This window comes from Maylandia zebra, linkage group LG2, assembly GCF_041146795.1.
Source record: "Maylandia zebra isolate NMK-2024a linkage group LG2, Mzebra_GT3a, whole genome shotgun sequence".
In the NCBI taxonomy this organism is placed as follows: Eukaryota; Metazoa; Chordata; class Actinopteri; order Cichliformes; family Cichlidae; genus Maylandia; species Maylandia zebra.
In genome coordinates, this window is record NC_135168.1 from 39,860,475 (window position 1) to 40,433,751 (window position 573,277).

The following is a 573,277-nucleotide window of genomic DNA, read 5'->3' on the forward strand; positions in this document are numbered from 1 at the left end:
AAGACTTATTGAAGTTTTCTTTATTCTTTCATCTGCTGAGAGGATAAAAGGAAGTGACAAGTTCTTCCACTTTTTAGCTTAAAGAAAACAGAATTATGTCGTTACGGTCTGAGAGTAAGAGAACGAAACAATCTTCATTTATTTTAAAAGAAGTTTTGAATCTGAGATTATGTTAATAAGAAAACTGTGTTACTGTATTAAAGAGAAATGATCAGTTACAGATATGTGGATAACAAAAGCACAAGATCAATTGTGGCTTACTTTTCATCTTTAAACACAAAGTAAAAAGGAAAAACATGTCAGTCAGCATGGTGAGCACTGAGTGAAGAATATGTTTGCAGGAATATAAATATATAATATAAGTACAGCTTGTAACATACATTTATTTACATATACATATGTAGCAAGAGTGTGCTACATAATATTTAGTAAAGAATAATGATACTGCTTCACACTTTATTGTTGACCAGTTACACTTTTGTTGCCTTTTTTTAGACATTATTTTTTATTGTTGCTATGATTTAGTTTATTAGTTTTATTGATGTAGTCCCCAAAACATCAAAATATGCCATTGCAAAAGGACTTTACATACAGACCAGACGCTTTCTCTTACTTATTTGACGTATGCTGTTACACACTGAGGAACCATCCCTTCAGCATGAAACAAAGATTTCACATTTTGATTCATCAGTCCATAAAACTGCCTTCCAGTCTACAGTTCATTGCAATTTCTGTGTAGGAAATATTTTTAAATGTTATGATGGTCTGTCTTTCTTCTAGGGTTAATTTCCTTTTTCTTGCCATTTTTATGGAAACACATGATCTTCTGCTGTACATTACAATTCAAATAATACTCACAAGGACATGGTATCACAGCATGTTCCAACACTAGTTTTGCAAACGCCTCTATCTGCAGGGGCAGGGTTGTAAGTAATCAAGAACACTTTGGACGCGTGTAGGAAAAACTTTCAAGGCTTGAGTAACCCCCATTGCTGCAGAACAGCTTTAAGTGTTGGTGCTTCACTTCTTGTTCCCTGAAAAGGGAAGTGGTAACATACTATACATATATGCACATACATTAACATGTTGTGTAGCAAGAGTGTGGGAAATACTTGCATGCCCTTGGGGTAAAAAAAAAATAGTAGTACTTCAAACTTTGTTTTTGACCAGTTATACTATGGTGTTTTTTATTATTCAGTCCCACAACACAAGATATGCCTCCTCAGATACCTTTACCCAAGGCCCTTTCACATAGGACATAGCATGCATTGCGCTGATCACTAGCTAGAGAGAATGATACATCATACAGCCATGTATACCAGCAATAATTTTGTAAATGACAAGCGTCACCAATCAGACAATATCACGTCAGACAGGTTTTTTTTTTAAAAAAAGAGTCAAAACTGAAAACCTGGAAACCAAAACTTTGTCAAATGTGGGTTTTTTTGCAACATTCTTTCCACAAACTCAAGTTTTCAAACAGTTGCAACATCTTCCACACTGTGTCAGTAGCTTCTGTACTGCATTTTCATCAAAATGGTGGTAAAAAAAATCGGCACAATTGTTCTCTCATGTCTTCAACCCAGCTGCGATGGCTGTGCGCAATGCGCCAAGTTACAAAAATCCAAAGGTGAATGACCAGCCGATGTACTGCCTTTAAATTGGTAAATTCAGGATGTGATCTCACAAATTGTCTTCCGACACCCGCAACACAAACAACACATCAAGCATAAAAACCCCATAAGGTCTCCCAGCAGCTCACAGAGGGAAAGCCACCAGTATCAACTGTCCATTAAATACTATGTGTTATAATCTCAGGATAATAATGCTCGAAGACTCAGGGTCCACAATCAGGACGTTTAATGACCACTTTCGGAGGCATCAACAGTTAGTCACAACACATACAGGAACATGTTTCCCACACAACATTCCGACAGGGAAAGCCCTGAAAAACCTCTGAAGGTTCCAGGGTGTAATGCCCCCAAACATACATTAACATCAACACTCTCTACAACACTATGGATCAGGTTAAATAGTTGTCATGGTATCTCAATGGCATAACGATACTGATATTATTGATAGTATTGTTATCAGTCTGGAGCATGGGTATATCATGGGTATATATGAATGTATTAGCATTACTTCTAGACTCATCACAGTGTTAGCCAGTGCAGAAGTTTAAAAATGTTTTGTTTATGACTGCCGATTTGATGTTGCTTTGTCATTCACACACAGGAAGCATTTACATGTACAAGGTGGTTCTCAAGCCAACTTAAATATTTAAAGGTTAAACAGAGTCACTCAACACTGGTCATGTTTGATTCAAAGAAACATGATACCGATATAATAGACTTAACATTGACTATTAACTGCAGCTACATTAAATAGTCATTTCTGTAAACTCAACCTAAACAAGAGGCAAGGGAGAACTACATCCCTAAAGCTTTACGTAAAGAGGTAATCTGACGATTTTATTCTCCTGTAGCTGCAGGAGAATAGAGGGTGCAGGAGGGATAGAAAGATATGTGAGTTAAACTGGCTTGACTTTACCAAGTCAAAAACTAGTCAACTTGAAATAAAAACAGAAGCACAAAAAACACTCACAGTGTGGGTAACACAGTGCTTCTAATCAAACCTAGAGAGAATATATTTGTCAATTTTCAGTACCCACCCCCCTGTACAGGACGGTGATTTTCTACTGGGTCTTACCCAGTAGATGATGCAGGGTTTAGCTGGAGCCAGTGTGGGTGAGGGGACTCGCCCAGCCTGACTGCACTGATGACCAGGTGTCTTCCCTGATTGCCCTGATATGAAGAAACCTGAGTACGCTTGCAGGTCAAACTGTATCATCTCCCCTCTTGATTGTGGTACTTGTTAACCTATAGCAGGGGTAGGCAACTCCAGGCCTCGAGTGCCGGTGTCCTGCAGGTTTTAGATCGCACCCTGGGTTAACACACCTGAATCAAATGATTAGTTCATTACCAGGCCTCTGGAGAACTTCAAGAAATGCTGAGGAGTCATTTAGCCCTTTAAATCAGCTGGGATGGATCACGGACACATCTAAAACCTCCAGGACACCGGCACTCGAGGCCTGGAGTTGCCTACCCCTGACCTATAGGATGCTTTTAGAAGCCTAGAGTGCAGCCTTCGAGGGCGTGTTACCTGGAAAGGCTAGAACAACCTACACAAGCTGTTTGGAGTAATAAGGATTAATACTCAGATTTATACCTTTATTTTCTTTTACAAAGGGTTAAGAGAAAATCTACAATTAAATTGACTCTAATTGTGAGAGATTTTATCAAAGCAACTTGGCACAAGCAAAGCAAAAGCACAAATTTTAAAAAATCGATTTTGTTCTTATATTTGGGAGGAGAGAGATTCGAGGAGATCTAAAGAAGCATTTATATGCATGCAGATGAAAACGACACATGTTGCACACAGCTAGGGCTCAGGGATAATCCAATTTATCTTATTATATTATTCTTTCTATGATTTAATCAGCTTTAGCGCATATTTATGTAAATTAGATCACAAATTGTTACGTTTAGTTCAAAGTTAAAATGATATTCACAAACTGAGGCTGTATTCATCTGATCTTTATCTGAATTTTAGGTGTTTTTAAAAAAATATATATTTCACTGTTATTCTTATAGATGAAGCAGCTCAAACATCTTTCAGTGATTTTATTGGATGTCATGGCTGCAAAACATGTTACTGATTTAAAATCAAGTATTTGTGAAAGACTACATGAGAATAGTTGAACAGCTCACCATGAGACACTCCAAACATCATCAACAACAGTCCAACTACAGTTTCCATGTCTCCTCACTGTTGATCCAGTCAGCAGCTTTCAAACTTCAAAACCAAACGTGTGTGTTTTGCTCTGAACAGACTGCAGTGTGTCCTGTCAGCAATCGGCCTCAAAGGAGAATGTGTGAATGTGTTGGTGTCAGGTTTTACTGAAGTTCTGTTTATCTTTTCACACACTGAGAGGAAAAAAGGAAGTGACATCAGTTATTCTTCCACTTTTTAGCTTTCAAGCAAATAGACTTCATGTGTGAAGGACTGTGAGAAGGAGAACAAAACATTTGTCATGTATTCTAAAAGAAGCTCTGAGACGGAACTTAAGCTGACTTAGCTTTAGACGTGATGTTCATTGGTTTTTTGTTCCCTTTGTACAGAGATGAGCTATCAAGAAAGCAACTCGCTAGTACTGACTATGTGAAAAATTTAGAGTGATCACATTAGATGTAATAGTGATACATTTCAGACTTTTCACAGTGTTACTCAGTGCAGCAGTTTTCAAACTGTTTTGATTATTGTAACAGATTCATTCACACTGTACTGTTTTTTCACACTTGTCTAAACTTCATGCTTTTTCTTTATAATGTTCCTTTTCTCAAGCAAAGTTTCTCACACCATCTTCCTCTTCTTTGCTCAAGTAAGGTTAGACCACCCAACAATGGTCATAAACCTACAAAGCCGACAGAGGAAGACGTGTGTTAAACTGGCTTCTAAGTACAAATAAGCTGACATAAGATTCAACATTTGACAGTGCACATGTTACGATGTGGTGCTACATATATAAATCTGATCTGGATTGTATTTAAATTAATGAGATCTGTTTTTGTTTACAATTCAAGTCAAAAAATAGTGGAAATGAAAAATGAAAGGTTTTTTGGAGATTCAACTTAGAGAAAACTCTGGCTTCCAGTAGTGTCTTGAAAGGAGTGCATATGAATGTGAGTGGCTATTTATTTTTCATAGCAATGCTATTTAGGTCTTGAATGCAGGGCCGGGGAGTTTTAGCCTTTTTATCAACAAAGAAAAACCCAGGTGAAGAGTTAGGGATGTATTTCTCCACTGCCTCTTGTTTATGTGGCAAGAGGTTATAGAGATGACTGGTAGGTAACGTAGCTCTAGATAACAGCAAATGTTAATGTCAGTTAATGTGTAACAATGTGGCATCATGTTTCTTTAAATAAAGCATGATCAGTGTTGGGTGACATTGCTTAATATTCGTTACGCAAGCAAAAAAGAGGAAGATGGTGTGAGAAATTTAAGTTAGCTTGAGAAATGGAACTTTACAGAGAAAAAGCATGAGGTTTAGACCAGTGTGAAACAAGAGTGCAGTGTGAATGTATCTGTTTTACCACCTTGTAAATGCAAATCAGGTTCCTTTGTGTGGATCACAAAGCAAAATCAAATCAGCAAATTCATTTTTTTCACACCAAAACGTTTTTTAAATAAAAACACAAGTTAAGACTTTGATGAGGCTACAAGTGATGCTAATAATCTGACCACAATTTCAAAGTTTTCAGATGCAAACAAGTCAGTACAAGAGAGATGATAAATTGTCAACATGTGATATCCCAAGGTCGCAGATTGATTACCGGTTGGCCGTGATCCCTACCTGCCTCAGGTACTCCAAGATCACAGCCACTCGCTGCACATGCACGCACAGGTGTCGCTTTGAATGATGTGTGTAGAAGAAGCATCCAGCCCATGAAGTGTTGGAGAGTTGCTTGGGGTCTGAGCAGAATGATCATGTCGGTTTTTACCTTCATTTTAATAATATTTCAGCATAGAAGCTCAGAGACATACAGATATACAGAGAGAGATGTTGGAACAGTTTAAAAACTTGAGCATTTGTAGAAAAAACTTGTAGAAAGTCTCGGCTTCTGGTTTTGACTTCTCCTCCTATACCAGCAGAATTGGCAAAAGTACAGACATTCAGTATTTAAGCAGAAATGCAGATACAAGTGTTGAAAAATTAGCTCTTTGGAGTATGTTTCTACCAGCTATTTTGGTACAAAGCTTACTGAACTTTTTGCTATATTAATGTAACAATCAAATAATATCAGTAGATGGCAGTAAAAACTTTATAATTACCACTGTCATTCCTGTTTAGGTTATTGATCCTAAATGTTGCATTGGTGAGAATAAAGAGAGATCTATGCTTTGTGATATTACGAAGAACTGTATTATTTATTATACTGACATCTAGTAGTCTATTTACTGAATTCCTGAACAGCATATTATAGTTCATCAGTTGGATGACCACAGTTCCTCCCAAAGCTCCAAAATCTGAGTCCCATTCTGTCTGCCATTACAGTAGGTTTCCACACCTGCATTTCCCAACCCCCTGAGCCATGGTCGCTCTGTAACCAGAAGGTCGCCGGTTCGATCCCTGGGCTCTCTGTCCTGGTCGTTGTGTCCTTGGGCAAGACACTTTACCCTACCGTCTACTGGTGTTGGCCAGAGGGGCCGATGGCGCGATATGGCAGCCTTGCTTCTGTCAGCCTGCCCCAGGGCAGCTGTGGCTACAACTGTAGCTTTCCTCCACCAGTGTGTGAATGCGAGAGTGAATGAATAGTGGTATTGTAAAGCGCTTTGAGTGCCTTGAAAAGCGCTATATAAATCCAATCCATTATTATTATTAAATAATGATAATCATCATCATCATCAAGTAAAGCAAAAATATCACCAGTGTGAGCGTTCGGTCTCTACTACTGTGGCAACATTTGCAAATGTTTAAATAAAACAGTGAGTGTCGTTTATAAAGAGCAAAAACAAGGTTAAATAAATACTTGAGTAAATGATTCATCTTCAGTCCAATTTTATAATGAATATTGTTATTTATATAGTTTAATCAGCTCAACTGTAATAACTGCATTTATTTTAGGTGCATATGTATGTAAATTAGATCATAACATTTGATGTTATTATTATTACAAGACACCAAACAATGTCATTAAAAACAACATTCAAATTATATTCACAAACTGAGACTGTATTCAGCTGATCTTTCTCCAAACTATTATTTTTTCAGTGCCTCATTGTTTCAAATGCTTCATCAATAAGAATATTATCAGACTTATTTCGTTGATTGTACTGGATCCTGTGGCTGCAAAACATGTTTTTGATTTTAAAATGAAGTATTAATGCAGGAAAAGTTGAACAGCTCACCATGAGAAACTCCATACAGCATCAACAACAGTCCAACTACAGCTTCCATGTTTTCTCACTGCTGATTCAAGCAGCAGCTGTCAGACCTTTACTCTCAGAAACAAATGTATGTTTTACTCTGAACAGACTGCAGTGTGTCCTGTTAGCCTCAAAGGAGTTCAAACACTGGCAGGTTTTACTCTGTTCTGGGTTTTTTCGTATACTGAGAGAAAACAAGGAAGTGACATCAGTTGTTCTTCTCCTCTTTTTAGATTACAAGAGAATAGAATTAATGGACTGTGAAGAAAAGAATGAAACATTTAACATTTATTTTGAAAGACATTTTGAGACTGACAGCTTAAGTTCCTGAGAGCCCTATGTTTCTGTATTAAAAAGAAATTTCCTTTAGATGACAAAATAAGTATAAATTTAATTGTTTTATAGTTTTCATCTTTAAAAACCCTCCTTCTCTTGTGCTGTTTTGTAGCAGTGTATATACTTGAGACTGTTGACTTTCTCTCTGTCCTGCACTGTCTCTCTCTCTCTTTCTCTCTGATTGTGTAATAAAAGTATGAACATGTATTTATAAGTTACACTTGTGTTTGAATCCTGCAGCTTATCACACATTTGATTTCCATGTGTGACAACTGCAAGTGTCCAGAGTGAGGACAGACTGCGGGACCCGCTGCTGCACATCATCTGTGAGGCTTTGCACCCCTGATGATCCACCAGGACAAACTCAGCAGTGTGTGAGGAAGAGGAGGAGGAAGAGCCAGCAGCAGCTGACAGATGGAAAGAATAGACAGACTGTTCCCTGTTTGTGAAGGACTGCTAGAAAAGTTTAACATAACTAATTGTCTGTCCTGAATCAGTCTTAAGAGGTAATGTTCAAATAATTTTATCATCCAAGTGTTTTCAGTGTGGGAGAAAGTACTCAGGGCCTTCAAGTTACACACTATGAAAGGCAGCAACAAGTGTAATATTCAGAAACTTAAAGTATGTATCAGCAGCAGAATGGACCTAAAAATAAATGTCCATGTTTGTTTGAGTTCTATGAAGCTTTGAGTATTTTGGATTAGTAGCACTGCTGTGTTTGTTGCATCATATTGCTGTAATTGTTTATATGCTTTATATATTCTGAGGTAAGTTGATCTATAGTGTTACATCATATTCTATAAGGATGTTCTGTGTTTGTATACTTTCTGCCCAGTTTGACCCATTTAGCAGATGTCAGCCTGTTTAAGGCTCTGATATCTATTCTGTATGACTTAAAGCAGTTATGACATGGTCTGATTTTCACACCCAATAAAGGAATATTTCATATATCAGTCTACTCTTCATTTTATCAGAAACAGTTATCACAGCTCGTACATTTTCTTTTTACACATATATGTAAACATTGAGCCAAATTTAGTAATGCCAACATAATAACTATATAAATATAAATAACTGCAACTTTACTGAAGCTAGAGTTCACTGCTGTAATAACTAATAATGATTAATATAATAATAACTGTAATATTGGCCATATTATATTTACATTACCAAAGTGAGATGACTTTAGCTTCATTAACAAAATTAGCTGATTGTTATTTATTGGCTAATCTTAAAATGACTGTTCAGTACAGAAATTAAGCCCAACAATCATGTCTCAGCCTCGGATACTTTTCAAACAAAGCTCATACAAACAGATGAACAAAAACATTTTCTCCTTCATTTCTGTCAAACAATGCTGTATGAAACATTTCCAGCGGTGAGTATCATGGTTGCCATTTCACAAGCCTCGCACTTTTGGCCCTCTCGGCCTTTGACGTACATAGACCGCGAAGGCCGCGTCCTCCAAGGATGCAGACCCTGAATTTGGACACGCCATGTCTCCCCAGTCTCTGTCTTGAGGTCAGTCGGTGTGTTTCCTGTTTTACATTGAAGGTCTTTGTCTTATGTCAGTGTATTCTGTTTTGCTTCCTCCCAGTCTCATTTCATCTGATTAGTGTCAGCTGTGTTCCCTGCCCGTTTCCCCATGTTTCCTGTTCCTTGCCTCAGCTCACCGTCCTCAGGTTAATTTGTTATTTCTAGCTTTTCTCAGTATAGGTTCTGTTAGCTTTGTTTTGTTTGTTTATCACCAACTGTAAGTAAAAGCTCACTCTCAGAAAAGTCAGTGCCTGTACTTGGGTCCTTACTTACCTCTCTACATGACCTGATCATGACCGTGACAATGTTACTGTCAAGGTTGGTTAGGTGAAGGACTTAATTGCAAGACTTAAAGCTGGTTGAAAGTAAAAGGGGGTTTATTTACAGAGGAAAACCAGGTGAAATATATACATATAAACAGTACAGCAGGGGAAGAGGGGCTCTGGGGAAACCAGGGGAGAATGTCCAGTGCAGGGAAATATCCACACTCCTCTTTGCATTGTCTGTGACTACAAGCACTCCATATATATATATATATATATATATATATATATATATATATATATATATATATATATATATATATATATATATATATATATATATATTAGGGGTGCAACGATACACAAAATTCACGGTTTGGTTCGGTTCGATACTTTGGTGTCACAGTTCGATATATTTTCGATACAAAAAAAAATGTTCATGCCTTTTTAATTTGTCATTTATTAAAATTATAAATATATATTTTAACTCAAAAGTACAGTTTTTAAATTTAACCCTAACCCTTGTGCGTGTTTTTTATTTTGACAGCGAATGCGCACCTGCGGACCACTTATGTGCAGCCCCGGTAATTTAGCTCGTATAGTGCGTGTGTAAAAGCAGCAGGATATATATCTTAGTTCTGCTGAGCCAAATAAGACAGGTCAGGGTGAAGAAGTGACAGCCAAAGAAAAGCTTACCACAAAACGGAAAAGTTATGACAAATCAGACTATAAGGCAAAAAGAAAGTGCAGCTTTATGGTTCCATGGACAAAAGAATTTCTGTGGCTGCAATATGACGAGCTATATAACCGGGGCTGCACATAAGTGGTCCGCAGGTGCGCATTCGCTGTCAAAAAAAAAAAAAAAAAAACGCGCACAAGATATGAAGTTGCAAAGTGTGTTTGCATACATAAGATTTTCTGGAGGAGGACAGACATTTGTTTAGAACTCTTAAAGATGTCGAAGAAGCAAGCTCCCTTAAGCAATAACTTTGGTGTTCCTCCACCTCCAAACAAATGTCAGAAGGAGTCCGAACCACAAAAGAAGCGCGTATTCTCAGAAGAGTGGTTGCAGGAGGTGAGCTGGCTTCAAACAAATGATGAACGCACAGAGATGTGGTGCGGAATGTGCCGTGAAAATCCCACTCTAGTGGACAAAAACGGTGCCTTTTATTTGTATGCAAACGCGTGTTGCAACTTCTTATCTGGTGCGCGTCTTTTATTTTGACAGCGAATGCCACATGCGGACCACTTATGTGCACCCGTGTAAATAACATAATGTTCTGCCGGGTGTGTTGTTGGTTTTCTCTCGATTTCTGAGTCGACAAGCGCCTTTGTTACTGGGACCAGTCATTTTAAGAAAGGCCCCCATTAGAACCCATGAGAAATGCAAGAAATGCATTATTGCTCAGTCTGCAATATCTTTCCCAGAACAAACACCAATTGCAAATAACATACTAAAAATAAACCTGAAAAATCTGTTTAGAACAGCGTACTATGTTGCAAAGAGTGAACTACCACTGGCAAAATTTATCAGTCTTTGCAAACTTCAAAAAGCAAATGGCCTAGATCTTGGTTCCACTTACCTCTGACCCGTGACTTCAGTGGAAATTTCAAATTCAGGATCTGACACAGACTGATTCATGTCCTACACAGTTCTTACAAGTTCATAGAAATTTCTGTTCAATTAGAACCAAGTATTTGAGTTGATGATTGTAATTTTTATACAATGTTGTAATTTGTTTTCAACAATTTTTTGATTAATGTTTTGTTTCCTTTACAATATTATACTTTAATGTATAATATTGTAAAGGAAACAAAACATCAATCAAAAAATTGCTCTCTTTTTTATTCGGGCTACTTACATTTATTTTGGGCTACCAAAAACTGAAGAGTCCCTGCCCGAAGGGCTACCAGGGATTTTGAAATTTTGAGAGCCCTGAGATATATTTATTTTTTTAATTACTTTTGTTTCAGCAACATTAAATTTAAAAACTGTACTTTTGAGTTAAAATATATATTTATAATTTTAATAAATGACAAATTAAAAAGGCATGAACATTTTTTTTGTATTGAAAAAATATCGAACCGTGACACCAAAGTATCGAACCGAACCGAACCGTGAATTTTGTGTATCGTTGCACCCCTAGTATATATATATACATGGTGGTGGCTAACCAACCGGAGATTGTGGTGGTAGACAAACAGAAGAAGACGGCCATAGTGATCGATGTAGCGGTTCCGAATGACAGCAACATCAGGAGGAAGGAACACGAGAAGCTCAAGAAATACCAAGGGCTCAGAGAAGAGCTCGAGAAGATGTGGAAGGTGAAGGTGATGGTGGTCCCAGTGGTAATCGGAGCACTAGGTGGGGTGACTCCCAAACTTGGCGAGTGGCTCCAGCAGATCCCGGGAACAACATTGGAGATCTCTGTCCAGAAGAGCGCAGTCCTGGGAACAGCTAAGATACTGCGCAGGACCCTCAAGCTCCCAGGCCTCTGGTAGAGGACCCGAGCTCGAAGGATTGACCGCCCGCAGGGGCGAGTGGGGAATTTTTTTTTTTTTAATATATTTATTTCATCTGATCTCTGTACGAGTGATGCAACAGGTTTGAGCTCATCAGACTTGTTAAAGTCTGACAAGTTCAGCAGTGTTGTTACAGATGTGTGTTTGTGCACACATGTGTGCCTTTTATAATGGCAGATCATTTCCAAGTTGTACACTAGATTACTAATGACCACAATAACAGAAACAGCAGTTTGTCTTTGGGGTTTAAACTGATCTTTTGTTTGGTGATAAGGATACGTTCTCCAAGAAAGTTGGTGAGTGTCATTTCACAGAATAGAAGCACAGATATTTGCACAGTATGCTTGTACAGACTGTACAAACAGGAAGTGTTTGTCTGTGATGACTCAATGACCTTGAATTGCCTGTATAAATGTTTTATTTCATTTTAAATGTATCTTCGGGCTTCTTTTTGTTTCCTTTAGCACTTCTGTTGAAGCTGTTCCTCGAACACCTCCAATGCTGTCTGATTTTGTGATGTTACAGCATCACGTTGCTGCTTTGTGACTGAATTAGTTCTATGAAGATTTTTAGGCACAATCCAAACAACTGGTTCCTTGTTTTTACTGTCTGAAAATTATCACCCATTGTTTTAAAGAATGTTTACTCACGGCGGTTTCAATATTTGTTCTGTCAGCAGTGTTATCTTTTAAGGTACATGAGTGATGTGCTTGCTAACAAAGCCAGTGGCCAGCAAAGGTTGTTCTGCATTTATCCTCTAAATGTACATAAATAAATGTAACTAAATAGGGTTCTTGACTGTGCCCCACATTTTCTACAAAAGAAAAAACACCTGGGTTGTAATATGAGTTTTTTTTATACTGAAACTTGAAATGCATTTTTAGTCATGAAATAACCAGGAAAAAATAATGAAGTTTAATAACCATTGTTACATAAAATATCCCAAAAGTGTTTATGTGCATAGTCAGACACTAAAGAGTTGCTTTCTCCAGACTTTGCACAGAGCACTGCATTCATCAGATAGAGAAGGACTGCCTGAACAGAACAGAAGAGAGTAAAGTTTAACCTTCAAAAAATGCTTTGGAAGATTTCCCACATTTAAACCCCAAATTAATAACAATGGATTGCATTTATATAGAGCTTTTTGAGGCCCTCAAAGCACTATACAATTCCACTATTCATTCACTCTCACATTCACACACTGGTGTGTGTCAAGCTACAGTTGTAGCCACAACTGCCCTGGGGCAGACAGACAGAAGCCAGGCTGCCATATCGCGCCATCGGCCCCTCTGGCCATCACCAGTGGGTGAAGTGGCTTGCCCAAGGACACAACAACTTAGACTGTCCGAGCCGGGGCTCGAACCAGCAACCTTCTGATTACAAGACGAACTGCCAACTCTTGAGCCACGATCGCCCCTTTGAATTAAGTAAAGCAATTAAGACCAGATAGATCACGTATTCAATTAAATCTTGGAAGCATTGTAAAACAATTATTATCAGAGGAAGTAATGTTTTTGTGATGGCGGGTGTAGAAGAAAGAAAAAGCCAACAGACCATCCCTTTCATACCTGCACATGGCCCCTATACTTGAAATGATAACCTTCTAGAGGCCTCCCCTCATGTGACATGATAAAGAAACCACTGACAGTTGTCACACCTGTCAACCAGTTATTACCTAATAACAACCAGTTATTAGAAGCACTTCTTTTGTCCTGTCTTCCTCCATCTTAACATCTTTGGACGTGATTTCTGTGATTGCTGCTACTGTTGTGCATGTTGAAATAAACTGGCATTGACATGTTTGATGGGTTCATAAAGAATTTGTCCTACCAATATAAAAATATAACCATTATAAACCAGCTAAACTGCACATGCAGACCAATGGTTCTGTTGTTTAACCTGCTCTCACAGACATACATGGGTAGATAATAGACAAAAAAAATGTCGCCCAGTAAACCTGATACAGTACAACAGCACAAGCGACTGGAACCTTCAAAATGATCATACAGTGGCTGCTGCAGGACAAACAGACAGCCAAGTGAGATCCAAAACAAAGAAGTTTCATTAACATTCCCACTTTTTGCATTAAATATAGGGAATTGTTTTCGATTAGTCAGTATCACGAAAATGCATCATAGTAATTCTGAAGGATGTTATGTGACTGGTTTTGGTGTTTTGTTAGCAGGTTTATTCAAAATGGTAGGGAAGGATTTGCAGGAAATGTTTTACCAGAGGTGAGGCATGGCCTAGTGCAGAAATGATAACAAAGTTGAATTTGATTACAGATTTGTTTGTTTTTAAAATATTTACTATTTTGAGGAAAAGTAGGTAGTTGAAATCATATCATTATAAATAAATATCACACTCTAAAAGAAGTGTTGGAAGCGCCACGTCCGGTGTGGCAGACGTGTGGAGTTTGTAGAAAGGACCCAAAATGCAGCAGCTCTGGTGCAGGTGAGTATTTATTGAACAAAAGTGGATACAAACAGAAATGGCGAGGGTGAGCATGAACTAAGAAAACCTAAACTGGAAAAACTAACAGAACTAACCAGAAACCAAGATGCAGGGAGGTACGAGGAAATACACAAAGAGACGGACGGAGAGACGGACGGAGAGACGCAGGGAGACCGAGGGGAACAACACAGACGGGTGAACACACACTATAAATACACACACCAGTAATCAGAGGATGGGAAACAGGAGGGAAACACTCGGAGCAAAACAAAACAGGAGCACTAGAAGGTCACAAAACAGAACACGAGTCCAAAACCAAAAGAAGACAAAAAAAGAAACACACTGGGGCTCAAGAAAACAAAGTCCAAAACAGAACACTTCAGGGGGCCGACAACACAGGAGCCCGAGGGCCAACCATGTGGACGGCAACGGCGGCGACAAGCAGGCAGTTCAGGGGGCCGACCGTGCGGACGGCAACGGCGGCGATGTGGAAACAGTTCAGGGGGCCGACCGTGCGGAAGGCAGCGGCGGCGATAACACTGGTCCGGGGGCCAGCCGTGCAGAAGGCAGTGGCGGCGACTCAGGCGAAGTGGGTCTGGGGACCACCCACGACGGCCATGGCGCCTGACCAATAGCCTGGAAAGTGGCCGGTTAACAGCAGACCCAGACAAGGCTGAACCAGGCGACGTTGAAGGCGAAGACACGGAGGTAAAAAAGAAATTTAACCTCAGTCAAGTTGAATTACAAACACCACTAAGTGCGGCACATTTTCTTACTCTTAAATCCCCCAAATTATTATCTAAAATATACAGAACACTTTCTAAATTAGATGAATCAATATCCCTTCCTACTGCAAAGTGGGAAGCAGATTTATCAGTCAACCTAGACCAAAACTTCTGGTCTCAGATTTGCTTAAAAACTTTTAAATTAATTAAAAATCCCAGTCTGCAATTAATACAATACAAAATACTTCATAGAGTGCACTATACAGGTCATCGGATGTTCAAGATGGGCTTTACATCTTCCAACAACTGCTCACACTGTCAAGGCAATACACCAGACAATTACATCCACGCTCTTTGGTTCTGTCCACCAGTGCAAAAGTTTTGGCGCGAGATATGTGAAGACTTATCAAAATGTCTGAAATGTAACATTCCAACCTCCCCCTTAGTGTGTTTGTTGGGCAGCTTAGATAATGTCACTTCAGAAAAGAATATAGCCCATATGATCTTCACTGCCCTATGCATAGGCAAGAAAACAGTCCTCATGAACTGGAAAAATAAAAATAATCTTAATTCTAACCAATATAGAAATTATCTATTAGATTACATTAGTCTTGACACAGCCTCTGCCACCACATTAGATCAATTGCTCTGGGCCCCTTTTATCAGCTCCATCACCTAGTGGGGGGTCATAGTTTGGTCCCGCCTTCACTGTTGTGATTGGTGAGGGGGTAGGGACAGGGTTAGGGCGTCGGGGGGTTCCCCGGAGGCATCTTCCTTGGGGGGCTCAACCCGGGGTAGCGGTCACGTCCGGTTGAGGGCTCTGTTGGCTCTCAGGTGACTGTTTCCTCGCGGCTGCGTGCAGCGGGGCTAGGGGAGGGTCTGTGCTGACGGACGTGGGTTACTGACCTGGCAACCTGGCTGCCCCTGGGTGGGTCCGGGATGGGCGTGAGGTTTTGGGGGCGCTCCGTCTCTGGGCTGGGGCCCGGGCCGGGCCTCGGGGGCTCGGGTCCTGGTTGGTGTGTTGCCGGGGTTGTGGGCGGGTGGGTGCATGGGGGCCCGGCCCTGGAGCAGGGTGCCGCCGGTGCATCGAGCCGCCTGGGGGGCTCTTCAACTGGTGGGGGGGATGGTCACATCTTGCAGGAGCTTTCTTCTCTCAGGAACTCTCTGCAGGAGGGGGAGATACAGGAGAGGTGGAGGAAGATCTCAGCCTGGGCGTTTACCGTCTTATGTAGTCTGGAAGATGTGTGGTTGGTGGGGTGGGTGCAGTTTTCTCTGTGGTGGGGTTGGGTGGACTGTCCAGGGCTCTGTGGAGCCGGGGGGCGCTACTGCACTGGGCCCCGGTCTGATGGGCCTGGGCCCCCCTTCCCTGGCGGGTCGCGGAGGGTGGGAGTGCCTACTGGGGTCAGCGGGGGAGCTGGCCCCAGGGAGGGGTTACCTGCCCCTCCCTTCCTTCCCTCCCCATCTCCAGCTGCCTCCCTCTTCCCGCTCCTCCACAACCACCCACACATGCAGGGCCTTGGAGTGGGGGTATGTCACCAGGGTGCAGAGGAGGCTACCCCCCCCCCCCCCCCCGTCCCCTTCCGGCTGCCTCTGCCTCAATTTTATCCCACAACTTAGACATTCACATTATTCACACTCTCATTACACATACATATAGGATCTTGGGGGTGGGCACAATCACGGAGTCCAAATCACCATCAGGGTGTATACCTCACCCCTGACTTCGTTGCCCACCTCTCAATTTTAAATACACTTAGTCATTGAGGGTTAGCAGGAGGGACTATGCGCTTACCTGCTGCTCCTTGGCAGGTAGCTCCATGCCCTCCTGGGTTTTAATTGCACCTTAGAACACATATGCATCAACACTACAATGAGCGGGTGGAGGGAGGTTTGGAGTCTTCTCCCACCCCCATTCTCTGCGGCCTGCTGGAGCGGGAGGGCTAGTAGGAGGAGTTGGCCGTCCGACTGCGGTCTGGGGTGTGGGGCCTCCCTGCTGCTGCGGAGTCGGGGTGGTCTGCCTCTCCCCACCGCAGGGAAAAGGGTAACACCACCTGGGTCTGGGTGCAATTCCCCCCTCCAGGGGCAAGGGTACCTAGACCCGGTTTGTAGAGTACGCTTGGGGAGTGTGATTGTGTGTACAGCGTCTCTTTATGTCTGTCTCCACGTTGGTTGAGTGTGGAGTGAGTGCATATGAGAGCATGAGGGTGGGAATGGATGTTTGTGTCTGTGTGTGCCTGTATGTCTGTGTCTATATGTCAGGTTGGGTATCAGACGCCACCTCTCTGGGGACACCTCAGGCCCTCCAAGGTTTGGAGGCCTATCTCCACCCACCACCACTTCCCCTGCCGGTGGCGGACTCCCTCAGGTGTCGGTGTGTTGGTGGTTCTTTGTGTCTGGGGGTGGGCGTCCGGGTGCACACCGGCTCACTCCTTGGCGGCCGCTTGTCGGGGCCTGGGGCCTGGGGCTCGCTCGGGCCCCTTTGGAGGTGGGGTGCCCCCGGTCTCTCGGCCTAGGGCTCGGTCACTCAGGCGCAGCTGGGGGCCGGCGGAGCTCACGGGCGCGTCACTGCAACTCCCCCTGACTTCTGCTCCGCGGCTGCTGGGCGAGCCCTCATCTGGGACTCTCCTCAGCTCTTACTGGGACAGTGGCGCGGCTGCCCCTCTGTTGGTCTTCCATGGTCTCTTGTGTTCTGGGGGCCTCTGGATGTCTGGAGTTTTGATCTCCTCCATACCCGCTTCACACCCTGGAGGACGGGGCTGTGGCCCCCCCACACTCCCTAGCAGATCATTACATGGAGAAACCTTTGGAATGCAAGCATGCTGATCCACACAGGTATGCACACATGGGTATTCACAGACGCGGACTAAAGCTTTCTTGGCTGCTGCCTCAAAGCACACTGTGCGCTGTCTATCTTGCGTGCTGCACAATATCGTTTATTACTTAGTAAATACTGATATCTATGACTAGCTAGTTTATTGTGATGGTGCTTTGTTTTCTCTATTATTATGTTGCTCTTTGTTGTTTGCTGTCTCCTCTGTTTGTTTTTGTTTGTTTGTTTGTTTGTTTGTTTTTCTCCATACAGGTGACCCAGGAGTTTTTTTTTTTCTCTCTCTTCCCCCCCCCTTCTCACCGTCTCTTCTCCCCTTTGGTTTTCTTTCTTTCTCTCCCCCTCTCTCTCTCATTCATTCCCCCTGTCCTATTTATTAAAAAAAAAAAAAAAAAAAAAAAAAAAAAAAAAAAAAATGACAAAGGATGAACTGAAGCTCTGCCATCACGTAATGTCGCATACTGCTGTTTCTGATGTCATTTAGGGAAAAAAAAAAAAAAAAAAAAAAAGAAGACACGGAGGCTGGACCAGGCGACGCTGAAGCTGAAGCTGAAGCAGAAGCCGAAGCCGAAGCTGGACCAGGCGATGCTGAAGCTGAAGCAGAAGCTGAAGCTGGACCAGGCAAGGCTGAAGCTGAAGCAGAAGCCGAAGCTGGACCAGGCGAAGCAGAGGCTGAAGCTGGACCGGGCGAAGCTGAAGCTGAAGCTGGACCGGGCGAAGCTGAAGCTGGAGCTGAAGCTGGAGCTGAAGCTGGACCAGGCGACGGCAAAGCTGAAGCCAAAGCTGGACCAGGCAACGCAGAGGCAGAAGCAAAGGCTGCTGCAGGCGAGGATGATGAAGCCGCTGCAGGCGAGGATGAGTCTGAAGCTGGACCAGGCGAGGGTGAAGACTCGGAGGCTGGCGGCACTGCTCCGGCCCGGGTCGACACCACTGATGCCATCAACACCGGTGTATCCGAGCAGTGGGAAAGAGGTGGAGGAGCTGCGTGGGGCACCTTGGCAACCGGAGGTGGTGGACGAGGTGCGTGAGGAGCCAGCAGGCAGTCACAGGATACGAAATTTTCCATCAGATATGTATCTTTTTTGAGTTTGTGTATTCTGTTTGTCTTTGGCGTTTATCTAAGGTGAAATCCTGTTTCCTGTTTCAGGATGTTGCACATCACGAGAAATAATTTGGCATCTTGCCTTAGTCAAACAGTATAAATAAATCAGGTCCCTGGTTTGCTGCACCATCGGCTCAGCTCTTCACTGAAACCAGCTCTAACACCATGCTGTCCTCCAGACTCAGCAGCACACTGTGTGAGTACAAAAAAATCTTTCCACCCAAAAGGTTGTTCTTAATGTATCATTTATATGATTTTTGTTTGATCAGTAAGTGGTGTATTTAACATCCATTTTTTCTTTGGGTTTTCTTTATTGTCATTTGTGTTTTGAGGTAAATTAAAGTCCATCTGAAACACTGTTAACTTAATACAGAAGATAAATGAATAAATCAGCTGTAGTTCATGCACCATCTAACACTGAGGTTTCTTTTTTGTGTTTCAGTGCTTGCAGCAACATGTGTACTCATGACTTCAGGTAACTGTTAAATGTTCAGCAATTGTTTATCCAAATGTGCCTTTCTTTTATCCCAATACTTTAGCCACACTAGTCATTTAAACCCATTGTTCTGTGCTTTCACTCAAGTACGATGGAGTGTTACGACCACATAAAAAGTAATATTGTTCACTTTGAGATTACAGTCAAAATTTAAAAATTAAATTGCAAATGCTCAGCACTTACTGTGTCTGTGATACAACATCCACCCTCTTTACTGCATGGGGCTGTGTCCATTGCTATCCTTACATCTGTTCATTGTATTTCTTCTTTTCTCTCAAAATGAACAATAATATTTTTCTTTTTGATGTGGCCCTAAGACTCCTTCATACTCCAAGTTTCTTCCAAAGAGGTACCCTGGATTTGCAAATTGGTTATGCTTTATGTACAGTATGGTGAATTTTGTGCTGTGTGAATACTTGAATGTGATAAGCCACTAACAACAAGAACCTCTGATAGGTTTTTAGTCCCATTACCATTAGGGATTAATCCTTTAGTTAAACTCTGGAAACTCTATTTGATTTATTGAGGTCTTGAGTGATAGGAACATTTCAGTAACCAATAATAGTTCCCTGTGAAACTGATGTTAAATTAGTGGTAGTAGCTTTTGGTAGTCATTAAAACGGTAGGGACACGTCCCCATTGTCGCTACCATAAGTTACTTCTGATTCACCTGCATCATGCTCAGCCATTTACATTACACATGAGACTTACTCAGAATTCATTCAAGAAGAACACTGATACTGTTGGGATTTATTTTATTTATTTATTTTTTATTGTATTTTTATTTATTTTACCTTTAAGGTTAATATCTCACAATTAGCATCACACATTTTATTCTTTACTGCACACAGTGTATTGTAGAATAGTTAGTAGAATAATAGAATAGTTTGTAGAATAGGATTCACTCTGATACTAACAGACTCAGCCCCCTTCACAAGAATGTGGATGGGGTTGTGGTACCCACAAGACAAGGCCATATATCAGGTGCTGTTATGGTGTTGGGTATAGACCAGGGGTATAGGCAACCTTTCTGATGACGTGTGCCATCTAAAATTTCCTCAGAAGTCAGTGTGCCATATGATTGCATTAGCAATAAATTTAATAACGCTCTATATTAACAGTTACACAATATATAGAACCACTTTATAGAATTATATTTGTTCGGAGATGTTTGCAGCTATCAGCAAATAGTTATCAACTATTTTGAAACAAAAAAAAATAAAAAAGACACTTTTTATCCATAACAAGAACTCCATAACAGCAAATGAACTGTACAACAGAAAATGCAAATGCTATTCATGGTCTCCTCACAACAATGATAAGAAAAATAAACTGAGCCAATATGGCATGTTTGTTAATACATTCTAATCTCTGGTCTCTCACTCAGAGACACAGGTCTCCGAGTGTCCAGCATTCAGACTGCACTCTTCATGTGAGAGAAAATCTGTTCACATAGATATGTAGAGCCAAATACTGGCCTCTGCAATGTTCTGAAGACAGTTAAACTTGTCAGATAGTGATGTCCAGCAGGTGAAAATGCAAGCTCCATGAACACACACAGCTGTGGATTCCAGCTGCTTCGATGTTGCATTAACTGGCATTAACTCAGCCAGTTAATGCGAGACAAATCTAGCTGCTCATTAAAGCTTTCTGGTTTGATCAGAAAATAAAACGTGCTTCATCCTAGCTGAAGTACGGGACAAACTGTGTTCCTTTTCACCTCAATACGCGTAATATTTTCTCTGAATACGGGACGATTCCGTCTTTTTACGGGACGGTTGGCAACTCTACTAACTAACCTCATGAATAAAATAAAGTTCACTATCAGTAACATCATAGCACCCACCCAGCTGTATGCTAGCTAGCATGCAGTACGAGTTATTGTAACTGACTGTAAAAAGTCAGCACAACAAAAATAAACTCCACCTAAACTTGGTTTATATGTAGCCTGGCTAAATTAACCAGCCCAGAACACAGATTATCTTTGGGGTTCTTTTAATCTGAATGATAAAGTAAGTGCTCAGAAGAAAATAACAAGGTTGTAAAAATAAAGAAATAAAATTGTTACAGACAGCTCCTATCCAGTAACAGCTTTGTGCTCTGGTAACCCACTGCTACTGCAGGTTATTTCCCCAACTTTATCAGCATCTGGAACTCAAGGACATCTAGCGTCATTTCGTGTCTGATATAAACCCAAACATAAATAAAACAAAACTTAGCAGTGCAAAAATAACTGTAGTGGCTTCTCCTGCATAGATACAGAGCCAAGATTAAACAGTTAACACGGTACATTTCCCTCTTACCCACAGAGATAGTATAATACAAGTGTGAACTCAAATACATACAGTGCATTAATCCAGCAGAAAACGGAATATGGATCCCTCTGAGACGAACGGCGAAGTTGGTGGCAGCTACTCCTGGTGCCTTAACTGTTGCACACTTTGCGTTCAAAACAGATCACGCAGCGAAAAAAAAGGCATTGCACACCCACATAACACCAATGCAAGCTAGCACTCGTGCATGTCTCCGTAGATCCCCATGATCCCTTCCGCTCTCAGAGGTACCCCAAAAGAAAAAAACAGTGCCATCCAGTGGCATGTCCCATAATATCGAACTTCCACCCGGCTACATACTCCCCTGCTTAAGAGTCAACGTCCCCGGTGACTCAATTGGTATATCTCAACTCATGCACTGCTTCCTTAAAGAGAGCAGTACCCAAATTAGTCAACAACTGAGACTGTACCTCAGGGCTCAAGGTGATGGCATGACATGCTGATACAGGGACATGGTAAGGGTTTGAATGCACTCCAGCATTAGCTCTTTTACTCCGACGGGGCACTGGTGTTGGTGGAATGACCCCAATATCCCTGTTAGTTTCAGTAGCAACTGTCTCTGGTGTGGACACCTGCTCAGAGTCAGATGGTACAGTAACACGAGCATCATCAGTGTTTACAGACTCAGAAATGTCACTGCTTTGAACTGCTTCATCAGACCCCTGCTCTGCACTTGGGTATGAGGTTTCTCCGAACAACACATACTCAGGATCTGGATCTGAACAGCCTGTTTTCTCTTCTGTCCTAGGACTCACTACCACAGGGGATTCATTATTTTTCTTTTTCCTGGGTGCAGGAATTGGGCCAATACAAGGTCTAAGGTTAGCTCTGTGAACCCGTTTTACTGGCCCACCCTCCACCGGCTCCACTGCATGTGTGCTGCCCTGGACTTCGACAACCCTATAAACCACAGGGCTCCAGGCGTCCTGAATTTTGTTCCTGCCTTGGGGCCAGTGTCGCAGATAAACTAACTGACCTACTTCAACAGGGGGGCAATAGACTCGGGTTTTGTCCAGCTCAAGCCTTTCCGCTGCTTTCTGCTCCGTGTACTGCCTTGCTCTGTTATGTGCTTCATTTAAGCGCTGCTGATGCACAACCAGCCAGTCATGTCTCTTATCAAGCACCTGCTCCTGCCCCAGTAAAGCATCTACAGGAAGGTGGGGGTGCACTCCAAACATGAGGTAATACGGCGAGTGCCCTGTGGTGGCATGGGGAGTCACATTGTACGCATAGACCAATTCTGGCAAATACTCAGGCCAACGGCGTTTCTTGTCAGGTGGGAGGGTACGCAATAGGTCATGAAGTGTCCTATTGAAACGTTCACATTGTGCATTACCTTGGGGATGATGTGGTGTAGTACGGCTTTTTTTTAACCCCATATAACTTGCACAGTTCCTGAATCACATCACTTTCAAAATTTCTGCCCTGATCAGAATGTAACCTCTCTGGTACGCCATACCTCATGAACCACTCTCTAAGCAAAATCTTAGCAGTTGTATCAGCTTTCTGGTCGCGTGTGGGGAAAGCTTGTGTGAACTTGGTGAAAACATCTGTAACCACCAACACATTTTCCCGTCCATCTGAGGCTGGCTCCAACATGCTAAAATCTACTGCAACCACTTCAAGAGGTCTAGTGGCCAAAAAAGGCTTGACAGGGGCATGAATCTTGGGCTGTGGCAACTTAGTAAGCACACATCTGTAGCATTTCTTAATCCACTGGTCCACTTCTTCATACATACCAACCCAAAAACATCTCTGTCTTAACAGATTCTGGGTCCGCTCCACCCCCTGATGCCCCATCTGATCATGCACACTCCCCAGTACAGCTTCCTTTAAACAAGCTGGCAAAAGGAGCTGCTGACACCTCCCCAAATGTCCATCCTCAATGACCCGATACAACAATCCCTCCAACTCCATGATACGTGACCACTGCCGGAGCAGAAAAATCACAGACTTAGCCAAACCTCTCCTCTGCTGGTGTGTGGGTTTCTTCTTTTTGTCCCAAAACTGCCTAAAGGACTTGATAGTAGGGTCAGAGCACTGAAACTGTCGCAACTCTTCCTTAGAATACCCTGGCAGAGTGGGTGTATTCCCTTGGGAATCAGTAAAATGGGTGTCTTGCTCAACTGCTGTGACCCGGGCCTGCCTCACCTGACAACATTTTACACCTGCACTTACTAAGTCCAGGCCTAGCGTTGTCCCTCTGCTGACAAGGTTACAGATGGATATGCATCCATCAAACTCCTCCTCTCCTGCAGGCTGGGGCTCCCCTGCTAATGGCTGTCTAGAGAGGGTATCGGCTGCTGTGTTACACCGACCAGGACGATACTGCACCTCAAAGTCAAATGGCGCTAACTGGGCAACCCAGCGCTGTTCAATGGCTCCCAGCTTTGCTGAGTTCAGGTGGCAGAGGGGGTTGTTATCTGTCACAACTGTGAATTTGGAGCCTAAGAGATACCCCCTAAACTTCTCAGACACAGCCCATTTAAGGGCGAGGAGCTCTAATTTCATGCTGCTATAGTTTCTGTCATTTCTCTCTGCATTTCTCAACCTTCGGCTGGCGTATGCTATAACACGTTTCCTGCCACCCTGCACCTGATAAAGAACTGCTCCCAGTCCTAAACTGCTGGCATCCGTCTCAACAACAAATGGCAGTGAGAAATCAGCATAAGCAAGTAGGGGGGCACTCGTGAGCTTCTCTTTCAGCTGTTCAAATGACTCTTGACAAGATGGCGTCCACACACTTTCCAGCAAGTTTTTATATTTAGCTGGACTGTCCTCCTTGCCCCATGCATTAATCAGATCATGCAAAGGACCTGCCAGCTGCGAAAATCCATGGAGAAATCTCCTGTAATAACTGCAAAAACCCAGGAAGGATCTCAGCTCTTTAACTGTGGTGGGTACTGGCCACTGCCTCACTGCAGCTATCTTGTCTGGGTCCGTACCTATCCCTTCAGCTGAGATCTGGTGACCCAAAAAGCGTACACTAGATTGGAGAAAATGACATTTCTCCACCTTAACCTTCAGCCCAGTTTCCCTGAGTCTCTGCAACACTGTCTGAAGACGTGTCAAATGGTCTTCAAAAGTTGATGAGTAGACTAATATGTCATCTAGGTACACGAGCATGATCTGAAGGATTAAGTCACTCATAGTGGCCTGCATGAGTCTTTGGAAAGTGGCTGGACCGTTACACACACCAAAGGGCAATCTGGTATATTCAAACAACCCAAATGGGGTTGTAAAAGCAGTCTTGTGCCTGTCTCTTTCGTGAACTGCCACTTGATGATAGCCACTTGCCAGGTTGATAGTCGAGAAAAACCTTGCACCATGTAATGCATCAAAGGATTCATCTATACGGGGCAAAGGAAAGGCATCACGTCTGGTCTTGGCATTTAGCCGCCTGTAATCGACACATAACCTCAAGCTGTTGTCTGTCTTCCTCACCAGCACAATGGGCGATGCATAGGCACTAGTGCTTTCTTTGATCACACCCTTTTTCAGAAGCTGGGTTATGTGTTCTCGCACCTCTTTGTACTGTGTTGGAGGTATCCGTCGGTAGGCCTGAGTGACCGGGACATCATCGACTAGGTGTATCTCATGACTGATCTTCTCTGTATAACCTAGATCTTCATCCTTGAAAGCAAAAACATCTGCATACTGAGCCAAAAGTGCAGCTAATTTGGTCTGTTCCTCTTGGGAGCCACTAATGCTCAGCTGCTCTATCAGCAATTTCAGTTCACCATCAGATTCTTTAGCCCCTTCCTTATTCAGTGACACTTCCTCGTGGTCAGCAGAGATACGATTAAACTGCACCTCAGCTGCATTTTCAACACACTCCACTACAGTAAGCATACCAAGTCTGGTCCGGGGAGCCAACCACACATCTTCCTGAGAGAAGTTCACAACTTGAACTGGAAACACGTGCCTGTCAGTTTCAACAAGAGTAGGAACAACAACCAAACCACTGGGAACGAGCGTGTTGGTTGGCTCAAGTAACATTAAGGTCTGGTCATCTGAAACTTTCCCAAGCCCTCTAGCAAATACTGTGGCCACGGATGATGCTGGCACGTGTACAGTATTTTTACCAGCTAACCGGGCGATGGATGACCTCTCTAATACTTCGCAGGCTTGCACCCTCTGAAAAGCTTCTCCCCAAGCAGCATTTAACTCTCCTCCGAGAGTTGAATCAAAACTAGCAATGGCTAGCTCCTTACATCTCTTTATTATGTTCATTCCAACAAGAACAGGGGGGGATCCCTCTAGTCTGCTGGCACCTTTTCCCACCTGCTGTTCCACATCATTTTCCTGCACCTTAACTTTAGCTGACATTAGCTCTTGGTCCTGTGGCCCTCCTGGTTCTGGGGCGGGGTCCCTGACTACCAAAAACCCACACTCCTGTGCTGTTAACCCCATGACCTGCACATCCAGCTCAATGTAACCTATATAAGGAATTGGCAATGAGTTAGCTGCAGTCAATTTAAGCCATTTAGCTTCACCCATTAGGTGTTGTCGGAAAAATGCCTCTGAGATGGTGCTAACCTGGCTCCCTGTATCCAAAAGGGTTCTAGCCTTAATCCCTCCCACCTCAATTTCAACTTCAGGACATTTACCAACTGCTCTGTCAAAAAATCTCTCACGAGTTAGGGTCTTTGAGCCAGTAGTCTCCCCTCGAATTGCCCGGCTCTTGGCAACCGAGGTGGCTAGTTTCCCTGACCAGGTGCAGGAACAGAAACTGGAGAAGCTCCTTGCTTAAGGGTTTTGCACTCCCTAGCAATGTGTCCAACTCCCTTACACTTGAAACAGATGGGCTTCCCATCATCAGTGAACTGGAACTTTGATCTGGGAATCCCACGTTTAGGGGCCCTTTCTCCGGATGTAACACTCTCCCTAACCACACTGAGTAACTCCCCAATAGCCTTGCCCTGCTCAGAAACCACCTTAAGGATTTCATCTAGAGTTGCAGATGACCTATCTGGAGCTTCACGGGTACTCTGATCCCTTGCAACCGCACTGTCACTTAATATGGGCCTGCTCTTGGCAACTCTGGTGCCACTAGGTTTTTCTTCCATCGACCAAGCAATTGCTTCCTGACGTACATCAAAAAGCGTAGACTCTGGCTTTTCCCTCACCATCTTGCGAAGCTCCCTTCACAGAGTGGAGTCTCTTACTCCCTCCACAAACTGGTCTCTAACTGCCATCTTTGTGTCTCGTACTGCATCAGGCCTTTGTTTAAGGGCTAAGCGGAGGATCTGGGACAGAGCGTGTGAGTACTCAAAGAAATCTTCACCTTCTAGCTGGAAACGGCTAAAAAAGGTTTGCAGTAACTGTGCTACACTGCGCCTCTCACCATAAGCTTCTCTGAGAAAACAAAATATTTCTTCGGGTTCAATTTGCTCTCCCCCAGTACATAACTTGATCTCTTCAAGTGCAGAACCCCTGAGGAGGGAAAAAATGAAGTCAACCTGATCATCATTACCCAAGCCTCTAGTTCTGATACCCCTCTGTACTTCATCAATAAACTCCTCTACAGAACGTCCATCTACGGTTGCATCCCCACTAAAGGGTTGAATAGGTCGCTCTCGCGGCAGATATACATATGACCTACTTGCCCCGTCACTCAAAGCAGTTATCCTGGCCATAGCCTGGTCATGTTTGTTACTCAGTTCTGACAATTTTGCCTGAAGCTCAGTGACAGGGTCCCTTGCGGTGGCCCCCGCCAAACCCTGGTCATCGTCACTGTTTGTGTCTGACATAATGAAATGTCTGTGTCCAGATTAGTCTTTGGTCAGGATGCAGAAATTGCCTTAGCAGTCTATTCAGCTAGGTGCCACTGATGTCCTCTTCTCCTCTGGAAAGAATCCTTCCCTCGATCGAAATCACCCTCTTCTGGAAAGACTGGCCACTGCTCCTCTGCACACCTCTGGTATGGCCTCAATCGTCCGATCCTTTCCAATCCCTCGCGTCGCAGGTGACCACCACTACAGTTATTTCTTGCACCGTAAAATAACCTACTTAAACGGAAACCCATAAAAAACAAAATCGCTGAGCTGCCACTTTTGCAGATACCCCACTCCTGGTACCAAATTGTGTAGCCTGGCTAAATTAACCAGCCCAGAACACAGATTATCTTTGGGGTTCTTTTAATCTGAATGATAAAGTAAGTGCTCAGAAGAAAATAACAAGGTTGTAAAAATAAAGAAATAAAATTGTTACAGACAGCTCCTATCCAGTAACAGCTTTGTGCTCTGGTAACCCACTGCTACTGCAGGTTATTTCCCCAACTTTATCAGCATCTGGAACTCAAGGACATCTAGCGTCATTTCGTGTCTGATATAAACCCAAACATAAATAAAACAAAACTTAGCAGTGCAAAAATAACTGTAGTGGCTTCTCCTGCATAGATACAGAGCCAAGATTAAACAGTTAACACGGTACATTTCCCTCTTACCCACAGAGATAGTATAATACAAGTGTGAACTCAAATACATACAGTGCATTAATCCAGCAGAAAACGGAATATGGATCCCTCTGAGACGAACGGCGAAGTTGGTGGCAGCTACTCCTGGTGCCTTAACTGTTGCACACTTTGCGTTCAAAACAGATCACGCAGCGAAAAAAAAGGCATTGCACACCCACATAACACCAATGCAAGCTAGCACTCGTGCATGTCTCCGTAGATCCCCATGATCCCTTCCGCTCTCAGAGGTACCCCAAAAGAAAAAACAGTGCCATCCAGTGGCATGTCCCATAATATCGAACTTCCACCCGGCTACATATATCTGACCCAGATAGACTGCAGGTCCTAACTTCTTACCTGTAGTTCAGTTCACCTGACACTCGGACCAGCAGCCGCTTCGGTCTCTCCTCCTCCTGCCTCCCCTTTCTCTCATCCACCTGCTGGTCTCCACCACTTGGTAATGTTACTGAATCTGTGGAAGCCCCGCCATATCCGCCACCAAACAACTGAGTTATTTTCACACACCGGCCAGCATCTGGCCAATCCACCACCTTTCATTATTTATACCGTTACAAAAAAAAAATCATCGGTCCATAAAAATGGAAAATCACCATCGGCCCACTGAGCAAATGCCCAGTATGCCCGATGGCCAGTCCAGCTATGGTCGTGCCATCAGTTAACCCTTCGCGTGCCACGACTGGGTTGTCTATACCAGGGTTGCCGACCCCTGGTATAGACCTATGCATTCCTATGCAAGAAGGTAAGAGGTGGTTGCCATGGTAATGGGTGAAGCGGCATCTACAATAAGGTGATGCCGAGAAAGTTGCAGCGGAAGAGATGTGTGCTGGATCTCAGCCAAGTGAGGAGAACTGTGACTTTCCTCCAACTTTTGACCAATTGCCTTAATATCCTGTTTATCACACATAATAAAAAGCATTTACTGTCTGGGTGTGGGACGCTATATTTAACGAGCAACTGAGCGACTTTTTTTCTAAAAAGCGACTAGAGACAAATCTGGCGACTTTTTCTGGTGTTATTGGAGACTTATTTATGACGACTTTTTGACGTGAAAGCGCGTATCACTCTTACTCTCAAACAGCAGCAGGTGCTGCCGTGGGCACCTCGCCCGTTCCAAAGCGCTATAGCGGTGCTATATTTTATATTCGTTCATATTTGCTTTAGGAGCAAACAGATGAATAAAGGCCCTACTGTAGTATGCTTCATTTATCCAAGACTTACTAATTATGGAGTTATTTTCCATTTCAGGCTTTCCTAGAACTGGTCCTTTAGCCCACTTCCCAGTGTCAACAGAGAGGGTGATCACCTGTGACAGCTTCGACAGTGTACAACGCCTGAGCTGTGGTAACATGAAAATAATCTCTATGTTTAAGGTTTTTTATAGCTCTTTGCTATCACTCAAATATAAACCCAGTTGTGAGGTAATCTCAATTCTTTCTCATTTCCAGCAGGAGACGGCTTCTCTGGTTGTAAACAGAAGTCTGATTCTATGTCTGTAAGATAATTAGCTTACCCCCTGCAGATCTCTGACCTCAGTAAACACTTTGCTGAGGAGGATAACCTGTTAAGGTTTCAGTTCTTTTTGTGCTTTATTTAGTGAAACTACAGTTTATGCTTGTGACTCATATGATCTTTCAGATTCAATGTAATACCCCAGATCTACAGAAATGAAGGCATTCTCTGATTATTGAAAAACATAAAGAGCCTTGGGTTTTCCTCTTGTGCTGCACACCTTATGCATTTCTCATGAGTTCCTCCTTTTGAACTTTCTTTCCCATGCTTTCTGTAAAACAGAGAATGGGGTGATCATTGTGCAATCAGTTCTGTACGGAAGGACAGATGCAGAAACCTGCAGTGAGGGGAGACCTGCAGAACAGCTTAAAAATACACAATGTTCCCAGGATGGCGCCCTGAAGGTTGTCAAGAGCAGGTACACAAATCTGAGCACTTTATATCAATCATTAATTGATCACTTTAACCCACCTTTGTCTCCCTGCAGATGTGATGGTCAGAAGGTATGTGAAATAAATACAGTCCTCTTCCATACTTCTGATCCATGCTTCGGCATTTACAAATACGTGGACACCACCTACGCCTGCTTCCCAGCCAGTAAATTACATCTGTAATAAGAAACTAATATTCAGTCAAATCTGTGAATGTCCATGTTTCTAATGTTCCTTGTTGTCACTTTGTCAGTCCACAGTGTGACATGTGGGGATTCTCTGGCAAACCTTCAGTGCGGTGAGAGCACAGTTCCTCTTTCTTTGTGTGTCTCTTGATTCATCTGATAAAGATACAAATGAAGTTAAACTTAAATACATGTTTAAATCTTTAATGTTTGCTCTTCATCAGATGAAGGACAGGTTTTACTTATTCACAGAGCTGATTACGGACGTCATGATGCAACTACATGCTCTTTCAATCGTCCAGCCTCTCAGCTCCAAAATGTCCAATGCTCAAAGCAAATAAACAAAGTAGCCGAGAGGTACAGTTGCCGACTCTCTTTCTTCAACCTTATATCTTCTCTTCACAACATATAGTTGGCCTCTGCCAACTCACTTTTGCCTGAATCCACAGCTGTAACGGGAAAAGCAGCTGTACTGTCAAAGTGAGCGGCTCTGTGTTTGGAGACCCATGTTATGGCACCTACAAGTACCTGGAGGTGGCTTACAGCTGTCACTGTAAGTAATTCAGATTTGTTTTTTTTCCTGCTCTTTAATTTTAGCATTTATAACAGCAAAAAGTTAAGCACATTCAACATTGAGAGGAAAATGTGAATCTGCTCTTAGACACCGTGCTTTTAGGTGGTTCAGGAAAAAACACTGATTCTTTTCTAAAACACTGTAGTTCGGTATTGAAACTCTGAAATTAAATTTTCTTTCAGTTGCAGATGAAAGCTGAATGCTGCTGAATGGAGGAAATCACTGACATCAAATACTATCAGCGTCTATTATCTTTAAATAAATTGTGTAATGAATCAATTATTAATCAAAAAGATCAATCAATATCCAGTGCAACGTATGGTCAAAAATATAAAGACAGGTACTGATTTTACATGCATATCAGATTTATTCAAGACATGTCAACTTGGTCTGTGGTGTCTAGATATATTTGGCCTTTATTCTAAATGTAAAACTGATTTAAAACTGATTGCCTTAAATATTTTTTTCTGATTCACTCTTAATTTTGCCTTCAATAATAAAATAATCACAAACTGATCAACTGGATGGTGTGAGCTAAATGTGACAGAGGTCTGACTAATTTCCGAAGTGAATGTTGAAACGGTCGGGTGTCAAGGTAAAGTGAGAGGAGCATATTGTCATGATATTCAGAACCACAAAAATTCAGCTCTCAAAATAAACAACATTTATCTTTTTATCATTAAGGACACCAGGGTCATTACTCCAACAGTACTCATAGTTTGATAGTACAATAACACACATTACATGAAATGTGAAGTTCTGTTAAGTTCAGTTGTATTTATAAAGCACCAAACCACAACAATCAGATGACTCCCTGTGAGCAAGCACTTGGCGACAGTGAGAAGGAAGAAGTCTCTTTTATAACAGAAAGAAACCTCCAGCACAACAAGGCCCAGAGAGGGGTGGCAGTCTGCTGCGACTGGTTGGAGGTCAGGGACAAAATAAAATGTTGCAGCTGAGGTCTACTTTTGTCCAGTGTTTGTGTTCAGTATGAATTCTGAGAAAAGTTGTTCTGTTATCTAAAACATACAGAAACATAAAGAAATCATTCTAAAATATTTTTATCTTCATCTAAGGTTGATGCAAAAAAAAAGAACAAAGATACTTATACAGTTTGTAATTTATTTTATTATTTTAGATTTTTTTCTCATTTTAAATCTTTAACAAAATCTCCACTGTTTTGTTAAAACAGTGTTTCCCCACTGTATCCGCTCTTTTTTAACATTAGGCTGCAAGTTTCTGGAAACAAAGCAGAACATTTACTGCATCTCTGAAAGGCCAGAATTTCATCTCCTTTACAACTCAGGGCCTCAAACTAGAGTCAAACTAGGTATGCAATACAACTTTGTGCCACAAGATTTATAAAGTATTCCGATTCTGAGTCTTATTCTGAAGATGTTGCAACAAGTGTAATCTAAGGAGCTTGGAAATTAAAACATGAGGACTGCTTTAAGTTTCCTTGAAGAGGTTTCACCTCTCATCTGAGAAGCTTCTTCAGTTCTAAGAGCAATTGGTGGAGAGTCCCATATTTTAGGCCTTTGGGAGTGTCCCCAAGAGGGTCATGGTCATTGATCCTCTGCCTAATCACACAAACCAAGGAGGGAAAACGGCTGTGATTCACAATCAGCCAAAGTTTCGGGTGAACCCATTGTGAAACCAGTCCAATCCTATGATGTGATTTATTGAGGTCAAATGGCCCAGAATGTGAGTGGGAATTAAGGTGTCTGGGAAGGGATCTCAAAACTGGATTATAGATGGCAGACAGTTGGTGTCGTAAACCACCGCCTCTGTTCAAAGATGGTCATTCACAGTGGACATAGATGGCTTCTTTCCCTCCTCTTTTAAACCATCTTTCTTGGGGACACATCCATAGTGCTTAAAATCTGGGACTCTCCACCAGATGTTACAACTATGGTGCCATGTAACCACTCTATCAAATTTCTTTTTTTTTCTCCATCTTGTCGCTTCTGCTGTCTCCCTTTCTCTCCCTCTCTCCTCCTCTCTGTCTTTGTGCTGTCATCCAAAAGGTAAATGTTACGGTGAAACAGAATTTACAACTCAATAAAAGGCACAAAAAGATCCATATCAATTATCCATCCATGTTCAATATTCAGATTTAATGTTGAACTTGTACTGCTGGCACTCGACGTGAGGTAACATGCTTTTGACTTTCAACTTTCAAACCAGCATCTGTTTTTTTCCCCTCTTTTCATGGCACGATAATCCAGCACAAGTTCTCTTAATGAGGCAACACAATCACACCATTGTGCATCATCTGAAGAAGAGTAGCAGGTTAAGAGCTGTACAGCTCAGAGGCAGACTGCTGCTGTGTGAACATTCAAGCAACATGTTGAATGCTGCTTCTGACAAAGGTTCAGTTTCCTCTTCCGGCAAAATTACTGACACAAAGCTAGCATAGCCTACAATGCCACATGACACCATAACAGCTTCTTCTTCTTCTTCAGCTGGTGCTTTAGCTCTGTAGATGCGCTCTAGCTCCTGCATCAGATTCACAGGAAAGCTGTCACAGGTCTGTCTTCCTGTATGCTGCTGTAGCAGTGATGATGTCATAGAACAGTTTTCCTCACCAGTGAGTTCGATGAGGTTTCAACAACAGACTCAAACACATGTGTAATGGATTTTTCAGCTTCAGGTTTCCAGGATCATGATTTGGGTGTTTACAAAGGCCCTGTTCTTTATGTCCTCCAAACCTTTTGAATGATTGTGTAGCTGCTGTTTAATGGCATATCATGTTTTTTAGGACCTAGTTCAACAGTTCAGCAGTCAGAGTTGAAGGAAACTTCTTTCTAAATACTCTGAATCAGCGGTTCCCAACCCCCAGGCGACGGACTGGTACCAGTCAGTGAGTCATTTGGTACCAGGCTGCGAGAGTTGAGGCTCGGGTGTGAAATGTATGGTTTTCTGGGTTTTTATCATTAACTAGCTTTCTCTGGGTCTTTGTAGTTGTGTGTCTAATTTTGAAAGAAATATTTACGTTACCATAACAACCAGAGAGCATTAAGGGGCAGAAAGGAGGATGTTACTCCCAATGTTGTTGGCGCATTTTCAGGAGGACGCTGCTAATAAAGTTACACAATTACACAGTGAATTTGCGTTTCTTATTATATTTACAAAATAACACAGTTTTTGTCTTGATTGTATCATTTTATTGTGTTGTATTTATTCACGACATCTTAAAGGCCGGTCCGTGAAAATATTGTCTGACATTAAATTGGTCTGTGGCGCGAAAAAGGTTGGGGACCGCTACTTGATTGATTTTAATGCTCAGCTTTCTGTAAGGATGTTTTTCTCATGCACTGACATAATTACACCTTGACCCATGCTCCGAAACACTCTCCTTTTGCAGTCTCTGACCAGTGAGATGTGTGTGGAGATGTTCCTGCAAATCAGAATATTTTCCAATCCATTCCAATTTGTTCTCAAACTCACTCCTGCTGCATCCTATCTGTTACTGTTCATATTCTCAGTCTTTTTTCTTACCGTTTCGTCATTCCAAACATTCACTAAATTACAAAATCATCTGCTCTGCGACTGCTTTTTAAAAAAATGCTGAAATAAATTCCCTTCCATTGTATTTACATATCACCAAATCACAACAAAACACCTATAACTTATGGTGGCAGCGAGAGGCCAAACTGTCTGCAGCTTAAGAAAACACCAGCAATAAGAAAAATGCTGCAAAAGCACACAAAGCACAACAGAAATATGAAAAACGACAACAGAAATAGGGGGGGAACAGAAATAGGGAAAAACAACAACAACAGAAATAGGGAAAAACAACAACAGAAATAGGAAAAAACAAAGCAGAAAAAGGAAAAAACAGATTTCCAAAAGCACAAGGGAAGTGTTTCTGGGGAGACAATAACCCGATAGACCAGTGTGTTTTGACACTTCACTCGCATACCTACAACTGAGAGAGTGGAGACTTTCAGAAAATCAATACAGCAAGACAGATCCTTAGAAAACAGAACCAGCTTCACCCCTGATCAGACCTGCACACTGTTAGGCCTCTGCCTCTTCACCACATATTCTAAATACAATGAAGGTTAATACAGATACAAACATGAATGTGCCATGGGCTCTCCAGTGTCACCCACCGTAGCCAAACCTTACATAGAAGAAATGGAAAGTAAGAGCTTTTGAATCTTACCTTGCCACTGGTAAAGATAAGTGGATGACACCTGGGTCAAAGAAGTAGAAACCTTTAACCTTAACTTACCTTCACATCAGCTCAGTGGATAGAAAAGTCCACCAGGGAAGACACAAAGAATAATAGTTTGTCATTTCTGGAGTGTGGTATGTGCATTGAAGAGGATGGAAATGCAATCAGGACCTGCTGTTATGTAATGCTCTCTTCTCCCCTTCTTTAACTCTACAAGCCTGACCGGAGGACAAGAGGTGGTTGCCATGGCAATGGGAGTGTTGCTAGGCAATGAGAAATACATGCCTAACTCTTTTCCTACAGAGATAATCTGACCATCCTCTTCTCTTGTAGGTGCAGGATTTTTCTTTGTTGACAAAAAGACCTGAATAGCATTGCTATGTAAAATAAATATCTACTGTGACGCATAAGCACTGCTTAATGGAATTCCTACTGGAAATCAAAGTTTTCTCTAGGCTGGATCTTCCTACCACCTGGAATCTAAGTTACTGTAAGAACAAATAAGCAGACAAGATATTCAGCATTTGACAGTAGACAGTAGATCTACAGTATAATACTCTGTGGGTATTATACTGTAAATTTGGGTCTTTAGGTTCTCAGTCATCAGGGTCAATGTAATCTAGGGAGACTGGAAAGAAAAGAGACTGAACTTGTTTAAGTTTCATCTTCAGTTCAAAAACATTCACAGTATTTGCAATTAAACACAAACACAATTCTATGACTTGGTGAATTTATGTCGTGTTATATGACAGAAATGCAGACCAGTGAAGAAGAGAGAAAATGAGGGAGAGGGAAACAATCTTTACTGTCATTGCACAGTCATACTTAGTACAATAGTACAACAAAATTGTCAGTACTAAGCAGAACAAAACGCAACATGGTAAACTTCAGAGTGGAAGAAAAATATATCAACAAAATATATTTTTTGACAAAAGGTATGAATAATAAATGAAAGAATGAAAGGTCATTGCAAATACATTGTATAGATTACCAAAATAACGTGAAATGTATCTATCAATGTCATTATTTCCCATCAGCAAAGAAATTACTTTGAATAAACAACTGTAAAGTCCACTCACCTGATGTTTTTCCATCTGAATTAAAGGTTTTTCATTCCTGCTCAGGTCACTGAGCCTAAATGTTCCATTTCCTGGAAAAATTAGACATCTCTGTTCTTTGATATTACATCTAGTATTTTTAATGAATTCTTTAACAATTGGTATCGATGTATTTCTGAGGTGCTGTCCATCAGCTGGATTTTCACAGTTCCTCCCAAAGCTCCATAACACTGAGCTCCATCCTGTCTGCCATCACATTAAGTTTACGCAGTGCAGCCCCACGCACGGGGCGATCCACGATAACTCGCTAACAGAGATTTGCCATGTTAATGTGGTTATGGTGTTAAAGTCATTTTAACGAGATTAATGCTGACAGCACTCGTATTTACAGATGACTATATATGCAAATATATAATATAATTAATAATTACTAAAAAAATAAGAGTTTCTTTTATGAAGCTTGGTAACACACTACTATATATACAGATACATATTGTATAGCAGTGAGACCAGTTTTCCCGTGTTCCACTCGTATACGTTAGTTTGAAGAGGAAAGAGAAAAACTTCCACAGGACTCCGATGTGAAAAGATATAACAAAAATTTATTCCACAGCTTGCAAATCTTCTTACAGGAGTAATCAGGTTTAACTTATCCTCAACAAAAAACAAATTTCTTCCAGTCAGAGATGTTGCATATAATTAAATTTTTGCGTGATGCATAAAGTTAAAAGATTAAAACTAATAAAACAAGTTTTAAAAAGAGACTTTTCCATTTGATTGATTATGCAGAAAAAGTAGAATTGGGCTGAAAGATCTATTGCTTTATTACCTATTCAGGTTGTAAATCGTGTTTTTAAAAAGTAACTAAGTAACTAAGTAATTCATTACTTTTGAAAATAAGTAATCAGTGAAGTAACATTACATAACAAACAAATTACTAATCAGTAATTAGTTACTGATTACTTTTTTCAAGTAACTTTGCCAACACTGCTTGTGAGTACATCATCCTTTTTGTTTGTAATGTTCATGTTCTGAGGCTAACTTTAATTTCTCACGCCATCTTCCTCTTCTTTGCTTTTTTAGGGTTAGACGTCACCCAACACTGGCCATTATGACATAAAGAAACATGATGCTGGATTAATAGAATTTGACTGTGTGTGTTATACTGGCTTTTAGTTAACATTCAGTGGAAAAGGGCTGACAGTATGTTCAATATTTGGCCGTGCTCAAAACTAGAATATCCTAATATTATTTATGACATGATAGAGTACTAGAGTTTCTCATTTAATGTTTTTTCTTTATTTTCGTGACTATTTGCATTGTAGATTCTCACTGAAGGCATCAAAACTATCAATGAACACATATGGAATTATGTACTAACAATTACTGCTTTGCATACTCTTGGCATTAGAAATAGTTATGATTCGGTCATCATCATGTCAGTTTGGTGTAATGAGATAACTGTGAAAACTTGGCTTGGTTATGTAACACTTCTTCTCCTCCTTCATCTACCGGGTTCATGAACCTAACATCAGCATACATTACTTCCTGGTCTTCTCTGCAGAGAAGCAAGATAACATCATAACATATTTTCCATTGCAGACAGGAAAGCACACAGACTGGAGTAGACTAGACTAGACTTCCCAGACTTGGATGGATTTTTTTACCTTTGCACAGAGCTATTTTGTTTATCATTGTTATGTTAAAGCTAGCAAGTTAGCTAACAAATTTAGCTGAAATCTGATGAAAAGATCAAGAAACCTTTAGCAAGAAAATATTTTTGTATATGTATAAAAAGTACCATACAAACCTGTGTTGTATTACCTCCTTGACAATTGCTTGTAATGTTTTCCATAAAGAGAATAATAATAACAATGATAATATTCTGTCATTAGTTTGGGATCTGGGTGCATCACATGTTAACTATGTGTCAGCTCTCTTGTTCTGACTCATTTGTATGTGACATTTCAAAGACTGAAATGTACTGCCATTATTTTGAGACTCGTCACAGTTTTAAGCCATGTATCAGTTTAAAAACTGTTCAGGAGGTTTTGTTTGTGAAACTGATGATTTGATGCTTTGTCATTCAGAGCTTCAAAGTGGGAAAGGAAGTAGATTCATATCTTCTTAATTGCAGAAGTGGACATACAGGGTGATGAAGTACATTCAGACAGTGCTGCTGTTTCACACTTTTCTGAAGCTAAGCTAAATTTCTCATATGAGCCTCCTCTCATTTGATTTCCTCTGGTTCAGTTACTTCACCCAACACTGCTGCTGTTTTTGCTACAGGTAGTTGTTAGCCTCTGTTAAGTGCTGTTAGCCGGTGTTAGAGAAACTTTCCTTGAAGTCGATCTAACATTGACACCAGTGGCGGAGCATGGGAGTGGCTTACTGGGCTTAAGCCCGGGTTGTTTGTTCAGAAGCCCGGGGTCTTTTGGAGTGTAATTTTTTCATAGTTAGATGCCTGGCTGACAACTGTATAAAGCAAAAAACTACACATAGTGCGCACTGTGGGAATTTATGACTGTGCGTAAATCCCCCCTAATATTGGTATGATCCGAGCTCAGACACTAAGCGAGGGGGCGGGGGGAGCTGCTGCCTGTTGGAGAAACGGAGCCAGGCAGACAGAGGAGAACTGAAGTTTGACCAGGTACCAAAGCAAATCATTCGTACTGTACAAATAATGTAAATATGACGGTGAATCACGAAAAATTGATATCAAAATGATCACTTGACCCATATTACATTACTCGCTCTTCAAGTGAATCAACAAATGGCAAAATAAAAAGCAGAGCCAATTACTCTTTCAGTCATTTATACCCCCCCCCAAAAAAAAAAAAAAATCCCACACAATCATACTACCCATTAGGGCTAAGCCCCAGGTGTTTCAAATGTCTGCCTCTGATTGACACTTAGCAAATAGACTTTCATACGATGTGAGAAATCAGGTGGCAAAATGTTGGCTTATAACCAGAGGTTATTGTTTAGCTGACTTAATGTCAGCTATCTTGAGTTTGGAGGATGGCACATCTAATGATAAGTCAGTCATGTTTTCACTTCTTTAGTGAAAGGGACCCATTCTCAGATGATAAAACATAAAGGTATGATCCTTCATATGTTATGTTTGAAGGTGCAGACACTAATTAAAATTTGCCTGCACATGCATAAAGGTGATTAGGCAATATCCATCTCAGCCACTGGATTCAAGGTGGCAGGGCAACTTCTCAGCCTTCACAAATCAGCCTGCTCCTATTTAAGTAGTTTTAATGGGCAAATTCTGAGTTCACAAATATACTTTGGTTTGTTGTTGTGTTTGCTCCTGCAAGCATTATTGTATTCAAATATGTGCATGTCCTTTTTAGACACAATTTCATTTATGTACAAGCAACAGTAATACCTCCGTAAACCAGTAGAGGGAAACTTTACATCTCTTCATACTGATGATGAATCTTGTTCACGTCTCAGCTTTCATTAACAAAACAGTGCGTGATCAAAACACCAGAGCATGTGACAACGCATACAAGGAGAATTACCTGAAAGGTTTTTGATTTAAAAAAAAAAAGGAAATATATAAATTCAAGCTCTTGCATTTAAAACCAAGGAGCTGGTGGTAGACTTCAGCACACACAAACATCCTCCACTGCAACCATTAAACAGTCAAGTTATGGATATTGAGGCTGTGGACAGCTACCTTGGTGTTTACCTGAACAATAAACTGGACTGGACTCATAACTCAGACGCCCTCTACAGGAAAGGGCAGAGCAGGCTGTACCTGCTGCGGAGACTCAGGTCTTTTGGAGTGAAGGGCCCACTCCTGCAGACCTTCTATGACTCTGTGGTGGCCTTGGCCATCTTTTTTGGTGTGGTCTGCTGGGGCAGAAGCATCTCTGCTGAGGACAGGAAGAGACTGAACAGCTGATCCGGAGGGTCAGCTCTGTTCTTGGATGCCCTCTGGACCCAGAGGAGGTGGTGAATGACAGGAGAATGGTGGCTAAGTTGTCATCACTGTTGAACAGCATCTGCAACCCTATGCAGGAGTCTCTGACAGCACTAAGCAGCTCCTTCAGTGGCAGGCTGCGGCACCCACGGTGTGGGACGGAGAGATTTCGAAGGTCTTTCCTCCCCTCTGCTGTCAGGCTCTCACAAAACTTCGCAACTGACCAAACACACGCATCCACAAATGTGCAACAACACTAAGTGCAGTACTCTTTTTCTGACAACGTTGTTATTTTCTACTCAGTTGTATATAGTATTTGTATTCTATTTTATTCTATTGTATACAGTATAATATTTTATTTTATTCTATTCTATTGTGTACATTTGTGTACGGTATCTTTTTCTTATTCTTATCCTATTCCAGTGTTTTTCAAATTTTTGCTATCTAACTTTGCACTGTCCACTTTGTGCTGTAACAAAACAAATAATAAAGGTCATCTTATCTTATCTTAATTTAGTTAAAGGCTTTAAATCATTACTGTTTGTATTCATGGCAGCAGCAAACACAAAACTAGTGTAAAAATAAGGACCAGTTTTAACTTGATAGTTAAAAAAGTGAAGTGGCCTTCACCTACTTCCCTTAGTTTTGTTCAGATGGTTTTGTTTTTTGTATTTTTAGAGTTTCCAATAAGATGCTTCTAAAATATTGGCATGAATAAAATATTTATATTCATCACATTTTATTTTTTTGACCTACAGAAGTGTGTGAAAAGCACTTCTAAATTCTTTAATATTTGCTGGGAAAACTGGAAATAAAGGCAGCATAAAAAGCAAAATAGAGATTGCAACATTCTAACATCAGTGCATACATTTAAGTTGTATAACCACCTTAAATCTTCAACCCAGCCTGAAGTCATATTTCTGCACAGGGTTGTTGTTGTTGTTTGGAGTCTTTAACACTCCCTGAGTCCAGGAGAAGCTGAGCAGAGGCTCCTCTCCACGCCTCAGCCTGACCACCTGTTTCTCATCAGCCTCATTTACAACCTGCATTTAAGGTCCCACTTGAGCTTGAGCAAATCTGCCAGATTGTCTGCTTCCTTAGTAGAAGCAGACATACACATTACATGCACATTACAAACACACTGTTAAAGTGTAGGTGTAAAAAAAAATTAGAAATGTAGTAACAATGTAGTAAAATAATTATAAAATGACATCTAGCTCAGTTCAACTTTTAGAAAACAAAGGAATAAATGATACATTTTTATCTAATATGTAAGTTTGCCAAAAACTGTACAAAAAAGATCTGTGAATAAAACTGAGGAATTTTTAACTCTTGTTTTTTAACAAGATGATGACAGTACAACTAGCAAAATTATCAACAATTGCTAAGTAAACCAGGAATCATGTCTTCTTTATGCAATATCAAATGCAATAGTTACGTATCTGATTGTGATAAAGCTGAGTGGTCATTGCTGTTGTAGCTTAAGTAGTAGTAGCAGCTTAAGAAAATTGATCTTTGTCATCGTTTAGTGTGTTAACACAGTCAGCAACAGCTTCCAACAGCATCCTGTTAGCGATCAACTTCTGAGGAGGATGTGTAAAAACTTTGACCAAGAGTAGCATTATTATGTGCATCACACTTCTTTCTCTGAAACTGAAAAAAGCAGTTGTCTCTTTGCTTCGTCTTTGAATTAACAAGAACTGGACATTGGACAGTATTGGACCCAGGATTTAGAATTCTTAGTTTGTATTCTTCAGGTTAGGATTTTCTTTATATTTTCTTATCATAGTCGAGGTCTCTAGTCTTACTTATTGTTTATTTGAAATCTAATTAGGAAAATGGAGATACACAACAGTAAATAAGAACTGTAATCCAGGATGTGATAAAAGTGGTGATAAAGTTCTAAAGAAGTGAGCTTTGATAAAAAGTTGAATCTCCAAGTCGAATTTTTGAGACAAATTAAATATTTTACCGAGGTTCTTTTGGGGGGTCTAAGCTGATGGTTAATGGCATTAAAAACCAGGATTTCAGCTTTAAGGGTGACATCATTATGTGAAAGCCAAGTTTCAGCCTCAGGGCCTTATAGAAGAGGACCAGTTTGTCAGATATGGAACCGATTTAGAGCAGCACTCGGATGCCAAAGCATTGCTCAAGACATAAATTATTATTTTAAGGTCCACTATATCAAATGTATCAATTCATACAAGCAGAGCTGAAAAGTACAGGCTCTTTGCTGTGACACAATTTAAACAGCAGCTGGTGGAAAATGTGTTGTGGTTAAGTTAAAAAAAAAAACGTTGACCTTTTCCTGCTCGGTTTTTGGTTTTGTTGTTCTACTTTTTGGTAGGTGGAGGGTTATACAAGTACAATTTTAAACGCAACGCCTTTAAAAACCAATAGAGGGAAACCTCACACCTACCCATATGTATACCGAATCAGTCATAATCGTATTACGTAATAAGGTATTACTGAATTTTTATTGTTAGTTGTGCACTGTATTTGAAATGTTCACTGACATTTGTTATCCACTGGCACCAGTTCCAGTTGAGCCACAGAAAGCTTTCACTTGACGTCATAATTAATTCAAATTCAGCTGCAAGTAATAATTATAGTGAGTTTGTTGTCATGATCCTGAGTCGTTGGCCCAGCGATTTGAGTTTATTCTAGTTTCATGAGTCTTTCCTTGCATAAGGAAGACGATTTAAGTTTGTTTTGTACAGTTTAGTTCCTTTATTGAGTTTATTTGTATTTCTAGTTTCTTTTTTTTTAGGTTCCTTTTGTACCTTTGACTCGTTCCTGTGTCTCCTCTGAGAGTTAGTCGTGCCCTTTGTATTTATCTGTTTCCTTAGTCTTGTCTGTGTCTCCTCCCTCTGCTCCCTGTTTTTAGTCAGTCTGGGTCTCAGTGTGGGTTTCTCGTGTCTTCCTGTTTTGTTTTGATAGTCACGTGTCCTGTGTCCATCACGTTCAGTTGTTTGCTGTCTCGCCAGTTAGATCATGTCCAGCCCTGTTTCCCAGGTGTTTCCCCTCTGCACTTATTCCCTTTGTATAAATTGTCTGCATTTCCTTCTGTTTCTTGTCGTGATTTCTCTTATCCTCCACGTCTGTGTGCGTGCCATCTGCTTAATATATCTCAGTTTAGTTTCCTTATGAGTTCCTTGGTTAGCATATTTGGTAATTCAGCAAAAAAGCTACATTTCAGTTTAGTTTTGCCTGTGAGTCTACATTTGGGTTCTCAACTCTGGCTGCTTCACACAGTTACATGACAGTTGTATTTATATGACATTTTGTTTTTGATAGCATAGAATAGTCATTCTCAAAGCCAAATAACACAACACAAAGCATGACCTCAAAATATATGCAGTGATTATACTTGATACAGTATCTGTTGCATGTTTCAAAGAAGTGCGAAGGACACACCTTAAACCACTCATCACCTTAAACCCATCTGCAGCTTGTTTTTTCCTGTCTACTTTCCTGTTAGCAATCAGTTGTAGATAAGTGAATGGATGAACTCAAAAAGACATCACCACATGTAATTTTAAAAATATTAGTTGAAATTTGAAAAATTTTCTCTTCATTCTTTTATTTACTTTATTTAAAGGCCACTGTGCTGACATGAAGTGTTGCAGCAATCAAAAAACTGGAATCTCAGCACTTCAGATTTTTGATATATTTTCTGCAGTTCCGTGTTCTGAGATTCCATGTTAAGTTTTGCCATACAAGGAGTGATTTTCATTGTAAACAGTTACTACAGTTTGAAGGAAGTGAAACATGTCAACATACAAACCACAGGCATGCCTGCAGCATCTTCCACAAAATCTCATTTTGATCTGTTATTTCTTTTGATTTTATCCTGCCCCATTTGCCTACAGTCACATACAGTCCTGTCAGTTATAACAGTTTTAGCTTTTAAACTATTAATTTTTTTATCACATGTTTATTCAGTGAAAGAAACATATGAGTTAAATGACAAATTTAAAAAAAACTTTAAGAAATCAAAAGGTTTAATATACCTTTTATTATATTTCTAGCTAATGCTATACATAAAAAAATTACATTGAAATTTAGATTTATTTATTTATTTATTTTACTTTAGTGTTGCATAATCAGGCTTCAGACAGGCTTTAGAAATGAACATTTTAATCATCTACATACATTTTTTGGATCAATTTCCATTCTGTTTTATTTATATTTCACCAAATCACAATTACAGTTGCTTCAATGTGCAATATATTGTACAGTAAAGACCCTACAAAAACCCTTACAGACAAAACCCCAACAAGTCTTTTTCAGTATGTACAAGTATAAAATGAAAATATCACAGTCACCTCCTGATTTCTTTTTGAGGTCAGCTCAGTCATCTTGTTGCTTAAAGTACAGGAGCACGTGAACCTGTAAAAATATAGAAAAGATACAGCAGAACAAACACTTTTTAACTTCCCCATCCAATTATGTTATTCAGTGAATGATGCAGTTGCTTATTGAGCATTGTTGATCATGAGACAGCATGTTACCTTGTTTACGATGGTTAATTTCTCTACACGCAAAACAGCATGACACTGCTATCAGGAGAAATGCCAGTACACAACAGGCTATGACCAGGTAAAGACACTTGTCTGCTGAGGGAAGATCACAGTGATAACAATTAGAAATTTATTTAAGTGTTCAACGTAAATGTCACTGTATTTGCAACATAGAAGATCCCAACATGAAACAAGTCAGTTTGTTATGAGGCTGAGGTATCAGATTACAGATATAAAAACATAATGAATCCTAGACATTTTTCTTAGCTACCATTATGCAGTTTGGATCATGGCTGAATACTTCATTAATTGATCTTGATACATGTATCAAGAACCCGAGGTTATGTTTCTTCCAAGATCTTTACTTCTTGACAGTTCCAGATTCACATTTGTTCTTATCTTTTATTCCTTTTCATTTGTTCTGTGAAACACTTAGTTAAGAAAAGTGTTATGTAGATAAAGTTTATTGCTCTGACTGTGATTATTTACTAACTCCCACTAAACCACACCAGAGGTATAGTGTTAGACACTGAAGAAAAACCACACTGACAACTTCTGTTAAACCACCTGTTTCCTGTCATAAAACCACACCTACTACAACACATCCATTTCACAGCTTAATGTGCTCATATAGTGCAGCTAGTAATAATCAGTGACCAAGTGGAAAGTTTTAGTGTGCCTTTTAAGTTTAGGTGGTAGTTACTGAGAAATAAAAAGATAACTAAATTGTGGTATGAACAGCTGCCCTTGTGTGGCTAAAATAACTGACAATACCAACAGATACAAAAATGTTGTATCAACAAATATTCTGTTCATTCTTCTCAAGAAATCGAAAACATTAAACAACATGATACATTTGCATGTCTCTGCATTTTCTCTGTTTCATCTTCTATCATTAGTTGCACAAGAGATGTGTACTGTGTTTAATAGTTCTACTCCCACATGCTTACATTTCTGATTAACTGTATAATAATATTAAAAATATAAAATCATGAGTAAGTTACCTTCGAAGTTCCAGAGTGCCTTGCCTTCAAAGTTTCCATTGCCTTTAACATCCAGGGTGAAATTAATGTTTTTCTCTTGGACTCCATTTGAATTAAAGACCTCAATGCTGTATTGACCTGAGTCACTCCTCCTCACGTTTGTGATCTTGATTGTCCCGTTGTTGATTATAAATGTTAGTCTGTTGTTAAATTCCTTGTCTGTTGTTGTTGTTTTTCCTTTCTTCATATTGAACACAGTTTTTGTCTCAGTGGGAAGCACCTTCGAACACTGCAGTTGACAGCCATTAGCATCAGTCATCACTTGGATATATACAGTTTCTTCAAGAAGAGGAGAGCATGGACATGTGCTCGTCCTGAGGTCACAAGTAGTCTCATCAACTGGAACCAGAGCTGGAAAAGATGCATTCAAAAGAACATGAGTGGAAATAATTCACATTACAAATGTAAATGTTTGGCATCTTGTGAGGATGATCTTACCATGAGTTCCCGCTGCCATTAGCACAAGAATAAGAAACTGCTCCATGCTTTTTATTCACCCACGCTGTGGTTTTAATGTTTTAAAATGAATCTAGAAAATTTTGGACACATCCGGGTGTAAATCTGCTGTGAACCTCAGCCCTAACTGACAGGAAACAGTAAACGGGAGATGATATAGGCAGGGTATTTTCACAGGGGCAGGAAATAAAGTGATTCACTTTCCTTGCCAACACAAAGAGAACTGAGACAGGCTGCTGTACTGAACTGATCTTAAGAAATATTTACCACATATGAACAAATATGTTCTCCTCTCTGTTGTAATTGCATGTGAAAACTTGAATCTAAACAACACTGGGAACTGCAGTCACACTTTCAGAACAGTCAGCCACACGTGGTACGTTGGTTACCACAGATAGTGTGACAAAGAGCAAACCAAAACTAAAGTGACAAATTAAGTCACCGATAGTCCAGAAGCTTCTGTGAAGAGAACTTTATTGTTTAACAGTCTTTACAGGGTGTGCAGGAGAGATGTCTTTTTCTGTTTGTAGGTTTGCATAAGTTTGCTTTCCAAAAAGGAAGAGAAATGAAAGATATAGAACAAATAAAATGCAGACAACCTGGTTAAAAGCACCACGCGAAAAGGATGCAAATCTTTGCCACAATATGAAACTGTGAGGCAATGTTCTCCAGATAATATTAAAACACAGAATCCTCTTATCCAACAAAGGAGGCTGAATTCAATATGAACAATCATGATTTTTTGACTCACAAGTATTTGGGTAAAGAAAACAAATTCAAATGATACAGAGTTTTATGTGAATAAGTTTGTAATAGCACAATAAACTTTAAAAAGTAAATATCAAATAGTCACTATGAACATAGTAACATTAAACATTGCAGCTCTGCACAGGTGGAAGCAAGCTTTACAATTCTTCACTTACTCTTAATTAAGGTTAGTAAGCAAGAGGAGTGATGGAGAACAGAATAAGAAGAATAAAAATGATCATTAGAAAAGAAGAATGTACATTGCTTACTTACATTTTAATGGACGCACACAACAGGACAGGCTAAGGCAGTAACACACATATAATCACTCAACTGGAACTGAGAAAACCCATCTGTGTGAAAAAATAAAAGAACCTACATCGGTAGTTCCTGTATTACAGCAGAGATGGAAGCTACCACTCTTATAGGGGTGCAGTAAACCTGTGCGAATAGTACGGGGCTTTTAAACACACTGAAGCTACTTTGACTTTTGTTTTGCATGCTTCCTCCTACCCTGCTCTAAAAATAGAAGAAACAGCTATGTCTGTACATGCATGTCCACCAGCATATATGTGCCCGGCTGGGCATCTCATCACTTTTTATTCTGGCACAATGAGGCAAACAAGCCTGTTTTTTAAAACATATTGCTATGTTGCTTTGTACTGGTTTTTGCTAAAGTCCTTGCAATCGTTCAAGCTCATCGTGAATAGCTGTGACAAATGAAGAAGGAAGCCCTCTTCTAATATTCAGTGGAACAGGTAGCTGCTATAAAAAGTACAGAACAGCACAAAAAGAATCTGATGTGTACAGAAACAAAGAATATTCTTCCGGTAGAAAATATGTAAATACAATAATCCAGAGGCTAATTTAATGAAGGAAATAATGTCTACAATTAATGTCACATTGCCACAGAGGTAGTCATCATTTACATTAATCAAAGCTAGAAAGCTTCTGATGATTCCACCTTGTCATTCTTGTCAAGTACACAGATTTTGAGTTTGTAAAACAACCCTTACCTGTGCAACAGTAAACACACTAGCACCTGTAAAATGGAATTCGCTCATGTGTTTTTGAAGCTTATAATGTTCACTTTTGCAAAACAAACACTTGTAATTGAGATACAAACAAATTAATAATGAAAACATCACCAATCGGTTATTCTTACAGAAATCGAACATGCACCTGCAGCTACAGCTCGATCTTGCAGAAACCTGGCCCATGAGTGAGAACACATCTTCAGATGTTCTCTCAACTAAAGTAGCACCTCTTCATTAAACCAGTGATTTTCTTTTGGTTGTGTTCTCCTATACTATGTTAGACATGATCCGAGTTTTTAGTTTCCCGAAAAATGACCTGCTTTTGGATAGCTTTAGCTTCTTCTTCCAATCCATGCTTTTTTTCTGGAAAAAACTGCCCCAGTTGTCCTCCTCCTCATCTCCTACCCAAGGGACCCAGGCACCTCCATTCAGATAGGGGTCAGCCCGCGGATCCTCTGATGGGTACCTCACAGGCACTGCAGTGCGATTGTAGTACACCAGTCTGGCAAGCAGCTGCTTCACAACATCCGGTCTCTGCTCAGAAAGGTCATAACGTTCATAGGGGTCCCCGGAGATGTTAAAAAGCCACACTGTTTTTCGAGGACGTGTGTGACGCTCCTGCTTCCACCAGCTACTGGGGAAACCTGGAAGTATTTGTGGTGGAATCCAGTCTCCATAACCAGGGTCTCCTGTCAGAAGTTTCCAATCTCCAGCTCGTATGGAGGCCTGAATGGCTGTATTCCAAATGCCATATCCTTTCTGCAGGGAGCCAGTGTGTGCATGGTTATACAGAGGGTCGATGTTGTGCAGGATTTCCAGCCTAGGTGATTCTTTTCCTTCACTGATGGCCTCCCACACATTATACCCATCAACCCCCTCAGTGAGGGACTCATCACCACCTGCTAATCCCACTAATGTGGGATACCAATCAGTAATGTGCACCAGTGATTTGCTCACCCTCCTCTTTTTCCTTAACAGAGGGCTGTGGACGAATCCCAGACCCCGGATGCCACCTTCCCAGTAGGTTCCTTTACGTCCTCTAAGAGGCCAGTTACTTCCACCAGACAAGGGCTGACCTCCATTGTCTGTAGAGAAAATGATGACACTGTTCTGATAGTATCCATACTTGCGGAGAGCGTATGTTATATTACGAACCGCTTCATCTACAGCTGACACCATAGCAGCATACTTCCTGCGTGCCACATTTTCCAGCCCAAGGTAGGGGTAGATGTACTCATCTGGATATTGTAAGGGTGTGTGAACAGCTTGGAAGGAGAGGAAGATGAACAGCGGTTGGGATTGAGGATCATGGGTTGCCAGGATCTTGCGTACTCTCCTTGTGTACAGATGCGTGGAGTATTTTCCACTCTGACCCCAGGCAACTGACTCCCCCTCATGGAGATCAAAGCCACACAGCCCAGAGCCATCACAGCCATCATAGGTGTAGTAGTTAACACTCCCCGTTAAGGATCCAAAGTATGTGTCAAAGCCACGGCGAGTGGGTAAGCACTCCTTCTTATAGAACCCCAAGTGCCACTTCCCTACCATGTGGGTGGAGTAGCCGAGTTCCTGTAGCCTCTGAGGGAGCGTGACCTGGTCAAAAGGCAGGCAGTTAGGCTGGCGAGGTCGGATGATGGAGTGCTGAAGACCAGTGTGGATTTGGTACCTGCAGAATTTAAGATTAAGAAAATATTTAAAAGGAAAAATATATTGTTTGCATTTAGGGATAAGATTCGTTTTTGAGGTTGCATATCTTTTGGGCGCAATAATAAAGGAGGGAAATCTGATATCAAGACAGCCTTAATCCATATCATCCAATCACATCCAACAGGTTAAACAGAAATGTGAATAAGAGGGGTTGTAAAGAGGTTTAGAAAAATAGAACAGGGAGAAGGAGACTGCCCTGTTTTTCTCAAACAGGTTATGGTGATTGGCATGAAGATACACTCCAGATTTGTGTCTGTTTATATTTGTATGCCAGTCAAAACACAGACAGAAGGCTGTGTAATAGCAAGCACATCTTTTACATCCTTTTTCTTTAATTGGAAATATATAGTCGGAAATCACATGTTTGGACCTGATTGATAGCTTTGAAACATAAAAACTGTACACTTTCTAGATTTGCCATTATCTCTAGAAGAGTGGTCTTGGTTCCACTGTCCCCATGCATTCAAATACAAGCTCACAAAACAGGAAGCTGCTTTAAAATCCAGTAGTTTAATTCATCAGGCAGCAGTTACATCTATGTTAAACATCAGTATGGTCTAATTCTAGGAATACAAAGCATTTATTTTAAATAAGGAGCAGTCCAGTCACAGGACACTTTACCTGCCAGTGATGAATTGACTTCTGGATGGGGTGCAGATGGGCTGGATGTAATAATTCTCCAGCTTCACGCCATCCGCAGCCAGTTTATCCAGCACCGGTGTCCTGATGTCTGAGCTATGATAGCCAATGTCATTGAACCCCTGGTCATCTGTCATAATGAAAATAATATGAGGGGGTTGAGGGACAGGAAATCTGCCAATAAAAGGTTTTTCTGGATCGTTTTCCACCTGGTTAGGGCTCATCAGATCCCAGGTCAGGTACCCGAGGCTCAGCAGGCTCATCATGGAGAAACCGGTGAGAGCTGTCGTTGCCATGGTTCCTGTGACGCTTTAAATTACTTAAGCTTGCTTGTATTTAGTAAGCTGGCGCTAAATAACAATGCAGTGAGACTCAGGGTTAAAAAAAATCCCCTCATAAGGTGTTGCAAGTAACCCCTTGTACACTTGAATGGCAGTTAAGCAACCTAAAACTAAGAAAAGCTACACCTCCAGCCTCGCTGAATCTCCAAACACTTTCTGCCACCTTTGAAAGCATTCCACTTTTCCAAGTGTTCCTGTTAACCCCGCCCAGTTGCCTTGCTGCCTCACTGAAATAATATCAGCCCCTACTGACCCCACTGCCAAAGAAAATACAGTATTTCTACTACATCCAGGTGTTAATGGAGAGTTTACATCTCACATTAGTGATACTTCTGCTGAATTTGGACATTGTGCTGCATTATTCTAGATATTAATGTAGCTTTGTTGGTCTTTGACTGTAAAAAATAGCTTTAAAAACATACTTAGTACTCAAAATAATTGCATCATAGACTCTCCTCTTCATTTGGGCTCCATCATGATCATCATTTCAATATGCCACCCTATAAACTTCAGAAAACCTTAGAAAGCAAGAGCAATATCTCCCCATCTGACCTGGTTAAAACACAGTTGACAGAGGGTCTACAGAAAAAAAAACACCATGTGTGGGGGAGATTTGAGTCTCAGGGTGGCTGTGGGGCCCTACAGACACAGGTCTCCACTCTACTCTGTACTGCACTCACAAACACTCTTATTTTTCCTGCTGTTTCTGCGCACTGCAGACCCTACGAGAGAGACAGAACAGACTTCTCTGACTCTGATAACATCTCCAGCTGGGCGTCATGGAAGCACTTTACAAATCATCCAGTGGGTCAACAGAAAGCAGCAGGACTGCACAGCCTCACCCACAGCTCCTGGAGGTATTTCTCCACAGTATCTGCACTGTAGATCACCATCATGATACAGGTTCACTTTGACTGGGAACAGTGGAATAGCTGTAGAGAACAGCTAAAAATCAGACTATAAAAAGTAGAAAATAATTAATCTAACATACATTGGGTATTTGCCTGTCACTGTGAATCACAAGTGTTTTTGAGCTCTGGTGCTGTTGAAGCTAGGATCAGGCTTCATTTCATAGCAGAGCTAAAAGCACAAAGTGATTGACGCTGTTCCCTTCAGGGCCGTCTCCTTGCGAAACACTGCACAGTTTCCACTGAACATTGCACTCCTTCTTGAGGTCCTTCATTGGCAAAAATGGCAACAATGCAATTCTGGGAAACAGGGCGATTTTACAGGGAATCAAATTTGAAAAATAAGGCTGGTGGTTAATATTTCTTTTGCTTTAAATCTTGAATATAATGAATACTTCATGGTCACCAACGTCAAATGTGGCTAGCAGACAAAAATAAACTGATATACTGAAGCGAGGAGTTGGTCAACATAGTGAGATGTAAAACATCACACCTTGCAAGTGTTGATATTGAGGTTTGTGGGCATGGAGGTCGTGGGGTGCAAAAGGAAGAATGACCCCGCCCCCCAAAAGAGTATAAAGCTGAGGTTGATGGGCATGTTTGTCTTGAAGCAGGAAAGGCATCTTTAGAGCGGAGCTTTAGACTTTATGACAGAACAAACAGAGAAAGAGGGATGAAAAGGGACCTGAAGTTTTATACGATCATGTTTATTCTCGTGCTGTTCTAGAGGGAATACATTACATATCATGATTGTGATATTACTGCTTTTCCTCAAAAGTATGCAAAAAATTAGAGGAAAGAGAGTTTCCTGGTCTTTGGGCAGCCACACTTATGAGATGTGACTCATCTGTTTTCTGCCGCTCAGAGCTGTAACTGCAGCAGCTCGCCAGGCTGACAACAACTCTGCTCACATCCAAGACCACAATGCAAACAACACGTATACGAACACTCACGTCTATCACATCCACAAATATTAACAGAGCCACGTCCCCAGAGACCCGACAGACTCTGAAGTCTAAAAAGACTGTGATAGGCCAATACCACAGATATATTCTTGCTCGCCTTCCACATTTGCTCTTTCTTTTGTGGATTGTCATATTGCCAAAATAATTTCACCACGAACGCAAGGCTAAGCCACAAAATGGTTTGATGACAGTATTTACAGAATGAGTAACCTTACAATGCACCAGTAATAGAATATCACGGACCCTGAATAAACATCGTGCTCGGTTTCTGGAGGTTATTTTTAAAGTTATTTGTTTGTTTTAACTTATGTTAGGCTCGTGTTTTTAAAAAATGTAAATAAAAATGGAATTTCTTAATATCCTCGTAAACCGCAGCTGTCTATTTCCAGTAAGCGGTCATTTCAGGCATGTTAAAAAAGGTCACTCTGCTTTAAGAAACCACTCATTCTGAGTTGTTGCTGTGGGAGTTAAATTTCACATTCTCAGACACTTATTTCACTATTTTAGTTATTGATTAACCAATTAAACTTGTTATGTGGTAACAACCTTTAAATCTGCTACATGGGAATTTCTCAGACTGAGATTTAATTGTGTTCACTGGCTGTTCATTACCCTCCTAATTTGCCAATTTCTTCCAGAGGATGTGAGCAAAGTGCTGTGAAGTAGGCTATCATAAATTTAACACTTCATTTTCCTACCCCGTAATTAACAGTGGAGCCATAAAACAGAATCCAGTTTCTTTAAGGATTTCTTAGCTTGAGCTGGAGAAAACCATTCATAAAGTTATAAATAGCAATGGTAGCTTTTGCTGGTACAGGTAGTTTTCAGCTCCTGTCTTGCTTCTGTGGTTTTTGCCTCTCTGTCACGTAAAGAGTAAATCAATAGCAGACCCACCCTAAAAGATTTGGATTTAGTAACACAAAATTATACTTTCACAGCATTTTCTCATCTTTACATCCCTGTCCAAACCGGTTCCAAGCAGGATTTTAAGGCCTTGAGAAATCCGACAATGAGTTTAAAGGGAAGTAGAGACGGCTGTGCCGGTCGGCAGCAGATGTTGGCTTTGGCTAAAGAAAGTGGTGCTGTTACTGAATACGGCTGCTCTGCTTCACTAGGAACACTACCCCCTTTCTAATCAACGCAGCCCTGCCGGTAAACCTCCACATTACCCCCACCTCTCACCCCAATTTTCTAATCTGAGTAAGACTGGATGGAACTGTTCTTTTTCCTCCTGTGTGCCAACTCTGAGGCAAAACTTGTACTTCAGCATGCTCAGCTTGTCATCTCTCCACTTTATACAATAGAAGCCTTGTTTCAGAATTTACTAAAAATGGCTTTTTCATCTTTTATCAATCTTTCAGCTACAGGTCATTTATTTGGGAGCAAAGTAAAGGCCAAAGACGCTTCCTCTCTCAGGTGAGTTTCATAAACAGTCCTCGACAACAACCAGGACCTACATACAGTTATATTAGCTATTCAAATGCAGAGAGAAGTAACTGAATAAGAGCACTGTAGATAAGAAAGTAGGGAGGTTAGTATGGCTAATTTGCGTAGGTTTTGACTCAGTTTACAAGTTACACAGAAGAAAAGAACTGTATTTACCAAAAAACAGGAACAGCGTTTAGATTCTGCTAACAGCATTATTATTGCCTCAGTTTCTCTTTGTGAACTTGTGTGGTTGCCTTTTACAGTGCAGTAGTTACCATGTCACAAGATCTGTCCCAGAATCAAGTGTTTAAGACTGATAACTTTAATTTCTAACTCAAATAAAGAGTAAACATTTCTTAGATTTCCTCTGTCTGGTGGGGTTTTAAAGTCCACATATCAGCCCTCAGCAGGTGGAAATCAGAGGAAGGGCTCAAACACATGGCCTTGGCCATCGCTGAAGGTGTGTTTGATTTGGCTCATGTGGAGCTCCGGCAGCACCTGGTTGGCAAGGCTAGGCATAGCAGTTCATTAGGACCCTCCTGCAAAGCCCCTTGGATATACATCATAAGGGACTCGTTGAAGAATCCCTAAGGAGAGGGTGTTAAAAAAAAGTATAGCTCAGTTATGCTATTTTTTATTCTTTTATATATTTATTAATCACATGTGTGTAAGTGTTTCCACTTAACCAGTTTTACTGTTGTGCCAGTGTGGCAGCGATGACAGGTTGTGGCACCCAGACCTTGCCGTCTATAGCGGGTAATTAAATGGAGAGTGAGCACAGATGTGAGCTGTTAAATGTGTCCAGCGTAATTTATTTCCTGTGAAACAGGCTGCCATTTACAAGTGTAGCCTGTACAAATACTGCAGTCATTTTACAGAAACGTGCCATCAAAGCCGAGGGGAGCGTACTACTTCTTTTTCCTTGTGTTCAAGGATGTCTTTTGGTCCTCCCTCAAGCAGTAACTTTAGCTAAAATCCATTTTCTTACACTCGTCAATACCCAGTTTAATATATTGGAATGTTTGTTTGGAGTAAACATGAGCAAATTAAATATTACATTTTCTTTGCTCACTTTTAAATATTACAAATTAAAATTGTTTTTCTTCCACAAAACTTTGGTGGTCTGTCCCATCCCATCAACACTCTAAGAATGGGAGCTGAGTCAGCCTCATAACCTGCACGTTGTCCAAACCAAATGTGTGTGTGTGTGTGTGTGTGTGTGTGTGTGTGTATGAGTGTGAGAGTGTGAGAGTGAGAGAGAAGAGTATGAGGGGTAGCAAGCTTGTGGAAGATGGTGAAATCAAGCTCAGTGAGACCCACTGAGTGCTGACGTTGAGCTTGGACTACACACTGCTTTCCTTTTCTGGTTTTCCCTGATGAATGAGTCTCTTTCAGCTGCCTTGCTCTTACTGACCCCCTGCTTACCCAATACTCTCCTTTAGTTTGACCTAAGATCTCACCGCCAGCTTTCTCAGATCTTTTCACTGGCAGCATGTACCCATGCCCAATCACCATTAATGTCCTCCCACACCAAAGCAAAAAGTTAGACTTATATCCAAATACACCTGATAGAGTTGACTGACCTTTCTGGCAGTTTCTGGGATATTTCTGACTTGTTCACTTGCTTGAATAGCTTGTGGATTGTCTGGCTATGTGGATGGGTAATGGGTTTGTTTTTTTCGAACATGTGATTAAAAAAGAGAACTGAGTCAAGAAACTTAGAGCCACAAGAGCGAGCTAACAGAGACATAAAGGGTAGGTGTATTTTAAGACTTACAGTTATGTTTCCTGAATATGAGCAGGCAGTTTATGTTGGCTCTCACAGTTCATTTCTTGCCTTTTAACATATATGCCGAGGTGGATTTTGGTCTCTACAAATGTCCCGCTTTTACATATTTGTAAGGTTTGAGAACATCTCAACAGAGGGACAGGGTCTGTTACAATAGAGACACACATATACAGTCACTTCATGGGTACATCTGTTCAACTGCTTATAAACACAAATATCTAAATATAAGCCAATCACATGTGATCAACTCAAGATGAAGATGAAGATGCAGAAGTGCATCTCTGAACGCACAGCCAGTTAAACCCTAAAGCAGATGGGCTACAGCAGCAGAAGACCGCAGCAGGTGCAACTCCTGTTAATTATGACCAGGAAATTGAAACGTTGCTTCACATATGCTAACTGAACAATCCCAATTATTTTATTGCAACATTCAGATAGTAGATAGCTGAATTTGGCAAAATTTAGTAACGATGTGTGCATTGTTGCTGTCCCTTCATACCCAAAGTGTACCCATTTCGTGATGGCTACTTCCAGCAGGATAACACACTATGCCGCAAAGCTCAAATAATATGAAAGGGGTTTCTTGAACATCACAGTGAGTTCACTGTAGTGAAATGGCCTCCAGTCACCAGATCTCAATCCAATAAAGCACCCTTATGGGGTGTGGTGGAACAGGAGTGTCACACTGTGGATATCCAACCAAAATAATCTGTAGCAACTGTGGGATGATATCATGTCGATATGGCCCAAATTCTCAGAAAAATGTTTCTAGCATCTTGATAAATCTATGCCTGTTCTGCAGGAAAAAGGAAGTGGTGGGTGAATGTAACAGACAAAAGAGATCAAGCTTATCACATTATGCAGAACGCAAACGATCTTTTACACTGAAGACAAAGACTTATTACACAGCATGTTTTATCTGCTTCTACATGCAACATGCAGACAGTTGCACAGCGGAAGGAGCAATTGAAAGCAACCAGTTGTACACTTGGTGCTTTTAAGTAGTAGCTATAAAAAGACATTGCCCACTAGAAGCATGCCATGCCACAAAGCTGTCATATTGTTTGTTTGCTTTATATTAAAAGTGTTTATAGTAGCTGAACTGTAATGATAGAAGGGCAGATCAGATGTCTGCATTTTACCGGTAGAATCAGAGTAAATTTCCAGAACATCATTTATAAAATATGATTCGTCCACATCATGAAAATCATCCCCTCTTTGGGTAAAACTGAGCCTAAACTGGCCCGAATATAAGATAGTTAAAGGCAGATAGCAAAACACAAATATAAAAAGAAAATGATTTGGTTTAAATGGTTCAATGCTAATGTCAGTTTTCATTATAACATGGCTTTAAAATGCGGTGAAAAGACAGCTGAAAAAACCTCTGACACACATATGACTAACAGACTATATAAACTACTTTCCGTTATTAGCCCCTTATCGAAATGCATTGTGTACACAGGTTAAGTTTTCATTTGAATGCGTGATATTTTTGCGCGGACCGCTGACAGCGTTGCTACGCCCCGCTTACTACATCTCCCATAGTGCATTGCAGCGGTAGGAAATAATCACATCCTTGGGTCAGAGTTCAAAATGGTAACATGCGGGTTTCAGAAGCTGCAACTCTGAGCATCATGAGGATACTTTTAATATGAAAATACCACTTGCGTTAGCTTAGCCTTAGTTTGATTAATCCTTTTTTCGTTTCTCGAATATGTCCGTGAACGCATCAAAGCACGAGCTGATCCAGCTGATCTACCGCCACTTGAAGGAGCATGGTTATCGCTCAGCTGCAGATGAGCTACAGAGGCACAGCCCACAGGTCAACATTGTTCACCACACACACACACATATCAACTGCAACTGTTACAATGTTTCAAATGCTGCTCCTGTGCTGTGCAATAACCCCCCTCTACTCACACCTCATGAAATTCCACAAAAAAACATTTTCTGAAGTGTGGACGGGGAAGAACGTTTGCTCAATTAAATCTCCCCATTTTTCGTAACAACTAGACTGCTACGTGTTTCTATTTTTCTGCATAAACATAGTTGTGTGTGTATATATAACTTTAAAGATCGTAAGATCCAAGAAATGTATCCTCCCCTTGCTGTGAGCTAAAACGAGCTCAATGTTAGGACTTATATACCACTTAAAAAAAAGTGGTGTGTGAGTGGGCCAACTTCTTGTTGCGTTCAATACTTGCCTAGACTAAGAACGTAACACTTGAAAGGCTTTCACCTTGTATAGACCTCTGTAAGAGGGACTGTGGCTGGAGGAAAGACAGAAAAAGTCAGATTAGTTTTAAAGGTAATCAAGTCCTTGACATAAAAAATACCATCAGTTAGACTCTACTCACCAAGAGCTTCCACCCAAAGTGGCTCAAATAGGATGTAGCATATGGCCAATTTAAATGAGTGGGGAGAGTGTGCGGCCAGGAAAAGCTGTTTGTGGTAAAGTCTAAGAAAAAAGCCCAGAGATTTGTATAAGTGCAGTCATTGCAAATGTAATACAGACCAAGAAGGCTTGTTGATTTTTCTTCCCCAAATGAGAACCATTTGGTCCCTCCACAGGTTTTTGAATTTGTAAATATTCCACAAAATGTAGTAGACTTTGTCCTTTTCTGTAAACGTGTTTATTATTCTAGTTTATTCATTTGTAATGAACTCAAGTCCTTCCTAACCACCTTCTTGGGGTCTGCTTTCATTCAAATTAGACACATAACCATAACAATGGCATGTTTTTATGTCTTTATATGCTGACATCTCCTTCAGACTACTGTACCATGTCCAAGAAATACTCCCACTGTATATTTCAAACTTCTTAATAAGTTGTAACATTTAATTTTGATTTTCTACAGGGGGAGACCAAAATATCAGTATCACTACTCGACATCTACACATCATGGTTGAAGTAAGGATGATTTCTTAGTGCTTTTCAGAAGCAACGCCCACTGGGTTAGATGTCTCATTTTGTAATAGCTTGGATACTAACTATTTTTTTTATTCCTGACAGTAACCCAAAAAATTCAGCAGATCAAGGAAGGACTCCAACTAAAGGTTCATATTTTTCTTTTTCTTTGTTAAATACAAATTAAATTAGAAAGCTGAAGTTGGATCTGAGATACTACATTTGTTTATTTGTGTATATGTGTGTCCTGATCCAGCTGTTCATGCTTACAAAATTCTTAAGCAAGATTTGGAACTTCTGTACATTAGTTTGCTTTGAGTATTTTCATCTTACACCTGTACCCAAACATTCACACTCCTAACAACCTCCAATCAGATTCAAGATGAGGGCGACAGCTTAGTGAAAAAACTGACATATCAGAGAATGCAGCTCGGTTTGTAGCAATAAACTCTTTGAGGCCAGAGGTTGGCGTATTTGAATGCATTTTAATACATTTGCACTTTTTATGTTTAGCAAAGTCTACAACATCAAAAAAGAAAAAGGACACAACTGCAAAAAAGGTGAATTTTTATTTTGTTTTAATTTCTTTTCGTGGCAGTTCTTGGACTATACCAACCACGCTAATCCTTCTTTTTCTTTTTTTTCCCAGTCTGTTCCAGCAAACAAGAAAAAAACTGAGGGAAAAGCTGCAAAAAAAGTCACAGGGGAGAAGAAATCAAAGAGCCGAACACCAGACAAAGTTGTGACTGCCGGTGCAGATGATTCAGACTCTGACAGCAGTCTGGATGTGGAGAAGTGGAAGAAACTGCTCCAACAGATGACAGGTGAGTCACTGAATGCATTATTCATGGGCGAGCGTGTCAAGGATGAGGTGATGAAAAGAATCCTAGAAAAATGAAGAGGGGGTTATGAGTGGACAATAAAGTGACCAAAGCCAGGCTAGAAATATTTGACTTGCCCAAAACACCTCACTTAAGGAGCAACCAGGGCACATCCAGTTCAGATACCTCAAACATTTCACATCAAATGAACCATATCTAAAAAAAGAATCCCATCTGCCCCTCTCAGAAGGAGCGGTTATTTGCACAGTAACTTTAGGATATTTTTCCCTTAATGTAATGAAATTATTTTCAGTTGCAGGCTGTCAGCGCACACATGGGTGAGTTTTATCTTTTTTCCAACAAGTTTGATCTGTTAGAGATCCAATCAGATGAAATTAGGCTTGTTAGAAGAGGGGTCCTTAACGTGGTCTGAGCTAACATAACCTGTTTCAGGAAAAGACTGTATTTTATATTTCAAATAAGATTTTATTGAAATGAGAATCATGCAAAGATACTCTAATGCAGGTTCTGAATTAAAGTGTAAAGCTGGAAATAAGCAAAATATGTCTCATTTGAGCTAACGTCAAAGCGCGCTATTGAGAGACTGAGATGTAGCATTCAGGCGAGGTGTTCATGGTGGAAGGAGTCTAAACTCAGGTGGAATAAACTGTGGAGGGTGTGGAAAATGTACAAAGTGATGGAAGATGAAGGGAAAGCTTGGTCCCTCCACTTAATGAGAGAAAGACAACCACCAGACAGTGCAGCACCACCCATGAACAACCTCACCATGGAAAAGAGTGATTTCATCCAAACAGAGCTGTGTACAGTTACTGTTTGCTCGCTGTTTATGTTTTCTTTTAGGCATTTGTTCCACCATGCACAGTTTGATGTTTTTACTGGGTTTTCTCTGTCCACAGATGCCGACATAGTCAAGATGAATGCCATCAATGCCCTGGACTCCTCTGCTCCTCAACCCCCGAAAAAGAGAGTCAGGAAACCCCGGGCTAAGGCTCCGGCGAAACCTGGAACCCCAGTTAAACCGAGTAACGGGACAGTGAAACACAATGACGAAGGTGGCGAGAAACATGTGACTGAAAAAAAAGCAAAGACGAGCTCGACCGAGAAGAATGTGACAAAAAATGTGACTTCTGTCACCTCAAGCACTCCGAGCCAAAAGCAAAACCTCTCATCTCCAGCGGACAAACAAATAAAAAAGGACAGAGAAACTGCAACTCCCAGTGAACAAACAACTGATGACAGAACATCTGAGCCCAAGAAGAAGAAGAAAAAGAAGGAGAAAATTGCAGACAAGGAGGAAAAGAATGAGACGGGTGAAGATGGAAAAGAGGAATGTGGCGAAGAGACGAGAAAGACCAAAGACACGAAGCAGGAGGAGGCTAAAAAAACTCCGAAGGTGAATAAAAAAGCAAAAGAAACCAAAGATGATGCTGAAAGAAATGAGACAGTCACGACTGAGACAAACACAAGAGGGAACGCTGATGAGAAAACCCTTTCAGAGTCAACGGTACAAGAAAAGAAACAAAAGAAGAAGAAGAAAGAGAAGGCTGGTAGTGAGGGAAGTTTGGCACAGACTGGAAATTCTGAGCAGGTATCTGAGGAAGTGAAAAATAACAAAGAGAGCAAACAGGAAGAAAACAACCAAACCTCAGAGCACATAGCAGAAGAAAAGAAAGCCAAGAAGAAAAAAAAGAAGAAAACAGAAAGTGAGGAAAATTCATTGACATTTGCAAGTGAAAGCATTTCAAAGCAAAAAGCTGAAGACATAGAAAATAATACAGAGCAAAAAACTGAAGAAATTGAGACTTTAGAGCAGACGTCTACAGAAAAGAAGGCAAAGAAGAGGAAAAGGGACCTTCTTAATGGTGAGGAAAATCCAGAACAAGTACTGCAGGAAAAGAAATCAAAGAAGAAGAAAAAAGAAAAAGCTGATGAAGAAAGAGAGCAGGTAGTTGAGGATATAATAGATAATAAGGTAGAGGAAACAACAGAGCAGGTCAAGAGTGTCAAGAAGAAAAAGAAAAATAATCCCGCCAACACAGAGCCGCTGCCTCCACCTGACGTAGAGGCAACGAGTTCTCAAACGGAGAAGAAGAGAAGTGAGTAAACAACCCACATATAGCTTAAAAACATGTAATTTGATGGTTTTGTAAAATTGCTTTGCATTTGTCCTCAGAAAAAAGCAAATTGAAATCAGCCGACATCCCAGAAATACCTGTAGATTCAATCCAAGACGCCATGGCAACAGAAACCGCCTCAAGCGACTCCCACAAAAAGGTATCACGCTACTTAGAAAACAAATCTCGACGCTACTTAGAAAACAAATGTGTCCAGTCTCAACGTTGGCGGATCCTAACCCTCATGTCCGTCTCTCCACAGAAGAAGAAGAAATCATCAAAGAATCATCAAGATGTGTGACTCGTCATCCCGCAGACCCAGAGGACGAGGGTCACATCACGTCCTCCGATTTCCGATCATGTACACTGATCATATATCAGTAGTTAGAATATGACTTAAAACTTTAAAGATCCGTCGTTTATATTTTTGCTACATTTTTATCTTTTTATGGGTTTTGGGTTTGTGTTTTTTTACTTAAGTGTTTCTACGGTAGCTGCCATTTTCACGGCACGCGCATTTCGTGGTTGTTTTGGGGAACTGATGATCACCTGTTGAAATATTTCTGCCTCATAGTGAAATTCAGATGGGGTTTAATTGAGTAACGTCTGTTTTTATAAACATGGATTCTGTTTTGCTCTCAGGAATTTCCCTCGTGATAATCCTGAGCTAGGTTCTCTAAACCACCTTTCATATTTTTATGCAGATTTAAGTTGTAAAATGAAGTGAAACTGTGTGATTCTGATTAAGAGGTTTACTCCTGTCCTATAGCTGTCTTTTGGTATTTCGTTAAAAAAAATTACACACTTTTTTTTAACCAGATGTATATTTATTCAAATTGACATGTCAGCTGTTCTATCGTGGGAAAGGAGGGGAAATTCTATGTGTGTGATGAGCATTATTTTTTAAAGTTTTAAATGTTTGATATAAATTTTCTTATATAGATTGTATATTATGCTTTTAATACAAATTAAACACCATAGTTTTTTTTGTTTTTATCAACTGTACCCGTCCCAAGTCTTACATCTGGTAAATCCTGTTCTTTGGGCACACAAACGCTGAACTTCTTACAAATTAAGGGAAAATGCTTGACTTGATGAGCTCTGGAGATTGTGCTGTGCTGTAGGGGACACTCTATATGTTTGTACGTGTCAGGGATCTCGGTGAGACAAATTAAGATTATTAAGAGAGACGAGGCCTAAAACTGCCTTTCCGCTGAATCGTGTAACGTGAGGGTGTCAAGTCTTTTTTAAGGAAACCGAGAAAACGACTGTTCCACTCCAATCCGGAGGGTGACGCTAATGCAGCGAAAAGACGTTTGTTTTACCACTGTTAAAGAAGAAAGAAGAAGACTGCCCCACTACCATAGCTACACACTAACCATACGATGAGTAACTGTCAGTGAAGTTTTACAGTTGCAGTTGTTACTGGCCGCCAAATGTGGAGGTTGAACAAAGTTCGTCACAAAGCCGGACAACAAGGCGGCAGCTTGGAGGAGCTCAGGCTGAAGAGGCGAGAGAACGAGAGAGGTGTGTCTGCTAAATACCGAGGCTCAGTTTCCCAAACATACTGTAGGCTAACCCTGGTCTTTAACTAAAACCCTGTTTATTCAGTAATGAGCTCATTTTTCCTTTGGCTCTGTGACTATGTTTAGTTTCCATAGAAACTAGCTGGAACTGTAGCTTCAACGTAACCATTATTTTATTAATATCTTAATAAACTATTAGGTACACGTTGCTAGAGCCAAGTTGAACCCCCTTGTGTTTTCAGAATTGTCTTAATTCATCATGGCACAGATTCAATAAAGTGCTGGTATTGTTCTATTAGTACTGGTATTGGTATTGTAGCCTCAGCTGTCTATTGCTGTAGGCCATCTACTTCGTGTTGGCGTTCATAGATGCTCTTTTGTATACCTTTGTTGTCATGGGCGGTTATTTGAGATATTGTTGCCTTCCCATCAGCTCAAACGAGTCGGCCACTCTCCTCTGACATCTGGCTTCACTAAGGCATTTTTCCTCTTTCTCAGACCGTTCTCTGTGAAAATTGGCTGTTGAAAATTCCAGCACGTCATCCGTTTATGGAATACACAGGCCAGCCAATTTGGCACAAACAGCCATTCCACATTCAGAGGCATTTAAATCACTATTCTTCCCCATTTTCATGCTCAGTTTAAACTTCAGCAGGCCATCTTGACCCTGTCTACATGTCTAAACCAACTCAGTTGTTGCTATGTGATTATCTGATTAGATACTTGTATTTACCAAGCAGTTGAACAAATGTGCATAATAAAGTGTGAAATAGGTTTATGTAATGTGCACATGTAATTTTTTTTAAAAACTGTATTACAAAGATACAGCTCTTTTTTATGACACCCGTGAGGAACTGTTAGTTAGCTGTTACATCTTCATCTCCAGGCATTTTTACAACACATAAACAGCAAAAACAGTTCCTGTGCAGATATAGGTTTTCGTTTCTACTCGAAATTCAGTGTTTTTTTAAAAAATTGAGATGTTCCCATGTACAGGTCTTAATATAAAATAGAGCAGTGTTGGTGACATACACTGGCGTAAAATGAGTCAAAACCTAAATGGATATGTTAGCATCATCTTAACTTCAGCTTCTTTATTTCCCCACAGGCATGGCCTCCCCATGGTGGCTTTATCTCAAAAGGACGCATGTTTTGCACAGCATATGTACACTAAACACAAGTATGATCACGTATGATCCCTGAAGGTTAAAGAGTTGTGACATGCCTCTCCCTGAATGCTTTAGCACTGAGACAGGCACGCAGAGACAGGCAGCTGGTGAGCAAGCGACTACTGCTAAATGAAGATGAGGAGCAGCCGGACGTTAGCATGGACACAGCCCCAGGAGGACATGTAAGTATCAGATATTGTGTTGGATCAGGGGTGTCAAGCACAAGAATTTCCCAGGTGCCAGAATTCTCCAATCTGGCCCACTTGAAGGCTGGAAGATGTAAAGGAGGGAATCAACTTATAGGCTATGTTTTCAGAAGTTTTACATCTTTTACTGCTGATAAAGACCTCCTACGTAGCCATTCACGCTAAACTAAAGGAATTATCTAATAGATAAATAATTAAATGACAGAAAAGTTAATGTTTTTTGACATCTTTTGAAATTTTGGTGGGAAAAAAAGAATATTTTCTGTGAATTAACAAAAACTTTGTTTTATAAGTACAGGACAGTCTGGAAAAAGAGCTACTGGAACCTTTCTGTAATTTTATTTTGCTGAAAAATTGAGACATATTGTTGAAATGTTTCTTCTTTGTCTCATTGTAAGGTTTCTCAGGGATTTAAAGTGTAGCTAAATATATTAACACTGACAGAATGGGGTGTTTTTACTACTCGAGCCAAACTGGGCCGTATTTGACCCACAACGTAAACTGATTTTGACATGCCTGTCTTAGATTATTTTTTTTGGTAGGTTCAGTAAAATGAAAGATCTGAACTCAGCCTGCCAGTCTCATATTTCCTCAGGACATTGTTAGTCTGCTCCACAAACTTCAACACAGCGGGACAGAGAAGGAGGCACACCTGAAGGCCTTGAGTAAAGTTCTGCGCGACCCAGCTGCACAGCTCACCTTTATCAAGTATGGTAGTGGCTTCTGTTGCCATATTGGAAGAGACTAAATTACGCTGTCACTTTTAAGTCACTTCCTCATCTTTGTGTGTGAAACTGTGTTTTCTTTCAGGCACGAGAACAGTATGCATCTGCTGGTCGGCCTCCTCACTGGCTCTAATGCTCAGTGCCGCCTGCAGGCCGTTCGGTGTCTTCACGAGCTCTCTCACTCTTCCCACACTAATGTGGCTCCAGCCTGTCTGCCTGCTACCCCTTACCTGCTCACTTACCTGTCTGGCCCAAGCACTAAGTTTACAGTAAGTCACCATGCAGTGCAGGCAGTTTGTGATATAGTATGACCTACAATGCAGAAGACTTTTGACTTCCTTATTGTGCGGAACATTATATGTACACAGGAGCTGTGTCTCTACACACTTGGTAACATGTGTCCAGACAGCGATGTGGTAAGAGAGAAGCTCCTGGCTCAGGGAATCATTCCCGCTCTGGCCAGCTGTATAGAGGTAAACTACGAAGGCTCACTGTCTACACTAATATCCTTACTGTACTGGCAATTCGTAGAATTGTTGCAGTTGAATCCAAATCTACTCAAACATCCAATTCATAGAGAGACAGGAGTGTGACTGCTGCACGTCTTTGTAACATGTTACTGTGTATTTGTCCAGAACCAACGGCACACACTTGCAGTAGTGGAAGCTGCAGCGTTCACCCTCTCTCAGCTTCTCCAGGCCAGAGACGCACCTGAGAAGATAATCCCGTAAATATATCAATAATGCACTTCTTCACGTCTTCAGCCTCTGCATTCCTCATCTCGCAGAAAATGTCAGAGTAATGTTTTGTTCACATTTAACCTTGTTGTGTTTTTTTGTCTTCCTCTGTGTCTGTAGGATAGTCCTGAAGTCTACCTTGCCTTCACACCTGTTATCCGTCCTTACCCCCGACCCACAGTTCGGCCTGGCTCCTGCCATAGAGTGTGCATGGTGTCTCCATTACCTCATATGCAGGTGAGAAGTTTAGGAAAGTGTCCAAAACCTTTTTTGTTTTTTTGCTGATTTGCTATTGTAGCTAATTACTGAATCTGTTTTGTGCCTTTTATTAGCACAGATGATAACAAAGAGCTGCTGGCTCAGGGTGCCCTGTCACAGTGCAGCTCCTTGTTAGTGTCACTAGGTGGTGCTGTCACCGAGGGAAACAAAGAAGATGGGATTGAGCTGGTATGGAAGTGAATGATCAAATCCAATATTTACTTTCAAAACTTGTTAAGACTTTTTTTTTTACTTTTAAGCAAACAAATTTGATAATTATCATTGAATTAATAATGTAGATTAGTTCATTTCATGCTGAGCTACCTCCAAAGATAGTAAAATGACTTAACTATTATTAAAAGTCAGTTGAAGAATCTAGGAACTGAAACAAAACAGCAACATCGCATATTTGCCTAAGCTTCAGAACAAAGTAAAAATAACAACTAGAGATGGCACGATACCACTTTTTTATGTCCGATACCGATATCATAAATTTGGATATCTGCCGATACCGATATGAATCCGATATAGTGTTTTTTAATCAACAAAACTGTTTTTAAATATCTTGCTGCATTTTGTATAAGTTCATACTCAAGTTTAAAACAACAACTACACTAAAGCTATTCTGTTATACCTGCATGCAAAAAAAAATATTTCATAGTTCAGCAATACTGATCAATCTAATAAACTTAAACCTACACCATCCTCCCTATTCTGGTATTTTAAAGAGTACTTAGCATAAATATTAAGCAACCTAACTAATAGGGTTCCAACTCCCAGCAACAACAAAAATAAATAAATAAAAAATAGGGAACCACCCCTCACGCTCCACCTCATGATGCTTAATCGACGTAATCAACCTTAATTTGATGCAGTGTGAAAAAAAAATGCACAGAAATCAATTATTTTTCAAGAAATATTAAATAGATTCAACATCTTTCTTCAACAAAATTGCAGACTGCACAGATGGTACCTTCCCAAAGGAAAAAGTACTATAGCTTACTAGGGTATATATATTAGACTTAATAGTTACTATTAAGTCTAGAAGTAATAGACTAAATGAATAGAAGTAATTGACTTCTATTCATTTTGCATCAAATTTAAACTTTGGGTGTCAGATAATTATTTATTAAAAGCTAGACATTTTAAATGAGAATAAGAAAGAAAAGTATGTCTTTGTGCCCCCTTTTCCCTGTTAATGCCCTATCGGCCCCCCTGTCTAAACTTTGCTAGATCCGCCCCTGCACAGTTACCAGCCGTCAGCTGCGTAGAAAAAGATCCTGATGTAGAAAGTAATATTAAATACATTCTAACAACAGCTGATCAAGCTTAAACGTGCTGCTGTTGTTTATCCACTGGTTTCCTCTTTCTGGTGCAAACTGGGCCAAAAGCAAACAAGAGACACGGACTCGCGACAGAAAAGCCGATCAGCTGATCATTAAGCAGTTTCATGATTGAAGTAGCAGCAAGAAGAGGCAGTCGCTCGTTAAGCTTAACGCAGGAATGCTTTACAAACATTCAGAGATGGACTTACACACTTGCTTTACTTCTCTCGGGATAACTTTGTCGGAGATGAAATGCGGGGTTGCTAGCGAAGCTCCAAATGCTATCCAGACCACCGACAGGTCCCGCATGCCACAGCCGCTCTATCACGTGATGCATACTGCTCCGACGTGCTAACGTTCTGAGGTGAGTTACGGCGTGTTGCAAGTTTTGTGAGGTGCTTTCGTGATATTTAATGGATCGGATTACATTTTTTATTTTTCTCCGATATCCGATCCAGTAATTTAGGTCAGTATCGGACCGATACCGATACGTAATATCGGATCGGTCCATCTCTAATAACAACTTTAGTTTTTAATCTGACTTGGATCACAGAAGCTTTTAATGTGTCTTCTTCAGCTCATCTGGCCTCTGTTGAGGTGTGTGGGAAACATCTTGTCCTCCTGCCCGGAGGAAGACCTGAATGCTCAACTGACTGATGCTCATCTGCCAGCTTCTCTGTGTGGACTTGTTCAAGCCTACCTGCACACCCTGCCAGCCTTGGCCAGAGAGACCGTCTGGGTCCTTAACAACCTCACAGGTACGGCTCTCTTGTTTTAGTCGTCTCTGAATGGGACTGCAGCCATACAGAAGTACACCTCATCATTACTAATAGAACCGTTTTGCAATATATTTTTCCTGCTTTGCCGCAGTTCAGTATAGATTTGTGCAAGAAAACATTGCATTTTTTTTTTGGTGTAACTATTCAATCTATTCAAATACTGAATAAAATGCTTGTGGCTGCCTTGTGCATTCTCTGTGCACATCTGAGATTTGATGCATCATAATTATCAGGGTTTTCTGTAGTGTGTGTAACGTGCCCCATTGTGTTTTCTACCTCTCTCCATCCCAGCTCACTCCACCGAATTCTGCTCCGCCCTCTTGACTCTAAACTTGGTCCCAGGATTGATCCAACTTCTCCCATTTTCTCAAGGCATTAATACTATGGTTAGTACCGTAATTGTCGGGCTATAAGCCGCTACTTTTTGCACAAGCTTTGAACCCTGCGGCTTTTAGTCAGGTGCGGCTTTTCTATGGATTGTCCGTGATTTTTGTCATATCGTAAGACGATTTGTTTTGTTTGTTCCGCTGTTGTACGGCACTACGTTGCCTGGCGGAAGGGCATGCGATCAGACACACAGTATCGGGGTTCAAGAGTGGTATGTTGGTCACGTGTCCATCCGCCAGGCAACATAGTGCCGTACAAGTAGCGTGAAAAACCAACTTCAAATGAACGCTACGCGTTCAGCGGGAGTCGTGGATGACGAGCGGCGATAAACTTGCGAAAAGCAAGTTATGCTCAACTCCACCGGTGGAATCTGACAGCGTGAAAAAGTGTGAAAACATCCATGATCACCAACGGATTTCGAAGGGCTGGACTGCTGCCTGATGGAGAGGAGGACACCGCCACGGCCCTTCAGAGGGTGTTCGACTCTAACACTGACAACGAGGATTTCTTTGGTTTTGTAAGTGACAACGAAGGAACGAAGCTGAGAGTGGATGACGAAGCCATCCTGAGCCTGTTCGTATCCGACACTGGAGGAGAGGACTTTGGTGGTTTTAGTGCGCAGGAAGAAGAGAAAGATGGTGACTTTTCTTCTTGTTAAAGCCGTGTCACTGCACCTGAGCCTAAAAGGTAGTCCGAATCTATTTTTCTGGTGTGCTGTAGGTTATTGTTATGTACTACATTTGTTACTCATTTATGAAGCACAGTACATGTTTCGTACTTGTAATTACCGCTACTTGTACATATACCTAAAAAGTTATGCAAATATGTACCCATAACTTGTTTTTCAAAATATTAATAAAAGGGGTGTGTCTCCAAACAGCCATCTCTTTCCTGACAATTCGCTTTGTGCATATTCTCTTACATATGATAAGTCAACATTGAAACACCTGCGGCTTTTGGTCAGGTGCGGCTAATGTATGTACAAAACAGGATTTTCCCCTGATTTTAGCTTGTGCGGCTAATATTCAGGTGCGCTTTGTAGTCCGGGAAATACGGTACTATGATTGATATAAGTGCTTCTTGTAATATTAAGTCATTGTGGCATATAATAAGAAATCTTGTGGTTTTCTCTTGCATCCTTTTGGATGAAAAAAGTGTTTTTTGATTTTGTGTTTTTGTTGTTTTTTGTTTTTCTTGCTTGTTACACTCAGATTCTCAGGATTCTGGCTAATATTGCCCACAAGAAAAAGGTGTTCTGTGTGCAGCTCATGCAGCTTGGTTTACTGTCTGCACTCTGTGCCACGCTTAAAATGGCTGATCAGGAAATGGTGATTCAGAGCCTGGACATCCTGTTCATGATGACTGTCAGCAGTCCAGTGGTAAGTGTGGTAATTAGTGAAACTAAACTCTGTAATGATTGCTAAGCTGTGGCATGATGTGGTATTCTTCTTCTTCAGGTGGCAGAGGAGTTTGTCAGGCAAGATGGGCTTTCACTGTTGGAGGTCCTTCAGTACAATGGTGCAGCAGAGATGAGACAAAGGTCGACGTACCTCCTGGAGAAGCACTTGTTGTCCTACCAACAGCATATAACAGTAATTGTTATGCAGCCTTATTGTCTCTGTTGAATTTTTTTTGTAGTTTTTAGTTAAAAATGTCTGATGGGAGCTGCTGTCTTGCAGGTGGACAATATGCCGGATCCTTGAATCAACAACAAGACTTGTTGTGTTAGGAGGGCCCAGCTGAGGATAACAACATGTTTACATTTTGATATGATAGATATCAAACTTGTTTGTGCATTTGAAGTAATTAGTGATAAAACTGCTGTCTTGTATGTTTTTACTCATGGAATTTTAATCTATGCAAATATTAAATATTTTTATAATACTTGTACTGGTGAAGTACTTTTGCATAAAACTGTATTTATATTCAGATATGGCTTGACATATTTCGAGATGTTAAGATACTGAAGGTGGAACATATAACATTAGAAACATAATGTGTCTTTATCAACAAGACCTTGTCATCATGCCTGTGTAACGATTAAATAATTATGACATAATAAAACTCTTCCTTACAACAAATATGACTGCTGCTTTTTTTGGAGTATTTGCTGTTTGGTTTGATTTTTATTAAGAAACATTTAGTTACATTTAATCACAAAAAATCTTGGGACTTTTACATGTGATGCTGATGATTAGTGAGGGCAGCACAGACCGACCCAAAGTGGTGGCACTGCTATATGTATGTATGTTAAAAAAAAATAATCAGAAGTTGATCATTGTGATTGCTTCAAACTGCTGTTTAAAGCTGAAACTTGTAGAGATGATAAATATGCCCAATTAGAAAGTAATTTCAATAATGATAAAAAAAAGAAAACATTAATGCAATCTGAATCCGTAATGTAAATAATTTTTAAAAAAGCCTCACTTAAAGACTTTAAGTAGGTAAAGTTGTTGTTGTTTTTTATGTACACCTGCTTACACTTATAACACAGTCAGTGTGCACAGACCTCATGGAGTTTTCACTGACCACACTGTGGAACAGTTTCAGCCTGTAACTTCCAATCAAAGTCTTTGGCTCCTCCCCTTAATGAAAAAAAACTGTCTCTTTCTCTTTCTACCCACAATAATCCCTTCCCGTTATCTTTCACGCTGCTTTTGCTGCATGAAAATCCAAGACGAGGTAAGAAGGACCATTGGGGCCAAATTAATACAAAACATATATTGCTGAAATTGAGAATAAAATCAAAATTTGGAGATCAAGTTACATAATGTTGTTTTGAGGAGGGAAAAAGTTAAAATACTATTTTGAGGAAAAAACTGGAAATGTGGAGATTACAGTTGTTGTTTCATGAAAGACTGCCATATTTGTTATACCCTTTACAGAATGCCTTGTTTAGATGAGTTAGAAGGACACATTGTTCTGCCGTGTTTTGATAGAATACACAACACGTTCTCACTCCCAAACACCAAACACTTCCCTGGATTACGAGATCGGAAAAATTAAGAAACATGAGAACAGTTTGGAATGAATCTACACATATGCGTTTATTTTACTTAAATCGCTTTGGAAAACACTAACTTCTTTAAAGTGCTGGTTAAGGTTCGGGATAAGGTTAGGTCAGAACGGGCGTGAGAACGGGCTGACATACATCCTCTCTGTTACAAGAGGGCGTAACCACCTTTAGTCTCTCCGTTACCGGCCGTCTAGTATAAAGTGAGTATAAACAGTAAGCTGTCAGTGTAGAGAATAGAAATCTTGTGGAAATCTTAATAGAAATTATTGTGAGCTGTGATTCTTTTCCCCCACACTGAGCCCTTACCTGCTGAAACTCACTTTAACTTTAACTAATTTTTCTGTTTAGATGCAATGTCACACGCACGAGGTTCAATTAGCTTTGCACAAAAATAATACATACCAGGTTGTCAGTAGTTTCACTAACTCTGCCAATAATGCCGATCTACTTATAATACAGTAAGTGTGCACAGACCTAATGGGGATTTCATTTTAACTGAGTGGTTTACTCACTATACTGTGGAACAGCCTAAGCCTGTAACTTCCAGACAGTCTTTAGCCCCACCACTTAATAAAAAAAGAAGTCTCAAATTGCCACACTTCCTCTTTCCACCCACAACATTCCCTTCCTGTTATCTTTCACTCTGCTTTTTCTGCATGAAAATCTAAGACGGGGTGAGTCACGTTTTCTAAGACTTTTGAAAAATCTTGCATTCATCTGGCTTTTAAATGTTTTCTGCTACTCCACAGATATTCTGCCCCCAACAATCTGTGCTGCTGTGGGGAAGCATCCAGTTCAATTAAGTCTTTTTGACCCGCAGCCAAGCACTGTGTGTAGTCTCCTGAAAATGGAGGGAACTCAGACAACGACTAGAGAGGAGGGGACAACAGAAAGAAATGGGGATCAGGGGACTAGCAGCAATGTGCCGATGTCCAGCAAACCTCTGCATCGCTTTGTCCGAAAGGAGCCCAGAAGTCTTGGGGTAACACATCAGATAAGCAAAATCTTAAATAAGCAGATTTATGCACGAGGATAGCTATAAGCTGATGCAGCTGTAGACACTCTCATCCATTCTTCCTCTTCCCCTTTCCAGATTGTCATTCTGATGTTTGGCTGTGCTGAGTTGTTAATGGGATTTCAGTTCTCCAATGAAGAGTTCAAATTCTCTGCTCAACTCATTCCCTTTTGGCAGGGAGCTCTGGTACTTACTGTAGCATTTTACTGGCTAGCACTGACATGCTGACAGCTAAAAATGATTGAACTTGACTGGTCATATCTTCTGTGCAGTTATTGTTCAGAAAAGTTCAAAGTACTGCCTGTGCTATAAATATGAGGCTACAACCATCAGTTTGTTAGGTTAACAGCACAAGCATGACACACAGTCATAATACCAAAAGGTTTTAAAAATGCATCTGGTACAATTGCAATGCTACGTGTTAACTAGATCTTTCCAATGACAAATAAACATCAGCAAGTATTCATAGTTTCCTACAAAATATGTATTGTATGAAGACAGACTCACACAGCTTCACACTGTGAAAATATCACCCATATTACTAAATCTACTGTGGGTTAAGGTCAAACAGCATCATTTGTTGTGATTATTTGCTCACTAGTTTCTTACCTGTGGAATCCTGTCAGTCTACACTGAGTTGCATCCGTCCAAGAAGATGGTACGTCATGGTTTTATTTCCTATTTGTGATTTTCAGCCTTGTTTATACTCCTACAGTCCTTCCTAATTCAGTGGCCTAATTAATTTTGATTAACTTATCTTTCCCAGGTGACTGTGTGCTTGGCCCTGTATGTGGTTTCCATCTTTGGAATCGTAATCTCTTTCATATACAGGATGATCCAGGTCCTCTCTTATCCCTACTTTTTTTTTTTGCGATTTCATTTGAACAATGCAAGTGTGGTGAGTTACAGTACATATCTATTTTTTGATTATGATTGTATGACATGCATGTTTTCACAGCATATCAATAACTCTCACTTTCTGTCACTGTAGATGCTGCTGAAAAGTATCGAAGCCATTTTACTGATCTCCACTATTTCAGTGTTAGTGATTCTCATTTTTCTAACCACTGTCGCAAGTTTCGCACTGAAATCCACACGCACTCAGGTAATAGCATATTTTATTTTTTTATTATTGACATACAAGCCTTCTGTCTACTTCAAAGAAACATGCCACAGAGTCCGATTTATCCCAGGGATATCTGCTGAAGGACAGTTTTCAATAGCTTTGGTCACTCATCATTTTATTTTTCTTCCACTTTCATGTTTTGTTTTGTTTTTTCAGGTCATCGTCCAGCAAATTCCACCACCGAGGACTGAAACGCCATCGGACTGAGGACATCTTTTTAAAGTATTATTAAACATTACACGACCTTACTAAAACACACTTGTTGGTCTCTTGCGACACTTGTTCTTGAACTAAAATCATTTATGTCATCACTGTGAGGAAAAACTATCTTAGAAGAACTTTTTCAGGAAGGCAATAACGACTAATCTGTCTGGCAGCCCTTGCGTTTCCCTGCTGCACGTCTGCAAATCTCTTCTCATCGACTGAATGTGTTGACCTCAGCCAGATGTCATACACTATATGTTGGACAACATCTGGGCTATGCAACATTTGTTTGTGACAGGTGTCAAAATTCAGTCCAACCATAAAAGTTTTGATTTGTTTTAAAACATACTTGTTAGAAATTCCTTTTTTATTGTTAATATCTGAAAATTTCCTTCCTCATCAGACCTTTAGTCATTTGGAAGCCATGTAGAAAATCTGTTATGCGTGTCATCTTTTCAGAGACGTCCAAAATTTTCCATCTAATTGTATCTGCATTATTATTAGTGTCTTATTAGTAGTGTTTGACTGTCATTAAATGGTGCTTTGTACTCTGTACTGAATGTTTAACTGAAGACATTTTACAATATGACATGTTGTAACTGGATGAGTAAACTATTAGCTTTGACCTCTGGTTACAGAGGGAGCAGGTACTGCACTGTGATCTAAGAAGCCTCGGTATAAACTCTGTTTTTCCTGTTTGCGTAAAATCTTTTTATATTTTGTGCAGTAATTGTGTACTGATTTAAACATAAACTTTTGTTAAGCCAATATAAATATTCTCATTTCATTATGTTAATCTTTGCGTAGATTAGAGCTGTACAAACTCTGTTTTTGCCTTATAAATGATATTTTCATGTGAGTTTGTACATTTCAATAAATTGCTGCATCTCTCTCATTTTCCTACCAAAACTTGAAGTGAGAGATGGCTCAATACTTTTGCACAGTACTCTATATGTTTATATGTGTCAGGGAACTCAGTGTGACGAATTAAGTAAGATTAGTAAGAGAGATAGCTTTTAACTCTCAGGGATGGCACAGTGTTTGAGTTTGGGAACTGAAGGGGAGTTTGGACCCGGAAACGGCTAATGACGTCAGATAGTTTGTTTAACCTCCACAGTGGCCATCAAATGTGGAGGTTAAACAAAGTTCGTCACAAAGCCGGACGACAAGGCGACAGCTTGGGGGAATTTCGGCTGAAGAGGCGAGAGAACGAGAGAGATGTGTCTGCTAAATACTGATGCTCAGTTTCCCAAACATACAGTAGATTAACTCAGGTGCACTGTGGCATTTAAACAATATTCAGTTGGTATTAAGGGTGCCAAATAAATATCCCTGACACTATTACAGCACCAGCGGCAGCCTGAACTACTCATACAAGGCAGGATGTATCACTTTTGTCATGTGTTTTATGCCAAATTCTCATCCTATCATCCAATGTTGCAGCAGAAATTGAGACTCATCAGAACAGTCGATGTTTTACAATTTTCTGTTGTCCCATGTGAATTTTAGCTACAGCTGTTTATTGCCATCTGCTTCAAGGTTTCACGTGTTGTGCGTTCAGAGATGCTCTTTTGCATACCTTGGTTGTCACAGGTGGCTATTTGACGTATTGTGGCCTTCCCATCAGCTCAAACGAGTCTGGCCATTCTCCTCTGACATCTGGCATCAGTAAGACATTTTTCACCCAGAGAACTGCAGCTAACTGGATCCTGTTTTTTTCTCTTTTTCATTTTGATGCTCAGTTTGGACTTCAGCAGGCTGTCTTGACCATGTCTACATGTCTAAAGAACTGAGTTCTTGCTATGTGATGGTCTGATTAGATATTTGTATTGCCGAGCAGTTGAACAAGTGTGCCTAATAAAGTATGAAATAGGCTGTACATAAAGATTAGACTCGACTGGACATTAAAAGTAGGAGTAATCTGCATTTTTTTTTAAACTGCATTACAAAGATGCTGCTCTTTTTTGTGACACCCCAGAGGAACTGAGCAACACATAAACAGTTCGCCCATCAAAACTGAGACGCACTCATGTAGCTTAACATTTGGTCTACATCAGAAACTTTTCTGTAATGCAGGTTTTAATATAAAATAGACATACACTGTCTTAAAAGGATAACAAAAAAAACTTGAGTGAATATGTTAGCTTAACTGTGACTGAGGGAAACAAAGAAGATGGACTTGAGCTGGTATGGAAATACACTATTTTGGAAAATCTTTAAGACTCTTTAAAAAAAAAGAAAAGAAAAAAACCTTTAAATAAAAAGTAATACTATAATTTTTTATATTCATTTCTTATTATTCAGACATTTAATTTAAATTATATGGCAGTCAAATTAAAGGCTACAAAACTTCTTTGAAACAGATATTTAATCAATAGTGATGCACCTAAAACATTTAGAATTATGCATAGTTATGGTGCAATTTTGGCTGGTGCGTTCAAGGAAGCCTCAACATCAGAGGTTTTCCTGCTAAAAAGCATTAAATTCATTGGCTAAATTTATGGCCAATTGTTACTCAAACAAAGTTGCCACAAGTATCCATCTTTGATTCTTTCTTACATTGCACAAATTCAGCATTTGTTAATTGTAATTGAATTAACATTGTAGAGTAAGTATTGTCATGCTAAACTACCTCCAAAGAAATTGAAAGAATTAATTATTACTAAAAGTCAAGTGATGAATCTAGAACTTAATTAATTAATTAATATTAAATATTAAAATAAGCATTAACTGTGAAGTTGCATCATACAGAATATTCTTATTGAATAAGGCCACTGGTCCATGGGCTATTCAACTTTCATCTACCGTATGAATCTTAGCCTTCATCAAAAAATAAAGTTTTATGACTTAAATAAAATGAACTATGAGATAAAAGATACCTTGAAATTTCAAGTTATTTTCAAGTATAACATTTGACCACTGAAACCCTTATTTTTGCTGTAATTTGGCACTTTATTAAAATAATAGTAAGAATAATAATAATGCATTTTACTATTTTTTCAGTTTTTGTAAAACAGTAAATTTAAACATTCTAATTTGGTTTGGATAACAACAATAATTGTATTTTAACATTAAAAATATAACTCTAGTTAAGGAGTGTGTGTACTGATGGATTAACCACTACAGAAACATAAAAAAATATCTTTGGTAATTACCACTAATTTTCATTTAGTAAAGCTGTGGGATAAACATTACATTGTGAGGTGGTCGAATACATTTTTTAAGCAATGTAACTCACTTGAGATAATAATAATGTTGACATATCAACATTACGTCCAGTTGTTATCAGGGTATTATCAGGGCGGCACGGTGGCGCTGTGCACTGTTGCCTCACAGCAAGATTCTACCACCTGGTCGGAGCCTTTCCCTGTGGGGAGTGCATGTTCTCCCTGTCTTTGTGTGGGTTCTCTCTGGGTACTCTGGCTTCCTCCCACAGTCCAAAGACATGCAGTTAGTGAGGTTAGGTTAATTGGTCATTCTAAAATGCCCATGCGTGTAAATGTGAGTGTGAACCTGAGTGTGATTGGTTGTTTGTCTCTGTGTGTTAGCCCTGTGACAGACTAGCGACCTGTCCAGGGTTTATCCTGCCTCTCGCCTTATAGTAGCTGGGATAGGCTCCAGCGACCTGGTGACCCTGAAAATGATAAGTGGAAGAGAATGGATGAATGGGTTGTCATATCCACGGCTTTTTTTCCCTTCCCAGTGGTGGAAACAAGTTTTCATATATTAAGCCACAATAAGTGAAAATCTACTGTGGGTTAAAAGTCAAATAGCAAAAGTCAAATGTGATTATTTGCTCACTAGTTTCTTACCTGTGGAATCTGTGAGGGGAAAAAAAACTATCTTAGAAGAACTTTTTCAGGAAGATAACCAATCTGTCTGGCAACCGTACACATCGACTGAATGTGTTGAACAAGGCCAGATGTCATACCGTATATGTTGGACAACATCTAGGCTACCTAGCATTTGTTAGTCACACAACTTGGCTGTAAATGCCAAAATTCAGGACGGTACCTGGGACGGGTATAAACTATAAAAGTTTGGTTTTTAAAAAAAATTTAAAATTAATTAATTAAAAAAAAACAAAACATACTTGTTAAAAACACTTTATTGTTAATATCTTCATCAGACCTTTGGTAATTTTGAAAATCTATTATACGTGTCATCTTTTCAGAGATGTCCAAGATTTTGCATCTAATTGTATCTGCATTGTTAACAGTGTCTTATTTGTCTTTGACTATCACTAAACTTTGCTTTGTATTCTGCACTTAAATGTTTAAACCTTTGATTTTATCCCCAATCAACATCTCAGGTGCCCCAGTGTTTTCTGTAGTAGCACATTAAACTTTATGTATTAAGAAACAGGAGTAGGTTTTCTAATATATATATATATGTGCAAGGAATTTACTCCATCAGTGGTGGATACAACTCATGAAGACACTGATATCAAAAACATTTTGGTCTTTTATTTCGGGAGATTTCATTAAGTAGACAAACAGTAGTTGAACATTTTGACAGAAGTCTCCCCCTGGTGTTGGTAATGCAGGGAGGATGGGCACCCAGAAGGAGATTTTCTTGTAGTTATATTTGGTCCATGTGCAATTCTTGATTTGTTTTTCTTGGGTTATTGTCACAGTATTTAATATACATAGCTGGCAGTGTACAGAGACTGTGTGGAGGCCTGGCCAGCTGCACCGGTGGGCTTGTACTCTCCTTTGGAAGCCAGGCCATTGATCTGAGGGGAAGAGCAGAGGGGGAGGAAAAAAAGACAGGACAAAGTCAAATTGGAAAGTTAATTATCAGCCAAGTTACTTGTGTCACATTAGCGTAAGACTAAATAGAACGGGGGGGGGAACCAACAACAATCATTTACTAGACAGTGTAAAGTTGGGCAATGCAAGATAAGCATTATTTGACAGCCAGTTCAGTAAACAGTCCTCAGCAAATTGATAACACTCGTTAATAGTATCTACTGAGGATCAGTACTACTCATTGACCTTGGCTCTGGTGATGAAAGTTTGCTGTGTGGCTGCCTTGTTTTCAGCTTTGCCCTTCCAGGCAGCAAGAGCAGAAGCCTGGAGTGCACGACCGTAAGAGAAGGTCAGCTTCCAGGGACAGTGCAGAGGCACCTGATTGATGGCGTTCAGGTTGACGGAGGCCTCCTCTTCACTCTGCCCTCCGGACAGGAAGCAGATGCCTTTAAAGAAACAGAAAAATAGTGTCATACTCATAATCAAATGAACTGCTCTGCACCTTCCTTAACTGTAATGTAAAAGCTGTCCTCATGCCACTTACCAGGCACTGAGGCAGGCACGGTCCGCCTCAGAGCAGTCACTGTAGCCATGGCAACTTCCTGAGGGGTGTACTTCTTAGTGCAGGAGTGTCCAGCAGTGACCATGTTGGGCTTCAGCAGAGTGCCCTCCAGGTACACATGGTGGTCAGACAGAGCCTTGTACACTGCAGCCAGGACCTAAAGATGACCCGGCAGATTTATTACTAGACACCCTTCCCATCTTATGTACTGGGAATATCCTTTGCTGCTGGTGGTCTTGCTTACCTTTTCTGTGGCGTACTGGCAACGCTGAAGGTCATGGTCTCCATCAGGCAGGATCTCTGGCTCCACAATGGGCACAAGGCCATTCTGGTGAATACAAGTTCAAATGAATGACTAGAATTTACCCAATTTGTCAGCCTTTTATGTAGAGCAATTTGCTATACACGCACCTGTTGGCAGATACTGGCATATCTGGCGAGGACATTGGCGTTCTCTGCAATGGCAAGAGCTGATGGGCAGCCATCTGAGATCTTGAGCACACACCTCCACTTGGCAAAGTCACAGCCGTCCTTTTTGTACTGGGCACAGCGCTCTGAGAGGCCATCAAGTCCTAGAGAAGCCAAAGAACATTAGCAACCCCGTCTTTGAAAGGCTTATTCTGCATCATTGTGATGAGATTTGCAGAGAAATGCACAAGGTGTTGAATCCGCGTTACCTTGTGTGGTGGTCTCTCCATCTGTTCCCATCAGACCAGCTGTGCCTTTGTCCACCTAAAGCAAGAAAATGCAAACATGTCAGCAAATTCTAAAAAAAATCTTTATCTCTGAGATTCAAAGGGTCAGACACTGCTTGCTCCTTACTTTGATGCCAACAACAATGCCCTTTTCCTTGACGAGCTGGGGGAACAGCTTCCCACTGTCTGACTTCTGGTAGAGTGTCTCGTGGAAGAAGATGATGCCACCCACGCAGTTTGAGAAGGAGGCATCAGAGGAGAAGAGGATGTCACGGAAGCTGCGGCGGTTCTCCTCGGTGTTCTCCACGTTGATTTTCTGGAGCCGCTTCGCCATGGTGCCTTTAAAGAGAAACACAACACAGAAAATAATTTCACCTGCATGCACAGCATTTACCTCTCAGCATGGAGTACTAAATAAAAGGGTGGCTCACCTGTTGATTCATCTGCAGCCAGGATTCCCTTTCCTGGAGCCACGATCCTCTGAGCAATGTCAGAGAGCTCCCTCTTCTGCTCCGGAGAAAGGGATGGGAACGGATGAGTCATCCTAAGAGAAATAACAATACAGGTTTTTTGGCAGGTGTTTGGAAAGTCTTCAACCATTAGTGGTACGAGGAAGATTTAATCTTGTTTTCCATCTGACACAAAATCCAACAACATTCTGTTCTCCTTCAACACATCCAAGGTTAAAAATTTGGTTAAAAAAGGGTTGAACTTTGGCCTACAAAACACAACTGCTCCCTTTCATTGTGCAACATGTGTTCAAAGTTCACCCGCAGTTTTGGTCTAGAAGTTTTTGCAGTGCTGTCAGCAAATAATGCATTAAACAGGCCCATGTCATAGCCAATAATCAAGAACATCGCTTGCAAAGAATAAAGTAAGCGATCGTAAAAGACAGGCTGAACTTAGGCGCTTTTCAAATATTTGCGCACATCCAAGCATGCGCTCTGACGGCCATCTGCAGAAAACAGGTTTATGTTTGCCAAGCCTTTCAAAGTAAAATAGCCTCTAATGTATGATGCAAAGGAAAGTGAACTTCCTAAATGAACCGTGTACCGTGTGCACACACAAATTATAACACATTAAAACTTGCTACTTCAATCAGTAAACCCGCAGAGGCTTACTAATCCAACCAAAAATTCTAGTCTGCAACATATGACAATCTGCAATAACGCAAGTGTGCAAGAGTAAAACAAAACAACTAGTCTTACTTGACAGTTTTGTTAAACAGCGACGACAACTGACGTGGCAGATAAGCCTCTACAGACCCAAAGCAGCAACGACACTGACACACAACCCGAAAAGTGGATGAAAGGGGGCATTTAAAGGCTGTCCGGATCCACGAAGTAGGAGGTGCTCGTGATGTGGCGGGGCGTGTGTAACCCGGATAACTGCAATTGGCCCGTTTAGGCCCACACGGGGGCGGTCATTTTTTATGATGACTTTGCTACCAATGCACTATGTTCTTATCGGGTAAGTGGAAAACAACAGGGGAGCGATGTGTGTAATAAAAATCGAGGTCTGCATGTATGCACGCACCGGCATGCACTCATCACATGATCAAGAGAGGGGCCCCTCTGTCTCTGCTCACAGAGCTGCACACTGACAGATGCTGAAATGTGAGCCGCTGGCTGCAATGTTGCATTTCAGGTTTGTTTTTGTATTTCCTGGTGAAAATGTGAGTCGCAAAAGCATTCGATGAACTCTTCAGTTCTTTTTTTTTTGCGTCGAATTTCTACATTTCTGCACGTTTATGTCTGAAGAGGTGTGTGTGTGTGTGTGTGTGTGTGTGTGTGTGTGTGTGTGTGTGTGTGTGTGTGTGTGTGTGTGTGTGTGTCATAAAAGCCACATCTCATATTGTGGAGAGTTTTTATATTATTACACGCAGAGACCACTGGTGCACCTCCACGTCCTTTTTCTTTTAATTCTGCTCGATTTATCTCATCGTGTTTTAGTTTGAGGTTTGGAAACAAGTAATATTCAGTTTCTTTCATTAAAAGTCACGTATATGTGCCAAGTGCATCACAGTGCGTGATAATCACGTCATGGATAGACAGTTTCCTTATCAGCTGCTGAAAGTGTTCCAAAAAGCTTTTGTGTTGGGGGAGTTTCTTGTGACCACCAGGCAATAGGTGACCTCATCAGATAGCTGTATTTGAACTCATGGCTGGAATGGATTTTAAACTCAGGATTAACTACAAGCCAGTTTTTACACAATCCGGACTCTGCACCATGAGCAATTTGCCCTTTGATATCTCTGATCGAGATCATTCTTTGTTCACGAATCCAATTTTACCTATTATACACAGGATCATCACATACATGCATATTTATTATAGATAACACTGCTTATCTCGCATAACATTAATGAAAAATATTGGACAGGAGAAATTACCCTTTGGTTGTTACCCTTTGACTGCTTGGTAATGACTCCAGTATCAATTCTGCTTTAGAAAAACACAGAGCAGTCTCAATTTGTGTTATAACATTTGGGAACTTGTACATTAATGCATGAGTTATGTATTAATAACCATTTGATCGCAGAAATTATTCAGCACGTCTTGGCTCAGAAATCTGGGTGTCATTTTTGTCTGTTCAGTGTCTCTTGAGCAATCATTCCAAACAGCTGGTTAGGGGCTGTTTTCCTAATTTAAGGAGTATTTCAAAACTCAGACTGCTGGTGTCAAAGGCTTTTATCTCTTCTTATTTGGATTATTTTGATTTAGATTTATTTTTTTTACTTGTTTTAGCAAATCACTCATTGACCTTTGCCAGACTGTTAAAAATGTTGCACTAGGACTTTTAACTAGCACCAACTAACATTCCCTTTTTGGCTTCTCTTCATTTGTTGCCAGTAAATTGAAGAATTTGTTTGAACATTTTAGTTTGAGCTGCTTCCTGGGATAATAGGTCATCAGGTCAGAGGTTGCTGCAGACCCCAAGCACTCAATCTGGTTTTCGATGTAGCGAGGACCAAGGTTGTACAATTTTCTTCCATTGTGAGGGTTGCACCCATGAAAAACTTGCCCAGTCTTCTTTGCCAATGCCAAATGGCTTATTCTGTGACCAACACAACCGCATCGGTTGTCTTGCAACAAATGTGTGCAGCCCACATACTCAGCTCTGCTGCTCAACCCACAAATTTGTTTTCCTTACAGATTCATGACCCTTTGAAGGGAATTAAACTTTCCAAGAGTATAAGATTTACTGCCAAGAAGCATTGTTACAAAAAGAAATAATTAAACACCTTCCCCTACCTTTTGTAGTAAGTTTGTCTCACACCATCCCTTCTATGACACCAACCTTCTCATTACAACCATGAATGTTCTCCATGGTCTTCTTCTTTCCCTCCTACAACTCCATCTTCAACATCCTTTGTCCAGTATGTCCACTATCCCTCTTCTCTGCATGTCCAAAGCATCCACCAGCCATGCCTCTCTACATTCGTCTCGAAACTGCGCAACCTGAGCCCTCACTTTAATTTCTCCATCCATGCTTTGTTTTTTCCTCCATCCCACTGAAAATCTGAACATCTTCAACTCATTTTCAACTCTCCAGCTCAGCCTCCTGTCTTTTCTGTCAGGTCCATCATCTCCAAACCATACATCATGGCAAGCTCATCACTATCTCGTAAATGTTCCCTTTCACTCTCGCTGCTATTAAATTTGCTCGTGAAATTAAACATTTCGAATGAATTTTAATCAGATCAAATCAGTTAATAGTGATTGGCTTATGGGCAATTGTGCAACATGTATGACGTTTTATTTGATAATTTTTGAATGTAGAGTATCAGACAGTCTAAAAGTGTGGTGAAGGAGAGTTCGCAGATTTACAAGATGAGACCTGCTACGCTGTATGGTTTGAAGTTGATAGCACTAACAAAAATAAAGGAGGCCAAGCTGAAGATCTTACAATTCCCTTTGGGAGTCACCAGGAGGACCAACATTAGAAACGAGTGTATCAGAGGGAGAAAGATTGAGCAGTTTGGACATGTGCATCTTATTGGACAAAAGATGCTTAATATGGAGTTGCCAGGCAGAACGATAAGAGGGGAGACTACAGAGAGGATTAATGGATGTAGTGAAGGAGGACATGCAGATGCTTGGTGTGGCAGAAGAGGTTGCTAGGTATAGGGTGAGATATTGGTGTTGGGTGACTCTAACGGGTGGACTCAGTAGCAAAAACACACACAGGCTCGGGGGTTGCGCTGAATGCTGTTTTATTTACAGTTATAGGGGATATTTACAAGGGAAGGGGCTATTTACAGTGATCGGGTAAACGAGCGAGGACCGAGAGGGAATGAAACAGAGCAGGAGGATGGGTGGCGCACTGGAGTGACTTGATACACAGAAAATACAGACGCGGGCGGTGATCACAGCCAGAGGCGAGGTAAATCTCCGTCATAGATCCGGGAAGACAAACTCCAAAAGAACAGGCAGGCGAGCAGGCGGCGGAACAAGCTAGTGCAGGGGAAAAACGGGCAGGGAGACGAAGCCTGAACATAAAGCTCAAGCAGCGTTAATCTAGAGCAGGGGTGTCAAGCTCCAGGCCTCGAGGGCCCGTGCTCTGCAGGTTTTAGATCTCACCCTGGGTCAACACATACATACATCCCAATAGAAATCCAACAAACACTATACAGAGTAAGGATGACGGGACTATTAATGAACTTTTTATGGATATCAGCACGTTATGATGTCAGGGGAAATGAAGTGGCAGATAATGCTGAAAATGAGGCCACTGGAAAAAGATTAGTGGAGTTAATTATCAGCTTTGGTAAAAAAAAAAAAAAGAAAGAAAAAAAAAAGAAATAAGAAATATATTAAAACAGAAAATGACGGAGAGATGGCAAAAAGAAAGGACGATGGGTTTATAAAATTGGATTTCATTGATTTACTTAGAAAGTTATCAGGCGATTTTTAATTAAAATTTGCATGATAGGATCGAATACTTTAGTGAGGATTCGGTTCACACTCCATACCAATTGGTGGCGGCAATGCACCAGTTCGTTGTTTGCCATCCGCCAATAAGCACAAAGAAGAGAAAGAAGAAGAAGCCGGACGCGTCCCTTTGGTGAATTTGCGCCCTCCGTGGCAGCAGGGGGCGCACTGCCAAGTTAGCTTTAATCCATCATGACTGTGGAAACTTCCGTTTCCGAGAGCCAGGGAGCCGCAACATCAACATCCACAGACAGATTCAGTTACTAGCTTAAAAGTCTTAACGTTAAAAGCGGTAAGGTTTCTATTAGCTGTAGCTGTTGTTGACAGTATTACAGAGTAGTTGCACCAAAGTACGGGATCAGAATGAAGTTGATCGGCATTTAAAGCTGGCGTTAGCAAATGGCTAACGTTCTCCTAACCTTACAGTCACTCATTTAATCAGACTGTTGGTGAATTGAAATGTTACGAGGTCATTTGGGTTTGTTTCTTTCCTCCTCCCATCTCTTTGGGCGATATAGTATCAGAATAAGCACTGAGAGAGTTACCTGATATCATTTGATCTAGCTGGCTTTGTCGTTTACCCAGTTACTTTCATTTGAGACACACAGTTTCCTCCGGTTAGAATGAGAATTTTTTTTATTCCTGTATTTGTTTCAGGAGTCCGACGATGTCGGGGCAAAAGCGTCCTGCCGACCCCAGCGGCCCTTCGTCCTCCGGTGCGCCGCCAGAGAAGCGCAGGGAGCGTGAAGGAGAGGACGGAGGTGCCGGAGTCAGCGCCGCGGCCGGAGGGAGCACCGCGGTGGAGACTGTCATTAAACTGGGAGGGGTGTCCAACTCTGTGAGTCCTCATCTATTATCCACTCTACCCTTAATATATCTATTAGCAACCGTCTTCTCGTATTGTGGATAAGTTTTCTTCTTTGTGCAGTCATGTTTCAATCAAATCTTTTTTAGGAAGAACAAGACATCAAAGCTCTCCAGACTAAGAACAGAAAGTTGGGAGAATCTCTCGATCAAAGACAGGTAAATTCATTCCCCGGTGTTGTTTTCTACCTCATCAGACTGTAGAAGCTGCACTTGTTTCTTGTCTTGTTAATCTAAAAGCTTTTGATCTGTTATCTTGTTGCGTGCAGGTGATTGAGGATGAACTTCGAGAGCGAATTGAGAGATTGGAGACCCGGCAAGCAACAGATGATGCCAGTCTTCTGATCCTGAACAGATACTGGAACCAGGTGACCCCTCTGTCAAAAATGATCATTAACAAATATCTTCTGTATGAAGATGTAAAATTCCAAATTATTATGCTGTTTGGTCTCTTTCAGTTTGATGAAAACATTCGGCTGATCATCAGGCGTTACGACCAAGCAAGCAGTGAGCCTGAGAAATCTCCAACGGGTGAGGGGCGGAGCCTGAAGCCAGAAACTCCAGAACCCGATGGCGACTCCAACCAGGAGAGAGCCAAGGACCGAGGTAAGAACAGAACTTACCAACGAATCATCACTTTGAAAGCAGTGACGTTAAAAAAACCCAAAAACGGAATCTGTTATGTGGCTGTCATCCAGGCCACCAAGGAGAGACAAACAACTCCTTCCTGGCCACGCTGGCTAGCAGCAGCAGTGAGGAGATGGAGGCAGAGCTTCAGGAGAGGGTGGAGTCTAGCCAGAAGCAGGCTACCCGTGTGCTGGAGATCTATGAATCTCTGAAAAGCACCGTGGCTCAGCTCAAGGCTGAGTTGGACTCTGGAGCTGGTGAGATTCAATGTTTTGACGTTTTCTGTGAAGAGAGTTTTTCAGTGAGACAATGAGATTAAATGTGCGTGCATCAGGTTTTCTTTAAATGTGATGCTGTTGCTTTTCATTCCAGGGGGCAGTCTGTGGGTGGTAGCATCCAAACTGAACACTCTCCTGACCAGTGAAAACGAGCGGCTTCAACAGCTGACGGAGGACCTCAAACAGAAGTACACACACATGACGAGCGAGGTATGAACTGCGTCTTGAACTGGATTAATCCTCAGATCCAACTAACTTTTACACTTTTTAAACACTTGTTTTGAAGATAATATAAACTTCTTGAATGATTTGGTCATAAAGACTTGATTTTTTTTTCTCAGTAGTTAATTCTTTGGGTTTTTTCTGTGTCGCTTAGTCCCGGCTTCTGGCACGGGCGGCTAACAAGGCCGACCAGCGTGTCAGCGAGGTGCAGGCTTTGATCGAGGAGTTGCAGTGGGACATGGAGAAGATCCGCCGGCGGGAAAACAGACTGAACGCACACTTGATCGAGATACTGGAGAGGGTGAGGATAGCGCAGGCTGATTAGAAGCAGGGAAATGTCAGGAGATTATTTGTATGTTGTAACACTTCCTGTGTACTCCAGGTAAACAGCAAAGGCTACAAAGTGTGTGGAGAGGCCAGCAGTGTGTGTGGGACCATCACTATTAACAAGAGAAAGGTAGGATTCCCTTTTAAAGTTAAAGAGCAGCTTTTTGGACAGCAAAAAAACTATAGCGTGAGCATTTTTGTACTTTTCCTTGACACAGTTTGAGGAGATGAACAGTGAGCTGGAGGAGAACAGAGAGCTGGCGGAAAATCGTCTCATCGAGCTGCAGAAGCTCGAGCAAGACCTGCAAAATGTTCAGCAGGAGAACGGCAGCATGAAGGTGCTCACACTGAACGCAGCATTGCTTTGACATTTGTTTTAGTTGCTTGTGATTCATGAGCACTTTTAAAGTCCACTTTCATGAAACCAAACAACCAAACTGCTAATTTACCATTGTGTAAAAATGCTTTTTACTTGAAGCTAATTAAAAATGAGTGGATTCACATGAGTGTAACAGAAATGAAGTCAGTTTTTACACCAGAGTCTTTCTGATGAACCTCAAAAATGTGATGGAAATTATTCATCAGCTAATATTTTTCTCTCCGTTTTGTTGACTTTTCTCATTACCTCTGTTTTGCTCAGACGGAGCTGCTGAACCGAGCTGAAAGCTTGGTGAAAGAAACCGCAGAGTATCGCTGTCTGCAGTCACAGTTTTCTGTGCTCTACAACGAGTCTCTGATCCTCAAGGCTCAGTTAGATGAGACACGCGCTCGACTCAACACCACGAGGACGGCACGGCTACGACAGCTCGAGCACATGGAGGTAGGTTGTGTGTTTGGGCGGTTTCGTTTGTCTTCGTCACACCTCGTCTTACTCTCATCTTCTCTGTGTGCAGAATGATGAGGTGACTCTGCAGAGGAAGGTGCGCACAGAGGTGTTTCAGTTGGAGGACACACTGGCGCAGGTCAGGAAAGAGTATGAGATGCTGCGCATCGAATTTGAGCAGACTCTTGCTGCCAATGAGCAAGCAGGTAACTGATGGAAGTTTTGACATTAAAAGTGAATGAGATGCATTATTTGTATTTGAACCAAAACCTTCACCCTTGACTTCCTCTTACTTCATTCAGGTCCCATTAATAGGGAGATGCGACACCTGATCAGCACGTTGCAAACTCACAACCAACAGATGAAGGGAGAGGTGGTGAAATACAAGTTGAGACTTAGAGAAGCGCAAGCTGAGCTCAACCAGGTAAGTGAGATGGAGGCAAGAAGAGAAATGAAACAATGATGGCGTGCTTTCACAGTCACATCTTCTGGGTGAAGTGAAGCAGAACATGATGGCACAATCTGTTACCCTCATAGGTTCGCGCTTCAAAGGGCAACGCCCCCCTCCAATCTCAGTCCAGCACAGAGATGGATGTGAAGGAGGATATGACTTCTCCATCAACGCTAGCTGTTTCTGGGGAACCTGTGGTCAAGACGGAGCCTGACAACGGCTCCTCCACACCCAGCAGCACAGGTAACTCCCAGCTTAGCTAACTAATTCTAAAACTGATCTCATTTTATGTAGCTTTATTTTAGATAGCTTTTTATTTTTTCGCTAATTAGCCTGTCCCAGTTTACAATTCCTCCATGGCTTTCTCGCATCGTCTTTCTACAGGTGCCTCAGTGAAAACAGAGTCTGGTATAGAGCTCGAGGCAACTATAAAGGAAGAGGAGAAGGAGGAGAAGAAAGAGAAGGAAGAAAAGAAAGAGAAGGACATTATAAAGAAGGAGGAAAAAGAGAGAGAGAGGGAAAAGGAGAGGGAGAGGCCGACCCGGAGCAGCGGGAGCAGCAGCAGCAGTAGCAGCAGCATGATAAAGGAAGAGAAGGAGAAACCAGGGAGCAGCAGCCAGGCAGAGGAGTTGGCCGGGGAGCGTCTCTCTATGGTTGGAGGGTCAAAGAGGAAGGAGATGGAGCAGCTGAAGATCGTTCGCACAGAACTCAAGTAAGATACATTAGTGATTTTTATTTATTTATTTTAAGCTGTGTCAGAGATTATTCATCCATGCAGGATTTTTTCTGCTTTTCTTTTTTTTTGCACACACATAAATTAAAATTATACATTATAAAGAGACATATGACCAAGAATTTGGAAGCTGGAAAAATATTGTAAACTGTAAGTACTCAAACAGCCCATTATCATATTTTTTGTTTCCTCAATCTGATTTTGGAGGGCTTGATTTCAGTGTTACACCTTTGTGTTCATATTTTCATATTATAGTATTATATATATGCTTCATATGTCACAGTTGTCAGAGTACAGTGGAAACATGTTTACTTTCATTGTTGTTGTGGATCTTTTGTTCTGCGGGTCAGCTTCAGGCTGCAAACGTCATGTGATTCTTTGAATCAACAGCAGTAGCACTCACTAAATGATGAGCTCTTCATTATACAGCAGGTAAACAAAGAATGTTGACATGTAAAACATGGGGGAACGGTCTTTTTGTTGTATATGGAGCTAGCATAGCTTGAGAAACTCCTTTAACTGTGTGTTGTGTGTTCGTTTAGGTGATAGTTTTGTTAAATATTCTCACTGTGGTTGTGCAGGAAAGCCCAGGAGTCCCAGCGGGAGATGAAGCTGCTGTTGGACATGTACCGCTCAGCACCCAAGGAGCAGAGGGACAAGGTCCAGCTCATGGCTGCAGAGAAGAAGACCAAGTCTGAGGTGATCAGCGCTGCACAATGCAGGCGTTTTGTTAACATGATCGGCAAAGTAGTGGAAGTGAATCTGTTTGGTCCACTAAGACGTTTCTGGCTTGATTTTTATGTATTTTTTTTACATGGATGGATGGAAGCAGGTAGTAATGTGCTTTGGGCTTCCCGTATAAATGTCCTGGTTTCAGGCAGAGGAGCTGCGGCAGAGGCTGAGAGAGCTGGAGGAGAGGGAGAGGAAGGAAGGCAAGAAAATGGCTGATGAAGAGGCTCTGAGGAAGATCCGTTCTGTGGAGGAGCAGATCGACATCCTCAACAAGAAGCTGTCCATAGCTAAACAGGTGCGGGACCTCATAATTTAGTTTTTACTCTTAAATACCTCTGCCTGGTTCTTTTCTTCCAACACTCTCGCCTCCTCCTGTAGGAGGAAGACGCTCTGCTGAGCGAGATGGACGTGACGGGCCAGGCTTTTGAGGACATGCAGGAACAGAACATCCGCCTGATGCAGCAGCTCAGAGAAAAAGACGACGCCAACTTCAAGCTGATGAGCGAGCGAATCAAGTCCAACCAGATCCACAAGCTGCTGAAAGAGGAGAAGGAGGAGCTCGCCGACCAGCTACTTACTTTAAAAACTCAGGTGAAGCACAAGGCGACTGCAGCACCCATGTGCGCCCCCCACCACGCATAGATTAATTGCTAATTAGTAATTGAATATAGTTAATTACTTTCTTTTAATGCACTGTGCATCATAGTGGTTTGTAACAAACATGGTAAAACATTTTCTGCTGAACAGTTTCCTGCTTTGTTCTTTTTTTTCTTTTTTTTTCTTTTTTAAATAAAAGGGATTTCTTGAAATCGTTGTTTGCGCTGTACCTTACAGGTCGATGCCCAGCTGCAGGTGGTGAGGAAGCTTGAGGAGAAGGAGCGCCTCCTGCAGGGCACCATCAACACTGCTGAGAGGGAGCTGGCACTTCGAACACAAGCCCTGGACATGAATAAACGCAAGGTAACATATTGTTCCGTATGAAGGGGATAAAAGCCGAGGTGAAGGGCAGGAGAAAACCTGCTTGTCCAGGGATGGCAACCGCTCCGAATGGCTACTCACTGTGATGCCTTTTCGTCTGACCTGACCTCGAAGGAAACAGAAGTCCATCGGAGGCCCAGCCTGTTGAGCTGAGCAGTCAGTTTTTGAGATTGTTATGTTGCCTTGGTACCTTCTCAAGATGTGCCAAAAAATCCTAGAGCCTTACAGCGAAACAACTTTTAACAAACAACAGTTGCACAGTGTTTAAATGGATCAACAATCAGCACCTTATAGACCCTCTGTGGTTTATCTGCTCAGTGTGCTGGAGAGTGGAGGCACTGCTGACATCAAAACTGGCATATCGCTTCCTGACGAACCCCCGCGCACATTTGCCCCCTGGAAATTTTATGATCTTTATTGTTTATTTCATATACCAGCTCATCCTAAATGTTATCGAGCACTCAGATGATACTGATGTAGGCGTTGCCCTCCTACGTAACGGGGAGAAGGAGAACACACCAATGCTTGATTTCTTCCTAAACTGTTGTGAGCAGTCAAATCTTGTCTATTGATTTTTAGCTGCAGGCTTCTAACAATACATCTTTCACTGGAGAGCCGGTTCAGCTCACTAGAAAGTGCCTTTACATTGTGCTTGATCATATGTAAAGCTTAAATAATGTGATAAAATGCCCTGTGACTATGCTGTAAATCAAATTTCCCTAAGAGGGCAGAATCAGAGCTACAAAATGAGCTCCTATTAAGGAATTTAAGCTTCCTTAATGCTATTTAGATGTACATAGTTAAAGTAAATAATAACTAAAATCACTTTCACATGCTGTACTGTGTGTGCACAGTGGAGTGCATGGGATTAGAATTTCCCCACTGACAGCTCTCATCCTCCTTCAGGCTCAGGAGTCGGCTTTGCTTTCGGAGGAGGTGCGAACTCAGCTGGAGCAGGTTCAGCAGAGGCTCAAGCTGGTCAGAGAGGAGGTCGTTGAGAACAGCATCTCCAGGGAAAAGGAGTCCTTCAATGCGCGACGAGCACAGGTACGCAAATCACCAAGTTTCAGTAAACACGGCAGTTTGAAATGCCGTCACATAATCATATGCACTGGGATTACAGACTTTAAAGCAATTTTAACTATACTGCTGAAAACAGCCCTACATGTTGATCCTCCACAGCTCTCCTGTATCAGATTGTACCATAAATCTAAACTGGATTTAAAACAATTTAATTTTCTGTCATAAGACTTTCGAGATGACTTTTTCTCAAAATACACAACATATTTTCTAATCCCTAATTGGATTTGTTTCCTCTATAATTCCAATATTTCCATTATGTTTCCCCCTCCAATGAAACGGTGAAAACTTCTCACATGACTGTTAATGCCACTTAATAGTCTCTTTTCCACGAGTACTTACTCTACTCTATGGGACTCGGCTCGGCTTTGATCGTTTTCCATTGCGATCGAGTAGCACCTTAAGGTGCCTGGAGTTGTTATAGCAACGCAGCTGCGACAAAAAGCGGCACAACAGAGAAGGACGTCGAAGCGAGGGTATACCTGCTGCTAAATCAAGGGTAAACATCTGCACCCGGTGGTTTGAACATGGTGTTTTTTGAAAGAGTTGCTCTCATGACTCTTTAAGTGACGCCACTGACTGGCCAATCAGCAGCATGCAGTCTGTTGATGTCACATTTTTGGATCGTCTTAGATTGCTTGGAACCCAGCAGAGCAGATATTTAAAATGACCTAATGGAAACCCCTGAAAAGTCGAGTCAAGTCAGTACAAAAGGGCTATAAGACTATTATAGTCATAAAGTCTGTTGTTAGATGAGCCCAAAATATAGGGAGTGTCTCCTGTCACTTACAGCTGTTACATCTCCCCATTGTGTTTTTTTTCAGGAGGACATTTCCAAACTGAGGAGAAAGATTGAGAAGGCCAAGAAGCCTGCCGAGAAAATCAGCAATGGAGACGATATTCTAAATGAAGAAATAAATGATTATAAGGTCAGACCCTCAGCTTGGCATAAAGTCCTGCGGCAGACTAGCCTGGCTCTCAACGAAGGTGATCCGATGAGTCTGCCAGAACACTTAAAGCTCAGTGATGTGTGTATTGCATCTTTAGTGTAGAAATTGCAGCATTCGCAGGAGGTTATGTCTTTTAGACACTCTGGGAAGTTACCAGTCTCAACCAAGATAAAGCACAGCAACATAAACTCCTGTGCTTCTGTTCCCCATGTGTTCAGTCTTTGTGCTAATCTGAGCTCACAGGTTGCTAGCTATAACTTCCTATTTACTATAAAAACAAAATGAGGCTAACCTTGTGGCAGAGTTTCTCCTTTAGCTCTGATCTGATGACCATTGATAACTTTATGATTCTAATGCTGAAAAACATCTGAGGTCAAACTACAGTCTCACCAACTGTGGGGAAAAAATACAGGCAGTTCCTGTTACACATAAGTAATGTCTCATGGCTGCAAGCAAAATCCATAAACAAATACACTGACAGGTGTTATAGCTGAGTGTGTTTTTGGGAGTGTGATCAGAGTCTTTATGAGGACAGAATAGAACAACTGGAATTCAGTGGATCTGTTAGAAAACAGACTTGCTCAAATTTCAGATTCCTATAGGCCTGTGATCACATTTGTCCAGATTTATCCCCAGAGGCAGTACATATAATTATGATCTGAGTCTTTAGTGATACACACCTGCTTTACAGGATTTCTGTTCTTCTAAGAGAGTGGTTGAGTGTTAAGTCTGGTTTGAGGGCTTCACTCCTGCCCTAGATATTCACTTCCACTCATTAGGAACCATTCAGTCGAGAAAAACAATGTTTTTTTCAGTGTATTGTTCAAACCGTTCCTTGTCTCTCTCTCTCTCTACAGGCACGTCTTACGTGTCCGTGCTGCAACTCCCGGGTGAAGGATGCTGTGCTGACAAAGTGCTTCCACGTCTTCTGCTTCGAGTGCGTTAAGACGCGCTACGACACACGCCAGAGGAAGTGCCCCAAATGCAACGCGGCCTTCGGGGCCAACGACTTCCATCGCATCTACATCGGCTAAAAGCCACGCAGCTAAACTCGTGAGGAAGCGGGTCAGCGAGATGAGCTGGAGTAGAGACACTGCCTGGGGAAAAGGCTCAGCACGGCACTCACGTGCCCCCTCCTCCAATTATGTACTTCCCTTACACTCTGATGTGCAAGAGATTGTTGGTGAGGAGACAGTCGATGATTTCAGCTTTGTGTGGGCCGCAGTGATGCTTTGAAGATTTTTGTTGTTGTTGTTGTTTTATTTTAACAATAACCGAAGCTTCTCTCATCCAGTGTCCACTAATTAACTTTCTTTTTTTAATGCTGGTGCAGACAGAGGCTTGTTTGTGTGCACTCATTTGAAAGCAGCCCATTAAACCAGTTATCAGAGAAACAGCAGTGCTGTGGATGTTGGTGTGTATGTACACTGTGAATGCCGTTTTCTTTTTTTTTTATTTGCCTGTTTTTGCTCAGTGCTGCCCTGAAACAAGCTGACTTGGTGCTGTATAATTGCTGTTCTGCTAGTTATTAAAATTACATGAAAACTGTTCCGCTTCTTCTTCGTTTTTTTATTATTAAAACCATGTGAAGTCTTAACGTTTGATCCTGCAGCATTAAAATACAAGTCCCAGTGTGCAAATCTCTGTTTATCCCCGCTCAGCAGAGCTCTTTCCTCCCTCTGCTCCTCCTCCCCGAAGCCCCAGACGTGTTTGCACGCTGGAAACGGTCGTTAGAAACGCTGGAAGGAAGGGAGTGCCGAACGGGAACGGTGGCAAGAAGGGCTTTTTCTCTCTCGCTCTCTCACTCTTTAAATGTTATGCAACATAATCCATCACAGAAGTGCATTTTGATGCAAGTTCAGAGACAAAGGAGCACCAACCTCGATCGCTGTGGGGCTCAGAGCTGAAATAAGAGGCTTTAGGAGACTCGTGGCCAGCTCACACTCAGAGTTTCGGTCGTTTTCTTGCAGATCTGCCCAGGAAACAAACCACTTTTGGATTCATACACTGCGGGAGTTTTTTTGTTGTTGTTTTTAACTGTAACTTTCCGTTACGTTTTGACTGATGATCTCATATCTCTATCGCTGCTGGATCTAAGCCTTTAACGGTTTCTTACCAAATATAGCTGGAGCGTCCTTGGGGAGCGCAGAGTTCCAGGATTGGATATTTTTTGCAGTGCAGCCAGAGTTTATAATTAAACACCAATAGTAATAATATCCTCCTGAAACCGAAAGGATTTTTAAACCTGTGTTTTATCTGAATTTCAAATTTTACACTTGAATGTCTTATTATTTTTAAAAGCGTGCGCCTTACTGCCTGTCCTTCTGCCTGTTGGTGCTACATGTTGATTTAAAACTCGGTGTGCAGTCAGCGAATGCTCCCAACAGAAGCCATTTTTAAGTCTGTGATTTTCTGTCTGAGTCACTGAACACGAGCTGCTCAACCTGCTCTGAGCTGCAGCGTGAACCTGTGCGCGTTCACTTGGCACATTTTCCACACATTGTTCTCAAACCTCCTTTCAGTGACTCCGTGCGTCTGGGCTGAGAGCGCAGTGGATGTGCCATGGCTCGGGTTTTTCTTACTATCTGTGTGTTGGCTCTCGGCTTGACGGTGGCCTGGGCTGGAGCCGAAGCTCGGGCTGAGCAGGCCAAGGCGGACAGCCCATCGGTGGTTACCCTGCGTACCGTTTTCACGGGAACCTGCCAGGAGATCCACCGGTACGCGGAGTCGTTAGTGGGAACCAGCGTGATACGATCAGCTGCTGAGGTAAAGAGGGGAGGTGCACCGCGGGATAACGCTCTTTTCCTCCTTGCACCAGGAAGTGGATTTGAATTGTTAAAATGCGGTGGTCTAACTTCACTATTCTCTCAGTATTCTCGCTCTGTGCTTAACTGTACCCGATTACTAATTCTGAAAGCTCCAACCTTTCTCTTTAACCTTTCTCCACCCATCACTTCACCCTCTACACACGCATTCCCCTCCATGTGCTCTTCAACTTGATAATCTCCCTTCCTGATCCCCCATCATCTTCTCTGCCCTCATTTTTGTGTCTTCTCCTCACCCCTTCGCACTCTTCCACACGCTCATCTCCGCCTCCCTGCTCCTTCTACTACTGGTGGCTCCCTTTTCCCTCAGAGTGCAGTGTTGTTTCTTGAGTCATTGCTTGGTCAGGAGAACGTCGGTACATTGGCCATGGTAAGCAACATTCCTGGGTGTTTCCATCGTGCTGCCCTGACATGGTGCCTTAAACAGAGCCCACTCACTTGGTTCAGTTTAGCCCCATGTCGTGTCATGTCGTGTTACACCATATAGCGCTGAGAGTAGAGAAGCTGTGTGTTTCAGTACAGTGATATTTGCATGTAAGGGCTCACTTTACTTGTGAGCTTTTGTGTGTGTGTGTGTGGAAACGTCATTGTGCATTAGTAGTTCACCATGAATCACCTAGTGTGTCTGAATGTGTGAGTTAACTTCCCGCATGCAGTCAAACTGAAAATAAAGCCTGTTTCTGCAACTTCGGATTTAAGCTAAACAAAAGATCTGGACGCTGTGCTGATAGTTCCCAGTAAAATCAGTGTAAAAGAGCAAAATCTTTGGTATAATAGTGTAATAAGTAAATAAGCCCGATTTTACAGTTATGAAAGCTTTAAAAGTTTTGGAAATTAAAACCAATAGAAGGTTATTACACCTGTTTATGAGTTACACAGACACTGGCATGAAGTTCTTAAGTTTGTGGCCTTGTGTAGTGCAACAGGTGCAGATTAGATATGCGTCCAACTCGCTGGGCTCCCCTTGACCTTGCAGTACTGTGTCTGTGTGTGTGTTGTTTTGTGAGTCGGGGGTGGAGGGTGCACAGGAATAGAGAGGGGTGCTGTCCAGCTGTCACCAGCACGCACAGCTGTTTGTCCAAGTCGGCACATCTTCTATCTTAAGATGCCGCTCATAAGGGCTATTAAAGTTCCCAGCTGAATGCGATCAGTGAGTTTGTACCAGCTGCTCCTGTCAGCATTATGAATCACACTGCCTGCACATTGTCTTCTGTCGTCTCTCTGCATGGTTTTCAGTCTGGCCAGTATGCCATGTTACTTAATTGTGGCCTTGTGTAATAACAAATGTAAAGCATGTCTCCACCCTCCTTGCACACCACTCCAGTTTTTTGAGATGGTGATCCGATTCCTGGCCGAAGGAGCTGCCAGCGGCCTGAATGTCATCGCTGTTTACGTCACAGAGATCCTCAGAGTCACTGGATTTGATGGTGGGTAGCAGGATGAGCCCCTATGTGTGTGTCTGTTTGTGTGTGTGTGTGTGTGTGTGTGTGTGTGTGTGTGTGTGTGTGTGTGTGTGTGTGTGTGTGTGTGTGTGTGTGTGTGTGTGTGCTCACGTAAAGTTGAATCCATGGCAATAAAAAATGCAAGTGAAAATATGCAGACTTGCCTCTCCCTCCGGGCAATTTGTAAGCCACTCCTTTTTAATTGTAAGTGTTTGCTCTTGTTGCTTCCTGTGTAACAGAAAGTATTTTCAAGCTTTATTCTTTTTAACAACACGGCTAAGCTGGATTTCCTCCCTCCACAGCTACACTGAAACTGCCCCACTTCACTCCAGAGGGTGTGACGGCCGTCGCCCAGTGGGGTCTGGTGGCCCTCATTGGCTACTGGTTGCTGTCCATCGTTCTGCGTCTGCTGATTGGTGCGATAAAGCAGGTCTTCTGGATTATCAAAACTGTCTTGGGACTCTGGTTTTTTGGACTGATAGTGACTGATAAGCAAGCGTCCGCAGACACCACGGCAGTTCGACTGGCTGGCTTAGTGCTGGTATGCGTCTTTTTGACGCTGCTCACTTCGAGCTCTGAAAAGTCTTTTGTTGTGGAGGATCGACTGAGGCGCCTGGAGGGCCGAGTGAACGCAGTAGAGAGTAAGAAAAAGGAGTAGTGATGAGAAAAGGCAGACAGGAGTTAAGATGGACAAAGGTGATGGCAATGCAAGTTAAGAAAAATAGTAACTGATTTCTGTCAGCCTGTTTGTGTGAGATATGGGTAATAAAGTAATCTCTGGGATTTTTAATCAAAAATGTTCTTTTCGTCTGCAATCAAGCCACATGAAACTTGTTTACTATGACAAACAAAATGTATTGAAAGGCTACACAAGAAAAAAATGACTGTGCATACAGGAAATAATTCCATAAATGAGATCATAACAGTCCTTTTCTGCCCTGTCTGTTGCACCATTTCAAACACAATAAAATATTTTACAAAATTTTCAGTTCAAAGAGAAAAGCTTCAGTCATGCAAACTCTGTGTGCATTTCAGCCAGCTGCTTACCATGACCACAGTTTCCACAGTGACAACTGAGCTAAATGAAAATGTTGTTTCCTTTGCAAGCACTGTGCAAAAAAGCAACGTATTCTGTTCCTTTGGTACACATTCCTGGGGGTCAACCATCAAAGAATGATGAATGGTGAACCATTGAGATGCAAAAGTACAATCTTTGACCTTCTGGTATCACTAAGGGAAAGTCCATTACAGCAGCCAATCCAACTGATATTTTTGTCTGGGCTGAAGTGGTTGACCAACTGCCAGACCAGCGTAACCCAGCGTAATCATGCAGCTATCCTGATTGAGAACCTTCCATGCACTGATGGCATCTTAGATTAGGCTTCATAAGCACAAGCATCAAGCAACACATCTTATATTTGATGACTTATGTTCAATTAGCTACAGCCATGCCTCTTCACTCCCATCTGCCAGGCTGGGTCCCAACGGCTCTGTCATCTGGAAGCTTTTTAATCCTTTGGGTTCTTACCACCAATCTCCACCCCCACTGTCACATCAAGGGAATGGAGCAACCTGACCTCAGTGCCAAAATTATCACTTCTGCTTGCTCCCCTTCACCATCAATAGTCAAAATCCTCCTACGCTGTTCTTTGGTGGAGTGCCAAGCAGACCAGATACAATTCTATTGTGAAATCAACCTTTTTTTTCTCACCACATTAGTGAAAAAAGGAGGAAACTGATAGAGTGTTGCAGCTAAATGTATCTAAAATGAATTTCTTTTAAAAGATTAAAAGGATAAAGCAAGAATTAGACACCAGCTCTTCCTCTCACAGCTCTGCAACCCTTTTTATGCATTTGGATTTCCCAGGCCACAACTTCACTTAATTATACAGAAATGGCAAACCGATTCAGCAGCTAGCTTATGAACACTTTAGAGCACCTAAAGAGCCAGCTGTTTCCCTTAACAGAATTTAGAGAGCGTTAAATATTGGGCATATGTTCACCAGGTGTCCAAAACACAGATAAATGCAGATTTTGCAACTCCTTCCAAACTTTTCTTAGTTACTTAAAAGAAAATCTTCTAGTTACACTTCCCCAAAAACTTAAAAAGCAAAACAAACCCTAACTCAAGCTGTGAAAGAATGGAAGTGGATATTTTCACATTTTTGTTACACAATAGCATACATACTATAGCCTTTATAGGATTCCCACGTCTCTGATATAACCTACACAGAGATTGCCAATTATTGTGGGAAAAGGCTAAACAAAAACATATTAATTTTAAGTAACTTTAAGAAATTAAATGAGTCACACGAGGTTTTAGTGCTTAGAGTTTTATTTTGTGTGTTTCTTCTGCTATTACAAAGTTAGTTTGAACACATACTCCAGTTCTTAAAGCATGAGCTGATAAACCTTTTTAAATGTCTCTACACAGGACTACTTGTTGTGCGTGTCAGACAGGTCTGAGGTTCTGTTGTTTTTCTTCTCAAGACAGAAAAGCCTCAGTTGTAGTTTGAGTCCTGCTCTGCTTCCTGTCTTCTGTGAACCAGCTGCTATGGCAGAAAGGAATTTATGTGCTTGGATGGGCTTTTGGCTCTCTAGTGACACTGTTGGAGGTGCTTTAAGTATTAGTGAAGGTAAACTGTGCAGGGGAACAAATGCAAATACCAAACAAGTTGTAGAGGTAGGATAATGCTAGCTTTAATGTAACAGATGTCTAAATACATGCTGATATGTCCATAAGGGTTTTTAAAAAGGTTTTACAGCATATAGTCTTCTCAGAAAGTGCTTAAATAACATACACACAATACACACAATCGACAGTACTTTCACAGGATGAAGGGGTATTGCACTTGTAACTAAATGTAACAGATCAAAAGTTCCCACATATGGACACAAATACATCAAATATATAAAAACAAAACATAAACCACATGTCAGGAGGGTAGGTCTTTGGTAAAGCATAGAAATATTTCCATATTGATGGCCCTTGCATTTCTAAGTTTGCTTTTTGTGTACAAGATATGATTAAATACTAAGATATGAACTCTTCATACAAGCAACAATAACAAAAAAGTCTAAAATAAGCGTCTTCATTAGCAGTCTCACATTTCATACAAACTGTGAATGCATCTTTCTCAGGAGCTAAAAACAGTTCCCTTATTTAAGTTAATATGACTCAGATTCCACATTTAACTGTAAAACCTCAGTTTTTGCAACGTGCCTACTGCATATATCTTCCCTGAAAATATCACATTCACAGTGGTCTGTAATGCATAACGTATTCCTGACAGAACTATAGAGAACAGAAAAATGTATTTACAGTAGTGTTAATTAATGTGCCGTATCCCTTAAAAATCACAACATAAAAAACAAAAAGACAGAGGAAAATCCGAAAATACATATTTTCTTTCTCCTTGATAAATATGGAACTACAGCAGGCAGCAGTGAAGACACAAGCTTCAAAATGTTTTTGGTTCTAAGGTTTTTTTTATCCATAAAAAACTATCTGTAGAAACATAAATTTGTAAATGTACCAGTGGTTACAAAACATTTTTTTTCTTGGCTCAAAGATGTCAGGCAAGCCTATTCCCTGAAATGTCAAATTATCCCTTCGTCACCGTACTAAAGAACACAGTTCAAAATCAAGACTTTTAGAAGAAGATGAATTTCTCTGAGGTATAAACATCACAGTACGTTGAGGCTGAGCTGAGTGGCGGACCAGAATTGAAAATTGTCCCCTTCAATTCAAACCGTGGCTCAGGGTCGGAGGTGGGAGTGATGGTTGGAGCCTCTTCCTGCTTCGCCGGCGGTGTAACCTGGAGGAAAAAGACAGACGTGTCACTGCACATTTAGCCTTTAAACCAAGTCTCGTTTCTAAGTTTAAAGAAGTTTCAAAACTGCATTGAACATGCACTTAGGTCTCACCTCACAATAAGCAGGTGGAGAATCCGTAGCAGCAGAACTGTGTATCTGCAGAGTTCAACAACACACATTAATAGCAGGAAAGAGAGGAGAATAAAAATGGCTCAGGAGTTGAGTTCATACACTAACCAGCAGGTCAACTGGAGCATCAGGAGCCTCATCAGTGTTGGGTGGATTAGAGAGTTCACAGTGCTGGTTTGATCCCGGACCCACAGGCTCAAACTGCAGTTCGATTTAAACAGACAATATAAACACAACTAAAAAAAATAAATACACAAAAAGCAAAAAAATAGCAGATCATGTTCACCTCATGGTAATACACAGCAGGCTCGCTATCATTCTCTGCAGCTGCTTCTGAGTTCTCCTTTGCTGAGGATCTCTCACCACAACAGCAGTACTTGCAGCAACACCAGCACAGTGTGAAGAACAACGCACCACCACCAATACCGAGGTAAGCCTGACTGAACTGTGGCTCTGAAACAAAGTCTGTTAATCAGCCCAAAGCAAACTATACTGTATAATGAAAATGATCTTAGTTTATTTACCTTCCATTTCCAGGAAAACTACCAAGGCTTTGTCATCATTATCATCTCTGACTTCAAACCGTCCACTGCATGTCTTTTGGATGGCCTTGTGTACAATCCCACATGGCTTTAAAAGCTCAAACCCCACGCAATCCACTTGTTTCAAATCATGCTGCAGTCTGCCCTTAAGGACTATCGCAGTCTTACTGTTTTCGCCAGGGAAGAAGTAAATGTTGCAGGAGTGCGGTTCCAGATCAAAAGTGATGTTCAGGACTTGATTAGTCTCCAGGGTATAGCTCTTTGTGACCTCTGATAAAGAAAATATTAAAGTGATTTTTAAGTTAATGCACTAATGCATGAGGAATCTGTAGGAAGCAGGGGCAGCTCTAGGGGAGGGGTTGATGACGGGAAATCGTGAGGGACATACAAAGTGACACAATACAAATGACAAAAATTACATATGGAGAAATAAATAACAAGTTAATATTTCAACTCATTGTAGGGTGTCTATAGGACTTTTATCAACGTTTCCCCCTCAGTTGCACATGGTGATTTCCCCTGCAGTGGACGGGGTTTTTAAGTATATGATGTGTTCAACTTTGTCTTGGTTCGTGGTGTAAGTTTTTTTGGGGGTTTTGTGTCCGATTTAAGGAAAATTAAGTTACTGTCGTGTATGATGCTTCTGAAGATGAGCTGTGAGAATCTCCATAAAACCAGAACCTGTCCTTTTAAAAAGGCTTAAAACGAACCAACCCATATGTCCTTTACTGAGCTTTAGATTTGCATTGCTCTGGTGGACTTTATAAAATCCAGTTTACAGAGTATAGAGCTATATGACTTAACTAAATGCATATTTGTTATATACCGCAGTTTGGCTTTAGAGACTTTAAATGTGCTGTTACAGTAGTGTTACGCTCTCATTGATTTGTAGGTCAATCTAACTATAGGCTTGTGGTAAAAGTTTAGCACACCTGTAGAAAAAGAAAAAAAACATTAGATAAATCAAGGACTAAAAAGATCCACACCTTTTACGTCAATGATCTTCGCATGCATCAATTCCCCATAGTTGTCTTTGAATATGTAGCGGCCACTGTCTTTTTGGGCTAAAGAACTGATGGTATATAAGGTCTCAGTCATCTTCCATCTACTGCCCTCTTTGGGCTGATCTTCGTCACGTTCCCACAAGATCGTCCCTTCTGATTTGTTCTTGGGGATTAAGTGAACCCTTCTTGACACCCTCATCCTGAATCTGTTTCCATACTCCACTTCATAATTTTCAACATTTTCAAGGCCTGGAGAGGAGAGAAAAATTATTAATGTATGTTGTTATTGCAAATTACTTTTGCTAATTCTGGCATATTTACATTGACATGTTCATAATTATACCGTGTTATCAGAGTTAAGAAAATTGCACTTAAATACAATAATAAAGGGTGATCCTGAGCACTGATGCTGAGTCCCAGACTTCAGCATTATTAAAGCTGCTTTACTAACGTGGAAATGAGCTTCCTTACTTACCAACACCAAGACTGGCAACTAGAAGCAGCAATAAGATCATGATGATGTGCAGGGATTCAGAGATTCCGAGTCTCGAATAAACAGTTAGGCACAAAGCACCCTGCGTTTGGGGTTCATTTGTACCTCTTTTAGTATATAGACTTCATATTACACCTACCCTACATAAATACATGGGTAGTAGAAGAAGGTTACAAAGTTAATACGCGCCGGTACGCTGTTAAAGTCGCAAAACGGAGAAACATTTTGTAAGCCCACCCAAAGGGCGTTTCCTTCAGCGCACTAGTGATGCGTTTAAGGGTTTTACGGAAATTATTGTTAAAATATCGAACAAGAGGGTTCGGTGTGACTCGGCCTCAGCCCCTCAGTTCGATAAAAGATTGGCGAGGGGCTGTTAGGTCCACGAACAATAATAATATTTTTTATTAAAGGTTAATTGTTGTTGTTGTTATTAATACATTTAATAATAATAATAATAATAATAATAATAATAATAATGCATTTTATTTGAGGGCGCCTTTCAAAAAACCAAGGTCACCTTACAAAAAACAAAATTAATAAAAGGAACAGTTGTCATAAAATACATAAAATAAGTTAAAATTACAAAACAGAGCTTGACAACAGATAAAATTAGCATTAAAGCGAATAAGCCAGTTTAAACAGATGTGTTTTGAGCTGTGTCTTAAAATAGAAAGGGAGTCAATATTTCTTAGTGCAGGAGGAAGAGAGTTCCAGAGCCGGGAAGCAGAGCGACTGAAAGCTCTGTTCCCCATAGTAATAAGGTGTGAGGACGGAACAGTAAGATGAATAAGACTAAGGACAAGGATGGCAGCAGCATGGGGAGTAAGGAAGGGACGGAGTCGGTTAATATTACGTTTGACATTTGACAATATTGTTCAAATTACATAGATAGAGAGATAGAGAGAGAGATAGAGAGATAGATAGAGAGAACCATGGAGAGGCTGCTAGGAAAGCTTCAAATGCAGAGAGTCAGGCAAGTCCCGAGGTGCCAGCTAAACAGTAAAAACAAGGAAGGAGGAAGAGGAGGAACCATCATGGGAGGATAGGCCCCTGCAGAGCATGTACCACCGGCAGATAGAGGAGGTGACTGACATCCAGAAATCCTACCAGTGGCTGGATAAAGCTGGACTTAAAGTCAGCACAAAGGATATTGGAAGCACAGCAACAAGCTCTGAGCACAAAATCCATAGAGGCTGGGGTCTATCACACTAGGCAAGGCCCCAGGTGCAGACTGTGTAAAGATGCCCCTGAGCTAATCCAGCACATAACAGCAGGATGCAAGATGCTGACAGGCAGGGCATACATGGGACGCCATATCCAAGTGGCCAGCATAGTATACAGGAACATCTGTGCCAAGTATGGCCTGGAAGTCGAGAGGGGAATTTATTTTATTATTATTTTTAGAATGAAATCAAAATTTCAAGACAAATTTTAAAATGTTATTTTGAGAAAAAAGCTAAATTTGAATTTAAGTTGAATTTAATCTCAAAATAGTATTTCAAGTTTATTCTCAAATTTGTATGTTGAATTTCTCATTGAAATACTATTTTGGAGAATTAATTGGAAATTTTGAGATTAAAGTCGAAATAGTATCTTGACTTTCATCTTGGATATCTTTTATTGTCATCTTTAATTTTAAGAATTAAGTCAACATTTCTAGATTAATCTTGAAACACTTCTAAGAAAATGAAGTTGAAACAGAATCTAATTACTTTGGTAATCTCCAAGCTTTTCTGCCACTACAAGACTCATTTTGGTTTTGAGTGAAATTTACTTTTAATACACTTAAGATCCATGTACCCTTTGAGTGACTTATGGAAGCTTTATGTGTAGATTTACATAATATCCCAATTCAGCTTTGGCTGTAACAGAGTTAACGCTAAATAGCAAAGATATATATGGGGTCAGTTATGTGACAGACAGAGCTCATTAAGCAGGCAGGTGTGAGCCTGGTTGCTATAGTGACACCATCCAGTGGCACCACACACACACACACACACACACACACACACACACACACACACACGCACACACACACACACCTCTCTGCTGCTGCTTTAACCCTTTAAAACCGGTCGGAGTTTGTTGTTGTTGTTTTTTTACCTTCGGAGCCCTTATAAGCCTGTACTGGTGTTTTTAAAAGTCATGTTTGACTTCATACTTTTCTGAATAGTTTCTGGGATGCTTAGAACTCAAATTGCACTGCTGAAAATAGTTTATTTTGATGTACATGCTGTATTTTTGCAAATTTGCATTATGATATTTATTTTCATTTTTCTAGCAGTATATAAAAAATTGGTGTGAAGACACTCAAAATAAATTTCCTGTTGTTAGAAACTATTTTGTGCAACTTTTTTGTATTTACAAACTTCTTAAATTTCTCTAACTAGAAATATATGTAAAAAAAAAAAAAAGATTTTCAATTTTTTGTAGTGTATTGTACTTTTTTGCAATTTATGTAGTTATTATAGACTTAATGCACACATATTACCTAATTTTGGGCTATAACAGCTATACTGATGTACAGCAACTTGAAATGCTCCCAAAAATGGCACTACAGCATGTAAAAATATAAATATAACTCTAGTGGACTTGGTTCTATGGTAGGTCCTAAAGGTTTAAATAAACAGAAAAGTCATTGTGAAACAAATGCTTCCCAAGAAAATACTACAAGTCGTATTGACAAAAATAAATGCTTTTCAGCATTCACACTAATAAAGATTTGAATAACAATGCTGTGAATGCTTTTCAGCATTCACACTAATAATAATAAAATAGTATAATAATAAAGATTTGAATAACAATACTGTCAATACTTATCAGCATTCACACTAATTAACAAGAAATCCAATTTAGGATTTTTTTTTAAACAAGAACAAAAGACAGGGTGAACTTGTATTTAGAAATGCATATCTAACAGGGCTCTGGAGGTAGAGCAGGTCATCCACTAATCAGAAGGTTGGTGGTTCAATCCCTGGCTGTTATAATCTGCATGCCAAAGGATTCTTGGGATACTGAACCCCAAGTTACTCACCGATATGATAAGTGTGAATGCTACATAGAAAGCACTTAAGTACAAAAACAGTAGAAAAAAGTACTTCAAGTGGAAAGGTTCTTTATAAGAAACAGTCTATCTAAAAAATTCTATTATCAAACAGATTGGTTGATGCAGGATAGTTTAATTCTCATTAAGATTTTCAGTTACACAACAATAGCTGCCTGCCACCAAATGAGATGTAAAAACAATTCCTGATCCTGATTCTATCACATTTGTAAAACAAATTGAGCCAGGGGAGTCCTGAATTGGGGTCCTTTCCCCGAAATGTAAACACATATACATTCACTCAGGTGAGAACAGATTCTATTTATCATCACATACCAGGGTTTAATGTTTTCCAACAGAAGACAGCCCAGACATGGTCACACGGCACGTGGAGCAGCTTACCTTCAAACATTTACCACAAATTTTGAGCCTCCTTTACTTGGACTGAACTGTACTGGTCCATAATAAATAAATAAATAAATATATATATAAAATCAGATGAAAAGTTTAATCCCATGCCGTAGCAATTATTCTCAGGCTTTATACCAGGAATGGACCAGGAATGAACAGGTAGACAGGTATTATTAATGTAAGTTAGAGAATTTTTCATGGAGTTCCACAGAGTTCTGTCCTAGAACCAATACTTTTTACATTATACGTTTCCCCTCATGCAATGTTATTACAAAACACATGCATTTTCATTGCTATGCAGATGACACCAAGTTATATTTATCTACGAAATAATGTAATTACTTAAACTACATGCATGTAGGCAAAGGAACATCCATGCAGGAATTAACATCTGCACATCAACTTGCTATAAGAGCTGCATAGTAGCAAACTCTCCAAAACCAGCTTTTTTAAATGTCTGTCAACATACAAATGCTCTTATAATTAAATGAGTTACAGTTGCATTAGAAGCTATTACAACTGTAACGCTAATTGTAATGTTGAAAATCTAACCCTCTAGTTTCCATGCAAATTTTAAGGGGCTCTTCCATTTAGATTTTTTAAAATGTAAGAAGTAGTGGTGTTGTTATTCCACTGTGTCCCCACACGTGTGCGTGTGCATGTGTGTGTGTGTGTGTTAGAGAGAGAGTGAGACAGAAAGAGGGAGCGAGACAGAGGGACAGAGTTGAAAAATTCATATAAGCTCTTTAAGGTCTTTTTCAAATCATTACACTAATTCCATATTCAGACATCTTCATGCAATGCAAACAACTATCAGAATTTTACATACATTATATAAACGATACATGTTTTTCAATGCCCGATAAAACTTTTATACAAGCTTCTGTTTAAAGATATACAGAAGCAGTTATACTTGTATTGCATTTGAGAATTTGACAATATAAAAAGGCATATTTAAAAATTGCCCACCATCCCTCAAAACACAATGATAAAAGCTACAAACAAGTGATGTATGGAGCTGGATGCACATAACAGAGGTAGAAAATACCCATGGAAGCAAAAGCTAGCAACATTATCCAGCCTGATATCACGGCAAAGCATGTAATAGGCACGTTGGTCCACCGTATCTATTACACACTTTGCCAAGATACTGGACTACATTATCTGTCATTCCATAAATATCCATAAATAGCCTGTGAAGAGAAGCAAAGCAGACACTATTTCATGCAAGTAACAATTCTAATTTATTGTAAATGCGTTTATATTGCACAATTTAATAAAACCCTGATTCCTGTAATTCACACTTAAGCTGCTGTAACAGAATATTTGGAGGACAACACTGAGTGAGATTTATGTTCTCATACCTGAGGAAAATTTAGGAAAAAAAATAAAAATTCCAAAGCTTTCCAGAACCAAACTGTTTGCAAGACATGAACTTACAAATTTACAAGCAATCTTGTTAACTGAAAAAATATATTTGGAATCCATACATTTTACAACAGCACATCTTTGTGTGAAAGATAAAAAAACGGATCATGCATCAACACAGTGCGATTAACATCTGTCTGCATGGTCCTTTTCCTGTCCGTGTATGGCTTTGCAAAGATGAAAATGGAAACAATAATAAACTCTACCTGAATTTTCAGCATACTGTTTACGGAAAGTTTAGTTTGTCTGAGTTATAAACATCACAGATAGTTGTGTTTGAAGTAAGAGATGGTGCAAAAGGCATGTCTAATCCTTTCAGTTCAAATTGCGGCTCCGGGTCTGATGAGAGGAAGTCTGGACCGACTGAGGGAGCTGGAGTGGAAGCCTGGTTTTCAGGTACTGAAACCTGGAGACATCGGTAAAACAAAAAAAGGTGCATAAGCACAGTGGTTAAAATGAATCAGTCACTGACAGGCCAAAAATGCCTCTGAATGAGGAAATTTCTGTTCTTAGTTTTATGCATTCATGGGGATTTTTGTATGTTTGTTTGTGTGTATGTACCTCAGGCTGAGCGGGGTTCTCATGGATATTCACTTTGTGGTACAACTGTGAAGTTAGGAAAAAGCACATGAGTCAGAAGAGGAAAGAGGATGAGCGCTAATGTGAGTTGCCAGGCAGTCCCAGACGAGATAAAGACTTAGTGCCCCAATCCATAAATAACTACTATTTCTTTTTAAAACAACAAAAGTGGCTGAGTTCCTTTCACCTCTCTTTTATCTTTGCCTTGAATATAAATCAAGCTTTACACCTACCAGTGGCTCAGAGGAGGTAGCTGAAGGTTGTGTAGAAATATGAGAATTCACAGGCTGATAAGACAAAGCTGAAGGATGTGAGTAACTTGGGCATGCAGGTTGATTCTCAATCTGTAATTGGAATAAGAATTTTAAAATTTTAAAATAAGAACATCAAATATTAACACAGCTGGTCTTAATTTCCACTTAAAAGAATACTTACATGATAATATACAGCAGGTGCAGGTGAGGCTGCAGTCTGAGGAGCAGACTTGTCCCTTTTACAGCACTTTTTACAACAACAGCAACAGCAGATGATCCCGACGACAATCAAGGCAATAACGGCCATAAATATAAACTGTGGCAACATTTCTGTAAGAGTATGGAGAAAGTTAGGGAATATGGTGTAGAGGGTGGGGGTTGATGTTAGTTAGAACTTCTACTCTATGAGGAGAAATGCTCTGTTGCTTACCAGGGGTCACTTCAAGCCGAGCACTCAAGATCAGGTTGCCATCTGGGTCTCTGAACTCAAAGGTGCCAGAGTCTCTAATTTCTGTAGAATTTATAATTATGCCATCCATCACTGCATGAATTCTGCCAGAAAAGCGATTATCTTTTATGATCAGACTGCCATCCATCAGTGTTTCGGGATCCATTTGGCCCTCAGGTGTAAAAGTCACGGTCCACTTCTTAGGACCCCGAGGGTATTCAATGAGAATGTGCTCATTCCACCTTGTTTCATAGTGTCTGGTTTGTTCTGTTAGTGACACAGATCAGACTTCATTAGAACATTTAATCTGGTAAAATGCAGAAATCTCACAGGCAGCTTCTCACATCACCTTTTACTTTGAGCAGCACCTTGGCCAACACAGAGTGGTTCTTATCCATGAAGTTGTAGTACCCACTGTCTGCCTGAGTGAGGTAAGACAGCTGCCAATTACCGTTTTTCACCTCAGCTCTGCTTTCTCTGATCTGAGAGTCTGTGCGATTCCACAGGATCTTTGGCTGGTCCGGACTGTGAAGGGGAGTAAACTCCAGGATTTCAGCCCATCTAGGGATAGAGTCCTCCCACGTATAGTAGTAATCCCTTGTGACATTTTTAGCACATTCTTAAAATGCAGATTAAGAAAAAAAAGGAGGGGACTTGTGCTTAGGAACAGGTAGCTAAAACACATACCTATATATTTTTGATCTAAATATACAGTACAGTTCAAATTCTTACCCAAGACTTTCAGTTCAACAACATCTTGTCGCTGGTAGCCACCAGATGATACAGAATAAATTCCTTCATCTCTTTTTTCTACATCTGTAAGATAAATTGAGCCAGGAGAGACTCTAAAGCGTGTGTCTTTTGCCTGAAAGATAGACAGCACATATATATTCCTCAGATTATAACATATTCTATATACTTTGATTTAATTGTTTCAAACATAGGCCCAACATTTATCATATTGCCGAAATGTAATGGTCACATAGAGGCTGCTCACCATCCCATTATTTATAACAACTTTTTTGGATCCCGTATTAGTTTCAGTAAAGTATATTGGTCCAGTATAACGTGAGGGTATATAATTAGATGGAAACTGCCACCTCCTGCCATAGCACACCTCATCAGTTTGTATACCAGAGGATGAACCTTTAATCAAAAAGATGCAAGAGAAGAAGAGACAGATGGAGGTAGTGTTAATGTAACTGAAACCACAAACATCTGACAACATAATATCAGTTGTTTCCATTAATATACCAAACACACACACACATACCGGTATTTTGTTACACTCTGAAAGTAATTTTGAAGACAAGGTTCTGGAACCTCACTGAATTTACACAAATGCAGCAGCATAAAAAAGCATTCTCATCCCCAAAGCACGAGGCAGAGTAAAGTATAACTCTCAATCTGATGAATTAACTCACATTCGTCATAAAGCATCAGAAATAAACCAAGTTATTATTAGCTGAATGAAGGAAATACATGAACAACATCTCACATCAGTAAATTACCCTATTTTCAGCTCAGTCACCACAGCAGCTCCAAACCATTAAACCATTTCTGCCTTGCCTGTAACTTTGTCTCCAAACGGTTCAACCTGATTGGTCCCTCTGATGCACTCACTTCATCAGCCGCTATTCTCAAACCAGCAATGGCTGACCATCTTAGAACAGCAACTGGCCACTTTTAGATATCAGCACTACTGAGCCATTAACTCAAACCCATACATTACAAACAGCGAGGTGTATTAATGAAGCCAGATCTATGGCTTGACCAGCTATGCTGAGATGGCTAAGCTCAAAGTAAGAGTCACTGTGGTCATTTATGCTGGTGGCGGTCCTGGCCTGTTTGGCGCCCGGGGCGAACACTCCCTGTTTGTTTACTTGCACCGCGGTAACTGGAGCCTCGTCGTCTCGTCTCTCTATATACTGGACTGTATATAGCGGAGATGACAATAAAGTTTACTTTGACTTCAGCACAGCTACAAGCAGGCGCTCCTGCGCTCACTTTTCGCGTATAGAATTTCGAAAAAACATCGGTGCAAATTATAAGTCTGTATCATAATGTCTGGTGTTTTCGTGTTTGTTGTTTAGTTTTTATTTTGTTTTATTTTGCGAGTTGGTTATTAGATGCTGCTTCAGCCAGCCAGAGAATCCCCCGCCCTCTCCTCTCTGTGCCGTAAACAGCAGGCGCACCTCGCAAACGGAGGGCGCCCTTACTCCCAGGAAATGGGCGATAGAAAACCGATCGGTGCCTATGCCATTCCCAATATGCGCTGGCTGATGTCGGGGCAGCATGAGTACGAGCAATTTTTTATTTTTTGCCGATGCCCGTGATGCCGCCCCCCACCACGATGCCGCCCTGGGCAGCCGCCCGTTTCGCCCGTATCAAAAACCGCTAGGGAGCAGGTCAGGTTTCAATTTAAATCCTCCAGAAACGCAACGTGTTCACTGATTCTTTTATTTACAGCATGTTTTAACTGTTAAGCGAAACCTTATTAAAAACCAATGAATGAAGCACAGAGTGTACAGGAATGTGCACATATAATTAATCAATTCGATATAAAAAGTATAAAAAAAATTTAGCAACAGATTAAAACCACGTATTGTTATATATAGGAATACGTGGTTTTAATCTGTTGCTAAGTTTCTTTAGCACTGCTGGAATTGCAGCTCCATGAACATTGAACATAAACCATGAACACCGTTTCAACTAATAAAATACCAAAAAGTTGACTCTGTTCATCTAGACACAGGATTAACTTTTTGGGATGTCCTTATCTGGATGATTGAGCATGCATCAAGACAACCAATAAAATAATTACACTTTGATCTGCTGACAAACTGCCATTCGGCAGAAACGCTGCCTATTCGGATATTGGACAATGGCCTTTAACGTTTAAATAGATCCAGTTTAAAGTTTCAGAGCTCTAATCTGCAGCTGTTACCTTAAACAGCAGTGATAACGTGATTAACTTGAATGGATATGATATGTTTTTTCTTTAAATATTATAAATGACCATTTTAAGCGCCACTCTTAGGGGATTATCGCATGCGGACGATGAGTCACGTGACGCTGCAAAACGCCCATATTTACGTGTGAGCGCTCACAGAACCGGAAGCAGAAGACAAATAAAGAATAAGAAAAAGTTGATTGCCACCGTCGTGCTACCCGTTATCTCTGACTGAGGTTATATGTTTTGTCAAACCAGCTAACGGAAAGAAATCTCGGCTGTGCTGAATTTTCTGGTTTCCGTCGTGTAAACGTTTCCTTTCACTTTGCGGCTAAAGACATTAATGACAATGCATAAATACCGTGAATAGTTTAAAACACATAAATATGTAACTGTATATTTATATTTCAATGAAATTAATCAGATTGTTTTGTTTTCTTTCGAAAAACAATTAAAAAAAAAACCCAATATGCTTGCTTATTTATTTATTTTTATTTATGGGTGGATGTACGTTGATAGGTGTTTATGTTTCCCAAATAATTTATTGATAAATGAAATGCACCAAGCACTAATTCTGGGAATAGCAGATGGGTGTGGAGACAATGCGTATTGTTCTTCCTGTGTTCTGCTACTGATTTAAATTGCATTAGTCTACAGCAGCCCCACAACACCAAACGTCTTTTACTACAACATGCACGCACTTTAATTCGCTCCGGCAGAGTGCCACTTAACACCTGGCTCCACGGAGAGATTGGATAACTTTGTACATGCTGTATCCACGGAGTGTGTGGCATGGAAATCAATTAACGTTTGTTGTAAATAATCCCAAACCATCGAGCGTTGTATTTCAGATTTCAGGTGTTTATATGTTAGAATGTGGGAATGAGCTCTACTCACCGAAGAAGACAATGGAAAACATCAAAAACACAAGCGACATGTTCTGCAGAAAAAGAGCAGAGAGGTGACTTGAGGCTCTTTTTTCTGAGTGTTTTTTCCCTCAGCTTCCAAGACCAAATCCGTACCGCATTCCCCTCTATAATGAAATGTTCGGATAACACACAAAAATTAACCCCGAAAATAGCAAATCAGTGACACAGGTGATGTTCAGTATTAAAAAGCCTGACTAAGAAGAAGTTGTGGACAAACAGAAAAAGAATAATGAGACCGTACTTCTTTTGTGTGATTGAGTTCTGTGCGTCCTGCAGCTGCTGGGTGGAGAAAAGAAGGACTGGGCGTGGCTTAGGCTCCACCTCTCCCACTGTAACTGCATACAGGGCCCATCTCTCAGGATACTTTTCAATAACAAACCAGGCATTTGTGTTGTTTCTGCCTCCAAGATCGCTTTTAAAACCACCATATCATAAATAAAAGCAGTTTAAAGGGGATAAAAATACAACTTTTTGCACCGTTTTGTTGGCTGCCGTCCCATTTCAAGTGAATTCAGTAGGAATGAATTCTAAAGGAATCGCAGTCAAGACGTTTTTAAACATGTTACATAAAAACACTGGGAAATAACTGGTCCGGCACCATAAAACCTGCTTTATTTTAATCATGTATATAACCTATACTAAAAACATATTTAAAGTGTCAGCATGTGCACTGTTAAGGACTTTACTTATCTCATGTGACACTTATGTCATGTAAACCTCCCCAAATAAAGATAAACCACACACCCTACACTCCTGAAACAGCAAGTTTGCTCATTTACAAAGACACGAACAGTCTCTAATTTTTATGTTTGTTTCATTTCAACGGAGAGAGACAAACGTCAGGTGTGCCCATGTGGCACACAGATAAATCAGTTTTGTCATTTTACATTTATTTCTTATCATTTAAGCCAGAAGAGTTGTGCTGGGTGATTTCTATAGATTTCTATTGATTTCTATATATTAAAATAGAACAAAATGTCTTTATCATGTAGTAAAACTAAGATGTATCAATGAAATTGGACTTCTTATATTGAGAAATCTGAGGGATGTTGTCTACCTACTTAAGATCAAAGTAGGCTGTATGTGTAATATGGTGTAATAAGAGTTTGACATTCCTGCCATAGAAAATCAATAGAGCGTTTCTGTAAAGAGGAGTAAAAGAGATGAGTCCAAACGTGGTGACCAACTACAAGAAACATCTGCTGCGCTTGCCAACAAGGGTTTCTCCACAAAGAACTTGCTTATGTCGTTCTTGGGGATAAAACACTCACTCAATGACATGAAATCAATTTATTATTTTTATGTAATGTGTTTTTTCCTGGATTTTTGGTCCATATTCTGTCTCTCCCATTAAAATGAAACTACCATCAAATCTAGAGACTCTTTATTTCTGGGGAGCTGGAGATCAAGTAATTTTCCCTCACTGTAGAAACTAACAAGTTAATTTTGTTAATTAACTTTTGTTAATTTTTTAACAAGAAGGAAAATTTAAGTGAGAGGTGTTCCATGTCGCGTTATGATCTCTTATATTTTCTAAGATCATCTCATCATTTGCACGTACAGTCAGAATCTGACGAGTTACTACAGAAGTCTAAAATCTAGCAGCATAGTAAGAGGGAGGGAAAATATGTTCCCTTACAAGAACTGCAAAATGTGACGCACTTTGCGTATCAGCGGCCGAGAATACGACGTATCCATCGCCATAACAGAAGGGGGAGCAGTGGGCATGCGCGCTCTGCGGAGGTCGTCGTTATCCTCTTATCCTCATCCACAAAAACATTTTTTTTAAATTACCCTCACATCCTGCAGGTGAGTTCACATTACGCACAAACTGAGTAATCGTTTGTTGATGATCGGTAACTGATGACCCGGCAGCCAGTAGTAGCGCTACAATGGTTCAGAAGATGGGAAACATGCTGGACACCTGAGTGGACATGACTTCAAAGAGCGGACAGGACGTCATGGGGGGACATGAGTGTGTGCAGTGCGCTGAGTCCGCATCGACATCATTTGGGCTGTCGCTGAGCTCCCCGCCTTTTGCAGCTTGTTGATTAATGATCGCATGTCCCGTCTGGCCGCTTGTTTTCGGAGGAGGGTTGGTGTGAATGTCAATTACGTTTACAGATGAAACAATCCGCTGTCTTTTACAGGAGAAGATGTCCTCCTGCGTCCTCTACACTGCACTTTTCACCCTTCCTTTTGCACTGGGTAAGTGTGGCACCAGTTTTTAATAAGACTACCCGTAGTTTTTCTGTTTCTTTCTGCTTAAATAATTATTAATAATGCACTTACTGGTGCTTTATATTACGGTTAGGTTATTCGTAGTAAAAGTGAAGTCAATGTTACTATTTTAAAAAGTGACTAATTAATACATTTGTCGATAACGTCACCATTATCTGCAGAATGTTTCTAGAAAGCCATTTCATTAAAGGGTCTTGGATTAAATAAAACAAAGGCAAAGAAGAATGGCCAGCCCAGATTTGAAGAGCAGAGATTTTTGTTTTTTAGCACTTCAACTCTGAAATATAATTCTCACAAATATAAATTTCCAACATGCAAAACTATAATAAATGTGAGAGGTGCCCAGAGAAAATGCAGTGGAAAAATATGCAGTATAAAGTCAGTACGTGAACAGTAACAATTAATAAACGTGTACATATGCTGAATTAAAGAGCTTAAAAGTTAAATCACATAGCAGACTCTAAAAATCTGTTACAAAATAGATGACCTTAAATGACCTAATAACATAAAAGTAGGTCAACCTTTTACATATGTAGGAGAGTTTACAGTCCGTATCTGAGGTCTGAAGAAAATTATTAATTATGTTACTCGTACTTTTCCTGCAGGTTGGGAATTACTAGGTGAGTCAAAAGTCACATTTTACCGCTCATGCATCCTTCTTCTGTAGCACATGGTCTCCAATGATGTTGCTGACTTTCATTTGCACCTCGACAGGTGACCGAGAAAAAGTTCAGACTGTTTGCGTCGGGAAGGAGTTTCGTCTACCGGTGGACTCAACGTCGCGAATCGTGACTTTTACACCGTATCCCGACGGGCCGAAACGCATCCTGCTGGAGAAAACCACTGTGAGTGGACGAGTGTTGACACTTGGGGGTTTTTTGTGTGTGTGTGTGTGTGTTTGGTTGCTGTGTTGCCTAAAAATGGATCTGCCATGCAACTGTAGGTTAAGGACCCACGGTTTGAGTGGACCAAAGATAAGTCGTTAGTCCTGAAAGAAGTGAGTCATGCTGACCAGGGAGTTTATGCCAACAAGCTGTCCATGGGCTTCACCTACGAGACTGTCCGTCTGATCGTTTCGGGTATGACAGTTGCCTCTCTTTGGCGAAATTCATTGCTTTGTGTCATGATGCAAAAGAGCCAGCTTTTTCAATGATCTGCCTCTCTTTGCTTGAAACATTAAGTTATTTAATAACTTAATGTGTCCCTATGCTTTGATGTCATAGGCAATCTATTCATTGCCTTAAAGCAGAGAAGTTGTAGCAACTGTTCTGACTCCGTGTCAGGTGTGTTTGTGTGTGTGTATATAACGTTTGCCAGCCACACCCCTGCTGCATAAAAAGAGGAGAGGTTAATTGGTATAAATATACAGCAGGTGTGGCATTACTTTACCTGCCACTGCCCCCTGAACCAATCTTTCCCACCTCTCCTGCAGCTGAACACTGCCGTAAGCATGCATAGCCTACGAATGGTCCCTACACAAGTAATGTCAGGAAAATGTACTCATCAAAGTATCATAAAGAAAGATATATTATCACTTTTCTTTTCGTTTTGATTTGTGATCATTTACAGTACACTGATGTGTGTTAGGAGTGGGTCTTTTGCAATATCACTTTCCTTTTCACCAGTTTAGTTAAAAAGAAAGTAACTTTTGCATCTCTAAATTGTACTTAAATAAACTTGTTCTCTTTCTGTCTTTCACTTACCTCGTGGTTCTTCGTCTTCCTTCAGAATGCATTAAACCCTACCGCAGAAACTATGGGGAGACCTTTGAGCACAGCATCCCCGAAAATGGCTCCCTGCTGGAGTTCTCTCACCGGGGCGCTCCGCCTGAGGCTGTGCCGGTCGTGCTTTGGAACCGGACAGACCCCGAAACCGGTAACGCTGGCCGGGGGCGGCTGCTAAGAGGGGGGAAGGTTTGGGTGGCGGAGAGAGTGACGCAAGCAGACCAAGGCAACTACACCATGAGAGACGACAACGGGAAGGTGCTGGGTCGCAGCACCCTCACCGTCCGTGGTGAGCAGAGCAGAAACGTGGGTTTTAAGAAGCTGACTGACTACCTTTAACTTTGTGACTTTACAGTGCTAATGGTTTTGTTTTATCCTTCCCTTTCTATCTGATGCCCTCTCATACTTCCACATTCACCACTACTCCATTTTTCATGATTTTACACATGGATGGATGCAGGGCATTCCTTCAACATCACACGCTTTACCAAAGAGTCCATAATCCTGCCTCTATATCTTCCTCTTGCTCATGCCCATCTCATTTTTACCCCTGGCCATTTTCCTGATGAATCCTCCCTGGGCCCCTTTGACCCCAAACCCCCACGTGGCCCTGTGCAGCTCATCCGTGAGGGGCAGATAACGGACCATGACCTGCACTACAGGGGTATCATCTCACTGAGTAGGAACGGCTCCATCTACGAGGTGGTCATTGCAAGGCTGACCTCAAGGCATGATGGGCTGTATGAAGTTAAAGACAGGAATGGCAACCTGGTATCCTCCACCTACTTGCACGTGATCAGTGGGTATTGTGCCACGTTTTTGGAAGCATGTATCAATCAGAAGTTGTTTGATCCATAGTTGCCACTCCTCCTAAAATCCATGTGTCTGCCATCTTCTCAGACAAAAGGGGAGGGAGTTGGCGAGCGCTCCTCAAATCCGTTACTGTCCCTTCTGGCATGTTCGTGTCCCTGGCTGGTTTCATCCTGTTCATGAAACGTTACCCAAACTGTAGCCTCTCCCAACTCATCACGTGCTTTAGAACACACCGCACGCTGCCAGCCAACCCCCCGAGGGTCAACATCCAGGTGAGGAAACCAGGAGAGTCCACAGCTAAATAAATGATTACAAGCCGTCGAGCCAATCTTATTGCAGATGCATGCACTTTGACACCGACAGAAGCCACTTGTTGACGTTTTTTGACATTTCTTTTTTGCTCCAGAGAGTCTGATGAACTGAAGTATCTTATTTCAGATATCCATCCATCCATCCATTCGCTACCGCTTATCCTTTTCAGGGTCGCGGGGGGCGCTGGAGCCTATCCCAGCTGTCATAGGGCGAGAGGCGGGGTACACCCTGGACAGGTCGCCAGTCTGTCGCAGGGCTAACACACAGGGACAGACAACCATTCACACTCAGATTCACTCGCACATTCACACCTAGTGGCAATTTGAATTATCCAATTAACCTATCCCCTCTAATTATTTCAGATAATTTGTAGATATTTTTATATATTCTGTCCGAAGTATTTTGACTGAAGCTCCGTAGATGTCAGCATGATGATGCCACACACATCACTAGAAAGGAGCAACCTGATATCACGGCTAAACATTTAACAGACACACCGGTCCACGATGATCACTAAAGGTCACATTTATTGTTTTTACGAGCAGTAACCGGTGAATTGTGATGGTCTGTGAGTCGGATGAGTTCCTAGGTCTTTGTCGTTATTGGTTTATTTATGTTTGTGGGGTTTTGTTTTTTCTTTTGCAGCACTACAGTCCCCCCTCTCCTCAGCCCCCAGGTCACTACAGCTACTCTCAGCAGACTGGAACACCAAGAAAATGGACCCCAAGAGCCAGTCCTGTTCACACTGTAAGACTGATTAACTAATATAATCTTCTTCTTTTTTAAGGGAGCTAAAATCATTCAATTGAATTGTGTCTTTGTGCATATCTGTTGTTGTTTGTATTTCTAGGGTTATGCTCCGGTAACGGTAGGGTCTCCAAGAGCCGAGAACCAGGATGTGCACAGAGCAACAGCTGGGAGTTCCCCTAGTCATAACTTAACTGTTGAGGTAATACAGCTCTCCAGCTGTGAATATTTAGATGCCACAGATTATTATGATATTTGCTTAAGCTTGTGTCTTCATCCCTTGCTAGCAGGCTAAATCTAATGAGGACGAGGACAGGATTTCCTTCCCTGTGCCCGGAGCTTCAGACTGCCTCCACTCATCCGAGGACTGCGTTCAGTTCCAAATCAAAAAGGATGGAGATAAGGGAAGGGGGAACAAATCACAAGACTTCTTTTCCACGCTGCCACTAGACACAGACACCTCTGAGTCCTGCAGTATTTACACGTCAAAGAATCTGAACTTTTCATAAAAGAGAGAACATGGAGAAATCACACAAACGGTGAAGCTCCTGACCGAGAAGAAGAACCTCACCTGTGCCTTATGCACGGTTTTAATAGTTTGCTTTGTGATGTAATTTTTCTGAAGCATGAGTTAGGGCTGCTCAATTAATCGAATTTTAATCACGATTACGATCTGGGCTTTCAACGATCATTAAAAATGACTGAGCCGATTATTGGCCCCTCCCTCATTTATCCGCGACACCTTAAAGGCCGGTCCGTGAAAATATTGTCGGGCATAAACCGTCCGTGGCGCAAAAAAGGTTGGAGACCGCTGATTAAGAGGACCCGAGGGAAGCTCGGAAAGCTAAGCAGAAGTTATTTGGAGAGGAGAGTGACTGCCGTTGGTTGAAAAGAGAGGTAAAAAAAACTTCAGTGGTGTTGCACACTATTTTATATTATTTTTTAAAGTCATTGTTAACCCTTTAGATCCGGTCAGAGCAGCACGCTCCGTTTTGCATAACTATTTTTAAATCCCTGTAGAACCTGGACCGTGTAAGCTAGCGCAATAATTTGTTTTGCATATGAAACCGGAGGAGTTGTACTTACATCTGATGCCATCAGCTTGTCCTCGGTCACGGTTTCCTTCCACATATAGCTTTGCAAAAATTGCATAAAAAGCGCTTGCAGGAACAAAAACATAATATTCCAGAAACACGCTTTGCCGATCCGATCAGCTGTTCGTAACACTTCCCACAGTTAAACAGACTGTCACATGTCCGCCATTTCCTGCCCGAAACCGGCAGTGACGTCATTTTCGCGGAAATTGTAGTTTTTTTTACTTGTAGGCCTTAAAAGCCTATACTGGTCATGTTTGACTTTTCTGAATAGTTTCTGGGATGCTTAGAACTCGAATTGCACTGCTGGAAATAGTTTATTTTGATGCACCAGCTGTTTTCTTTGCAAATTTGCATCATAGGATTGTTTTTTCGTTTTTCCTGCAGTATATAAAAATTGATGTATCTCCAAAATAAAACTATGAAGACACTCAAAATAAATTTCCTGTTGTAAACTATTTTTTGCAACTTTTTTGTATTTAAAGTTTTGAAGGATAAGCCTCTTAAATTTCTCCAAGTAGAAATATATGCAAAAAAAACAAAAATGATTTTCAATTTTTTTTTGTAGTTTATTGTACTTTTTTGCAATTAATGTAGTTACTATGGACTTAATGCATACATATTATTAAAATATGGGCTATAATAGTTGTATAGCAACTTGAAATGCTCCCACAAATGGCACTACAACATGTAAAAATATAATATAAGCTCTGGCGGACTTGGTTCTATGGTAGGTCTTAAAGGGTTAAATAAATATCGTCAAATAATCGAGATCTCAATTTCAGTGAAAATAATCGTGATTATCATTTTTGCCATAATCGAGCAGCCCTAGCATGAGTTGAGCATAATCCTTCCTGTCTCATATTGTACTGCCTGATGGTGCTCCTGAAATCTCCTGCCGTTACCTACCTCCGGACCCTCAGGACCAATATGATCTGCACTGCTCCTGTGTTTAAGACAGTCTCTAGGGCTACCCACCAGTTGTTGTGGTAACGTTTGATAAATTTCATTTTTCAATACTGTACAGCAATATAGACTTAAGTTCTCACCCATCATGTTGTCCATACTTAATTATTATTCTAAATAGCTCGTCTGCATTTTTAACAATTTATGCAGTGTATTAAATCTTTGGGGTAATTCTACTTATAATAGTTATGTGACATGTTTCACCAAATACTGCAGTTAATATTTGAATGTTGTGTGCAGGATAACCTTTTATCCCCAAAGCTTGTAATATTTTCATAATGTCAAAATGTCATCACTCAAAAAATAAAAAAATAATCTTTAAGAAACACATTTTAGATGATGTCGTCTTTACACTGTATGTATATTGGCCACCCAGGGGTGGTCCTCTTCTCTTTGCTCTTCTCTCTCTACGCAAATGACTCTTTCTCAAAAGACCTGTCAGTCAGAATTGTGATGTTTGATGACAGTCTGAAGTCGGCCTTATCAAGGACACAGATGTGGAGTTGAACAGCTGGCCCTGTGGGGCAGTCAGATCAGCCTAGAGCTGAATACGCTCAAAACTGTAGCAGTAACAGTGGAGTTGAGGAGTCCCTCTCCATTATGCCTGCTTGCCACAATCTTCCAAGATCTAAAGTGGTCACTCCGTATAGACACTATTATCAAAGAGGCAGAGCAGAGCCTGCGCCAGCTCAGGAGGTTCAACCTGCCTCAGGAGGTGATGATCTATTCAACTCTGGAATAATCCAGTTTGTTCTCTGCTCACTCATGTCGGTATTGTTTGGATCAGCATCCATGCAGGACAAGAACAGACTATGATGGACAGTGAAGTCTGCAGGAAAAACAAATCCAGAGTCAGGACACAAGCAGGCAATATCACTCCATACCCTCTGGTAGGTGCTACAGAGCACCGTTTGCCCAAAAAAGCAGCCATCTGTACAGTTCCTTTCCACAGGCCATCACTCTGATAAACATTTAGGACACTCACATAGTCTCTGTATTTAAAACATCCACCATACCTGATGCTGAATCAAAGCATACTGTATATACTGTTCTGTCCTGTTGTACATAGCTATATGCCGTATATATATTTATAGTCAATCCTCATGGGTATACTGTATATATACTAACTAGCTGTCCATCTCTTATTTATTCCAACAGATTTGCACTCTGCAACTTTGGACTATAAATATGCCATAAATGTATTATTGTCTGTGCCGTGTTGGTGTCATGTTGTTACTCTGCTTGTACGTTGGCTACTCTGTCATGTACACTGAGTGCAAAAACTCCTTGTATGTGTACACATACTTGATCAATAAAGCTGATTCTGACTCTTGTGTCGTGAGCGTCTATTTGGCTAAAACTCGTTCTCGTTCTCCTCAGCGCATGACGGTAGGTGGCAGAGTTTGGGACATTGAAGCTAACTCAAAGCGTAGAAGAAGAATCTTCGTTGTAGCGGCAATGAAAGAACAGCGTGCTACTTCCAAACAGAAGTAAAGTCTACCTTAGCTGCAACAACTTTAAAGTAAAGCGCGAGCTTAAATCACAATTAAGACGAGACTTGTAGGACTCTGCCTGGAACATGGCTTTGGTTTGTGCAAGTAGGTGAAGCTGAATTCATTGATATGACGGAGGCCGGTTAGCACGGTACCGCGCTAATGCTGCTAGCTGATTTAGCTAGCGTTAGCGGCCATGCAGCACCGCCTTCTGCTTTTATATAGTTCAGCGAGCTCTCTTTTTTTAATTGTGTGTTTATTTAAATTGCTGGTAGTTATGTGGTGTTAAAAAGCCGGAACTGAACTCTTTTACAGTTTCTAATGAAGTGCCAGAGCACCCGTGCGTCTCTCCGGTGTCCAACCAGGTGTTTGAACGGAGGCTGATCGAGAAGTACATCGCAGAGAATGGGACGGACCCGATGAACGGACAGCCGCTGTCCGAGGAGCAGCTCGTAGACATCAAAGGTGGGTTTCTGGGTGTTTTCTATAAGTCAATAGACCGTAATAAAGCTCATACAGAGTAATGCTACTTCCGTGAGAGAGGTCGTTATCAGTGGCATGATGCTCGGCTTTGGTTTAGTAGGCTGAAGTTTGCAGGCGTGTTGCATTGTACTGTATTGTATTTATCATATAAAAAAACCAAACAATACCTGAAAAATTCAAGTGAAGCGGAAAAATAAAACCTTCCAAACAAATCAACTTTTATTTTCAACTTCAGAAGAAGCAGAATATTCTACGTTTTAATTTTATTTGTGTGGCCTTCAGGGGTGAAGCAAACCTCGATTGGTGTTCGTGAACTACTCTTTGTGATATTCATAGAAACATAGAACATTATCAAGATTTATATATGAAAAGAAAATCAGTGCGTCATATGCCCTTAAATACTCAAATCTCATTGCAAATAAGCCTTGATAAGTTACTGAAGAGGTTTCCTGTCTTTTAGTGGCTCATCCTATTAGACCAAAGGCACCATCGGCAACCAGTATTCCTGCCATTCTCAAGTCCCTTCAAGATGAATGGGTAAGTCCTGTAAACTCTGAGATATCAAAGAACAGAGCACTTTATACTGTATCTATTGTATGTATCATTTTGTTTTTAAATTGATTTTTCTTATTAATGTTTAACACTACATCAACAACACATTACACACACACAACATTTAAGAACCTTTAAACAAGTAGGGAGTCAGCTATTAATCAATCAATATAAATTAATAATAATAATGGATTGGCTTTATATAGCGCTTTTCAAGGCACCCAAAGCGCTTTACAATTCCACTATTGATTCACTCTCACATTCACACACTGGTGGAGGCAGCTACAGTTGTAGCCACAGCTGCCCTGGGGCAGACTGACAGAAGCGAGGCTGCCATATCGCGCCTTCAGCCCCTCTGGCCAACACCAGTAGGCAGTAGGGTAAAGTGTCTTGCCCAAGGACACAACGACCAGGACAGAGAGCCCGGGGCTCGAACCGACGACCTTCTGGTTACAGATCCGTTTCCCAACCCCCTGAGCCACGGTTGCCCCAAATTAGTTATAAATATGTAGAAGTAAAATCAATCTGTAGGGTGTTACATAGTTTAACAATTAAAAGTGTGTTACAGTGCACCATTTATCCCTCTCTGGCAGTTTTTAACAACAGGACAGTTGTTTTGGGTTTATTTTGTTTGTTTGTTTTCAATTGTGCATTGTATGATGGGTCACAACACATTATTATAAATCTAATCTGTGCCACAAAATAATAATCTAATGGAAGATTTGCCCCTTTCCTTTGTTGAATTGCAAGTTTTGTGACAAACCCTGGGTCTTTAGAATCAATTTTAATTCATTTCTATTAGTAGAGGATCAAAAAATGTTTGTTTGGTACATTGATTTAAATAACTTGAATTCTTTAGCTGAGACCAAAAAAGCGAATTCGATCTTGTTATCCTCCTTTTTTCATTTAAACACATATTCCAGTGAGTCTGTTTGTTTTTGTTTGTTTATCTTCCTTTTTTAAAATTTGTGAAATAATACATGTGCTCCTTTCTCACTTTTTCTTTTTGATATCTGTTCTAGGATGCTGTAATGCTTCATAGCTTCACCTTGCGGCAGCAGCTGCAGACTACTCGCCAAGAACTTTCACATGCCCTCTATCAGCACGATGCCGCCTGCAGAGTCATCGCTCGACTCACCAAAGAGGTCACAGCTGCAAGAGAAGGTGGGTCGACAGCAGTTTGGGTTTCTACACAGTTATGAAACATGTAGAAATGGCTTTAATGTGATCGTCTGGTCCAAATGAACCTGGATTCATTGATATTATGTGTGTGTTTTATTTATTTTAATGAGTTGATTTCTTCTTTCCACAGCTCTTGCCACGCTCAAACCCCAGGCCGGATTGGTTGCCCCTCAGGCAGTGCCCGCCTCTCAGCCAGCTGCAGCAGTGAGTAGCTGGGCTTTATTTTCAGCTGATAAGACAATGATCAGACTGACAAATCATGCCATTTAAACAATATTTAATTCTGCCTTTTTTACACCAGGGGGCTGGTGGAGAGCCTATGGAGATTAGTGAACAAGTGGGAATGACTCCAGAAATCATCCAGAAGGTAATATTGATTTTTTTTTTTAAAATTGATTATTTTTTACCATTATGACCTTTGTCATAATTGCTTGATGTTTTTAAATGTGCTTTTTTCTGTTTGCAGCTCCAAGACAAGGCTACTATCCTCACTACAGAGAGAAAGAAGGTATTATATTTCTCTTGTATTTAGCTGCTAATGTGCAAACACTTGTTTTACTTGTTTTGCCACAAGCTCTGTTTGTGCATAATTTACTCTCGCTCTCATTTAATTGCTTTACTGTGGTTCTCTACAGAGAGGCAAAACTGTCCCAGAGGATCTGGTTAGAGCCGAGGATCTTGGCAAATACCGCCAAGTGGCCTCCCATGCTGTAAGTATAGATTGTGCAGGATCACGAGGATGCGTTTGTTTCACAGAGCGATCCAATGTATCAACATTCTCTCTTATGTTGCTTTCAGGGTCTTCATAGTGCCAGTGTGCCGGGTATTCTGTCTCTGGATCTGTGTCCCTCAGACACCAACAAAGTGCTCACCGGTACACTGAATCAATCTTTCATTCTGTATTTCATTTGCTGGGATGCCAGACAAAGAATCTGATATTAAACCTGTTCTATCTCCCAGGTGGAGCTGATAAGAACGTGGTGGTGTTTGACAAGAACGAAGAGCAGATCGTGGCAACACTTAAGGGTCACACCAAGAAGGTTACCTCTGTCATTTACCACCCATCTCAGGTAACATGTCCTCTGAGAACCTAAATGCAAACATTCACCTCCATTTTAATGGAGATGTGACTAACACGATTGTTCCTTTAATCCGTTGTTCCTCACTCGCTTGCCGTCTTTTCTCTTCTAGTCTGTGGTCTTCTCCGCCTCTCCAGACACCACCATCCGTGTGTGGTCTGTCACCGGGGGCAACTGTGTGCAGGTGGTGCGTGCTCACGAGGGAGGCGTCACTGGTCTCTCTCTTCATGCTACTGGAGACTACCTGCTCAGCTCCTCTGAGGATCAGGTGCGTGCTTGAAATTACCGACAGGCCATGAACTTAATCACTGAATGATCGACCTTTTTGCCATTAAACTGCTTCACCGCTCTAACTCTTATTATTTTTATCCTGTAGTACTGGGCCTTTTCTGATATCCAGACGGGCAGAGTCCTCACCAAAGTTACTGATGAAAGTGCTGGCTGTGGTAAGTTTCTCTTTGCTTGCTTAATGCGTTTGATAGTCATAATAACAGTCCTCTTCCAGGCATAATGTTTCTGATTGCACCCCTCAGCTCTCACATGCGCTCAGTTCCACCCTGATGGTCTCATTTTTGGCACTGGTACTGCGGACTCCCAGATTAAGATTTGGGATCTGAAGGAGCGCACCAACGTGGCCAACTTCCCCGGTCACTCTGGACCTGTCACCTCCATTGCTTTCTCTGAGAACGGATACTATCTGGCCACAGGTGAGACTGACTTGATAGCATTTTTTGCGTAGATTAGCCGTCAGTCTGTAATGTGCATAAACTTGTAGAGCTGCATGAACATTTTCTTTAGAGTATCAAAAGTGACTTGTGCATCAATGACTTGCATAGTTTTGGAGATTTCCCCGTGTCTTCAGCCTTACAAGAATAAAAATGGTGTGCCAATAGAAAAAAATTAACTTATCCTCGTTTGCTCCAGGTGCCCAGGACAGCTCTCTGAAACTGTGGGATTTGAGGAAGCTGAAGAACTTCAAGACCATTACTCTGGACAACAACTATGAGGTAAGAAATTTGGGATTTCTTCTTTCTAAAGGAATTTTTTAAGTGTTTGAGAAATAGTCTTAGCATCACCTGTAGGCTGTCATTGCACGCAGAGATAAATGGCTGTGGATGAAAAGTTGCATGTATAATTGTCAGGGTGCTGGTGGGTGGATTGTTTTAACTTCAGAAAGAACCAGATTATCAGTTTTTCACTGCGTTCTCTTTATTTTTACTAAGCCGAACTCCAGCGTTTCACTGTGGACCAGCTTTGAAGTTGTCCAACCCATCTTAGGTTTGCTTCTGAGCCTAATCCATTCATTTTTTGTTTCAGGTGAAGTCCCTTGTGTTTGATCAGAGTGGTACCTACCTGGCTGTAGGAGGGTCTGACATCCGTGTCTACATCTGCAAGCAGTGGTCTGAGGTCCTCAACTTCACCGGTATGAAGACAAACAAAAAAAAGTCAAATCTCTTTCGAGATTTTCAACTAGTATGCACGTGACATTTACCCCTGATCTTTTTCTTTTCAACCATAGACCATACAGGATTGGTGACTGGGGTGGCCTTTGGAGAGAATGCCCGGTTCCTGACTTCTACAGCAATGGACAGAAGCCTCAAATTTTACAGTTTGTAAAAAATAAAAGCAGAAATTCAAGATGAGGGGAGGAGGGCAACTAAGACGAGAACAGTCTGTGTCAGAGCTGCCGCTACCTCCGACACATTCATTATCAGAAAAGGAAGAAAAAAAGAAATCTGTGCTAACTTTGCATCTTTTTTAGTGAGTCAGTCCTCATATCCAGTGAAGAAATCTGTGAGATTGTCAGCGATTTGAAGCAGCATGGTTAGTGCGACATGTTTGTTGGCTTTATGTGTTTGAAATCTAAATGATGTAAAATGACATGAAAAGCCTCTAAGTTCCTTTCCTGTTTGCCAGCAATTATGATTTTACTGTAGTATTTTCTTTTTTTTGTGTATGTATGAAAGGAGAGGGGGGTCTTTGGAAACTATTATTGCTTCTTAGTGTAGACCAGCTTCATTATAATATCGTTGGGGTAAGATAAGATACATCTACAGTCATGTACAGTGAGATCAACAGGTGTAAGAAATTGATGTACTTCTGTGAAAAACCTTTGCCACATTTCATTTCCTGTTTTATTGATTCCATTTAAACATTTTTGTCTTTTGTTTTCCCCCTGGGTGTGTATTTCTTATTACCTGCTGTTTTACCTGTTGCACATCTGCCCTTTTACAATTAAATAAAATATCTTTTGTATTGCCATACAAGTGTCTGTCCCTGTGGGGGTCCTCAGCTAGAATGGTTACTTTGTAGATACATCCAAAATATAAAGTTCCTTTCAAATCAAAATGCATTTTACTCATTGCTTTCTTGATGTTTGAGCTTTATACCAAACAATGAGAGTGATCTTTATTTTTGATACAGTCGCGGTCACCGGTTCACATACAAGGAGGATTGGCTTGTTTTGTGTTTTTTACCCTCTTTTACGTACTTGCATTGATATTTGGTTAAATGTTTCCTTAGAAGGGCTTGCCTTGAGCAGACAATCTAGGTATCCATCAACAAGCTTCAGTTGAGCTTGAAGGTCTTGATTTTGGAGCAGGACCCTTTTTTTTTTTTTTTTTTTTTTTCTTTCTTTCTTTTGACTGGCATCCTCAGTCTGTCGTGACGTAACACTCTAAAACTCACTTCACTGTGGACAGTGATGCTGCCTGTTCCAGCAGTTTCCAGTTTAATGGCATGCTTCATTGTAACCATTTTCCTCTTATCTGACAGTGACAGTTCAGGTCTTCCTCCAGACATACATGCAACCCCCCCCCCTCCCCCCCTGACAAAGTAGTGACACATTTGCATAACAAATCCCTTTTATGTTGGCAAAGAGGAACTCATGATCACATGAACAAGAAGTTAATATGCGCTGGCCTTTTCAAGTAAAAAGACAGAACCTTCAACACCAATTAATTAAAAGACTTGATTGTGTGTGGATTAGAGGAAATCCACAATAAATTCAAACGTGCACTGAGTTCTTGTTTTTTGTTTTTTTTTTAAATCATTAAAGATCTATGCTGTACAATCATTCCACCCTAGAGAAAGAATAGCTTGAAGAAATCAAAACGGCCATGGTTTTCACGCCTATGATACATATCTGCATGCTTAGAGGCTGTGATTTCTACGCAAATCCTACACAACATCTCAGTTGAATTTTAAGTGTTCATTGTTGTGAACTTCTACATTCTTCCTTTGCCTGCTGCATAATAATGAAACTACTAAGAAAGGAACTATTTTTCAGTTTCTTTAAATGTAACAGAACTGAATTAAAAATCACTTTAAATGTATGGTTGACTTTTACTTTGAATAGTGTCCCTAACGTTAGCATGTATCTTTTGGAGACATCACATGCTACAAATTATGGTACTGACCTCGGTTTGTATGTATTTAATAAAGTTAGGAGAGGAAAAAAACAGGGCAGGTCTGGGTTTATCAAACGCACGTGACTGCGGTTTCCAGATGACTGTACACGGCCAAACCAGCTTCTCCAGATGAGCTTAACTCTAATATCAAACCGTGAATTATTAATAATAAGCTTCTGACTTCCTGTCAGACTAAAATTCTAATAAAAAAGAACAAAGAAAAACATCCACTTATTGGACTCGTTACCGCCATTAAAGATCCTAAAATCTCGACCTCTCGCGGTGGAGCGAGATTCAAATGGTAACTATCACGTGCCTCCTGCAGTAACGTGACTCTCACAAACAGGAAGTGCGGAGCCAGAGAACTTCTACCCCAAGTCTCGCAGACGCGTCTGCTTTGTCCAGGTTAGCAGTCCCGGGTCAGTCCGTCCCGCTGGGTACCAGACTGCCTGACAGACACCAGGTCGAACTGCAGCGGAGGTAAAGAGCCAGACAGGTGAGGTTTCCGACATTCAGCTCAAATCTGTGTTTTTATCAAGCGGGTTTATCTCCTATAGTTGTCGCCGAGACTAAACCAAACCCCTCTGTTACTTTTCTTTAATGTGGCTGATATTAATGGGTTAAATATTTTTTAAACGCTTCAGTGTTTCGGCTTTTCCTTCACTGGAGTTGTGTGCTAGCGATGATAGAGAAAACGAAACTTTGCCCCAGGCAACAAAAGCTGAAAAGCAGAGACAATAGTCGATAGATCGAAGAAGACCCGAAGTCAAATGCTTTTTCCTTAACAGCATGGATCTTTTTACATTTATAAACTGAAGCCATGCTCCTTTCATGTAACATCTATTTTATGATATAAGTAATTTTGTATATATTCTTAGTGGTCGGTTTCTCACCCTCATGACACTCTTAACGCTCAGTTTATGAAGAAACTGTTCCAATTCACCGCTCATTCCTCCAAATGAATGAGGTTAGTCTGACTATAGTGCGAGCAATGCTTTGAAAAATGATCCAGCGCTATAAGCTTTTTTAAAAAAAAGGATCAAACACTGTAACCTTCATAAAGGGGGGGTTTACTGTAGAGCGCTTGTACAAAACAGCTTTGTATGTAGCTAGGGGAAAGCAGTAATAATGCACCTTATTGGGCCCTTCTAAAATATAGTAATGCTTTTTAATATATATGTACATCTTTGATTAATTTATTTAACTAAAAAAGAGTCCCTGTGCTAATTTTGGCAGACACATGTACATGCAACAATGGAAACCCCACCTGATCATCTGGTCAGGAGGACCTGATGCTTCCTCTTTCTTAAGTTTCCACTTAGATACTTCTGCACTGAGTAGTTTTTATTGCTCTAACTGAAAGTAGATGCCATCTGTTAACACCATTGTCTGTCTTTTTTTTTTTTTTTTTTAAATTCATATTCCTCTTTATATGGTGCAGTACTTTCACTCAGCTGTATCCAGAGGACGGTGTGTGTGTAAAGTTGTTTCTTTGGTGTTGTACAGACATGGGCTCCATATTTCGCAGCGAGGAGGTGTGCCTGGTGCAGCTCTTTCTTCAGTCCGGCTCGGCCTATAATTGTGTCAGCGAGCTGGGAGAGCTGGGCCTGGTTGAGTTCAGAGACGTGAGTCTATTAAACCCTTTATTCCGTTCTTCTTCTTCTTGGTGCAGTTCATGGAGTCCAGTGCAATTGTTAACCTGCAACAGACTGTGTCATGGGTTTTGGTGAAGGTCATGTAGACTCGCTCAGTAACCTTATTCTCTGCTCTCCGCTTTCAGTTAAACCCCAACGTGAACTCCTTTCAGAGGAAATTTGTCAGCGAGGTCAGACGATGCGAGGATCTCGAGAAGACTTTCCGTGAGTACTGACTCATAATGCTCCCCTTTACATTTCCATTCATCTTCTTTATTTTCCATGATTCATCATCCACCTTTTCCACCCTCCAGACTTCTTGGAGCAGGAGATAAATCGCTCGCCATCCTTAAAGGGTCCACTCCCTCCTCCGTGTCCGACACCTTCTGCCCCTCAGCCCCGTGAGCTCATCACCATAGAGGAGGAGAGCGAGAGGCTCGCCAGGGAACTCAAGGAGGTGAGTGCCAAAATAGAGCCTGAGGAGTTAGTCTTCGGTTTTTTGCTTAGTGCACCACGAGAGACAGAACAATTTTTGGGATTAATGAAATATCGTGTATGTTTCCTACTAGGTATCCAGGAACAGAGATAGCCTTAGGGCTCAGCTGACGCAGCTCTCCCAGTATCAAGGAGTCCTGACCAGAACTCACTCTCTCACGGCGTCACACGTGGTGAAAAACTCCATTTCTGCTCCATTTTCTGTAATTGTTGTCATGAGGAAAACTAAAAAAGAATGTTCTCTGTCTTATTCTCACAGGTGCCACCTGCAGTGGAGAGCCAAGGTCTGTTTGATAACCGCCAAGATGTCCGACTCAGGTAGGTCTCAATTAAATGTTAAAGAGTAAAATGTTGTCTTTTTCCTCTCTATATAACAGTTTTCCTCTCCCTCAGTTTTGTGGCAGGAGTGGTCCACCCCTGGAAGGTGCCCTCGTTCGAGCGACTGTTATGGCGGGCGTGTCGCGGTTACATTATTGTGGATTTTAGAGAAATGGAGGATCGACTTCAGCACCCTGACACTGTAAGAGCTCGGGGAAAAGGAGAGGGGATCGCAGAGAGTTTCTGCTGTGAGTTTCATTCCAGGTGTTTTACCACAGCAGTTTGCTCTTTCTCCATTTGCAGGGGGAAATGGTGCAATGGACCGTGTTCCTCATTTCCTTCTGGGGAGATCAGATTGGACAGAAAGTCAAGAAGATCTGCGATTGGTGGGGATTTTTTCTTCTTTCTTTTATTTTTGAGATTCTGAAACTGCACCTTGCTGTGTTTTGAACTTGAATTTCTTTGGATTTTCCCTCCTCGCAGCTTCCGCACTGAGACATTTGCATACCCCGAGAGCTCTGCTGAGAGAGAGGAGGTTCTCCAGGGACTTCAAGGTAGAATTGAAGATATCAAATCAGTGAGTGATTTTCTTTTGGTTTTTGATACTACATATTCACATCAAAATAATTAAAAGACTGTAATCTCTGGTTTTATAGTTTCTACAGAGGATATTATATTACAGTGCTTCTAGAACATTCATCATGCCTCTTTTTGTGTTTCCTTCTGCGACTTCAGGTGTTGTCACAGACAGAAAGCTTCTTGCAGCAGCTGCTGATGAAGGCGGTGGCCGTTCTGCCCCAGTGGAAGGTGCGCGTCCAGAAATGCAAGGCGATCCAGTCGGTACTGAATCTCTGCAGCCCCTCTGTCACTGACAAATGCCTGATCGCTGAGGCCTGGTGTCCCACCGCCAAGCTGCCTGAACTGCAGAGTGCGCTGAGAGAGGGAGGGGTGAGACAACAGATGAGCAGAAACATAGAGCTGTAAAAAGCACAGATGAGCAAATCGCCTAATTTCCTGTTTTTATCCCACCCTGTTCTCTGACCTCAGAGGAAAAGCGGTAGTGGGGTTGACTCTTTCTACAACCGCTTGCCTTGCTCTACACCTCGACCTACTCTGTTTCCCCTCAACTCCTTCACAACAGGTTTCCAGAACATTGTAGATGCCTACGGAGTGGCAGCCTACCGTGAAGTCAATCCAGGTGCGTCATTAGATGACATAAATAATTTCTTCATGAAATGTGTTCAAAGTGAAGTCTTTCAGGTATTTGTCTTTGGCTAAATCTCGTCTCTCAATGCTCCTGCAGCATTGTTCACCATAATTACATTCCCCTTCCTGTTTGCGGTGATGTTTGGGGACGTGGGCCATGGTTTACTGATGACTCTGACTGCTCTCTGGATGGTCCTCGAGGAAAAGGATCCCAAACTTAGAAACAACAACAATGAGGTAACTTAGGAGAGGAGACACTCTGTATTTAACAAAATGTCTAACTTAAAGGCAACTTAATTTCAGACCAAGCAGCATCAGTAAAACAACAGACCACATTTAGATTGTTCCTCTGTTCCACAGGACCTGCTTGTCACCACACTAATAACCAAATGAACTCACTTCCTGTTTAACGGATGCCCCAAAAAGTGTACTGAAATTCCAGAATGCTTTCATAATCTGCGTGAGCCAAGGAATCCGCCAGTACCTTGTAAATTTTGCATGTGGTTTGAAATTTGCATGCACAAACATGCCTCTGGCTTCATTCTTTTAGTGGCATTACAAGTTGAACCAACATGAAAATCACCGAAGAGAAAAATGAGAGCAAAAGTAGCAGTGGTTTCTGTGACCTCAATTCCAAAAACGTCATAGAACCTAAATAATAACAAAACGCATTCATTTGCAATTCTCATAAACCTATATTTGATTCACAGTAGGACATATAAAACATGTTAACCGTTTAAACTGAAAGCATGTACCATTTTTAAGGAAAACAAAACAAAACATGGCAACAAGATGACGCAAAATATTTGGGACTAAATCATTGCATTCTGTTTTTTGTCACACAGCTTCCCATTTATGTTTAAATGTAAAAAACAAAAAGTCAAATAATTCTAATGTGCTAAAACATGTCCTTGACCACTTTGTGTGTCAGATCTGGAGGATGATGTTCGGTGGAAGGTATTTGATTCTGCTGATGGGACTGTTCTCCATCTACACGGGAGCCATTTACAACGAGTGCTTCAGCAAAGGCCTCGCCACCTTCAGCTCGGCCTGGCACGTCGGCCCAATGTTTGAAAAAAACATATGGAAGTAAGAACATTTTCGTGTATTCACCCTGCTTTTTTTTTTTTTTTTTTTTTCCCAACAATGTGTTTATTGAGTTTTTAGTACACACAAAATACAGGTCAAATAAATCATAAACAATAATATAATAAGTAATATTTATTTTCTGTTTACTCCATTTTCAACACACTTTTTTACCTTCGTGGGGTCTCTTTCAGTTCATCGGTGCTGGCAGGGAGCCAGTACTTATCCATGGATCCTGTTGTGCCCGGCGTTTTCACAAGCCCCTATCCATTTGGCATTGACCCGGTGTGCCCATCATATTCATTGTCCTCCAATCAAATATGGACATAAATATGTGTATATATATGTCTCGATTGTAACTCCAGTTATTCTCTCTGTTGTCGTCAGGTCTGGGGGATGTCCAACAACAAACTAACATTCCTAAACTCTTACAAAATGAAGATGTCAGTCATCATCGGCATTATTCACATGACTTTTGGAGTCTGCTTGTCATTCTTCAACTACTGGTAAATAATCTTTACCCTTTGGTTGCATGTGTTTCGCTTGCACATGTGTTTTGTGTGTTTCAGATTAGCTCTGTGTTACCTTCACATCCTCATGTTCTTATCCTTGTTTCTCCCTGGTTGTTGTTTTTTTCTTTTTCTACAGGCACTTTCGCAAGTTCAGCAGTTTGATTTTTGTGCTGATCCCAGAGCTTTTCTTTCTGCTGTTTCTGTTTGGCTACCTGGTGTTCATGGTGGTCTATAAGTGGGTTGCTTACGCTCCTTCTCAGTCCAAAAGTGCTCCCAGCATACTGATCCACTTCATAGACATGTTCCTGTTTACGGAAAACCCTGACAACCCTCCGCTTTATCATGGACAGGTGTGTGCGTCGTTTGTGAGCTTCACTAATAGGAACATATCGGGTTTGCTTTATTCATTTTCTTAGCTTCCCACTTCCCGAAACGTGTGTGTTAGTTGGTCACACTGAGCAGTAGTTATCATGAAATCTTATTATAAACTGAATGATAGTCTTTATGTATGTTGTTACCATATTTACATCTTTCAGTGGTTGTTTGTGGTTTTTATTTTGTGAAAGTCTAGCATGTAAATGCAGCACTGCTTTGGCAGGTCAAACCCCAGATGCCACATCTATTACAAGCACATGAACACAATAAGGGACTTTCCAAATATAGTAATCAGCACTTTAACTGCATTATCAAGCAACAGTGATGTAGTTGTGTGTCCGTTTTGTTTTTTGAATGACAAAAATGCTGCATTCATTAAGTAGATAAATACATGCAAGCCCTGAACTGAATAAATTAACGGTCAAACGAGGTTAACCTCTTCTCTGTAACTCTGTGTAGGCTATAGTGCAGAAGGTCCTGGTGATACTGGCTCTGTGTTCTGTGCCATTCCTCCTCCTTGGGAAGCCCACGTTTGAATACATTATGTTCAAGAGAAGACAACGTCGAGTCGTGAGTCTGCGTTTGGTTGGATTTTAATTCCTTTTATGTAGCTGCATTTACTTTTCTGACTGATCTTTAATTCTCTGCAGCATCTGGATGAAGACAGGCGTCCACTGGTGTCTGACGAAGGCTCGATCAATGTTCATCAGGGGGAAGTAGAAGGAAGGCCGCTAGTAGAAGAGGTGAGGGTGAAGCTAGAGTAACTAAATTAGTTTACCTGTTTTAATACGGTCTGGTGAACTCCTTTTGTTTTTGTTTTTTTTGTTGTTGTGCTTTCTGTAGGAGTTTGATGTTGCGGATGTGTTCATGCATCAGGCCATCCACACCATCGAGTACTGCTTGGGCTGCATCTCCAACACAGCCTCTTACCTCCGACTCTGGGCTCTCAGCCTGGCACACGCACGTCAGTGGCACTGCACATACAAACACAATGCTTATCTTCATACTCACATGATGCACACACACACACGAGACTTCCTCTTTTAAAGGAAACTTACTCATACTGTTCTTCTTTTCTTTCTTTTTTTTTTTAATCCATTTTATTTCTCTAGTTATACACACTCATGTTGTTGTTTTCCAGCCAGCTGTGATTCTCTAACAGTGATTCACTTGTGTCTCCACAGAGCTGTCAGAGGTGCTGTGGGAGATGGTCATGCGTAAGGCGCTGACGTGGCAAGGTTACGTGGGAGCTGTAGTCCTCTTTGTGATTTTCGCCTTCTTCGCTGTGCTGACAGTCTGCATCCTTCTGGTCATGGAGGGGCTCTCAGCTTTCTTGCACGCGCTCCGTCTGCACTGGTGAGAATGACAGAAGGGTTGAGACGAAGGGGGAAAATAGCTTTGCTTAACTAAGATTTTTAAAAGAAATAGGCTGTATGATTGGACTGGGTAAAATCCTGAACCACTTTTTAATTTATTTTTTATTTCGGAGTGTGTGTCAGGTTTTATGTGTCTGTGCATTGTTTAAGCCAGCAATCCATGGTCACATGTTTTTGTTACATGCTGGTGTAAACATTGCACTCTATTTGCTGTCTGTCGTGTGACAGATGTAGTGAAGGCAATGACTGTGCTAAACAGACTTTACAGCTGCCTCTGGCAATAACCCTGCATGCAAAGTGGAATTTGACTGTAGGAGACACCACCTACAGTATGTAGCATTAATGCTGTAGTTTTCTCAGGATGGTGGTGCTGGAGAAAAGATTGACTTAACCTTTAGGAACAACAAGTCAGACTATTACCAAAAAAAAGTCCACTGTAGAATAAGAGTATGGTACTTGCTCTGAGGTTTCTGTTTGTTGCTGGAGATTGACTTATGCCCGTCTCTTTCACAGGGTGGAGTTTCAGAACAAGTTCTACAGTGGAGATGGTTACAAACTCACCCCTTTCTCCTTCACATCTATAATAAATGTCTCAAACCCTATATGATCAGCCAACGGGTTATTCAGGGTTGCTAGCAAAGTTAATTTATGTGTCTATGAATCAGAACGACCCTGTCTTAACAACGGTACTCGACCTTTGGTTCCCTTTTGCTATGAAAGGGTTTAGTTAACTTGCACAATGATCGATGAATGATGTACTCTTATTTTTGCATCAGTAGAATGATTCCCTATACGTTAATTTACCACTATATCATATCATATATGAAACATATATTTTGTATCCCCATGCTAATTATTTTTCAAAGTGTAATGTACTGCTTTCTAATTACTCTATCAGTAGCATGAGAAATTGTTGGTAATCATGTGCTTTTCACTCTCTCAACATTTATAATAAGCATCAATTTTGAAAAGGGAAAGTACACTAGTGAATGGATTTGTTTTGCAGTTTAAGGGAAAGTTTAAGTTTTGACCTGAAGTATTAAAGTGCAAGTTCTTTAGAATTCTTCAGATAATGACTTGGATGATTTTTATGAGCCAAAGATTTTCCCACATTGTCATGTCTTCCAACAACACCACACCAAGTATTTATTGATAAATACATTTTTCTCGGGTGCCTTACTAGGACTGTTTGTTTATACATTATGTGTTATGGACAGATGGTGTCTTCTATTGTTAAACCACCACTTTGTACAAAACCTTGCAATGGAATGAATTTTCCCCTCCCTGTTTACACTGTAAAATTGAAGAGTTTTCAGCAGAAAATAAATTAAATGTTGAGTTTTATTAAATGAAGCACTTGAAGTATCTGTTGCCAGCCGAGTGATACCATTTATATGCCACAGTACTGTTTTGAGAAGTTACCACAGATGAAAGTACTGTGCAGAAGTCTAGAGGAGCCAACTGTTATTGTTTCATATTTGGCTTCTGAGGAACATTTTTTGTCTTTAGGTCGTTTTTTCTTAACAGCCTGTGACAAAAAAAAAAAAAAACGATTTTTTTTTTTCCATTTCTTTGATTCTATCCAACATCACACTAAGTATACATTTTATTTTTTGTACCAACAAGGTGATTCTCAGTCTGTAGCAGCATAACAATGATCCAAAACACAATAGGACAACTATCAGCCATGGCTTGACCTCAACATTACTGAAGTAGTGTGGGATCATCTTGACAGAGAACTCAGCAACATCCAAATGAGAGCTTTGTTTGTCCTTCAAGATGTCTGGAAACTATTTGTGAAGACGACTTAAATAAATGACAAAAAAAGCTTGACTAAAAGAGTTCATAGAGTTCAGAGTCATTCCAAATTTTGACTTTCAAGCTCATAAGAATTGTAAAAACTCTTGTTTTTGTCTAATTTACTGTATTTCTATGTATGTTTTCGCGTTTCAATAAATCACTGTACTAATTTCCCATTTTCCAAGTAACATACAGTATAAGGAAATGAGGGGTGGCTCGAGACGTTTGCTCATTAGTGTAAAAGATGTAAATACAACAATGTAACAACAACTCCTACACAAAAGGAGTCTGACATTAAATAATAGTAATAACTTCTTTTGCAGGGAAGAATCTTCAGATCACTGGTTACTCTTGTTGCCTGATAGTTTTAGTAGAATTAAAAAGTTGTTGGCGTTTCCCACCGTTTTAAGTTCCGGAGTTAGTGTAAACGGAACCTTAAGCGCGTGTTCGGTTTCTATCTGTGCTGTTTCCTAAGTAGCACAGAGTGAACCGGATATTATCGGAATGTCAAAGATGGGACTCCTCATGTAACGGTGGATTTTTCTTGAATAGTTTGTTTGCTTGTTTTTGGCGTCTTACCGGATGTTAACAAATTGATTGTACTTTTTATTTGTGAGGGGAGCACTGCTCGGGAGGACATGGCTCTGAGCCAAGTTAGTCGCAGTGTGCGGCTGCTCTTAGGTCAAATTCAACACTGTCGGCCAGCCCTGCTTTCAAACCAGACGGGTAAGCAAGTAAAGCTAGAAAGCCTTAAACTTTCTATCTGCAGTCATGAAAGCTGACCAGACTCTAATTGTCACACAGCTCGGTGTCTGAGTCAAGCAGCTTCTCAGCCAGAGCCCTCCGCGGATGAAAATGAAGCCGTGAACCCGACCTTTGTAAACAGAAATCCCCGCAACCTGGAGCAGATGGCTCTGGCTGTGAAGGATCGGGGCTGGAAGACAACCTGGCCACACCGGGAGTTCTACCACAGGTCTGTAAAGGTTTAAGTTCTTACTGTGAAATCCAGAATCTGAGTACCACTGTGAGGGTGCATCCTGTTGATTTAAAGTGAAATTAGTCTGTGGAAACAGGTGGTTTCTCTATAACGGAATTCTGGATTCAGACGAATATTGCTCATATATGAAATTGTAAAGGGCTTTTACTTTGAAGTCCAAAATCAGAGTAACGTTATACTGACCGAGTAGCACTGCTAGGGTGTCTCTTGTTTATCTAAAATCACAATAAAATACCAGAGTGTTAAAAAAGAAAAAGAGTGAACCAAACGTTAAAAAAGATCAGTATCAAACCAGAAATTTGACATGAGCATGAGAAGTGAAAGCAAAGTTACCCCAAGGTTCCTGATACAAGATTTAGCAAATATCAGAAGGGGACCAATCTGTCAGGGGCACAAACAAGGACTTCAGGTTTTTCTTCATTATTAAGTAGGAGAAAGTTGTCAGCCATCCATCTTTTAATAGCCTAAGCATATATTCAGGATCTGTAGATTATAAAATTCTTGGGCCTTAAAAGACGACCTATAACTGAACTTCGTCTGCATAGCAGTGATAAGAAATGTTCATAAATGTTCAGAAGAGAGAGCAGATATAAAGGCCCCAATACAGAACCTTGTGGGACACCATAGACAGACCCCCCAACATGATTGCATTATAAGAGCTGTAATGTCACATTAGCTGTTGTATTTTTGTTTTTTTCTTCAAATGGCAGTTTTTAAATTTCATTCATATTTTAGTATTCCAGAAATAAATCTAGTTGTGATGAAATAAGCATAGTCGTGATACAGCTTACTGTAATTTAACAACTATTGTTAGTGAGGACTTGTGAATTACTTTCTAACTTTATAGTACCAAATGTTATGAGGTAACACATTGTTAGAAGGTTATACAATAACTATATCAGTGTAATTAGTAATGTAACCAGTTACCTTATCAAACTAAATTACACATTTAAAATGACTTCAGTCTATGAAGGATTATGACTTTGTAACAAGCAGTGACACAGTCATTGTTCTTGAGACGTGGTGGCGCACATGCATTGATCTAAAGAAACAGTCAAAGACACAAAATGAACAGAAAGATATGTTTAAAAGTGTAGCAGTTGTTGGTAACAAAATTCAAAGAGAAATGGAGACAACAGTCATGTGCATCAACCCCACATTGGATCACAGCTTACAGCCTACAAACAAGTATCTATTTATCTAAATTTATTAATTATTTTCTTAAATTAATGTTAAGTTGTATAACTAAAATTGGGAAACAAAGATAATTGTTTTTATATTCACTACTATTATTCTAGATTATACGAATATTCTGTATTTGTTCTACCCCATTGGGTTCAGAACTGTCAGTATGAAAGGACAAAAACGTAATGTAATCAGTCAGGTTGATATGAAACATAGCATATTCATGCATAAAGAACAATTATCTCTATTTAATTTCCTCTCATGCCTGTCATTGTTTCAGGTTGATGTTCTCCCGTAGCCAACACCATGTGACAGCCCAAGTGTTTTCCAGCTGCTCCCCTATTCCGGTGCTTTCTTGTTCGACCAAAGAGTGGGCTGTGAAGAAGGAGCTGGCTTCTACAAACTGCGTGGCAGCCTGTCAGGCTGTGGGCGAGGTGCTGGCGCATCGCTGCCAGCAGGCTGGCATCACCAGGATGGTGTATAGGGTGATTCCCTGGACATACCGCTCAGATTCTGTGAGTACATGCAGCAGGGACTGGAAATAAAGTTACTGTCATTTTCCTTCACTTAGGTAGCCATTTGCTTCACGTCTCTCTCTCTCTCTGGCTTTTCTGTTTTGCAGGTTCAGTCTTTCAGAGCTGCAATGAAAGCAGGAGGAATAATTCTAAGTGAACCCAGAAGGAAATACATTGGGACCTGACTTTAATTCATCAGTCAAATCAGCTGTTCTGTATAAATCTGCTCTTTATCCCCATTACCCCTCTCTTTTGTTAACTATTACTGTGCTGATATTAAGATTACAACTGCTACAGTAAAAAATAGGAATCAAAAGAAGGCTTGTCCCTGTGCCATGTCTCTTTTATATTAAATCAGTCTCCTCTGGTTTATTATTTAATCAAAAAATAAAGGTTCTTGTTTGGAGTACAATAATTTATTTTTTACTCAGGTGCATGTAAACAAGAGTGAGGTGCAGGCAGCAGAGAGTCTGTTACAATAAGGAAATGGATGACAATAAAAACCAATCACTGATCATTTTAATCATAGTACAGTGTGAAGTTGGCTCAGGCGGTGGGAACAGTGTGTTGGGATTATAAAGTGCATGTTTTCTTTTTTCCTCTTTTTTTTCCCTAATAGTGAGCATGCAGGTTAAATGCTTTCTTTCTTTTTAGCTTGGGTTCACTGGATAAAAAGTAATACCAGCATAAAATAAGAAATGTCCTCATCAGCATCTAGTGAAAACAGAACATGGAATAATTTAAGTTGATCCATTCAAAGTCCATATAAATACAAACTCAAACCCTGAACAGTGTCTTCTCACAGGCTGGTATAAAACACAAAACATGCACCCAGGCCATCAGCAATTATGTGACTATATATACTGTAATTGTGCACAAACTTGTAAAGTCACATTTATGATGACAAAAAAGTGGCAAATGGTACAAGAGAAATGCAATATATTACCACCACCTTGTACTTAAGCTAAAACATTAAAAACATCATTACAGAATCACTTTTCATTCTCAGGTTGAAGGCACTCATGTAGCCCTGGAGCCAAAATATAATGGATGAAAATAAAATGGGTGGGAAAGGTTCCTAGCAAACCGACATTTCCTTTAAATATATTGGCACACCGGCACAGAGGAATACAGTTTGGCAAACTGGCGTATGCCATAAAACTAGCCATGACATAATCCATAATGCACAGCTTAGATACAGTGAAATCCTCCATATCTGCACACGGTATGTGTTGTGAGAAGGAGGAAATGAACACTTTCTGCTTTGGGCTGGCAGGATACAGCCTCGTATAAGGAAATTAAAACAGTTATTGCATAGATACGTCTGAAGTGTTGAAAGGAGAGCTTAAAAAAACGGAAGAGGGACTGAGGGAGCTCGGCAGGGACATGCTGGTTCATATATGTTTGGATACCTTCATAAACATAAAACATAATAATACAATAATGCACAATGATTTCAGATATCCTGGCTTTCACTGGTACAGCAATACTGCAGCATGGCCCTTATAAAAATCAACTATCTACTATAGCTTTTATGAGGTGACATATGCAATCCAAGACCTGCAAAATATAAATTAAGACTTTAGGATCATTGTATAAAAACCTTGGCATGTTCCCAGAGCACACGTTCCTTCTTTTCTCCTCTGTGCCTCGTTTATAGTTCCTCTTGTACCTCCCTGCTTGTTCATCTTTTTAATCACTTTGCGGCTTGCTTTGGCCCGCGCCCGGCCGGCTGGATGGTTCAGGTGAAACATCCACACATGCTTTCTGGTGAGTGAGACACCGGCGCCCATAGCTACGCCTCCGCTGTCCTGGTGACCGCCTCGGACTGCCAGGCATCTTTGAAAAGAACAAAGTAGGAAAGTACAAAGTTATAACATTGGGATTAATTCTTCAGCAAGAAATCTACTCCACAGATACATCGCAACCCCAAATGCCTCTGAACGCTATGTGACTACCTGATGTAAACCTCGGTCGAAATCTAACTACACGTTGTAGCCGGCGACTACTGTGATTATCCTGCTTCAGTACCGTCAATACCTTCTATTTCTGGCTACTTATTCACAACAGTTTTTTAATTTATCAGAGATGGCATAACAGTCCTCGCTTCAAGATAAGGAATAACAACGAAAGGACTCACAAATGTCAAAACTATTGGAACTGATGTAAGGAAATGTACAAAGTAGACAAAAACTTGACAGATAAATATTTTTAACTGTAACTGTGAGATGATTAGCACCTAAAGCAACACAACCATAAATGCCGCCAAAAATAATGTTGACCCCTGAAGTGGATTACATCATAATCTCTAGAAAGATTCACACAGAAGACTAAATCAGCTACTATTTTGGTAGTATAGTTACTGGCAGGACACAAGGTGTGAAAAAGGGGGGATGGAAGGCCTTACAGGTCCTTATATAGAGTCAAACTAAAGATTTTGATTAAAAATGAAACCTAGTTTGGGTGTTTTTTCCAATATGTATGTCTGTAGAAATATTAACATAATCACAAGAAGAAAAAGTTGCTATAAAAACGGCCTCCAGTGCTACCCCTCAGTCTCCTAGTAGTAATGACAATATAAAAAAATCCTACATCACTTCATTCTTGCGGTGACGACAATGCTCCATCAGCCTTTTACAGCTGAGAGGTAAGAACCATGACTCATATAGTTAAAACCTTATTCATGAGCTATTTCAAACAACAGGCTTCGCTACATGTCCTCAATCTAAATTAGCCATTTCCAAACTGTCAGCTTAACTACAAAGAGGAGGCTAGAGAGACCAGCACTCTGCTTCTTTTACCTGATCATATCCTTTATCCACATCATCCATCTCACTGATGGACTGCATTAATGAGTAGAGGTTCATTCTGCCACTACGATTAACACTCGGCATGACCTGGAGATTAAAGAGAAGTAAAAAGATGAGTAGCCTTTGATGCACTCTGCGTGAACATATGAGGACAAATGTAGGTCAGGCAGTCTGCTCACCTTTTCTGGTTCATTTACAGTAATCACAGGGCCTGTCTGCACAGGGTCTTGGATAGTGTCAGACTTTGGGGCAGGCTGTTCAAACACCTAGATGAGGTTGATAAGATATAAAGGAGTTAAAGCTGTAAAGGTAAAAAAATAAACAAATCCGGATTTTAAAAAGTGATAGATTGCTCAGGATCTGATTACCTCACAGTCTTCCCCTGAGTCATTTTTTTCATCTGGAATATCTACGCCATCATCCTCATCAAGTCCGTCATCGTCCTCATCATCTTCTTCCTCCTCCTCATCTTCTTCTTCTTCTTCTTCACTTTCGGCTGTCTTTTCTTCCTCCCCTCTTTCCTCGTTTCGAACTGATTTTTGTCTTTGGTCTCTCGACTTTCGCTTCCAGAGAGCACTATGGCGCTGCTGGCTGGAATGATAAATGCACACAGAGCACATTCCTCAACTGAGCTCCCAAACTACAGAGAACAGGAAAAAAAGAGCACTAGGCCTAACCTTGCACTGAGGATGCCGCTGTAGGTCTGGAGCTGCTTCATGAAGCCCTCATTGGGCTTGATGATGGACCGGCGATCCCTGACGTAGGTCAGTGCCACATCCAGTGTCCAGTGCTGCTGCTTCATAGCGTAGGCAATCACTGTAGACGCAGAGCGGGACACGCCCATCTTGCAGTGAACCAACACCGCCTGACCACTCTTCCTGTAATACACAAAGATGAAGACGTAAACTCACACCGTGATTTTGGATTTTACTTAACAAATATTAAGTCGTGAAGGGAGAACTGCTGGGATGTATACACACATGCAAAATAATGCTCGGCAGTAAAACGCTTCTGGTTTGTGAACATGTGGCAGCTTTAAAACTGGCTGAGGAGCTGAACAAATTTAAGATTTGCAGCTTTAATTGTAGGGTAGCTTGGCCTTCTCTCACAGGTTTTGTTTCAAGACTCCAAACTGTAAACTGAAAACACAGAAGCAGTATTTTTCTATTTTCATTGTGTGAATACTGCCTGTCATGATGTTTCACAACTCAGTCGTCGTTTGTAGACATCATTCACACAGATTAGACTTGAAATGGGAAGCCGAGTCACAGTGTGAACTGCGAAATTGGTGGTTATTCCAATCTTGATGGAATTCAATATTTGAGGAAACGTAGCCTTTCATTTTCTGTTAAAAGTGGGCACAGAGACCGACAACACTCTCAGCAGTATCCATTAAATATGAAGCTGCATGAAGCAAGCATAGCTCATCATAAAGACTGGAAACAGGGGGAAGCACTTCGTCTATAAAGGATTAAAGTAACGCATATAGTGCGCCAGTGCTGCTAAATCTCTCTAACATTTTATATTTTACGCTCACTGGCCACTATATTAAGTACACCGTTCCAACTCCTCGATAATGCAAGATGGATGGAAGAATGGTGATTTCACCACACAAGCATCTCTGGGATTTACAGAGAATGGTCTGGAAAGACAAAATATCAGCTGAGCAGTGGTTCTCTGGATAAAAATGCTTTGTCAGTGTCAGAGGGGATTGCTTAGAGCTGACAGAAAGACAACAGTAATTCAAATAATAAGTTGTTAAAACTAAGGTATGCAGAAGAACATTTCTGAATTTATAACATGTCAGACTGTGAAGACTTGTACAGTCTTGTTGCAGACCATGGGAACATAGTGTACCCAGAGCATCTTCAGCTCTGCCACCTCCACCTCAGCCTTCTGTCTTTTTGTCACTGTCACTGTCAGGTCTCACAACCATCTTGCAAACCTTCCCCTTCACTCTTGCTGCTATCCTTCTTCACAAATAACCCCTGACACTCATCCCCACCCACGAAACCCTGTCTGCACTCTCTTGTGCATTTAAATCATCTACCTTTATTATCTCCACTCCTTTCTTCTTCACCTTTCCACCTGTCTCCCTCTTATTTACAGTATGTCATAGACAGACCTCTATGGATATTTAGATTCACACATTTCAGCCCCTAACCGAGCTTCTGTCCCACTGGAACAATTACAACCCTTTTTACAAGTCTCGATTTAAAAAGCCTCTGGTACCTTGCAGTGTTGATGAAGTTAAATGTAGCTGGCCAATGGGACAGCAAGTCTGTGGCTTCCACATCGTACACTCTGATGTTCATGTAATTGAAGGACTCTGGGAAAAAGTTGTCAATCTCCCTCGTCACATTCAGAATGTAGCCCACGCTGAAAAACGTGCAGAGACACACTCAGAGCCAGAGCAAAACATAGTGCATAGTTAAATATTACCCTTATAGTGAGTTAATGGGATACAGAGACAGACCACAACACACAGAGCTGCAGAAAGTGTTACAGGTTCAACTACTAACTTGTTTTTCTGCAGCTCCTCAAAGTTAGCTGCGTTCCACTCGGAGCCCTGAAACCAAATAAAAACAAAAAAGGTTAAAGAACGGTCAGAGAAGATGAAAAGGAAAGGGCTGACAGAGCCATCTTCCCTATCGCTGTCAACACAGATCTGAAAGGGGAAGTTACAGTCACATGACAACATCCTGGCACTAAAAGCCATGTCAATTTTTTTGACCAAACAAAAGTGGCTGTACATAATATGTCTTTTAACTCTATCTGACCTTTAACAATGACTCACCAGGTATAGATAGTCAAATATTTTAGAGGGCTTGTCCATCTGAGCCATGGTGACCAGGATCTCATTGTCGATGTACTCCTTGTAGGGTCTCATGTCAAAGCCTATCCTGGTCTCCAGGGTAGCGTGCACCTACAGCAGAGAATGAATGCATTTTGTCACATTTTTTCACCTCAGTTATGCTCTAATAATTTGACTTTTTTTTTTTTCTAAAACCAACTTCCTGTCTCTAGCTTCCCACACTTCTCACCATTTTGGATGTGAGGTTGTCCAGGTCTTCAGTCCTCATGATGTCTCTCAGGTGTTCTTTGATCAGGATCTCACTGGAAACTCTCTCTGCCGAACTTCCCAGAGAACAAAAGGGAAATTTTAGTACCAACTGGCAGGGAGGCACAAGCAATAAGAACAGTTTCTCATTATTACTACATTAATAGCAACATTAAGCATTGAAAGTGCCATGTTTAATTAGTATTTTTGAGGTATTTTCCACTTGATGCTACAGCTGTTCCTTTTTTAAAACATGGGATTTTAAGCACACAACGTTTACGTGTGGTGGATTGTGAATTTTCCAACTCCGGGACCAATAACTTAAAATGATACTTTAGTAAATTATCTTAACGTACATTATTTTTTTCTATCACATCAACTCCCTTGGCTACTACAAATAAAAGCATACCTCTGTCCATCGCTGTCCTTACGGATCGACTCCAGGTCATTCATGACCTCCCACTCATTGAGGCAGTTGCGATCGGACTCGATGTGCCGGTGGTAGTGCCGAGCCCATTCCAGCCCAGAGCCTGGGATCAAAGCTGCCTTGATTGCACGCTCACAGCAGCCATGCAACACCTGCAGCACTGACCTTACAAGAGGAGAGAGGGGAGAGGAAAAGCAAACAGAACATCACTATGTGTATTAACGACTTATCTTGAAATTTAGAGCAAATGAAAGCTATTGATATGCAAAGTGAGCAGCTGGACGCTGCCACAGTGGGGATATAAGCATCACTCACCACATGGTCTGCATGGAAACCGGTTTAAAGATTCTGGTCTCTTTTGCTGAGCTCACGCTAAAGCCACTACAGGAAACACACAGAAATGTGAACGCTCATTATTAAGCCTGACGACGAGAAAGAGAAGAACGAGAAATAAGACAGTAACAGTGTTAAGAAGCATCATTGTACTACATCACAGTCTGACACACAAGAGAGAAATAATTCAGTGTGATTAGAATTAGTTCTTGTTCTTGTGGAATGAAAACGCGAGGACAGTGATTGATTAGCACAGTTGGAGGTGTGATCCAGCCTGATGAGGGGGAACATACTGGTGTGACATGGCAAACACACTTGGATGACACTAAAGCATGCACGCGCATTTAAAACACAGCAGATTAAGCACTCCATCATGTTAGCCCAACTGTTTTTAAACCCGACACCTCTCAGTTTACTGAGAGATCAGCTCTTCTATCCTTTTTTGAGCATCAGCAGCCCAAACTGTTTTAATCAAGACATAGCCGGCTATTTGAAGACACACTAAATGTGCTGGAATGGACATTTGATGTTCTTCACGCACTACAATGCAGTCAAAGAATAAATTTATTAAGACTTTAAATCAGCTAAACTCACTAACCTTTCAATACACAGTCGCATAAAGAAACTAACCATACTTTACTTTCATTTCATTATTAAAAACACATGACCTCCATGCTTATGCAATGATGTGACTGAGTGACAGGAGCTGTTGTAGTTCACAGAGAATGATTCAACTCCAAAAATAAGGACATTACTCATTCATATTATCTCTGGCCAAAATCCCAGAAATCAGGCTGCACCGTCTGTGCAGCAGCCTACCAATCACTTCCTCACGCTTGCTTTCACACTGAATATAATCCTTAATCCTTCTTTAAAAACATGCTTCTTACCCATCTCCGTCCAGATAAACTTGTGTATTGCTCCATATTGGCAGTACCAGACCGATGGTGCAATGATCACTAGAAACAGAAGGGGAGGACACATACACACAAGACAAAGGAGGAAATTGTACTTGTTAAACCTTAACCAGGAATTATTAACAGAACAGAAATCGTATCTTGTGCAACTGTACACCTTCGTCTTGGTTACACACACCTGTCTGAGTTGGGGAAATCCATGCCCAGCAGGATGCTCTCATGTTTGTTGGCCAGTGTGGAAACCACGATCAGATACCTGACTCTTACTGAGCTAACAGAATCTAACTGCACCGCCTGCATGAAAAGATACACAGAGGGAGGGATGACAGGGAAACACACAACTTGTGAGCACTGTGTTTTACATGCAGAAAAAAAAAAATAATCATGGTTTTCTTTTTAAGTCTAAAGTTGCCAAATAAGGTTGGGTATTTGCAAGTGGTGTAAAATATCCTGCGTAGTTTATTTTCTTTGGCCTTAAAGGAAAACTCAAATCAGGGAAGTAAATGTTGTCTTTACAGAGATCATGGCTGGCTCCTGTCTGGTTAAAGGCCTCTACCTATAGTTTTGCTGAAACAAGCTGAAACGAGAAAAGCTACAAGTACAGTTTGTGACTTGGTGCTTTATAAATAAAATTGAATTGAATGAAATTTTGATGTGACATAAAAATATCATATCACCATTTCATTGCTATAGCAACACCATGCATTTACATTCCCTAGAGCAAGAATAAGACAAGCACGTCTGAGGGCAAGAGCCACGTGTCCCTGGCAAAATATGCAAGTAAATTGTTCCCACTGAAGGTGGACAGAACAAAAGTTTTTCACCACTTTAGGGCAAAAATGCAACCTGGCTATAAAAGTGAAGCAGCTAGTGATGTGCAACACAAAAGTAAACAAATGTCTTACATCAACAATGCTGAAGCAAGCTTCATATGACAGGAAGCAGAAACAGTGGATGGAAATTACTAATATATATTGTTTGGTCAAAGCGATGATACCAATCCAAATGGAAAAGGAGGGCTATAAGCAACTTGCTGAAAAGCTCAACCCAAGAGACAACAACCCAAATGGAAAACATTTTTTAGTTTTCTTATGTGACAATATCATGCTCCCCCTGAAGAGTTGCAAGGTTAAGTTACTTCAGCTGTTATTAACCCAAAGAATAAAACAATTATCTTATACTTTAACTAAAAGATTTTTTAGGACAAACACTACCTGACTTTGCCCCTATTCTGTGTTATAATGCTGCTGCTGGTACATTGTTTCACAATTCAAATTTGGAAAGACAGTAGCTCATTGGAAAACAAAGTTTGAAAATGCCTTTCATTTAATTACTCTTAAAACTCCAGCTGCCTGCAAGCATCAATAAAATGTTGTTCCGTATTTTTCTCCATACATCCTCAACAATGTTCTTGTCGCAAATTTGCTTGGAATATTGCGATATACTTTCAAGATTAAATTGCCCACCCATCACACGTGATATTTTACTGATGCTTCCTACCAGGCAGTTTCACACATGCACTGGTGACTGGATATTTTCGGGATCTTATCCAGGAGGAGCTTTATGTGCTGCTAATTTCATAGTACAAAGTCTGTGTGATGCCTTATTAAGCCAGTTTGAGATTAAGGCAGGTAGTTTTTTGGCTACTATACAGAAAATTAAATGGGAGTATTGTGCCTTTCTTTGTGAATGCTGTCATTAACACCAAATAATAGCTCTGTACATAGCCACAAATCTTCCTATACCATACTATAGAAATATTACAAGAATAATATTTACGCAAGTTAGCTTGATGCTAGTGATACTGAGGACCAAAAAGCTGGTAACTCACTGTCTCTAAAGGTTTGTGACTTGTAGTGAGTCACTGAAATTTTCCCTTTAGTCACCTACCCTTTGAAAAAATCAATATGTGCAACAACACTCACCTTTAGGTTGTCTTAACATCATAAGCCATAATATTTACCAAAACTCAACATTTTGGAGTTACGGCCTTTGCCAGTGATACAATCGTATAAGTTTACTTGTTGATCAAAGACAAAAATAAATTGTTTCAGTGTGACATTTTTCTGATTTTGCTGATATGATCTGTAAAGACACGAGTCCTCACCAGCTTCACTGTATCTTCTGGTCTGAGGTGTTCAATCATTGCACGGAGATGTGTGTGGCGCATGTCTGGTGCGCCGCTGCTTTGCTTGACAGGAGAAGTCGGGGTGCGAGACATCTCCTGATGAAGGCTCCCGCTCTTGCCATCTTCCAGCAGGAGGACTGCCCCTTTAACGAGGGCAAAGCTCTCTCTACAGAGTTACAGAGAGGAGGTTACTGCTGCAGCCATCAAGTAACTGGTTATTGTCTTTCCTAGGTATGCAGTTTAGAACTATTTAAATGTCATGTGGGTTACAGCTACCTTTTCTGAAGTCTTCCTCTTCTTTGGAGGCCTTCATCCTTAGAAAATAAATACATTTAAAAAATAAATCTTCATCATCAGGAATCATGAACAAAAAAAAAAGTCTGGTTGGTTTGTATGTGTGCAGTTCACCACGTTAACTTTGATTTACCTATAATTACATTTACAAAGCCTGTAATGATTTTGTTAGGCAGGCTGTTGGCAACTACAATAAAGTGAAAATATCTAGCTCCCAAAAGAGGGTCAGAGAAGATGCTGGAGATTCAAATGCTACTTAAAATGAAAAACCTGTTACACAGTGTTTCTAATGCTCTCAGAATTAATTCATTCCAACTTAATAAAGACAACGGTCCTGAAAGAAGCCAACAAATATCCTGGAAACACTAGAAGCACTGTATGTACACATGTATGTACATGTTTGAGTGTGATGTCTTTCCTGTCTAAAATTTGGCCACAGAACAGTGGGGAGAAAAAAGTTCCTCGGGTGAAATGTGGTACAATACAGATAAGGTGCAGCAGTGAAGAGACAGACACAAAGAGCTAAGTGGCATAGGGGAGGTGGAGTAACATTAAGTAGGTAAACAATGAAATAACAGAAAAAAAATAACAGTAAATGAAAGAGAAATGCAATGCGTAAAGAGGGAAGGGGGGGAAAGAAACAAGAGAAGTAGCAGTAGTAACAAGGGTTTACAGAGAAAGAAACTTGAGACAGTAACATTACCTGTTACGCAACTGACAAGTCCAGACAGAGTCAAGAAAAAGAGAAAGAAAAAAAAGAAACAGAAGAGGAGAAGTGGGCAGGAGCCAGGAGCGGAACGATGAGGGTTTGAAGAAGGAAAAAAAAAAAAAAGGAGAAAACACAAGTTAAGATAGCAGAGCGTTTAGATTCTGTGACATAAATATGCAAAAAATGAGACTTGGAAGCACAGTAAAGTTATTTATGGTTTAATTTGCAATGATAGAGACCAGAGGGGAAAGCCAGGCCTTTGACATAATGCTGAAAAAAAAAATTTATGATACAGCAGGAGAATGAGAGAAGAGGAGATGTGAGTGACAGAAGCAGATGATAGAGTATTGATGCAGTGGGCCTTTATATGCAAGTGATTTAATCACTATCTGACAATGCTTTAACAAGAGTTATATCTGTGGTATTTCTACCATGTAAGCCTATCAGTGCGATCGCATCCCTGTCTACAAGTGAAAAACAAATCTGCCTTGTTATCATTCAGGCAAATGTAGTGATGATATCCACAAAGGGACACATTCAGGAGCGGCTGCAGTTCACGCAGACCTTTTCAGGGGCTGGCATGAATGGCTTGTAGTCAACGTTCTGAATCATTCTTTATAAAAGAAAAGTAAACAACATAATATCTGCTGACACGATGCAAAATGTTTGTGTACAGCAAAACGGGGAGATAACTGAACTCACTGGCGTGGTGGAAATGGATGGGATCCTATGCAGGGTCAACAGAGCCATTGTGCAGGTCCGTCTGCACTTAACCTGCTGTTTCTTGCAGACCTAGACAGGCTCTGCTGGTTCCTCAGCCAAAACTGTGCCGTGGGTGGGGTCAGTACTAGTATTATTTTCTGAAATGAAACATGGATGTTTGGAATGCAGTTTCGTTCAATAAATAAGCTTGGTATCAGTGTGGTTTTAGGAAGTCAGGAAAAATTGCTGCTGAACCATTTTCACAAATCCAGGTAAAGCGTAGTTGTGCAATATGAGGAAATACAATATCCATATATATATATATATATATATGTGTATATATATATATATATATATATATATATATATGTATGTGTATATATATATATGTGTGTGTGTGTATATATATATATATATATGTGTGTGTATATATATATATATATATATGTGTGTGTATATATATATATATATATATGTGTGTGTATATATATATATATATATATATGTGTGTGTGTGTATATATATATATGTGTGTGTATATATATATATATATATATATATATATATATATATATATATATATATATATATATATATATATATATATATGTAGAGCATCCACGAGCATCCACGTGCTGTCATATTTCTGTACGGATTACACCACTAATGGCAAACCATGGCTATATTTGCAACATCTTACCATAATTGACTTAAAGTACCAAGAACTTTCAGCAATATCTAAAAACAGCATGCTCATCTAATTATTCTATATATAAAAAAACGTCATATTTTATAGATTGTAACTTTTAATAACAATGGATCAATTACCACCATTCCTCCCACAGAAATCAAACGGCATGACTTTAGCGCTGCAAAACCCCCTATTGTGTACATAACAACACGAACACGATTAGAAGCAGCCACAAAAACAACACTGCAAATGGCATTATATTAAAACAGATAAACCGATAACTGAGCGTCATGCTCGTTAGTTTTGTGCTGAAACATGCAGTCTATATAAGGATGTGGCTGGGGTAAAAAAAAAAAATATATCGGCCAATAAAGATTAAACAGAAATTTAGATAACTGCTGGTTCTCCGTGGTTTGCAGGTTCAGACGCGTTCAGCGTAAATGGTGTTGAAGTTAAAAGCATATTGAAGTTAAACTACTAGAAAAAAAGAGAGAGAGAGAGAGAGAGCCTCTTGCCGCTACCTTGGCTCTATTATTGACACATGAACACCGCGGTAACGCCTTCGTAATATGACAGCAAATATGCGATACGGCTTCAGCTCGGTGCATGCGGACAATAAAGTTATTTCTTTCCTGGAGCTGTTATCGAGTGAGTTATCGTAACTACATGGTTGTAATACTGACAGACGGGCTCGACGCAAAGAGTAGCTCCTTTTGCAGTGATCACAAACAAGCTAGCAGTAATATGTAGCCTCTTACAGCCAGTCTTGGCATTCAACAGATAACCTCTAAAGCCTCAAGAAGGGCTTTTTCTTACCTCTCCAAGCTGGGTCCTCACTCTAATTTCCTGCTTCGGAGCCTGCTTGTTTTCCTTCCGTACCGAGAGCTCCTTATTCCGCCCTCTGTTGCTTTCTGAGGGTGAGGACTTGACCATTTACAGAGCGCAGAGGCTACTCCTCTGGAGAGTTTTTTTTTTTTTTTTTAAACCAGCGAGCGAAGAGCAGCGTCGCGCGGAGCAGGAGGAGACGGTGACGTCTTACGCAAGCAAATTGTTCAGGCGCGTGAAGAAAATTATGCGTCTAGTTCATGTCTAGTCCACGAGTCTCTGGAGCAGTAGGCTGAAAGATTTTGCACGTTTTGCTTTTGCTGTGCTGCTGCAGAATCAAATAAATATGAAGCAGCAAAAGAGGAAATATTAAGTCAAACGGTTTGCACGCGGTAAGTGCATTTCACTGTAGGGGGTAGCATTGAGCTTATAGGGTGAGTCCCAACAAACTGCATGTGTTGGTATGGACATGTTGCTAACAGGGAGAAATCATTTTAGATATACAGTGGATATACGTTTTGAGCCACTCCTTATTTAACAAATAATCTCTATATTTTATAGATTGTAGGTGTTTCTTTTTAATATTTTCTTGGGACCATTTTGCCTTTATTTGACTTGTAGCGATAGTGGAGACAGACAAAAAGCTTGGGGGGGGGGGTGACACACAGCAAAGGCTCACAGGTCTGATTCAAACCTGGGCCACTGCCTTCTGGCCTGCTCGCCCAGTGAGCTAACCTGAATCATTTCTGTCTTTTAACTTTAGCATGCAGTTGTGTGAATTAATTCTTTAATTTTTATTAAACTAAAAACATACTTGAAGCATCCATTATTTAAAAAAAACAATTGTCTGAGTTTTTTGTGTTGATTGTCAGGTCTATTTTATTTATAGCTTATAGCACATTTAACCAACATAAGCTGTTTGATTATGAATTTATATACACATGCCTGTAATGAGGATCCCCGGGGAAAAAAACTTTACAGTTGTGTACTTTGACATTACAATGCGCATGCGTTTTACGACCACAGTTTATTGTTATGGTTTTGTCCACTCCTTTCATTTTCATCCCGCCAGGTGGCAAGGGGTAAAATCGGAAGAGTGATGTAAACATTCCTTTGCTGGGATTCCTGTATGATAATCCTGTTATTGTACCCCCAAAAATGAATAAAAACACGTGGAAGCAGGCTTTGAACTCTAACCAATAAGATAACAGGCAGATGGATACATGTCTTTTATGGCTATCATTAAATTTTATTCGAATTGTATGGGAAAAGAAGTAGCGAGTCAAGTATCTGCACCCAGTCCCTACCACGCAGGCGCAGTGGTGTGAGTTTGACTACTTCCTGGCGTCTCGAGAGTAGCCCGGGCTCTGCTGACGTTGAAGGTTAAAAGCTTCAAGTTTCAGTCTTGAGTGTGCAGGTTTTCTGTCGTTAAAGTGGGATGCAGTCAGCGGGAAAACTCATGAAGGTTTTCATAACGAGGCGCATCCCGCAAGAGGGGCTGAAGATCCTGTCAGCGGCTGGAGTGTACGAAGTGTTTTTGTGTGTGAATGAACAGCAAGCTGTCGTTAACAGTGTTGTGCAGATCGGCTCATGCACGCTGTGATTCATGTTTATACACTCCTGTTGCCACACCATTACTCGAAGTTTTCTCTGCTTGCACAAGCTAGCCTGCATGTTTGAATGACATGCTACTTCATGCATCTCGTTCTTGTCGTGTCTCGTTGGAAGCAGGTGTGAGGTGTCTCAGTGGGACTCCGATGAGCCTGTTCCGAGGGCAGACCTTCTCAAAGGTATTCAGGGGGCTCACGGTCTTCTGTGCCTGCTGTCGGACAAGATCGATGCTGAGGTCCTGGAGGCTGCAGGTACGCACTGCCCTCAGGTGGTAGGGTGACCAGATCTAAGCAGACTAAATAAACAGTATGAGTGTGGGTGATTTTTAATAATGCTTTTGATATATTTATCACCAGAAAAAATAGTTTTTCCTATCTCCCTCTTTCTGCTAATCACCTCATGTGTGTTTTCCTAACTTTCATTCCCTGAGGGACCGTGGGGGTCAGGAAATATAAATGCTGTGCATTCCCACACAAAGTGGGGCACTTGATTACCCTGTGTAGTAGTACTGATTTGGATCTGTCTGTCAGGGTCTGTAGCACACTGGAATGGACAGGAGGCCAACTTTAACATGGGGGGTTAGACTCCAACACGCTATACAAGATTACAACCATACATTGTACACTCATAGAGTAATGTTTAAAAAGTTAAAACTAGCCGCTCAAGCACCTGTTTTTGGTTTCAAAGGGTTGCTGGAAGTCTGAGCTGGAAAGGCCTGTCCATTCAGCCACCTCAGCCATGCTTTGTTACCACAACTGCTGCAGAAGCAGTAAACTACTTTAAACCATGTGCATGAGTTAGAATTCCGCTGAGGGGGGACAGTGACTTTATTTATCAGGCCTGAACCCCTTAGGTCTGTCCATAATCACTGTTAATCATTCAGCTTATATTGTCTGGATGAAGATGGCCATTTTGTTGCTTTTAACCTCGGGATTTGATTACATTTATTTGACAGCTACGTGACTGCTTAGCTGTTTTGTCTTTGATTTCAGGGCCGAACTTGAAAGTGATCAGCACGCTGTCTGTGGGATTCGACCACCTAGCCATCGATGAGATCAAAAAACGGTGAACCAACTGAACTTCACTTTTAACCAATAACAGGACACACTATATGCCTCCTCAGTTATACCTATGTTTTGTTTTCAACAGTGGTATTCGTGTTGGATACACCCCGGATGTCCTGACTGATGCCACAGCAGAGCTGACTGTGGCTCTGCTGCTGGCCACCGCTCGCAGATTACCAGAGGGAGTGGAGGAGGTGAAAAAGTCAGTCTCACCTCAACGGTTGTTTCTCTAACCGTTCAGCTCAAATTGCTGATATTAGTTATACAATGATCACACTTTTTCTTCCTGTAAGTGGTGGCTGGAGCTCATGGAAACCTCTCTGGCTGTGTGGTTACGGTCTTTCTGGCAGCACTGTAGGAGTCATTGGACTGGGACGCATAGGTTGACTTTATAACCATATCTAATTTGCAAAGTCTGATCAGATTTTCCTCCTAGCATTTAAGACTTGATGGTAGTTGAATAACTGCTTGTGTTCGTGTGCAGGCATGGCCATAGCTCAGAGACTCATGCCATTCGGAGTAAAGAGACTTCTGTACTCTGGGAGAACAGCCAAGCCGCACGCTGCTGAAGTGAACGGAGAGTTTGGTAAGGAATGAATAGAGAAATGCACACAGCGAGAGGGGGATGATAAAGCACAGCAAGGTAGAAAGGGGAGGGCAGTAGTTGTAAACCTAATTTAACCCTGTTTCCAAAGGCATGTGGACACAAAATGGGAATTATACAGAATGCAATGTGTTGCACATCAGTTAAACCCCACATTTAACTGTAAATGGCTGGATTGAAACAAAGAAACTACAGTGAAGATGGCATCTGAGCTCTCGTGCAAATTTAGACACAAGGCCTGTCCAAAGGTTTTATTCCTGGCAATTAATGATGTAGATTTAATACGTGGTAGATTTAATGAATGGATAGATAGAATAGAATAGAAAAATAAAGATCAAATCACAGTACTCTCAAGTTGCTGAAGGGATTAAATAAATTAGGATAACACCATCTTACATCATCACTAATACATCCACAAGCCTTGGTATTTCCATCATCTTTAGATGTGACAATAAGTGTAACATATTTACTTCTACTGCAGATTTCTGTCTGTGATAAATGCAGCGCTGCCCAAGGGCCCAGAGATCACAGACACAGCCTTGTCCCTTGTTTTGTGAAGCAGACGTGATTATTGTACTTTTAATGTTTTGTATGTAGTGTTTACAGAGTGGTGAACCTCTCTGTCTCAGTTTTACTCACATCCTCTTTTTTTATACCCAGTCAGGCCTTTTGTTCCTCTCCTTTTAAAGGCGATGCTGGCACTGGAAGCAAACACTTTACAAAAAACAGGATGCGTGTTCTCATATAGGGCTTAAATTGCTTTATATCCTTATTTACATTGTACATAACAATTTTTGGAGGAGTATATTCACATTTATATTCCAACAAACTGGGTTTTGGGAAAGACGTTCATTCAAAACAATAATGAAGTGATGTGGATGAAAAGAATAAGTCACGGTCGGGTACATGATCAGTGTTGGCTTCATAGTTTCATAGTGGATATTTTATTGATTGTTAATCTACGTGTTTGTCCTGTGTCACCTCTTCTGTTGATCAGTTCCCCTGGACACACTTGTGTCTGAGAGCGACTTCATTGTTGTTTCCTGCTCCCTGACACCAGAAACCCAGGGCATGTGCGACAAGAGTTTCTTCAGCAAGATGAAACCCACCGCAGTCTTCATCAATACTAGCAGGTACTTTTTTTTTGTACTTTTTTAATAACAATAAATCCCCATCATCATACAGTGAATTATTTGATTTAGGGGGGCTGTGGTGAATCAGGAGCATCTATATGAGGCACTGAGCAGTGGACAGATAGCCGCAGCTGGACTGGATGTCACAACACCTGAGCCACTTCCAACAAACCACCAGCTTCTCACGCTAAAGAACTGCGGTGAGCAGAAAGCTTGTTCCCCACGTAGATGTCTGCTTCTGACCTCTAATGTTTAATTTACTGTTTAAAAAATATTTTCTGCCCTGTTTTTATCCCATGCAGTGGTGTTACCTCACATTGGCAGTGCCACCTACTCCACGAGAGGCGTCATGTCGGCATTGGCAGTGCAAAACCTGCTGGGTGGTCTGCAGGGCACAGACATGCCTAGTGAACTCACCCTCTAAGAGCCTCAAAGTGAGCCGCTGTGCCTCTTCTGCTGACAGCAGAAAACAATAATGAAGTAATGTGGATGAAAAGAATAGTAAGAATGTAGTTCAGTCACGGTCGGGGACATGATCAGTGTTGGCTTCATAGTTTCACTTTAATCTGTCATTTTTGACACCGATAGCACTTGTTATATTCATTGTGCATTTTTGAGGAAGGAAATGATTGGTGCATTTTTGTGAAATATATTCAAGTACTTAATGGCCTAAATAACAAACCATTGGCCCTTGTTAACCCTAAAACTTCTCAAAATACACTATAATGTATTCTTAAAACTCATCTCCCCCATTTTAAAATGCAATATTTACCACGATGAACTTACTTATCTGCACTTTCTCTGCTAATACTTCATGTCTCCCGTTACTGAAACAGCATAACACTCCAGTTTTTGTAATGAAATATGATTTTTCTGAAGAATAAAAAGCCAACTTTCATGCACAAAAGTGTGTAATTTTGTATTATCTCATGTTAAAAAATAGATTAGCGATCTATAAAAAAGACCAAATGAATCATTTATTCTCATTAACTTGTAGCACAGCAGCAATTTAAGCCATCATCAGTTCATTTGCATCAGTTTGGATACATTTTATAGACTTAATTTAATTAAATAGTAATAAATAACAGTCCATATTTAGAGCAAAGTGCCTGCCAAAGACTGGTCATCTTTCCAGTTTAAGCAGGTGTTCTTCGAGTGCTTATACAGGTGGGAGGACTGGCTGAAGCGCTTGCCACACTTGGGACAGGGGTAGGGCTTTTCTCCTGTGTGGACACGAATATGCTTCTTGCAGTCAGTCAAGTTCATGAAGGTTTTACAGCAGATTTTGCAGGCATATTTTTTCTCCCCTTCCACCAGTAGCACGTGGTCCTCAGCAGCTGCTTTCTTGCACTTGGAGAGAACATCCTCTGAAGCTCTTGTCAGAGGTGGCCGATCGGCGACGTCCCCCCCAGAGCCATGGGAAAGCTCTGTGCCGGCTTCTGATCCAGGTTGCGTTTTGGGGGCGATTCGACGGAAGGTTGTTGCTCCTGAGCTTTTCCCTGCCCTCGAGGGTTGGACGACAGGGGCTCCCGCACTGAGTGGTGATCTGACGGTGCTCAGGAACCCTGTTAGAGAGCTCTGGGTGGGCTGGAGGATGATGGTGTCACTAAATCCTGGACTCTGAGTTGGGAGAAGCTGCTGCAAGGGGACCGAGGTGACCGGAAAGATAAGTGAAGATGAAGAGTCTGAAGACTGAGCAGTAGAGGTGTTTGCCTCGTCTGACTTTTGATCGTGCTCACCTGCATCTACCAGAGCTGGAGGAGCTTCGCTGGCGGCGGCTGCAGCAGCTGTGGCAGCAGCTGTGAGGCTGGCTAGACTGTCATCTTCTTCCAGAGCTCCCATGACACTTTCAGTGCCGGGATTGAGGAAGCAGGAAAAGGCCAGGTCTGACAGGCTGTCCAGGCCCTCACCATCTGCCGAGTCCTCATCCAAATCTCCAGTTTCTCCCTGCTCCTCGGTGCGAAGATCTGTGCACAGCTCTGACTGTAAAGAGCCAACATTACATGTTGCTGGGCTGGCTGCAACCATCTTCTCGCCACTGAATTGTGCATTCAAATTATCTGTGCAGGCTTCCAGTGGAGACGGAGGAGAATTACTGGTTAACAAATCTGGAGAATATGAGCTTAGATTTTCTTTTTTCACCTCAATCACTGCCATCTGAGGTTTGTCTCCCTCTTCCTCTCCCACCTTTACCTTGACCACACTGTCTCCATCTGTATGTTCACACTTCTCCCACACACCTGCTATGCTGCTATCCGACTGGCTCGGCAGCTGGATTTCCTCTAATTCTCCTTTGGGTGCTTTGTACTTCTTCTCCTCATCATCACCTTGGTTTTCCCAGAGTGTGTCAGTGATCTGCAGGCAACCTGAAAACAACGGAGCTTCTCCTCTCTCCTCATGGCTCACACAGCTCCTGGTAACAATAGGCGAACACTCCTTATAGTTTGATCCAGGAAGTCTGCAGGTTCTCTTCTTGTCACTGAGCCTGTCCTTATGCAGCTTTCTCTTATGCCCCACTATCACCACACAGTCTTCATCCCCACCAGACTGACTCACCTCCTCTCCCATTTCCTCTTTATCGAGGTCCTCTTCCAGGCCTGATCTGACCCGTTGCTGTGAACTGCCTGCTACCTGGGAAGATGGACTTTCCTGCTCCTGCTGCTGCACAGACCTCCAACCTTTAGGCGCAGAGGCAGGGAAGTTTTTCCTGGACAGGTGTATCTTGCAGGCCTTGACCACGGCGTTGAGGTGCAGGTGCGATGCCGCCAGTAACACATCCATCACATTGGAGGTCCCTAGGGACAGAGTGGAGGTGTAAATCATATCGAGCAGGGTGGAGAAAGACTCTGGGGTCACCACCTCCGGATCGAGCTCTATCACATTGGGACCATCTCGACACCTGTCAGCCCCTGAACCTCCAGCCTCATCTGCAGTGTCGCTGGAGGTGAGGAGAGCCCTGAAGTGAGAACTGCATGCTGCCAGGATGGAGCGGTGAGCCTGAAAGGTCTGACCTCCAACCACCACTACACAGTCACACAGCTGAGCTTGGAGGCGCTGGTGGTTGAGCTGCTTGAAAATATGCTGGAAGTGACTTGGAAAGTTCATCACGGCCAATGGAGCTGGTTCTTAAACACTAAGGATATCAGATTATCATCGAGAATCCATCGGGCCGGTCGATCGATAAGAAACCGATCTTATCTCCTCATCCGCTGCGAACAGCCTCTTGGAGCACAGCTCCAGTGTTTAGCAGCGTTATTGTCTGATTCACCGGCTTTTCTAGAGATGTTCTGGAGTATGGGCGGGCCTGGTCCAACGGTAACACGGAGGAACGCGAAGGATCCCGCGTGCGCACAGCTGATGCTCTCCTCACCAAAACGAACCTCAAACTGCAGGCGTGATCACCCTTATGCGGTTGGTAAGCCACACAGCTCACACACAATAGCCCGGTTTAGCGTCCATTGCTGACGCCTCCATCACTTGCAGTCTCACTAGTCCGCAGACTTAAGTAGCAGCGCCCCCACATGGTACGATATAGGAAGTTCGGGCACAAACCAGCCAAAATATTTGATCAAATTTTTTAAATTGTAGCAACAATACAGCAATAATTTATCTTCAGAGAGCCAGAAATAGTTGTATATTATCTATAGTTTCATACTACATACATATTAGTGCTACTAATACGTGCTGTGTATTAAGTATATCTCTCAAATATTAGTTGCTGAAGAAACACTTTTACACTGGCAACATAAACATGGATTGACTTTATTATGACATCTGGAAGAAACTATTAAAGACAAAACATGTATAAACAAAGAGTGACAATGTGTTTTAATAATAATAGTTAAAAAAAAGAAAAAGAAAAAAAAGTTTACAAAGTGAAACAAAACTGAATGTGTGTGAGCCGGTTTCTCCACTGCAGTGATGGACAAACGCTGGTAATTTTCCGCTGTGATTTTGTAATGGAACCAGCAGTCTGCTTCTGGACATCCATGCCGTCTCTGATGCAATCAGCTCTCTGTGAATGGATGGAGGAGGAGGAAACGACCAGCTGCTCCGCTCATATGCTGTCCAGCTTCTTTAACACATACGGCGCTGTAAACACAGACAAACGTCATATAAGCTCAACCAGCACCAGTCCAAATAGATACACAGCTCTCAGGTACAGATGAACAGACACCGTCTTACCTGCTACAGGTAAACAAATTCTTATAGGAAGAGAACAGGAAAGACAGAAGCACGCACCAACACTAACATATACAGTACTGTGCACAAGTATTGAGTGACTAATCCAAATTTGGCATTTTGTGTTCAAATCATTGTCAGTATTTACAGAGGAGGTCAGGAGCTACACAAGTGTCATCTGTAAAACACGGTGGAGGCTTTCAAACTCATTAGAATTGAACTAACTGTGTTTTTCTGTTATATACCCCGTTTCTATGTATGTTTCCACATGTTTCGTTAAATCACTGCACAATTTCCCCCATTTGCCTAGCAATACATAAAGAATAAATGATGACCCTACACTTTTCCACAGTACTGTGTATCAAGCTCAGTACTCCCTGGCACGTGAGGTGTATGTGATTTATAAATACTGTAAACCACAACATAATATACCTGATTGTGGCAACATTTTGATGTGCTCGGGTTACTTCACATGCATGATTATTACAAAGAGAAGGTGAGCAAATGACACAGTTTACTGATAATGAGCTGCATTAGATACCCGTGAGCGGTCTACTCAGCTTTCAATGTCATCTGACGCTACTCACTGGCTCTAAGCAGAGCGACGTAAATAAGGAAGTTTCGTAAAGACAAGATGACATCTTGTCGCATTTTCTTCTTCATCTCCTCCGGGTCCATTTTGGGTCCCAGCCCTTCCAGTTTAAACATTGCTGCTGTAATTCTACTCGGTCTGGTTCGCCTGAAAAATTCACCGTTTCAGGCGCATGGACGAATTAGCTAAAACGGAAATACGCAACACCGGAAATTAAGACGAAATACGGTGCCTACATAGGGACAAACCATACAAAGGAATCAGAACGCGAACGTGTATAGTGGCGCCTTTATTAGACCTTAACAGTTTTATCGTATATTTAGTTAAAATTGGAATAGTTTAGTTATTTTAGTTATTTCTAATTATGTTTTATTTATTATATTATTCTTATGTATGCTCTGCTGGATACTTAAAATAGTCTTATCCAGTGTAATGCAGAAGAATTAATACTCCTCAGGAAATTGTCTTTCTGCTAAAACATAATATCATGTTAAGAAAATAAACTAATAATAATAATAATAATAATAATAATAATAATAATAATAATAATAATAATGTTGGTCTCTCGGGTGTGGTCCACAAGGGTCAATTTGACCCTGTTTTTCGGTGATTAGCTTTAAAAACATTTAATTTAGGAAGTGCATAGATCTTTTTGAGAGTGGCAGCAGCACAGGCTCCGCTTTGGGACCGTTGTTATTTAACTGAGTGATTATGTGTATGATGCCAGGCAAAGTTGTAATTAACTAAATTACCTGAGGCCAGCTGAAATAGCCTACAATAAATCGGGAACCCTTTGGGAACCCGGCCGTCTGGGGCCCCTGGCAAATTTCCTGTATAGCACAGCAGTCTATCTGTGCGTGTGGGCTGCTTTTAAAATTAAGATTATTTCAACACACACACACACACACACACACACACACACACACACACACACACACACACACACACACTACTATTATTATTATTATTATTATTATTATTATTATTATATGTTGATTTATTTGACAGTAAATCTAATTTTATGGTTTTGATTTGCTCTATAACTTCTTCACTTAACATACTAACCGAAGAACTTATCAGAAACGCCCAAATGAATCCTTACTGACTACAATGACTATAATAACTCATTTGCTGTAACTAACTGACCTTGTGGAGAAGGGGTGGGATGATCGGGTAGAGGGGGGGGGGGGGGGGGTCCTCCCGGACAGACAGCGATGGAGGCAGCGAGGGGGTGGAGAAGGAGAGAAAGCGAGAGAGAGAGAGAGAGAGAGAGAGAGAGACGAGCAGAGAGAGGGGGTGGGTTATTTCTGAGCTCAGGGCCGAGGATTAGGCAGGGAGCAGTCCCAGTACGATGACAGCATCCAGCTTTTAGCCAAACCCCCCGCACACCACATCACCATCATCATCTGGCGCGGGAGGATATTTTCGAGAAACGGATTTCGTCTCGTATAAAATCTCTCGTCTTTTAGTAGAAAAGAGGGGGGAAGCCTAACCACCAATCCCCCCCTCCTTAGACTCCCGGTCTCCCGATCAACCACGAGGTGAGTCCTTTACTTATTTCGCGGCGTTTGCTGTCTGATGAAGGACAGGAGCGCCCGGCTGGTTACGCAGGCGCCGACCGGCACCTTGCGTTCAGACAGCCCTGCCATTTGCACCGATTATCATCTGAATATGAATAATTTAACTCGTGGTCACTTTCCCATCACCCGCGGGCTACACCCGGGACCCTATATTTGACGGAGGTGGCGGAGATTTAAATCCGATTAAGATTACGCTGTAAGGGAAACAACAAAAGAGTGACGTTTCTTCTTCTTCTCTCTTTGTTTAGCCCCCTGGATTGAGGGGCATGGCTGATCAAAGTTAGTGTCTGGCCTGTGAGATGGCAGATATCGATGCTTTTAGGGGCATTCATGATGGGTTTGTGAGAGAGGCGCTGAGGTTAAATCTCACAACCCCCAGTATATTAATATTATATCAACATAATATAATATACAGTTATAGCAAAATCTCAACAAAATAGTGCTCGGTCTATAATTCACCATATTCTCAAACGCATGTGTTATGCATCGGTATTGGAAATCCACGCTGTCGTGTGCGCAGTGAAATCACCGTCACTAGCTACAGATGGGAAATGCACGGACGAAATCCTGGCTGATCAGAGGAGGAGGGGGGTGGGTGGGTAGGGGGGATGCCAGGAGTCTGGGTAGTAAAACACGCACACTATGAATGGGCGTAGGCGATGTGCAGCCAGCCTGAGACAATCGTCTCTTCCGATTTTTTCTTCGCTCGTGTCCTTTGGCCATGCACCGCTCTCCCTGCTCTATTTCTCTCTCACGCTCCCGTGCCGTGTCAGGCATGACAAGCGCAACATAACTAGACCGGAACAATGCGTTTCGCTTGTTCTGGGGCCCTCCGTTTAACGCATGGCGTGATTTAATGTGACCGCTTTGTTGCGACCCAGACGTGTGTAGTAATGCAGCTTCCACTCATTGCTATCTTCTCATTGATATCTTCTTTTCATGCTTCTGTTTGCGGTCCGTATGGCGTTTTGGCGGATCCTAAACATAAAGCTGCTTTCACTCAGCGTGTATACATGTGAGCACGCCGCCTGCGCTCCTGCCAGCGCTGCAGGCTTTGTGCTATGACTCAGGGATGTATGCTGAAGCATGTGATGGGAATTGCTGCTCTGAGGTCACTCCGCCAGAGAAGAAAAGCGACGGGCAGAACTTGCACATCAGGAAAGACTTGATGCCTGGCTGCATTATCCTCGATCTTCTCTGCTGACTGCTCCTCTGCCCCACTTAACCAGAGCCAGTCTACCATCCTCTCCCTCTCTCTTCATCTTTAGTCTCAGCTCCATGTCTCCGGGGCAGACTGTGCTGCTGCTGAGCTGGTGTTTTGCTGCTCCTGCTCCCAAAACACTGACCAGTACGACCTGCTCAAGAATTCATCTTCAGTTCATGTTATTATAAAGAGGAAGATTTCCGCTAATTAGTAGTCACGGGTTGCCTAATGTGATTGTAGAGGCTGTTTCTGGTGGATATATGAAGGACTATATCCATGCATCATGGGTTTATTATTGAGTATTTTACACCTGTTTCTTCCTGGAGCTGTCGCCAGAGGAAACAGGAGACGTGACCTCATTCATGTGACAGCTCTCTGGTGATGCCACCACTGACTGGCAGTGGTATCTTAATGTAGGCCAACCCCCCATTTCTGTGAACATATAGCAAAAGACTTTGAGAATGAAAAGAATTTTCCTTAAAAGCCCAAGCAAATCATCGGCTCCTAATAATCAGGTTTTCTGTTCTTAGCTGTGATATGAAATATTGAAAGCCTGCTGTATCTGCGTTATTACAGAACCCGGGCATTATTATAGCTTGTAGCAAACAGACTGAACTCTTATTGCTTTTACTTAAAGATAAGACTTGTATTGTGTTCCTCTTAAGGATCACCGACTTGAAGGAAATTGACTCAGACAGCAAAAGAAAAAAAGTGTTGCAGAAATTCCAGACTTGCTACATCTATCACCCTGGTATATCCAAAAGCTTTCCTCAGACATCAGACATCTCCTCTCTTTTTATGTCTGTCTGCATGTTTCCTTCTCTTTAGAACCATGAGAACCATTGATATAGATCTGTGACACAACACAACGTACCCATTATTTAATAGTGCACAGGGGAGCTCAAGCCTTGCCAGGTCGCTGATGAAAGGGGGAATGAAACAAGCGGTGCACGGTGAGCTCGGTCTCCATAATGCTAATGGAATGAGCTGACAGACGGAATGAGAAACAGAAGATGGGATTATGTCTGGAAGACAGGTTGCAGTAACAAACAACCAGCAAAACACAACATGCCGTGAAGTTAAACAAGCAAACAAGCTGTTCCTTTTAAAATCGACCTTATCAGTGATTTTATTCCTTCTTATTTTTTGCAATTGCATAGCATGGACCACTGCCACATGCCGCATCATATAAGGAAAACACGCAACCTCCACCAATAGAAAGTCAACAAAAACCCCTACAGCTAGCTTTGGTGATGTTTCTACTTAATTTTATGGCAGACCATCACTTGGAAATTTTGTACAGCATTTTATGCTGGCATGCTTAGTGGATGTTGAATCTAAATATTTAATGGGCACAAGAAAGCATCAGCCTCATGGTAGCCCTAAACAAAAAGTCAGAGATTCTCCAGAGTCAGCTGGATTCATCATCCATGCGCCTCAAGAGTCTCCCCCAAATTCTGTGGTAATATTTGTAGACATACACATCATGGTGCCCACGGAGCCACAGCCAATCTGGCTAAAAATACAAGACTATGTAGGGACATCTCACAGGTTTGGTGGTTTGATCTCTGCCTCCTGCTACTTTGTATCCTTTTACTGGATATCAAAGCACCTCTAAAAACCTCTTCCAATCTATGTATGTATGTGTAATACCATATAAATACACACGCTTTAACTCTTTACCCCCTGAAAGTCTATTAAGAGCAACACTTGAAATGCTTTTCTGAACTGAGCAGCTTCTGTCATATTTCAGGCCTGCTTATAGAAGAAAATTACTGGGTGTGTATCAGAAATTAGTGAGGGTGGTCTCTACCTCTGCAGCTAACCTCGGAAAAGGCCGGAAACTGTCCTAATGGCAGTCAAACCACAGCTTTATTGATATATACTGAGGTGTCAAAAGCTGTCATTAAGGGTGCGGGGAAGGTCGTCAAATGTCGTCTTTATGGAGAAAAGAGTTAATGAAAAGCATCTGATGATTCATCATGGAGTCGCTTTTTAATTACTTTAACCAAAGTTGAACATTATTTTAGACACGGTCCATTTTAAGTTCTGTGGTTATACAACATCCACATATTGAGCTTCTTACACGAAGCGACTTACAGTTCCTTACTTACACGCATAGAGCTACAGTGAGCACTCAAAAGCGTCTTTTTATTTAGACATTCATTAGCAAATTTAATGAAATAATCAACTTTTTTTGACTTTCTAAGAACACATTGTGAGCGTTTCCCCACCTTATATATAAGCAGTCAAGCATTTATTTACTTTATTTTTAAAGTCCTTCAGTATGAGTAAAGCAGGGCTGCCCAATCCCAGTCCTCGAGAGCTACTATCCTGCAGCTTTTAGATGCATCCCTAATCCAACACAGCTGAATCAAATGGTTTGATTACCTCTTCAGCATGCCATCGTGTTTGGCAAAGGCCTGATAACAAGCCATTCATTTGATTCGGGTGTGTGGGAACAAGGATGCATCTAAAAGCTGCAGGACGGTAGCTCTCGAGGACCGGGATTGGGCACCCCTGGAGTAAAGTATCTTGTTGCACTAAGTAAAAGACAAAGAACAAATCCTTCACTCTGACTGACTCTGGGGGGTTGTGTTGTCTGCTCTGCTTGTTGTTCTTCACGTTTACAACTTTGCATTTATGAAATCTGAATCATTTCAGCTGTCTCACATTAAATCCCCCCCCCCAAACACCACCACCACCACCTCCTCCAGTCCTCCAAGTATTGAAACACGCAGTATTTTCTGCCAAGCGTGCTGCTGTTGGACTGAATGTTCCCTGAAGTCTGTGTCCAACTTTATTGGCAACAACTGTGAGCCAAAATGAAATGTGGAGTTGCTGAACCAACCCCTGCTGCCGCTGTCCTGCACCTCATGCGGTGCAGCTGTATTCGGCGTGTCGTGCTCGGCTTGGGAAGGGGGTTGGGGTGCGTATGTGTGCACGGGACAGATTGGGAACAAGATGTCCAAAACACCCAACCGGTCCTTTCTAAATAAAATCTGTTGTCGAGTCAGTGGATTCATGCCCTGATGCGACTTCTCTGTGCCACGTTCAGGTTTTTCTGTACCGACGTGGTTTAGCCCAGCAGTGCTAATTGGGCTTAAAACCATTTTCTCTTCAGCTGACTGCACAGGAACTGCCCGTTCAGTACCACCTCTCAGCCCCCCTGAGGATAGAGTCCAGAAGCCCAATTCTATGAACTGCATGCGTCCTCAAACTGGGATTAAATAACTGGCTGTTTTGTCAGCGACAGAGAGACATTGTGTGAGGAAAATGAGCAGACGGGGGAGGGATTGTCTTAGAGAAATCAGACACAGACAAAAGAGAGAGAAAAAAAGAGGGAAGACAGACTTTATTACCTAACAGCATTCTTCTACGTTCGCCATGTAAAGTGAAGGCTGGTGCAGGGGTGAGAAGGTGAAGGGAAAAAGAGGAGGGAGACTGAGTGAAAGGCCAGGCAGGCTCTGAGGCTTACTGATGAGTTGTTTGCATGGTGAGCTCGGGGATTTCAGGACGTGACAGTGCAGGATGGCATTTAAGATTCACTATTGATTCAGAGAGAGATTAAGGAGCAGACCCGTCACCGTCTTCCACTGTGCTGGGTTTGGATAAAATGAAGATGCTGGCACATATTGAGAAAACTGAAGCGATCTCTCACAGTCAGAGAGGAGGGTTCTACCAACGCTACAGGTCTGAGTGTTGTCTATCTGTTTGTTAACAGCTCCTTCTGTCTCACTGTTTGCTCTCAAACGGTGGTAAAAAACCTCGCCTTCACTTGACCACCCTTTCGCCCGCTCCTCCTGATGAACGGACTCTGTCACCTTCCACTTTTTCTTCTTTATTTCCCCGTCCTCTCCAGCAGCTTTCTCCTTTCATTTCTTTTGGCGCTGCCCTCTTCACCCTTTTTAAAACTCTCCCCCTTTTCTTTTCCCTCTTCAATATCCTGTCCTTTCTTTCTTTTCTTTGCCCTGACCAATTCTCTTTCTGTATCCCTGCCCCTTTTCTCAGCCCCCTTAGAGCCACCCCCCCGCGCTCCTTTCTCCCCCTGCTTCCAACCCCCATTCGCCCTCTCTCCTTCTGTGCTCACTCTTCTTCTCCTGGCCTGTGTTGGCAAAGTGGCAGAAGGAGGCGGTTGGAGGCTGAGCTAGCTGCATTAGCCCCATACATTATTCATGTGCCCTGCAGTCTGTGTGGGTCCAGGTCCTCCTCTGCCTTGTCTGAGGGACACATGGGCCTCGTGAAAGAGCTCTGTGTGTGGGACACAGGGCCCGATGGAGGAGCTACATGATGGGACTATCAGCTCCTTGATTTCTGCTCCCTCTTGTAGAAGAAAGCAACAAAGAATGAGCGTTTACATCATAGATCAACATTCAAGTGCAGAATAAAGTGGTTTCCTTAGATGAGAGCAAGAATGTTTATCCAGTGTTTTCTCCTAATTCAAATTTCTCCTTGTACACATCAAAGCCCTTCATTTCCACTGAAAACCAGAGTCTGGCTTAGGTTTCCAACATATCTGCCCTGATGTTCACATGAAAGACTTGTCCCCTTTTAATATCGGCCAAGATCGCTGTTTGCCTGGCAGTGGTTCTCTCTCCAGCTCATCGGGATTCACAGGCTGTCCTCTCTGCTTTTAGAGCACACCCAGTTAACTGAACTGTTAACTGAACTGGGCTGTATGAAATTTTAATTTAGACAACCAGACGGAGATGGAGTGCCTCCTCTCTCCATCGCCATGAGCTTTTGAGGCTGTGGAGGAGCAGTGGATGAGAGCGAGAGAGCCTCTGGGACTAGAGGAGGAGCCTTTTTGGAAAACCACAACCAGATACTTGTTTCATGCTCACATCTGCTTTGCCTGACACACTTATGTGTTAACAAGAAAGTATACTGACTACTTGATTAGAATTCACTTTCTTTTAATGAACAGGTTAAAAATTGAGCTAATAGAGGTTAATCAGTCCCAGAAACCGGTTGTTTCCTGCTTCATTCTAATTATAAACTTGTCACGTGGATGTGTTTTGACAGGTTTTCCTGATAGTGTTCTGCTCTGCACAGGTGGTGTAGCTCCAGATTGGCATCGGCCCTGATGATCGCAACAACCCCTCTCCACCTCTTTTCAACCTACCCAGAGCTGATGTCTCAGAGGGCGAGGGGGTATGTTTGTTCCGGAGTCTTGAAGAGACAAGCTACATCACGGTGAGTCACGCACTCTCTGAGTCTTCAGTGAAAATGTGAAACACCGGGCTGTTTGCTTTCTCTCCTTTTTTCGAGAACTATGAGGGAAGTGCAGTCACAGTGTATTTCCTCTTGGATCTGCTAGACTAGCTTTACTAGTAAAGCTGCAAATGTGAGCTGCAGTTGATGATGGCCAAGATAGTAAACTCGTTGCTCCAGTGCTTAGGTTGTGTACAGTATGTATATAAAAAGTGCTGCCCACAGAGACTGTCACTGGAGATGACTACCTGACTCTGCAAGGGCAATGAAGGTGAGAGAAAGAGGGAGAAAATGACAGACAGAAGAGAGGAAGAATCATCTCACCCAGCACTTGAACGTGCACGTATTTGCCCATCCATACACCTGCACGTTTAACACATAGTGAATGTTTCTTCCAGTGATCAAAGGGGGAGCAGATGTAATACTAAGTGCACTTGGTTCCTCGTGTGCATTTGTCTACTACCTACTCTCACTCAGTCTTCTTCATCCATGTTTATCTGGCTCTATCCGGATAAGCAGGAGGTGCTAAAGTGACACCCTGACCAGTGCGGGCTTGTGCAGAGCGAGTACCTCTAATCCTCTTAAAGGACAAACCTACACTGCATGTTTTACTACCATTAAGGAGGGCTAGTCAGCGCTGGCCTCCATTCAGCAGAGACACTGAAGCAGAGGTGGGTGAATGTGAAGAAAAAGACAAATTCTATCCCATAGATGTACTTTTACACACAGTAGTAGTGCTTAATATCTACCGTTTACAGCACAACATGCATTGTTTTTACATAACTCAGAAGTACTGTGAGGTAATTCCTACTTTAATGACTCATCCTTCCTCATTTATTGGACACAGGCATGTTTTTAAAATGCTAGGAACAAGTGTGGCAGACGGCCAGAGCCCTGCCTCTTTTAAGCTCTTCACAGAACTGTTGGCATGCAGCAGTTTGATCCATATTTCCGAAGGCCGGTCAGACCGAGCACTTGGATTGGTTTCCCCCAGGCCAAGGTATGGATCATTAAGTTTCAGGAGGGCATTCATCATCGTTAGCCAAACAGATCAGATCTAGGTCACTGCTTTTCCCGTCCCTGCCAAATTTTCCCCTTTGTTTTCCCTCTTTCAGTGGGTGAAACCGCCCAGCATGGCCACAAACAGCAGATGAAGTATATCACGAGGGAGTATCTGCTGAAAACAAAACTCAGCATAACTTAATTCCCCTTCATGCCGCAAATAAAGGCTGTCAAGTAATTATCAGGCGCTCTACAAGCCTCTTCCAGCTGCAGAGTATTGATTGGCTGAAAGAAACAAAACCCTTTTGAGGGGCGTAGTAAGTCTTGAGATTTGGTTTGCGTTCAGTCGAACTCCCCAGGGTTAAAATGAGCCCTCCATCGCTCTTTATGTCCTCACCACTGCCTTGTTTAAGGGGCAAGCTCAGCAGAAAATGTACAGCTGCAGAGTGGTGGTGTTGTGAACGTTCATACTGGGGCATACTTGTGAGTCCTTTTATTGTGTGATGATGCAGTTGTTGTTGTTTTTGAGAATCAGGTCATTTCGCCATGTTTTGCTGCTCATGCTGACTAAACTCCACCCCTTTCTCTCACAGCCTTTTTTTTTTTTTGCTTTCTGCTCACACATCTGATTATTCATAGTGTTCGAGGCAGGCTGCATGCGGTGCATATAAAAAAGGGCCTAGATGCAAATGTAGCTGGAGCACAATTCTCGCACTGATTGCACAGTCCAAAAAAGACAGAACTGAGCTCTGAGCTCAGTTTCATTTATTCCAACCAAATCCTTTCATCTTCCTCCCACGTTTCCCTGTTCCTCTGCGTGTTCATGCACTTTTCTCTCTTTGTCGCTTCAGATAAATGGAGGAGCAGGAGCGATGCAGGAGCAGGTCTCCGGCTCGGAGGGCCAGTCGGGTGCAGCAGGTGGTGGGGACAATAATACGACGCACTCGAGAGTCTCTTAGCAGGTACGGAATTAAAAGGAGTCTGAGCTGAGGGGGAAGATGTTTTTGTGGTGAAATCAGTGCAAAGGTGTTTAGAGGGTGGATTTTGATGGGAAGAAACTGAGTATGACAGAGTTTTAAAAAAATATATGCTTATATGCTAAAAACAACTAAACAATGTGTAAAGAGTGGAAGAGGAACTTTAAGCACGTCTAAGCCTGGTGCCAGATTCTTGAGTGACACAAAAATGAAAAATGTGGGAAGTGCAGGTGTGTATTTGTTCAGCATGCTGAGGAAATTTACTGACTCATTGTGAGTTAGCAATAGCTAAAAAAAAGGGTAAACAGCACGTGGAAAACAAAAAGAGGCAAAAACTGAAGAAGAAGCTGCCTTTCTCAACCTGTTATGGACGCACTAAGACACAAACACAAACCAAACCTCCTCCCTACACCCACACACTGAGCCACATAGCTAAGTACATATTCAAACCCGAACTGCCTGACTGTCCCTCTCTCATACACAAACTTGTCCCACAGCAAACCACAAATATGTTTTCAAGAATCCTTCATATTTGGCTGTCCGCTAAGACTCATTCTCAGCAATGAACGCGTTGCTGAGAAATCCCAGTAAACTTCCTCCTGGGAATTCCTGGCGAGAAGCATATTCGTAATCGTCCCCGAGGGGAATTTCGGTTCACAAATAGTTGTCATCACTGTCATCGCACATCATAAATAAACGACAAGCATACATTAAATGCAATCATGAAGAGAGCTGCAAATGCACTGAAAGTCCGCAGTTAAAAACTGTGTACTACCCTGGCCTGCAGCTTGTTTAGCAATCCAATAGCTGACAGAACAAATGATCTCATATATTTATTTGCTTTAGTCCTCCCCAGCCTTCTCATATGACTTGTGTTGAAGCTTTGCATAAAGAGGGTGTTGAAGGCCTGCCAGAGAGACCTTTGCCCTGTGACGGGGTCTTAGTTACCAAAACACAGCGAAGATCTATCAAGTTGGTGCAAATGATCTTTCACAATATTCTCCCGGCCTGTTTTTGTTAATCATGTTGAGGTTGTAAAACGCACAGATCACACCAAAACCTAAACCGATTCAATAAAAGTGTCAATGTCTGATGTGCCTTTGTGAAAACGTCAGACATTTTTTCATTCAAAAGTAAACCTATTTCCAGGGTGCATTCAAGCCAAGGATGTATGTTAATCTGTTGGTGTCATTTAATCAGTGTTAATAACAGATACAGCTTCTGAAAGGTGATTATATGATACTTTTCTCTAATTAGTTATAAATTAAGTGTATTTAATAATAGTGAACAGACAACAACATGTCACCTTGAATTCTATATCATTTTGAGATTCACTTTGGTTCATTTTGACCTTCCATTGCCTTGAAAATGTTCAAGGTTAAAGGTTCAAGGTAAATGTACACCACAGTAGTTATTGTGACTTGAATAAATGCTGTTATTTTACACCAGTAAAGTGAACTTAGCATGCTTTTCCATTATCTTTGGTTATATATATCCTCTTATGATGGTTAATGTTCATTTAGACAAGTTTCTAAATAAAGAGGTTAAATAGAGAGTATTCCTGACCTGAATGATCAAAACACTCGATTTTAGAAAGTTTCTTTCTACTGCAGCTCTCGGTGTGGGTGTAGCAATCCCACTTTTGTGAGGAACAGCCAATCAGAAGAAAGTTGACTTAACTGTAGAGAAGCTAAAATAAGTTGTCTTCAGACAGTGAGTGAAATGAGAGGCTGCATATGGCCTAAAATATATACAAGCTGTCTGAACTGTGGAGCCGGAAATACTGTGTGACACCGCAGAGAAGGTTCGCTTTACAGGATTTCTGTGCTACGTTTTAATCAGCAGTCACTGTGGAACAAATAAGAAACGTGATCTGGAAGAGCAAAAAGTAAACTTTCTCCTCTTTGAATACACTACTTGAATACATAGTATCTCTTCATGGCTGTCGTCGCCTCCAGTTGGATAACCCATCACCCTGTCTGACTTCCTCAGAGAGCGGTTGCTAGGCGATGGGAGGTCGCAGCGCTCCAACAGTCTGTCCAATCAGAACTTCCAGGCCAAGCTGACATTGCAGATTACCAGGGACCCGGTCCTGGACAGCAGCACTGGACATGGCTTCACCCTCACCACAAACGCACCCCTGCTGGTCAGGGACATCGCCACAGGTACATCGGCCGTGCAGTGGCTGTGAGTTAGCGTTACCAAATTGCCACCTGCTTTATGCAATTTTCGCTGCATGCAGCAAGCATATTTACACTTTACCACTCTCTCTCTATCTCTCTCACACACACATAACACGCACACACACATTCCTGGCATTCAGGCCCCGGGGCACGGTGCCAGAGAAGCCACGAAAACAACAGAGCCACCTGCTCATCCTTTCTAAATTCAATCACTTTTCATTTATGCAACTTTGATGGGGGATAGAGAGACTGATAAAGAGAGACAGAGTGCAGGGGGGAGAGAGGGAGAGATGCTGATCCATTACTTTATGTCTATCCTGTAAAATAAGCTGATAAATGCAGTGAGGAGGGTCCCACCCTGCCACTAGCGCTGTAGCTGCTGCCAAGGAAAAGGAGAGACGAATGAGATAGGGAGAGTGAAGTGATAACAGAAGACAAGATTTAATTGAGAGAGAAGATGCCAGCAGGAAGACCCAGAGGGAAATACACAACCAAAGTGCAAACATGGCTAAAGAAAGCAAAGTAATGAGCGTGAAAGTGTACAGAAAGTAGAGAGGGGATGAACAGTTGGTGACACTTAGGGATTGGGAATAGTCAGAGAGGCCATGTTGGTAGATGCTGAAGGAAAGTGAAGGATGATGAAGTAGGGTAGAAAGAGGAAGAGGAGGAATCGCTATTATGAAAGCTTAACAGGAGGGGACTTTGGCTTTTGGGTGTGTGTGTTTATGTGCAAAAGCTTGCCATGCTGTACGGCTTGCCTTCAGTGGGTCACAAATCAGGGACAGACGGGGCTTTGCCAGGCAGACTGGGTGTGTGAAAATTTGTGGGTGCATGTGTTTACGTGCACAGATGCTCAGCGTGTCTGTGTGCTTGTGTGTTAGAGTAAGCTGAAACTGCTGTGCCTCAGTCGTGCTCGCTTGCCTGAAGACAAATGAGTATAAATAGCTACAGAAAGCAGAGCCGAGCCGGGCTGGAAGACACCCAGAATAACCTTAACCCTTCACGTCCCGGAGAGCTCAGCCGAACGCTGTTGAGTCAGCCATATTGAACAAGCACGTGTGTCATTCTGTGTGTGTGTGTGTGTGTGTGTGTGCGTGTGTGTTTCCCTTTGTCTCCACGTACGCAGCTGTGGGTTTTTTTGTTTTATGCAAGCACTCACTCTTTTCATTGTGTGAATTTGTGCATCTGTGTGTGTGTGTTGATGGGAATGCGTGTGTTTAGGAAGTCCTGCAGATGGGATACTATTCCCAGGGGACCAGGTGCTGCAGATTAATGATACAGCGATGGAGGATTTGAGTGAAGAGCAGGTGGAAAATGTCTTAAGGTGAGGAGATCCATCTATCTACAGTTGTGGTCAGAAGTTTCCATGCACTCATCATGGGCATGAATCTCAGGGTAATTTGGGGCTTTTAATATTTTATTTGAACTTTTCTTTTTCCAGGGTTGAATTAATGCCTTTAAAGACTTTTGAAAGCAAGAATTGGGTGCAAAAAATCGAATTTATTTTCCATTTTTCTAAATCACACAGGATCAGTGGTATCCACACAGGCTCAAATATATAGCCCAACTAATATTTGGTTAAATGTCCCTTCTGCAACTTGTACTTCAACGAGATGCTTTAGGTATCAATCCACAATCTTCTGGCATGATTCTGGATATTTGACCAGTCTTTTTGGTAGAGTTAATATAAATGATCTGGTTTCCCTTCCAAAACTACTTTTGAAGTGTTTGGCTTGTCTATGTGGGAAGCTGCCTCTTTCTTGGTCGCCACCCTCTCAGTTCAAGGTGTTTCAGCAGTTATCAGTTCAAGATTGAGCCTTGGGTCTTGGGTTTTTCCTGAACATCCTCACCAATTTCCTCTTGTTTGAGAGGGACAGTTTGGGTCTTCTTCCAGAACAAAGTGGTGACACATCTCAATAATTTGTACTTATGATCGATGATTGTTTAGAAATCTTTCCAGCTTGTGTAAATCTCAAATTCTCCTTCTTAGAAAACTGTAGATTTAAGGGACTGTATGTATATAATTCAGCCTGTATGTGTACTTTCGATTATGTGTAAATTAGAGAAAATTCAAAATAAATTCTATTCTCGTTTTTCACAGTCATTAAAGAAATCAATGACAATTATTTCAGTTGTTTTCTGGGATTTTGACGCTGATTCATGTGTGACTGCGGGTGTAGAAGGCTTAGTGAGTTAGCGGTAGAGGTCAGAGCAGAAGATGCTGACTTAATAGCTGAGCAGAAAGGTTATGATCCCTCCTCCGTCTGTGTGAATGAATGCTTCTTCTCTGTGTTCAGGAACTTGGAGGATTGTATCAATGTGACTATCCTGCGGCACATGACAGTGAGTACAAAGAAGACATTAATGAGCTCCTCACTACACAGTCTGTATGCCATCGCTCATTTAAACATAAGCTGTCTGTGTGCTCCCAAGCATGTGACTCTTAGCTTGCCTCTTCTGACTGGATTAAGCACTTTACATTGTGCTGTGATGTATGTATCGACCGTCTGAGTACAGCTCTGAATGTTTGCATTTTAAAGCCTGCTGGCGTCAGTGTTACTCATGCGTGTCTTAGCCCATGCTTCATCCTTCATGTACAGTAATGGTGCTGATGTGTGTGTGTGCTACAGAATCCCAAGTCATCCATTATGTCAGCAGAGAAGAGAGCTCGTCTGAGGAGTAATCCAGTTAAAGTGCGCTTTGCAGAGGAGGTGGTGGTCAATGGGCACACTCAGGTGAGAAAACCTTATCTGATACAGAAGGAGGCTGCCAAACAAAAAACAAGCATTTACTGTAAGGCTACAAGCAGCAGTCAATTCACAGTCTTCCACATAATGAAATATTCTTCATTAGGGCTTATGGGCTAACATTTCTTGCAATCATTTAATATTTGATCTTTTCTCATCTGATATCGATTATGTCTGACCACATCTCTCACTTCTTTCCACCAGGGAAACTCTCTTCTCTTCCTGCCCAATGTTCTGAAAGTCTATTTAGAGAACGGACAGACCAAGGCTTTCAAGTTCGACAACAACACCACCGTCAAGGTATGTAATAAACAGGATTACCGGCCTAGTTAGAAAGTTTTACCCGAAAAGAGCATTTAGAGCTTTTACTTGGTGGCTTCATTGAGTGGCTCCATCGTATAGTACGTTACACGTTCGCCTAACCAGCAAAAGGGGGTGTGATCCTGGGGCAGGAGGAATGGGGCAAATCCATCCAGGGTTATGTTAGAAATGGCCATATCAAACACGCAAAATTACCTGCTCTGGAAGCCCTCGTGAATAGGAGAACAGCTGAAAGTAGCTCGCTCATCGGCCTGATGGACTTGTTTATCTTTTGATAGATATAGTAACTAAGTGACCCAAGAGATGCCTACATCATTCATGGTTGACATTTTTATTACATAACAGCAGTGTGCCCTAGTAATAAGAAGCCTGACAACAGCTATTTTTAGCGTAGTCTTGAGAAATAGTTCTTCTGGGTTTATAAAGGTCTTTCAAAGTTTACCTTTGGACTTTTTCACTCATATTCAGTCTAGTCCTTGTGTCTTTACACACAACAGAAAATTTGGAATAGACCAATTTCAAATTTGAATTTCAATCTATGAGAAGATAACACAGTTTGACTGGCATAAAATAGTATTTTTGCACCAACAAAAAAAACAATTAGCCAAAACCAAGGCATATCTCACCATGGTGTGCAGTGTGCCCTTAAAGAAACTGAGGAAACAGGGTCTTAATCTACTCTTCACTGTAGCCTCATCAGAAATGGTCTCAGTAGAAGGATGGCCTCCCCAGAGCATGGACCTCAACAATATTGAAGCAGTGAGGGATCATTTTGACAGAAAACTGAGTAAAATGAAGCCAACATCCAAAGAACAGCTTTGAATGTTTTTCAAGGAGCCTGGAGAACTGAAGACTACTTAAACAAATTACAGGAAGGCCTACCTAAGAGATTTCAGGCTATGGTGAAGAATAAGGGTGGTCACACCAAATACTGACTTTCAAGCTCATTAGAACTGTATAAACTCTATTGTTGCCCTATATATGGTATGTTTCATGTATGTTTGCATACATAACAATAAATTGCTGCACCTACTTACCATTTTCCTTGCAACATATAAAGAAATGACTCAAGACGGTCCTCTTATGAGCCAATAAAAAGCCCACACAGTTTCTTAAAACCACCACGAGACTGAGCACACAGGTGAATGTAGCTGTGAGATGCTTGGTAGGACCAGGTGGGACTATTTTGAAATTAAGTGCACCAGAAGCTAAGGTATGATTTCCCCCAAAGGTGTCACAGTGTGGGTTGGCTATAACAGTTGTAGTTCATTGGGAGATACTGTTTCTGAAAAAGAAAATTATGAAAAGGTCAGTAAGTCACCATCAGTAGGTACATGCTTCTGTCTTTATGAGCAGGGTATTATTTTTACAGCAGCTTTTGTATTTCTGTTTGTTTTCCCAGCTGAAGCAAATCTGAGACAGGGAATCAGCTTTGTCCCTTTGCCCTCAGTGGAGTGGGACGAAACATGTTTGTCTAAGAGGTGTGAGCTGTTGGTTTTTTTGTCATTCCAGGACATTGTTCTGACTCTGAAGGATAAGCTGTCCATCCGGGCCATCGAGTACTTCGCCCTGGTGCTAGAGCAACAGTACAGCATCACCAAACTGCTGCTACTGCATGAAGATGAGCTCATTCAGAGGGTGAAGGAAAAGAATCCATGTGGAGATATCTCGTAGATATGTATGAAGATTAAATGCTACAACTTTCCACCTCTATCTTTTGTCTTCACCAGGTGGTGCAAAAGAAAGACTCCCACGATTACAGGTGTCTGTTCAGGGTTTGTTTCATCCCCAGAGACCCAGGAGACCTACTGCAGGATGACCCCTCTGCCTTTGAGTACTTCTTTTTACAGGTCAGAGAAGCTCCTTTATTTGTTGTCACCATTACGGTCATGCATTGTTTATCTCAGAGACTTTTGCTCTGAATTATTTCGCAATTAGACTTTGGTCCTTTCTCTGCGTATGTACAGAAAATAAAACTTTGTACCCACTTTATGCTGAGTGTGCTCTGAAATTCTTCGAAAATATTGCAAAAGTAGCTCTGAAGTCAACATGCAGCCCCTCCTTATAGCTTCATGGCCTTATCCCTATAACACGTTGCTCACATTCTTTAGTCCTTCTTTTGTACAAAGCAGTTACATACTTGCTCTGATGATGCTAAGTCTTGATATTGTTACATGTGGCCTGTGCGTGTTTTTGTTGCTCACTAAAGCAGTGGAGAGTGCCGCTTATGTCATGCCAATTTACTGTTTCATTGTCTTCGCCGATTGTGTTTTCCCTGTCAGTGTCAGGTCGCTGGTTTACTTACAGATATGCTGATGAGCTACGTGCTTTGCAATGTCTGACATGCAGAGTATGCTGGGACAAAAATCAGGTCACTGTAAGGTGCGTGTGTATTATGTAATACTAAAACTGTGATTCTTTCTGCCTGCAGAGTGTTGGCGATGTGCTACGGGAGCGTTTCGCGGTGGAGATGAAGTGCAACACTGCACTCCGCCTGGCAGCCCTGCACATGCATGAGAGACTAGATAGTTGTGGACAGACCAGAACCTCAGTCAAGAGTATTACGTGAGTCATACGCGTGGGAGAGTTTCCGTTTAGGGGTCACACTAGTAGGACACTGTAATTGTGGTACTTCTCATTATAGGTTTTGAGTAATAGGGCCTTGACATTTTTTCACTGCTGCAATTACTGTGATTTGTCTAGGATGAGGCAGCTCACTAAATGCCTAATCTATTAATGTGATGGGAGAGGTTTAGTGGGTGTGTGGAGGATATTTGCCCCATTACTTGAGAGTGGAAGTGTCTCAAAATGCAAAGCAAACATCCATTTTTTCTAAGGATTGCGGTCTGGTTGTCATACATTGTTGTACATTGTATATATTGTAGTACAGAGCAGTTATCTGTACATTTCTATACTTATCCCACAAGTTATAATTGTGAAGACAACTTGCAATTAATGGGGCTGAAAGCTGAACTATGACTGTTTAGTAATATCTACTGGTAGTTTTTGTTTTTTTTTGGTTTGTTTTTTTAAAGAAATAAAGCTCAGTGAAATTTCTGAATTTAACTTCCGATATTAAGTGTATCTTTGTCCTTACATTACAACCTCTTTTCACTTTTCATGCATTTCTTTGTAACATTTTATTCACTGAGTACTTTCATGCCTCTGCAAATGTGGCGTTGACAGGAAGGAGTTCGGCTTGGACAGCTTCATCTCTCCTACGCTGCTGGGCAACATGAGAGAGAAGGACCTGAGGAAAGCCATTAGCTACCACCTCAAAAAGATCCAGTCCCTGCTAGAGCCACGCCAGAAGGTAAATGGATAAGTGGAAGGAAAATGTGAGAGGTGTAAAGAGACACATAGTGACAGCAGTGACTTCAGGCTACGTTTTAGCTGAGATGTATGAGGACTGCTAATCTTCCTAAGGTTTAAAGCGGTATATGGAAGAACAGCAGCTTGGAGGAAAAATAGATGTTTAGTAGGAGGCTAATTAAAAAGGTGAATAGTCAGTATCAGGCTTGGGTAATGCCACCCACCGCCTTTTTTGTCTGTCTTGCTCATACTGTATATCTTCTCTGTGGTGTTATAGGTAATATCTGCCAATCAGGCTCGTTTGGCCTACCTCACTCAGCTGGGAGAGCTCATTTCTTATGGGGGACGGTCGTACACAGCCACAATGATGGTAAGGGCTAAAGGCCTCATGTAAATTGGTGGATCCATTTGCTAAACGATGGAAATTGCAACCAATTAAAATGACTGCAACACTTATTTCCTTTCTTCCTTCTCCTTCCAGCTTCAGGACAGGGAAGTGCTGGTCACGCTGCTGGTGGGAGCCAAGTATGGGATGAGTCAGGTCATCAACCACAAGCTCAACGTGATCTCTACGCTGGTCGAGTTCAGCAGCATCAGCCGAGTGGAGCTGCTCACGGAGTCGGACAAAGTCAGCTTGCTGCGCATCTCGCTGCATGACATGAAGGTGAGGGGGCCTTAGGTGGGATATACATGTTCATCGAGTTGCAAGGCTGTATTATTCGTAAACATATAGACGTGGCACAGATGTTCATTCACCACACTATATTCATGAACATGACACTAAATATAGGTCAAGCATTCTTTCTCTACTATACATGCGATATATAACAGTATACAGCCTAAGGCTAGCTATATATAATGTTAATTCATGAATGCAAAGGTGACTGTCTCTCCTTCTTTCTCCCACTCCATCGCTTTCCCCCTCTTACCCTTTGGCTTTAAACACTACTACTTTACCTTTTTTCTGCAATACCCTCCCCCTCTCAGCCATTTGCCTTACTGATGGACTCTCTGGCAGCCAAAGACTTAGGGTGTCTGCTGGGAGGCTACTGCAAACTCCTGGTGGATCCCAATGTCAACGTCTTCCGTCTGGGGCGCCCAAAAGTGAGGGTGCACCGGATTCCTGCTGAAGAAGGTGTGTGTGGGAGGTTCGCCGTAATAGAGGGCGTGTGCTATGAATCCCTATCAAGTGAGCAAAAACTGTTTCACTTAAAACGTATGACTTTCTGGCTTTGGCCTTTTTGATAGCCTTTTTTTCACCTCACATGTTTATTTATGTCACCATCCAGTACGGATACGGATAAAAAAAAAAAGATAAGATGTCATTTTTTTTTTTTTACTATCAAAAATTAAATATTATTCTCCTTTATGAATGCACTAACACAGCTTTCGCAATGCTTGTCTGGTGTTTGTGCACTTTCTGGGTTTTATTAGGTTATGTGTCTCGCTGCTGCAGTGACTCAGACGACTCAACAGACGAGGATGACCCGATGGATTCTCAGAATTACAAACGCCCAGACCCAGCAAGTCAGGACTGGGAAGAGAGGAGAAGAGAGGAGGAAGAGAAGAGGAGAGAGGAAGAAAGAAAAGAGAGAGAGGAGCACAAAGGCAAACAGGAAGTGAGGATAATAGTGACAACAGAAGGTAAAGGAAATGAGAGTCCAGATGAAGGAGGAGCAACAGGAAGTGGTCTGCATAAATTCAGTGTTATGGATGAAGAAATGAACCTGGACTCTTCCTGGTACCACACTGACCTGCGAGTCACCAGCAGCTTCTCCAGCTTGTCCAGCAGTTCCTTGAGCACTGCACTTGAGGAGAGCAGTGCTGCCAGCAAATCCAAATCTCGCCTTCACGGGCCGCACGTAGGCGAGGATGTTCCGAGTTTTGATGTTCACCACCCCTACCTCCTGGAGCCAAAACGCCATCAAGGGCCACGTAGACCCACTAACCTCAATTACCGTGGGAATGACAACTCTTGCCTCTGCTTTGCTGACCTCTCCAAGTCTGACTTCCTACCAAGCCCGCCTGGGGCTACCAGTGATGACGATGATGACGATGAAGAGGAGGAAGATCGGGGCGCTGAGACACTTAGACGTATTTCTAAGATTCCTAGTTCAAGAGATTTGAGAATGATTGACAGCATACCCTTTCAAAGATCACCTATTAAAAGAAAGAAAAAAAACCCTCCCAAAGTCCCAGTAAGAACAAGTTCAATTCCTGGGAGCAAAGCAGGAAAGGCTGAGAACCGCCTATCAAAGGATGAAGACAGCATGTTTCTGACACCTTCACCCAACCCCAAGCCGAATCTTTTGGTCAAAGACAATGTCTCAGACTCTGAGGATGAGTTTTTCGATGCACAAGAGAGATTTACTCCTCCAGTTCCTGATCTCTCAGGTTTGTTTACAGCATGCTTGATAACTTAGTCCCTTGATGGTATATTTATCTGTGTACTGGTGACATGTGACAGCACTGTGACTACGATATGTTGAAAGGAGACGGGACAATTGTGAGAAGATGTGTGTCGGTCCATTAATACCTGTCTTTCTGTTGTTTTCATTTCATTTTTCTCATTCTCTCACAGATGCAGAGCTGGCTGACCGACGCAATGCTAATCGTTTGAGTGGAACCTGGAACAGTCTTCCAGCTGTCTCGCGGAAAGAGCCGTCATCTCCACTTGCCAATAAAAGCCAATCCTATAAAGCCAAGAAAGAAGCGGATACACTTAAAGCCCCTTCGAATCAACTCAACAACCAGCAAGGCAGTCCTTCAAAGCCATCACAGAAACCTGATGTTAAGGTCAAACCACCATTGGCACCGAAACCACAGCTGCCTCCCAAACCTCAGATCATTCCTCCCAAGTCTCCCCAGCATGGGAGATCATATGCCCAATGCAATGGAGATGCCTCTGGACGTTTGTCGTCGGAACTCCTTGAAATGGAGCCGGACACCATGGAGTTCAAGTCGGTCACATCAGGTGGATTGCCTATGTCGTCATCCTTGATCACAGCAGTGCGATATAGCAAGCAATCACTATCACAAGATGAAGAAAAGACAAAAAGACAGGAAAGCAGCACAAAACAAAGTAAAGATCTAGAAAATGGAGCGCGTGCTGTTTCCAAAAAAGAAAAATACATTCCTGATGAATCGCAAATTCCTGAAGCTGAGGGGAAAACCAGTGGAACTGACCTGCTAACAAAGACGCCAGCAAGCCTAACCCCAATCACTCGCTCTAATTCAGGAACTAAGCTAACAATACCCCCTCCAGTGCCTCCCAAACCCACTTCACCAAGCAATCTTCACCCCTTATCGCTACCTGCCAGCTCTCCCGTCTCTCCTACTGATCCAAGCAAAGGGATCTGTAAGGATGGCGTCAGTACTCCAAATGGAATTCACCCTTGGAGCAGTCGTAATGGGAGCATCCAGTCAGGACCTAGAAGGGTCTCTCTGAGCCACGAGAGCCTTTCACCCAAAAATACAGATGCACCTCTTACAGTTACCACCTCGCTGACCTCAACCAATTCTAAAGGGGGCCTAGAAAGCAGAGAATCTGGAAGATCTGGTTCAGGATCTGACCTGAGAACCAGCTCCTCCAGTCTAGGAGGCAGGCTACCTGCCTCAGCCCTGAGAGGGAAGATTCAGGCCCTTCCTTGGTACATGACCCGTTCCCAGGAGATATTAGGAACTCTGGACTATCCGTCCACTAGTTCCATCAATGGCGACACATCTGGATTTGGCTCTGGTTTGTCTGTAGCCAGTGGCTTATCAGACCTAAACAAAACTCCTGTCAAGGACAAAGAGAGTGTGCCCTCAAAATCAGGAATCAAAGGGACCATTTTAGATGATGGAGCTGAAGTTGTCATAGCAACAATCAAAGAGGCCCAAGAATTGTCGGCACACATGAAAAAGGCCAGTGGAACAAACGGCTCCCACCCTAATCTAAGTTTTAGAGAAAATATTGCACGTAGCAGCAGCGTTTCATCAGAGCAGCCTCAATCGCGGTCTCATTCAGCAGTCGGGTTGGGAGGTGTGTCCAGCATGGAGATTGGAGGTGACTCACCGACCTCCTCACTGGCAGACAGCACTCCTCCACAGCAACACCGGGAGGCTTGTGGCTGCCGCACTGTTTACGCCAACTGTTTCAGCGGAGACACAGAGGATGGCGTTAGCTTTGATGATGAGCTCACAGTTTATGAGTTCTCCCGTCGCATACGCCCCAAACCTGTCCAGCCGGCACCTGCCCCATCTCCTACAACAACACCCTCTCTCAAACCCAATATTCTTTCACTGCTGAGGGACAACCCTCGCCCGCTGTCTACTTTCTCTACGACCTCTTCTGAACTCAGTCCTCTTGTTTCGTGTCCAGTTTCACCCACAACCTCATTCGGCGGCTCGCTTCGTTCCCTAACTAACAAGAATTATGGTGGGCTGAAAGGCGGCTTTGCCTCTCTGCGTCACGATATAGATCAGCTTCTTCTGGTCTTAGAACGAGGTGCACCTGAGCAAACAGAGCAAACATCATGCCAAGATGCAAAGCAAGATAGCACAAAGTTAAAAGTAGGGCCTGATCTAAATCATAATGGAACCGAAGACAGCCCTGCCCCAGAAGCAAGCCTAAAGTGTAATAGGATGACACCTGCTACCATGACAGAGGCCGAGAGGAGTCTTCTTCAGGCTGAGGCTCGACGGTTAGCATCTGGATGTCAACGAGCCACGCGGGTAGGCTGGGCGCCCGATGAAGCCCTGCGTTCTTTATCCAATAGTTTTAGTGCCCTGGTACAGCTGTCGGCAGCCTGTCTGCAAACAAACCCTTGCACTGGTTGTGACATGTGCCATAATACAAATCTGGTTCAAAAAGTTGAGGACAATGATGGCCAAGAGGCCATGGACAAGCTGAAAGAGATAGTGGGGCTGTATCGGGAGTTTGTTGGGGCTGTTGAGACAGCTGGAACTGGCGCTGGGGCAGTGGGTAGGAGCGGGGGCATCAATGGGACCGTACAGGGTCAGGGAGAGGGCGACGGGGTAAGGCTGCTAGCCAAACGATGCACTGTGCTCATCTCGTCTGTATTCGCACTCACTCAGCTCTTCCGGACACCCACGGTAGAGCCCTCGGACACACCCGGACATGTACCTCTAAACTTTTGATCTGTGAACTTTTACCCACTAATAACGCACTGACTCTAGAGGTGAAGACAAGAAGAAGCAGCACAGAGCTATCTGGTGTGTAACGCTTGTGTTCTTGTACAGTAAGTGCCATGCACACCACACCACAGCACACACATCACACACACACCCACATTGAAACACAAACACCAAACACACCCCTAAAACGAAGCGATGTCACTTCGTTGCTAAACCTCTCCTTGGACGCATATGGACTATGCATTTGTACATATGAATTTTATAATTATCTCATAATTCTCTTATTTTATGATACAATATGTGTATGTATGTAATGATGAATTACCCATGTATGTATTTATGTATTTATTTTTACAATATTTGCACCATGATCTGTGACTGGCAGGTCTCTGGTGAGGAAAAAAAGAACTATGGATGTCACTGGAACTTTTTTTTTTCCCCTCCCCTTTGAGACAGTATTACGTTATCTTTTTGCTGCTTTAAATATTGCTCCACTCCACAAGGTGTAATCTGTAAATTGTCATTTTCTACGTTTATGATTACGGTACATTTACTGACAAACTACAGGAACTATTCTGTATCTCACTTGCGAAATATAGTAATAAACTGATTTGTTTTATATGTGCAGGTTTTGCACCTTTGTAAGGATTTAGTTTTTCAACATTACAGTCACAACTATACCATTACACAGCAGGGAGAGCACTTTTGACTGTTACAGATTGCACCTTTTTTTGAGACATGTACCCTTGTGTAAACTGTTTTTCTGCCCCTTCCCGGTCCATACCTGACTTTGTGTGAATGCTTCCTGGATATAACCCCATTACCCAATCGTATGCAGTATTATAATATTACTCTAGTTTTCATCCAAAGGACACTACATACAGTATATATTTTCTGGGAATGTGTGGGTGAGGTCCACCCAAACAGGGGACCTTATTTATGTAGTTTTTTGGTTTTTTTTGACGAGGCACAAGAGTGACTGTTAAACTCTATCCAGATGTAGCAAAGATCCAAAGTCTTAAAACACTGAGCCACAACTGTTCCCTGCCAATGTTTCGTCTTTGGGTGCACCACTTTATTAACTGAGTACTGACTGATGGATGGGCTGATGGTCAATGCTGGGGTCAGAACTGTAGATATACATTTATATCTCTGTGTCCTATTCTGTCCCTACTTTAGTTTATGGCTATGCAAACATAAACCCCTCAACCCCCCCACATACTCTGTTGTTTTTTGCGCTAACATTAAAAACAAACAGCAGCTGCATTATGTTTGCTTGAATATAATGGATGCTTTCTTTGTTTGGAATGTTGGTTTTTGTCTTGTTTCTGGAAAACTTTCTGCATTAAGGAATGCAACATTTTGCAAGGTTGCATGGCATTAGCATTTTGTCAATAGAAAGACTTCTGTCTATACTGATGTCTGTGAACTTTCAGTAAAAGGACTACGTTGCTCAATCGGTTTGCTGATGTACAGTGTTCACTTATCAGCTCCTCCATATCACATGACGCCATCCGATTTGAAGGATTTACTCGAGCCACCTACAAACAACAGGAAGCTAATTAAGCCAAATCAGTCAGCGGTTGCTTATTCAAATATGATAAGGGGATTAGCTGAAATAAAGACTGCTTAAGTGCTGAGAAACAGCTGGTGAGGGGAAAGGTAGTGTATTTAATCTTCCAGACTGATGACTGAGGGAAATTTTGTTAAGGTAGTTGTGCAGCCATTACCATGCTAACGTCAAGACGTTGTGTCTCAGGAGGGTCTCCTGTTGTTCATTAGGCTGGCTCCATCAGTAAAGAGTGCCTGTGTCACTAACTCTTTCCTGTACGGGAACATTGTATGAACAGCATTTCATAGTCAGAGAGTCCACTGTGTTTCTACAGAAGCAGCCACTTTTCCATCCCCACATAAAACATGAAGTTAGTGTACCAAGAAATGTATTGTTTGGGAATAAATGAAACACTGACCTTAATAATGCTGTCTTGAATATTTGGGAACTGTGTGTACTTTCATTTACCAACAAGCAATTCATGAAGCTCCATTCACAAATATCGAGTGTTATTTATGAGATCATAAGAGATATCACTGCACACCGATATTCAACCCCATGGTGAATATTTCACTTCAGCAGATAAACTAATATTTATGAATCTCATAGCCTCTGTACCATCTTTACGCTCCAACTCCAAAAGTCTTGGGTCACCCCTTATTTCTTTATATGTTGCAAGGAAAACTGTAAATTGGTGCAACAATTTATTGAAATGTATGTAAAGATACATGAAACATACAGCATAAAATGCAAAAACTGAGTTTGCACAATTCTAGTGAACTTGAAAGTCAACATTTGGTGTGACCACCTTCATTCTTCACCATAGTGTGAACTCTCTTAGTAGAGTAAATTCTTTAAGTAGTGTTCAGGAATGGTTCTCCAGGCTTCTTGAAGAAATAGCAAAGCTATTATTTGGCTATTAGGTGCCTTTTGCTCCCTTCTGTATCAAGATGATCCCACCCTGCTTCCGAAAACGATTGCTCAAGAGCAATATAACAAATCTGGTTTATTGGAAGCATAGTATAAAGAAATGAGGGGTGGCTCAAGATTTCTGCACAGTACAATAACGAATGAAGATTGTAGGATTGTTTTTTCAGTGTTAATTTCCTACAGTTTCAAGATGGCAGTGTTTGTCTATGCATGAGGCCACCCCCTCCCCTTTTTGCTTTTTTGGTACTGGTCTTCAAACTATGTGGAGAGCCAATTAGCAGAGTTCAAGCAATATTTCTGCTACTATGATTAAAAAGGATTTTTAGATAAATTTGCACATAAAAAAAAGTTAGATTTCATCTAAGACAGCAGTCAGAAGGACACTTGATGTGGTGCAAAGAGAGCTGAGAGGCTTTGAAGCAACAGCAGTTCAGCGCTTCTTGATCTAAAGTCCCTCTGTCAGATTGTCCTTAATCTGATCATCATCTGCTGTCAGACTTCTTGACACAGCAAGCTAGAAAGTGGTACTCTGTGCTGACCCAAAACTCAGTCTCACAGTGCTGACTTGATGTCATTTCTTTTAAACAAAAATCCTTGACAACACTTACGCACATTGCATAAGTGTTGTCACTTACAAAGAAGGGATTATAATTAATAAACGGGAAAAACAGGTCGAATAGTTTACACATTATCATTGTATGACTCATAGGTACAGAGCAATGAGGTCACAAAACAGACACAAAAACTGTTTCATAACATATGTGTGTCTCAGTTACGTAAAGGAAAATCTTTCTTCTCTCTAGGTGAAAAAATGACAGTCAGCTCATTTTTCCTGAAGTACTTCTGTATTTATTCAGGTTTTAACTGAGATTTAAAACATTTTAGCACAATTACTAACGTGACATTTCATTTTCGTAGTGATCCAGAAACTTTTGCTTCAGGAAAGTGATAAACAGCGTTATTTGATACACTTTTGAAGAGGATATTAGAATGAAAAGACTTGAAGAAATAGGCCGAGTGATCCATTTACATGGCAGCTTGAGCTTTTTGTGCCACTGAACATTACCCTCTGTCCCCGTCTTCTCTCTGTGCCACTACTATGAAGCCTCTCTCTCAAGTGTCCAAGCAGCATGCCTTTCCTCTTCGGGTTGTCGAACTCAGCAAGAGCTGCAGTATGGTGACTGCAGCTACTCAAGCTTGAAATCTGAGCCCATTATGTCAACAGATGTTACAGACAGAGGGGAGAGCAAGCGTGACAAGAGAAGATATTAAAGTGAGAGCAAAAGGGGGGAGAGATACTGCCATTTATTTTATTTATGTAAGTTTTAAAAAAGGAAACAACCAGTGAGGAACATTTGTCTCATAGCCAATAAAAGAGCAGTAGTGATGCAGAACTCAACCACAGGTCTTCTTCTCCTATTTGCCATCTTACACATCAAGACTGTTTTTTTTCCTCCCTGTATTTCAATTTAAAAAAACAAAACAAAAAACTGACAAGAGAGTACACCACAGGGCACTTATCAAAACACACACACACACACACACACACACACAAAAAAAAACCCCCAAAATAAACAAAAACAAAACCACAAAACCAAAAAAAGGAAAAGAAAAAAAACCCACACACTGGCAATAGCACTTCAGAAAATAAATCAAGACAAAACATTATTTAACAAAAATGTCAATTAACTGACTCACGTGTGAAAACTGAGACCTTTCTGTTGTAAAAAATAGAAAAAAGGGAAAAATCTTCTTATTTCTTTGTTCCTTTTGTTGAAAATTCCTAGACTTTGTGCACTGCTAATACTGATTTCAACAGTCACTTAAACATTTGCCGTCTTATGTCTTACTTCAATCTGAACTGGTGAGCACAAGAACAATGCTCTAAACATGGGGAAAAAGCACAAAACTGTTTAAGTGGCAGAACTTCTCTTCACAGGAGGCGGCGCTCTTGGACAAACAAACATCACAGCAAACAGCATGTCCACAGAGAGGGATTCTCCCACAAAACAGGAAATCACTCAAGTTTTAAAGTTTCCTTTTAAATCTTTGAAAAAGATTGATGGAGCTTTGTGTGCGTCCTCAAACTTTACAACACAGACCAAACACGGGCATATTAACTGGACCCTGGCACAAGTTTTGCCTGCTTTTAACACTTTGACAACAGCAGAAAGTAACAATAGCAGGCAGTTATCTTACAGTGACTGTTGGCCCCAGTCAGAAGTACAACTTTACTGTTATCTTTTAGTTCTGGAAATGTTGGACAGCAAGTGCACCGACTTTACTTTACAACCTCTCATTTGTCACTTTAGACTGGCTCTGTTCCTCCGCTCAACACCCCTCCCTTAAAACACTTTCTCTTCCAATCTAGATCTCATTTTTCCTCTCCATTCCTCTTCTCATAAGAGCTTCAGCAGCAGCTCATAGGTGGCATTGATGATCCCCCAGGAGAGAAGAGAGCGATGGTAGTTGAGGTGGGCTCCTCTGAACAGCATGGCTATACTGCCACCCCTCTCTCTCCACACTGTTAACAGCACCTCTCTGCAAGGATTGAAGGCTCCACCCACCTGAGACTGAGCCCGCGATTTGACGACATTTAACGGGTAGAACATGATGCCAAGGCCTGCCCCCAGCAACCCTCCGCAAACAAAATCATTAACCAAGTTACCTGCCTTGCTAGTAGCTTCTGGGAGCTGCTCTTTAATGGGTCCCCTGAGCCCAAAGAAGAGAACATTGCTAGGGCCATTGCGCAGTAGTATGGGCACGAGGCCACGGTAGCACTCTCTCACACCATACTCTGTCACAAGTGTCCGGAAGGTGTGTGCTGTGTTGTTGAAGCGCCCGTGGTGCCGGTGGTCTTGTAGGAGAGTCTGCACACGCTCAAACGGTGTAAGGATGGCCTCTGCAGTTCCTGCCAAAGCTGCAGCAAAGCTTCTTGTAATCAGCTCTGGCACGCCACTGCTCCCAGCATGGTCTAGTAAGACTCTAGAGAAGTCCTCATACAAGCCAAACATGATGGCTACTGTAGTGCTCTTTTGGAGAAGTGGGGGAAGTAAGCCCCGATAAAGATTCCTCAGTCCATCCCTCTGGAGCTGTCGCACCGCATCGATGGCCAACACGCCATGCAGCTGTTGGCGGAAAAGGACTTTCTGGATCGGAAAGGTCAACAATATATTGGTAAAAGCTGCAAGGGAACCGCAAACATAGTGCTTCCCTTGAGGTCCAAACCTGGCGGTCAGAATGCCAGCAGACAACAGGGAATGGCCTCCTTTTGTCAGGGCTTGGGTCTGAGGTGTCCGCGCTGACTCGGAGTCCATGGTGCTAACAGCCATCAGAGGCCCGGTGCACCACAGCCTTATCCTCAAGCATCACATCAACATACTTCTGTAAATTTATGAAACACATTAAAAAGAAGAAATATCAGCAGGTGGTTTTTTTCATATCTCTTCACCCAAACAAAGATATTAAGTATGACATTATTTGTGAAGTACAAATAAAAAAATTTATCTGTGGCTCATATTCTCTAAATGTGGCCTAAAGCTGGCTGAACTTTTCCAACTCAATAACCTGCCTTAGACTTCTACAATTACACTGCAACAACTGCCAACTGATAAGAGTATTACACAACTTAGCAGCCTGATACGTGCATGCTACGTCATGAGGGAAGCAAACCTGTTATGTACAGACTACACCCTTTATTTGCCTTGAGCATTAAATTTAGTTATTTATACAAAACATGCAACGCATACATCTTGTAACATACAATAACAGCAGTACAAATGGATGTTCCCACCAAAATTATAAGAAATTGTCAAAAAGATCTTTAGTATATAAAGCAACAGAAAGGAGAAGTGGTGGTAATGGTGCAAGGTCAGGAGAGGTCAAAGGAAATCTACCAAAAGACTCTTGACACAGTTTTAAGTCAGTATTACAACACGAGACGACCACATGGCTGCTTTTGCATGAAATTGCATTGTGACATTGAAAACACCTGCAAGTTTAAAGTAACCAATATTTTTGTGTCTCTGCGCCTCTTTGTTGCAGATTTGCTTCCATGATATTTTAGAAGAAATTACCCAACTTCCCTGCGATGAAAAACGGACATTCCATATCCAAGCATACAGATCACTGTTAGAATTGTGACATCTAATCATAAATACAGTCCAACCATCCCTTTTATTATGCTGCATCTTGCATGTTATTGCATAACTATAACAATCAGTACATTACATTTACTTTGGATATTCGACTGCACCTTCTTGCTTAAAACCTCTACATTTACTTTAAAATAAGTCATAATCTAACACAATAAGGTATTATTGTCGCACTAAATAAATTGTTAGTCATAATCTTATTTTGATCTTGATATTTTGACTCAAATTTGAGCGGAAACAAACCATCTTAACACAACCTAATCTTAGGCGAACACGCCCTCTGTGTACCGTTTCTTTAGGATTCAGTAACGTGTCGCATCAAGATTTTTCCAAGTTTTCCAAGACAAATAGCAAGACCTCTCGAACATAGAAACACTATTACTTGTTTTCTGTATGAATTACTTAGTAAGGACAAACACATCACTGAGGAGTTAGCACGCTTAGCGTAGCAGCCACACATAGAAATGATGGACTGGTTAGCTAGCTAGCTCAACGGTGCTAGTACCTGCACCCCTCGCTTACGTTTACGTTTAAGATAAAATGAGGAAGTGATGAGATATATAGTCACTGCATGCTACGCAAAGACAATTGTCCAACTAGCATGCTAAGTGGCTAGCAAGAAGAGAGTCAAACGGACAAGTGTTGATCCATGTTTGGTTGGAAATATCGTCCGCTGCCACTGAAAGTCAACAGGCAAAATAAGAGTCGCGTAGTTTTGGTAACATGAGGACCTGGCCCACAACTGAACCTTTACCTGCAGTGAAACCAGCCGCTGTCCTATCCCTGGACAGGTAGAGCGCTGCTTTCTGCTGGGTAATTGGGCCACTACTGTAGGTCGCGTCTGCAGTCCTAACAAACGCAGGTGACAGCAGCGCTTTTCCACGCCTGCGCACTGCTGTCGATCTGAAACCGTATGCATTGGGTAACGGCTGATTCGGAGGTAGTTTTGAGATTTATTTTAGAATTTATTGTATTTAACAGTGCAAACCTCAATAACTTTAGTTGTTTAAATTTTCCTGATTATTTTTAAAGTACGTCATATCAGAATAGTCGTGTTACAATTGTTCTTATTTTTGTTGTTGTATTTTACCTGATCCGGTAGCCATTCGACGTAGCTGTCGTAAAACGACACAACGCGTCGTGACGTCACTATCGTAAAGCTAGTGAGTGCGTCGGTAAATAGAGATTTATCTTTTACTTGCTTTCGCTTCTCATTATAAGTGTAGTAGTTGTATTGAAATAGAATAGTTGGATAATAGGCGGTGGTCTGATGATCAGTTATTGCAAATATGCCGGCTGAAAACCAAATAGCTGACGCTAGCTAGCTAGCTAATGTGGCTAACTGTAACGTTACATTTGGCTGCTACATTAAAACACGCATGCATATTTTGACATTTTGTCACATCCGGCACCTAAACCCAGAAGTATAGAATGTCAGCCCAAAAGGACTGTGAGTTTTTGGTGAAAAGAGCCCGGGAGCTGGTCTCTGATGATCCCTGTGCTGCCAAAGCCTGGCTCATCACTGCCAGGACCCTTTACCCTGCAGACTTCAACATACAGGTAACGCAAATCATCTCCTCTAGCTGCAAAAGCTGTCAGTAAAAACATCTTCTTACACATCGTGTTTCTGGACCTGTTTTTACAGTATGAAATGTACATCATTGAACGTAATGCAGAAAAGACAGCTTCAGCCGGGCGGCTGCTGTACGACATGTGAGTTACATTTTTAGCGTTAATGTCAAGTTTCCTATCATGAGTCTGACCTCTTACTTAGTTTTGATTTCCCTTTAGGTTCATAAACTTTCCAGATCAGCCCATTGTTTGGCGTGAGATCAGTGTTATTACAGCTGCCCTGCGGAGTGACTCTCAGGATAAGCAGGCACAGTTTCTGAGAGGTGAGAGGGTTTTAACCCTTCATTGCATGCATTAAAAAGTGTGACAATGAACAATGCTTCTTGTGAAAATCTAAAGACTATTTTTTTATTTTATTTTCAGGACTTTTTGAGACACTGCCTGGTCGAGTGCAGTGTGAGATGCTGCTGAAAGCCACGGAGCAGTGTTTCAACACTTTGGAGAAGGCAGAGATGCTGCTGTTACTGCTGAAGCGCTTTCCAGAGTCTGTGGTTCAACATGGGGTGTGTAATATTAGTATTTGCATTGTCTTTTGAAAACTATATGTAATGTTAAAAGCTATTAAAGAACCTGATGTGCTGTTAGGTCAATTTAGGAGAGACATTGCTGGAAGCAGAGGCATCAGAGAATTTGGAGACTCCTGTCAACTGCTTCAGGAAGCTTTTTGGTGAGTACATATTGTCTTTGAATCCATTTCATTTCATCTGAAAAAACAAACAACACTTGCTTCATACAGTTTTTTCCTCCTACAGTGTGTGATGTGCTTCCTTTGGTTATAAACAACATGGATATGCGTCTGCCTGCCAGCCTAATGCAGAAATACATGTTGAAAGCAGCAGAATTCTACATTGGTTATGTTACCCGTGGGCCCTCGCCGGATGGACAGATACAAGGTGAAGATACACTGTGGTGAACTTGTTCTTTGCTTTCTATTTTAGGGCTGTCACAGTGGGATCACTTTCACTCTTAAAAATTTCAGTTCTCTAGTGGGCTTTATAGTGAAGCCTTTGAAATATTTATTTTTTCTATTTACTTTGTTTTTCTTGTTTTCTGTTTCAGGCTCTCAAGAAGGTGGGGCTCTGAAGTCACCGAGTGTGTCACGTGCTTCCCAGCGTTACGTGATTGATGGCCTGACAGAAAAATCGTCGGTGGTGGCAGAACCTTGGGAGAAACTGCTGGATATTCTTGCTGTGGTTGGGGCACGATGTGAGTGGCAGGGAGACAAGGGACAGAGGTAATCTATCACTTGGCCTGTCACATTGTTATTTAGCTACTGCTGTTGTTCCTGCACAAAGGTGACATAAAGTGTAGGATACTTTGCTCAGGGATACCTGATTTGTCTGATTTGGACGCTAAGTGGGGTCAGGCTGAATGCTATCTGCTACCTTCTTGTTTTATGTTCATGTGTTGTAAATGTTTGAGTGTTTAAGGACCCCAGGAAGAATGCCTTTTTTAAAATTACATATGAGTTACATTGTGGGTAATAAGTAAAAAAAATCTTAATTTAATCAAAAACAAACAAAAACAAACACATAATAAAACAAATATAATGTGCCCACATGTAAAATATAAAGAATAGATGGTTAAAATGTGGATCGTTCAATGACTTTGAAGGGATTATTTAAAATTAAATTTTTCAAAGGAATGTTTTCATGTGTTTATTTGCACTGTAGGAGTTATATTGAGATGCTGCAGAGAGTGAAGGAGCTGTGTCGCTACCTGCCTGGTCTAGAAGGAGAGACGAGGGCCCGGTGCTGCAGTCAGGTGGTCATCTGCGCTGCACTTGTCCTCTTCCGTAGTGCCTTCTTCTACGTCTCAGCTGTACAGCCTGCACTGTTCCACGGTTAGCTTCTACCTTTGTAGATCTCCATCTTCATTTAATATATCTACGGTAATCTTTTGAGTAAAATGTTACAAATAGGTTTCAGTGTTATTTTTTTCTTTTTAGGAATCAGTGGGTTAAGTTCCGGGCCGTGGATCCTTGTAGAGGATTTGAGCTCAGTGTACAGTGATGTGGAGGTGGAGCGAGGAGCACTGAAACATGCGCATAAGAAACGCAAACTAGCAGATGGAAGAGAGAAGACTATGGTGAGAAAAGTTTAGATATAAGTAAGACACTTTAATTATCCCAGATTGGGAAATTCTTTTGATTATATTTGGATCTGTGTGTCATTATAGAGCTCAGATGATGAGGAAGGTTTGGGGAAAGGCCGTGGTCGACACATTTTAGTAAACAAGAATGACATGACCAACTGGTCAGAGACTTTGGAGAGCTTTCGCACAGCGAGAGAAAGCTGGGACCTTCTTCACTCCCATGATGGTCTGGAAGCTGGTAGGAGATTTTTATGTTCAGTCATGTTGTCACTACATCAAAAGGTTGTTATCAGAACAGCTGAAAATTGTACATTTTAATGTCTCTTAAAGAGTTCAAGAAGATCTGCGCCGCGTGGAAGACAGACAGCTGGCTGTGGTTCCGAATATTCCTCACCGACATGATTATATACCAGGCAAGAGTCGTTTTTAATTTACCTTTTCTGTTTGTGACAAATCATCTGCATCCCTTTTATTTGTTAGCAGCAGCATCTTTAGCTTATTATTTTAGCTTTAGGATCAAAATATGCCATCATTTTAATACTGCTTTGAATTAAATAGCCCCGATCAACGTTGGGAAATGCAATTATTGCATAAGAAAGAACAGATTATACAGATGCAGGCACTCACTGACCACTTTGCCTTCAAAAATTCCCTGTGACATGGCATGTTATCCTGCTGGAAACAACCAGAGAAATCAGAAGATGGCTACTGTGGCAATAAAGGGATGGAGATGGTCAGCAAAAGTACTCAGTTAGGCTGTGACTTTTAAATGATCCTCTCTGGGGGTTTTTGAGTTACCATCATCTTCCTATCAGCTCAAAGCCATCTGGACCTTCGCCTCTGACCTACAGATATACCTAATAAAGTGGCTGGAGAGTGTACATTTTAAGTTATATAGAATTTAAAGAATGAGGCAAATGCACGCAATAAAACTGGTTGAAGTTGGCAGATGAAACTGGCTATTTTAATATAATTTAAATACACTTAAGCTAACACATTAATCAACATTTGGATATAATATCTTTTCTAAGTTGTCTTTGGTTATATACTGATTATGTGCTAATGTATTATCTCCAGGGACAGTACCGCAAGGCCCTCTCTAGCCTGCACCAGATGGCTGCAGTGCAGCAGCCTCAGCCTGGGCCACAGAGTCCCTCAGGTCAGGCCAGTCTGGAGCACCACAGGGCCTTCATACAGCAGGCATCCTGCCACTACACCCTGGGAGAGTACAGGGTATACACATGCACACAAACACACTCTTAGCGTACATTATTTTGGTTTTGTCAGGAGACATGCATATGCTTATATGCCTTTCTTTTTCATAAATCATGTCAAATGTATTTATACAGTATGTTTTAAAACAAATGTAGCTGAGAGAAGTGATGAACTGAATTTGGGAATGTGCACACAATATTAAGGCAGAAAACTTAAATAAAGAAAATAAAGACAGTAATTGATTGAATATTTCAACTTTTTTTATTTTATTTTATGAAAGCACAGCTGGCAGGAAATATACTTTACTGTAACATTTATTGATTCACATTGAAACTTTTGATTTGTAATTGGTCATATATAATTTATTTTATTTTTTTTTTTTACATATATATTTACTTAAAATATGTGATTGTATAATAAAATGTTTTGCAGGCCATGTATGAAAAACAAATCAGTGACACCAACTGGCCTGAAGGTGGCACTACAGTTAAAATGGGTTAAAATGTCCTAGATTAAATTCAGGTGTTTAGAACAACTTGCATCACTTTTATTCAATTTTCTCTAAACCAAGCTGACAGACCTGGTCCATCACAGCTCTGTCATTTAGTCAGTTTTACTATATTAGTATAAGTTTCTTAGCCTAACAACATGTCCTTTGTCCAGTCAAATTGTGTGTAATAGTTTTGTATGGTGCTGTTTCTTTTGACAGATGGCCTGTGAGAAACTGCTTGAAGTTGTCAGTGGCCTACTACCCCCAAACCAGGAAGCACCAAAGACCCCAGAGGATCCGGTTAGAGTCAAGACCAAAACGAGGAAAGGTAAAAGTTTCCTGAATCTACTCACTGATTCTGTTCATGAACAGTTTTGATTTTTTTTTTTTCTCGCTAATCTGAGATATGACTACGTTTGTGGCGTCTGTATTTATATGTTGCTTTGAGTACTGTTAACATTCCCTGTTCTTTGGTTTTAACCAGGTAATGACTTGCGATTACTTCCATGCACCAGCAAATCTGTGCTGCCGTTCTGTCTCCAGCTGATGCTTGCCTGCTTTAAGGTACATAGACAGGATACATCTGTGGAAATAAGTGGGTGCAAGGGCTTGGATACGTTTTCTTATGCAGACTTTGAGGAGACATGCTCCGTGTTGTAAGGCTTAATGAGACTGTGACAATCTTTGTTTCCTTTTTTCCCCCTTTTTTGGCCAATCAGCTACGTGCCTTCACCGACAGTCGTGACGACCTGTCCCTTGGTCACGTGGTGGTGCTCCTGCAGTACGACTGGCCACAGGGCGAGATGCTGTTTTTAAAGGCAGTGGACAAAATCTGCCAACAAGGCAGCTTCCAGTATGAGAATTTCTTCAACTATGTCACCAGTATCCTTTTTGCCTTGATTTCTTGCCTTTATTTTGGTGTAAATAAACAGTTCTCTTTGTGATTCCTTTATGTGTTGGATGTTGGTTTCCTTAAACTCATGGTTTTTCTCAGACATTGACATGCTGGAAGAGTTTGCATACCTGCGTACTCCAGAAGGAGGTAGAATTCAGCTGGAGCTGCTGCCCAATCAGGGAATGCTGATCAAGTAGGCAACCTCCTTCCCATTATGAGCGTTTCTTTAGTTGGCATCGTGACTGCACTCTCCCTTTCTGTTGGTGTGCTTTTAAAAGAGGACAGTGCTACTGACTGATCTACATAGACAAGGCCTGTGGGAAAAATTGACCTTTTAAACTGAAAAAGCTGTAAATGGAGTGGGCGTTTATAAAGAGAAGGAGTTCATGGTTTAAGTGAAGAAAGAAAAAACTGTTTTCTGACTCCTTCGTTCATTACTGTAGAAGTTCAGACGTTTGAATGCACCCTCACTGACAGTTGTTGAATGTTGCTGTCCCTCAGGAACCCTAGCCCTGCCCTGGGGGTGGAGTTAAATACTCTCCTGCTACAAGGGGTGCAGACGATGGACAGGTACCCCAGGCCCCTCCTCCCACAGTCCCCATCCCGCCCCTACCACCCCACCAGTCACCCTTCCTTCATCCCCAGCTTCAAGGCTTGTCATCCCCCAGTTTTAATTTGGGCCTGTCATTTTACATCAAGAGTTAGTCGTTCTTTGATTTCTGTCGGCGTTTGTTTATTTGAGCCATTATTCGCCTTTCTGTGGTCATCACTGTTGTTGTTACAGAAGACGATGTTGGTGTTTTTGTATAGTGAATTTAGTTATTTTGCCTTGTCATAACTCTTGATCTCATTTCATGTGTGGACATGTTTCATGTGGTTTTGATTATTATTATAATGGAATGTTTTATTTTATGTTTTATTTGAAAAGACTGAAAATGCTGTTTGTCTGATTTATGTGTGTGTGTAAGGAAAATGTAACCTGAAGTATTTATGAGTTATTTTTATTGCATAGGTTATATAATCTAAGCCTCTGTTTATTTTAAGGTATCTCATAAAACCCTATTTCTGACCATGTCTATGTTTGCATTTATTTTTTAAAAAAAAAGTATTTTTCCTCTTCCAGACACCACACAGTGACTCGAGGAATCACCAAAGGAGTGAAGGAGGATTTCCGTCTGGCCATGGAGAGGCAGGTGTCGCGTTGTGGGGAAAACTTGCTTGCTGTGCTTCACCGTTTCTGCATTAATGAGAAAATAATCATCATCCAGTCGCTTCCCTGACACCTGGACTTTAGCTTGTGAGGTTTCAGGCACAATTTAAATGCAAGTGGACTGACTTAATGACCAAGAAAGCTGATTCTCTGCAGACACATTTCCAGCTCTCTTGTCTTTCTCAGCCAGCACTGAACTCTTAACATGCAGGCTTATTCTTTACCTTCATAGTGAACTTCTCTTTTTAGAGTGTTAGCAACAATACTGATAGACAACTGCTTTCATTTTCACATTACAGTATGTGTATTTTTTCTTCATCAGTGGTACAAAGTTGAGATGGTAACATAAATAACCACCACATTTCATATTGTGATGTCTTGCCGGAGTCAGTAATGACAGAAAACTTAAAGTGCATTTTTGATACTTTTTGTTAGGTAATGTTTTTGCTACAATCTTGAATCAAATTGTTAGTTTGTATGGATGTTTCCATTAAATGTTACTTGAATGGTTTAAACAAGTTTATGTGTTATTTCATAATTTATACATTGCAATCATATCAGATGGTCATTAAATGCTAATTAAACAAATGAGATAAATTAACCCTAAAAGGTGCCCGGTCTTTAAAGGTGCAGGGTAGCTATGACATATTTCCAGTGTATCCAAATACTTCTGTAGCCCTTTTTTTTACCCCTTTAATCTGTGTCCCTCTTCAAGTCTTTCCTCTGCCCAATGCTCCTGTACTTGTGTGACTGGAGCATTGGGCAGGTCAGTCTGTAGGGCAGCTCTGAGGTTAGCCCAGAATAACCTTTGTTTTGCCCTGTCTTGAGGCCACTCCAGATATGTGTGGCGGTTCATCATGGACTTCAGCTGGTAGTACTTGGATGGGATTAGGTATTGAGGCAGAGGCTCAAGCAGTACCAGCACAATGCTGTCTGAGCCCAGAGTGAGACGTTGGTGGGTGGCGAAGTAGAGCTCGTAATGACACCACTCGCTCTTGACAAAGTGAGCAGAGAGGACAAACACAGAGCGCCTGCATTTCTCCACACAGCTGATGATGTTCTCAATGATCGTCTTTCCCGGCACAAAATGTTTCTCGTGATGACAGATTCTAAGCCCTCCTGCGGGGCCTTCGAGGTTGGGAAGAAGGGAATTGCGCACCCAGTCAACATCGTGCTGGCTATAAGACACAAACGCGTGGAACTCCAGACCCACCAGATCCTCGGGCCGAGCTTGTTGCAGTCTTGCACGATGTTTGGCTCTTGTCCACTGCCAGATCATGCCCATGTACCAGGGAACATCCAAACAGTGACACAGAATCACAATGGAAATAATCAGTGTCCCTGCTGGAACCAAAATTGCAACCACTAGAAGGCCAATGCTGCAGGAGACCTCTGGGATCGAGATGTCTCTTAAAGTTGAGTTTCTAACGTCCTCGGGGTATGTGCAGTAATAGTCCTGTGGCCAATTCAGCAGCTCAATACCTGATTGGTTGTTGTTGTTCTTTTCAGAATTGGTAGCGAGCTTTATGAAACCTCTGAGAGTGCAGGTACAGGTGAAGGGGTTAAAACTGACATCTAGGATATGCAGTTCGGGACAGCTTTCCAATATGTTCACAGATGGGGCATGGAGAGAATTTGACCTGAGCAGAAGCTTGTGGAGTGTGGGGAAAGTGCCACAACCTGGCAGGTCCCGCAGCCGGTTAGCATTTAGATTCAGAGTTGAAAGGTTTCTCAGTTTAAAGATGGATTGCGGAACCACCGAAATCTGGTTGTTCTGGAGGTCCAGTATCTGTGTCCCATTTGGTAGACATTGAAAAACTGACTCAGTCAAACTATTAGAAGACAGATTTATATTGGTGATGCTTGCTGGCCAGATGCACTGTGATGACTGGTCATACCCTATGGAGTTGACGCTGAGGTCCAGATGTTGCAGGGACGACATATATCGAAAACGTTGGCTCAGTAACTCAAGTTTTTTAAGACTGTTGCCTACCAGAGTCAAGTTCTTCAGGTTACGCAGGTTCTGACATTCAACTACGTTTTTACCCACCGCACTTGAGAAGATGGAATCAGACATAGCACCAAAGGAAAAATCCAGCTGGCGTATTGGACTCTGTGACTTGGGACAGGTCATGTGTATCATTGGTGCGTCAGTAATCGCAACACTCTCCACTGGCATGCTGATGAAAAAGTTGTATAAAGCCTCCTGTGAGAATTGGAAACTTGTTACCACTGCCTGGCTGGCTGTGAAAGAAATCACCTGTGATGTTTTGATCACTTCAGTTGTGTAGTGAGGAGGATTCTTTACATTCATTTCAGAAACACGAACATGTTTCAAAGTTGTATTTAGAGCCACATTTACATATTCAGTTAAGTCTTGCCATTTAATTGTTATGTTGGTGAGATAAAAACTCGTTGTGTGGATTTTCACCGTCTCTCTTAGCTGCTTACTTAGGTCTTTGTAGCCATTTATCATATTCATCATCTCCACTTCAGCAAACAGAGACAGAGCATCAGCAGTCAGATTACGGTCAATTTTTGGATTATGTCCAAAGGCTATCTGCAGCCTTTGAGCATGAACATCCTCCAGGCTGCCTGCTTCATAATAAAGTCCATCCTCTAGTAATAACGTCAATGTACGTAGTTTCATTTTAGCAATGTTCTTGAAGTCACCCACGCTGATGTTTTTTGCTCCAACTGTTAATCTTTCCAGTTTTACAAGAGAGCTGAACTCACTCCCCAATGTCATGGTAAGAAATCTGTTAAAGGCCAAGTTTAGCACCAGGAGGTTCACTGTGTGTAGCAGGTATTGTTGACCTGAGAGATTCTTGAGATTGTTGTGCGACAGGTCCAGATGTTCCAGGAGAGGCGTGTCAAGAAAAGTCTGTGGATCGATCTCCTCCAAATTATTCCATGACACATTCAGGAACCTGAGGTGAGTGGTTTTTTGAAAGTCTCCATTGTGAAGCTGACGTATGTAGTTGCGAGAGAGGTCTAAAAACTCAGTCGTCTGTGGCAGGTCAGTTGGGACAGAGGAGAGGTTTTGGGATGATCGGTCTACAAAGTTGTCAGGTGATGAAGTGCTCTTCTGAAGTCCCACCAACACGGCTGCTGTCCAGAGTACGGCTGCTGTGACCCTCATTGTAGCTTGTATAAGAAAATATAGCCATTAAACGGGTAGCATTTGTCTGTGTGTCATTCTGTCTGTAAATATATAATAGCTTAAAATGATTTGAATAAATTCTGATAAATGTTTGTAATGTTAAAAAGTGGAGTCATGTTAACAATACATTATAATTTGGTTACATATACCAGGGTTATCAAGGTCAACTTAATAATAATTAACAATATTGATCAAAAATTAAAAAAAAAAGGAGATTCTAAATATCACGTTACCTTGGATGTCTGACACTGAAGAAGAAGTCAGAAGATATGTTTAAAATTCTACTGCTTTTGTTCGTATTGCCAACATTTAGGGGAAGATACTGATGTTGTGGGATTTTAACGATCACATTATAGTTTGCATCCAAATTTCATTGCAAATTTGACCTCTGATCTCACATTTACATTTCACATCTGCCTTTCTTTTCAAGAGTTTTGGAGTCAATACAGCATTGGCTCCAAAATGCATATAATAATAATGCTCGGAGTCAAGTTCGTGACATATATAATGTAGTATAATGTCATATAATATGATTAAGTGATTTGTGTCCAGTCAATTGCAAATAACTAACTTTAAATTTTAATAAACAACAAAAATAAATGCCACACATGTACTGCACCTACATGAATACAAATAAGAAAAAATAATTATACTCAAAAAAATGTCAGGTATATTAAAATGGGTTTCAAACTAAACAAATATATACAAAACACAATATTATATCCTTAAAAGTAAGAAACTACCCAGAGAGTGAGCTGCCTTAGTGGAGGTTTGCACTCTTGGAGTAGTTTTTGTTTAAAATAAATGCTGTCTACCTTTTTGTTGGCTACAATTCTCAGAAACTGCTGGGGAGAAGTAAGGATTTGACTTAACGATCACTTTATAGGAAGCAGTGTGTAACAGTATCCTTTCTAAACTTGTTTAAATAAGACAGGATTGATAAAAGCACAAATCAGGTTTTTATCATCTGAGTGATAACAAAAATCTGGTATTTGGAAATCATCATCATGTGTCTGTCATGAATAAATAAATGTGTAAAATTAAATAAATGGTTCTAGTAGCTCATCGGTCAGATGTCATGCAAATATAAAACAAAGTTTTTGTTAATTGATAGATGTCCCTTTTTCAGAATTGTCTGTAGTAGATAATGAAAAAATAAGAACTTTTCTCCCATTTATTTGTTGATCTATCAGTTAATGACTCTGGTGTAGTATGAAGTACCATGGTGGAGGTCTTTATACAGCTGACATTTCACAGAGCCACCCAGTGTGATGGATTGGTGTCTTTACTGGGTCGATTCTGCCCAGAATTTGATTTTATTTATTTCAATCTAAATCTTAAAATAAAGAAAACCCAAAACCACATTCACATTAATTCAAAGGAAAACACAATTTTATTCAAAGATGGTTAAGAGTCCACTAACCTGTGTTGCCGTCTGATGGTCACATTTTGAAGTCTCAAGTACCAAAAATATCAGAGTCACAATGGTTCAAAATCTCTATATGGGAAAAGAAATGGAAATCAGTCAAACAAAACTGACTGATAGAGGAACATGTAGCAGCAAATGAAGTCTGGCTCAAATGTGACCAAAAGGCAAGCATCAGCACTGAGTCAACAGTTGCTAATTTTAGTTTCTAAGTAACAGTAAAAAAAACATGAAGTTGAGCAGAAACAGGCACAGAAATAAAAATAAGTTCCCAGGCTCTTCATCCTCTTTTACCTTCCCTTTTTATGCAACAGTGCATTTTATGGAGAGAAACTTATACAATAATGTATATTAAAAAATGGAGATAAAGTCCAGAAATTGGATTCAGTGTATATTATTGCCTTGAGGAGGGTTTTGCTCCTGGTCTCTAGACACATTTTTGTTTGTTTGTTTGGTTTTTAACACATTTTTTTTTGTGATGGGGAAGCTATGTGTGTGTGCAGACAGATAAACAGACACACACTCGCATTAACCCAGTTCCGAGCAATGTTTTTACTCTGGCAGTGCCAATCTTGCCTTGGGTCAGCGACTGCTACGCAAAAAGCAATAGGAGCTCAATTGAATATCATCTTATAAGCCAGTGTCACTAATCTCACCTGGAACAGTTTGATCAAATTCTAAAAGAACACTGCTGATTCGGTTATAGCAGCTTCTGGCTATAAGATAACAGAAAACTGGCTGTCTTTGTACAGCAAATGTAGTTATTTTGTCTTTTCATAACACTTGATTTCATTTGATATGTGAACATGTTTCATGTGGGTTTCATTATCATGATGCCATATTTTTCTTTTTTTAATTTGAAAACATCACGTTTTGCTAATTATGTGTGTGTATAAGGAAAATGGATCCTGCAGTATTTCTGACTTACTTTTATTGCATGGGCCATATAAATTTAAGCCTCTGTTTATTTTAAGCCAGCTCATAAAACCAGATTTCTGCTCATGTCTGTTTTCATTTATTACATGTATTTTTTTTTTTTATCCTTTTCCTCCTCCAGAGAACACACAGTGACTTGATGAATTACCAAGACTCAAGAAGGATTTCTGTTTCTGTGAGAGTGACTCAAGTGACTCATTATGCAAATGTCCTGTTTATCAGACCCGTTGCCCTGACTTCACACCTGATGAAGACCATGGAGAGTGTTATGTATTTAGTAAAATCAGTTTATAGTTTGTGGTACTACTTTCTGTTACAAAGTAGAGAACACAAAGTGTGGTGTATGTGCGCATTGATATGCCTGCGCCTTTCCTTAGACTGGTTATTAAAGTAAATTACTACAACTAAAGAAGGCGTCGTTACTTACCAGTTAAGTTATAAGAGAGAATATAACAGACTGGCGACGAGGATTAAAACGGATCCCTGATGTGCATTGGACGACAGAGAGGGGGAAATCCTTGTGAAAGTGGCCAAAAAGACACGAAAAAGGTTAGGGCCAAAACAACTAACCCTCCGTGTGGATGCTAGCTCACCTGCCTGGCTAAAGAGAGGACGTGAGTAACATCAATTCTTTTAAGTGAAGGACGCTTATAAAAATACCGAGAAAATGTCAGGAGGCGTTGGACAAATGGACGTTTTTGATAATGGCACAGAGGATTGGACAACATATGTAGAGAGAGTTGAACAGTATTGTCGGGCTAACAAAGTAGAGGATGAGAGGAAAGTTGCTGTGTTACTGAGTGTGATGGGAGCGAAAACATACAACTTGTTGCGCAGCCTCATCACACCGACCAAACCAGCTGACAAAAGTTTCAAGGAGATCACAGAAGTGCTCCAAAAACATTTCCAACCGAAGCCACTGGTTATAGCCGAACGTTTCCGATTTCATAAACGAAATCAATTAAAGAATGGATTTGGCATGCCTGGAACTGTACACAATGCAAGAGAAAGATAATGATGCAATATGGCTCACACCTAAAATACAAGGGATTGAGTTACAGATGGAACTGGACACTGGGTGTGCTCTCTCACTGATTTCATATGAAGATTACAGAAACAAATTCCTAATCTGAAACTGAAGCACACCTCAGTGAAACTGAAAACGTACACAGGTGAAAGAATAACTCCTCTGGGAAAACTAAAAGTGAAAGTGGAATATGAGAAAAAGAAATGCAACCTGGAACTTTATGTTCTGAAAAATGGAGGTGTGCCATTATTTGGGCGTGACTGGTTGAAACACATCCACCTCAACTGGAAAGAAATAAAGTCAATGAGACTAGAACGAGGCCTGAGTGCAAATTCTGTAGATGAAAGACTGAAACAGATCCTTAATAACCATGCCCAGGTGTTCAAAGATGGAATCGGCACCCTGAAAAATATTAAAGCACAGATCATACTAGAGGACAATGCAAAACCAAGATTCCACAAGGCACGCCCTGTACCTTATGCTTTACGCCCTAAAGTTGAAGCAGAGCTCCAACGCTTGGAAGAGCAAGGAATACTTACCAAGGTGGAATGGTCAGATTGGGCTACACCAATAGTATCAGTAAGCAAGAAAGCAAGTGACAGTGTGCGGATCTGTGGTGATTTTAAGGTTTCAGTGAACCCAGTTCTCCGCATAGATCAGTACCCACTTCCACGGATAGAAGACATATTCACAGCAGTAGCAGGTGGCAAACACTTTTCAAAAATTGACCTTGCCCAGGCTTATCTCCAGATGGAAGTAGAAGAGACATCCAGGAAATATCTGGTAATAAACACTCACAAAGGCCTATATCAGTACAACAGACTGGTATTTGGTATCGCCAGTGCACCAGCAGTATGGCAACGTGCCATGGATCAGGTCCTACAAGGCATTCCAGGAACACAGTGTTTTCTGGATGACATAATCGTCACTGGTGTTGATGAGGAGACTCATCTGGCTAACCTAACAGCAGTCCTGGCCAGGCTAGAAAAATATGGACTGAGAGCAAACAAAAACAAATGTAAGTTCTTTAAGGATGCCATTGAGTATTGTGGACACAAGATCGACAGACATGGGCTCCACAAAACCAAGGACAAAGTTGAAGCAGTCCTGAAGGCACCAGAACCTAAAAATGTGAGTCAGCTACGCTCTTTCTTGGGCTTAGTTAATTATTACCACAAGTTTCTACCAAACCTTTCAACAGTCCTTCAAGCGGTCAATGAAAGCCAGTCGCACAGAGGGGAAGCCGCTACAACAGAAAATAGACAATTTCTTACTGGCTTACAGGAACGCCACTCATGCAACAACTGGACACACACCTGCAATGCTCTTCATGGGACGGAATCTGAGATCACGTCTAGATTTGCTGAAACCAGACATTCGCAAGGATGTCCAAGATAAACAGTCTTCCATGGTGGAAGCAACAAGAAACAAAACTAGATTCTTCAATGTTGGACAAAAAGTTCTCGCCAGGGACTACAGAGACCCAAGTCAGAAATGGCAGCCTGGCACGATTCTGTCACGGACCAGACCACTGACATACACTGTAAATGTTGGAGCCAACTTAGTCTGGCGTAGACATGTTGATCAGATTGTAGATGCGGAAAGTCACATGGTTCCACAGCAACCTGAGAGCACATCTACACCTCAAGATTCAGAAGAGTTTGCCCTCGCTTCACCACCTGAGGTTCAGGATTTACGTAAAACTACCAATGCTCAAACACCTGAACTTCCCACACAGAGCACTATGGAGTCTGACCAAACAGGCAGACGGTACCCTGAGAGAAATCGCAGAGCACCTCAGAGACTGAACTTATAGGTTTCAAGTTAATTTTGTAGGAAAGCAGTTCAAATGTTTAAGAGGAAACAACCTACCTCCATGTTGTAAATCACTGAGTAGGTGTCATATTTCAGTTCAAGTTAAATTATTGGTTTACAGCATTTATCTGAAAATATTTTGATTGTTTGGTACCTATTGTGTTCATCAAAGTTGGATGGGAGGAACTGTTATGTATTTAGTAAAATCAGTTTATAGTTTGTGGTACTACTTTCTGTTACAAAGTAGAGAACACAAAGTGTGGTGTATGTGCGCATTGATATGCCTGCGCCTTTCCTTAGACTGGTTATTAAAGTAAATTACTACAACTAAAGAAGGCGTCGTTACTTACCAGTTAAGTTATAAGAGAGAATATAACAGAGAGTATCATTCTACACCACCTTTGCCCACTAGTCGGGAGAGATCTAGACTCGCTGCAGTTTACCTACCAGCTGAACATCGGGGCGGATGACGCTGTCACGTACCTGCTGCATCGGGCCTTCTCTCATCTGGAGAGCACCAGGTGCACACTGAGTCATGTTTTTTGATTTCTCCAGTGCCTTCAATACAATCCAACCCTCAGTGCTAAGGGAGAAGATGCAGGGAGCTGGAGTGGACCATCAGCTGTCCTCATGGATTATTGACTACCTCACCAGTAGACCCCAGTATGTGAGGCTGCGGGACTGTGTTTCTGAGGTGGTAGTCTGTAGCACGGGGGCCCCACAAGGAACAGTACTCGCCCCTTTTCGCTTCACCCTGTACACTGCGGACTACAGTTATAACACGGACACTTGCCATCTCCAGAAGTTGTCAGATGACACCGCCATTGTGGGTCAGGTGTCGGAGGGAAATACAGTGGGGTCGTCAATGACTTCGTCAACTGGTGTGAACAGAACAGATCTTTGCATCAATGCCAGCAAGACAAAGGAGCTGGTGATTGACTTCAGCAAGAAGCCACCCCCTATTACACCAGTGAACATCCAGGAATTGGACATTGAAACGGTGGAGGAGTACAAATACCTGGGTGTTCACCTCAACTACAAACTGGACTGGTCCACAAACACAAATGCACTTTACAAAAAGGGTTTAAGTCGTCTCCACCTGCTACAGCGGGTGAGATCCTTCAGGGTGAACAGGACACTCATGAGGACATTTTCCGACACTGTGGTGGTGTCTGCTATTTTCTATGCTGTGGTCTGCATGAGTGGTGGAATGGCAGAGAGGGACAGGGGGAAACTCAACAAACTAGTCAGGAGGGCCAGCTCTGTCCTGGACTGTCCACTGAAGTCCATCGAGCAGGTTGGGGAGGAGAGGATGTTGTCTAAGCTAATATCCATCATGGACAACACCTCCCACCCCCTGCATGAAACTGTATGAGCACTGAGCAGCTCATTCAGCAGTCGAGTTTTACACCCACAGTGTAGGAAGGAGCGCTACCGCAAGTCATTCTTACCAGCAGCTGTCAGACTCTATAATGCAGCTTAACATTCTTTTGGTCATCTTACTCACCAGCTTGTTTGTTTACCACCTTGTGTCTTCCTTTTATATTTTATTGTCCTTTGCTGTAAGAGTTCTGTAACACCGAAATTTCTCATCCGTGGGATAATAAAGGTTTATTCTATTCTATTCACACCCCGTTCTCTGTTTACCATCGGGGAAGGGGGTGTACGGAGGAATTGGCCATCTGATTGGGGTCTGGATGTGGGGCCTCCCTGCTGCTGGGGCGGCCTGCTTGTCTCCACCCCAGGGAACAGGGTATCATCTCCTGGGTCTAGGTACCATCACCTCTCTGAGGGTGAAGGTGCCTGGACCTAGGGTATAGAGTATGTTTAGGGATTGTGAGTGTGTGTACAGTGTCCATTTATGTTTGTCTCCACGTTTGGCGAGTGACAAGTATTTGTATATGTGCGCATGAGAGTGGGAATGTACACTTGTGTCTGTGTGTGCCTGTTTGTCTGTGTCTATATGTCAGGTCAAGTCTTAGACTCCACCTCTCTGGGAACATCTCAGGCCCTCCCAGGTGTGGGGGCCTATCTCCCCCACCACACTATCTGTCGTTGGCTGATGCCCTCAGACATTGGTGCATTGGTGGTTCTGGGTGTCTGGGGCCGGGCGCTCAGGTATGTACCGGCTCACTCCCGGTGGCTACCTAGCGTGTAAACCAACTGATTACATTTTAACATTCTACTAGAGTTTATTCATTCATTCAAGTGTTAAAGTCTAATGTGAACTTCAAAGAAAGTTTCAATGACGCTGGCCAGCAGCAATTGACAGTAGCGTTGAGCAACTGAAAAGTTAAGGATATCCTCAACAACTTACCTTGGTACCAGAAAAGAGTCATTTTTGTTGCATCTTTGTGCTGCCATCCTGCCCTGGTTAATATATCATGATGACCATGCTATCTTACCATTTTTGACAACAAAAGTTTCTCATTCAACTTGAGGGGGTTTTTTTTGTCAGAAGATGCATGATTCTTCATGACTCTTCCATGGCAGCTGATATTTCACACACATGGTCTGGAACTGATTCGTTTCAAATTCACTGCACAGCAGGAACTGCAAAATGACACTGACCCTGATAATAACTCTTTCTTCAACATTAAAATCTGTTTTTATTACTCCCTGGACGACCAGTTTAATAGCACCATCACACAAGATAAATTTTCAATACTTCACAGTTTTACACTTTAATAACAACAGAAGCCTGTAGGCCAACTTTCACAACATCAAACATTACCCCAGTCACTTTGCACATATTTTAATACAATAGCTATATCATTTGAAATGTGTCACAACTGAAATTTTTATATGAAAAAAGAAAAAGGTTATTGTAATTTGTAGAACAACAGGCTCTAGTATAGTTGCATTTAATAGTTGGAAGAAAGACCTGGAATAAAATTTTACCAAAAACACCCACAAAAATAATGTTTATCTTTGGCAATGTCGATACTGATTTGTTGAATCCAAATTAGCACAAATCAACAGATGATTTTATCAACATATACAATATATACAGACTCAACTTATGTCCTAACCTCATTAGACCCGGCTGAATTCCTTCTCATTGTGTAACATATATTTACTAATAAAGAACATTCTAGAGAATAATATACTGAGTGCATTATTTAAAAAATGATATCAGTTACAACGTACCAGTATTTAAACGAACTGTTTTTAATGTAGCAATTTTCTACTCTGCTTGAGCACTCAAAGCACTTAGTACAACACATGCAGGCATCCATATAATCTAACATTCACTCACACTCCAGTGAATGCATTGCAGTTCAGTATCTTGCAGAATGATACTTTGGCATGATTTATTGGCAATGATTTATTGAATCCAAACAAGCACAATTTGACAGCCAAGCATCGAACCACCAGCTTTCCAATTGGCAGACAACTTGTCAGGGATATCCTTGTAAAGTAATTTCCCCTTGTGTTCTACATAGTTGTTAAATTCGCAATTTACAGTTTACAGGTGAAGATTTTTCCGCAATTTTTGTGAATCGCCTGTTTTTAACTTAAATAACTTATAGAATGCTAATAAAATAGTAAATCAATCAATCAACATTTCATAATTTATGTATATCATGTCAGAGCTTCATTGACTAGAAAAAAAAACTATAATTTTTTATATTTTTTATATTATTATTTCTTCTTTTAATTCATGCTACCTAGAAGAGTGGCATGGTGGTGAACACTGTTGCCTCACAGAAAGGTTCTGGGTTCAAATCAACCATCTAACTGGGGCCTTCCTGTGTGGTGCTTACTTTTTCTACCTGTGTCTGCATAGGTTCTCTCTGGGTATTCCAGCTTCCTCTCACAGTCCAAAGTCAAGCAGTTATTGGTGTTAAATGGTGAATCGAAATTGTGTTTATGAGTATGAATGATTGTCTATCTCTATGTGTTAGTCCTGTGACAGGCTAGTGACTTGTACCCAGCATCTCACCCTATTTCAGCTGGGATATAGGGTAAACCTGAATTGGATAAGAGGAATAGATGGAATAGATAGGGTATTAGGTGACCATGTCTTTAAAGATTCAGGGTAGCTACGATGTATTTCCAGTGTATCCAAATGCTTTTGATGCCTCTTTTTACCCTATTAACCCCTGTCTCTCTTCAAGTCTTTCCTCTGCCCAATGCTCCTGTACTTGTGTGACTGGAGCATTGGGCAGGTCAGTCTGTAGGGCAGCTCTGAGGTTAGCCCAGAATAACCTTTGTTTTGCCCTGTCTTGAGGCCACTCCAGATATGTGTGGCGGTTCATCATGGACTTCAGCTGGTAGTACTTGGATGGGATTAGGTATTGAGGCAGAGGCTCAAGCAGTACCAGCACAATGCTGTCTGAGCCCAGAGTGAGACGTTGGTGGGTGGCGAAGTAGAGCTCGTAATGACACCACTCGCTCTTGACAAAGTGAGCAGAGAGGACAAACACAGAGCGCCTGCATTTCTCCACACAGCTGATGATGTTCTCAATGATCGTCTTTCCCGGCACAAAATGTTTCTCGTGATGACAGATTCTAAGCCCTCCTGCGGGGCCTTCGAGGTTGGGAAGAAGGGAATTGCGCACCCAGTCAACATCGTGCTGGCTATAAGACACAAACGCGTGGAACTCCAGACCCACCAGATCCTCGGGCCGAGCTTGTTGCAGTCTTGCACGATGTTTGGCTCTTGTCCACTGCCAGATCATGCCCGTGTACCAGGGAACATCCAAACAGTGACACAGAATCACAATGGAAATAATCAGTGTCCCTGCTGGAACCAAAATTGCAACCACTAGAAGGCCAATGCTGCAGGAGACCTCTGGGATCGAGATGTCTCTTAAAGTTGAGTTTCTAACGTCCTCGGGGTATGTGCAGTAATAGCCCTGTGGCCAATTCAGCAGCTTAATTCCTGATTGGCTGTTGCTCTTTTCAGAATTGATAGCGAGCTTTATGAAACCTCTGAGAGTGCAGGTACAGGTGAAGGGGTTAAAACTGACATCTAGGATATGCAGTTCGGGACAGCTTTCCAATATGTTCACAGATGGGGCATGGAGAGAATTTGACCTGAGCAGAAGCTTGTGGAGTGTGGGGAAAGTGCCACAACCTGGCAGGTCCCGCAGCCGGTTAGCATTTAGATTCAGAGTTGAAAGGTTTCTCAGTTTAAAGATGGATTGCGGAACCACCGAAATCTGGTTGTTCTGGAGGTCCAGTATCTGTGTCCCATTTGGTAGACATTGAAAAACTGACTCAGTCAAACTATTAGAAGACAGATTTATATTGGTGATGCTTGCTGGCCAGATGCACTGTGATGACTGGTCATACCCTATGGAGTTGACGCTGAGGTCCAGATGTTGCAGGGACGACATATATTGAAAACGTTGGCTCAGTATCTCAAGTTTTTTAAGACTGTTGCCTATCAGAGTCAAGTTCTTCAGGTTACGCAGGTTCTGACATTCTACAAATTTATCATCCACCACACTTGAGAAGATGGAATCAGACATAGCACAATTAGAAAAATCCAGCTGGCGTATTGGACTCTGTGACTTGGGACAGGTCATGTGTATTATTGGCGTGTCAGTAATCGCAACACTCTCCACTGGCATGCTGATGAAAAAGTTGTATAAAGCCTCCTGTGAGAAGAAGAAACTTGTTACCACTGCCTGGCTGGCTGTGAAAGAAATCACCTGTGATGTTTTGATCACTTCTGTTTCAACTCGAGGAGGCTGCATTATGTGCACATCAGAGGCATCAAGATGTTTCAAAGTTGTATTTAGAGCCACATTTACATATTCAGTTAAGTCGTGCCATTTAATTGTTATGTTGGTGAGATAAAAACTCGTTGTGTGGATTTTCACCGTCTCTCTTAGCTGCTTACTTAGGTCTTTGTAGCCATTTATCATATTCATCATCTCCACTTCAGCAAACAGAGACAGAGCATCAGCAGTCAGATTACGGTCAATTTTTTGATTATGTCCAAAGGCTATCTGCAGCCTTTGAGCATGAACATCCTCCAGGCTGCCTGCTTCATAATAAAGTCCATCCTCTAGTAATAACGTCAATGTATGTAGTTTCATTTTAGCAATGTTCTTGAAGTCACCCACGCTGATGTTTTTTGCTCCAACTGTTAATCTTTCCAGTTTTACAAGAGAGCTGAACTCACTCCCCAATGTCATGGTAAGAAATCTGTTAAAGGCCAAGTTTAGCACCAGGAGGTTCACTGTGTGTAGCAGGTATTGTTGACTTGAGAGGTTCTTGAGATTGTTGTGCGACAGGTCCAGATGTTCCAGGAGAGGCGTGTTAAGAAAAGTCTGTGGATCGATCTCCTCCAAATTATTCCATGACACATTCAGGAACCTGAGGTGAGTGGTTTTTTGAAAGTCTCCATTGTGAAGCTGACGTATGTAGTTGCGAGAGAGGTCTAAAAACTCAGTCGTCTGTGGCAGGTCAGTTGGGACAGAGGAGAGGTTTTGGGATGATCGGTCTACAAAGTTGTCAGGTGATGAAGTGCTCTTCTGAAGTCCCACCAACACGGCTGCTGTCCAGAGTACGGCTGCTGTGACCCTCATTGTTGCCTAAATAAAAGATATAGGTATTAGCTTTCATAATATTATTTATTTTTACCATCAGTTGTCAGAGTGTTGGATACATCAAAAAGAAATGTTCAAAAGTCCTACAATAAATTCTTTGTGGTGGTTATAATGCTTAGTAATTGCTGTAGAGAGGTGTGGATTTGATGTAATCATTTTAAAGGATTCAGTGTGCAATGCCTTAATTAAACAGTTTAAGTTTTTAATTAGGGTAGACAAATTGATAAATGTACAAATTAGGTTTTTATCAACTGAATAATGCAAAAATTGGAAACTGAAACTTCAGTAGAGTGTTAGAAATAATTGTTACGTCTCAAATTAAAACATTTTAATTTGAAGTCAGACTTGCACTGTTAGAAAAATCTGTAATTTCAGAATTTTCATATAAATTTTACAGCATTTTCCTGTCATTTTAAACACATGAAATATCAGTAAAATTACAAGAAATATTCTCTGCATTAACATATCTGATTTAATAAAAAATAAATAGAGAAGTGTACTTATGAATAAACATGTTTTTTTACATGCATTTACAGAAAATGTATTCATTTTTACACATAAAAAGAGTGTAAAAATACAGTTGCAAGCTTAACATGATTTATAGAAGAGACTAGAATAGAACAGAATGCCTATATTGTCTCTATACATTTGTACAATGAGATACAGAGCATCTCCTACTCACTTGGTGGGGGGTGGGGTGGGGTGGTGGCACAGTTCTGCAGCACTATATACAAATATACAAGCCAGTTTTAAAAAGTAATATGTAATAAATAGTGTTATTGCACATAGAATTTGGTATTGCACAGTGGGGAAACTGTTTTTGAAGAAAAAGAAACTGTGGGGAGTCGGTGCTCAGTGTGTGAGAGGAGGAGAGATAAGCTATGATACTGATCACTTATAAGCTATGTTTATTTAAAAAATATTACAGCTAAATTCTAATTTAATTCTAGAACTACATCCAAATTTTGATTCATTTAGTATAAAATTACACAAAACTGACTGATGAATGATGCAGGGTTACTTTACAGATAAATATGACAAGTACTGTAGTTAATGTCGTCTTGATAATAGACTTCAGGTTCTTCCCTCAGTGTTTTTCACTCTCCATGAGGTCCTTTGGTGTTAATTGTTATCATTATTATTACGTATTGTTATAATCTCTGTGTATTCCTGTTTCAAATGATTCTCTCTACCAGTTTTTTGTTTTTGTTTTTTGGGGGTTAGTCATTTCTCTCCTGTGTCTTGCATTTAGTTTTGCTTCCTTTGTATCATTTCCTTTGTTCATGTTCAGGTCATTCTTTAACCTCCACTCATGTGCTCCCTGTTCTCCAGATGTTTTTATTTTTTCCCCGTGGATATTCTGCATACATTCTAATTAAATTGTAGGTTTCACTTTCATTTGAAGTACTGCATTTCTATGCCTCTCACTCGATCCTTCATGACAGATCACACATGCATATGCAAATGCTGCTCACACTGTTACACAATATAATTAATTTAGACTTTCCACTTAACCTAAACTCTTTACATACACACTACTCTAGTGCAAGAATAACTCTACAAAAACTTTGCAAACTCTCAATGATTTGCTTGGTGATATATCAAAAAAAAATATATTAATGTCAGTATCAATGTAATTGTAACCTGGACGTGTGTCCCTCTATCTATAAAGAGATGATCTATACTGCTCACCCAAGTGCAATGTCTACAATATCCGAATCTAGGTTTGGGAAGGAGATTGGCGGTAGCAACTCTGTAAGAGCAATAAGACTTCCAACCCACATAACACGCACAACCACAGGTTTATGAAACAAAGTTTGCTTTATATATATTTCCTTTGGATCAGTTCCCTTTACTCATCCTCAATGTAGGGATAACTTCAAATGCAGTAACTATCTCAAATGCATCACAAAAATAATTGAAACAATCAAAATAGATGTAAGACAAGAAACAATATTTCAACACCCCAAAGAAAAGGAAAAAGAAAAGAAAATAGCATGTGAGTGTCCAGTTCTTTATGGTGTCAGTTTATTCAGTTACCCACTGTCCTGGGTTAAGAACTGAAAACGACCTGAATCTCAGGCGGGGAAAAAGTAGCAAAAGAAAATGATAAGGTATCTCTCAGGTGGGCTTCCTTTTGTTTTTTTCCCTACCGCCCTCCTAGTACGGCAGGCATCAACGTGTCGGTGTCCTGACACACAGAAGGCCTCCACAACAGCAACAGTGTCTTAGACTCATGATACCAGCTCCTCACTCGGCACACATGGAACTGTACCTCCAAAAAAAAAAAAAAAAAAAAAAAAAAAAAAAACAGTCTGCACACAAATACGCAGAATGTTAGATGTCCACATTCCTTAAATGTCCTTGTTCCTAATGTCCTTGGTTCTTTTTAAATATTAAAATAAATTTGCATCTTGTGACACCTTAAAAGTAAATACACCGGTATTACTGTGCATCACCCGCAGTTACAGCTACAGCACAGCTATTGCACGTGAACTGCGCATAACCACTTAGCTGGCCGCGGCTGAACTAGCAGGCCCAAGAAAAGAAAAACACTAGACACTCATAATAAACAAAACTGTCACAACGTCACAATACTATAAAAACACATCTTAAACATCATTAAACACATTTACTACTATTCTGACTGGTTAGTTATTTTTTTCAGTGCATTGAACTGCAATCCGGTTCTTCAGTCTGACGTCACTAGCCGTGTCTGGGTCTAAACTCCGCTGTAGGTCCATATATCAAATGATCACTATGGCATTACTGAGAGTTGAAAAACTGTCTAAAGTCTTTCATCTTTAATAAAATGATCAGCGTTCTGCTCTACCAGGTGTAACAATTGAGTTTAACATCTAGGCATCCATGAAAACGGAATTTATGACATTTAACGGAGTTAGAAGTTAGCAGGGAGTTAGCTCGCTAGCTTCTATCTAAATACAATATAGCATGTCCTGACTGCGGGGTTTTGGAAACAAATTAAAACGTACAGCTCTGTTATCACTTCCAGCATAAATGAAGACAGAAAACTAAACAGCAGTGACGTTTGTAGGGTTACTGAAGTTGGGCTAGCTGGTATATAATGATGTGCTACGTGACCGCTAGCGACACAGCTATGTTAGCATAATATAAACAAGCTAACCTTTTTTCCACTCGATAAAAGTTAACGTGAGTGTTCTCGGTGGTCAGGAACAAATGTAATCGCATGGCAGGATGCTGTAAAATGACCAAACTTCAGCCAGGAGAACAACTGAGATAATCCATCCACAATACGAGGTTAGTCCACATCTCCTCAGACCTGACATGGGCTGCCCACATTCAGGTCCAGACCAAAAAGGCTAGGCAGCGCCTGTATCACCTACGACAACTGAGGAAGTTCAGGGTCTCTCCAAAGATCCTCAGGATTTTCTATACAGGCGCTGTGGAGAGCATCCTCACACAGAACATGACATCGTGGTTTGGGAACAGCTGTGTGAAGGACCAAAAAGCTCTCCAGAGAGTGATCCGTACAGCAGAACGCTGCTGCAGGATTGCTCTCCCCCCGCTTCAGGACACCTACACCAGGAGATGCCGGACTAGAGCAGCGCAGATACTGAAGGACCCGTCCCATCCTGGCAACAAACTGTTCCAACTTCTGCAATCTGGTAGAAGGTTCCGCATCTTCCGGGCAAGGACAGAGAGACTCAAGAGGAGCTTCTATCCCCAAGCCATCCGTGCCCTAAACACACACACCCGCCCTCTCACATCATCTATAATTGACTGAGTCAGGACTCTTCCAGACACTAAACCAAGGCACAATGTACATTTCAATTCCTTTAATTTTAAATATGTTTATATTGTCTATCCTGTAAAATAGTCAGATGTCTATTCATATTAATGTACAGAATTCACCTGCTTGCTGCTACTACTGCACATTCACCCAATGTATATACTATATACTATATATATATATATAATGTTCTTCCTCTACACCCCCCCCCCAATTTTTTTTGCACATGTCGAGGAGCGTGTCAGGCTACATTTCACTGTGTGTTATACTTGTATAACTATGCATGTGACAAATAAAGAACCTTGAACCTTGAACCTAGTCATTCATATACTGCTGCATGGGATGGGCTGTAGTTAGGGCTGCTCAATTAATCGAATTTTAATCACGATTACGATCTGGGCTTTCAACGATCATTAAAAATGACTGAGCCGATTATTGGCCCCTCCCTCATTTATCCGCGACACCTTAAAGGCCGGTCCGTGAAAATATTGTCGGGCATAAACCGTCCGTGGCGCAAAAAAGGTTGGAGACCGCTGATTAAGAGGACCCAAGGGAAGCTCGGAAAGCTAAGCAGAAGTTATTTGGAGAGGAGAGTGACTGCCGTTGGTTGAAAAGAGAGGTAAAAAAAACTTCAGTGGTGTTGCACACTATTTTATATTATTTTTTAAAGTCATTGTTAACCCTTTAGATCCGGTCAGAGCAGCACGCTCCGTTTTGCATAACTATTTTTAAATCCCTGTAGAACCTGGACCGTGTAAGCTAGCGCAATAATTTGTTTTGCATATGAAACCGGAGGAGTTGTACTTACATCTGATGCCATCAGTTTGTCCTCGGTCACGGTTTCCTTCCACATAAAGCTTTGCAAAAACTGCATAAAAAGCGCTTGCAGGAACAAAAACATAATATTCCAGAAACAGGCTTTGCCGATCCGATCAGCTGTTCGTAACACTTCCCACAGTTAAACAGACGTCAGCGCGAACTGTCACATGTCCGCCATTTCCTGCCCGAAACCGGAAGTGACGTCATTTTCGCGGAAATTGTAGTTTTTTTACTTGTAGGCCTTAAAAGCCTATACTGGTCATGTTTGACTTTTCTGAATAGTTTCTGGGATGCTTAGAACTTGAATTGCACTGCTGGAAATAGTTTATTTTGATGCTGTTTTCTTTGCAAATTTGCATCATAGGATTGTTTTTTCGTTTTTCCTGCAGTATATAAAAATTGATGTATCTCCAAAATAAAACTATGAAGACACTCAAAATAAATTTCCTGTTGTAAACTATTTTTTGCAACTTTTTTGTATTTAAAGTTTTGAAGGATAAGCCTCTTAAATTTCTCCAAGTAGAAATATATGCAAAAAAAACAAAAAATTTTTTTTGTAGTTTATTGCACTTTTTTGCAATTAATGTAGTTACTAGGGACTTAATGCATACATATTATTAAAATATGGGCTATAATAGTTGTATAGCAACTTGAAATGCTCCCACAAATGGCACTACAACATGTAAAAATATAATATAAGCTCTGGCGGACTTGGTTCTATGGTAGGTCTTAAAGAGTTAAATAAATATCGTCAAATAATCGAGATCTCAATTTCAGTGAAAATAATCGTGATTATCATTTTTGCCATAATCGAGCAGCCCTAGCTGTAGTTACATCGTAAGGTTTTAAAAACTGAGCTTAAATAAATGATTAGCGGTAATAAAAGCAGAGGGAGGTCAACAGTGATCACTGACTGTTTTAGGAGCTTTTTGAGATTAAATAGAAGAAAATACATAACATTAAACATGTTAACAACACAAAAGCCATATTAAACGCAGACTACTTTAGGCCCGGAAGTAGGATTCCTCACGTCATCACTTAACAATCGGATAGCGGTGCTAAGTGAGCTAGGCTAACTCACCAGAATAGTTCAAAAAGTTCAAAACACTCCGACTCCTTTGAGGTAGGTACCCGTCTGTGGTTCACCGCTAACGACAGCGCTCTCACAAATGTTAATAGAATCTCTTTTCTCTCTTTCAACTGGGAAAAACCGTGCTCGCGGCAGCATGGAGTTTTTCCTTGCCGTCCTTTCCCCCCTACACCACACCTTCACGCGCACCGAGCTGCAGATGATGCCTTCAGGGCAAGCCCGGAAATTAAACTATCAAACAAGAACTACGATGCATTCAAAGAACCCTGTACTTCTGATTGCTGTAAATCTTACCAGGGTTACATAATTAAAGTCAATGTTTACTTACTAACTACAAATTATTTTTTTGTTTGTTTTTTGTATTTAATTCAAATGATGCTTCTTGAAGATAAATCCTAGCACAAGATGATATAGAGAAGAACACTTTCAGCAGCCATCTTCCCTGAAATGAGAACATTTTCTCATCTTTAAGGAGAACTGGATGCTAGTCTGGTTCTGATATTCTTTGGAGAATGTCAGATGATTTTCACAGTGCGGTACTGTGAGCACGAGTCCCACTAAAAGGCTGCCAGCATTTATTCTGTACCTTTTTGCACAAAGAGATAGGTCCTAAGGCTCAGTCCTGTCCTGTCCTGCTTCCCTCATGCAATAGCCTCTCCCCTGGTATCCCCTCTACCACATGCAAAGCTTTTAAGAAAAAAAAAACTAAAAGCACAGAGCTGCAAAAAAAAGAACTAGGTTGCAGGGCTGGCATTACCAAACTGTTAAATGGTGCGTTATACCCATTTCCCGGTGTGTACATTCACATGCATCTGAGAGAATTTTACCACACGTGCCTAGCCCCCACAACAAGCGACTGTGCCGCCACTAAAGCAAAATCAAAAAGAACCTAGAAGTTGTGGCATACAAAACAGCAAACAACTCAGGAAATAAAATATAAGGAGACAAGAACAAATGCACACACTCTAAAATACAACTCCTTTTAAAAGCACAATTACAATATAACAAACAGTTAAGATGAAAACACCATAAAACAATGAACCAGTCAATGCCAGTCCATAAATAACAGCAAAGCAACAACAAGGCTACAACAAGACAGCAGCAGTGTGTAGGCCTGTAACAAGAGAGGGAAAACAATCATCCAGTGTCCACCCTACGATAGATAACCCATGAGGATCCTACTTACCCTTTAATAGTTATACATATTATTATTATAGTATTATTATTATATTCCTCCCTGCAGCTGTCAGACTGTACAATCAGAACTGTACTGTACAATCAGAACTGCTCCCAAAAAACATAGATGTTTACATCTGCGCTGTAACTGCAATAAGTTAATTAACCGATTCGCACTACAACCTGGTTTGCCTCTTACCTGTAGTTATTTTTATTTAATTTAATAACTGTACAGTACTCTGTTTATAGTAACCATTGTCCTTAATGTAAGAAAAATTGTGTATGTTTCTGTTCCGTGTCCTGTGTACTGTTTGTTTGTATATGTGTCTTTTTGGCTGCTGTTACAACCAAATTTCCCCTTGTGGGACAATTAAAGGATTATTCTATTCTATTCTATTCTATTCTATTCTATTCTATTCTATATTAACCAGTTGCCAGGGGAAATGAATGCGGTCTGCAATACTTAACAGGCTGTGATCTTTGCCACCTTGAACAGAAATTAGTGCAAACTGCCAGAGCTCAGGAGTAGACTACAGTTGTTCCTTATAACCAACATCTGATTAACAGCTAAGGGAGAGGTTAATGTTCATGCTGCATTCACAGAAAGCATGTTTGAACCAACATCCACCACATCTAACCCACTACATTTACTTTTACAAATTGTTAGGAGTTTTCTGTATTAGTGCATTACAGCAGTATTATGAAATTATTACACAAAGTAAATTTAGTGTTTTATTTAGCTAAACTCTTTCAATATTCACATCCATCAGTATGCACTTGATAAGATCTGTAATGTAATTACAATAACATTTTCTGTATATTTCTAATATTGTTTAATTTCCATTTACACCTAAAAGAACTGTATTTTAATGTAATACAACGTAAAAAAAAAAAATGGACTTTTTTGTGTATTTTAATTATAGACAATTTCTGTGTTTTTACATGATGACAAATGTAAACACGGTAAATTTCAGTTATTGTGCGCTATTTTTCTGCTGCTAGAATATTACTGGGTTTTATGGGTTTAAAAAAAAATAGTTTATGTAACACTTTTTGATTTTAGTCAGTATACTAAAAATATGCCAGACGTGTATTAAAAGCATCAAGGCTAAAAAGAAATTTGGCTGAGCAGAAAGATGAAAGAAATTTAAGGAACAGGCCAGAGTGATGTGAAAACATCATTTTGAAAGGAACTTACCTGGAACAACACTGGTTACTTTCTTTAAGATCAGACTTACTTTTAATTTTTTTGAACTGGTTAAATTCTAATTGGTTTGGTTTACCGTTTTTTCTGGAAGTGAGTTTTTCCTTTGTGAATGTGGCTTGCTGTGTGCTTATCATGGAATTGTTGCTCTGTTTTCTTTAATTCCCGTGGTTTTCTTGGTGTCAGTTTTGTTGGAAACTTTATATATATATATATATATATATATATATATATATATATATATATATATATATATATATATTGTTGGGGACAACAAAGAAAGCAAATAGACATTTAGAAAAGCTGCTTTTTCTAAATATCAAAAAACAGTGTGAGCAAAAAGGGAATGTTAATACTGTCATAAATATAAAATACTGCCATTTCATATCATGGTATGAGTTTATGATTATTTATGCATTCATAAATCCCACCAAAACTTTAAAAGCAGACATTTGACATCGTCATATTTTAGATTACTTTCAATTAAGTGTTTTTCTTGACTCATGTAATCTAGATATTAAAATAAAATAAAAAAATCCAAAACCACAATAAAAAAACCACTCTGGAAAACACCATTTAGTTCATAGACGGATAAAAAAAAGAGCACTAACCTTTATTGTGGTCTGATGGTCACGTTTTTAAGTCTCACGTACAAAATCATCAGAGTCACAGTGGTTCCAAATCTCTGGATATGGGGAAAAAAGGAAATCAGTAAGACAAAACTGACTGATCGAGAAAGGTATACCACCAAATAAAATTTGGATTAAATGTGACCAAAAGTCATGCGTTAGCACTGCTCCAGCAGTAGTTGCTAATAGTTTTTAAGTTACAGTAAAAACAACATGAAGCTGAGCGGAAACAGGCATAGAAATGAAAGCAATTCCCAGACTACTTATGCTTTTCTCACTTCAACATCCTCTTTTCACTTCCCTTTTTATGTAACAGTGTATTTTATAGAAGTAAACTGTGATAAAAATGTATAAATAAGCGGAGCTAGTGAAAGTAATGAAATCAGTTCCTTGGATTTAGTTTACGTTATTGTTTTAAGCAAACTAATACTTCAGATTTTGTTTTGTTTTTTGTTTTGGCACCCTAAAAGACGTTGGTCTGTAGTTTGAGAAACATGAACTGATTTTAAAATATTCTAAAAATCAATGAAATGGGCCTTTACTAAGCAATGCCATGAGTATACTGTATCTTTAGTTTGTTCTACTATGTTGTGAAAAGTATGAATGAGAAGGCTAAACTACAGTGTTTCTGAGGTAGCTCTCTTGTATCATAGCGACCACACCGAGGTCACCTGGGTAGTACATGAACATTTTCCAACTCAATTGACTTATCGCACTAATGCCTTGAGGCAGAGTGGCTTCAGGTCCACTGTGTTGTTTACTCTAGACACTGTGTTAATGAAGGATGATGAGAAAGGGTTTCTTTTAAAATGGCTTTTTATTGTGATAGGGAAGCTATGTGTATGTACAGACAGACAGACACACAGACACACACACACACACACACACACACACACACACACACACACACACACACATATGCATGAACCTTCTTCCCAGCAGTGTTTCTAGCCTGGCAGTGCTAATCTTGCCTTGGGTCAGCGACTGCTACGCATACAGCAAGTGGAGCTTAATTGAATATTGTCTTATAAGCCAGTGTCACTAATCCCACCTGGCACAGTTTGATCAAATCCTAAAAGAACACTGATGTGATTAGAAGCTTCTGGCTGTAAGAAAACAGAAAACAGCCTGTTTTTTCAGCGTCACAGTGTAAGATTATCTCTTATTTAATAAATGTGTCAAAATGTGCCGTTGTTGATTTGTTAGAAAGCTGAAATCCCCTAATGCAAGTGATTACAAAATACAGTGTGTGTGTTTGTAATGTGCAGTAAGTCTTTCTTATGAAGCTAAGATCAGAGTACAAGCTAATTATTGACACAAATGTTCTTTACAGCAATCAGCATGTGCCTGAGAGCTCTGAGTCAGTCTCTATGCACCCTTTGAAAGATAGCTCACTATTATCTTTATTAGCTGTGTTGAATTATGACTCTTTATTTATTTATTTTTATTAATTTGGCTGAGATCCAAGAATAATCAAGCGCTTTTTGAAGGACGGGTTAAATTAATGAGCCGGAATGGCCTCGGTAGTAAAACAAGTATGTGAGGACATGAGTCAACCTTTGTATGTGTGAACGTTATGTGGTAGGGAGGGGTTGAGTGGGAGCAGAAGTACACTGGGAGTGAGAGATAGGGACGCAGGGTGTCAGATGGAGAGCGCAAAACCTCGAAGCTTCAAATGTTCCACTCTGCTCGCTTTGATCACTTCAGCCTCTTCTTCACCCACATTATGGATCTCTTATCAGTCATAAAGGAATGCATTATTTTCAAACGTGCGCTGACGGACTGACATCAGCTGTCTCATTAAGGTGGATTTTGGAATCAAGGTAGAAACCTTCAGTATGCTGAACCAGCCCAAATGTCACTTCCTCTTGTCTTCTCTCCTGTTTTCCTTATATTCTTGGAACAAGGCAACCTGCTCTCTTGGGAAGGGCAGGGATATTTGGCAGCAGCCCAAACCGGATCCCACACTCAAAGGGCAATCTTTTCTACATGACACCTTCCCTCTAGGCTTCCTCTGGGGCTCTGGAACTTCTGCTTTCCAGACAGAAGGAGCCTGGAACCAGAATGGGAAAGGTGCCTCAATTTGGGACAGTTTCACCCACTCCTCTGTCAGTGGCAGCTTGGACAGAGAGGCTGCCAATGTGGCAAGTGACAGCTACAACAGATGGGAAGAAGATGTGAAAGCATTGGAGTATCTAGGTGTAAGGTCATACTCTTTTTCTCTCTCCTGGCCCAGACTCTTTCCTGATGGAAATGCCAGAGGTCAGCCCAATACTGCTACTGTGAAGCATTACAGCTACCTCATAGAGAGGCTTCTGGAAAAGAAAATTGAGCCCATCGTCACTCTCCATCACTGGGACCTGCCACAGGTGCTGCAAGAGGATTATGGAGGCTGGAAGAACGAAACTGTGGTGGAACTTTTCGAGGAGTATGCTACTTTTTGTTTCCACACTTTTGGGAGTCGTGTTAGGTATTGGCTCACAATGCATAATCCCTACCTGGTGGCTGTACAGGGATACGGGACAGGAGTCCATGCTCCTGGAGAAAAAGGGGGACCTGCCACCTCTCTTACTGTGGCACACAATCTGATAAAGGTCAGTTACACATGGGGACCTAGCAGATTTTGTCAAATTTCTCACAAGTATGTAATTTTTACTCTTCGTGTTCCTCATCTGTTTTGGTTGCAACGCCAGCGATATGAAGAATATCTCCAGTTACACACATACACAAACTGTGTAAACTTTGAACTCTCACAGCTTTATCATTTTACGATAGACAGTGAATCTGTATATTGCTCGAGTGATTTTAGGTCAGAGGACAGTGAAGCAAGAAAGCCCTGATATTTCATTTTAATACAATCAAATTGGTCAGGGCGTATAAAACTAGTGCAAACAAGTGCAAAACCTGGCTGCTTGCTTTGTTTTGTTTTTTTGTTTTATCTCCTTGATGACTCGTCAATTTTATTTATATTGATTGGCTTGTGATAAACACGACAGTTAAAGAGACACTGCGGTCAAAGTCCACCACATCAGCACTTGTCTACTGGAGAAAAATGGTGTGTGTCAGGAAGTCGGGGAGACATGCCTCATTAATAATCACTTTCAGTTTACGCAAAGAAGCACAGATGGTGTACCTGCAGCGCCCAGTGAGCAAACAAAACCAAAAAAAATTCAAATAAAATAACCATTTATATGTAATTGTTTTCATAATTACTCTCTTATCTCTCATTTTCCCTCTCCTTATCCAGAATTAACTATGTTATGTATACCTGTGCTTTTCATAGAGACACAGTAAATTTTGCTGAGTCAAATAAGTTTATTTTACAGTGAATATGTTCAGGAAAAAAAACAACAAAACTAAAAACATCACACTAATGTGTCTGCTGTTATTTCCAGGCTCACGCTAAAGCATGGCATGCCTACAACGCCAACTTCCGCACAACTCAGAAGGGTAAAGTGTCCATTGTTTTGGGCTCCCACTGGGTGGAACCTCAAAGAGGCAAAGCCATTGATGCAAGTGCTGAGCTCTGTCAGGAGTCAATAGAGGCAGCACTGGGCTGGTTTGCCAGTCCCATCTTTGGTGATGGGGACTACCCAGTCTCTTTAAAAACCAAGCTTGGGGCTCTTCTGCCAGCATTCACCCCTGAAGAGAAGCTCTGGGTGCAGAAGACAGCTGACTTTTTCGCCCTATCCTTTGGGCCTAACAACCTCCGTTTGGGGCAGAGTGTAATCAGCTACGGGCAGACGGTGACTCCAGACCTAAGACGACTCCTGGGCTGGATAAAGTTGGAATATGGGAATCCAAGTGTCTTAGTAGCTGAGGGAGGCTGGTTCTCTGAAGCCACTGTAGGAAAGGAAGACACAGTGGGCATCTATCTGATGAAAAGCTTTATCAACCAAGTCTTGCGAGGTAAGCAGAACGCTGGGAAGAACAAATAAATATGAGTTAGACAATAAAGTCATTGAGACACAAACATTTGTCTATCTTACTCTATTATTACTTTGTTTTCTTTCATAGCCATTAACCTTGACGGTGTACGGGTGTTTGGATACATGGCCTGGTCTTTAGTGGATGGATTTGAGTGGAATTATGGGTATAGTATTAGACGAGGCCTTTTTTATGTGGACTTCAGCCAACCAAACAGAACTAGGAGCCCCAAGAGCACCGCTCAGTACTACAGAGAAATAGTTAATGATAATGGCTTCCCAAGTGATGAAACCTCGCAAGAGGTGAAAGGCTATTTCCCCTGCAACTTTCACTGGGGTATTGCAGACTCCACTTTACAGGTAACATGACTTTATGATTATCAGCTATGGAAGATGTTCAATAATGCTCCGGACGCCTAAAGAACACATTTTAATTGTATTGTTTTGTTTTGTTTTTGTAGGTCAACTTCTACCCTTTCTCCCCACAGTTTACTGACCCTCATTTGTACAGTTGGAACTTGACAGGTGACGGATCGTTGCATCAGGTCCCAGGGGTGAAGCTCCAGACCAGGCGAGCACAGTGCACAGACTATTTGGCTATCCGTGATCATCTTAACCTGCTGGAATCGACAAGGGCATCTCACTATCGCTTCGCTCTAAACTGGTCTCTGATTTTACCCCAAGGAGACCTCTCTAATGTAAACACAGAAGCTCTGAGGTAAAGATGCGCACACACACACAGTGACAATTCAAATAACACAATTCATGTTATACCTGTAACTTTACCTGAGTCACACCCCGGTTATTGACAGAGCAATTTCGAGTTCATACGCACTTACTTTGCCTGAATCAGTCTCTCTGTGTCTACACTCTTTACTTTTACAAAGATACTACCGCTGTATCGTGACCGAACTCAAGAAGCGGGATCTCGAGGCTCTTGTGGTTATTTATTACCCAACACACCGATCTCCAAATCTGGGTTTACCTGTGCCGCTGCATGCCTCAGGTGGTTGGCTCAATTACAGCACAGTGAACGCTTTTCAGGAATATGCAGCACTTTGTTACCAGGAGCTGGGTCCCTGGGTTCAGAACTGGATCACTATTAATGAGCCAAACAGACTTGTAGACGTTTATTCGAGTGGGGAAGACAAGCATCTGGCAGCTCATAACCTTCTTCTGGCTCATGCAAAAGCCTGGAGGTTATATGAGAAGGAACATTACAGTCAACAGCAAGGACTGGTATCGTTAGCACTACATGCTGACTGGGCCAAACCTGCTAACCCCTTCCTGGAGTCACACACAGTGGCAGCTGAAAGATTCCTTCTGTTTGAACTTGGTCGCTTCTTAGACCCATTGTTGGGGACTAGACGTGAGGAGAAGCACAACATGGGGGACTACCCACAAGAAATGAGAACGTATCTAGAAGAGAGAGCTCGAGTAATGGGCCTTCCTGGATCTCCTCTTCCTAATTTTACTGAGACTGAGAGAGAGGAACTGAGAGGGGCCTTGAGTTTTATCGCACTAAACCATTTTACTACCCGTTTGGTCTCCCTGCGTTCCCACACACAGGACAGTTTTCAGCAGAAACCACCTCCTGATCATGACTGTCTGATTCTTTCTGATCCAACATGGCCCTCTTCTAGCCTGCGGCAAGCTATTGTGCCGTGGGGCTTGCGTAAGATGCTAAAGTGGGTTAGCCAGAGGTATGATGGAGCTATACCTATCATTGTCACCGGGAGTGGGATTGACGATCAGGCTCCTGTTGAGGATAAACTCCGGCAACACTACCTAAGGAGTTACCTGCAGGAGGCACTCAAAGGTAGGGCAAACATTTTAGACAATTTTCTACCTCAGTCCAGGATGTGTTGTGTAACAATATTTGGCAAGAATCAAAATAGAGTCTGCAGTGTTCAGGATGCTGAGACAGAGATACAGTTCCACATGTGATACAGGCTTAATGACCTTATTGCTTCCTACTATAAAAAGCTTTATATACTGAGAAACCATGAAAACCATAAAAGCAGAAACGAGGGACGAGGACAAACAGTGCCATAAAGGCCATATTGCCCTTTATGGCACTGCCCTTTATGACTCACCTGTATTTGCACATGGAAGCAGTGTAGTTTTCTAACACAATAAAAGCCGTGTTTTTTAGATAAAGTATTCATCTTACTTTTCTGTTGTTATATTTCTATTTCTTTGCAGCTTACCATCTTGATGGAGTCAACTTGCACGGCTTCTACGTGTGGAAACTCCAAGATCGACACGTACCACAGTATGGCCTCTTCACCTCAGCCCAACACCAATCCAAAGCCAAAGCCTCCATTAATGTGTACAGAGAAATCATTGCTCTCAGCGGATCCCCTAACAATGACTCAGTGCAGCCCTGCAGGTTTAGCGAGCTGCATGAGCCTTGCTCTATATGCGCATGGATGTTCACAAACAAAGCAATGCTGGTTTTTGGGGGGTGCCTCCTAATAACAGCTGCAATGCTGGCAGCGCTAGTGGTTTTTGTCATAGTCACCAAAAGAAACCAAAGACATGGCAGAGGAAAAGCGAAAGTTGGGTTGAGCAGGAGGAGAAGAAAGGAAGGAGTGTGTTTGTGTCCACCTGGTGTAAAGCGATAACACTAGGAAAGACTGACTCATTCGTGTGTCATAAAAAACCCTGTGGCTCACTGACTGGGAAGGGCAACGACTTCTGTACGCTCCATTTGTGTCTGTTTCTGCTCATGTGACGAATGTGTGATTAGTTGTGTAAAATGTAAATAAAAGCAGAATGCAATGATTTGCAAATCTCATAAGTTTTATTCACAGCAGAGCACAGGAAATATATTAAATATTTAACAGTCCATTAAGATCTAGAAATCGAGAAGACCAGCTGTTCATCATTTAGGAGAGGAATATTGTCCCATTCATGTCTGATATAGCATTGTCTTGCTGAAATATGCAAGGCCTGACGTCATCTGGACGGGATCATATGTTGCCATAAAACTGTATATACCTTTCTTGTTTGATGGTACTTTTCCATACGCACTAATACACTTTCATACCATATGAGATGCAGGCTTTTTAAACTGAGAGCTGACAACAATACGATACTATTGGATATGTGAAGATCACGGGTCTTGTCTCTTGCACATAGGGATTTCTCCAAATTTTCTGAATCTTTTGATGATATGTAGTATAGATCAGTAGATATTCAAAACTTTCTGTATTTTACCTTGAGGAAAAATATTCTGAAATTGTGCCACAATTTGTAATCACAGTTCTTTTCCAGAGTGGTGAACTTCTACCCATTTTTACTTCTGAGAAACTGCCACTTTAAGATGTTCTTTTTATATCCAGTCATGTTACTTAACTGTTGCCAATGAAGTTAAACAGTTGTATCATGTTTCTCTACCTGTTTCTTAGTGGTACCACTTATTTTTCCGGCCTTTTGTTGTCACTCTCCCAACTTTTTGGGACTTGTTGCATTTTCACAAAATTGTAAAGTGTCTCAGTTTAAATGTCGGATATTGCCAAATCATTGCATTCTGTTTTTATTTACATTTTACACAACATCCCAATATTTTCAGAATTGTTTTTGTGAAGCTATTTTGTTTTATTGTTTCTACATATTTAAAAGACTGTAAAATGGCAACAGATTTAATGACTGTTGCAGTGAGAAGCTAGGGCATGTGTGAGTTTTTTATAACCTTACGTAAGTGATTACGTCAGCTCTATGTTTTATAATAAACAAATATGAGAAAACATACCAGTGCAAAACATCTCATAACAATAAAATCTAATAAAAACATGATCTCAAATCACCAATCAGTTTTATAAAAGTGGCTTTCTTTTCATAAGACAACAAAGGCATTTATTATAACATGTTTTTTTCATAGACTGGATGTTCATGGGGCAATGATGCCCCCTAGTGTGACTGTTTGCAGGTATGATGAAACACTATGAAACACTTCTCTGTTATTTGTTTAAAAAAACATGCATATTTCTCATGTGTGTCCTGTGATAAAGCAGTGTGGCTACAGAATGGGGTTTGTGTCTGATTGCTGCACAGCGCAGTTTAACTGACAAAAAAGTCACAAAAGCACAGTGGGGTACTTTTGGTGTTATTATATATATACATACATATACAATATTATACATGAAGATTAAAGATAAGTATTCCACCCTGATTACAGCATTTAGCCATGTTAGTCTGTAAAGGTTTGCTGATGCAGATATTTAAGACTATAACATAGTAGTTAATTTTGATCTGATTTTAACTGGGTTTTGACTCTTTTCTGAAGATATAATGAAAGTCCGATTTGACCAAAACGGAGCATAGCATTTTCCTTCTCATTAATAAACATATATTTTTTAATGTTCCTATATAAAAGTCACTTCTTTTTAAAAAAAAATAAAAGATGTAACGATCTTGTTTCTGATAAATTATGGTCCTAGGTACTTTGGACTATTCGTTGGGCTCATTTCAAACAAGTTACATTTGACTGATTGGTTTATAACTTTGTTAAGTTTTGAGTTATTAGTAAAAAGAATATTTTCGGTCTTCCTCAGATGAAGTGACAGCTTATTTTCCTCAAGCCAAATGTTAAGAGATTCTAATTCCTGACACAATTTGATATCCTTAGGATTTCTTCCCACTAACTCTAAAAGCAGAATTAGAATACAGCTAAGCAGGATCACATCTGAATGGCCACAGTGGCCTTTTAGTTGTTTCATTTTTGTTTTTTATTCTTTCTACACTTTTTCTACGCATATGTTTGTGTCGCCAAAATGCATAAGAGCTTTGCTCTGATCATCAGATGAAAACACCTCCTCATTTCTGTAATGTGTTAGAGGCAGTTTTCATACTGCATGTGGTGCTTTAACAGTAATAGTTATCAACAGCAGAGTTGTCAATTTTGACTAAAAGGAAGTTATCACATTTTACTGATTAAATGTAACCGTAAATGCATGCCCCCCACGGACACCCTAATATATTCATTGTAAGCCGATGAACCAATAGCAGAAGGGATTCGGGATGGCAATACTGATCACATGACCCCTCTCCTCCAGACTGCATGCAGTTTGGTATTAAAATGTTTTCAGTAGCCCCAACCATTGTGTTCTTATACATTTGAGATGACAGACAGACGTTGAGACATTTTGGCGAATTATAACTTTGTATAAATAGCGAGGACTGACGGCGCTCGGCGGCCAGCAGCCTTCCTGTTGTTATTTTTCAGAGTGTATTTAAAACGTGCAAAGGTACTGTAGGCAGAGCAAGCTAGCTTTAGCTTACGTTAGTCAGGTCGGACGGCGACGAGGCCCAAGCCGGACGGGAACACGGGTGAGCCATGGCTAACATCGCAGTTCAGAGGATAAAACGGGAATTCAAGGAAGTGCTTAAAAGTGAAGAGGTGGGTTGTCATGTTTGCCACTCGAAGCTGTGGCTTTAATTCTTTTCTTTCCTCTTTCCGTGACTGCGGGGGCTGAATGAGAGTGACGCGTCGCTGGCTCAGCTGTCAGACTGCTAATCACCGAACTGCTAGCTTGAGCTAGCAGCCTCGCCGATAGTTATTAATACACCACAGCGTGGAAGATAAAGCCAAGAAATTAACTTTTGCTCCAATTTGGAAGCATGACCGCATTAAATCATCCACAACTTCTTGTTGCTAGCAGTACTCGGTAGCTTACCATGCCTTCTGTGATGGTAAAGCTAATCGGGATAGCCATAGCAAAGAGTGTAAGGTGGTGTCCGCATGTTTTATTGAAGGTGTTCTTTGCACATTTACCCTGTACAAGCTCTTCCCTATTTAGATTAGTGTGTATATCAAACCTAAATCCAAAGGATTTGCGCAACAAGTTGATCAACTTTAGTTAACGCCTGTGGGGGGTGTTAACTTGTGCTGCATAGTCTTGTTTTATATTTGGTGGCTTAACACCTTGCGTTTTCCTTTTCTACTTAAGCCATAACGCACATTTGGTTTTCCACCTTTCAGACTAGCAAAAACCAGATAAAGGTGGACCTGGTGGACGAAAACTTCACAGAACTTAAAGGAGAGATAGCAGGGCCACCTGACACGCCATATGAAGGTGAGGAGCTTTGGGGGACACGCTCTCGGCTCTCGTGAATACATGGTTGCATAACTTTTGTGATATTTATCATCACTGAGAAAAGGTTGATCCTGAAGTCTGCCAAACTCTTTAAATGCTTGAATTGTTCTGTATGATATCCCCATATTTTCTTCCAGGAGGTAGATATCAACTAGAAATTAAAATCCCAGAGACGTATCCATTCAATCCACCCAAGGTAGGGCTCAATGTCTCCTTCTCATACAGTATGAAATACTCTTGAAAGTATTCCCCTCAGAAGTTCTCATTTACTGTAAGAATCCAGCAATGCTTTTCTTCTGCGTTTTTCTCATCTCAGGTTCGGTTTATCACGAAGATCTGGCATCCCAATATCAGCTCAGTCACAGGTGCAATATGTCTGGACATTCTTAAAGACCAGTGGTGAGTAAATGTGCTCCAAGATTCTTGACATTCTTCATCTGTCAGACATCCATTATGAAATATTTTGTGAAATTTAAGGCCAACTGCAGGTTGCTTCTAATGCCTACATGATCAACAGTTGAAATTAGCACAAAGCTTTTGGATGGTAATTTAGGGAAAATGACTAGATATAAATAGGATTAAATAAAAGATTGTTTAATGCATTTTTTTTTTTTAGTCATAATATTTAGGCCTTCTAAGAAAACTTGCAAGTGTCAGAGGCCACGGTGTATAGGTACTATGAATAGTGGTTGCTTTAAAAACTGCGTGCATGTCATTTCAGGGCGGCAGCTATGACACTGAGGACAGTTCTCTTGTCATTACAAGCCTTACTGGCAGCCGCAGAACCAGATGATCCACAGGATGCTGTGGTAGCTAATCAGGTGGGTGTGTATTTATGTTTTCACTTCTTTTCCTGCTTGAACATGATGCATCTCTACTAGCAATTGTTACTAAATATGTATTCACATGTATACCATACTACAGACGTGCCTCATAGTGACTAACAGTACTACAGTATTGCTGTAATTTGGCTGATATATATGCAGTATGTTATTTATACTGAAAATTGAAAAAATGTGGGGTCATTGTGTAATTTTGTAGCTTTCTATTTAACTATTTAGCTACGTACTTTGAGGCCTGGTTGATTCTGCACCTTCTGATCACTTGCAGTGGAGAGTGTGTTCAGAATATATCAGTTTTGTTTTTAGCCACTTGTGTTAGCTTTACAGTTTGAAGCCCTGGATTCTTCCCTCAAAGACACAGTTTGGTGTTTTCTTACTGGTTGAGCAATGTTCAGTGGTATACCAATACTGCATGTAGGTTTAGTTTCTTTTTTGGTTGTCATAGTAAATAAAGTTTGCTACCAAAAACAGAGTATTATAAAACATGATCATTTTGGGAATACAGTCAAAATTTTAAGAAGAAATGAAATTGTATCCAGAAAAAGTCAAAATGTGCAGATTTCTTTTTGTTTATGTGCTGAAATAAAATTTTGTGTAACTGATTCTGTAATATGATTTCACTAACTCTCTAATCCACCTTGTAGAGGGTATAGCAGCCATGCTCTAATCTCCACATATAGGCTTTGTTTTTTCTCAAAATGGTATTTTCTTAATGTGGCCCTAATACTCTGTAATTTACTGGGATTTTTTAGAGAAAAGGAGGGGAAAAAAGGCCTCCCAAGCCCTTGGACTTTACATTATTTTGGCTTTGTATCAAATACTTTTATTCTTCCCATACACGGAAAATAGCAGCCAAACCCTGTAAAACTTGGCAGTTGATCCCTTCAAAGTTGATCGCAGTTATTTTTTAAGTGTAGGAAATGCATTATCCTGCGATCCTGTGAGAGGTTAGTGGGCAGTGTCTTGTCTTTTTATTTTAAAAGATTTCATTTTCTAGTAATCAGTGTAGCAATGGCATCCAGCCTATAATCTTTGGAAGGTATGTTCCTTCACCAGCTATTCCAGTTTTATAGTTAATAGCTTTTCTAGTTAACAAATGCAATCCTACTCTGAGCACATTACTAAACCTACTGTTACTAATCACTTGTACAGTTAATTTATCCTTTGGTGAACAAAATGCACTCCAATGAGAAACAAAGTAATGAAATGAGGTTAAATAAGAGGAGTGGTATAAACGTTTTTGATATGTATATCACAACAGTGAGTTTTTCTTTTTTAAGTTTACACTAAAAAGCGTTTCAAAGTTGATCGTCTCTTATAGTACACCAGTTTCAATGGCAAAGATTAATTTCTGTGATGTACAGTAACGGAAGTATCAGTTCCCTGAAATTGTTTATGACTAAAGAAAACTTCTAAAGTGCATCTGGGTAAACTTTAAAGAATCATATTACCATGTGGGATAGGTGACTCGTCAAAGCGCGTTAAAGGGATATGAATGCGCTCCCTATATGTATTTTATTACCCGACCCATCTACCAGCCACAATTGCATCAAACGATTTCAATAATAATCATGTTTTAACATTCACCAGACGTGAAGTTTGTGGTCTTGTTTTGTTTTTTGTTTTTTTTTTCGATTTTATTCATGAGATTAGAATTATTGTATTGCTTGAAAAAAGCGTGACATACTGCGCTGCTTCATCATGACTACATTCCTGCCTCCTTCACCTTTGCACTGTGGTGCATACTTGAATGCTTCTATTTTGATAGAGGTGCTTAACCTTCAATTTTGAGGAAGTGGAACTGGCAGAGAAAGAAGTCTAGTAAGCAGAGCTGATGGCAAATGATTATGCTGGTGGCCCTGGGAGACATAACTTGGTGATTGTCAGTACACACACCTAAAAGGACAAGCATCCTGATCATACTTCTGCTAACCTAAATCGACTTTAGAAACTGAAACTTCATAGCTAGGGACCTGGCTCTCCTCACCAGCAACAATCCTCTACATGTTAGTTGGATTAGCTTCAAAGAGAAGTTGTTTTCTTGCTGTTTGAGGTAAATGCTGAAAATGCATTTTTGCAAGTATTGATACAGATCCTCTAGAGAGCAAGAGATAAATGTCCTCACCATTGTTGGGTATTACCAAAAGTTTCCAATCCCCCCCCCCCCCCCCCCCCACCCCCCCCCACCCCAAAAAAGAAAGAAAAGAAATTGTATTAACAGGAACCTGCGTCTAATGTCTTATTCACTTAGCAGCTTCGTTGTTAATAGTTTATAGTGATGAGAAATCTACACTCTAAATTTCAGCTGAATAATGCCTACACAGCATGGAAACGGAGCGCTTGGCAGAATTGGCTACCTGGCAAAGTACAGCTCTACCACTTCCTCTGGCCCTGAATTATCATGTTAGTAATTTGTTGTGTACAGAAGAGTGACTATAGCACTTGCCCCAAAATATATGTTAATTGTGACACTGAATATTTAATTTCTTAACACAATGCCAACATGGTGCTTTTTAAATGTTTCAAATCTAAATAATTCTTCTCTTGGCATTGATGACCTATATACAAGAGTTTCTGTTATGGAGGGTGGTGTGCATTATTTTAATTCAAATGTAAAGCTGTTTTTTCCATTTGTTTTTACCGCGCAGTACAAGCAGAATCCAGAGATGTTTAAACAGACAGCGAGACTCTGGTCTCACGTCTACGCAGGCGCTCCCGTCTCCAGTCCGGAGTACACACGCAAAATAGACAAACTCTGTGCCATGGGCTTTGAAAAAGTAAGCGTCTCGAAATCTTGTCTCTCCTGCTTTGAATCGCGATGTGAAACTCTCGCAGAATAAATCAGCATGTGTGACTGGTTTTGTTTTCCTCCGCAGAATGCAGTAATAGTGGCATTGTCGTCGAAATCCTGGGATGTGGAGACGGCGACAGAGCTGCTGCTCAGTAACTGAGTACTTCTGGCACCTCCTTCATCTTCCACTTAATCCCAATCTCTCCTTCCTACCAAACACATCCTCTCTCTCTCTCTCTCTCGAATTCCCACTGTCTGAAGGCGTCTCTTCCCTTAATGTACCCTCTGTTTTAAAGTGGACTCCTCACATCTACACTCGCCCTCTTCTCCAGCCCCACCTTTATCCCCTCTGTGTTTCATCTCTCATCTGCACACGTCACCATCTGCTGTACAACACTCCAATCAGCCGCTCTGTGAGCTCTTATCTCTGGTTTCTGAATTCATTCAACATTCCACTCAGAGCTACAATCAGAAATTCAATCACACCTCACCACCTTTGAAGCAAATGCCAGACTTAAGACCCCGCCCACATCCGCCAATCTCCCAGCTCTTACTGGCTCTGTGCAAGAAGCAGCTGACAGCAGCTTATCCTTGCCTATGCAGTGCATTTTACTTTAATTTGTGAAAACTTTGGTGGGAGAGAGTCAAGCCATTTAGGGGAGGGGCTCTTTTGGACCTGGTCCTGATTTAACGCACTTTTGGGCTGTTTTTTCTGGACAAGGATTAAGCTGAGATTTTGAACTTTTCAATTGGAGACTCAGTCAAAACTTTCTTGCACTGTTTCCAAACCATACCTTAATCCCTTCACTATCCCAAAATAAAAACTTAGTAATGTTGGCGTCATTTCTAACAGCATAGATTGCTGAACAGAGAATTTATAATTTTAGGTGTAATATTAGGATTTTGAGAATAAGTTACTGGAAGTATCTAATTACAATCCTAGACATATTTGTTATATTGTGGGAGTTTTCAGGGCAATAACAGTGCTTTAATTGGACATAAAATTGAGGGGAAAGTCACAAAATGCAACAAAGTAAATGCAGAATGCGTGCATCAGCTTATTCCGTGTTCTAGAAATCAGTTCATCAAGTGTCAAAAGGTGTTCACACAGTAGCCATATTCATTTTCATGCCATGTTTCACCCTCTTAAGCTGTTGGCAATTGACCCAAAATCCAGGCAATCTTCAGTTACTGTCCTCACAACCTGTTCTTCACTTGGCTTACTTCCTTTCTTCCTTTACCCCCACATTTTTTTTTTTTTTTTTTAAGAAAAAAATCGTGTTTTATTTGGATATGACTTCTACAGGAATACATTTTGATTCTTGTTTTTAAACGGAGAGAAAATAAACGCATTCAGCAGTAACACAACCTGTCACAAGTCTGGATAAAAAAAAAAATGGTTCAAAATGATAGAAAAATATAGCATCAACCTACCTAGGCCAACAGATAAAATGTCAATGATTCATCTGTAAATAAAATATTGAAGTCTGTGTAAATTAATCCACCCTCTGTCCTTTCTGTGTTGCCTCTCTCACGCACACCACTTGACAGTAATGTGAAGTTCAGTTTTAATGGATTTTTTTCAATCATTTGTGGCATTTTGAACATTTCTTTTGCTTTGTGTGAATTTGAATAAAAACTAGACTGAGCCACTAAAATTGCTATACTAATGTCATATAATAGAAATGTAATTACAGGGATTCAAGTTCCATACTGAAATTCAATTTTCAGTGTTTTGGGCATTAGTATTATAGATCATTTGTCCTTGCTCAAGAAGGTAAATTTTCTGTGCAGTCAGATCTTCAACGAGCAAAAGGATGCCGGAATTCTGATAATATTCAGAGCCTCTTTTTCATAGTGCAGATAACAGGTGGCCTGCTTGGTACCATGTTGTGCCATGTTGAACCTATCCAAGAAACCCTGGCAGTAATCTGAGGGCTGTTTCAGCCTGCACATTTGCACCACAAAGACAAGAAAAAAGCAACCTCTGATATTTGTATTGTAATCCAAAGGGGATATTGTAGATTTAACTGTACAGCCTTCACTGCACAGTAAACCAGCCTCAGGCATCCTAAATAGCCAAAGCTCATTTTCTATCCTTTCATTAAAAGCTGACGTGTCTCTCGCATCTACCATCTGGAACTTTTTATAACATCCCCTAATCGACGGAGCCGCTCTAATCTGAATACGTGACACCGAAATAGTATGCTTCCTGGCTCAGGTAATGGCACTGAGATAATCATTGTGTTATTAAAATGACACAAAATAAAGTAACTCGCTGCCTTATTAAAGTCCTGAAGGGTTCAAAGCAGCTGATTTCACCGCAGCTGCGTCACTTTCTGTCAGTCGTTCTGCCATAGATGATGATCGGTGTAATATTCAGGTGCATGGGAAGCAAAAGGCCTTATTAAATATTTTATCATGGCAAAACTAAAGCGCACAGCTTTTAACATCCTGACGCGGCGTTTCAGCGAGTTAAGAGTAGTGTTTCCACTGTGAGCATGTACTTTCAGCAGAAACTGCAGGGGTTTCTTTTCGTGGTGTATAAAAGCCCTGTGCTGTGCTTTGTGTGGCTGCCATCTTTCTGGAAAAGGGCCATATTGCATCAAATTCCAATAAGACATTACCAGTGTGATATATGAAGCTAAAGGAAATCCCTCAGCTGTAAAGTGAAAGGTGACACTTTGTTAATTGTGGGGAATAGATGCACACTAACAGCACCCCAATCACAAGCATTTCAGGAGTGTTATAATAAACATATTTTTCTCTAATTAATGATGAAAAATGTATTTTTATATTTGTATTGTAAATAATTGTTTAAATTAAAATGAGTATGCCTTTCCTATTTAAAAGCCTGGGCCTTACAAAACCTGCTACTTTAGGTTCTACTTTAGCTGATATGAAATGTTCATTTTTTATGAAGTCGATTCCAGTTGAAAAAATGCTACTTCTCACTTTTTCATCATGCCTTTCATTAATTTCAATGATTTGCTGCCAATCTGTACTTTGCTTGATTGAATGATAGATTTACAATCCCCTGAATTTCAAATTCCCATCTTTCCTCCGTTGACATAACAGCAGCATGTTGCAGGAGCAGACCAGTACCCCACCTGACTTCACAGGCGAATAGCCCCTTGTGTGGCGAGGCGATGATTCGTGGGCATCCTGTTTCTCTTGATCTGCTGCTGCTATGTGATAGCTGGAGTTTTATTCCGTGTCTCAGTCAGCAGACATGCTGCCTCCCCTGCCAAACATTAGGAGCTGGCCTTACAGCAAAGACGGCCAGAGGAAACAGCTCGCTGCTATCTGCATCTGAGTTCAACTGGGGTTGAATGCTCATCATGTAGATCTTGAGGAATGAAACCAAGAACTGTTAGATTACTTGTCGAGGCCACCTTTAATTTCTTCTTTGGAGTTATTAGTTACCAAGAGGCTTGCTAGCAATGTTCCCAATAATCTTTCTGGTGATGCTGCTTCCCAAAGGTGAGTCAAACTTAAGCCTGTCTTCCTTTGGGGAAAAAAAGAGACCTCTCCATTTTGCTTTTAATTCATTAGACTAGATTATATCATTTAACTCAGGTTTACATTATTTTTCATAACTGTATAAAGTCACAAATGCTTGCACTTTTACCACCTATAATAGTTTAAAATATTTTCTTCACGTGGCCTTAAAATGTATTGTTTTAACAAATGGCAAGAAAAAGTAAACCAATCATTTGTGACTAGAAGGAGCTAATTTAACCTCCTGCATGTTGACAGATGACCACTTGTGTCTCCTCTCAGTGATTCACTCTGCTCAGGGTCACTATGCCCAGAAACTCCTGAATGATTTGATGGAGAACTACTCCAGTGCCCTGCGGCCTGTGGATGACACAGACAGAGCCCTCAACGTCACCCTGCAGGTCACCCTCTCTCAAATCAAAGACATGGTGCGTGCTCTCTCATCAGCAAGTCTTGGTTCGTGTGCGACGCATTCTGGTTAAAGGCGAGTTATAAATGGAAGAGGTTAATTATGTCCACGACTAAAATTAAACACCTCACTGAGAGTCATAGCATTTCTTTTAAATAGTCTAGCTGCAGAAACGTAAAAATACACTTTCTGTTTTAGCGGTTAAGGTGATTTATGCACACAAACGGGGCATCAGCATCTGATTTATGTATGTTGAATAATATGTGGTAATCACGAATAGCGTGTTCTGCTTACAGCATTACTGTGCAGTCAATAGTTGGCATATAATGTATTGGCCAATACATTAGCCACACTGCAGTAAAACTGACATCGATTTAGCAGAAAACATGCAAATGCGAAGAACTGAGTTTTTTAACTTGACACTGAGCCCAGCATGAAGGAAAACATGGAGGTGAACAGACCTTTTATTCTTAACGTTGTCCATGACCTCCTATTGTACAAATCGACCGGCTGGTGGCTTACACGGCTGGGTCAGGTTCCCGTTTGGGTTCAGTGCTGCGTCACTCACTCCACAGTGAATTAGCAATTCACTGTGGAGTGAGTGTGGGTTTGGGCGTGCGTAGTTGAAGACACAAAACCAGCTGCTGAATGTAATGTTTCCATATAATATCTGGGCATTTGTTGTCGTCACTCTGTCATACTTTGGAAGAAACGGATGCGAGCCAGACAGCAAATGAGTGTGTGTGCACCCTGGAGTGTCCTGTTACCAAAGCGGTTATGTGTTCCCCCAACCTCCTGTACTGTGCTCATCCACCTGATATTGACAGACGGGTCTGGATTTCAGCCACTGTGAGGCTTTGTGTTTGTCCACCTGGTGTTGATGAGCAGTGAACCGAGAAGATCAAGAGGGATTTTTTTCTTACTGTCTGTTGTGTGTAGATATACAGTTATAAGACACAGTAACTGAGGCATGTGCAGAAAGTCATAACCTCTTATAGACCTTAAAAGTTTTTAGCAGTTGTGGATTTGACATTGGGAGTCTAGTGTTAACTGGTAACTGTAACCACTCATCAACAATTAGTTCTTCTAAGCATCCGAGTGAAGATGCTGAGAGAAATTCAAAGTTATCAAAGGTATCTTTGATGGAAAAATAGAGGAAGTATTTAATGTTAGGCTTTGGGTTATATGACAGCAATATGCACACGCTGCAAGAGTCAAAAATATAAAACTAAAATAAGGCCATATCCTGTCAGAGGACGGTAACCATAAACAGGCCTCAAAACTCACCACAAACTACTAAAGGAAAAACAAGCTGTAGCTGGTGTTTTTCACAACTGCCATGACATGACCATCAGTGGTCATGTCATTCTTGCAGATTGCAAGCATGCACTATGTCACATGGTCTAAAAATATCCCAGAGCTCTAAGCAATGTGGAACTATAATAGAGAATTTCTAAATGAAGAAGCTGGCAATAAAGTTTCTGCAAGGTGTGATATACGTCAATGAGGCAAATACCACAGTTCCTCTTTTTTCTGTCAGTTTCTTATTATTTTCATGTAGTATAAATTATAAATTGAAATGATCAGTGCAATAACATTTAATTTAGCATTATGAGCTGCAGGGATCATTGTGTGTGTGTGTGTGTTTTTTTTAATATCTTCACACTTAAAGTAATCAAAAACAAATTCTCCCAGAGGCACCAAAACGGTTGCATGCTAGTTTGTGTTTGCATACATTTGCAGGTCCTTTTTTGTGACTAGTATGACTGTGACCGTAGGATGAAAGGAACCAGGTGCTGATTGCCTACCTGTGGATTAGGCAGACGTGGCATGACGCTTACCTGAAGTGGAATAAGGAGGATTATGATGGACTGGATGTGATCCACATCCCTAGCAGCCTGGTGTGGAGGCCTGACCTCGTCCTGTATAATAAGTATGCTCACATAGATGAATTTTCCAGGAATGCAGAATGTGGACAAATCTTCTTGCTGCCATTAATGTCTCTTATATTATAATTCAATATAACGTTTATTCACAATGTTTAAAGACTACATGGTTATCTTTAAAGACTACTTGTGAGATTATAAATACTAGCAATTAGCAACAGAAGACGCTGAATCTGACCACTGTTTAACCAAATCACACACATGACTTGCCAGTTAGTCTCAACTTGTTTTCCTCCTCTAGAGCTGATGATGATTTCTCTGGGCCCATGGACACCAACGTGAGGCTGCGCTACAATGGGGAGATAACCTGGGATGCTCCTGCCATCACCAAAAGCTCCTGCGTGGTGGACGTCTCCTACTTCCCCTTTGACAGCCAGGAGTGTAACCTCACCTTTGGTTCCTGGACTTACAATGGCAACCAGGTCTGGAGAAATACTGCCCATCTACCATACCTTGTTTAACAAAATGTAGATGGAACAACATGCTGTGGAGGATAAACCCATATTGAGTCTGTGTAGCTTACATTTCCTTTCAGGATAGTGGCAATCTGGGTCACCTAAATTTACCAGGCCACTTAAAATGGTTAAATAACACAAGACCCAGCTCTTGCTGTGACTCTGGCCTCTGTGTTAGATCAGAGAGTAACTGAGATTGACCTTTTTGACATGTAGATCAGGTACACATTGCTCATTGTATTTGTCATCATACATCTGTGTATACGTACACATAACGTTTTTCTCAGTAAATGTGTCCCTCCCCTCTATTTCCAGGTAGACATCATTATGGGCATGGACAGCGGTGACCTGTCAGACTTTGTGGAAAATGTTGAGTGGGAGTGCCGTGGAATGCCGGCCACCAAGAATGTCATAATGTATGGTTGTTGCTCTGACCCGTATCCAGACATCACCTATACAGTACTCCTGCAGCGTCGCTCTTCCTTTTACATCTTCAACCTCCTCCTCCCCTGCTTCCTCATCTCCTTCTTGGCCCCTCTGGGCTTCTATCTGCCTGCAGACTCTGGGGAAAAGGTTTCCCTGGGGGTGACAGTTCTTCTAGCTTTAACGGTGTTCCAGCTCATGGTGGCTGAGAGCATGCCGCCCTCAGAAAGTGTGCCTCTCATAGGTAAGAAGGTTTTGGTTTTTTTTAGAAATATATTTAATAACTTGTTTTTGTTGCATGGTTTATGTTTCTGTCACTCTATTATTAAAAAAAATATACCAGAAATCGTACAGGCATGCATAATTAACAACACTAAATTGTAAGTGTTGTTGCCATTGCACATTGCACTTTTTTCGATGGAATATCTAGGTTGTTTTATCAGGCTTATATTATATTATAGTATTTTTTTAATGAGTGTACGTGATGTGTTGGTTGTATGTTTGTTGTTTGTTTTGACATACTGCGAATCAATTTCCCATCAGGGACAATAAAGTTACCATTGACCATTGACCATGGTCCAAAAATGACCTATGATCTAGTGATGCATTGGTATGTTTTTAGTTTTCAAATTAAAGGTACCCTTAGGAATTTTACTGTTAAAACTTGGGCCATATTTATCTATGTAGCAATGTAGCATAGCACAAGGTTACACCTTTAAGGGTCACAGGGGCAGACACTGAATGAGAGGCAGGTGTACATGCTGGAGAAGATGACATTCCATATGTTACAGGACGAACATGTCCAAATATTTATAGCACACCCTATAATCTGACCTGGAGTTGGAAATTTTTAAATGTGAACAAAAAGTATTTGCTCGTCTGCTTTCATATGCATATGAACTTGAGTGACATCCCAATGCTAATCCATAGGGTTTAATAATGATGTCGGGCCACCTTCTAGTACCTACAGTGTGTTAATGGTCATGGACTTGTCTTCCATCTGTTTTTTGTTCCTTCCTGTTACACAGGGAAGTACTATATCGCCACTATGACAATGGTCACAGCCTCCACATCTCTCACCATCTTCATCATGAACATTCACTTCTGTGGTGTGGAGGCCAAACCAGTTCCACACTGGGCAAAAGTCCTCATCATTGACTACATGTCAAAGATTTGTTTTGTTTATGAAGTGGGTGAGAACTGTGCCTCTGCCTCGTCTTCGTCTTCTCGCTCCACCCAGGATGAAGTCCGTCACCAGCAGTTCAACACTCACATTCATTCAAATGGTAAACCTGGTAGGCAAAGTAGCCGAGAGGACCGGCATAGCGACAAGTATCCCAGATCCCAGAGCTCCAAGCTGCAGCAATATCCAAGAGTTCAGCACCACATCACCAGAGATGAGAGCGCCCACATATCTACTTTTGAACCCGGAAAGTATGAAAGCTCTAATGGTAAAATTCAGATAAACGACTACTATAAAGAAGACCATAAGGTGCTGTATTGTTCTGAGGACCAGAAGATTCCCTGCTGCCCTGAGGATAAAAAGCCTCTACCTCAGGGTCCCACTGTAACCTTTGGCCCCTGTGTCTTCTGCACCCATGGCAGTGGCTTCGCTGGTATGGACACTAAGCTAGTGCGCAATGTTGAGTACATAGCAAACTGTTTTAGAGAGCAGAGAGCCACGTGCGCCAAGGGGGCAGAATGGAAAAAGATAGCTAAGGTCATGGACAGATTCTTCATGTGGATTTTCTTTATCATGGTTTTCCTCATGAGCATCCTCATCATCGGTAAGGCACCATGACCAAACTGTGGTTCTACAGATTTTTTTTTAAAATTTGCATATTTATACAGAAGGTCAATTGGGACTATTTTCCCTTTTTTTCTAAACAAATGGGACAATCAAACATATGTGAACTTTCCAGCTTTTCTTTATTAATCATCGAAAAAACAAATTTCAGCTGTCATTCATTGTTTTGTCCACACGCATTCAAGCCACTCTGCATTCCTTACCTTTAAAAATATGTTTAACCTATTATGTCTTCAACACATAATGATTTCATGTACTGTACATAGTGATATAAGTTTTTTGTTGTTGATCTAAAACGCAACAAAATAAGCCAGATCATGACACATTCAGTATGTGCAGGCAATGCCAAATAACAGATCTATTGAAACCACAGTTCATAACTCATTGCTTTCAGTTTACTTCATCTCGTTAATACATTCGATTTTACTACTTTGTCAGCTATACAGTCTATAGCATCTCAATGTGTAGCTCGCTACAGCCTCCATCAATCATACCTTTGATGTAGGAGTACTTCATCATTTGACCATTGAATACATTTGAGGGGATCAGCTGTCAAGTTAAAATATGACCGGTGGAGACAGCACATGTCTTATTCACAACTGTGTAATCAGACGCCTGGGGCCGAGAGACGCAGCGCCAGTGCTAGCTCCTGATCGGCAGAATCATTTTTCTGTTCAAAATCATCCAGTGAATAGTTAATGAGCAAGCTTTGTTTGTAGCACAGCCAGGGCCGTCAGGATGTAAGGTAATATGGAGCATCAATTATGTAACACAATGTGCGCACTCTGACACCCCCGTTCTCCCGAAGGCCCATCCCTTTAACTTTGAAAGTCAAGTGAATGTGTTTGTGTGTGTGTGCATGCCTGAACACTGGAAAGCCAAGTAGAAAAGGAAGAAATAAAAGAGGTTAGGGCAAAAGGAATGCAGGAAAAATGAAAAGCAATCAATAAGAGGTTGAATGCAAATAATTGTATTCATTTTCTGAGCTTTGTATAATTGAAATTATTTGCATTTTTGCTGAACAATACAGTTACTCATACTACATTTTACATGGAAATAGTCTCCCAGAGTTCTCACCATAATAAATAGAAGACGTATTATGGCAATTCTATAGTTTAATACTTCCTCAAAGCAATAACTGGTCTATCTCAGTTTACTTTATAAATGTCCTAGTTTGTTTCAGTTCAGGGATGAAATTAAAATACACACTACAACACTCAAGCTGAATGCAGCGATGCATTATGTCAACTGGCACAATGAATGCCCACTGATATGTTTTAATAACTTTGGACAACATTAGAGCCTTGGGCCAACACTTTGAAATAAACTTGCACTTTAGTAAAATTACACTGTGATATACTTATTTAGGCGTGTAAATGATGGCTGCTTCTTCTTCGTATGCATTCTCATAAGTTTTCATTATTCCTGCTAAGAGCTGCAAATATGAAGAAAAATGAGTCGTATTCTTTAATTTCACATTACCTTAAGCTCACAGTAGAGGGCGCTCACTTCCCGCATACCATTGTAGTGGTGGTGGATGCCCCAAAGCTTACTGTTTGAAGCTGCATGTGGCAACAGAAGTGTACAAGATCTGCAGCTCAGAAGCATCCCCACTCATTTTTCATCTTCTACAGAGACCCGCTCACATAACTTCACTACTGAGAGGAGGCAAAAAATATTTGGAGAGTATTCATTCCTCTGGTACTCTGGGGTAGAGTATGGCAAGTGGCTATAGCTCTGTGTCTCACTCACTTCCATTCTGTAACCAGTTCATTAATTTTAATTGACCTGGAGGCTAATAATTAAATTAATTTTCTAAGTAAAAAGGTTTTAGCAGTAGGTGGCATAACTTTTGATTGTTCTGTGGGCTCTGTTTGACAGAATTTGATGGAGATGGTGAGATAGTGTTGTGTTTTTTCCCTCCACCTCTCCAAAGTGATTGTCATGGTGAAGCGGAGAGAGAGGTGAACCATGTAATCTGGGCAGGCTCAGAAGCTCAGGCACTCTGGGAAACAATGCTTGGGAAATTACCAAGAGCCTGGCACAATTTCACTTGAAAGCATTATTTATCTTTAGGTTGTTTTGTACAAAACAACAGAAATACAAAAATAAGGATCACTGTGATACGGTTATTTCACCAGTGAAAAGTAACTGCTTTCATGGCATTTTGTACTACTTTGAGACACTTTACAAAAGCCTTTATGCATCTAATGCATTTTAAAGACTGCACCATTTCTGTTTAATAGAGCTTTACACAAATTACACACATAAATCCATCCATCCATCGATTTTCTTTTACTTATCCATTTCAGAGTTGAGGAGGGAGCTGAAGCCTGTCACAGAGTGAGAGGCAGGGTACACCCTGTACCGGTCATTAGTCTTATCACAGGGCTCAGTAATGACATATAATAAATGTTAATCATTAATCTTTGATGTAAATTCATCATTTACATCAAAGGAATTACAAAAGACCAAATACCCCACAAATACAATTAGCAGTTTACATCCTGTATGGGCGACTTTTGGGGAAAAAAAAGGAGGATACTTTTATTTATTGTATTTGTGTGTAGCAGGGAGGATCTGTTCTGGGTAAATTACAGTAATGTCTCTTAAAATGTTTAATAATTGTGAGGTGTTGTAAACTTGGACGTGCTCTCAGTAGAGTCAGATTTAGTGTGTCATAGAAAAAAATGGATTCTGTCATTGCATTTAAATACAATGGTCCTCTTGGTTATTGTCAGAGCTATAAAAATGAATGGTGTAGACTCCTGTCTTCTTTGAAGTATAGACAGCTCCCTGGATGAATGGGCAGGGAGGGATGCTGAGGCTGACGATCTCTGATGGATGTTCATGACCTTTGGCCACAGTGTTTGAACCGGAGTGCAGAGAAAGCGATCAGTTGAATGTAGACAATGCTGACATGTTACTTGTGACCCATCTGGTGCATTTTTGGGGCATTGTCAGCTGTTCATTTTTGTCAAAATACAGAATACTATACAAATCCTTCAAGACAGAATCTGTCTGGCACCCTTGTAGGTGGCCTATTTAAATTAAATGGAGAGATCCAAAACTTTAATGGTCACAGTAGATAAAAATGTCAAGCGCAGATTTACCATTCTAATGTAAAACAAATAAATAAATAAACCAATAAAATTTGAGTGTGTTTGTTACAAATAACCTGCATTTATTTGGCATACGATAAACAGTACTGTGCCAAAGTCTTCATTATTTCTTTATATATTGCAAATATAAATCACTGCACAGGAACATGTATTCATAAATAGAATGCAGCATGTAAAAACTTGCTGCCATTCTAATGAGCTTGAAAATCCATAATTGGTATGAGCATCCTCATTCTCCAACACAGCCACAACTCTTTTTTTGGCAAGCTTTCTTATCATTTCTTTAAGTAGTCTTCAGGAGTAGTTTTCCAGCCTTGAAGGACAATCAAAGCTCTTCTTTGGATGTTGGCAGCCTTTTGTTCTGTTCTCTGTCAAGATGATCCCAATAATGCTGAAGTCTGCACTCTGGGGAGTCCAGTTCATGACTGATGGTGTTCCTCTGTGTATGTTTTCTAACTACATATGCTTTTTCTGCACCTGTAGTGCATTTAGGAACACTATCATGCTGAAAACACTGAGTCATTGGCAATCAGATTCTTTCCAGATGGTATTGCAATCAAATTTTGGAAAATCTGACAGTACCTTTCTGCATTAATAATTCCATTAATGTTGACAAGATCCCCAACACCAAACTCTGACAGAGCCTCTGAGTAGACACTGACTATTTGTACCTTCTCCAGACTTCTTCCCTACATATTCATGACGATTTGTACCAAAACTTTGCAAATTTGCATCATCAATCCATAAGACCTGTTGCTGATGATTTTCAGTCTAGTTCTTGTGTAATTTAGAGACAGTAACTCACCATTAAGATCATTCACTGGTGAGTTTTCAGAGAATGAAGACCAGATGCGTCTCTCAGGTCCTGTTTCTTCTCTAGAATTTTTTTTCCCTAATTCTTAAGGCCATGACTTTCAGGTAATTCTCATCTGCTGTAGATATTTTTTATTTATTTATTTATTTATTTATTTTATGTCTGCCAGATCTTATTTTGTCCTCTATTTGTCCAGTTATTTTAAATTCCTTAAGCACACTGCATACCATGCCACTAATAGCTCTTTGGGAATTACCTTGTGTATGTAAATACTATTTTATGTCTCTCAAAGGCTTTGTGTTGGCATTTTTTTGTAGATTTAACTAAACAAATGGAACAAATGATGTGTTTTTTGATGAGCTGCTGGTAACAAAGTACCAAAAGATTTACTAAGTTGTCTGTTATGTGTAGACACAACACTTGATTTGAGTGTCTTTTTGTGCTTGAATGAGTCTGTGTTAAGTAGCGTAACAAACAAGCAAAAAGAACAGGACTGGACTGAACATGAACAGAAACAAAAAAGCAGTTACATACAAAGAAAAACTTCGAAAAAACTAAAAAAAAAAAGGTCCAGCTTATACAAAAGTATACAAAAAACATCATATGAGTTATTAAGTATTAAGACTTAAATGCAGGGCAGCACAGAGAGAAATTGAAGGTGGCAGAAAGTCCCCCCCACCTCCCCAGGGGGCAAAGGAACCAAGGCTTTTTATTTACGCCACTGCTTTTCTATTAACTTCCCTTGGATGAAACAACAGCTGCGTGCCATCTGCAAGCGATCTAATATTGTTAGCGGTTTTCTGACATAATGCCCTGTAAAATTTTAACAAGCCCATATGCTCTAGATAGATGGAGGGCATCCAGCGTTAAGGAGACTCTTGATCCGTGAAGAACGGGGCATTAAAATTAGCATGCTGTTGCCCTGGTGACGGAAGCAAGCTAACCCGAAGCTGCACCGTAATGTTGACGTTTAGAAAGTTTATTTGTAAGTGGAGACTCTGCGGTGTAGCATTTTTATAAATTACCCATTCAAGGCTGCCGGGGGGCTAGCAGTAAAACCCGAGGAAACCCCTGTTACTGCTTGGTAAGGGGTCAGGGTTTGTGTGTGTGTGTAGCGGGGAGTTGGCAATTAAAACTTGCTGAGCAGCTAGCAGCAGCGCCACTACCGTTAAGCTACCTGCGCAGGAAAATACGGAGAATCTCGGATAACGGGAGGCCGTCTCACAAGGTAACGAATAACAACACGAATTTTCCAGCTCTGCTACTACAGAAAGTGAGGTCTGCTTTGTTAAATCACTGCTGTGGTAAATGGCGAAACATACATAGCAATTACACACGTGTTTTGAAAATTGTAAGCAACGGTGAAACATGATAACAATTACTCCATATTATTTATTGGTTCATTTAGGGTCATTTTATTGATAATCTAATCTGTAATATTTTTATTTAAACTGGTTAAAACGTTTCTCTTTTTAAGGCTAACTGAAACTATTATAGGTATTTATATATTCTATACATTATTATTGTTACTTAATAAAATAAATTAATAAATGTGTTTGTATTGGCTTACAAACTTTGCATTTGGAATTTAATGTTGCCTTCTTACACTGCAAAATGTCGTGTTTAACTATTAAATTCAACTAAACGTAATGTCATCAGGGAAAAAAGTTTTAATTAATACACTTGTGAGATCATGTTAATAAATCTTTAGTTTAATCATGTCCTTTATTCTGGCTGTATTGTGGCTTTTATTTACAGATATCCTGTTTCACTTAATTAACCATCATATGTACAAAATAAAATCTCTTTTTTTAGGTAAAGTCGAGTCCATTATGTTTATATTGCCCCAAATCAGAAAATCTCTGAGCTTCAAGTTTAAATTTTTCAGTGCATTGTTTAACTTTAATATTAAGAGAGTCCAGCTTTGCATAAAGACTTTTCTATTTGTGTCTATTTTCTTATAATAACTAATATAACCATAGTCCAAGAGTGAGTATTTGAGTAGGGTAGGTAAGTCTAATTGCCTGAGGGTAAAAGCTCCTCAGAAATCTTTCTGTATTGGCCGCTGGTACGCAGGAGTATCTTCCTGATGGGAGCATATGGTATGATGTTTTTTATAGTGAAGAATAACTAAAATCAGGGGTGAAAAAGTCATTATAGTTAGCTTTAGCTTCTAAATATAACACCTTAAAATGAATCTCTGGAAGCAACTGGAAACTTGAATAAATCAGAAACAAAAGCAACTAAAAATAAATGCTAATTTTAAAAAAAGAAACTATGATAACTCTGCACGGCATGCTTTCAGGTGTGCAAGAGAAAACCTGACCTTAGAAGATGGTGAAAAAAAAAAATGCCAAAGGGCGTCACAGGTGCCCTTTCACAGACAAGACACAAAAGTCTGTTTCTCACATCGCAAGCAGCAAAGACCTGATCCAGCTGGATGATGAAGCTGAAAGTGACACCTCTGCAGCTCCTCCACAGCCCCACATAACCATCCAAAGCTGCCAGGGCTTCCCAGACAGAGTTTACCTGCTGGCATCAGTAATCTATCAGAATAACCATCTGGAAAAGCCCGCTGCACAACGGTTAGTGAGTTATGGCAAAGAAAGAGGACTCCGGTTACCTGAAGTCAAAGATGAGGAGATGCATCGTGCAGCTTATGAGTTGGCCTTCAGCACACTAAAATGTAAGTTGGCAATTAACTGTTAGCTCAGGGTTATTTCTCGAACCTTTATTATTCCTTTTTTTGCCTTTCTCTGCCCGCCTGCCATATAAACATAAATCAACAATCTCATATGAGGAGCAGCTGATGTTTCTGTTCATAGTTTGTTTAGTTTGTTTTTGCCTTGAGATGATCTTTCACAACACTACAGAAGGGAAAATGTCTTAATAAACATTACTTTCTAGCATCTGATTGTTAGAATCTGACTGGTATTAGATCCTAATGTGGCAGTCTAATTGAGATCATGGGATGAGTCGTTTAAGGGCCTGAAACAATTAAAGTCTCATTTAACCATTAATAAATTAAGTCACTGTTTGCTGTGGGTGGATAACCAGTCTGTTACCTCAAGTGCAGCACAAAGCATACAATTTTTTATGATTAAGAAACTGAGATTGTCCTTTGATATAGTATTAAAAGTCATAAAAGTCAATAACAAAATACCAAGACTGCATCTTCTCTGGGCCTGTGAAGCTGTGCTGACCCTCGACTTAAAAGTGTTAAAAAAACAAACAAACAACAAACCGACAGATTAAAGCGATTCCTAATTTTTGATTTATACCTCTTGGTAATGGTCTGTGGTTTGGGTAAATGTGAAGCGACATCAGGAAACGTTTTCATCAGCTCTCATTTTGAATCATTTCTCTTTCTAGAAATTGCAAGCAAAATTGATTTGATTTCTGGCAAACAAACAGCTTTGGGCAAGTTAATTGACAGGTAGAATTGCATATAGATAGACTGATGAAGGGCGAGTAGAAGAGGGGGAAAAAAATGCTCGAGTGGTCATGGGGGAATTCTGCGTCATGCTACAAATCAATTTGTCCCTTAATCTGTTTGCTGGGACTAGGGTGAGGTCTGGGTGACCGAAGTCACAGGGTGTGTAATCACCATGGCAATAATGCAGAGGAGGCGAGCCAACAGCCAGGGCAGGAAGCCGGCTGGAATCGATTTAACGTGTTTTCAGTGGATGCCGAGGTCAGGTTGCTAGAACACCCCCATGGCCATGGATGATTTTTTTCATCTTCTCGCTGTGTGTCCACTGAATCTGGATGAATATCAGACATACATGTTAAACAGTTAATGCAGATCACCTCAAAAATATCCATCATCACCAGCTCCAGCACCTCATTTGAGTAACTTATACTAGATTTGTAGCTCTAGGTCATCACAGCCTGCTTGCATTACCAGGCGAAACTAGGAAGATTGCTAAGGATAATAGAAGAGAAACTAGCAACTAGTAACTAGTTACAAAATTTAAAGAAAGGAAGGGTGACTCAAGACTTCTCCACAATTTACTCCACATTTTACTTGTTTTTTTAATCACTCCTTTCTTATTATTTTAAAGATAAATACTGTTATAAGTTTGGACTAGACAAGGTAAGATCATTTAAAGAAGCTGTGGAGCCTCACCTCCTTGTGTTGAGTACTTGAGATAGATCAAGTCATTTTTACAGTAGGTGTGTATGTATATATATGACTATTTTGTGTTGCAGAGACATTGCTACTGACATACTTTAATCATGTATGTGTTTTGGATTCGTGTTTGTATTTTTGTGATGTTTGCTGTGTAGATGAAGCGACACACCCTCGAAGCGTCTTAGTTTTTCTTCTTCCTCCTGCAAACACGCCAGCTTTTCGTGCAGAATTTGATTTTCTCCTGACACGCAGCACTAGGATGCTGGGAGTCATGACAACACACATGCATCTTGTAGGTACATTCAATGACCAATCCAAAACTGAACAAAGGTCAGATGTTAACCTAAAGAAGAAGCGCTTCACCAGTGAAAAGCACACAGAGCAAAATGTCAGTGAGTATGAACTGGTATTGATCTTTGTGATTATAACTCTTATCTGTTCTAAACAAAAGGTTCAGTGAGCTCCATGTCGGTGGCGGAAGACACAGACACTCCCTTTCGGGGTGTTGTGAGGAGTGTCGAGCAATGCTCAATGTTATGGGGTTGGTGTTGAGGTTGATCTTTACCCTGGTTTAGAATTGCCATTTCATAAACAAAAGACAAAGCTGTTGGGATTTTCTCCACATCTTCTCCTTCTCTTACACTTCATTCTCACTCTTTTCTTCTTCTGTGCCTACTTTTGTCTCTTAAAAAAACAATTTTCCAGTGTAGCTCTGCTAGATCAGTGACCTAAAGGCAGGTTATGTTTTCAAGGTTTCATATCTTATTCAGTGGTCATGCAGTGTGCTGTCATTGCTTGAGGAATACGCTCGTGTTAAGCTGTGTAAAGTAATTTTTGTGGGAATGTGGTAGAAATTCATTTGACCTTGTCAGTAGCCATAAAAGTCCTCCCTCCTCCTCTTTTTTGCCTCTTTCTACTGGCTCCTCTGAGTATTTCTGTCTCATTGTCCACTGGCCAACTGGGCTGCCAGGCTGTCAAATGACTGAGGCTGCTCTTCTCTCTGTGCAATGAGAAAGGGCCACTCTGTGTGCTATGCTGGACTTGGAGTATGAGACAAAGAGAGAAAGATTTGTCTTTTTTTTTTTTTTGTCCTTGACCACAATCAGGGCAGTTATCACCACTATGCCTCAGCAAATATTAAATTGTCAAGATGCATAATACGTAAGATAGATTGAGCATTTAGCCCAAAGGTGAATGTATAACTTACTGCAGGTACCTTCAATGGCTGTTCCAATGTTAGATTAATGTGCAATTGGGTGTACTGATGCAGAACACTGTGAGACAAAGACCTGCTGAAGAGGAAAAAGAGACGCCATTCAGGTCTGGCTCTTGTGCTGAGCATTTGTTTGACTACAGGCACCATCAGTCACTGCTCATTGTGTAACACCTGGATGGAAGCCACACGACACATAACCTCAGTTCTGCATCCTACAGTGCCTCCTGCTGATTGAGGATGCATCATAATTTATTTAATTTTTTTTTTGTTAGACTCATTTCAAGCGACTGTTGCTTGTCAGACTTAAAAGAGTTTGCATCATCCCCCAGGTAAAAACCCAGCGTGGCGTCTGCTGTGCAAAGATGTCTCCTGTAAGTGATTTATAGCAGAATTCCCTCTGTGTTTTGCTCAAATTGCAGTGTGTGATTTATAGCATGTTAAAGACCATGACCTCTGCAGAATGAGGCGTCATGGCCTCTTTAGAGATCTGTTTTGCCGTGTACAGTGAGCGGTTATCTCTTAAGAGATTGTCTTTAAGGACTTCTGCAGTAATGGGGACAATTCTAAACCTTATTCACCTGCATCTGCAGTAAATTACACCACTGCTGATGTTGTAGAGTTCTGTTTCCTCAATTAAAGATAAGCTCTATCATGTGAAAACAGTTATTTGTGTAGCCGCCAGTGTGTGTGTGTGTGTGTGTACCTGCATGCAGATGCTTGCCTTGCCCTACACTGTATAGGGGTGCCCAGTGTGAATTTGTGATGTTGCGATAAGTTAACAGCAGTATGTGGTTTCCGTGGTGTCTCGGTGGATAGGGTCTGGTTTTAGATCCTATTTGCAGTCTTAGAGGTGTGTCTGTTAGGAATAGGAATCAACCAAAAGGCAAACCACCCTTGTGACAGACAAAATTTCAAAACTGTGGTTTCACACTTGAAGAAACACATGCATCTTATTGACAGCTTTCGCAGTTGTCTGTTTCTTCACTAGATGCGCATTCATATTAGAGAAATTATCCTTTTGCCCCATTCATTCACTGTGCAGAGAGCAAACGCTACCTGCAGAGAAACTTTGGAAGCAGCGGTTCTTTAATCCTAACATGATAGACGGGCAAGTGTTCCTGTCTCTCCATCTCATGCATATCGAAAAGGAGAGCCTGCTGTTCACAGATGGGAATGGTAAGGATAAGCCTGTTTGTTTTTATGTATATTTTAAGAGAAAGAATCCTGTTGGTTAGTGGGGCAGTTGCTGCTTTTATGATACGATAGCGTGGGTATGGGGGTGGAAAACCACTATAAACCGAGGAAAGATATCTGATAGCGAGCTCTCACCTTTTAGCAGTTTAAAGTCAGCCCTTTCAGACTTCTGTCACCTTTTTCATAAAGAAGGTCAAGAAGAGTTTCCCTGGACTAAAATGACAGAATTAAGTTATTGATTGCACCATAGCGGTGTGCAAATAATTTTTATAGGACAGCAAAGTATAGATGAGCAGGTACCTCTGTAATACTCTGTATACAACAAATTACAGCATCCCCATAATCAGGATGGATTTTTTTTAAATCCTTTCTTATTCCTGTTAAAAATTAAATATAATCAGAGATCATGCAGTCAAAATGAGATGCCTCATTAAGGAATAATTACTATAAAAGCAAAAGTGAGCAAAAGTAGTGTTATGGGAAAAAAAATATATCCAAGGTCATAAATGTTCCCACACTACCTTGTGTTATCCTTGGTAAAAACGTTCTAGGAGAATTAGACTAGAAATATCATAATGACGTGCATATGGTTAGATATACTTGGGATCATAAATTACTTGGTTACTTGAGGGTTAATTAATGGTGTGAATAAAATGGAAAATTGAATCATACTGGCACATACTAGCCTGGTATGAAAAACACGCTCGCGCTCTATGTTTGGCTTCACTGATTATGTCTCGATCTGACCTTTTCATTATTTTATATGTCATTGGTGTCATTATTCCTCCAATTAAATGGGCTCTCATAGCAAAGACACACTAAGTGAAAGAAAAGAACCAAATGAAGAATCAGATTAGGTCTAATTAAACACCAAATAAGCATTTAATCACGGGAAATTAAACCCCCGATCTAATTGAATTATCTTTTGAAATTAAATTGCTATCATTCGGGGTGCCTCTAGGAGACTCTTTTGTTCTTTGTCTTCATCTCCTTTAGCTCTTTTTTTTGTGTGTTTTCTTGTTTTTATCATTAGATGTGGATTCATTAATGGATAGGAGTAATTTATTGTGCCTTTGTCTCCTCCTCCAAATGGAGGAGTCGGGATTGGTTTCGAGGGATAATTAGACATTGATATAAAAGATGCATTAATATGCATCATCGTTACTCACTCACAATTAGTTATTGAAATCTCTGTTATTACATTTCTATCCTTTTAACCTTGTTTTATTATTCCTGTGCAGATCAAGAACTGCTGGAGGACATGATGATTGACAGCTGCTGTTATCTTACTCAACCAATGGTAAATCATTTCATATAATTTTATATGTCCGTAATTTCTCAGTTTACCTTGTTATCCCTCTGTGTATAGTTTTGTTTACCTTAGTGCTTCCACAAACACTCTCCAGTGTTCATGTCTTGCTGTTTACACTCCACATATTGTTTGTTCTATTCTCTCTGATGTTATAATCAGTAACAGTAATATTGATTTATTGCACTGACATGCTCCTCTCACCAACTCACAAAGCGTCTCGTTTTGTTCATATTCCCTCTAATCAATGACAATGTCTCCCTTTGGAGTAAAAAACATCATAAGTTACTATGTGGCAGAACATATCTGGCTGTGTATTATCCTTTATTACACCCCATTAATTAGCGATGAAATCAAAACAACCCAGGGGCAGTGAGTTTGTATGTACCATCTGAGTGTATTCTGCACAGTGTGTATGCTGTATTTGTCCTCTAACCAATTTTTATTTTGTTATGATGCTGTGTACTCGTAAAAGAAAGCTTTGTAGCACAGCCGTGAACCTACAGCCTTCTTAAATGAAGAGGTATCCTCTGGAGGAGGCTGGCATGTACTTTTGCCCTACTTTTAACACACCACATAAAAGATTCTGAGCAAAGAGGAGGGCTGCTTAAGCTGTTTTCTCCGACGTTCTGGATGATGATAAAACATGGGCAGAATACAGAGCGACTGCGTGGCTGGTGAAGCAGGTGAAAGAGACGTGAAATGAAAGCGAGCGGCGGTGAATGTGCAAACAGAAAACAGAGCTGTCATAGAGTTTACAGATCGAAGATAGCCAGTGTCTATTTCAGCGAGGGCCTAAGCATATCCGGGCACATTAATACACATGAATATATGTGTTTGCAGTGTAATCCCCACAGGCACACAGATGTACACTTGCATCGTAGCCTTGTGAAATATGGCCCTGGGTGAAATGAATGGCTCTCCCTACGGGATAGTGGCAGGTCGTTACTCTGCATTTCTCTAGCTAGACAATAAAGCCCAGACACAATGAGACAGTCTTTAGAGCTCACTCTCACCTTCTTTTACACTCCTGGCATCTATAAAGTTCAACCTTGGTAGAGAAATAGAGACGGGAGAAAGAGGTGAATGAGAGCGAATAGACTGCATGTAAAAAAGGGGGTACATGAGGGTATTGGATAGGGAAGAAAAAAAAAAAGTAGAACGGAAAAATGAGGGTATACATAGGCTTTGAGCCTAAAGCACATTTGATCACAATGGAGGAGGAAATTGAAGCCTAAATCCCACAGAGGATGGAAGTAACCTGAATAAATTCTAGTCAGGAAGACAGAGAAGGTAGAAAGCATTTGACATGACAGAGTTCCAATCCACGTGTAAAATGAAGCATATGAAACTTTAATAGTAGATGCATTCGGGATATTTCATCTATAGTTTGTTCATTTGTGTTATATCAGTAATACACTACTGAATTGAAATTAGCCCTGAAATTAAACAGAGTGAGATGAAGACAGTCTCAAGAGACTGGGATAAGAGTTGCTAAGCAGAGCTGACATGTTTACTGTTTCCCACCATGGGACACTGTTTCCAGGCAAGCTTAGTGACTGGGAATTTTCCCACACCCAAGTGTTTAACCTTGGTGAAGGACAAGTGGAATTTGAGGTAATGAGGGAAGTCGAGTGAGCTAAAAAGCAAAGCGCCACAACCTGTCTCAGAAATCGACCTTTCAAAAAAAGAAAAGAAAAAAAAAAGAAATTAAAGGCCTCTGTACCGAATAATAAGGACAACCTAATTCCTCCCCTAAAACAGAAACCTTTGTAGCGTTCTAACTTCTCTGCCCATTAGCCCAGTTGTGAGGATGTGGCAAGCTGTTTCTGCAATGGAGCACCATCTGCCACTAATGCGGCTGGTGCCCTCCCACCCTCAGGGGGAGAAAGGTGGGGTTAGAGAGAGGAAAGGACAGGGATATGGAAAGAAGTGGAGAGAGGAAGATAGTGAGTTTAAGGGAGAGCGATAATTGTAGGGGAGTGGTGGAAACATAACTCAGACTTCCTCCGAGTTTTAATTAAGTACCAAACTTTGGGTCATGGCAGGACATCCTTGAGCTACTGTGTGTGTGTGTCAATTGTGTAAATGAGAAACAGTTCAGTCACTGAATCAATACAGATAAATAGTATCAGTCCACAGTTCTCCTCATTATGTAGCTGAAATAGGGCCATTTAAAAACCACTGAACTACACCGATGCAGGTGTAAATTCTGGACATGCAACATATGCTGACTTTTGAGCCGTTACCACTGAATAAAAACAAGGTTGTTCCTCAAGTTATTAAAATGAGAAATATTTCTATTATGCCTCTGCTCTTGTTCTTGCTTTTAAATGAAACGTGGTGCCTTTTGCTCTTACACTCTAGCCAGACGAACAGATGAGCCTTGTTGCCGTCATGCTCTATGACTTCCAGAACAGGAAGTTCCTCCCTCGGGATTGCAAGGTGGACGAGATCGTACAGGAAGTTAGACATGTGGAGGACTACCTCCTCAGGTGAGGAAAAAAACAAACCAAAAAACAAAAGCACAAAAAAGCTGAAATCACTGCGGGTGAAATTATTAAAAGACAAACACAATAAAACATGAGGAATTTTAGATAAAGTATTTAAAATCTACACAGCCTGGCTGGTATTGTCTTCATGTACATTTGCCTGTGTGTGGGTTTGTCATCACGTGTTTCTGTATTTGTTCTGGTTTTTTTTGTTTTGTTTTTTTAAATCTGTTTCATTGTCTTCAGAGAGATTTTGTAAAAGCAAACCCCAAACAAACCATGATAGCTCTGCAGCTGTGCAAAACACAGTGACAAAACTTTACAGAGATAAAAGAAAAGGTCAATTTGGCAGATGGAAGTAGTCCAACCCATGAGTACTGAGCAAGGGGAGTCAGAAGAAAGGAAGCCAAGAGCTCACTGGTTACCATTCACACATTCTTTTTTTAATCTGTAATGTATTTGTAACTTTCCATGTAAGGTATCTGGTGGATAAACATAAAAAATGTTCAAAGTTCAAAGAGAAATCTGGCCTGTGTGCTGTCATCACAAGGATGCCCCTAATGTTTTTTTTTTGTTTGTTTGTCTTGTGTGCAGGTTTAAAACCAAACTGGCTGCCTCTCTGGCCCGCTGCAGGATCAAACATGATCTCTTGTCCATTGAGTGTATCCTGCCAGAGAGTGTGAAGAAGAAGCAGCAGAGGTCGAGCAACCTTCCACTTTACGCATGGGTCAACACGCTGAAGAGCAGGTCAGCTGAGCATGCTGAGAGTACATGCTCACCTTCCCAGAAGCAGATAGCACACACTTATACATTTACACCTGTACATAAACACAGACGTGCACTGTAAGCATACCCAGGATGTGTCCACACACACCTGCATTTACACAGACCTTTAACTTTGGGCGCTATCCAGTGTTTTATGGGCCAGGTACCCGGCTGACATCCAATTAAATGCTCGCCCTACACGCTGTGTGTGTGCGAGCGCTAATGTGTGTTCTTGCCTGGGCCTGACAGCCTGATTCAGTTAGGTGTAAATCCTGCTGCTGTAGACAGATTCAATCAGCAGCAACCCTCAGTGAGCTCTGGGACTGTAAAGGTCACCTGTTGGGACTAATGGTGTGTATGTACATGTGCACGTGTTTGTATGTGTATGTATGAATGTGTGTGTCTTAATGGCTTTTATAGACCATATTACTATTAAAGACTCTTAAAAGGCCAAATAGCAACTCTGACACTCTAACATTATTATTATCGAATAATGAGAGATAATAATAAGGAGAGGAGAGAGCCTTCCTCTTTCTGCTACCTCTGACCTTCGTCTTTTATCCCTTCTCTTGGGCTTCCGCTAATCTGCTCTCTCCTCTCTCTTCGCCTTATCGCTCCTCTCCTCTTTTACTTCCAGTCTTGATGAGATCCAGAGTGTCCTGAAGAGCGCAGGTTTCTCTCAGGTCAAATCGATTGGGCAGTTGGAGGGCCAGACCTTCTGCCAGGATCCCCACTGTGGGGATATACTGGTCTTCCCTGCACAGCTGAAAGCTCAGCTGTACTCCACCAAGCTGCTCAGCGATCACAAACTCATCATCCAGGTACTAGGTGCACTGAGAGACGAGGTTTCTGACAATATCAGCCTCCTCTCTGAATACTCTAATATAGCTGTGGAATCTCTTTAGCTCCATCAGTCTTCTGTGATATTTATGATTTCACTTTGATAATGGACTTTCTCAAATTGATTGTAAGACTGAAATCACTTATGCCAAGAAAGATTAGTTTGCCCAGATACAAATATTTCACATCACTTCCACTCATATGGGTGTGCTTCACTTTGAGCCATAAAGAATTATCCTGTTTGGGAGGATTGGACAGTTTAATCATTTAATTTCTGCTTCATAAAAGTCAAGCTGCCACATAAACTGTGAACAGTACGCAGCACCACAACACAAGTAAATCAGATTTTTGTGGCCAGATTCAATCAAATATTCACTGCCTCTCCCTTTTTTTTTTTTTTTTTTTTTTGGCCTGTCCCGTTTGGCTCTTTTGCCATCAGAATTGTTGTCTAAAGGCAAAGAAAGATGCCCAACGGATTTACTTTACCAAACTGACCATCCCAGCCTTGCCGTAATGGTCCATTTGATTCACCTTTTATTGTTTATTTTATTTTCACTTACTGAATACGGGACAGACTTGACTGGGGGAAAGAAGGGGAGAAAGAAAGAGGGAAAGAGAAACAGCTGAGAAGAGGGACGGGGGAGAAGGGCAAAAGACAAAAACCAACAGAACGGGCAGAGAAAAAAAAATGCATATATCAATCACCTGGATCACCTGCTGAGAAAGAAAAAAGAAAGCAAGCAGAAGAGAACAAGAGTAATAGAATAAACAACATCACAATGATTTTTTGTTTTTTTAAAAGGTTCCTTCATGTAATAATCTGCTAGAGGGTGTGGGGGGGCCACAGCCCCGTCCTCCAGGGCGTGAAGCAGGTGTGGAGGAGATCAAAACTCCAGACATCCAGAGGCCCCCAGAACACAAGAGACCAAGGAAGACCAACAGAGGGGCAGCTGCGCCACTGTCCCGGAAAGAGCTGAGGAGAGTCCCAGATGAGGGCTCACTCAGCAGCCGCGGAGCAGAAGCCAGGGGGAGTTGCAGTGACGCGCCCGTGAGCTCCGCCGGCAGCCAGCTGCGCCTGAGTGACCGAGCCCCAGGCCGAGAGGCCGGGGGCACCCCACCTCCGAAGTGGCCCGAGCGAGCCCCAGGCTCCAGGCCCCGATAAGCGGCCGCCAAGGAGTGAGCCGGTGTGTACCTGGACGCCCATCCCCGGACACAAAGAACCACCAACGCACCGATGTCTGAGGGGGTCCGCCACTGGCAGGGGAAGTGGTGGTAGGGGGAGATAGGCCTCCAAACCTTGGAGGGCCTGAGATGTCCCCAGAGAGGTGGCGCCTGACACCCAACCTGACATATAGACACAGACATACAGGCACACACAGATACAAACATCCATTCCCACCCTCATGCTCTCATATGCACTTACTCCACACTCAACCAACGTGGAGACAGACATAAAGAGACGTTGTACACACGATCACACTCCCCAAGCGTACTCTACAAACCGGGTCTAGGTGCCCCCGCCCCTGGAGGGGGGAACTGCACCCAGACCCAGGTGGTGTTTCCCTTTTCCCTGCGGTGGGGGGAGGCAGACCGCCCCGACTCCGCAGCAGCAGGAAGGCTCCACACTCCAGACCGCAGTCGGACGGCCAACTCCTCCTCCTAGTCCTAGCCCCCCTGCTCCAGCAGGTCGCAGAGAACGGGGGTGAGAGAAGACTCCGAACCTCCCTCCACCCGCTCATTGTAATGTTGATGCATGTGTGTTCTAAGGTGCATTTAAAACCCAGGAGGGCATGGAGCTACCTGCCAGAGAGCAGCAGGTAAGCGCATGGTCCCTCCTGCTAGCCCTCAATGTCTACGTGTATTTAAAATTGAGAGGTGGGCAACGATGCCAGGGGTGGGGTGTACACCCTGATGGTACTTTGGACTCCGTGTATCGTGCCCACCCCCAAGATCCTATATGTATGTGTAATGAGAGTGTGAGTAATGTGAATGTCTAAGTTGTGGGATAAAATTGAGGCAGAGGCAGCCAGAAGGGGACAGGGGGGGGGGGGGGGGGTAGCCTCCTCTGCACCCTGGTGACATACCCCTACTCCAAGGCCCTGTATGTGTGGGTGGTTGTGGTGGAGCGGGAAGAGGGAGGCAGCTGGAGATGGGGAGGGAAGGAAGGGAGGGGCAAGTGACCCCTCCCTGGGGCCAGCTCCCCCGCTGACCCCAGTAGGCACCCCCATACTCCGCGACCCGCCAGGGAAAGGGGGCCCAGGCCCATCCAGACCGGGCCCAGTGCAGCAGCGCCGCCCGGCCCCACAGAGCCCGGGACAGTCCACCCAACCCCACCACAGAGAAAACTGCACCCACCCCACCATCCACTCATCTTCCAGACTACATAAGACAATAAACACCCAGGCTGAGATCTTCCTCCACCTCTCCTGTATCTCCCCCTCCTGCAGAGGCAGCTCCTGAGGAGAGGAAAGCTCCTGCAAGATGTGACAATCTCCCCCACCAGTTGAAGAGCCCCCCAGGTGGCTCGACGCACCGGCGGCACCCTGCTCCAGGGCTGGGCCCCCATGCACCCACCCGCCCACAACCCCGGCAACACACCAACCAGGACCCAAGCCCCCGAGGCCCGGTCCGGGTCCCAGCCCAGAGACGGAGCGCCCCCAGAACCTCACGCCCATCCCGGACCCACCCAGGGGCAGCCAGGCTACCAGGTCAGTAACCCACGTCCGTCAGCACAGACCCTCCCCTAGCCCCGCTGCACGCAGCCGCGAGGAAACAGTCACCGGAGAGCCAACAGAGCCCCTAACCGGACATGACCTTGAGCCCCCCAAGGAAGATGCCTCCGGGGAACCCCCCGACGCCCTAAGCCTGTCCCTACCCCCACACCAATCACAACAGTGAAGGCGGGACCAAACTATGACCCCCCACCCCCACTAGGTGATGGAGCTGATCAAAGGAGCCCAGAGCAATTGATCTGATGTGGTGGCAGAGGCTGTATCAAGACTAATGTAATCTAATAGATAATTTCTATATTGGTTAGAATTAAGATTATTTTTATTTTTCCAGTTCATGAGGACTGTTTTCTTGGCTATGCATAGGGCAGTGAAAACCATATGGGCGATATTCTTTTCTGAAGTGACATTATCTAAGCTGCCCAACAAACACACTAAGGGGGAAGTTGGAATGTTACATTTCAGACACTTCGATAAGTCTTCACATATCTCACTGCCTCTCCCTAATTAATCATCTCTCCTTTATATTTGTTCACTGACTCTCCATCACTCTTTCCATTTTCTGTTTTTCTGCTTTTTCTCCTCCTTGGTTTGTCTCATAGCATTGCTGCAACAAACTAATACTTCCACTCCCTGTGCCTGTAGGATAAGTCATGCAGCTTGGGCCCAAATGCTGTGTGCTCCCTGCTACACGAGGAAGGAGATGTTCTCATGGTGGGCTCCTTCTCCAGCCTCACTGTCTCCCACACTGCTGCCCTAATTGCAGAAAAGTATAAAGCCAACAGCATCAATTGGCCCAGCGTCTACGTTTGTGTCAACAACTGCACAGATGCTCAAAGGGAGGAGCTGGAGCTCACTGTCTCTGCAATGGGCTGCAACAGTAAGAGAAAACAGATGTATGTCCTTGAGTGGGCTGTCAGTATCGGTTTGTGTTTGTGTTGGAGACAAAAGAGGCGACAGAAGAAGATGGAACAAAAGAAAGCACCTGGCTGTTAACTGTCTTTGTCTTTAAATGAAGTGAAAACTTAATATAGACCAACAAAGACTGGGCGAGTTCTAGTGAGAAAAATGGATGTTGCTGTCAACAAAAATCCTAGGGACTCATATAAACTCAGTGTGCTTTAAACCAGGTTATTTTGCTGATAGTGGCTGCCACCTCAGCTAGTCATTAGAGAAATAAAAAAGGGGAAGGAACAAAGTTGACATTTTTATGATTGCAAACGACGCCTTCAGGCACAGAATTTTTCTATAAAGAAATATAGTGGGACATCATGGATTTAAGCACGGAGAACATGTGCATGCCTGGTGCTGATTATCATTATACTGTCTGTGTCTGGCGCTCAGATGTGAGACTGATACTGGAGGAATTCCAATCTTTGCACACCGGTGACAAGCGACTTCAAAGAGTGCGCGTTATCCTGTTGACCCCCAAGTGTTCTGTGTCTGCAGTTAGCAACCCAGTTGATTTCATACTACAAGAAAATGGAGGTAACGATTTAAGCACTGAGCCATACACTGTGGGCTTATTTACTATACTGATATAGACCTGGGAACATACAGTTGGTTAATGTGCACAAATCAAGATGTTGTGCACACTGGATATACTGTAGGATGTGATATATCAAGCTTACATTGTTTAAATGCAAATTATTGCTATTGCTTATCCTGTGCAGTTGTTGCAGTTGCATTCATAAAAAGTAAAAAACAAAAGCATGTCCTTAATGTTTTTATGCAACAGCTTAAAAACACTAAACTAGCTCTAAACTAGCCTTAATATTATATATTGAACATTTTCACCCTGAACAAATATCTGATGGAAGTCTTTCTTTGTGGCATAACAACTAGCGGATAACATACTTACTTAAAGATGCTTTTATACCCACTCGAAGGCAACAGTTAATAAAGTAAAGATTATTCTCTTCTGAAGCTCCTCTTTGTTTTTTCAGATACAGACCTGCTGCAGGACCTGTCCCAAGGCTCCATAGCCCAAAGCAAACTGGAATCCCTGGTAGCACAGCAGAGGAAGGATATTGATCATGCCTTGATGTGTGAGCGTACAACCACCCGCTCTCGTACGCGCACCACATAATCTGAGTTTCAAGCATGCAGCCTCTCTGACACGATGTTGCTTACACTTCCTAATTATCTAATCTCCTATGCCATTAGGCTGAAGTCTGTGGTGTTCCTTGGAGATTCTCTGAGTTTTAATTAAGGACCCTAATGTTACACTGTGCTGGTCATTCGCTGTCTTCTGCAGCAGTCTTTGCATATTTCAAAGTGTTTCGGTGTCCCGCTTTGTGTTGTATAAATTGTCTAGAGGTGATCGTGATAGAAGTATTCTGTTTTATGCCGATGCTACTCTTTTAATCTGCTGTCAGTGTGTTTTTGCTCAGTTGTATTCTACTGTATATATTTATACGCTGCATTTTCCTCTGTTCAGCAGTCTGTATCAGCGAGTTATGCTCATTAGCTTCAATCCATCTTGTTTTGTTCAGGGGATCCTTCTGTCTCTGCTCTGGGATGTGTTCATTGAGCAGGTGGAATCTGTAGGTTGGGGGAAATGTAAACTAGCTTCTCTAATTAAGGAGCTATTGATCAGCCCTTGTCTGTGGTTTTGCCAGTGTAGATGCTTTCTAATAGGACTAGTAATTAATGGCGGGTATGTATCGAGTGCCGTGGTTCAGTTGTGTCGATGGTCTCATTTCAGCGTCTCTCACACTCACACACACAGACACACACACCTCCAAAGCCTTTTGTGTCTGTTGTGAAGCATCTAATTGCAGGACACCTGAATGACATTTTGGCCTGGTTCTAATCTTTTTGTCTCCTTTTCACCTCTCTCCAAGTTATATTTCACATTTGATTGGAGCCGATTTGCCACATCTGAGCAGGTTTGCTTCTTTATCAGCCGAGTGTTAATTATTTCTGTCTGGCAATAATTAGCGAGCAAGAAAGAAATCAAAGCTCAAATAAAGGGAGTCAGACTGCCAGCAGCCAAACAAATCTTCAAGCCAGTCGCAGTTAAATAAAATGAGCAATGTACATGCATAAGCAGCGCGAAGAAATTAATATTCAAGAGCATATTTCTTCAAAGCGAGCAGTTGATGAGGAGGACGGCTCAGCTTGAATAATCAAATTTAATTGTTGTAAATAGGGATGAAGGGATGCTTTTTAACTAAATGTGTGTGTTTTTGTGTATAGTCCCCAAAGTTTTGGCAATTGTCTACGCCACATGCTCGTCATACCCAGAGGAAAATGCGGACGTGGTTAGAAAAGCGTTGCAGCAAGCCCAGGCCCGTGCAGACCAGGAGGGGGAACCAAAACAAGCAAAGTTCAGGTCAGCCTCACTCTCTGCACCCCAGTGTGCTTTCTGCTTCTGTCTCCATCATTGCCTTTCTTTGTCTGTTTGCATTGCTGTCTGTCTGTCTGTCTGTCAGCTTTGCAAGTTGTTTGTCTGCTTACCTTTAGACAGGCTTCTGTCAAAGCCTCAGCACACCTCAGACAGGAACAGAAGGAAATTCGGTGAAAATATAATCAAAGGTGCCATTTCATGTCTTTAAATGCTGTGTAAAGGCCACGGAAGAAACGATTTTCAGTCAGCTCGCCTTCCTGCTTTTTTTTTTTTCCAGGATTCTTTTCTTTGTTTGTGGGGTTAAGAGCTAGAGTCTGGTTGAAGTTTTTCAGTCCTGTTGACTTGAATGCATCAAGGCTGAATCCTCTCTGCAGCAAGCTGGCCTGGTGTGCTGGCAGTGCCTTAGGCTAGCGTAAATAAAACAAAGGTAGTATTTCTGGTAGGGATCATACTGGTTTTACCCAGACATCTACTCCTGTGTGCAATGTTTGTGGATTTCAAATAACAAAGTAATAAAAAATTATAATTATAAAACGTTTATGTCAGTAATCAGAAAAAAATATCTTCAGCTGTTATTCCAATGTGTTTTCTTAATGTCACTGGTTATGTTTTTTTAAACTGTATTTTCCTGTTTTGCTGCGTATGTGTGTGTGTGTTTCATTCAGGCCAAGCCCTTCCCCTTTCATGTCCTCTGAGTATCCAAAGGCCATGGATGAAACAGACAGTTTCTTCATGCTGGAGCCAACAGAGCACACCAATGGCTCCTTTCTGGCTGTTCTTACCAGAGTGGTAAGCATCACTTTAGCAGATGAGCAAAGGAATTCTCTAATAAGCCACAATATACGCACCCTTGTTAGTAACTACTTTATTTATCCTGAGAATATACTGATGTACAACAGGACCTCCGTTTTAATAATGTGTTAAGGAGAGTTGTGACCACACAAAATTAACCATTTAAAGCCGGTTGGAGTAGACACACTCCATTTTGTGTAACTATTTTAAAATCCCGATAGCACTGCCACCACGTAAGCTAGCGCAATAATTATTTTTGCATATGAAACCGGAGGAGTTTTACTTACATCTTATGCCATCAGCTTGTCCTAGGTCACAGTTTCCTTCCACATATAGCTTTGCAAAAACTGCATAAAAAGCATTTGCAGCAACAAAAACATAATATTCCAGAAACACGCTTTGCCGATCCGATCAGCTGTTTGTAACACTTCCTACGTCCATCAGCGTGAACTATCGCATGTCCGCCATGACCTGCCCGAAACTGGAAGTGACGTCATTTTGCGGAAATGTAGTTTTTTTACCATCAGGGCCTTATGAGCTTATACTGGTGTTTTTAAAAGTTATGTTTGACTTTATGACTTTCTGTGCCGTTTCTGGGATGCTTAGGACTCATATTGCACTGCTGGAAATAGTTTATTTTGATGCATATGCTGCTTTTTTGCAAATTTGCATTATAATATTTATTTTCGTTTTTCCTGCAGTATATAAAAATTGGTGTATTTCAAAAATAAAACTATGAAGACACTTAAAATAAATTTCCTGTGGTGGGAAACTATTTTGTGCAACTTTCTTGTCTTTACAGTTTTCAGGGATAAGCCTCTTAAATTTCTCTAACTAGAAATATATGTTAAAAAAACAAAAATGATTTTCAATTTTTTTGTAGTTTATTGCACTGTTTTGCAATTTATGTAATTACTTTATGTAATTACTATGCACTTAATGCAGACATATTATTAACATTTGGGCTATAATGGTTGTATTGATGTATATCAACTTGAAATGCTCTCAAAAATGGCACTACAAGATGTAAAAATATAATATAAGCTCTGGCGGACTTGGTTCTATGGTAGGTCTTAAAGGGTTAATGTACATGTACACAGAAAACACTTCTCATAACAGAGCAGCGCAGCTCCTATTGCTCCTTCATGAAGTCAGTTTGAAATCTTACAAAGCTGCTGTTTCCTTGTTGATGTCTGAGTGCTGCAACCACACTGTAAAAAGCCGCATCTGTCCTCGCATGCAGAGTCAACACTTTGTAATGTTAGCTACATTTTGCTTCTTACATGGGATCAGTGATAACTAAGCTCTGTGAAAATGAAATTCCTCCAGGCCACTGCTGCTGCTACTTTTAGGCAGTGCAGCCAAAGAGATAAGTACAGGCAAATGTAGCTCATTTACAGTACTGTGTAAATTCTCGAGTGACCCGTCGTGTCTTTATATTTTGTTTCCAAGGAGTCAAACTTTTTTGAGGAGTAAATCTGGCAGCTTAATGGTTTTTGGTTCAAATCAATGACCGTAGAAGGTCAGGAGGCTCTGTCACGATTTGGGGCTTCATTTCACCCGGTGGTGTTGGGGATCTTGTCAAAATTGATGTAAGTATTAAGACAGTAAAGTAAAGTCAGATTTTGATCCACTATGCAATACCATATTGAAAGAATCTGATTGGCAACAGCTTCATTTCTCAGCAAACACACACATTTTAACAGGGAAGGGAAGAAAAGGCACCAACATCCAAAGAAACGCTTTGGATGTCTTTCAAGAAGCCTGAGAACTATACCTTAAGACTACTTAAAGAAATTAAAGAAAGCTGCCTAAAAGAGCTCAGACTGAAAGAATGAAGGTGGTAAATTGACTGGTTCTTATGTAGTGCTTTTCTGCTCTAACTGAGCACTCAAAGCACATTATTCCAACATTCCACAATCACCCATTCACGCAAGCACTTTTTTTTTCTATGCTTAAGCAACTTGGTGTTAGTGTAGTGTCTTGCCCGAGGATATTTGGCACGTTGACTGGAGCAGGCAGGGATTGAACCGCCAACCATTCGATTAGTAGTACTGCTCTGCCTCCTGTACTACAGCTACCCCAATTATTGGCTCTGAAGCGCATTAAAAAAATGTCTATTTTTGCCTTATATATTCTATTTTCTTTGTACATGTTTCAATTACTTACTGCAGCCTTTTCTAATTTTACTAGCAAACCATAAAGAAACAAGGAATGGCTCAAGACTTTTGCACAGCACCGTTAAAATGATAAACTGTTTAAAAATAAAAGATAAACAGATGAATCAATAATGATTAAAGGAGATGCTGTGGTGTGGTGAATGTCACTCTGCCATTTATGACTGTCTCAGTATCGTGTAATGGACTTTAAATGTCTAAGTATTAACACATACTTGGCTGTATTCCCAATACGCCACTAAAACACACAGATGAATGTTTTCTCATTTAGGGTTAATATAAGAAACAGTAGAGAAATGGGAACAGTAAAAAGAGGAAATGATAGTTTCCTACAATCTCTACATATATTTCTCATTTTCCTAGCAAACTATAGAGACGTAAAGGGTGTCTGAATACTTTTGCACAATACTGTAGCATCCGTCACTGGCAAGCTGTCTGGTTTCAAGTGACAGATAAGTTCCATCATTAGTCCTGGACCTGACTGTGTGCCTCGCCGGTATGATACCAGGGTGTCATGCTGCTGACTTTTGTAAGACCGGCTGACAGTTTATTCAGCCTTCAAAATGAAAATGCTGTGTACCGACAGAGGTTGTGTGTGTGTATGGTTTTCACAAGCACAGACAGAATAGATTGGGTGATCCTTTATTTATGTCTGCAGAGAAAATATCTTGTTCTTCTTCCCCTGAGTCAGTCAGCTCTCTCATAGATAAACACAGACAACGGTGAAATAAGTTTAATTGGCGAAGCTTATTAGTGTGGGGAATTGTGATGAAGTAGATACACTGAGCTGGCTGCAGTCTGTCAAAAACAAGCAACTACCGGGAAACTGAAGCATGAACCATTTGAGTTGTTATGATATTTGGAGAGAAGGCAGGCAGTGCATAGGGACAAAGCAGCAGAAGCTGAGATTGGGTGAACATGAGGATCACAGTGTGTGACGGGCACTTGGTGAGACCCTTGAGGAAAGGGAAAAAGAACGGGTGGAAGGAGGTCACGGTGCTAGAGGAAATGAGAATGTCGAGTCAGAGATGCAGGCGTCTTTTCCTGGTTTACTTGGCATCTAGACCGAAGGTGTGACACGTAGGTGAAGAAAGAGAACATTGCCTGAACACAAACGCATAAGTCTGAACATGAGAGGCCAAAGTCAGTTTGAGAGCAAGTTGTTAAGAGTCAAATCTTGGGTTTTGCAGCCCAGAGGAGAAGAAAAAAAAGGGCAGAGAGAGGGATTTAGTTTTGTTGCTATAATGTGTTTGAGAGCAAGCTTTGATAATTTTGGGACTTTTCTGTGAACACTGGTAATTGGGATGCACTCTGTCTCTCTCAAATTCTTTTGTGGTTTCTAGTCACGGGCTTTGATTGCTTAATAAAGACTCTCCCTCAAACGCATCTGCTCTCCAATCCACTTTCATTTTCTTCTCTTTGCCTGTTCTCCCTGTCTTCCTCGCCCTCGTTTATTTGTGTAGGTGTCTCTTTAGAGAGACTCTGTCCCAACTGGCTGCGGGTGCGCTGTGTTGCACTGGATCTTCAGGGTTGTTTTGGTAAAGGTGCATCAGCAATTCTCATCAAGTGTTTGTGACCGTTCTTCCCCACATCCTCATAATTCACAATATAGACCACCCCTCCCCATTACCGCCACAATATTATGAAATCTGCTTTCATGCTTTTGATGCCAGCGCGAGGTTATTAAGCCATCTTACCCCCACCGGGTGTGACGGAGCTCTCCCGCACCGTTTCCCTCTGACCATCCATCATGTTTTATACCTCCACAGATAGAAATGAAAAGATAATCAAAGTGCTGTAATGGTGCCTCAAACATGATTTTTTTCTTCTCGCCATACCTGCAATAAACTCAGCTAATCAAAAGTTATTGTGGCACACTGAAAAGCGTCATAAAAATAGCAATTATATAAGTGTTTGAATGCTGTCTGGCATATATTGCCTGTTGTAGTGGTGCCCACTGAAGTTCTTTATGAGCGGGAACAGCTGGGGACAATAAAGATATTCAAGTGATGCGTTTCTGGCCTAATTTCCCGAGAAAGCGACCCACGTCACAGGTGGACCTTTATCTAAAAAAACAAACTGCTGCTGCTGACGGATTAATTTGGACAGTATTAATGGGAGAGCCAATGCCCTTCAACATTGTCTTTATTTTCTTTTTTGTTCATAAATTTGGAAGCTGTTGACGAGATTCATTTCGGACGTAAATGTTAACAAAAGAGTGAGTTCAAATCCAGGAACTGCTGTGGCAGCTGAGTTTGGCAGAGAGTAGACGGAAGCGAGAGATTTACAGAGTATGGCATAGTTGGTTAGTGGAGATGGAGTAAGTGAGATTTACAGAGGTGAAGGGGAAGAAAAGGAGGCGAGGGAGAGAATCTGTTGAATAATTCAGCGCCCCCTCCGTCTGTATGAGTTAACGTCAGTGAAGTTCAGGGCGTCCACCAAAGACCACATTACTGAGGTGCTTCTAGAACCATGTTTACCTGCCTAGAGTGCATCGAAGCACGCGGTGTCACACAGGTGCAAGATTCCCACCTTGACACAGTGTGCATGCACACATACAGAGAAATGATGTAGACTTATGGACAGCTTGTACAAACGCCTAAATGCATTTGCATTAAAGCACAGGCAAACACTCAAAAACTAAATACACACAAAGACTCACGCAGGCTGCATGTCCCTGTAGTGTGCACTGTGCTTGTGAATAATTCAGGCATTGAGGAGAGCAGTGGGCTGCTGCTGAGACAGCAGGTGACCCTGCAGCCAGCAGCAAGGACATGGTGGCTTCCTTTCCTGTCCTCTCTCCTTTTTCTCTCCTCTCGTTTCCAAAAATTTGTTTTTTGAATAAACATTAAATACAGTTAAAATGTACCATTCAGTGCACTTCCCCCTCCATGCTAATCACTTAAAAGAACAATGTCCATTAACAAATTTTCATGAAACGCTGCATTTTTCATGTCCCTATTCTTTTTTTTCAATTCTCAAAAGCCTGAGCCAGCAGTCAAAGAGGCACCAAACGAGGTGATCGCCAGGGCAAATGCAAAAGGCATACTGGACAAACTGGGCTCCAACCACCTTACTAGAAAAGAACAACACGAAAACAGCAGCAGGATGAAAAAAGCAGCCAGTGTTCGCACTACCCAGTCCCAGCTCTCTGTCAGCATTCAGCCCAAGCATCATCAGACCAAGAGGAGTGACAGCGCTGTGCTCTGTGGACATCAGGATTTTACTAACATGAAGCAGTCTTCACAAGGTGGGTGTGCACCCAACAGTCAAATAACTCAAGTCAACTGAATGTGCAGTGGAGAGAAAAGACAGATACCACTCTCATGTGTCCATTAAAACTAAGCTAATGACATCTAAGTTAGAATAAAATGTGGAAATGAGGGCAGAGCTTGCCTACATCTCTAAAAAAGAAAAGAAATAGGCTGTGGATAATTAAGTGTCACTGATTGGTTGCATCATCTCTATTTAGTAAATTTTTTTTTCAAGCTGGGATTTATAGATGTTGTGTACCAGTAGTAATGTTTAGTTTGGTTGGAATGAGTTCAGCCTTTTCTCCCTAGCCTCCTACACTTTATTTCAAAATGATAAATTCCTTTTTTGTCCCATCTTATTGTTTTTATCCTTTAGAAAAACCCAAATCACTGCGCTTGCAAGCCACAAAGGGCACCACATCAAGCTCGTTCTCTTACTCCAGACCAGAATGCAACAGCGCTTCCTGTTCCTCCTCCAAACTAGAAAAAAGCTTACACACTGCTCCTGTCACCACCACTCTGCGTTATTCTTCTTCTTCTGCCGCTCCTGCGGTCCCAGCGGCCCGCTCACGTGGACCTCAAAAGGAGGTGCTGAAACCTGTGCTCTTCGTCCTGCCTCCCGTTCACTTCCCCAACTTTTTTCCACCCCAGCACAGCCGATCCAGATTCAGCCCCAGCCTCAGCTGCAAGTGGAAGAGACAGACTCCGATCGTTTCCTCCTGCTCCGGCGGCAGTCTCTCCAAAGATGCTCAGGAAATTCCCGTCCTCACATGTTTTGACCTCACAAACACAAAGAAGAGCATAAAGAAGAGCTAGCCTTTGTATCAAACGTCTAATGAAATAAAGCTAGCAGTGCCTAAAACCTGCACGAGAAGTTCTGCGTTGTTAATGAACTGCTTCATGACACACAGCATGTGAATGTTGTCTAACTCTAAACATTATTACTTATTGTAATTTAAGTGTCATTGTGTGCCATAAAGAACAACCTAGTCAAGTCCAGTCAGACTGTATATATTTATATTTCTGTGCCGTGTCATTTCAATGTCAGTACATGATGAAGGCCTATATTTCTGCACTTCTACTGACCTGAAAAATTAAAAAGGACATTTTTTTTTTCTTTTGGTAATGCATTTATTGTCACAACAGCTTACATTTACATGGTGTGGAGATGGGTGAAGAGCAGAAATGAAATGATTTATAGCATCTCTCTAGTTTGTTTAGTGTGGTTTTCATTTAGATCAGACTGCATTCACAGAGTTCACACTGAGTGCAGGTGGTGGCCCCGGGCCAAAGGAGCGCCGTTAAAAACTTTTGACAGCAGTGACAGCTGACACTCTCTCTCTCTCTCTCTCTTTTTTTTTTTAACTGCTATGAGTGCATATCTGTGTGTGAATACTTGTTTGTGAGTGGGAGGACACTGGCTGGATTTACTGAATTTCTCCTCAGCTTATGGCACAAATCTGATCTTTTTTGGTGTCCAGCAACATGAACACGCTTCACATCTGCCAAGTCGAGCGGAGTTTCTTGCTTCTTCGTACATTTTAGGTATATGTGGTAAAGTTTCCTGAGGAATTTAAGTTGAAAAGAAGCAATGTTACATTCCTTTTCATAATGTATGCAGGAAAAAAAATACAATCTTAACTGATTTATAGCACATTAAAAACTTTCTTTTGCTGATGGACCCATTTGTTAAAACTCATTAAAATACAATCCTTATTTGTGTGTTGTAAATTAGGCAGAAAGCAAGCTTTTAATTATGTTTGGTAAAAGGCCGGATTATTTTTATTATTTTCTTTTTGTGCCAGTGTGTAAATCCAGTTATGGTCAAGTGGAAATGAATTGTGCCGATAGCATCTATTTTTCTTTTTTTTGTCTTCCCAAATCATCAAGATAAAACAAACCCCATCAAGAAAACATGCAAAATCAAACTCTGCTTCTGTCTCATTATTTTAGTCACCAAAATCTTATGTCACTCTAATATCCACAAGCTTTACACCCTAAATTGTCTCTTCCCCCATACAATCATTTACATATGCTCGATTATTACAATCACTTCATTCGTCGTTAAAGGAGATGGTAAGTTTTTGCCTTTTCTTTTTTTTTTTGAAGTTTCTCATTCATCGAAACGATTGAAACATTTTTATGCCATTTGGTGGGCAGCTGCCAGCTGCATGATCTTGGTGCTTTTCTCATTCATCTGTCAGATATCCGTGACCACAGTCCTGGGAGGCTACAGCAGCTCATCCAGTTGAGTTCAGAAGGAGACAGAAGTGGAAAGAAAAACTGGCGAGGGCTTCCGTTACTAGTTTGTAAATAGAAATGTGATTTTTGTTTTCATCTTCTTGGTAATCCCGTATCCTGTCTGTATGATGCGCGATCGAGTAATCCATCTGTCTCAGAAATCCACATACAGGAGGAATTATGTTCCACGTGGACAAAGTAGTGTCAAAGTTCAACAGTTGACGCCAGCTTTTCCCTTCTTTCACACAAAACAGGTGAATTTTCTTTTTTCTTTTTTTCTTTTTTTTAATCGTCAGGCAAGAATGGTTTTTCTTTCCTTTAATCTGTGTTGATGTTTGTTATACTGTATGTACATCGTTGGTTACCATGGCTGGTACTGATTAAGTGCTATTGTGGCGAAAGTGTGAGTGGCTTCCAGGCTGGGGAGGGGTGCAGTGGTCAGAGGTGACGGTCATTGCTGGGGGAGTTCTGATGGCTGTTTCTTGGGTTTCAGAGTGTCTATGAGAGACTGGACGCCGCGTTTCACGCTTGTGGTCACCCGCCGGGTCACTGAGTCTGCAGACGGCGAGGAGGAAGAGCCAGCACGCTGGGAGGGCGGCCGTGCTACCAGGCACTTCTGGTACCGAAGCTGAGAAGGAGAAGGGAAAGGTTTTTGTGAGGAAGTGTTGGAAATATTCCAACCAATGTCAAAAGTGCTAAACAAAGAAGAAAAAAATGTGAAACTAGCTGCAACAAAATCCAACACATACACTTTTACACTTCATTTTTAGTGCTTACCACACAAGCTGCCTGGACAGCCTCAGATACACTGCCTGCATTGGGTTCACACCAGAACACGTGACACTGGAAATGCTGGCTTCCAGTGTCCATAATGAAGGCAAATGAATGAACATCCCGTCCCACGCCCATGAAGGACAGAAAACGGACACGACACTCCACCAGTACCTCCTCTTCCTCCTCCTGCGCAGCCATGAAAGAGGACAGTTAGACTTTGCTCTCTGCCTGACAAGTACATTCACAACAAATATTCCCTTGCCTTTTCTTTGATGACTGCCAACGTGGTATCAGCGATGCTCAGTATAACAGGAGTCCAGTCCTCTTTGCCTGTAGAGGACACGAGGCTGTCTATGGCGCCATTTATGATGTCCATACCTGGTGACATAACGCAGGAGAGTCTCAGCAGTTTAGGATCTAAGAATCTACTACACGAGGTCTTCCAGTGGGTGTTTGAGTTTACCTATAGGTCGAGACACAGACGTCATCCCCAGATAGTGCACATGAAACTTTTGCACCAACTCGGTCTTTGGCATGGGAAACTCTGCAGGGAGAAACACAAAAACACAAATTTTAACATTCTCACACACACACACACACACACACACACACACACACACACACACACACACACACACACACACACACACACACACACACACACACAGCCCCCAAGAGATTTAATCACGTGACAACATCTAAAGCAAATTTTCAAAAGAGTACTCCACACATGATAATTGGCTTAAAGTGCAGAAATAAACAAACACTGCTGAATATTTTAATATACTGGGGCACTGTTCACATGATTAGAGCACAAAAAACACAGAAGCATGTAAGCTTAAGCGAGCTGGAGTGGTTTCCCTATGAAAACACAGCTTTGCCTGCTTATATGATCGCCTTTAGGCAGAAAATAGTGTCGTACGCAATGTTGTTGTATCACCTGCATCTCAGTTGGCACAAATGTTTGCATCATCTATCTAATAATGTGTGTAATTAGCTTTAAAAGTTATGGAAAACTCTTTGACTGTCAGTACGGGGTTTAAATTTGTACACACAGAGGCTTTAATGTGCAGTACTGTACAAAAGCCTTGAGACATCCCTCATTCCTTTATATTTTGCCAGGAAAAAGGAAAATATTTGAAAACATACATGAAAATACAGTTTAACAGGCAAAAACAGACTCTGTACAATACTAACTGGCTTAACAGTCAATATTTGGTAAGAACACCTTTATATTTCTACACAGTCTGAATTCTCTTAGGGAAGATTCCTTCTAATTTCTGTAAGTAGTCTTCAGAAATAGTTATCCAGGCTTTTTAAAGGACATTCAAAGCTCTTCTTAGGATTTTGGCTGCCTTTTGTTCTGTTCTCTATCAAGGTGCTCCCACACTGATGATCTGGGGAAGCAACTCCATGACTGATAATGCTGCATTGTGTGTTTTCCAGTTATGCCTTTACTGCAATGATAGTGTGCTTTTATCATTATCGTGCTAAAAAATTATGCCATTGTTAAAGACTTTCCACATAGTATTGCCTGATCAATAATCTGACGATACTACTCGTACGTTCAGAATTGCATCAGATCTCCAAGAGGAGCTCCAACAATAATGGATAAAATAGCCTGCATTGTGTTTTACACAGTCCTGTGTCATGTCTTTGCTAGATATTTCGCTTAATGAGATGATTTTCACGTACACGTCACTTCTTTTTTTGTTCTCCACTTGTCCAGTTTCTTAATGATTAAGGAGATTCTGCACATCATGCAAAGATATGCAAAGTTTTCAGCTAATAGCTCTTTGGGAATCATGTTGGTGCAAACGTACTATTTTATGCCTGTCAAACCATATTATTTTTGGCATTTTTCACAGATTCAACTCAAGAAATGGGAAGAAATGATGTGTGAATTTAATTTGCTTCTCACATAAAAATTCTTGCATAATCAGGCCCCATCTTCTCTTAAAGACCTCATCAGCATATCACCCCAATAGAGCACTTCACTCTCAGCCTGCAGGCTTACTCGTGGTTCCTAGAGTATTTAAATGTAGAATGGGAGGCAGACCCTTCAGCTTTCATGCCCCTCTTCTGTAGAACCAACTCCCAGTTTGGATTCAGGAGACAGACACACTGAATCCTCCCTTAGTTATGCCGCAATAGGTCTAGGCTGTTGGGTCTTCCACTGAGTGTTTTTCTTCTTCATTCCCCTTTTTTCACTTATTGCATGTTTATTCACCACTCTGAATTTATTCATCAATTATTATTAATCTCTAGCTCTCTTCCACAGTATGTATTTGGTCCTGTCTTCCTCCCCTCACCCTCAATAGCTTGCAACAGAAGGCTGCTCTTCCATGAGCCTAGTTCTGCTGGAAGTTTCTTCCTGTTAAAAGCGAGTTCATCTTTCCCACTGTCACCACGTGCTAGCTAGTTCGTAAGTGGTTGTCTGATTACTTGGGTTTTCGCTCTATTATTTTAGGGTATTTAAAATACAATATAAAGTGGTCTCCTTGAGGCGTTGTTGCGCTATATACATAACACTGAATTAATAATAATAATAATGGATTGCATTTATATAGCGCTTTTTCGGGACCCCTCAAAGCGCTTTACAATACCACTATTCATTCACTCTCACATTCACACACTGGTGGAGGCAGCTACAGTTGTAGCCACAGCTGCCCTGGGACAGACTGACAGAGGCGAGGCTGCCATATCGCGCCATCGGCCCCTCTGGCCATCACCAGTAGGCGGTAGGTGAAGTGTCTCGCCCAAGGACACAACGACCGAGACTGTCTGAGCCGGGGCTTGAACCGGCAACCTTCCGATTACAAGACAAACACCCAACTCTTGAGCCACGATCGCCCTGAAATAGGAACTAGGGCTGCTCAATTAATCGAATTTTAATCACGATTACGATCTGGGCTTTCAACGATCATTAAAAATGACTGAGCCGATTATTGGCCCCTCCCTCATTTATCCGCGACACCTTAAAGGCCGGTCCGTGAAAATATTGTCGGGCATAAACCGTCAGTGGCGCAAAAAAGGTTGGAGACCGCTGATTAAGAGGACCCGAGGGAAGCTCGGAAAGCTAAGCAGAAGTTATTTGGAGAGGAGAGTGACTGCCGTTGGTTGAAAAGAGAGGTAAAAAAAACTTCAGTGGTGTTGCACACTATTTTATATTATTTTTTAAAGTCATTGTTAACCCTTTAGATCCGGTCAGAGCAGCACGCTCCGTTTTGCGTAACTATTTTTAAATCCCTGTAGAACCTGGACCGTGTAAGCTAGCGCAATAATTTGTTTTGCATATGAAACCGGAGGAGTTGTACTTACATCTGATGCCATCAGCTTGTCCTCGGTCACGGTTTCCTTCCACATAAAGCTTTGCAAAAATTGCATAAAAAGCGCTTGCAGGAACAAAAACATAATATTCCAGAAACAGGCTTTGCCGATCCGATCAGCTGTTCGTAACACTTCCCACAGTTAAACAGACGTCAGCGCGAACTGTCACATGTCCGCCATTTCCTGCCCGAAACCGGAAGTGACGTCATTTTCGCGGAAATTGTAGTTTTTTTACTTGTAGGCCTTAAAAGCCTATACTGGTCATGTTTGACTTTTCTGAATAGTTTCTGGGATGCTTAGAACTCAAATTGCACAGCTGGAAATAGTTTATTTTGATGCTGTTTTCTTTGCAAATTTGCATCATAGGATTGTTTTTTCGTTTTTCCTGCAGTATATAAAAATTGATGTATCTCCAAAATAAAACTATGAAGACACTCAAAATAAATTTCCTGTTGTAAACTATTTTTTGCAACTTTTTTGTATTTAAAGTTTTGAAGGATAAGCCTCTTAAATTTCTCCAAGTAGAAATATATGCAAAAAAAACAAAAATGATTTTCAATTTTTTTTTGTAGTTTATTGTACTTTTTTGCAATTAATGTAGTTACTATGGACTTAATGCATACATATTATTAAAATATGGGCTATAATAGTTGTATAGCAACTTGAAATGCTCCCACAAATGGCACTACAACATGTAAAAATATAATATAAGCTCTGGCGGACTTGGTTCTATGGTAGGTCTTAAAGGGTTAAATAAATATCGTCAAATAATCGTGATCTCAATTTCAGTGAAAATAATCGTGATTATCATTTTTGCCATAATCGAGCAGCCCTAATATTAGGAACTTTTGTGACAGGCTGCTAGAAACAAAGTGCCTAAAGATATCATTTAAAATTGGTTCTTTATATGTAGAAGCAACACTGGTTCACCCATGGAGTTTGTTGTATTTTATGTTTATAGTTTATACTTGAATGATTCAATAAACAAAAACATTCCTCTGAAAATGAGGGAAAAAGCAGTCAATGTTCAAAGAAAACCTTCACAAAAACCTGGAGATCTACTGCTGCTTTAAAAAAAACTACAAAAAAGCCACTACTGGCTACTTCGAAGCAACATAAAGAAATGAGTGCTGACTCTGACGTTTTGCACAGTATAGTAACAATAAAAAAAATAGTGTTTTAATGGCCTTTGGTTACATGTGACCACACTAAGCCAAATCGATGTGTTCAGAGTTGAGCGCTCTTGCACCTGAAGCCAAAGCCAACAGTGACATCATGGACACAAGCAACTTAATTGCAATAGGAATCAGATAACATGGGAAGGTAGTAATTCAGAAATCTGAGCATATAGATTTACATGCACTTACGTTGTCTCACCTTTTCAGGGCGCTAAAGCTTTCCGAACTGTACTTACACGAACAATGAATTGTGAAAGAGTTTTCTTACATTAATTCTGTTTTAAAGCAGAGCTCAGACAGGCCTGATCCGATGACAACACCGATGCGATTATCCTAGTGCTGGTGCTCATCCCAAATCATTTGGTGCTAATCTCCTCAATTGTGTCCCAACACAGGATTATGCGCTAACAGCTACCCAAAAAAGAGATCTAATCCAGGCGAAAACTGTTCCACACACAGAAGGAAAAATAAAAACCCAGCCAAGTTTTCAAGCTAACAGGCCGTTCTATCCATTTCAAGGGCAACACCTTACACTGTACCAACATTTTTAATGAAAAGTGTATGAGTTCAATCTATGAGTTCACGCAAGTTACAGCTACAAAAGATGTGAGGGATCCTCCACCATGAAGTTCTTTGATCCTGGGTTTGGGATGGGAGCTGTGGAGTACCAGGCCTCGCCTCAAAGAAACACTAATTGGGTTTTAATGAGGTCGACTGCCTCTGCGAGTGAAGAGCCGATATAGTTCTTTTATATTCTGATGTCAGAGCATCCCCCCCAACCATCATGCTCAGCAGATACGCATGGCAGCTGAAGTTATAGCAAAGGATGAATTGTGTCGTGGCTTTTTCTGCTGTCTTCCTATAATTATTTGGGACTAAAAGGAACAAGCAGTGGGAATTAGTGAAATGGAAAACAGTGAATAGAATTATTGTGAGGATAAAGCTCTGTTGAGTGAGGAGTTTATGGCGAGGAGTTATTCTGGTGTCAGCGTTATGTGAATGTAAGTGAACCTAACACTGCTGTCTTTTCTTTTAACAAATGTTCACAGCTGATTCTCAGGCAGTGAGGCCATTTTTTAAGAAGCATATACGTGGTTTCAGATTTGGATAAATGCTTTAAGAGAAATGATAAGCTTACAATTCCAAATGCACATAAATCTCCTTAGAGAGTTACATAAAGTTACTTTTTTTTCTCTCTTCTAAGGATAAAAAAATCCTTATCATGTAATGCTTATGTTGAAGTTCTTGGCATTATGGTTATAGTTACCCTAATTCTTTTTTCTAATGTCCTCTGAAGTGATAAACACATGACTGTGCATGCATGTACCTTGCATGGGTACGTCGGAGCCGTTCTGGGAGGAGCTGCCAGCTGCAGCCTTGGCACTTTTCCTCTCAGCCATGATCTAACGAGGAGAGAAAAATTGAAGAGTGTTTGGGTGAAAACAGGGTGAGAGGAACAGAGTGCAAAGGAAAAAAGAGGAATTTGAAAAAAGGGAACACAAGAGGACTGCAAAAAAAAAAAATGGAGGAAAGTGATGAAAAAGGTTTGGTTTTAAAACAGGGACAGGAGTGATAAATATTAATAAGACTAGATCATCTGACAAATCTATTTTTATCAAAGATTTACAGCTAAAACACACCAGTAACAGACTGGGTATTAGTTAGTACTAGCAGTAAATAAGTGTTTCTACTAAAGACTGTATAATAAAGATAGTTGTAACCATCATGTTTTTGCCGATCAGTTTGTGAAGACTTGTTAACATCAAAAGCAAAGGGATGATCTCAATGGAAAAAGATAAGAAGCATTTCTTACTCATATTGTAGCTAACAGTCAATCAGAAGGTAACCACTCCCTAAATCATATTTATTTTTTATTCTAAATGTGATCATAAACCATAAAATGAACATCATGCTGTGACAAATAAATTTGAAACCACCAGCTGAGACCACAAATTAAATGAGAATAGTTTCACTAAGCTCATAAAGCAAGTAAAACTTTGACTATTTGAAAGATTTTAAAAATGCATTAGCTTCACCTTTGCAACGTCCTTCTTTTATATACAGTCTGTGCTGACAATGCACTCCTTAAAAACAGGCTACAAATAAGCAGTTTCATGTCCTTCAAAAGGTAAAAAAAAATCTCATAAAACAATGAAGCAGCCAAATTTTTTAGCAAAAGGAGTAAGAATGCTATTTGCAAAGGACTATTTTCAGCCTTATAGTTGGTGTACTATTCTGAATATTTAGGTAAGCCAGGGTGTGTGGGACTGAATCCAAGTAGACTGCAGTGCTCATTTGATTGCAATGAAAGATGTCACTTCAAATAACAGTGCAGCATATTGATTTTGGAAAAAAAAAAAGTTAAAACATAATGGAGAAATCAGTATTTTACATCAGTTATATGTAGCAGCTGTTTTGGTCTTCTCAGTGACATCACCTGTTACTTCTTTCCCAATTATACTTCAGTTCTGCACTTAAAGAATGGTCTTTTCTCTCTATTTTCTTGCTTTCTCTTGTGCTGCAGTGGACACACTCTTTAAAGAGTGTTGAATATTTTGCATGGTCCCTGCACTCGAGCTGCTGCACTCTTTTCCTGCTACAGATACTTGATTAATTGGAGGTGTCATTAATCAAAGTCTGTGGTGAGTCTGCAACTCTGCTCACAGGGGAACATGCAAGAAGGCACACTCACTCCCACCCTCACACACACACACCCACACACAAAGGAGGGCCATTCAGCGTGCTGCGCAGCTGCAAGGCTCAGGTCACCAAGTTTTTCCCCTGCAGTAAAGAGAAAACTACCACTGTGTTTAAAATAGGTGGTGTAAAGGTGTGAAGAGTCATGGTCACATCCAGATGCACTGATGCACACTCTTCCTTCGGTTTGGGGTTCGAGATAAGAAGAAATTAAATCTTCTCTCTAAATGGGTCGATGTGCCTCAAAGGGAGTAGATCTGTTGTTCCGGGTACAGTCATTCTTCACAAGGTCAGCGCTGGCCTGAGGACACACTGATTTCTCTTTGTACATAAAGCATTATGAGTCAGTGTGTGTGTCAGTGTGAAATCTAAAGTCTCTAAACAAGTGAACTATGTCACTGACTAGGAAAAGTGCTGTGTTAGTGTTGAAAATAGTATTTGCTCTTTATGCATTACACTGCAGTACACATTGCAAGATAACACACAACTCTCCAACCATACACTCCCTTGTGGATGAGCACACGGACACCTTTGGACATCACAGATGCGCAGTTGTTCTTATTATACTTCTTTCTAGTTGGCTTGGGACACACTTGCACGTGGTGCCCTGTTAGTGAAACAGCTATGCTGGCAGCTGAAAGGTATGCGGACGTCCATGAGGAGTCACTTATTTACCCTCCGAGCTAAAAGTATGATATAAAAAGAGAATTTAGAGCTCTATAAAGTTTCAGAACTGTATTCTGTGATGATGGATGTTTATGTAGTTATGACTATGACAGTTATCAGCAGGTTGTTCTTTTTTAATATTTATTTTTTGGCCTTTTTACTTTGTTTTACTGACATAGTGACAAGCAGCAAGCAAGCAGGTCAAACCTTGGCCACTGTGGTTGCATGCAGCGCACGTTCTAGAGGATGAGTTAAGTTTCTGCGTTTGTACATGTAAACATTAGCATCCATGGAGTAGGCTAAGAGCAGAACTTATGTTGGGTTTTGATTAGGAATAGCTGAGGTATTTATCACTCTTTTATGGACCAAAATGTCCATAAAAAAATGTCCATTCCCATCCCACACTTTAGGGACATATATTGAAAACTAGCACTGCACATACTCTGCAACTGCAATCTTATCATCTCGCTGTAAAGGCTTTCTGCTATCTCTCCTCACAGCCCTACTTCTCGGGAAGAGAAATCAGAAATCTTATCAGGGCACTGGAACACGCATGTGCGAATATCATCTAAGATACAGGGTTGTTATAATGACCCCCCCCCTTTATAACATCTGAGCTGATTAAAACTTCCTAGCTTGTTTCAGAGCAGGAGATAAGGAGGCAGGAGAGGTTATGATACAAACCTTGGAACAGATTTCGTGGAGACTTGTGGCGATGGCTGCGGCAGGGGTATCACATCGGAACACGTGGCACTTCAGCACCCGTGTGTTTTTGTCTCTGGCCACATAGGCGAAATCCCTGAAGCACAGACAGAAGACACATGCAGATGTGACACTCAAAGTTTATCTCAAGGCACCCTAAAAGCAGTTGAACCAAACTCTTGTTAAAGGGACAGTATTTAAAAATCTTTTAAGCTTTTTTACAGATGCTCTCTAACATTTATGATTAGAAGACAAAGGACAACTTAAAAAAAAGTGGGACAAGATAATGAAATGAAAAAGGAAGGAGCATCCAGAAAATTGAGGCACATAGGTTTAATGCACTTAATAGCTCCTGCAAGATGGATTTTTATCAAATAGATGATATTTTTCTGCTCAAAGGCGCCTGGTATTATTCCTTGGAGATCCATGTTTGAAAATTGTTGAATATTGTGATCAAACACTCTTTAAGGGCTTCATACATTCCCCTGCAGCCACTTAGCTCAGGGACAATATGGATTCATGATCGCTAATTTGTATATTACTGTTCCTTTAGCCGTTTTTGTTTTGTTGTTTCTTGGGTTCAATTTTATCCTCATCTACAGTGTGAATATATTTGGATTACTTGCGACATCTAACACAGTGTTTCAACCAATTGTTTTCTCTCCTTTGTAACAACAGCTTTTTACTGAACTGGGTTTTACATCTTTTCCCTCTTCTGTGTTGTTAGGAGGTGATGCTTGTCCTTGGACCTGTCCAGCCCTCTCCCTGCACCTGTTTGCTTTATCTTCTGTTCAGCGATGTAAAAAGGGGCTAGAAAAGAGAACACGCACAAGAACTAAAATCCACAAATGACAGCAACATTATTATGCCCATTTTGCATCATGATGTATTTACCTCTTCTCTAAGAACTTCTTTTGGGGCTGTGTCTAATTAGCTGAGTCACAAACTGCAGCTTCATTATTTGCGTCATTTACATGTTGCCTCGAGCTGTGCAGGCATTCACGTTAGGACCAGTCTCTTCATAGCAAAAACTGTATATAAAAGATGGGCATGTATTATGGGGTCTGAAAAGTGAAGCTATTACAGGAAGTGTTTTAAATCTGCATTCTTTTGCAGATTACGACTCATTTTTCTTAATGTATTACCTCAGTAAACATGCTTTTGATGAATTTATGATGTCATTCAAGTCTAATTTAGTATAGTATAATATGATTTCTGTAAATTATTACTCAACTAAGTGTTAAATTGATGCTAAATCATTGCAGTGTGGCTACCTTGCGATTGACTAGTTGCTACCAAATGCACATGCAGTGTCCACAGCTTTGCTGGTCATATCCACACCCTGCTTATAATGTCTAACAACCAAGATGGTGACAAGCAAATAGCTTGCTGTGAATATGTCCATCTTTTATATACAGTCTATGGTTCATATTGAACTGAACTGGAGGTGGCAGTTGCCAATATTGGATAAAATGACAAACACTTGGGCTTATGCAAATATTTAGGCAGACGTGTGTGTGTGTGTGTGTGTGTGTGTGTGTGTGTGTGTGTGTGTGTGTGCGCGCGTGCGTGTCCTTGAAGAAACTTCATGGCAAGAGCTTCTCAGTGGTGTCACACTGCAGCGTAAAATGAGGAGTATGAGGGTGATATTGAGGGAGGAAACTCGGCTAAGAAAGAAACTTTATTCAGTGTGGGTGGCAGATGAAAACCAGCCACATGTGGGAAATGCTACATACACACATACGCGCACAGACAAGATGAAAGACACATCTCTTCCCCATTAACAGGTGAGACAAGCGGAGGAACAAAAGGTAGGAGGATGTGTTTCCAGCTAGAACAGAAACAAATGAGTAATCGGTGAATACAGAGTGAAGCCAAAACAGATGGCAGTGTCACCAGATGCACACACATACATTGAACACTTCAGAATAACCACAGGCACAAACAGAAATACGCCAAACACTGCCATTTATCACAGCAGGCTCTTTGTGTTTATGAGTCCATTATCTGGCCCGTCTCTTCTGCTTAATTGTGTGCTCACACACTGTAAGTCGATAATGCTCTCTGATTGTGGCCACAAAGGAAAGTGCAATATGATGTGTGACTGAGTGTGTGTGTGTGTTTGGTGTCCAGTACATTTCATTCTGGGACATCTGAGCAGTGCGTCACCAAAGCAGCATGAGTGGCCTTGCTTCGCATACTACAAATGGTTCTTTTATGACTTCTGTATCCTCTCTCAGGGATCACAATGCTATAAAACAGCATGCAACTCTTAATAGGAAACAGCCCGTGGCCAGTCTGGCTCGCTGACGATTTGACACCAGTGATTTAGACTTTCAGTAGTCGGTCCTGCACTCTTGTAAAGAGCAACAGTGACTCTAGGCGAAGCAAAGCCACTGATTTGAAGCCTGAAGTGACAAATGTGATCGCACACAAGGGCGGGAGCCCTGACACAACGATTACAGAAAACAGCTGAAGAGCAAGATCGCACGTGAGCACGGCACAAAGAGCAGTTACCTTTCTCTGTGTCCCCGGAAGCAGAAGGAGGCAGAAGGAGGGCAAGAGGGGTTGTTGAAGAGATGGTGGTTAAAAATAGAAAGAAAGAAAATAAAGGTGATGGTTGTAAAGGAAACATAACATAAGGAATAAGAATAAATGTGTTAAAGGAAGAGTGTGGGACATAAAAAGACACATAAGAGTGGTGGGATGGGAAAGTTATATTATGGGAGAAGATGAAAACCAACAAAAAAGCAAAGTGAAAATGATGGTGAGGATAGGGAAGGCAAAGACACAACAGCAGCGTTAATACACAAAACATACAGAGTCAAAAACAGAGACAATGTTCTTTCGCTTCAGTCACCGCCTTCCCGTTAGTTGATGTATGTGTGTACTTTTCATTTCAGCGGATTAGCATTCTGCAACATTATATCGCAGGAAACCTTTCTTGTGGCTGCATACTTGCGTACCACACACACACACACACACACACACACACACACACACACACACACACACAGGCGCGTGAACCCACCCTACCCCATTTCCCTCTACCTTTTCCTTCTCCCAGTGTCTTTCATTCAGCTCTTTGCTTCTGCTCTTTAATCTTGCTTTCACTTCCCTGAGCCGTCTCCATCTCTCACTCTTTCACTCACTTTTTCTTCCACACCAGGAGACATCCACCTCACAAAAAACCCCCAAAACAAAACATGCAACATAGAATGATTCACATCGAGAGCGTAACTCATCACAGCTGCACGCAATATAGGCTGTGATGCTCTACTATCAGAAACACTACAAAGAGGCACAGGCTGAATGAAGAACAGAGGGCTAATTCAAACATTGACTGCCTTTGATTCTTTGATGATCCACTTTGTAAGAAGCTGTGCGTGTGTGTGTGTGTGTGTGTGTGTGTGTGTGTTTGTGTGTGTGTGTGTGTGTGTGTGTGTGTGTGTAGAGGGTAGAACAGCTGGTAGATTATTTCAAACAGGAATCCTATCTTCATTGTCAGAGCATCAGAACTGCTGCTGATCTCCAAACAGCCTTTATTCATGCAGACCTACTAACACACACACACACACACACACACACACACACACACACACACACACACACACACACACACACACACACACACACACACACACACACACACAAGTAGAGACACATGGAGACTAAATCAACACTTGTAGAAACTACCTAAAAGCTCTAACTCACCACATGTAAATGCATCTGCACACGTTTTAAAATGCATTGCTTTCTCATTATGTTTGAATTTCATTCATGATTTTTTTCCTCACCCTGTTCCCATTATCTCGGATTCTACGGCCTTCTGTTCCATTTCAAATTCAGGCTCCCTGCTTTATTCGCTGTCTGTCACTTTGGAATTGCATTTCAGAGTCAGAAATTCTGAATGGCCCAAAAGTGACTGCTCTCCATTTACTTCAAAAATGAAAGCCTGTTGTTCTCGCGCCAGAACTAATTCATGTGTCAGTCTCAACTAGTTACAAGTGTTTTATTACTGATGAAAAAACTACATGAAAAGCCAAATAGAGTCTCACATTAACAAAACCTACAGTACTGTCACGATCACACCACATATATTTAGACTTTTACAGCCAGTCTGAGGATAACTTGGCTACATTTTTCTTCCTGCGGTGTCATTTCATTAACACTCAGCTGCATTTTTAACAGTTGCATGTGTTGTTTTTTAAAGAGGAAAAGATGACATTTTCTGATGTAACTTAAGTGTTTCGGGTGTCTCAGTTCTACAGTCACTCATTGAAAATGTCAGTAAAGCCACTGACCCACAGTGGGTGTTTTTGAGTTTGGCAGGTGACTTTTGGTAACCTTTGTAAGCTGTAATCACAGCACTAGTTTTAAATTACACATCTGTTAAACTGTATGACAAACAGAGACAACTAACATGTGAACTTGGCTTTCCTCCAACACTGTGCGAGTTTCTAAAGCTAGTTTAAGTGAGCCAGAAGCAGATGCAACTGACTTTAACTGGAACCCAGTCCCCGGAATTACCACCTCCAAGTCTAAGGACATGGTTCTCAGCTGTTAAATCATGAGTTCTGCCCTAAATTTTAATCACAAGTTAGGAATATGCAGTTCACTATTTAATGAGGATGTTTAACTTGTCAGTAGTGGTGAAGACAGAGTTGGGCGAGGCCAAAATATCTGGGTAGTGACCAAAAAAATAATAAGATTGTGGATTCAAGCAGCAGAAATGAGTTTCCTCCAAAGGGCTTCTTGGTTCGAAGCTCAGTCATTTGATAGGAACTTAACAACTACTCCACATCGAAAGCTCAGGTGTTTCAAACATGTCGAACTTAGAGGAGACCCCAGGATAGAACTAGGACATACAGGGGGTTTGGGCATGATTAGACTTTTGGCCCTGCAACCCAGATGCAGGTAAGTGGTAAAAGATGACTCAATCTATCCATTTATCTTGTAAAAAGGAAAAGGATGAGGATTGTTGCTTTTAACTGAATGACACACAGATTTCATGGACGTCGGAGGGCATTTTAGAGGGAAAAGTTAAGGAAGAGGATAGAGAGGTAAGATCTCAAGAGAGGAGAGTTATTGGCCAGAAAGTCAAAATTAAAGTGGGAGTGGAGAAGAGAGGAATGGAAATAGGGCTGGATGGTGAAGGAGGAGGTGGAAAGGGGAAAAAAATAGGTAAAAAAGAGGTACGAGATGAAAGGTGTGAAAGCACCAAAGCAGAAAGATGAGTTAAAGCAAGCCTCCCACCACTCGTGCGTTCTTTTTTTCTCTCTCTCTGTGCCGCACACACCTCCAGAGCTCAGTAAAGGATGACTGACTCACTACTACCAATCGCTCTTTGATCCTGATGGCTGCGAGGCAGCCTCGGCTGAAGACGATGTGTAAGACTCCGAGAATAAATGAGGTCACGGCTGCAGATGTGCGCTGAACTGGGTTTGAGAACGTCACAAAGAACTGTCAGTGTCTGCAGAGATGACAACTGTCACCTCCATCATGGTTCTAAGAGCACGATGTGTAGTACTAGTCTACAGCCGAAGGAGAATCCCATCCTGGCATGCCTAAACATGGCTTAGGTTTGTCATATTAATACTGGGATCATATCTCCATTTTATAAGATTCTGATTAAAAATGTAAGGGGAAAAAAGTTGGATCAAAAATGTATAATCCACAACAGTCTAGATCTAGTTCCAGAGGGTGGATGTACAACTCGTGTCTTAGGATACATTTATAATGGGTAAAGAATTTGCAGTCAATATGGTTATTAATTGGAAGTGTAAAAGCCATACATGTCATTAACCATATTTATTTATTTATGCTAATGAGTACATTTAATGTGACTTTGCAAAGTTTGTGGTTTTGTACACATACACACACACAAGTGAGGAGTAAGGATGGCGCAACAGGACACAGGAAGCAAGAGAAAGATTTCAAATAGAAATGTGCACATCCACAGTCTTTGTTATCTACACACACACACACATACAGTAAATCAAGTATTGAAGGTAAATTAGCAATAACTTCTTTCAAAAGTGGGGCTGGGAGAATAATTTCTTTAGATTTTTCGTCAAACAGCAATCAAAATGCTCGATAATTTTGCTGACAGCAGGATATTATTTAAATTTAAGTAGTTTTGAAAACTTTACAGTAAGCAGCTTCACAATGCATCTTCGGTTGCAGGAATGGTGTAATAAAGCTAAACTGTCCCAATACTGGTGCAGTAAAAGAGGCTGTTTAAGAGGCAGTCAAAACAGCACACATGTAACTAGTCCCCGACCAGCTCTGCAGCTCTTTCTTCTGCTCTGTAGCTTCCAGTATCGCTCAGTAGAGACTCATGTCTCCTCCAAACCATCTGTCACACACACACACACACACACACGCACACACACACACTAACCCTAACGCACAGAGCACCGTGGCATCACACAGACTTCAATTATCAAACGGCTTTGCAGAGTGTCTGCATACTGCTGGCCGCTATGCTAATGCACTTACATATGCTAATTGCAAAGCCAAATGCTGATTTGAAACGTCTGGGCGCTCCTGTCAGCAAAAAAGTCCACCGAGAGCCAAGGTCCACACCGAGGACCAGGTGTGTGCGTCGTATGCATGTGTTGTGTTACTCTTCCTATTGACTGCAACAGAAAAACTTCCTTTTATTATTGATACTGTTGTGACGTTGGCTGGAGTCCAAAGCAGACGTGGATCTGATCCATTTTCAGCCCCGAACTGTGACAGATGTGCGACACTGAAACAACAGCTAGAAAGCGATTTAGAGGATTGCCCTTTCATCATGCTGCAAAGAGAATAACAAAAGAGCTGTCAGGTATATTGATATTTGGAAACAGTTTCCTTCCAATTATTCTACTTTTTTTGAACTGTTGAGTGAGTCTCTTTGTTTGCTAGCTTACTTGAAAATCTGATGCAAGATAAAATCATCCACAGTAAGGAAATGCACAATTAAACCTGACTAATTTTATCAGTGCAAATTCTCGACTTCCATAAAAAAATTGATGTTAATACTGGAAGACAAATTTAGAGATAACAGTTCTGTTTACTGGTCTACAAATGCTTTCATAGCCATTCTAAGCTGCTTACAGACAATTATAATCTGCACATGTTAGTCAAAACTCAGTTAACTTTCCAGCACAAAAGCTGTTTTGTTTTTTTTGTTTTTTTAAATTGGACCCCTGAGTGTCGATAATTGTGTTTGCAAAAAACAGCAAATGTGGCTCATCACGGCAGTAAATTGTAGTTTATTGTAATGGAATGCAGAATATGGTGATAAAAAAGGGCATAAAAATCAAAGATAAAAACCAGATACATGAGGCACAAAGTGCACACTTTACAAAGCCATTAATAGGACTGTACTGAGCTGCTGACAGTAATTAGCTTAGTTTTATTGCAGTATTGATGCTGTGTTGTGGTGCGCAGTCAGGTATTTACTGCACCGACTTATCAACAGAACATCAGCATTGGCTGATATTCGCCTTGTTGACTGCCATTTACTGATGGCAGAGGCTGCCGTTTATTTGTTGTGTGTCATCAGTTTTGTAGTCCTCGTGTCCGTCCGGTGTTTTAAATAGTCACAGTCACGTAAAAAGGGAAGTACATCCTCTTTTGATTCTAAGATTTTATGCGTCTGGGTGAACAATGATAAATGACATATTATAGTATACCGTTACTGCGCGCATAGAAACTAACAGGGTGAATCAAATACCTCTGATTAACTGATCGTAAGGAGGTCTGAGCACCTTTATAAAAGCAGATGTTTTGGAAGTTTGTTGTGTTGGTTAATAAAATGCCAAGAAACAGAGAAATCAGCAGCGATCTTAGAGAAACTGTTGCCGCCCATCAGTCTGGGCAGGGTTATAAGGACTTTTCTGAACAATTTAACTGTAGATTTTCCATAATTCTACAGTAAAAAAGAATTTTCACAAGTGGAAAACATTCAAGACAGCTGCCAAACTTCCCAGGAGTGGGCATCCCCGGAAACACACCCCGAGGTCATGCTCAGACTGTACAGGCCTCAGGTAGCATGTTAAATGTTAAAATTCATGATGGTACAACTGAACAGGTATCGGTTGTGTGGAATTGTAAACAAATATCAACACAGTGTTTTAAGTTATGTGTTCGTCTGAGGTGGAACCATATTTTAAACCTAGTATAAAATCCAGATAAATCTAGATAAATTATTATTATGTCTTGATACATAAAATCTTAGAATTTCTTTTTCACATGACACAATTTATGAGTCGATAAATTAGTTGTGATCAGGATTTGTTTGTTTCACCGCACAAAATGAGAAAAATGGGAAAATCCAGTTGTAGAAAACATGCATCTCCAGTAGTTTTAGTTGTGTATAGATTAGTAAAAAAAAAATCAATCATTGCCCATTTCCACCTTTGATAATTAGTTGATATAATTTTGCATAATGACTTGGATGAAGTGGCCCATTAGATATTTTATTTAGAAATATGTGGTTAATAGCAGCAGTTTTTAACAGAAAACTTTGTGCTGAAATATAGAGGAAAATAACATTTATAACGCTCGATCTTATAAGTGTTAAAGCTCCCAGTACATTTTTTGTTACTACTTGTGTACTTTTCCTTTGTCATTCTTTTTCTTTATGTTGGATTTCGCTGCACTTTCCGCCTTCTCTTACCTACAGAATCATATCTTTCAGTTCTTTGGAGAAGACATAACTGTGATTTAGGACAATGTAACTAAAGTTGACTTGCTGACATGTAGCTACCTCATATATGTTGTTGGCATATGCTTTTGCATATAAACTGAAATATCTGAGGTGATGAGCAAACACTGATATACATGTAGCATCGGTCTCCTTATTCCAGAAAACGTGGAACTGCTCCTTCTAATAGCAGGCATCAAAGTGATAAAAAATACAAAAGAGAGTCCATGTTTTGAGCTAATTTGGAACTAAGTGAAAGCAGCATCACTTAAACCTCTTCCACAGTTGTACTCCGACACTTAAACCTGTGTGCGACAGCTGAACAGGGTAAACCCCTCTGCGACCTGGTGAATTAGTCATGACCCACAGCCATTAGAGCCTAATGTAAAATGTCTGCACGTAATTACCATCCTACACCGTAAACTTGTTTACAGCACCAAGATGAGAAGCAAAACGAGCACCCGGGGCTTGAGTCCCCCCCCTCCAACCTCCTCTGCATCAGAGGTACCACATGACACATACTCCTTGTTTCTCTAGGCACACATATACACACTCACAGGCAGAGAGACAAGAACACACTATCACCAATATTGCCAGAGGCGGCAAAGAACTGGGACAAAATCAAGTCGAAATAAAAATAAAACTCTTGTCTACGGTGTATTAAGCAGCGAACGCGGCGCACGACGCTGCCTGTGCGAATTGAGCAGCCAGTTGATGTTGTTTACAGCAGCAGCTACGCCTGCATTTGATTCATCCTCAAGCAACACATGTAAAACATTTTACAAATGCACAAATGACAATCTGAATGGTTATTAATATTTTACGCGCAGAACGCCAACTTCACAGATCTTCAGACGGCTTTCTGCGCATACAAACGCCTCAAAATATTTGAGCATCTTCTGCCTTGGCGGATAAATATGTGCACGCTCACACATATCAAAAAAAGCTGCGTTTAAATTGGGTCATATAGAGTGGATTACAGAGGGGTGTAATTTCTAGGAAGACTTTTTTTTTCATCTAAATAATAAACATTTTCTCCCCCCTTGATTACAGCTCAGACATTTCCCCCCTGTATACACTCTATACGGCACTATATACAGCATGGTTTTAAATGACTGAGCACAAGGATAACTCAAAATACATTTGAGGCCAATTTCTCTTCACAAAAAAAAAAAAAAAAATGTTATACTGAGAGGAAGGAAAACACGCAACCCCAGTTTATTTTGATGCAGCTTTGTGACCCAAATCCGAGCATTCGTTGAGGCAGAGAGGCAAACGAGGGAGGGAAGGAGGGGCAACATGCAGAGGGAGCACACACAGTACCCATGTGTCAACACTCGTCATTTTTCATTACATATTTAAGAGTAGAGTTAGGTGGGTGGGTGAGACAGACAGACAGACAGAGAGAGAGAGGGGAACAAGAGATGAGTGGGGGGAGGAAAAAAGAGGGATGCTGGGTGGACGAGAGAGCAGGGGAAAGATGATGTCCTGCTGTTCTCTCTGCTCTTGATCATTTATACATCACAATTCACTGGTGTGTGCAACTATGTGAGCGCGTGCGTGTGTTTTCGTACATGAGCGCAATATTCTCGACAAAGCTTCAGTGAGATGTCACATCAGTGAGACGCCCCTCTTCATGTACCCTACCAACATGTGTCACAAAGTGTGGGAGAGAGCGCAGGGATTCGGTGACTAGTGGAGTGGAGTTACTGTGCCGTTTGGATCATTTGCATGTAACCTAATTAGCTGCATGTGCCATAAATCACTACATTTCCTGCACATGCGATATAGTAAACTGGAGTACACTGGATTTGCTGAATTCCTCAATGGAGCAAACACAATGCAGATAGTTGTTTTAAAGATACAGGATGCTGTGTTCAGCTTTAAAGAAATGTTGCTGCTGTTGAATTTTTCAAGTGGATTTTTTTTTTTTTTTAAAGAACGGATCATCACTATTTCATTCCCATCTTTTTTAGCTGCAGGCAGAAATATCTGAGACCTAGCTCTTTAAATCATTGGTTCTCAAACTGTGGCATGGGCCCCACTGGTGGGGCATAGAGCCACTGCAGGTGGGGCAGGCAAAACCAGCGAAAAAATACAGAATGGTAGTTCTTCTTGTTCTTCTTCTTCTGTTGGCTGTTCCCTTTAGGGGTCGCCACAGTGGATCATCTGCCTCCATCTCACCCTACCCCTCGCATCCTCCTCTGTTACATCAGCCCTCTGTGCGTTCTTTTTCACTACATCCATCAATCTTCTCTGTGGTCTTCCTCGTTTCCTCCTGCCTGCCAGCTCCATATTTAGGTTTGGCCAACCTAAGCTGTCCATCTGATAAATTGAATTACTAATCCATGTCCATTCTGGTCACTCCCAATAAACACTTTAACACCTCCAGCTCCACCTCCTGCCTTTTTTTGTGCCATCGTCTCCAAACCATACATTATAGCAGGTCTCGCTTTCTCTTTCCCTTTTACTGCTATCCTTCTGTCACAAGTCACCCGTTACACTCATCTCCGCCCACTCCACTCTGTCTACACTTTTCTCTACCTCTCTTGTGTACTGTCCATTGCGTTGGGTAGCTGTCAGCCTGTCCATCACCACTGCAAACAACAAGAAGCTCAGTAGGGAGAATGATCGATATTCTCTCCCTAGGAAAAACAAAAAATCACCTGGATGCTTTTATCAATAGCAGTTGTGATGTTAGACACTACTAATGCTATATTTGTTGTAATTTAACTAAAAGGCCTAATAGAAGATATAATTGAAATGATTAGAAAGTCCATCTGAAATAGTTTCATATAATATTAAAGTTTGTTTGATTTTTTGGGTATGCATTATTGGTAGACATCTGAAGATGTCACTGTGAGCATAAAGAACACTTTCCAGCGTTTTACTGGCACTTTGTAGATAAAAAAGATGCATTTTAGAAAATAATAATCATTTTTCATTCATAATGAAAAGAATCGTTAATTACATACCCACTGAATTATTTGAGCTGTACAATTAAATGCTGTTAGATTTTCAGAGCAATTAAAACTATACTTGATTAGGGTTCCTTTATAGTTGGCTTGTAAAAGTCCACACAAGCAACAAGGGAAACAGACTCTGAGCTTTCAGAGCCGACCAATTATCCATTTAATGTTCAGCTTAGTGCTGTTATCAAATCAAGTGGACCACGAACATGTTTACCAATTAGAGGTTTTAAATCATTTCTTTGAGTTTTTGTGAGTAGAGGGAGCTGAGGTAATATTTCTAAGAAACGTTAAATGTGTAAACTTTGAAAATAAATGACAGGAGGTTAATTTACCACCTGATATAGTCATCATAGTAGACATGTCTGCTGCAGGCCGGCTGAAAACGTAATCAAAAGCTCAAACAAAACAGTGTTAAAGTATTCAAATATATTCAGCTTAAACAGTCTCTGTAGTCTGAATAAATGGAAGAGCTACAGGCAGACACTGACTGCACAAGGGTCCCGCTGCGTTCAGCCTTGTATGATCAGCTAACATCAGCTCACATCTGTGCCCACCATGGCTAGGACCAGGGAGAGTTTTATCTGTGAGGAGATTTATTGGCTGGCGGGGCCAGGGAGGGAATCTATAGGGGGAACGGGAGGAGTAATCTGTCAGGAAGACAAGGATTACAGCAGGTGTGCCTAACAATGCTAATGTAAGACAGAGAGTGAAAAAGCAAACTGAGAGAGAAAGAAGGAAGCTTTTTTTGCAAAGCTTATTGTTTGTAATTCTCTGTCTGTGTGAATGCATGTGTGTGTCTGTGTGTGTGTGTGTGAGACATTGGACTGTGGGTTGGAGAGAGATGAGGGGACACAACATCATAATGACCCTTTGGAGAATGAGGGTTTCTGGGTTGCTGGGTGGACACATCCTGACAAGGGCTGCGTGTATGTGTGCGGAGAAGTGGGAGTGATGGATTGTGGGTAAATGGAAGGAGCTGACGCAGAGGAGCGATGACTTGCCGGGAAAGAAAGGCGTAGGCATAGGGCTCAAATCGGTGCAGGACCGGGGAGGAAAGGTCATCAATCACTCTGGCGTCTATCGAGTGGGTCTAGGTGTTCGGGCTCTGTCCCTGTGGGCCATCAGTGGGGTCTTGCATGTTAATTAAAGCCACAAAGGCCTTGACATCAGCAAACAGGCTGTGGTTACACTGGGGCATCATGACTGAAACAGCTCGAAGAGCGGATATGAAAAGTCAAACACGCACATGCAAACTCATTTCACTGACATAAATGGAGGAGAACGCAAGAGTGTGTTCAGCATTAAAACATTTATGATACACGGGCTCTCTTCTCTTCTCTATGCCATGCCTGTCCATAGAAGGTCAAGCAGTGGGGGGAAATAAGCGAGCGCTGGAGGGAATAGGCGAGCAGGGTCTCACTGCTCCCCACTAATGAATATGAATGAAATGTGGAATCAGTGTGCATTTGTTGGAGTGTGTTGGTATGATATGTTTCTGCTTGTGTGTGTGGGTGTGAACTCGAGCATCTGCCGTTGAGCCATTAGTGAAAACAGGTAACATTAGTTCATTTAAATAGTAGAAAAAGGGACATAGACAGCAGGCTGGCGCAAAGATACTATTAAAAACGTACATTATTGGGTTTTCAACGGCGTTGTCTCAATCCTAACAAGTGTCACATGCCAAAGACACGAAAACAAGAAGACAGGGCCTCTCTGATGCCATAAATCATTTCTCTGTGGCTTTTTGTTCTACGCTTAGTGCTTCCCTGCTCATCCCTCTTCCCGCTTTCTCCTCCTCATCCTCTGCTAGGAGAGAGAAAGGGAAATTCCCTGTATGCATATAGTAGCTTCTGCTATGTACACACACACACACACACACACACACACACACACACACACACACACACACACACACACACACACACACACCTAGGTATTTAAACTAATTAAGGTTTAAGCTCATGATGTATATGTCTGCAGAATACACACACACAAGCCTACACACCCATACACACACATATCAAACAGCTCCAAACAGCCATGACAGACACTTTAAAAAATCCCTGCAGCATATCCAAACCCGTTAATCCTGTCTTTCTCATCCCTCCTTTGCCTACTTCATCTTTTTCTTTTCTCTTTTGCTCTTATGCCTTTTCTTTCTCATCTGACTCCCTGAATGAATGTCTTGCTCTTGTCTCAGTGACTCTGGCTGCAAACCTGCTGCCAACAGCCTGCATCCCTACACCTGCTGGCAAGCCAGAGAGAGAGAGAGAGTCAGAGGGACAAGGTACACAGCTTGAAGTCAAACACACAGCAGGAAGCTGAGACGTAAATGAGTGAAAAAATCAAGGGAAAGCTAATTAGAAAAAGTAGGGCCAAGGGACGTGTGCTGTGTCCTTTAAACAAACGGAGCAGTTAGAAATCATCAGAAAGGCTAGAGAGGGTGATAGTAAGGTGGAAAGAGAGGTGGTAATGGGTCACTGTAAGTGTATAGATGGCTTTGTGGATGGATGGATGGATGGATGGATGGATGGATGGATGGATGGATAGATAGATGGGGAATAGAGGACTGAATGAACTACAGATCAGAGTACTCACACAAGCAGGCATCCTCGACCCGTTACCGACAACTACTTCTCTGCCTCGTTAGCTCCTTCGCCGCGGTGACATTGCTACAGCCCCTTCGCAGCAGTACCCCAGGGTAAATCTCTTCCTGTCTGCTTCCTCTCTTTTTCTTCTTATCCTTTTTTTTAATCCTCTGGGGCTTCTTCCCCCTTCTCCTCTCCCTCTTTTCTTCCCCTCCCCCTTCCTTCTCCCACTCCTCCTCCACTTTTTTCCGCTACACCTTTTCTCTCTCTATCTTCCCCTACAGCCGGCTTCCCTCGCTTTGCTTGCCTGGTCCGGAGAGTGTCCTGCGAGGTCCTGCTGTGTAAAGTGCAAGCAGGGAAGCATGCCTCTCTCCCTTTCTTATTGGCTTTCCATCACGCTGATCATTCCCGACACACTCTCTCAAAAGCAGTGCCGCGCTTTATTCCCCGTTCTCTCACTGTTTGTCTTGAGTATCTTCTCGCCTTCGTCCTATCTTTGTCTCTCCTTCTCTTGTCTGAGTGAAACTGGGAAAAAAGAGGGGGCTTCAACCCCACTAAAGTGCAGTGGCAGGACAAAGAAAGAGAGTCAGAAAGAAGAAGAAGAAGAAGAAGAAGAAGAAGAGGCAAAGCTGTGCAGCCAATGGCACAGGAGGGAGGCAGAAAGAGCGCTGGAGACAAAGAGTGGAAATAGCACAGACAGAAAGATGGGATGGGAAAAGTGGGGGAAAACACATGCACACCCACTCATTCACCATCACACACAAACAGAGCGCTCCGGATTTAGACCTATGACTTCATCAGTTCAAGTCCGCATGCATACACATAAATGTGAACAGCGTGCACGCCCAAATTGCGCGTGCACGCGGTCAGACTTGCTGAGTGCTCCAGATATAGCCTCATGACTTCATCGAAGCGCTAACCCCTCCTCTACCATCGTCCCGCCCTGCTTACGAGACGGGGGGACTCATTCATATTGAATCAAGCTGAAGGAGAGCGAGAGAGCGAACATTCGGGACAAGACTGGGAATATTCCACAGATAGATGGTTAAAGAAAGAGACAGCTGATGGAGAGAGAGCAAAGTGCGAGCTATCTTCTATGCTTGCTTTCAGAAACAGCCTTTATCTTTCACCTCTGCCTCCTCCTCTTTCCCTGTCAATTTATGGCCTTTTAAACATAATTAAGAAAGACATTTCTCTTCTGCATGTCTTTCACCGCCTACCAGCTTCAGTCAGTTAACAATATTACCAGTCTGACTTTATACACACACAGTGTGCAGGCAAGTAAGTCAACCACTTAGGCAGCACACTGAGCTGCCAATCATACAAAACATATAGTGGACTACCAAAACCTGGCTATTCCTAAAGTTTTTGCTATTACAATCTCAGCTCTATGGAGACTTTTCAAACCTCCCTGCAGGAGTTGCTTCTATACAGACCTGGCTCCAGTTTAACCACAAAGGGATTAGATGTGGTTAATGTTAGGGTTTTGTGTGGGTCAGTCATTTTTTTTTTTTAGATAGAGCACATAACATTAAAAATAAGAAGAATAACCAAGCAACGCATGACACGAAGAAGCTGACGTCAGCAACATCTCGCCAACGCTTCACAGGATCACAGTATCACTCCAAGACTGTCACAAAATAACTGAGCAAATTAACAAATGCAAAAATATTAATCACTCAGTAGTGACAGAAAAAGCACACTCCTACAAGAATAAATAAAAGTCACAGCTGTAAAACAAACAACCAAGTTTTTCATTTTTCTACTAATGCTGTTTAACAGGCACTGTTTAAAATAATCAACCCGGGAGAAAATGATCATCTCAGTCCACAGGAGCAGGGGTGCTCACATATACTTTTGAGGATTCAGCTGCAAGCTTCTCTCCATGAGCAGGCTTTGATTACAGTGCACTCTAGTGGCAGGACTAACAGAGCAAAAATTCCAACCTGTGGCAAAATAATCTCAGATACAATTGCACACGCACAAACTGCAATGCAGGTTGCTGTAAAACAATTTGCTGCATACATGGAAAAGCTTTAACACCCTGTGCTGGTTTGAAGGCCAAGCTATCCAGTTTTTCACATCAGTCCCAAACAACTTATCACCATGAAAGCGGCTTCACAAAAAATCCCAGTGGATTCATCCTGTCCCCTGGACCACATGCTAAGCACTTTACTTCTTAAATGGATATCGAAAGCATTGAAGAAAATATTGTTTTAGTTACTTATGTATGAACATGTATCTAATAGAGTGAATGTAAATGTTTTCCTTTTTGTGACGTATGAGAGCAAGAGTGTTTCTGACTTTTTCATTCTGATTGTGGTACATCCAAAAGTCATGAGCGTAAAACCAAGCAGAGGAATGCAAGACTGCACCCTGCAGATTTTAAAGAGCTGCTGGGTGAGGTGGGGGTGGGGGTGGGGTGGTGGTGGTGGGGGAAGCTGTAATGTTATAAGTGAGAGAAAGAGATGCAGTGAGGGAACAAAGGATAAGAGGGAGAGCTATCCTGAGATGACCCTCCCCTCCTCTTTCCACTACACGCTTTATCCATTACCGCTGAGAGAGACAGCCACTGAAAGTTCCTCAATCCTCAGAGATGGAAGAGGGTGGAGGGACTTTCTTTCTTTATTTCACTCTCTTTATCTCACTCGCACACATACAGCTAATGTTGCTGTAGTGTTGTTGTTGGGGGAAGTCACAAAGGAGGAAGACAGGAGGGATGGAGAAGAGTGGGAGGATGAGAGGGATGCTCTGAGAGAGAAAGAGAGAGAGCGAGAAAGAGACTATAGCAGTACTTAAAAGAGAAAGACGGAAATAAGATAGACAGAGAGACACTGAGGCAGGAAGAAGGAGAGGGGGTAACAAGCATGGCTGAGTGCGAGTGAGCCTTTTACACAGACTCTATTTTAAACTCCATTTTCACCCGATTCTTTAACAGCTGATTACACATGTCAGGACCCGACCGTTTCTTGGACTGAAACCTCCAGCCCATCTTCTCGTTTGATTTCATTTGACACATCTTTAAAGTAAATCCTCAAAAAAAAAAAACCAAAACGTTTTAAAGTGCTTAGATTTTTAGCATTTTGTGTTCACAAGACTTTTGCTCTGTCTGTGCTAAGCTTCCAAATGCACATAGGTGTCTCATACATATGAAATCCATGCATGCCATGCATCAGCGCTAACGTTTCCACACGAGTGTATAGGTTAATATGCAGGTTAATGGAAACCCAGAGCGGCTCATATCAATGAGGGCTTGGCCAGCTCCCCTCATTAGCAGCTACGCTGCCCTCAGCACACTGTCAGCTCAATGGTGAGAAGTGAAAACCAAGACTATGGGATATTGCCAAATGACTAAAGGCCCCATAGGTCCTCAGTGTGGAAGTGAAGCATTAGGAATAATTGTGGAGTTTTAGCACAGTCTGTGAAAATACAGACTGAATAATAACAAGGCTGATGCTGTTCTCTGATGATTAGTTAAAACTCCTGAGTGTTTTACACACATGCAGTTTAAAAGGTTCCCGTATAAAACTGTGTTTGCACATATACAGAAGGATTATCTGCTCAACATGTTTGTGTGGGTTCTTGTCTGTTTCACTAAGAATGGCAGTCATTAACTCTTTACTCATGTCTATTAGGAGTAACCCTTGAAACTCTTTTTTAACTGAACAGTTTCTGTCATATTTCAGGGCTGCTTATACAACAAGATTACTAGGTTTGTGTCAGAAGTGAATGAGGGTGGCCCTTCCAGTTACCCTTTGGAAAACCTTAAAACTATTTTAATGGTTGTTAAACCACATGTTTATTGAAATTCATCAGGGAAGGTCATCAAAATATCGCCTCCACAACGGAAGAGTTATAAAAACAGAACAGCATGGTTTTAGTAAAGATTTCTGTAATGTCCTCCCTACCTGTCATGGTCTCTGCCAACACCCCAGACACGGATGCTGCTGATTGGCTGAGAGTGGAGCAAGCTGCGATCATCAGGGTCAACAAGAGTTAACATGCGATCCTGAAGCACTAAAAGCATCCCTTTGCCCTGCAAGATAGCAACCAAGGATACATCAGTGCTGTCATCCACAAGCCAGCCAGAGGTTTATGTGAGGTAAGTTATATAATTTGTTGCAACATGATTTAAAAAAACAACTTGACAGTACTTTGAAAACTATAGAGCCGGCTCCTTCGGCTCCGAACCGGCTCTTCAGGTTGTTATGTTGCTTTAATTAATTTATTAATAACAATAATATAAAATTATGCACAAAAGGAATTACTAATGTAAAAAAAAGTGGTTTTATTTATATATGTTTATATATAAATATATGCGGTGGCCCCTAGAGACAAAACACATACAAACTCCAAAACACATTTCTAGCTTTAACTGAACTTCCAAATCAGAGCTACCTAGATCACTTAAATTACACAATTGAAAGCATATGTGTATTGTTTGTGTATTTATACACAAGCACTCATATCTATTAAAATAATTAACTACTACCACACACCACGTGCTTCAGAGTTCGTAACTGTTTTGAATACAAAAACCAACTGTTCACATTTCAACTTTTAACTATTTAAATTTTCAGCTTTTTCCTTTTAAACAAATTTAAAGTGAAACAACACAAAACACTGCAAACCACAACACAATTAAATATAAATTTAAATATGAAAACAAAAAGAAGATGCATATTCTCTGTCATATGGACCTGCATGAATAAACTTTCTGAATCCTTTATCGTCTGCAACTGAAAATAGTTGTGGATGATTACTATACCTTTCTAATGTGATGCTGTTGTCCCTGGCTCTCTTTCTCTCTTTCCCTCCTGCTCTGTTTCTGTGCTACTGCGAGTGAAACTACCGCCCCTCCCCCTCTTCCCAGCGCAAAGCACAAGGCTCGCATGCGGAGTGAAGCAGAAAAAAAGTGCGAGAGAGAGGGTGAGAGAAAGGAAAAAAAAAAAAAACGGCTCGCGATAAGAAGCCGGCTCGCGTCGTTCACGTCAAAGATCCGGCTCTAAGAGCTATTTCGTTCACGACCGACACATCACTAATAGCCAGAAACAACAGTTCACTGACTTCACATATACATCAGAGGTTGTGCACTCATAAACCTTCTTCCTACAATGTGTGCCTGCGAGGCATTTTCAGTTGGACTCAAGGAACTATTATGATTTCACATCACACACACACATCACTGTAATTTAATTTATGCACTATTTGTGACATCATTTCAAACAAATGTCTAATAGCACAAAATTATAAATTGATGGACATCAATGTACAAAGCAGCCGGCAGTAACGCTGGTTCTCCACTGACACGCAGCAATACTGACTCATAAACATGTAAACAGTGTAAATACTGTATGTTGAGCTGATCTCTTTTGGACTGACCTCTCCCCAGACACCGGCCGAGTCTCGTATGTCCCTCCTGCAGTAGGACAGCTGTCTGATACAGTGGTGGACAGCCACGCTGCTCCTCCCTTCACACAAATCCTGCTCGGCCATCTCCACCCAGCCCAGAGATCTCACTGGAAATGACTGGAAGAGACACAGACTCTGTGATATCGCTAATAATCAGCACAACAAATATGTGTACGTGTGTGCACAACTACAGCACACGAGTGAGGTCCAGGATGTCACTCCACAGACTGTCATGATCAAGTTTACTGGATATGTTTGGTGATCATTTTAAAATAGGTTTAAGCACTCTGGTTGTTTATTTAAAACCTGTGTAAGTGCTCGTGTTTCTTGTTGTTGAATGCTACCATGATTAAAGATCTCAGGATGTAACATGATGGTTATAATCTTATTATAAGTACAAACAAAGGTGCACAAAATACTTCAATGATTACTGTTATCATTTATTTAAATTTTAACCAAGGTACACAAATCCACACAGCGCATGAATATGAGACACACACACAGAAGTTTCAGCTGTAATTTAATAATGCTTACAGTGAGAGAGTGTAGTGTGCAGGAACAACTCAGCAGTAACTGAGAGCTGCCTGACGTGAAAGACAACACATAAACTATGAAAGACTGTGTGTGTGTGTCTGTGTGTGTGTGTATCCGGGGGAGGGGCAATTTTGATTGCCTCAGGTCAGCAGCTATCACCATCCTCTCTTCTCTTCCTCACTCACTAACATATCAAGGAGGTTTCTTTTCTGCTGAGGAGAGGAGGCATCTCTTAAGCTGTCACACACACCCACACGCACAATCTTTTTTCCACTGGCCATAAAATTCCCTTTATGTTTCTTCCTCAATAAACTTTCACACTTTCTAAGTCCATATCTTAATCCCCACAATTCCCTCAGAGCTATATAAATGGGGTGGGGGATATATAAATATAAATAATTTTGCTGTAATATACTCAATTTTGTTCCATCTGAGCCAACAACTTCCACTCAAAAGACTGCTCTTTCTGTTGTTCTTTATCTCTATTGTTATATGTTAAGTAGCATCCCCTTCCATTAGACTGCTCTTATATTCAGGCATCACAGCATCTCTATGCTTAAGCATGTGTACGTGAGATTCGTCCACAGGGGGGCAGCTAAAAATACTTTTGCTGTGAATGCGTTCACCATGTGTCAGTTCATGAAGTGACCACTGCGTGGCACTGCAGCAATCAGAAAGAGAGAGCAAGGAGCAGGTGCATTACATCATTGCATGCACTGCCTGGTGACTTCCTCCCATTAGCAGTATTTTCTTTTTTTGAAAGGTTCAAGTTTTTAAAGTGTAAATAAAACCACACACATGCACACACACACACACACACACGCACACACACACACACACACAAATGTAAGCTATTCATAAGCCTCCTCACAAATGACATTACTTGTTTTGGGGCCTTTAACTGTATTGTAAATGCCTGTAACTTCGCCCCTGCTGGCTATAGTAAACCACAAGAAAACAAATAATCAAACTATAAAGAACGCTCTCTATTCAGTGAGCATTTTTATCTAGTAAAAATCCCAGCATATTATAGTTATTTCAGATGCCATTATAAAGCCTGTGTTATTATATGTTGTTGTTTTGAACTTACCATTGCCTCCGGATCAGAGAATGTGCTGTTAAGGTCCACTGTCTCTAGCTGGGCAGGAGGGCTGCAGAGAAACATCAGGGATTAAAACAGCCACATTAAAATCACATTTTACACGTACATGCAAAATATCATGACTGAGTCCTTGCCACACAAGAAGAAAGTCTGTAGCACTAAGTGTGAGTATGTCTGTGACTATTACTTGAGCTTGAGTGAAGCATAGCGAAGAGTAGCTCCTTCAAATGCCTTAAGACTGGGATCAGGATAGACTGGATAGTCCTTTAGATCCTGGAGCATGAAAAAAAAACAGATATTCAGAAAGGAAATAAATCTTTGTATTTTTAAACAACCGACTTCTTCTCAAATAAAAAAAGAGACAGTTTCAATAATTGTGACTTACGGTGGCTGTGCAGGTGGTGGTGGTGTTGAGACTTTGTACAGAAGAGGTGATGTCATTGAAAGGGGTGGAGGAGGAGGAGGAAGGGGAGGGGGAGGATCCAGAGGGCGAGGGTACCGGCTCCACGGAGCTGTCGGATATCAGGCTGCTGGGGCGCTGTGGGAGAGACAGATGGGTGATGACAGAGAGACCGTAAGGGATCCAGGGTGAGAGACACAGAGCTGCACAAACAGACTGATGATGGAAGGTACATCATTGATCAGCAGCAGCTTTCATATATGGAGGATTCTTTCTAAACACAACACAGAAGATGGTAAAGCCTGTCTTTTAATTTGTGTTGGGTTTTTTTACAAGCCACTACATGGACTTGTTCGAAAAAGCAACATTTTTTTAAAATAAATTTGTAAATTGAAGCTTTTTCAGACCTTTCAACCACATCTTACTGTTCATCAGCATCTGCTTGTAGTTATGTAGTGTAAAAAGTGTAGGGTTGACATCTCCAAAGGACGAAAATCCCATATAGTGAACATCTAAACATAAATTTCTCTCAAAGAAAACGCAGGGAACTTTTTAAAAGTATCTGCATTAATACATTATATTTAAACATCTGCATCTACATCTGTTTGCTGCGGTTAAAATTCAGCAGAATTAAATCCTGACTGAGAGCGTTAAGATACATAATGCTGTTAAGATCTTATACATAAAAGATCTCATTATACTTTTAAACGTGCTTTTAATCTTGAAGTCTATTTAGTTCTCTGGGTCGTCTCACCTCATTGGGTGGCTTAAGGGAGTCCTGTGTGACCTGTTGTGGGTCATTCTCAGCATCATTGCTAGAAACGGTGTGTTTGCTTGAGGCAACAGGTCGGTCGTACTGCGTAGTGCCGGTGGGCACGTGCCAAAAATAGACCTCTGATGAGTCTGAGATCTCCCGCCAGCCTGGGGGCAGCTCCCCTTCAACCCATACATCTGCTGCAGGATGACAGTGACAAATAAACACATACTATCATTCAGATAGTATTACACACAGATGGGCTCTGCAAAAATAAAGCAAACAAAAAAACAACAAGATAAAAACACATATATAACACAAGATAGATGTGGTCAGCCTGTCCCTGAACTTGTGCTTTATACTCTACAATAATATTTTACTACAGCCAGCCCTCCTCTTCTCTTCTTCCTGAATTCTCTTCCATCTTCGCAAACTGCTATCTGCACTATCCTGTCATTATGCCCATCCTAATCATCTCTGCACCACATGGGGTTTACAGGGGGCTTAAAGGTTCCAGCAGTATTTCACTGGAGTAAGTAACTTGCTTGCTTAATGTGATGCCTTTGATAAATTTCCAGATCAGACAGTCTGTAGGAGGTAGAGAAATGGAGAGAGAGGAGGAATGAAAGGAAGGTGTAATTGAGGCATGATTAAAGGCTGACACAGCTATGGAAATTTTTCAAGGGAACGATCAGATGGCAAGACAAACACACACACACACACACACACACACACACACACACAGATATATATACTGAACCTGTCTCTTTTGGAGTCTGTGGAGAGGGTGACTCCTGAGATAGGGTGGTCCAACTGGAGTCTTCATCTTCTGATGGAGTCTCAGGAGTGAGATCCATTCTTAAGCCCACTTTTGGAAGGCCGGTTTCTGGTTCAGGCTGAGGAGGGGGTGCACGATTCCTGGTAGGCGTGGTCTTCTCTGCAGCTCTGGCCTGTTTAGGTGAAGAGGGTGGGTACTGCTGAAGAAACTGGTTCTCGTTGTTGGGGTGTAGCTCCACCTTGATCACCCGGGGCTGGGTGCTTCGGGGAGGCTTTGCAGGGCTGCGTGGGCTAGCCTGAACCTGGGCGCAGAGCTCCTCTTTGACCTGGGCTGGAACTTGGTTCTGCAGGTGGTTGTGGTTGTCTGGAACCCACTCTGGGCTGTTACTAGAAGAAGAGGGGGTGGAAGAAAGAGGGGCTTCGACTACCACAGGTAGCAGTGGCTGTCTTGCCGTCGGTGTGGGCTCATCATTTTCTTCATCCTCCTCCGCCACCGGCTCAACCTCCTCCTTCTCTTCCTGGCAGGTTTGCTTGCTGCTGGCCTTCTCCTCCTTCTGACTCTCCCTTTCTTTCGCAGGACTAGCCTGTTCCTTCTCTGGGGAGGGCTGCTGCTTCTTTTCCCCCTTGTCCTCTTTGTTTCCCTGGTTTAGGTCCAGATCCCAGCCCTTTCCATGGTACTCCAAGAAGCTCTTGGTCCTTCTTCGAAAGGGCGGAAGCTGCGAGTTATCTTTCTCAAATTCTAGCCAGTCTGAAGTGGGATTATTGATGAGATCGTTGTCAATTTTGCCCTCTGTATTGGCCCTGCTGAGCTCCAGCTGCTGGCTCTCAGCTCGTCTCTGCATGTTGGCGCCATTCTTCACCAGTTTGGGGTTAGTTGTATTAAACAGCGAGGAAGAGGAAGAAGAGGAGTAAAGGGCGGAGCTGGAGGAGGACTTGGTGGGAAGGCCGCGTCCTCTGGTTACAGGTTGGTTTTTAGACAGCAAAGCCAAGTTGTCACTTATCCCCATGGCGCTGCGCACGCTGGTCATCGCGTACCTCTGGCGGCTCTTCGGCAAGGTGGCCGAACTTCCGGTTTCCATGGACTCTTTAATGACATCTCGTCCAAGCAGCTGATTGTATGATGAGCGAAGGCTGAGAGAGGTCGGAGGGGTGGCAGAGGCCCCGCTGCGATTCGCTAGACCAACGGTGGAGGGCGAGGAGCCAGAGCGGGAGAGGGGAGGAGTTTTTACTGACATCATGGCTGACTGGAAAATCACTGCAGAGATAGAGCTGATGATAGAGGAGATGGCCTGTTAGAGGTTAAGTAACACATTATAACCTGACCTACAGCTTTATATGTAATTATTATTATTTTTGCCAGTATTGATTAAGCATGAAGAGGAGCTATTTTTGGCTTCTGCCACGTTTGCCGCAGCAGATTTTTAACACCGGATGCTCTTCCCGACTCAACCCCAAAAGGGTTCACTGACTATACTACCTTAAAAAGTCTTGGTGATGTTTTGGTCTTTCCAAATGAGGCACTTTGAGCTATGTAGTCTAATTTAAAAAGGTTTATTGGGTCAAATAATATATGGATTGACAAAAACATAACATAAAACCACATTAATGATACACTTATTTTACATATGTTTTTAAAATAAAAGATTTATAAATATCAACCAGCCTTGAAGCCTTACTGCTCACTCACTTTATTTTAAGAGCTTTTTTTGTGGTTGCAAGATTCTTTTACGCCCACTTACTCTACAACTGCCTATTGTTTAGTCACTGGGTTATTATATTTTTAAAATCCTTGTTTCTCTGGACTCTCCTGCTTGCATGCTTCCCCAAATAATTACTTTTACATATAACATGATATAATTTAGTTTTTTTAACGTTACTTGCTTAGAATAACTGCTCACTGACATCATTCAATGTGCAGCATTATCACGCTGACACATTTCCCCAGCCTCACAACTGATCATCTCTCTTCCTGTGGCTTGACCAGTCTCAGAGGCTTTGATCAATGCACGATGGTGCAGATCTTCTTCCAGCCTCACACCCCTTTTACACACAAGGTGTCACTTCTGAAGTGTTAAAAAGAAACACTGCATCAAAGTCATGTAGCTGGAATGCATTTATATGATATCTGGAGTGAGTCAGACCCTCAATTTATTCAACTAGGACTGACATTCAAAGCCCGAGCTGAGCGGTAAGCTGGTCTGTGGGGAGGAGAAGTGCCAGCCAACTCCTGCTAACTAGCTAGCCGTGTCTCTTTTATCTCTGGGTGGATCAGCTTTGTGATGCGGAATGCAGACAGATGGATAGAAACAAAGACAGCGGCGGCAGAAAATCACCTTGCTCTTAAGATGTGACACGTAACACGGCTTTTTAGATAATTTAATTAGGCTCCCACCCTGCAGAAAGCTTGTAAACAACTAATAGATGCGGGGAAAAACATGCCCAGACACGCAATCTTAATGTATAAACATCTTTTCACAAATGCACACATCTCAAACAATGCTGGAGTCATCACTGGCACCTCTACTTAGAAACATGGAAAAGTCAGACACAGCAGATTTCAAAGCTTGACAAGATCCTGGGAAAAGATGGAGGCGGTAAGTTAAAGAGAGCAGATTCCCCGGACAGTGCACTTTTGTCCATGCGGGGACCCCTATCTGCTCTCCTCCCTCTGGGTGGTTGTTGTCGCCTCTGTAACCCAGTTTGTGCTGAACCTGCACTTCTCTCTTCACGCCTATGACTCAGACATAAACACAATCAAGTCAGGTCAACAGGTGCAGACTGTGCCATGCCATGTCTCAAGCAATGCTCTTTTTCTACTGTCATTTACAGGTCCATAAAGCCACATTTTAATGCTATGTCCTAAATTCTCTTGCCTGTAGTTTCACATACAGACGCACTAATATATGACTAAAACACACAAAATGGGACATCTGAGCAATACAAGCCTTAAATTAGATGGAAACAAAATATGCTGCAACCTACTGAATATAAAAATCCTAACAAATACACTGATTGAATCAACACAACTCCAAATCATCCCTTTCACCCATATTTGTGTCGGGTATGAGCCGCAGACAAACTGGATCATCTTAAACAGAGATTACGGCCTTTTCTTTTCCTTCTCCTCTTCCTCTACAACAGCACAGGCAGGTCTCTGCCGCTTAAATAAAAGTGGAGCAAGGAGAATATGTGAAGTGTGCGGAGGAGAAAGGATGGTTATAAGAGGGATAAAGCGGGGAGGATGACACAGCAGTTTGCTGGACAGTGAGGGCACAGTTAACACACGGAGGTAGTGAAACTGTTGTCCTCAATAAATCTGTTGTGCTGTGTAACAGCAGAGGTCATTCATGAGATGCACAAGATGTTAGCAGCTGGTCAGCAACGTGGATCCTTATTAAACAGTTGGGTCTCAGTCTAGTTGTTCATGCTGTTGATACTTGCCGGGCGCTGCATTGTCTGTTGTGATGATGCAAAATGTGAACGTGACACCAAAGTTAGTGAGGAAATGAGCAGATTTACATGGATGACAAAGGAGACTGCTAAAAAATTTTTTAAAAGGTACTGACAGGAAAAGCATACTAGTACTAGTTTTGGAGGTAAGTGTTAGATTATGACTCTTATTTGCTCATTTGTTGCATAAAAGTGTTTTCACCTAAAGGTCATCAAAAAAGGAAAAGATCGGTTTCCTGTGTGTTATAGCTTTAGACATTAACACATAATTTCTAAATCTATATATATGTATATACATGTATAGATATGTTGGGAAACCAACTTGTTATGGTGGGCCCTCCTTTCCTCAGCGCAGAAGCAAGTGCAACAGATGAAAGCTCAAGCAGGAGGGGAAATGAACTTGAAAAAGTCGATGATGTCATGGGTGGAGTATTCTAGCTCCCCGCTTCTTGCTGCCTCCTTAATAAACTCCCCTCACTGACAAATCGGAAGCACCCCATCTTTAAATCTAGAGAAATACGCGGATGGATCGCCGTAAATGCCATTATTGCGGAAGATAATCTGTTAATATGTGAACAGACGCAGTGAATCTTTAGCATCCAGCCTCCCCTCCTCTCTCTCTAGCCCCATCACCACCACCAGCACCACCGCCGCCGCCGCACTGGGAGGGGAGCGCATCCCATCGAGAGCATCTATTTACATCCACTCACCGCTTCGGTCAGCCTCCGGGGCTTCTGCGCTTGCCTTTCCTCCGACGACACGCAAACACAGTAGTGAGCAGGGCTGAAGTCAGCGGCCGCTTTTTAACTGCCGAGTCCGCCCGTAACAGCAGCCGGCCGCCCGTATTATCATATCACATCACATCATAAACCCTCCCAGCCCGGCTCCTTGCTCGCAGGCGGCCAAGCTGCGCTTTCTCTCTGCGCCAGAGGATCCCGGAGTGGCGTGGCGCTGTGGAGCTCTTCAGCCAGCCGACCAATCGGAGCCGAGAACGCAGGACGCTCGGGTGCACGGAAGGAGACGCAATCGCAATCAATATACCGGTGTTATTTTGCGACTCAGGTAATGGAATCACACATCATCCGACTCTTACGTCATACACAAGTCTGAGGAAAAATGCATGGCTTCTGGTGCTCGAGCACACCTGACTGTGATAAAAAAACAACAACAGAAAAGCCATTTCCAAATCTGACAACGTTGTTTTGCAACACCGAACACAGAAAAACTACAATTTGAAGCCAGTTTTATGATGAGTATTAAAATAACGATAAAAGAAGCCAGGCAGCCTTTAGGATCTTTTTTTTTTTTTAATGTGTGCATTTGACAACACAACATCCTCCTCACAGTGCATTAATTTTCCCTTTGGTTGGTTTATCACAAGCATGCAGTCTTTCTTTTACAACAGCAAGCCACACTGAACCGTTTAACCTAAAGACATAATTATATTATTTAAGGTTAAAATATAACATTCATGTGAAGCACTTCCTCAGTTTCAGAGGTTTAAAGTTGGCATTATTCTCTGCAGTAGACAGAAGATATCAGATACCTCATGATTAAATCCTTATTAGCAAGGAGGGAAATAAGTAACCACCTGATCCACCCAAAAGGCACATTTCTGGAGAACTTAGCAGAGAGAAGATTGTAAGAAACAAAACTGTAGTGTACAAAAACAAATGACAGATGGCTTCTTCTCTGATTCCAAGACCTTTTGCTCCACAGCTCTTTCTGACATAAAAAAATAACTCACATCTTTTAAAAACTAAATAAAACTTGTTTCTTTTTTGAGTATAAAAGCAATTCGCTCCGATTCAGACCTCACACACCGAACACACTTTGACCTTTCCCAGGTTTCTGAAAACTCATTCATACTTTGAAATACATTCCTCAATCTGTAATGCGGCTGGCTCTCGGTATTTATCCTATTCCTACAGTCCACTGGCAGCTTCTTCTCTCAGTGCTCGGAGAATGGAGATGGAGGGGTACGGAGGACAAAGATGGGAGCCCGCTGAGGCTCCCGGTGCTCCAGGAGTGAGGCAGGAGAGGGAGGGCGGTGGGTTGACTTGTGGAGGGAGTGACACAGCTTGACAGAGGAGAAAATGTCTTTGAGAAGCATGGAGCTGAATGGATGGACCGCAACACTGATTCTTTTGCTACAGATGGAGACAGAAAAATAAAAATAAAAGTATTATCACTGTTGTTTGGCTCACTGAAACTGTACTACAACAATGCAGTGACTAACATTAATGCACATTTTTTGCATCCTTACTATAGGTTTCATTAGGAGGCCTCAGTAATCTCTCAGCTTGCTTGTTCCCCGCTCGAGCGGCTTGTTTGTAAAATTTAATAGCTGTCCTCAAGTTCTGTTGCACAACAAAGCCGCTCTCATAGCAATTTCCCAAGAAGAGCTGAGCAGTGTCATCCTGAGAACAAAAGGAAACATGCAATTCAAGTAGGTAAACCTTCCAGGGCAAACTTTAAATGTACAGTCAGCAAAACCAGCCCTAAACGAATTGTAAAAACAGTAACTGATTATAATCTTTAACACAACTACACCAGAAAGTTGCAAAACATCTGTAACTGCAGATTTTTTTAATTATCAAAAACCAGGAGACTGTTGGAATAATCTTTTCCTATCGGATATCCCGACAACCTCCAGCATGATCGACTCTAAAAAGGGAGGCGATCTCTGAGATAAAGCATTGATTAAAGTCTAGAAACATCTAAAGGAAGCACTCACGCCACTCTCTGCTGCCATCTCCAGGTTCTGGATGGACTTACAACCATATTTCACTGTATCCTGGGCGTAGATGGAGGCCAGGCTGAGCTGAGCCTGAAGAGGAGAAATGGAAAGTTGATTTAATTCAATAAGGAAGCGCCAACATCAGCAAAAAACAAAAACAAAACCAAAAAAAAACCCTGATACATGCTGATAGCAGTAAATGTGCTTGAATAACAATTAAGAGATGCTTAAAGATAGAAGGAAAAAAAGACTCCAGGTGGAGTTTGAGCCAGTTGTTTGATGCTTTCAGCTTATTTAATTTTAAAAGGCAAAAATCTTGCAATGTAAGAAAAAAATGGATATTATCTCTCAGTGCTCAGATAACAGAGGTGGAGAGAGCCTGCAGAGGTATCAATATCAGCATGTTAACAAATGCTTTACTTTCTCAGAGAAGTTTTGTTCCAGGGAAAAAAATATGAATGAAAAATTGTATTTACATTATCAGCTATTTGATTTCTACATTTTTCAAATGTAAGTGGGTACTTTTCCAAATGCAACATGCTGAATTCTTCTGTATTGAAAATGTTTTCAAGTTTGTTTGTTTTTTCTTTCAAATTACACAATATAATATATAAATGTACTAGAGTTGCAATGGTTCTCTGGGAGAAACTGATCATGACTTCTACCTTGGTCAGCCCAGCTGCAGCAGCTTGTTCCAGAAGGTCGATGGCTGTGCTCAGCTCCTCTGGACTCTGGTGCCCTCTGCTGGTCAGGAGCAGCTTTGCACAGCGGTACTGAGCTTGTCTGTGGCCACTCGCGGCTGCCTGCCTATAATAGTGCAGAGCCTTAAAGAGAAATCACAGGAGATATTACAATAATGCAATTAGGAAATTAAATATCAGAAGTAAACAATTCATGCTTAATTTTATACATTTACATGGTCCACAAAAGCAAAACTGTTTGCTACAAGAGTGATGGCCGGGGTCTCACCTTCTCCTTGTTCTTGCTCACTCCTCTACCTTTCTCATAGCACACCGCCACATTAAACTGGGCTTTGCTGTAGCCCTGCTGAGCTGCAGCGAGAAAACAGGTGAAAGCTTCCTGGTGGTTTTCCCTCTTGGCATTTTCTAGACCTGTACACAAGGAGATATAGAACAGGAAATAAGGGAACATACAGGAGGAAAAAAAATAACCGTGCAAAGGCCATTTCATTTGACTCCAACAGCAGTATGTGTTAAGTTTATCTGATATATATGTTTTTTTTTTTAAGTGCGCTGATAAATAATGACCAATTATGTTGAGGACAACAGGAACGCAGACGTCTTCCACACTTCTGAGGTTCAGTGCTGCCGCTGCCAGCCTCTCTTCATCAGATAACATTTCCTGGAAACATTAAAGAGGATAAAAACACAATAATAAAGATAAGACAAAAGGTCAAGTCTGTTTTTTGAAAGTACAAAAAAACCCTTTCTTTAAAGTTGACAAACCAAATGATGAAGACTCACCTCATCACTGGTGTCGGGTTTCTCTGCCTTGTCTTGGCTGGCATCATCCTGCAGCGGACAGGAAGCTGACAGGAATTCATCCTCTACAAGTCAAGGAGGAAATACTTGTTGATTTTTCTATTTCATAAAATATAAATTAATAAAATGTATTTTTTTAAGATACTTTTAAGCAATCTTTACTATGACAAGCACAGAACCAACCTGGTATAAGTGCATCCTGGATCAGGAGTTCCCTCTGGTGGTCAGAGATGGCAGTCAGCTGGTCCTGTGTGCTGCTGCTGTCACTGTCACTGCTCTGAGTTGGGGACTGATCTTGGTTCTGTCTCTCTAGCACCCCCTGCAGACACAACACATTCCTTCCTCTGGGCAGGACATCATGTCTTGATACTGCGTAAAAAGAGCGAAAGCAACAAAATAGCCAGCACACAAGTTAAAAGATAGAAGTGGGGTTTTTTTGTGGAAACGGTTACATGTCCACTGTATGAAACTATTTTGCCAAGGGATCTGCCTCGTGTAAATCTACTCCACAGCTACAACAATGCAGAAGAACTCACAGATCTCTAGTAGGATGTGATAGCCACAGTTGTGTAGAGTGGAGGGGGCTGACAGGGCTCCGGGGCTTGGACTGGGCTCTGTGCTTGAGGAAAACTGGGAGTGGATCCTCCTGCAGAGCTGCATGAACAGAACTGCTGCTGCACCCTGCAGACAAACAAATGAGAACATCTGATGTAGTGCACCCTCGCCTGGAACAGCCAACCAAGTGTGACAGAGGTTTCTATTTCAGCTAAAACTCATGAGTAATCAGTCCATGTGTATAAAACATGAACATTTCAGAGACAGTGGACATACGTATTATGATAAAAGCATAGTGCAGCTATTGTTCTGCTGCAGCAACATGAGAGCAAAATGTCCTCTGGGGTAAACAGCTGGGTCTGACCTGCTGGCCCACTGATGTCTGCCATTGCTGTAGCTTAAAAAGCAGTTACAAAGTGAAACCACTGAGCTGCGCTAAAGGAGTCAGAACACACTGAGTGCAGATACTGTGGATTTCAGCAGTGTGTGCAGCAAACTGTGCAGCTCCGGTGTTGATGATGTTGATGTTTAGCAGTCGTTTTAGTGGCTTTTGTCTTCAGGAATGTTACCATCTGAATATATTAAATCAACAGCAGCCCTCACATGTGTCCTGACAACTTTCTTATTAGAACATGAAGGCAATTCCTGATAAAGTTAATGACACAGAAAAAGTGATGCAGGACATGCTAAGAAATATGTTTGGTTACATGTTTGTATTTTAAATGCAACAACACATGACTTACCCATCCCACAGCATCCAGAGCCGTGTAACGCGGAAACTCAGCATACTTGGACTGAAAGGTCCTCTGCTTCCTCCTCCTCTCTCCATCCTCCTCTTCCTGAGATCTGCAATAAACAAAGCAGAGAGTAATGAGAAAAAGAAGATTTGCACAAGATTCTGTGCAGCAGTCTGGTCAAAATATAAGTACACCCTTTCAACAGCTAGTACAACCACCTTTAGCAGCCGTGACTTGAATTGTTTTCTGTAGGACTTTATCAGTCTCTCACATCTTTGTGGAGGAATTATGGCCCACTCTTCTTCCTCCTTCTACTTCTACCGCTCACTGCATGTATTTATGCACAACTCTCTCACCACATCCCGCCACAGAAGCAGTTAAGGGTTTTTTTGTACAAAATCCTGTGAAAACTTTCTTTTCCAAATGTCTGTATTTCCAGTCTACTGTATTAAGGCACTGCATGAATTGGCTTTGTTTCTGTTCCCTTGACTTGCATTGTTCATACACCCACACCCACACCCACACACACACAAAGCAATTGCTTCTGGATGATGCAACCAGCTGAAAGGGCAGCAGCAAGGGCAAAATAGGTTCAAAGTGGGGCTAAAGAAACAGGAAAGGACAGCAATGAGGGCAGAGTCTGAGGTTTTACCCTATTTCAAAGGTTCTTTTTCGTCACCTGATGATACGGCCTGCATTTTGAGGGCAATAAAATTTGGACATCAAAGGGAGATGCTCAAAGCTCGCCTTGTAAAGTAAACAGGTAAAAGAAGAAAGGAGGCGTGGAGAGGAGGAGTACCTGTTGTCAGGGGAGTGTCGAGACGTGGAGAGGACAGCTGAGCTGTTGATGACCTCGTCCTCCACATGGTGGTTTTGGGACAGTCGCAGGGTGCTGTTGCCATGATATCGATGCAGAACTGAGCAGAAAGTTAGACAATGTAATTAGGAGACAGTCTCCTCAGAACTACAAAGCATTCTCTGTACCTTACTTATCACAGCCTAATTACTTCAGTTGTTTATAAGCATTGAGAGACAGAGATTTTGCACCGCAGCTGGACCGCTATGCACTGAAACCACAATAACAACAACGCATTTCTAAAGAACTGACATTGCCTTTAATAAATTTTCTGAAACCTTTTTCTGAAGATCTAGATCCGATAATGAGCTAATTTTGGAAAATTAAAGCAAACTAAGACGTGGGCAGTGCAATCCAGACGGGAATCCAGATGTCTTGGCGTGTGGCACACACGACAGGTAGTGTTGGTGTATGGGAACTCTCCATAGCATTGACAATAAATGAATTAGCAAGTTTTGCAACAGGAGCTAACCCTAGCTTTTAGCTCCGTACAACAGATTAGTAACTTCAATAACCTCAGTTTTCTGTTAATAAACGCTTGGTAAACTCTGAAATGTTGATAATAATTGACTTCAGTGTAGAAAGAGAGAAGAAGAAAAAGGGGCGTTCTCGACTTTTCTCTCACCTCTTCCAACAAAACCGTGGAGCCTCCACATGGTTTGTCTCTAACGGCTCCTTTAAATGAAAGGTTATGTCCGCACTGGCCTGTTTAAGTTATCTGGGGTCCGTATGGCTCCATACCGCTAACGGATTTCTTCCAGCACTGGTGGTAAATAAAAACCTGTCACGAGTTACGCCGTAAAAATACCGACCCGGAAGTGGAGGGTGGCGGGGTTTACGCAATCGATGCATTTGCAGTTGCATCTTCACAGCACCCACTTGCGGTGTATGAGGGTATCACACTTTCAGACGCTTAGGTTTCTGGAAATTTGAGAAGTTAATTGTCATGTGATATTTTATTTCATGTTATAAAGCGAAAAACAATATATATATATTTTGTGTTCATGAACTGAGTCACCCACAGTTTTTTGTATTGCAGGAACTGTGCACTGATATTATTATCATTTTTATTATTACTGGACATCTCCTAGGTACTACATGACGACTGCAGATTTGTATGAGGCCATATTATTGTTCTTCTCTTACACCATGTGAATGTACTGGATATTTTATGCATTGCTGTTCTATGTGTCTTAGTATGGACCATCTCTTTATTTCTCTTGTCGTTTCACAAACAACCTGCACTTTTTTATCTGGGGATACATGAAGATAAAATTGAATTACATTAACTGATTTTAATGCCGAGGCAAAATTATTACTTAAAGAAATGCAAATCTGTAATCACTGAAAATGATCTTCTTTTGCTCTTAACAGATGTTTTTAAAGGTTTATCATTTATCGATACTAGTTACTGTTGTTTCTATTGTTATAATCATTTTTGTTTTGTCTTTTTTTCTTTTTGTTACATTTTCTTTCATATTTTTTTATTGATATGTTATGACTTTAAAGCCTAACTATAGTCAAGATCTGCAAGTGAGCTGTGGCTAGAAGTCCTGTGTACAGTGCAGTGCTTGATGGTATATTATAGCAATCTTAATATATCCTCACTGAATACAATGAAAAACATGTTTTGACATTGTGGGTAAGCAAAGAAGGCTTAGACTACAAGCAGTAACCTGAACAGAACTAGAACTAGAACTAGATCTGTTCTGCTTTATTTAGCTTTAGATTTGAGATGATTTTCTGCACAAAGACAATGTAGATTGAGACAAGCTGCAATGTTTAATCCTGGTGCTTGCATCAATAAGCCATGCACACATTCACAACAGATAACATTAATGCTTTCCTTGTAGTAGATCATAACACCATCCAAGAGACAGAAGAAGAAATGCTACTGCAGAATCCAGCCATCAGTGAGTAAATGAGTTAATCATTTACCACAACTTTAATTAAAACGCCTCCAATGAGTTGTGAAGTTAACTGACAGACCAGAGAGGACAAGGGGGGAGCACATGTACACTAGGAGATCAAAACACAACCAACAACAAAAACTCAATTGAAAGACACCCTCAATCATGTCACGGTTCTTGGTAAAGTTTTCTTTAATCTTAAGGTTCAGTGGCAACAAGACTTTGTAGAAAGACTATTATCTTTGCAGTACACTGGCAAAAGTGTGAGCTATATTTCATATTGCATCCACAGCAACACACTGCTTGACTTTTAAATAAGAGGGCACACGTTGCGATATTGACTGAATAAATAAGCCAATGGATGTGATACAGTCCATACTTCACAATTTATTAGTTTAATATTGCAGCAGGGCTTAAACATTTTTTAAATAATTCTAAAAATTACAAGTTTTTTAAAGAGTCTGCTCATTAGGAAAGCAAAAACTGACTTTTTAATGAAGTCCCTGCCTAACTGATAGTATCTGATTAAGGATTAACTGCACTATGGGCCTTTTTTATATTATTATTATTTTTGCATCTGTAGCACTTCTCTCACACACATCAGCACTCGTAAGACCTGGTTAAGATTTCCAAGGATCAGAGTGCCCTCTTGGTAAGGTGGTCTCATGAATAAGGAGAATAAGATGCTCCTGATCTGAATCATTGATGAATTGAGGGGCTGATCTAAGCAACCATCCAGAGCTCATCCTCATCAGTCACTCTGCAGGAGCGTTTGGCCTTCTCTGCCCTCCATGTTGATCAAACGGTGACGCACACCCCTGTGCTTTACTGGAAACCCACATCCTTCCCGTCAGATGGGTCTAAACAAGGGGCGGGAGGTAAGAGGTCTGCAATTGTAAAGACAGATTAAACTTTGAATAACTCACTCCCTGACCAGTTGCCATGGTGACAAAGTCTTCATGTCTTTCATTTACGATCCTCCTCAGGCAAATAAGTCTAGCCTGAAGTAGTTTGTAACGTTAGCAAGATCGCTGCACAGCCAGATAGTGTTTGCTGCTTCGCCTGGGGCCAGATTTGTCTTGGCAATATGGAAAAACATCAGGGTGAGCTGGAAGCACAGTCCCACAAGTGCTGACTAATTGAGCAGTTTGTTTTTGCTCATAATACAATCTGCACTTCAGCTCTCAAATGTGAGACATTTAAAGCAGTGAGGGGACTTAATAATAAGTGCTAAACAAATTCAGAAATCTCATTTGCTCTTTTATTTTGTCCATTTTAAACAGTTTATGACAGCAGAAACTTGCTTCACCGCTGTTATCTGATAGCTACATTTATTTTTAGAGATTCATGCTTTGTGTTACAGCAGTCCTAAGTATTTTTAGTGGTTCAAAGACTAATCAGAATCCGACTCGTATGAGTAGCTATTAAACGAAATACAGCACTGTGTAAAGGTTTTGAGCCACTCCCTCATTTCTTCATATTTTGCTTCCAGTGAGCCAGATTTCATTTTTTTTCCAGGTGTTAGAAGGTCTTTCAAAGTTATTCTTTGAACATTGGCTGCTTTTCCTTCATTTTTCACCTGATCCCACATGTTAAGCCACTTAACACAGACCTTTGACTCGTCCGAGCATGAAAAAGGTACCTAACCACAAAAATGAACAGAGATTGTTTCTTTACATAACAGACAGATTAGCAAGGAAGCTTTTTTAAACTGTATCTTTAGGTTTGTCACAAAATCCCATAATTTGTTCCCATATCTTTAGGTTAATCTTTGATAAAGATCAAAGATAATACAATTTGACAAGCTTAAATCAGTAATTTTACACCAGCAAGGTGATTCCCAGAGAGCTGTTAATTAAAATTTTTCCATATTTCAGCATGCTGTGCAATATGTCTTCAAAAGAAATCAGGGAAACAGTATCTGAAGGAAAATAGGACAAAATCCAACAAAAACCTGATACAGGATCTGAGAGATGCATATGAAGTAGTTACAAATGTGTTACCTGGAACAGTAAATGACACTACTGACACTAACGATGTGATCATACAGTATATATATGTTTTCTTATTTTACAGTATTCTGTTGGTAGAGTTGCAGATAGTAGGACTTTTTCTAGTACAGACAGGAATTGAAAGCTTCTTTTGAAAAACTGCTGCATTACACCCCTTTGATCGCTTTCACCCCGACCTCTGGAATCTGAAGCCCCCTGTGTCTCATTTAGAGGACGGGGAGGGAGTGCAGACATGATCTGAGGTGGCTGGATGACCTGTTTATTTTGTTAGCTGTGTGCGTTGATGTGAAGCTGGATGTCAGGATGTGTGCGTGTGTGTCTGTGTGAGAGAGTTTTGTGTCCTGACTTATCATTGGACCTTGACTATCAATCCAGATAATCTGTGGACACTGAAGTGAGGATTACTGAGGATTTGTTCTGAGAAAAGTGAGCCTTACTTGAAGTTGTATTGTCTTAGCCTTTCTGCAGTCACTACGATAGAGCAGACACTGTGTGCCGGTGCAAAGAAGCTACTTTTATCCATCTGTGCAATGAAAGCCAAAGAGACAAGTCCTTCAAGGCTCCTAAAGCTTGAACGGGCAGAGAAAGAGTTTTGTGTACCAAACTAAGTGAAGGGGGCGGGGGATGTTTAAAAAAAAAGACACAGGGGGTGTTTCTTGCCCCTCTCTCCCTTTTTTCTGTCCCTGTTGGTCTCCTTGGTCACACACATGCACACATACTCCTCGGAAACACACACACACACACACACACACACAAAACCACTGACAAGGGCTCAGTCCTGCTATGGCCACCACTACCACAGAGGAAAGCTCTCCAGTCCCGACCACTGTAGCACCCCAGCAGCCTGACTTGGAAGACAGCCTAAAACCCAACTCAGAGGCAGAAGCTGAGCTGGGCGAGACCCAGTGTGACAGAGAGGAAAAAGAGGATGAGGAACATGAAGAAGTGGGAAGAAGCTGTGATTCGGAGCAGGAGAATACAAAAGGGAAGAGTTTGGACTCAGAGTGGGTGGAGGAGAGGTTCAGGATCGATAGGAAGAAGCTGGAGACCATGTTGTATGGTGAGTTAAATGGGATTATCAATTTTTATGGATGGAACTGTCAGTGCTATGTGCCTGAACTTCTGGGCTTTCTTATCGACTTCATTCTCACAGTCTGCCTTGAACTCTACAACATCTGAATTTTGTGTTCTTTTGAAACCTATCCTATCCTGTGTTCCTCATTGACCTTGTTATCTACCTGATCCCACGTGCCTCTGGGGGCCTCCAGCCGCCTGTGCCCTTGTTGTCGTCATCAGTAAACGCCATCCACTAAACCCCTGTTGCTGCATCATTGTGATTTATGACCTGCAATTGCTTATGCATTCGCAGGTCCTTTTGGCTATTATCATTCCCGTCTGTGAAGCAAAGGTAACTGCCTCTGTTAGTTATGGCTGCTTGGCGGGTTTATGACAAATGCCTCCCCTGTGTCGCCGGGGAAACTCTTTCTGACAGCGTGCCACCGCTGTAGACACAAGCTGATGTTTGCGCTTGATGGGAAAGTGCTTCAGCTCTGATAACCGCGGCTTGGTTTTTAATGCGCGCGCAGCTGGGACTTCTGCTTTTACTGCTGTTTGAGCAGCCTCAATCAGGCAGTAAACATCCCATCTCAACCCTTTAGGTAATAATCTGTCACACCGCATTCAGGCCTTCACACTGATTTTCGTACATCCCCCTCCCTCCCCTTTGGTTTTGTACTTTAATTTTTTTTTTCTTTTTGTTTGGGTAAAGTGGGAGGTATTTGCGTCAGCAAATGCCATTGATGTGATTAGTTGTCTCCAGGCTAATTTGTGGCTGCCTTTCCTAACCACCACCTTTTGCTCCACCCCATAGTGTTTTCCTCTCATTCCTCAGCTCTGGCCAGCGTAACCCGTAGTGATAAAAGGAGGGGGTTGAAGGCGTTCCTGGGGCTCCCCCTGAACCCTGTAAATGTCACCATGGAGCAATGGCCTTTTAAACTTGTTTATGTTCCCAGCAACCTCTTGTTCCACTGGCTTGACAAATTTCAGCCAAGTCAACATTGAAATGCAGACTTTGTGTTCACATGCGTCATATTGAACATTGCGTGGCGACCAATACAACCTGAAAAATCTCTCTGCTGGGTTTTATTAGGGGTTTATTTTATCTTTATCTGCCTTGTTTTTACATTTGCCTACTTCTTCTTTCAGCTCCAAAGCATGAGGGTGTCGAGACGGGAGAGGAGTTTTTTGAGAGAGTAAGTGGCTCTACACACATTCAAACACTTTATTCATAAACCAAACAACTAATAATATTTGGCCATTTTCCTTTGTAAAAACCACTGACAGTGTAATCACTAGTGTTTTAAAGCCTCATGGTGAAATTTATCTTAGACCAGTGAAAACATCCCTGCTGCAGTTTTATTACTTGTTGGATGCTCTTCATTCAGTGATTACAGATTTTATGGTGGTGATAATTGAAGGTGGAGGCAGCTTTGTATCCTAAGATCTGCTGTGTTCTCTGAATGTGTGTGTTCTCATTGTATCTGTTACGATCTTTCCTGCATAGAGTGATAGCAGCTTCTTTGTTTCTCACTCTCTTCTATTGTCCGTGCTTTCACAGGTAATGAGAGAAACTAACACTCAGGTGAAATGGCCATCCAAACTGAAGATAGGAGCCAAATCAAAGAAAGGTGGCAAATTCTTCATGTTCCGTTCACACCAAAATCAGTGCTCTTTGTTTTGTGTTTTTCCCACAGCTTTGTGTGTGTGTGTGTGTGTGTGTGAACAGAGATTTATCATTTTCCATCTATTGTTTCTAGATCCACACGTGAAGGTGGAAGGGAAGAGAGCTAATGTCCTGGAAGCCAAAAGGAAGATACTAGAAGTGTTGGAAACCAGGGTGAGGTTGCTGGTGCCTTAAATTTACAATGTCAAGAATCCATAGAGGAATGTAAGCTTTTAATAAAAGTAGTTTTATGTTTTTTTTTATGTTAAGGCCAGTATTGAACTGAAATCTGCTCAAATAACCAGTGTTTATATAAAACCAGGTAAACAAGGTGACTCTAAAAATGGACGTGGCCTATACGGAGCATTCTCATGTGATTGGAAAAGGCGGAGGAAATATCAAAAAAGTGATGGAGGTCACATCCTGTCATATTCATTTCCCTGACTCCAACCGTCACAATGCTACTGGAGAGAAAAGCAACCAGGTAGGTGGCATTTTAATTCCACTAACTGCTGCCACTATGACAGGAAACTGAAAACCAATTTGTTTACATGTTATTTATTTATTAATTACCAGGTCTCCATCGCTGGGCCCGTAGAAGGCGTAGAGGAAGCCAGGAGGAGGATAAGAGTGAGTTGTCAATGTGTAATTTGAGCAAACTGCACAGAATAGATTTTTATTTGTCTCAACACTCAATATTTTCACTCCTGTCAGACGGAAAGATCAATAGAGTGATTAAGAGGATGGCTGACACAAAAAGGACAGGTATATCTGTCAATGCACTGCCTGTCTTGTCTCTGTCTTTGTTTCTCTCCCACCTCTTCATTATCCCTCCCTTCTGTGTCTCCTTCTCATCGAACCCTTGCCCTTCTTATCCCAGGACCTCCAGCCGCTATCCTTGACCTTTGACCTGCCAGTGAGTCTTGTGCCCCAGGCTCTGCCAGATCCGGGTTCACCACTTATCCAGCAGGTAGTACAGACTCTGGGGGTCAGTGTGAGCTTCAGGGCCATGCCACCCCAGCCTCAAGCCCAGCCGCCCTTTTATGGAAGCTGCTGCACCGTCTGGGGTCTGCAGGGCAATGCAGATGTTGTAAAGGTTAGCATTAAAGATTAAGGAGACTACTGGGTAATGAGGTTTAAGTATCATGTCGTGACTATATATACCATCACCTCACAGAAGGCGACCTGCATCTTGATGGACCTCCTGCTGGGAGCAGAGGTTGCAGGCGGTATTGTCAACAGCCAGCTGGACGTCACCTCCCAGCAGCACCTATTCCTGCTGGGACAGAATGGCGCTCACTTCCTGAGCGTTATGCACCAGACCCAGACCCAGATCATCCTACCGGACCTCAGCGCCCCTCAGAGTCCTCCCTCGCTGCTCATTCAGGGCAGCCCTGATGGGGTTTGTCTGGCTAGGCAGCATCTCATGGTACAGCGGGGCTGTTTATTTTGTGTGCACATAACTGCTAAAAAACAATGCTGAGAAAACTTTGCTGCTTTTAATGTTTGACACTTTTACAATCTGTGTGATGTTTGCATATTTGTGTACACAATAGGACTGTCTGCCTGTGTGTTTGATGTTTGACATGCGTGAAGATGGGGAGGCCGATCCCTGTAAGCTAGCTCAGATGATGCGAAACCTTGGAGTCTTCATTAGCGTCAAGCCCAAAGTAAAACAGACCAGCAAGGTACATTTTACCTCGTGGCTCTGATGCTTATTGTTTGAGACACAACTGAAAAAAGAATGCTAATTTGATTGGGCTTTGTATTGATAAAAACTTGCCCTGAAATATTTCTTTGATTTTGAATGCAAAATATTCTCCCCTGTAGTTTTCTGCTGAGTTGAGTACTGATCTAAAAATCTGTGTTGGTTTATAATTGTCAGTCAGTTGTGGTGAAAGGTCTGGAAAGGAATATTTCCTGCCTCTATGAGGCCCGCCGTCTACTCCTGGGGCTGGATTCCTCTGAGACTGTTAAGATAGCTGAAATGACCCCTGGCTCTCTGCTACCTGGCAGTGGGCTGACCAATTACTGGCTCAATATGTTGCTGCAGCAGCTTCGCCTGTCTGAACAGGGTGAGAGCATTAACACATGTGATTTGTTTTTGCAATCAGAATAATTCTTTTTAAAATTTTTCTGCTTCATACTGATTCATTCATATCACCCTTCTTCTTGATGATCAGGCCCCGTGCCTGTTCCTGCTACAGAGATGCCGAACGGTACAAAGCCACGTCCCTCACCTCCACCAGGCCTCACCTCTCCCACTGAGGAGGGTAGGGTAGGGCCGAAGGGAACAGATGGTCGACCTCTGGAGAAGGTGTTTCATTGTTAATGTTCAAAATGACAAAACACAATGGGAAATTCTTCTGAAACTTTCCAATTCTCTTTTTCAGATTCTGGAAAATGAGGACCAGTTTGGTCAGCATGAGAGCTCTGAGTGTGTGGCGATGTCATCGTCTGAGACGTGTGACGCTTTGAAGAGCAGCATCAGCAGGATCGGACTGAATGGTCGGAGGGGGAGCCTTCAGGGTCCTGAAATTGCCAAGGTTTTCAGCCAGGGCAGGCGCCATTCAACAGGGCAGGTGTTAACATACAGGTGAGCGTTTTGCAGGTACACACACCTACTCTCTGATGACTCTTCATAATCTTTAAAGTCTTAACTTCTGGAAAATTCTTTTGTTGTTGTTTATACTTGCTCTACTTTGGTTTCTGTTTGATTTGATATAAATCAGCTCTACAGAGCGTGCAGTTTTAATGATGCAGCTCACATTTAACACACTCTATATTTAAACTGCACGATGACACTTTGAAAGAACTGCTGCAGCCAGGTGAAAGAAAGAGTTAGTAAGAACTCAAAGATTGCACAGAGCCATCACAGTTTCACCTAACCTTGCGTGCGTGTGTGTGTGTGTGCGCGCGCGCGCGTGTGTTCCTCCTGACTGTGCCAGACTGCTGAACGCAGACACTGAGGGGGGGAGGAGTGAGCGGAGGAACAGCCTGAGGAGAGATGTGACTCTGGCTCAAAATGTTCGCGCTGACTCATTCAAGGCTGAGGTGAGAAAAACAGGAGCTGCAGGTTTCTTCCTTGCTTGTTTCTTCACGAAGTTATGTACAGATCTGTGGCAGACATTTTGGTCACGGATGATGCTCAGTGGACAGATAATCACATCTCTGTAGGACAGTGGATGAGCGAACGCTGAAAATGTCACGTTAAACTGAAAATGGGAAGATCATTTTCTTTGTCACGGTCTATAATCTATTGATTTGCAGTTTGATTTTGAAAATTGGGTTCTCTCTTTGTTGGTCTCCCCTCTTATTTTTCTCCCATCTCACATACGCAAAGGTTATGCAAAGAAGGATTAACAAGTTTACTGCCACGGCAGCAGGACGTGTTTTCTTATGCAAGTGTTTGTTCCTGCTGTAAATTAGGTTCCCGCTATCCTCCCATCTCTCAGTAACCAAAGAAAAAAATTCAATTTCATGCATTATTTACCTACTCCATTTCCTGTTTGTACTTTGTAGGATTATGACTATGAAAAGAAGAAACTGCTGGCAACCAGAGGTTAGTCCTCCTAAATGTTTAATATTTCTTCCTGTCTTGCTGCGGTTTCAGAAACGTTCTGCAACAATGATTAGCACTGCTAAGCAAGCGTTCCTTCTTTTTTATTGATTCACAGTTGCTGTTCTGCAGATAGTTGCATGAAAATAGATTTTGGTGAAGTATATTGTTGTTTTGCTCATCAGCACACTTTTTTGTTTTGTTTTCGGAGCTGAACAGGAGCAGGAATAATTTAGTTTTGCTGGTAACAATCACATGTTTTGCTCACATCATTGCTGGGAAAATACTTAATGTCAGTGGATTAAGCCAGATGAAGTAGGCTTTTAAGTTTATTCAAGCATGCTATAGGGGAGACACATTAATATCCCAAGCAGAAGTAGGGATTTGATAAAGGGGTCCCATTTCCGCAGTGCTCACTGCCAAGACAACTGATGAAGGGGGCCTGTTTATGGGCTGCAGTGTGCCAAAGTTATAATAGAGTAGCACTGGCACTCCCACTTAATTCACCAGGGGTAGATACACAATGCAGACAACCCACGCACACATGCATCCAGGAATGGTGCGTGTGCTCTCATACACAAGCGTGCGTGGACACACACGTAGCATCCCTCACGCAGAATGAGAGATACTGAAGAGATCTGCAGCCAAATGGTACCAAATTCCCTCAGTGTTCCTTTATGGGATTATGAATTAGCAGTTTGAATGGGCCATCTGCCTCACAGCCATTAAGACACCCGTATGCCAGGATATGAATGGGACATTTACGGCACAAATACACACAAAGACACCCGAATGAAAACCCACCAGTAATAATCCTGTTGATATTGCACTCTTTATGGAGTACTGTTGCAGTTTTTATCACACATTCACACATGGAAGAGGCCCAGGGTCACTTGTTTGTCGATTGAATGCGTATGCCAGTCTAAGTCTTAGCGCTCAGAGTTTTATTAAGTATGCCACATGCTGGCAAGAGAAGTAACACTGTTCGTGATTCATTATTTAACACATGAACCCAGCCTGCTCACATCAGAGTACCAAAGAAGACGTGGAAAACCTGCAAAGCATTTTTATGATAGACAGACTGCGGATATGAGTATTGATGCTTGCTGCAAAATCCATTTATGTGAATTTAAAGCTGTAAAGCTTTCTGAAAGTGTTTCCTTATTCACTTCTTTTGCCACAGCACTACTACAGTCAGACTTTCCGCATTGAACATGCAACGTGCTGCATTTATGTGAAAGCTGGCAATCAGATTTCAGACAACATCAGAGACGGTAATGCTTTTGATACCAGTTAGTCCCGAAGTCACATTTTCTAACTCTGTGTTTATGTGTATTTATGTTAGCCATGCAGAGGAAGCCTATAGTCACAGAGGTCCGCACGCCCACAGACACGTGGAGTGGCCTTGGCTTCTCCAAGTCTATGCCAGCCGAGGCTGTAAAAGAGCTTCGCAACATCAGCAGACGCAACTACAAACCCTACCTGAGCACCGGTAATAACCAGCAACAGGTACAGATGAGCCTACTGCTTACTTAAAAGCTGAAAAAATGGTCTCACAGATTAACATTTTGAGTTTTCGTTCAAAGTTATAGGTAGAGTTCATGATTTATAGGTACAGCTACTTTTGTTGGACTGAATTCAGTTGAAGCTTTTACTGCAGTGCAGTGAAACAAGCGCTGCCACAGTGGCCCTCTAACACAGTCTCATTTATTGGTTTTGCCCCCTAACAGTCTCGGGCATTTATCTCACTGTGTGGTAAGCACTGCCAATTTGTACGCTCAATTACCTGGAGTCTGATACCATCGGTGTGGTCAACACAGGCACTCTTTGGCAACCTGTTTACCTGAGCTGGTTCAGCTCATCTCCCCTGCTCTTTTAAAGCCTTTTGAATAGCTGCTCTCTGACTGCCCACTGGCCATTGATGTAGAAGCAGACTCACTTAGGATAATGAAAGCAAGAGGCATTTCTCCAATGAGTTCAATTTTCCTCTGAGACCCAGGCAACTGGGAGGAAGCATTTGCTATGCCCGCTGCTTTGATAGATTCGAGTGAAGGACTTTTACTGTCACAGATCAGCCCACAGTGGCAAATAAGCTGGTTTAGAGACACGCTAAATGGATTTGGCTAAATCCTTGGATCTACAGGCATTAGGAAGTTTATGGCCACTTGCAGCTATTTGTCTCTGGGACAGAGACAGGGGAGAGATGACAGTAGGGCATGGTGGCAAAATGACACGATGATGCTATTGTGCAAAACGCTGTCAGAAGAAAGCAACATTAGCCTGTATAAGGGAACTTATTATAGATTCCCATATTTTCAGTTTGGATACAAGAACAGCAGTAACATCCACCTGGTTTTCAAACCTGTCAGACAAAGTGTCAGAGCAATACAAGAAAAAAAAAAACAGACAGTGGATGAACGGAGGGGATGCACCAAGACCCAGTAAAAGATAAATAAGGAATATCTTTAACCTTGCATCATGCAAAGTTAATAGAGTCCAAGAGCAAAAATAGGTCCACTTTAATGCTGTTACTATCTCCTTCTAGTCTTGGGCTGCTCAGACAGGAAAGGTGGCTAATGGAAGCGACTCTGAGAACTGGAGGGACAGACGTGGATCCACATCTTCATCCCAGCCCATCTCTTCCTCTTCGTCCTCATCCTCATCTTCCCCATCCTCACCTCTGACTACTTTCTCCTCATCATCCTCTTTTCCTGCATTTGCCTCCTCAATGAACCGCAGTAGAAGCGACAAGCCCTGTAAGTCTGACCTCTGTGCACTCAGCTAAACAGAGATCACCTGCTCCCTGCTGCGTTTAACCTTTTCCTCTAAACTTTGGCCTCCGGTGTTCAGCGGAGAGCTTTGCGAGCAATGGCAGCAGCTACTTCGAAAGTGTGTGCTCACAGAGGAGGGGGTCGACTTGCAGTCAGCGGAGCCCCAGCCCCCACTTGACAGATGACCTGCCCGAGCTGCTCGGCCAGCTGGGCCTGCTCAAATACATCGATGTGTTTGAACAGCAAGAGGTAAACTCACACACAGAGTCGCACTTGATCATTTTTTGAAATCACTTTTTTTTTCATTCAGCTTGCAAACACAAGCCGAAAGAGTTAATGCATTATAAATGAGCATCATGATGCAACTTCGGTCTACACTCCTCTAGATCGACTATCAGACATTCCTCACTCTGTCTGATGAAGATCTGAAGGAAGTGGGTGTATCTACCTTTGGAGCAAGGCGCAAGATGTTATTAGCAATCTCAGGTGAATCTCTGAAGCCTCAGCCGGGATTTATGCCGTATCCGCTTCTCTCTCTGTTTTGGCAGTATGCTGTGCTCCTCTCCTCTTGTAAAATTGATTATTTTCCCTCTGATACAGAACTGAACAAAAGCAAGAGGAGGCTCTCGGATACACCTGCTGTGAAGTCTGGCTACCTGGAAGGTGGTGCTAGTGGTAGACTTCCACGAATCATGGATGTGGAAGCTGCAGCTCAGAGTAACCGCTGGTGAGGGAAGACGCCAAATATGTGGAGATATTCTAATGGGAAAATATACAACAATGATGATGCCAGTGCAAAAGTCTTACTAGCTCATTTACTACAAAGGGAGAGGTGCGAGATTATCCTGAGAAACTACAAAAATTATGTAAAACATTTAAACAGGGTGCCTTTCTTCTACAGCGTAACCCAAAGTTTTTTTTATATAATAATTCAAAACAAGGAGGCTTTCCATCCAAAACTCAGTTATGACAAGAAACGAACTACACAAAGCACACAGGAACAGGAGAAAATGTTGATTTTTTTTTTTTGTCATAAAGTGCCTTTCTTATGCAAACTCTATATTTTGACCATATTAACCACAATCTTTATGCAACTGTAACATTTACCCAAGAAAAAAAACATGTCATAGTGATGATAATTAAAAGGTTGCTGTAAAAGACTGTTTTCTTTTATGAGAGTGAAAAAATAGTGAATGACATATTTAAAAAAAACCACAACACGTCTATGGCCGGACTCAGTTATGTGTTCAACGCCTTAAATTGATAACCTCCTATGTCATCAGTGGAAATGTGTGAGGCAAGTAAAAACTGGGAGCAGACCACAAGAGGGCACTAGTGTCACACACAGTCTTCTTTTTACAAATTCACGTCACATTTGTGCTGCATGGAAAATAATGCCATTTGTTTCAAAGTGACAGCAGCATCACAGCTCCTGCTGGACAAGGTGGGGTTTGGTTTTGAATTATACAGGGCCTAGTATCAGATAAGACAAATGATTTAGAAACCATAAATACATTTATTTGTTTGAGGGTAATATGAAACTCCTATTATAGTGGTTTGCATCTTCTGACTTCTCGACAAAGAATTTCAATTCGTTTTATCGCTACTCCCTGGAATGAAGCCAGTGCAGCCACTTTTTGCTACCTGTTAATATTATCTGCAGAAGGCTGCATGCAGCAAAATACGTGCCATCAGGGAGAGGGCGCTGACAGAAATGTGCAAATTTGGAATAGCAGTGCTGCTTATCACATGGAATTGAATGGGCCAAGATAGCTCCACTGGAGGGCATGAAGGGGTCTGATCTGTCTCGAGGCTCGACAAGCTGGTTGGTACAGTGGCAGCCAAGCATGAAAGAGAGCGTGAGTGCGAGTGGTGGGCTGTGACAGATTAGGGGGAGATGATCCCTACTTATTACAATGTGTCTGCCAATTACATAGGCAGGCTTTAGACTGGTGATCCTCAAATCTGGTCCTTGGGCTCTGGAGGGATGCTGAATTTCTGTCCTGTCAGGTAGTTATTTGCAGTCCCCTGGGGTTGTGAGCGTGAATTGGTCCTTGATCACACAGCTAGAATGAAAACAACCTGGAAAAAAAATGAGCAGTGCTCTCATTCCTGAGGACTTTGGAGATCCACTTTGACTTTTAACATGTAAAGTGGCAATCTTGACTTATGGCCCAGTTAAATATGTAAAATGAAGGTATGAGTGACTCCAATAGCAGCTTGCCCACTTTAGAGAAGTCTGGTTTAGTACTGGACTTAGCTTGTCGATATTAATAACTTGTAGTATACCCTGCAGCTTTTAAATGGAAGCCCATGGATTTAACTGACGTGTATGTAGGGAACCTGATACCAACAAACAATCTAATTATTTCAGTATGAATGCATTCAAACATCACCACATCTTCATAAGCATCTCATCAATGAAACTACATGCATGGTGCTACATACAATCAGCTTCCTGTCATATTTTCCCCAGTGGGAAACTCCAAAACTGTGCAAATGACCTTTAAAACTACCAGTCTTTATTGTTACCAACACATACATGGCAAAAGATGGTGACTTATTAACCTGTGCTTGAGCCATGATGGCAGCTTTATCTGTTTTCTTCACAGCCATTAGATAAAGACAGAATGTAGGAATGCATCTGTGCCGCACTAGTGAGTTTCATAAAGTGGAGCAAATCCACATGTAGGACATTGTCTCCAAATGTGGGATGAGGGAAGAAAAATGCTGTGTAGTCCTACATAAATGATGACCCCTTGTCACTGTGGATCAGTCACATGGCCATTTACTGAATACATCTTGTGTGAATGTATGTATACGGGAAGCAGTTTTGGAAAATATGCTTTGTTACATTTTTGCCAAGTGTTAAATAACAATCTTTCAACTTCAATGTGAATCTCCATGCAAGCATCTTAATAAAAATTCACTAACAGAAAAACTACATGAAGAAACAAAGTATAGGTATAACATAAGGTTTTATGTGTTGGACAAGATCCTGACTAAAAGAAATTCCTTTTTTTGCTTTAACTCTTTAACTCCACCCAGGAGCTTGATTTCCATACGATAACTGCAGCCAACTGCATAAAGCCCCACTTGTGGCCATCACCGGTCTCTATGGAGACGCTGGGTGGATACGAGGATCCACCCAACAGGAAAAGTCATTTGGGGATAATAAAGAAGCAGCCAATAGAGAAACGAAACAGAGCAGTGAAGTGCCCTGAGGATAGAATGCAACCAAGCTTTCCCTTTTCTGAGATGAAGACAGAGCTCACTACAAGAGGAGTGAGTTTCAGTGGGAAAGCAGAAGAAAACAGAAACAATAATGAGACAGCATGTGAGTGGCTGAATGTGAGCCGTGGTGTGCAGTACACCACGTTAGCTGAAGTTCCTAAACAACCTTCCGTGTGTTCAAAATATCCATCATACTCCTGAACCCAGTGATACTTTGTCTGATTACTCCTTTTAGTAAAATGGCATCTGCACGAGTTGGAGTTCTGTTGCAGGTGGCTGGACGAACCCATGCTGTGACAAAAATTTCATAACAAAGATACTGAGATGTCTTCAAGCAAAAGCACAGAGTGAGAGGAAAGATGAAGAAAACAAGCCGATTTCACCTTAATTCTGAATAAACAAACCATTTCCTCCTTAAACATCACTCTGAATAACAGAAATTAAACACTTTATGTAACGGCTCTAAAGAGGAAGAGATGTTTTTCTGAAACTGCAAGGTCTTTCTCCTGAAGACAGACAAGCATGGCCTTGGTGCCACAGATGCTTAAGTAGATGCATTCCTACTTATGACTATATTTAAAGGTTTTCTTGGAGACCTTACCAAGGAGAGGAATCCCTGCATACAGGCAAGCTGTTTTGCATTTTATGTGAAAAAAATTAGCTATTATAATGCTATTTATTTGTAATAGGAATTTGAGCAAAATGTATTTTCGTTTTCTTTATGATTTGATAGACTGTGTTATCACTAGGGCGATCGTGGCTCAAGAGTTGGGAGTTCGCCTTGTAATCAGAAGGTTGCCGGTTCGAGCCCCGGCTTGGACAGCCCAGTTGTTATGTCCTTGGGCAAGACACTTCACCTACCGCCTACTAGCCGATGGCGCGATATGGCAGACTCGCTTCTGTCAGTCTGCCCTGCCCTGTTGTAGCAGGTGGTTCGTCCAGCCACCTGCTACAACTGTAGCTTGCCTCCACCAGTGTGTGAATGGGTGGATGACTGGGTGTGTAAAGTGCTTTGGGGTCCCTAGGGGGATCTAGTAAAAAGCGCTATACAAATACAGACCATTTACCACTAATTATTATTAAGGCTCCAGTGAAAGGAATAGCTGAGAGCCATATAGCACTGCAACTGGGAATATAGGCGGATACAGTAAAGACACAAGAAGCAGACATTTTCTTTCCAACTTTTCTCATGTAGCCTGATGACAGCAGAAGACGCACGAGCCAGGGTCCCAGAATCGGGTGATTATACACCCTCCACAGCTTCCAGCATAATTTGATGCACATAGTTAAGCCCATTGTCTATTCTGTGTGACAGAGAGTGCTGTGAACTGCTGAATAGGCTTTTTCAAGCCAGAAGATTCAGTTGTCCTTTTAGCTTCTGATTGTTGCTACAATGTGTTTTCAAAGTGCTGCGCAGGCTGTTTCAAGCCAGTGGGGTCAGCTGTCCCATTAGCCACTGATATTACAAAAACACTCATTAAGCTTTTATGTTCTTATGGGCACTGCTAGCTTTGTGATTCTCCTCTCTCAAAGGCAAGTGATAAGAGTATTTTCTGCAGCTACCATTTATGTCTGCTTCTAACAGGGACAACGCTTTCTCAAGGTTGGAAAAGGTCAGTATTGATGGAGGGCTTTGATTGTAATACTGCAGCGAAATCCGGGCTTTGGAAAAAAATAAAAAATCTTATGCAAATGTGTTTGTGGTTTCAAAGAGAGGCAAGAGATGTGTTTTTATTCATCTTTTTTTTTTTATCACGATTTTGTGAAATGAGATGAAACACATGACGTCCTGCCTAAAAGGTTTCATCACGGGGGAGCAAGAGACACATGGACGCAGACCTGTAAGGTTCAAAAGACACCCAAAGTGCCACTTTACTTAAATTCTCAAAGTTACAAATAAAAGTTCACGTAGTTGACATGGTGAAGATTTCAATTTCAAATCACTGAACATATCCAACGCTTTGACGCACAACTGAGCCTCTTCTTCTGCATGACTTCGTGTGTCCTCCCAGCTCAGGAGCAGCTTAGTGTCCATGCGCAGTCAAAAATCCTCAGCAGCCCTATTGACCAATTAGTAGAAGAATAGCTGGCTGAGAACCAACCGATTTGGACTGTAGGTTTTGCAGTTTGCTTTTCTTAACTGCTATCACACTTTGCAATGCAACTTCCTACCTCCTGAGATTGGGAGAAGAACCAAAAAGACACTAGACAGCATCAACATAGCAACAAAGTATTGTAGCAGCCAAATAGGCATCACTTTCTGTTTGAGATGCATAGAGCTAGACCTGGCCAGGTAAATCTCTCTTTTATAGAAACACGATGAGAAACATGCAACAACAACGACAATACATCATTAATCTCATTGTTTCCTGGGCTTCCTGGAACATTCAAGATCAACAAATATTTTACAATCCTCCTTAAAACAACAGAGAGAGAGTGAGAGAGAGAGGGAGAAGGAGCATCTCAGAGCCTTAAACTGTGGCAGCAATTTGCAGAAACATCATTGAACACCAGAAGGAGCCCGACGGTGGAACACACAATATGAAAATGAGCCGCTGATGGAGCAACAGGGAAGGTAGTCCATAGCCTGGCCTCCCTTAAGGAAACATATTTACATCCAATACATCAGCTAACATATCTGGGCTCATAGACTGACCAGAGATTCTGACATGGACATACAATGATAGGAGAAAGGGAGAACGACTGAAAGAAGATGGAACGAGTGACAGAGATAATAGAGTCCCTGTTAGAAGGTGTTTACGATCACAGGTTTGGGGGAACGTGGAGGCAGAAAGTGGACAGCTCGAGCAGAATTCTAAAAGGGGCTTGACAGTTGTTGAAATCTAATAGTCTCTCTATTTTCTGTCTGAGGACAGAGTGAAACGCTTGAAAATGAAGAGGTCAGATGAGGTTCACTGAAGAGAGAGATTTGGATGAGAGACAGAGATTGCAGTAGCAGGTTGAGGGGCCAGGAGATGGACTGCTGCCAAGGTAACTGGAGGAAGAGACATTGGAATGGCTTTAGATCTGTGCTGAGTTAACGGAGTTTCCTGGTCAGCTGATGGCAAAGGAAAATGGAGCGGAGCTACCAAACGTAGCCGATTTCGTCATCCTTGTCCTCTTCCTCGTCCTCGTCGTCCTCGATGGTCCCTCGGGGATGGATGCGGCCCCGTCTCTTCTTCTGCCGGCTCCGACCGGTCTGTGATGGCTCCTCTTCTTGATCGTCGAGGAGTATGACCGCACCGCCGCTGCCAAAATCCCCCGATGTCTCCTGATCCTCATCTGTAGAGAGAGAAAAACATAATAAAGAGATTACACAGATATCCCCAGATTAACATTAATTATGATATATTAATGATTTCCCAGATTATAAATTCTTTGCCAGTGGGCTCCCTGAAACTTGAAAGCCTACTGGAAGTAACCCTTCCAGCACTTTTCTGAACTGACAGGTTTCTGTCATATTTAAGGCCTGCTTACATAACAAAATTAGTGGGTTTGCTTCGGCAGTTAGCAAGGGTGGTCTACGCTTCTGCAGCTACCTTTGGAAAAACCCGGAAACTATGCTAATAGTCATCAAACCACATCTTTATTGATATATACAGAGGTGTCAAGACTTTCATTAGAGGGCACAGGAGGTCATGATGCAAAACAAAACATTCAGTGTAACACTTCACCCCCAAAGACCTTCAGAACTAATTCCACTCTCATTAGCTCCAGCCTTATTTTGTTTTGCACTAATTGCTAATGTTAGCAATTAGCCTGGGTGTAAACTCTTGAAATAGGGCACAGAATCAGAGTAGGCCATCATGAGCTAACTCTTTCCCTAACCAATACATTCTTTTCAGGGGAGCAAATAATCTACTAGAAAAAATAAATGAAAAAACAACAACTTTTGCTTTCTGTTGATTTACCCAACAAACAACATGCGGCTACAGGGAGTTGATTATACTGGATGGTTTTAGTGGTGTTTGGTTAATGGGAGGCTAATGCTGAATCCAGTGGAGCTACAGTGTGAACAGGAGTCATTATCAGCTTCTGCCTTGAGCATTTTTTGAAGCTTGAACTTCAAATTAGTCTGTGTTCAAAACAGCCTATTTACACCTGGGTACAACTGCGCTGTGGTTGAGTGGCACTTACGCTGTTAAAATCAGTTTGGTGTCCTTGTGTTCAGGCTATTGAGTGGAGAGCTGCTGCATTGCTACCTGTTTGTTCTACGCAGGCCAGAATGGGAGAACTCCAGGCAACCCCTGCCTCAGGCCACTCAGCCAGAGTTAGATGAGCTTGTTAGGACTGGTGTTGTCTACGCGTGTGCATGTGTGCATGGAGGCTGGACGGACATCAATACTGGAACCTGCATTTACTGGTTTTCGACTAGACTGGCATCCGTGCGAGGTGCAATCTGCCAGTGAGTTGGCTGTTTGATTGGTAATTAGTATGTCTGCCTGGATTCTTTCCTCCTAATTATTGTTCTTTTTTCCACAGTGCAATTGATTTGTAGCAAAGTGCTTTTATTGGCTTTTTGACCATTTCATTTGAATTTCCATGGCTGACTTGTTAGGTATCACTATAACATGTCAAAAAACTTAATCTTGTATATTCTTTGTCAAAATGTAATGCAATAGGCAGTAGTTTATTTGTTTATTCTCCCCTGTGAGGTACGCCTCAGCACTGCTTCAAATTCATATTCATAACAGATCTTTTGACATTGCTCCCTGCTGACAAGTGTGACAAATTTTCTGTCTTGACTTGCAAGATGCTGGTGTTTTATCAGAGGTACACGAGCAGGATATCAGAGGCAGATAGAATCAGGCATATTAGAAACAGCTGAATTGGCTCCAGAGGCATGCCTAATGTTATCTATTTCCTAAATGATAACTGATCCGTAGATACCGGTACAGATAGAGACACACGGGGAGAATTACTGAGCAAAGAAAGAGAACAAAGTTGCAGCTGCAGTGCTCTCTGTGTGTCAGTGTTGTAAAGAAGAGATCGGCAGGCTTTCTAATTTGTAGAAGATTACAAATGAAACAAAAAAGACAGATGTTCAAGCAGACAACGTGGATCAAAGCACTAACACAGAAAGAAGGTCAGAGAAATGGAGGAATAACAGAGCAAACTGAAGAATATCTACATGTGTGGCTTGGTCTTACCACAGTTGGGATTGCCTTGTTTTCTAGAGCCAGCTATCTCGTTGCCATATTTGTCCACACACCAACACTGGCCAGTGCTGCCGTGACACTGAGTTGGTTTGAAGTAGCCCTCGTCAGTACAACGGGGAATATAAGTGCCTGGAGACGAGCAAAGAAAAGCAGGAGGAAATGAGAAGGAATGACGAAAAGTCACAGAAAGTTATAGAAAGCTGCTGGAACGGTTAAACAGACAAAAATTAAAAATAAAATCTGAGCATATAATGCAAACTCTGCTCAGCAGAGGTTACATGTACACGTCCTCAACTTGCAGCAAAAGTTCTTGTGTATTCACACAGGGAGGGAGATCAACAATCAATTACTGCTGTGAAGGTTGCAGACAGGAACCATACATTCTGCTTAAGGAAAAGCAGTCGCTTGATAACACACATCCACAAACGCACACACCTATTTTCTCTTACCTTCATTTGACCCTGTCCCAGCTCGTTTTTCAAGCTGTTTTGTAGTGAGCTGAAACACTACACGATCTGCTCAATGGGTACAGATGACATGTGTACAAAGTGCCTGGATGTGTTTTATAGTGCTGGTGCAATATCTCCTTTTTTCCCCTACTCGAAAATATTTATTAAAAGAAATCCAACTGCCATTTCACTCTGTGGTCGTGAGTTTTCCTCCAAGGGCATTTAAAGGAGCGAGCAACTGACAGCTGCCACTTCAGACTGACCTATGAGGCTCTTTCTTCGACTTTGACTCTGGATCCTGCTCTTCTCAGTTTGACAAGGCAGTCCTACAACAACAGAAGAAAGTCAGTATCATTAAATTGAAAACTGAAACAGCTCTAGTTGTATCTTAGATTATAGTTAATAATCACTCAAACCTGTTTCCCTCCACTAACAGCTTAGTGACATATTATACTGGAGACATCCTCCTTTGCTATCAGGCTCAATACCCATTATCCTTACATTCACTATTGATTTACAGTCCTTGAATGACCTGACTATTTATCCTTCTTAATACATTATTAATTAAAAACATGTTTTTATTAAGATAAGATAAGATAAGATAGAACTTTATTAATCCCTCGGGTGGGTTCCTCTGGGAAATTCGAAATTAGTACTCCGTTACTAACATTTAGTTTATTACATTATATCAGAACTACTGTAACTGGTCTTAAATGAGGTAATGCAGGCAACTCGTATCTGTGTCACTTAAGCTTTCTTTCCTTCCTTACTTATTCATATGTTCCCTCCTTCTTTTATCCCTTTATCTTTCATCCCCCTTTCCTCACCATCGGGCTTCTGGAAACAGTAGCACCACTCGTTATTAGAAAGCTTGCCATCCTTGAACGAATCACAGGAGTTGAAGAGAGGCTTCATGCACAGTTCATACTTGTCAAGGTAGATGGCACTCAGTTCCGACTGGTCCAGGAGTAGGTCAAAGTTCATGTCTAGCTTGTTGAACATCCAGCCCAGTGAGTCCTTACAAATGGGCAGGATGCTTGTATCAAAGTCTAGAGAAGAAAAAATGGAGACGCAAAAAAGAAAAAAAAAAATCACATCTGATACTGCAGAACATGTCCAAGTCACCGACATTTCCTTTTTTTAAAGTAACACACTGAGTTTCGAGTTCGAGTATGTGCGCAAGAGTGTTTTCAGCGGCAGAGAGCTGAGATGTGTTCAGACTAGAGATGGCACGATACCACTTTTTATGTCCGATACCGATATCTTAAATTTGGATATCGTCCGATACCGATATAGTGTGTTTTTTAATAAATAAAACTTTTTTAAAAATATCTTGCTGCATTTTGTATAAGTTCAAACTCAAAAAACCCCCCACTAAAGCTATTCTGTTATACCTGTATGCAAAAAATACACTGCACCCAAAATATTTCATAGTTCAGCAATACTGATCAATCTAATAAACTTAAACCTACTTCATCCTTCCTATTCTGGTATTTTAAAGAGTAAGCAACCTAACTAATAGGGTTGCAAACTCCCAGCAAAAAAATAAAAAATAGGGAACCACCCTCCACCTCATGATGCTTAATCGACGTAATCAACTTTAATTTGATGCAGTGTGAAAAAAATGCACAGAAATCAATTATTTTTCAAGAATAATTAAAGAGATTCAACATCTTTCTTCAACAGAATTGCAGACTGCACAGATGGTATCTTCCCAAAGGAAAAAGTACTATAGCTTACTAGGGTATATTAGACTTAATAGTTACTATATACAGTAATGGACTTCTTTTTTTACATCAGATTAAAACTTTGGGTGTAAGATTCAGATAATTAATTATTAAAAGCTAGACATTTTAAATGAGAATAAGAAAGAATAGTATGTCTTTGTGCCCCCTTTTCCCTGTTCATGCCCTATCGGCCCCCCTGGCTAAACTTTGCTAGATCCGCCCCTGCACAGTTACCAGCCGTCAGCTATGTAGAAAAAGATCCTGGTGTAGAAAGTAATATTAAATAAATTCTAACAACAGCTTATCAAGGTTAAACGTGCTGCTGTTGTTCAGCCGCTGGTTTCCTCTTTCTGGCGCGAAGTGGGCGATAAACAAACAAGAGAGACGGACTGACGACAGAAAAGCCGATCAGCTGATCATTGATCAGTTTCATGATTGAAGTAGCAGCAGGAGAGAGAGAGAGGCAGTCGCTCCATATATTGGTTGTTAAGCTTAACGCAGGAATGCTTTACAAACATTCAGAGATGAACTTACACACTTGCTTTACTTCTCTCTGGGATAACTTTCTCGGAGATGAAATGCTCAACCAGACAGATCTGGCACGCCACAGCCGCTCTATCACGTGATGCATACTGCTCTGACGTGCTAAGGTTATGAGCCGAGTTATGCCATGTCGCAAGTTTTGTGAGGTGCTTTTTTGATATTTAATGGATCGGATTACATTTTTTATTTCTCTCCGATATCCGATACAGTAATTTAGGTCAGTATCGGACCGATACCGATACGTAATATCGGATCGGTCCATCTCTAGTTCAGACATGTTGACATTACAGAGAACAGAGCAGGGTCACTGTCAACATCAGTGCTAGCCCTCATGAGAACTGAAAAAAAGCATGACTTTTCAGCAGCTACTGGGTACACACACGCACACACAGGCACACGGCATGGGGATGTACTCACGTCCAGTGGTGGAGTCAAAGCTGTCAGAGGATTTGAGGTCTCTGTTGGCATCGAGGTGGAGAACTCCGAACCAGTCCTTCAGTCTGGCAGAGAGACTGTGAAGCTCTGTATCAGTGCAAGCTGCAGAAACACACACACACAGACACACAAAATAATGAGGAAAAGGGAAGCTGTCAATCTACTGCTGTCATCTGAGTAAAAAAAAACAGCTCTTTTTCTTGCTCCTCATCAAACTTTCATTCCATTTCTGCTGTGTACTTTTCCTTTGTATTCTTTCCTTTCTTTTGTCTCGTCCAACTTTTCTCCTTGAGCAAACACAGTGGGGTGATAACGCATACTCAAATACTGGTTACCATAGGAACACAATCTGACATGCACATATGCACATACACACATGTACAGTATACATATTGTTATTTCCATGGCTCTTAGCATTTCTGTCCAGTTTCATTTAGCATTCGTTCAGAGTTCAGATGAATGACTTTATCTTTGCAGGAAAAGACACAATCTCACACACATACACCATACCAGTGGAGGTCTGTCATGCCACTTTGCCTTCATAGTAAAACAAGAAAAAAGAAAAGAATAGTTGTGTCTGCATTAGATGCCACTTTATTGTTGCAATTTTAAGATAAATGCATGTGTTTCTATTAGGGCTGCCACAAACGATTATTTTGATAGTCGACTAGTCACCGATTATTTTTGCGATTAGTCGACTAATCAGAGTCGACAATGCATCCATTGGACGTAAAACGTACAGCTTATTGCACCAGCATGCATCTGCTCTTACATAACTATCATTAGCTTACAGCTTTAAGTGTTTAAGCTATGTGCTAACTCAAAATAAAGGCAAGATGATAGTTTATTAAATTTTAATGAAATTTACAGATTGTTTCGGTGAAGTTTAATAAACTCCTTGCTACTTAAAATATAACAGGACACCGGAGTATATTCTTGAGCATCTCACACTTCTGATAATCAGCTGTCTGCTTGACATTTATTCAGCTGTGTAAAAACTATAACTTTAATCTCAGCCAAACCGATTTACTCAGGAACAAATAAAATACTGAAAAAAGCCAAACAATAACATTTTTAAGTTATCTAAGTGACTTATATATGTTTAACCTGAGTAGCGAAAGACGGCGGTGGGTTTGAAAACGATTTGCCCGGAGTCCGGGATTCTCACCGGCTCTAGTGAGCTTTGCCCCTGGCTAGCTATCGAGCTAGTGGGTAACGCTTTTCAAAATATGTGGTGTCTTGATAAACTGAGCAGATATTTGAGGTTTACACAGTTACATTCTCGTCTGAAAATATGTTAAACGTTTATTTTGTGACCCAGAAAGAATAATAAGAGTAATATTAAAACTAACTAGCTGCTGCCATTGTTGGAAACTGAGCTAGGCTGCGCTATGAATTCTGGGACAAAGCTACTTCTTCTTCTTCGGGGTTTAACGGCAGCTGGCATCCTTGTACATGCAGTGCTGCCATCTTCTGTTTCAGTCCGTTATTACACTCTTAAATCCTACTACTCATTCCTGCGTCTTTTGTGATCTTACAAAGCTTCAAACGACGCATCGACTATTAAATCAGTCATCGATGATTTTGATAGTCGACGTAATCGTGACTAGTCGACTAATCGTGGCAGCCCTAGTTTCTATCTTTGTGCATGATCGCTCGCATCTGTGCAAATGCAAAGAAAGTTCACCCAGCACTGTCACCCATTTTGATGCTTTAATGACAGAGAGCATCAACTGAATTTCCCTAATTTGAGTCATAAACAACAAGAAAGAAAGCTCTCGTTGCTTCAGCCCCGTGGGACAGACATGGTTGGACTGCAATTCAAGCAGACCTCTGCCTCTGCCTGTCTCATTCTGCATCTTTGTGTGTCAATCTTCTGCGCCTGATTGACACATTTGTTTCTCATTTTCTTTCGTCTGAGAGTTTGATAAATGTGCCTAGAGGACAACAGCCATTCGGCATCTCGAACCATCATTACCGATCAAAATCCTTCAGCTTTGTCGTGTAGCACAGACGATCCACAGAGGAAGGTTGTTGACAATCCTGTTGCACGTGGCTTTCCTTTGATACAATCGTTCTTTTTCTAGTGTTTACATCTGAAGATAGAAAACTGAGAAAATCTTCTGAATGTTTGAAATGTGAACGCCTAAATGGACCAAAATCACTCATCCACACACGCACACAAGGACTTGCACTTAAATAAAGAGAAGACCTGAATCACACTTTGCTGTCAGTGGATTAAGATGTCAGCAAACATGGGATCAAAAGGATATGAGCACATCACACACACAAGCAAAGTGTAAACACTCCTCAGCGTCAGTGGTAGTTTATAAGCACATATTTCTGGCATCTTGCTTTTAGCTGAGCCACACTCAACATCCTGTATTCATGCATTCTTGTCAGGTCATGCACACATGGAGATACACCTGTACATACTGCATTTTACAGTAATAGTTTGGAATTGTGCACATCTTCCTCCATAAAAGATGTTCTTAGTAAAAGAGGATGAAAAATACTTGTCTGACTGAATTCATGTGTACATGTGCGTAACTACGTATGTGTGAGTGTGTGCCTTCAGGACCAGACAGATAACATTTCACAGCACTCTTCATTTCCACAGTCTGGAAAGAGAGAACAAAATACCAACAGCTAAACATCATCTCTCCTCAGCGATTCTCAGTCGGTAGCACGTCGCCCGTTCGAAGCTCAAACCTCTGGAAGGTTTGTCCCTGCCTGATCCTTTATGTGACTGCACTGCATTCCTACATTGTCTCTGCCCTTCATCGTCTTGCTCTCTGTTCCCTCTCATTGCTTTTTGTATCACTCTTTGCTTTTCTGATTCTTTTGTTGCCTTTGAGACTTGCTGATTTCTCTCGATTGCTCATTCATTTCCAATTCTCTAACTCTGTCGATTTTCAAGATTCAATATAAGCCACTTATCACACCTGGCTGTGGCTAAGCCAGTTTCTTTTTATGACGAAGAAGAAGGCCACTTTGATATGTCCGACTCTCTTTATTTCTTTCTCTCACCTAAATTGCTTTGAGTGCTTCATTTCCCATTTCTCTCCTTGTACATCCCCCTACAGACTCTAAAGATTTAAGCGTTTCTTTAACAGTTTTTACCTTTGATATCCACTCCCTCTATCGCTTTCCATCTTATTGTACACTTTTTCTGACTTCACTACACTCATCTTTTCCTCTCAAAGTTTCTAGACTTGGCACTATGGCTCAGAATGAGTCTAGATGGACTCTTATCTTTTTATTTTGTCTGCATTGTTGAAATAGTGTCTGATAATTCCAGCACTGCTGAGTGCATAAGGAGCCTTTTCAGAGGGCGTTAAGTTAGAAAGCTGAAAATATTCACATATACATCCAATGCAGAGAGTTATAAAGGCCTGTTCTTACACTTTTCTATGTTAACAGAATACATTACTGTGCAAAAGTCTTGAGCCACTCTTTCAATCAATCCCACACTGGTTTAGTAACCAGTCCGGGGACTGGTGAGGCCAGTCCATGACACTTATAACTCCATTGTGTAGTTTTTCTATCCAGGTATGTTTTTACTGCACTGTTGGTGTGTTTGAGGTCATTATCACGATGAAAAAAGAAACTGTTGCCAGTCTCATATTTTCTAGATCAGCGGTCTCCAACCTTTTTTGCGCCACAGACCAGTTTAACTCCAACAATATTTTCATGGACATACTTTAAGGTAAATAAGGTAAATACAACAAAATAAAACCAGCACCAGTACAAAAAAGGGAACATTTATTCATAAAACACATGGGAAAAGACCCAGGGAAACCGAGTTAATGATAAAAATTATTTTAAAAAAATGACAAATACCGATAAAAACCTTGAAAACTATACATTTCACACCCAAGTCTCAACTCTCATGGCCCAGTACCAAATGACTCGGCCCGGGGGTTGGGGAACGCTGTTCTAGATGGTATTGCATGATGGATCAAAATCTGCCACCTCTTATTTTATCCACTTGTAGATTTTCCTTACATTTTTTAAGGGCATGTGACACACCATGCTGAGGTACATCAGCTTGTTACTGTAAAATACTATTTTATGTCTAACTATGTGATTGTGTACATTTTTCATAGATTTGACTACAAAAATTGGGACAAATTAAGGGTTTTGTGCCAAAAGATACAATTTAACATTTGTCTGTTATGTTTAGAGACAACACCCATTCATTCCTTGAGGTAGGTCTATTTTTAAGCTTCTATTCCTCTGTAAATGTCAGCTATAAGGACTGAAAATGAAACAGAAAGAAAGGCAAGAAAGTCTGGGTCTATGAAAGCAAAGTATAAAGAAATGATGTGTGGCTCAAATTTTTGCACAGCACTGCACATCATATTAACATTAACATTTGTATAAAAGCTAAATTTTAATGGGTTGTTCCTGTAGTCGTTGTATTTACTTCTTTTCACTTACAAAATCAAAAGCCATGTAGGCCAAATCTATCCCTGGATACTTTATAACTGTCTAAGGTTCTCAGTTTTCCCCCCTCTTTTCATTAAGTTGTCAGGATTTTTCCATTGTGCATTTTCATAAAGAAAGTTTGCTGACAGCATCCATCAGTTCAGGTAGTTTCCAAAGAGTTTTGTATGTGATACTGCAGAACTATGACTAAGCAGCAATGCAGTCCTTGATTTCCTTGTGAAATCATAACTGATGCAACAGGTGTGAGAAAAACAAAGCTGAAAAGTTTTGCACCTTGTCAGCTTCAAGAAACTGGAAGATCTCTTTGGTGGCTTTTATATTTTAGCAGCAAATTTAACTCTTACTTATCACAGTGCAGAGTGACAAAAAAAGGCAGAAGTGGGCAGAATAAATAAAAACCTTTGGGTAAATAGCTACTTTGTCAAATCTCAACAACTAAGAGCAAAATGTGCACTCTACTTTAAATAATAAACCAGACAACTGCTTTCCATCTGTTCTTAGGTGGTGTGGAGACTGCAGTGTCAGATTTGTCAAAGCCCCACTCTAACCTATCAAAGAGAGTTTGACGAGGAACCTTTACAGCGGATGAAGCAGACAGAGGCAACAAGTCAGCCAGCCAGACACTCACACACACAGACACACGCACATATATAGAGGCAGCGTTCTCACATGAGACGCCATCGATCATAGCTGTGGGTCAAATATCAACCACTGAATCGTGGCTTAGAATCACCATCTATCCTTCTTCCTTCCTTCTGCTTTCCCTCTCACCCACCACATCCTCACATCTGCTGTCTTTCATGTCTGCGAACCTGGATGAAAATCTGGCACCTAACTAAAAAAAAATATCACAGTCTACGAGTCCTTCACAGACTGATTCAGAGGAAAACTACCTGCTGAATGTGGAAAAGCAAAGTTAAAACTGAAATCCATCACAGAAGATAGAGAAATGGACAAATGAAAAAGTGTGTTGAACAACATTATCTTAGATAGTGGCAGTGAAATAAAAAATGAAAATGAAATCAAACACTAGCTGGACATTTTAAAGAGGCTGAATTGCTTCATTATGTTTAAAGTTTGGTTTATGTGTTGTCTCACTGGGAATTACAGTTTTCTTTTCTTTCTTTTTACACCTTAAAAGCTCAAATTTCAGCTGTAATCTTTTAAATTGAAGTGTACTACACTGCTACTAAACACCATGACAACAACGATAGCACTGTTTGTGTCCTTTAATTATTATTTTCCCACCACACATACATATAAATATATATATATATATTTATGTGCACACTGGATGAACACGGGCAGCTCCAAAGAAGACTGGTTTGTGGGTATTCTCGGTGATGCCACTTTAAACATTTTCATTTGTGTTTACAGATGTGTTTTGTTGACTTGTCGTACTAATTATCCCTGAAAAACTTTATTATGTGCCTGACAAAAAAATGCAATGTCCTGGTAGCTCACATAGCTAAATGGTAGTAGCCAAGTTTCAAGGAACCACTACAACTAAAAAACAATGATCTCTCAGTATAAAAGAATAATATATAGTTTGTGTAATTAGTCGGTAAATGTCACAATGCCCATGATTGAATGTTAGCCACTTGAAGACAAATGTGCTAATTAATAGAGGTGGGAATCACCATACATCCCACGATACGATATTATCACAATACTTAATGCACGATACGATATTATTGCAATTTTTTAAAATATTTTGCGATATTCAGATTCTGTACATAAAGGTAAACTTTATCAATATTCATTTTATCTAATATCAAAGTCTCGCACTCAGTCTTTCTCTCATTTCAGTCAGTTTTAATGTTGACAAACTGAACGGTTTGTATTACAGTCTAGTCCAACTTAATTAAATGCAACCATCTGGTACAATTATAGCTATTCTGAACTATGCAATTTATGAAAACTATGCAGCCCCTTCAGCAACTGAAGAATTTGAAAGTAAATTAAAACAAAATATAATTTTACATTAAATAAAAAAGTTTTAAACTTAATTAAAATAAAAAATGTCTTAAGTTAAAATAAGTAAACTGTCATGTTTATTGCTGCCAAAAAAAAAGTTAATCTTTTGCTCAGAAAAATATCACGATACTACACAGTATCGATTTTTTCTCACACCCCTACTAATTAACTAGATTTAAAAAAAAGGGGGGGGGGGGGGGGGGGGGGGGGGGAAGGGGGGGAAAAATCCCTGCATGAGTGCTTAAAATTTCAACATCTACTGCCTTCAGACTTTAATCTTACAAAACTGATGCATGAAAATGCAAAATACTGTGTGCGTTTTTCTGTGCTAAACAAGCCCTTAAATGTCTCTTATGCAATGACAACAGTGAAGACAAAGGCGAGGCAAAGCTATTGAATTTAATTCAATTCAGGTTTATTTATACAAACCACAACAATCACCTCAAGGTGCTTTATACTGTAAGGTTCTGAAAACAACCCGTAACGATCAAACAAACCCCTATGAGCGAGCACTTTGTGACAGTGGGAAGGAACAACTCCCTTTAACGGGAAGAAACATCCACAAAAGGAGAAGAGAAAAGACAAAGAGAGCATAGTTCTCCTAAATCTTCTAGAAATATTCTCCCATACTCATCTGTGCACTTTTGCACTATCACCAGATGTTAGAGTTGTTACTTTCATTAGGAGGAGATTGAGCAGAACTTTCCCAAATTACATATGTCAAACCCTCCAGGGCAGTTTAGGTCATGAGATAAATGTGTGTGCCAGACGTTCTGAGATACAACTCCAAATATCAAGAGAAATTAGGCCTTGAGGTCCTCTGTGGGTCCCCTTTATCACCTGTAAATAATTAACTAAGCGTCTCACTGGCTCCAGACAAAGTAAAAGGTAGGTGGTGATCACCTTGAGACATCGAGAGTAGCGTCTGATTGAATCAAAATTAAAGATAGATGGAAAGCGAGAGAGGATTGGTGAGAGGCAGTGGAAGGAGATGGCATTTCTTAACAAGGTAACAGAAAGAGAAAGAAAGGAAGTGCGACAGTAAGGAAGGAGATACAAGGAAGATAGAAGGTCAGATTCATTAAAAAGATACAAAGGTATGTTTGATTTCCTTTGCCCCGAGCTATCAGCGTTCCAGAGTGATTTCACTGGCACTGAGCTAAGTTTCGCCCAGATAATGATCAGTAATACAGTGTCTACACAGGCAGAGAGACAGGTAGAGATAGAAATTGGCCAGATACACAAACAGCGGAAGGCAGACAACCAATTCAGGTTTAGCCTTAAGAGTAATTTTATTTTGGCAAAATCAGTATCTCTTCTACTTTTTTAAAGCTCATTTTTCAAAGTGGAACTTTTCTGTGTAATCCAACATCACTGGATATAAAACAGTCTAGAGAGGCTGGAGGAGAATGTGTAGGGATTAGGGAATTAATAAACTAGCAAACCAAAAGTAACCATTTCAGTCACCATTTTATTGGTTATTTAAATTTACGGCATGGCCTGGATATGATAAGGCATGTGAAACTACTTGTTTGATACTATAGCTATACAAAGACAGCAGAACGCAGAGGTTCCTATTATCCTGATGTTGGATTGTCCATGCATCACTCCAAACAGGTTATTTCCTCTGTTTGGAGTGATGCATGCACAGCCCTTTGCTGTGTTACATATTCAGAGCAGTGCCACAAAACAAATAAAAACAAAGAGTGGAGATTCTTATTAAACTTCTAGAAAATGCAACTATTTTCCCCAATTATAACTAATCATTCTTGTAATTATTATCTCCAAATGTGAGATATCGGAGCAGCCACAAGTTAATTAGATTAATTGTAATTTAGGCCTCAATTACACAATGCAAATGCGACATGCTTAAAGTTGTAACCACAAAGTTGTACACTAAGCCCTGCAGATGACTCTCAACATGACGCTAATGCAAAATCATTTAGGAATTATGTATCAACGTAAGAGCAAGGTGTATAGTCAGGAAAGACCAACAAAGACTGTTTGAAAGTGGTGAAGACAGTCTCAACAAGAAATTCGAAAACACTCTTCACGCTGGTCAAGACTCTGGAAAAAATCCCTGAGCAATTGGCACACGTCAGGAGAGCATAGGAAGTGTGGAGGCAGGAGAAAAGAGAGCACAATCTGTCCTCCTGTGTGCTCTCAGTAGAACTGTGAGACTGAAATGCCAGGGAAAATTTAATTTAGCGAGGGGATTTAGCCTGTTCAGCATCTTACAGTGCTCTTTGTTTTGTCAGTGTCTTTTTTCCCAGTGACAGCTGACATAAAAATGATCTATTATTACTTTAAAAATCTCATTGACCATAACCAGCGCTGACTTACGCCGTTATAGAAGATCATCTGCTGGATCGCTTCATGTCAGGTCGAGTCATTGTTTTACAGGGGAAAGTAATGATGTGCAATGTCACAGAGTGCTGCCTCAGGGGAGATGGCAGATCAAATGAAACCTCAGCACCCCTGTGTCGATGTGTTAACCTTCTCTGACAAACAGGCAAACAGCAGCAATGGATTTCTGAGCACATCAGGATTAAATGTTCATTAGGAAAACTCAGAGAAATTACTGGTTAACGCATGTAATTAACCTGCAATTATGGCCTAATTCTTAAGATTTTTCTAAATTCTCTGTTGTAGACAATTTATTTTCCCAGAGCTTTTGTAAGTTACAATTCTGCAGAGACTTTCTATCATCCGTTTATGCCAAGCAGACACTAATTTGTCCCCATATAAATGCAGTTCAGAGATGCATGTGTTTCACAGTCTTCTAAACAATCCAAAAAATCCCCAAAAAACAAGAAACAACAGCAACAACGAGAAAGACAAAAAAGCGGAGGTGGAACTTTAACCTAACACTCTGCAAAATGATGGAGTGGAGGCTTGAGACAGAAAATAAATGAGAAACTGATAGAGTTGGGAGAGGGAGGAGGAGACTGAGGAGTCAAAGGGAAAAGTGGGAGTGATGTGACTGACAAACACACATGTTCCCCATAGGCCCGCTACCACTCAGTGATAAATAAAGGTTATTAGTGTGGTTTAGGGAAAAGTATACTCGCAAACATGGAATCTGAAGACTACCACTCTGCCTTGTCAAAGAAAAACAACAATATTCACCCTGCTCTCCAAATAAATTGCATGCTGCAGCGTAGACTCTTCTACAGCTATCATTCAAAATCAAGGGAGTGTGCAGCAGACATAAGATACAAAGACTGAAATCTATGTACAGAAAGTGTTCGATGCCTTTGCATAGTCATATGACAGGCAACAAATTCATTTATTCCCAATCCTCAGACTATGTGGCCCCTTGCGTGCCCTATTCCATCTGTGTATATATTTTCTGTCTTGTAAAAGCCTTTTTATGGAAGTGCAGAGTTCAAGATGAACTAAAAAAATGTAGCTATAATAAATATATATTCAGTGTTCACTTTGCCATTCAAGCCGAGCGTCCAAGTGGAGAAGAAAACTGATTAAAGTGACTTTAAAGCTGGCTTGATTGTTTGTGCCGGATAGTATTTTAGAAACTGCTGAGCTGCTAGGATTTTCCCACTTAACCATCTCCAGGGTTTACACAAAATGGCCTGGAAAAGAGAAATATCCAGTGAGAGGCAGGTCTTTAGGTGAAAATTACTCGTTGAAGCCGGAAGTTAGAGGACAATGGCCAGAGTGCTTCAATCTGATAGGAAGGTAAACATTCATTAAAGCCATAGTATGCAGAAGAGTATCTTTGAAAGCACAACATGTCAAACCCTGAAGCAGGAGACCACACCTGTCAGTAAAGAACAGAAAACTGTAGGTTCAATTTGCATGGGCTCACTAAAATAGGGCAACAGAAGATTGGAAAAAATGTTGGCTAGTCTGATAAGTTTTGATTTCTGCTGCAACATTCAGATGGCACGGTCAAAACTTGGCACTAGCAAACATGAAAGCATGGATCCATCCAGCTTTGTATCAACGGCTGAGCTGCAGCTGGTAGTGTAATGGTGAGGCGGATATTTTCTCGGCACACTTGGTTCCCCTTACTACCACTTAAGCATTGTTTAACTCCCACAGGCTACTCAGTATTGTTGCTGACCACGTCCATCCCTTTATGACCACACCGTACCCATCTTCTGATGGCTGCTTCCAGCAGGATAAAGCATCATTTCACAAAGCTCAAATGATCTCAAATTGGTTTCTTGAACATGACAATGAGTTCACTGCACTCAAAAAGCCTGCACAGCCACCAGAACTCACTCTAATAGAGCACCTTTGGGATGTGGTGGAACAGGACATTCTCATCATGGATGTGCACCAACTGTGTGATGCTATCATGACAATATAGGCCAAAATCTCTGAGGAATGTTTCCATCACCTTGCTGAATCAGTGCCACAAAAAAGCAGCTTAGAAAGCAAAAGCGATCCAACCTGATACTAGCACAGTGCAAATAATGAAGTGACACCTAATTTAAGAGTTCAAATTCTTTGAAAAACTCCAACAATATAGCAAAATCTACTGCTTTGTATTCTGTTACTTTTAAGCTTGAATACTTTACTACACTACATCCTACATTAGCGTACAAAAAAAGCAAACAAACAATAAATAAACAAACAAAAATCCAATGACTAATAAGTTTACCTATTCTGTTACATAAGGAATAGTGGGTGACTGTTTAACACAGGGTTAATCAGAAAATTTTTAATTAGATCTCAGGTTGCAGAAAAAGTGCTAAATGTTGCCCTGGCAGCAAATTCTAAGGCATCTATATTCAGTGTTTACTTAATGTAATGGAAAGGAATTTAAAGTGTCTTGTTTACTGGGTTTACTGACAGTTATATAAATGTTTTAATCATTAGACTCACCTTAACAGTCTATGTGCTCATTATAAATAAACGGTATAAAACGACTACAGGAGTAAATTTAAGTAAAATGGTAAATGGTCTGTATTTGTATAGCGCTTTTACTAGTCCCCCCTAGGGACCCCAAAGCACTTTACACACCCAGTCACACACTGGTGGAGGCAAGCTACAGTTGTAGCCACAGCTGCCCTGGGGCAGACTGACAGAAGCGAGGCTGCCATATCGCGCCATCGGCCCTTCTGGCCAACACCAGTAGGCGGTAGGTGAAGTGTCTTGCCCAAGGACACAACGACCGAGACTGTCCGAGCTGGGGCTCGAACCGGCAACCTTCCGATTACAAGGCGAACTCCCAACTCTTGAGCCCCAAGTATTAGAGCATAATGTGTTTTCCAGCCTCAGTGTAGCCCCACAGTGTTTACAGGAAGATATGAAAACATGCACATTATATTTAAAAAGAGAATATTATGTTTGGCTCATTTAAGCACTTCTTGTAAATATAACAAGGTCAAATCAGTGATATTAACAATTACAATAAATTTGTGTAATTTATAAGCTTTAAATAGTGATGTAATCATACACAGTTGAACTTGATATCATATAAAAGTAAAAGCAAGTCTATTTATGATTTTAAATGATGTGTTATATGTTTTTAAAACTTGATCTCAGAGCATCTAATACCTCCGGGGTTGCAGCTGAAACAATCAGGCACACACCACAACGCTATAAGAATACATGCAAGCATAACATCGGTTTAATGGAATATGCTATTGTCATTATAGCTGGATATACCAGAGCCTTAATGATGGTGCCACATACTGATAAGTCGTGTAATTGAAATGGTGTGCTTCTTTTTTGCAGATATGCCTCCTGGCTTTAAATGGACTTGATCCAGTGCTTTTACCTTGTTACGAACGACTTAAAGTCCTTAGGGCACACATGCTTAGTGGGTTTTTTTCTGTTACTTACGTACTGCTTAGCACCCGGTTGGATTTGGGCACTTAACCACTGTGCATTTTTCTAATATAATAGTTTGCTCTTTCTTTAAAAAACAAGCTGTTCTTCTGCTGTTTGTGCTTATATGTTGGAAACACCACTAATTCCCATTCATACATAAGTTGCATGAATGGGAATTAGTGAAGCCACGTAAGGAAAATGTTGTTGTTGTTTCATGAGTTTTAGCACAGACAGATGTGGTCAAAGTGATTCCTTAGTCATTGCTGCAGTAAAAAGCTTTGAAGTAAAACTTTGCTGTCTGTCAAGAAAGGCACTGCATGCTAATTTTATATCAGTCAAAAGTAATAAGCAATCCCATTGGATTAATTACTGACATGTTAATGCTAAAAATAGTAGATTTCCTAAGACTGGAGCCAACTAAAGGAAGTTTGGCAAGCTACTTCTTGCTGCTCCCTTATTCCACACCACAGCAGGTAGTTTGTGTTTGATGCGGCATTTTTTTTATACTATGTATGGTGGCCCTGAGAGGCCAAATGGACATCAACTTAAGAAAACACCAGCAAAAAGAAAAACGCTGCAAAAGCACACAAAACACAACGGAAATAGGAAAAAACAGATTTCCAAAAGCACAAGGGAAGTGTTTCTCAGGAGACAATAACATGATAAAAGACACCTAGCATGTTTTGGGTTCCTGCAACTGGTCCGTCGGGTTATTGTCTCCCCAGAAACATTTCCCTTGATGTTTTTTCCTATTTCCAACGTGTTTTGTATGCTTTTACAGCTTTTTTCTCATTGCTGGTGTTTTCTTAAGTTGCAGTCCGTTTGGCCTCTCGGGGCCACCGTATGGATGCCCTTCCTGATGCAAGCGGATCCTGAAGTCACACTTATAACATATGAATACTATGGAGTCAATAACAAAACTTTTAAGCAATTTTAACCCCCTCAAAATAGACACTTGAAACTTTTTAAATGCAACTGATTGTAACAATCAAAAAAGTAAAAAAGTAAAATCAAACCAGCTACAGGCCCGTGTCAAGCTGAAGCTCACCAAACGGTCAATTAAACCATCCAACGATATCAGAATCAGACTTTATTTATCCCCAAGGGGCAAACTATGACTTCTGATATAACTATGACTTATGATATGACTTCTGCTCTCTATAGATAAATAACCAATCCATGACACTCAGAAAAAAGACAAACGTCTCACTAAAAGCACAATCAGATAACATCAGCATGGATTTATCACAGTGGAAATGAGAAATTTTCCTTGAACATGACAGCCGCCGATGCCCTTTTGTCCCCACACAGCTTCACAGTTTGTTTCAAAGTTTGAATCAATAATTGCTCCAAGACATTCATAAGACTGAACACATTCCACCGTCTGACCCTTAATGGATGCGATCTCTTGTGTATGAGTACATGTTCTAAAGCCAGTGATCACATATTATTTTTTAACAAAATCATCAAGGACTGTGCCACGGTTGGGCTCATTATCCTGGAGCTGACTAACAATAACAGAGTCATCTTGATACTTTAAAATGAGCCTGCTTTCATACCCAACTCTGTACACACATATTTGTGTATGGAATAAATAATAGATAACAGATAATAAATAAGGGTAAAAGCACACATCCTGTGGGATGCCAGTCGCCTTCTGATTAAAATGTGAGACTGAATTGTGTTGAAGGTCAAAGAAAACTCAACAAACAGTAGCTGACCATGAGACCATGAGAAGTAATGCCTGGAGAGACTGGTCATTAAACACATCAGAGCTGCTTTTCCACCATCCCTGGACTCGCACCAGTTTGCATACAGGGAGAACCGGTCAACCGAGGATGCGATCGCCACAGTGCTGCACACATTACTGAAGCACTTGGAACACAGGAACACCTATGCACGGCTCCTCTTTGTAGACTACAGCTCGGCTTTTAATACCATCCGGCCATACAAACTCCGTCCCAAACTCCACCAACTGGGACTTAACTCCTCTCTGTGCAACTGGATTGTGGACTTCCTCACTAACCGTAGACAGAGTGTCAGAGTGGGTAAGAACACCTCTTCCACCCTTGTGGTCAACACCGGTGCCCCTCAGGGGTGTGTTCTGAGCCCTCTGCTATACACTCTCTTCACCCATGACTGTATTTCCTCCTGCGCGTCCAATCTCATTGTTAAGTTTGCAGATGACACTACAGTGCTCGGACTTATATCCAACAATGATGAGACAAACTATAGGACAGAGGTGCAACAACTAGAGTCATGGTGCCACGACAATAACTTGGTCTTAAACACCAAAAAGACCAAGGAGATCATTGTAGATTTCCGGAAGAGGGGCCATAACAACCATCTGCCTCTCTTCATTGGCAGTGAGGCGGTGGAGAGGGTGAGCAGTTTTAAATTCTTGGGGGTAACTGTGACCGAGGACCTGTCCTGGGGCAACCATATCACCTCAGTTGTACGGAAGGCCCAACAGCGCCTCTACTACCTGAGGAGACTGCGGAGCGCACACATTCCCAGATCTCTGATGTTGAACTTCTACAACTGTGCCATCAGCAGCGTTCTGACGTATGGATTTCTAGTGTGGTTCCCCAGCTGCACCAAGGCCGATCAGCAAGCACTCCAGCGGGTGGTGAAAGAAGCTGGCAGAATTATTGGAACAAGTCTGCCAGAGATCAGTAATATCTTCCCCACTCGCTGTCTGAGGAGGGTGCACAGTATCCTGCGGGACCAACATCACCCTGCGCGCCACCTTTTCCATCTGCTGCCCTCAGGGAGAAGGTACAGGTCTATACAGGCCAGAACATCCAGACTGGCCAACAGCCTGTATCCACAGGCTGTGAGGCTCCTGAACTCTCTGCCCCCCTCTCACGGACAATAACCATATCCAACTTCTTAATAGCAATGAACTGGTCTGCATTGGTGCATCATATCTTTATTCTCTTCCCCCCCCCCCCCCTTTCTTAAATAGATAACTATCATATCTGATATCATATCTCACAGTACAATAATATTGAATGGGTTGCATTGTTGTATTTTGTCATGTTTCTCAGGTCTTTGTCTGAATTTCTACGAACATTATTGCTAAGGATTGTCTTATTGCATTGGAGTCACACTGGGTTAAATATGTACACTTGGGTTTTAAGGGGTATTTATTATTTTCTTCTTTTTTTTGGGTTGTATGGAAGCCCCAAACGCAATTTCATTGTTCTTGACAATGACAATAAATAAATAAATACTAAATACTAAGTGTTTAACAGTTATGTTCATCAAGGTTATTGTGGCATCATCTACTCCTTTGTGTGGTTTATAAGCTAACTGCATAGGATCAAGGATATACTTAGTTCGTTGAGATTTTCAATTATTTTCCTATCAACTGATGTAAAGATAATTGACAAATGGATTTAGGAGCAGGAACTAAAACAGCTTCTTTCCATGCAACACTGTGCCTGTGAAGACTTTTTAAAAATGCAGTGAAATACAGGTCTCAGCTGTTAAGCACAAGATTTAAATAAACAACCATAGAAATTGTCAGGTCCATGACATATATTTAGTCATATGGAGCAGAAAGCCTTTTCATCACTCCTTAGGGCAATGTTAAAATACTGATTATTTCCAAGCTTTGAAGCAGTTCCTGAATCATTATGGCGGAAAAAAAGTATGAAAATGATTTTAAAGATGATAAAGTATATTAGCTAACCTAAAGTCTGAGCAGAAGCCATCCAGAGTGACCTGACTGCATGATTTGGGTCTTTTTTCATACTGGACCAGTCTTAATCAGGTTTATTTGCAGCCATTTTATTCTTTAAGTAAAAACGAGAGAAGCCTAAAACCTGAAAAATCCATAAAAGTACCCATAAAAGCAAAACACTTAAAACACACAGAACATTTATACAAGGACGCCAAACTCTCACTGCTGGTCGCTGCGTGTGCACGCGCCATTATCTATAATACATCATATATCTAATAATAAATGTGCATTTTCCCATATTTACAACTGTGCATATGACAAAACAAACAAAATTTAAAAAAGAAAAAAACCCACTATCATCTATTCCTTTTTATTAAATCTAATTAAAGTGAATATTAAAACAATAGCCTGCATGAACACTTGTACAGGTACACATTAGAGTGCACACCATCTGTCGTTCTTCCTGTGTCTGAATCTAAGCAGAGAAAAAACCCGAAACAAGCAAACACAGAGGGGCAGTAACACAACAGCACTGTTTACTGATAAAGTGATGCTTATGGTCCTGCAGTTACAGACGCAGGTGTAGTGCGAAGTGAGATATTTACTAGTCTGGTACCAATGTTCAAACTCCGTAAACACAGTCGAATGACTGCACATATCAACCTGATGCAATCTATTGACTGTTACCACAGGAACACAATCTCACACATACGCAGAGTGTTTTCCTCACCTACTGCCACCCCCATCTGTTTACCATTTTATGTTCCTGATCTAATGAGAGATTCTATCAGGTTGGGAGACGACAAACATTTCACTCATCCCTGCCACCTCTGAATGCACAAACATTTGGACCTGCTATCTGATCGATGGTTTTTAGGACACTGTGCTGAAAAGGTCAGTGAGAGTCATAAAAAGAGGAAGACAAAACCATAGATGAACTTATTTAAATGAGAAATAGGGACAGAAAAAATAGACCTTAGTGAAAAGAGTCAAAGCAGGAAGCCAGACAGAAAAAACCCCCCAATGCTGCATGCTGACAGTGTCCAAGATCTGGAAATAGATTTCCTTTTTTCCCACAAACTCATCCACTCTGTTCCCTCTCAGAGCCAGACTCTTAGCAAACCAAACACATAATTATAGTTTTTATTGAGCAAAGACAGAAGGGAATTAATTAGACAGCAGTCAAGTTGTTAAAACACTTCTCTGTAACCGCATCACTTTCTGTTCCCGCCATTCATTCAGACTTAAGCTAATGGACGAGACTGTAAGATAAAGAAAGAGTTGTCATTAATTAGCAGACACTGAACCTCGGGAGCTTTATAAATGCTTCACAATCAAATAGTAATTAGATAAGACCTCTGAGAGTACAGTTTGATTTCTGTATGAAGTATAGATAGATATATATATATAGAGAGAGAGATAGAGAGAGAGAGAGAGATAGAGATAGAGATAGAGATAGAGAGAGAGAGAGAGAGAGAGATAGATAGATAGATAGATAGATAGATAGATAGATAGATAGATAGATAGATAGATAGATAGATAGATAGATAGATAGATAGATAGATAGATAGATCGATCAACACTACACAAAGTAAAACCATTCCACCAATCCCCTATTTGTGAGAGAGGAAGTCTGTAACGATAACAATCCATCCTATTCCTTTGCTGCTTTCCTTTAGATTGCATTTCTCTACCAGAATCTCTCCATCCATCTGCTGAAATCCTATTTCCATGACAAACAATAAGACACACACACACTCACTCCATCACTGATCCCTGCAGCTGTCAGAGAATGGGTGGGGGTGATGGGACGGTAAGGAAAGAAAATAACATAAGTAAGGAGAGGGGTGACAGGAAAAGGATGGAAACACTTTGAATCACCAGAGAGTTTGAGGGATTACCAGTGAAAGGATGTTTTTGTGTGTGTGTGTCTGGTGAGACATAGTAGAGTGCTTCTGAAGCTGAAAATTGCTAAAATGCAGATAATCTTTTTCAGCTCAAATAAAGGCAAACACGACTAACTACGTAACCGCCTAAATAAAAAGGAAGCAACTTTAAACCTGATGGTTAAAGAAAAAAGATGACTATCAGGTTAAGTACTCACCAGCCTTCTCGCCATTGTGCAGTGGTTTGCTGAGCTCCTGACTGGGCAAGCAGGGACATAGCCCATCACATTTCACTGAGATTTTCTTCCCAGACAGGCAGCTCTGGAACTCCAATTTACACTGTAAAAAACCACAAAGACCTTTTCAGGGTCTAATTCCCACAATCACTGATGACAAGAGCAAAAAGGAAACACTAATTTGACAAGTTTTTTTGTTGTTGTTTTGCGTTTTGAGAATGATGTTAAAACTTTGAAAATAAACTCATTATTTTGATTAAAAAAATGCTGAAATAGTATTTCAAAGAAAACAATTGGGATTGTGAGGATAAATTTGTTATACAGTGTGGTGATACGTATAAGGGCTTTGAAGAGATGGTGCAGAATAAAACTAAACATGAAATAGTTAATTTTGTAAGTGAAATAGCTGGCAATGGACTTGATCTTATGCTCAACATTTCCACTTTATTCTCAACTTATTCTTGAAATTTCCACTTTATTCCTAACATGAGCAATACAAAATCCTTCAAACATTTTTTCCTTACACTTGAGATACTACACAGCTAAATAAATAAAAATAAATTCATCTGCATGTTGTATAATGTCACCTGTGGCCTTGCAAGCGCTATGAGTGTAAGACAACAAGCTGTCATTGACGAAATCATTGACAAAGTTTGCGGGAAAGAAATAAAAATAAAAACCAGAGTGCATGGGTGTATTAAAGATCCCTATTATATACTGCAGTCTAAGGAGGCAACACTTCACGAGCACTTTCAGTCCAAAATATTGCCCTGAATCTACAACTTTGACCTGACTGAACTGAAAGATGGTAACTATGAGCAAAAACATTTTTCTGCAAACCATGCAAACAAGCGTGAACTTTGGAAGATTTGGCAAGCATCAGGAAGTGAGTGTTTACTATAGAATTTGTACTGAGCTGCGTTATGTGGGAACTGGATGTTACCTGAGGTGAAAACAAATAATGGCGCTCCTTAGCTGGTATGTTTAAACCATGGTGGTTTATTATTCTATATATGAAATTACAACAAAACAAAAACGTGAATATTTCTTATTTGAGCTGATTATGGGAAACATTTGCTGATACAGGATTGGTCATTTATCTTGGATGAACAAATATGTCCGTTAGGCAGTCATGTAGACATGCCATTAGAAACCGAGATTCCCGTTGACATTCTATTATTCACTGCAGTACAAACCTAATGCAACCCAAAAAGAAAGATGGACTACTTCTGAATGTAATTTAACAGCATAAATCTCATTTCAGGTAAGTGAGGGATAAGAAATTGTTTGGACTAGTTGGAGGAAAAAAAATCCAATTACCAGACCCTTCCAAGAGGAATAATGAAAACTGAAATGAGATATGTAAATTCTGTTTGCGAGATGATGACGACAGGATTTGTCAGAGTGGGACCATGACGGTGCATAAACATCTATACGCATATCACGCCTTACACAGGCTTAGCCTTATCCTTCCAGCACTTTAATTTCCCACGTTCTAATTCAAATCCATCATTTCCTCCCTGTCACCTCTTTGATAGCGCCGCTAATGTTGCTTAATGAAATCTGTTGACAAAGGAACAGTGCTCTGTCCTGTTTTCAACATATTGAATTAGCTGTCTGCGGATGGGAGAGGGAGAAAGAGAAAGAGAGAGAGACGGGTGGGGATAGAGGGTGGGGGAAATGGATGTCCTCCCCCAGTCACTGTCAGAGAGAGAGAGGCACCATGAATCTTTATGTTTGTCTCTCTCCTGGGGTTAATGTGGTTTTGATGAAACAGTATTTTAACACCTGACTTGGTCAAGTAAAAATAGAGGTGAGGTGAGGAGAGAAGCCGAGGGGAGAGGAGAGGAGAAAGGATGATTTAAGAGGAAGTAAGTAATGGATTTAACTTAGTGGGCCGAAGCCTCTCAGGAGATAAGAGCACTGTCCTCTTAATAGGATATTGAGTGTGTGTGAGAGTGTGTGTGTGGTTATGATGAGGGAGGCATGTAATGTAATAATAAAACATGAATAAGCTTGAGACCAGCAGCTCACTGGTGAGCAGAGTTTAAGTTGGGCCACAGGGACCCATCACTCCAGCAGCTAACTGAACCCCTCCAACTAATTTACCACAGAGAGCAGAGGGATTTCCTAGCCCTCCCCCGGCTTTTTGTTCTTCCTCTTTTTTCGCCTTTAACACGACTCCTCCTCAGCTCAGTCCCAGCTCACAGGCAGTGTTGGTCATTAGCGAGGCCTACGTCCCGACTTCTGCGGGTCAGGGCACAGACCTTGATAATCGCAGTTTGTGTCATACTGATTGGTTGGAGTTGCAGTTGTGGATTTCGCTGGTGCAGTAAGGATGGAGGTCTGGGTAGGTGCGTGGGTCAACAAAACATAAGGATGCGCATGAAAATGTTTATTAGCCAGTTAGCATTATCTATTTACTATTATTTTTGTACTCCACCTCCTACCCTATGACCCTAACCCCCAGCAGGTCGTGGCAGACCGCTGCCAGAGATTTCCTCTTCTTAAACGTTTTTCCTTGCCAAGGTTGCCAAGTGCTTGCTCATAGGGGTCAAGTGGTTGTTGTGATTTTCTCTGTATTATTATAGGGTCTTTACCTTACAATATAAAGCACCTTGAGGTGACTGTTGTTGTGATTTTGTGCTATATAAATAAAATTGAGTTCATTTGAATTCTTCCCTCAGTCCTGAACTGGAACAGTGTGGTTAAGAAAATGTATAGATGGATGGATGTTCTCTAACTATAACATAAATGGAAGCTTATGGAGGCTATTTGAATCTACAGCACACTTCAACCACAGTGTCACCGTGCTATAAAGATCAATGTATGTGTGTATGTGTGTATGTACGCATGTATGTTCCCTTCTCCTTCTAGACGAGTGGACCAATCTTGAACAAACTTTGCATTGAAATTGCCTAGGGCACCGTGAGTGCCAACATCTATATAGCTTATACAAAAATTCTATCTAAATCTCACAATCATATATATTTGTACATTTGACAGTTCAATTGAGTAGTTATCTTCCAAAGGAGCTGAGGAGATTAACATGCTTAATGTTGGGATGTCCCCCCAAAAATTTCCAACACACAAAAACATATACTGCTCTACTTTTATTGATTGTGTCTCATCAGACAAAATTGCGCTGTTAAGGTAAGTTCCTGACTGAAATGTTGGAATACATTACAGCGAAAGTGACAAAAAGTCTTCAGTTCCCAGATTGCTGCATTTTGCCAATAACTGTCATTAAGACTTTGAATTAGCTGTGTAAGACACTAAAGTGCTGTCCATTATGTTTTACGGTTTCTGTGTATTGGACTGTGTTTCACTGCTGACAACCAAAGGGTTGAATACAAGGACAAGAAGTTAAGATGAACATGGACGTCAATAAGAATCTACAGTGTGTTATACCAAGGACGGAGCCTCACTTCTTTATGGCATTTTCTGCCCCTGGATATCGATCTTCGCCTCCCCCAGCCCTAACTTCTTCTATTTACTTTCTTCTTGACTTATCACAAAGGTTAAACCGTGAAATGTCTTTTCTAATTACATGGTGAGTTTGTGTCTATGTGCGATTTTATGTAGCTCAGGAGGCGCTTACAGGTAGGAGTTAGTGGCTAGAAAGAATTGCACGGGACAATGGGTGAACAGTTTTTCCAAAATGCCCAGTGACATCACAGGCAATGTGATGTTTTGAGAAATTTGCTCAGCAGACTATTGGGAACCTGCAGCTCAAAATGAATCAATGCAGTGGAGGCATCTGGGTAGGAAGAAAAGGTGACGACTGATGAATTTGAAGAAGAATGAGCACAATTGAGTAAGAGCATCAAAACTATAGATGCTCATATTCCAATGATGCTAACAGAGTTATGTCTCACCTCGGAGGAGTAAGTGTGCCCATCAGAACCACAAACAGGAGTTGACTGGAGGGCTGAGCAGAGCCTGCATTTCCCATGAGCACCAGCTTCAAGCCTATGCTTGTGGCCTGCACTGCCTTTCCTGGGTTTCACACTGGTGGAGAGAAAAAAACATTACAAACAATGTTTTAGACCAGCGGTCTCCAACCTTTTTTGAGCCACGGACCATTTTATGCCCGACAATATTTTCACGGACCGGCCTTTAAGGTGTCGCGGATAAATACAACAAAATAAAACTAGTACCGGTACTGAAAAAAAGAAGATTTATTCATAACACACGTGAAAAGACCCAGGAAAACCGAGTTAACGATCAAAACGATAACAAAATAATGCTGAAAACCGATAAAAACCCTGAAAACCATACATTCCACACCTGAGCCTCAACTCTCGCGGCCCGGCACCAAATGACTCACGGACCGGTACCGGTCCGAGGCCCGGGGGTTGGGGACTGCTGTTTTAGACAGTTATATGTTTGACTTTTGACATACAAAGTAAAAGATTACACAGAGCCAGAAGCCAAACTTTTAGTAGTACATATAGTATAGGCATAATAACATTTGTGTGCAGAGGGAAATTGTTGTAATGATCATAATTCTTTTTTTTGTCAGAGTCAGAAGAAGCAGATTTTCTGAGAAGTCCCTTTCAATAAGCAGTGTAATTATGTTTGATCCAAATCTTGCAGCAATTTCTGTCTAAGTGCTCTCATTGAACACCCGGCTGCCTCCTGATCTATCAAGCAGATAATAAAGCTGAAGAGACTCTTGAAAATTCTGTAAATTTCTGTAATATTTCTCAATTTGGAGAACACCTCTGACCAAGTGAATGTCTGACATGTATAAAATATTCAAGAACAAAAAATAGTAAAAAAATCCATTCCAGAAACCCCCCCCTCCCAAACCAAACCAAACCAAACAAAAAAAACTTTCCCACTGGAATATTACCGTAAGTGTTGGGCTATAAGCACAAGCTTTGAACCCTGCGGCTTTTAGTCAGGTGCGGCTTTTCTATGGATTTTCCATGATTTTTGTCATATCGTAAGACGATTTGTTTTGTTTGTTCCGGTGTTGTGCGGCACTACGTTGCCTGGCGGAAGGGCATGTGATCAGACACACAGTATCGGGTTCAAGAGTGGTATGTTGGTCACATGTCCATCCGCCAGGCAACATAGTGCCGTACAAGTAGCGCGAAAAACAAACTTCAAAGTACCGCTATGCGACACTGGAGAAGAGGACTTTGGTGGTTTTAGTGCGCAGGAAGATGGTGGTGAATGACTGACTTTTCTTCTTGTTAAAGCCGTGTCACTGCACCTGAGCCTAAAAGGTAGTCCAATCTATTTTTCTGGTGTGCTGTAGGTTATTGTTATGTACTACATTTGTTACTCATTCATGAAGCACAGTACATGTTTTGTACTTGTAATTACCGCTACTTGTACATATACCTAAAAAGTTATGTAAATATGTACCCATAACTTGTTTTTCAAAATATTAATAAAAGGGGTGTGTCTCCAAACAGCCATCTCTTTCCTGACAATTCGCTTTGTGTATATTCTCTTACATATGATAAGTCAACATTGAAACACCTGCGGCTTTTAGTCAGGTGCGGCTAATGTATGTACAAAACAGGATTTTCCCCTGATTTTAGCTTGTGCGGCTAATATTCAGGTGCGCTTTGTAGTCCGGGAAATACGGTAACTTACAAACGTTTTCACAAATATTTTGTTCTGATCAACAGTTTCATGTACAGTTATGTAAACTGGTAAGTTTTACAGCATACACAGCAAATAAATCATTGTTGGCTAAATTATCCAGTCCTGAGACTCGTTCATTAAGTGAAATAAATACCTTAATCAAATATACAGCAAAGCATTACAAAAAAGATACTAAATATAAAAAAATGGTTGGCAAATATCCTTAAAATGAGGGCCCGGTGGCGCCAGTGTTCGGCAGCCTCGCCTCTGTCAGTGCGCCCCAGGGTGGCTGTGGCTACAATGTAGCTTGCCATCACCAGTGTGTGAATGTGTGTGTGAATGGGTGGATGACTGGATATGTAAAGCGCTTTGGGGTCCTTAGGGACTGGTAAAGCGCTATATAAATACAGGCCATTTACCATTTACCATTTAAAATTGCAACTATTTATCCCATATTTTAAAATTTAAATAAACACAGCTCGCAGCTTTCAAATGAAGTGAATAATCCAAAGGTCAAAGGATTAAACATGGAAACCATTTATGAACCAAATAAAAGAATACATAAAACACAAAACAAAAAATGCAACAAATCACCAAATAAGATCAAGATAATAAAAGCACAGGATTAAGGTATTACAATCTTCAGTCACCCCACATTTATTTAAACATGTGCAAACCTACATGTAAATACAGTATATAAAACAAAAAACAGAGTTTGTACAATTCTAACAAGCCTGAAAATCAATATTTGTTATGACTAAATTTATTCTTGAACAAAGCCTGACCTCTCTGAGAGAAGCTTTTTTTCAAATTTCTGAGTTTTTTAAATAGTCTTCACCTCCACAGAGCCTCCATCGTGTTTCTCAGATGGCTGTAGACACTCACTGTGGTATCTCTCTCCTGACCTCCTCCGTACATACTGACAGGAATCTGAGCTAAAAATGTCACATTTGGATTCATCACCGTATAAGACCTGTTACCACTGATTTTCAGTCCACTTCTTGTGTAATCTGGAATACCTCAGCCTAAACTCCCCATTTTCCTTCCTTAAGAATAGCTTCTTGACAGCTATCCTTCCACTGAGATCAGTTCTGATGAGGCTTCAGCGAACAGTAGATGAATCGACTGAAGGCCATATTTATCGCTCAGGTCCTGTGTCAGGTCTTTGCTGGATTTTTTACTGTTTCTTAACCTGTATTGTTCATCTTTTGTAGATAGTTTTTTTTTCCAGGCTTGTAACTTCTTCTTTTGTTGTCTACACATCCAGTTTCCTAATCTAAAAAAAGTACTATTTCATGCCTATCAAACTGCAGCATTTAAAACTGGTTCTCTGCTAAACTATCTGTGTGAACACAACACGGGTGCATTCTTGATGTTTGAATGATTCATAGGTCAGTGTTCAGGGGCTTAAGAAATCCTGAAAATCTTTTAAAAAATTGTCAGGTAGAAGGACTGGATTGAAAACGAGTGAACAAGCAGCCAATGTCCAAAGAAAAACTTAGACAGACCTACAGAAAGCCTGAATAACTGAACTATTGCTCCTGATTAATTGAAAAAAAAAATCAGTCTTGCTCCTACAAAGCAAATTATATATACAAAATGAGGGGTCGTTCAAGACTTTGTCCCAGTAATGTACATTTAAGTCTATTCCATTATAAAATCATGTTAAGAGCGCAACAAACTAACTAAACTAGTTAATGCTGCTAAAGCACAGCAGGCATGCACACATCACTGAAAAATAACCCATACAATCAGCTAAATGTAGACAAAAGTTCATCACAAAGGCCAACGCTTCCCCTCATCCATCTCCCAATCATTTTATTAGAAGACAAGACAGTAGCGATATTTCCATCTCAAACAGACAAAAGAAAGTGATCATTATCTCCCTCATCTAACAATATATTTCAGCTACCCGCTGAGAGTTTCCAAGATGCTGTAGTCTGTAAAGTTTCTGATTTGACATAAGTACAACCCCGTCACAGCGGGACAGAGGGGGCGAAAAATTATAAACGAGCCTCCATAATGGTTTTTGAATTACAGCTTGGTTGCTAATGTAGACGTTCAAGCCTGCATCTAAATATTATCACCCCAATAAGAAAAGTCAGTTCTATACTCAAATCTTTCAGTTTGAAGAGGAAGACCAAAGAGTGCTTGGGATTTTTGTGTCGACAGCTGTTTAGAAAAGGAAACTAATTTGCATAAGGATTTTTGTTTGTGCTGTTTACAGGGAAGCAGTGAGTAAAATCTAGATAAACAGGACATACTTCATCACTGTGTAAATTATTACACAATATGTGTTTGCCAATGTCTGGAGAACAACAAAGTTTGGATTTGGCCTCTAGGAGGACACTGAATCGGTTTTATGCCAATTGGTGCAACTAGTTTATCTTAAATTGATTCAAAATAATATACATATCATTGTCAAAAGCTCGGGTGAATGATAATACTTGGAAATTTCACAGTCCAGGTGAATAATTTGTCACATTAGAGCGAAAATAGCACTTGTAATTAATTTAATACAAATGGAGGGAAAGAAAGGATTATAGTCAAGATTCTTAGGAGCTAATGACTTGAGGAAATCAATTAAACCCAAGACAGAGACAGAGAAATATTCTGATGTCTTCTTGAAGAAATGCTTCTTGAACTGAAAAATTGAAAACCCTTAAAATTGGCAATGGTTGAAAACACAAACAAATTGGGTGGTGACAGAGCAAACAGATAGTGTGATTAAAATTAATTGGTGTTGGGAATACGTAAGCCAATGTCTGTCATTGAAGCACGCTGAGTTATTACACAGTGCTAACACACAAAACACAAAACGATACTTGTTTGCTTTTGCTTGATGTAATTTGTTGAAACTGCCTTGCAGGTAGTTAGGATATTGAAGTTAAACTTGGCATAGCACTTTAAAAGATATAATAAGTTGTAGCTTTTCGAGCTCGCTTAATAGCACAAATTTGATTTAAAGAGTGAGAAAAAAAACTCCCGCTGCTCTTCGGTATATGACAAAGATAATATGTGTTTCGAAACTGTTTCAAAACTGCTCAAAAACACAATTAACGTTGCATTATCATAATCACATTCACAAACCTGTTTCTGATGTGTTGTAAAGACTGCAACAGAGTATGTTGGAGATTCACATTATAATAGTGTGTCCCTTTCATCAAAAAGTACAAGCTCACTCCAGTATTTTTCTCGATCTTAAGATTTCTTTTAGCTTTACATTATTCTTAGGTGCAATTTAGATGCTGGCCATTGTTAAAGACAAACTTAAATTATAACAAATCTCTCATTTTTCATGCTTTGTTCCTCAGGATCCAGACTTTCTTATCATTTTTAAAGTGGTCTTCACCTTTCGGAAGGTCTTTCAAAGCGTTTCTTAGACATTGGCTGCTTTTTCACTCATTTTCAGTCCAGTCCTTGTATCTGTTTCTGGGTTTGTTAAAACACTTAACAACAAAGTGTTCACACATTAAAAAGGCACCTAAGTCAAGGAACAAACCACTGTTGTGTCTATACATAACAGGCAACTTAGCAAAAAAAAACAAAATTTTGATCCACCATGTAATACCATCTGGAAAAGTAATTGGGAACTGCATGATTTTTCTGCAGTGACCTGAAACACTCGTAATGTAGCAAAAAGCATACCTCATACTGTTCCACACAAAGTGGAATCATAGATTGGCCTCCCCAGAGCCAGTGTGGGATGTGGGATCATCTTGACAGACAACAGAACAGAAGGTGGACAATATCCAAAGAAGAGCTTTGAATGTCCTTCAAGAAGCCTGAAGAACTATTTCCAACAATTACTCAAAGTACAAGAAATCTTGCTCGAGAAAGTTCAGGCTGTGCTGAAGAATAAAGGTGGCTGTACCAAATACAACTTTCAAGTTATTTCCTTTGCAAAACATGAAGAAATGGGGGGTGGCTGAAGACTTTTCAAAGCACTGTAACTGACTCTTACCTGTGGCCTGGCTGCTTGTGATTGGTGCAGATCGCCGTCTGGTAGTCATGACTGACACAGATCTTGTGAGGAGGACAGCGAACCTTCAGGCATGGATCCTTGGTGGCATCTGGTCCTAAAAATGAGAAAGCAGAAACAAACTTCATCTCTGAGCTGCAAAGAATAAGTTATCAGAAACACATAGAACAGGAGGATCAGCACAATGAAGCGCTGGGGTTGAAAACTGATGCAGCAAAACATCCAGCTCCTCTTTTGGTTTTACAGTTGGCAGGCTCTTATGTTCTACTAACTGAAGCAGGCAGAAAAATAATGAGTTGGAGAAAACGACAGAGGAGAAGAATGGTAAAAGGTATGAAGTAAACGTTGAGTTTTCCGCGTTGTGAGCTGCTTAATGAGTACTATTCTCTCCGAGCGTCAACCCCATCTTCCTCCAAATCAATCTCCAGAGTGACATCATTGCCGTGGCAGCCAGGCACAGCTGGCTGGTGTCCAAGATGACAAAAGATCAAAGCAGCTCATTGACTCTGAGCATTGTGTCATTTCACACTAGGCTAACAGCACAAACCCGCTTTCATTTGACAGACTGAGGAAAAGGGAAAAAAACAAAAAACCCCATAGGAGGCGTGTGAGGTGAAAGTGACAGTGGGAGTAAAAGAAAAAGACAAGAGCTTTTAGCACAAATGGAGTGAGAGAGGCCAGCCAACACCAGCCAGTGCACTCTGGACTAGTGGTCATAGTAATTCTGTCAATTACACAGTCTGTACCAGATATGTATAAAAGAAAGATGAAAGCCCTTAAAATGGACAAACCCGAGTGACAAGACAAAGCTAATAAAATGAGATCAAAGACGGAGCGGGTTTTTAAACCGCATACGGAGACTGCATGCTGTCCCCGCAGTGAGTGGACAAAAAATTGATTTCAAATCCTAAGTTAATTAAGAGTGAGTACAAAGTGTATAGATCAAAGCCCAGCATTATGTACAAGTCATTACCATGAGGCTGCTAACATCATAAAACAAGAGCGGCCTTGTCTCCATTAGGAAACTAATGGGTTGTGTTTGAGCCACAGCTGGTGTCTGATGCCAACATCAAGTAGTTTCTGACCTGATCACACACCGCGCTACGGTTTGCATTATACTTTATCATCATTAAATTGTCCAGAAGTCCGAACACGGTGCTGCAATCTCAACAATCTTTGGGGAAAATATATAAAACAGCTATGTATATAAATTGTAAACATGTGCTACTGTGAATATCTGGAGCTGTCAGATATTATGGAAGAGCTTTCTTTATCTCTGAGGAAAATGTACAAACCAAACACTAAAGATGGTGAAGCTTAGATAGTCTCAAGGAAAGAGATTCATAGTCCCCTGTAGACATCTGTCATAAATGAGCAGCACACTTTTCTTCCTCCTTACAATGCGTGAAACGCATGCACAGATGCAAAAATACATTTATAAGCCTGCATGGCCTCTTGTAATCTCCAGAATGCAGAGAGAGATGGAAGGTCAACCTCCCTCCTGATAGCTGTCTGTTGTGCAATGTGCTTCTTTTGCCTGCTGATTTGGGGGCCTGTCCTCACCTCCATCTATCAGCACTGGAAGAAACCCATCTTATTTCACTTAGCTGAAAGATGGCATTACCACTGCAAGGAAATGAGAGATGAAGGAAACGAGAAGAAAGTGACAGAGGAAGGATGGAGGAAAGAGGGGGTGGATAGGTACCTGGTTAACAGAGGATTGGAGGACAATTTGGGATCATTGGGCGACCTCCACTCTTAGATAAATTGGAAAACACACACACACACACACACACACACACACACACACACACACACACACACACACACACACACACACACACACACACACACACACACACACATACAAATAAGGGACACCTAAATACTCCCAATCACAGAGGATCCTATCATATGTAAGTTTTATGTAGTAAACAGTAAGAAGTCACTTTATAGAGACAATGATAGTCCAAATGAAATATTGTGTTCAGCTGGTGTTGAGAGTATTTTGGATAGGTGAAGAATTACAGTAGATAAAAATTAAGTGAAACCAGGACAAGAAAAAACAAGGGAAGAGAGAAAAAGGGTGAATAAAGCAGGAGAAGGTGGAAGAAAGAGGAGCCAAGATAAGGATGAAAGTTTAAGGAAAGGAAAGAAAAAAGATATTGAAAAGAGAAGAGAAGATGACAGGATAAAGAGGATGGAGAGAAGGCAGAGAAGAGAAGAAGCGACTAAAAGAGTGCTGGGTGACAGAGAGTTTTATCCATCTATTTAAAGCTTGAGTGAGCAGCACTGGTGGTTAAACCGGCCAATCAATTGTAATGCAGGAGCACTGCAGCACATTTGCCACCTCTCTTTCAGTCTCTCCTCTGCTTTTCTCAAGTATAAGTCGAAATGCACAAGTAACAATCAAATTGCACTTAGTAAAAGTGATTTTACTTTAAAATGTTCAATTTTTACCACATTTCTATAAATAAACCCACTCTCTGCTGCGGATATGATTTTTTCCATAAAGAAACAGAAAGTGCAAAAAATCTGGTCCTCGTCTGTGAGCATGAAGTAAATATGATTCATTGTATGACACGCGCAGTGGATAAACCATGCTTTGCTTTACAACTGAGAACTCATAAAGGAGAAAAATATGGAGCAAATCATGTGTGTGTTCTTTGTGTGACGCTAACCATTTCTGCAGAAGAGCAACAGTCTTACTCACAGACACCACTACTAATTTGTTTAGCCATTGTCCTTGGCCATATGTAGGGATGACTGATTCCCCTCGGGTGAAGGGTTACCAGTCTGTTGGGATGAGACAGATGGAAGAGCTGGCAGAGCTGTAGCTGAGGGTGAAGAACGCACAAGATGCCTGCAGAGCATTAACAAATGCCCTCCGTTTGAATTCAAGATTGGCATATTTATTTTTTTCCTGTCATTAACAAACATTGTTTGTATATAAACACTAGTTTGTGGGGCTTGTGGCATGGAATTCAGCGTTTTAAAGTGTACAATAATGGCAAAGTTGAGCTTCCTCAATGGACAAACTCTACGACTTTTAAGAATCTGCCTTTGAGAATCTCTTGGCCTACACATACATAAACAATGCATGGCTGTTGTAGTGCTTTGAACACTGCAAACCCAACATCAGCCCCACTCCCATCTGGTCAGATCTGCTTTTATATAGTGTAGTGAGGATCAATATACTCCCTGGTTGGTAGCTCACGCTCAGAGAGCACAGCAAACACATAAAAGAGAACACATTACCTGCTGAAATCAAATGTTGTGCTGCATCTTAGTAGGAAAAATAAGCTCAACTGAGTGAACATTAGGATCAAAGTCACCCTCTTTAAGATCATGTATAAATAATATCCATATATGTCTATCGGTGAGAGATTAATCAGCTCTCAGCATACACATAAATCATTGTGTTAATGTTTTGTCTAAGCGGCACGTCTTTTATGCACTCTAGTTTTAATAAATGCCTCACGCATTAATTTTCAGAAGCCATAATAATAAAACCCAATACTTCCATCACTCTGTTCACTATGTTACATACTGTTACAGTATATCTCAAATACCATCTTTCAGCTCTCATATAACTGACAAAAGAATTGAATTATGACTGCAGTGATTCACTTTGTGCTTATATGGCAAGCTTTTAAAGATGCAGTATATTTTTTTTTTCATACGTGTGTGTTCTATGTATATCCAAATCCTTAGGGACTAATAAAGTATGCTGATTCTGATTCTGATAACAGTGGGTCTCATACTCATCTGTCATATTTTAGTAAGTTCTAGTGCTATAAGATTATTATTATATGATTATTATTTCAAATAACTATAGATTAGATGCGTAATGATTTATTTGCTTATAAAAACAGGTGATAATTAACTTTTCCTGATGTCTCAAGAAAGGTGTCCAATTATAACAAAACGTCTCAGTTTTTCAGCGTTCAGTCCACTGTGATACTACTCTCTGCTGATGTAACTCAAATGCTTGGAATTGTTTCTTGGCTCAACCACATTATTTCGGTGTTGTATGGCAAGCCATGGGTGATGTCTCTTTTGGTAAGAAGATTGTAATACTACCTGCATGCTGCTAATAATTCAGACCTCTCTGTCTCAGATGCAATAGTTTGGAAAACCAAACTCATGACTTTATGCATTTTTAAAACACAGGGAGAAGTAAAAAAGAAAAAAAAAAAAAAAAAGGTAAACAGACTGCTTTTTTAGAGTTCTCTTTTACTTTTATCCACCAAACAGTTATTACTATGCATACAGTGCTTTTCTCAGCACAAACCCTTTTGATGAACATATTTTAGGAACCTGTACCTTTCCCAAAGACACTTTGACCAATCCTCTGATTAGTGGACAACCTGCTCTACCTTTCGAGCCATAATTGCTCTAAATTATTCCCTCGTTTTCTGCAATTTTCACACTTTGCAAAGCGTTCTTGTGGTCCACAGATCAAAAGTTTGAAATCCCTGGTTTAGAGGAATATGCCCAGAGGGATACGGGAACAGGATTTCAGTGATTTTAAACTCCCTGCTTTTTTTCAAGAGATAAAATCTGGCAACTGTAGTAAAGTGATGACATTGTTGTAGTCATTATTTAAAAATGAAACTTGCAGATATGGAGGTTTAATGTCCTCAGTCTCCTCATTTTCCAGGAGATTCAATCCCATACATAAATTGTAGCTATTTAATTGCTGCAACCCTTCCTGGCAGAAAAGCACATTGTACTTGTGGCTGTAAAATGTTATCACAATTAGAGCTGACAGTAAATGACCCTACTTGCTTACGTTTTTGTCTTCGCAAGACTTTTTGTCCCTCTTTTTAAAACTTTAATGTTCCTTAAGAGGCAGGTAAAACTTCCTAGAAAAGAAGCGGTGGAAGATAAAACACTCCTCTTGTGTCCTCTAATACTGGATGAATGCCAGGGTGAAGTGCAGTGATTGGGTAATAAAGATAGAGTCCAATAGTAGAGGCCACAATCCCAGCAAGCCCTGCCAGAGAACAGACCGTAACCTCAATTTAATTGTTGTTGAGCTTTACATGGGTCAGCCAGATATTTTTAGTAACCTTTGTGTATGGATGTGTATATTCCTTTATTCATTCTGTTCTCAATTGCTCGCCATTGTTTGTGCTCCTCAGATAAACAGCTACTTTCGGCTGCTCCCTTATTCACTAGAGGTCACAGCAGATAGCTCTGCATATTTGACATGGCAGATATTTACATGAGATGTATCCTCACGCAACCCCCGAGTGATGTGTTTCCACCTGGGGTTGAACCAGGGATCTTTGACTTGTTAGGTAAACGTGTTAACCACTTTTTTTTTCTAATAACACATAAGCTTGAAATTAAATAAACAAGAGCTCCAAAAAACATTCCCAAAGGACAAATTCACAACTCTTATTAGAAATATGAGCACCACTTTTAGGCTTTGATACACTAATTAAAAAGGTGTTTCTTCTCTTTTGCCTTAGAGGGTTAGAAATAAAAACAAGACGGGGAAAAAGAGAGGGAGATAGACAAACATATCAATAGGAGATTAAAATCTTCCCTCTATGCTTTGTGAACATTCCTCGGGATCTTACTATTTGGCCTCAAAGAGGTTCTAGAGCAAAAGATGTCAGAGAGGAGTGATAGAGGGATGAAAGCAAGCACAGAGAGCCTTGGGGACAGCACAGGGAAAGAGCAGAATCACCATCCAGAAAATTAATTATTGAAAACATGGGCAAATCATATTATTGTGGATGTAACTGAGGAATGGAGAAGATAAACAGGCTGCTACAGTTTGAATGTCAGAGAGCACATTGGCTTACGGAAGAAAAATATCTAGAGAGAGAGGCTATTGACTATCACTTACAAGCTGAATATTCATCACTGCCAAACAACCATTATATGCACACACACATATACACACTTTATTGTGAAAAATCCCTAAAAGAGGATGCTTTGTGAAGCTGTGGCTGGCAGCAAAACAATTCTAAAAGGACACTATGAAAGAAAATAATCAAAGAGTCTTTGAAGACAGCTTCAAAGAAAAGGCACAAAGATGCTTTTAAGGACAACATGCCTACTAGAGGACATTAATTTCTGGTGGAAGTTGTTAATAGTCACGGATGAAACAAAGTTAATGCCAAAGCTACCTAGCCTGTCTTGCTTGAAGCATGTTTATAGTTTTTACTGTTGGTGTGAAGAACAGAGCAAAAATAACATAGAATATGCATGAAATTGTCTAGTTTGGGATGGAGACACACTTTTAAAGTGTTCAAACAATGCTAGATGTAGAAGCTGGGGGGTCATGTTGCATCCTCGCTGAGAAAATAAAAACAGGACGTCAGCTGAAGCAAGCTGCTGATAACAGCTGTTAAACCAAGTTATTAGGCAACATAGCTATGCAGTGATAACTTCAGCAGTTCAGGCCTGTAATATCTAGGTACAGCAGGCTATTGTACAGCTTATCAAGTATTTAAAAAAAAAACAATGTAACACACAGAGTAGAATTTTGACAGGTTGGTGGATTATAATTTATAGCTTATTATAATCTGAGGGACCTGTGAATTGCAAATTATGTCCATTGACTCCAAAGATAAGTCATTTCCCTCAAAATCACAAATGTGAACCTCAAGGAAGTACAAACTTCTCCGGCACAATAGTAAGGGATTCATCCTCTGAGGACCATCATGTTTGTCACAATCTTTTTCCAATCTAGCGTCAAAATTTATTTTAATGTATTTTGTTTTTTAAATATTTTAGTATGAAACCTGTGATGAGCAAGCATTTGCATTTATTTTGAAGCCCTGCATCATTACACAGTTTTGTAAAATGCAGTCTGTAATTTCCTTGCTCCTTTTCTTCAAAGCAATGCAAGGAAGAAAGAAAGAAATATTATAGAAATTACACCTGTGAGCACCAGATGCTTGAATGGCAAGGAGCTATTCAGGAGGGGAAGTTTTTCCATTTTATTCACTCTAGAATTCTTTTTAAAAAAAGGAAAAACCTTTTTTTTAATGCTTGTACAATGTCAAGTGGTCTCCTTTCTTCTTCTTTAAGAAGATCCCCAAGGCACTTAACTGGCCATGTGTTGCTGCCAGACAAGTAGCTTGTGTCAGCTTGACCTTTAGTCAATTTCAGGAGAGGTCACAATGAAAGACCACAAGCTTGACTTACAGTGTGATTTTTGGCTCATTGACACACTGTGATCTCGTCCTTTTTTTTTTCTGTACACACACACACACACACACACACACACACACACACACACACACACACACACACACACACACACACACGTGAATACACAAACATGCACACATGCACAGAGGACAGATCTGACCTCTTGCCCCACCCTTCAGTGTCAGAGATAATTAAATGTTTCTGCACTGTCCTAGACTGTGGCATTCATTAATCTGAAGCTGAAGTGTGTGTTTGTGTGCACGTGTGTGTACAAGCATGGACAATCTCACACAGATATAGCCCAGTTTTCCCCCTGCTTTTATCTCGTCTCCTCTCCTGTTATCAGTAACTAATCTCACCATCTTATTATTGTTCCTAGAAAAAATTACACAAACAGCAGTTAACATGGCCAAATAACGTGTCCTTTATATCAACTTTGCATAAAGTGCGTAAATCAAATAAATATTGTGCTCCATTTAAATGGGAAATCCGTGAAGTTTATTTCCCAATAGTCCACACAGGGTCAGCACCAGTGAATCACTTTACTTTACTCTGTTACTGAGTTTTTTGGGTCCTACAACTCACAGCCATGATCACTCTGTTTTGAAGCTAATGTATAGCCAATCAAAAGCATGTTTTAGGATACGCAGCACTGCATTGTTATACAGTGACACTGCTTTCATCATCAAGATGACATCAAACACAAAAGAACCTGTAAATAACTAAAAATAACCAGACGTCCAGATGCATCTGTGAAAATGTACTGAAAATGTATCCAGGGTTTCGCAACATCACAGGTCTTTTTCGTAGAAAGTGCGGATTACTATGTGTTCCCGTGTTATTTATCTTGTACTGAATTACAGATAAAAATATGTGTAACTGGATAACAACTCTGTCATTTAAGGTGCACTGTGCATCTTTGGTAGCACAACAAATCCTCCACACAGCATAACAAGCACTCTCAGGGGATGGTCATTACAACTTGCTCCCCTGGTGCATGCTCTTGAAATGATTCTGTGAGTTTCATGGTTATGCCTTGTCAATACCTTCTGGCGAGTGGACATAGGAGCACTTCTTATGTTATTTAACAAACTGACCTTGTGTTTTGCGCAATTATTTTATTCACAATCTACTGTGGTGGTGCACAGAGGAAAAACTGCAAAAATTGTATCCAACGTATTAAAGATCTAACTGCATGTTAGTACTGAAGACAAACCTTGAAATTACTATTCGTTAGGAAAGAGGCTAGGCTTGATCATTCTGTGTGAATATGCAGTGATCCATCTAGTTGATGAAGCAATTAGCTTTATTTATCTTTTATTTACCACCATGGCATCTTTGTAATCAAGCTGAACAGGGCTGGGGAACTAAATTAATTAAACACTTTTGCATTATATCCGATGTTATTCATAAACTTCAGCAGACACATCAGACCAGTTTAAGCTCAATGTAAAGTAATGCCACAGTCTATTGTCTAAATCAGTGCCTGTCCACAAAGCACCTTATAATCTGTGATCAGTCTGTATAGCTATATGAGAAGCAACATCATTCTAACCTAATAATACATACACAGCAAGTCAGCTAAATCCGAATAGGTAAATGAACTCTATCTACAAGGACAGGATCGTTATGGTATCAACCAAGTATGAGCTAAAAGTAGCTCAGAGTACCTGGAGCAATAGAAAAACATATATTACCATGGATTTAAATAGAAACTAAACAAACTAAAATAAGAACTCACCATCCTGTACTGTCTTTTTGGCCGAGCTGGAGTGGGCTTTAGTTCTTGGGTCTCCATATCGGCCAGGTTCAGCCACTCGCTCTGAATGAAAAAATCATAAACATAAGACAAATTCATTAGAGAATGCTTTTTCATGGTTAAAGTAATAGTTTACCATATTCTTTAGCCACTTCTTTGTTGCCTTGGTGGTATGTTTTGGGTCACTGTTGTGCTGGAAAATCCATCCATGACCAATCTTCAGTGTTCTGGCTAAGGGAAAGAGGTTCTCGTCCATAATATTACAGTACACAGCCCCATCCTTGAACCAAAAAAGCCTCAACGCACAATGTTTCCATCTCCGTGATATGACCTAAAGAACCGCATCCCCACAATGGTGTTCTCGAGGTCACACACAGGAAGAGAAATTATCTCTTCCCCCAAAGATGCCTTGTGGAGTTGATGCCAGATATCTCAGTTTTGGTTTCAACAGCACCTTCTCCCATGTTTACTGGCAAACTGGTTGATATTCTGTCTCTCTTCATTTAAATTAAACTACCATAAAATCAGAGACACTTCGTTTCTTTTTAAGTGAGAAAACGTAATTATTCAGAAGGAGATCAAATAATTATTTTCCCCACTATAATGTAATTCCCTTCATCTCCAGTTCTGTACTTAATAGACAAACATGTCAAACTCTCAGAAAGAAGGCAAATGCGACTGTGTGCCAATATTTTACACTCCTACTTTGTGTTTTAGCTTAATCAATTTACAACCTGACCAGAAGTATTTCCTCACATAATGCCTCTTAATCACCAGAAATACATTATAGACTCCATTGGCAAATTTGGCAGGGAGGCAAAGTGACAGAATTCTCCTCATTATAAAAGAGTAATTGCTACACTATTCTCGCTCTTACACACTCACAGCACTACAACATCCCATATGGAAGGAAGCCAGTGGCAGCACTACCTCAGGGAGGAAGCAGAGCAGCCAAACACTGAGTTACAGGGAGTTTGTCATGTCTGTCTGTAGGCTGTGACATTAACACTCAGAAATGATTAACTCTCCGAACTCATCCATCTCCAGTATTTATTAGCGAGCAAGACTTTTGAGTGGGGACTGACCACGAAGTGTATTTAATGATCAGGAAAGAGGGTGTGGGTGTTTGTGTGTGTGTGCAAAACTTAGTCCAACTTTTGTCAATATGCCCTCTGTTCATTATTCCTCCCTTCTCTCCCTTTTGCCAGACTTTCTCTCCTCCTCATTATGGGAAAACTTTCTTATCTCTGAGTTATCCTCTCTGCAGGCACTCTCTCTCAAGTGTTCTCTGTAGGCCTCATGTCTATATATCTTTTGTATCCTCCCCTGCCTTCTTCCCTCCCGATACTCCCCGATGCCACTGTCACTTTTGTGTGCTGCCGTTTAGCTCGAGGGCTCCTGCTATGATCGCTTGCAACAACTGCCTGCTCATATCCTCTGAAGTTTATTTATCCTATAATTTACAATTATCATCAGAGTCTCTAGTGGCCACGGGGCAAGAAGGGCAGAATCAAAACAACAACACACCCATTCACTTGACTCTCTGTCTGCGTGATCTACTACTGAGCGCATCTCTCCTTGAAAACAGCTTGTTCAGCACCGTTCAAATAACTGCAGTTCACTTTATTTTGTTGTTGATTTTGGTGGCGGGGGGCAGTAATAATTCACTCCACTCTGTGTGGTCTGCTGACATTTGTCCTTTCTTAATCACTGCTTTAGCGCCTTCCATACCTTTACGTCTTTCCATCTCAGCTGCACAGATATTTAATTGCTTTGTTGTTATGATTGGCTTTGTCTCTTCATTGAATTAACAATACCCACGGTGTGACTGTGTGTATTTACTTCCTCTGCATCTCAGCAGGCTCCAGGTATCATTGATTACCTCCACTGTGTGCGTATTTGACTGGTTAATTTGCTGTGTATGCCTCAAATCAGTGTAGCATGTATCTGTGCTTTTTTGTTGATAATCCCTTTTATGTGCCGAGGCTCAACACGGCGAGAGCTCACTCCTCTGAAAGAGCGAGATAAGGGCTGAGCTGAGGGTCGTGGATATTGAGTCATTTTTTATGATGTGGCCAACAAGCCATTAAAATCAGAGTGGTAAACAATGTTTAAAGAACGCCTGGTGAGCGAGCAACAAACCCTTAGCACATTACACCGAAATGAGATATTTGTTCTTGCTCCAGCACACACTCTGTTTCATACACAGAGCTGAGGTGCTGACTGTTTGTTGTCCTATATGTCTCTTATCAGTTTCCCTCTTTCTAATTCTTTTAGCTCCTCCAGGCGCAGATCAAAGGCGGGTTTATGAGAACGTATTAAGAGGCAGTGACAGAGTTACAGAAGATTAAAGATGGACCAATGAGAAATGGGAACTGACAGACAGAATATCTTCAGAGAGACTGCGACTTAGTGAATTGGAGAAAGAGCTGATGAAATATATAACAACGACGAACACTCTGCTGGGAAAACGCAGTGTCATGTCTAATCAGGCCGATTGGCAATTTGGAAGCTCCAGATTTTCAAGGCTTTGTTTTCCGCTGGTACTGCCAAACCCGAGTGCTTCGCAAACGACTTTGGGTTCTGCTGCCAAAACGGTCCCCATAGCAACCACTAATTCATTATGTAAACTAATAAGAATAGACAAGTAGCAAACACCTGAAAATTGACAACTTGAATTGTATTGTTTTTTTCTGCGCTTGTATTGCATCCTCTAGTTGTATCTTGGTGCCAGTTTGACTCTCCTGTGCTCCTCTGGACTGGCTGTGATAATGAGGCCCTGTCTGGCATTTGTAATCTTCCCTTTGACTCCCCTCTCTGGATAATGCATTGCAATAACAAGCTCACAAATCTGTTGGGCAAGCCCATACGGAGGAAGCCAGATTCAAATAACCAGAATACTGTTTCTACCATTGGTCTCGCTGACAGCACATCCGTTATCTTCTGCCAAGGACTCTTCCTCCTCTCCTCTCATCTCTCTGTCTGTCTACTTGGGCTGAAAAGCCTGTTAAGCACAACTCTCCAACCATTACTGATGGGACTGAAATTAATGCACATGTAGAAAGTTATAAATAATAATTCAGTCTGACTTTGGAAGAAGTCTAAGCTGCCCTGGAGGACATATAGGATTCAGGTTTAACTGGATGGATTCTGAAGACCAGGCAGTAATATGTAATAAGTTGAAACATGGTACACAGTGTGTTACAACAAGGCGAGAGAATGTTGAGACACTGGTTAGTACAATGTTTCAGTAAAAGAAATAAAACACATGCCTAAATTAATGTAAATACAAAAACGTGTGATCCATATTTGAGACTCTCTAACAGAATGTATTTTTTCTACAAAATTTATTAATTTATACTACAAAATTAAATGTAAATGTCAGGACATGGCTGATATTTTAATCACTGTAGTAGGCTGTCACTCTTTTTCCAGGTCACTGCAGTCATGCTTGAAAAGTAAAAACAATAATTAAAGTGTATGCATGTCTTCCAGCTTGTCTCTGACTTCATATGCCTCTGTACTGTCACCGTTGGTGCAAAAAAAATAAAAAGTAGTTTGTTTTTTTTAAACCAAACTCACGTTCTTTTTGAGATGGAATTTTCTCAGCTGTAAATTAATGTTTCTGAATGCAATGCTACAAATATTCTGCAGCTATGGCTGAGGAGATAGAGCAGGTTGCCTATCACTTTGAAGGCTGGTGGTTCAACCTATAGCATGCATGTTGACCCAAATGCATTTATCAGTATGAGTGCGTGCAAATATTCAGTTAAAAGCACTGAGGCATAGAAAAAAGCACTTGTGTAAATAAGTGAACGAGGCCTGTAGTGACAAAACACTGAGTGGCTCAAACACAGTATGAAAGCATTATAGAAGCGTGAGTCTATTTACCTTTCTGATAACCGATTAACTGTGCTAGTAATTACAAACCCATGCTTCGGGTTCGTACCTGTCAAAATAAAACATCAATTCAAACAATTTTTCTTAACAAAAGAAGCAAATTAACCAAAAATAATAACAATAAAAATATTATTTGTTAAATAATCTTTGTTAAAACTCTGGAAAGAGAAACTTTAGTTGAGAATATTTTGACTAGTTATTTTTGTAGTTTTAATAACATGAGGTTTGGCTTCTGTGGTAAAACATTTATCTTGTTTCATATTCAGTAACCTCTTCCTGATTGTTCCTGGGCCATTTTGGAGTCGTTCTGGCACACTATGAAACATAAGCCCTGATGTGAGTACAGCAGATGTCTATGTAATCCACCTACAGGATGAGCTGAGCTGTCTGGGACTCAGGCCAGTGTAACCCACACAACCCTACCTCCTCAGAGGGCTGTAGAATTTTGTATTAAGTGCAACACGTAAAGAGGCAGTTTTTAACAGTTTTTAACCATCCATGACTAGAAAACAGGCAGGTCAACGAACTGTCACCATGGAAACAAGTTCATGCACAGCAAAATATCTGGGCACATGGACAAGGGAGACTGAAGGGTTGTAGCATTTAATTGCTGTGTGGGATTTGTCCAAATTTTGCTTTTTAAAGACACATTTAATTGCAAACTTAATCCCTCTCTTTGTGTATCACGCTACGTGCATTTTGATCAAGAACATTATTTGTTTTGCAAATTCAAATTTGCATTTCTCATTTACTTTTCTAAGCACTATTTTAATAAATTTTTTTATCATAATTATTTATTTTACTTGTTAGCAACTCAAAGTTATCTGTTAAAAAAAAATAATTAAAAATTAATGAACTACTAACAAGCAGGAGGGGTGTTCTGTTGGTGAGTTATTCTTTTTTTTAACAATTTAATTTAAAGAATAAAATAAACTGACAAAACGAGCACGAATAGTCATGACTACAAGAGCACATGCACAAAAATATAAGAATAGCAACCAAATTCTTTAAAAAATTAATTAAAGGTGCATGAATAAAGCAACCAATGAACTCTCACAGGCTTTAACTGCATGTGTGCGTGTATTTACGGCACTGTGGCATGTTGATTAACAGTAACCCATTGTTCAATATTATGTAATTTCCATGTGATGAACTCAATACGTCAGAAATAATAGAAAACTGTGTAGAAACAATGAGCAGATACACAGGGCTGTGAAGTGAAAAGGATGGAAGAAAGAGGAAATTATCTTGAAAATATGAAAGAGAACAAATAAAATTGAAGGGACAAAACAAAATGAGGGTAATGTTTAAAGAAAAGGCAGTGAATTAGAATTCAGCTGCTTTAGTAAATTGCCTAAAACTTAACCTAAAGTTAAATAGTTAAGTTTGTGACTACTTTAGTCTTTTAGAAAAATGACTTGTGAGATCTGAGGAGGTGAATGTTTACTTTTAGCTATAGGATACCAACATCTATATGATCTAGCCAATTTACAAATGGGTTTATACAATACATAACAGGTTAAAAAAAATCAAAAAATATTTCCAATTTTGCAGCGTTAGAACCTCCAGTGAGGAACTAAACACATGCAAACAACAGATTTGGAGCTTGAAACGAGTTTGATTTAAGAAATTGTTTGCTGAAATTCAGTGCAAAGAAGTGCATAAAATCTCCTTGTAACTGCTTAAATAATAGATAAACTTGAAAAAGTGCAACTGTAAACTATTCCAGTACTGCTCTATGTGTGGGGAAGTGTTTTAAGCCAATCGTACATCTTTTATAGAAAATTATAGGTGACCACGGCAACCTGCTAGGGACCAAAGCAATCTCAAAAGGTTTTTAGTGCAGCCCTGTATATTTCTTTGCAGTGAATTTCACTGCAAATCAACTGCCAGCAACCACTTTGCAGTTAGTTGGAGAATACACATTTTTCTCTTGTTGCCTTTGGTTGTCAAGGAGTCACTCACTGGTCTCTAGGCTTGTGTCACTGTATCCTTAATTGGACACAGTTTTTTGGGGGGATATGTAAAGAAGCCAAAACAGTTCATCCATGACTAGAAATCAGGCAGATCAATGAACTGTCACCATGGAAACAAGTTAACAACATTTAGCCTTAAAACTACTCATCTGTGGGAACTCAGTAGGCACGACATGTCTGGAAAACAGATTTAGCACCAGTGGATTTGATCACTCAGCATTACAAACAAGCCATTTGTGATAACACTAATTTCATCCATGCTACCCATGCTACAAAGGTGAACATTAATTGCAGAGTGATTCATCAGGGACTGGATTTTCCCCCAATCAACCTTTCTGCTGCTGATTAGTCTCCAAGGACGACCTGGGATTCATTAGTCAAAGTGAAACCTGCAGGTGCACGGTATTGTTTTTTCTGTACTGACCTCAAATCAAGTGCTGTGGTCGCACATGTCATTTCAGTATCATTAGCGATCTGACCACACACATTAGATTATATAAGATTTAATCATTTTGTACGTTTTTTTTTTTTGCAGTGGTTCCTCACATTCACTCCGTGTTACCTAGAATCTTTATTGTCTACCTTTCAGTTTAGGCAACTTTAATTCCTCATTTTAAAACTTAAAGGAAAACTAAAATCCTCTGAATACTAAAAATTGTAGATAGTTGAGGAGTCAGTTTTGCTTAGATCATGAGTCATTCACATCCAATACTCTGATTTGGTTCAAAGGTGAAGTTTACAGTAAGGAATGAAATGCCTGCAGTATCAGCTGGGTGAAAACTGGACCGACTGAAGAAGCACGTGATAACAGCAAATATTCCCAAAAGAGGACCAGATTGTTAGATTGATTCCTCATACTTATTTGGTGCCTAATCATTTAGCCATCCATTACTCCCAGCTGAGCTGTTTGTGTGGGAGTAACTGCAGAGTGCAGTTTGAAGGAGTGCAGAAAGGGCAGGCTGTTTCGAGCTCTGCAGCAGGGGAGCAGTCATGTTGCAGCTGATGTGCAGCGCTGCAGGAGAAATTATACGGCACAAAAAAGTATGTGCAGTATTTAATTGGCATGAATATGACCTGCGCTTCAGCTGCACCCAATGAGTCTCCAGATAAATGCACAGATGTCACATTGCTGTGTTGAACCAGAATGACTCACATGCATGGAGTGGACAGTTTGATGTTAGTGGTCTCATCAAGGAGCACTTTCGAAACAAAATGTAACAAATGGTAAAAGACAAATGATGTAATCAGTGAACTTTACTGACTCTTGTTGCAATTAAAGGAAAACTACACCTTGGGGTTTTTTTGTTTTGTTTTTTTCAGTCTGTCTTTTGGTTCTAGTATGTCCCTGTTGGTTAAATTTAAACAAATGGCTGGACATATAAAAATTAAAACCCCTGGTATAATTACCAGGAGCTAAATGCTAGCAAGTAAAGAGTAACACCTCGCTTGAGTGTACATGAGTAACCACACAGATGCTGAATGTCTTTAGTTTGCCAGTGCAGTAAGTGTTCTTTCTCTTCGGGTTTACTCTGTCAGCACCAATGAAATGAGAAATGAAGCACTCTTGTGTTTATTGTGTTTGGTCTCCGGCCTAATTTGGTGAAAGATGTTGCAAATAATATACAGCTGACAACATCAATATTGAATCCTATGAGAGGTTAAATCAAACCAGTGCCTCCAGGTATAGAAAGAAATGTGATACAGATGTTGTGGCACTACAGTACCTTTTTTTGGCCAAGTATATAATTCTTTTAGCACCTAAATCTGGCCTCACTCCTCCTGGATTTTGGCACAAAGAATAATATTCATAATGCAGCAAGCACTGAGTCCCTAGTTAAGAGAATGAAGCTCTGTTTACCTTTTGTTTTTACTTATCTCTGAGAAAATAGAGTATCACCAAAATTTGATGCACTGAGGCAAGGCTGTTCTCATTAGGCTCAGTATCCACGAGGAGCTGGCCCAGATAAACCTGCTCAGCAAGTCTTTCCCTGAAGAGTTGCAGTTACTGTGCTACATATGCAAAACCAAGCCAGCAAAGAACAGAACAAGCTCAGTGGTAGCAAGATTTCTGGTGCGCTGTTCAAAAAGCTGCCGTCCAATTAACCCCACAAACTACCTCGGTGTGAGAGTGCGTGTGTGCGTCTGCATACGTAAGTAAAGCAAGACTGTGAGTGTGAATGAAAGTGAGTTAGTGTTTGTAATAACTGAGGTTAGTCAAGAGTTACTGGGGGTCTAAGAGCATTACACACTTGACTGTGACTGATAAAGTGGACTTGGCATTATTGCCATACTAGTCCATAAGCAGCACGTACAGTTCAAAAGAAAGAACATTTGGCCAGACACATGCACACAGTCAAAAAACAGCAGAACTACCCTAACTTTAAGAATTAGACACCACTTGCGATGCATTCTTGCTAAAATGCTGCAAATCACATTATGGAGACTTGCTTTTAGAAGACAAAAGAAAGATGAGTACACATAAACTAAAGGGATTTTTGTCTGCACAATAAGAGTATTACATAAGGGAGATTATTGGGTTGTTGGCAGCAAATCACTCAACAGTGCAACTCAGAGTCCTTCTAGCATCTTTACTGAAAAATGCTAAAATACAAAGGTAACATGTAAATGCAATGTGAACATCAAACACAAGTCACACAATAAAGTTTCAGTGACGTAAATTATCTCTTTATAACACTTGACATTTACTGGTTTTGAACTAGTTGTACTTGTCGATGACCTTCAGTATTAATTTCTAATTTATCAAACAATTTATATATTTATTACACTGTCTACATACTGTGTTATGGTTTTATTTTTAATAGTTGCCTCTGGTTTTCTTCATTGTTTCATTTTCTGTGCATAATCAATGTCTAACTTTCAATTAAAGATTATGATTTAGGTCTTTTACGCAGCCTCTGAGTATCCCGATTTTGGGTCCTTTTATTGGGGTGCTATTGACAAAACACAGTGTTTAATTTAGTTTCTTTTAAAGCTCATCAGATGACAGCAAAGTGGAGCTGTCTGACCACAGCGCCACATTTGATAAAAAAAAAAAAACAAACACAAAAAATCAGCACAAACACCTCATACCAGCTGCAAAGCACGGTGGTGGAGAGGTAATGATTTGGGCTTGTTTGGCTGCTAAAGGACCTGGACACCTTCCAGCCATTAAGTGGACCATGAACTACTCTGTATCCCAAAGTATTCTAGAGTCAGATGTGATGCTGTCTGTCTGGGAGCTAAACCTACGCAGGTCCAAATTGGGTCATGCAGCAGGACCATGATCCCAAGCAGAACAATAAACTCCTTTTGGACATGACTGTATGTGTGCTAAAAGAAGGTTAAATATACTATACTGCATTTTAGCACAAATATACTCCTTGCAATAGCTTCAATTTGAGGACTATGCACTTTTTATATCTGTTGAATTTGACAAAATCTGACAAATCTCTCCCAGTACTCCCAGTATTTAATGTTTCTTAGACTTTCTGATTGGCTTACTTAGATTATTAGACACATAATACGGTATACGGTAAAAGGTATAGCATCAGGCATCACTTACTAGTTTAAAATCAACTTAGAACTCAAAGCAGCAGTGGAATTTTCCATTTTTACCCGTAGTTTCACATACAGCTTACAGTAATACAAAAATTTATAGTAACACAAAAAAGCAAAACTCACCTTGATCGAGAGACTTTGCAGGTGCCCAGCTTTTGAAGTAGTCATCCTGAGTGGAAACACAACAGAAGCGATTGGGTTATGAAAGAACTAAACATGTGAAGAGTGGACAGATTATTTTATTGAACAGAAAGTAAACAAACCAAATACTAAATGTCACTACTGAGAAATCCTGTTTCCATTCTTCTCTCTTTTTGTTCGTCTCTTTGTTGATTTCAATAGAAAATATGTATGGTATGAGCTTGTTCGGATAATAAAATAGGGACAAATGTAAATAGAAACTTGCAGCAGAAACACTCGAGCGTAAAGAAGGTTATATGCTCCAAAGAACAAACAAAGCAGCATAACATTTAACAGCCATTATGAATTAACACTGGTCAAATATGATTTTCATGACTCTATTTGAACAAGTCTTTGTTCACCACAGTTTTGTTTAGAGTTAAAGGGAAAGCTTCATGAACTGAACATATTCAAATAAAAAAATAACTGGCTTTTTTAATACTATTTGATACATTGGTTCAATTAAGAGCAGACTTCCTGCCTTGTTAGAGACATCTTCTGCTGTGTAGAGCAATTAAAGTAATAAGCCCACTGTGTAGAGTGATGACTTTGTTAGTGTCATGTAATGTGTTTTACGTAAGTAAAGAATAAACAAAGAATGGTCTGACATACAGATTACAGGAAAAAGTGGTATAAGTGGTGTCATTTTGGAGTAGCTACTTATAGAAAAAGCAGCAGATTTGCATTTAAAACATCTGATCTGTTAAGCATAAACTGATATTTGTACTTGATTGAACTTTCGTGAACACTTTATGCTTTAACATACACGATAACGGCTTACAACACACTAAAACGATTGTGTTATTAGGGTTTTAAGGAAATTTTGGGTTGTTTTTATAATTGAAGGTATTTTTCAATTATTTAGATTTACCAACATTTTAGTTTATTATAACAGTTTTATTACCAAGACACCATGTGTGGGTACCTAAAGGAAGAGCTGTAGTTGACCCCTCCTGTCAGATTCAGTTTATATTTAATAATAAAGATAATAATATTACATAACGTACTAATACACACACATATATGCACGCAGAGGTGTGTAGTGGTGGTGTCTTCTAAATGATTTCCCTGGGTGAACCATATGTGTGTCAGCAGGAAGTGAGCCTGTGTCAGTGACATTTGTGAACCTGCTGGGTCTGAAAACTCTATCTCCTGTGCTATTGAGTTATAGGGAGAGCGAGGGAGAGCGAGCATATAAGAGTATAAAAGTGAGAGAGACTAAATTAGTATCAGTGATATGGAACAGTCCAGTGAAAATGGACAGTTGACCCACTCATACAGTCCTTGTTCTATAAATGACAACCGTCAAAATTTGAGCCAACGCAGAAGTTTGAAATCAGGAGATGAAACCTAATTAGCCTGTCCCTTAGGCGCTTACTTAAATCATGTCCTCACATCATTTTCTTTCATTTATTTTATGTCCACATCTCCTGCTCTGGTTCAGCATTATTAGTGTCTTCACCGTTGAGCAGCTTTCCCGTTCCTTGGATAGTGATACAACCTCAACCACACTGCCAGATGCTGTCTTTCCTCTCTAAACCAGACCAGTCATTCAGTCAGACATGCACAGATATGTCCAGGTTCTAAATAAAAAAAAAACACTGCACACAATAAATAAATATAGGTACACAACCATGCACATGCATACTTGGATTTAACTTTCTTTTTGGATGCTACTTTTATGATTATTTTTTTTCAAAATAACTAGTAGTTTTTCTTTATTTATGGAACACGTAACTATGACCTTTGCCAACATTTTTGGGATGAACACAGACAGCCCACATAACCCAGCCTCAGTAATGCTCTGAAGCAAACTGCCAGAGAAGTCCGGTTAATTCAGTTTACTTCATTGAAGCATAGTAAGCTTGCTTGAGAGTGTGAAACCTACAAGCACAACAGCAGAATTTTAATATGCTGGACTATAACATACTATGCATGACTAGCCACCTAACCTGCTGTGCAATTAAATCAGCAACACCTATCCAGCAGTTTGTAAGTGCACTAAAACTTTACTAAAGAATTACAATGTGTTTCAAAATAATGACAGTTACAAAAACAATGACTCTACTTACCTCTGCTTCCTTTAGATGATTGCAGAGGACAGAAAGGAATAGAGGGGAGAGAGAAGAAAAGAAAGGTCAGTGATAATGGCACAGTATGCTATGTCTATCAGATGTATTACAACCCTGTATTACTCATTCTGAATACTGAGTTGAACTCTAGAGTTTCATTTAATACGAATCTGAAGGTGGTGGAATACCCAAGGACCCGCACACTTGCACCGGCGCTCGCAGCATTATGAGATAGCCTTATTTGATGTGGCATGTAATTTGAAACACATTGAGGCCAAATTGTACACGCAGCGTAACAGGGCAGCATAAGGGAAAGGAGAGAAGAAACAGAGAGGGAGAGGCACGGAAGTTGCGCAGAAGAAAGCATAGAATTATTTAACTGGGGGTCCTTTTTACAAATGCCAAAATGCCATATGAAAAAAAAGAGAAAAGGAGGGCATGTAAAATTTTCAGGGACAGAGACTAAACAAAAGGTTTACTGTTTTAATCTGGATCTAATCTGTAGATGAAAAATGTCCATTAACTAATTGATGCTGTAGCTAAATCCAGTCCCAACTGAGAGGAAAAACAGCTAAAGTGACATGCAAAAACAACATCATCAGCAGCAGCAGGAGCAGCAGCAGCGTTGAAATGCAGTGAAATCTGTAAAAATCAGGGATGGTCCAAGAAATAACATGTAACCATCTCAGTGTAACAATAATAGCTTCATAATTATATTCATGGGACACTGACTTTTAATAGGCTTTATGTAATCTCTATGGATGCTATCCTTTGGGTAAATGGGTGCAATCTTCTGGGATTTAAAAATAGACATATGATTCTTGGTGAATATGACAACGTTAAGACAGAAACAAGAGGGGTAAGTGGTCTGGTCAACAAACTAAGCCAAAGGCTAGATGGGTAGTCCTGTATTTTCTTTCTTTCACTAAACTCAATTTGGCCTGCTGTGGCGGGAACCGAACGCACAGAAGCAGACGACGAGCTGCTTGCTTTACTTTTGATTCTTCTAACAACATTTTTGAGTGGACTGAGACTTCTGGTCGGGGAAAAACATAAGAGGTAGTCAGTAGACTTAAGGGTCGGTACGCAAGCTGCTCTCTGACTAACAGCAGTTGTTGAGCAGCATAATAATGTATTATGATCAAATGAAGATTGCTTTCATGTTTTGTTGGCTGCCTGTGTTAACAATGCTGTTGAGGGGCTAGTTTTATCACAAGCAGAGCCCATTCTTGCTGGACATATCTTAATGCACTGAAACAGATGGTCAGCTAGATTAAATCCTTATAGACATTTAGTTCAGATGAACAAAAATTTTAAAAGAGATTGAAAAAGTTTATTTTTAAATCCCTTCTTTCTCCTAAGACAGGGATGTCCAAAAATAAGGACCAGGAGGGAGGGCATAGATTTTGGACTTTGCATCATTTACATCTTAACTTTTTTTTAATTAATAAACTTAATTTTAACATGTAACTTCACACATTTATTTCTTACAATTTAAGAGTTACAGTATAATTCTTTGATTTACTATAGGAGCATTTCTTTATCATGTATCATGCACTTTTTTTTTTTTACATATCTCAGGGATTAAATGTGTAGTTAAACATAAGTTAAACATCTTTACACTGGTCTGGCCCATTTAAGGTCGAAGTGGGCTGCATCTCGACCATGATGTAAAATGAGTTTGACATCCCTGCCCTAAGATCACTTAAAGTGGTCTGAAAACATAAAAAATGTAGTTATTTTGAATTTTCTTCAAATAATCCAGAAGCTAACTTGTCATCTGTAATAAATAACATTTAAAACCTGATTAAACTTCAAGACATTTTCTTATTTTTGTTAAAGTCACAGTATTTTCGCTTTTCTTACACCTGTGTACAAAAAAATCACACAAACATCATGATGGATTATAGCGCCTCTTTGCAATGGGTTATTTGCAGTCAGTAACACTAACGGTTTTCATTTGTTTTTCTTCAGCTTTGGTAGAATCACTGTATTTGTTTTCTGTACCATCTACAATTTGGAACTCCTCTGTATTTTCTAGTGAGACAAATTTTACCTGTGACTAAAAAAACCCAAAAAACAAGCAAAAGTTCACAACAGATAAGAGCGTTAACTGTATCCAACAGAGGACAGCAGCTGAGCTGCTGTTGCCTGAGAAGAGCCTCCACTGTTTTCTAGCTGGTGTCACTTAAGGTTCACAGTGTTGCTACTAGCTCTCTTATTATTCAGCTTCAGTCACAGTGATGACCTTTCCTTGCCCAAGACCCCCATTAATATTTTATTGTGCTCATCTCAAAAGCATTAACTGGCTGTTTAGCTCTCTGCGACACTGCCCCAATGTCATTCAAACCCTTTAAAGTGATTACAAGGACATAAAACTGTGTCGTTATTATCATATCGTCTTTGTTGGAGGTGATGGTGGAACTTTCAGGAGCGAGTCTCAGGAAAAAACCTGTTAACCATGTTGTGTCCAAACTTGTGAACACTGCAGAAGCTCTGACACACACATATACGCACACGCTCACACAAAATATCTGTGTAATTAAGTCTTTTTTGAGGTGTTCAATTAAAAATCAATTTAAAAATGTAGCATAACAGCTGTCACTGAAAATTGGATTCTTTTATTATACACCTGTTCATATTACAGTTTATTTACAACCTCTATTTTAATTATGGTTAACTGACTACATGTTTTTGTGCAAACACCTTCAAATTGCAGTGAGTAGTTTCATTAAGCTTAGGAGCTAGAGGATACATTAAAACGTAGCAGCAGTGTTTTAACTGTCTTCCCAGGGAAGGACAAGGGGCACCATGCCAATGAGGAAATGCAATGAATATAGTGAAAACAACAAATTAGGATATTGTAGGTAATACATTTATATGTATGACTGTGCTGTTTATTCTGGGTCTCATCTCTAAGTCAGATTTCAGTCAGGAATATGTTTTTTTTTGCATATATTACGTACTGAAAAAACATAGTTTCCAGTTCCTCATTTTGAATATACAGTACTAACAGGAGTACTTTGAGAAATCAAAGTGGCATATAAACACTTTAATGCATGAAAAGTGGGATATTTGTCAGTTAGCCACAGTGTGAATTGCTGCAGAACTGCAGTTTAACAGGTCTCTCAACAGGATTGTGGAGGCAAAAGAAATTCCCCTGGCAGTTCACCCCATTTGACCCTTGACTTAGAGGAGACTGTTAGGTATTCAAATGAAAAACATAATATTATGAAGGGGTCACAGCTAAAATGTACTGAGCTCTGCTGACTCTGCTATAAAATATTCAAGCTCAGTATGATACATGGTGCAACAGGAGAAACACAGTGAAGCAAAGACAATAAGACAATAATAACAACAATAAGAAATGGGATTGTGAACATGCTCATATAAAAGTTAAAGGCTGAGAATTGTTTCACCAGTGTGACACCAGATTTTTATTCTCATTCTTTCTCAATGTCATTTCTATTTTATTAGTTATTGTACAATCATGAAGTAATTGTGGGCTGCTGACTTCTTTTGTATTGCCATGGTACCTCAATGTTTATTCTACACGAGGATGTCACATTCATTTACAATCAAATTGGGCTGTATGCACCCCAATTTGATCCATACAATCTGACTAAGTATAGCCATTGCATAGCAACCTAGAAAACCTTTTTTTTTATTTAAGTATACTTTATGAAAGTCTTCATATTCAATAAAACCACATTGCTGCAAAAGCAATCCGTCTTTTACGCTCGACATATACTGTTTAACTACTTTTAGACAGTCTGACATTATCAATCAATTGAACTTGGACTACGAGCAGACAGTAGATATAAAACAGAATGCCTCAAGCACCAAAAATCTTGCTCTTCGTCTACAGAATCGATATATGTACAGTGCTGTGAAAAAGTATATACCCCCTTCCTTATTACTTTTTCACCTTTTTACGTTGGGCAATTACTTTTTCACAGATGGCCTGCTAGGTTTGGGTTTTTTTCCTCTTAATAAATTAAAATCACGGTTTAAAAACTCAATTTTGTATTTACTTGGGTTATATTTTTGTAATAATAAAATTAGTCTGATCACCTGAAACATGTAAGAGCAACAAATATGGAAAAAACTGATGAAATCTGGTCGGAGGCAAATACTTTTTCACAGCACTGTATATGAAGATGCAACTTAAAACACAAAGACACAAAGTGCAAAAACTGACTAAATAAATAAAAGCTGTCTTTTCGTTTGTTAGGCTCTGACAGATTATCCAGTGAGCCAGACTGAATCCTTTGGTGAGCCAGTTGTAAAGCGCCCTGTAGGCTATCAGTGTGGGGGGAACTGTTAAAGCTACAAAAACAGTGCTTTTGGTCTGCTTCTAAGAAAGATCTGAAATAATCTTTCACTGTTACGATGACCTCACAGTCAGTCTAGTAGGACTTCACCAGGTCAGCTCATTTTCTTTTTCTCAGTTTAATGTGATGTGCCTGATATTATCTGATAGGAGGTTCCTTAGGAAATCTGTGACAAGAAAAGGGACAGAAGGAACCAAAGCGGGAATGGTTTCAGCCCGATTAGCTTCTCTCAGCAGAAGTAACCTTCTCTGAAAAGTGTGTGTTTTGTGTGAGTGTGTATGTGTGTGTATATGCCTATTCTCACAAGTGAGTAATAGTGAATTTGTGCAAACACTCACATTAACATTAAAATGGGCAATGCCAAGCCTGGAGTGCTGACTGAAGATGTCATAATCAGGGGATGAGGATGCAAATCTGGCCTCTCAGTGGAAACTAAACAGCATTAAAATTTTACTGTGTACTTTATGCATTTTATTCATGGCTCTGGAACCTTGCCGAATTCCCATCCTCCCACCCTCATCTTTTTCCCCATAGTCTCTAATTCTCCCCCTCCTCATCTTCCTTTCCGTCTCCACCAAGTCTCTGCTCTTTTCCTTAGGCAACATTATACTTAGAGACAAGGACTGATCTGGGATCTGATCAGTGCCTTGTGAAGCTGATATATGAGCTTTGTGAACAGATAGCACAGAGCAGCGAGTGGATTTCAGGGATACACTGCGTCAGATTACTGTACTGCAGGAATGAAGAATGCTCAATAGAGGCAGCAGATTTGCTTTACATAAATTTTAGATACTATATGCTCACATTTGGAAAAGCAACACATTGATTTAGAGTGAGAAGCTGAGCAACCGATAAGCCTGTTCACACAGTGAAATCTTGCAGTTATTAGAACAAAAGTACAGGGAGTGCAGAATTATTAGGCAAATGAGAATTTTGTCCACATCATCCTCTTCATGCATGTTGTCTCACTCCAAGCTGTATAGGCTCGAAAGCCTACTACCAATTAAGCATATTAGGTGATGTGCATCTCTGTAATGAGAAGGGATGTGGTCTAATGACATCAACACCCTATATCAGGTGTGCATAATTATTAGGCAACGTCCTTTCCTTTGGCAAAATGGGTCAAAAGAAGGACTTGACAGGCTCAGAAAAGTCAAAAATAGTGAGATATCTTGCAGAGGGATGCAGCAGTCTCAAAATTGCAAAGCTTCTGAAGCGTGATCATCGAACAATCAAGCGTTTCATTCAAAATAGTCAACAGGGTCGCAAGAAGTGTGTGGAAAAACCAAGGCGCAAAATAACTGCCCATGAACTGAGAAAAGTCAAGCGTGCAGCTGCCAAGATGCCACTTGCCACCAGTTTGGCCATATTTCAGAGCTGCAACATCACTGGAGTGCCCAAAAGCACAAGGTGTGCAATACTCAGAGACATGGCCAAGGTAAGAAAGGCTGAAAGACGACCACCACTGAACAAGACACACAAGCTGAAACGTCAAGACTGGGCCAAGAAATATCTCAAGACTGATTTTTCTAAGGTTTTATGGACTGATGAAATGAGAGTGAGTCTTGATGGGCCAGATGGATGGGCCTGTGGCTGGATTGGTAAAGGGCAGAGAGCTCCAGTCCAGCTCAGACGCCAGCAAGGTGGAGGTGGAGTACTGGTTTGGGCTGGTATCATCAAAGATGAGCTTGTGGGGCCTTTTCGGGTTGAGGATGGAGTCAAGATCAACTCCCAGTCCTACTGCCAGTTTCTGGAAGACACCTTCTTCAAGCAGTGGTACAGGAAGAAGTCTGCATCCTTCAAGAAAAACATGATTTCCATGCAGGACAATGCTCCATCACACGCGTCCAAGTACTCCACAGCGCGGCTGGCAAGAAAGTGTATAAAAGAAGAAAAACTAATGACATGGCCACCTTGTTCACCTGATCTGAACCCCATTGAGAACCTGTGGTCCATCATCAAATGTGAGATTTACAAGGAGGGAAAACAGTACACCTCTCTGAACAGTGTCTGGGAGGCTGTGGTTGCTGCTGCACGCAATGTTGATGGTGAACAGATCAAAACACTGACAGAATCCATGGATGGCAGGCTTTTGAGTGTCCTTGCAAAGAAAGGTGGCTATATTGGTCGCTGATTTGTTTTTGTTTTGTTTTTGAATGTCAGAAATGTATATTTGTGAATGTGGAGATGTCCCAAGGTTCCATCTTGGGACCCCTTCTGTTTAACATTTACATGCTCCCACTGGCACAGATTATAAAGAACAACAAAATAAACTATCACAGCTATGCAGATGACACACAAATATATATCACAATGTCACCAGGAGACCGAGGCCCTGTACAGGCTCTTGGTAAATGCATTGAGGAAATTAATGACTGGTTGTGCCACAATTTTCTCCAGCTAAACAAAAACAAAACTGAGGTAATAGTCTTTGGCGCCAAAGAAAAACGATTACAGGTCACCAGAGAACTTCAATCTATACATCTAAAAACCACAAACCAGGCGAGAAATTTGGGTGTAGTGATGGATGCAGACCTAAACTTAGAAAAACACATTAAGACAATAACAAAATCAGCTTACTATCACCTCAAGAATATTTCTAGGATAAAAGATCTGATGTCTCAACAGGACCTGGAAAAACTAGTCCATGCATTCATTTTTAGTAGGCTTGATTACTGTAACAGCATCTTTACAGGTCTACCTAAAAAATCAGTCAGACAACTACAGCTCATTCAGAACTGCTGCTCGAGTCCTCACTAAGACCAAAAAAGTGGACCACATCAGTCCAGCTCTGAGGTCTTTACACTGGCTGCCTATCCGTCAGAGGATAGACTTTAAAGTTCTGATGCTGGCCTATAAAGCTCTGAATAGTTTAGGACCAAAATACATCAGTGACCTCCTGACCCAGTATGAACCTTCCAGATCCCTCAGGTCATCTGGATCCAGTCTTTTATCAGTTCCCAGAGTCAGAACCAGACACGGAGAAGCTGCATTCAGCTTTTATGCTCCTTATATCTGGAACAAACTCCCAGAAAGCCTCAGATCAGCTGAAACACTCAGTTTATTTAAATCCAGGTTGAAGACTCACCTATTCTCAGCTGCATTTGAATAAAGCACCAAATCCACACTTTTAAGCTTAAATTTCAAAACTTACACTAACTACTGATCTTATCTATTTCTGATTTTATCTGTTTTGATTTTATATACTGTTTTGTTTGTTTGTTTGTTTGTTTGTTAAGTGGGATTAGAGCTCTGGGTAGCTCCCCAGCTGGGTCTAGACTGGGTCTAGAGAGTATTTTAAATTCAGGGAATTTAAAATAGAAAGTAGCTCGTCCACAGAAGGACTGGTAGCTCCCCTTACGATAAGGGTTCAGATCGCGCGAACAGGTGTGAAATGTGTGTGTTTAGTTAGTTTGTTTGTTTGCTTGTTTTAATCAGTTTTAAATCATGCTTTTTATTTGTTTTTGTTTCTAATGTCTCTGTAAAGCACTTTGAATCACCTTGTTGTTGAATTGTGCTATACAAATAAATTTGCCTTGCCTTGCCTTATATTGGTTTCACTGGTAAAAATAAATAATTGAAATGGGTATATATTTGTTTTTTGTCAAGTTGCCTAATAATTATGCACAGTAATAGTCACCTGCACACACAGATATCCCCCTAAAATAGCTAAAACTAAAAACAAACTAAAAACGACTTCCAAAAACATTCAGCTTTGATATTAATGAGTTTTTTGGGTTCAATGAGAACATGGTTGTTCAATAATAAAATTATTCCTCAAAAATACAACTTGCCTAATAATTCTGCACTCCCTGTATTTAACATTTCAATCAAGTCAAACCATTTTACAATTCTCCAAACTATACAAATGTATCAACAAAAGATATTAACAAATTAAAAAAAACCCTAATCTCTGCATTTAAAATGTTAAATGACCTTCCATTAACAATTTATATCACCTCAAGTGGATTTAAAGCCATACAACTGAAAATAAAATGATTATAAGGGCTTATGAAGCCTTCTGGGTCATTATCACAACAGTGATGAATTAATATGAAAACTAATTAGCTGTAACACACTTAACAAACTACTTGGATTAAAAGTTTTAAAATGGAGCCCAACCAATACAAGCATTTTAGTGACATGAGCAAATTCTAAACTGACTGCACCACTACTTATGCCGCAGGATGGGTTATTATGAACACATTTAGGTACGTTTTGCAACTTATTTGTAGCTGGGACAGCTAGCAAGAGACTGTGTGCTGGCTGGAGCACTGTTAGTGCTCTGTTCAAAATATAAATTTGAGGATTCAAAGAGATTAATCAAAAAGAGACTGTCTTGATCATACAAGTTTGACTACAGTTTAACCTTTTTTAGACTCCATATCGATATTTTCAGCAGGGCAGCAAAGTGAGAAGGTCGTGGGTTTTTAAATCCAGCCTGGGGCCCTTCTGTGTGGTGTTTGCATGAAATTGACCATAACCTTGAATGTTGTCTGTCTCTATGTGTTAGGTCTGCAACAGATAGTCTGTTTCAGCTCGGTTGGGTTCTATCCCCCACTTGACCCCTATAGCAATGACGAACTGGATGAGCAAAGGAAAATCAAAGGATAAATAGATTTTAGCACGTTATGAAGCACATTATATACCTTCTCAAAATTTCTGACAAAGCTTGTTAAATAGGTTTTTTTCTTAACAGGCAATAGTAGCCTCCACAAGTGAGAGCCCTTGTTTGCATATCCATTCAACCCTTATTTCTTCGTAATGGAGCTATGAAATGGACGATGTGAGAAAATGAAGATATAATCAGGAGAAGAGGAACAAAAAGCTGTACTGGGAAAATTGAGGATTTAAAGCACATGCAGGAAGAGAAAATATGAAGGCAATTATGAGATGCTTTGCAGGAGGAGAGCAGGAGAGGAAGCAGAATAGTCGACGAGGACTAAAGAAGAAAGACGACGAGACGAGAAATGGACAGACAGGGAAGAGGGAAAAGGTTTGGAGCACAGAGTGAGAAGGCAACGCAGTGAGAGGCAAAAAAGAAAGAGGAGAACAGAAGAAGAACAGAGAGGAGGGTTTGCTTTCCTGAAGCAAAGGTCCACCGGAGTCGATCCAGTATTTGAGTCTCTAGCCTTAAGATTGACAGGCAGCATCTCATTCATATGAACACATGGATAACACTGAATATTACATGTGCTGCTCAGAAGATGATGGAGGAGGATACCCCACATGCACACACACGCACACACATAGACGCACACACATAGACGCACACACACACCTTATTGGAAGGTAGTCAGCCTTTACTGCCTCTCTTTCTCTCTCACTCCCTGTTTTGCACCCACGTGCGCACACACAACTCATCTAAAATAAACATGGCTTCATCATTAGAACAATGATTTCTGTCCAGCCTGTAAAATTATGTAAGACCTGACCTACCAGTGATAACATGTGCATTCACAGCCAGTCCAGCTCCTCTAAACTGAGACAAACAACTTCTTTTCTCTCTGCATGCTTCCCTTCCCTTCTCCCTTTGGCTTTCTATTTTTACAGCTTCCCTCATTCATCAACTCTCTTCCTCTCTGCTCTTGTGCTATTTTTTTATACTGCTGAGCACTATCCCCTTCAGATCCAGAAACTGAACAATATGGCTGGAAGCCGACATCAAAAATCTGCTTCCTCTTCATTCTGTCCTTTCTCTTCACGTTAATGAGAGGAAAACCTCACTGAGGAGTGTGTTATTCAAAATATCTTGCCATCTTCTCTGCAGATTTATCTCCTCCTCCAACAGCCCCCCCCCCCCAAAGAAAAAGCTTCATTCCATTTTCTCCCCATATTTTCTTTCAGTTTCAGGATATTGAACATGAAAAGGATTCAATTATGATAGAAGAAGTGGAAAATGGAAAGAGAGGAGTCAATTTAACAAAAAAAGCATTGAGCACTGAGTAGAGTGAGAAGAATAAGAGGACAACTAGTTTGAAGTAACAACGAAAAAAAAAAGGCAAAAGATGGATGATGGAGCCCTGTGGAAGAGCACTCTTTGCATATACCTGCTGACAGCAACCAGACCAGAGTGACAAGCACAGAACACAGTGGCAGGAAGGATGATTGTTGAGAGAAAAAGGGTTGCTTTGGATGTAGGAAAATAACTGTCTATTAGGAAACAAAAAACGACCACACATAAAAACAAAAAAATCTTTGAAAAATGTTCTTCTGTATGTACACTCGCACTCACTTTAAAAACGTGCACATTCATAAATCCAAAATGTATCCTATTTGATGCCAAAAAAGTTGAAACAAATTTGATCTGAGGATATGCTAAAGGCTGTAACTGCATTCTCTGTCAGAACGAGTTTGTACAAAATGTTGTTGAAACTAATCAGAGAGCAGAAACAGTTTTAGCTGCACCCGAAGGCCTCACTCGAAGGCAGGGAGAAAAAAATCTGAGAGTAGCTGTTTATAAATCGGGAATAGAGCTGCACATTTTCTAACAGTCTTTCCTCGCAGTGATTATTATTGCTGTTTACACCTAGTATCAGATTCTATTTATGTGATATTCTCACTGTAGTTCTGGTAGACTCAGTATTTTGAATATTTAGGCTTGCGTTAAATAGTAGAACTGAGCTATTTTCCTGCTATGACTGTAAAAAGATAATGGGAGGAATGTAACATAAGTCCAGCTGGAGCTGGAGCGCCTTTATCTCTTGCTATTTAGCATTGTCATGCAAAATTAGATCAATTCAATAAGGAGAGATCATTTTGAAGAATTGAACATGATTTGTTCAGATAGCGAAATTAATCAATATATTTGGCGATTAGACTCTGATGACCCGTCATGGCAGAACAGAATCCCAGCAGTAATACGATTTAGGACAGGACCCCCTGGAGTCTAGACGCTGGTGCTAGTGAAGATGGATACTGAGGCTTGGATGGAGCTTCGAATGACTTGGGTGAATCAGGGGTGGGGAGGAGGTGGGTTGCATGAATGAGAGTCTGAAAGGGAGAATGGTGGAGAGCATAGATTTAAACCACATGGGGCAGAGGCTGATTGGCTCAAAGAAGGGAGGCAAGAAGATGATTGGATGTCAGTATTGAGTTTGACAGCGTGGGAAAGTGGAAGGGATGAAAGAACGGGCTAACAGGCGAGCACCCAGACAGCAGGCAGCACAGATCCTTATTAATTTAAACATAAGCTTCGTTTGGCTCAAACGCCACCTTCTTGTCATTTTTGTGTCTTTCACACAAAAAAATGTCCCATCTTGTAGAGAAGATGAGTTAAATTCAGCAATTCATTTTCCTTATTGATTATTTTGTGATACTCGTAGCTAGGATAGGCTCCAGCCTCTTTACGACCCTGAACTGGATAAGTGGCAGAAAAATTAATGGTTAGATGGATAGAATCCACAATTTTGTATTGTTTCTCTTCAAAATCTAAAAGTTTTAAAAACTGCCATAATTTCCTTGTGGTGATGTATTTGTTTGTATACAATGTTTAGAATATAAAATGGACTAAAGGAGCTGTTCTGAGATTTGACAAAGAGGAATGAGCAAGACATTTTTCACCACTAAATCTCTTTAGCAATAATCGTTTAATTTCATTTCGGTGCTGTTTGATATTATATTTTTTCAGTCGTGTCTACTTATGTCTGGTACAGCATGTGCCAACTTTGAAAGCTTTGTGAAGAAAAAACGGGTATTCGTGCGTCCCCATCACTAAGTTTGTAAGAGGACAAACAAGTGACTGCCCAAAAAATTGTAAAATTGGCAGTCAGTAAGTGACAAAGATAAAAGGAAAAAGGCTGAGCATGAGTTTTGTGTTAAACACAATGACAGAGGAGTCTAAATGAATTTGCTGTGACTCAGAGATTTTCTCCACATGCCTAGCTAAGTGTCATGCCATGAACTGTTTCCATGTCACAGCAGCCAGCATGTAAACCACAGGCATCGAGGTCGACATAGATCTAGGTTGGTCTAAGTGGAGGGGAGATACAAGCTAGTGGACACAGTTCAATAAATAATAAATAAGACAGCATGTTAGTAAATTAGCCTGACACTACCACAGATCTGCCGTCCTTCATTTTCAGAGGAAGCAGGCAACACAGAAGCATTAAGGGACTTGTTGTTTCAACAAGCCAGCGAGTATGTCAGAACAGATTGTTTTCAGTGAAGGTCAGAGGTGCACAGATCGATAGGCTGGTGACCAAAATCTTTAATTTTTCCCTCATAGATCGTGTAAGCTCTTAACTTTAGTGCTTACAAAGAAAGGAAAACACAATTGGCAAGTCAGGCTTTTGAAAAACTGAATTGCAATCGGTCCCTAACTTGTGTGGTTCTTTGATTTTTCTTATCTATGAAGTGAGCTCCACTAGTGAGCGTACAGCCATAAGCTAGATGATGATGATGAATTACTTCCTCTGCCGCGGTCTGCCATGCTTCCATAACCTCTTCTTGGTGTGAAAAAACAAAGCAGTAGCTGTATTTTTCTTCAGCTGCTGGATGAAATTCTCTTAACACTTTGCTGTGATCGTTTCGGTTTAATCTCTCAGTGTTTTACAGACTGATAGGGAAGACAGCAGAGCAATGCTCGCTCTTATTTGGTTTCTACTAGAAAGCTTCAATTTGTAACATTAGCGTGAGACTGTTGTAATAAAAAGCCATAGTGGCAGTAACTGACGCCATACATTTGCACTGATGGGCTTCGAAAAGGTTCCAAAGTAAAAGATTCAAAAGGTTACAGCTGTCATAATGAAGTGATATGGCAACTCTGTTTTTCACTCTCAAAGAGAGCTAGTGCCATAAAGGGAGATCTATTCAGTCTCACAGCAAAAATGTGTAAAAAAAAATCGAGGAAATTATGCAAAGAAAAAATGACCATGATAGGAGGCTTACATCTGTGTGTCTTGGGCATTTCATGTTCGAGCTCAGGTTCACACGCAGCATTCAAATACGCTGATTCAAATTCAGTCAGCTAACTTCATGTACAAAATGATCCAATCTTTTTTAAACACCATCCCATCTGACAGAATCCCTCAGCTCCTGATGGTATCCCACAGTGATAGCGCAGCAGTGGCATAGGGCCAAGTGTTAAGCCAATCATACACAAACCCTCTTATCTGTCTGCTCCACCGAGGAAACAAGGGAAGAGTTCAGGAGGAGGGAGAGATAAATGCCCTTTCTTTACTCCAAGTACATTACTCTGCTCTGTTTAATCCTTTTCTCTTCTTCCTCAGTTCTACTCTGTAAGTTTGCAGAGTTTCCTCCTCCCTTAAGATGTTCGAGCAGTACCGAACCAGTCAGAGGATCGCTGTGCTCATCTTCTACTTTCATTCGTTCCCCATCTTTTTCTCATTTGCCTTCATTCTGACACTTGCTGTCTTTTTTACTGTTTTATACTGTGTGTTCACAGAGTAAACGGCAGGAGAATGTTCAAAGGAAGCTCATGGGAAGGAGCACTTACATCTCACTGCGTGCGACTGTTTATGTGTACGTCTTTGTGCAGATACTCACCTGTCTCTGAGGCTTTGCCAAACTAAACGCAAGTCAAATAGCCTACATGCAGACAAAGCCTCCACGCACGGCCCCAGACAAATTCCCACAATGTTTTGAAGTTTGCTGCATGGGAACAGAAAATATCTGTTGGTTCAGCACTTTGTTAAAATAATAAAATCTGCAATATTTACCCTTTGGGTTTTCCTAAGGGCCAGCCAAATTATTTTTACAGTAAACACTGCATAGGCACTTTTAAATAAGAATTATTAATGCTATACATCCCCCACTTTAACAGTCAAAGCACAAGGGTTGTGGGTTTTTTTAGGGCTTATGTGGATTTCATGAACACAAAGTCTGATACTTTTGCAGCATGAACAAAAATCTTGTTGTTAATGCTGAATATAAATATGCAAGGCAGATTTTTGTACACAAAGTAGTAGTGGAAGGGCACATAGTATTTTTCTCAGTATATAACTGAGCTCTTTGGTCTGCAAAACACATTTCACAGAGCCCTAAACTATGCCACAATGCATTTTGTTTAATTCTTCAAATTTCAAAGACCAATTTACTATAACTAAGCCTTTTATCACTATGGTCACAATAAAAACAAAACATAAAACAAGCTTCATTTGTGCATTTAAATTTTAAAATATTGCCAGACAGTTTGTTCTGTTCAAGTAAATACCATTCCCACTAAAGTTCCCACTGACATTTTTACTAAATACCACATTCATCATATTTATCACAGCTGAGTGCGTCCTGTACAGGAAACAACACTGCACTGAGCCAAAACACGGGACACTCCTCTTTACCAATAGATTTCTTATCTGTGCAGAATGTTTTTAAAACAGCACTGCTGCTGCTCGAGGTAAGGAAGATGGGGTTCAAGCAGGACAGCACTTTGGAAAACTATTGCACTCCTTTGCTTTTATATTAAAACACAACAGAAAAAAACAGCAGTGTGCCTTATGTCTGATCAAAGTTAGCAGTAAAGAATACCAGGACTACTCACTGACACCCCCACCATCTCACACAACACAGCTCTACGACTCCCAGCAGCCAGGAGCTAATTTCACACAGTCTCACGGGAACTGAAAAGGCTTACTCAGGAACAGAATCAGTGAGGGAAACAAAGAGAGAAGAGGAAAAGGTGCTGATGTAGGAAAATGAGAAGGAGAACGGATTGCAAAGGGGAATGCAGGATAAAAACCACGGAAAAGGTTGAGCGGAGAAGAGCGGCGCGGGGAGAGATGAAGCAAACACAGTAGCAGATTTAAGATGTTGTTGCAGATAACGGCAACTTGAGGTTTGCTCGAGCTGACAGACGTCTTTATCTCAATAAGCGCGTTCCTTCAAAACGAAAGCTTGCACAAACAATGCACTCGATCCTTTCATATTTGAGGATAAATACATCACTTATTGTTCTGTCAACACTTTCGAAGGCTCCTTTTCATCATGTTTTTTGTTAGAGTACTGCTTAGTTTGTGAAAACAGAGTTTAGTTCTTTAGATTATACCGGTGTGTTGGGCATTGCTTAAAATCTGGTATACAGTAAGAGCACCTCAAAAATAATGACACACAATCTACAGCTTACTGCCAAAGCTAACAAAATACCAGTGAATGTAACTGTTATTAAACTTAAGCATTTATTATTGATTAGTTGATTGGTATGATCAAATAATCAATAATGTCCCTATCCCTGTGACTGCAGGTAAGACAAAACAAGTGTTTCCAAATACATCATGATGGAGTCTAATAAATAGTAGTAACTATTTTTCATGATTACGCCACGTTTATGGACTAACAATTGATTAATTAATTAAAGTTACTGTGTTTGAAAAACATATCAGACCATCACCCACTGTAAGGTTTATGTCACAGCTCCCCTAAATTAACTGTATTTTTAATTTTAAAAAGCACTTTTTATATTCCTGTAATGATTACGCCACCAATATGTACAAACTTTTTAATCAGAATCATTTTTTGAATGCTGATATATTATCATTATTGTTTTCCTTGAATTGTATTTATTTATTTATTTTACAAAAAAGCTGAATAAATAAATAAAAAGCAAATCATTAGTTTTTTAATTAAGGTTCCATTTCTGACTTAGTCTAGTGAGACGGCTCAATTGTGGGTATAAAAAGAGGAATTCAGTTTAAGGAGGTCAGAAAGTTTTAGTTTTTGACAGTCTTGCATTTTCTTGTTTTTATGTGTTTTTAAGTAGTCCAATATGGTAATGTAATAAATTTGTTATGCATTGTATATGTTAATTCTACCACTGAAATGAACATAACATACGATTAGGTGAGTGATACTAGAAACTGCAGCAGTTTTACACTGAACAAAAGGCGTGAGATGCACTTTCATAAAAGCAGCAGAAGAATATTTCAATTCTGGAGTCATTAGTTTCATTTCAACTGGAGTAAACATTTAACAATAGAGAGATATTTAACCACTGCGGTTACTTGACATTAATGTTTTTTCTTTAAATGAATGTTCAGCCCATGATCACTTCATACCTTCCAATTTGCTCCTGGTGCTGCTAGTGACACTGTATTTTTGCTATACTGACGAGTACCCATGGAGACGGGAAAAGACGGGAGCTAACAATGGGATAGTCAAGACTCCTCTGCAGTGATAGGCTCAAATTTTACCAATATCATATTTAATAGAAGCAGGAAGGACAACTAAAATCATATTTGCAAACAGGAAGGTATGATATGTGGGCTGAACATCACATACATATCATGTATTAGTGATGCACCAAGAACAGCACACCGATTACTTTTGATATCAAACCTGTATTGTTGACCAAAATGCTGAATGAAAATCCAAGAGATAGTCTAAACTGTCAGATGTGATTGTAAAAACATGGATGCATGGAGAGGAAGGGCATCTGAGGTCAAAAAATGAAGCCAAGGAAACACAGGGTAAGAACACCAAAACCAAAGAAAAGGGGGCAGAGTGGAATAATAATGACATCAAAAGGAACCACAACATCACCAGGTCAATTAATTCAAAATTAAACCACAAATATTATAACTGCACAAAGACACAAATAAAAATGAAATTGAACCTTGGAACCAACATGCGAAATCTGAACAAATCCCAAAAAACTCAAAGTCAAAAACCCAGGATCACGGCAGTACCTACAGCAGCTGTGGGCACACTATGGTGGCACACTATACCACATAATGACATTCAGCAATTTAAAAATGTTTTTGTTCAAAAATTCCTAATTTGACTAAAAAAAAAAAGAAATCAAAGATAAACAATTATTAATCCAACTGAAGTACAGCTACATCAGTGAAGTTCTTCTGTCTGCAAGTCCTTCACAGAGTGATTCAGCTAACAGCCATGTCTCTGGACACTGGGAAGAAGCCACTGTGATCTTCCACACATTTGAGCAGGAGGTTCAGACAAACTTGCTGTAACAGTGCTAACAATTACGGCACTGTGCCGCCCATATTCCGGTATTTAGTTTTGATGTTTTTAAAATTATTAGCAGACATTCTTATATTTAAACAGCAGCAAGCTTGCGAAAACATTTTGCCAAGTGCACCAACCCACTGTACAGAACACAATGCTACCCCTTGTTTTTATTTAATTAAAAAAATACAGGTTCCTACCATTAGTTGGAGAAAAACGAGATGACTGGTCTTTCTCTAGATTTACTGTGACAGTTATTTTGCATATTGGAACAGTGTGTACAGGACTAACCATTGTCTTCTTAGAAAGGAGGACGCTATTATGTGAATTCTCTCTGCGAACAAACAACACGTCCCTAACAAGACCACATGGGGATTGGTCCTTCCACCTGGACGATCTGTGCACTGACTGACGTTCTCACACCTCTGCAGGAGTGATATAATAATCCTCCTAAAATTATGATATTCTGTCAGACCCCAAATGATGCACAACTGTATTGGGTAGGGACATATTACTGTAACTCCAATCAGACGAACATCTGAGACGACATATAGGAAAGTCTTTCTTCTTTATTCTGACGTAATAAAAGTAAAATCAGATTTAATGAGCCCTCCTGGGAGAAGTGTTCTCTTTCAGCTTTCACCATTTGATGGAAGACTAATTTTCATTTTATAGGTAAGACAAAGGTTTTCAGCTGTAAATTCATGTGCAAAACAAACATGACACATTCAGTGTATCCAGTCCCCTTAATAGCTGCAATTGTTCAGGAGGATCAGCTCCTACCAAATCCTAAAACACTTTTTATTTCCCTCTAAATACTTAACTTAAATAACTTAAAAGCACTCATACTGCTAAACTCACTACAAAATGTGTCACATTAACCATCTCGTTCTTGACGCTGATGCATATGTCAGCAGAAAACAGTGCTAGCTTGCAAGCACTCACCAAGGTTTGGAGATCAATCACCTTTCTCCTGTGCACCAGGCTGTTTATGTCACTCCATCTCTGAGGCACATGCTAAATTTACACCAGTGTCCTATTGCTGTTGTTTCCTTTTGGGGCAACTGGGACCTGTTTCATGCAAGTTGCAACATGCAAAAAGAGATCTTTTTCTCTCCTGTTAATTTGGTACTTTTAAGCCATTAAAAGAAAAATCACATGTGACTCACGCATGACCATGGGAGAGGATTTTGGAATTTGTCAATTTGCAACTATCGGAAGGAAACAATTGTTAAAGGCTCCATTTGCAGTCTATGTGGAGCCTAATTAGTGCAAACTAATCACAATCTTAAGAGATGCTCACTGTTGTTAGAACACAAGTCTACAAACCCAGTTTTACCTTGAGCCGTCATCTGAATCCACTGGACCTGCTGTTAACACCACTACAGGAAATCAGCCTTTTGCTACCAGCTAAATCAAGATTTGTTCACTTGCCATGCTAAATACTGAGGATACAGAAATCCCTGAATGTTGGCTTTTCTTTTTAAAATCTGTGTTATGCAAATCGAAGCTTAGTGACCAGTTTGGTGATTGGTTCTTTGAAGGGCACCTTCTCATGTGACTGGTTCCTTCCGGATGGCATATGAAAGATTTAAGTAACAGAAATGTGGTGTCTGTGTTTACTCTTTAACGAACACAGTCGTGCTCTAAATGTTTGCAACTGCACTGTTGTATTTCAGAAATTAATAACTGTGTTGTCATTGATGTATTCCAAAGGAAGTAGCTATGCTCTCTCCAGCTGGCAGGTTAATAACTGCCCAGTACTCTAATCTGAAAATTCATGTCGCAATTCTTCAGCCATTTGCAATGTTAATTATACCGAATTTTACATGCCCTTTAAAATGGCGAACTTACTAGCATGACTCAAACATCTTATTTCACTCTCTCTCTTCTCAGTTCTGAACCACAATATGAGTGTAGTCGCTCGTCTTTGAGCCGGGCTCCAGAGGAGGTGCTTTTACACGCGCTATCAACTTGAATCTTACCAGCTGCTCCCTGGAAAACCTCATATTTCAACATGTGGCAGCAAAGAAGTTCAGTGGCTTATTCTCCATTTTATATCCACTTAGATCGGCCAAGGCAGCCTTAATGCTTCTATTAAAATCCTTCTTTCTCACTGTGTAATTACAAGATCAGTATAATTAGAGTGAAAACATGAGAGTCATGCTTAAGATACTGAGACGATAGCGAGGCTTGAAGAAATCCCCTCGCTTAAAGCAGTGACTCCTCAGAGGAAACCTGAGCAGATCTTTACATTCATATGCTTAATGCTCTTTGCAATTGCTCTGGCTGAGAATGGTGGAAAGAACACCGACATACCTCACACACTCTTCCTGCCATGCTGTTGAAACAGATTTAGTAAGGGTGATGGAGGAGCTTAATAACATTTCTAGAAGCCCTGCTGTAAATGCAGATTTGTTTTGGTTGAAGCACTCTGAGGCAGGAGCCGTTCTGTGAGGTCCTATGTGTTTAGAGAGCCGCTGTGAATAATGAACGAGATCTACATCATTCACCTAGACAGGCGGCCCTTCTGCCATTCAAAACGAGGACTGAAACGTGCTGTGTAGACCTGTCAGGTGTGCTATCAGCAGATACTCAGTCAAATAAAATCCACAAAGAATGTGTGATGAGCTAGTCTTTGTTTTGTCTGTTTTATTGGGACAATTTTATGATTTTTGACACTAAAGAAAAAAGAAAACACTGACAGGCACATTTCCACAGCTACTCATCACTGCTGTCATTTAGTTATTCTCCTTTCCCTTCCCTTCTGGAAAGCCAACTGAGAAATCCACCCCCCACCAAAAAATGCGTCTATTTATCATTTCATCTATTCTTCCTCAAATTCCTTCTTAATTGCTGTTAAATGAGATTTGAGCTTCTGCATGCAGAGGCAGCATTTGCTGTTATTTCTCCTTTGTTTTCCTCGACTGTGCTTTCATTTCCTCCACAAATTACTGTTCTGATTACATGCCTTAACCTCTGCCTATGTGTTTGTTGGCGTGAGCATATAAATCCTATCTAAGAGGAGTGCGCTTGCAGTTATTCACACCCAATTCACAAAGCATCATGTGTGAAACAAGAGGAATATTTTCCGTAAGGGAGCTGCTGTTTTCTGATTATTTCTCTCTCTCTTTTCTCTCAACACCCATCCCCAGGTGCCCCGTCTTTGGCTTTTTCTATTTCTGAATCTCTCCCTCTGCACAGGACAATAAGCAAGACCATGCCACTTTGGAATAAGGAAATAGGACATTCTTCAGACTATAAATCAAACGTTAAATTCGCAAGCAATGAAATGCACCCTTAATTAATTTAACAGTTCTGCTTGTTTCATTGCTTGAACACGGATGACGGTTTTTACTGTTATGATTTACCTGCAATTGTCTCTTGTGGCTTCAGATGCTACAGCGGTCTCACTTTAAACATATATTAAAAAATAAAGGCAAAACAACAATAATTCAAGTTAATGTTTTTTCTTCTACCTAATAATAAAGCAGGTGAGCTGTTGAGGATGATTATTGTTATTTTTTTCCGCACCTAATCACTGACTAAATTGAAAACCTACACAGATTTACATCTCCCACATGCCCGTAGTAGTTAAAACTCCCGGTTTTCTCCTGCAGACAGCAAATTCCAATCAGAACGAGCTACGGGCGATAAATGAATGTACCAGAGACACAGCCACTGTCAATAAGGAGTGTAATCACAAACACAATCATCATCATCACAACAGTAGTGATCAACAAAGTCAGCATCATAATCATAAAGCTGACAGGGATGCTAATCAAAAAGCTGATAGTAGAGTGGAAAAGTAATTGGAATGAATGTGACGGTATTTATCTCCAATTTAAAGCTGGATAGATTTTTTTTCCCTTGACTTTCAAGACTTTCAAATGTGACGGTATCACTGGAGCCTGTGTTCCACATGTGTGAATACTGTGAATATAAAAAGGACAAAAATATGCATGCTTGTGCAGCAGTGAAAGAAAATTGTGGAAATTAAAAGGTTGCAGAGGGGAGAGAATAAAGGAGAAATATAATACTGAAAAGAATGGTGAATAAATTATTGCTAAGAGAAAGCAAGGTAGAGAGTTGGAGGTTAAAGGTGAGGGTATTAGTGTTTTCATACAAGATTTTTTATTATGGGAAAAAAGGTCGCGTGTAGTTAGAATTAGATGTAGAGCTGTTACTAAAACACTATATAACTACTGCAGGTGTGGTTTTTATATGTATGTACGTATATACACATATATGTACGTATGTACACATATATATATGTACACACACATATATATATATATACATACATATACATACATATATATATACATACATATACATATATATATATATATATATATATATATATATATATATATATATAAAAACACCCAGCACGCCCCTGCGGGCGGTTTATCCTTCAAGCTCGGGTCCTCTACCAGAGGCCTGGGAGCTTGAGGGTCCTGCGCAGTATCTTAGCTGTTCCCAGGACTGCGCTCTTCTGGACAGAGATCTCCGATGTTGTTCCCGGGATCTGCTGGAGCCACTCGCCTATCTTGGGAGTCACCGCACCTAGTGCTCCGATTACCACGGGGACCACCGTTACCTTCACCCTCCACATCCTCTCGAGCTCTTCTCTGAGCCCTTGGTATTTCTCCAGCTTCTCGTGTTCCTTCTTCCTGATATTGCTGTCATTCGGAACCGCTACATCGATCACTACGGCCGTCTTCTTCTGTTTGTCTACCACCACTATGTCCGGTTGGTTAGCCACCACCATTTTGTCCGTCTGTATCTGGAAGTCCCACAGGATCTTAGCTCGGTCATTCTCCACCACCCTTGGGGGCATCTCCCATTTTGACCTCGGGACTTCCAGGTTATACTCCGCACAGATGTTCCTGTACACTATGCCGGCCACTTGGTTATGGCGTTCCATGTATGCCTTGCCTGCTAGCATCTTGCACCCTGCTGTTATGTGCTGGATTGTCTCTGGGGCATCTTTACACAGCCTGCACCTGGGGTCTTGCCTGGTGTGATAGACCCCAGCCTCTATGGATCTTGTGCTCAGAGCTTGTTCTTGTGCTGCCATGATTAGTGCCTCTGTGCTGTCTTTCAGTCCAGCTTTGTCCAGCCACTGGTAGGATTTCTGGATATCAGCCACCTCCTCTATCTGCCGGTGGTACATACCGTGCAGGGGCCTGTCCTTCCATGATGGTTCCTCGTCTCCCTCCTCTTTCTTGGGTTTCTGCTGCCTGAGGTATTCACTGAGCACTCGGTCAGTTGGGGCCATCTTCCCAATGTATTCTTGGATGTTCGTTGTCTCATCCTGGACTGTGGTGCTGACACTCACCAGTCCCCGGCCCCCTTCCTTCCGCTTAGCGTACAGCCTCAGGGTGCTGGACTTGGGGTGAAACCCTCCATGCATGGTAAGGAGCTTTCTTGTCTTTATGTCAGTGGCTTCTATCTCCTCCTTTGGCCAGCCTATTACCCCAGCAGGGTACCTGATCACGGGCAGGGCGTACGTGTTGATGGCCCGGATCTTGTTCTTACCATTCAGCTGACTCCTCAGGACTTGCCTGACCCTCTGCAGGTACTTGGTGGTTGCAGCTTTTCTTGCGGCCTCTTCATGGTTCCCATTCGCCTGCGGGATCCCCAAGTACTTGTAACTGTCCTCTATGTCTGCAATGTTGCCTTCTGGTAGTTCAATCCCCTCAGTTCTGACTACCTTCCCTCTCTTTGTTACCATCCGACTACACTTCTCCAGTCCGAACGACATTCCAATGTCATTGCTGTATAGCCTGGTAGTGTGGATCAGTGAATCGATGTCTCGTTCACTCTTGGCATACAGCTTGATGTCATCCATGTACAGGAGGTGGCTGACAACTGCTCCGTTCCGTAGTCGGTATCCGTAGCCAGTCTTGTTAATGATCTCACTGAGGGGGTTCAGGCCTATGCAGAACAGCAGTGGGGACAGAGCATCTCCTTGGTAGATCCCGCACTTGATGGTGACTTGTGCTATGGGCTTGGAGTTGGCCTCTAGTGTTGTACGCCACATCCCCATTGAGTTCCTGATGAAGGCTCTTAGGGTCCCATTGATCTTGTACAATTCTAGGCATTCCAGTATCCAGCTGTGGGGCATTGAGTCATAGGCCTTCTTGTAATCAATCCAGGCAGTGCACAGGTTGGTCAGTCTGGTCTTGCAGTCTCGGCTGATTGTTCTGTCTACCAGTAGCTGGTGTTTTGCGCCTCTGGTATTCTTGCCAATTCCTTTCTGTGTCCCGCTCATGTATTGACCCATGTGCCTGTTCATCTTAGCCGATATGATGCCTGACAGGAGCTTCCATGTAGTACTGAGGCAGGTTATTGGTCGGTAGTTGGAGGGGACCGGTCCCTTCTTTGGGTCCTTGGGGATCAGGACCGTCCGGCCTTCAGTTAGCCATTCCGGGTGTCTCTCGTTAACTAGCAGCTGGTTCATTTGTGCTGCCAGACGCTCGTGGAGTGCAGTTAGCTTCTTCAGCCAGTAGGCGTGAACCATGTCGGGCCCTGGTGCTGTCCAACTCTTCATACTGGAGACCCTTTCTTGGATATCTGCCACTGTGATGGTTACTGGACCCTGTTCAGGGAGGTCGCTGTGGTCTGCCCTCAGATCCTCTAGCCACTGAGCATTGCCGTTATGGGTTGCATCCTTCTCCCATATGCTCTTCCAGTATTGCTCCGTCTCCAGCCTTGGTGGTGCTGTTCTCTTATTGTTCCCTTGCCACTGAGAGTACACCTTTGCTGGTTCTGTGGAGAACAGCTGGTTTATTCTCCTGCCTTCTATCTCTCTGGTGTACCTCCTCAAGCGGCTGGCCAAGGCTGTGAGTCTTTGCTTGGCAGTTTCCAAGGCCTCAGGTATGGACAGCTTGCTGTATTTCTTAGGCACCTTATTCGTCGCACCTTTCTGCAACTCCGTTAGTTGGCTAACCTCTCTCCGTGCTACTTTGATCTTGCCCTCTAGCCTCCTTCTCCATGGAGGGTACTGCCCCTTGTCGCTGTTCAACTTGTAGCCAAGCATCTCACTGATCACTGCTGCCGTATTGTAGATCAGCTTGTTAGTGTCGGTAATCGTGGTTGTTGGTATTGCCCGTAGTGCTGCATTAACATCATCTAGCAGACCTTCTGAGGGTACTTCACGTAATCTTGGTAACCGGCTACGGGGGATCCAGGTTTCAAGCTTGGCCATGATCCTATTTTTCAGGTCAGTTCCTCTCGCACTCAACGATCCTTCTCCTATCACACTTGGGGCTATGTACCCAATCTCGGGTGGGGGTGATGATATCTCCCCCCTGACCTGGCGTCCTGACTCCTCCTTGCCGTAGCATTTGTGTTGTACCTCGTCAATCTCTAGCTGTGAGAGCAGTCCCTTCTTTCGAATGTTGGAACACTGAGCTACTAGTTGTTTCGCCGTCATTGTGGATGTTGGGTATCGAAGAATCCATAGGTCCCTCATCCTATTCATGTAGCCCCTTCCGCCGGGGTTACTTGCGTAGTAGCATTCCAACAACGCCCTGTTTTCGTCCCTTGCCCACCGATGCCTTCTTGTTCCAGTAGCCCACTTTTCGTCAGGGTGCCCTGGTTCCTCAACACCTGACGCGGACCTTGTTGATCCGGGCGACGTCCGAGCCGGCATGCCTTCATATTTATCTGTCTCGCTCATGTCTGCGGTAGGCTTGCTTAGCATAGGGGGTCTAGCCTTAGGACCCTTACTGGATACAGACGCCCCAGGCAGGAATCGAACTTGCGATCCTCTGTTCCAAAGGTGTGTAGTTTAACCACTACGCTATCCAGCTGCTATATATATATATATATATATATATATGTGTATATATATATATATATACATATATATATATATATGTGTACATATATACATATATACATATATATACAACAGGCCACATAAGTGGTCTGTAGGGGCGCATTCGCTGTCAAAATAAAAGACGCGCACCAGATAAGAAGTTGCAATGTGCAATTTCACGGCATATTCTGCACCACATCTCTGTGCGTTCATCATTTGTTTGACGCCAGCTCACCTTCTGCAACCACTTTTCCGAGAATACGCGCTTTTTTTGCGGTTCGGACTCCTTCTGACATTTCTCTGGTGGTGGAGGAACACCAAAGTAATTGCTTAAAGAAGCTTGCTTCTTCGACATCTTCAAGAGTTCTAAACCAATATCTGTTCTCCTACAAAAAATCTTACTTCCTATCTGGTGCTTATCTGGTATATATAAAAAAACACCCAGCACGCCCCTGCGGGCGGTTTATCCTTCAAGCTCGGGTCCTCTACCAGAGGCCTGGGAGCTTGAGGGTCCTGCGCAGTATCTTAGCTGTTCCCAGGACTGCGCTCTTCTGGACAGAGATCTCCGATGTTGTTCCCGGGATCTGCTGGAGCCACTCGCCTAGCTTGGGAGTCACCGCACCTAGTGCTCCGATTACCACGGGGACCACCGTTACCTTCACCCTCCACATCCTCTCGAGCTCTTCTCTGAGCCCTTGGTATTTCTCCAGCTTCTCGTGTTCCTTCTTCCTGATATTGCTGTCATTCGGAACCGCTACATCGATCACTACGGCCGTCTTCTTCTGTTTGTCTACCACCACTATGTCCGGTTGGTTAGCCACCACCATTTTGTCCGTCTGTATCTGGAAGTCCCACAGGATCTTAGCTCGGTCATTCTCCACCACCCTTGGGGGCATCTCCCATTTTGACCTCGGGACTTCCAGGTTATACTCGGCACAGATGTTCCTGTACACTATGCCGGCCACTTGGTTATGGCGTTCCATGTATGCCTTGCCTGCTAGCATCTTGCACCCTGCTGTTATGTGCTGGATTGTCTCTGGGGCATCTTTACACAGCCTGCACCTGGGGTCTTGCCTGGTGTGATAGACCCCAGCCTCTATGGATCTTGTACTCAGAGCTTGTTCTTGTGCTGCCATGATTAGTGCCTCTGTGCTGTCTTTCAGTCCAGCTTTGTCCAGCCACTGGTAGGATTTCTGGATATCAGCCACCTCCTCTATCTGCCGGTGGTACATACCGTGCAGGGGCCTGTCCTTCCATGATGGTTCCTCGTTTCCCTCCTCTTTCTTGGGTTTCTGCTGCCTGAGGTATTCACTGAGCACTTGGTCAGTTGGGGCCATCTTCCCAATGTATTCTTGGATGTTCGTTGTCTCATCCTGGACTGTGGTGCTGACACTCACCAGTCCCCGGCCCCCTTCCTTCCGCTTAGCGTACAGCCTCAGGGTGCTGGACTTGGGGTGAAACCCTCCATGCATGGTAAGGAGCTTTCTTGTCTTTATGTCAGTGGCTTCTATCTCCTCCTTTGGCCAGCCTATTACCCCAGCAGGGTACCTGATCACGGGCAGGGCGTACGTGTTGATGGCCCGGATCTTGTTCTTACCATTCAGCTGACTCCTCAGGACTTGCCTGACCCTCTGCAGGTACTTGGTGGTTGCAGCCTTTCTAGCGGCCTCTTCATGGTTCCCATTTGCCTGCGGGATCCCCAGGTACTTGTAACTGTCCTCTATGTCTGCAATGTTGCCTTCTGGTAGTTCAATCCCCTCAGTTCTGACTACCTTCCCTCTCTTTGATACCATCCGACTACACTTCTCCAGTCCGAACGACATTCCAATGTCATTGCTGTATAGCCTGGTAGTGTGGATCAGTGAATCGATGTCTCGTTCACTCTTGGCATACAGCTTGATGTCATCCATGTACAGGAGGTGGCTGACAACTGCTCCGTTTCGTAGTCGGTATCCGTAGCCAGTCTTGTTAATGATCTCACTGAGGGGGTTCAGGCCTATGCAGAACAGCAGTGGGGACAGAGCATCTCCTTGGTAGATCCCGCACTTGATGGTGACTTGTGCTATGGGCTTGGAGTTGGCCTCTACTGTTGTACGCCACATCCCCATTGAGTTCCTGATGAAGGCTCTTAGGGTCCCATTGATCTTGTACAATTCTAGGCATTCCAGTATCCAGCTGTGGGGCATTGAGTCATAGGCCTTCTTGTAATCAATCCAGGCAGTGCACAGGTTGGTCAGTCTGGTCTTGCAGTCTCGGCTGATTGTTCTGTCTACCAGTAGCTGGTGTTTTGCGCCTCTGGTATTCTTGCCAATTCCTTTCTGTGTCCCGCTCATGTATTGACCCATGTGCCTGTTCATCTATATATATATATATATATATATATATATATATATATATATATATATATATATATATATATATATATATATATGTGTGTGTGTGTGTGTGTGTGCGTGTGCGTGTGGGTGTGTAATATGTATATGTAATGATTCTAGAACGAGATATAGTATAGCTGAAGGGTAGAAAATGGTAAGGTAAACACTGACTCTGTAGACTCTTTTAAAAGGCAGTTAAAAACTTTATTTAATCTACCTGCTTATTTTACTGTCATATTATCTTTTTATTGGTTATCATTGCAGTTAATTCTTCTATATATTTTGCTCTTTTTGTGTATAGTGCTTTGTGGCTGTCTGTGAAAAGTGCTTAATACTAGTCCTGTCAGCGTTATTCTCGTTAAAATGACGTTAACGCCATGGCGCTGCAAGGCGCCAATGCGTTAACGAGCTAACCGCGCTGATGCGTTGATGCCATGGAGCCCAACGCACGGGGCGATCCGCGTTAACTCATTAACGGAGATTTGCAGCATTAACGCGGTTATGGCGTTAACGTCATTTTTACGAGATCAACGCTGACAGCTCTACTTAGTACATAAACTTTTCTTACTTACTTACTAACTAAAGGAATTTTGACTCATGGTTTTATGTAGATGCTGCAGGAAGTTAACAATTGAAAAAAACAATTGAGCATAAATTGTGTGCCATTGGACAAACTTTGCACTCAGTATCGCCACTGCATGAAATCTTGAGGACAACATGTCATAAAAAGTATTGTAGAGAATGTAGAGAAAGTCAAGACAACCTGACACTGATAAAACTTTTCAAATAAAAAAAAAAAGAAAAGTCATGAGCTCTACGGAATTCTTATTAGTGAGCCCGACCAACTCAGATTAGCACAATGACCCATTTAATTAATTGCATATAGATCTACATGCAAGTCAACATTTCTGTAAGGCTCTATAGCTAGAGTGTCAAAATGTGTAAAAATTGCAGAGAACAGTTACATAATAACATGTAAACATAATAATAACACGAAGCTTTGAGACTATTTTCTGTATTTTAAACTGTTAAACATAGTCTTGCAAGTTGTTCCAAATGTATCATGTCATGTGAACTTCTGTCTTGTCATCGGGTATTTAAAGAGTGGCTGTGGCCGCAGTTCTTCACCACATTACTGTGTCCGCTACAATGGTAACTTGGCCTAACCTAACGCTGTTTAAATCCTGTTTATTCCAGTGACAACTAACTTCAGTCTCTCTGCCATCTTTACAGTGTTTCTCAAAGATTTCACCAGCTGTCAAGTTAATCATTCTGCCTCCGGAGAAAATGAGCCAATATGAGTCAATATCTCCAGATGCTTCACCTACAATATCTACTTATCTGAGGATATCAATGCCCACTCCTCAGCCTATACAGGTATACTGTATGCTAGAGTTTGGGATAAATGCTTCCCTAAGGACAGATAATACCACAGCCGTGCAAAGCACACAAACTGTAGCAACTAGCTGTAAAATAAACTAGACCAGAACAGAGCACTTCCTTCCATTACTTTCCCATTTCCTTTTGTTGCTGTGACCATTTTTTTGCTTGGATTTAGTTTGCTCTAAGTTTCCTTTGTAATGACAAGACATTGAGGACAGAAAACTGGAAACCTATTGTTGGAATTGCACTCATTTTTACAGTCATATCAGTACTTTGATCATCGATTTGGCCAAATGGATAGTTCATTAAATGAGAATGTTTTCTTGTGCTCATTGACCTTAAATGAAAGGGGGGGAAAAGTTTCTTTAGTTTATTGATTTTTTTTTAAAATAAATAAAGTTTAAGCATATTATGCACAGGTTTTTCTGGTCAGGCCTGTTGAGATTAAATTGGGCTTCATTTCAGGAGCTAAAATGAGTCTGACACTTCTGCTTCATAGTTTTTTAATGTGCCGATTACCATGTGTATGAGATTACATTACCACCACATTTTTCCAATGAGCAGCTGAGTGTGGGCCAATAAATTTTTTCCATTTGTGCTGACAACTCTCTGTCCTATGAGGTGGATTGTCAGCCCGTCTGCGTGACATTTTGAGCTGAGCTGGATGCTTCCCAACACCTGAATCTCAGCCTGCGCTGCCAAAACTGAGCTGCTATTTTCCCATGTGAGTCTTATCTCCTTGAAGACCTTTCCATCAGCACTGACAACATGACAGTGAGTCCTGGCCAGACTGCCAAGTGTGATGTTACCCAACCCACAGCTGACATATCCAAGCTCTTATCATCTTGGATCTTGACTACTGTAACCCTCCACTAGCTGGGCTGCCAAAACTGTCACTTCAACCACATTCATAAGTCAAAGGTTCAGCATGCCTGTGCTTTAGTCTCAATAAATGTGGAACCCAGTGTGCCAGTGTAAAGCACAATCCACTTCTAAGATGAAAACAATAACTCAACAGATCCTCAACAATTTAGAAAACAAGACTTGACAACAGAGGTTAAAGTCCACACAGTGACTCTAAGTTTGCTGTACAAATTGAAAATACTGAATAATTCAACACCACAGACAAAAAAAATGTCAAGAACCATTTGAAAATGTTGGCCAAAATCCAAGCATGTATTGTGCAAGACAGGGATTTGTTAAGAGATGAAAGAGTTTGCCATTTCTCTGGAGTACACTTGTTGAAAGTGTAGATAAGTCATTGAGCTCACTTTTATCTCTTTGGAAGACAACACATTAAGCTCCATATGGCCACGGGCTGATGACATCATGCAGTCATGTTTTGCATTATGGATGCATATTCTAAATACAGATTCAAATCCAGATATTCACCCAACAAACAAGTGATACAACATGTTATACACTGATAGTTTGCCAGTCCATAAAAAACACACACATCTACAGGAGGACATCAGTGAGGCACATAAGCTTTTAAAGCATGTGTCTTTACTTCCCTCATATTGTGTCTAAGTACCATGACAGACAGTGGAATAACCGGACTTCAAAAGAAGATGAAGCAGACAGAAATGTACATCTTAAGATATCTGAAATAATATACGAACACTGGCTTTATACAGTTGGATTAAGTGCGGATGTGATGATAAGAGGAACTTTGCACTTTTGTGTTGCAGTGCATCACAAGCTCACATAAATTCCTCTTATTTACACTTCCTGTATTCACTCTCACAATGCCACAAAATGTTCCAGACATCAGCCAACTAAAAATATCTTGACGATTAAGAATGACTGCAATTACAAGGAGATTTTATCAGGAAAAAAACACAGCTGCACTTGCTGTGCTATTTCAACAAATAACCCTAACACAATGTCTTTTGGATGCTTGGATTTTTGGCCAACATTTTCAAATATAATTGAGTCATGTGGCTTATGTATTAGAGTTTATTGGTGAAACTGGTCACCAATAAAATGTAACTGGTTGCGTAAAATATATTTGGCTAAAGATTCTCATTTCTATAGGCGCAGAGAGAACCAATGCTACTCACTGCAAGGTCGAAATCACATGATATCATTTGTCATTTTGATTGGTCACCAGTTGCTAATTTGAGCTGCCTAAAGAGCAACAGCTTATTAAATGTTCTTGACTGTTAGTAGCTGCTATGACTTAAAGCTCAATGGTAGTTAACCCCCCCCCCATACCTACCAACAAAGAGATCTATTTCTCCTCCCATCAAAATAATTCTGTGCAGTTGCACTAACTCCAAGTTTTTCCATTCTCAGATCTATGGCAATGTATTGCAGACAGCAACAGATGAGCAATAAGCAAATCAAAGTGAGGCTTCCAGCAAATTCCACATGAGGTCAGAGATCGAGGCACAGTTAGATAAAAGTGCCACTAAATAGCCTGGGAACTATAAATGTAGCGGGTGAATAAGGAATCTGCTGTGTAACACTGTAATTTCAAGGTTTCTTTATTCACAGTAGGGATTTTTTGTTTCGTTCTGTATTCATCCATTTTCATTTATTTTAGAATTTATGATTCAAGCAATACCCAAGTCATTTGAAAATGAAGGGCAGCAAAGGACACGAGTGTACACACTAGAGATGGACCGATCCGATATTACGTATCGGTATCGGTCCGATACTGACCTAAATTACTGGATCGGATATCGGAGAAAAATAAAAAATGTAATCCGATCCATTAAATATCACGAAAGCACCTCACAAAACTTGCAACACGCCGTAACTCACCTCAGAACGTTAGCACTCGGAGCAGTATGCATCAGGTGATAGAGCGGCTGTGGCATGCGGGACCTGTCGGTGGTCTGGATAGCATTTGGAGCTTCGCTAGCAACCCCGCATTTCATCTCCGACAAAGTTATCCCCGAGAGAAGTAAAGCAAGTGTGTAAGTCCATCTCTGAATGTTTGTAAAGCATTCCTGCGTTAAGCTTAACGAGCGACTGCCTCTCGCTCTCCGCTGCTACTTCAATCATGAAACTGCTTAATGATCAGCTGATCGGCTTTTCTGTCGCGAGTCCGTGTCTCTTGTTTGCTTTTGGCCCACTTTGCACCAGAAAGAGGAAACCAGCGGCTGAACAACAGCAGAACGTTTAAGCTTGATAAGCTGTTGTTAGAATGTATTTAATATTACTTTCTACTCCAGGATCTTTTTCTACATAGCTGACGGCTGGTAACTGTGCAGGGGCGGATCTAGCAAAGTTTAGCCAGGGGGGCCGATAGGGCATTAACAGGGAAAAGAGGGCACAAAGACATACTTTTCTTTCTTATTCTCATTTAAAATGTCGAGCTTTTAATTATTTAATATTTATCTGAATCTTACACCCAAAGTTTTAATCTGATGTAAAATGTATAGAAGTCCATTATTGTATATAGTAACTGTTAAGTCTAATATACCCTAGTAAGCTATAGTACTTTTTCCTTTGGGAAGGTACCATCTGTGCAGTCTGCAATTTTGTTGAAGAAAGATGTTGAATCTATTTAATATTTCTTGAAAAATAATTGATTTCTGTGTATTTTTTTCACACTGCATCAAATTAAGGTTGATTACGTCGATTAAGCATCATGAGGTGGAGCGTGAGGGGTGGTTCCCTATTTTTTATTTATTTATTTTTGTTGTTGCTGGGAGTTGGAACCCTATTAGTTAGGTTGCTTAATATTTATGCTAAGTACTCTTTAAAATACCAGAATAGGGAGGATGGTGTAGGTTTAAGTTTATTAGATTGATCAGTATTGCTGAACTATGAAATATTTTTTTTTGCATACAGGTATAACAGAATAGCTTTAGTGTAGTTGTTGTTTTAAACTTGAGTATGAACTTATACAAAATGCAGCAAGATATTTAAAAAACAGTTTTGTTGATTAAAACACACTATATCGGATTCATATCGGTATCGGCAGATATCCAAATTTATGATATCGGTATCGGTATCGGACATAAAAAAGTGGTATCGTGCCATCTCTAGTACACACACACATATACATGCACACATACACACACGTGCACACAAGCTCCGGTGAAAGACCACGATTAAATCATTTTTTATCAAGGCCCCAGGCTCCCCAGTGACACAGAGGCTGATGTGGGATCATCACAGCAAGCAGGCAGACATATAGATGATAGAGAGGGTCTACATGAAGATAATTTTGGATACCTGTCTAAAAAATATATTGTACAATATAAAATGCAGAAAGAGAAAGCACTGTGCTGCATTCATGGATTCTTTTTTTGGGGGGGGTGAGGCAAAAAAAATCTTAGTTGCTTTGACGTCTAGATCCTGCCGGAACAAAAATTACAGTTACACAAACACGGCTGAAAGATCGCTTTCACTGGATGGAATTTTTTTTGCGCTTCAGCGTGTTTTCTCAAACTGTGGCCTTAAACGAAACTGAGGCAGACAGACACAAAGTTTATGCAAATCCAGCATAAAAGTGTATTTTCAGTTCTCCATTTACCATGAAATTGCACTTGTGTTACAGCTCGCACAGATCACCTCTTAATGCAAATGCAAGCACAAAGCATTTTTGCAGCTGTAATTGGCAAGAGCACACACAAAGAAATGGACAAAAAAAATATGGATGTTACACAAGCCTTTGTCGCTTTAACTTTTATTTGCTTTAATGCTTAAATATACATATTCAAATCTTCCAACAAGTCTGTATCAATTAGCATTTTTCAATGTGATTAAGTTGAGACAACTGGCAAATTCATACCAACTAAGTAATCAAGAAATCTTTATATCTCCTCTACATGACATTCCTCTCAGCTCACTGATCACTTTAGCAATTATACAGTAATAACGTGATTCTCTGTCTTCTGTGTACTTTAATTAGTTACACAGGATCAAGATCTACAAAGATTTTTGTTTTTGTAAAACACTTTGAGGAGATTGAAGATTGAAGTCTGAAATTAGCTGTAGAAAAAGATCATTTGTATTGGTATGCATCTCGTCCCCTCATCAGACAGAATATTTATACTATTACCAAAACCTCTTACAGTGGTACGCATCCTCTAAAGTACTCATATTTTGTCTGTGATGCACACTGAATTATTATAAACATGTCTTCAAAAAGGTAAAACTCTTGCTAATCTCAGAGTTTCTACAGGAGTGGGCACATGACAAATATAGCGGTTACAAACAACTGCACTGCTACTATATGTTGGAAATACTTCATTAAACAAGAAAAAACAGACTGGCTTAATAAGGCACAAGTTACTATAATTGTACTTTCACCACCACACAGAATTTTTTTTTCTGATGAGAACATGGCCTGGCCTCTCCTCCCGGCTCATTAGAAAACTGTCTGCTGCAATTAAAGTGGCTAAGAGGAACCAACGTGATTGTCCATTATATAGCTCCCTCCAACTCCACCTTCTGACACCGCATTCCTCCTACTCATAAAGTGCTCATCACACTCAGTGCTAAGGCTGCACTTCTGTATCTGGTTACCCATTTTTTAAAAGCTATTTGGTCACATCAGACTTTTTATATGTGCGTCTAAGTGTGAGTTTATATGATGAACACACCGTAATAGGGCGGGTGGCTGCCTCCAAACAGAAATTCAATACAGACTTGGCAGTGCAATCGAAGAAGCCAAGACAGCAGCTGTGCATTTGGGTGTGTTTTTGTTGCGTTTAAGCATGTGTGAACTGTATATGAATGTTTACTCAATTAGAAGCATCCTAACTTTGGGTCTCAGGACATCATCAGTGAGTGAAAAGTCAGAAGAAGGGGTATATTAATCTGTTTACACCCTCACATTGCGTGGATTCAAGCCAATCACCATAATAAGGTCAGTGATTACATTTTAGGCTGAAGACCTCCCGTGAGCAACACCAGATGGTTGCCCCTCCCTGCACATGGTTCTATCGGACATTTCTTTCTGTTAAAAGGAAGTTTTTCCTTCCCACTGTCACCAAGTAATTGCCCATAGGGGAGTCTAATTGCTGTGTAATTGGTTTTTCTCTGTATTATTGTAGGGTCTTTACCTTACAATATAAAACGTAACAGCTACTGCTGTTGTGATTTGGTGCTTTATAAATAAAATTGAACTGAACTGAATCGAAGACTTGGCCTATAGTCAAACTAAGGTTTCAAACAGGAACTATGATTAGTTGACTTAAAACTGTTGGTTGCATTTCCTTTTATGATTATATGCCTTCATAAAATTTTATCCTCCATTTTCCTTTTGCATTATATTGTTGAATTTATTGCTTTAAATTTTACTTCTAGGTCTAAGCATATTACTGTTTATACTGCAAAACCCAGTGTCCACATGAAGATCGATAAAATTTTATATTTTCCATTTATCATCTTATAAAGAAAGCGACATCTGCAGCCTTAGTTTGGAGCTCTTGTTGAATTTACTGCCATCGATTGGCATTCGCACAGACACACCCAAGCAGCTTGCCTGCAGGCACGGAAGGTATATTTGAAGGTTCTGACTTTGTCCATCTGCAGGATTTCTGTTATTGTACTCCATCAACTACTACTGTATGATCTCCTTTTCAAAGACAAAGAAAAAGACAAATAGACACCTGTGGGAAGTGTGTTTAGTATGAGTCTGAGAACAAGATGAAAACAGAAAAAAAAAAAAGGTACAACTGAAAGATGGGCTAGGAAGTGTGAAGACGTGGTGAGAGAGCAAACGGGCATTCCTTTCTGAAATGTGATTTGCTGATTTCACTGTGGAATCGATGCTGCAAGAAGGCATGCAGGACAGACCACAGACCGCTTCTATCTCTTTCTGTCCTTCTCACAGTTTAATTACCGTTCATCACAAACACATATAGCTGCTGATTGGCATTCTGTTTGAGAGTCGACATCAGTGCTATGTTTGTTTGTCTCGGTGCCACAAAGAGTCATTTCTAGCACTAATGACTTAGCTGGCTCCTCACAGATGATGGAAATAACAGAGCCATCACTGCCCAAACTCAAGCAGAAATCACAGCCACTTCATTTCATTTTCCTTTCCTTTCCTTTCCTCTCCTCTCTTTTGCCTCATTTACATTGCTCCATTTGATATCTTTAGAATCAATTTATGTGAATTACATCTACAAAACCCCGACAATGCCCGTCAGCTTTTTAACTGTCTGTCACAATCTCTTACCATATTTTCTTTTCGGTATACTTTCCTCTTTCTCACCACTGTGACCTCTCTGCTTGCTTTCCATTCCTCTCATTTATGTCGGGCTATTGACACTCTGTTTGAGAACAGAGATTAGCAATGTGTTTGTTTGTCTCTGTGAGCGCCTGGATTCATTTCTCAAACTAATGACCAGGCTGGTTATTAATGGATGAAAGAAATAATGGACCTGTCACTTTCGAAACTCATACTCCTCCGTTTGGTTGCTTTCCCTTCTTACTCTGCTACTACGCTCTACTATTTTCTACACTCCAATCTCTCCCACTGTTTAGTGTACATATGGCGACATAAATATTTCACTATTCTTCATTTACATTTGAGAGTTGTACATTCCCAGGTATACATACTGGGATATGTGCTGTTGTAACAGAATATGAGCACAATACACTCAGCATGACCCTTTGAAGTTAAAAGAGGAATGGATCCAGGTGTACTGCTTCACTATTACAATCATCCATTTTTGTTTCAATTACAAAAAGCTTCAAAGGTGGTGTGATGGACCGAGCAGTGAAGGAAACTTAGGCACAGGTTAAAATCCAAAAAAAATATTTTTTATTTAACCCAAAAAACATAATTGGTTAACTCATGCAAAAAGAATCAAAATCTTGGGCCCATAAAAGAGGTCAAAATAACAAAACTCTACTCAAAGTTGACAACTCAACTGATTACTCACACAAACTGACCTAACTTAATGAGACAAAGGGGAAACTTAAATAGTGGCTGATCAGCCCACAAAAACAGGAGAAGGGGTAAAACACACAAAACCTAACTAAACCAAACATAATGAACTCCAATTCCCCCCCATGGTCCTGAGTTATGGCATGAACCAATTTGTAGCCTTCCTTTAAAGCTCGCTCCGCCCCTTTCCCACCTCTTGGCTCCTTAATCAACAGCTGCAACGAAGGCAACTCAGAAAACAAAAGATTAATCATACATAACAGTGTAAACTAAAATGTGCGCACTTATTTTAGAATGCAGTGTTATGTGGATATATGAGTGAATTCTAAACCAAAACCAGTTATTTATTATCCTGTAAATTAATTCCTATATTTAAAGAAAGACATGTGAATGCAATGTTACTTATAAGCCTCTACACTAACATGGTGATATTACCACTGTGTGGCTGTAAGTGCAGCCATCACAGGTGGAAATTTCAATTATGAGCCAATTAGATTAATGTATTAATATAAATTTTAGGCAGTTTTTGCTGAGATTGTACAAGAGCACAAAAAAGGGATTGCAAAAAAACCTAAAATGTGGTGAATCCAGCGATATATATGCATGTGGTCTTTGATCTTTGGGCTGAAGGAAGGACAACACTCGGTGTATAAATGCTCAATCAACAATCAATTTATTCCATACAATTCTCATTATTCCATACAACACTTTTCAGCATAAACCATCCGGAGGGGAGCGTTTCTCACATTCTTATAGCTTCAGCCCCCCTCCAAAGTCATAATACCTAAACATCCACATTCTTTCTCTCTCTGCTTCTCAATAATTCTCCACTCTCGCTTTATTTCTCCTTTCTCTACATCAGGTATAGTCGCTGTCCTAATTTAAAAAGTGTATGGTGTAGTCAAAGTACAATAAAAAAGATGTAAATAGGGTGAAAATGTCAAGTTTATTTAACTTATAATTAGTTTTGTAGAATAGATTTCACTCATATTGGCAGAGCGTCTTCAACAAAGCTAGATATAATCACTAAGTAGGTTAAAAATGATATCATGACTTGCTGAGTGTGATTGGCAGAGGTCAATTTAATTAATTTTAAGCTATTTAAAACCATGTTCAAGTTCTAATTTGGCCCGTTCCCATTAGCGGCTAGCTGCAAGCTGTTTTTTAGGAGTATGGCTTGCTGACTCCACTTCTTTGACTTCAGCTAAATGCAAATGATGCTTAATTTCCTCCTGCTCATTCGAGTCACCGTAATAAATTTTGTGTTCTGAATCTGTGTGATCTTGAAAACTAAGCAAGGCACTTTTGAGGGTCATCCCTCTAGCCTAGAAGGCAGTATAGTCTTTAACATTAAAACCAAACAATTTTTTGTCATTTAAAAACCATTTACATATCTGGTACTTGTGTTCAATGTTAATTATTTTACATGGTTTTCCACCCACAAAAGTTCAAGGCAGTTCGATGTTTAGTGCACACCAAAGAAGTTATGGTGACAAACTATACCAATTTTACTGCCAAGAAGAAGACTGAATCACACTAAGACTGAATCTGAATTTGAAGGCAAAGTTAGCTTTAGTAATAAACAATAGGTCCTTCTATCTCCATTTAAAAGCAGCAGCAACAGCAAAAAAAAAAAACTGAAGGAAAGAGCTTAGGTGAGAGAGAACAAAAACCTAAAAAGAGCAAAAATATAGAGCACCTCAAATATTTATATCCTTCGTCCTATATACTGCCAGAAGTAGAATAAACAGGCTCCTATGCTTGTGCTTCACTGCAGAAAAAGCTGCTGCAAACAATTCTCATACTTCTACTGGTTAATCTATTAAAACTCAAAGCTTCTTACCTTCTCCTGCATATTAACAGAAATACATTGATATGTATTAAATAAAAAAAAGAATCTTAATGTAAAATGTCACCATTTGTCTAGAAGAAAAAAATAAACAGTAGTCTTATCCTTTGAAGATAAGTTATTTTTCAGAAAAGTGCACAAAGTAGGCCATCATTAAAGACAAATGTACCCAAGCTGAGCTATGTAATTATTGAGTCTACACTATACTAGAAAAGTTTTAAGTATACAAGAATTTGTATAAGGGATGATTGTCAGCCTCCATCTACTATTTCTGAGCAGAACGCACAAATAAAGAAGCAGCAGAACTTAAGTGAACTCAATGCACTATAAACTCCAAGGGTGTGTTTACCTTCACAATATTCGCCATCCTGCCCAACAGCACTTCTGAGCCTTAATCATTGTACAGGTTTAGGTTTAATATTAACAGGGCGAGTCGGGTCTGAAATTGATTTACAAATAATAGCAGGGTATATGAGCATTTCTTATTCCACTCAGGAAAAGGTAAGGGACTGCTGAACCTCTGCAAACTTGACTTCAGGGGTTCAAAAAAATAAAATCCAAAATAAAAAGAAAGTGAACTTTTAAAAACTGTTTTATTTGTTTACCTTACAGTGTTACTGACGACTTTCCTTGACAGTAAAATGAAAACTACTCCATTTCTTATATTAAAAAAAACTATTACCAAAGGTTGCGACTCGAGGTTCAGTTATTTTGAAGATAAACAAGTAGCTTTTAAAAAGTAGTAAATTAATAATAATACGAGGTAATTTCAACAACAGGAAAGAGCTACAATTCTAAAAGCGTATATGCATCAGATGGTGCTGACACTAACTGCCCTCACTCAAACACACCTTAGCCACAGCTTTCCAAACACAAATTTTAATAAACCAAATGATAACAAAATGCAAAGAAATCTATCTAAAACGCCGCAATGAAGAACTAAGTAGTGTAGTAATAGTAGGGTTACTATGCTGGAGGACCTGGACTCACACACATGCGTGCATGATTTATAGTTGCTTACAGAATAAATTAAGTTGAAATGAACTGGATAATTAATATGTATTGATCTGTGTGTATCTTTTATTTTATGATAAATTGGATTTTGATGCTTTGACTTGTTAAAAAAAATGACAATTAATAAACAATATTGTCATTACAATAAAGCGTCTTTGAATTTGAATTTGTATACACACACACATAATTACCATGTGCGTTTAGGTCAGTAAGTGACAGTTACAATTAGACATTGCCATGTGAAGTGGATACCTGACGTTAAGGTAAAAAAATATAATCTACCTCAAGACGATGTTGATGCATTTTGCTATATATAGTTCTATTTACCATTTAGTTTGATTCCTTATCCTTATATCTTAAACCCCAACAATAATACTGGCTGTTAATTGTCTTAGGGGTCATGGTTCAATATTAGAATTTCTGGGTTTTCTTCTGACGAGGTCAGACTAACCAATAGCACTTATTCTGGCATTGTGAAACTTGTTACAGGGAAACATATTTCTATTGCAAATGAAGCAGCTAGTGTTGCCATAATACAGTAAGACTGCATGAAAAGTGTAATTTTATGCACCATCAGCAACCACAGCATTTGATAGCGACTTTCTATTACTTGGATTGCATACATCGACTAGGATAGGAAGACGTTCTTACTAAGGCAAACTAAAGACGTTCCACTTGATAAATAAACTTTACAGCCTGCTGGCTCAGTGTTTTAGAGGTAAATGCTGCACTCATAAGGAATTGTTATAACAGAACTGATACACAGTATATTTCTTTTTTAATGTCTTTACTTACAACACTACCTCCCCAACTTGTTTAAAACTGTGTAAGAGCTGACCTAACTGAAATAACTATACTGAATACTATACTGGATTTTGTTATAAATTTCTAAGTACCATACTTTACACTGCAGCAAGTTTAACTGATTTTTTTTAAATCACTCTAAGCATATCAGTACAATATCCTACTGAATCTTTGATTTATTATTACTGTGCAACATGCTAAATTGTAGTCTGTGTCCTGTCCAGATGTACCTTAAATAATGGTGCAGACATCTGTTTGCCAGTTGGCAGGTTTTTACCCTCTAGTCAGAAGTGGAAAAAAAATGCTGTGAAAACTATATCAGGATAATCATTCCCACAACAGTGGTATAAAATTGTACAAGAGGGCTACATTTCCACATACATCAGTAGTGTTATCAGTGAACCACGGTCAGAGACTAAAGGCATTAGATTTTTCCCTGCTTTTTTGTAGTGCATTGGAGCCCCATCAAACTGTGGTGAAATCAAACTGTACCGTGTCTGTGGAGATGAGCAGGGTTACATATCTCAGTTGTCACACTCGAGCCTCAAGGTCTACAATGCAGTCACCAAAGCTCTACCTACTAAGACACATAACCCACAAACACACTGACATGCTGAGAGCCACAAACCGTCTTGCCAGCGGCGCAAATCTCTGTAGGTACGTGTTTATATAACCCAGCTGAAAACAAATGCCACAATCCCTCGAGTCCCAATTACTTGCCAACCAGAAAATAAACATAATAGCACATGCTGATAAATAGTCATTAAGTTTTATGCTGTACCTCTTATGTTTATTCTTTGACAGCTATCGTATATTTGTTTTGATGATCCCAAGATTAGAGCTCAGCAAACATTTGCCTCTGTGTTACAATAAAGAAAGAGAAATACAGACTTACCTGTTGTTCCGTCAGGTAAGACATGACAGAAAAACAACAAAATTACCCTGCGATTAAAGAAATTATGCTACATTTATTTTAATTTCATATCCAAATCGACACAAACTCTCCAGTTTAATGTGAGCTGAGATCACGGTGTGTTTGTGTCCCCTAAAAGATGTTGCCTAAAACGGGCAAAAAAAAAAAAAATCCCGATATTGTGTCAAGCTATCTATAACTTTTACTTTATTTCTACTTTTCTATAACTGTGAACATTTTTCACACTTTTTGAAAAACAAAGCTCTTTAATGAAAACAAATCTAAGTTACGTCCACTTCAAACTTCTGTTCCCTGCAACCACGGTTCTCTGTCACAGTGAATAAAGTTAGGAGAGAAGGGCAAACATTGCAACCACAACAAATAGTTTTATATATGGCAATAAAACTAGGCAGACCTTACCACCATCATTTCTACCACAAACTAAATGAAAAAAGTAAATCTGTCTATGACTTAGAATAACGATACAATAACATAAGGAGTTCAGTAGTTAATAATTCTAACAAAAAGAAAAAAAATGGATTTCACCAGATGTTCTGATGAAATCTGTCTATATGACGAGGTTCAGGTGGTTCGAAAACATTGGACCTTAAATATGAAATCATTTCCTAACACCACAATGCTCTCCCATAAAGCAATAGCTAGTAATCTCACCATGTAACATCTGCTGTATTCTCACTTGCGCTGCTCTACCAAGATGTGTAGGCTCAGTTGTTCTGAAATCTTGTTTTTCTTTTCTTTCTTTCTTTTTTTTGCACTGCGGTAATTTCAGTTAACGCTCCAAGTACATTATGATCTGCACAGCTCAGTGAGTATTGTCTGAAGTAAAGTTCAGCACAGTGGCAGGGAAGTCCCACCTCTACATGTTATTTTAAAGGTTTAAATACAGAGCAATGCAGGGATATGTCAGGTAGTGTTATATACCATAGCTCTTTTTTTCAGATTGGTTTTTATTTGTATAAACAAGCTCTGCCCTTTAAAACCAGATCTTTTTTCTTCTGCCTCCTGGTGCAGTTTTGAAGAAATGTCAATGTAATTATATGCACTGTATCACTGCTGGTTAGAGACAATAAGCATAATATTATAGTGATGTAACATATTTTTTATACATTTATTTACTATGTTATACATGTCTTTGCCTAAACCTAAACAAAAAGTTTGAAAAAAGTAAATATGTACACACACACACACACACAAAAAAAAAACTACAGTGAGTGAAAATATAATTTACTGTAGCCATACACATAATGGGCCCTCACTGTATTTATTCACATTTTACATAAAAATTATAAAATAAAATACTAATGCAGATAATGTTCAAAAAGATTTTTACACATAAACATATTAACAGTGCATTAACTAATGCTTATTAACTAATGCTTAATACATATTGATTCAGGTTAACTGAGGCAGAATCTACATTTGAATTTGAGTCAACAATGAATCAGCCACTGACTGGTTATTTATTCATGTAAAAGGATTTACAGTAGAAATAATATTTTCCAACAATCCTGTGTCATTTATAGTAATACTGCATACATGTATTACAGTGTAATTATTTTCCAATTACAAAGAAACAGTTACAGTTTAGGCTGGAACAGATGACACATTCTTGGACTCGTTGTTAATATTATTATTATGACAATCAGTTATCACCTAGTCTAGTGGGAATCAGCAATAGAATCAGTTAATTGGTTGAATTAAATCAGGGTATCAGCTTTGATCAGTATTAAAACTCTTTAAAGTGTTTTCCCTAGAGATCCAACAGTTAACAGTAATACAGTTTCTGAAATCCAGAAAGTGAAACAACAGAGGTTGGATTGACAGAATTTCAACTAAAGCAGGCAGTGTCCTTCTTGCCCTTTGGCTACACATGGCACACACATACCACACACATACAAGTACACACAAATACAGGTAAAAACATTATGATAAATAGTGCTTTCACTGGAAGTGAGCCACAGAAATTCTCACCCACTCTCTCTTTCTGAGCAGCCAGTTAGAGAAAGTCAGAGTGGGTTGATACTGGCCATTTCCATTTAAATGTCAAAGCTCTCACCATGAAAAGTTGCTGTAATAAAAGCGAGAACACATAAAAGCAAGGGTCATAAACTTTTTCATCTGAGTGTATGTATCTGCATGTATACACAAGAGTAGATTAATACTAGTGCAAATCAAAGTATTGTACACTGTTGTTGAATACTTCAAAAACAATCTACTTAAGATCATTAAACAGAGCACTTAAACCACATGTCAGCCTGATTGGATCTTCTATTAGGTTCCAAATATCTCTGTGTGTGGTTGTTCGTCTGTATGTGCACTTAATTACTTATGTACAGTCCAACAATTTCTTTCCAACTACCTGCATTAACCAGTAACACTAAGTGACACTTGATTAACACGCCTTTCTATACTTGCCATTATGGCAAGGCTGGGATGATCAATTTGGTAAAGTAAATCCGTTGGGCATCTTACTTTGCCTTTAGACAACAATTCTGATGGCAAAAGAGCCAAACGGGAGAGGCAAAAAAAACAAAACAAAACAAAAAAAAACGCGCCTTTCAATAGGCAGCTGCAACAGGCTTTATTAGCTCTATGCAACATTGCCTTGGCTCTAACATATCAATTAAAAGAATACATTAATAGGCGAACAAGATCCCATGCAAGAAGCTGCTATACACAACAACATCAAGCTAACAACTTAAACAATTCCTAGTATACCAACTGATACAGTGCCAGTTACAGTTACGTTGTTCTATACTATTGCTCCTAGAATGCTCTGGTAGTATCTAGTATGAGCAGCATTTTAAATATTACGCCGAATCATTTAGTGATATCAGATCTCAGCGTGAAAAGGGACAAACTCTGATGCTTTTTTTTTTTTTTTTTTTTTAGCAATGCCAGCAATAAGGGGTGGCTGTAGCTCAGGTGGTAAAGCAGGTCATCTGCTAGAAGTTTGGCGGTTCGATCCCTTGTTACTCCACTCTGCATGCCAAATGTCCTTAGGAAAGCTACTAACCCCAAGTTTCTCTCTGAATGTTAAATAGAAAGCACTTGTGCATAGAAATAGTGTTGTATAAAGTAGTTTGAGGGCACTGGGAAAGTAGAAAAGTGCTATATAAGATCCATCTCTAATCGTCTAACACAGCGGTCCCCAACCCCCGGGCCTCGGACCGGTATCGGTCCGTGAGTCGTTTGGTACCGGGCCGCGAGAGTTGAGGCTCAGGTGTGAAATGTATGGTTTTCAGGGTTTTTATCGGTTTTCAGCGTTATTTTGTTATCGTTTTTATCGTTAACTCGGTTTTCCTGGGTCTTTTCACGTGTGTTATGAATAAATCTTCTTTTTTTCGGTACCGGTACTAGTTTTATTTTGTTGTATTTATCCGCGACACCTTAAAGGCCGGTCCGTGAAAATGTTGTCGGGCATAAACCGGTCCGTGCCGCAAAAAAGGTTGGGGACCGCTGGTCTAACATACATGCTGGTTACAACATATCTGTGATAAGCCAACATAAGCTGATAATATTGGACCACCAATATGTCAGTGAGGCTCTAATGCTGTGCAAATAAAAGGTTTTGGCAAAGCAAATCTCTTAATTGCAGCAATTAAAAAAGTCCCATCCAAAGCGAAGCCATGCCTGCCAAAACTGGCTGGAAAGGAACATTTTTTTTTTCTGTCAGTTTGAAAAAAAGGAAGCTCCTCGTATTGATCAGCAGCATCTGAGCACACCGTACTATCCAACTGAAAATCCACGAGGAAGTCACTGGAAATAAGCCAAAGGCTTGTGCTTTCACAGGAGTGCGCTCACATACATGTACACACTCACACACATGCTTAGTTCTGTTCCCATTTTTTCATGACTTTAGAGAACTTTATTGACTTACAATCATGTTCTTAAGACTTACCTTAGTCGTAACTACTACCTGCCAAAACCTAAACCCTGTTTTCATCTTAAAAATTAATGTTTCACATAATGGGGACTCCCTTTGTAAACAAACACACACAAGACAGGCAGAAGAAAAGAGGGAGGTTTAAAGAAATGCACCTTATTCCGTGTGGGCTGCTGCGTGTGTGGCTCATTAAATTGTGACTGAAGTCGCAGCTCAGCCGCCTGACTCAGCTGAGTTTAATTAAAGCTGTCAAACAATTCTTGTGTCAGCCTCCAACACGCATATACATAAACGTATTCATTTTTACTCCCACATCCATCTCACTCTGTCTCTCTCTCATCAAAAGTGTGACATACGCATAATCAATCTCCCTTTATTTAGCCAATGCATATGACCATTTTGCTTCACTATTCTTCCTATGTCTTTCCCCAGCTAACTGCTCGATCATTGGGACTGCCGTTGTTAGCACATGCAACATGACAGAGTCAGTCTATCATACAGAATTAGGGGTGTCACAAAGGTGACAAAGTGAAGGAAATGATAAAGGTAAGTCCATCACACAACTGTTTATTAAGTGGGAACATCCAGATCCCGGGAAAAAAAATCCAAAAGCATGGTTAAAGATGGGCAAAATGCTACTCATCCAATGCCGTTATACAGAAATGAGAACATAAATGTATACAATCTGAGCTGATCAAAATAAAAACTGCACTAATGCACTATCTATTTTGGTCAGATTAACTGTAGTGTTCCATTTGTTCTTGTAAAGCAATTTTACACTTCGTTTTGAATGGTGCTTAATGTGTAATCAGTGATACAAATCCCTGTATGAGCACATGCTATCCTCTAGTGTGTAATGTAATTTATATGGATTATAACTATGAATAAAACAAACCTTATCAGATTCCACATCACAAAACATGTGCATAAATTTGCTTTGCAGATTTTGCAATAAACACATCAAAAGCCAAAAGAAGGTGAAAATATAGACTTAGTATTAACTGTTTGATGCATAAGTAGCTTTACTGATAGTGTCTAATGTAATAATGGTTTAGATTAAAAAATAGCACAAACTCTACAACTAACAATGAAAGGACTCCACTGTTTAAAATAATAAAAACTGAACTTCACCAAATGACTTTTAAATGAGCGGTTTCTCCTTCAAACACATGTCAATATCTTCAACATTAAAAGTTTAAATAACATACAGCATAAAAACACCATCTGGCTTAAATCTGGTTACTCATGTCTCTCTGGGTTTGAAAGTCAGCCTGAAACAGGACATCCGCCCAGCTGTTACTCTGACAACACTGTGACATCTGATTGGAGAGTGGTTGTGTGACGCCTCAGAAAATGGGTCTAAAGTTGGCAGTGACATACTAGAAGTATCTCCAATGTCTGGAATAACTTTAAGAGTTGTTACAGATCTTGATTATTGTGCTCAATATGGTTTTTATCCATCAACTGCCATTTCTGACCCTCAACACAGAGCAGAAAATACTCACCACCACAGATTCCCACCAACACACAGGGCTTACAATAAACTGGATTCTTCTCTATTAGGACTTCGCAGCAGGAGTATGGTGCAGACTGTGTTGCTGAAATGTAATACCTGAATTCCAGTTGAATGAATCCTGTACAGGAGCAGTTTTCCTACTATATGCCTTTATAGTATGAAATGGCAATGGCCATGTCCGTCTCTAGATTGGTTTGCCCTATGCTTTGGTCAAGACAGGCAATATCTCAACAAGCTGTGGGAAATTGTTTCGGACTCCTGCGGTCCCCAGAGGACAAATCCCGCTGACTTTTCTCCATATGCCACCAGGAGGTCCACTCTTGTGGTTTTGTGTGAAATATCTCTACAACTGTTGGATAAAACAGCATGACCACAGCTTCAAAATGGGATGTTTTTTGTCTGTTGTAATAACTTTAGTGACTCCGGAAAGCAAAATTGCAGTCTTTCTAAACCTTGATCTTATTTTCAGAGCCTTCTGGGTTTCACTAAATACAAAAATGTTTGGAAACATAACAAAGTCTTATTGAAGAAAAAGCCTGAACTATTATGTGCTTTTGTACTCAATTTAAGTGCTCAAAGCTCTTTTTCACCATAAGCCTCATTAACAAATACATACAGGGTGCCTTTTTCTACACCTAAATGCTTATAGCTTAACATCCAGATGATCAAGGGGACCTGGCATTTCAATTTCTTGCCCAAGGAAGTTTCACAAAAGCAAGGGTTTGAACCACTAACTTTCCAACTCTACGTCCTGAACCACAGCCATCACTAATCTTGAGGGAAAGTGTGCTGTTGATGGTATTGTGCTATTTGAGTGACAGTTAAGGAAACATATTCATGGAAGAGTGTAATTAAAGTACAAATACAGAAAACAAAATAGAAAGTTTAACTTACTGAGGTAAAGGTTAATAAACTCATAAAGGTACATGGTTTCTGGTTCCAAATTGTGACCACAAACTATGCAATAGTTTGTAAATGTTTAATAGACTACCTTTAGAGATAGGGACATGCTGAAAATGTGCCTAATTTTCCTGTATTGGATTAAAACACTCTACTCTGTATGCTGGTCCTTGCATATCAGTGCATGCAGTGTCAGTTTTATGAAAGATGACCACTACGAGTCAAAAGGGTCAAACTCAGCTGCATCACTGTATGCATAACATTGTAAGAATAAAACAAACTGTAACATCAAAACATTCTCAGACACTTAGCAATCTGCTATAATAACCCTCTCAAAATTCGGAGAATTGTCGCTATTGCTTTGATTTACCCAGAGTTTGCATATCATAAATGAAAGTGTTGCAGGGACTTATTTTATTTTTTTAAACTTCATCAGTATATGAATATAAAATAGAATCCAACATTGTCACATAATTAAGCACGTCTAGCCTAAGCTTAGGCTAGATAACAAGGATAGTAGTAAAACCACATGTTCAACAAGGAAACACGTTTGAGGAAAAAATACATGTAAAAACATGCACAAAATGCAACCTATTTACAGTAAACCAAATCTAAAAATTGGGATAACATAATAGTTTTACTGCAAATTTATTATGATTTCTGTTACGGCCCATTTTGGGGGAATTCTTTATTTCTCAACTTTTTCTACTTGATAAGTTTATAAGCAGTCTTGGTTTTAAACCACACATCGAGCAATTTTTGGCTAACCAAGACAAAGGATTACCATTGTGTAAGAAATGTGATATCTTAAATCATGGCTCCAAATGAGCAGTCATAAATCAAAAGTAAAAACTTATCTGTTTTCTTGTGACCAGACACGCCCTGAGACCACAATTCTGATACAAATACAAGCCAATCAATAGAAAAGCAGCATGAAATGATGCAAGTCTATCTAAGCTATCAAATGGACAATCTGGATAGGTCACCAGTCTATCTCAAGTCTCTATTTAGTATATTGTCTGTTAATTTAATAAACATTTGCTTTCTGGAGGAAAACCAAATTGATACTGTTTTCTAAACCTTGAGTGGAAATGATGAGTTTTTAAAACATGCTGTAGAAAGTGATACAGTAAGGGATATGGAAAATCAATTACAGCTACACAAAATAAAATCTGTCAGATCTCGGTGCGTCTTCCTCTCTCTGCCTCTCTTGGTATCTCCCCTTTACTCCCTCCCCCTCGAGCATCACATGAGCCGCAATAGCAGAAACCTGATGAATTATTGAAGGAGACAAGACATCTTTCAAACTCACACACACGCTCTAACACACAAACAGTAACTGTATCCCTTTCCTCAGGGGAAAAACGAGATAATGACCAATTCAATCTGACATGGTTTTAGAGACTGTAAACATCAGAGTGAGAGAAGAAGAGAAAGAGTGAAAGAGGTGGGGAAGAGATGCTGACACTGATCTAAAACTAAACTGCGAAGGTGTGAGGAAAAAAAAACGGAAACAGACTTCTCACAATTTATTCAACATTTTGATTCTCAGGTTTGGAAAGGCTTATTTTTGTTTTTCAAATGTGGTAAGCCAACTTGCATATAAAATCTAATGAATTACAATAAGTGATTATACTGCTACCAAAACACAATATGTAGCCAAACAATTCATTCCAGAGGCTGATGTGTAATTTGAGTGCTGTTTGTATGATAATCTGCATCAGTTATCACGATGAGAAAAGCGATGCGTTCATCATCTTAGTAACAACCCCTGTGATTACGGGGAACAAGCAAAGGAAGACACTTATAATCAGTCATGGCAAGAAGCTGGCTTATAAATCACAAGATATACCTCACTACATGACGGTGGAGAGAAGAAAATGTTGGTCCATTGTGTGGCAGCAAAAAATTGCACAATACAAAAAGTGATTATTATAACGGAGAAACAGTTGAACAGTGAGTATTATCTTTCTCTGCCTCATGCTCACATTTCTTCTAATTAACCCTTACTTCTTCAGATGTCCAGCAGCTTTTTTTCAGTCACATAGATTTCATGCTGCATAATTATTATAATATTATGTTTTCTTTTGACGCCTTCTACAGAACTGCTCAAAGTTTTTCTGTCTGTCAAGAGCCAGGCAGACAAATCTTGACAACTTGACTGCCAGAAAAAGTTCTGAAGTTTTCAATATTCCAGAGGAATGAATCATGCAAACTATGTGTTACCTGAATGTTCTACACTGTCAACTTTTGGTTTAAGAATGAAAAAGCTCAACAGCTACTGAGTGAGGGTATTAACTATGGTGGGCAGATTTGAACTACCCCTGAGGATGAACATTATACCTGCTCAGCTCAGTCACTGTCAACATGTTGAGATGCTAAGTATTTAATAGAACAGTACAGTCTAGCACCACCCCTCGCACAGCTATACATTCTTACAATACTATTGCATTAGACTCAAAGTAAGAGACACCAAATTAATAGGTGAAAAGGTGTGTTATTCCAAGGCTATTAAATAACCAATTAAATAACCAAAATTCAATTCAATTTTATTTATATAGCACCAAATCACAACAACAGTCACCTCAATGTGCTTTAAATTGTATGGTAAGGACCCTACAGTAATACAGAGATATATAAAGCAGATTAACAGGGATAGCTCAGTAGGTAGAGTGGTGGCCCCATGATCGGAAGGTCGGGGGTTCGACTCCACTGAACGGCTACCCTGAGGTACCCCTGAGCAAGGTGCCGTCCCTACACACTGCTCCCCGGGCGCTGCACTGGTGGCTTCCCACTGCTTCACTAGGTGAATGGGTTAAATGCAGAGGAACTATTTCCCTATGGGGACTAACACGCACACTTTACACTTTACTTTACACTTTACTTTTACTTTACACTTTACACACTGCCGTATGGAGAGATGCAGAGAGAGAAAAAAAACCCCAGAGGAAAAGACATCTGATCACACTCTAAAAACAGGTGCACAGTGAGGATGACAGCTTCATCAATGGCAGTGGCAACAGATTCAGCAAGAACAACTGTGACATTTATACTTTACTCGACCATTAATATATAAAAACAAACAAACAAACAAACAACAATGGCATAAATCAATGAAAATGAAATATGGTAAAAGAAAATGAAGGGAGGGGAGGGAACAGCTCAAAGGTGTATGCATACGTCCTGCATGCATTGTAATCACATGTTAACACTAGAGATTTAGAACGTAGATTGAATCTGTTGTAGTGCTCAAATGATTAGTTGAATTATTAATTAGATGGAATCCTGCTCAATACCCATAGCCCAAAGCATTATTGAATTGGTAAGACTGTGAATCAAATAGCCAATCAAAACTATATGTGAAGAAGCGGCAAATGAAAGCAGAGAAAGCTCCACTGCTGATACAAGAATCTCTTTTAATAGGCAATAATGCTTGTGTGGTTGCTAAAATTACTATTGTGACCCATTTTTAATGATAATGATCCCGAATTTTATTTTTCAGATGTAACACTCAAAATAATGTTCAGAGAAAAAAAAGGACTGAAGAGGGAATCCACCCAAATTCCATCACGTTGTTGCATTAAGGGAGGGTTTGATGGCATTCAATTAGTTTGTTTATGCAGCGATATAATTACTGCTAATGCTTTTACCTAACATTCAGAGAATGGTAAATTCACATTTCAGTCTCTAGCCTGTGAGATTTTTTTTAAATGATTATATTGCTAGCTAATGCTTGTGAAGGAAATTTCATTACATTTTTGGCACTTAGTGGAAAAGTTCTACAATCTCTTTGCATATATAACTAGACACATTTAACGGTTGTGGCAATGTAATAACTCATTATTACCTCATCTATTACAATGGTACCAAGGACAAGGGTTCTAAATGCAAGTTTTCTAATATATTGCTTAAAGGAATAGATCTAAATGTAGATCTGGTGGCATTACAGTTTTTTGTTGTGTTTTTTCCATGGTCTAGCAGTAGTCTGTCTAGGTAAATCTTTAGAGAGACGCAGACTAACCAGACAGCATCTCTTCAAAAGAATCAACAGCTTAGCAGGAGACCTTCATATCTGCACCAAATAGACCAACAGAAAGACAATCCCCACAGAGAAAGAATGGAGCTTGGAGGGGCTGCCGTAACAAAGCTGACTGAAACACACGCACACGTGCACACACACACACACACACACACACACACACACACACACACACACACACACACACACACACACACACACACATAGATGATCGATTCCACATTTCTCCTATCCTTCCATGTTTGTCCATCTGTTCTGCCGGTGCTCATAGGCTTCACATTAAAGCTCCTCCTCTTCCTCTCTTCTCCTAGCATCTCTCTCTCTTTTTTCTATTTCCCCTCTCTGGTCTGTAGCCAAAATTACGGCCAGTCCTTTATCTCCCCTGCTTTGTCTATCTCTCTGTTGTACACTCCAGTATTGAGTGTACACACATGTGTGCACACACCCACACTTCACAATCAGTGTGTCCTGGTCATAAGGGACAGTGACCTTTGTCTTTCCTGTGACCGAACTGCCCTCAGCTGACTATGTATGCATGGTGTGTGTGTGTTTGTGTGTTCCTGTATTTTTCACTCTTATTGATTAGATCAAGGCTCCAATCCAGGTTACCCTGCCCTGTGAATTAAATAATTGATCTCACCAAAAGCCTCGGGGTGGATGGGATCATGTGTTTGTGTGTCAGTACACACAGGCAGAAACATCAGCAAGACAGACACATGGAAACTTTAGTTTGAAGAGGTACTAGAACACATAAAGAAATGCACACAACCACAGTCCTTTAGAACAGAGATTAGAATCAGAATGTTCTCATTTGACATCAATGGCTCAAAGTGAAAAATATTCACACAGAAGTAGAGCATGGAAAAAAATCATGGGTTGAAAGGAGCAGAAAGCATGAGAGACAGCGGGGGTTTATTTTGAAGGGCACTGTTTCATCGGGAATTAGTGGAATGTAAAAAAGAAAATGGGATGAGCCAGGAGAGAGAGACAGAGAGAAGAGAGGATAATGAAATGCATGAAGAGAAGGTATAGAAGCAGCTGAGTAGGAGAAAGAGAAATGGAGGGCAGAGCAGAGGGGGAGATAAGAAAGAATGACAGGTGTTCAGGCAAGTCTTTGCTTAATTGAGAATACACTCAGGATTTATGTATGTTTGTGTGTGTGTGTGTGTGTGTGTGTGTGTGTGTGTGTGTGTGTGTGTGTGTGTGTGTGTGTGTGTGTCAGAGAGAGAGAGGGGGGGAAGGTGAAGGTGACTCCAGGGGTTCGTCTTTTCTAAGCTACCTCTCTAAACCTCCCTACCCCTCCCCCTTGGCTGTGCAACCGACCAATCAGAGCACATGCATATACAGGCCTGCACAAACCCAGACACACCGACCAATACCATTTAATTTGGATTCAGAGGGGAGCATCCAGGTATAAATGTGTTGACTGTGAAGCAGTGTGTGGAACAAAAAAAAAATGCATGCTCAGCAAAATCCTTTCCTCCATAAATGCCAAAGGACAAAACATGTAAAACAAGCTACCAAACAAACCATTTGTGAATTTAATAAATGATAATAACTCTTCAGGTGCTTCTGTTGCAGACAAAACTACGCCACAGGCGGGATCTTTGACTGACAGTCCCGAAAATGCTGGCATCTTGGAAAACAGAATACGGATGGCATTTAATTCTCATTGTGAGAATGAGCTGAGACAGGTGGCTCTCATGTTTAAATTACAGGGCACCTACACAAGCACATACACAGGTGTTCATCATGTCTCTCCATACACCGACTAATGAATAGACAGTCTGAAGACGGAATGCATTTACACAAATACATGAGGTAATACACAGCAGACATCCAATGTCCCTCATAAATTCGACTTATTGGATTTCTGTAAACCTGACAGAACACCCTGCAGGGTGGTAGACAGGATCTCACTCTGAAAGGAATGAAAATAGTGGAAGTGGACAGCTAGTAAAAAAGCCTCCTTTAGAAAAGAAACAAACAACAGGCTCAGAAAATTGAAAACTTTTTTCTTTTTACCTCTTTAGTATAAAAGATTCCAGAATAGAAATGACAGCTTTTATTCTGTCAGGAAAAAAAGCCAGAAGAAATGGTGAGAGAAGATGACACGGTTGAGATGTAACTCCAAGTATATTCATGCATGAACCAAATTTTCAGATCAGTATGCATTCCCCAGGTTTGTCCCACAAGTCTAAAAGTTAAGAAGTCTATGTCAACATACTTCCTGTACAAGATGGCATTTTAAAATCTATAACCAGAACTTTTTGTCAGTCAAAAAGTTGTTGTACATTACCTATAGCATGCTAGCAGGGGTTGTATTGAAAGCTAAGGGGCTTTTTTACTTTCCACTATAAGTGTCTATAGTGACTTGTGGCCATGAATGCAGGCAACTATAGGCACTCTGAACATGTGTTCTTTCAGATGTTATTTTCTAGTCTGCTTGGAGGACACAGTTGCAGTTGGTGTCTTTGTTTGCTAGTGACAGTGCAGAAAAGTCTGTGGTGTGCTGTCAGAGATGACTAATGCCACAGGTATGCTTGCCATGATAGTCTTTGCTCACGTAAACTGTGACGTCAACACAGCCATCTAACCATTTTTTTGTTGCACTCAACTTAATGCTTTCTGCTAATAAGCCATAAGGTCTTGCAAGTCACCCATCAGCAGAAGATGACATATGAGTAAACTAAGCAGCTGTTGAGTTTTTGCTGCAGAATGCCTTATTTTTTCCAGTTCTTTCAACAATCTCTCATTCTGCCATCTGGGGATCTCTACGCTCATGCACTGATGTTTCATTTCAGATCAACTAAGCTCATGCTCACAATATAAAAAGGCTCTTCAGCTGTAATGCTTAGAGTACATTTATTTCAATATAAACTAACCAATAACCAATAAAATCCACCTGTGATAGACTGTCTTAATCCAGAATAGCAGAACTGACCCAAACCAGCCAGCCCAACAATGTACACACTGTTTGTTGATAGCTTTCAATATTCTATAAAATTTGATTATAAAAGGATCTTTTCAGTTGCATTGTATATCTCCAATTGCACTATTTTATGAAATGTTATAAATAGATTATTCTACATTATTACCTCTATTCCCTGCAGAGGGCATCTAAGATTGTGGTCAACAAGGTGAACGCTGCTGTAATTAGCCAAATGATTTAGAAAAAAATGAAGGACCATAATTATCTGCTAAAAATGTGTCTATTGACAACACTTGAGATAAGCGTCTGAGGAGAGATAGAGTGGATGAATATGTGCCACGAGTGTGATGGAAGTGTGAATATTGGTGCCTCCGCTCCAGGAAATCAGCGGGGTTGCTCTTTGATGCTCTGTGGCATCATCTCTGTCACTAGGTTTGGATTGGTTAGTAAGGTTTGCAGTTTTTGCTGCTACTAATTCTACCACTGCTCCAGCTGGACCTCTCATATTCACTTTTGTCCTGACCAGAATACTTTGATGTAGCCAACAACAGAAGGCAGCTGCAGGCTTACAACAAAGTTGACCCTGTCTGAAACAGAAACACAGTTGAACCCTGTGCTGCATACAAATGTGTGTATATTCTCTGCAGCTATAGTTTATTTGCATAAGAGCTTATGAAAATTAAAATGGTGATTGCAACCTCAGGACAACTCAAAAAGGCTACTGTTGGCATAAACAACAACAACAAGTCGTTTGGCAAAAGTGCAACAAAGGAGGTTTAGCAAATTTAAGGATTAATAAACAATTTAATTGGTCGAGAACATTTAGGTGTCCTCTAGCAAGCTGAACCACATCTTCAACAAATTAAAGCAATTTTTCACAAGACAGCTAATCACAATATTGTGAGTATTTGAACTAGCTCTGGCAGCAAGTCTTTCTACAGACTTCATTCTGAACATTGCATGCCATTTATTCCACAAACATGTTCTGTTGTCTGCATAAACAGCATAAATTAACGTTTGCATCATGAATGCAACTAAGGAACAAAGACACTGGAGCTACTATTGATTGAGAAAAATGCTATTAAAATGTCAAACTGTGCTGGTAAGAAACACAATTATTTTTCTACCGCATGTCATTTAACAAAAGGAGGACTAGATTAATCTGCAGCACACTTATCTCCCTACACGTTAGACCTCAGTTAGTAATGTGACTAAGCAATTGAATAAATCAAATCCCGTGTTCCTTTTTTTTTTTTTTAAGATAAGCCACCTGGACATTGACTATTTAACTATTGCACCAGCTCTGCCAAGAAATGGACACTCATGCATTATGCAGAAGGAGCAAGTGGCTCATCAACAGGGATGCAGAGTGAAACATGGCAGGCAGAGGAGAACAGAAGAGAGGAGGAGTCATGGGTAAGGCCAGGGGAAGAGAAAGGGGGCGATAGGAAGGGCTATGGTTGAGGAAGCACAGGGTCATTCGCTGCTCTGCAGACAGAGGGAGAAAATGACAGAAATGGAGAAGCTTGGAAGAAAAATGTTGACTTCATCACTCAATAAGAATTGATGAAAGAGCAAAGAACTGATAGAGAGACTGACGTACTGCTATAAAAAGAAATTGTTCACAAGATTAATAAGTGGTGATAAAATTAAATTGGAAAATATAAGGATCGGGATAATTTATAGCTGATACTCATTGTTATACACTAAACTTTTTCCAGCAAGGCTATTAAACCTTGAGATATATTTTCAGAGTGCAGCTAATACATCTGTTAGCTGATATCAGCCTATTAGAGATATATTGGTATTGGCAGCTATGCTGTCTGGTAGAGATGTTTTACAGAAAAGGTGCTTGGGTTAAATTATAAACGGTGTCACCATCACCATCATCATAGTTTTCCCTGCAGAGCGACTCCAATACTGTCATTAATGACTGCAGCAAATGTACCAGAGTGTATGTCAGACGAACAGTAGAAGAATATTGGTCATTATAGCAATATATTTTCAGTATGAGCATCAACTCCCCAAAATCCAGTACTGTTGGGTTCTACTGTTCACAATAAAGTAATTATTCTTTATATACTTCGCTTACCATCTGCTTTCACTGTGATATGATAATTTTCCAAGTGCCATCCTGTAGAGAATAATCATCTTTTGTTTTTAATAATTATGTTTTTAAATAATGTAAAATATTTGTTATATTACTCACTACAAGGACAGGCAGGGGTTTTTTTTCATGTTACAATCTGCACATCATCTTCCTTCCACACTATATCAGCTCTGAGGAATGTCAGATGATTAAGACAGCGCCAGATCATCAGCTTAACATTCAACATGTTGTTGACATACTGCGTCCACCCCACCCCAAATTAAAAAAACCATGAGGGGAAAATGGAGAAACCATGGAGTCATGGTTGAGAAGAAAAGGAGGGGGGGGGGGGGGAGTGAACTGGAATCATATCAATCTGTGTTTTAATTACCTGGGTTGTAAACATGATTCATAGCAGCAGTCACACTGTGGGATTGCAGTGCTATGGCTGGGGTCCTTGTTCTTACTAAAGACTTAAATAAAATAATTACATACATGACACACAGTTTAATTTAAGACTATCATTTAAGACTGATGATTATGCCAAACATTTTTTCACAGTGTTAAGTCTCCTTAGATCACTTAATTGTTGTCTAGGACCAAGTAGTTATGGTAAAATTAATCACAATCACAATTACTCTGATGAAATTAAGATTGTGCAACGTGATTGTTCATTGATTTGGGAAAAATGTGAATTTTTCAAACTTTAAAAAAAATGTCTTTGAATTGATTCAACAAGATGCTGGAAGCATTCATCAGAGATTCTGGTCCATATTGACTTTCTGGCATTACACAGTTGCTGCAGATTTGTCAGATGTCCGCCCATGATGTGAATCTCCCACTCCACCACATCCCAAAGTTCTAGTGACTGTCGGGGCCATTTTGGGTAAAGTTTGAGATGATTTGAGCTTTGAGCAGCCATCAGAAGATGGTGGTGCACTGTGGTCATGAAGGGGTGACCATGGTCAGCAACAATACTCAGTTAAACTACCAACCTTCTGATTAGTATTTGAACTGCTCTGCCTCCTGAGCCACCACAAGCTTAGAACACCTGGTATTCCCAGGCAGTCTCTCATTCAAGCACTAACTAGGACTGACCCTATTAAACTTCCGAGATCAGATGAGATCAGGCATACTCCAGGTTAGGACTGCTCGATTATGGCAAAAATGATAATCACGATTATTTTCACTGAAATTGAGATCTCGATTATTTGACGATATTTATTTAACCCTTTAAGACCTACTATAGAACCAAGTCCACCAGAGCTTATATTATTTTTTTACATCTTGTAGTGCCATTTGTGGGAGCATTTCAAGTTGCTATACAACTGTTATAGCCCATATTTTAATAATATGTATGCATTAAGTCCATAGTAACTACATTAATTGCAAAAAAGTGCAATAAACTACAAAAAAATTGAAAATCGTTTTTGTTTTGTTTTTTACATATATTTCTACTTGGAGAAATTTAAGAGGTTTATCCCTCAAAACTTTAAATACAAAAAAGTTGCAAAAAATAGTTTACAACAACAGGAAATTTATTTTGAGTGTCTTCATAGTTTTATTTTGGAGATACACCAATTTTTATGTACTGCAGGAAAAACGAAAAAACAATCCTATGATGCAAATTTGCAAAGAAAACAGCTGGTGCATCAAAATAAACTATTTCCAGCAGTGCAATTCGAGTTCTAAGCATCCCAGAAACTATTCAGAAAAGTCAAACATGACCAGTATAGGCTATAAGGCCTACAAGTAAAAAACTACATTTTCCGCGAAAATGACGTCACTTCCGGTTTCGGGCAGGAAATGGCAGACATGCGATAGTTCGCGACGTCTGTTTCACTGTGGGAAGTGTTACGAACAGCTGATCGGATTGGCAAAGCGTGTTTCTGGAATATTATGTTTTTGTTCCTGCAAGCGCTTTTTATGCAATTTTTGCAAAGCTTTATGTGGAAGGAAACCGTGACCGAGGACAAACTGATGGCATAAGATGTAAGTACAACTCCTCCGGTTTCATATGCAAAATAAATTATTGCGCTAGCTTACACGGTTCAGGTTCTACAGGGATTTAAAAATAGTTACACAAAACGGAGCGTGCTGCTCTGACCGGCTTTAAAGGGTTAACAATAACAATGTATTGAATAATGACTTTAAAAAATAATATAAAATAGTGTGCAACACCACTGAAGTTTTTTTTACCTCTCTTTTCAACCAACGGCAGTCACTCTCCTCTCCAAATAACTTCTGCTTAGCTTTCCGAGCTTCCCTCGGGTCCTCTTAATCAGCGGTCTCCAACCTTTTTTGCGCAACGGACCGGTTTATGCCCGACAATATTTTCACGGACCGGCCTTTAAGGAGTCGCAGATAAATGAGGGAGGGGCTAATAATCGGCTCAGTCATTTTTAATGATCGTTGAAAGCCCAGATCGTAATCGTGATTAAAATTCGATTAATTGAGCAGCCCTACTCCAGGTGGTACGGCCGGAAGAATTGCAGCCTGGGTTTCCAGTTCTTAGCTGACTGCTGCTGTAGCTCAGTAATACTACAGACTACTCTGCATAGTCTTCTGCATATGCCTCGGTTGTAATGAGTGGTTATTTGAGGTACTCTTGCCTTCCCATGAGCCTAAAAGCATCTGGCCATGCTCTTCTGGCCTCTAACATCAACAAGGCATTTTTGCTCAGAGAACTACCTCTCACTCAATATTTTCTCTTTTTTGGACCTTTCTCTGTGAACCCTAATAATGTTTGCATGGGAAAATCCCAGCAGATTAGCAGTTTTTGAAATACTCAGACCAACCCATCTGGCTTCAACAACCATGTCACATTCAAAGCCACTTAAATCACTTTTCTTCCCCATTTTGATGCTTGGTTTGAGCTTCAAAAAGTTATCTTAACAATGCTTACATCCCTAAATGAACTGAGTTGCTGCAATATAATTGGGTGATTAGATATTTGAAATATTAGCTAAACACGTGTACCTAATAAAGTTGCTGGTAACAGTATAAAATAACTAGAAAAATAAAAGCTAGATAAAACATTTGAGCCTGACTGGGAACGTTATGCTGTAAAGGCGCTGTAAAAGCCACTGCTGTAAAAAGAGGGATGTGCTCATTTATAACACAAGACAAAACTAGAGCATCATAGCAAAATGGATTGTGGCACAATGTCATCTATGTTATTTTGTTTTCATAGTTGCTAGGACCTATTGAAGCTCAAACATATAGCTGAAAATAAAATCTGATTTATTGCCCAACCCTAGTACTGTCCCTGAAGATCACAATTTCCGCAGTCATCAAATTTAGACAGTTGTTTTATAGTTTGAAACTGATTCATACAGAGCAGTCTTCTTACTGGCTGTGATATTAAAGAGTTTGGTGCCAGACACAGGAGGAGAGAAATCACTAGGAATAAATTGTGAAGGAAAGAAGACACAGTTGGACAAATCGCAACCAGCAGGTTTCCCAACATGATAGGTGTGACAGTACACTCACACACAGGGACACAAAGACACATGTAAACACTACAGCAGCTCCCTCATTTGGTTAGTTGCACTGCTTGAAATATTAAACGTACAGTAAATGTCGCAGCCTTTCCCCCCTATATATTTGCTCCTCATTTCCCCTCCTTTTCCTCCTTTTCGTCTCCTGTCCTCAGCTCTCCACTGACAGTTTCCTGTTAATGACTCTCATTTGCACAGGAGACCAGAGAGTGGAATAAAGTGGACACACACACACACACTGCAGGTAGTAGAGCTCAAACTGAATGTATACTGCAATGACCACCTCTCACATCACGGTAACAGTACTATGTGGGGAAGGCCAGCTCTAATAAGGCCAAAGTTACCCCTCTGCCTGCTGAAATCTCTGGGGATTGCAGAAAAGCGCATCATGATGTTAAGAGTATGGCAACACTGCTGTTACTATTGGTCTGGTGATGTGTGTTAGTTCACATTAGGCCAAACCTAAAACATTGGTGGAAGAGTTTGCATCTCAAAATACTTAAAGAAGAGCACAGGCTTTTCCTAATTATTTGAAGAACACGTGTCATGCATCAAGACGTCTGGGTATCCAGATTTATTCTCACTTAAATTATTAAAGATTGCTTGAGAGGTATCTTAACCCATTTAGGGCTCCCCCAGCAGACAGCTGTGTTACACACATAGAGATGGAGGCCAAGCATTTTCCAATAATAGGACGCTTTAGAACTGTTTGATCATGCAGAGTTGATAGAAGATCAAGACAGAGTCCCAATACAGTAGGAACACGGCAGGTTATAGTTAAGGTGCATTGGATACACTTTAATATCTGTTTTAGCAGCTTTAAAGCTGGTAAATTCATGCTGTCAGAAAACACTGCAAACATTTATTTTCAGGTCTGTGTTGAAGATGTGATTCGAACCAAAGACTGCACATTTTTATGGCTTTGTCTTCCATGAAATGAGAATACTATCCAGGATTTTCACCTTACCCTTCAGGAAACATGCCCCTTCGGTTCACCGTTTATGTGCACAGCTTAAGAACACACATACCTCTGCATATAATAGCTGCTACATAAAGTTTGCATTAAACATTAATATTGTTTTAGGTTAAACAGAAAAGGCTTATGGATAAAAAATAAATAAATAAACATTAACTGCAAAGGTGTTTTGTATGTTAAAATCACATAGCACACGCCCATGTCTTCTGATCCCAATGAAAACTGAGATTAATTATTGTTAATGAAAGCCCTATATAACAGAATGACACCCTATGAGTTTGTGACAGCATTACCAGAAGAAGAAAAAAGGCAGTTCAGTAGCAATATCGTTCAATCAATCAAAGCAAAAGCTGGCAAGAATTCTTCCCCGTCATGTACAGAAGTGCAATGTCTGTCGATAAGTCTGATTGGCTTTCAGCCGGGGTTTGAACCTGCTGAGTTTCTACAAGGTGGATTATGCCTGCTGGCAAGTGCTCAAGTACTCACAGGGTGTATCAAGGGTGCAGTGTGCTCTCTCTCTCTCACACACACACAAATCCAAACAGATAAACACAAACACATGAAAAGATTCGCATTGAAGCTAATTAAAACGCCGCTTTTGGCTAGATGTTGTGTTTCTCAGAGCAACTCACATCTCTGAATCTGTTCCAGGATCTGTCCTTATACTGAGCCACGGTTCCCAGCCATTTCTCATTATTGTTAGCGGAGACCACCGTTTCTCTGCTCAGCAAGAGAGCCACGACAGGTAGCAGAAAGAAGAACATCTTCTGAAAGGAAACACAGAAGAGAAGAGAGAGAGGAGAGAGGCGGGGGTAAGAAAAGAGTGAGAAAACACATGGGGAGCGGAGGATGCTGCAAAGTGTAGATGAAGTGAGATGGAGCACTTTAGAGAACACACAACTCTCACGCTGTGACGCATCATGGGTCAGAATGTCACAATGAAGCAACAAACGGACCCCCACTGAAAGACTGCACGGGGTGCAGAGTGATCATTTCATCAAACTGCTGAGGCTCCATCTAATCGGATTATAAACACTGGAGAGTTGTTACCGCGGCAGATTGGGCACAGCGTAACATTAGCTCGCGAGCTTCCCATCTGCTAATTAAAAAAACAGAAAAGGGGGGAAAAAGCAATTATCGGCGTCAACACAATTGCTGCCCTCACGGACCTTTGTCTTGGCTTTCAGCTGCTTTCTCTCAATATCACTTCAAATTTAGATTTCTTTTCAAATTCACACCAGCGACGCGACGCAGTGAACTGCCCACCTGGAATAGTTCGTTGGTGTCCACTTCTGATTCCCGGGGTAAAATAAGTCCACAGCCCCGGGCACACTCCGGTAGAACCCGACTGCTTGTGGGATTGACGGCAAAAGCGAGCAGCGAGGACTAGAGGACCGGGCGCTTTCTCCTCCTCCTCTGTCAGGAGACACCGCCTCCTCTCTCTCTCTCTCCCTCTCCCTCTCTCCCACTAACCGTGTCATTGATTTTCATCAGGGGATTTTTTTCTGTGTTCACAGTAGAGCGCAGGCAGGATTTGGGAGGCACGTCAAAGCGCTGTTTGGGTGTACATTACAAACACAAATTTCTTGTCAGTCGCGCGCATTTATTGTGGAATTCGAACTCGTGTCCCTGTAGTTAATACAATTATATTACATAAGCCACAACTGAGCAGTGCTATGTGTGTCTGAGCGTTCAACGGCTTCATTTCCTATGGAGGATGCGCACAGACGGACAGACGCAGGGCCCTCTTTTTAAATGAAAGTACACTTCATAAATAGGGCGCATAACCAGGGCTTTATTTTCCCGGGTATGTGACAGTGTATCTGTAAATTATTAATCGACTACTCTGTTGTGCCTCTCTTTGTAGGCCTCTGGTGTCTGTGTGAATGTGTTTGGTTCAGTGAAAAGTTACTGTCGGGTTCTGTACCTATGCTGATGTGAGTAACAGAAATACACTCCTCTCTGTGTGTTCTGTTCTGTTTTGGCGCAGATAAAACCAATGAAAGGTTTAGAACATATCTTTTATCTCCGCAAATTCGTGTACTCTTGCTGATGCTGCAGTCGTTTTCACGAAATAGGCTGCTACGAGGATTAATAAGGTTGTCAAGCAGTAGTCAGTAGAGAAACTGTTCCTTTATTTTGCAGTTCTTTCTCGAACAGTCTGTTTGGGTTAGGTGTTTCAGGTGCTCCCCCCCCCCCAAAGCTAATAAAGTCGGAGATTCCTGTATTTCACTTACTAGTGTTAAAAAATGTGGAATTTAGAAGAAATGTTATATCATTACATATGTTACATATGCTATATTTTTAAAGGCAGTTATCCAGTAGCAATGTGCCATGCTGTAAATTTTGTTATGATCTGTTACCAAGTAAATACAGAGACAGGATTGACGATACCAATACCGATACTTTTAACTAATAAAGGCAGCTTATATAGGGGAGATATCATTGGTTTACTATAGCACACCCCACCCCAAAATTAGTTCACCATCTCAGTGGTGTTTAATACTGTAAATATCGGTATCAATCTGATAAGTAAAGTAAATACAGAACCAGTAGTTCTGATACCAATACCAACACTGAAACTTTTAAGCTCTAAAGGCAGATCATGTAGGGAAGAATCATATTCTGTGTCACATTCTGAATCCATTTTCAGGACCATTTAATAACTGTGATTTTTACTTTTGACAGTGCAATAATTAAGTAACACAGAAAAAAACATCTCTCAGCTTTTCATGTATTTTGAAACCTTTTTTTTTAGACCTGGAATGTAAATGTGCCCGTCTTGAAAGCACTTTGGGGCAAGCTCTGTTGTTTAAGTGTGTTACATGAATAAAACAGACTTGATAAAAACACATGTTTATTAGATTCAGGCATTTTTCACATTTGTGTTAATTAGTAAAATATGAATAAAAACATTTATTTCACACAGTTTCATAGACTGAATATTTTATTTGAATACCTGAATATAGTCTATAGGCAATCAGTCTGCTAAAGTAACAATTACGAAGACCAGTGACACTTTAACACTCCTGAGTGAAACATGACTTTCACCACTGTCTGAGCTACCTGGATAGTCTTTGCCTCTCTGAAAGGACAGTGACAGTGACCTCTGTCTCTGTGCTGGGTGTCTGGGTCTGTCTGAAGGATTTCCTTCCTCCTCTCTTCATTTCTTTTGCTGCTTATTCCAGGACAAAGCCCTCGTTTTGGTCTTTCATTTATTTATACACTCAAAAAAATAAGTCATTGGATGAACTCAATTGGACTGATGGCAGGTTTTCCACGTAATACATCTATTTTGGTCCAACCTAATCTACATACATCATGACAATTCAATTAAATTGAGTCAGTAGAACACAATTTCGTAAATACTGCTAAAATGAAAAAAAGTACATTAATATGATGTGAAAGGTTTTGGTTGGTCCAACTCAATACAATGTCATTCACTTGAGCTAGATTTTCATTGCATTGAAATCATTATTTTGAGTTCAACTAAATCATAATTTTCATTACCAGAAAACTAATTTAATCATTAAAATAATGACAAAATGAATTTGTTTTTACAACTCAGGTTTATTCACTTGAATTAAAAGCAGAAACAGAATATTTTGTAAATAAACATACATGTCACATGGTCAAATCAACCTTAACAAAAATCAAAGTGCTCACAAAAAAGTGCTGACGTACATTTGTAATGAATGTCAAATCTGAATAGCACACACCTCTGTACTACTAGGCAATACTGAAAACAAACTGGAATCTGTAAAATCAGATTTCACTTCAGAATCATTGTATATATTTATATAGGCTACATTTCACTGTATGTTATACTTGTATAACTATGCATGTGACAAATAAAGAACCTTGAACCTTGAACAATACATAAATACACACACACACATATATATATATATATATATATATATATATATATATATATATATATATATATATATATATATATATATATATATATATACACATATATATATATATACACATATACATATATATATACATATACATATATATATATACATATACATATATATATATATATATATATATATATATATATATATATACATACATATATATATATATATATATATATGCGTATATATATATATACATATATATATATATATATATATATATATGCGTATATATATATATATACATATATATATATATATATATATATATATACATATATGTATATATACATATATATGTGTGTGTGTGTGTGTGTGTGTGTGTGTGTGTGTGTGTGTGTGTTTTCATGAAGAACATTTTTCTGTTACCAAGGGGGAGGTATTTTAATAAAAAAAAATCTTTCAACTATACTTCTCCAAAACCAATTACATGTAAACATTTACAAGCTTATAAGAACGGGAAGACCAACTTTAAAACACTGGAAGACACAAAACTTGTCAACATTTTTCTATTACCTTTGCAAATCCCAAAAGCAATCAAAAAGAAAATGGTGGTTACAACCATGAAACTTTTTCTGAGCTAAATCCCCAGTCCTTTCATCCATCTATAGTAGTACAGATTAAAGGTCACATCACTCACAACAGAACAGCAGACAAAAATAGACAACTTCCATTTGGCCAAAAAAAAGAAAGAAAAAAAGGTCACAGTTTGAACAAAAGATATAAAAAGGCCAAAATCAACTTTTGTGCTGGGTCTTGTTTGCCTTAGCAAACATCTTCATTTTCATTTGCTGCATCTTTGTACTGAGCCTTTGTCCATCCAGATTCATCAAAATCTTCTGACAGAACTCAAACGTATACTTGTGGTCATTTGGATAGCTCAGATCAAGTGCATAAATCAGTCCAAAGAGGACGATGAATGCCATGATGACACTACCGAGGTTGTTCATAACTGTAGTACCTTCAGTGACAACTCCAACATCCTCTGGCTCCTGAATCCCTTCTCTTCTGATGGTGTAAATACCCATGACAGTTGCTGCAGTGGACCTCAACCGTTCATCCTCAGTGGAGGAGGTCTGAAAAACAGGTTGTTTCAGGTTTAAGGGCTCTGTCACTTGGAAGGGGACATATTATGCAAAACTCAGCTTTTGTATCATTTTGTGCTGAAACATAGGTCTCTACCGCCTCTATAAACACTCCAAACATAAATAAAACCCGTCAATCTGTTTCCTATCAATAGTTTGGGTTCAGGTATTATGTACCTACCTTTGGGAGGGGCTTGATATAGAGCAGCAGCTCCTCCAGTGTCTATCAGTGTGTGTGTGTGTGTGTGTGTGTGTGTGTGTGTGTGTGAGTGTGTGTGTGTGTGTGTGTGTGTGGGCTGGGTCAATTTCCCTTATTCCATCACAATTGGGAACCTTTTGAAACAGCTTGTTTTATGCACATTATTCCTGAAACCAGGAGATTGCTGTAATGGCAGTGACACTAGTTAGTGTCTTGATGCAATCTGCTGTGTTCCTTATAATGAAGACTTTTTACTAATTGGCATAATAAACTGAACTCCATTGGAGTGTTTACTTTCTGAAGTGCCTTGAGATGACTGTTGTTGTGATATACCGCTATATAAATAAACTGAATTGAAACACTGACAGAAAATGGATGAATGTTTTGTCCACATTTACTGTGTTTATAGAGGCAGTAGATACCTACATGGCAGCACCAAAAGAATGAACAATTGAATTTTTGCTGAAACCGTCCCCTTAAAAAGTGCTCTCCAGTGCAAGTTTCAACAATGACTATTAAGAATAATACATATTTCACAATTATATTGTCTCTTTTGAATATATGAGGATTTTGTGTGCGATGAACCTAACTCAAATTGAATCTAGAAAAGAAAGTGTGATAAGCGTACCAGATACTCCTTGAACAGTAGGTCTGGATCTTCATTAAAGTAGATCACCAGGCTTTTAAGAGTATGCTCCCTCTTTATGTCGATGTCATCATACTAATGCAAGGGTGGAAAAAAAAGGGTGAAAAAAATGGAATTGATTGATTGCATTTAATTGATGGGTTTATCATTAGTACTGACCAAACTACTGATCGCCATGATATCCTTGATCTTTTGGCCCTTTGCTCCTTTGCTCCCCTGAAAAATTTGCATCAGCTTGTCTGTTAAATTGTCCAGCTGAGCCAAGAACTTCGCCTGCAGGGGTTTTGTAGTGATCTGCAGGAACTCTGCATTCACCTGGAAATAAAACATACATAAATATAGTAAACTAGAAGTTTAAATACAGACTGCTGAATCAACACACTGAAAGTTGCTAAACATTTGAACCATCAGTGAAGTTTGTCAAGACCTAAACTGTTTTTAGCTGAGTTTAGGAATATAGCGCCACCTGTTGCTTTGGCATGTTCCTAGCAGCGTTTTCCTTCATTTTTGCGTTTACCTGTGGACGGGATTATTTTTTAAAACGAAAACGGAAAATCTCCATTTTCAAAAATACCTGTGTAAGTTTGGACGTAGCCGAAATCTTTTATAATAAGAAATAGGTTTGAACGTCATGGGAGTGCGCATTGTGCTGCCTGCAGTTACTCTTCCGGCCACATGGTTCGCTTTTGGTAGCACCCTCAGTAAACTATGTAGTGCTTTTAAAGACATCTCAAAACGATACTTTCTACTAGAAAATGGCATATAATAATAAACACAGAATACCATATTTTTAGATTATAAAAAGAAAACAGTAAGAAAGAAGTTAGCTATAGGACATCATCTTTCATTGAGCACAATGGCTAGCTGCTAATAAGCTAGCACACGCTCCGACTTAAAAGTTGGCAGCTACACAATTTCTCCTCTAAAACAAGGAACTTTTGAAAAGACCTGGCTATATTGTCAAAAAAAAAAATAGTATTCAAGCAGAGAAGAGAATGGTAGCACCACCAAAAGTTCAAAAAGCAACTGTTACAAGCTTCTATGATAAATAGCATTGCCATAGATTTAGCTGATAAAGAAATACACAATTGGATATATGAAAAAATAATATGTTACCTTACCTGAAGGTGTAGTTTTATCCAAAAAGTACAGAGAGGCGAAGAGCAGCTGCATTCATTTAGGTGATCCTGAAAGAGCGCAAAATTTTCAAAGAAGGCGGACCGTTGTGTAACTCAATAACTTTGTGTTCTTGTGACAAAGACTGCTTTGAGAGAAAATAATTTAGGTTCACCACACGAATAATAATTGCGGTAACGCTGGAGTGCTACATTTGCGTTGAATGAGATTAAAAATAATGTTTAAGCTTAAAGAGGGGCTTGAATTTATTTCTTTGAGTTTACAAATACTTAAGTGCAAAAATGTACTCCTCCTACCCCCAGTGCCCCAACAAACTCATTCATTTTGTGTTCAGAATCAGCCTCTGCTGGTTTTGAATAATTTTAGGTTTACACAAAGAAAATCAAATTAATTTGGTATTTTTTAATTGCATTTGTGAAGAACTAACATAATTTGCATGTGTTCTTTGAAAGGAGGACCTGAATCTGTTTTTTGAGTGTATAAGTCAGGGTTGTTGCCACAGTAAAGAATTTTCTTCCAACACGCACCACTTTTTTAAAGGATTTTCATTTACTGTTATAAAGTGCCTCTACACGATGCTCCACTTTCTCAGTCACTGTAACCAACATGTTGCTGCTCAGTGCTACTGAGTTACATGACTGCAGGACATCTAAACAGTAGTGAAGGGAGCAGGGGGTGGAGCAAAGTGTGCTTGCATGAGAGGAGCTTTATTTGCACAGACATATCTCCTGTGTAATGAATGACTAAACTTAGAAGAGGCAAACAAACCAAAGCATCAATCTTATTATGCTAGTATCGATCCAATATCAATATCAGCGTTGATACTGATACTACTGGTACTCGGACTGAACTGCCCACCTCTATTATCCAGTCATAATTAAACTAAACTAAGGAAATATATTTTCTTAGAAGACCCAGCTATGTTTTGGGGATCATTGCAAATATTTTCCAAAATGAAGTCATTGTAAAGCATAAACAATCAAAACAAAGAATGCAAAAAGTAGGAGCAGAAGAATCATATTAGAATCCAAAAAATATTGCTTTTTTATATGTAAAGCTGCTGACATTTAAGTTTGAGTTTTTCTGTTCTTTATTATGAAAAGCAAGCCCCTCTCGAAAATCCAAGCATGCCATTCTGCATCATATGACCTCTTATGGAGGTTCAAGAGACATACATTTTGAATACTTGTGTCTAAGATCTTTTTGTTTGGGAACGTTATAAATATTCAAAATTGTCTCTGTGTATGACAGGACAAAGGTGAAGATATATGTAACACTGGTTCTTTATTATATTATTGTAGTTTTGTCAGATGTGATATATAAAACTTTAGACTTGTTCAAACAATACAAGAACTTTGTGAAAAAAAAAACATAGTCATCAGTACCTTCTCTTGTGGATTCACATTTTTTATATATAGTGCATTTTCAAAAGTCTCAAGCCACTCCACATTTCTTTATATTTTGCTAAAAAAAGAAAAAGGAAATACGGTGCAGCAATTTATTTAAACACATACAAAAATGGAAATACTATATTTAAAGTAAAAAATGAATTTGTAAATTCTAACAAGCAGTATTTGTTATGCGATTTTATTTTTCAACACATCCTGAACTCTCCTTGACAGGTATGCTGGTAATTTCTTTAAGTAGTTTCCAGAAAACGTGAATCATGCTCTTCAGCCTTTGTTGGAAATATCTTTGCTCTTTACTGGAGAATAGAGTATATCTGTTGGTCCAACCTCAGATTCTGGAGGAACAATGCAGTTGTGGAAAGCTGGACCAATTCTTTATCTGTTCAAGGATACTCAAAGGTGTCTGGGAGCTTGCCCACCCAGTTTTGTTGACTTGGTGAAGGTACAGCCATGTCTGTATCCATGTCCTGTTCTGTTGTACAATATGGCTATCTGAACCCTGTACAATAACATAAAGAGCTTGGTCTGCATTACTCCACAAGTGATATTCATTCTTTGGTGGGTGTTGGACTCTGCCAGTGCAGCTATTGGTCACTAATTCTGTTCATAATTTTCATAGACAGGATTTCTAGGCACAGTGATTGCCACGGTGCATGGGGTGGACCAAGTGGAGCAGACAGAAGTGAGGAGGCGGAACTTGAGTTGCAAACCAAAAGCGAGCCTTTATTGTGGCTGAAAACATCAATACAACTCAAACGAAGACAAACATGGGTGAGAGCTAACTGAAAACCTACACTGGGAAAACTAAGATAACTGCGCCAACAGAGACGATACCGAGGAACTATGAACACAGGAAGACCGAGGACTTAAATACACACATGAGGTGATCAGGAGAACTGGCGACACATGAGGACACAGCTGAGTTGAATGAACATAATGAAACACAGGGGCGAGTAACACTGGACACACTAACATGAGACAGGGACCATCAAAGTAAAACAGGAAACATGACAGGCACAGACTAGACACTGAACTAACCTAAGAACAAACTTTTAACCAGAATAACGCTGAAATTTAGGATTAAAATATTCAAAACAGGAAAACTAAAGAATCAGAAAATAAACCATAATACAGAAAAATACCAAAATACAAGAAACTGAAAATGCTGGGTCAAAATGACCCAGAACCATGACAGTGATGGGCAGATGGTATCTGGTTAATTGGTCTTAAGATCTCGTCTCTGCTTTTAAAGAATGATGTGGTTTTCTGGCTTCATTAAAGAATAATCTCCAATACACTGGGGCAGCTTTCAGCCAAGTGTGAAAGGGCTGGGAGGAAAGTAGCACCTCAAAGTTTGACACCATGGTCCTCAGTTGCAAAAGGGTTTAGTGCCCACTTCAGATTGGGAATGAGTTACTACCCCCGATGAAGAGAGGAGGTCAAAGCAAAGCTGGCAGTTTACTGGTTGGTTTAATCTCTTGCCTTCACCTTGGTCACAAACTCTGAGTAGTGACCAAAAGAATGTGACCAGGGATACAAATGGTGAAAATGAGCTTTCTCTACAGAGTGGCTGGCTTAGAGTTTTGAATTGGCTCGTAGTGGAGCTGCTATTCCTCCACACTGAAAGGAGCAAATTAAGGCGGTTCAGGTATCTGACAAGGATGCCTGCTAATCTTCTAGGTGAGATTTTCTGGGGATGTCCCACTGCGAGGAGGGCCTGAAACAGATCCAGGACACGCAGGAGAGATTTAGTCTCTCAGCTGGCTTGGTTCTTGGTGTCTCTGCTTAGATTAGTGGCTTTACAACCCAGACCCAGATTAGAAAATGGAAAAAACGATGGCTCATTTTTCTGGTGTAACTTGAAGTCTTAAGTTTTAGTTAACTTTATTAATAATAGGATCTTCTTTCAAAACATATTTCTTACTCTTGTATTGTGTACTGTGAAAGCTGAATTGAAAGGTCCAATAAGCAGCTTATGAGCTAAATGATTATGAAACACTTGAGTTTGACATTTAGGAGCTCATACAAGACATTTATATGCAATATAAATTAATAGTTATGTAGCTTGTGTTAAATGGTACTCTGACATTTATAGTAATACCGGGTAAAGTTGGAGCAAGACTTGGAAATTAGATTAAGCATTTGTCCTTCAGCTGCCAAATGCCATTTCTTTAGCCTTGTAACGTACACTGAGAGAGACTCTACAAGGTACACAACAATAAACACCAATAAAGATACATTTTCACCAAAGTTAATTGTTTACATTAAGGTTGGATTTTGCAATACATTGTAACATTTTTCATTAAAAATACTGATGTCAATGATTGCACATTGTAGGTATGTTAAAAAATACTAAAAGAATATCTGAATGATGCAAAAGAAACATGGTTGAATGGATGAATGGGCAAGAGATGTGAAAAGGCTTTTACCAACCCTTTGCTCAAACACATGCTTGGAAATAAAAGCCATGGTGACATATTCACTGTTTTGACAGTTGTTCATTGTTATTGAGTTGTTATACCAGATTAGTCATGTCACCCCTCTCTGTTTTTAAAAGATACAGTCCAGGCTCACTTGAGTCAGATATTCTGACCCAAACCCCATTGTGCGAGAGGCAGGAGCAGCTGGGAGATAAAGTACAAGTGTGGCAGTAGGAGAGCCAATTTTGAATAATAAAGATCAAAAAATATGAAACAAAGCAAAGGGAAGCAGGGTGTCCCAGCAGTAAGTTTATAGTCACGCAGCTCCCACACAGTAGTTGCAGATGGTGAAAGAAAAAGAAAGATGGTGTAGAAAAGGAAAACAAGAATGATGAAACAAAATTAAGCTTCTGTGTGTACGTGCGTGTGCGCGCATAGGTATGTTAGAGGCAAGTGGGAAAGAGATGAGAAGGGGAGGCGTGCAGAAGATGTTTAAAAGTAGGCAGTGTGGTGTGTTTCTTAATGAGCTTCGTGTCTGTAACATTGGCAGGGAAACTCAGTTTCACTCGAATGACTCCAGAGAAAGGCTCTGTCAGTCTGCCTGAGCACAGACCGTAATCATAAACCCTATCAGCTTCTGAGATCCTACCTGCCTGGGTTGTCCCACTGTGCGAGGTGAAAAATGTTAGCAAATATGGCATTTCCATCACACAACAATTCACATCTCTGCTCGGGGCTCTTGGGGGCATTTATAAATCCAATTACACCTCTGACGTTCCACATAGGATGAAAAGAGAAAACTCAGAGCATGAAACATACCAGCAAATTGGATGAGAGTATAAATGTCTCAGCATCCCAATAGATATTTTTATATGCTATATAGATATCCTAATCAGTTCCTCATCAAGACTTCAGCGCCAGTACAATGTGCATGCTGTTGACATGCCCAATGAGAACACAAGTAATTTAGCATCCAAATAATAATGAGATAATGTTCAGCATGTAAGTACATGAAATTACCATAGACTCTTTTAGAAACAACCTCCAGTCAGCTCTCATATTTTTCTCTGTCATGCAGGCACTATTGCAATTGCATGTTATCTTTTTCAAAGCAAAATTATGGATGTCTCTTGTTGTCACTTCCCTCAGAATCTGAGTGGAAAAGTAGGTTTGTCAAGGCTTGAAAACGCCTTGACAAACAAACATTAGAAAAGCACATTTCTTTGTGGAGATGAAAAGTAGTTTTGGCCTCAGAAATAATAAGGGAAAATTTAAGAAATTAAGGGAAAAGAGTTGTGAACTTTGTTTGGTCCCAGCAAACAATACAGATATTGGATTGTCAAGGCAACTGTGGAAAAAAAAAAAAAATTTAGAAACCAAGTTATTGGATTTTAACCAACCGGTTTTGATTGAACTGGTTTTACATTTCTAGATGAAGACATCTGTTATGTTACTTTCACAATATTTAAATCACAACCTCACAGAAGAACTGTGTGACAGGTAAACGCTGCATGTAAGGCAGCTCCCCAATCATCTACTTAAACTAAACAATTAAACAAGGATTACACATTGATCATTCAGTTTTAGAGATGCTGGGAGGTGGATTTTATTTACCTTTGCACAGAGCTAAGTTGGCTCTCTGATCTTCCACACTTTGTGCTAATTTAAGTTCATTTGCTGCTAGAGGTAGCTGCATGTTTAACTTTCTCAGTGAGCAGGGAACTGCAGGCAGAGGACTGCTTTCCATGGTGCTGCAGGCCAGTGAATCAGAGGACTATTGATTGACATTCAGTGGAAGAACAATGATGACCTGAAATATTGAACTACATTTCAAAATTTGTCGGTACTATTTATCCAGCGACACTATCTGAAAAGATATTGTAGACCTGTGTGGGAGCCCAGCAAAGGAGCTCACAACGTGACACCAGATTACTGATGGCTTACTATTAAAAAGAAACTTGGATTCCTGAAAAAGGCATGTCATCATCATTACTGTCTTACATTTCTAGCTTGACATATTATACTAAGTCTGGCAGTGACAAATGTAGATGATAAGAAAACAAATCAGGTATGAGAGAAAAGCAAAACAAAAAGGATAAGTAAACAGAAATACACTTTTGCTCAATTTTAACCTAAGTACGGCATAATATAGAACACTAGCAAGCAAGACGAGCCACAGACAGTAAGGCAGACAGCATGGCTGGTCAAGGACAAGAAGGCTAGTAGTGAATAGGTAAAGAGCCACCTTAATGGCATTCAGTAAAAATACAGAAAATACTTAACAAGCTTTAATAGCACTGCAGTCTGTCTGCTATTCAGGGTTCAAAGATCCCCAAATGGTTGAGCTGATATTCCACGAGGAGGACACAACAAAGGAGAAAACAGTATAGTGTTACCAATAAGTCATGGAAGAGAGAAGTTATCTTCCCACTGCAGCCCTCTGTTCGGACACAACAAAAAGAGAGATGCACTGCAATGCAGCACAGCATCGAAAACTACTGGGCCTCCCTCCAGGGTAGCTGTGAAGAGGCAACACACAAGGTGACCAAGGTTTCTTGACTCGGGCAGTCTTTCTCAGGAGGGGTTACTCTCCAGAGAAACAGCAGCACCGTAGAGAGGCATCTTTGACACCATTTACTGCACTGGATGAAAGCAGTGCATTTTCTATCCCTCTTCACACAACTTTTAGAGAAGTTTCCTCTCATCACGAGTTTGAGTTCAGGTAATAGAAAAGTTATACTTTTAGTTTATTGCTATGCTACGGAGCCCCCCAGGGGACATGGGAAAAAAAAAATTAGGGAGGAAAAAAAAAATTAAGACGGACTTTTGCGAGATCTCGCAAAAGTATTGCGAGCGCTCGCAAAAGTATTGCGAGATCTCGCAAAAGTATTGCGAGCGCTCGCAAAAGTATTGCGAGATCTCGCAAAACTCCAACAATGGTGGCAGCTACTTAGTTGTAATATTACTCTTTCTGGGTCACAAAATACACTTTTAAGATATTTTGAGGCGTGAATGTAGTTGTGTAAACGTCAGATACCTGCTCGGTTTACAAGACATCACATATTTGCAAAAGAGCTCCGACGTTTTTGGAGATCTGACACCCACTAGCTCGAAGCTAACGGGAGGTCGAGACCTACTACAGCCGGGAGGAACACCGCTTTCCCGGCACATCGTGCCTCGACCTCCCGGTCGGCTTCGAGCTGGCGGCCACTAGCTCGAAGCTAACGGGAAGTCGAGACCTACTACAGCCGGGAGGAACACCGCTTTCCCGGCACATCGTGCCTCGACCTCCCGGTCGGCTTCGAGCTGGCGGCCACTAGCTCGAAGCTAACGGGAAGTCGAGACCTACTACAGCCGGGCGGAACACCGCTTTCCCGGCACATCGTGCCTCGACCTCCCGGTCGGCTTCGAGCTGGCGGCCTCCGAAGAATGCGGCTAAAACTTTTGCGAGATCTCGCAATACTTTTGCGAGCGCTCGCAAAAGTCCGTCTTAATTTTTTTTTCCTCCCTAATTTTTTTTTTTTCCTCCCTAATTTTTTTTTCTCCCATGTCCCCTGGGGGGCTCCGTACTATGCCATGCTCCTGGATGGACTGTGTCTTTAGACTTGGATTATTGTTTTTTGCTGAATTAAACCTAACAAATGGTCCTTCACAAATGCATTTTTTTGTTGAAATGCTGGTTGTCAGCATGCAGTCACACAGGACAGCAAAAATATGGTGTGATATAGACCTAAGAGATAAACTAAACTATGTGTCAGACTTGCCAGGTAATGTTGGTAAAGATTCATCCTTACTGTTAACAAGATACTTTTAATGTCTCGTTTTCTTTCTTCCAACTGTGCTTAAAAAGTTAGATGTGTAAATGTTCTTGAGTACATTTCACAAAAATACTCTTTCAAAAAAAAAAAATAAATAAAATTGGTGCTACTTCTGATGAAGGATGACAGACTTCAGTTATTAATGTGTTCAGGCTTATTGCATTAAAACTTTTATAACAAGACAACATGAGATGCGTAAGATAAGATAATCTTTATTAGTCCCACACGTGGGAAATTTGTAAGTTTCTGTTATGGGGGATCCCATATGGAAAAGAAATAGTAAAAACTTATAAAAGACTTGCATAAGATGTGGCCTACTTCATATAGTGAATCATATAAGGCTTATATGATTTACTCATGAAAGTGGCCACTGCTTCCTCTACCTACAGTGATAGAGGAAATTCTGCAGCTGGCTATAGTGGTGGGCTCAGAGCTGCCTCAGAGTGGGAGGAAATAGATTACCCTTATCAAAGTTTTCTCAAAGGAAAGTTGCAGCCATGAAAGCTAATTACACTGTGGCTCCACAGGGAACAACTACAGGATCTACTGATTTCCTACATTTTATTATCCCTAAGCTTTGCTGACAGGATTATGTGCACAAAGTGCTACTCATGGTCATATTTCATATGTAGTTACATTACTTTATGTGTGATAGCATGTGCAGTGTGCTTTCACTGCAAATCTTCACTGCAGGCACAGGATTTGGCGTCCTTATTATGGATCTACTGGGCTGCTGCCAATATTTAAAAGAGATAAACAAAACAAAGAAGAAAAGAAAGGAAATAGAGATTGTAGGGAAGAAGGATGGTCCACAAGGAAGACATGAGCAAAAAGTTTATCTGAACCAGAGACTGTATATAAAATCTGGATGCAGCCATCTATACATTGCTGACTAATGTTTTGAAACCTTGCGTTCATGATGTGGATGCTGAAGTCGTACGCGGTAGCGAACTGTTAGTTACAGTGTAGCTCGCTTTTTCATCTATTTAACCCCAATTGACCATAAATTTGAAAATGAATGTAATTTTTTTTCTACACATGATGTGAAATTAGAAATTGAGATTATAAACTTATTGGAAAATGGTTTACCAAGGTTCCAGTATAATAGTAATGAAAGTTGAAGATTTTAACCATCTTTTTTTGTTTTTTGTATCCATCAGGAGGTGGGTAGGGATCCAGGGGACTCTTCCAGCCAGTAGAAGCAATGCAGCTTAGAGGTACTTGCACACTGGATTTACTTTTCAGACCCACGTGATCTTTAGTCTTTTGTCCACACACCATCCCTGCAGAGAACTAGTTAATTATCATCCAATTAATTTTCAGAAACAGTTCTCCTGACACGTTCAAATCTGTCTAATATGTGTGAACTTGCTCTAAGCTGTCTCTTTCACCACTGAATAAATCAGTCATTCCTTCAAACGTTTGACATTGACAATGATTGACTACCAATTAAAAAGACTTTTCTCTTTCTCTGTCTTTCAGTCCATCTCTACATGTCTTTCCCTTCATTTTCCTTTTGTTCAGGTCAAAATAATTCCAGCAGAGCACTCTTAGCATTTTGCAGTCAATCTAAAAGACAACATTTTGTCACGCCTGATGGAAAACGTATTAATATTCCAAAAGGAGGCATCTGAGAACCGACCGGCAAAGTTCAAGTGCAGCCTGACACACTGATCACTTATGCGAGACAAGTGATAAAATTGTAGATATGCATAAAAAAAGATCATTCGATTTTTGAAATAAAACTATTTAATAGAAAAAGTAAGTAGAGAAACCATGTCTCTTATCTCATCCTAATGCTATATTTGCAGTATTTCTAAAGTAGCTGCACTTGTAACTCCTACCTTAGTTGTGTGACGATGCTTGTTGCACAGGGGCGTGGATCTTTTGTTTGTCTTTTGCTTTTTTGCAGCTGAACTACATGGGAAATCCAGAAAAAAAAACCTGTGGATCTTGCATTAAAACTTGCAGTAATCACTATGGAAGAGGAATCAGATTTTACTCCAGTGCAAGTGGAGCATTTATGTGGAGCCATGTTAACGTTTGGTTTACGTTTCTATAATGGTTTGACTTGTAAATCTGTGTTATCAGAAAATGGGCCCACAGGGCACATAAAATCAGCTTATAGTCTTGTTTTTGCGCAGTCTCATCTCATTTGTGGAAAATGAAAAATGAATGAATGAAATACACAGCCCTTTGGGTATTTTAAATGACTTCATGTCTTACTGTATATTAGAGCACACCCTTGGTGATGCTGCTGCCCCGTGACAACACTGTATCTAAAATAAGTCAGCTACCTTTCTCACTTTATGAATCATGTTATAATAAACTTATTTTTTCTTTTTCCTCTCTTTTTTTTATGTTTCCTTCCTCCTTTGACTGCAGTGATTTTACTTTACAGTATATTCTCACTTTTTGTCGATAGCCTTGGATTCACTTGAGCTTTTCTCCCACTTCAGTTATATTCCTGCACTTCTTTCAAGTGGGCGATCACACAACCATGTCATCTTCCCTCTTACTCATCTTTTGCTTTAATTACCCTCTTTGGCCCATTCTTTGTCTCTGTCAGAGTATTTAATTTTTTTCCTTTTCCTGTCCGCCTTTCACCCCTTTCACCCGTGTAAACACATAACAATATCTCAAGTTTATTTCATGTACTTTCCACCCTCTAACTTTACATTACATCCCCACATTTCAATCTCTTCCACTTAATTCTCTGTAGACATCAAATAGAGGATAATGGCTCCCAATAATTCTCAGAACTCCCTCGTATCTGTTTCTCTGGGTGTGACCCAAATTGTTTTGGAGAGGCACGACATGGCTACTGGTGCCAGAGGTCCTTTTGTTGGGCAATGATTCAGAAAGCTGTAAACATTCATGCACTGAAACACACACAAATAGTCAGAGAGACAACACAGCCTTTTTTGTGCTCCATAGCAGGGTGAGTCAATTGTTGGCCTTGTGAGCATCATCAAATCCTTTCCAAGCTAGAGGAGCGATTATACAGTCACAGCAGAAATTACAGCTGCTCAGCAGAGACAGCATCACTGTTGACAAAAAGTTGAACTCTTTAGAAGATTATTTGGAAATTTGCAACAGACTAGTCTCACGAGAACGTTAAACATGACATCTCCTCTTAAACAACACAATGCCCATTGCTCCATGGAGAGAGAGAAGGAAAAAAAGACATGACCAGATGAGAAGTGGACTCCACTATACACTATGAATAACCTATGTTTTATTCAGATTTAGGGGAAGCAATAAACTCTACCCGAGGCACTCACTTGGATGTTCTCTATTCTCTTATCACACTAAGAAATAACTTTCTGTACACGCACAAACATACACATGGGGTGTGAAGTCTAATCCCAGCCTTCTGTTACCACAGCAGCCACCTGTGATGGCTTCCTCTTGCCCTCATTGCTTTCTACAGAAAAACAAATGAATCCCAGGTGAGGGTAGAAGAGAGAAAAGGAGAAAAACACGGAAAACAAATGAAACACAGCCAGGGGTGCCAGGTTGGCAGCTTATCAGCATGTAGTAACTTCAAAACAACGCACGAGGCCTGAAAAAGACACAAGATAATACCTAGGACAGTAAAGCAACTGTTAAAACAACAATAAACAACTGACTTTTTAACAGTGTAGCAGTAGTTCACATAAGGCCACAGCAGAACGTGAAACTCAAATACTATACACACTGTTCTTTACATCCTTTTTGTGTTATTTTCACACTACTTCTCTGCAACATTTAATAATCTGGCAGATTATTTTGTGAACCTTTGATAGAGGCTGACCCTAAAGCTGAGGACCTCTATACTACACTAACCAAAAGCATTAAGTGTATAAATGAACTAAAACAAGTTCCACAAACAGCTAAAACACTAAAATAGCAATTAAATGTGTTGAAAGTTATTTTACTAAAGTGGTATTTCAATGTGGGGAATTAAGTTGAACCAAAGTATTTTCACATTGCTGTACTGGTGCTTTTATTCAAGTGAAGGATTTTAATAAAGGTCAAGATGGTATAAATCAGACCACAGCACACCTCTTAAGAGATTTACACTTTAACTGAAGCAAATGAAGCTACAATAAAGCATCGAAAATTATAAAGGCTAAAGCAGTAATCCAGCTTCAGTTACCAGCCTCTCTCTTGCTTTTGAAAAAAAAAAGAAGAAAAGATTGCTTCTGTGACTCAAATGAAATAATGACTCTGTCTATAAAGGGACTGGCTGTAACAGCAAGTAATAAACAGCAAGTTGCATGAAGGGCAAAGAAAAAAATCCCCCAAGCTTCAGACTCGGAGGTTGCTGCTACTCTTATGAGGATGTAAGGGGAGGAGGGTCAAGTTATATCTGTCCACCGTAATATCAGGGGAAGGTGCTGCAGAAACCTCGAAACTTTTTGACAGGTTTGTCTATAAGAGCTGGTGGGAAACTCAGGGCCGTTGATGTGGATTAAAGCTTGAAAAATTATCTCTGACCAATGTGTTCTTTGCAAAACTCTTAACAAATCTGTTGTTTGGTATACAAAAAGTCTGTATAATTAGATTTGGAGATTAAATCCTGAATTCATGCTTCCATCGTGTGGTAGTCTGCAGGGGTGCCACCAGGGATTTGGGGCCACGTGACCCCCCCCCCCCAAAAAAAACAAACCCCCCTGAGTGATGTTTTTAATGATAACATTATTAGATTTTATTTTCTGTCACGGTCCGCGTGGCAGACTGTGGGGATGTGGAGGAATATGGAGGACCCAAAACGCAGGACTCATTGATGAAGGCAGTGCGTTTATTTACAGTGATGTAACAATCCAAACAACAATAAATCCCCAATGCGATCCCGACTCCTGTTCCGTGTCTTCTCCTTTCTCCCGTGCTCTGTGCTCTGTCTCCGTTCCTTGTGTACAGTCTGTCTGCTGCTTCCTTGTTTCCACAAATCCTCCTGGGGAAACACACATACAAAGTCAGCCGTGAGTACCTTTACATAACGGCAGACTGGCACTTACTTCGCACATTTATACTGAGAACTGATAGAAAGTCACTCAACAATCCAGAGTTGAGGAGCTCTTAGCCACACTGTTTTGTAGCTCCCCAACGATGCTTGATCAGCTGCAGGTGTGTGATCATTTCCTTAGGTGTGGCCAGCCACCTGGCAGGGCACACCCACCAGGCCTGAAGATGCCTGTAAACAGGTGCTCCCAGATACACCTGCATCCACACACGCACACACCCACACATACCTGCCAATACACAAGCATGGAACACAGGAACAGCAGCAGTGCAGAAGACACACACATCAAATAATAATAATAATAATTAAATTCACATCTATAAAATGGTGTAAAAGTGTTTTCTACTGCTTAATTTTTTTAATATTAAGTATTGGCATTGGCAAATATAACTTAAATAATCCTTTGGATATACATTTTTAAAACAAAGTATAGCTAACTAAAATATGTCTCTGTCCTTAGACCCAGTGGAACTCAGATAGGCTTTAATCTGTTTTAGCTTTCACCACCTGAACAGTCAAAGGCATTGTGAAAAATGTATCCAGAGCAATACACACTTCCTCACAAATGCTCTGTTTATGTGAGCTATAATGATAATGTATTATCATTATAACCTTCTCCTTCATTTAGACCCAATTTTTGACACAAAAACACCCCCCATACTTCTTCAGATATCAGCCAGGCTGGTCCAGTGTTAGGTGTTTCAGTATGAGGAGATGGTTATGGGACAGGTAAGTCTAGGAAAGACAAGGAGTTTCTTTTTTTCATGTGGACTTTGCTATGACTTTAATTTACAGCTGTTGCTCATCTGTCTTTTGAAACATGGACTTTTAATGGGGCTATCCAACTGTCTTACCGCACTAGCGTTCAGCATCAGCTAGGAGTGCACGCACTGGGCCAAACCAAATCGCGATATAAGGAGGGGGAGGAAGGGGGGCAGAGTAGAGGCTGGGTGGATTTTATTCTTTGTTGCCAAAAACAAACAAACACGTTTATGAGAACCATGTGAAAGCAAACATTATTTTAAGGTGATAGGTTAATAATTTTCATAAAAAAACAAAAAAACAAAAACGACTGTTCTACTGCTTTCTGGGGCCGCTGTCAGTCATGTTCCCTTAGAATCGTCATCACTTTTCTCTCCCTTAATGCGGCCCCTGGTAGTCTACACATGAAAAGGCAATGTTGAATCTTAAGAGTTGATGTATTTGCTCTCTTTTGTCAAGTGTAGCAAGAAGGAGTGGGTCACAAGAATCTATTGATCTGAGCCAAAGGTCAAATCTCAAATACTGGATTAAATTAAACTCAGATCAAATGTGAAATACAAACAAACAAGCAATCCATTTTTTTTCTCAGACACTCTGGACTGGAGTTGGTGTGCCTGGGAGTTCCAACAGCCAATGCTAGATTAGCCTGTTAGAGTGCCCTGGATGTGCTATCGAGCCCCTTCTGTAGTCTCTGGCTCCCAGTATTTGGATTTATATGTTTTGGACACCACAGTCAATACTGCCTTACATGAATTTAATTTGTTCCAAATTCAATCATCTATGTTTATAGTTTTACCTGTTACTTAATGCTACATTTAAAATTTTAAACAAGTGTTTCACTGGAATTCAGCCAAAATGTCTTGTTTGTAGAGAAAAAAAGTGGCAGCAGGGCTTATGAGCACTGAGTTGTTGACCTGGTAACCTTTTTTCTTTCCAGTGGTTTTTGCTGTTATAAAGGGAGCAGAGATATTTTACTGTCTTGATTTCTTTAATGTTTTGCCTAAAGACTAAAAGTATTAAAAACTATAGTAGCAGTGCTTGCCTTTCTGTTTTTATTTCTTAAACATCACAGCATATAATTCATTCAAAATAAAGCACTCATATCACAGTCTAATGTTAGCATGGTATCATGTGTCTTAACTAAAACTTACAGTACGAAATTCACAATTTTGGATTTACTTAGTCCTCATAACTGGAGAAAAAAAATCTTAGAGTTAGAGTTGGGGCTAGGGATGGGTTCTTCAGGGATCAAGTTAACAAACAAACTTTGCTGCACTACAAAGCTAGCTGAAATGTAACCAGAACTGCGCTACAAGTATGTAAAATCATACATTTGGTGTATTTTCTTTGGAACATTCCCCTGATCGGTCATTAAAAGGTAGCAGAAAAAATGGCAGAAGCTGCTGACAGCAAATGAAAGGATGAGATAGAGAGAGGAGTCTGAAACACAAGTCTGGGAAATTTGACTGACTAACACGTCCACACACAGTGGGTGTTTCCAGCAAGCATGAGGCAAGAATATGCATGCAATTTGACAGCGTCAACTCTCCCCTGAGAGAACCTCATGCAGCATGCAAAGCTTGTTCTGTAGACATTAGCCTGGTCGAAATATTTTGATTTTTAACCTGAAGTTTAATATATATTTTCAATAAAAGTATAAATAGCCACAACATCAAGAGCATTAAAAAAATACATTTTCTAAGTGAAATTAAAACAAGGTTATAACATTCCAGCAAGACATATTGGCTTGTATGTATCCTTCATCCTGTGGTCACCTAAATATAACATTTTCAATCTGGACTCAATAAAAGAGGATTACAGCTGAGTTTCCCCCCAAATGTGATATTTGTCCCCAGAGGTCTGCCAGAAATTATATGCTTAAAAAAAAAAGTCAGAGGGGAAAAAACATGTCTGAACTATGTAATTTAAAGTTAGAATTCTGAGAAAACTGGAAGAATTTTGACAGTAATCACAGAATTCTGAAGTTTTCCATAATTCTGAGGAAAAAGGTCAAAATTCTGAATTTTGGGACAAAGTCAGAATTTTGAGAATAAATTCTGAATTCTAAGACAAAAAACTCAGGATTATGATTTTAAGCTGAGAATCTTTTTTATGGTTCTGCAAAAAAAAAAAAAAAAAGTGACAGAATTCAAAATTCTGGAATTTGGCTTTTCCCCCCACTGATTGTTTATTTCTCTTCAGTCTTGATAAAAGAAAAAGGAGTCAGAATTTAGACTTCTAAGGGGAAAAAGGCAAAATTATGAGATTAAATTCAGAATTCTGAGGAAAAAAACCTCAGAGTTCTAACTTTTTAAAAATCTTTTTTTACTGAGTTCAAAATTTTCTGATTCTGAACATTTTCTCAGAATTCGAAAGCAAGCAAGTGACAAACAAATCAACCAACCAAAAAAAAACAACAACCCCCAAATAAAAACATCCAACCAAACAAATATACAAAACAAAAGTACATTTTTTGGATACCAAACTATGGAAGCCCGTTTCCGCCACTAAAAAAAAAAAAAAGGATCCATAACTCAAAATTTCGAGTTATTTTCTCGAAATTTCGAGTTATTATCTCGAAATTTCGACATATTAACTCAAAATTTTGAGAAAAGCAACTCGAAATTTCGAGTTAGCGCTGCCAATCAGTAATCTACGTGAATGACGTCATTTCCATGTTACCCGGAAGCTGAAGCCCTCAGCTACAAATGCTACAGCTAAGCTACCGGTATTACATCCAGTCGTGAATGTTTTCAGCCTGGCTTCACAAATGATGAAATCCCTGTGTTATTAGCTGAATCACATGGTGTTACTATCAGCAAACATACTTTAATTTGTTGGGATCCGTTTTTGAGTGCGCGGTCCTGCGCCATATGCTTCCGGGTAACAAGAAAGCGACCTCATTCACGTATATTTTTGATTGGCAGAGCTAACTCGAAATTTTGAGAAAAGTAACTCGAAATTTCGAGTTATATTTCGAGAAAATAACTCGAAATTTCGAGTTATGGATACTAGCTTTTTTTTTTTTTAGTGGCGGAAACGGGCTTCCATACCAAACAGTGCTTCTATTTTTTAAAAATCTTTTGTCTTTTGAGATTCTTTTTTTTTCAGTCGCCCTAATCTGTCCCTCATCTTCTGTATACTTGCCATCTTTCTATCAGTGTTTCATTTCAAAAGTCAAATTCTGAAGAAGTCATGATCCCAAAATTATTTCCGTAGCATAAATCATCATCTGTACACTGTCCATCTTTTCATTATCAACATATCATTATTCCCCTGCAGTGAATGAGATGAGAGATGAAAAGAAGATAGCTCTCTGAATAAGGAAGAGCGATAAGGTTTTGTAGGCACTGCTTCAACTCTGAAAAGTAGCACAGAATGTTACAAACATTTTTATCTTCTTCTAATCAGCAGCACCAATAATGTATGCAAAAAAAAGTTTTTAAAAGTGGGAGGATGAATGGAAAACAATGACTTATTCATCAGACTCAGTTCAGCTAAGAAAAATCGATTTACATACAATAGAATCTGAAAAATAAAGAGAGAAACAAAGGCTAACACTGTAAATCAGTGTAATGCCGCAAATGCAGTCCAATATATGACAATAGATTTTGTTACTCTACATTCAGACTCTTCCACTCCCTTAACTCCCATAGCCAAGGTTTCAGCAAAACAAACACATAATTATCTTTTCTACTGCACAAATAAGGGGTGGAATTAATTAGGCAGCAGTCAAGTTTCCAAAATACTTCTGTGCATCATTTAGCCCTAAACTAATGAACGAGAGGATTGCATAAAGAGAAAGCCATCATTAATTGGCAGATTATTTTTTTTTTTGTAATAAGTGTGTGTATTAATTCTTTCTTATTAGAGAATGACTAGAAAAAAAATGTTACGGCTCAGTATGTCATGATCCTGGGTTTCGTACCCAGCGTTTTCTGTTTGAGACTTTTCTATTTGACTTTGTTTTAGTTTTCAGTTTAAATATTCCCGTTGCTTAGGTTAGGTTTTCATTCTGATTTTGTATTCATTGTTTTCTTTGTTCTATGTTACCCATACCTAGTCTGTGTTTCTGTTATATCTTCCGTGTTTAGTCAGTTTTGTTTTTGTTTACTTTGGATTTTCAAGTTAATGTGTTTTAGCAGCAGTCTCAGTGTTAGTTTCCAGTTTTATTTTGACAGTCTCTCATCCTGTGTGTGTTGTGTTCAGTTTTGCTTCCCTCTTGCTTGTTAATTGATTCTGTTCACCTGTGCCTTATGTTCCCCAGCTGTGTCGTTTCCCCTGATTCTTTGTCTTGTCATTGCTGTACCCATTTTGCAAGCATGGGCGCCCAGTTTGCTCATGTAATCAGTAAGTTCTAGTTTTCTATAAAAGTAATAGTTTTCAGTAATTCAGCAATAGCCAATTTAGTAGCTTTTATGCTCTCTTTTTTATTTATTATACTTGCCTTTGTGAAAAAGGCTGCTGTTAAAGAGTTTTGCTGTTTTTATTGTAAAAAATGCACACTGACAACAAAGAATTAATGAATCAATCAAATTAATTTCCAGACACTCAAGAAAATTTAGTAAATCGTCATACACAAGTTTGTAAACTATTAATATAGGTTTGAATGATAAAGAACCTTGAAACTGGCTGCTTTATGCTAAATTCTCTCACAGGCTTGGTTTAAAAAGTGTGAAAATATAGTCAGAACAAATGATCCCAGTACTAGTTAATGTCTGGCAAAAGTCATATATACCATGAACACATCTGGCCCCACGTGTTTGAGAAGCACAGGACTCGTGGATGACTATGTGGTCAAGAGAAGTCCCTTTGTAACTGCACAGGAAGTCAAGAACTCTCTTGAGTATGCGGTTCATGAGACATATCCAAAAAAAAGAAACTGAGTTGGGGAAGAACAGAGTAATGAAAAACCACTCAAAATCCATCAAAAATGATGACAAGTGGACAGTGTGGAGAAATACAGAACAGCTTATGACCCAAAGGAAACCTTCTCATCTGCCAACAATGGTGGAGCTGCTGTTATGACCTGGACTCTCAGTAGAATAGTCACCCTGGCATTCAGTGAGCGCTGCAGTGCTGAAAGCAGAAACAGGAGAATGCACAGGAGGAGACAGTGTGTTCAAAATGCATCACAACTCACTGGGCAAGATTTCATCATTTAGCAAGATAACAGCTACCAATGAGCTTTACTGCAACAAAATGTAATATAACCATTAGTGGCTTGAGTCAATGACCTGATCTTAGTCCAGTCCCAGTTAACCTGCATTATACCAGATTAAAAGCAACAGCGAAGGTCTGAGAGAGCAAAACAGCAGACATAACTAATTAAAGCTATGAGTTGTTTTTATATTTGCATTGTAAAATTAATCAAATTAAAACTAAATCTAGACTATTCCATACAAAAAAGGAGGATAGATGCATTAGCAGATTGTAATTGACTTTTTGAAATGAAATGACCAAATGACAAATCATTTAATACATAGAATAAAATACGTCCATTCCTTGAATTAGTGAAGTCTCACCAAAACCACCACAAAACAATACATAGATGGACCAGTGAACATTGATACATTTGTGGAAAATCATTTTTGTCATTCTTAAAATGTAGAGAACATCCTATCTAAAGAGAATCCCTGTTCATGGACTAATACGATGAAAATCTAAAAAGATGAAATGATATTAATATGGATCAAACAACATGAATAGTTTATAAACCCCTTGGGAAAATTTGCTCATCATCTCTGCCTCACCCAGCATCTCAGAGGGAGGCAAAGGAGAGCAGCGCTGGGAAATATGTATCCTTTCATCCTCTGCTTTCCACTTTATCAAAAGTAATCAGTTATGCATCCACCAAATAAGATAATCTATCCCTGTCAGTGTGTAGGTAGCAATATTTACTTGTGATTGCAAATATCATGTTGAGGCTCATTTCCTTTTCTATCTATATCTACAGGGTGTTCCTTTCTTTTGTAGAAAATATCTGCTTTCGCCATTTTCCTCCCACATGAGCCAAACGTCAAACACACACAAGAATTCAAATAATATTAGGATACATGCCAGCACATATCACAGATACCACACAAGTGCTGGGTCATATACTCATGTATACACACACGCAGACAAAGACTGACAAAAGAACATTCAAGTCTGTTAACCCCCCACCATGTTTGAGAAACCATAACCATAATCATTCTTTCTTTCTGTGTATACTTTCTTTGAGATTGTATTTCTTTTCCAGAATCTCTCCATTAATCTGCCGAAACCTGATTTTCATGACAAACAATAAGACACGCAGACTCACTCCATCACTAGTGCCAGAGAGCCAGATGGAGGAGGAGGAGAGGGGAGGAAGAGAAAGGCACAGGGTGGGGGATGTGACAAAAAGGATGGAAACCATTAGAATTTGAACGGTTACCAGAATCTGCAATTATGTTTGGTATTGTGTATCCTGCTTTCCAGTCTTTAGGCATGAAATATATAGGTGTTGAACATGCCACTCAGTGTTCAGTGAATGACAGTCATGAAAAAGGGTGATATTGATGGTGCAATTAAAAAAGAGTACAGAAGGTAAGGTGCTAATAATTCCTTCATCCAGGCCTATTCAGATTTTTTATTTTTAAAAACAAGCCTGGCGATACATTTAACTATTATGCAGCCAACTCCCATTACATCTGCATGAAGAGAATCTAAACCACTTCAGTAAACTGCAACAGTCAGAAATAAAACCTGATCACAGATCATCCACTGCATAATGAAGATGGCAGCTTGTACTTGGGAAGGAAAATAGCTAGTTACAATATCTTTGCAGGTCCATAGCTTTACACTTACAAATGGCCAAATGAAAACATTAAAGATGAATATTGATAATAATGTGAAAGGAACTGTTGTCACTATTTTTGCTTATCCATAGATAGAACAATAGGAATAATGAGGCACAGTTACCAGAATGTCCTCGCATGCAATATCTTTTTTTTTTTTTTTTTTTTTTTTTTTTAAATGACATCAGAAACAGCAGTATGCGACATTACGTGATGGCAGAGCTTCAGTTCATCCTTTGTCATTTTTTTTTTTTTTTTTTTTTTTAAATAAATAGGACAGGGGGAATGAATGAGAGAAAGAGGGGGAGAGAAAGAAAGAAAACCAAAGGGGAGAAGAGATGGTGAGAAGGGGGGGAAGAGAGAGAAAAAAAAAAAAAAGAACTCCTGGGTCACCTGTATGGAGAAAAAAAAAAACAAACAAAAAAAACAAACAGAGGAGACAGCAAACAACAAAGAGTAACATAATAATAGAGAAAACAAAGCACCATCACAATAAACTAGCTAGTCATAGATATCAATATTTACTAAATAATAAACGATATTGTGCAGCACGCAAGATAGACAGCGCACAGTGTGCTTTGAGGCAGCAGCCAAGAAAGCTTTAGTCCGCGTCTGTGAATACCCATGTGTGCATACCTGTGTGGATCAGCATGCTTGCATTCCAAAGGTTTCTCCATGTAATGATCTGCTAGGGAGTGTGGGGGGGCCACAGCCCCGTCCTCCAGGGTGTGAAGTGGGTATGGAGGAGATCAAAACTCCAGACATCCAGAGGACCCCAGAATACAAGAGACCATGGAAGACCAACAGAGGGGCAGCCGCGCCACTGTTCCAGTAAGAGCTGAGGAGAGTCCCAGATGAGGGCTCGCCCAGCAGCCGCGGAGCAGAAGTCAGGGGGAGTTGCAGTGACGCGCCCGTGAGCTCCGCCGGCCCCCAGCTGTGCCTGAGTGACCGAGCCCCAGGCCGAGAGGCCGGGGGCACCCCACCTCCAAAGGGGCCCGAGCGAGCCCCAGGCCCCAGGCCCCGACAAGCGGCCGCCAAGGAGTGAGCCGGTGTGTACCCGGATGCCCACCCCCAGACACAAAGAACCACCAACACACCGACACCTGAGGGAGTCCGCCACCGGCAGGGGAAGTGGTGGTGGGTGGAGATAGGCCTCCAAACCTTGGAGGGCCTGAGGTGTCCCCAGAGAGGTGGCGTCTGATACCCAACCTGACATATAGACACAGACATACAGGCACACACAGACACAAACATCCATTCCCACCCTCATGCTCTCATATGCACTCACTCCACACTCAACCAACGTGGAGACAGACATAAAGAGACGCTGTACACACAATCACACTCCCCAAGCGTACTCTACAAACCAGGTCTAGGTACCCTTGCCCCTGGAGGGGGGAACTGCACCCAGACCCAGGTGGTGTTACCCTTTTCCCTGCGGTGGGGAGAGGCAGACCACCCCGACTCCGCAGCAGCAGGGAGGCCCCACACCCCAGACCGCAGTCGGACGGCCAACTCCTCCTACTAGCCCTCCCGCTCCAGCAGGCCGCAGAGAATGGGGGTGGGAGAAGACTCCAAACCTCCCTCCACCCGCTCATTGTAGTGTTGATGCATATGTGTTCTAAGGTGCAATTAAAACCCAGGAGGGCATGGAGCTACCTGCCAAGGAGCAGCAGGTAAGCGCATAGTCCCTCCTGCTAGCCCTCAATGACTAAGTGTATTTAAAATTGAGAGGTGGGCAACGACGTCAGGGGTGAGGTATACACCCTGATGGTGATTTGGACTCCGTGATTGTGCCCACCCCCAAGATCCTATATGTATGTGTAATGAGAGTGTGAATAATGTGAATGTCTAAGTTGTGGGATAAAATTGAGGCAGAGGCAGCCAGAAGGGGACGGGGGGGGGGGGGGTAGCCTCCTCTGCACCCTGGTGACATACCCCCACTCCAAGGCCCTGCATGTGTGGGTGGTTGTGGAGGAGCGGGAAGAGGGAGGCAGCTGGAGATGGGGAGGGAAGGTAGGGAGGGGCAGGTAACCCCTCCCTGGGGCCAGCTCCCCCGCTGACCCCAGTAGGCACTCCCACCCTCCGCGACCCGCCAGGGAAGGGGGGCCCAGGCCCATCAGACCGGGGCCCAGTGCAGTAGCGCCCCCCGGCTCCACAGAGCCCTGGACAGTCCACCCAACCCCACCACAGAGAAAACTGCACCCACCCCACCATCCACACATCTTCCAGACTACATAAGATGGTAAACGCCCAGGTTGAGATCTTCCTCCACCTCTCCTGTATCTCCCCCTCCTGCAGAGAGTTCCTGAAGAGAAGAAAGCTCCTGCAAGATGTGACCATCCCCCCCACCAGTTGAAGAGCCCCCCAGGCGGCTCGACGCACCGGCGGCACCCTGCTCCAGGGCCGGGCCCCCATGCACCCACCCGCCCACAACCCCGGCAACACACCAACCAGGACCCAAGCCCCCGAGGCCCGGCCCGGGCCCCAGCCCAGAGACGGAGCGCCCCCAGAACCTCACGCCCATCCCGGACCCACCCAGGGGCAGCCAGGTTGCCAGGTCAGTAACCCACGTCCGTCAGCACAGACCCTCCCCTAGCCCCGCTGCACGCAGCCGCGAGGAAACAGTCACCTGAGAGCCAACAGAGCCCCCAACCGGACGTGACCGCTACCCCGGGTTGAGCTCCCCAAGGAAGATGCCTCCGGGGAACCCCCCGACGCCCTAAGCCTGTCCCTACCCCCTCACCAATCACAACAGTGAATGCAATATCAACTCTCTCTGTCTTTTTATGCCTGTATCTGTAAATGACACATTGAGCTTCAAGTGGACAGATGTGAAGTGTTAAAAACAGCTGGGGGCTTCCAATCATTATTAGTGTATCAGATGTTGCGTGAATGTGTAGTGTAATGTGTTTATACAGTCTATTTTGTAAACTCCCACTTTGTTGTAGTGATTATTACGCAATACAAGACAAGATAATGCATTCAGTCAAATTATTACCCAGCGAAAAGTTTGGCTTTGTGTGTTATTTGGTGTTATATGTACAGTGCTGTGCAAAAGTCTTGAGTCACTCCTAATTTCTTCATATTTTGCTTGCAAGGAGCCATGTTTGGCCTTGGAAACTAGTTCTTAAGGCTTTTTGGAGGTTTTTCAAAGCTGATCTTTGGACATTGGCTGCTTTTTTCCCTATTTTCAGTCCAAGCCTTGTACCTAACCATTTTCAGAGGAAGTCGTTTTTTTTTCTTTTTAATAATCTGCTTGGCACCAATCTAAGACTCATTCAAGCATAAAAAGGCCGCTCACTCAAAGGGTGAATAGTGTTATGTCTACTTAGCAAAGAATCAATATATAATTCTGTCTTTAGGCATTTTATTACTGGCAGGTTGTCGCAAACACATCATTTGTTTCCATCTCTTTAGTTAAATCTAGGAAGGCCATAAAACAATATGTTTGCACCAACAAGATGATTCTCAAAGAGCTATTAGCCTAAAACTTGGCATGTCTGAACATCTTTAAAATATTTTAAATTCTGTCAGCAATAACGCCACTTTTGAGTTTTATGTTTGGTTTTCTAAGTCCTGTATTTGAGTCCAACCCTGCCTGCTAGACAGCTGTCCTTGACACTTTTTGTATTACACAGTGTTTCCACTGAAGTTTGCATGTTTCAATAAATTGCTGCACTTACTTCTTCTATGTCTATTGTCCTAGCAAAATATAAAAGGACCAAGGATGTGAATAAGTAAACTGTTACCAAATCACATTTTGGAATGGAAAGGGACTTTAGTCTGGGCTCTTTCTCTTTCAGACATAACAAAGTTTATTATTTATCTCTTTTCACTTTCAGAAAAATTTGCAACATGATATCAGTGTTGAAGAGAGTGTGCAAAAAGCTAAGTTTTCTAAAGTTATCTTTTCTCCTCCCTCTTCTGATTATATTTGCCAATTGACTAAAAAAACAAAAAAAACAAAAGGAAAATAAAATGCAAATCCCACAACTGAACCATGACTGAAACCCAAGCCACTGTTAAATAAAGGTGGGTAAGGCTTCACTCACAGTACCGACCATTGTTGCATAACAGAACAATGAGCAATGCCCCCCGAGTCTCCTGACTGGGGGGAGGTGAGAGACTCAATGGGAAAACTACAATGGTAACATTATAACAGTAACAGCTACAGGAAGTACACTGACCCAAACCACACTAACCAGGGGACTGCTGGATGTTAAGCACCACTGCGGAAAGATAAGATACATCAATCCAAGATCACCTGTAAAAGAAGCGAGAAACAGTTGGCGCGCATGGTGGAAACATGCAGTAAAATGCTCGAAGATTCTTGTCAGGAAGCACCCCTCAGTATCGGAGACCCCTAGCAATTGCTCCACCCCTCAGCTATGCGGTACCCACAGCACTACCCCAGACACCCAACCTACAAGAAAGAGAGGGACAGACACACACACACACACACACAATTATAGTGGAACCATACCACTTGGGTGTTAAGAAACTGTCAACTGCCCAACAGGAGAGTAAAACAGATCTTGCAGCTAAGAATGGAAATCAGGACCCTCAACAAGAAGTGCAAACAGGGTGGCACCAACAAGAAGGAGGGGATAAAAGACCCGACGACTAAACTATGGGGACAACTGTGCAGACTGAGGGCTCAGAGGTCTCAAAGGCTAAAAAAGGAGGAGGCTCAGCGAACTCAGTTGATCAACGACCCATACAGGTTTACCAAGATCGATGGCTCAGGCCTACCAGGCAAATTCAACGTGCAGGATTGTAATGCTCTTTAGAGGCTCCAATGACAAAAAGGTGAGAGATGCAGGAGTCACCACAAGAGCTGGAAGCAAATGGGCTGCAGACGCATCAGTGACGCAAGCAGAAAGCATGCTCAAGTTGCGAGACATTATTGGCAATCCTTGCATGGAGTGTCAGGGATATGGATCCACCCACTTTTGACAATTGGTAAAAGCTTATCCAAGACAGAGGAGAGAAATGGTCCAAGCTGAAGTCCAGGAGTTTGAGGAGGAAGGTAGAGTGTTCAGAGCCACGGAACTGGGTTCACAAAGAACTTGGACAAAATGGGACCTGCGGGAGCAAACGATTACTTTGCCTTACTTTGGAGATCGGAGCCTTTCTGCATCTCATTCTTGCTCTGCTCAGATTATGACACACTTCCATCACAAACAAACTTGTATAGGTGGGGAATGAGTGAGGATATACAGGTTATGTGGGGAGACAGGGACAATGGCGCACATTCTAGCAGGATGCAAGACTACTCTCAGCCAGGGAAATTACAGGTGCCAAGATAAGGTCCTTAGGGTACTGACCGACATTTTGAAGCAGAAGAGGCAGAGAAGACATCAAGTTTGAGGAAGACCAATGCTATGCATCTAGCTTTGGAGTAGGAGGGAGCAGAGTAGCTGGGGATGAGGAGAAGATGGGCAGTGACTGGCCATCATTTCCAACCCGCCAACATGAGGGTGTTGTGATTCAGCGCTGAAAATGCCCAATGATAGTTGGACACCACCTGATGACATCTTCTCCTGGTTAAAAGCTTCAATCGCCTACAAAGTGACTTGAGGTGGATGCATTTTAGGGTGCATTTTATAAAATAAAATACAGGTTAGTTTATAGTAATGGACTTCAGCACTGTTCAACATGCTATCTGTCCCACTGTTTTCCTTCAGCCACAGTCTATTTAATGGAATAAGAACTATATTTTAGCATTGCTCTGTAATCTCACCAAGTGATAATTTGGCAAATGTTACAGCAAATTACACACACAAATATGTGAGAATGGAAAGTAATACCAAAATGTCTCCCTTTTTTAGTAATAACATTATCAGGACAGAAAATTTGCAAACCACACCCAGCTTTACTTTAAAAGACAGAAAGATTCCTTTTATTTTCTGATAAATGTGGTCCAAGAAATTTTGCGGGGAAAAAAATCCAATTACAGAATCCTTCCTAGAGAAATAATGAAAATTCAAATGGGTTATGTAAATTTTGACTGTTAAGTAGCAGGGGACAAGTGTGGCAAGCAAGAGATTGTGCACTCACCCACACATACATTAGCCATTTTGCTTTTCCAACACTTTCCATATTTTCATTTGAATCCATCATTTCCTCCGTGTCAGTTCTTTGATAGTGCTGCTAATGTTGCCTAATGAAATATGTTGACAAAGGAACTACGCTCTGTCCTGCATTCAGCGCCGCTGTCTTGAGTCAGAGGAGCTGAGAGAAAAAACCCAGGAGATAGATGATCCCCCCAGTCACTGTTAGCACACAGAGAATGCAGGAGAATCCCCTGCCTCCCCCACCATCAGGTTAAATGGCTTCAATACACTCCTCACTGACTTAATGTAGCATAAAAATAGGAGTGGAAAAAAAGAGAAGGAAGAGAAAGAATGTGGGGGAAGATTAAGGAAAAGAATTGCACTGTGGATAAGCGGTAGATGAAGAATGGAAAAAAGCAGAGGATGAGGAGCAGGGAAGAGTAAGAAAGGTAGGCTAAAGGAAAACAAAGACAGTTGGAGGGATAAGAGAGATATAGGAGCTAATGAGTGGCAGAATCAGAATGAAATATGAGGGGAGGATGTGAGTGATAGCAACCACAAAAAGGGGAGAGCGAGGCATGAAGTTTAGGGGACAGTGCCAGGGAAAGACTTGGGGGTAAATGGTTTGGAAAAAGAGCCATGACTTGAAATAAAAAAGAACTATTGGGGGGGAAAAGGCATGAGAAGAGGAGAAGAATGATGTGTAACGAGGAGAAGGAATTCATTGGACTGGGTGTGTGAACACTCTTGAGATTAAAGCATTTTCTTATTAACAGGATCTGGGTATGAAGGGTCAAGCTTGCAGGTCTACATAATCAAACTGACAAAATAAATCTAAATCTGTCTGTGTCTTCTTCATGAAGAACAGCTCGCTAGTGAGCCCACTAGTGATTTTATCTAGGACCAGGGGGACTCGTTTGGCCAATCATTGATGTGGACTGTCATCACTGATTCCACTGGAAGACTTTCTGACCTTGCCTTGATATTTATTCTCCTTTTTCTTTCCTAATCCCTCTATGGAGGAAGTTTAATATCACCATGATTCAGTCCTGCGCCTTGCTTTTTTTAAAACCATAATGGTCCTTAATACTTCCATGGTTTGCCTTTCCTTTCACTTTACAGAATGAATGAGGTCATGTGTTTGGATCTGTGTATAAAGGATTTATTTTTAATAGCCAAACTGATATTCATTTCTCACCTTAACACAATGGCAGTAGCAGACAGTAATGGCACGAACTGGGGACAACATACAACTTATTTTTTTAATTTCTTTTTTTAAAAAGAGAGAAATGAAAAGCAGTTACTTGGAGGGGCTGGCTAGAGCAGGTTGTGCCTAAATACCAGAAATTTGTTGTTCTTTCTATTACCACTGATTCTCAGTACCAACTCTGATGCCTTCCAACCTTTTTAAACTTCTGTAATGCTTCTCTAATGTTTTTTATGCTCTTTAGTCAAAGTGAGATTTTTAATGTTAAAATATAATTTGAGTTTTAAATGAATTTTTAAATTTGCTCTTTTACAAAAAAGCAGAAAAATAGTGAAGCACATTATTACCTTTTCATTAAGATGCCAGATTACAGTTATTTACTTGCATTACTGAACAGAAAAAATCATTTCAGTGGCTAATGAATTTTGATTAATGTTTAATTTGTCAGAGAAGTCCAGTGTGTCAGTTTTAAACAAGCTCTTGGTAGATTTTTAAAATATCTTTTTTCTTTTTCTTTTTTAATGACATTTTGGTCTAATACCTTTGTTAAGCACCCCAACCCGTCATAGCAGCCGCCCTGAGCCTGGTTCTTCCCGAGGTTTCTTCCATTAAAAGGGAGTTTTTCTTTGACACTGTTACCAAGCACTTGCTCAAAGGAAGTCATGTGATTGTTGGGGTTTTCTCTGTTGTATTATTATAGAGCCAACCTTACAATGTAAAGCACCTTGAGACGACTGTTCTTGCAATTTGGTTCTATATAAATATCACTGCATTGAATTGAAGTGAATTCAGCACTGTATAATTTTATTGTAAGCCCTCTCAAACTAGTTAAATGATGCAGGATAATATATGCTCAATAAGATAATCTTAGCCACTGCATCATGTGACTTTTCTTATTTTTAAACACTTTTCCTCCAATCTTTGTTAAAATATTAAAAGTTTCAGTGGAGGAAATAAAATACATGATAACTGAGTGGTTGATAAAAGATCAGAGCATTAAAAGCAAAATAATTAAAGGTAATGGAGTGATAGAGAATCAGGATAAAAATTAAAAGGATTAGTAAAAGTCAACACAGAAAGTATGATTCTACTGTGTATTGTGTTTCAAATGTAGAAGTGCAAGTAAAAATGAAGAAAAAAAAGACAAAATAAGGACGCAAGTTGAGTACAGAATTTGTTCATACCTCTTCCAATATCCATTTTTAAAAAAAATCTTTGTTATAATTAAATCATATGATTCAAAAAACCAAAACCCAACAAACCCTTTATAGTTTTGGTTGGTGACAGGTGCAGAAACCTGGAAAGGATGCAATTTCAAAACAGAACTCTAAAAATGTCCAAGGGTTAGACCTTGGATGTTACATTAAAAGGAAGTGATAAACCTCAGCTACTGCCTTTGCAAACCAGTACACATGCTCTAACAGAATTACCAAAGCCGATATGTGTCACAGCATAACCCAATATTTATGTGACTGTTCTGTGCTGACTGCTAAATTTAAATAAATTAAGAAAATTGCCACCTACAAAGATTTAAAGTAAATAAATCCTTAAAGTCTAAATCTTTTAATATCTGAGTCCTTGCCTATTTGTGGCCTTTCACTTCTGATTCTGCTAAAGATTATACAACCGAGAGAAGCAATATTGTATGCTGCGAGGTAAAGGTGCTGGAAGAAAGAACAACACTGCATTAGGAGTCAGGAGGGGTAGCTTTTGCATAAATGACATTAACATGCTTTTAATGTTGCATTTACTCATGGTTTCCTTAAGTTTCCCTTCAGGTTTTAGACACAAAAACTCTTTGTGCTACTTTAGAAGTATATCATTTTACCTTGCACAAATGACAGTTGATGAACACAATGTGTTTACATGTAACACAAAGAGATCCTGAATGTGAAAGTAAGACCAGTCCCATCTGTAACACCAACTGTAAACGACACCTGGCCAGTTTTTTCCTAACAAAACTTCAGTACTGCATACAGTGCTACTACATTTATACTATATTTATACTGGTAATTACACAAATAGTGGGTTTCACTCCACTGTGCTGGGAGAGTACATGTGCATCTTCGTGTACTTTAAACAGTGGGGACCAAAACTGAGCACATTACAGTTGAAGCTAATAAATATTTAACAGTAGGTACTTTTATTGAAATGACTGCAACATAGACTTGAGGAATGCCGGAACCAATGGCGCCAATACACAGCTGGAGCCATAAAAATGAGAAAATGGCACAGGATTACATTGAAAGAATATTTACTACTGTGTTTGCATTAAGCCAGATGCAATTACAGAACCATTATCTATGTGCAAACAGGGCATATTGCTATCAAGTGGACATATTATGGGTGTCGAGGTGTGAAAGTAATCACATTTCTGGGCAGGTACAAATCAAGCTAAACAGAAGAATAAATCACAGTTAATCTGGATACCAAACAATGTGGTTCTTAGCCAAACAACCCGAGATTCATCACGTTTCCTGTCTTCTTCCCCTCTCTTTGACTTATTCTGTCTTGTTTCACTTTTCTGACTTCAATCTCTCTCCTCGTTCAAAGTCATTAGCCTTTAAAATCTTGAGTCGGCTATGAACTGCATAGTGCCAGTCAAATTAAGATGCGTTTTCACATTTTTCAATACAGCTCTGCCTTTACACCCTTTTTATACTCCTTCTTTACTATATCTGTCTCTTTTTAATTGACTTCCTCTCTTCTCAGCTTCTGCCCTGGTTTTTTTGTCAAAAATGCTTCACTAAAATCTGAAAATCAGCATCTGTACTAGTCTGCTCAAAAAGTTGACTTCAGTCAGAATAGCAGACTATAAACTTTGAGGGAGGCAGCAAAAAACAAGGGGAACAGTAAAAGGGATTAACAAAAAAAAAAAGACAGACTGAAAGCAGAAGCAGTAAAAGTTTGGAGTTGCACAACTGACCAAGTTTCTTGAGTGAAAGTTCTTCTTCATCAGTAATCTTGTAGACCGTCTTTAGTAGTTAATCACCTTGCAAAGCTGAGCTCCAAATGCTGGAGAGGCCTTGTGAAGTCATTCTTTCCAGTCAGCATGTGATACATTGTAGCTCATTTCTTTCTGTTTGGAATACCAGAACAACTGGATGTGTTTAGCCCACTTTTCCAAGGAGCATCAGTACTGATCATAAGCTATACGCTGCAACACAGGAAATCACCAAAAGCACCACTCTTTTTAAGGGCAGAAATACAATTTTGAACAAAAACAGATTAAACATTTGATCTTCAATTCACCCCCCCCCCCCCCAAAAAAACCCTACACACTCTTGAATTAATATAAAATTATATATATTCATATTCATATATTCATCAACTCTGCTTTTTACACTCTCTGCTTTCCTTGATCACCTGAAAGAAAGCATGGACAGCCAAGTTGACAGGGTGGGCTTTACCTCTGCTGTCATTCAACAGCAATTACTTATTCGGTTTGTGATGTTAATAGTGGGATGGGGCTGTCCAATAATAAATGAACTGGTAATTGAATCCATACATTTGCATTGATTAGCCTGGTAGCACTAATGGAAATTTCAGAATATAGAGATAAATGAATGTGTTGCCATCCAGTTTGTGGAAGAGTGATTCCTATGGTTGGTTACTTGTTGGTCCTAGAGTATTTGAAAGAGGAATGGGAGGCAGAGCATTCCGTTTTAAGGCCTGTCAGCAGACAGATGTTGTCTCCACTTTTAAAATTAGGTTTAAAACTTTCTATTTTGCTAAAGAATATAGTTAAGGCTGGATCAGGTGACCCTGAATTCTCCCTTAATTATGCTGCAATAGGTGTAGGCTGTTGGGGGATTCCCATGATGCATTGAGTATTTCTTCTTCACTCACCTTTTTCACTCACTATGTGTTAATAGACCTCTCTGGATTGAATCTTTACTTATTATTAATCTCTGCCTCTCTTCCACAGCATGTCTTTTGTTTTGTCTTTTCCCCTTCAACCCAACTGGTGGTGGCAGATGGCCGCCACTCCCTGAGCCTGGTTCTGTCCAAGGTTTCTTCCTGTTATAAGGGAGTTTTTCCTTCCCATTGTCGAGAAAGTGCTTGATCATAGGGGGTCATATAATTGTTGGGGTATTGTAGGATCTACCTTACAATATAAAGCACCTTGATGTGACTGTTGTTGTGATTTGGCACAATAGATAAAATGGAATTGAACTGAATTGATTTTAACTGAGTTCCCTTTATGAGGCCACATTTAGTTGATTTAATTGATTGCTGGACTGCAGTGATGTATCACAACGATCATCCTTGTTTGAGTTTGTTTTTAAACCAACAAGCAGAGTTTTAAAAAGAATTAAATAGTTGAACTAGTCTGCACCCATGCTGGGACTAAAATGTAAATGAGCTGCTGATTTTGCACCATTGGCTGCCAAAGTTAGTAAAACTAGATAGATAGATAGATAGATAGATAGATAGATAGATAGATCTTCTTTCCCTTGACACGTTGCCCTTACTTTTTTTTTTAAATCTTTCAATTTCTGGCCAATCTGCTCATTAAAGCTTCTGTTCAATCCACCACTCTTTTTTTCTTTCTGAGAGCAAATGTCAGACATAGAACATTCAAAGCTGTCAGTAGGGATGAGTGTGTGTGTGTGTGTGTGTGTGTGTGTGTGTGTGTGTGTGTGTGTGTGTGTGTGTGTGTGTGTGTGTGTGTGTGTGCGCATGCCTCAGATATATTTTATGTCAATCTGTCAGCCTCTCACTTTATCAAGTAAAAATTTAATAAATAAAGAACATTTTTCCCAGCCAAGATGTCGCTACATTGAAGAAAAAAACATGTATTTACATAGTTAGAAATTTATGTTAATTCACTGTCTTGATGGCACTAAGATAGAGGATTGTTGGTAAAAAGAGGTGTTGCATCTTTCTACCATAAGAAGTGCAGTTCTATTTTTTTAAATAATAACTGGGATGTTTGTTTTTTTTTTGCAGCATTTAACTTAATTTGACACCTTATAAATGACATTCAAGAATCGAATTCATTGTCTTTGAAATTCATAACTATTCAGTTCTCCTTCAGCTCCTGGCATATTTCTATGAACACATAAGATCCCAAAACACAGACAGCCATAGCTCACGACTGAAAATCTCATGTTAGGATCTTCCACTCTTATAGACAGTGCAAGTGGGCGTACATCAGTGTCATCTAATAGGCTTAATTTGCTGTTAACACCTCATTATGTAGAGGATTTGCCATGCTGCTTAAAAGACATACATAAGGAATTAAAGTCTGCATAAGTAAGCATGTGTGATAAGATCACTTTTTACCAAGAAATTACGTTACTCGTATTTAAGTGCATGTTTCACTCACTGTTTATTTTCACTTGCTATTCAGTTAAGTTTAGGCAAAGTCAATAATTGGTCAGGTGGCGGGGTTTGTGTGTCCCAGGGACCACAGAGGCTATGTTGTTGGGGACTTTTTGTCTCCTGGTAGGGTCTCCCATGGTAAATTTGTCCTGGTTGAGTGACCAGACAATGAGCAATTCAAAAATCCCCATGAGCAGAAGATCCAGGGAATAGTTCACCCTGCCTGAGATGGGGTTACTGGGGACATGTCCTGGAGCCAGGCCTGAGCAGGGTGCCCAAAGGTGGGCATCTGGTGGCCGGACCTGAGTCCACGGGCAGGTACACTCAGGCGCCATGGGGGTTGTGTGCAATGTGTGCTGGGATCTCAGGCGACTGAGACTAGTGATTGGGACATGGAATGTCACCTGTCTGGTGGAGAAGGAGCCTTGGTGTGTGCGGTACTGGCTAGATACAGTCTGACTCACCTCACTGCACGGCTTGGGCTCTGGAACCAGTCTCCTTGCGAGGGGCTGGAGTTGCCCTTCTTATTATCCCCTCGGCTTGCTGCCTGTTGGGGTTTTTACCAGTGGATAAGAGGGTTTGTTCCCTGCACCTTGGGGTCGGGAAATTGGTGGCTGTTCTAAAGTGGCTGTTGGTGTGGCGGTAAAAGATTATCTGTCTCTGCCTGTTAGCCTGTTTAAAAAAGCTAGAGGTTAAAAAATATATGACAGTGTGTATCGCATAAGACAGCTAAAAGCTGCATGTATTGAATACATGAAATTCATTGAATTGCACGGGAATAGATTGGTACTAGGTGAACGTTAAATGTCAAAACCAAGCTGCGCGTAAGAGGTAAGAGGGCAAACACTTGAACTAGAATTGTTGTTGGATCATTGGAGCAAGATGTAATATACACTGAACAAAAATATAAACGCAACACTTTTGTTTTTGCTCCCATTCCCCATGGGATGGACGTAGAGACCTAAAATTCATTCCAGATACACAATATAACCATCCCTCCCAAACAGTGGTCACAAATCAGTCCAAATGTGTGGTAGTGGGCACATCTGCTATATTGAGATAATCCATCCAACCTCACAGGTGTGCCACATCAGGATGCTGATCTGACATCATGAGTAGTGCACAGGTGTACCTCAGACTGCCCACAACAAAAGGCCACCCTGGAATGTGCAGTTTTGTCTCACAGCAAAATGCCACAGATGCCACATGCAATGAGGGAGCGTGCAATTGGCATGCTGACAGCAGGAATGTCAACCAGATCTGTCGCCCGTGCATTGAATGTTCATTTCTCAACCATAAGCCGTCTCCACAGGCGTTTCAGAGAATATGGCAGCACATCCAACCGGCCTCATAACCGCGGACCTCGTGTAACCACACCAGCCCAGGACCTCAACATCCAGCAGGTTCACCTCCAAGATCGTCTGAGACCAGCCACCCAGACAGCTGCTGGAACAATTGGTTTGCACAACCAAACAATTTCTGCACAAACTGTCAGAAACCGTCTCAGGGACGCTCAACTGCATGCCCGTCGTCCTCATCGGGGTCTTGACCTGACTCCAGCTCGTCGCCGTAACAGACTTGTGTGGGCAAATGCTCACATTCGATGGCGTCTGGCACGTTGGAGAGGTGTGCGCTTCACGGATGAATCATGGTTCACATTGTTCAGGGCAGATGGCAGCTGAGAATGTCCCAGTTCTTGCATGGCCAGCATACTCACCGGACATGTCACCCATTGAGCATGTTCGGGATGTGCTTGACCGGCGTATACGACAGCGTGTACCAGTTCCCACGAATATCCAACAACCTCGCACAGCCATTGAAGTGGAGTGGACCAACATTCCACAGGCCACAATTGACAATCTGATAGACTCCATGCGACGATGTGTTGCACTGCATGAGGCAAATGGTGGTCACACCAGATACTGACCGGTTCTGGGTCCCCAGACCCCCAATAGCGCAAAAAACTGCACATTCCAGGGTGGCCTTTTGTTGTGGGCAGTCTGAGGTACACCTGTGCACTACTCATGATGTCAGATCAGCATCCTGATGTGGCACACCTGTGAGGTGGGATGGATTATCTCAATATAGCAGATGTGCCCACTACCACACATTTGGACTGATTTGTGACCACTGTTTGGGAGGGATGGTTATATTGTGTATCTGGAATGAATTTTAGGTCTCTACGTCCATCCCATGGGGAATGGGAGCAGTAACAAAGGTGTTGCGTTTATATTTTTGTTCAGTGTATATGTCATTGCATTTTCTTTATTTCTAACCTTGGAACAAAGAAGCTTTGAATAAAATTTTAAGGTATAAATCTGACTTAAATCCAAAGGCATAAAAGTTTATATTAAAACCTCTATTTAACCAGTGGTTGAAAACCTGTAGCAAAACAGATGTATCTTGAGGTGGAAATTATGTCCAAACTACAAAATTCTGAATTTTTTAAAAAGAATTCAAGCAGCTAGAGGGACTTTTTTAATTAATAGCTCCAGGGAGACATGGAAATTATGACACATTTATTCAATTTTTAATTTTTTTTGTTATCTGCTATATTATTTTAACAGACTGCATTTTAATAGAAAAATGCATCTTGTTCATTCGTGCATGCATGCTTTATTTTTCCACAGATATGGCCCCAAAATCACACCAGCTTGACTCATATCTAATGTCTATCATTTAATATACACTCAAAAAAAATAAATTGGATGGTTGTTACATTTACAAAATTCAAACTTGTAATGTGAACAAAATAATTTCATGTTTCTGTGGTGAACGTAATTAAATCATGTAGGATCTGCATGAAATCCAGCAACTTAATTTATTCTTGTTGAGATGACATGATACAATCTAGTAAGAGTGGTTAGTTGCCTGTATTCACAAAATTCACAAGATCAGACAAGAGTTCAAACCACAGGAAAATCACTAGGGTTAGAAGAGACAGACAACCATACACACACTATTAGCTATTTATTTATTTGGTTTAACCTGTAAAGGACAAAAACGTACAGAAAATTCTATATAAAGCCTTGTAATCATAGTTTCCCTATTTTTTTAACTCTATATTGACAGCTCGGTGGCACAGTGGTTAGCACTGTTCCCTCGCAGCAAGAAGGTCTTGGGTTCAAATCTGCAATCTGGCCAAGTTTGCAGTGGGTTCTTTCTGGGAACTCTGGTTTCTTGCCACAGTTAAAGTCATGCATAAATTAGGGTTAGGTTAATTGGTGTTTCTAAAATATCTGTGAACATGAGTGCAAATGGTTGTCTGTCTCTCTGTGATAGACTGGTGACCTGTCCAGTACCCTATCACATCTGGGATAGGCCCCAGTGTCACTGCAACCCTGGTAAAGATAAGAGGAGTGCAAGTTATTATAAATCCATTAACATTTTATGTTAACAAGACTCTAGACTTTGTTACACTTTGTTGAACACTCCAAAAACAAATAACTCTATAAATGAATGTAAAATAATCATGGAAAGGATTTCCACATTAATAAATGGCTTTCTATCACAATTAAGCATTTTTGTTGCACTAACGTAATTTGCATTGGTTGGATCAACTCAATTAAATTAAGTTGGACTCAACTGTAGTAAAACAGTTGATTCATTATTAATTAATCAAGTTAGTCCAACTCAAGTACATTAAGTTGGATTAACAGAATTGCTTAATGCTAAAATAAAGCAATTTAATTACGTGGAAATTCTTTCCATGATTTTTTTTTTTTATGTTCATTCAAAGAGTTATTTTTTTGAGTGTACAAACTGATCCAATGCTAACCTGGATTTTTTTCTTTCCTTCTAGGGCATCGAGCAGATTTGAATCATTGTCAGTGTGAAATGTGAAACTATCTAAACACTTTGACTCATTCTGGTAACCTGATTCTCTCTTTCACATTGGTTGTGGTTTAAAATTAGTAATAACACTCACTCACATACTTGTGTGGGGTCATCGTGGCTCAAGAGTTGGGAGTTCGCCTTGTAATTGGAAGGTTGCCGGTTCGAGCCCCGGCTTGGACAGTCTTGGTCATTGTGTCCTTGGGCAAGACACTTCACCCGTTGCCTACTGGTGGTGGTCAGAGGGCCCGGTGGCGCCAGTGTTCGGCAGCCTCGCCTCTGTCTGTGCACCCCAGGGTGGCTGTGGCTACAATGTAGCTTGCCATCACCAGTGTGTGAATGTATGGGTGGATGACTGGATATATAAAGTGCTTTGGGGTCCTTAGGGACTAGTAAAGCGCTATATAAATACAGGCCATTTACCATTTAAGGATGTTGTACTTTTTTTTATCAGCATTTCTCTTGAGCATATCAAGACAATCAATACTGTTTAGCTAGCCCTACCCACTAGCCACAAGTATGGTAGTTATTACAAATGATAATGGTCTAAGTGCTAGCTTGCATGTCATCTGCTAAAAAATCAATGATAGAATTGTAGCTGTTGCTGCACATTTCCACTCTCAGAAAAAAAGGAAGAAAAACAAAAACAAATTTTCAACAGCTTCTTTCTTTAAAGAAGTTCACCAGCATGTAGTGAACTAATAAGGTAATAGGGTAATGCAAAGGTAAGCTTTTTGAACAGATAAAACTCAGGTGTGGGTACTTTCTTTTTAATTTGCTTGCCTAATGTAATACACAAACAGGCATGTCTAATTATCATCCCTGCTGATAAAAAAACCCCAAAACATGGTCATTAATACTAAGAGTGACTTGATTCTGTTTGATCTGGAAATCTGGACAACACACACACACACACACACACACACACACACACACACACACACACACACACACACACACACACACACACACACACACACACTTATCTACATAGCCAAAAACCCATACAGTGATCAATTAATTAATCTCTGACTGACAGCCTTGATTGGAACCTTAATGTAATCAATAAGAGCTGGAGAAATATGTGATGCACACATACTTGTGCACACACTCTCTAATTGCATACCTTTGTATAATACGGTGGTCTGCAGATAGTGTGTCATAGATAAGGGAAATTTAGCAAGAAGACGAACCAGCTTCAGATAGGCTGCTATAGAAGAGCTGACTAACTCACTCCAGGCTGATCGAATTATCCACAAAACCAGACTTCACAGGTAATCCAAGGGCACTGTCCTAGATACAGTAAATAGAACACACAGAGTAAAATACAGACGGTAATGTCAGGTCATAGCAGTTTAACTGAAGAACATGTTGTAGTGCCCTATCTATGATAAAAGAAGAAAAAGAAAAGTTAAGGTAAAAAAACCCCAACATGGTTTTAGTTTTCAAATTATTGTCTAAAGGTAAAAAAAAAAAAGTCCATTGTTATCTGACTGTCTCCAATCAGCTGTACCTTTGACATACATATTAATAATAATATTATTAATAATATTATAATATTAAAAAAAAATAATAAACCTGTGTTATCACACATATGACTTTTTGCTTTGCTTGCATTAATTTCTATTGACATGCAATTTATTTTCTTTTTACTCTAAAAATAAGCATTGGCAAGAAAAAAGCCATTCCTCACACCAATTCCTGTCCACCACATTATCCAGAGATAATTTCACACTTGCAAATTCTTATTTGTTGTGGGTTACAACCCCAATTTGATCAAGGGAGGGTAGGGAGAATATCAGGGGTCAAGCAGGTCAGTCTTCTTTGTTATGACTTCAAACCTATGTGCATGTGTTTAGGACTAATGACTAAAATGTGGCTTTACACTGCCAAGAATACAATAGGGATTTAAACTAAATAGCATACAAAAAGGATTATTCTGAGTGTAAATAGGTAGCAAGACTAGCCAAAGGATCCAGAAGTGCAGCTCTTCAGCGTTTATCTATCATGAGTAGATGGCAATTGACTGCAGGTGCCCTGCTTCAGCCAAGAGCGTGAGGGAACGAAGGGCTACAGCTGAGGCCCACAAAGCCCATGCAGTGTTACTAGCAGCAGGTAGAAATTTAATCAAACAAACTCTGACACAATGCCCTGAGGCAAATGCTAGACAAAGTTGGTGAACGTGGTATTTAATTTATTTATTTATTTTTTTGGCTTCCATGTCTCGTGTGGATTCAGAAATTTAAAGTTCTAAATGTGCATCCAATTTAAATTTCTGAACAGTGTGATAGGATTCCCAAGCAATGATTCTCCAAAAGGCCACAAGGAATGAATCATGGTAAATCAATGCTTGCGGCCCTTTTGACACTCTTTGGATTTCAGTGTTGAAAACTTTTCTACAAGGATCCAGTTTGGGTCACAGAAGCACATTCTTCACTAGCTTTTTGCAAAGGCTCTTTGTTTTGCTTGCAGCTCAGTGAAAAATCAATAATATCTACAGCACACTTAGACAAACTCATATATATAAGATGAGCACTCCTTGATGTTTTTGTAAGTATTTTATCTACCATCCCAACCTATGATTGTGCGCCTGGTGGTATATTATTGTCCCCAGAGTTTGTGGTTTCATGTGATGCCCATGCAGGACACCAGATCTCTACCAGCTTCAGGTTAATAACTTTTTCTCAACCATCTGGAAAGCCTCAGGAGGAACAGTTTTCCCTCTTTTCTCTTGTCATAACAGAAGTCATTGTCTCAGGGTGACAGCCATGCTGTCGTTTTGACAAGCGTCACAGGCAACAATGTAATGAGACGTGAAGGGAGAGCAGAAATGTTTGGCACAAATGTTTGGAACTCAAACAATATCAATCACAGTCAGCTTCTCATGTCTGCCCGTGTTTCTCTTTGTGCGGGGATTTGTGTGTCTGTTACACAGCTGCTACATCTCCCAGGGATAAATCCCAGGATGGCTAATCAGATGCAATGCTGAGGAGGAAAGAGGAATGCACAGTGGAAATGATTTCTCTATCCCTTGCTGGTCAAGGAGTGTTTGGGTAAATTCATACAGTGTGCACAGGGATTGCTCTGCAACAATTTCCTCAGCTGAGGTGACAAGAAACAATTGTTTATAACAAAACTATTTGTTAGATTCTTCAGATTTATTTATAAAGTAGCAAACCTAGTCTGTTAAGCACATTTATAGGCACCACTGTGGTTTTTAAAGTTGACACTAGTTTTAAAAGGTTATATCAGATGTTATGTTCTTTGGTTTGTGGCCAAGCAGATATAAACCATTAATAAAATGAAAGCCAGGCACAGCCTCGCAGAAAACAAAATCTCAGCTCACATTCTGATCTACAGTCGCACTACTCCTATAGGCGTGTGATATGTATATTCTCTTTTTTTTGTTACTTCTTGAAAAGTGGAGAAAAACACATTTATTTCCAAATACATTAAAATAATATTCATTTTCCTGTTGCCTGGATACATACTCAACATAAAAGTCCATTTAACTATTGTTGCATTACAGTTTTTTCTGATTGCTTAAGCACATTTTTTGTAACTATTGGCTAATTTTGCAAAACTCTTCACACAAATAAGAAAACCTGTCACCCAATAATCAAAACATTGTAGTTCTCTTGCAAAAGCGAACACAGCTAGATTAACTCTTCACACCTTCGTAAAAATGGTGTTTCCGTATCAAACAGTACACACAAGCCATCATCTACTAAGCACACAATGCGCCAACTGCACACTGATGGTATGAATATAAAACACATCTGGCTTTTGCTTTCTCTGTGCACAAGGTAGGCTATGTCAGTTTGAGCTCATACTTCTGTCATAGATCCATAAGCATAGAGGGATCCAAACTTCAAGTACTGGTGTTTATTCAAACACATCAAAACAAACACAAGTGTTTATTTCCAAGTATAGGATTATTTGCAATCGCCATAATGACTATATGGGTTACTTGGTCTGCAGTGAACATGCTTCCTCTGCCCCCAGCATCTGGTCATCTAGCAATTCTGTAAAGTAACAATTTCAGTATTTTTACATCAATGGTATTGGTGTGTTTCTCATTGGCATATGGCAGTGCTACAAATCTTTGTGCAAAGTGACTGTACTAACCGATTCTCATTTCAAGATGTCCTTATGGTACTTGCTACAGTGTAGCGGCTCAGTTTAGGCTGGACCCGTTGGCCAGCTACCCTCAGGGTCATTCCACGGTTGATGACATGGTCCACTATTGTAGCTCTGATGTCATCAGCAATTCTATTTCTTACTCTTCCTACCCTTCCTCTCCCCCCTCCTCATCTTCCTCTCCCCCCTCCTCGTCTTCCTCTTGCTCCTCCTTGTCCTTGTCGTCCTCTTCATCCTACTTCTTCACCTCCACGTCCTCTTCCTCGGCCTCCTCTACTTCTCACTCTTTCTGCTCGCTCCATTGTACTCCGCACACACAGCTTACCTGTATTATAGTGCTTAGGCTGATTGCAAAGTGAACGAATTATCTAAGAAAGTTTTGACATGTGAAAGTGTGCCAGACAGTTGGCAAATTAGTGTTAATGATAGCCATACATGTGTATACTTTTGCTAGGAGTGTGTTGGAAATTTGGTAATTGAGTGTTGTGCAGTGAATTGTGCCTACAGTTTTGCAAAGTGTGTGTTACAAAATTGCAAACTGAGTGCAAAGCAGTTTTTGTGCTTTTAGTTTTGCAAACTCAGTGAGTGGTTTTGCTATAAGTCTGAATAGTTTTAGAGATTGTGCTACAGGAATCACAGTTAGGGTTTAAGCATTCAGAAAAAACTGTAATTAACAACTACATTTATATAACCTGCAAAAGTGATGGCAAATTCACTGAAATTCTAAAATTCAATAACTTCTCAATTGCAGGTGCTCAAGGACTGATTATTATCATTTGGTTATTTTACCGCAGGTTTGTTAATCTATGCAATACAACCTCAATGTTAATAGAGTGTGTGTGTGTGTGTGTGTGTGTGTGTGTGTGTGTGTGTGTGTGTGTGTGTGTGTGTGTGTGTGTTGGGGTGGGGGGGTAGCTTCAGTCAATCAATCTTACAATCATATTCCAACATGACAGACATACAATTGTCATTTAACCTTCATGATGTTTTTGATCCCATAAATCTCAGTTTGTGTCTGTCATATTCAAAATCACATATACTAACATGTAACTGAAAGTGGGAAATCATCTTGAAACAAGATGATTTTTTGCTAAATCATAAATAATCTTTGTATCCCAGCTTTGTCTGTCTTATAAAGATGTGTATCCAAACGAATAGTGATCATTTTATTTATTTATAGTTTATAATTTACACACTGTTATATTTCCATGATGCATGCAACACACAATAAACAATGACGAAGCTGACAGCATTTTTAAAATATCTTCTAAAGATACTGCAACAGTGCTGCTTTTGGCTGCAACAATCTGATACTGTTACAGCCCTAGTGCTTGCATGGTCGGGTACATGCACATCCATTCATCTCCATGCAAATATGCCTCACAACTGAATTCATTAAACAGCACCAGGCTGAACGAACCTCTGGCAGCAATAAAGGCCGTGTCTTTCAAAGAAATCCATGTCTACAAGCAATAGTCCAAGATGGCCCACTGCCAAATTGATGGGCACGTCAAGAAAAAAATCAAAGATCCACATCAGTTTGAGTTTCATTGTGCTCCAAGTATTGATCAGCGATAACCCTGTTCACCTTAATGCTCATGGTCTTTAGGAAAGTCACAGTCTGTGTCTCTGTAGAGGACTGATCGAATCCAGTGCACAGGACAGCCATAAACACCCAGATTCACTACATTCATACGGGAAAACTCTGAATTTTCACTGGAATAACAGCACAAAGCCATTTGTTGCGTTTAGATAATGTTACAACTAGTGTTGACTATTTTTTTTTTTCCCCATTTACTCATCTGACCACCAGCTACAGTTCCCTTGTGTTGAATAGTTGAGAAGGCGTGCTTAAAGAAGACAAGATGTTGATTGGTGAAAGGTGTTGTTGATCTGAGAAGAAACACAATCTCTTTTAACAATCCTCTGCTCTGTGCCCCAGGTTTTCACTTTTGCTTGTCTGCTTTTTAAAATAGTGATGCTGAATCTCCCTCTGCATTTCAATTGAAAGCCTCTACAATTTCCACAACAACAACAACCCCTTGTTGGCTTTTATGTATTGCAAATAGTTGTTATAATGCACATCTCCACTCTACTGGAGTGAAACACACAACAGAAGTAACTGGTGCTGCTACAATTATGTTTGGAATGGAAAAACATCACCAAATGGCGAAATGGATGTTTGAGAGGTATTTATTATGCCTTATTATGCAGGGCCATGCAATGAACGTTTATTAACTCATGGAGTATTGAGCCAGCTGAAGTGGAAAGAGCAGAGCAGCGTGGTGCTGGGGTCACATGTGTGTCCAGCAATTACACACGAAATGGTTCAGCTGTCTCTAACACACACGGGTGATAAAATGCCCTAAGAAATGATGTCAGAAAAACGTAGCATGGAAACAGTGGCAGCTCTGACTTTACTGTAGATACAGTGGCTTGCAAAAGTATTCGGCCCCCTTGAAGTTTTCCACATTTTGTCACATTACAGCCCCAAACATGAATCAATTTTATTGGAATTCCATGTGAAAGACCAATACAAAGTGGTGTACACGTGAGAAGCGGAACGAAAATCATACATGATTCCAAACATTTTTTACAAATAAACAACTGAAAAGTGGCGTGTGCGTAATTATTCAGCCCCCTGAGTCAATACTTTATAGAACCACCTTTTGCTGCAATTACAGCTGCCAGTCTGTTAGGGTATGTCTCTACCAGCTTTAAACATCTAGAGACTGAAATTCTTGCCCAGTCTTCTTTGCAAAACAGCTCCAGCTCAGTCAGATTAGATGGACAGCGTTTGTGAACAGCAGTTTTCAGATCTTGCTTTCCTCTTTCTTAGAGCACATCCTGTTTGATGTTGTAAGCAGACTTGTTTCACTGAGGGTTTTTTTTTTCTGTTTTGTTTTGTTCTTTTGGTCACAGTTACACACAGCTATAGACATTCACACCTGGAGGCAGCTTAGTACAACCACAGTGTGATCTGTCATCTGAGTAGCTCCACTGGAGCAGTAGGGGATTAAGGACCTTGCTTAAGAACAACACAGTGGTTGACCTCGAGGAAGGGAGGAGGCTTTTATTAACTGTTCTCACCCATTTTTTCCTGCTGGTCCAGGGGTTATAGCAATACAGTACATCTAGCATCTGTATAATATGAGAACATCTGGTCCTTGAAGAATTAAAGTGAGATCTGTGTGTACAGTCTGTCAAAACCCATTATTTTGTGGGTGTTGGGGCATGTTGTTTCAGGGTGTGATCTGTCACTTTCTAGTGTGTGACCTTCACTTACAGACACAGTCATTGATTGCAGGGTTTCTACTCAGGTGACCTAAGCAGCTTCTTTTTGATGATGGTGTAGTTTTGCTGGTTTGATGAGACAATAACCTCGAACACGTGAGATTCTCTTTCTAACAACCATATGTCTGATCGCCTGCTGTGGCAGTCACTAGCTCTAAAGCCGTGTCTGCTCTCTGTATGTATAAAAGGGACAGCGAGCATGTCTCAACTGAGTCACTTGACGAGGATTAGATATTGTCATCTTTTATCAGCAGTGATTTCTTTGCCAAGCTCTGACAGTCTCTAAGGGGTTGCCATTTTGCAACTCCTTTTCTCTTGAGTGTGTAGAGAGAACACACACACAAATGGATTCTGCATAGTTTTATCTCCGATCTTGAATTTTCAGGTATTAAATCCAAAGCAGATTTTGATCAGCTTGTAGATAACCTTTCCGTAAGTAGTAGTAAATTGATCTGTCTCATTCGTCAGGGGAAACCAGGATTGCACTGAGAAAAAAAAACTATGACAGATATAAAAGATACATATTAATTAACCATGTCAAAAAGATGCACTTGAAGGATAATCATTTTACTGTACACTAAGTCACCTTGTGTATAAATGTCTTGTTCCATTAGAAGCATATAGACGTTGATTATTGTGCCAACACACTTTTGCAGGGAATTTGCATTTTAGTTGTTGAGCTGTAACATAAAGAAACAGATTAGATGTGATGATGCCGAGCAACGGGGGAAGCGAGGTCTGCAGCAGAGGTAATCTAATTCCCAGAGGCTTCACTGGGAGGGCGAACAGTCAGGCATGGGATGGGGGAAAGAAAACATTTGATAGCGCATCACTAAGCCAAAAGTATTAGAGTGACAGTCTCGAACAACAGAATATAAATATACAGTGCAATTTAAAGTACATCCACATTTAGTTTGTATGTGATAAATTGAGACAACGGCATGAGACATTTTCACATAAAGACACAATGACATATTCAAATGGATTGAAGAAGCAGTACCAGCAACCTGGGGCCTTCTTAGAAATTGACTTTGCATATTATCCTCGTGCTTATGTGGATTTTCTCTAGGTGCTTTCGCTCCTTTCCACAGATTAATGACTCAGACGTTTTGCAGGCTGGATTAATTTGTGACTACCAGTAGGTGGGATTGTTATTGTGAATGGATGTCTTTCTTATTGTGTCAATCACATGAACGTAGGTGGTAATGTTATTGTGAATGCATGTCTTTTTCTTCACGTAAGCCCTGTGACTGATTGGCACCCTATCCAAGGTCTACCCTGCCTCTGCCAACTGTCACCTGGGATAAACTCTCTTCCTTTGCAATAGACGACTATAGCTAATAAATAGATGATAAATTATGCCCCCCAAAAACCCATAGCTGCTGTAACTTTTCCGTAATGCAATTTTCCAACATCGTCTGCTCTTTTATGAACTAGCACTATAAGAAAAAAGCTAATAAAGCATGGTTCCCTGAACCATATATCATCATAACTGTTAAAATAGTACCAACAGTACCTATAATGTGCACTTTATAGCTGACCCTACTGTATTTCTCTTCTAATGCATTGTATTTTATGAGGATAGCTAAAAGTTCAAGAAAAGTCCAATTTATTACTGACGATGTGACTTTGCATTATCTTTAGATCGGCTCAGCATTGTAATCAAACATCCATCCATCCATCCATCCATCCATCCATTTTCTTCTACTTATTCAAAGTCAGCTCTGTGCAGCAGGCTAAGCATGGTAATCTAGACTTTCCATTCCTGGAAATACTTTTCATTTTCTCCCTTAGGGTATCCCGAGGCATTGCCTGGCCAGACAAGATACACTGAACAAAAATATAAACGCAACACTTTTGTTTTTGCTCCCATTCCCCATGGGATGGACGTAGAGACCTAAAATTCATTCCAGATACACAATATAACCATCCCTCCCAAACAGTGGTCACAAATCAGTCCAAATGTGTGGTAATGGGCACATCTGCTATATTGAGATAATCCATCCCACCTCACAGGTGTGCCACATCAGGATGCTGATCTGACATCATGAGTAGTGCACAGGTGTACCTCAGACTGCCCACAACAAAAGGCCACCCTGGAATGTGCAGTTTTTTGCGCTATTGGGGGTCTGGGGACCCAGAACCGGTCAGTATCTGGTGTGACCACCATTTGCCTCATGCAGTGCAACACATCGTCGCATGGAGTCTATCAGATTGTCAATTGTGGCCTGTGGAATGTTGGTCCACTCCACTTCAATGGCTGTGCGAGGTTGTTGGATATTCGTGGGAACTGGTACACGCTGTCGTATACGCCGGTCAAGCACATCCCGAACATGCTCAATGGGTGACATGTCCGGTGAGTATGCTGGCCATGCAAGAACTGGGACATTCTCAGCTGCCATCTGCCCTGAACAATGTGAACCATGATTCATCCGTGAAGCGCACACCTCTCCAACGTGCCAGACGCCATCGAATGTGAGCATTTGCCCACACAAGTCTGTTACGGCGACGAGCTGGAGTCAGGTCAAGACCCCGATGAGGACGACGGGCATGCAGTTGAGCGTCCCTGAGACGGTTTCTGACAGTTTGTGCAGAAATTGTTTGGTTGTGCAAACCAATTGTTCCAGCAGCTGTCTGGGTGGCTGGTCTCAGACGATCTTGGAGGTGAACCTGCTGGATGTTGAGGTCCTGGGCTGGTGTGGTTACACGAGGTCCGCGGTTATGAGGCCGGTTGGATGTGCTGCCATATTCTCTGAAACGCCTGTGGAGACGGCTTATGGTTGAGAAATGAACATTCAATGCACGGGCGACAGATCTGGTTGACATTCCTGCTGTCAGCATGCCAATTGCACGCTCCCTCATTGCTTGTGGCATCTGTGGCATTTTGCTGTGAGACAAAACTGCACATTCCAGGGTGGCCTTTTGTTGTGGGCAGTCTGAGGTACACCTGTGCACTACTCATGATGTCAGATCAGCATCCTGATGTGGCACACCTGTGAGGTGGGATGGATTATTTCAATATAACAGATGTGCCCACTACCACACATTTGGACTGATTTGTGACCACTGTTTGGGAGGGATGGTTATATTGTGTATCTGGAATGAATTTTAGGTCTCTACGTCCATCCCATGGGGAATGGGAGCAAAAACAAAAGTGTTGCGTTTATATTTTTGTTCAGTGTATGTTTATATTTATGTATTGCTGCCATATTTGATCCCAAAAAGCATTCTGAATCATACTCTTCTTATTTCGGTGTGTGTGTATTTCTTTTTTTGCAAATTTATTTGTGTAGTTTTACATTCTTGGATGAAAGCTTAAAGCATGTTTTGTGTGTGTGGTCATTTTGTGTGCATCCTAAAAACAATCTCAGATCCAGTATGTATAGTGGAATCACAACTGCTCAAAAAGTTTTTGCTATATGTTAAAACCAAAGACAGTGACAAAATACATGTATGTGCACAACTTACTATTATTATTATTATTATTATAAAGTTATTAAAGTCAGTACATGAAATTTAATTCCTTGAAGATATCCGCTGCTCTGCTAGCCTGAAGTTACCCCGCAACATGTACATCCACATTGTTTTTCATGTTTCCACATTTTTGTCCATGTGTCGATATACATACTTGGCAGTGTCTGCAGCCGTGTGCGTACAGTGTCTATTGTTTTAAAAAACTAGCCTTCAAAAGAATTGGAAAATTTTGAGAAAAAAGCAGCTAAGCTTGAATAACATTATGACCATATTGTCTGAAGGTAAATATGAGTGCATTACCTGAGAATTATGTGACATCTGACAGTTTTCACATATGATTGGGGGTATGTTATATTTCTGCATGTAGAACAATTTTTGAATATTGCTGTAATTATGAATGACTCTAAATATTGTAATAGTGCATTTCAATAAATGATTTTATTTTATTTGTTGTTTTATTTTTTCAGCAGTACATTTAAAGTAGGAAAATAAAAAATACTATGTACAAATGCTACAATTATTAACTTTACTTTTAGGATTTTCTTTTTTTTTTCTATGTTAAAAATATCAATACCAGAGCCTGGTTATTTTTCAATTTTAACTATGTAATTTTTTCCAAGTTTTTTTTGTTGTTGTTGTTGTTGATAAGGTTACAGAGAATACAGAGAAATTCATTAATAATCCTTCTTATGCATAATCTAAAAATAGCCTGATCTAGTTAATTCTCAGTTTTACTCTTTCAGTCTCAGTTCCTTTTTTTTCTTTCTTTTCCCTGCTTTTATTACAAACGTTTCATTCTCGGTCACCTCCTACTGAGTTTTTTTTCTTTTTGTCTGTCTTTTCACCTTTGCCTCCTGTCTGTCTCTTTCTCCATCTGACGTGTATGTTCTTGAGAACCATGTCAGCTTGAATTGGTCATTATCTGCTTTTATCCCTCAAGGGCAGGTATTCAGGTTTCCTGTAGTTATGTCAGTGTGTGGTTGTGTGTGTGTGTGTTGTGATAGAGAGAATGAGCGTGAGAGAGGGAGACATGTCTGCTTCAATAATTCAAGGGATTGTTGTACTGTGTTGTGAGTGTCTATGGGAAGAGAGAAAGAGAAGGACAAGGGGGATTGAGAGCAAGAGAGAGGTTGGGAGGGGCAAAAAAGAGCAGCACAAAAAGATGAGTTTGACAGAAAGACATGCCAAATATGATCACTGTAATCTTTAGTTCTAAATTACCCCAAGGTTTGTTACTACCTAATGGAGTGTTAATAGTGGGGTAAAAGTGTGATGATGACAGTTTTGTGCATGTTTTACTGTTACAGCCTGTCAAATTTTTATTCTTGTAATCTCTCCTAAATTGCGTTAACCAGGCACAAAGATTTTGACCACAGAGCACAGAGTTATGAATGTGTGTCACAATTGAATGTAGCAATGTCTGTTGGGCTGCACTAATCATACTGTAGCTAGAGACAAACGTAACAAGCTGGGTGCCAAAAGGTTTGCTGCTCCAATCCCCAGCAAACTGAGCCCTAGACTACAGCACATAGACACAAACAACAGCAAAAAGACTCTCAGTTCCATCTTATACTCAATGGATATCTAGCCAGCCAAAAAAAAATTGTGTCCTTGATGAAAAGGCTTTTGTTCAGCAAGGAGAATCTTTCATTTTTAGGCCAACACAAGGAATTCAGCTGCACTCATCTCCAGTTACTCCAACTCAGAAAAGAAATCTCGTGGTCTTAGCTTCTCCACTGTGTCCTGCTCTTCACTGTGGTTGTTTCCATCTTCAGTAACACCATTCCATGACTGAGCAGTAGGTCCCACTTTTGCATCACACTTACCTGCTGTGCTGTTTTCCAGCTATTGTGACATTTTTAAATATTTCTAGAAGCATAGGCAGTTTTACAAAAGGGATAATCTCCTAATTGAGCACACTTGTACTCAATTATCAATCAATCTAACACTTCCCACTGTGCAAAGTTGGAGGGATGTCTTTTATATGCTTGTCTTTAAGTAGCAAATGATTTTATATAAATTCTCTTAACTCTAAAGCTTAGTGATGAAAAAAATTAATCCTTTACTTCTTTTAAGTAGAGTGCTGTACAGTTATAGCACTCGATGCAAAAACTCATATTTCCACAGCTTTGAAGACCGTGCTGGCTTTAAAGCGCCTGTTAAAGACAAAGGAATCCAATGATTCTATCAATGCAACGATATAACAGAAGAATATATATTATGCCATTTTTAGTAAGATTTTTGTAGGTGCACATTCAGCTCATCAGTTAATTCATAATGTTTAAGTCTGGTTTTTGGGACAATCACAACATCAGCACAGTATCATAGGAATCATTCAGTCAGTCATCATGAGTCAGTAATCCATCACTACTGGTTCTGTTTTTCATAAAGTTCTATTTAAACAGAGTGATGGATCATATCATCCAGTTATGTTATGATGTTATGAATCCCATAAAATCATTTATGGCATGCCTTATGGATAAGCTTTGTATACACACACACACACACATATGTGTGTGTGTGTGTGCGCGTGTGTGCTGTCAGCTTTAACCACATTAACGCCGCAAATCTTTGTTAGTGAGTTAGCGTGGATCACCTCGTGCGTGGGGTCAAGGCATTAGTGCCGTCCAGCCCCACACATGCGGCAATCTGCGCTAAATCTCTTGGCGATAAAGACCCCTGCATTTTTTTTCAAAACGTGTTTTAGATAATATTATATGGAAGTGGAAAAAACTTCTTGCTGCTTGACCAATATAAAACTGAATTTTTAGTAAAAGAAGTAATAGGGTGTAAAGCATAGGGTTAGATATTGATCATAAAATTGAATTCTCTTTGGCATATTCCAAGCCATCAAGCGAGAAACCTAGGAGGGATCTTTGGCTCAGATTTTAACTTTAGCGCTCATGTGGGGTCTGTAACTAAATCCACCTTTTATCACTTTAAAAATACAAAAAACTGGCACATACTTTTATATCTAGTGCTTTTATATCTAGTAGGCTCAACTACTGCAGTGCTCCACTATGTGGTCTACCACTTCAATTGATTCAAAATGCTACAGAATGTGACTAGAGCCAGAAGAAGAAAATACATTACAATTGTTTTAAAGCCACCATGCTGAATTCCTGTCAGCTTACATATAGAATTTATAATAATTTGACTTGTTTTAAAAGCACTTTGTAGTGTTGCTCCACTATGCCTCCCATGCTTACAGTGTAGCAATCAGCACAGCCCCTGAGGTTATCTGGACAAAAGCCTTTGGCGAGATCATTTTTAGCTTTTATAATGCCTTCGGCCACTGGACCAGTGTGGTGAAGGACTAAAAAACTGCTGGAAGTGAAGTACCTTGTCAACCTGGTTTTTGATGGAGTGTGCCAAAGACATTGCACACTTTATTTTTATTTACTTTTTTCATTCTATCCAAGTTTGACTATTCATTTTTTTCTAATTTGCGTCATGTATTATTTTAATGTCATTGTAATTTTAATTTAGATTTTATTAGTGATTATTGTTGATATTAATTACTTCTAATTATTGGCTATGGCCAATAGAGAATATGGGCCTATGGGCTGTATTGCCCATAGGCTGTTTTAAATGTGAAATTATTTATATATGATTTCTTGTCCTTTCAGTTTGTTTTAACTTCCTTATCATTGTATGCTATTTGTTTAGTCTTATAACATTTTCCTCTGCATTTTAATTATCTTTGCTTCCCTTTCTGTAAAAGTCACCACACACCAGTGTTGGTGTACTCCCAGTGCTGGTACCAAGCCTGGATAAGAAGGAAGTTTGCATCAGGATGGGCATATGATGTAATATCTGTGCCAAATCAAACATGTTGATCCATTCTCTGTGGTGACTCCTTGGGAAATAAGGGAGCTGCTGAAAGTACCTTCGAAGTATTGTTGATCAGTATATCTAAAATACCATCCTCAAGCCAGTTCCTGCATGTCCTTGTCCATGTACCCTGAAGTGTTTCTTACCCAGTGTTTCTTGAAAAATTACACACTGTAAACCTTTCACAGTTCTCTGACTCCTTACACACAGTGGTAATGGAAATGATGCCATTTTTTACATTACTATATCCAGGTGTCTTGGCTATAGTAACTAATTGGCAGCTAAACATTAAAACGTTAAACTATTCTTAGCTACACAAAAAGCCTGGAAACTACACCATATATCCACAACAATTCTCATCTCAGGGCACACCTGGATATTTTCTGTGCTTGAAATGTCTGCCTCCTTGGATTGCTATGATTTTCACTTTTAAATTCTTTCACTGTGGGATAATTGAGACGGTGATAGATAAATAGTACATGATTTCAGATGAGTTAAGAGTCTGACTTAACTGAAGGTGTCAAACAAAGATTATACAACAATTTATTACTACTATTTTTCCCAAAATATTTTACAACATGCTTCAGAAGATTCCCTATACAGTACATGTATTTTTGCTGCAATTTGTGAATGTGTAACTTTAACCCTCTCCAGGCAGACATTGCAGTTTTGCAACAGTTAAGAACTAACAACCTGATTACCCCACATACATATTTTATGAGGTTTTTTTTACTCAGAAGTACCACTGCAGGACTTGGTTGTGCATTAGCAACAAAAAACTTAATTGGGCCTGAGAGGGTTAATATGTGTGTGTGGAATGTATTATCAGTGGCTTCTCAGCTAGTCAAATGCATTTTCGGCGCTCATTGCTTTGTAATGTTGTTGCTTTTCTTTAAAGTATTTGTGAAATATTAAAAATATTTGAAATTCAGTTCAATCCATCCTTTGATCTTCTGCTGCTTGTCCAGGTTGAGAGTTGCTGGTGTAGCAGTCTAAGCAGAGATGCCCATGCTGCTCTCTCCCTCACCTCTGTCAGCTCTTCGTGGGGAAAACACTGAGGCATTCCCAAGCCATCTGAGGCTACGTCCACACGTACACGGGTATTTTTGAAAACGGAGATTTTCCGTTTTCGTTTTAAAAAAAAATCCCGTCCACACGTAAAAGTCAAAAACGAAGGAAAACGCTGCTAGGAACATGCCAAAGCAGCAGGTGGCGCTATATTCCTATCCGTGTAGAAATGTTGGCCAATCAGAAGTCAGCCTGGGTGGGAAAGAGTAAACAAAGATGGCACATAGAAGCAGAAGTGAGTCCTATGTGTGGAGGGGCAGTAACAGTAATGGTATTTTGTGTAAGTCCGCCATTGTAGAAATTCAATTGACCGAAACAATAACCTGGCGCACAGTGTGACATCAAAAAATGCGCACACCTTTGATGCTGCGTTTTCTCCATTTTTCTCGTCTACACGTAAACGCAAAAACTGAATTTTCAAAAATATCCACCCTGGCAGGAGTTTTTAAAAATCTCTGTTTTCAGTGACCGAAAACGCCATTTACGTGTGGACGAAAGGTGCAAACGCATAGAAAAATCTGCGTTTTCAAAAATACCCAGGTATGTGTGGACGTAGCCTGAGAGACATAATCTGCCCACTTGACTGGTTTACAAACAGTTATATTTCAGCACCATGGACAGCTGCCCAAACTACCTGAACTGGCCCCTTTCAACGTGGAACAGTAGCAGCTCTTTTCTGAGTTTGTCTTGACTGACCAAACCCTTCACCTTGCTTCTAAGGAGGCCAGGCATCCGTTGCAGGAAGCTCTTTTCCACAACTTTTATCTGTACTTCTGTCTTATACCACCTCCAGTATTTCTTTCTTCTTTCTCTCTGTATTAGTGAGGATGCAGCATCAAACCATCTGTCAGTCTTTCACTCCCATCTTCTCTCACAAAACAAAACCCCAAAATGCTTAAACTGCTCGTCCAGTTGGGGCATCCCACCCAGAGCAGACACTGAGAACCATGGCCTCGGCCTTGAGATACTAATTCTCATCCCCCCCACTTCACACTTGGCTGCAAACTATGCCAGTGCAAACTGGAGGTCATTACTGGCACTTAAATGAGAATGCCTTATACAATTTGAAAATGAAATGCTTATTTGATCATGTAATTTTCAGGATGTTATCAAAATTGCAAAAATACAACAGTTAATGTTGCATTATGTTGTAGTCACAATCATCTAGGCCAATTTAATTTGTTTTGTTGAAAATGTTGCCTTCAGTGTGTTGTATGCGATTTATAATTGTAATTCTGTGGCTTACTAAAGTTTAGAAGCTGAAATATTCCAACACCATGGACAGCTGCTTGGTGTTGGAATGTTGTTTTTTGGCTGCTCCGACCGAAGAAAGCTAATGATGTTTCCCTTGCACTGCACATGCACAAGACCACCTTTTCCCCCTGAGCTGATGTGGTTAAATAAAAAAAACACAAACAAAAAACTGACTGATTTGAATTTAAAAAGATATTGTGTGATAAATTGTAAACTTATTGTTAAAAACCATTTAATTCCATTTAATCTTGTTATTTAAGCAATCGAGGTATTATTTGTATAATTTATAGAAATGTGTCGTGTGCTTCAATTAAATGCTTCTTTCACTTTATCGTGTCTCATTCTACCTTTCTAACGGTGCTGGAGAACTTGGACTTTAAATAATGTGCTGTGTGCTCATGTGAGTGTTGCTGACTCTGCAAAGTGTGTTTGTGTCAGAGGTAAATTGCCGTTGCCCCTTTTAATGTGGAAAGCAGCAAAAAGAAGATAAAATATTCAAAGATGCTGTCCCGTGTGTGTATGTGCCTGTGTGCATTGTGTGTTACTGCATTTGTTGCTGAGCGGCTGCTTGGAGCAACACTATAGTAAAGCCTCTGATTTTAGTCTCGAAGCATCAATGTGTGCACACACACGAGCACAGTGGCCAGTTGTCTCCTGGTTGTGCCTGACTTGTAAATCTCCTCATTAGTGGAAGTCCAATAGAGAAATCAAGGGCTCTGATTGGAGTGTTGAATCTATCATCACGACCCCCAACATGACTCACTTGAGCCTCTAATTAAAGCTCTAAATCACAAATTCCCATAAGCCTCTCCTCTCTTCTCTTCTGCTCAACATACCATCAAAATTTTAGGGATTGTTTGAGGTCAGAAATTTCACATATCACATTGTTGTTTGACATGTGGTTTTAATGGGTTTGCCACCATATCTCAGTCTGCCTTACTAGGATATATTTCACTTTATGCTAACTAAATCACCATTATTGTTTAATGGGTTGATTTGACGGCTGAATAATTTGAAGCCCAATCAATGCTTTTTTTCCTTCACTGACCTTAAACTTAAAATTAAAAATAAAATTACCTGCTGGTCAAAATTAGTACAGTTAGTTCATCAAATTGTTTTGGAGATAGTTTAATGTCAACCTGATGGTGGTACTTGAGGAAAGGAGGACCACAGTTAGATCAATAGAAAAAAAAATGACATGAGAAGACATTTTTTTTCACATTTGTTTAAATATATTTTTGTTTAAACAACTTTATGGTGTTTCTTTTTTTTCTGTATGTAGGGAAGCACACATATCTGTCAGCAGCAGTGAATTGTTTTGTCATCAGCTTACACTGCTGCATGACCGACAATTTCATTTACCTAATAATAGAGATAATGACACCACTCATGCAGTATATGGAGGGTTAAATAACCTTGTTAGGAAGCGCCAAGTGGAGCTGTCAGCATGCCAAGCTGTACAATAAAGCTGTCACCCCACTCTGTGATAAATCAAACTGGTTCAGCACAAAATGTGTCAGCTCTGTGTTGATATGAGGTAAATAACCAATATATCCAAGGATTAAGCTATAGGAACTTTTTTTTTTAAATTAACTCTAAGTGATTTTAATACCCTATGCATTCAGTGTCTAGTTTTTTTTTTTTCATGAAACACTGATTCATGTTTGTATTTGCCATACAACATTTGCACAGATGTTGTCAATACACACAGTAGTAATCAAAGTTTTTGGGATATTTGCAGCACGCAGATCCAAATCACTGAGAAAACATCTAACATCAAACACTCGGGGATGTACTCTGTGAGACAGATCATTCGGTGACTTTTAGGTTTCTGTTTTACATTACTTTTTGCAATTTTGCCTCCAGATGCCGGATATTGTAGCATCCTAAAAATGTGCTTTATAAACCAGGTAAAATTGCTATAAACCTGTGGCCTTTTGATGTCACTGGATTTACATGCATGTGTCTCTAAGCTTTAACATACAACAGCAAAAAAGCTGCAGTGCAGCACAGAGAATATTCATTTTCTATTCTTTCACTGTAACTTGTTAGCTGCCACTTTCACTCTGCTTGTTCTATCAGGTACATTGCTTTGTGTCACAAGAGAGTGTGTAGTTGGCACTGCAGGATATAATCATTTTTTCTAGTGTTAAAAAACAAAACAAACAAACAAAACTTTTTTAGCTCCTGAAATTACATTTTTCAAAAATATGATAAAACTCAGCATGGGTTTGCCAAGTCATCTGGCAAGTCAAAAGAGAAGAAGTGTAATAGCTTGTTAGCTACACTTGTTATTTACTTATCTAGCTATCTGTCTATATGTCTATCCATCCATCCATTGTTACTGAGTTCGTCTGAGTGTTGAATCTTTGGGGGTGTTTTTCTTGTATGTTTTTCTTTGGGTTTCTTATTGTTCTTAAGCCCTGAGCTTTTGAAAAACTCCCTCCAGGGTGAAGCTTTTCAGAAACTCTTGACGGCACCTTTTTCTCCTTGTTTTATGTCAGACTGTGTGCCATGCTATTGTTTGTAGGCTTCTGACTGGCTAACATTTCTGTGTAGTTATGGTTATATTGCAGCATGCTCTTGACAGTGCTTGATATCAGTTTGGCATTTTCATATAGATGGGAGATCTTCAAAGCAAAAATGGAAAAAATACCTGCTTGAAAAAAGTACCTATATACACATGGACGTAACCCCAGATTTTTATTTTGAACGGTTACGCTGAGTTTTTGGTTTAGCTATTCTAGCCCCTCCAGTATCCCTTGTTTCTTCTCAGTTGTAAGTCTTTGTCTCAAATTTTGTCTCAAATTGTGTCTTGTTGCCTCCTTAATTCCTTAATTTTTACTTTGTTTGCATCTCTTTCGTCTTGTGTGAGTTTTACACTTTGTTCTTGACTGCCTTAATTCTGTTTAGCTGTTTGTTGTTTCCCTGTTGTTTCCACCTGCCCAATTAACCTCAAGTGTATTTCTACTCCTGTGTTCCTTTTAGTCCTTGTTAGACTCTACTTACCTACCTTGGGAGGTCCCTGGTTAATGTCTTGAATATTTGAATGATTTCTGATAGTTTCCTGCTTTTCTCTTTTCCTTATTACCCTGGATTTTTCTGCAGCAACGTAAATAATAGGTTTGTTTCAGTAACTTTTTGCCTGTTTTTGGAGTCCTGCATTACAGCCCATTTTCGCTGAACGGGATGTGCTAAATAAAAATAAAACTATAAACTTTACCATTGTGCATTGAGACACTTTACTAACTGTGTTATCATTAAACACTGAGATTAAACATTGACTTCTGTTGCCATTTCTTTACATTTTTATGCAAATACATTTGTCCTAGTAAATCTTCTGTTTTTCTTCACACTGAGTCTAAAGCAGCCTTTCTATTACAGTACAATATGCTTTACGTGTGCTTTTGGCCAGATTTGTGAATTGGAACAGAAATAATTAACTATGAATCATTGCTGACAGATTGGAGTCATGTAAGCTATGATTCATGGTTAACTGGGAGATTGAAAGCAGCTAGGTGTTCCTAATCAAAAAATCTAATCTTATGTACAATGAGGAGGATGGAAGACAAAAGGCACAGTGAGGACAAGCAGCTGCAAAAATGTGGGAATGTGTGGCAGGGAGTTCTGGAAGATTGTCATAAATCCAATCACCTGACCAGACACCTTTTTCTTTTATTACTGTTGTCTTTGATCCTGGTACCCTGTGTTCTTTTACCAAAGGATACCCCCTCCACTGATTCATGTCATCCCTGCCTCTTTTTTCTTTATAAATGGTATGCTTGTAGATTGTCCATAGTGAGCTTACCTGCCCTTCACTCTCTGGGTTGGTAAGCTCACTGTATACTAGAATACTTAATAACACACCACCACAGCCAACCCTGGAAAAACAGGACATGGAGTCATTTGTTTGACAGAGCAAACAAGGGTGAGAGAATATGGAAGGGAAAAAGACACACAGGAATGTTTGTAGTTCATCCTGCTGGTTTTTCTGTTCTATGTTTACCACCCTCCCATTTCCCTGCCTTTTCTGCTACCTCTTTTTGTTTCATGAATATTTTCCTGAAGGCATATTTTTATTATTCTCTGCTTTCTCCCATACCCTCACAGCATCGACTCTTTGACCTATTGTCATCAATCCTCTTTTCTTCTGAAACTGTGACAGATGCAGTAGCATGAAGTGATTACTTTGAATAACTTTAAAGCAGCGTTAGAGTAATATTTATCAAGTCAAGAAAAGTATCACCCAGGTGTTTGTGTAGTTTGTGAAATTTAAATGTATTTAAGGTCAAGGAAAAAGGAAGGGGGAAAAACAGAAACGTTTTTTTTTACTATTTCTATATTATTTGTAAAAAATTTTTACAGCTATTCTGCCCAGAGACGATAAAACTGCATTCATAACCATGACCATGGCATTATAAATTCACTTCTGTGTCTTTTTTTTTTCTTGAGTGTCTCAGTGTTCATTCTGGTGGGTGTGTCTTCTGGGCTGGCAGACAGTGCAGCATATTGATAAGCAGAGTAGAGCCTATTATCTTGTTTGGCCCGCAGCCTGAATGCCACTGGTGATTTTCTGTTTCTGGTCATAAACCACATTCACAGTTATCACAGAGCCAGCGGGGCACAGGGCGGTTTACATCACGTGATGTCTCCAATTTCTTTATTCATTAACTCCAATCTTCACAGCCACAAGTCTGGTTTGTTGTCATTGTTTCTTTTCATTCAGTCATTTCTCGCTCGTGTGTTTGCTGTGTGCCTCTAGCAGACTTCCTCTGGGACAAAATTTGTCATTTGGAGAGGAAATTAAACATTCTTTATTTTATCTGCATTTGGAAAAGAGGAGTCCCAATATTTTAGCTTTTTGTACCCTCCTCGTCTTGCCACAGCAGCAGCAGCAGCTCAGATTTCTTGCTCTGTTGTCAATGTGTCTGGTTCCATTGTATTAAAGGCACAGTAATTCAAAATCCCATTTTGTGCCATTTTGTGTCGAATCACCATGGCAACAGTCACAATTATTGACATAATCTTTCATATTTTTTCTGTTTTAAGATGTGTCACAAGAGTCTTTGGTTTAAGAGTTTAAGTATGAGGACTGGCAACATATTTGAGTTCATCCAATAATAAACGGGTGAGGACGCTAAGCAGCAATGTGTTTATGCTCCATCTAGCCCCTTTATTGTTCACAACACAAACAGTCTGTCTTTATCCACTATTTAATAAGCTTGTAATACTTAAAAGAAAAGCTGAGATGTAGGAGATTTGTTTGGATCTCAGCATAACTCCACCCTGAATTCTTCTTCATCTAGATCTACAGCCTTCGTTTAACTCGCTCTGTCGGTGAATATATCATTGTGGAAACAGACTGAAGAGTGAAACAGATGGACTACCTATAACTGAGGCATTCAAAATAATATAATCTTATGGAGTCCCTGTTGTTTGTTTAGCAGGTGGCCATTATCAGTTCCTGTGCCAAAGACAATCCAAACCAGCAGCTGGTGTTAGCTGAATAGTAATTTGGGACTCTGATGTATCCATTTTAGAAACATGTTATTAACTGAAGTTTGTTGTTTGTTATCTGTAAAATGCAGCCAGCGTTATAGTAAACGGCTATTTATTTATTTGTAGAGAAAATTCCAATAGAGTAAAGAAAAGAGTAAAATACAAAATCATGTCAAATTCAATTTTAATGTGTAATGTGTAATCTCTGTAATTATGGTGATCATAAATGCTGTGATGATGATGGTTGTGGTTTTGATTACTTTGCTCACTGGCTGAAGCCGTGCTTGTGATTCAGTCAGACAACTCCGCCAGCTTTTGACTCATTCAACAAATAATAGCATCGTGCAGAGGGAGAGATGAGCTTAATGAGATTGTGCTAATCTTAAAAAAATGTGTTTTTATCTCTGTGTGTTGCACAATGCAAAATAAGCAATACATTATAGCATCTATCTATCTATCTATCTATCTATCTATCTATCTATCTATCTATCTATCTATCTATCTATCTATCTATCTATCTATCTATCTATCTATCTATCTCCTACTGAATAAAAATCAGAAATGCCATAATTTGTAAGTAATTTGTTATTTTGAAATTACTCTCCAAGTTATGGAAAAAGAATGGAATTATGTATATTCCTCAAAATGAGGATGTCTTATCTTAGGAATATCTAATAAAAAAAAAAAAACCAGCAATATTGTTTATATTGTCTATTCCAATGAACTATTTTACAATTCCAAAAATGTCTTTACATAATATAAGGTGGATGATTTTAGCATCAAAGTCACTGAAAGGCAACCAGCAAAAAAGAAAAAAAGGTGTTATTTTCCCTCCTAATTAACAAATTCAGTCACCAAAGACTGGTGACTGAGAATATGGGGCAGGTGAGACTCGGGAAACCCTCATGTGACATAAGATTAAAAGACAAAATGTTCATCATGCAGCAGCTCTAACAAAAGTCACTGGATTAATTCAAGGAGAGAAAATCAGTTTGGTAGATGCTATGTAGCCTCACTCTCAACCAAAACGGAACCCAAAAACACTGATTTTGAAGCGATTCATAGTAAGTTAAACTTTGGCGTGTGCTCTATTCTATTTTCAGCACACTACAACAGAACAAGCATAATTTAAAAGGATAATAAATTATTTTTTTCATAATGAGGTACTAAATGAAAAGGGTATGGTTATTTTTCCAGCACCAAGCTCTGCCAGGCAATACATATTCAGGATTTTACATACACCTCTGTGTAATCTGAAGAAAACAAGTGACTAGCCTTGTTTATTTATTATTGATCAGGGAAAAACACCAGAGGTGCTCTTGCTGCCTGTTAAGTCAGAACACGATAGATATGGCTAAAGGGAGCATTGATTTTTTTTTCTTCTGCCTGGAAAGCTTCTTATAATCATTAAAGTGCAATGAGACCTCAATTTGTTTTGGTGACATTAATATTTGTAAGTGGTGGCTCTTTGTATTTTCCTCTGCCCTCTCCTCATTGTATTTATGTTCAAATGGTTTAAACAGCCTATGCAAAGTTATATCTGTATACATAAGCGCACGTAAAATATCAGATAGTGTTGAGAAGAATTTTGAAAAAAAAAGAAAGAAATACTGTGTATGTTGTGTGTTTCTTGGTGCTGAAGTAAATGCAAACAGGCTGTTTGGTGAATTTAATTAAATGTTTTCTTAATTTAAGCAACTACTACTACACTGACACGGTCGGTACAAAGGTGCCAAACCAATTAGTGGTTTAATTGATTAATTTCAAATTCTTACATGTTCCAGGTTCTCACAGGATCTGATTTATATATGCTCTACCCTACAAATATGTTCAACCTGTCATCAGATACCCTTCTGGAATAATAGGCTGCCTACATGAGGGGATAGATGCCATGGATATCAAGATATGAGTACTCCTCACAATGCACACAGCTTTCCACCCAAAGTCCAGCACCCTGAGGCTGTAAGAGCAACAGAAGGGGGAGGGCAAGGATTAGTGAGTGTCAAAGGCACAATACAGGATGAAATGAGAATCGTCTATGAATACATCAGGTAGATGGCCCTGTGAGATGAGCTGTTACACGAGTGCCTCGGGCAGTGGAGGGCTGATAAGGCACAGCAGAAGAAAATACTGTAGATCAAGAAGACGACCAAGCTGCTCCATGGAATGCACCATCAACAGATAAAGGAACTGGTTGGCATTTGTGGCTAGAAAAGTCTGACCTAAAGGACTTGTGTTGACATGATCAGAGCCCCTTTCTTGTCCATGGCGGCACAAGAAAAGATCTGAAGCACCAGATTAATAGGGGCAGGAATCCCACAGCTGAGACACGCCAAGTTGCAGGATGTGTAAAGGTGCCTTGGAGATTCATTAGCTTGAAGTACCACATTTAGCAACAATGACTAAAAGTAATGGTTTAATGTATGACTTTATCGCAGTTTCTCACGTGATGTGGAGAAATTAAGGCCCACTCTTGTTCAGAATGTTTCGTCAATTCAAAGAGTTCACTTCATGTTTTTGTTTATTCACAGAGGTCTGGCCACAGCATTTGTTTAACGCTCCAGATCAAGAAATGAACAAAACTTCTGCTTTTATACAGGTTCTCAAACTTGCTGATGATCAATTAATCAAGAGCATTTGATTAGCAGAACCTACTTACCCTTTATTCTTGTGGCGGCGGTAAGGTTGTAATTAGTTTTCGTATCACTGAGTGCTTTCTTTTTCATATGACTGCATATTTGTATGTGCGTCTCTGTGTGCATTTGGGATAAAAATTAACAAATTAAAAGAGCATTTACCCTGCATTTTGAAAAATTACTTAAGCAGTGCATCTAAGTGTGAAACCAGGGGATCATTCACATGTGTGCACATGTAAAACATTGGGAGTGACAGACCTGTGCAAAATGAGTGTGCCACTTCCTTTCAAAAACTTTTTGTTCTAAGTTGTGAATTTTTTTAAAAAAGTAGGAGGAGAGGCATGCCATGCACATTTTTAGCATTATTCTGATTTTAGATCAGTTAACTGGGTTCAATAATCTGCAAAAGAGGTTCACAGTTTATATCCAACATTAAAAAAAAAACCCTGAAAGCAGTGCTATTCTATTCAGTTTGGCTATTTATGTTTCTCAGCTTTTCTGTAGAGCACAATTCACATAAAAGTCCTGTTTACTGTACATGGGCAGGCAGTACACAGGCGCAGTGGGGGTGGTTTAGTTAGTTAAGATGCCTCTGGATTTACTTGCTAGCATTTAACACAAAGTGTCTTTTTTAAATGATCCCACTGACTGTTTAAGCGGCTATTAGTCTGTTTTGCTATTCACATCAGGGCTCTAAAACTCTAGAGTACCTTCAGCAGCAAGCTGTGCTTCACAAAGCTTCATCCAAGATAAATCAGTATTTGCAGCAAGCTTTCTGGACATGTTTCTAAGTTTGTCTGTTAACTTGGGTAACAGGAAAGTAGAAAATTAGTTATTCCAGTGGTCCTCAGCAACTGAAATATAAAGCTATTAATAAAGCTTTTTAATAGTTAGGTTATTTTGGGTTTACACATAGATTGTTTCAAAATCTATATCACATGTATCCAAATGTAATGTGGGTATTGAAAATCAAACTTCAACAAATTTACTTCTGCTGAATGTATTAAATAAGACACTTATAGTATATATAAATAAGACACTCGACTCTGCTTTCCAGTGAGGATCTGACGGAGTGCCGACTTGATGATGTAATAAAAAACTAAAATAGCCTCTCTGGTGCCTGTCTGAAAGGCAGAACTGAGTGATGCTGACAATGAAAATGTATTTTCACTTCCAGTGTCATCAATACTTGTTTTTTGCAAAATGACATCACAAATATTCGATACATTTATGTGTGTGTGATGTCACATTTACTTCTCCTACAGAGTTCTTGCTGTGAAGCTGCAGAAATGCACTAAATAGACGACTGGCTCTCCTTGACCAGGCCGATCAGACTGAAGATAATGCAATAGGAAGACAGGGAGTTGTATTCTCATGTGGACTCATTAGATTCCTTGTAGCACTGGTTGAGAGACACTGAGAAAGATTTTGAAATACTGTGGGATTGCTATTAAGAAGATTTGATTATAAGAAGCAACACCACTCACTGAAATGCAATGATATAACTGGGAAAATTGTAAATAAAACTAGGAAATAATTATGTGATTTCCTTCTTTGTTTCTGAAGTAAGACATTCAGCTTCCTCTAAGATGATGTGAAACGAGATCACAGTTGCTGTGTTCCTGAGAGTCGAGCATGTGCACGTGTTGAGCAGGAATTAATCTTTGAAATCTTGACTCTTTGATCAGTGATAATGCGGGTGCTGCACACGTTCTCCTCATGTTTCCGACAATATACAGTCGACAACAAAACCACGTCTTTGGTGTTCTTTGGCTGAAGAAACTGAAGCTTAAAGTTGAAATATGGACTTTTGTGACAAAGATGAAACAGATAATGATAAGACTGATAAATTAAATCCCAATAGTTGTTCAATTCTTACTCTCATGATAGGATTAAATGTGCTAAATGTGTTGTCTTCTTTTTGGGGGGAAGGAGGATGGATTGCTACTTTTTTTTGGTGAAGCACTGAACATTAGGGCCAGCCTTGATGAAACTGTAAAGGAGAGATGATGCAGCTTCTTAGCTGCTGACCTGGGGGCCTGCATCATTCATGGTTAATATGGTTCACCACAGTGTGGTTGTTGTTGTTTTCTTGTATTCAGCTTATTCCTGTGCAATATGACTCTCCCTCTTCCCTTGGGTTTACTCAGGACAAGAAAGTGAGTAGAATCCTTGTTTTGTTTGTGCAGGCTTTGGCAACAAACCACACTACTGATGCATACACACATGCACAGGATGTGGCATGGAAACTAATGTTTATTGAGGTGACATCATGACATGATTGCATTTTATATTAAAAAATCAAAGGTCAACTTCAATGTAACATGAGTCTATTCATCTGGAGAGTTGTGGCTCAGGAAGCTGTGTGGGATGTTGCCTGCTGGGCATAGCAGCTATGTGTATGGCAGCTCAATTGTAAATTACTTTTTGTGTATGCACATTTTATGGCTCCAAAACAACTTCTCATTATTTAAATAAATAATAGAGTAAGAAAAGAATGAAATCATAGCCTGTCTGCGTTTTGGTAACCACACAGTTCCTGTCTTTAGAACTACTTCCACTCACAATAATAAAGAGACTTGAGAATGACCTCTGACACTGCATTGTAAAACACAGATACGAAGCCTGTGTGCTCAGCTGCAGGGAAACTTTTTAAACTTTTCTCAACTAAAGTATCCACATTCTTCAGCTAAAAGGTCACTGACAAAAAAGAGAAAAACACTGGCACTGCCATGTCTTCCCTGAGGTGGAGGCCTCTGGGAACTACTAAAGAACATCATGGTGATTATGGGTTTTTTTTTAACTGATTTTGTCTCTGCATGTGAGAACAAACTGGTCAGCATCCCATACGTGCAGCACAAAGCCTCTGCTAGTGGAGCACAGATGACCACAGAGAAAAATATATAGTGAAAGTGGTTGAACTATGACTATGATTAATGTATTTAGAATTCAACTTGAATCCTGTTTTTGTTTGTTAATGAAAGCAAATTTACAGGAGCGTGGCTGTAAACTTTTCCCAGCTACTGAAGCCGGGCATGCAAGGGAAAGTTTGAGAACCTACTAGAGGAACGTCCCCTGGCTCAGTTATACTGTTACACTGCACTTTTAAGGTTAAAAAAAGGGTTATGCAATTGGAGTCAATTTGCCATTTTCCATAGGTATTGATTTGAACTTGCATCTGCTTTTCAAAACAAGTGCACTTGGCTGTGTTTATTATGACTGTGCATTTGTGTGTATATTATACTATCTACTAATTAAGTATTGATTACTGCAGCAGTTTGCCTCTCTTCAAAACCAGATGCAAAGCCGTGTGGCTGTGAGTGAAGCTTCATCATCTTCTTGGCATCACATCTAATATTTAGCACTATACCTGCCTGTTCATATAAATGAGACACTGCCTGTCAAAGCTGGAGACATGAATATGGGATTGAATCCAGATGAGCTCTACTCCAGGAAAGCAAACACCATTTTATATTAACTTTCTCTTCTTTCCTCCTCTCCCATCTCAACACATTCCCTTAATATCTTCTCACCTCTGTCAGTTCATATTTCTTCTCTGCAGTGTATTTGTTCTCTTTTTTTCCCCTCTTTCTCAGAAATCCTTGAAACTGACGTACTTGCCATTCATTCTGATTCCAGTCATCATCCATCCTGTCATCTACACATCCCTCTTTCCATTAACATTGTTTTCACCTGCCTGTTTTTCTTTCTCTCCTCTAGGCCTATTATTGGATAACTGCAATCCCACTGACAAGCTTGGAGGGTGAAAATTATAGAGGCAAACTTTGTTCAGCCAAGTTCAGAGAGTAAGAGCCTTTGCACATCCAGTGATAAATAATATTCATTGTCTCTTTCTGCAGAAATACTTTGTTTAGTGCTTTACATGTACTCAAAATATGAGTTGATTCATGTGTATATGGCAATGGTAAGCCAGGCAACAGCATTTCATAGAATGTTGTATTCAATATTAGAGGAGTGAAGCTGTGATTTTTTTTTTAGATGTTAAGAGTGCTCTCTAAGCCAGGGGTGGCTCTAGTGTGCTATTCATTTCAAACTTAGAAAATGTTACATCCCAGTAGAGCCAGTGTTTGTCTGCTTATGTAGTATACAGATATTAAATATTAATACGACATAGTTCACTATGTTATTTTTCAGGCGGTGTGCAATACATCTTAAAGATTAGTTGCAAATGATGCTTGCGTAATATGCGGTTAAAGACACTGTAAAACATACATATAAGTGATATATATATTTTTATAACCTTGCTTACTTTTGTCAAACCAAACAAGCAACAAGTGCATAACTTTTTTAGTGATGTAATACATCTTCGGTTTAGTAATATCATTCATGTAATTAGGTAATCCCCCCCCCCCCAGAAAAAAAAAAGTAAAAATGTGGCAATATATTGCAATATATAAGTGTTACATTTTTAAAACTAAACCATAATGGTACTTAATTACTTCCTGGAGCAACAAATTCCTTAAACTACTTGTTATATTACTTTTACTTTACATGTCATGAAATGCACACATAATTATCAATATAAAGGCTACAGCACCACATACTGAGCCAAAATCCCTATAATAATGAGGACATAGGGTCTTTATTTGTATGACTTTGAACACAAAAGAAAGCTGAAAACCAGCCCAAAGAGACTTTAAATAATCACTACTGCTATGCTACTGTGGAAGCATTGCCCTAAGAGGTCAAACACACTGCTACTTCAAAAACAACAGCAAATAGAAAAATGGTGCAAAAGAACACAAAACACATGTACGCTGAATCAATTAAACACAACAGAAACAGAAAAGGTACCACAAAGAGATGTTTTGTAGGAGGCAATAACATGACTGTCCAGCAACAGAGTGCTTGGTGAATTCTGTTAGCAAAAGAAACATATAGATTTTTAATCAGTCCCCATTCTGAGTCTCTGTGACAACATGAACGCCACTGATGTAATCCCAACAGAAGTTGTTATGTGGTTTGATTGTCACCATGTATGCACAGGAACAATTATAGACATGTTCCTGTCAGATATGTACACATATCATTAGGAATAAAGGCTATTAAGGTTTTGTTTATCCAAATGATTAAGAAGAGTCATATTAACCTAACAGATATTCTTGCTTTTTGAATTATTTTTAAGCCTTCAATCCTGCACTGCAGAGGCACCATCCTACTCAGGTTAATAATTAATATTTACTCATTTATTTTCTTTTTCTCAAAATAAGGACTATTGTAGTTACTCTGGTATTTCATCAACAACTTTCACTGAGACCTAAACAGAGATATGGCTTGTTAAATATCTAACCATTAACAGAAAAGAGAGCTATATGCTGTCACGGTCTGGCTGGCAGACCGTGGGGATGTGGGGAAAGGAGGACCCAGGCGCGGTGCTCTATGTATAAACAGTGTGTTTATTTACAGAGTGGAACAAAAACAACAATAAATCCCCGTGTTCTCCCAGACTCCCGTGTCGTGTCTCTGCGTGAATAGTTCGTGTCTCTGTGCTCTCCGCTCCCGTGTCAGCACCCCCCGGTGCTCGCTGCTCTTCGTGCCTTCCACACTCCTCCTGCGGGAAACAATAGACGCAGCCGTCAGGACACAAATAACCGCAGGCATACACTTACACACATTAACTCAATTCAATGGGACGACTAACATGGAGTCTCAAGGAATGATCCCGCGTTGGTGGGAGCTCCAAGACTCTCTTAAGTAGCTCCCCCGACGAGGCCTGATCAGCAGCAGGTGTGTGGCTTCGGGTGTGGCCAGTCCCCTTGCAGGGCCACACCCTCCAGGCCTGACGCCGCCTATAAACAAGTGCTCAGCCACCCACACACACATATACACAAGCACAGGGAAGGGGGAGCAACACCCAAAATACACAACAATAATAATAATAATAATAATATAATACATGACTGCTCAGGGATCCTGGGTCGCCCAGTCCCAGGACCCTGACATATGCACAGGAAATGACACAAATAAAAACTCTAATACAGTTTAGTACAGTTTTTATTTAATTTTATATGCCAAAAAATGCAAAACAGTCACTCAAGACTTAAAGAATTATAGAATGCTGATAGTGATATTTGATCTGTTTGGCATTTGGAAAGGCTTGTTAATGTAAATGAAGAAAAGAAAAACATTATACAAAATGTAAAACTTTATCTACATTTGTACTCTTTCTCTAGTTGATTGGCATTAAATAAGTAACCAAACCTCTAACCAAACCCAAACCTCTTATTTTTCATAAAACTTCATGTTACAGTCATACTGAGAAATGTATTAAAATGATCCACTCCTGTCTGTATGTGCTGTGTACAATACCTTTGTTTTGGGTCCTTCATATGGACTGTTCAGATTCCTCTTCTCTATTCATTTATCTGTTGCTTTTGTACATAGACAAATAGAACAACAAAAACTTGTACATCATCTTTCCCGTTAAACTTGTCCTTTCCTTGCTCCCCAACATCTTGAGATAAAATATCACTTTATTCTTGCGTGTGTCACACAGCACTGAAACAGCTGTTAAATGACTTCCTTGCCTTAATTCTGGATTCAGAAGAAAAAGTTCAGCACCTTAATCAGGTCTGATGTACGTAGCATACACCATTGCCAATGACCTTTACTTATTTCCTCCTCTTTATTCCCTCCAGCTCTCTCATCTGTCCTTAACAATTATTTAAAGTATGTGCAGTTAAGTTATTAATTCACTGTTGTTATGCTTTGATAAGTATGTTAAAATTCACTGCAGGATCCTGCCAAACCTAATTCTTCTCTCCAGTGGGGATGTTGTCACAAGAGATTTGTGCAGAGCTTCAGACCTGTGGCTGATTTGAATTCACAGCAGGTGTTGGTGGGTAGCCAGATATTATCATTTTAAACAGCTTGCTACACATTATCAAAATATCAAATGGCCAAAGAAAAAATAATCCTGTCAATAATCGTGTATGTGTTCAGCAGCACTCACATTATTACTGTGAAGTATTACAATTCTGACTTACATCATAAAATGTATCAGATAAAACATAAAACGTTTAACGATTGCTTATAATTAAATGCTCCCTGGCCAACATGCTGCAAAATGGCCAATTTTGTAACTGACTGAATGTCTGTAATTATTCTATGCCCCTTAAAATAATGAATCCCCAGTTTGGGAGATAATAGCTTTTCATTTGCCTCAAGACATGTTAGTGGATAGAGAAGTTATACCGTTACTTGAAATTTACTCCACTGACTGTCAATGTTTTACAGCAGGTTTTGCTTCATATCCCAATAGAAACGTCTGGATCCATCCATTATTCGTTTGTCTTTTACTACAAAAATGGGAAATTTTAGATGTTTTTAGGTGCAATATTTATTAAAACTTCTAAAAGCATACATAAAAATACAGTATATAAGGCAAACACAGAGGTTTTACATTTCTTACAAGCTTAAAAGTCAATCTCTGGTGTGAGCACCTTTATTCTTCAATACAACTTGAGCTCTCTTAGGTAACCTTTATGTGAAACCTTCAAGTATTCTTGAAGAATAGCTCTCTTGAAGGACATTCTTTAAATGTTGGTTGGTGAGATCCGGGCTGTGGTGGGGTCAATCCATGACTGAGAGTAATCCTGACTGACCAGGTATGTTTTACTGCAAGGACACTCACTGTTGCACCTCTCACCTGACCTCGTCAGTACACACTGATGATAATTTGAACCAGAAATGTCGAATTTGGATTCATCAGTCCATAACCTGTTGCCACTGACTTTCAGTCTAGCGCTTATGGAATTTGGCATACCTCAGCCTTTTCTCCATGTTTCCCTTGCTTAATTATTGGTTCTTGACAGCATCTTTCTACTGAGACCATTTCTGATGAGGCTTCAGTGAACAGCAGATGTATCAACTGAAAGGGCCAGATCCATCTTTCAGCTCCAGTATCAGGGCTTTCCTCCTATTTCTTAAGGGCATGACTCATATACTGTTCCTCTGCTTTTGCTGCAGACTGCTAGCAACAAAGTGACACTTTATTAATAACTGTGCGTTTACTTTGTCTGCCACTTTTGAGATAATGCAGGTCATAAGAAAATGTGCATTATTTTTCAATCAAGAAATATTTTCCCCACCAGACTAGCAAAGTAGACCAACTCCCAAAATGCTCAAAAGTTCAAATAGGCTCCTGGAATAATTGGCTTTCTTTTAGTGAAACTTCAGCAAGTACTCTAAATGAATCAGACTATAACATGTTGATAATATTGCACTTCACATTTCCATAAAGGTTAATTAAGTCTAGCTCAGTCAGAGGAGAGTTAAATGAGACAGAGAAAATCAGAGTGAAAATAATAGCTGAAGTCAAAGATGTAAAGCCAGTAAGAAGAAAAAGAAAGAGTAATGTAAGATCTTCATAAAGTCTGAAGTTTGTGCGTATATGCACAAGGTAGAGTTTAGTCTGTTTCTTTTGGTTTGTTTTGTAAAAAGTTGCGCTGCTTAGTCAAAGTTGACCTTCGGGTACAATATGCTTCCCCTTACTACCAGTGTTGGGAAGCTTACTTTTAAAATGTATTCCACTACAGATTACAGAATACAGGTCCCAAAGTGTATTTTGTAACGTATTCCATTAGGTTACTCAGTGAGAGTAACGTATTCTGAATACTTTGGATTACTTAATATATTATCATGCTTGTTACAACTACATGTGTTATTGCTGTGTGATTTATTACTATTACTGAAGGTTATTCGCCATACCAATACCAACTAGGTTTTTAAGTCTTAATATAAAATGAGTAACAGTAGGGTGGACATTAGCTAAGGCTGCACTTTTTGCAGCGATCTCATATAGAAAACGATATATAAAACAGGTCCGCGGCTCCGAACTGTAAAGGCATAAAACCGTAAAGGGACCTCTGGCTAATACGTCGGGTTCCGTGATATTCGGCTCGTAGCCGAAAACTAGCTTTACTTTGTTGTCTGGGTCAACTTTGCTTGCGAGAGACAGAGAGAGGCGTTGAAAGGCTGCTCCAACGGAACTTATTGTTTCAGAGGAAAACACAAACACAGTGTACAGTCAAGTCTCAATAGCTTACGACTGGGCTCGTCCGCCACTCTTTTTGGCTGTAGTGGTTATTATTATATTTACATGCTTCCATCTCCCATTTCTGCTCGGTGACAACTCGTACTTTTCAACTCGTTGTGTCGTGTCTTTCCCTGAAAAGTTTGTGTCTTTGTGCTCTCTGCTCCCGTGTCTCAGCACTCCTCGTGCTGGCTGCTGTCTGGCGCTCCACACTTCTCCTGGGGAAACAACAGAAGCAGCCGTCAGGACACTTTACAACTGCGGGCATACACACACTAACTTTACTAAGCTAAAGACTAATGTGGAGTTTCATGCAATGATCCCGCGTCGGTGGAGGCTTCACCACACCATTAAGTAGCTCCCTCTGCCGACGCTGATCCGCTGCAGGTGTGTGGCATCCTCCTTGGGCGTGGCCAGTCATTCACAGGCCTGACGGTGCCTGTAGCCCGGCCTCCTGGCTACCGCCACAACCACGCACACACACACACCTCATCATACATAGACACATGGAACAAAACCCCCAGACAGCGGAACAGTGCACACACATACACCAAATAATAATAATAATAATAATAATAATAATAATAATAATAATAATATTAACAACAACAACAACAGTCCACACTGCTCCCAGACCCCGAGTCCTCCAGAGCTGGGTCTGTGACAGTAACTGTATTCTGAATACCACCTTTTTTAAACGGCAACTGTAACAGAATACATTTACTCATATTTTTGTATTTTAAATACGTAACGGCACTACATGTATCCCTGCTTAATACATGTATCTAACCATCATTCCATCAGCATTAGACTGAAAGCATTTCTTTTATACTTTATATCTCTCATAATTAGACAGATAGAAAACGAAATGGGGACATTTTACTGATTCCCTTGTGGTCTATTTTGTTTGGTATAAAGAAGAGACAGGCTCTGATTTCATGAAATTTAGGGAAAACATTACTGCAAGCACAAGACATAAAGAGAGAGTGCAGTAACAATGAAAAAAGTATAAAACATTTAACATCTAAAGAGGAAAAACGATAAAGAGTCGCAGTTAGAAGAGCATTTTTGTATTCTTCTTCTTTAAATATGAAGGGGTTTTTTTGCTGTTTTGCTGTATGTGGGAGGATGGATTTTTGTAATAAGCTATCAGGGTTGGTTATAGCACACAGTGGCATTTCTTTGAATAAATGTGGAGATGCCTTTAAATACAGAGGGTTTGCTGATATAAAGAAATACAGAGATTTGTGTAGACTTAAAACAAAAACTGATGGCAAAACCATGAAACTTGTGTGATCCTCTGCTCAGAGGCTTAATAAGTAGACTGTGGATTACTGTGCAACTGTATTTAATTAGGGATACTTTCCTTCTACTGCTCACACCACTCAGCGGTACACAGAACTAAACTCATCTCTAGACTAATGAAAAAGAACAGATCTGCATAATAGCATTCATTTACGGTACAGAGAGTTAGATGGCATCCATCTGCAACACTTTCCTAGAAACTGTGTTTGTATTCAGCTAATTTATTTTGCCAGTTACATTTTGATAAGTAATGTAGTGGCTGAGCTGAATATATTTACTTGCTTTTCGGGGAAGGGATCAGAACAATATGCAACTGCAAATGAAGGAAGGTGGTCAGGATCAACACTTTCTCCTAGAAATGTTCCTTATATTCAGCTAATTTTCAGCATGAAATACATTCCGAAGAATGGATAATGCTGGTCAAAATACATTTTCCATTAACACTATGAGAAAATCGTAATAGTTAGGAGGGGGGTATATGTTTTCCTTTGTTTTTTCTTTCCTTTCAACGTGGCCTGCTCAGCCTTTTTTAGTTTCACCTCTATCTTCTTCCTAATGAGTTCTTTGTGTATTTATAGCCCTTCCCCTTTCTTTGTCTTTATGCATCCCAGTATACATGTCACAAAGTTTATCTATGAGTTTGGCATGCTTTCTTTGATGTCATTTTTGTTTGCTTTGCTAGGCTATTTCTGTGTCTGCATATGAATGCTACCCCCCCCCCCCCCACACACACACACCCACCCATAAGAGAAATATAATTAACAAGCTGCAAAGCTGTTTGTATTAACTGTAGCGGAGCAGCAACATATCCACATAACTATTTCGTCTATAGTCTACCAGAATATCCAAGTGGGTGATATCAAGGTGCCGATCAGTATGACTTTGTTGCTTAAGTACCTACAGATAGGATTAAGTGTTTTAGTGTGTCACTAGTGATTTGAACATAAACCATAGATCTTTTGAAAGTAATTTAGCATCCAGTAAGTAGATATGACTTGTTGGGCTGTCATATTGTTATGACCATTATTACAAGACAAGGAAGAAAATGAGTTTTCCCATCCATTTTTTTTTTCTGTGTCCATGTTATCACATATATTTGTGATCAGGATACATACTTTAGTACTAATAAATGTGCTTTAAATATGCTTTTAATTGCCTTTATCCTACTTTACATTTCACATCATTGACTTTGAATGTGCAAACCTGTATTACTTTTATTTAGTTAGAGCGCGTTAAGATTATTTCAATTATATGAACTCCGGCTATCATGCTAGAGTATCATGCACGTAAATATCAAATGGCTGTACATGGGTGGGTGGTTGGGTTGCTGAGAGCTCAGTTGTTCTGTAACAGATGCTCGCTATGGCAACAGTGAAAGGTTCTTTATGTTAATTACATATACATAACCTCCCTTTACGCATTTGCAGACTTTAAAAGGATAATTGCTAGATTGCTATGCAATATCTTCATGAGTGCAATAACCATCATTAATACTGTTGCTTTTTAAAAAGAACCATTTTCCACTGAGACAAAGCGAAAGTTGCCATTCCTAGTTGAGCTTGACACATATTGTGAGTAAAAGTTCCAATAATATATGTCTTCTGATATTTTTTAAAACAAACAGTCTGTTAAATCATGGGATAATTTTCTTTAAATTTTACACAAACACAAACAGAGCATACTGGGAAGACAGAACTTAACTTTACTAGACAGCGCTGGGAGCATTGTAAATAATAGAGTCAGAGCTGCTTTGCTGGACAAACTATTTGACACTATTCCAAAATTAACTCTCGCATATTTTTCTGTAAACCATTATACTGCTATAAATGTTTTTTATTCCTCCTTTTTTAATTATGCTGAGTTCCTTTGATTTTATATTTACTTTGGTTTGTAAGGAGTGTTTCAGAATATAACAGATTTTTAAATGGGAAAAGTCTTTACATGGGTGCCTGTTTATTTTATAAAAGAATCAGTCTCTGTCTTGTTGTGTAGCTTTTTTAATTACTTTACTCACAGCCAATGTTTTTTTAATGTGAACTGCCTTGCAAGCACTGCATTGTGTTCTTTTCATGGTGGGCAATTTAATAAATGGGCGCTACCTTGGTTACAAGAGCTTATTTGTGTAGTTTGCTTTGTTATATAAAGGGGACACTACATTAGACCTGTGGCCACACTCATCTGTTCTTTCCGCTCATAGTCACTCTTCTTTTGTACCCTCATATAACACCATGCCCTTCACACACATACTTTTCCAGCTTCCATTTCTTAATTTTTTACAATTGCTTTCTTTCTACTTGTGGCTGTCCCTGCCCTACACAACCCAATTTTTTTTGCTTTTTTTTTATATATCTGTACAGCTTTAGATTTAGAAGTTTTGAAAAAATTTAAAGGTATCATTTAATGAGTTTTGCAGGGAGTGATAATCATACAACAGAGATGCTGTAACATGCTGTGTTAACTGTCAGTGTCAAATGCTGTCATGTTGTTATGTCATCATATTCTTAATGAAGAACTTCATAACTTCTTATATGTCTGTTACGGTTTAAGTCTATTCATCAATATGATTTATAGCCCTGCAGCAAATACTAGCATTTCTAGCTAGTATTTGCAGTACTAGTGGAAAGTGCCACTGCAGGTACGGGATATTTAAGGTAGAGTAAGGGACAAACCAAGTCCATGAAATAATTCATTTTGTTTTACTTATAACAAAAACAAAACAAAAAAAAAATGTTTTGAAAAAATCTTTGAGGGAGCTATTGTTTTATCATCTGTTTGACCAAATGTATTATAAATGTAGGTCCAATGCCACAGTTCTAGTGTGTGCTGCAGTCCTTTTGATCAGTAAGACAGTTTACTCCCAGGTACATTAACAGTAAAGCAAGTTTCAGATTTTTTTTGCCCAGCAACCCTGCAGGCTACTGCACAAGTGTCACTGAAATCGCCATAGTCATCCCCTAGTTGACTTATGATATAGCTTCTACAGCTCACCTGCACTGCAGTCTTCTTTTCTGTCTTCACTCTGTTTCCATTCTTTCCTTTGGTATATTCTTCTAAACTAAAATAGTCTAAAACTATACAAATTATGAAGGCTTAAATAATGCAAGGTTAGTCTACCTCACAAAGGTGAACCCTTATTTTTTTAAAGAACAAATATATTGTGAAATCAAGATGTCCTATTTGATTAATGTCTTTTCTTTTTTATTTCTGCCTCCTTTTGGTCTTATGTGTCGAGTTATTTCTTTAGTCTCGTTTAGTGCTTTTACTGGTTGTTTGAGATGTTTTTGATCTAGTAGGTGAAGGTCAGACCAGTGCTATACTTTCAACAGATGGATACAAAGATCATAGACAGAAAGCCGAAATGGGGTTACTCGTTGTAAAAGCACAAATGGAAATAAGCTGTGTGTGTGTTTTCCTGTGGAGAGAGATAAGGTGACAGGCAGAGGTCATTCTGGCCATATCTTGCAGACAGCCTTGCTTTCCCTGTAGGTGGTTTAACCAGACATCTGCTGAACTCACATCAGATCCTGCAGGGCGTCATGTCTGCCACCACTCCCCTCAGCTGACCTCGATCAGTATGGCAAGATTTTCATGACATACGACAGAATAAGAGACGTAGCTTTTGTGCCAGAGGCTGATATCAGATCAGGTCTTAAAGGTTTGGTGATTATATTGTTTCCCTCACCATGAGCCTTTCCTTTTAAACTATGATTGGAAATTAGAGTTAAGGGAATTTACAAGCTACAGCATACCAAACAGTTTTGTGGGTCAGTGAGAGGATTAAAGGGGAGTTGTAGCCTCTGGTTTTCCACTTATATATTCCATGGATGTTTCATGTTGATATTGAAATGTTAAGTGAAATTAAATTTCTGTCTGGATCCAAGGGGCTATGCAGTTATAATTTTAACTTCGGGCTGGGCAAAATGGAAAAATAATCTTACTACAATATAGTTGTTTTTTTAATATCAGTTGATATTGACATAGAATATCACAATATAAATCAAATCACTATCACCATCAAGCGTAAAGGTTCCTCTGTACTCCTAAGAGAAGATATAAGGTTAACAAGGGTTACATACTTCAGTCAGCTGCTTCTGACATGTCTGACTGTGGTTACTACTGCCATATCTTTTACAATAAAATAAGCATTCATGATATCACTGTGTCTCTTCGTTTTCTTTCATTATGCATAGCACTAGAGAAACTAGTCTTGGATTGTGCACAGTCTAAAGATGAGACTACTTCAGATAGTAAAAATGATTTATGGTGTCTTTGGGGAAACATGCTTTTGACACAATTTGAAGTACATGTTACACTGCTTCTTTAAATATTATTTATTTTCTTTAAAAACTGAACATGGTAAAAGTACTGTAGAACATTATACACCTGTCTTCTAAATAAACATATATACCTGTTACACTAGCTTCTGTTTAAGATTCATTAATTGGAAAGTAACATCTAACATCATGACATCATCTGGAGAAAGGAATTATCACTGGTTATACCTTATCAGTAGTGTTGTTTAATCTATCAGTGGCAGGCTATAGTTGGCTCCTTCATGGACTGGAGAGACTCTGACTTAAGCAAGCATATCCTTTAAGTTGGCTAAGACCAGATCCCTGTTGCTAAAGAAAGGGAAGGTGGAGGACAAGCACAAGGTTCCTGGAATAGTCTCTGCACTGCAGACGTAGGCTTCTTGGCATTAGAGGGTTACTGGAGAGAAAGCCACCAAAAACATCAGTGAAGGTTTAAATGGAGCTTCCAAGTGGCTGTGAATAAAGAGAGGGGAACCGCTCTTGAGAGGCACAAGCCTGGGCCTGATCACCCAGGTGAGGGTGTCTGAAGACTAGAGACCCAAAACACCCGATGACCCTGAGCTCTTCACTAATGATGCCTCCAAGCTGGCTATCTGTGCAGATGGTGTTTCTTTAACCATGAAAAACTGACATCTTAATCCTGAAAAGTCAAAAGCTTTAAGTGGTACAAAAGAACAAACAAACTGAAAAACTACAGTGCTGTAAGAAAGTATTTGTCCCCTTTCTGGTGTCTTATTCTCATGTTTTGCATATTTATCATATGATCTTTCAGATTATCAATCCGCATGAGACAACAAAACCCTGAGTAAATGCAAACAGAAGTTTTAAAATCATGATTTCATTTATTAATGGACGAAGCCATCCAAATCTACCTGGCTCAATGTAGAAAACAAATTGCACCTTAAACCTAATAACTGGTTGCGCCATTATTGGCAGTAAGAGCTACAATCAAGCATTTGTCATAACTGGTAATAAGTCTTTCACAACACTGTGGAGAGATTTTGGCGTATGCTTCTTTGCAAAATTGTTTTAATTCATGAACACCGACCTTACTGAGGCAAGTGAAGCCTGCAGTTATTCAAATGTTCTGGGCTCTTTATAAATAAAAATATAAAAAAGACATGGGCAGTGAGCCTCATATATGGATCAGATGTGTGACTTAAACAAAAATCTAATCTGGTAGAAAAGTATGACACAACTGTTCAAGTGCTGTCTGAGGAAAATGTTTGAGTAGGGAGCTGGTGAAGGTCCCTACTTAAAAACCTACAAATATGTTTAACCTTTTATGACTTGCTCAGTGATTGGCTCAGTGATCTGGACGCCACTAAATATGACATTTTTTGCATCCTTACTGGCATTGTGACTTTTTTTTGTCTTTTTTCAGCCCTCACACATCTGGACAATAGAGACTCATATATTAGAATGCTGTTCATAGACTTCAGTTCAGCATTCAACATGATCATTCCCCAGCAAGTCAATCACAAACTGGATCTGCTTGGAATCAGCACCTCGCTGTGTAACTGGCTGCTGGATTTCCTAACAGGAAGACAGCAGACAGTACAGGTCGGCAGCAACACCTCCAGAATACAGGGGCTCCCCGTATTCAGGATGTGTGTTGACCCCCCTGCTCTTCACTCTGCTGACCCACGACTGCACACCATCACACAACTCCAACCTTTTCATCAAGTTTGCAAATGACACACCTGTGGTAGGTCACATCAGCGACAATGATGAGACCTACTACAGGATTGAAGTTAGCCATCTGGCCGAGTGGTGCAGCAACAACAACCTGTCCCTGAATGTGGAGAAGACTAAGGAGATCAGGATCCAAGATATCTACTGCACCCGCCTCATCTGGAAATCCCTCTGCATTACAGGTGACTCCACTCATCCGTCCAACAGCTTCTTCAGTTTGCTGCCATCAGGAAGAAGACTGACGAGCCTCCGGGCCAGAACCAGCAGACTGAGAGATAGCTTCGTCTATCAGGCTGTGGGGATGCTGAATTCACTCCCTGCTCTCACACACACAAACTCCAGACCTGCATTCACTGTATGACTGTGCATATGGTCTTTGACAATAAAGCTGACTTTGACTTTGACCTTGATAGCTTTTGTTGTAAACCTCTTCATCCATTAAAATATAAAAATTTAAAGTTAAGTTTTAAAAAAGTAAAATAAATGGATAAAACTTTACACTCAGTTTGGCCATTCAGACTGCAACTCACCAAAACTATTTCCATTAAAAGGTTTTTCATTAATCCTTTTTTTTTTTAAAATCTAATCTAATACGTAGATACAAATTAAAAGAAAATTAAATGGAGAAAAATAATATTCTTGCACACAAGCTTCCTCATAGATTGAGAACTAATTTTTAATTTAGCCTAATGTTTGCTGGGTTGGTACTTCTTCAGACCTCTATTTGAATTATGAGCATGTCCTTCATTTTTCTGTTAGGCTACAGCTTAAGATTTTGATTTATTCTTTACATTTCTTTATACTCTTAAAATGTTAAAATTAAGTCTTGAGCAACCCATAATTTCTTTATATTTTGCTTAAGACAGGCCAGACTTTCACCTAGTTTTTCTTTTTTCAGTGGTCTCCAGGTTTTAAGACGGTAAATCAAGGTTGTTCTTTGGACATTGGGTGCTTTTTAAATCATTTTCCATCCTGTCCTCATACCTTAGAAGAGAATGTTTTTCATGCTCTGTTTTAACCTTCCAACCGTGCAAATTAAAGTGTATTCTACCAGCATTAACTTGATGAATGTGTGTGGGTGTGTAACTATCAGCAGTTTGGGCTGAGTTTTATGGGGGCTGGGATGATGTTTTTGGATTGAACAAACAGAACCAAACTCATGGTGCTTTTCCAAAAACGGGATATTAGAAGACTTCCCCAAAAAGGTTTCTCTGACTGAGTAGACCTACATAAACTAGTAACAGGATCAGGACCACTGGAAAAAGAAAAAGTGGGGACATTTTTTTTCTCAGTTTTGAGAAAAAACTCATTAAGACCAGGTTGAACATTAATAGCTGTTAATTCTCTCCTACTTGTCATCACATGGACTTTTTCCACTTATAAATCAATAAATGAATAATGTAGGTTAAACACTTACTCGCAGGACATGCACCAGTTGTTGAATTTGGAGTGTCCCTTTCACAGTGCCAAATTTTTAAAACCAGAGTATTAAAATAAATAAAATAAAACCTTTTGTGTCACTATTTATGGGGTAAAACTGTGGAATAGTTTCTACAGCAATGCTCAGGAATTAGTAAGTTCATGAAAATACTTCAAAAACTGATTTTGGAAGAATATGATACCGATAAAGATGATCACCCATTGTATGTATAAAAATATCAAATTATATCCAAATTATATCAATCACGGTAGCCAAGTTTACATAGGTTCTCCTCGTGTATCGTGTGGAGTATGTGATGATGGGAATTAGGTGAATTATGTGGGATCAATAAGATGTTGAGCAGGGGTAGGAATTAATAAGTATGTTCATACTTCTTCCTACTCCTTTTCAGACCAAACATTGTTACATTATGTCAGACGATTTTGTTTTATTTCATTATATATTTTTTGTTTATCTGAACACATACGTGTGTGTGTGTATATCTACATATATATTCGTATCTGTAAATGAAAATATATGTAGTGTGTATATATTGTTTTTTGTTTTATATGTCTGAAACAAATAAAGATACAATACAATACAATACAATACAATAAATGGCGAAGTTGATGGGCTAAAATTAGTGGCAGACAGCTTGAGTAAGGTATTGATATCTATATCAGTATTTTGATCTATCAGGGTCCTGTCATTAATGAAGCCATTTTAAGTGGCTGTATCTACTGTATACTACTCTGCTTCATTGTAAGATTTCAAAAAGTGAAAATATCCCCACATTACTGAAGTCCTCTGACTCTTCTTTTCATCAATATCTTTTTGAGTTTTTACCCTCAGGCTTTGTCTGTTGAAGTGCCGTGTTCAGTAACCCTATTGTTCAAGCTTTGCTTAACATTTTCTGTTGTCAATTTGTCTTTTATTTTGTCCACACTCCTGATGTACTGGTGTGTACTGATGCAGTAACCCTAACATTAGCACACGTGCTGCTGTGGTGGCTGTTCCTCTGATGCTGTGTGCATCAAAATAACTTAAAGTGGCGTTAACCCTATTTCAACCATGCGATTTGTTAGGTGGCACTCCTCTCATTGTCTTTGGCCTTTTGTGTTGTCTCTGAAAACATGGATGGAATGAATTCTGGCAACTTTATATCTCACTTTAGATCTCACGTTTCTATCAAGGAAAACATATATTACAGTAATTGTCTTTTTTTTTTTTTATCATCCAGCTCTATTTTAACCATAAGCATTCCATTTGCAATGACTGATTTTTAGTAATATGTACCGTATATGAGCAGTAAAGTTTTCTTGTTAAGCTTGTTCTGTATTATCTTCAACTACTCCCACACACTGATGATGACCTCCAGTACCTGATGTGCTGTTGTTGCCAAAACTACTCCACCTCACTGAGAAATGGACTCTGAAAGCTCCTAAAGGGGCCCTATAGTATATGGCACAAAGTAAGCTGGTGGATACAGCCACACTTTAAGCAGTGGCAGCAGACTGAATCTGATTTGGATGCAACTGTATAACTAGGAAATAAATTATGCCTTCAGACACTAGACATAACAAACAGTTGAGTTATACACTGTACTGTTAATAGGCACAGTTTTAGAGACACAAGCATCGACTACTGCATGTCAGTAAGTGAAATGCTTTTGTAATTTTACTGTGGCTCACGAGAATGGTTCCTAATTGATTAAATTAATATTAAAATGGTTAGTTTTATGTCTCTTATGACAAGTCTTACTAAAATCTTGAAGTAATCCCGAAGGAAGAGAATCATTCATCTAACGGTGGAAAAGACACTTGATTAAGTGTAGGCAGACATCCCTACCCAGCAAACCGAAAGCTTTAACAGGAATTTTGAAATAAAGGTATTTATATATATAAATTTTCTTGATCTAAAAAGTATGATAATACCTGTTATATAATTTTTAGTTCATGAACCTTTCAAAGCTTGTTAGAGTTCTGTCTTATGGTTTATGTCTCTGTGTAATCCTTAGTTGCTGTCTCCTCTGTCTGCTATATCCCCGTGTCCAGTCAGTGTCTGTGTCTGCCCTGGTCCCATGTCTCTGTTCCCTCTGTTGTAGTGCCTGCCTGTGAGTTTGTGTCTGTAAGTTCAGTCTGTGTTATGTTTCCTGTTTTACTTTGAAAGTCCGTGTCTCATGTAAATGTGTCTGGTTGTGCTTCCTTTGTCTCGTTAGGCCTGATTTGCCCCAGCTGTGTTTCCCTCCTGTTGCCCATTCCCTGATTGCTCCCTCTGGTCATGTCCAAATTCATGGGCTGCATCCTCCTGAGGACCCGGCCTTCGCGGTCTACGTGGGCCGGGTCCTCAGAAGGTCGGGTAGGCCGGAAGTAAACGGCCGTGAAATTGGACGGTCTAGCCTTCTGATTAGCGTCACCGCCGTTTTGGTGGAGTTTAATAAACTCAGCCGTCTGCTCCTTGCTATCTAAAATATAACAGGACACTGGCGTAAATTCTTGACTGTCTCATACTTCTGTTTAATCAGTTTTCTGTTTGACGTTTAGTCAGCTGTTTAAAAACCAAGGAGGAACCCATCCGGGGGATTAATAAAGTTTTATTTTATCTAATCTAATAACTTTATTCTCAGCCAAACCGATTTACTCACGAACAAACAAAACACTGAAAAAAGCCCAACAATAACATTTTTAGGTTGTCTAAGTGACTTATATATTACGTTTAACCCGAGCAGCAAAAGTCCCCGGTGATCTGAAAATGATGTGCCGGGAGTTGTGCCATTCTCGGCCGCATCAGTAACCCTCGAGCTCCCGGCTAGCTATCGAGCTGGTGGGTAGCAGACGTCTCCGAAAACGTCGAAGCACTTTTGCAAATATGCGATATCTTGATAAACCGAGCAGATATTTGATGTTTACACAGCTACTTTAATATGTTAAAAATTTATTTTGTGACCCAGAAAGATTAGTATGAGTAATTTTAAAACTTAGTAGCGGCCGCCATTGTTGGAAACTGGAGTTTGGCTGGGCTGCGCTATGAATTCTGGGATATGGTAGGCCACGAAGGACACACCCGACCTATCCTTCAAATTCAGGGAAAAGGAGGACGCATTTGTCGGCTGCATTCGGAGGAGTCTACGAATTTGGACAGCCTTCGGCGCGTCGCTGTGACGTAATCGGTCTACAAATGCGGCCTCAGGAGGATGCAGCCCATGAATTTGGACTCGACCTCTATGTATTTAAGTCCTGTGTTTCAGTTTGTTGCTGTTGTTATCTACTCTCATCTTGTTGTGTGTTCTGTCTGCGTAAGCTTATTTTGTATTCCTAGTTTTGTTACCCTTTTGAGTTTAGCAATAAAGCTGTTTTGGCTTCACGTTTTGCCTCCGAGTGTCTGCACTTTGGGTCCTCCTACTACCACTCCTGCCTGCACACAGCCTTCACATGACAGGTTTTTTTGCAAATACTGTATAAATAGAATGTTTTGCTGGGTTTTTTTTTTCTTTTTTTTTTCTTTTTTTTTAAAAATGTGATTTGCTGTTTAGAATTGTGTAACTGCAGATTACATGACACTGTAAATCTCTCTTTGACATCCCACTCTTTAGACAATACCTAGAACTACTTTCAACATGCACTTTACAGCTGCATGTTTCAGAAAATTACTTGCATAATTATTATTACAAGCAGAGCACACAGCCTCCACACTTCATGAGTTTTGTGACCCTAACATAAAAAAAAGTGCAATGTATTGTATTAAGAAGAAAAAGAACAAATTTAATTGCTATATGTAATTGTAATTATCCACAAGTTTGCAGCTTTCTCCGTGGGTGTCCTCTACTTATTGTTTGCAATGACTTGTTGGGCACATTTAAAAAAAAAAAAGTGACTAAGGAGACTAAAAGACTTGTTTTTATATGCATATGAAACATGCACAATTTTTTTTATTTTCTTGGGAGGATGGCTAAGGACTTCATAATGGGATGCGGATTACGTTTTGTTTAGTTTTTTTCCATTAAGGCTTTTTGTCTCATGCACATGTATGGTGATGCAGATAAAATTGTACAATGCATACTCAAAGGGTGTCACATTATTTCAGTGATGAACATGTGGGAATGATGGATCAAGAAACAGAGCAACTGGCTAGCAAGGGCAGAAGAAATTGCTTTAAAAAAACATGCAAACTTTAGATATAGACAGTGAACTGCAAAGCAAGACTCTTAGTTTTTAATAAAAATTCTACATGGTTTCTCAACTCTTGTATTGTTTCTAGTGGTATAGTGGATAACACATCTGCTTGGCAAGCTGAAGCTTGCTAGTTTGATTCTAGCTAGAGACACCAACCCTCTTTGGGCTGTTTTCTGAAGGACATCTGGGTTAAAACTCTTGTATCTAAATGTTAACAAACTGTTTGGATGGAATATCTAAACTTGGCTCTAGAAAAAAGGGATCAACAGGTGTTTTGTATTTTTAATTCACCTAAACATGTGTGGACACGTGATTCGTGGCCCCTGATACTTAATATTGGCAAGTAGAAAGTTGGAAATGAAATATGACAGCAGCCTTCAGTCCAAATACTGGGAAGTTGACCAACCCATGGATAAGAAAAAAGAGATGCCCAGGGATATGAACAGGCTTGTAAAAGTCATCTAGTGACGGATTACTCGAGCAGAGGATTTCTCTGATATAAGAAAGAAACACTCGCACATGATGAGAAAAGGGATTTTGGAGAATGGACACAGAAAGATCCTCAGAACAAGAAAGAAACTGTGGCCTTTTGAAAAATAAAATGTAATATCCCACATGTCTTACCAACAAAAAACATGACCCCGTCACATTTCTCTAGCACTGTTTTGTTACTCTCTTTTCTCAGCCCCTTTTTTCTTCCACATCAGTTTTTTATGCCCCTACCAAGTCCTTGGGGTGGAGACCAAAGAGTAAAAGAGATCCATCAGTGTTTGCTAAAAAGCCTTTGCTGCCTCATAAATAAAGAAGGTGGATGAATTAGGAAGTTAAATCATGTTGGGTTGTTAATGTCATTGCCTACAGACAAACATGAAATACTCTGTGTTTGGCCGCTTTGCTCCCTCCCTTAGGCTCTGCCACCACCTTATTATATGATGAGACGTCATAGCACATGTGTGAAAAAATGGTGCTGAAACATCATACCTTATATTTTAGAGAAAGCAGAAATATATTTTTTATACTGAAATATAATAACTGCCCTTGATATTTTGGAGTAGCTCTGTGTTATGGCTCAAATAACAAAACTTTTTTGTTAACAAAACTTATTTTATTTATTTATTTTTAATGTTTTAGAAGTTGTACCGCATGTAATTGATAATACAATATCACAGGGATGAAATGCATCTGTTCTAGAGCAGCCGTTGACCATATAACAGGAACAAACCTGTTGATTTTACTTATACTCTATCAAGTACTATGCTTTTTTTTTCCTTTTTATTTATTTTCAAGTCTGTTTAACAAACAAATTGTAAGGAAATGTGCAGTAATCAGCATTTTATGCATTTGTTTTTCTCAGTTAGGTAAAACTTTGCTCACTTCAAAAGGGAACGCAGAAAATCAAACACTGCTATGAACTGGAAATGGCGGCAATCACAACACTCACTATAGCATAGCAATAGTCTAACTTTTCTTTTAAATTCTGCCTGGTTTTGAGCTTTCTTTTGATTTTATTAACTTTAGTCCAAACACATTTAGACATAGTAGTGCACAGTAGTCATCTCAACCAAATATCACAAAATTATTTCACTTTAAACTGAAAAAATAAACTTGCATGGACCAACCACCACCAGCACTTTAATCACCACCCACCACGATAACGTCAAGCTGGACTTTAAACAGTTTGAATTCTGTGCCTCTTTACTCTTCCTCCAGACTCTATGATCTTGATTTGCAAATGAAATACAAAAATGACTTTAACTGAAAAGAGGAAGTCCACTTCTTTTCCTTAGCTCATGTAAGATTCTTCTGAGACTGGTTTAGGACTGGCCTAATATCAGGAATGCAACATCTGCTGCCCCTTTCCTGAAGACAACTGCTTGTGGTGGCTCTTGATGCACTGACATCTGCCTCTGTCCACTCATGAAACTCTCCCTCTCAGATTTCTTGACAGTCCTCTCAAGGCTGGGATGACCCCTGCTGCTTGTGCACCTTTATTATGCTTTTCCCTCTCAGTGGTTGAAGGCAAAAAGGTGGGGTGGATGTAGCATCTACTAAACTGAATGTTGGCAGTTCTGTTGCTGCTCGGGTCTGCATAACAAATATCCTGGATATTTGCAAAATACCAAGTTGCTCTCCAAAGCATCCATCAGAGTGTCAGTGTTAGCTATAAAGCACTTAAGGATAAGAAAAGAAAAAAGGACATGAATGGGTGAATGAGGCATACTGTATAAAGTGCGTTGAGCGTTCAGGTACAGTAGAAAAGCACTACCAGTCCATTCCAGTCCACTTTTTATTGACATGCTTTTATAAAACACTCGGTGAACAAAGCAATGACCTTTCTCTGACTCACCCTTCTTGTGGAGTGTGTAAGTGATTTTCATCTGGACAACTGTCAAGGCAGCAGTCTTCATCAAATCAAAAAACTTCATGATACTCACAATTAAAATAGGAAATTCACTATTAAATAGATTTGAGGGATTAAAACATTTTGAATGCTTGGTTGACAGCAGCTACATAACGTTAGGAGGCCCAATATATTCTTCTGTGTTAGTCTCCAAAAGTTGATTCTGTTCATCTGGACGTGGCGTTTTCAGTGTTTCCACTAAAAACGCTGCGTCCAGATGAATAGAATCAACTTTTGGAGATTCATTTACCTGGATGATTGAGCATGCATCAAGACATCTTCTGTGTAAGCACTTTTTTATATGTCTTCAGTAGAGAAAGCAATAACAGACGTCTATACTCTGAAGTTGTCTTACCATGTACATCTGCCAACTGTTTTCTTGTGCAAGCTTAAACACGGTAATTTCATTTCTTCAAGTATATGTCATTAGGAAGTATGAACAAACTAGCACTAACACAATTATCAAAAAGGGTAAAATGTGTGCATTAAATATAAGTATCATTTCAAATGTGTCAGAAACGTTCAGAGTTGCCAGGATGAAGAAAAAAAGGAAAACCAAGCCTACAGCTTGTCATTTAAACCAGATAAAGATACCATAGCTAATGCACACAGAAGGATCAAAGCTCAGCCCTATGGTAACATTGAGCTATTTCTAGAGTTAGGTTCAAATCTAATATCATGGTCTGTTAGTGTATGCTAACATGAAAGCTTTAGCAAGGGACTTTGCAACACTGTAAATGTATAGGCAGCATATTAATGATCAGTCTCTTAAAAAAAAAAAGCATAAGAATATTTATAGTTGCATCAAATTATTGTGTGTCATGTGATTATAGTTTATAGAGTCTTGGGGATATTTGTGCACTTTCTATTTCTTGTTTGAACCTGCAGTAATATACGATCCATACAACAGAATAAATACCTCAGTATACCCACTGAAATTCCCGCAGTTATGTAAGTAATAAGTAACATCCCATTAACAAGGGATTTCAAAACAAATTTGTTTTGCTTAGACTTTTCAAAATAAAATCTCAAAATCGTTTTTACATTGTACATTGATGACTCATTTGTTCAACAAATAAACATTCTGGGTGCTGTGCCAGGAGCAAAAAAGATTGCTAGGAAGGAAAAACTGCTCTTTTCTGAATTTTGTGTTCACCTTATTTAATTTGACCAAATGGATCAGTTGCTTTTTCCGTTTGTTTTCCTGCTATGCCTCTGTTTCTCACCATTATTATGATTCGGTAGCATAGATGAGATACAAATGAGATGAATTCTAGTCACCAATAGCATTACCTGCTGGCAGTTTGTGTGTGTGTCTATGTGTGTGTGAGAGAGACAGAGAAAACCACTGAAATTAACTATCTGTCGGTTGCTTGTGTGTATCTGTTTGATGAATGTGTGATTATCAGAGAACCGCAGCACTGGGGTGTTTTCTGAGCTGCAAAAACACAAAGCGCACGGCCATTTACTTAGATACATCTCGCTGGACTGGATTCCCTTTCACCTTCAGAACTGTTAGTTCTTCATAGCTTAAATTCAGCAAGGTGCTGGAAACATTCCTCATAGATTTTGGTCCAAATTTACATGGTAGCATCACACAGCTGCTGCTGATTTCTCAGCTGCACATCCATAAAACAAATTTCTCATTCCACCACATCCCAAAGGTGGTCTATTGAATTGAGACCTGATGATTGTGGAGGCCATTTGAGTACAGTGAAAAAGTTTGACATGATTTGAGCTTTCCAACATGGTATGTTAGCCTGGTGGAAGCAGTCATCAGAAGATTGGTACAATGTGGTCATAAACAGATCGAAACAATGAGCAACAATTAAACATTTATAGAATATATAAATATAGAATACATTTAATGGGAAAGGAGAAAACAATTACATAAAGTATATCACTGAATGTATTTCTGTATATACTGTACAGTAACATTACCTGTTCTCCTGCTGAAAAATTCTGACAGTGGATGCAACAGTGTTTCTGTTTAGAACAAGTTGTACTCCTTGCCCAGTCTCTCTAAGTGAAAGACCACCACTGATAACGTCATCAATAATAGTTGCCTGAATTTCTTCTGAAACTTGAGCCCTTCCAACTACGCCTCCACCTCTCACACGGATTCCTCTTCCTTGTACCCCTCTACCTCTTATTCTCACTCTCATCTGCCTTAGACCTCCTCCAGCCATGATGGTAAAAAACGACATAGACACCTTTTAAGACATGCAGACTGACTGCTGGTTGAAGATTTGCGTGAAGGAATGTCAATCAGCTGTCAGTGTACATGCGTATGTGTGCGTGTGGCTGTGTGTGTGTTCCGTGTTCAGCCGGGAGAAAGTGTCCCTTCACACGCAAAAGACAACAATCTTCGGTCAAGACAGGTGGCCTTGAATGAGGAGGGAGAAAGTCACAACACAGTCTTGTTATCTAAGGGAGAATTGTTATTCCCATCAGCTTTTGCCTTGAGCATCCAGCTGGCGCCAGGGGGGCCACATGAGATGAAGATGGTAGTTGTTTTGGTTAGTGCGAACGAATTGCATCCAATTTTACAGTAGGTCTAATGTCCGTCACTGGTCACCAGGTCTCTCAATTCCCATTGTTCTTCTCCAAGATCTTATCCATATTGCATTCAAAAAAACACAGTCTGAGTACACACAGCCCTGCCCATCGTCTATCATGTCGGCCAGCCTTTGGGATTTTGAACAGCTGTAGCCGCTTCTTATTCTTCGAAATGCCAGGTCCAAGCCAGATCCAGTCAGCCAGAACTCTGTTATCGTGGTTCCGAATTGGTAGATGTCGCTCAATGTCCTCCATCGAGAGTGTCGCCAGACACACAACACAACCGACCATCGAGTATCCGGCAGCAAATGTCTCCGCAGGACAATCAGGCTCTCCCAAGCCCAGGAGTTGTCAGTTTCGTTAAGGGACCAGTTTATCAAATCCATAATTCTTCTTTAGGTTTTTAGAGAACAAGTCTGGGACACTCTCTTAGGGTTAGAGAATAAGCAAGACTATATACAAAAGACATGAGAAGCCAAGCAGGAAAGGTAAGGGAGAGGGAGAAGGAGAAAGTGCAACCGCCTCCGTCAAGAGCCAAAAGTTTAGTTTGTTTGGTTACCATACAACAGTGAGGCTTGGACTGCTTGAATGGCCTTTGTGTTAACTGTGTTGCAAAAGGGTGGGGAAAATGTGTCAATCCAATGAGAAATGGTTAACATATTTCCAAGAGGTGTCTTCCATAATACTGATACAATGATGACGAAAACTGAGTGGATCCTGTTTTTTTTAGGTCGGTCAAAGCAATCAAGAAAAACTGTAATCTAGGCCTTAACTTAACTAAACAAAACATTTTATGTCAGCCACTATCTGAACACTAGCCAGACAAAATAATTGCATGCCTCAATGATGTTTTACATTTAAATAGACAATCCTACACAAGTGTGTTGGTTTATGTGATGGTTGATCACATGATTTACATAAAATGAATAATTTAAATAGCTTGTGTAAAGTCACAATAATTGCTTCTAACAGTGAATTCAGTCATTCAAACACTGTCACCAAGCTCCAGTTTTTATTTCAATTTTATTTTTTTTATGTCTCTACTGGATGTAATTGCTCAAAATCTGCAGTGGCATTATGTAGCCTTGAGGCAGAGTGGTCACATATTCACTCTGCTGTTCCTTCATTAACACCAGAGCATAGGAGACAGAGCCCCTCTGTGACACCAATAGACCATTTATTGGCTATACTCAGCTGGCCCCCTTTGGCATCAGTCCACTGACCCTCTGGTATTATGTTTTTCTGCAGCTTATTAGGATTTCAGTACTTCAGGAGGACACACTGCAGAGGGGCAAGATTTGGGTGAGACACTAAGAAAGCTCAGGGCAAGGGAGGAGTGTCATGATGACTTAAGCTAAAACAAAGTCCAATGAAGTCCAATTGAAAACAACATTTAGTTCTCTTTTTGGCAGTCATAATTATGAAACTTACCAATTAAATTTGTCTATCTAGTTCATTTTGTGCTGTGGGTCACAAGCTGTTGGCAGACAAGCTGTTTGATAGTGAAGAGTAAAGACCACAGTAACGTCTAAATAGACCAAAATTAAATTTGCGGATTACTGTTAAAGTTTTAAAGTTTGCTTGTTGGCAAACTATCTTAACAATGCCTTTATTTCCTGCTGGATGTTTATTAGGTTTCCCATTGATCTGTGTTAACGTGTGTAACAGAACCTGTATCCTTTTTCAGGAAACAGTAGCAGAAAACCTAACTGTTGTTAGAGTTGGTGGCTCTTGTGCAACATGGTGCTGTCTCATTGTTAATGTCACTATTTTTGTTTGTTTTTTTGCCAAAAATGAGGCAAAATGCAGAAGCAGTCCTGTGAACAATTAAAAACACCCCACGATTCAGTAACTTGTAGACCACCAACGTACACTGATGGAGCTGAGGCATTGTACTTCCACTGTAGTCAATGAATGTGGGTAGATCAGGACATATAGTAAAATGAAAAGGTTTTCACAAGACTCTGTGCAGTAGACTCCATGATTTGGAAGTTTTAAGGAACTTGAAGTAAATGTTTTCTGTATGACTTTAACGGTCTCTTAAATCTTTCTGTAAGGATTTTGGCTCACTCCTCTTTACAACATTGCTCCAGTTCATTGAGGTTGGTGAGCATTCATTTCTGTACAACACTCTTAAGGTCCGTTTCTTTCAACTTGAGGTCTGGACTATGACTGGCCATTGCAGCCCCTTTATTCTTTCCCTTTTTATACTCTGTTGTTGAATTGAGGGTGAGCTTGGGGTCATTGCCTATTTGCTTGACCCAATATGGACCCAACCTTATACATCATATAAATGGCCTCAGATTTGACTCAAGATTGACTCATATTTTTGTATGCATAGGAGTTCATGGTCAACTTAGTGACTGCAAGGTGCTGTGGCTGTAAAACAAACCCAAATCATCACTATGCTTGACAGCTGTTATGAAATCTTTGTTGTAATATGCTATGTTTGTTTTTTGACAAACATGGCACACTGTGTTATGCGTGTTATCTCCACTTGTGGAGGTGTGGTGGTAGTGTTGTGGGTTTGTTTGTTTTTTTCAGATTCAGTTTTACAAACCTGAGCCATGTTCTCTTTAGAGAGAAAAAGATTCCAAACAAGCCACACTTGTGGTGATCGCAAAATTTTTAAAAATCTAACTGAAGCCTGCAAAGTCAGACATGTATCTCTTTGTTTTTGTTTTTGTTTTGCACGTTCTCTGAGCATTGCACAGTCTGACCTACAGTAGTAGTGAATTTGATGGGATGTTCACTCCCAGGAAGATTGGAAATTACCATATAACCCTTCCCAGACTGGTGGGCAACAATATTTGGTTCTCTAAGATCACTGCTGATGTTTTCCACACACCCGAAGGCTCGGTTAGTATAGAGGTGATCACGCTTGGCGATAATCTGTCAAAACAAATACATTCATTTTTCACATAATGCTTCTGCATATTAGCTTAATATGTGTTCAATAAATAATGACAACCCCCCAAATCAGTCCAGAAGGCCACAAAGAATCAATGTACACTCTGTATCTTAATCTTTAGATTAAAGTTAGGTATACAGTCATGTTTACTATTTTTAAGTGGTTCATCTCCCCTCTCTTCTGTTTCTTACTTTCGGTTATCCCTCAGTACCTAAAAGCTAGAATCACATTTTGAAGAATATTTTAAGAAGCGCTAATTGCATCTTGTTCTATTCCCTCAAGAGCTTGAGTGGGATACCTTTAACTGTGTACCAAACAAACCCCAAAAGTCTCCTTTGTTTAATCTTCTCCCAAAACCTCCTTTGAAAACAATTAATGTGATAACGCAGGCGTTTGGTGCAAGCTACTGCTGTCCTTTTAACAGACATACACAAACAGCAGTCACTGGCATAGCACCGGGATCATCTCCTCATTCGAATCCTTCATGTTTCAGATGACACTAGAGTGAAAACATTCAGTGTGTTTATTGTGCTTCAAATGAACAAACAACAGCTCGAACCTTGTGCACAAGCACCAAAGTTTAGAAATAACTAGCAATGGAAGAAAGAACCAGTTTAAATGAGATGGCTGATTAACTGAGGCAATGTCCTTTGAGGAGCAAATCTCACCTCTTGGCAAAAAACATGGTAACAGCTCCACCAGAAGATTTTAATCTTCTGGATCTAGAATAGGAATAAGAATAAGACTGTGAAAAGTTGTGTGTACCGTTGTGGCTTCATTAACAGCTCAGTCCAGAGTATTTTCATGATCAGCATCTCTGGCTCACCCCATTGTCATGTTATGGATACAGCTGAAAAAAGTATATTTATATACAGCTTTACCACCATAACAAGTTTATACGTTCACCATTACACATTTGAAACTACTTTGAACCCCTACTGTGTGTATCTGTGCATCAGTACAATAGCATGACTCATTCATATTTTCAAGTACAACTGTTGATTGGCTCTTTGGTTGCAATTGCAATTTTTTTCATACTCTGAAAGATTTTTATTCACGATCTTTTGAGTGTCATGTCTCTCCTATAATGTCTAGTTGAGAAGAGAAGTGGTTTCAGTGGCAAATGGGAAAATTTCCATTTAGTTCTCCCTCCTTACGGATGTTTCTTCTGACAGGATGCTGTGACTGAATATCTGGCTAACTAAACATTAATGCTATGTAATCATCTTTGTAAACTATCTGATCTTGTCAGACTCACAAACCCCAAATGAATGCAATCATGTAGACACTGTACTTTGATCTACATAATAATCATGATTATCAAAGATCAACGAGAGTCTGAATTACCTTTAGTGTGAATAAATGGGCATGTTTCTGGGTTTGTGAGACAGTTTAAAAGTCTCTGATCCTTGTTACCTTTTATTTGAGTCAGCTGTGTCTCATTAAGCTTATCATTCCTTTTTCCCCTTTTTTCTCTTTTTGTCTTTTTGTCACTTTAGGAAAGTTATTAAATACGATAATATACCAAAATACCAAAGAGCAGCAGTGCTGGGGGAGCAGCACAGCAAAGAGGGACTCATCCAGACTGGAGAAACTGATCAGGAAGGCTAGCTCTGTGGTCGGCATGAAGCTGGACACTCTGGTGACAGTGGCAGAGAAAAGGACATTAAAGAAACTGCTGGACATTATGAACAATGCTGGGCATCCTCTGCACACGGCCATAAACAATCTGAGTCTGTTCAGTGACAGGTTGCTTCTCCCCAAGACAAGAACTAACAGACTTAAAAACTCCTTTGTCCCACACGCCATCAGGCTGTTTAACTCCTCTCTGGAGGGGAGAGGGAGGGGAAACAGGAGGACAAAGGAGGGGGGAACAACTAAGCTGTAGTGCCTCTTCACCTCACTGTACAATACTTTTGTAAATAGTCAACAGTGCAATAGACTCAATACTTGAAATGTGCAATTCACTTGTATTTTTATTTTTTATTCCTATTTATTCTATTTATCCCCTTTGTATATTTTATTTATATTTGTCTCTGTATTTATATATGTGTGTGTGTGTGTGTGTGTGTGTGTGTATATATATATATATATATAACAATTCTGTAACTGTAACTTCGGTCGTTGCTGTGCTTTTTTTGGAAGTCGAATTTCCCAGAGGAACCCACCCGAGGGATTAATAAAGTTCTATCTTATCTTATCTTATCTTAGTTTGTTATACTTTTAAAAAATCATGCTGCTTAGCCATAAAATGAAGTAATGTCAACTTTAATGCTCAATTAGGTTACAACTGTTTAAGGGCCATATATGGGATCTTGTTTGTGAATAGAAGACTGCTTATTCTTTTCAAATTCACATAAGTGCCAACTTTTGCCATCTTTTTAGCTTTGTCATATTGCTTATTCATATTGCATTAGATGCCCTTCACAGCCTTTATCAAGATTAGTATCTGTTATTATCCACTGTAGTTAGTGTAATCACTGTAAATTGAGAGTACCGTGTACTAAATCCAGCAGTTTTATCACAAGTACTTGTAGCATCTCTCGCTGATCACTTTGCAATATTAGAGTAAAGTTAATATGGTAGCCTTGAATTAGTGATTGAATTAAATTTTTTACATTCTGTAACTGATTTCAAGTTTTTACAGAGACCAGCTGGTTACACATATATCCTCGACCTGTAGGCTACCACTTTAGATTGTGAGGCAATTGTACAGGTAACCTGGTGGAAGGCAAAAAAGTTTGTTTCCAAACACAGTTCAACTTAGACTGACTGAAAACAATACAATAAAGAAGGTTTGTAATTAACTGCCTTCTAATTTATAAATGCAGTGGGATTGTTAGCAAGTTGCAATCAATCTCAGTCAGTCTGTGCCAATGACTACAATGTGTTTGTGATGCTTTTCTTTGTAATAGGGGATTAAGCTGGTTGCATTCTGGTTACACTCTTATACAAATGTTCTCATCTCATTTTGCGGTTGCTATAGTAACTTTGTCACTATTTGCGAAGGAATTCCTGAATTTCTTTTTCAAATTAGCTACTTAAATGAATGTAAATAGGTAATTTGAATTTCTCTATATGTAGAGTGAAACAAGAAAAAAGTTATAATCACGAACAAATTGCTGACATGACCCCATTCAAATGCAACTTGACTCCATCTTATTTAGCTTTTATTGCTCTCTTGATGACCACTAGAATTAACAGACCTGATTCCCATCTTCCATCAACAATTTCAAAGCCAACAAGGTGGCAAGTTTATTTCACATGGTTGTGATCATTTTGGTCAAGCTGCGATCTCCAACCGCTGTTTTCTCTAGTATGACTAAAGCATAACAAATTGAGCCTTGTAATATTATATTCTTGTACAAGCAGGAATACCACAATTGAATTACATTGTATGCATGCAGGGGAGAACGCATACTGTCAACATGTATGTGACCGATAACTACGACAGTGGCTACTGGATCGGCTTATAATTTCAAAAACTGATGAATTTAATCAAAATTGTTTTTACATAATGGCACGTTTCAGATCTTCCTTTTACTTGTGTCTAAAAACTCAGCTTCTGACATGCATTCAGTATAGTACTCATCATATTAGATATTTAATCACTTTACTGGTAAATAACAAATTAATCAACATCTACTCATTCGCAAATGAAACAAATAAGCACTTTGGCCAAGAATATAATCAATTTGCATATGTAGTTTTGTAAAATTAGGGCAAAAGCAAACACATTTTTATTTTAAATATAAAAAAAGAACTTTATTAGTTTTTCTTGGTTGCAGTCACATGGATCAGGAGCATGAGTATAGTCAGCAAAAGCATGGCCAAGTGTGCAAAGAGAACCAAATGAGTCATTTTTCTTTTTTAAAAGCAAGAGTCAATTGTCCTGATATTTAGGGGTGAAATTGTTGTCCTCCTACGCGTTGCAGTTCCAGTTATCACGTCTAAACCTGCAGTCACAAATAATAACCAGTCTCTTCCACACATCTTCACACACCTCAACAACCCTGACAGAGCAGATGACTAAATAATAACAATAATAATAATACATAAAAGCAAGTCTTTCACCACCCCCATTTGGGCATCTCTGCTTTTTCCTCGTCAACATCAAATTAGTTATGCAATTAAAAGGAAATAAGTGCTCATTTTTATGCTGTTGCTGCTGAACATGTACCTTCATATCTTACTGAGCAGAAACACTTCATAGAAACAAAATCATGGAAATTGCCAAGAAGAATGTGTTAACCACTACACCATTATTGTAGAATTAGATGACTGAAAACTAGTCATTAATGATTTTATTCAGGTAGACAAGAAATTGACAAATGCTGTCTTTACTCAGGTTTCCTCTCCTCAGTCTTCAGGAACTCAACTTCTTAGGCTAAATTTACAAATCCCCAAATAAAAATAAATACATTTTTAAAAACTTTGTTGGTGTAAACACCAAAACTATGAACCCATGAACAACCTTTGTCTCTATGGTTAGAAAACACATCCTGGAGAATCTCGCAATATCTGACTTTGGAAAAACCAAAACAGAAATTGAAATTTTGACTATTTTACAGACTGTTCACTCGATGCTCTGGATTTTCCAACCTTGAAAAAATGCTGGTAGACACATATAGCCTATTAGCCTGTTCCAGGTACAAAAGGGAAAGGGTTTATATGCTTAACTTAAACATCTGCAGTCCATACTAAAGTGGTGAAATGCAAATAAGCTGCAGAAAAACAGACCAAGTGGACAGATGCCAAAAGAGAACCGCTCAAGTATGCTTTGAAAATTTTCTGACTATCTACAAGCTCAGATGTTCTTCTTTCCTCTGAATGTAGTTTTACAGATGTAAAAGCAGTTGTACTGCTGTGGCATGCTCACCTTCCCACTTCAGTAGTGGATGGGATGACTCTTATCCTCTTGCTGGACAGTCAGGAGGCAGCAGGGTGTTCTGTGAGGGAACTCGGTCAGGAAATTTCTTTTAGTTTGAATTTTATTGTATTCACAACCGAGAAGACCTCAAGTGAAACCTGCACTCTTGAAATTGATGTATTACTGAATATAAAATCCCACCTATAACCATTTTTGAAGGGCCAGTTCTTCAAAAATTAAACATCTGTGTCTCATGGTTCCTACTTTCTTATTCTTTTGCAAGTTGTTAGTTGACGTGTTTGATATAAAATCTTTAGTCACTCTCTTTTGACCTTTTGCTCAAACTAAATTTACCCTGATTCCACCTCTTTTATTTAATTCCAGCTTCTTACAACTCATATAGATCCTGATAATGTCTGCCTTGTTTTGTCTCCTCTTCCTTCCTGCCTCATTTTGTCCTTTATCCATCTCATCACTCTTGTTCTTATGGAACTTTTTTTCCTGTATAAATTGTACATCTACTCATACAAACGAATACACGATCCCATTAATATGACGATGCTCTCATCACTGAAGAGACTGCAGCCCATTGAGTATAGTACATCACTCCTCGGCTCTCTTAAATCATCGTCCCTCCTCAGCTCTCTTCTCTTCATCCTCCAGTTAAGTGGAGCAGCTCCAGATTGAACCCCTTAGCAACTGTCATCGTTCGCTTGGTCTCCCGTCAATTTTCTGTTCATGCAGCATTAAAACAGTGTATCAAAACCATATTAATGCACAGAGACAGACCCACAGCTACTAGAGAAAACTGCTTATCATTGGAAGCATTTAAATTACTGGTAAAGTGATGAATCCCCTTTTTTATGCAACAATCTGGCTCACTTGGTGCTCTATGCTGTTATTACATATCAAGCTACACTCTCCTCATTTGTGGTTATATTTTATTGGTATTTAAAATGAACACTGGATCTCCCTGTCACTTCTTGCTCGTTTTTTCCCCCATTACATAAACTGTTGTAGGAGCAGGGTTTCATCAAGATCACATTAACCCTCAGAGGAAAAAAGGAAAGAAAGAGACATGCTAGCGACTTCAAGAGGTCATCTATCTCCTGGGTTTTCTCTCATTTTTCCTCTGCCGGCTCAGCTGGATAATTCAATATGTTCAGGCCAGGACAAAGTGGTGTTCTTTTGCATAATTTTATTAAACAACATTAGCTGCATGACGAGGGACGTGACAGGAAAGAAAGAGATTTGAATTAGAATGTGATAAAATCCATGAGAGAAAGGTGAGGGTGTGAGTAACGTGTGCTGTGGTACTGACAACACTTGGCTTCAGCTTCTTAGAGACAAGATTTTACATAACATACTCAAGTTCCCATTAATTCTATTGAGGTCACCCTGTGATTTCATACTTATAAAATCATCTTCTGATTTCATGAGTATGAACCCCTCCCTGGTTTCAGAGGGGAGTGATCCTAATAAACTGCATTCTGAACAGATGATTTATTTTGTCCCAGCTGTGCGAAAATGTGCTTTAGTGTGATTACAGTGGTTATAAAAAAAATGGCTGTTCAGTTACCAAATGCCTATCTCTAAGATAAAGAGCTACTGCCTGTGATGTGGACGTGCTACCTAGATATTGCTGGGCTCATCTCGGCACTCAGTTACCACCTCTGCAAAATCACTCCTGGACAGAACTGGGATGCCCCAGTTTTGCAGAATTTCACATGTGTACACACTGAGTGTATTTGCTGGTCTTTTTGTCTGTGTGCTGGTGTTATAAAGCAATTGGAATTAGAGTCAGCACCGAAAAGTCTCAGGTCATGTAAAAAAGGCTACTCTGACTGAGAGAGGGAACAAATATATCTGAGTCTTAATTTTGACCAGAATGGCCAGAATGCAAAAATCAGTCCAGAGGCAAAGTTACTGATATATGGTTTGATCAGTGGTGGAACCTGTGGAAACCAATAGACTGAGGAATTAAATTCTTGCACAGCGATACTGAAAGGACAATCCCTGTCTGAGCTTTGCTAGTAGAGCTATGCAGTTTTCACACAGTCCTGGTCCAGTCCAGTTTAAGTAACAGATCAGTGAATTTGAGAGCTGTGCAGCTTTCATGATGCTATCTTCTATGGTGCTTACTTTTATAATGATATCAGTCAAGTTCTTACAGCTCTTGAAGGTTTTAACAGCAGCAGCTGTTTTGTTTTTTTGTTGCACCAAGTATGAGTTAGACTTTATGTATTTCTTATGTCTTCTAATCAGCATAGCCCAGTTGCTGCTTCACAGTCTGTAGGCTACAGAGAAGACGAACGTCTGATACTGTGCAGAGTAGGTCAGTCAGAGATGTGATGAGAAGGTTTATTCCTCGGTGAGTTGCTGCTGTGAGCGATAGCACTGATTGTCGAACGATTGCTCCCACGGCATCCGCTCCAGCTCACTTTGATGTTTGAGGACAGGGGTGTTGTGACAGCACATGCTGACTTCACATCTGGGTCCCATTCCCTGTATGCGGATAACTGAGTTATAGCTGAGGTTGTTGACAGTTTGGAAAACGCCCAGGATTTTCTGTTCCCTGAAGCAAACTTTGGGTCTATCTTGTTACCAGAGCAGCATCTCAAATCTTCAAAGTCGCCGGTTTAGTCAGAGTTTAAGCTTTTTTTTTCTTCTTTTTTCTTAATCCGTGACCATTTTCAGATATAGCTGGCCTTTTCAGTAAAGAGCATGGTCTGAGTGCTAATATTGTTACACACATTCTCAAAAGACAGCAAGATCCTAAATGCATGTATGATGTATACCGGTAATCGAAAATACAGCTATATTAACAACAGCACTAGACATTTAACATTGCAACATTTATTGAACTGGGAATCCAGTGCAATTTGTTTTCATAACAAAGACTAATTATTTTTGTTAATAGCCAAATTAAAAACCAAATGTTATTATGCCAGTAATATAGAGGTTAATTATTTGTTGGTGATGAAAATTAGTTTCATTCATAATTAATTCATTGTAACACACAGTATTATATATATAATAAATTACATTATAAAAAACAATCAGTACTCCTAGAGACAGGGATTTACATCACATTTTAGATATGTGCATACTACACTGCATTAAAAGAGGTAGATGTCATATGCACAAGGTGTCGTTTCGTGTCTGTGATGTGACACTCGTTCATGGACATAGTCAGATGGGTGACACATGAATGTATATAGTGGGTACCTTTAGGTATTATTTTTCAACTTTCATGGTTATGCATTGAAGAGGCATATTTTACCCTAATTAAGAAGTTTCCCAATTTACTCTTACATATTTCTGGTACCTAAACCTAACCAAAGACACTGAAAGGAAAGTTAAAAAAAGACTGAACACAAAAATAATCAGCCAGTGAAAACTGGTTAGAAAACACAAAGCTCCCAAATGAAACTTGAAACACAGTCTGGTGGCTTAGAAATTTAGGCTCTACCCCATTACCACTCCCCCGTCTTCTTATGCAAAGGCTGTTAATTTTAAAAACCGGATGTCACCTCCTAGCATCCAGTATTGCGGCTGGTTTGTCAAAGCACTGTTACCAAAGAAAGGCTTGTGCAAATCTCTGTGACCCCATCACCTCAAGACAACAAGGCAATTTTAGACTCACTGGGATAAGAATGCGCTGAACAGCTTTTTCACATTCACCACTGTATTTGCTCTGGTCTCCAGCAATACATTGAAGTCGATCACATGAACAGCTGTTGAGATAAGTGAAGAGACAGACAGACACAGAGAAGCTTTTTAAAACATTTATTAGTAACATCATATAAGAACTATAATTGCTTGTCTTCTCCAACCTTGTGATTTGTAATTCTACTCCATTCTTTGTTCATCCCATTCCCTGGCAGCTACAGGGTGAAGAGATGGAGTGAGTGTGTCTGTCTTATTGTTTGTCATGAAAATAGGATTTCAGCAGATGGATGGAGAGATTCTGAAGGAGAAATGTAATCTAAAGGGAGCGGCACAGAATGGATGGATTGTTGCTGCAAACTTCCTTCCTCCAAATTCAGGGTTTTGTAGCTCTTAGCAGTCTCTAAGTATGCGTCTGCACATTTAATATACAAAAAGAATGCACAGAAGGTATCTTTTACTTCTTCTTTTTTCTTTCTTTTTGGGGAAAAGATGCTGTTCTTAGATGCTGTTGAAATATAATTTTTCAGGCTGTCAATTTGAATCCCAATAGAAGACGTCAAATCAATTATTTTAATTAATATAATTAATCCAAAATGAAAACCGCTAACTCTTGCCATCACTGGATTATCAAACAATCACACAGAGTTTGACTACATAAAGCTTTTTGGGAAACTTTTCAAATGCTTTTTAAGAGCATACAGCCAGTGTCATCACTACGTTCAGACATTAGCTCCATACCTTCCAGTGACATTTGATATTCATTGATCTAGCCTTTTTTCAGACATCTAAATCTCCAAATCTTACATTTTTTCTTTATTGAGAGTGGAAAAGAAGGAGCAATTGAGTCTGATTATTGAGCTGTTATTGACTGGACACTTGAACTCACATTTTCCACATTCCAACAGAAGGGAAATGACTGTTAATTATCCAAAACTTTGTGCTCTTGGTAAGGAAATATTATCTAATATTAATATTAACCTAAGTTCCACTAGTTTTCTTTCTCTTCAAAGTAGATAGCTGTTGTGGAGGTATGTTTACTGTGCAGTTTGCTTGCCTATTTGTTAGAAAGATTATCTACATAACTTTCTTGAAAATTAGAAAATAGGCTATTCCAGTTGCCCTTCTAGTTTTCTGCTTGGTTCAGTCTTCAAAGATAGCCTGCTATTCCCCAGGAAAGCAGTGACTGCACTGTGCCCTTCAATTTACAGGAATGGCTGAGCTGCTGTGTTTTTACAGTACCTGAAATATTGTGCTTTTGGGAAAACTAATCCATACCTTACCTTACCTTACTTCCATCCCAGCCCTATCCAAATTTTAAGGTCTTAAAAATGCTCTTATTTCTCTTACCGCATTGATCTTCATTTGTCTGAAACAATCACCTCCCGAGATAGCAGTAAGATCCAAAAGAAAACCTGCTTAGCTTATAAATGAGCGAGAACAATATCAGATTTATTTCTCTGTGATCAGCTTAAAGTCACTCCTGTATTTTATCTCCTCTGTTTCTTGTGATTCTCATATTATTCACAAACTGGACAGGATCATTTGTCTTGAGCTGATTTATACTCTGTAATTCTTCTGAGATGGAGGTAAGGAGGAACAGGTAAGAATTCAGTCATGAAATCACACATTGGCTTTAGAAACAATCCATCCATCCATTCAGATAAAAAAAAGTACAATACAAAAAATGAGAAGATTACATATTAGAAAACTTTCCTTGAGTTAGTTTAAAGAATTAATTCGCTGATTTGAGGTACCCATCTTCTGTGCACACAGCTTTACAAAGTAAGTGATAATTAGTACAGACTGAGATTTCCAATATAGTCATTCTTACTTAAAATTCAAGTGTAGTGGTTTAGTGAGTAGATTAAAATGATTAAAAGTAGTTTAAAGCTTGGCCATCATCTGCTATCCAGATGCTTGAGTCTGGAAGTACAATGTAAAGTATGACTTCCAAAACTATTAAAAATATTATCCATGATATGAAAACAGAAACAAAGACAAAAAGAACATAGTGAAGCTACAACTTAGTAATCTTGTCATCTTCAGAAGTCTGCTGGCTAATTAATTTGTCTCCGTATTTGATCAGTGGAAACTATTCAGTTTGTTTAGAGCTTAAGAAAGTGGATTTTTCTTAAAGAAGATCTATTTCCAGGTCTTGAATTGTGTAAATAGCATTATGTTGCGTGACGCTCTGCTTCTACTCTTATCTGTGTGCTTTCTATTCTGTCTCTCTCTTGAAAAATAACAGTCAGTACTTCAGATATTAATTTCGTAAGTAAAAAGACGTGTGTTGATATACAGGCAGATGAGCTCGATGAGCAGAACTAAACTCATTAAGTCGAAAGTCTGCTCTGCTCGTTCTTTCACATCATTCCCCAGTCTGTCTTTTCTTTTTTCTTCCTGGCAGCTGTCTTTAATATCCAAACTCTAGTCACAACATTCCCGCTAATTAATCTGAGCGTTCATTCTCTCTTTTCTCACTCATTCAGTGCTCGATGAAGTAAACTTTACAGACACGGACCTTTATTCCTCATGTTTTGCAATAATCTAATGTGACATTTAACCACTAACTCTCTCTTTCTCTTCTCACCAGGCAGTCTTTGTCTCTTTGTCATTTTTCTTCATCGTAATGTGGAGGTAGAAAGACGATGAGACTCTTCCATTGCTCGCTCTGCCCACACTTCATGCTTTGACAAAACACCATTTGGAATGACTGACAGCCAGGCAAATAAGGCCAATATTCAGTGCAGGAAGATGTTCATTCTTTCACTCTTCCTCTACCCATATGGGGATGGACTGATGCATGCTGGGATAAGACTTTAGTAGTGAAACTGTCTTAAACCTTTGCACCTGTTACCTCGGTGCAATGGGACCTTCTCCGTGGTTATGGTGGGTGGAGGGAGACAGGCGGTATTGTTTGTGAAGGCATGCCCTCCTCACCCCCAAATATATCTACACACAAGAGAGATATGTATGCTTTGCAAGAAAGGAGCTACGGCTGTTTCATTCTTCACAGATTTTTCCAGAGATTTATTTTGTAGTTATTGTGAACTGAAACCAGATGCTCCGTTTTATTCACAAAGCAGAAATTGTATATAATCACTGCCTGGCTTCTATACCTGTCATAAGCATGAAATGCATATAGGCCTGTTATGTTAGTAATAATTCAGTATTTCAGCATATTGAAAATAAGTGTAATTGCTACAGTAAAATATCCAGCAGTGTTTTAATTCTCCAAATTGTGTCTGTGGCTAATATGAACTAATTACACCATGAAAGTCTTTTGCCGTTGTAAAGTTAATGGGATGTTCAAACTGAAGCCACAAAGGTAAATAGGTTCGGATCAGTTAACTCTGGTTCTTCATCAGCACAGAGCAGCCAAATAAAACTAGACATTCACAAAGCAAAAGCGGGGACCGAATAGGCTAAATCCCCTGACTAAATTAAATTTGTCCTTGCAACATTGTCTGACAGCCGCACAGAGCTCACAGGAGGACGGATTATGTTTCTACTCTCCGCTACTTTCCCTACCCTCCATTCTCTCTGCTCTCCTATAATGGAGTGTCTTTGAACCTGTGTTATTAAACATTCGCCTCAACCGCTGTAGGGACATGCCCATCATTGTGAACACGCACACAATCGCTATGAACATCCTATTACGAGACAGCAAAAGACTGTTACGGCTTCATTAAAAATTCTTTAAAACAACCTTTTTGAATTACTTCAGTGTATCAAGCTTCAGGAAGGCAAGTTTGAATTTCAGCAGTGTATAAGCTGATTTCTAAAATTTGATGAATGCTACATAACAGTAGTTTGAAAAAGTTTTAATGGTTTGCTGCTCCTATAACCATATGAGCTGATAATCAGAAACACAAAGCACAACAACAAACTGCTCATGCTTGCAAAATTATAAAGCATGTGTCATCACAGAGACAATGTAGGTCATCATTAACTAGTAGAGGAGTTCAAAAATAAAGCAAAAAAGTATTTTGTAAGTTATTTTATTCTTTATGCACATGATGCATTATGACCTTAGTTACTTGTCAAATTTGGTAACCTTGTGTGAGTTGGAGACATATGATCAAATGTGTCATGTTTCATTTTTTTAAAAGAGAATTCAGAATGAGAAAGGGTTGTGCAGGTGTCCTTTTTCTCTTTTCGTTCTGAGTAGGATATGGTTACCCAGCATCTGCAAAGAATTCATGGATATAACTGTGCCTCTTTACAACTGCAGGTTTGTAAATGTATAATAAAAACGTTCATGTTTTGTTTACTTACAGAATACACTCGCATAAGTGAAGAGGAAAGAGTGTAGGGAGAAGAGGAGTGAAGGCACAAAAGGGAATTCCACTAAATGAAGAGCTTGTGAAACTGATGGATGTTGCCATTCTGAAAGATGTATGTGACAATCCTCAGCCTCTGTGTTCCCCTGACGATAGCTGCCACATCCTCATCCTTCACATCTAGGTGTCAGAAACCCCAGGCGATGCTGGTAATCTGTCTGAGAACAACACAGCAGCACATCCAGACCTGCTGAATCATACAAGCACGTTATTACAGGCACATGACCCCTGTTTGCACTTTTAGCTTCATGTCATTCTGGTGTGTGTGTCTTCTTCTTGTGTTTACCCATACTATCTTGTGTTCACAATCGCTCAGTTTAGAAAGACTGCCTGCTTTATCCCTTATTTGGTTTGTGCACTAACACAACCTCAGAAATACACCGGGCTAATGTCTCTGATGTCAAATCTTGACTGCAGTTTGCAGACTTCCTTGAAATATAGACTTAGTGCTATCTTAATTGGCACATAGTAGGGAACATCTGCAGGACCACTTGTGAAACACACTATTATGCATATGGTAGAACTGCAAACTTTGTCTTGAGGTGATTTGTTCAGTTCTGGTGTCCTGTTTTATGTGTGGATAATTCATATAATAATTACACTTTAGTACTTTAATACTTTATACTTTTCAATTATACTTTACCCAGTATGGTTAAGGTTTTGGCTGGTATGGCTGGCTCAGAACTAAAATGTTTTTTCTCCTATTTGTTTCTAAGGATTTTTTGTTAGTTTGAGCAATTTCTCCTCTAAAACTGCTTCTCTAACCTGTGGGATTCCTCAAGGTTCAGTGCTTGGCCATTTATTATTCTCCTCTTACATCCTTGATTTAGCCAGCATTATTCAGTCTTTTTCTGGCATTTCTTATCATTTCTATGCTGATGACATTAAGCTGTATATGTCTTTTAAGCCTCAGCAGGTGCATAGGGTGTCTGCCCTAGCTGACTGTTTATCCCATATAAGTGATTAGCTCTCCAACTATTACCCTGTTATAACACAGTATGAATGAGGTCATGATTACATGAAATACATTTAGTAATCAGTGAAGTTATTCCTCCCTTTTGCTCATCTGCCAGCAAAGTGTTTATAATCTTAGCATAATATTTGTTTCTTGATGTAAAATCTTTCTTATGTTCCTGTTTCTTTCATTCAAGGAACATTTAAAAATGTGAGCTACGGTGTCCTCTACTGAACTGGGGAAAATAGTTCATGCATTCATGTCACTGTGCCTAGATAACTATGCCTTATTTACCAGCTTGCATAATTCATCTCTTTCGTGCCTCCAACTAATCAAAAATGCTCCTACTGTATTCCTTATATGTTCTAGTAAGCAAACTCACATTATATACTCTTTACATTGGCTCCCAGTTCATTTTATCATTTGTTTTTAAAATCATCATACTTACATAGAGAGGACTAAATCAACAAGCTGCAGACAATTTATCTCAACTTCTTGATAAACACACAGATTAAAGACTTGGGGAGCCGAGGTTGTTCATCCATGGCACCAACTCTTTGGAACAATCTAACACTTGAGCTACATTTAGCTGTTGACACCTAAGCTCGTGAATTTGATAACCTGAGAATGAGCCAAAGTAGGAGCTTTAAGTTGATACCATAGGTGTTTCTACTTAAAATCATGGATGAGTTTGAATCTCAGTGATCTCAGTGAAGGAAGTCAGGTAGGATTTTCAAACTCATGCCTTAGGTGCATCTACTGCAAATCTCTGAGTTTGAATCCCGGTGTCATTGACCTCAAGTTTAGAGGTCAGGCTTTCTGAAAAAGCTGGGTGTTTAGTCAAATAAGTATAGCTCTGGTGAATTAATAGATCCATAATATTTTACTGTGAAATAGGCAGGATGATAATTTCCCCCAGGGATCAATAAAGTATTCTGATTCTGATTCTGATACTATGAATTGTTTTATTTAATAATATATTTTGTAATGTATTTTATTATATTTTGTAATTAATATATTGTATTTATTTATTTCTATATTGTATTTTAGAATATTTCCCTCTCTCTCTGAATTTATTCATCAGACTCTATAAGTTGTCTTTTATTGATTCTGTGTATCCACCAATCTACTTGAAGGAGGTATTCAGTAAATCAATGCATGTGTATTCAAGTGTATATTTGACCTAATGTGTGTTGGGAAAGACAGAACTGCTGGGTTTTATCAGCTCAGTTTCCCAGGAGTGTGTATCGATCTCAGGCAGCAGACATGAAAGAGTGAGGGAGTGAGGGAGACAGGTGCAAGGAGCGAGACAGGAAGCAGAAAAAGAAAACAATATCAACAAAGCAGTTTTTCATATCTGACCTGCAGTTGATTGATAGAATTTCCTATGAGAGGCTCACTGCCTGCCATCCCTAGGTATGTAGTAGGAGACACATTCCCCAACTTTAATCGCATGTGGAAACAAATCTGCAAAATAGTTCAGTAAAACAAGAATACAAGAAGTTTACAAAATCTCTATCAAGCCTGTCAAACCATAAACACATTTGCACAACAGCTATAGCACTAATCACTATTTGCTGCATGTCTTTTAGAGCTGAGACATAAAGTTTTGGCTGCATTACGAAAACTTATGGTCAGCCTAATTCAAATGTGAGTTTTAACTTATGATTTAGCTGACAGAACTAACTTGACATAGCAATTTCAGATCAGTTAACAAATACCTGGAGGCCATAATAAGACCAAATTTTCACATATCCAGAAAATGAGGGGGAAAAACAGAAAACAAAGAAATGCTCTCTTGGGGTTGAACACTCAAGTTTGATTTATATTTTTCATTAGTTTTCCCCTTTTGCCACTTCAAGTCTGAAATGTCAGCTGTCTTAAAAGATATTTCATGATTCCAGTACATTTATGGTCCAGGGAGGTTGTAGTAACAAAACTCAGATATTGTAAAGGCCCTTTCTATTAAAAAAAAGAAAAAAAGCACTCTGCTCATAGTTGATGTCTGTAACTGATGGACATTCAAGGTTCCACCTATGCAGTTAACCATATATACATATATATTTATCTTACATGACAGTGGAGAAGAGAGGGACTAGACAGATTACCATAAAATGTGGTCAGTATGTTGTTCACAAAACCTCCACTGATTGAGGAAAGCAATGGGATCACTGACTTAACAAAAAATAAGTGAATAAAGTAAGGGCAGTATGGCCGCTACAGATGAATATTCTTATATTTAGTAATGGGATATGATGAAATAATAATTTCGCTAAGTTCACAGCTTACACTGCATTAATAAGAAAGCATAAAAGATGTTTTGGGAAAATTTAATTAAAGCAAAAATATGGCCCATTCTGACACTGGTCTAGTTGGACTGTGATTGTGGGGTGCAATCACTAAATAAAAAAATCCACACCAGAGGTATCCATAGTAGCACTCCTGTTATATTAAACATAAATCCAGCTTAACATTTTAGTGTGACTTTGGCACTTGCTCTACTATGAGGAACATCCTTTAGCTTCTGTCTTCTTCTGGCTGTACACGTTATCATAAAGACTACCTAGAAGTAGATAAGGGGTCAACCTGGCACCTCAAGGTCTGGTTATCTTTTACTTTGACTCCTTTCCCTTCTTTGCGTAGTGGGTTTTGTCGAACAGAGACAGAAAGCACCGGGGTAAATAGAGTGCTACTTTTATAGCTGAGGATTCTACATGGTCATAACATTCAAGCAGTGTTTAAGATTCACAAAAAAAATGTCACACTTATTAAAGTGCTGGCATTTTGTCTTATCTATAACAAAGGATGGTCCATTGATTTCTGACTTTGTCCAGTCCGAGCATCAATGTGTTTGTTTGTATCTGTGTAATCTGAGGTGTTTGTTGGTAATCCCTGTTTCTGATGGTCTGCGCGTGTGTGTTTGTATATGTGTTTGCAGAAAACTCATTTCTCAGTGTGTGATAAGAGACTAGAAAATCCTGTTCAGAGCCCAAGGCAGAGTTTATCAGTGCCTCTAAATCTAAGTAAGACACAGGAGACTTACGGTTCATAACACATCCTGACAGAGGGGTATCTAGTTTTCCCTTCTCTCACATTCTCTTTAAGTCTCATTGTAAACATTTGAGCATCTTTCTCGGATCTTTTGGATCCAAAGGTAAATATATTTTACACAAATAAGTCTGTTTTTCCTGGTTCTCCAGTGGCAGTATCCCTGATTAGCTAATTATAGATCGATCTCCAGCCTTCTTTTAATTTATACCCAAAATTCTTGAGTAGCTGAATGGGAGACAAAGCCTTCAGCTTTCAGGCCCCTCTTCTGTGGAACTCGCTCCCAGTTTGGATTCAGGAAGCAGACACTCTCTCTCTATTTTAAATATTAGACATTTTTGATGAAGCCCATACTGTAGATAGGGCTGGATTACAAACGCCCATCATCACTCACCTCTTTTCAGTTTCTGTGTGTTTATGCACCACTATGCATTTAATCATTAGTTATTATTCATCTCTGGCTGTCTTTCACAGTGTGTCTTTCGTCTTGTCTACCTTCCCTTACAACCAGCCACTAGTGGCAAATAGCTGTCCCTCCACGAGTCTGGTTTTGTTGGAGGTTTCTTCCTGTTAAAAGGGAGTTTTTCCTTTCCAGTGTGACCAAGTGCTTGCTAATTGCGGGTCATCTAATTGTTGGGATTTCCTCTCTATTTATTGCAGGGTCTTTAACTTACCATATAAAGCACTTTGAGGAGACTGTAATGATTTGGCCCTATATAATTGAACTGAATTAAACTGATTAGGTCCCTCATGAAATTGTGGTCTGCTATAGTCCTATTTTTTTTCCATTCAAATGGCCCCGCAGTTGCCGTTTTTTAGTACTTTCTGACACATACAATTGCAGGAACCAAAACTTTTTGAACCTTGTTCAGATATTTTGGCAAAAATCATCCAGTCCGTGCAGGCCTTTGGTTAGCCTTTTTTTTTTTTAATTTGAAGAACAAAGATCCATCACATTTTGATCTTTACAACATATGTTTATTCACTCCAATAACTGCATGAACAACTGTGATATTTGAGGGCTTCACAAAAAGAATTACTAATCTTAGAAAAGATTACAAAACCATCTCTGAAAATCAATAGTCAGATAGACTGTGTACAAATACAGGAAATTGAAGATCATTGTTACACTTCACTGGAGTGGAAAACCAACACAAATCAAGGAATATATGAGGTTTAGTGTTCTCAAAGGCACCCTGGGTAACTTCCAAGAAAGTAAAGATGACTCTCTGAATAGCTATTGTTAATGTCCATGAATCCACTTGAGAATACTAAATGAACAATAGTATGCATTGCAGTGCTGGAATGAGAAATTGCTGCTCTCCAAAAATAGAAAGTAACACTTCCGCCTGTCTGCAGCTTATTAGAAACTGTTTAGACAAACCAGAAGGCTACTGGAACAATATTTTGTGGATAAACGAGACCAAAGTAAAAAGTTTTAACTTTGGAGAAAAGAAAACATTTTATTTTATTATCAACCTGAAACACGGTGGTGTGTTGGTTTTGGCTTCCTTTGATGCACCTAGGCCAGGACAGATTGTTATCACTGATGCAAAAATGAATTCTGAATTATACCAGCTAACTCTAAAGAAAAATATACGAACATCTGTCTGTGGACTCAATCTAAAGAGAAAGTGGGTCATGCAGCAAAACAACCCTCAGCACACAAGACAATTTACCAAAGAGTGGTGAAAGAAGAAGAGGAAGGCGGATGCTGTTTTGGATTGGCCAATTCAAAGTCCTCACAGTAATACAGCAAAAAAGTTGTGGAATGACCTCAAGCGAGCAGTTCATATGAGGAAACCCTTCAACATTCCCGAGTCAAGGCTGCAAACAATTACTTGAAGATATTGCAGTGCAAGAGGATCACACAAGACAGTGAAAACAGTTCACATACTTTCTCCCTCAGAGATATGTAATATTAGATTCTTTTTCTCAATAAAATGACCAAGAGTAATATTTTCATTTCATTTGTTTAATTAGATTCCCACAGGACTTGTGTAAAAATGTTTTAGGCCGTATTTATGCAGAAATATAGGAAATTACATAAAACATTTCTCCTCCAACTGTAATAAACTATGATTATTATTCATTGCTTATTTTCCTCTACTGTACTTTATGTTAACAATTTATGTTTAACACACTTGGCATTTGCCTGGTATGCCAAATGAATAAATTCCAAACAGATGAGTGGGAGTAAGGAGAAGGAAAAAATGGATAGTGGAGGCAGTGAGTATCAACAAGAAATGTATTTCAACATTTTAAAGTTGTAGAGAGGAATGGAAAAAACAAAGGAACCACTCAGATCAGCCTTGAGCTAACAAAAGAAGGCGTATAAGAAAAGAGAAAGAGAGATGGTGTAATGATCTAAAGAAAAGGTATCGTTGGGATAAGTGGCATCTATTGACTGACGGGAGATTGACAGTTCACGCAGAGAGAAATTGAGAGAGGACAAGCAATATAGAGAAATGAATGTCCTCACAGGCAGCAGTGGAATGAAAAAGGCTCAGAGTGAGTGAAATGACAGAGAGGGAAGAATCACTGGATGTGAGAAAGAGGTAGAGAAGAGATAAGGGGGAGGGGGGGTGGAATTTCCAGAGGTTTGTATCTGGAAAAGGGCACCACGTTACAGATTCACTTCAGCCTGAGGAAGAATGATATTTAGAAGGTGAAGGCAGATAATGTTAGGATCCTGCTCTCGTTCTCTCTGCACCACACCTACGGAAATGAAGGACTCAGAAATGTTATCTGTCTACACTGGTCAAAGGATTTTCTCACACACACGCGCGTACACACATGCATGTGCACACGCTCACACGGACAGGCACACAAATACACGCGCAATCCTGTCTTTCTATCTTTTTACAGATACAGACTATGTAGACATGTGCTTTCAAAACAGATTTTAATTGGTCTATACAAGAATAGAAAGGTATTCACACACATACAAATTCACAGATGACACACAAAGACTGCCTTTAATTTGAGAACAATTGTGAACTCAGCTCCTAGACTGTACAATTCTGTTTTCATTTCTCCTTCTCAGGTCTAGTGTTTTTCACAACTCCATTATTTTACAGGAGCCAAAATATAGTGGCTTTCACCAACTTTAATACATGTAATTATGACTTGCGTGTGGTTGTGCTTCTCTGTATTTTGACTTGAGTGTATGTTTGATTTAGGAAAGTTAGACTGATGGACAGATTTAAACATTTTACAAATTGAAAATCTTTTTTTATCTTCATGCAGCACATGCAAAACAGGCTAATATCTGAATGAGCAGGGGTGCTGCAGCATACCCCCTCCTACACAAACAGCCTTGTGGAATATTAACATATGGTTATCTGAATGATTTGCCAAGAATATTGAGTTTTTGTTTTGTCTCAGTGGGAGTCCGAGAAGACTATTTTGCTGGTAACCTTGTTATGACCTTTTCAAAACAGTACACATAGGAAAAATCTGCAAGTCACGTCCAGCATCTCCTCACAAAGAAAGAAAAAGTTACATTTCAGAAAGTCTGAATTATTGTAATGATCATTAGTTCTTTTAGTTCATTTAGTTCATTTTAGTTCTTTCTCTACACCGTATCTTTTCTATATGCAGCTTTCAGTTTTTCCAGCAGTTTTGCACTCAGTTTCATTGACAGTGTTAGCAACATTTCCTCCCCACTATTTAGGCAGTTTTATTGGAAAACTGTTCATCAGACTGACCCAAACTGCCTGGCCTCACATAAATCTCTAATGATCATTTTCTAGTTCTTTGAGCTCTTCACATGTTTTGGGGGTTTTTATCCATTTTTCCACACATCTTTGTCTTTCATCCATCCAGTGACCATCTCAAAGATCCTTCCTGTTTCTGAAAACTCACCAAGATGGAGAATCAACAAGTTAAAGCTAAACTTTAACCGCCTGCTGTGTTGTCCACTGCCTGAAGAATAGCAAAGTCTTCAGTAAGTGGTGGTACTGAACCAAAAACCCAGGGGGAAAGGAAGGACAGGTGAGATCAAGGGGGAGGGGGGGAGTAAAGAAGGGAGAGATAAGTGAAAACCAGACATGTGTTGCCTCCAGCAAGTGACAAGGGAGGGTTGGTAAGATGAAAAATTAAGGCCACAGAGACGATATGAGTGCAGGCCAAATTCATGGAATTCATGTTGCACAGCAACTGATGTTCAAAGAGGTAGAGATGAAGGAATATAAGAAAGAAAGAAAAGGGAAATGACTGAAAGAAGAGATATAAAAAAAAACAAGAGAATGAAGAAAGTAAGGAGAGCGAAAGGGAGGTTGTAAAGCTAGATTGAGAGAGCTTGGTTGTACACTGAGCAGAGTGTTGTGACTCTAAAGAATAAATCCTGTAGCTGTCAGAATTAGATGAGTCCCATTCAGGGTCACTGGAAAACTCACAGCTCAGGC

At 40.4% G+C, this 573,277-nt stretch overlaps 32 protein-coding genes and 4 long non-coding RNA genes across 58 annotated transcripts in view; 18 read left to right on the plus strand and 18 right to left on the minus strand.

Moving 5' to 3' along the window:
* LOC112436417 (uncharacterized) overlaps window positions 1–5,526 on the minus strand; it is a 17,281-nt gene extending 11,755 nt beyond the window's left edge. Inside the window, exons 1-2 of one of the 3 annotated variants that reach the window (XR_013093027.1) lie at window positions 5,414–5,526; window positions 3,771–3,986 (exon numbers count right to left, since the gene is read on the minus strand). This is a non-coding gene — a long non-coding RNA (uncharacterized LOC112436417). Of the gene's footprint in view, window positions 1–2,709; window positions 3,033–3,770; window positions 3,987–5,413 lie in introns of those variants that run through there. The other 2 variants (XR_013093026.1, XR_013093025.1) reach the window with 2 other exon arrangements.
* A 13,295-nt stretch (window positions 5,527–18,821) lies between these two features.
* On the plus strand, window positions 18,822–31,265 carry LOC101485605 (L-rhamnose-binding lectin CSL2). The gene is made up of 9 exons (XM_023154841.3): window positions 18,822–18,949; window positions 19,196–19,228; window positions 29,306–29,401; window positions 29,852–29,987; window positions 30,057–30,166; window positions 30,254–30,298; window positions 30,410–30,542; window positions 30,635–30,738; window positions 30,942–31,265. Exons 1-9 carry the CDS (start codon window positions 18,919–18,921, stop codon window positions 30,956–30,958), a joined length of 705 nt encoding a protein of 234 aa, XP_023010609.3. The 5' UTR covers window positions 18,822–18,918; the 3' UTR covers window positions 30,959–31,265.
* On the minus strand, window positions 21,228–21,820 carry LOC143412503 (uncharacterized). The gene is made up of 2 exons (XR_013093028.1): window positions 21,595–21,820; window positions 21,228–21,497 (listed from the first exon to the last, which is right to left on the minus strand). It is a non-coding gene; the product is annotated as an uncharacterized LOC143412503 (long non-coding RNA).
* Window positions 27,706–28,292, minus strand: LOC112435586 (uncharacterized). The gene is made up of 2 exons (XR_013093029.1): window positions 28,073–28,292; window positions 27,706–27,975 (listed from the first exon to the last, which is right to left on the minus strand). It is a non-coding gene; the product is annotated as an uncharacterized LOC112435586 (long non-coding RNA).
* A 12,735-nt stretch (window positions 31,266–44,000) lies between the features above and the next one.
* Window positions 44,001–50,591, minus strand: LOC112436235 (arylsulfatase I-like). 5 transcript variants are annotated; one of them, XM_076873437.1, is made up of 6 exons: window positions 50,072–50,591; window positions 46,980–49,409; window positions 45,942–46,032; window positions 45,465–45,854; window positions 44,452–44,556; window positions 44,001–44,329 (listed from the first exon to the last, which is right to left on the minus strand). In XM_076873437.1, exons 1-2 carry the CDS (start codon window positions 50,383–50,385, stop codon window positions 48,011–48,013), a joined length of 1,713 nt encoding a protein of 570 aa, XP_076729552.1. In that variant the 5' UTR covers window positions 50,386–50,591; the 3' UTR covers window positions 44,001–44,329; window positions 44,452–44,556; window positions 45,465–45,854; window positions 45,942–46,032; window positions 46,980–48,010. The 5 variants fall into 5 exon arrangements, with proteins under 5 accessions (XP_076729552.1, XP_076729549.1, XP_076729544.1 ...); XM_076873434.1 differs by having other exon boundaries at window positions 45,942–46,082; XM_076873429.1 differs by having other exon boundaries at window positions 44,452–44,553; window positions 45,942–46,086.
* Window positions 50,592–57,092: 6,501 nt separating this feature from the next.
* tcof1 (treacle ribosome biogenesis factor 1) lies at window positions 57,093–62,389 on the plus strand. Its single transcript, XM_004545385.4, has 8 exons — window positions 57,093–57,342; window positions 58,379–58,431; window positions 58,534–58,577; window positions 58,942–58,988; window positions 59,078–59,252; window positions 60,167–61,366; window positions 61,444–61,544; window positions 61,647–62,389. Exons 1-8 carry the CDS (start codon window positions 57,235–57,237, stop codon window positions 61,683–61,685), a joined length of 1,767 nt encoding a protein of 588 aa, XP_004545442.4. The 5' UTR covers window positions 57,093–57,234; the 3' UTR covers window positions 61,686–62,389.
* Window positions 58,990–63,445, minus strand: LOC143412508 (uncharacterized). Its single transcript, XR_013093038.1, has 2 exons — window positions 63,296–63,445; window positions 58,990–59,314 (listed from the first exon to the last, which is right to left on the minus strand). It is a non-coding gene; the product is annotated as an uncharacterized LOC143412508 (long non-coding RNA).
* On the plus strand, window positions 62,507–70,577 carry tmco6 (transmembrane and coiled-coil domains 6). 2 transcript variants are annotated; one of them, XM_004545384.4, is made up of 13 exons: window positions 62,507–62,911; window positions 64,155–64,261; window positions 64,881–64,993; window positions 65,096–65,279; window positions 65,379–65,483; window positions 65,646–65,737; window positions 65,868–65,984; window positions 66,080–66,194; window positions 67,908–68,088; window positions 68,401–68,495; window positions 69,708–69,875; window positions 69,954–70,088; window positions 70,176–70,577. In XM_004545384.4, the coding sequence occupies exons 1-13, from the start codon at window positions 62,821–62,823 to the stop codon at window positions 70,197–70,199; spliced, it is 1,527 nt and encodes a 508-aa protein (XP_004545441.2). In that variant the 5' UTR covers window positions 62,507–62,820; the 3' UTR covers window positions 70,200–70,577. The 2 variants fall into 2 exon arrangements, 1 of the variants encoding a protein (XP_004545441.2); XR_013093035.1 differs by lacking the exons at window positions 69,954–70,088; window positions 70,176–70,577 and having other exon boundaries at window positions 68,401–69,183; window positions 69,708–69,842.
* A 518-nt stretch (window positions 70,578–71,095) lies between these two features.
* LOC105940816 (uncharacterized) lies at window positions 71,096–74,803 on the plus strand. 2 transcript variants are annotated; one of them, XM_076873447.1, is made up of 7 exons: window positions 71,096–71,178; window positions 72,262–72,494; window positions 72,606–72,713; window positions 73,129–73,185; window positions 73,294–73,425; window positions 73,519–73,632; window positions 73,810–74,803. In XM_076873447.1, the coding sequence occupies exons 2-7, from the start codon at window positions 72,360–72,362 to the stop codon at window positions 73,858–73,860; spliced, it is 597 nt and encodes a 198-aa protein (XP_076729562.1). In that variant the 5' UTR covers window positions 71,096–71,178; window positions 72,262–72,359; the 3' UTR covers window positions 73,861–74,803. The 2 variants fall into 2 exon arrangements, with proteins under 2 accessions (XP_076729562.1, XP_014268082.3); XM_014412596.3 differs by lacking the exon at window positions 71,096–71,178 and adding an exon at window positions 72,081–72,186.
* Window positions 74,804–78,303: 3,500 nt separating this feature from the next.
* On the minus strand, window positions 78,304–81,217 carry aldob (aldolase b, fructose-bisphosphate). The gene is made up of 9 exons (XM_004545387.2): window positions 81,074–81,217; window positions 80,297–80,409; window positions 79,993–80,204; window positions 79,848–79,902; window positions 79,582–79,742; window positions 79,415–79,498; window positions 79,153–79,327; window positions 78,855–79,054; window positions 78,304–78,592 (listed from the first exon to the last, which is right to left on the minus strand). The coding sequence occupies exons 2-9, from the start codon at window positions 80,406–80,408 to the stop codon at window positions 78,497–78,499; spliced, it is 1,095 nt and encodes a 364-aa protein (XP_004545444.2). The 5' UTR covers window position 80,409; window positions 81,074–81,217; the 3' UTR covers window positions 78,304–78,496.
* Window positions 81,218–84,935: 3,718 nt separating this feature from the next.
* rnf20 (ring finger protein 20, E3 ubiquitin protein ligase) lies at window positions 84,936–94,412 on the plus strand. Its single transcript, XM_004545388.5, has 22 exons — window positions 84,936–85,091; window positions 85,457–85,637; window positions 85,754–85,822; window positions 85,933–86,031; window positions 86,122–86,269; window positions 86,362–86,547; window positions 86,663–86,778; window positions 86,945–87,091; window positions 87,173–87,247; window positions 87,336–87,455; window positions 87,758–87,937; window positions 88,011–88,146; window positions 88,243–88,364; window positions 88,478–88,634; window positions 88,776–89,103; window positions 89,706–89,823; window positions 90,002–90,151; window positions 90,235–90,447; window positions 90,691–90,816; window positions 91,741–91,881; window positions 92,739–92,843; window positions 93,722–94,412. The coding sequence occupies exons 2-22, from the start codon at window positions 85,467–85,469 to the stop codon at window positions 93,896–93,898; spliced, it is 3,084 nt and encodes a 1,027-aa protein (XP_004545445.1). The 5' UTR covers window positions 84,936–85,091; window positions 85,457–85,466; the 3' UTR covers window positions 93,899–94,412.
* Window positions 94,413–94,557: 145 nt separating this feature from the next.
* LOC101464102 (uncharacterized) lies at window positions 94,558–98,115 on the plus strand. Of its 2 annotated transcripts, XM_004545389.4 has the most exons (4): window positions 94,558–95,630; window positions 96,000–96,059; window positions 97,014–97,116; window positions 97,434–98,115. In XM_004545389.4, the coding sequence occupies exons 1-4, from the start codon at window positions 95,427–95,429 to the stop codon at window positions 97,787–97,789; spliced, it is 723 nt and encodes a 240-aa protein (XP_004545446.1). In that variant the 5' UTR covers window positions 94,558–95,426; the 3' UTR covers window positions 97,790–98,115. The 2 variants fall into 2 exon arrangements, with proteins under 2 accessions (XP_004545446.1, XP_004545447.1); XM_004545390.4 differs by lacking the exon at window positions 96,000–96,059 and having other exon boundaries at window positions 94,562–95,630.
* A 1,691-nt stretch (window positions 98,116–99,806) lies between these two features.
* On the minus strand, window positions 99,807–103,340 carry LOC101464566 (uncharacterized). The gene is made up of 7 exons (XM_004545391.3): window positions 103,098–103,340; window positions 102,605–102,871; window positions 101,601–101,888; window positions 101,363–101,529; window positions 101,185–101,277; window positions 101,059–101,103; window positions 99,807–100,949 (listed from the first exon to the last, which is right to left on the minus strand). The coding sequence occupies exons 1-7, from the start codon at window positions 103,135–103,137 to the stop codon at window positions 100,785–100,787; spliced, it is 1,065 nt and encodes a 354-aa protein (XP_004545448.2). The 5' UTR covers window positions 103,138–103,340; the 3' UTR covers window positions 99,807–100,784.
* Window positions 103,341–107,288: 3,948 nt separating this feature from the next.
* Window positions 107,289–113,468, minus strand: LOC101464849 (uncharacterized). The gene is made up of 10 exons (XM_004545393.3): window positions 113,402–113,468; window positions 113,129–113,264; window positions 110,276–110,424; window positions 110,011–110,143; window positions 109,628–109,897; window positions 109,261–109,545; window positions 109,012–109,160; window positions 108,810–108,920; window positions 108,559–108,603; window positions 107,289–108,403 (listed from the first exon to the last, which is right to left on the minus strand). The coding sequence occupies exons 2-10, from the start codon at window positions 113,166–113,168 to the stop codon at window positions 108,224–108,226; spliced, it is 1,362 nt and encodes a 453-aa protein (XP_004545450.3). The 5' UTR covers window positions 113,169–113,264; window positions 113,402–113,468; the 3' UTR covers window positions 107,289–108,223.
* Window positions 113,469–114,879: 1,411 nt separating this feature from the next.
* On the plus strand, window positions 114,880–121,379 carry LOC101465337 (uncharacterized). Its single transcript, XM_004545394.3, has 11 exons — window positions 114,880–114,969; window positions 115,311–115,368; window positions 116,007–116,021; window positions 116,116–116,246; window positions 116,345–116,480; window positions 117,130–117,414; window positions 117,586–117,924; window positions 118,026–118,210; window positions 118,896–118,997; window positions 119,101–119,199; window positions 119,288–121,379. The coding sequence occupies exons 2-11, from the start codon at window positions 115,317–115,319 to the stop codon at window positions 119,504–119,506; spliced, it is 1,563 nt and encodes a 520-aa protein (XP_004545451.2). The 5' UTR covers window positions 114,880–114,969; window positions 115,311–115,316; the 3' UTR covers window positions 119,507–121,379.
* Window positions 121,380–122,458: 1,079 nt separating this feature from the next.
* Window positions 122,459–128,195, plus strand: prpf19 (pre-mRNA processing factor 19). Its single transcript, XM_004545395.6, has 16 exons — window positions 122,459–122,655; window positions 122,866–123,015; window positions 123,494–123,570; window positions 124,608–124,749; window positions 124,898–124,971; window positions 125,069–125,134; window positions 125,234–125,275; window positions 125,403–125,477; window positions 125,566–125,641; window positions 125,728–125,837; window positions 125,959–126,114; window positions 126,223–126,292; window positions 126,380–126,553; window positions 126,771–126,853; window positions 127,164–127,269; window positions 127,366–128,195. Exons 1-16 carry the CDS (start codon window positions 122,637–122,639, stop codon window positions 127,461–127,463), a joined length of 1,518 nt encoding a protein of 505 aa, XP_004545452.1. The 5' UTR covers window positions 122,459–122,636; the 3' UTR covers window positions 127,464–128,195.
* Window positions 128,196–129,378: 1,183 nt separating this feature from the next.
* Window positions 129,379–137,607, plus strand: tcirg1b (T cell immune regulator 1, ATPase H+ transporting V0 subunit a3b). Of its 3 annotated transcripts, none has more exons than XM_076873532.1 (21): window positions 129,379–129,736; window positions 130,763–130,881; window positions 131,037–131,115; window positions 131,205–131,347; window positions 131,460–131,558; window positions 131,645–131,703; window positions 131,779–131,905; window positions 132,007–132,089; window positions 132,187–132,280; window positions 132,439–132,651; window positions 132,751–132,901; window positions 133,007–133,146; window positions 133,841–133,998; window positions 134,190–134,280; window positions 134,383–134,501; window positions 134,644–134,857; window positions 135,342–135,452; window positions 135,533–135,625; window positions 135,726–135,846; window positions 136,067–136,238; window positions 136,772–137,607. In XM_076873532.1, exons 2-21 carry the CDS (start codon window positions 130,765–130,767, stop codon window positions 136,863–136,865), a joined length of 2,478 nt encoding a protein of 825 aa, XP_076729647.1. In that variant the 5' UTR covers window positions 129,379–129,736; window positions 130,763–130,764; the 3' UTR covers window positions 136,866–137,607. The 3 variants fall into 3 exon arrangements, with proteins under 3 accessions (XP_076729647.1, XP_004545453.3, XP_004545454.3); XM_004545396.5 differs by having other exon boundaries at window positions 129,380–129,752; XM_004545397.5 differs by having other exon boundaries at window positions 129,381–129,752; window positions 131,460–131,555.
* A 912-nt stretch (window positions 137,608–138,519) lies between these two features.
* mrpl18 (mitochondrial ribosomal protein L18) lies at window positions 138,520–141,161 on the plus strand. Its single transcript, XM_004545399.5, has 4 exons — window positions 138,520–138,784; window positions 138,863–139,031; window positions 140,521–140,755; window positions 140,863–141,161. Exons 1-4 carry the CDS (start codon window positions 138,697–138,699, stop codon window positions 140,938–140,940), a joined length of 570 nt encoding a protein of 189 aa, XP_004545456.1. The 5' UTR covers window positions 138,520–138,696; the 3' UTR covers window positions 140,941–141,161.
* An 85-nt stretch (window positions 141,162–141,246) lies between these two features.
* On the minus strand, window positions 141,247–153,804 carry si:ch211-203d1.3 (protein phosphatase Slingshot homolog). 2 transcript variants are annotated; one of them, XM_024804793.2, is made up of 17 exons: window positions 153,644–153,804; window positions 152,137–152,294; window positions 150,708–150,745; window positions 150,411–150,597; window positions 148,482–148,597; window positions 148,277–148,345; window positions 147,369–147,434; window positions 147,036–147,218; window positions 146,610–146,703; window positions 146,363–146,491; window positions 146,088–146,134; window positions 145,798–145,944; window positions 144,243–144,443; window positions 143,934–144,156; window positions 143,745–143,831; window positions 143,557–143,652; window positions 141,247–142,594 (listed from the first exon to the last, which is right to left on the minus strand). In XM_024804793.2, the coding sequence occupies exons 2-17, from the start codon at window positions 152,182–152,184 to the stop codon at window positions 142,448–142,450; spliced, it is 1,878 nt and encodes a 625-aa protein (XP_024660561.2). In that variant the 5' UTR covers window positions 152,185–152,294; window positions 153,644–153,804; the 3' UTR covers window positions 141,247–142,447. The 2 variants fall into 2 exon arrangements, with proteins under 2 accessions (XP_024660561.2, XP_076729609.1); XM_076873494.1 differs by lacking the exons at window positions 152,137–152,294; window positions 153,644–153,804 and adding an exon at window positions 151,429–152,096.
* A 1,160-nt stretch (window positions 153,805–154,964) lies between these two features.
* On the plus strand, window positions 154,965–158,971 carry grhpra (glyoxylate reductase/hydroxypyruvate reductase a). The gene is made up of 9 exons (XM_004545401.2): window positions 154,965–155,176; window positions 155,384–155,514; window positions 156,256–156,328; window positions 156,413–156,529; window positions 156,621–156,709; window positions 156,812–156,913; window positions 157,929–158,064; window positions 158,134–158,264; window positions 158,367–158,971. The coding sequence occupies exons 1-9, from the start codon at window positions 155,091–155,093 to the stop codon at window positions 158,486–158,488; spliced, it is 987 nt and encodes a 328-aa protein (XP_004545458.1). The 5' UTR covers window positions 154,965–155,090; the 3' UTR covers window positions 158,489–158,971.
* Window positions 158,972–159,159: 188 nt separating this feature from the next.
* Window positions 159,160–161,169, minus strand: LOC101467663 (zinc finger and BTB domain-containing protein 5). The gene has a single exon (XM_004545403.3). It carries the CDS (start codon window positions 161,167–161,169, stop codon window positions 159,160–159,162), a length of 2,010 nt encoding a protein of 669 aa, XP_004545460.2.
* Window positions 161,170–161,810: 641 nt separating this feature from the next.
* Window positions 161,811–163,050, minus strand: tomm5 (translocase of outer mitochondrial membrane 5 homolog (yeast)). Its single transcript, XM_004545404.4, has 2 exons — window positions 162,834–163,050; window positions 161,811–162,156 (listed from the first exon to the last, which is right to left on the minus strand). The coding sequence occupies exons 1-2, from the start codon at window positions 162,952–162,954 to the stop codon at window positions 162,122–162,124; spliced, it is 156 nt and encodes a 51-aa protein (XP_004545461.1). The 5' UTR covers window positions 162,955–163,050; the 3' UTR covers window positions 161,811–162,121.
* A 1,080-nt stretch (window positions 163,051–164,130) lies between these two features.
* On the plus strand, window positions 164,131–188,507 carry frmpd1b (FERM and PDZ domain containing 1b). 3 transcript variants are annotated; one of them, XM_004545405.4, is made up of 17 exons: window positions 164,131–164,379; window positions 170,678–170,818; window positions 172,690–172,800; window positions 174,808–174,980; window positions 176,220–176,322; window positions 177,296–177,341; window positions 177,629–177,733; window positions 177,950–178,045; window positions 179,579–179,704; window positions 179,797–179,916; window positions 180,498–180,631; window positions 181,253–181,379; window positions 181,656–181,748; window positions 181,860–182,042; window positions 182,366–182,567; window positions 182,813–183,772; window positions 183,960–188,507. In XM_004545405.4, exons 3-17 carry the CDS (start codon window positions 172,694–172,696, stop codon window positions 186,518–186,520), a joined length of 5,136 nt encoding a protein of 1,711 aa, XP_004545462.3. In that variant the 5' UTR covers window positions 164,131–164,379; window positions 170,678–170,818; window positions 172,690–172,693; the 3' UTR covers window positions 186,521–188,507. The 3 variants fall into 3 exon arrangements, with proteins under 3 accessions (XP_004545462.3, XP_004545463.3, XP_076729638.1); XM_004545406.4 differs by having other exon boundaries at window positions 182,366–182,513; XM_076873523.1 differs by lacking the exon at window positions 164,131–164,379 and adding an exon at window positions 168,184–169,315.
* Window positions 188,508–190,675: 2,168 nt separating this feature from the next.
* On the minus strand, window positions 190,676–194,349 carry slc25a51b (solute carrier family 25 member 51b). Of its 2 annotated transcripts, none has more exons than XM_004545411.5 (2): window positions 194,244–194,349; window positions 190,676–192,383 (listed from the first exon to the last, which is right to left on the minus strand). In XM_004545411.5, exon 2 carries the CDS (start codon window positions 192,329–192,331, stop codon window positions 191,399–191,401), a length of 933 nt encoding a protein of 310 aa, XP_004545468.1. In that variant the 5' UTR covers window positions 192,332–192,383; window positions 194,244–194,349; the 3' UTR covers window positions 190,676–191,398. The 2 variants fall into 2 exon arrangements, with proteins under 2 accessions (XP_004545468.1, XP_004545467.1); XM_004545410.5 differs by lacking the exon at window positions 194,244–194,349 and adding an exon at window positions 193,908–194,047.
* On the plus strand, window positions 193,981–201,185 carry ints10 (integrator complex subunit 10). Of its 2 annotated transcripts, XM_004545408.5 has the most exons (19): window positions 193,981–194,093; window positions 194,576–194,713; window positions 194,799–194,866; window positions 194,945–195,048; window positions 195,149–195,288; window positions 195,371–195,452; window positions 195,538–195,678; window positions 195,845–196,019; window positions 196,459–196,628; window positions 196,734–196,873; window positions 196,964–197,117; window positions 197,210–197,292; window positions 197,957–198,112; window positions 198,804–198,912; window positions 199,069–199,148; window positions 199,304–199,466; window positions 199,579–199,672; window positions 199,981–200,049; window positions 200,603–201,185. In XM_004545408.5, exons 1-19 carry the CDS (start codon window positions 194,067–194,069, stop codon window positions 200,757–200,759), a joined length of 2,250 nt encoding a protein of 749 aa, XP_004545465.3. In that variant the 5' UTR covers window positions 193,981–194,066; the 3' UTR covers window positions 200,760–201,185. The 2 variants fall into 2 exon arrangements, with proteins under 2 accessions (XP_004545465.3, XP_004545466.3); XM_004545409.5 differs by lacking the exon at window positions 199,981–200,049 and having other exon boundaries at window positions 200,603–201,182.
* Window positions 201,186–201,327: 142 nt separating this feature from the next.
* On the minus strand, window positions 201,328–205,371 carry LOC143412516 (toll-like receptor 1). The gene is made up of 2 exons (XM_076873538.1): window positions 205,276–205,371; window positions 201,328–203,836 (listed from the first exon to the last, which is right to left on the minus strand). Exon 2 carries the CDS (start codon window positions 203,829–203,831, stop codon window positions 201,375–201,377), a length of 2,457 nt encoding a protein of 818 aa, XP_076729653.1. The 5' UTR covers window positions 203,832–203,836; window positions 205,276–205,371; the 3' UTR covers window positions 201,328–201,374.
* Window positions 205,372–212,206: 6,835 nt separating this feature from the next.
* On the minus strand, window positions 212,207–224,530 carry tlr1 (toll-like receptor 1). 3 transcript variants are annotated; one of them, XM_024805416.2, is made up of 2 exons: window positions 224,295–224,530; window positions 212,207–215,607 (listed from the first exon to the last, which is right to left on the minus strand). In XM_024805416.2, the coding sequence occupies exon 2, from the start codon at window positions 215,599–215,601 to the stop codon at window positions 213,148–213,150; it is 2,454 nt and encodes an 817-aa protein (XP_024661184.2). In that variant the 5' UTR covers window positions 215,602–215,607; window positions 224,295–224,530; the 3' UTR covers window positions 212,207–213,147. The 3 variants fall into 3 exon arrangements, with proteins under 3 accessions (XP_024661184.2, XP_076729673.1, XP_076729670.1); XM_076873558.1 differs by lacking the exon at window positions 224,295–224,530 and adding an exon at window positions 221,295–221,481; XM_076873555.1 differs by lacking the exon at window positions 224,295–224,530 and adding an exon at window positions 220,203–220,744.
* Window positions 224,531–225,816: 1,286 nt separating this feature from the next.
* Window positions 225,817–231,025, plus strand: klb (klotho beta). The gene is made up of 6 exons (XM_004545412.3): window positions 225,817–226,906; window positions 227,708–228,221; window positions 228,330–228,598; window positions 228,700–228,956; window positions 229,126–230,057; window positions 230,444–231,025. Exons 1-6 carry the CDS (start codon window positions 226,151–226,153, stop codon window positions 230,863–230,865), a joined length of 3,150 nt encoding a protein of 1,049 aa, XP_004545469.3. The 5' UTR covers window positions 225,817–226,150; the 3' UTR covers window positions 230,866–231,025.
* A 2,237-nt stretch (window positions 231,026–233,262) lies between these two features.
* On the plus strand, window positions 233,263–239,472 carry ube2ka (ubiquitin-conjugating enzyme E2Ka (UBC1 homolog, yeast)). The gene is made up of 7 exons (XM_004545413.3): window positions 233,263–233,642; window positions 234,225–234,318; window positions 234,477–234,535; window positions 234,656–234,738; window positions 235,061–235,160; window positions 237,830–237,958; window positions 238,058–239,472. Exons 1-7 carry the CDS (start codon window positions 233,580–233,582, stop codon window positions 238,130–238,132), a joined length of 603 nt encoding a protein of 200 aa, XP_004545470.1. The 5' UTR covers window positions 233,263–233,579; the 3' UTR covers window positions 238,133–239,472.
* A 1,943-nt stretch (window positions 239,473–241,415) lies between these two features.
* LOC101481517 (neuronal acetylcholine receptor subunit alpha-9-II) lies at window positions 241,416–246,507 on the plus strand. The gene is made up of 6 exons (XM_076877334.1): window positions 241,416–241,455; window positions 241,732–241,901; window positions 243,661–243,815; window positions 244,070–244,250; window positions 244,599–244,950; window positions 245,735–246,507. The coding sequence occupies exons 1-6, from the start codon at window positions 241,416–241,418 to the stop codon at window positions 246,505–246,507; spliced, it is 1,671 nt and encodes a 556-aa protein (XP_076733449.1).
* A 4,684-nt stretch (window positions 246,508–251,191) lies between these two features.
* On the plus strand, window positions 251,192–275,570 carry LOC101470480 (putative methyltransferase NSUN7). Of its 3 annotated transcripts, none has more exons than XM_004545414.3 (13): window positions 251,192–251,677; window positions 252,755–253,135; window positions 258,236–258,294; window positions 260,671–260,798; window positions 261,390–261,542; window positions 262,198–262,381; window positions 265,775–266,009; window positions 266,474–266,617; window positions 267,076–267,201; window positions 268,331–268,466; window positions 269,147–269,270; window positions 274,436–274,700; window positions 275,081–275,570. In XM_004545414.3, exons 2-13 carry the CDS (start codon window positions 252,784–252,786, stop codon window positions 275,518–275,520), a joined length of 2,346 nt encoding a protein of 781 aa, XP_004545471.2. In that variant the 5' UTR covers window positions 251,192–251,677; window positions 252,755–252,783; the 3' UTR covers window positions 275,521–275,570. The 3 variants fall into 3 exon arrangements, with proteins under 3 accessions (XP_004545471.2, XP_004545472.2, XP_004545473.2); XM_004545415.3 differs by having other exon boundaries at window positions 251,194–251,677; window positions 267,076–267,177; XM_004545416.3 differs by lacking the exon at window positions 252,755–253,135 and having other exon boundaries at window positions 251,194–251,677.
* Window positions 275,571–276,505: 935 nt separating this feature from the next.
* apbb2a (amyloid beta (A4) precursor protein-binding, family B, member 2a) lies at window positions 276,506–313,929 on the minus strand. The gene is made up of 14 exons (XM_014412679.3): window positions 313,690–313,929; window positions 309,513–310,798; window positions 308,753–308,952; window positions 307,984–308,136; window positions 307,786–307,871; window positions 307,587–307,647; window positions 305,933–306,079; window positions 304,459–304,586; window positions 286,275–286,389; window positions 283,555–283,630; window positions 278,183–278,263; window positions 277,982–278,097; window positions 277,723–277,905; window positions 276,506–277,573 (listed from the first exon to the last, which is right to left on the minus strand). Exons 2-14 carry the CDS (start codon window positions 310,765–310,767, stop codon window positions 277,397–277,399), a joined length of 2,778 nt encoding a protein of 925 aa, XP_014268165.1. The 5' UTR covers window positions 310,768–310,798; window positions 313,690–313,929; the 3' UTR covers window positions 276,506–277,396.
* Window positions 313,930–314,266: 337 nt separating this feature from the next.
* On the minus strand, window positions 314,267–320,202 carry dele1 (DAP3 binding cell death enhancer 1). Its single transcript, XM_004545418.4, has 12 exons — window positions 319,995–320,202; window positions 319,313–319,430; window positions 318,520–318,622; window positions 317,758–317,902; window positions 317,405–317,590; window positions 317,204–317,286; window positions 316,988–317,081; window positions 316,689–316,831; window positions 316,385–316,543; window positions 315,717–315,809; window positions 315,246–315,399; window positions 314,267–315,129 (listed from the first exon to the last, which is right to left on the minus strand). Exons 1-12 carry the CDS (start codon window positions 320,023–320,025, stop codon window positions 314,894–314,896), a joined length of 1,545 nt encoding a protein of 514 aa, XP_004545475.3. The 5' UTR covers window positions 320,026–320,202; the 3' UTR covers window positions 314,267–314,893.
* A 3,805-nt stretch (window positions 320,203–324,007) lies between these two features.
* bicc2 (bicaudal C homolog 2) lies at window positions 324,008–333,806 on the plus strand. The gene is made up of 19 exons (XM_004545421.3): window positions 324,008–324,351; window positions 325,497–325,543; window positions 325,909–325,978; window positions 326,108–326,187; window positions 326,336–326,497; window positions 326,590–326,643; window positions 326,894–327,109; window positions 327,191–327,442; window positions 327,570–327,701; window positions 327,899–328,088; window positions 328,197–328,330; window positions 328,407–328,609; window positions 328,962–329,067; window positions 329,536–329,575; window positions 330,918–331,081; window positions 332,118–332,328; window positions 332,423–332,592; window positions 332,730–332,829; window positions 332,944–333,806. The coding sequence occupies exons 1-19, from the start codon at window positions 324,075–324,077 to the stop codon at window positions 333,072–333,074; spliced, it is 2,739 nt and encodes a 912-aa protein (XP_004545478.3). The 5' UTR covers window positions 324,008–324,074; the 3' UTR covers window positions 333,075–333,806.
* A 3,613-nt stretch (window positions 333,807–337,419) lies between these two features.
* Window positions 337,420–454,702, minus strand: spock1 (SPARC (osteonectin), cwcv and kazal like domains proteoglycan 1). Of its 2 annotated transcripts, none has more exons than XM_076873580.1 (12): window positions 454,552–454,702; window positions 453,918–454,052; window positions 390,013–390,058; window positions 380,438–380,518; window positions 371,503–371,617; window positions 365,813–365,945; window positions 361,917–362,037; window positions 343,873–343,992; window positions 342,013–342,234; window positions 341,449–341,511; window positions 340,728–340,865; window positions 337,420–338,859 (listed from the first exon to the last, which is right to left on the minus strand). In XM_076873580.1, the coding sequence occupies exons 2-12, from the start codon at window positions 454,047–454,049 to the stop codon at window positions 338,663–338,665; spliced, it is 1,368 nt and encodes a 455-aa protein (XP_076729695.1). In that variant the 5' UTR covers window positions 454,050–454,052; window positions 454,552–454,702; the 3' UTR covers window positions 337,420–338,662. The 2 variants fall into 2 exon arrangements, with proteins under 2 accessions (XP_076729695.1, XP_076729696.1); XM_076873581.1 differs by having other exon boundaries at window positions 453,918–454,049; window positions 454,552–454,698.
* Window positions 454,703–457,583: 2,881 nt separating this feature from the next.
* LOC143413958 (uncharacterized) lies at window positions 457,584–460,430 on the minus strand. Of its 2 annotated transcripts, none has more exons than XM_076877474.1 (4): window positions 460,269–460,430; window positions 459,307–459,462; window positions 459,130–459,222; window positions 457,584–458,293 (listed from the first exon to the last, which is right to left on the minus strand). In XM_076877474.1, exons 2-4 carry the CDS (start codon window positions 459,376–459,378, stop codon window positions 457,955–457,957), a joined length of 504 nt encoding a protein of 167 aa, XP_076733589.1. In that variant the 5' UTR covers window positions 459,379–459,462; window positions 460,269–460,430; the 3' UTR covers window positions 457,584–457,954. The 2 variants fall into 2 exon arrangements, with proteins under 2 accessions (XP_076733589.1, XP_076733588.1); XM_076877473.1 differs by lacking the exon at window positions 460,269–460,430 and adding an exon at window positions 459,614–459,749.
* Window positions 460,431–573,277: the final 112,847 nt, after the last annotated feature.

Coding starts and splice junctions, on each gene's coding strand:
- si:ch211-203d1.3 (XM_024804793.2), bottom strand. CDS start 152,184: ATGGCTCTGTTGACCCTGCATAGGATCCCATCCATTTCCACCACGCCA. Junction 147,219..147,368: donor GTTTCCATGCAGACCATGTG/GTGAGTGATGCT, acceptor TCCTCTTGTAAG/GTCAGTGCTGCAGGTGTTGC. Junction 142,595..143,556: donor TGGATAAAGGATATGATCAG/GTAAAAGAAGCA, acceptor TTCTTTTCAAAG/ATGCCTGGCAGTCCGAGGCG.
- ints10 (XM_004545408.5), top strand. CDS start 194,067: ATGCATTGGGTAACGGCTGATTCGGAG. Junction 196,874..196,963: donor ATGGAAGAGAGAAGACTATG/GTGAGAAAAGTT, acceptor GTGTCATTATAG/AGCTCAGATGATGAGGAAGG. Junction 197,118..197,209: donor CCATGATGGTCTGGAAGCTG/GTAGGAGATTTT, acceptor TGTCTCTTAAAG/AGTTCAAGAAGATCTGCGCC.
- rnf20 (XM_004545388.5), top strand. CDS start 85,467: ATGTCGGGGCAAAAGCGTCCTGCCGACCCCAGCGGCCCTTCGTCCTCC. Junction 85,638..85,753: donor TGGGAGGGGTGTCCAACTCT/GTGAGTCCTCAT, acceptor AATCTTTTTTAG/GAAGAACAAGACATCAAAGC. Junction 86,779..86,944: donor ACACACACATGACGAGCGAG/GTATGAACTGCG, acceptor TGTGTCGCTTAG/TCCCGGCTTCTGGCACGGGC.
- LOC143412516 (XM_076873538.1), bottom strand. CDS start 203,831: ATGAGGGTCACAGCAGCCGTACTCTGGACAGCAGCCGTGTTGGTGGGA.
- dele1 (XM_004545418.4), bottom strand. CDS start 320,025: ATGTGGAGGCTCCACGGTTTTGTTGGAAGAG. Junction 319,431..319,994: donor CCACGGTTTTGTTGGAAGAG/GTGAGAGAAAAG, acceptor CTTTCTGCTCAG/TTCTGCATCGATATCATGGC. Junction 316,832..316,987: donor TGTTGTCCTCAACATAATTG/GTCATTATTTAT, acceptor CCTTGTGTACAG/GTCTAGAAAATGCCAAGAGG.
- spock1 (XM_076873580.1), bottom strand. CDS start 454,049: ATGTTCTTCTTTCTGCTACCTGTCGTGGCTCTCTTGCTGAGCAGAGAA. Junction 343,993..361,916: donor GCACAATGGCGAGAAGGCTG/GTGAGTACTTAA, acceptor GTGTTTCTGCAG/CTTGCACTGATACAGAGCTT. Junction 342,235..343,872: donor CTTTGACTCCACCACTGGAC/GTGAGTACATCC, acceptor TTTCTTCTCTAG/ACTTTGATACAAGCATCCTG.
- klb (XM_004545412.3), top strand. CDS start 226,151: ATGCTGAACCAGCCCAAATGTCACTTCCTCTTGTCTTCTCTCCTGTTT. Junction 228,222..228,329: donor TATCAACCAAGTCTTGCGAG/GTAAGCAGAACG, acceptor TTTCTTTCATAG/CCATTAACCTTGACGGTGTA. Junction 228,957..229,125: donor GTAAACACAGAAGCTCTGAG/GTAAAGATGCGC, acceptor ACTTTTACAAAG/ATACTACCGCTGTATCGTGA.
- LOC101464102 (XM_004545389.4), top strand. CDS start 95,427: ATGGCTCGGGTTTTTCTTACTATCTGTGTGTTGGCTCTCGGCTTGACG. Junction 95,631..95,999: donor TGATACGATCAGCTGCTGAG/GTAAAGAGGGGA, acceptor CTTTTCCCTCAG/AGTGCAGTGTTGTTTCTTGA. Junction 96,060..97,013: donor ACGTCGGTACATTGGCCATG/GTAAGCAACATT, acceptor ACACCACTCCAG/TTTTTTGAGATGGTGATCCG.
- prpf19 (XM_004545395.6), top strand. Junction 123,571..124,607: donor AGTCCCTTCAAGATGAATGG/GTAAGTCCTGTA, acceptor TATCTGTTCTAG/GATGCTGTAATGCTTCATAG. Junction 125,276..125,402: donor TCACTACAGAGAGAAAGAAG/GTATTATATTTC, acceptor GGTTCTCTACAG/AGAGGCAAAACTGTCCCAGA.
- LOC112436235 (XM_004545842.2), bottom strand. CDS start 50,385: ATGGCAACGACAGCTCTCACCGGTTTCTCCATGATGAGCCTGCTGAGC. Junction 49,410..50,071: donor AGTCAATTCATCACTGGCAG/GTAAAGTGTCCT, acceptor TAAATTCTGCAG/GTACCAAATCCACACTGGTC.
- LOC101467663 (XM_004545403.3), bottom strand. CDS start 161,169: ATGAACTTTCCAAGTCACTTCCAGCATATTTTCAAGCAGCTCAACCAC.
- tomm5 (XM_004545404.4), bottom strand. CDS start 162,954: ATGTTTAAACTGGAAGGGCTGGGACCCAAAATGGACCCGGAGGAGATG. Junction 162,157..162,833: donor CGTCGCTCTGCTTAGAGCCA/GTGAGTAGCGTC, acceptor CTGTGTTTACAG/CGCCGTATGTGTTAAAGAAG.
- tcirg1b (XM_076873532.1), top strand. CDS start 130,765: ATGGGCTCCATATTTCGCAGCGAGGAGGTGTGCCTGGTGCAGCTCTTT. Junction 131,906..132,006: donor GACTTCAGCACCCTGACACT/GTAAGAGCTCGG, acceptor CTCCATTTGCAG/GGGGAAATGGTGCAATGGAC. Junction 134,281..134,382: donor ATCCATTTGGCATTGACCCG/GTGTGCCCATCA, acceptor TGTTGTCGTCAG/GTCTGGGGGATGTCCAACAA.
- grhpra (XM_004545401.2), top strand. CDS start 155,091: ATGCAGTCAGCGGGAAAACTCATGAAGGTTTTCATAACGAGGCGCATC. Junction 155,515..156,255: donor TGAGGTCCTGGAGGCTGCAG/GTACGCACTGCC, acceptor CTTTGATTTCAG/GGCCGAACTTGAAAGTGATC. Junction 158,065..158,133: donor GTCTTCATCAATACTAGCAG/GTACTTTTTTTT, acceptor TATTTGATTTAG/GGGGGCTGTGGTGAATCAGG.
- LOC105940816 (XM_076873447.1), top strand. CDS start 72,360: ATGGAGGGAACTCAGACAACGACTAGAGAGGAGGGGACAACAGAAAGA. Junction 72,495..72,605: donor AGGAGCCCAGAAGTCTTGGG/GTAACACATCAG, acceptor TCCCCTTTCCAG/ATTGTCATTCTGATGTTTGG. Junction 73,426..73,518: donor ATTTGAACAATGCAAGTGTG/GTGAGTTACAGT, acceptor CTGTCACTGTAG/ATGCTGCTGAAAAGTATCGA.
- tlr1 (XM_076873555.1), bottom strand. CDS start 220,295: ATGTTTTTGTTCCTGCAAGCGCTTTTTATGCAGTTTTTGCAAAGCTTT. Junction 215,608..220,202: donor ACAAACTGATGGCATCAGAT/GTAAGTACAACT, acceptor TCTTTTATTTAG/GCAACAATGAGGGTCACAGC.
- LOC101464849 (XM_004545393.3), bottom strand. CDS start 113,168: ATGTCGCTTGTGTTTTTGATGTTTTCCATTGTCTTCTTCG. Junction 109,161..109,260: donor TCGGCTTGAAGTGACCCCTG/GTAAGCAACAGA, acceptor ATACTCTTACAG/AAATGTTGCCACAGTTTATA. Junction 108,921..109,011: donor CACCTGCTGTATATTATCAT/GTAAGTATTCTT, acceptor TTCCAATTACAG/ATTGAGAATCAACCTGCATG.
- slc25a51b (XM_004545411.5), bottom strand. CDS start 192,331: ATGGCTGTTAGCACCATGGACTCCGAGTCAGCGCGGACACCTCAGACC.
- ube2ka (XM_004545413.3), top strand. CDS start 233,580: ATGGCTAACATCGCAGTTCAGAGGATAAAACGGGAATTCAAGGAAGTG. Junction 234,319..234,476: donor ACCTGACACGCCATATGAAG/GTGAGGAGCTTT, acceptor ATTTTCTTCCAG/GAGGTAGATATCAACTAGAA. Junction 234,739..235,060: donor GACATTCTTAAAGACCAGTG/GTGAGTAAATGT, acceptor ATGTCATTTCAG/GGCGGCAGCTATGACACTGA.
- LOC101465337 (XM_004545394.3), top strand. CDS start 115,317: ATGTCCTCCTGCGTCCTCTACACTGCACTTTTCACCCTTCCTTTTGCA. Junction 116,247..116,344: donor TCCTGCTGGAGAAAACCACT/GTGAGTGGACGA, acceptor ATGCAACTGTAG/GTTAAGGACCCACGGTTTGA. Junction 116,481..117,129: donor TGTCCGTCTGATCGTTTCGG/GTATGACAGTTG, acceptor GTCTTCCTTCAG/AATGCATTAAACCCTACCGC.
- LOC143413958 (XM_076877473.1), bottom strand. CDS start 459,652: ATGAAGGAAAACGCTGCTAGGAACATGCCAAAGCAACAG. Junction 459,463..459,613: donor GGAACATGCCAAAGCAACAG/GTGGCGCTATAT, acceptor TTTTATTTCCAG/GTGAATGCAGAGTTCCTGCA. Junction 458,294..459,129: donor TACTGTTCAAGGAGTATCTG/GTACGCTTATCA, acceptor CCTGTTTTTCAG/ACCTCCTCCACTGAGGATGA.
- tcof1 (XM_004545385.4), top strand. CDS start 57,235: ATGTCCGTGAACGCATCAAAGCACGAGCTGATCCAGCTGATCTACCGC. Junction 58,432..58,533: donor ATCTACACATCATGGTTGAA/GTAAGGATGATT, acceptor TATTCCTGACAG/TAACCCAAAAAATTCAGCAG. Junction 61,367..61,443: donor TCAAACGGAGAAGAAGAGAA/GTGAGTAAACAA, acceptor ATTTGTCCTCAG/AAAAAAGCAAATTGAAATCA.
- mrpl18 (XM_004545399.5), top strand. CDS start 138,697: ATGGCTCTGAGCCAAGTTAGTCGCAGTGTGCGGCTGCTCTTAGGTCAA. Junction 138,785..138,862: donor CCTGCTTTCAAACCAGACGG/GTAAGCAAGTAA, acceptor ATTGTCACACAG/CTCGGTGTCTGAGTCAAGCA. Junction 139,032..140,520: donor CACCGGGAGTTCTACCACAG/GTCTGTAAAGGT, acceptor TCATTGTTTCAG/GTTGATGTTCTCCCGTAGCC.
- LOC101485605 (XM_023154841.3), top strand. CDS start 18,919: ATGCTGTCCTCCAGACTCAGCAGCACACTGT. Junction 29,402..29,851: donor TGTACAACGCCTGAGCTGTG/GTAACATGAAAA, acceptor TCTGTAAAACAG/AGAATGGGGTGATCATTGTG. Junction 30,167..30,253: donor CTACGCCTGCTTCCCAGCCA/GTAAATTACATC, acceptor TCACTTTGTCAG/TCCACAGTGTGACATGTGGG.
- apbb2a (XM_014412679.3), bottom strand. CDS start 310,767: ATGATGTCAGTAAAAACTCCTCCCCTCTCCCGCTCTGGCTCCTCGCCC. Junction 308,953..309,512: donor ACAGACTCCAAAAGAGACAG/GTTCAGTATATA, acceptor GTCATCCTGCAG/CAGATGTATGGGTTGAAGGG. Junction 277,574..277,722: donor CTGTCCAGGCAGCTTGTGTG/GTAAGCACTAAA, acceptor TCTCCTTCTCAG/CTTCGGTACCAGAAGTGCCT.
- bicc2 (XM_004545421.3), top strand. CDS start 324,075: ATGGCCACCACTACCACAGAGGAAAGCTCTCCAGTCCCGACCACTGTA. Junction 329,576..330,917: donor GAAACTGCTGGCAACCAGAG/GTTAGTCCTCCT, acceptor TATTTATGTTAG/CCATGCAGAGGAAGCCTATA. Junction 331,082..332,117: donor CCGGTAATAACCAGCAACAG/GTACAGATGAGC, acceptor ATCTCCTTCTAG/TCTTGGGCTGCTCAGACAGG.
- aldob (XM_004545387.2), bottom strand. CDS start 80,408: ATGACTCATCCGTTCCCATCCCTTTCTCCGGAGCAGAAGAGGGAGCTC. Junction 79,903..79,992: donor GCATTGTTGTTGGCATCAAA/GTAAGGAGCAAG, acceptor TTCTTGCTTTAG/GTGGACAAAGGCACAGCTGG. Junction 79,328..79,414: donor GCCAGTACGCCACAGAAAAG/GTAAGCAAGACC, acceptor GGTCATCTTTAG/GTCCTGGCTGCAGTGTACAA.
- tmco6 (XM_004545384.4), top strand. CDS start 62,821: ATGTGGAGGTTGAACAAAGTTCGTCACAAAGCCGGACAACAAGGCGGC. Junction 68,089..68,400: donor GGTCCTTAACAACCTCACAG/GTACGGCTCTCT, acceptor TCTCCATCCCAG/CTCACTCCACCGAATTCTGC. Junction 68,496..69,707: donor CTCAAGGCATTAATACTATG/GTTAGTACCGTA, acceptor TGTTACACTCAG/ATTCTCAGGATTCTGGCTAA.
- LOC101481517 (XM_076877334.1), top strand. CDS start 241,416: ATGTTCCCAATAATCTTTCTGGTGATGCTGCTTCCCAAAG. Junction 241,902..243,660: donor TCTCTCAAATCAAAGACATG/GTGCGTGCTCTC, acceptor CTGTGACCGTAG/GATGAAAGGAACCAGGTGCT. Junction 244,951..245,734: donor AGAAAGTGTGCCTCTCATAG/GTAAGAAGGTTT, acceptor CCTGTTACACAG/GGAAGTACTATATCGCCACT.
- frmpd1b (XM_004545405.4), top strand. CDS start 172,694: ATGGAGGAGCAGGAGCGATGCAGGAGCAGGTCTCCGGCTCGGAGGGCC. Junction 181,380..181,655: donor TGCTAGAGCCACGCCAGAAG/GTAAATGGATAA, acceptor GTGGTGTTATAG/GTAATATCTGCCAATCAGGC. Junction 181,749..181,859: donor CGTACACAGCCACAATGATG/GTAAGGGCTAAA, acceptor TTCTCCTTCCAG/CTTCAGGACAGGGAAGTGCT.
- LOC101470480 (XM_004545414.3), top strand. CDS start 252,784: ATGGTGAAAAAAAAAAATGCCAAAGGGCGTCACAGGTGCCCTTTCACA. Junction 266,010..266,473: donor CTCTGCAATGGGCTGCAACA/GTAAGAGAAAAC, acceptor TCTGGCGCTCAG/ATGTGAGACTGATACTGGAG. Junction 274,701..275,080: donor CATGAAGCAGTCTTCACAAG/GTGGGTGTGCAC, acceptor TTTATCCTTTAG/AAAAACCCAAATCACTGCGC.
- LOC101464566 (XM_004545391.3), bottom strand. CDS start 103,137: ATGATCTTATTGCTGCTTCTAGTTGCCAGTCTTGGTGTTG. Junction 101,889..102,604: donor GAAGATCATTGACGTAAAAG/GTGTGGATCTTT, acceptor TTTCTTTATCAG/AGGTCACAAAGAGCTATACC. Junction 101,104..101,184: donor ATGCTCCAGTTGACCTGCTG/GTTAGTGTATGA, acceptor TGAACTCTGCAG/ATACACAGTTCTGCTGCTAC.